This window comes from Balaenoptera ricei, chromosome 5, assembly GCF_028023285.1.
Source record: "Balaenoptera ricei isolate mBalRic1 chromosome 5, mBalRic1.hap2, whole genome shotgun sequence".
Classification (NCBI taxonomy): domain Eukaryota; kingdom Metazoa; phylum Chordata; class Mammalia; order Artiodactyla; family Balaenopteridae; genus Balaenoptera; species Balaenoptera ricei.
The window spans coordinates 74,151,657-74,728,372 of record NC_082643.1 but is presented as its reverse complement, the minus strand read 5'-3'; the positions used below and the strand labels follow the sequence as shown (position 1 = coordinate 74,728,372).

General features: G+C 35.7%; 2 protein-coding genes and 1 pseudogene across 2 annotated transcripts in view; all 3 read right to left on the bottom strand.

Annotated features, from left to right (window-relative positions):
* Positions 1-159,507: 159,507 nt before the first annotated feature.
* KCTD8 (potassium channel tetramerization domain containing 8) lies at positions 159,508-423,001 on the bottom strand. Its single transcript, XM_059924129.1, has 2 exons — positions 421,866-423,001; positions 159,508-160,090 (listed from the first exon to the last, which is right to left on the bottom strand). The coding sequence occupies exons 1-2, from the start codon at positions 422,812-422,814 to the stop codon at positions 159,630-159,632; spliced, it is 1,410 nt and encodes a 469-aa protein (XP_059780112.1). The 5' UTR covers positions 422,815-423,001; the 3' UTR covers positions 159,508-159,629.
* LOC132366726 (enhancer of rudimentary homolog) lies at positions 371,772-372,156 on the bottom strand (annotated as a pseudogene).
* A 143,383-nt stretch (positions 423,002-566,384) lies between the features above and the next one.
* Positions 566,385-576,716, bottom strand: part of YIPF7 (Yip1 domain family member 7) — a 22,318-nt gene continuing 11,986 nt past the window's right edge. Inside the window, exons 4-6 of the mRNA XM_059924128.1 lie at positions 574,257-574,404; positions 569,348-569,529; positions 566,385-566,797 (exon numbers count right to left, since the gene is read on the bottom strand). Coding sequence (XP_059780111.1) covers positions 566,635-566,797; positions 569,348-569,529; positions 574,257-574,404 — 493 coding nt within the window. The 3' untranslated portion in view covers positions 566,385-566,634. The remainder of the gene's footprint in view (positions 566,798-569,347; positions 569,530-574,256; positions 574,405-576,716) is intronic.

Here is a 576,716-nt window from a genome sequence, read left to right as displayed (position 1 = left end):
TAAACAGTAATACTAGTAATAGCTCTCATAAACCAAGGTCTTACTATACTTATTGGCGCTCTGTGTACATTTTTCACTTACATTTTAGGAAAAAAATACTTCCAAAGCACGAATTTGAAACAGAGTAATAAGGTTCTTGGTCTGGGCACCAAGTAAATAGCAGAGCTGGGGTCTCACTCAGTTCTGTATGATCTCAGTGCATCCAAGCAGGATGACATACGGCCGCAAGTGAAACATTTTAGCTAAAAAGGATGATTTCTCAGCATAAATTTTCTTATGTCTCAATTTTCTGTTCTCTTAAATGGAAAGAGACTGGTAAGTTACTAAGGTGTCTTTGAAATCTGAGAACCATGGTTGATGTAACTTCAGTAGGAAGACGTTGTATTTTCTTTGTCTTCTCTTCAATAATTAAAATTCTCACAGCACATTTCCTTACACTCAATATCTATATTCCCTATTCTACATTTTCTTTATGTTTTAAAAATCTGAATTTTTTAATATCCCAGCGGTTGGTAATGTAGAAAATGTAAGTGTGCACATAGAAGAAAGTCAATCCGAGCTAATCAAGTTGATAACAACTCACATGATGGTTTTTAACCTTCCTCACTAGTTCTTGTCCATTGCCTTTACTATGTATTTTGGAAATTCATATTAAGGCAGAACTCAGTCTTAGTGAAAAAAATAACCTGAGGCATCATTTTTAAGCAGTTTTAGAAAAATACTTGAAAATATTCCTTGATGCACATTTCCAAATTTTCTAAAGTTCCAGAGAGAAAACTACTTGTTCCTTACACCCACAAGAGGTACTACTTTAACACACTATATAGGATAAAAAAGATTACTTATAAAATAATCAGGAAAATTAGGCAATTTGCAATTGTAATTTAACAATTATGGCATTATACTGCTGAAGAAGCAACATGGAAGAATCGTATATCATGTAATTGACAAATAGTAAATATCTCCAAAAGAAAATGACATTATAAAGTAGGTTTACAAGCCCAGTGATAAAGGGCTTAGGAAAGAGTCACAAAGATTTTAAAGTATCATCTTCTCAGAAGCCTCTTATGTTATGTAGAAGAGAGCATCCTGTTTGTCAGAAGAAAATAATACAAATCTAACAGCTGGAAGGGTTCTATATGAATTGGCTCTTTTATTCATATATCCATTAACTATTCAAGTTGCTAATTCTAGGAGTAGAAACTCAATCTCCACCCCACCAACTTATTTCTCCTCTATTCTTCTTATATTGGTAGATGTTAGCCATGTAGTCTGGGCACTGAAGTTGGAAACTACAGAATCATCTTGGATATCTGGCTTTCCATCTCCCACTAGATGTGATCAAGCTGTTCTCAAACTTTCCTCCCCATCACACCTCAGAGGCATCTGTTAAATAGGATGCTGGCACCCCTGTGAGTAGCTTCATTTTTTGAAGGCTGCAAAATTTTTTTAAAAGTTAGCTGCACATTATGTGAATTGTACAATTTTTACTTGCTTCTTAACCAGTTTTAATTCAACAAATTCACCGAACACACACACACACACACACACACGCACAGGACTTGAGAACTGCTGATCTAATTTATTACCAAGTGTTGTCATTTCTACCCTCTTACCATTTACCGCATGTGCCCCCTCTTCTAAATCCTCACCACATTTTTACCTTGGGCATTCTTCATCTCTCTCCAGAACATTTGTTGCTAGGATATCTCCTCTGCCTACAGTCTGCCCTCCATCCAATCCCTCCTTCTCTCCGCCAATCCTTCTAATTCAAATCCATCAAGTCACTCCCTTGTTTAAAATTTTTTTGACTCCCTGGTGATGTTTTTTACTAAACTCCCAATGACTCCATAGCACTGATTTAAGTATTTAAAAATAAAACATAAAATAAAAAATTTTCACCAGAAAACTCTCCATTATACTGCTTCACTTGTCCTGTGAAAAACGATGCAATTTTTTATCAATCAATATCTGAACTGCTAAAGAAACTTATTCAATTGTATATTTTATGTGTTATTTGTGTTATAATTTATAAATATTATGAAAGAAGCACCCTCAGGAAAATCATAGGATGCTCTAAAGAGGAGCAAACATCAAAAATAAGTCATAAGTGTGAAATGTTTATTAAGAGCTTCAGCTATAGAATGTGGAAAACCAAGGGTCAGAATCAAGGGTCAGCACACTGACAGGTGAAGTGCTTAAGACTAGTATGTTATGACTTTATATATTTTAAAATTGTCATAATCCTTTCTATTGCTTTGGTAATGCTCTAATAGAGGGAAACCTCTTTGAAGAAAAAAACCATGTCCTGTTCCTCTTTGGAAGATAACATTGCATAATGAAAAGAGCATAATATTTGCAACCAGGTAAATTTGATTTTGAATACAAAGTTAGCTGTTCATTAGATGTAAGAGACTTTGTAAGTTACTTCATTACCTGAGCCAGGTTTCTCCTTCTTAGATTGGAGATATTAATAGCTGTAAGAGTTATGTAAAGTTTAATAAAATAAAGTATGTCAAGTTCCTAGCACAAGGATTGTCCATAATGATAATAACTGGTAGTATTTTTTTAAGTATTTGGTAAGTAATTATCCAGTTGGATTTTTCTCAATGACATTTTATTGCTAATTAAAATATTAACCATTTAACACGTTCTCAAAGGATCTAGGAGAGGAAGAAAAGATTCCATGTGATTTTGAAAAGGCACAAAAAGGATTAAAAAGGCTACAAGTGAAAAAGAGGATAATGAAGCTAAATAACCTGTGTACAGAAATGGAAAAGTTCTAGGCAAGGCCTGTCAAATATTACTAACTAAACAGATTTTCTCCCACATCCTTTGGATCTTAAGAGTAAATTGTATCTGAGTCTTCCTTCTTCAATTCAACCCAAGAGTACAGATTTAGATATGATTGCTGTCTTAGCTTGTGATATCTGTTTTATCATAACTAACCACTTGCCGCTGAGAATTCTTGATACTATTTGCACATAAGTTCTTTAGTCAAATTTGAGAGGACTTGTTCTCAGAAGCTCACTTTCAAAAGCAATCATCATGTTTAATAAATAATGTTTCATATTTAAAACAGTAGTACATGCACAATATAGGTTTTTAAATCAAAATTACGTAATTCCACCACAGCATAAAGGAAGACATGAATACACAAATTTAAAGTGACATGAATTTCAGGAAAATTTGAAAGCAAGTATGGATAAAATACTGTTGATAGAACAGAATTATTCAAACTTGGAAGACAAGTTTTGAGGGAAAGAAAGTGTCAAACACATCATCATTCAAATATAAAGCCAATAAATAGCATTTTCAAATTGGAAAAATACACGAAGTGAAAGAAAATGAATAACTTAAAATGAAACAAAATGGAGGCAAAAAGAAAGAAGGAAAGAAAAGTATAACAAAACAACTTTTTAATGGTGGATTCCAACCAAACAACATATGTGTAAAGAAGTTGCTCTAACAGGACCATGATGGTTTTCAAGCCGAAAACTGGTTGAGCAAGGTGTACAACTCCCTGAGATAAAACTCATCAAGAATATTGGGACCTTTGAACAAACTATTTAGAAATAAAATGCCAACAATAAAGAGTGAGAATTAAAAACTCAGACATGGAGAAGTAATGGGTAGAAAATTGGTGATGCTGTGTAATTCTGAGAAAGCCTTATTCAAATCAATGGGTTTAAATTAACAAAGATTAACCCATTAGAGACTAACAAAGATTATACTGTCCTTTAGAGACAATTTCATTCATAAATCTCCTTACTAACCCACAGAGGCCATGTAGAGGCATACCTTACTTTATTGTGCTTCACTTTATTGCACTTTGCAGATATTGTGGTTTTTACAAATTGAAGGTTTGTGGCAACCCTGCAGCAAGCAAGTCTATCAGCACCATTTTTCCAACAGTATTTGCTCACTTCATGTCTCTATGTCACATTTTGGTAATTCTCACACTATTTCAACTTTTTATTATTATTATTATATTTGTGATGGTGATCTGTGATCAGTGATTTTTGATGTTCCTATTGTAATTATTTGGGGGTGCTAAAAACCACATCCATGAACTTAGTTGATAAAACAGCAGCAGGGCTTGAAAGAAGTTCTGCTGTGGGTAAATTGTTATCAAACAGCATTGCATGCTACAGAGAAATTGTTCATGAAAGGAAGAGATAATTGAGGCAAATTTTATAGTTGTTTTATTTTAAGGAATTGTCACAGCCACCCTAACCTTGAGCAAACCTGATCAGTCAGTAGCCATCAACATTGAAGCAAGACCGTCCACCAGCAAAAAGATTATGACTTGCTGAAGGCTCAGATGATGGATAGCACTTTTTAGCAATAATGTATTTTTTAATTAAGGTGTATACATTGTTTTTTCACACATAATGCTATTGCACACTTAGTAGACTACTTTATTGTGTAAACGTAACTTTTTTATGCACTGGGAAACCAAAATATTTATGTGACTCACTTTATTGCAATATTCTCTTTATTGCAGTGGTTTGAGACCAAACATGCAATATCTCCAAGGTATGCCTGTAGTTTGACCATAGGACCTTAAAAGGCACAACATTTAAATCTCTATAAATATTTTTTTTAAAAACTAGAAAACTGAACATATTGATATTCTAAGCAGCAAGAAGAATAATCCATATTCAAAAAGCAGATGGAATATGTGACCTAAAATTTTTAAATATGATTAAAGAAATGTTTAAAAGAGATGAAACATTTGAAAGGAAAGCAAATTAAAATATTTAAAATATTCAAATAAAAAGTAAAACAAATATAGAGACAATTTCCTTCAGAAATCTGTAAGATACACATTATGAAAAGTAAACAAAATAAAAGAAATAAAAATACAGATATTAATCTAAATTGACTTAAAAATCTTTAAAATGTTACAATTATCAATAAGTGGATACAGAATGAAAACTGACAAATCTCAGTAATGAATTACAAAGATGAAAATTATTTCAGAAATAAAGACTGAACTTAGATCATATGATATCACTTATATGTGGAATCTAAAAAAATGATACAAATGAACTTATTTACAAAATAGACAGACTCACAGACATAGAAAACATTTATGGTTATCAAAGGGGATAGCAGGTGGGGGTGGGGAGAGATAAATTAGGAGTTTGGGATTAACATATATACACACTACTATATATAAAATATGTAAATAACAAGGACCTACTATATAGCACAGGAAACTATTTCAATATCTTGTGACAACCTATAATGGAAAAGATTCTAAAAAAGAATATATATATATATATATATATATATATATATATATATATATATATATATATAACTGAATCACTTTGCTGTACACCTGAAATAAGCACAACATTGTAAATTAACTATATTTCAGTTAAAAATGGTTAAAAAACACTGAATGTAGAAAAAACCATGAAACATTTAATGAAAAAAATCTGAAATAAAAGGTACACTGGAAGTATTTAATATTAGATTAGATACTGAAGAAGAAGAAAATCAGTGAACTTGACTTTGTGAAGTTAACTTAAGTGAAGTTGTACTTTTTGAAGCATTCCAAAATGAAGCATAGAGAGAATAAAGACTGAACATAAAGTGGGTAGTGACTCAATGACATCTGAAAAAGTACCAAGCAGCCCCAGAAAAACAGAGCACAGGTGGATAGAAAAAAAATTGGAGATAAAAAATATTTATCCAAATATAATAACTAAAAATCCACAGACACACAAAGTTCAATGAAATCAAAGTAAAAGCAATATAAAACAATTACATTTAGTTGCATTATAATAAAATTGTTAAAAAGCTTTGATACAGAGAAAATTTAAAAGTCTCCACTGTAAGAACACTTTTTGAGCCAAGAAACTAAGAATTACAGCAAATTTCTCATCTGAAATTATGCAATTCAGAACACAATGGAACATTTTAAAAATAATGCAAAGAAATAAATGTGAACCTAGAAATATTGGCTAGTAAAAATATTACAAAAATGAAGAACACAAAGAGAGTTTGGACAAAATAGTTGAGAGAATTAATTGAAATCAGACCTTTACTAAAGGAAATGTTAAAGAAAGTTCTTCAGGAATAAGAGAAATGATACCAGATGGAAATTTGTATCTATACAAATGAGTGAAGAGTGAGAGAATTGGTAAGTTTATAGGCAAACATAAAATACTTTTTATTTTTAACCTATTTTAAAATTAACTGATAGTTTAAAGCAAAAATAATGACAATTTATTGTGTGTTTCCTAGTATGATGAAATGCAATATATCACCACAATAGGCAAAGGACAGGAGGGGTGAAATTTTACTTTTGTAAAATTTTTGTAAAAATTTATTTGTGTGTGTGAAGTATTATTTGGAAGGGAAATGTGATAAATAAATACATGTATTATTAACCGTAGGGCAATAACTAAAAATTAAACCCAAGTGTTATAGCTATAGTTTATGAAGGTAAAATGGAAGCATAAAAATACTCAGACCAAAAGATGGCAGGGAAAGAGGATAAAAATAACTAAGTGTATCTGAGATGCATTAAAAAAAAAATAGAAAGACAGTAGATTTCATATCAGCAATATGATAATTACATGAAATGTAAGTGATCTAAACCAGAGATTGGCACATTTTTTTCTGTAGAGGGTCTGATAGTAAATATTTTAGGCTTTGTGGTCCACCTATAATCTCTGTCACATATTCTCCTTTGTTTACTTGTTTGTTTGTTTATGTGTTTTTTAAAATTCTTTAAAAATATACAATCCATTCTTATCTCAAGGGTCATAGGGAAAAAAAGGCATGGCTCAAATTTGTCCTGAAGGTCTTAGTATTTCAATCCCTGGTTTAAAATCAGTGATCTACACTTTCACCTTAAGTAATTAGAAAAATAAAAAGCAAATTTAATGCAAATTAAGAAAAAGGAGAGAAAGAATAAAGATAGATATCATCAAATTAAAAATAGTAATTTCATGACAAAAACAAAACCAAAAGCTCATTCTTTGAAAGTATCAATAATATTGATAAAGTTCCTACTTACTGGTTTATCCATGTCAATAAATTTACCTATCAGTGTTTTCTTTCTTCATAGCTTATATAGAAATCATACTTATTCACAAGATTATTATTTGAGTAAAATAGCATTTATTAAAATGTCATAAGAGTACATGGAGCTTAGTAGATAATAAATTCTAGTCTCTGTCTTTTAATAATGCTCCTACTAACAAGTCTCTTCTTGTAATTATGATGGTTACCTTCCTCTATTAATTATGACATTCAATTTTCAATGCATTCTCTATATTACAGCTAGGGAAAATGGGGACAAAATCAACAAAACTTAAGGCAGTTACATGGTCTGACCAATATTAAAAGAAGCAAGTTGAGCTGTAGTTCTTAAGTGGTCAACATTCCTGTCCATTGTTTATCTCCCTTTACCATTCAACAGTTTTCCCTGAAATAGACTCTATAAAAATCCTATTAAAAACTTCATGGATAACAGTAATTTACTGCCTGTAAGCAGAAATATTTTCAAATAAAATAACATAGCAAAGCATCTAACACATTCAAATAACTAGAATTCTTAGACAGTAGTAAAAATAAATGAGTTTTTTTCACCTGATGGTTCTCCTCATAAACAAGCCTCTTGGAAAGAAAAAGAAAGTGTCAGGAATTTGAAAAATTGTGTTTGTTAATCTCTCAAGTGATATAAGGGATTACTGAAAATGACAATGAACTGCTTACCTAAATTTAAACTCAGGTTCTCCAAAGCCATGGGCCGATTGTTTGGCCATGGACTTCATGAAAAAAGGTAAAAGGAGAAAAACAGCTTGACTGTTTGAAACTAAAATATTGTTCAGGAGGTATTAAAAATAACATCAGAGTGACTGGTCTTGTTCTGAATGTAGTTTCATTTTAAAAAAATTCTCCAATGTGTGAACTAAATTTTGACACTTCCATGGACACGAAAGATTATTTCTGAGCCATATTTAGTCGAGAAAGATTCAAAATAGAGCTTAAAGGATTGTTTTAGCCACCCTGCACATAATACCATTTAAAATTACAGTTTATAACTATGGTAAATGACATAAAAAGACCAAAATAAACTACTGATCTTTGAATTGCCTTATTATAACGACATGCTGTTGTTTTTGAGATATTTATCAGCAGAAGCATAGAAATTATTTATCTATGCTATGTATTATCTAGGTAAACAAGGGAATATTCATTTTTACACCTATAGCCCTTAGCATTTCCTATTGCTACAGTAATCAACTGCTATACAGTCTCAGATTTTTAGTCAAAAATTATGCATTGATATCCTTAAAATTTCTTGAATCTACATATTGGGTTGGCCAAAAAGTTCATTCAGATTTCTCTGTAAGATGTTATGGAAAAATCCGAACGAATTTTTTGGCCAACCCAATATTTTTAATGGATATTTAAGATTCATAAATCCATTCCACCATGCAGTACTTCTTATTACTCTAAATTATGGCTTGCTCTTTCCTCCCTTGTCTTATTCCATCGTTCCCTTTATTAAAAAAATTTAACTTTTAGCTATTAAAATATCTAATCTAGATAATTTACATCTGAACTAGATGTAAATTTGAAGTCTTATGAATTTTAGCCCAATCTGGACTGATTCATCCTTATATTTATACAACAAATGTTTATTTAGGGTCATTTATGTGCCAGGCCTTGTTTTAAGTAGGGTACAGCAATTTATAAAACAGACAAAATTGCAAAACATTGCATATTAATATATGATTCCATTTATATGAACTGTCCAGAAAAGTAAATTTATACATATAGAAAGCAGATTAATGGTTGCCTGGGACTGGAAGTGGGAACCAGATTGATTGCAGTGAAACAAGAAATTTTATTTGGGAGAAAGATGTATTCTACATCTGAATTGTGGTGATGTATGTACAACTTTGTAAATTTACTAAAAATAATTGAATTTTACACATAAATGGGTGTATTTTATGGTATGCAAATTATATTTCAATAAAGTGTTGAGGAAAATAAGTGAATAAAAAACAGACCAAAGTCTTTGCCCTTATAGAGTTTACATTCTAGTGGGGAGATGGGTGTGAATAAGTACCAAATATATAATAATATCAATTAGATTCTTTGAAGAAAAACAAAACAGGGTCAGAGTGTTGATGGTGATGGGGGGAGGGTTGGGAGAGGTAGCTATTTCAGAGGGCTTGTCAGAGAAGGCTTTGAGTTTAAGAGCCAGCAATGCTGATATCTAGACGTTCCAGATAAGAGAAAAAGTATGAAGGGCATAGCCAAAATCAGGTTAGTGGAGTTTGAGGCGACCAGTGTGGCTGGGAAGGGGTAAATAGGAAAGGGCAGGAGGTGAAGTCAGAATAACAACCAAGGCTACTTTCTATAGGGTAACCATTTTTGGATTTTAGAAAGTCTTTGGAGAGTCATTTTGGAATGTCTTTAGTCAGGTCATTGGTCACCTTCCTACTTTTCTCTCTTTGTATAAACTCTATGACATATGACTATAAACATTTTGACATTCTGACATTTTGAAAATATATTTTTCAGAGGAGTAATAGTATTTAAAAGATCCTAACTTGCTTTCATGTCTGACCTCAGATTTGGAAAGGCTTTATTTTATTTTAATTTTCTTTATCTTGATACCTTATAATCTTGACTGAAACCAACTTGCTTTTACATTAACCACGTTGAATTAACTTGTTCTTTGCAAGTAGTTTTTATGCTATAAACAGATTTATAGATTAGATTGTACGGTGATGTATGACCCATTTTACCATCTTCTCATAATATAGTGTCCTTAGTTCATCTGAATATTTCTTTTTATGAGGTACCCAGAATGGAATAAATTATTCTCACTATAGCCTTACTGATAATTAAATTCAAAAGCTTTTAGCAAGTGTTGGTCTCAAAAAAGTGTTTTGCTTTTAATGTAGAACAAAAATTGTGTTCATTGCTGTTGCAATCCTTGTTTCTCCATTAAATCAACATGCATATTTAAAACAGATCTTTTAGTGTTTCTACCTCTAACTGAACATTTAACAAAAGAGTTTATTTTGTTGTAACATTCTGTTCTTATTTTAAGACCTTTGATTAAGAATCCTAATTTAAGAATTCAATCATGTTAATTTATTAAATTTTATATCTCTTCGATATTACTGGTCCTCATTACAGATTATAATGTCTCATAATTCATTTATTAATCTTATTGAGATTGCATTCACTTTGTCTTCCAGATAACTAATAGAAATATGCAATAAGGCCTTATACTAATCTGTATGAGATATTATCTCATTATACAATACGAAAAAGTGTTTTTTTCCCTTCAGTCTTACATAACATAATATCTATTCAAATAATCACCAAAGATCATTAGAAATATTCCACTTTGCCTTGGGAATATCTAAGTGGTAAGCCTTCAAAGGAAATCCAAGAGAAATAGACAGAGTGCATAATCATTGTACTCAGATGTTGAACATTAGCTCTGCTTAAGAACTAATTCAGAATGGTCCATCAGACAGGACAAAGAGATTTCATGTAAGGTTTTAAAAAGGAGATCCTCTGCAGGGAAAGGAGAGAGATTTGAGATGAATATCAAGTAAGAGAGGAAGAACTTTTTCATACCACTGTCATGGGGAAGCAAAAGTTAATGGCGTTACAGCATCAATGAGCCAGGTTGCACATCATGGGGATGTGATTGTGGTGGCCACTAGGCACACAGGATGGAAAACATGGGCCTGTTCCCACCTGTTCCCACCTGGGTAAGCCTCTTACGTCAGGGTTTCCCCACCATGACTGCCCATTAGAATTGCAGGACACTATGGTCCTTGCCCCCATGTCCTCAGCCTGCCTTTTGTCTGTGGAAAAACTTTAGCCAAAGAATAAGTTTAATCAGAGAAGTGAGAAAATGCAGAAACAAAGAAAATCAGTCAAACAGGACAAAACAATAATAGTTTAGTCATTAAGCAAAATCAAGGACCTTTAGTTCCTTCCTAAGGGCTATAGATAATATTCTGAGCCGTATCCTGTGAGCTGTCTTATAGATACTGAAACTCCCACCAGGTGGAAGAAGTTAACTGCATGATGACCAGACTGTAGCCATGACATAATCTGCCACAATTCTGAGAACTGGCCTCAAAGAAATGGGAACAAACCGACCCTGGAACTGAAGGTTAATTGTACTTAAAACAATCAAGAAGATGCTGATCAGACCACCGCATGACCAATTTCAAGGTGACTGTCAGAGCTGACTGTGCTGTCTCTGCCTGTAGCCCCTCCCTCTGCCTATAAAAGCTCTTACCCACGGGCTGTCAGGGGGGAGAGTCAGCCTTTGGACGTGAGTCTGCTCTTCCCCCGACCCCCAGTTGCTGGCATAACTGAAATAAAGCAAACTTTCCTTCCCACCAATCTTCCCTCTTTAATGGCTTTTGAGCGACAAGCAACCAGGCCCCACTTTCAGTTACAGAATCACCTGGGAACTTCTAATAACACTAATGCTGGATTCCAAAGCCCAGAGAGTCTGATTTAGATTGGTATGTTGTAGCACCAAGGCATCAGGACTTTTTAATACTCTCTAGGTGATTCAAATGTATAGCCAAGGGGCTTCCCTGGTGGCGCAGTGGTTGGGAATCTGCCTGCCAATGCAGGGGACACGGGTTCGAGCCCTGGTCTGGGAGGATGCCACATGCCACGGAGCAGCTGGGCCCGTGAGCCACAATTACTGAGCCTGCGTGTCTGGAGCCTGTGCTCCGCAACAAGAGAGCCGCGACGGTGAGAGGCCCGCGCAACGCGATGAAGAGTGGTCCCCGCTTGCCGCAACTAGAGAAAGCCCTCGCACAGAAACGAAGACCCAACACAGCAATCAATCAATCAATCAATAAAATAAATAAATAAATAAGAACGTGAATTTCTAAAAAAAAAAAAAAAATGTATAGCCAAGGTTTAGAACCGCTTTCTTAGGGATAGAATTTTTTATTATAGGACGTATAACTCTTGCTCAATTTGTTTTAGTCTAATATTTGATTTTGTATTTTAGCTTAAAATTTAAGGCATCATTCTAAAAGTCAAAGTTTTTTTAAATATTATTATTAATTTGATATTGGTTGGTGTGTTCTCTAGTTTTTTGTTTTTTGGCCACACCATGCAGCATGTGGGACCTTAGTTCCCTAACCAGGGACTGAACCCATGCCCCTTGCATTGGAAGCATGGTGTCTTAACCACTGGACTGGCAGGAGAGTCCCTCTAGTTATTTATTGATATTTAAAAGCAAAAATATTATCAAATATGAGAGTCTGTCTATATCATAATTCTCATTAATACACTAAGATAAATCAGTCAATATGAAAATTGCGGATTTGGACTACTGCTGAACTAGTATACTTTAGTCTTGGAATAGTGGCAATAAATATAGAGAAGTTACAAATACATAAATAAAAATCATATTACCATTGGCCCTTGAACAACATGAGTTTAAACTGCACAGGTCCACTTATATGTGAGTTTTTTCCAGTGAATACATATATGTACTGTAAATGTAGTCTCTCTTCCTTATGTTTTTCTTAATAACATTTTCTTTCTCCAGCTTAATTTACTGTAAGAATATTGTATACAATTCATATAACATACAAAGTATATGTTAATCAAAACACATAAAACAAAATGTTTATGTTATTGGTAAGGCTTCTGGTCACCAATAGGCTTTTAGTAGTTTAAATCTGGGGGGGAGTCAAAAGTTATACATGGATTTTGGACTGTGAGAGCCTTGGTGCCCCTAACCTCTGTGCTGTTCAAGGGTCAACTGTATATCAAAATAGTTGTTATGGTAAGAAATTAAATAACATAAAACAACTGAAAGTAAAAATTTATTAGAAAAATAGAATTACAGTTTAAAACTTAAATGAGCTTCCAGCTTAAGAGATGAACTAAGCGTACTCCACTCTGCCAGAATCCAATTAAAATCATATAAAGTCATAGAAATGAGCAAAAGTTAAATGAGTTGATAGATATAAAACTTTTAGTATAGTCTCTGATACTTATTAAGTGCTCAGGAAGGTTATACATTATTGATGGTATTATCATAAAAGAGAATCATTCATGATGGCACTGAGAAACAGAAGGGGGCAATATTACTGGATTGGGACATTGATGACTTTCTGGGAGATAGAAAATAATTGCTATAATATGGATAGTTGCAGCCCGAAACATGAAAAGAAGAAGTTGTCAGCAGCTGTAAGTGCCACTTTTCTGCCAGAACAGTGATGTGGCTCCCAGTTTGCAGCAGGCAGGTATAGAGGGAAGAAAAGGGACTAGGGATAGAAATCAAGTTGATAAACAAAAGTGCTGTCCACAAAGCAGTTGTTCAAGTTGTACTGAACTCTCCTCTCTCACCCCTGAATGCAGCAGCATCAGAGAATCCAGGAAAAACCTTGACAAACTAAAGAATAAGGAAACCACAAAGCATACGGAACATACAGCGAAACTTCAAAAGTTCTCTCTGCGTTATCAGGAAAAAGACGAGGATGAACGCTACCAACACTTCTGTTCTATATTACACTGGAGACTTTAGCCCAAATAGTAAGGCATGTAAATAGGAATATAATGTATGAAGATTGGAAATGAGGACACAAAACCCATTATTCACAGATGATATGAATGTTTACACAGAAAATCAAATGGTATATATAGATAAACTATTAGAATTAATAAGTTTATTAAGACTGATGTTACAAAAACAGTTATTAATAATTGATTAATAATCAGTTGTATGTCTACCTACCAGCATCAAAGAATTAGACAAGATAACTTAAAAAATATATTTTTTTCAAATAGCTCAAAACTTTAAAATAGCTTAGACTAAATATAACACAAATATGCAAGACATGTATGAAGAAAACTTTAAAATATATTAACCATAAATATCCAGATAAGTATAGCTATCTGTAATCTGGCATTACAGATTAAAGATTACTGGCAAAAGCACAAAGTTATTAATAAATGATGCTGGAATATTTTCGCAACCATACTGGGAAAAAAAATTAAATTCGTCCCCTACCTCCCACCATTCACAAAAATTAACACCAGGCAATTTGAATATCTAAACATAAAATCAAAACCATAAAGCTTTTAGAAGAAAACTTGTGGTATTACTTTGTGACATCAGTGTGAGTAAAGAGGTACTTGCTATAAAGTAAAAGGCTCAGAAATTCAACTAAATTGAAATTAAGAATTTACATTAGTTAAAATACATCTTTAAGAGAGTGGACAAGCAAACTACAGACTGGGAGGAGATATTTTCCAAACATCTAGCCAACAGAGGACTAATATGCCAAATTTAATTTAAATAAACAACTCATAGATCAATTAAAAAAGAAAACACAGTAGAAAAATAGGCAAAAGATTTAATTAAGCACTTCACAAGACAGAAAATCCAAAGAGCCAATAATATGAAAAGGGGTTCAACTATGTTAGTAATCAAAAAATGCAAATTAAAACCACAGTAAGATACTATCATACACCCATCAGAATGGTAATAATATTTTAAAAGGCTGACAACCTTGGATTTTAACAAATATGGAACAACAAAAGGCTCAGAAATTTCTGGTTGTAGTGAAGTTGGTAAATCATATGGCAGATGTTTGGCAATTTATAGGAAAGTTGAAGGTATACATACATCAAGATTCAGAAGTTCTAGCAGCAGGTGTGTACCATAGAGATAACTTTGCACATGCGCATTTGACACATGTATAAGAACGTTCTTAAGAACATTTTTTTTTTTGGTAATAGTAAAATACTGGAAACTCAAATATCTATCAACCATGGAATAGATAAATAAATTGAGGTGTATTTTCATAACAAAAATTACGGAGTATGATAAGCAATAGATGGAGGTGGCCAACATACGAGTGACCAAGAACTGCAAATCACAAAGAATACACATGGATATGGATTGAATTGTGTCCCTTCCCAGATTCTTATGTTAAGCCCCTTATGTGTCAGTATTTGGAGATAGGGCTTTTAAGCAGGTAATTAATGTTAAATGAGATAATAAGGGTGGATCCTAATCCAATAAGACTGGTGCCCTTAAAAGAAGAGGAAGAGACAACAGAAGTGCCTGTGCACAGAGAAAAGGCCATGTGAGGATACAACAAGAAGGCAGCCATGTGGAAGTCAGAAAAGGTCTCACCAGAAGCCAACCATGCTGGCACCTTGATCTTAGACGTCCAACCTCCAGAACTATGAGAAAATAAATTTCAGTTGTTTAAGCCACCCATTCTCTGATATCCTGTTACGGCAGCCCTAGAAGAATATATTGCACGTGCCATATATTTTTTTTAATCTATGCATGTGAGACAAAATTAACCATACAAGCAAAAACAAAATAAAAAGGTAACAATAAGTCAAAATATATTTGTAATTCCAATAAATGTATATGAATTGAGAGTTCCTGTGAAATTTAGAGGATTCAAATTGGATTCAATGGAAATCCAGCTCTAAGTAGTTTGTAAAAGGCACATCTAAAACATAATATGAAAGTTTTAAAGAGATGGGGAAATATGTGGCATGGAAATACTAGCCAGAAGAAATACCATGTGGCACATTAAGATTAGACAGTTTACATTTAAGATGTAAATAATTAATAGAGTAAGTAAGAAAACAATGTTTAAAGATATGTCTTCAATTTGAAGTGGTCCCACCACACTCTGAACAATGATGGAAAAAGAGTTACAACAAGATAAATCCTAATGATATTTAGGGTTTGTACAAACACTATGGAAACTTAGTGAGTTGGATCAACGTTCAGCTAAACTATCAATTAAAGGGGCTCGATTAAAGGGGTTCAATAAAGCACATGTTCACATACGTCTTTATTAAAATGTTATATTAAAATATGTTCTAGTAAATTGAGGATAAACAGGAAAGAAGAAATGTGGGATGTAGGAAGTAATAGATCCATCAAAAGAGAGTAAATATGAGCTAGTCTAGAAAGTAATGTAGTTGTATATAGCTAGTCTAAAATGCAAATAATCCAGACTTTAGCAAGAGAATGGAAAACTGCAAGAGGGAGAGGGAGATTTATACATGAGAGTAAAAAAGGAGAGAGAAAGCAAGAGAGAGAGAGAGAAAGGAAGACTTTACTATCCTTATGAATTTACAATCCAGGAAACCAAAAAAATTTACAAACTGGAAATACAGATATACTATTTGAATATAGAAGAAACTGTGTTTACATAGTCATTATTATAAAAACCTCATCTATTGATTTTTAACTTTCAAAATTAATATATAATCAAAGTATGAATACATACATATGAAACATTAACCCATGATATTAAAAATACATAGATACACACAAAGGAAAAAAAGTTGAGAGCAGTGAATTAAAAGAGAAGTGGAGGGATGCAAGTGCTCACCATATATTTTCAAAATATGAGGAATCAAGAGATGCTGTCTCAGGAATTCCCTGGCGGTCCAATGGTTAGGACTCTGTGCTTTCACTGTGGTGGGCCCGGGTTCGATCCCTGGTCTGGTCTGGGAACTAAGATCCCACAAGTCGCGCAACAGGGCCAAAAAAAAAAAAGAATGCTGTCTCAAGATGATGGCAGAATACACTTTGAATAAGTGTATTCTTCAAAATGAGAGAAGTATACAATAAAGAAATTAAAATAATGGTATGTATTGTAAGAAGGGGAGAGGGAGGGTGTAGAAGTGTGCTTAATCTTAACCTACCAGAATAAAAAATCAGGAATCTCTAAAGTTAATAAATCAAGAAAGGGCAATATCACTATATTATTTAGAGGAATGCCAGTGAAAAGATAAGAATTAAAAGGATTAAAAGTGTTTGTTTAGTGTATGGGATTGGTGTAAGGGAGGAAACTGAAACTTTTCATTGTAAACCTTCTGTGACCCTCTGATAAAATTGAAAACAAAATCATTTTTTAAAAATCCCTCTCTACCAAAAATCTGTTTATAGTGTAAGACGGACACTTAGGATTCTTCTTGAAACTTATTTTTTTATATTATTTGAAATATAAAATTTTTCTCTTCTCAGCTAAATTACAGGATGATAATTTCTCAGAAAGAGAGATAAAATGATGTTTCTGGGAAGCACTAAACTTCCAGTCTTGGGTCAATAAAATGACAGAGAAGGCAGCTACAATCAGAGGTTACATTTGGAGAATGGAAGAGTGAAACTGCCGAAATGCTCCAGGGAAGAGTAAAACAAATCGACTACTCTGGGAGCAAAAATAAAAAGGTAACTTTTAAGTTCTGGATAGTGTGTCTGAAAAATGAAACCATGAACATGGAAATTAATAATACTTATAAGTTGTACTCTATTATTGTATGAGTAACGCTGTGAACATCATTGAAGAGTCAACAGAGGTAAGAAAAATTTCAGGACATCATCCCAAGAACGGGATCCAGGGAAAATCTCCAATGCGCTGGTTGGAGAAAGCTAACTTTAACAGAAAGGTATATGTGGGAATCTCTTGGATGACTATTGCATTGGAATGGTGAAAAGTTCTAGCCATCACACAGGTGCCATCTAGGATTTTTTTAAACATATTTTGTATTACTGATAAACACACGATGCTTTCAATTTCACATTCCTAGTAATATATGGTTGTTAACTGAATCTGGTATCCTCTGATATAATTCTACTATGCTATATTCTTCAGAGCAATGCTTTTATACAGGTAGCATAGTGTTATCAGCTTTGACTGAAATTGGATCTGAATTCAATGAGTATGGTGACTTTATGTCAAATAGTTAGTGTTTTGTCTTTGAGACGGAAATGTGATCATTTTTATAGTATGTACTGGGAGACAATAAATTATGGAAGTGTGTGGCAATGCTGTGACCTTTTCAGTATTCAGTAGTTTGAATAGCTGGTCTTTCTATCCTACTTGATTAAAGCTCCACAAATCATCAAGAAAGTTAATGCAAGATAAAACATTTTTTTTTTAATGGCACAGCATTAATCCTTTCATATGGCAGAAGTTGGAATGGTAACCGTTAAGACAGTTGTAACAAATTTCCATGTCTCTGCTGTAGCTGCAAATCTTTAGACAGCAGCCATTGATTTTGGATGATGAAATTGTGACCTGGTAAAACCTCTATCCAGCACTTTTTAGAGTTATGGTATATTAAAAACGTGTTTGCCATACATAGAGAGTAGACACGACCTTGGAAATAACATAGATGTCTCCCTCTCCTACGCATCACATACAAACTATCTCCTGAGAATCCTACTTGTAATTATATCCAATGACATCAATTTTATAATACCTTTCAGTAACCCACTGCAAATCATAAACCTCAGTGAAAGAGAGTTCTTATTTACACTCAATGAAATACTTATAACAGATATAAATCCATGTTTTACTGATAGGTAGTTTTTGCTGGCTATTCCATAAATGTTTATTAATTGAGGAGTAGCTAATGAAGAACAAAAATCTAATGTTGTAAATATTGTAGGTTTTCATATATAGTCTTTTTTTAGGATTGTAGAAATTAATTCACTGACCAGTTTTTTCCAAAATATTCAGAATTAAAGTAAGTTCATTTATACTTCAACACATTGGGAAACAGTACATTGTAAATAGATATTCCCTCCTTATTTTAGAGCATACTGTTTTATTTTAAACATCAATAAGTAGGATTTGGGATTTTGTTACAGGATATACTCATTATATTTATTGCTTATAGCAAACTTTTAAATGACTGACACAGAGCAGGCATTCAACAAATGTATGGACAATATGTGACTGAAAGATGAATGAGAACATAAAGATAATTACATACGTTAAAATGTATTCACTGTTTTCATGATACTGTTAAGTTAGCATGAAATTGCTTTTAGCTGCGTTATAGACTTGGGAAGTAGAAGGGCCAATATTTACTGTTAAGAGATTATACAGATATATACATATAAACAATTATTCATAGGAGAGTTAGTTCATTAGTTAGTTGGCTAATGAGGTGAATGTTAATTACCTGTGGTTTTAATGAATGACCAGAGTTTGAAATGAATTGAAAGTAAACCAAATATCTCAGCTGAAAGTGTTGCTTTTCTTTATTTTAAGGTAGACATAGCTTCTTAGTCCTTTTTTAAAGATTGGAGGTCATAACATTCCTTTTTCTAAGTGAGATTTTTATCATTTTAAAATATTTCAAAGAAATAGTTTTATCATTGTTTCTTAAAGCTATCTGTAGTTAAAAAAATATTTTCCATTCTGTTTACAATTTCTCAAATCAGAATTAATACTAGATTATCTAGCACTAACACTTGTTGTTTTTCCTGATCTCTATCGATTTTTAAATCAAAAATCTAAATGCTAATCCAAGTAAAATAAGTCTCAGTATGGTTGAAAACTAAGCCTATATATCTGATATTTTTTTCTGCATGTCTATTGCAAGATAACAAAATTTTTCATAAGAGTACTTTCCATCTAATAGGTGCAAATACATGTTTATTTAATGAAAAAATGTTTTATGTATCCAGAATATAGTATAATTCATTATCCACTGTTCTATTCTAAAAACATTTATGAGGTGTATAATATGTGTCAAAGTTGTAGTAGATGCTAGAGACACTCTGTTAAAGAGAGCAGAAAACTGACCTGTTAGTTTACATTCCAGTTGGTAAAAGCAGAATGTAAACAAATACAAAATTAATAAATAAGACAATCTCAACTGATGAAAAATTTATGAGAGCAACAAATGTAGACAATAGTCAAGAAAATAATTGGGGTTTGCACTTTATTTGTCTTTTTATTTAGCAAATTAAAAATAACTTTACTGTTCTTATTCTATAGATAAAGAAAATAATTATAACAGAGTGTAAATCAGCAAGAGTTCATAAAAATTGCTTGCAATTGGATTTGCTGAAACTGGCATGTCCTCAACTGTTGGTCTTGTTATATGTAATTTAGTGGTGCTCTTTGAGCATTGCTTTATACTTACAAATAATAAACCAATTTGCATTATAAATATTAAAGAAAAAAACCAAGCTAATGACTTCTCTGTACAGAAGTAGGTTAATAATTTTATATGGATCCAGCCAGCAATGTTAGTTCAATCATAAAGGGTCTCTTCAATTTTAAGTTGTCTTCTCTTCTATTGATATACCAACAGATCTTATGTACCCATTTAAAATAGTTGAAATGTGGATTAAAATTCCAGCCCAACTTGCCCTCTTCTAGATATCCATAATTATGCTACCTGAAAAATATGGCTAAAAATATTAAATTCTAATAAAATTGCACAAATTTGGTGGTTAGCAGGATTCATCCATTTAAAGAGAAGGAAATAGTTATATTTTAAGAGAAATTCAAAATCCCCCAACAGATTTTTCTGTTTGTTCCAGATAGGGGTCATATGTAAAGTAAGGTGCTAGACAATCTGCTATCCCTTTTTATCTTGGACACTCTAGCATTCTATTCAATCAAAATAGGGCTGAGGCAAAACTGGATTTTATTGGAAAGTATTTGTGCAGAATTCACATTAGAAAAAATCCTTTCTATCCCTCGAATGTCAAATCACACTCATTATGGAGATCAGTTCCCAAGGGATCAACTCTAAACCAGAGATGGGGCTCTGATTAATTGTAAATAGGGAGATAACTGAATCCATATCTTGGGACCACCCTCATATTTCTATTGAATTCAGGATTACCTTGAGTGTTTTTCCTCAGGTGCACACTTATGAAAGCTGACAAAATTTAGAAGAGAATATTCCATAGTTAATGGCATTAGAAAGGAGGGAGAGAAGAAGAAAAAGAGAGAAAGAAGAAGAGAGGGAGAAAGAGAGAGAGAGAGAGGAAACAGCTCTGTTATTCTCAAGATCGTTTTAGAAAGTTAATGAATCCATTCCTACTCACTTTTTTATGTCTCTGATTAAGACTTTCTCTGGCAATGTAGGAATTTTCCTAGTTGGGAACTCAGTCTAAGTGGATGTTGTTGTCTTAAGTTGTGAAGACTGTCATTGAAAAGTTGAAAGAAATTTCTGTTTACTAAGAAACTCCAATTTATCTTTGTGCCATTTCCTCTTGGACAGTGAAAGATAAATCACTCTGTAGAACCTTGTGAGTTAGGCAAGACCTTAATGCAGGGAATGAACTGAAAGGAAGAATTTATGACTCAAACATTTAAGAGTTATATTTAGTAATGTAAATTTACTGTTTGTTGCAGCAGATTTATATTCCTGCATAGGCTTCACTTAGATTAATGTTTTTCTCTAAAGAAGAATTTAAACTACCCTACGGCTTGTTCTTACAGAGTTGGGCATGCTGCTGTTCAAACAGTTGCTCCTGGGGGATCTGAAATGTAGACCCTTAAAACAATAGGATTTCCAGAACTGATATGCTCTTCGCCTTCTCTCATAGAGGAGTTGATGTAAACAACCAGGAACTAAGGATGTCAAGCACAACCTGGCTCAGAATGACAACTTAGTAGGCTCAGAGGACACTGGTGCTATTATTTGCGACTGAATTTCTCACATAGTGGGAAAATGTACTATGTTGAATTATTGTTTTGATAACTCTGGCAAAACCGTACCCATGCTGCTATGCACAGCTGTGCAATTCGTGCACCTTGAAAAAGCAGCCTGTCTTGGAACAGATGGAGATTGAAATGAAGCCTAGCACAGAACTGGTTCCCAACAGAAGAAGGAGCATTCTTGTTTTGTTTGTTTGTTCGTTTTTGTTTTGTATTGTCCACACAGAGTAGAATCTGCTCACGGAGCTGCGAACCATGTGGATCTGATCCTCTGAGGGGCACCATTTTCTCTTTGGCTGAACAAGATGCCTTTTTCCAATTCAAACATGAACCTTGGATATACTTGCAGAAGCCCTGACTGCAGTCTTGTGGGAGGTGAGATTTCTTTAAAAAGATTAGATTTCTCCATTGCAAATTAGCTGGGAAATCATCCAGGAAGTAAAGACTCAGGAGGTTGGGCTTCAACTAAAGTGAGAGTGCTTCATTTCTAAGTATTGGAGTCATTTTTTTTTTTTCTGGATTCTGAAACATGGCAACGTATAGATCCCTCCCAATGCCACATAATTATGGTACAGGAGCAAGGCAGGGAGGTGACACATTAAGGATCTCTAAAAGCAGACATTCTGCAGTAGTTACAAGGTGTATTTACTTCCCCTTCAGAATTCTAGACCTTCATGAAATTCTTGTCAACTGTGATGACTAGAATTGACTGTCCTGTGAAGAATTAAGGAGACTGTGAATCCCTTGCTGGGGGTAAGGTTGAAAAAAAAAGCAATATTTCCTTCCTCTATAAATAGTGAGGACAGCTTTAATTATAGAAAGGGCAATATTTGAAGAGGGATCAACCATAGAAGTCTGGCATAGCAAGGAAGTAAAAAAAGATTGATTCTTTCACATGGAGTAAGTTTTTTTTTTCCTTAAATACTGTGAATATATTTTGGCCAGGTGATGGCTCTAGAAGTTGTATTTTAAGAATAATACGGAAAACTGTTCATAAGAACTATGGATAAAACTTTTCCTAAAATTGATTAATGCTTACTAGCTGAAATTAGTTTTTACATTTTTTCTCTTCTATTAAGGTATTCAATTGCTCCTTTTGAATTATAGTGCATATTCAAACAATACAAAATTTTTTATCTCTTTTGAGATGTATCTTGGAAAGGATCATCAAGAAAATATATGATAATATCAAAAGAGGAGTCAGAAGTTTTACTGATAGATACAAAGAAATAGTTGAATTTAGAGCTGATAAATAATCAAGCAGAAGGCATTTGGAAAATGCTTTTTATATAAACTTTATATATGTGGAAGGTCATGTGTATGTAAAAAACACAAACTGTGAGTAATTGCTTGTGGTAGCTATGGTTTTTGTGGGCCCTTTGTATAATTTTTTCTTCTCCTAGTTTTATTAAGACACCTTGTCCTTTTGGACACAAAAATGAGTTTATAACTCTGTGAGCTAAACACAACTAATCTGTCTCCCACAGTGATTGGTTCAGGGAAGTGTATACACTCAAGCAGGGACCCTCAGAGGTCTTGTATGATGTTAAGTATACATAGTTCTGGGGGAAAATGCTGGCTGTCTTTCACTGGGATTAGTTACTAACCTGGAATCTTATAGAATAGGGTGAGCATGGGTCTTATCTCCAGCCACATTAAAGAAAGCTTATCTCAAGTTAGAGAAACTAAGACCAACACACTGAGAGAAGCAGAGAAGAGATGGATATAGAGAGAAAAAGCATGCACAACCTTGTATGAAGTCTAGGCTCACAAAGAGACTGAAGTCAGCACTCTCTTCCTCTTGTGTGGTAAGCAAATTTCCTTTGCTTGAGTTGGGTTTCTAATGTTAAGAATTCTCATTAAACAAGAGGAAGTTGTAGAAATACTGCTAGGTTGGCAAATTGGTAAATTTAAGTCTTGGACTTAGTTCTCCTATAGATCATTCTGTCTTGAAATGAGGCATTTATTCATTCTGAACCTATTTGATAATCTATTAAGTGAAGAAATACTACAATATAATCTCATAATTTCTATTTTTATTCTAACAATCTACATTTTAATGGCATATTTTATCTGGCCTTCATTTTTACATTAAATGTAGAACTCTAACTCCAAGATAAGATATTAGAGAAACCATTTGCTATCCTTATGTCACTGTTTTCCAGGCAGAAAAATCAGTGAAGTAATGTTGCCTTGCATGAATGTTGAAAAATTGCTTGTGATTGTCAATAATGCAGTACAGTTATACAACTCATTCATTCAGTGACTATTTTATTGAGATATAAAATTGACATATAACATTTTATAAGTTTAAGATATAAATCATGTTGACTTGATGCACTTATATATGACAGTATGATTACCAACACAGTGTAAGCATCACATATTTACCATTTTTTCGTGTGGTGAGAACATTTAAGATCCAGTCTCTTAGCAACTTTCAAGTATATTATATGGTATTGGTAACTATAATCACGATGCTTTTAACTAGCTCCTCTGAACATACTTATCTTATAGTTGCATATTTGTATCCTTTGACCAACACCTCTACAGTTTCACCCTGCAGCCCCTGGTAACCACCATTCTACTCTCTGTTTCTATGAGCTTGGCTTTTTTAGATTCCACATACAAGGGATATCATACAGTAATTGTCTTTTTCTGACTTATTTCACTTAGCATAATGCCCTCAAGGTCCATCCATGTTGTCCCAAACACCAAGATGTCCTTTCTCATGCATGAATTTGATATATATATATGACATGTACATATATATAGATATATAGATATAGTTATAGATATAGATCATATCTTCTTTATCCAGTCACCTGTTGGTGAACCCTTAGGTTGTTTCTGAATCTTAGCTACCGTGAATAATGCTGCAATAAACGTGGGAGTGCAAATATCTTTTCAATATATGGTTTTCATTTTCTTTGGATATATACCCAGTAGTGGAATTGCTGGATCATATGGTAATTCTATTTAAAAATTTTTGAGGAACCCCCACTGTTCTTCATGATGGCTGAACACATTTACATTCCCAACAACAGTGCACAAGCATTCCCTTTTCTTCATATCCTTGCCACCCCTTGTTATTTCTTGGCTTTTTGATCATAGCCCTTCTATCGTGAAGTGATAATCCCATTGCAGTTTTGATTTGCATTTCCCTGATGATTAGTGATGTTAAGCATCTTTTCATATACCAGTTGTCCATTTGGATATCTTTAGAAAATTATCTATTCAGTTCCTCTGCCCATTTCTAAATTGGATTATTTGTTTCTGTTGTTGTTGTTGTTGAGTTGTATGACTTCTTCATATATTTTGGATATTAACCCCTTACCTGATATATGGCTTGCAAATACTTCTCCATTCCATACATTGCCATTTTATTTTGTTGATTGTTTCTTTTACTGTGCAGAAACTTTTTATTTTGATGTAATCCCACTTGCTGATTTTTACTTTGTTGCTTGTGCTTTTGGTGTCATATCCAAAGACTTGTTGCCAATACCAATGTGAAAGAACGTTTCCCCTATCTTTTCTTTCACGAGTTTTATAGTTTCAGGTCCTATGTTTAAGTCTTTAATCCAATTTCATTTTCCTGCATGTGGTTATCCAGTTTTCTCAATGCCATTTATTAAAGAGACTATCATTTCTCCCTTGAGTACTCTTGGTTCTGTTGCCAAATATTAGTTGCCCATATATGTGGGGGCTTATTTCTGGGTTTTCTAATTTGTTCCATCAACCTATGTGTCTATGCTTATGCCAGTACCATATTGTTTTAATTACTATAGATTTGTAGTATAGTTTGAAATAAGAAAGTGATGTCTTTAGCTTTGTTCTCTTTCTCAGGATTGCTTTGACTATTTGGAATCTTTTGTGGTTCCACACCAATTTTAGGATTGTTTTTTTTCTTTTCTTTTCTTTTTTTCTATATCTGTGAAAAATGTCATTGGAGTTTTGATAGGGACTGCTTTGAGTACATAGATGGCTTTGTGTGGTATTTATATTTTAACAATGTTAATTATTTAATTATTCTTATTCATGAACATGTAATTTCTTTCTATTTTTTGTGTCTTCTTCAATTTCTTTCATCATAGTCTTGAGGTTTTCATTATACAGATCTTTCATCTTCTTGGTTAAATTTATTACTAAATATTTTATTGCTATTAATGCTAATGAGCAGGATCATTTTCTTTATTTCTTTTTCACAGGAAATTAGTGTTAGTATATTAGAGATGCAACTGATTTCTAACTGTTAAATTTATATCCTGCAACTTTACTGAATTGGATGCTTAGTTCTAATATTTTTTTATTCAGTCTTATGCTACCATAATGTTGACATCACTCTCCTCAATAACAATTTTTAAGAGAATTATTATGAATCAGATCAATTCTAGTTATAGAAATGCAACAATGAACAATAGAGACAGATCTCCCATGAAACTTAATTTCTCATGGGATTTTTATAATTAACAGATAAACAAATAAATAAATTAGACAACTTCTAGTTAATACAAAAAAAGAAAGTTAACAAGGAATGGATTTTGACCCAAATAGGATATGGAATGAAGGTGCCCAGTTAGCTAGATTGTTCAGGAAAAATACTTCAACACAGGGCATTTTGATATGAGACCTGAATGATATAAGAAAGCAATCATGTGATGATCTTGGGAAGAATAGAACAAGAAAGATTCCAGGAGTTTGAATGAAAAAGTATGCTAGATTTGGGATGACTACATAGTAATCATTAAGGAAATGAATTATTTATGCAAATTCTTGGTTCCCTACTCTTGAATATTCTGATTGAATAAATCTGAAGAAGTGAGAATCATTTATACTTCATTTCCACCCTCCTAATTTTTTTTTTTTTTTTTTTTTTGTGGGTCTGCAGAGATAATACAGAGTGGACATTCAAAATGGAGGCTTCTTTTTTATACAACTAAAATAGATCAATTGGGTAATTAGGAGGAAAAATTATGGAAAGATGAAAAAGCTGTACCACCTTCAAATACCTACCTCTATCAAATAGAAACAATTAGAATCAATCATAGATGGATCTGCCTTTTTAATTCATTCCAAAATAAATACTGCAGTTCTACAACTTTTCACATGTACCTGAGTACATAAATATTTAGAAAATTCTATCTCAGCAAATTTGGAAAACCCAGTCAATCTTAACTATCTTCCTTTACTTTCAAAGATTTAGAGTGCTTTTGAGAGACAGGACAAAAGCTATAACTATATTCTAGATCAAGCCAGGACCATTAAAATGCCTCTCACCTTTATCATAAAAACAAAGATGAGCACAAACTGCTTATGTAGCTGAGAAACTATCGATAAGCACATTGACAGTATACTTAGATGCCTGATATTTCAAAAGCCAAAAATTTTCCTAGAGAAAATATAAATACCTGTTTCCATTACATTTATCTTAAATCCTTTCTGTCAGAATGTGAATGTTAACTGATAAAACAAACAGCAACATAAATTTCATCAATATCTTCTTAAGAAAGATGTTATATTAATTGGTTCATTTATTAAAATTGATATGAATAATATTTTCTTTCTCCCAATAATGTTCCTTCTCCCAATTTGCACCTATGTCCCATCACATATACAAATATAACTAAAAGCTACAACATGGATGGGGTACCTAATGGATCTAATATATTTCAATAAACCAGCCAATAAGTGTTCAAAGCCAGATGAGGCAAAGGCTGCCTGCTGGATGAAAAAAGGCATCATACATGAAACTGAAAGCTAACATCTACTTCTGACACTTTCAATAAGTAATTGTCAAGAAGTCACAAGTGCAATATATATTTTGTGCCTAGTGAGTTTTATTATGTCAAAGCACAGAGGCTACTTTGCTAAGAGGGGTCAACAGTTACTGATGACAAGAATGTAAAGAGCATGCCTTTGGAGTAAATTCAAAAGCCAGAATCTATGAACCATTTGTCCAGGGCTCTCTGTCCTAAGACCTCAAATCTCAGGCCCGCTCCATGGAAATGTTAAACTTTAAGAAGGCCACTGTACAAATAAGCTTCAACATAGAAAGACAGTTACTATGGTAGAAAATATAAAAATCTGAAATAAAATAATCAGGTTTAGTGTCGTGGATAGGATCAGCTTCAAGTACATGTGACCTTCCCAGGAACGCATGCTCAGAAACCTGGGAGTTGATGTTCTGCATTAGCTGTCTTGAAATTCTTAATAATTTTATCTTTGAATCTGTGTTTTGCAAGTGAAGTCTGATGAGGCAATGGAGCATGTATGCCTTGGCGCCCACGTCCTGCCTCCATGGCCATCCCACCCCTTTGTTTCTCCTGAGTAGGTTTTCTGCCACCTGCTACCACCACCCAGCAACTGCTGACACCTTCTACCCATGGAGGGGGGAGAAGGGAGCGTGTCTAGACATATGACCTCCACACACTGTTACAGGGCAGGTGGCACTTTAAAGGTCTCCTGAACTTGCCCCATGAATATCCCCATGCCCTATGGAGCTTGATATCAAATAGCAAATAAAAACCATCATGACAGCTGGAGAGACAAACTGGAAGAAAGGAAAAATCTTTTCTTTCTGATTTTTGAATAAGGGGCCTCACATTTTTATTTTCCACTGGGCCCCTCCAATGATTTCACAGCTGTTATTATATTTTCATAGGAAAATATATTTTGCATTTCAAAACACCCAAACAAACCAAAATGAACTTTGATAATCTAGCCTGTTTGTAGGCTGGAGGCGGGCAGACAGTAATGCATTTTGAAGAGATTTCAGTAGTGGCTGTTAGGGATGCACAAATTAAACAGTACCTACTCTACCCCTCTAGCTCTTCTCTGACCCATATTATTAATTAAATATTCACAACCTAGAAGGAGAGTTAGATCTAAGCTACCTTGAAGTCATGTACTATATCTTCTCTCGTTCCCTTTCAGCCATTTGTCTCTGTGTGTTTTTCTTCACCAGCTCCATATCTTCACCTGTTGAAATTTAAATGCACCAATGCCGATGTCAATTTTCAAGTTAATAATGAAAAAGGGACTAAAAGTTCATATGAAAATATTCTAGGACTGTTGGCAGTTTCCTATCAGGCTGTGTTACGGAGAAATACAGTACTTTTAATACTTAATACTCAGGAAATATTTAGCCCAGGATACAGAAAGATTATCTTCTTATGTAGGGTCAAAAGTAAGTACATATTGGAATCATGTTTCTAAAGCCTAATTTCACCGTGAAGCCAGAAGTTATTAGAAGCACATCTTCCCTGCAAGGAGAATTTAATATTTATAAACATACCAGATAACAGACTTGGTGGCACAGCAGCAACAAATACATAATTTAGTATTTGGGCTTATTCTGATTGCCCTACACACATCAATTATCTTTACTCCCAGACTGTGCATTAGGTTGACAGGCAGTATTTAAATTTAGGTCTGTAGTCACTGTTCCACTTTCTCATCACATGGGGTATTACAGATACGTCAAGTATATTGGGAAAATTAGGCACACATCTGACTGGGTAAGAATATTCTAAATTAAGTGTCTAAAAATTTACTGAAGATGATATAATTTTAACAGCAAAAGGGAAATTTTGCATTTTTTCTCTCATGTACGAATATCATTTCAAGCTAAAATAATCAAATTATATATAGCAAAAATTGTTTTTAAATATTGAAGAAAACTAACAGGGAGTATACGGTTGAAAGGAGGAAACTTGAACACTATTTACATATAAAGGGAGGCTCTAAAGGTCTTTGAGGCTTTTACTTTGAGAATATGAAGTAAGAAGATGTGTATATTTCACTGGGCTAAAAATAGACCCCATTTCTTAACTAGGGCTCTGTAGTTAAATCTATGCGGCACTGATTTGATCTGCTCAATCCTTTTATGAAATTTTCTCCTCACATATTCAAAATTCACTGTAAATCTTACATTGAGAATGACATAAATCACATCACTCAGTCTCCTAATCACTAAAGCTCTAATTGTTTTTTACTCCATAAACCCCTTCTCCAAACGTTGTAACATTAATCATAACACAATTTTGGCATAGATTTGTTGCATTTCCTCTGATTCTACTTCCCTTTTCTTTCCCCAGATGTTCTTAAGCTTTTCTACTTAGATTTTTCTCTATTTTTAAATTCTCTCCCATTTAAAAAAATCATTTAATTCTTTCTTTAATTTAGTCATATTTATGTTAAATGTCTTAAAATTAGTCCATAGAAATACATGTCCTTAATAAATAAATGTGCATTTGGAATGACATAAAATCATATTGTAGATATATGAAGTCATATGCACACAACAGACAAACGCTCACATTCTATTTCAACTCTTGTAAAGTTAACAAAATTCCATATGGTGATAAAGCTTCAATCTTTTCCTACTGCTACATTTTGACTAGATAGAAAGTAACATAGAATGATTTATATAATACAAAATTAATGTCCTGAGACAAAGATGACCTTCTAAAATTTTGTTATAAACTTATTTATTCTTAAAGTATTCAAAATATATTATACACCTTAAATAACATATATTAAGTGAATTTGCAGGTCTGTTTACTCTCAATTTGGTTTAAGAAATGTAATCACGGGCTTCCCTGGTGGCGCAGTGGTTGAGAATCTGCCTGCCAATGCAGGGACACGGGTTCGAGCCCTGGTCTGGGAAGATCCCACGTGCCGCGGAGCAATTAAGCCTGTGAGCCACAACTACTGAGCCTGCGCGTCTGGAGTCTGTGCTCCGCAACAAGAGAGGCCGTGATAGTGAGAGGCCCGCGCACCGCGATGAAGAGTGGCCCCCTACTTGCCGCAACTAGAGAAAGCCCTTGCACAGAAACGAAGACCCAACACAGCCAAAACTAACTAACTAACTAACTAAATAAATAAAATTAAAAAAAAAAAAAAGAAAAGAAATGTAATCACTAGCACTAGCCTGTTTTCACTGTTAAGTACAGCCTATTAAATATCCATCAGTTCTGTTCACAGTGGACATCATACACTGAAAGCTAAACATGTGGATTATTTCTGCAATTTTACAAAACAAATATATATGTATAGCTTGTCATTAATGTGTTTTAGAAGGATAAATCATGCAAGTCACAGCATACAGATACAAGAAAATGTCATGAAAAAATCCCAAATTAAAAATGAAGTTGATAAATACCCTCTAGTAAGTGTCACAAGAAAGCAATTTCGGTGATTATTGGCAATGTTATTTTGCTGTTTTGTCGTTTTATGAGTTTCACCTCAGGTAATGGTGATAGGGTGTAGCTCGGGAAAGAATTGTTGATAGGAATTCTAAGTGTGCTTTAGGAAAAAAGAATGGGAATTATTCGACACTTGTATAGCTCTTGTCATGGGAGGAAAATACAGAGGCTAGCACTTAGCAGTCACTGACAGTAATAAATGATATTGTACAGCACTTTCTCTTCCAAGACATTTCTCTAATTGGTATATATCTATATCCATACCCATATCTCTAGCTATGTGTATCCAGGCACTTAAACCTCACAACTATTCTAAAAGGTACTCAAATTGTTGTCATTTAATAGTTGATGATAACAAGACCCAGAAAGGGTAAGTAACATGCCTAATTTTCTCTCCGTTAAATGGAAAAGATAGGATTTTATTCATGATTCTATGCCAGAATCTGGATTAATAACAATTGTTATTTAGATGGTTATTAAGCTTCTCAAACACATTACACACACACACACACACACACACACACACACACCCCACACACACACAAGCACAATTTATTTGTATGCATGTGTATTTACTTGAAAGTGTACGTGTTTGTGTATGATTTCCTACCTTCCTTGGGGCATTTCTTTTGGACCTGTAGATTGATGATCACTTATATGAAACAGATGCCCACTTAGTTGGGCTATCACTCAAATTAGTTAACTAGAAAGTCTCTACTTGTTTCTCCTTAGTTATGACCATTTGTTAGCTTTATGAAATATCACCTAATAAGATGTATGAAATTTCTGCTGCATAAAGATTAAGCATATTATTCAGGAGAATGTTGATTGTTGACTACAAGTAACAGAAACTGAACTCAACCTAGCATAGGGAATAAAGAGAAGCTATTGCATTACAGAGGTCATGGAAGGGAAGGACAAATAAACTGTAAGGGTGGCAGAGAAGCAGTTGGGCTGTGGGTATAACTAGAGACAGGGACCAGAACCTTGACAGGACAACCTCTCTCTCCCAAGCACTCTCTCTCTCCATCTCTCTCTCTCTTTCTCTCTCCCTCCTTCCCTTTCTCTCTCTAAAGGATGTCAGTTTTATTTCTCCACATAGTGGGAAACACAGGTCCAAACAGATTGAGAACCTCACATCTCATTGTTTCTGCCATCAGAAGGCTGACTCCTTTTTCTAGCTCCCAGCTTCACAGCCCCAGAGAGGAGCCATAATTGATTTTTGGTAACTATACACCTCAGCCCCAGTCAAATGTGGCCAGAAAGTGGGTTGTGTGCGTATGTGACGGTTTCCACTGGAGCAGCTGGGGAAAAAAAAGGAATAGCCCCCAAATGAAGAGGAAGGAGGCAAGACAAGAGAAGGAAAGTAACGCTGGTCAGACAGAAACTGCATAAATATTTAAATGCAATAAAAATAATTCAAGGGCTACACAACAATAAATGGAAGGAAGCTGAACTTTCTTTTTGCTTGTTTGCTTTGAAAGAAGAGGACAGTGGATTTTTATGTTAATCAGGATAATAAATTACTATTATTATGAACCATTGACAATTTAGAGATACCTTTGTTAATTCTACTCCACAGATTGGGTGGTCTAATTGTTAATAACTTTATTCTACATTTATATTCTATACTAGCATTATGTAAGTGGTTCTAATACTTACAAAGATTCACGTTGCATGAAAAAAATCAATGTTGGATACAAGAGTGATAGTATTATAATTTCACTACTTGCCACAGACATTTCCTCTCCCAGTGAACAGTAGGTAAAGCCTGTCTTCCTGTGCACCCTCCTCTACCCATACGTATGTTCGTATGTATATTCTATATATGTGACAAGTTGCTGATGGATTTCCTAGGCAAGGCCCTGTCATAGTCTGTCCAAATTTTTATTTTCTTTCCATTTTATTCGTTAAGGATACCATAATATGTTTAAACTGAAATTTTAATTAAAATAAATTTGTAAATGAAAGTTTTAAGCACCTACCCTCATTCCACTAATAGCACATGTCATCTTACATGCATATTCTGGAATATGTTCCTGTATTTCTTGCTTAAATCCAAAGTATACTTCTAATTAAGAATTTTAGGATGTGAGAGATATTATTTTATTTATTTACTGGTTTGTTCGTTTATATGCTAGTTTAAAGTCTTCAAATACCTCTCAAATACCTTTTTTTAGAGCGACCTCATAGACTGCCAGCGCTGGGAGGATGGTAAATTAGCACAAGATGCAAGTTCTATTATTTAGGCTGATCCTTGAGATACAACAGAAGAAAACATGGCCCAGGGTAAGAGACCAAAAGAAAGTAAAGTGTTCTAAAACATCTATCTGTTTTTGTCTAAAGATCAAGATGTTGATAATTTTAAGAAACAAACAAGATAACGTGAACATGACTATGTGTCTTAGTAAGTGATAGATAATCTCTCACACACACACAATTTAATTTGACAGTATTATCTTTAAAACAGAAGAGAAAATTTTAGTCTAGCCAATGGAAGGAAAGATAGGACTAAAAATGATTTTTTAGTATAGTAAATAGAAATGAAATAAGACAGACGAAATATCCCAATATAATGCATTTGCAATATATATAAGTGGATTAAATACACTTACTAAACACAGAGATGCTCAGGTTAAAAGAAAACTTTTAAAATAGATCCAGCAATGTGTGCTATAGAAAGCATATAAAATGGTGAAGAAAGGATGAAAATAATGAGCAGAAAAAGATAACCAGGCAATTATGAATCACAAGAAAGATAAAACTTCCGCATCACATCAAATAAAATTTCAGGTAAAAGTATTATAAAGTATAAAAAATATTATATACTAGTAAAAGAATATAAAGCTTCATAGAATGTAGTGATCATACTATATGCACGTAACTATAGAACTTCAAAATTAACAAATCAGCAACATATAGAACCATTGGGAGAAATAGACAAGTCAGCATTTGTATTTAGATTTTTTAATGCATTCCTCTTAGAAACTAAAAGAGCATGCAGAAAAAATATTAAACAAAATTATACCAGACTTAGACATCATAATTAATAAACTCACTGTATACATGCATCTATTTTATGTGTGTGAATATATGTATATAAGCTTTACATACAGTTGATTAGCAAAGAACTCCAGGTACATGTGTAACATAAGCAAAAATCATTGATGATCTAGTCCAAAAAGAAACCTTTATAAATGCTGAAATTTTAACAGAACACAGACTTTGTATTCCAACCCTGTGTAATAAAACTTAAAATCAAAAATATTAACTAAAGAAATAAGTACACACCTTGCAAACTAATCAATAAACTTTTTGTTGAATAGGAAATCAAAAGAAAATTACAAAACACTCAGAAATGTATTAAAGCGAAAATACTCAAATTAAATATATGGGATACATCTGAAGTAATCCTTACAGGTATATTTACATCTTTAAATTCATTTATCAGAAGAAAAAGAAATAATGGAAAAGAAATGAATATTCAAGATGACAGCAAGAGAGCAACAAAGAAAAGCAGAATAGTAGAGAAGAAAGGAAATATTAGATGAGAGCAGAAATTAATTACATATATATTATATATTTTTATTTTGTTTATTGTTTTTGTTTTGTTTTTTTGTCCACACCACGCAACTTGTGGGATCTTAGTTCCCTGACCGGGGATTGAACCCACGCCCTTGGCAGTGAAAGCACAGAGTCCTAAGCACTGGACCGCCAGGGAAATCCCAATTACGTATATTTTTAAAACAGGATAAAAAGGAAAATCTTTGGAAAAATCAATAACATAAAAAATCTTCTGGGAAAGAATAAAAATAAGAAGACGGAAGAAGAAAAAGCAAATGAAAACCAGAAATAAAACAGACTTTTAAGATGAAAAGAATTATGAATTGACATATTAATATTATACATCAGTGAGTTTATTAATATAGACCAGAGGAATGACTACTGGAGTCACTGTAAAATGCCAAACTTGAAAAAGTGGGAGTCTTGAACAGACCAGCGTTCTTAATAAATTCAAATGATAGAAAATCAGAAAACAGCATGAAGAAAACTACATACTTTGTAAGGTTGGATACATATTTCAGAAAATACATTTTATAATACTTTTATATATAATATGCATATTAGAGTGTTATTGCACAGAGAAAATTAAAGGAGACCAGGGAAAAAGGAATAATAATGCAATACAATAATAAAATACAGTATATACAAAGAGAAATACAATAAAGATTCTTTAGATAGATGATAACACTGTCCTAATTACTGGGGAGAAAAATAAATTGAGAAAGAAATGTCGTATTCTGGAGAGAATATTTTTAAATAGCTTTATGTAACCAAGGGCGGAAGTTAACACGCACAACTGTTTACCAATCCTATGAAAAATGTTTCAAGGATGAGAAATATAGATTCATCAATGCCGTACACTGACAGCAATTCTGTACGCAGTATCAAGTGTCATATCTGAATACCCAAGTAAGTGCCAAAGGTAAATGCACCATTGGTTAGTGTAGCATGGTGAATTTTACCTCTGTCTCACTCTAAAATGTTTTAGTTTGATCAGTTTTGGTTTTGAAACCATTATACAATAACATAAATAATTTATAGGTCCTCTCTATTTTGAGGAAATAGTCCAAAGAAAAACTTCTTCAAAGCGCTGTTCTGCTTGCAGTATGAACAGTGACTACTGCTGATCAAGAAGGCTGAGATGCCCCAACTTTTCTGCATGTAGATTTTCAAGGTTAGCTCAAATGTCGTTTCTTACTTCTTCTCCGCTCTTGTTATATAAGCACACATGGCTAGGAATCTGGCCCTATGAGTAACGTCTATATTTATGCGTGTTTATCTATAAACATGAGGGAAATATTCCTAATAAAACTACTTGCTATTGTAAACTAGGAAATGTAAACATTCTTCTATTATTTTCTACTTCTTTATAAGTATTTGACAAAGCTCTTAGAGTCATTTTAATAATTGACTTTTCATTGGACTTAATTAAAGATCTTCTATATTTATTTTGAAAGCAAGACACTAGATCAGTGAAAACCACCGGTGAAAGTTGTTTTCATCTTAGCAAACTGTCCACATCACATACTTGCCAAATCACAGCAATTACCCATTTTAAATGATTCAATATAAGCAATTACCCATCCTAAATGATGAGGTGTTGTAATGACTTTGGAAATGAAGGCACTTTGGGTCATTAGTACCTTCAAATTGATTGTTACAAGATTATTATTTCTAAATCATTTATACTTAGTTCCAAGCCTCTCATACATCAAGTTAAAACGTATAAAAAATTATAACTTCTATTGTATCAAATTGAATCAATACATTCTATTCAAGTTGCCTCAGTAATGCCTTTTTTAATGTTTTTGGTAAGAGTTATTTTGGAAACTTACTCATTTATTTGTTTATAATTCACACTCAGAAGAGGGCAATTGCTTGAAATTTTTCCAATATTTGTATAACTTGTACATAAATCAAAAATAATACTAAGAATAATCCTGCCCTACAATTGGCAGAATTTTCTTTCTGTGAAGCCAGATATAGTCAGAAGCCTATATTCCTAGATCATAACCCTCTGTAAGTCTCTAACACCATTTCTAAGACACAACACACACACACAACACACACAAACACAACCCACCCAACCATAATCCACCCATTTCTGCCACCCTTTCACCTTTTCTCAGGCCTTTTCCTGGTGTATTTTCTCCCTTCTTTGCTTGCTATGATTTAACAATTTTACTAGTGAGCAAAGAAATGAACAGATGGCTGCAAGTATGAAATGGAATATTATATCCTGAGTTTTTTACCTGGACTCATACAAAATATACCCTCCTACTCTCTAGGCTAAATTATTTTTTCACCGTTTAAGTATCTATGATGTGTAATGTCTCCTCGCTCTACAAAACATGCCTTAAGACCCCAAACCTTTAAATACTTTAAATATAATACCTTATATGGCAAAAGGAACTTTGCAAATATGATTAAGTTCAAAAACTTCAGCCATGGAGATTATCCTGTATTGTTGAGTGGATGCAATATAATCACAAGGGTCTTTCTAAGTGGAAGAAGAAGGTCCGAGTCAGAGAGACAAATTGAAGATACTACTTTGCAGCTCTGACGGTGATAAAGCCACAATCTAAGGAATGTAGGTGGCCTCTGGAACCTGAAAAACACAAGGAAACAGATTCTCTCCTGAAGCCTCCAGAAGAAATGCAGCTTAATTTTAGGACCTCTGACCTCTAGAACGTTGACATAATGAATTTGTGTTAAGCCCCTACACTTGCAGTAATTTGTTACAGCATCAATAGAAAGCTAATATGTCTGTGAGCTCTTTTTATATCCTTCAAAATCATTTCTGTTTCTCCTTCATCCCCATAAGATTTTCATGAGTATCATGCTTCCTTGACAGGGAAATGAGAGCTTGCTATATTAGTTTTCCTCAAAAAGAGGTATTATGATGTCAGTCAGATGTTTTTTCCCACCTACTTATTATCTGTTTTGAATTTTACCCTATATGTGTAGATAGAGTAAGTAAATATATCTGCAGTTTTACAATATATTATCTAGAACTATTTTGGAGGAAGCAAGTGTATTATAATTTAAATATATGCATTACTTGACTAGAAAGTAGGACAACACTAGTTCAATCTCAACAAAGTCACATAAAACGAAATGTAAATATTACTCTAAGTATCTTGAAGAACACTGAAAATCACTCCTGTTGATTAATTAAAAAGGCAATCCTGGGACACTAAATAGGAAATTTTACATCTAAAGCATCACAGAAATAATCTGTAAACACTGACCTGCACCCTCGCTCAAATGTCCCCACTCATGACAACTGTTGAAATTTCACTCAACTTTTTCTGATCTCTCAAGTTTCTTCACTCTCCGTTCTCTCTTGTTCTGCTACTCACCCCTCTCATCCAAGTTCTGGTGTATTCCCAGCCCCAAGAGACTTCATTGCCTCTTTTTTTTTTTTTTTTTTTGACAAGAATGAGACTTTAATCAGTTTTAAGTGGAGATTATAACACTAAGAGATAAAGGGTTGTTAACAAACACAGTAACAAATGGACATCTGATTGGTATGAGGCATTATCTTGTACATATATAATTTTTTGTGTATCCTCAGTGCATAGCATTTACACACAGAGCCACTGCTGCACGGCACAAGATTATATGAAGAGGCTGAATCAGAGTAAGGCTGTTTAACAGACCGAAATTTTTTAGTATATATATTCTATGTGAAAACCGATTGAACTTTTGAACTGGCAGGGTAGAAGGCAAATCTGCCAAACACTGCAGTTAAAGCCCCTACTTTAGTGCACAGTTCCACCCCTTCCATCTGCATGCGTGACACATTAACAGTATTGAAAGGTAAACGAGCCACTTTGTGGCAACCACAGCCATCGTTATGAACATATTGCACAAATTTTCTAGAACTAAACAGTAAGTTGTACCCTACTTTTATTTTTTAAAGCTGAAACATTTGATGCTGCTGGTAAATTCCACTTAAGTTTATAACCTGTGCCACAGCAAAGAATGGTGATGCTATTTATTCAACTACCCTTTAATAATAATGGCAAAAAATGTTCAAGAGGAGCTACAATGTAGCTTCCAATGATTGGCGCACAACCTCACTCCGGGATAGCTGCAGGGCCAGACATCTCCATGCTCTCTCTCCTCCCTTTTACTGATGGCATTTTAAAAATTTATTATAAACCGTTAATGGAGAATAGTATTTTCAAGCCCATGATATCAATATGAAGATAAAGCCTAGCTAACTAAAGATAGGAGATTTTACACGTGCTTTTACCTTCACCTGTTCCAAAAGCTCCACTAAAGTAACAATAAATGGATTTTTAAAGTCATATACCCCCTAAGACAAAGAGATCAAGAACATATAGCAACAATATTTTAGAATCTAGATACAAAGGAAGCTGGTTGATATAGCTAAGAAAAAGTTGAATTCTAAGCCAGTTTGGGAGAAATGAAAGAAAAAAGAAAAGTAACTTGATTCACAACTCAAAACCAGCAAGAGGCTCAGGATTCCAGAAGCCAGTTGCCCTTGAAAGCAGGGATGAAGGCAGATCTAACAATAGGTCTGATTGATATTTGCTTAATAGTTAAATTCACATGCATCTGAGTTCTAAATAAGAGATGGGAAAGGGCGGGGGTGGGGGGGAGATGCAGCTGGACCCCCAGATCTCATTCGCTTCCTGCAAAGCAGGGGAAAATGTCTCTATACTAGAGACAGCGCAGTTGAAGTCTGAGGATTGGAGTCTCATAGGCTTTAATGAAAACCTGGCAGTAGACCAAAGGCTGAGTCATCCCCACACCCAGCTACCTCCATCCTCATCCTCCTCAATACTCAGTTCAGAAACTCACTAACCTGGTAGCCAAAACTTACTTATACCCTCTAAGGAGGAGATTGTAAATGTATTTTTGACTACGAAAGCAGACCATCCCAAAGTGTTAACATTTAAACAAACAAAAAGAACTAATGATACTGATATACCTACTCAGGTAACCCATAACAGTGAAGCCCGTAGTCAATAAACTTCATCCCCACACACAAATCTCATAACTTTTAGTTTTTCTCCCCAACTCTTACTTATTAGAAAACAGCCAAGGATCACCATATTTAAAGGAAAGCCTCAATGTTTAAAAATAGAGAACTAAAAGAAAAAAGCAGATAAGACAAAGATTATGCAGGAGGATAAAAGCGTCATGAAAGGTCTCCCATACAAAAGTCATCCTCATAAGTTTTGAAAATACACACCCATAAGGGCATAGTGTTATGAAATGAATGTTTGTGTCACCCCACCCCCCAAATTCATATGTTGACATCCTAATCCCAATGTGATGAAATATGGAGGTGGGCTTTTAGGGAGGTGATAAGATCATGAGGGTGAATCTTTCATGAATGGGATTAGTGCCCTTATGAGAAGAAGCCAGAGAGCTAGTTAGTTCTTTTTCTGCCACAAGAGAATACAATGAGAAGTTGGCAGTCTGCAGACTGAAAGAGGGCTCTCACCAGAACCTGATCATCTTAGTACACTGATCTCGGACTTCCAGCCTCCAGAATCATGAGAAGTATGTTTCTGTTGTTGCTTAAGTCACGTAGGCTATGGTAATTTAGCAGCATTAAGTGACTAAAACAGGTGGAGTAACTCCTTACTCCGTAAGTGTGGGCTGTGCATAGTGACATCCTTCAATGAGTACAGTATGGAAAAAGGAGAAAAGAGTAACTTTTACAATGGCAAAACCTCAGACTCAATCTCAGCACCTGACCAATATATAAATAAAAGATAAGGTGTCAGTGTTCCTATCTTAAAAACCTGTGAAAATCCTTTCAATCTTTTTTCTATGCTGCATTTTTTCCCAGAAAGTGTATTGACATAATTTTGGATAATATTTTTAATTAAGAAGGATTTTCTTTAAGCTGAAAAGAAAGGGCGATAATTAGTGACAAGAATACATAGAAAAGAACAAATGCCACTGGAAAGGTAAATATATAGCAAAGGTAGTGGATTAATCACTTATAAAGCTAATATGAGGTTAAAAGACAAAAGTAGTAAAAGTAACTATGATTACAATAACTATTATTAAGGATTACACAAGATAAAAAGATGTAAGATGTGGCATCAAAAACATAAAACATTGGGTAGGGGGAGTAATAATATTGAGCTTTACAATGGAATCAAATTTAAGTTGTTATCAACTTAAAATGACTGTTATAATTTGTTATGGGTAATCCTCATGGTAACCCAAATCAAAAACCTATGGTAAGTACACAAAAGTTAAAGAGAAAGAACATATAAGCATTCCACTAAAGGGTCATCAAACCACAAAGGAAGAGAGCAAGGGAAGAAGAAAGGAACAGAGAGAAACTACAAAAACATTCAGAAAACAATTAACAAAATGACAATAAGCACCTACTTGTCAATAATCACTTTAAATGTAAAGAAATGAAGTTCTCCAATCAAAAGACGTAGATTGAGAGCAGACTGATAGTTGCCAGAGGCAGGAGGTGGTAGGTGGGAGAAATTGGTGAACTGTGGGGTTTTTTGAGTTTAAGTAAATTGAATTTTTAAAAATATAGCAAATATTTTATAATAACTATAAATGGAGTATAACCTTTAAAAATTGTGAATCACTATATTGTACATGTGTAACTTCTATAATATTGTATATCAACTATGCCTCAATAAAAAGTATAAAAGCAAATAAAAAATTTTTGTAAGTAGTTGACAAAGTCAGAAATGCACATTAATCAAAATATGTAAAATTTATATTCATAACACTACCTTGAATTTTAAATACCTTTCAATGAAAACATGCCAAACTTAGGACATCTTAGAAAATTTACATATTCATTCAGTCTTCATCCAACATATATCCAAATGGCAACAGAATATAATTTGTAAACCTAATCATAAAAATATATGGATTCAACTGATACCTGACCTTCAGTAAATATTGATTGAGCACTGAGTCACTATTCTAGATGTTAGAAATACAACAGGGAACAAATCTTACCAAATGCCAGACCTCAGGTTGTTTACATTCCATTGGCATCATTTAATATTTTAGGCCAATAGATTTCTTGATGAAATATAAAAATAGTGAAAGAAAGAATAAAAAGAGAAAAAGGCAGGTAAAGAAAGGAAAGCACACCAAAGCATATAATATCTCTCCATGTCAACACAATGATTCACTTTACATTGTTTTGACCTCTGAGTGGTAGGGAACTCACAACAGGCATCCTTCATTGGGGAGAAAATACCCAGAGTTTAGTTTTGGACTGTTAAGTATGAGATGCCAGTCAGACATGCCAGAGGAGATGTAGAGTATCTCCTATATATGGGTATATGAGTCTAGAATTCATGAGAAACATTCCAGTTGGAGATAAATGTGGAAGTCAACAGCATATAGATGATACAACATATAGCAAGTCTGATATGTATCACAATGAGATTTAAAAGTTTAAGCACCACTAATTTTTCAATCCTTCCTTCCTCCCCTTTTCCTCCTACCCCCCACTTCTTCCTCTTTCTCCTTCTTCTTCTTAATCTTTATAATTTTTTTGTATGTGTCTATCAGATGGGCCAGAGTTAAACTGTAAATATACTCTTCTTTCTTTCCCTGTACCTTCCTTTATAGCTGTTTAGCAAATAAGGCGAAGGCTAAGGAAGCTTAGTTCTTCCCACAGTTCAGCTGTATCCTCTGTTTTCACCCACCTACTACAACTGAAGCAGACATACATGTTTATGTTTCTCCAGAGAATGTCCAGTTTAAGGGTAAAGTAGGCCAGATCACAAAGGCAGCTTCAGATTTGATGATCCTGGAGAGAGATGACTTAGATTTGACTCATTACTTTCACTTTGTGAAAAGCAATTCAAAAAGTCTACAGTTAAGAATAAAAAGAGTGCACAGAGCCCCTTAATGCCTCTTAATGTTTGTTAGGGAGGCACACCATTAATTGGACAGGCTCAGTATGGGCATAGAAGGGGGAATTGGCCCCGTCACAGAAAAACAGGAATTTTATGCCACTTTAAACTAGAGTGCTGGAGAACTTCAGCATTCAAAGGCTCATGCTGTTTCCATAGAAGAAAATTCTTATCTGACCACAGTTACACATTTCTTTAATTCTATTTGTAATTTGTCTATTTGTAATTTCAATGCAACAGCCCTGGCCATGGCCTACCTGTGTGACAGAAAACAATTTATATTTTACTATAGATTTTCTAGGGGAAACCATGGAGGAGTATTACCATACACACATATAATCTCATTTGATGTCTCTTTTCTCAAGCCCCTGCTGTCATTTATTTCATAACTTCCCCTCCCAAACCACTGGTAATTTTTCTCATTTTTTATACAGAGTTGTTTCAGCTGTGCCCCACACACATCATACCATTCAGCAAAGTCTTTTGGAGTACACTATCATGAGAAAGGTTTCTGGGATTTTTAGTAACAGTATTTCCTAGCATTTAGTTGTTCAGGCAAAACACTGAGAACAAATCGTGTGATTCAATGGAGAAGTCTCCTCTGGCCTTTAAGATTATACCTGTAATGCTGTAAGAACCTTGTGCCTTAAAAACCTTCAAACAATCCAATTAGTATATTGAAGCATTTACTGGAAAACTATTTAAAGACTGTGGATATGCAGCACCTACAACGTGTGCAAGAGTTAAGGCATAATTAGAATTTTGCTTTTACATCTGTACTTAAAATAATCATTGCTCCTTTACTAATATTATGAACATTTTATGAACATAATTTATCTCCATTGCCCTTCACTTAGTCTGTTTCTGTTGATGTATGACACACTTCAAATTGCTAGAAATAAGTTATTACAGTGAGAAATTCCTAATTATTTCCTCTGATTAAAGTTCAGATATGTCAAGGAACCTGATCCCACATGTTGCTGTTTGATGGGAGAAACTGCTTTATAATTTATCTGAGTCATTTAAAAAATATATGGATAGGAGCTTACATTAATGCTTGTGAAATGTTTAATATTTTTTATTTCTCATTTTCTTCTGATTTATTGGGGGATAAGTTACCAAAGCCATCATATCTTAGAAAAAATAAAGTATTAGTATGATGAATAGGAGTATCATATGCTCTATTTAGTATAAGGGTGAACACAGTTAAGCATCTGTCAGAAAAGTTTATAATCAGATGCAAACCTACATATTGGGCTTTCACTCATACTTCCAGTTAGGCTTTTCTGCAGAAAAAAATTATTATTTCTCTGAGGCACTTATTTTTCCAACTATATTCTCCTATGAGCAAGGGTTTGATGGAGAGCTTAATTTTAACCACACTGAGAATTTTTAAAATTAATTTAAAAGATTGATAACTCATTAAAGTCTGACCAGAGCAGAAAGACAACCAGGAATGGAAAAAAATGGTTAATATAATGTCTCCCAAAATATTACAAAAAGACAGTTTGGGATTTGAAATTAGTTGAACTGAACTTAAACTTTTGATTCTTCCTCTCTTTAGTTGTATAACCTTGGGGAAGTGGTTTAATTCATCAGAGACTGTTCATTTAGAGACAGTTTGGAGAGAACATCACTGATTACCAAGTGGTAGTGTCAAGAACAAGTTCAATAATGTTTGTGACTATTCTTTGTAAACTTAAAAATATTATAGAACTGATAGAATTTATTTTTCAACTATAATAAAAGGACACTAATTTTCCATGTATTTAACAGCTCATTGTCAAGAAGATACTTGATAGATTTATAAACTGTCAAGGAAAAACCAAATGTCCAAAGCCCTTTGGGAACAAATCTGTATCACTATAAAAATGATTTATTCAATAGGAAGAAAATATTAAGAAGTAAACCTCAAATAAATAGCTTGTGTCATAAACATAACAGAATTGTTATAAATATTTAGTGATGCTAAACATTCCATCAATTAATGAGCATGTCAAATTAATTTAATTTAAAATAGTATTAGATGCAAAAATATTGCAATAAATATATAAAGCAAATATCACCAGACATAAAGGAAGAAACTGACAGTAACACAATAGTAGTAGAGCACTATATCACCCCATTTACGTCAATGGACAGATCATTCAGACAGAAAGTCATTAAGAAAACACTGGCCTTAAATAACACATTAAACCAAATGGACTTTATATAGACTGATAAGTAGATACATAGGGAGATAGATAGGGAGATAGAAGATAGATAGATAGATATAGATTTTATAGATAGATATTGTATATATAAAATCCATCCAAAAGCAGCAAAACACACATTCTTTTCAAGTCACATGGAACATTCTCCAGGATAGGTCACATGCTAGGTTACAAAACAAGTCTCAGTAAGTTTAAGAAGAATGAAATTGTATCTAGCATATTTTGCAACCACAACACTATGAGACTAGAAATCAACTAAAGAAGAAAACTGCAAAAAATCACAAACACTTGAAGGCTAAGCAATATGCTACTAAACAACTGATGAATCACTGAAAAAGTCAAAGAAGAAATCAAAAAATACCTGGAGATGAAAGAAAACAAATATACAATGATCAAAAATCTTTGAGATACAGCAAAAGCAGTTCTAAGAGGAAAGCTTAAACTGATACAGACTTACCTGAGGAAATAAGAAAAATGTCAAATTAACAACTTAACTTTACACTAAAAGGAACTAGAAAAAAGAAGAAACATAACCCAAAGTTAGTACATGGAAAGAAATCATAAAGCTTACAGGAGAAATAAATAAAATAGAGACTAAAAAAATAGAAAAGATAATGAAACTAAGAGCAAATTCTTTGAAAAGATATAAAATTGATAAAGCTTTAGCCAGACTCATCAAGAAAAAAAGGGAGAGAGGCCAAATCCATAAAATCAGAAATGAAAAAGAAGTTACAACCCACACCACAGAAATACAAAGAATCGTAAGAGATTACTATGAATAGTTGTAAGCCAATAAACTGGACAACCTAGAAGAAATGGACAAATTCCTAGAAATGTACAACACCCCAAGACTGAAACAGGAAGAAAATTTGAACAGATCAATTACCAGTAATGAAATTCAATCAATAATATTAAAAAAACTCCCAACAAACAAAAGTCCAGGGCCAGATGGCTTCACAGGTGAATTCTACCAAACATTTAAAGAAGAGTTAACACCTATTTTTCTCAAACTATTCCAAAAAATTGCAGAGAAAGAAATGCTTCACAAAAAAAGAAAATTACAGGCCAATATCAGTTATGAACATAGATACAAAATCCTCAACAAAATATTAGCAAACCAAGTTCAACATTACATTAAAATGATCTTACACCATGAACAAGTGAGATTTACCCCAGAGATGCAAGGATGGTTCAAAGTCCACAAATCAATCAATATGATAAACCATATTAACAAATTGAAGAATAAAAATTATACAATAATCTCAATAGATGCAGAGAAAGCTTTTAACAAAATTCAACATCCATTTATGATAAACACTCTCAACAAAGTTGGTATAGAAGGAACATACCTCAACATAAAACAGGTCATATATGATAAACCCATAGCTAACATTATACTCAATGGTGAAAAGAAGAAAGCTTTTCCTCTAAGATCACTAAAAGGACAAGGGTGCCCACCCTGACCACTTTTATTCAACATAATAATGTAAGTCTTAGCCACAACAATCAGACAAGAACAATAAATTTAAAAGATCCAAATTGGAAAGGAAGAAGTAAAACTGTTTGCAGATGACATGATACATAAAAATACATACATACATAAAAAATCCTAAAGACACCACCAAAAAACTATCAGAGTTCATCAATGAATTCAGTAAGATTGCAGGATACAATATTAATAAATATAAATCTGTTGCATTTCTATACATTAATAATGAACTATCAGAAAGAAAGGCAACCCTTGTGCACTGTTGATAGGAATGTAATTTCATGCAGCCACTATGGAAAACAGTATGGAAATTACTCAAAAAATTAAAAATAGAGCTACCATATGGTCTAGCAATTCTACTTCCGGGTATTTATCCAAAGAAAACAAAAATACTAATTAGAAAAGAAATATGCACCCCTATGTTCATTGCAGCATTATTTACACTAGCTAAGGTTTGGAGGCAAATTAAGTGCCCATGAAGAAATAGATGAATGGAGAAGATGTAACACATATATACAATGGAATACTACTCAGACTTGAAAAAGAATGAAATCTTTTGTGACAACATGGAATGGACCTGGAGTGTATAATGCTAAGTGAAGTAAGTCTGGCAGAGAAAGACAAATACTGCATGATTCCACTTATATGTGGCATCTTAATAAACAAAACAAACATAACAAAACAGAAATAGAGTTATAGATACAAACAGCTTGTTGCCAGAGCTGTGAGGCATGGTGGGGAGTAAAGGAATAGGTGATGGATATTTAGAGGAACAAACTTCCAGCTACAAAATAAATGAGTCATAGGTATGAAATGAACAGTGTGGAGAATACATAGTCATTAAGTAATATCTTTGTATGGTGACATATCATAACTAGACTTAACGTGGTGATCAGTTTGAAATGTATAAAAATATTGAATCACTATGTTGTGTACCTGGAACTAATATAATGTTATAGAGCCTTTATACTTCCAAAACAAACTCATAGGAAAGAGATCAGATTCATCATTACCAGAGGGAGGGCAGAGGGGATTGGATGAAGGCAGTCAAAAGGTACAAATTTCCAGTTATAAGATAAGTACTAGGGACATAATGTACAACATGTACATTATTAATGTACAACATTAATAAATATAATGAGCACTGCTGTATGTTATATATGAAAGTTGTTAAGATAGTAAATCCTAAGAGTTCTCATCACAAGGAAAAAGGTTTGTTTCTATGTCTTTAATTTTATATCTATATGAAATGATGAATGTTCACCACACTTATTGTGATTATCACTTCATGATATATTTAAATTAAATCACGCTGTACACCTTAAACTTATACAGCGCTGTATGTCAATTATATCTCAATAAAACTGGAAGAAGAAAAATTTATTGAGCACAGTCAAATGTACCTCAGTCAGCTCTGAGGACTACAAATTCGAACAAAGCACATCATCTTCATTTTGGTATTTGTGCAGGTACCAAGTTCTAAACTTTAAAAGACAATGGACACAGAGAAAGTAAAAACAAAGTATCAGTCTTAAAACACTGATAATAACAATAGATTCCCCCTTTGTTTACTTCACTCTATAACTGCAATGAAGACAAACATAGGCTTATGTTCAGCATAAGCAGAAAGGGAAAATAAAATAATAAAGGACAACCATTTGGAAACAAAATTATTATAACTAAAGCTTTGTTTTTGTTTAGGAAACTGTTATCCTTATTAAAATTATTCTGTTTTTCACTTCCTGGCATCAATATATTTTTCAACCAGAAACTATAGTTTCAGATTAAAAATAATTTCTTCCTTGGAGTTATAATCATTCTTTAATGTTAAATATTTGACAACCAAAAGGAGAGCAAAGTTCAGGTGATATGTCTGTGGGAGCTTAGGAGTGACAGTGACTCAGAGTAAGCAAGTAAAAATTAATGGTCCTTTTTTAAAGAGGAGATTAAATGGTGTGGTAAGGTCTGTATACTCAGAAGGAGGCTGGCTTAGAGAAAAGTTAAAGAAGAGGAGGAGCTTCAAGATGGCGGAAGAGTAAGATGCGGAGATCACCTTCCTCCCCACAAATACATAAGAAATACATCTACATGTGGAACAGCTCCTACAGAACACCTACTGAACGCTGGCAGAAGACCTCAGACCTCCCAAAAGGCAAGAAACTCCCCATGTACCTGGGTAAGGCAAAAGAAAAAGAAAAAAAAAACAGAGACAAAAGAATAGGGATGGGACCTGCACCAGTGGGAAGGAGCTGTGAAGGAGGAAAGGTTTCCATATACTAGGAAGCCCCTTCGCGGGCGGAGACTGCGGGCTGCAGAGGGGGGAAGCTTCGGAGCCACGGAGGAGAGCGCAGCCACAGGGGTGCGGAGGGTAAAGCGGAGAGACTCCCGCACAGAGGCTCGGCGCCGAGCAGCACTCACCAGCCCGAGAGGCTTGTCTGCTCCCCCGCCGGGGCGGGCGGGGCTGGGAGCTGAGGCTCGGGCTTCGGTCGGATCCCAGGGAGACGACTGGGGTTGGCGGCGTGAACACAGCCTGAAGGGGTTAGTGCACCACAGCTAGCCGGGAGGGAGTCCGGGAAGAAGTCTGCAGCTGCCAAAGAGGCAAGAGACTTTTTCTTGCCTCTTTGTTTCCTGGTGCGTGAGGAGAGGGGATTAAGAGCCCCGCCTAAACGAGCTCCAGAGATGGGCGCGAGCCGCGGCTACCAGCGCAGACCCCAGAGACGGGCATGAGACGCTAAGGCTGCTGCTGCCGCCACCAAGAAGCCTGTGTGCGAGCACAGGTCACTCTCCACACCTCCCCTCCCAGGAGCCAGTGCAGCCCACCACTGCCAGGCTCCCGTGATCCAGGGACAACTTCCCCGGGAGAACGCACGGCGCGCCTCAGGCTGCTGCAATGTCACGCCGGCCTCTGCCGCCGCAGGCTCGCCCCGCCTCCTCCGTACCGCTCCCTCCCCCCGTCCTGAGTGAGCCAGAGCCCCCGAAGCAGCTGCTCCTTTAACCCCATCCTGTGTGAACGAAGAACAGACACTGTCAGGCGACCTACACACAAAGGCAGGGCCAAATCCAAAGCTGAACCCCAGGAGCTTTGCGAACAAAGAAGAGAAAGGGAATTTTCTCCCAGCATCCTCAGGGGCAGCGGATTAAATCTCCACAATCAACTTGATGTACCCTGCATCTGTGGAATACCTGAATAGACAACGAATCACCCCAAATTGAGGAGGTGGACATTGGGAGCAATGATATATATTTTTTTCCCCCTTTTTCTCTTTTTGTGAGTGTGTATGTGTATGCTTCTGTGTGTGATTTTGTCTGTATAGCTTTGCTTTTACCATTTGTCCTAGGGTTCTGTCTGTCCGTTTTTGTTTTTGTTTTGGTTTTTTTATTACATAAAAAACATTTTTTTCTTAATAATTATTTTTTATTTTAATAACTTTATTTTATTTTATCTTCTTTCTTTCTTTTTTTTCTCCCTATTATTCTGAGCAGTGTGGAGGACAGGCTATTGGTGCTCCAGCCAGGCGTCAGGGCTGTGCCACTGAGGTGGGAGAGCCAAGTTCAGGACACTGGTCCACAAGAGACCTCCCAGCTCCATGTAATATCAAACAGTGAAAATCTTCCAGAGATCTCCATCTCAACGCCAAGACCCAGCTACACTCAACGACCAGCAAGCTACAGTGCAGGACACCCTATGCCATACAACTAGCAAGACAGGAACACAACCCCACCTATTAACAGAGAGGCTGCCTAAAATCATAATAGGGCCATAGACATCCCAAAACACACCACCAGACGTGGACCTGCCCACCAGAAAGACAAGATCCAGCCTCATCCACCAGAACACAGGCACTAGTCCCCTCCACCAGGAGGCCTACACAACTGACTGAACCAACCTTAGCCACTGAGGACAGACACCAAAAACAACGGAAACTATGAACCTGCAGCCTGTGAAAAGGAGACCCCAAACACAGTAAGTTAAGCAAAATGAGAAGACAGAGAAACACACAGCAGATGAAGGAGCAAGGCAAAAACACACCAGACCTAACAAATGAAGAGGAAATAGGCAGTCTACCTGAAAAAGAATTCAGAATAATGATAGTAAACATGATCCAAAATCTTGGAAATAGAAAGGAGAAAATACAAGAAACGTTTAACAAGGACCTAGAAGAACTAAAGAGCAAACAAACAATCATGAACAACATAATAAATGAAATTAAAAATTCTCTAGAAGGGAATAGCAGAATAACTGAGGCAGAAGAACGGATAAGTGACCTGGAAGACAAAATAGTGGAAATAAAAACTTCAGAGCAGCATAAAAAAAAAAGAATGAAAAGAATAGAGGACAGTCTCAGAGACCTCTGGGACAACATTAAACGCACCAACATTCGAATTATAGGGGTCCCGGAAGAAGAGGAGAAAAAGAAAGGGACTGAGAAAATATTTGAAGAGATTATAGATGAAAACTTCCCTAATATGGGAAAGGAAATAGTTAATCAAGTCCAGGAAGCACAGAGAGTCCCATATAGGATAAATCCAAGGAGAAACATGCCAAGACACATATTAATCAAACTATCAAAAATTAAATACAAAGAACAAATATTAAAAGCAGCAAGGGAAAATCAACAAATAACACATAAGGGAATCCCCATAAGGTGAATAGCTGATCTTTCAGCAGAAACTCTGCAAGCTAGAAGGGAGTGGCAGGACATATTTAAAGTGATGAAGGAGAAAAACCTACAACCAGGATTACTCTACCCAGCAAGGACCTCATTCAGATTTGACAGAGAAATTAAAAGATTTACAGACAAGCTAAAGCTAAGAGAATTCAGCACCACCAAACCAGCTTCACAACAAATGCTAAAGAAACTTCTCTAGGCAGGAAACACAAGAGAAGGAAAAGATCTACAATAATAAACCCAAAACAATTAAGAAAATTGTAATAGGAACATACATAACGATAATTACCTTAAATGTAAATGGATTAAATGCTCCAACCAAAAGACATAGATTGGCTGAATGGATCCAAAAACAAGACCCACAAATATGCTGTCTACAAGAGACCCACTTCAGACCTAGGGACACATACAGACTGAAAGTAAGGGGATGGAAAAAGATATTCCATGCAAATGGAAATCAAAAGAAAGTTGGAGTAGCAATTCTCATATCGGACAAAATAGACTTTAAAACAAAGACTATTAGAAGAGACAAAGAAGGACATTACATAATGATCAAGGGATCAATCCAAGAAGAAGATATTACAATTGTAAATATTTATGCACCCAACATAGGAACACTTCTATATATAAGGCAAATACTAACAGCCATAAAAGGGGAAATCGACAGTAACATAATCATAGTAGGGGACTTTAACACCCCCCTTTCACCAATGGACAGATCATCCAAAATGAAAATAAATAAGGAAAAACAAGCTTTAAATGAAACATTAAACAAGATGGACTTAATTGATATTTATAGGACATTCCATCCAAAAACAACAGAATACACATTCTTCTCAAGTGCTCATGGAACATTCTCCAGGATAGATCATATCTTGGGTCACAAATCAAGCCTTGGTAAATTTAAGAAAATTGAAATCGTATCAAGTATCTTTTCCTACCACAACACTATGAGACTAGACATCAATTACAGGAAAAAATCTGTAAGAAATACAAACACATGGAGGCTAAACAACACAGTACTTAATAGCCAAGAGATCACTGAAGAAATCAAAGAGGAAATCAAAAAATACCTAGAAACAAATGACAATGAAAACACAACAACCCAAAACCTATGGGATGCAGCAAAAGCAGTTCTAAGAGGGAAGTTTATAGCAATACAATCCTACCTTAAGAAACAAGAAACATCTCAAATAAACAACCTAACCTTACACCTAAAGCAATTAGAGAAAGAAGAACAAAAAAACCCCAAAGTTAGTAGAAGGAAAGAAATCATAAAGATCAGATCAGAAATAAATGAAAAAGAAATGAAGGAAACGATAGCAAAGATCAATAAAACTAAAAGCTGGTTCTTTGAGAAGATAAGCAAAACTGATAAACCATTAACAAGACTTACCAAGAAAAAAAGGGAGAAGATTCAAATCAGTAGAATTAGAAATGAAAAAGGAGAATAACAACTGACACTGCAGAAATACAAAGGATCATGAGAGATTACTACAAGCAACTATATGCCAATAAAATGGACAACCTGGAAGAAATGGACAAATTCTTAGAAATGCACAACCTTCCGAGGCTGAACCAGGAAGAAATAGAAAATATGAACAGACCAATCACAAGTAATGAAATTGAAACTGTGATTAAAATCTTCCAACAAACAAAAGCCCAGGACCAGATGGCTTCACAGGCGAATTCTATCAAACATTTAGAGAAGAGCTAACACCTATCCTTCTCAAACTCTTCCAAAATATAGCAGAGGGAGGAACACTCCCAAACTCACTCTACAAGGCCACCATCACTCTCATAAGAAAAGCAGACAAAGATGTCACAAAGAAAGAAAACTACAGGCCAATATCACTGATGAACATAGATGCAAAAATCCTCAACAAAATACTAGCAAACAGAATCCAACAGCACATTAAAAGGATCATACACTATGACCAAGTGGGGTTTAACCCAGGAATGCAAGGATTCTTCAGTATACGCAAATCAATCAGCGTGATACGCCATATTAACAAATTGAAGGAGAAAAACCATATGATCATTCCAATAGATGCAGAGAAATCTTTTGACAAATTTCAATACCCATTTATGATAAAAACCCTCCAGAAAGTAGGCATAGAGGGAACTTTCCTCAACACAATAAAGGCCATATATGGCACACCCACAGCCAACATTGTCCTCAATGTTGAAAAACTGAAACCATTTCCACTAAGATCAGGAACAAGACAAGGTAGCCCACTCTCACCACTGTTATTCAACCTAGTTTTGGACGTTTTAGCCACAGCAATCAGAGAAGAAAAAGAAATAAAAGAAATCCAAATTGGAAAAGAAGAAGTAAAGCTGTCACTGTTTGCAGATGACATGATACTATACATAGAGAATCCTAAAGATGCTACCAGAAAACTACTAGAGCTAATCAATGAATTTGGTAAAGTAGCAGGATACAAAACTAATGCACAGAAATCTCTTGCATTCCTATACACTAATGATGAAGAATCTGAAAGTGAAATTAAGAAAACACTCCCATTTACCATTAAAACATAAAGACTAAAATATCTAGGAATAAACCTACTTAAGGAGACAACAGACTTGTATGCAGAAAATTATAAGGCACTGATGAAAGAAATTAAAGATGACACAAATAGATGGAGAGAAATACCATGTTCTTGGGTTGGAAGAATCAACACTGTGAAATTGACTCTACTACCCAAAGCAATCTACATATTCAATGCAATCCCTATCAAACTACCAGTGGCATTTTTCACAGAACTAGAACAAAAAATTGCACAATTTGTATGGAAACACAAAAGACCCCGAATAGCCAAAGCAATCTTGAGAAAGAAAAACGGAGCTGGAGGAATCAGGCTCCCTGACTTCAGACTATACTACAAAACTACAGTAATCAAGAGAGTATGGTACTGGCACAAAAACAGAAATATAGATCAATGGAACAGGGTAGAAAACCCAGAGGTAAACCCACACACATATGGTCACCTTATGTTTGATAAAGGAGGCAAGAATATACAGTGGAGGAAAGAGAGCCTCTTCAATAAGTGGTCCTGGGAAAACTGGACAGCTACATGTAAAGAATGAAATTAGAACACACCCTAATACCAAGAAAAAGAATTTGTACTTATGGAACTTACTTTCTATTTAAGGAGAACGACAAGTAATCACATTTGCAAACCAAAAATACACATATAAAATATAAAATTCTTCCTAAAGAGGAATTTCTAAAAGCTATGAAGACAAAGAAAGCAGAATAAGAGACAGAGTATATATGTTTCCTATGCTATTTAGATGGGATTATCAAGTATAGTCTCTTAGAAAAGATGGCACTAGAGAAGAAAAGCAAATGTAAATTCTACAAAGCAGGCTTAGTGCTCAAGAAACAGCCAAACATTTAGTGAGTTTGGGAGTGAGTGAACCAAGAGAATTCAGAGGAGACCAGTCACTCAAATAGTCACAGTTCAGATGACAGAGGATCTTTTAGGCTGGGAAAAAGACTTTCAATTATTCCAAATGCTATAGAAATCATTGGAAGGATTTGAGTTTAATGTGCTCTGATGAACATTTTAAACTTATGTGGAGAGTGGACTTGAGTGTGAGGGTGGTTGGGAGGGCGGGTGTGGGGAGGGGGAGGGATGGAAGGAATGAGACCAGTTGGGAGATGTCGCAGTGCTCTCAGTAGACATCATTGCCACTTGAACAAAGTAACAATGATGCAGGCAGTGAAAAGTGACTCAATTCTGGATATATTTTGAAGTACCTTAGCAGAACTTGTTGACAGATTGGACTTGGGTTATTAAAGAAAAAGAAAAACAAACATGAGCCTAGACTTTTGACCAGAGCTCCTGGTGAAAAGTAATGGTGAAGACTCAGGGGAAAGAAGTGAGTTTGGTGATACAGATCAGGAGTTCTTTTTAGAACATGTTAAAATGTCTGTGACATGATAAGTAGGCAATCAAATAGAGGAGTTTAGAACCAAGGGAGAATCTGGGTTGGCAATATTTATTTGGTGATCATAGGATAAGGAAGGTATTTATGGCCATAGGCATAGGTAAAATTATCCGAAGTACAAGTGTGGATGAAGAAGAGATGAAACACAAGAAGTGAGCTCTGAGAAATACTGATAGCTCAGTGTCAAAAGGAAGGGGAAGGGCCAATAGAAGAGAATGAGCAGTGTGCAGGGTAGGAGGAAACACAGATCTCATAGGAAATAATACATTCATGAGTTTCGGGAAATCGGCTCCCGCTATCACATCAAGGGTTGGATGTGGGTTGTTAATGTTGGAATAAAATGTGGCAGTAGTCTGTACTTTAGCTAAAAATGAAATATATATAGTCACATCATGGATTAGGTACAAAAGACTGACAGAGATATTGACCGTGTAGGTATTCAACTAAACCCACCCACCTATCTTAGAATCTGTGTAATTCTATGTATGATATATGATTTTCTGAGACTCTGACCAGTGACCATCAGGGCCTCAGTGGTTCCATTCAAAACACAGACATGGTTTTTCTCTGGTCTATGATGGAACTTTAGTTTTGAATCTTTGAAGTGTCTCTATTTTTCAGAAGCTAATCAGGGTGAGCTAATCCTGATAGCATTTGTCTTTCTTGTAAACGATTCTATATAAAAATTACATTTTGCCTTCTCTCAGCAGACAGTTGGAATCATTGTCACAGGAAATCAAGACAAACAAAATGGGCCTGCCGTGCACAAGGCTGTGTGAAAGAATTCCCACAACAGCTGTTTGCTAAAGACAATGTTTTATAGTTTTAATTATAACACTGCTGGAAAATCATGGAATGTATATACAAATTCATTTACCTCATTTGTTTTTTACCCTTAGGTGCAATATTTTAAACAACTGCATTTGAAATCTGAAACAGATTCATTTCCCATCAGTGTTTATTTATTCCCAGTAAAATGGACTTCCTTCAAACAGCATGTCATCTTGTATAATACTCTAGCAAGCCAGAGTTTTAATTTCATTAAATGGCACATATTTTATGGCTCCAAATGCTTTTTTTGCCACCATTTATTGTGAAGAACTTAGTAATTATTGTAAAATATGAACTCCTGCTTATTGAGAAGATATTTTGGTTAAGTAATTCACTCATTACAACCACCATAAAAATTAGCACAAATGAACAGAAAACAAGTATTCAGGAATGCTATCACAATTTTTTTTTTAATCACTAAGTGAGACCTAGTCATCTCTGAGAAGTAGATCTTCCATTATTTTGAGTGGAGCAAAAGAAAGTAAATAAAGCATCTTATGATGGATATAATGAAGTCTAACTAGAAAACTAGACTGATGAATATATTTTTCCTTCCTGACTTTCCTATCTCTGGAAATTTTAAACAATCCTATCATTACATATTAAATTCCTTATTGCCCATATTCCAAATGAAGATGTAATAGCAGAAGGGATATGAATGCGTTGGTAAAAGATAGCTTTGGGTGATCCAGGTTCAAAGTCACAGAGAAGATGATGATTCCACTGACTACTTGAGTGGGTCTGGAAAAGTTTGTTCTGTTCTACATCCCTTCTTTGTCTTGCATCTGTAAGGAGGTTATGGTTCAGCTAAAGCCAAACTCTTCTGGGGGAAGAGATCTAACTGGCTACCTCTCTAAGGGTGTGTCCATTCTTCAAACTGAACTGCCTACACTTTGTTGGTTTCCATAATTCATTTTTAGGAGACAGATGAAATTGTCTGGTCAGATTATTTTTAAGTGTTTTATCAGTTAGTGTTCTACACAGTAAATAGGAAACACAAAAGCACCCTGCATTTATTTAGAAAGGGATTTAAGTGCCCATAAAATCATTGGAAGGGTTGGAGGAGTGCAATTTAGTCTGCGAAATCAGGAGTAATTTCCAAACCGTGAGAACTTGCCAGCCAAGGGAGCTCCTACCATTAAAACGAAAGCTCCACCACAGAAACTATTGAGATGAAGATGATACAGCTGCTGTGGCTGTATTCCAGACATCAGGAAGCCAACACTACCACAAATGTCTCCCAACACACAAAACTGGTGCTTGGATCCTGGAAAATGATAACAACTTCTATAACCAGGAAGCTGGCAAAGAGAAACTGGAACACTGCTGCCAAAAAATTTCATATCTCCATGACCCTGCCTACCAGCAGAAGATAGTCAAAAGGGCAGGAAGATGTCTTCATTCTCACTTGGGATTTCCAACTCTCACATGGATGGCTCTTCTTGGTGGGAATCAATTAGCATCCAGAACCTTAGCAACAAAGGAATATTGAAAACGTAATTTTTAATTTTCCAACATCTGCATTCGAAGGATACTAGAAGATTGATGGAATGAAGGAGGAGCTAAGCAAACAGCAACACTTACCACAAGTGTGATTTTAGAACAAATATTATTAATTTCAAATAAAGGTAGTATAAGAAAAGCCTTTTAATTTTAGATTGTGTGGTACTCATATGCTGAAAATATTTGCCAAACCTTTCCAGATCCCCATCCTTCTCTAAAGTTTACCAGAAATGTATGCTACAGCAGAGTTGCAGTAAAGTAACATGACATCAGAGTGTGTTTCTTCCAATTCATAAATCTTTGATAAATGTAATGTATGCTACACTGGTGACTTATTTTCACATACTACGTGACAAGCATAAAGACAAGCCATTCAGTCATGTGTATTTAAACTTCAAGCAGTGACAGCATAAGTTATGAAAATTGATTTTTTTATTTAGTTAATAAGTTTCTTTTGGGTACTTCCAGCGACAGCAATTAATCTGACTTTCCCAGACAATAAGGAATTGCCATAGTCCATCAATATGCCTTCATCTCATGTGATCTATTAAACTCAATTTAGCATTTTCGTTTTTGATCTATCAGTAAATTTCCTTTGAAATAATATAATGAATTTACATTTAAAGTGGCTTTTTTCATTCACTTAATTTCCTTATATAACAATATCAAGGCCTTGAGTTTTATTAATATTGTACCTAATATTTTTGCATGTAGGTAAATAAAACTTTCATTTTCATTAAAATTATCAGTTACCTGAGTTTAATTCTGAATATGACACTGGCAAAGATAACATAATGCTTAATTATGGGCAAAGATCTCTTGGGGATAAACAAAAAAGGCAAATATACTATTGTTCTAAGTATTTCATAAATTGTCATTAGTGAGATGCAAGGAACAACTATTATCATTCATCTTTTTTTCTACTAGAAAAATATGTATTTGAATAACAGAACCTAATGCAACTTTTCCCACCTTCTAACTATGACTGTTATGTCAAATTTTGACAGAGTCTAGAAGGAATTTCTTCTTTCTACAGAGTCAATGGAACTGGCCTTAGATAAATATGTACAATGCACATTTGTGAGGTTTTTTGCTTGGTTTTGTTTCAGTTTATTTTCATTTTGCCTCCCCACCTCAGACCTCCTTTCTGTGATTGTGAAAAGTCCTCATCCATTACTGAGGACAGATGCTTGCAAGTTCAGCATCTCGTTTGCCTTTCTGCACATTAGGTCATGGAAACGTGATCTAGGCTAGGATAATCTAACGTGACCCCTTAAGACTCTGAATTTGCATCTCATGAGGCCAAGAAACAGGGAGAGAGACTTCATCATGGCTGTGGCAGAAGCATCTACAGTGTCCAGGAGCCAGGAAGCAGGGACAGCAGGAGCAGTGGTGTTATGCAGGGTCCAGGGCAGCTGAAGAGGGACAGATCTTCAGTCTGGTGCCCAATGGCTGTGGCAGCTCGGGGCCTTGATTTGGACTGGTTATGACTGACCAGACTGCCACTCATTTTCTATCCATTTTCTGAGCTTCATCCCCAAGCCTTCACAGGGATCCTGTGAGTGTTCTATATCTTCAGTAAATTACTGCTTTTTTTTTTTAATTCAGAAAGAAGCAGTTTTGCATTTTTTTCTTCCAACTAAAAATCCTGACTTGTACAGAAATAGATAAAATCAGAATAGTGCACATAACTCTGGCAAATAAAGAAAATTGTAATTTGTAACTGTATTAGTTTCTTAGGGCTGCTGTAACAAATTATCACGGAGTTGGTGGCTTAAAACAACAAAACTTTATTCTCTCACAGTTCCAGAGGCCAAAAGGCTGAAATCAAGGTATGGCAGAGTCGTAATCCCTCCAAAGGCTCTACGGGAGAATCTTTCCTTGCTTCTTCCAGTTTCTGCTGGCTCCTGGTATTTCTTGGCTTGTGGCAACAGAACTCCAATGCCCGCCTCTATCTTCACATGGCCTCTGTATCTCTGTGTGTCCTTTTCTCTCTCTTATATGGACACTCTCACTGGATTCAGGCTCATTCTAATTTAGTATGATCTAATCTCTATCATTCCTTAATTACATCTGCAAAGGTCCTATTTCCAAATAAGGTCACATTCTGTGGTTCCAGGTGGATGTGAATTTCTGGGGGACATTATTCAACCAACTACAGTGATTGTATTTAATTTGCTGAAGTGTTAGAGTGAAAATCCACTAATGGGGTATAGTAACCTGAAACCCCATGGTGTATGATGATAGAACAGTTAAATTATCTCCCTAAAATGATGGCCAGGCTTTAGGGTTTGCATTGCTACTTCTAAATATAAAGTCTATTAGGAAGTCAAAGACTGTGGGATGAGGTAGCTGCCTTTACAGCACTGAGTGGCTTAAGAAAAGAGAATGACAAAATATCTATAATTTTGGTTTAAGGCACAGATGGAAGCCTTGAGAGTATAATGATGTTAAAAGAATTGCCACACTTTCAATATCAAAGATGACTGTATCTCAAAATTAAAAAGCACACTTTTTATCCTACAGACTGACAAAGTTTGACATCAAGTGAATTCACAGTTGTTTCAGGATTATTATTTGAAGACTCTGACACCACTAGGGAAGGAGGAAGCCAGATTGGGATAAATTTGTATGGGAGAATTCCGAGGATTCAGCATGTCAAGTATCCACAAACCCAATCAGCCAAAAGAGTCCTTTCTCTTGCTTCCTCTGAAGTATTCTTATATGCAGCTGACCCTATCATCATATAAGAGGAAGCCACTTCTCTCTGGGCTCCATCCTTGCCTTCCCTATTATCACCAGATCCATAATCACAGTCATATCACAGCCGAATCCTTGAATGATAAGGAAGCAGTTGAAAAGCCAGCCCACCGAAACTAAGAGGTACATGCCAAAATTTTTTAAACTTTTCCAATTTTATATCAGCAAGAATTTGGGTAATCAGAAGGGGAATTAATTTAAAGACTCTAGAAAGAGGGGGGAATAAAATGTCAGCTGAGGTATCATTTTAATATGAGTGCACTTACTGCAGAAATCAAGATCAACATTTTACACTGAGCATTTGAATGTGGTAACTGAAATCTTTCCTAAAGAGTCGCCCTGGCTAAACTGAGTTGAGATGCCAAAGAAACATCTTGGTATGATTTAAAGAAGGAATCCAAATGCTCTGTGAAAGAGGAAGGTTAGAGTGGATTTGCCAGTTATCGCCCACTCAGCTATCTTCTATTTCCCGGAAAGCAAGGTATGCCTTAATTATATTGAGAAATGCATTGTTGCCAGAGCACTAGTAGCTTTAAAAGTCTTTGAGAGAATGTGTGATTTTTGTTGGGCTAGGATGCTGAGTAGAGATGCTTCCATGCTATGGCTGAAATGGACTCCCTGATTCCTACGGGCAGAAAGTTACCAAGTGGGTGAGTCAAAGGAGTGACATAAATACCACAAGCAGATTTTCAGTGATAACCATTCCAGGCAGCTGAACATCATTATTATCAAAATCACTTAATCCCCAGTGACCTTTGTGGCAAGCTTTGACCACAACATTAATATAGAATGTGCACTATGACCACACTTGATTTACACAAATGGAAAAAAATCTCCAAATTAGATGGGCAGAAGTCCAGAGCTAGTCATTTCAGTGGAGAGTCATAACTTCTCACTGAATTTTCAGAACTAAATCCCTTAACAGACCCAGTATCCTTGAATTCAGAGGATGTTAGGTATTCATGATGAAACATCTTATAATGAAAATCATAAACAGATAATAATATATACCTCCTGGCTTTATCCAAAAGATCCTGCCAAACTTAATATTGATCACTGACTGAATTGATGCTACTTCATGGGCAAATACACAAAGTTGTTGTTGAGGATCAAATTTAAAAATGCAATTTTGGCCTATATCCACTTCACCATATACCCAGTAGGACACCTGTGTTTGGCTCTCCCAGTTCCAGGGTTTCTGGTTTCTGGAAATAATGTAAGCAGTTGGCAGGATCCTGAGTAAGAGTTATTATAGAAGGAGGAGCCAAGCTATTATAGTTCATCCTGTCTAAGAAAATAGTCAGTAAAAAGCAATATTGTATCACTAGAAAATTCAAAGAAATAAGTACTACCACCAAGGACTCTAAAGATGCTAATGATTTATATCACAGCCCATTTAACTCTAGATTTAACTACTTTCAAAGACAGATGGGTCTCTGAGAATGACTGAATTATTGTAAGCTTAGTTAGGTGGGGTATCTGATTGCAGCTGCTATTCCAGATGTGGAATTGTAGCAAATCAGTAGAGTAGAAAAGGGCAGGTAAAAGTTGACATTTACCCACTACAATGAAGTTCTTCTAGTATATCCTGTTGTCTCTTTTACAAGATGGAGAGATATGCTGAAGTAAAAATATGCACTAATTTCTGCTCAGTTGCTAACAGATTATCTGGGTTTTTTGGAACTCGGCAGGAGCAAGATTGAAGTTCTGGGGGCAAGAAGTTTTGACAGAGTTGTAAAAAGATATATAGCTTAGGAATGAGTCCAAACTATGGGAATAATTATGTCCCACATGAACACTTCCTAAGGATCCCACTGCAGAGAAAGCTGTCAATATTCCGGCGTTCAAAAAGACCCAGTCAGAAAGTTAGCGTGGCTATCCTCTGCCACTCCAGCGCTTATTTGCTGGCTTAAAAATACAGTACCTATGGGAGAGTATCTAGACCCTGAATGACAGATTTTAATTCATTTAAAATCTTCCTTGCATTCCCTGCCCTGATCCTGAAAATTATATTTTCTAAGATCCCCTGATAATTAGCTTCCAGTTAGAGCTGATCAATGGGGAGCACTGTGGGATATTGGAGGCCAGGAGGAAAGGAAAAACTGGAGTATTTCTCTCTTTCTCCACTTCCAGTGGAATCAACACTAACAGATTCTTCTCCACAGTAGTTTCAGATCCTGCCAGGCAGCCCCAGTTCCTAAAGTCCAACAGCCACTTTTTCCCTATGTCCCCCCTTTCCTAAGGATGGTGGTGACTAACTCCTGGTTTCCTCACTGATAACCCTGTCCGGCTTTCAGGCTCTTCCAAATCCTTCATACGGGCTCTCTGTTTTGCTATACGGTTCCTAATTGACACACCCGGCTTCCAGGAACCATAGTGGAACTAGGTGCTGACTTCAGTCTCAATAGTTTCAATGTCAATGGCTCCTCTTTACTCACTGGACCATTTTTGTGTTTGAAATATTAACTTCCCATCTTCACTTTTTAAAGATATTTTCTGAACCTTGTTCTCCAACTCAGTACCACATCCATCTTGTTGAAATTCTGTTGGCTCAAAGTCTGTCCTTAAACCTTGTATACTCAAAACCTGATTTGTCAGCACACCAAGAATGCATCTGCTTCTTAAGTCTAGGCTTAAATCAAAAGCTCATAAGAATGATATACAAATAGAGAAAGTTAATTAATTAGGTTACATTGATGCTGACTTTTGAAGCTACCATGCTTGTGTCCACTTTTCTGCCTTAAGAAAGATTCTCATGGGAACTCAAACCAAAGAACCCTTATTTTCTATTTGAATGTGCTCCCTTTTCACAGTGCTCAGAAAAATCATTATAGTTCCTTAACTTTAACCAGCTTTTTTTTTTTTTTTTAACATTGGTAGCTATAGAATAACTGCATAAGGTAGCATTTGACTCTGTTCAAATCCTGGTTTATAACATTATAAGGGCCACCATAGTCAATGTCATTAACTCTTGCTTTGTAATCTGAGACATGGCAACAGTTTCTATTTTTTCTAAAAAAATTATATATCTTGGGAGGAGGTAGAATTAATTTTGTTACTTTTGAAATAAAATTATTTAGAACTTCCTCCATTACATGATTTTGAAGATTGATTTACATCTTCTCCATCCCAAAACCCTACTAAATTAGAAAGAAGGATAAAACCCACAAAGATAAGGAGAAAAAAGTGAGAAAAGTAAAGCAGATGGATAAATGATAACTAATGTGCCAGCCCTGATAAAGCTGAAATTCAGTTATGCAATGTGCTAAGCAAAAACAAGCTGATATCCTTTAGAAATCCAGAAGGATTAAGGAATTGGAAGAAGCTCATAACTCTGAAAGTAGGAGTAGCAGTAAGGATAAAAATAAGAGGAGTGGTTGAAAGTCTATATAAATAGTTATTAGATTTCAGGATTCCCTTTCTGGAGATATTAAGCTAGAAGAACTGGGCCTTGGAGGAAACCAGGCACAGGTGAGAGCAGATCAGACACATCTAGCTCTCTTCTCTCAGCTTCAGAAATGTTGTCAGTCAGATGTATATTTCCCAGCTAGCAGACAAGATGATTTCATTTTCAAGAAAAATGGTCCCAAGAGAACAGACCCTGCGTTATGTGGATCTCCAATAGGTTGAGATCACTTTACTATGAATCCTATCAGGTAACAAGTCTCCTTTCCCCAAAAACACATACAAAGATTCTGAAGATTTAGTGTATCAGTGCTAAATAGAAACATTTAACCAAGGATCAATAGACATTTCAAAAAAGGCTTTGAAGTGGAAGAGACTAAAACAGACAGTAAAAAGAAAGTTAGAGGAACCAGGGAGAGCAAAGAGGATGGGAAGACTCCAAAAGGCTTTATTTGATATCCTAAGGTACAAAAAATATATATTGCAACTCTGAAACAAGCACAGACAACTACTAATAGAGGAACATGCAAAGAAGAAAAGAGATTTAAGAAATTAAAAATATAAGAGTAAAACAAAAATGCTTTACGAGGATAAAAAGATGAATTTGAAGACAACTTCTAGAAAATAGATTAAAAGACAAAGTAGGAAAGAAAAGTTTGGAAGATTAGCACAAAGTCTATACTAAAATCATACCAATTTTACAATAGAAGAAACAAAGAGAAAAGAGTTATCAAATAAATAATACATCAAAACATTACGGACCCAAAGGAACCAGCATCCAGCTGTATAGTTTTGCTGCCCAGCACAATGGATGGAGAAAGATCCACATCAAAGCAATTACTAGAATTTAAGAATACCACGTTCAAAAGGAGATATCAAAAAATAAATAAATAAAAACACACCAATGTTCAGAAATCAGATTAGCTTTAGATTTCTCAATGATGGCACTGGTAGTTAGCAAACAATAGAGCATCAAATTTTGAGGAAAAACTAATTCCATCATCGAACTCTAAAGTTTGATAGTATAAAAAATATATTTTCAGACAATCAATGTATCAAAAATCATTTCTTAAATCACTTCTCAGATAGTGACTTGAAGATGTGCTGCAGTTAAATGAGAAATTAAACCAAGAAAAATGGAAATGTGGGACCTCCAACATAAGAGGGATGATACCAAGAAAAGAGGTGAAGTAATCGACAGGCTGATGGTGTATGCAGCTGCCAGTGCCAGGACAGTGTTGCCCAGTGGACCCAGACAACAGCCAGATTGGAACTAATGAAGGGAAGATTCCAGCAGTGAGATTAAAGAAAAAGATAAAATTAATAGTGTACTTGATTTTTTTTTTTTTTAATGCACTAAGAGGAGACATACTTGGGAGAACAATTGTGGTAGATACATTAAAATGGCTGAATAATTAAAAAAGAGAAAGAGTGAGAAGTAAATTCATTAATGAAATAACCTCCAAGAAAAAGACTGTAGAAGAAAGGAAATAGCATCACTATCCTGCAGAGTGAATGCTGAGGAAGGAAGAGTTTGTTGTTGCTGGTGCTGTTGCTGTTGTTGTTGTTATAGTACATTGCTCAGCTGTTAATATTTTCATATCATAATAACAACTGAATAGTGATATACACACAAAATCATAATATAACTGTACTGGAGGATAAGTGCCTGTGGTAAGGTTGGGTATGGAGAGCTAAATCAACAACATCAATAGGAAGTTAACATATAACATACCAAGATGTAAACAGGAAATAGCAATGTAAACTAATGTGACTATAAATGCCAAAAGAACCAGCAAGAAAGTCAGATGAAGAGGGGTGCAGAGGTAGGAGTTGCTGGAAGCTGGATGAAGGGAAGATGGTAAAAATGCTACTGCCTTTTGTAAAATGCTCTGCATAGATATCTATCTGGCTTTGAAGTAGCACTTTTCTCCTAAATCATATAATCTCTCTTTAGATATGTTAATACATTAATCCTGTTACAGAAAATATTCCAGGTGAGGAAGTCACTTTGTCTCTAAGGGGTAATTTTTTGCAAGTGTGTGCTCTAATCCCTATGTGACAATTACCATACTTTAACTTTCTCATTTTATTTACTTAACTTCCACTTCCTGAAATATGTTTAACTCTACCCCCTCAAAACAGAAAAGTTGCCAACCCTGATTCAAAAGCTATATCCTTACTTACCATTATAATTACTTATTAACACCCTGTTTTAAACACATTAATTCATGTTTAGAGGTTTATACTCTTTGGAAGCATGTGTCACAATGCACTGAACTTCTATTCAGAGTAGAAGTTAATTAACCGACAATTTTTAAATATATTTTTATGGGCATCTCCTTAATGATTAATACATTAATGTTTAATGATTAACACATTAAATAGGCAGCAGACAGTATTAAATAACTTTGGGGTTTATTATCTACAAATATCATTTCCCTTATACCATTAAGAGTGTAAAACATTATTAGCTAGGCACTCTATTGATATGTAACTCTTTAAGAATTAAATGGATTTTTTAAATAATGTTGATAAAAATTTGACCTTAGAGCTCAATTAATTTTTAATCTTATTTCAAGGGCAATAAACACAATCATATGAAGATACAGTAAGACAGATTTTGTATTTCTTGCTAGCTCAATCAGTTCTGAAGGTACCAACAGGAAAAAGCTTACACAAATCAATGATTTCACCCTTTATGGAATTGGACACTCCGTATTTCTTTTCAGCACTAATGCTCACACTGTAGAATTTCTTGATGAATACTGCACAGATCTATTAGCAGTAGGTTTATCTATGAACAGACTTCAAGATCAACACTAATATAACATTCCCCCCCCCACAATTGAGATATATGTGCTTTTACCAAGATTTTAGGACAGTTTTAAGACCACACAAAGGATACGTTCATTGGATAGCACATATTTTTAATAATATAAAACTACTCCACATGAAAACAGGGCATGTTTCAGATCCTTTTCATCAATAAATCAAAATATCTATTTAGTGTTTTTATTAAATTAAAAAATTCACAATGTATATAGTTTTTGTTTGGACTCTTGCTTTGGATTTAGAGATTAACTTACATCTTCCAGAGTGAATTGAGAAGGTCACAATTTGATTCTTTAGCTCAAAGATTCCAAATTACCTAATAATTAGCAGTAAAATATAGTTGTTTTTATTGTTTTTTTAAGTATTAACATAGGGATCCTGGGTTATTTACCAATGAGAGTGATTATGATACAGGCTGGGACCTGGGACCCTTTGCTGCAGTGCTGCAATGCTTGCACCTGGACAAACATCTCCTCGAGCTACAAAATACAAAGAAACTATAAGGGACTAAAGATAACTGCATACATGCACAGTTGGGGCAAATTCTGGACAAAAGATATAAAAAGACCAAAAAAGCTCAACTGCCACTTTCTGAAGAGCCAGGAGCAAAAGCAGGGGGTTGGGAGCAAAAGCAGGGTATTGCGCATGCCCTCTGCACACAACACCACAAAGGGGTGGACAAACCACCTAAGCCATCCCTCCAGTGCGACCCCCTGAACACACTCCTACCCTTGTCCCCATATAAGAAACGAGCTTGCATCCCCTTTCGGGGAGCGATCAAGGGAACCTGTTAATTGTTCTTGCTCCCCGCTCCTACAACAGGGGCCCCAGTAAAGCCTTGCCTGAATTTCTTGTCTGGCCTCTGATCAATTTCTATTGATTAAGGAGACCAACACCCTTGGTCAGTAAAAAAATGGAAGAAATAAAAAGCTAAAAGAAAGTACCAAGATTATTCAAAAAGGGAGAAACACTAGATATATCTAATGAATTCCTGCCAAAATGAGAAGTCCTCTTGAAAGATGTTTTCAGGTCTCTGCCTGAATAATTTCAGGGAAATGACAACCACAAGTTTGTATATATGTGATTTGACCAAATCCAAGCTTTTCCTTAAGTAACACTGTAGTATTGAGTCTATGATATTGTTTCTTCTTTCTGCTTCTAAAGGAAAGCACAGTATTTGAAGACTGATATTATTATCCTTGCTGGTCTAGTCTTCCACAGTATAAATATTCTCAATTTCTCATTTGTTTTCTTTTGAGGCATGGTTTCTTAATCCTTTGCCAAATGGAGGTCTAATTCTAAATGGGCCCAGGGTCAATAGCGAGTCTCTTAATATGCATTTTCAAGAATAGAAGAGAGTATTCTGAAAGTGGGACTCTGCTTATCTAAACCAATGATTTCAGGATTTAAAGCCTCTCTCTCCCATGAAAGGTTTGGGACTGATTGATTGACTGATTGATTGATTGACTTATACTGAATTATAATTAACATACAATATTACATTTCAGGTGTACAACACTGTGATACTGTATTTTAATACATTATGAAACAATCACTTCAATAAGACCGTTACCATCAGTTACCATAAAAAGTTGTTAAAAAATTATTGACTATATTCACGATGCTGTAGATTATATCCCCATGACTTATTTATTTTAGAGTTGGAAGTTTGTACCTCTTAATACCCTTCACCTATTTCATCCTTCCCTCGACCTCTCTGCTTTCTGGTGATACCAGTTTGTTCTCTGCATCTGATTCCATTTCTATTTTGTTTTGCTTATTGGTTTGCTTTGTTTTTAAGATTGCACATATAAGTGAAATCATGCAGTATTTGTTTTTCTGTCTGACTTATTTCACTTAGCATTGGAACACTTACTTTAAATACATTTCCCCAGAAATTGGTAGATCTGGATTGAATATGAATATTTAAGAAAAATTGCAAAGAATTCTGAGCTGAATTGTCTATAAACCATGCTTGGAGAAGTCCTAATCTAGACTTTTTAGCAAAAAAATAATATCATAACATTCCCTATTTTCTATTGGTACCCATTTAGCTTAAAGCAAACTCAATCTGAGTTTTTGTTAAGCCTGGTGTCCCAGTCCTGTAATTCTGCAATTGATATTTTCATTGTATATTTGGAATTTCTATTTTTTTTCTAAGATTCTTGTTAATTTGGGTCTACAAGTTAATTCTGTTGGGTAAAACAGTTGAACCTTGATTCTATCACCTGAAACATTTGCTTCCCTTGCCAGCACTGTGTCACTAACAAATCTGATAAACGTCCCTTCACCCAAGTCATTGATGAAAATTTATAGGGCTAAATAGAGAATCTTATGACATGCCACAAGATACGTCCCTCCAAGGTGACAATTACTTATTAAACAATACATTTGGGGGCAGCTATGCATTTATTGAACTGCTCTATCACTTAACACATTTCTCTATTTTATCTACAAGAGTGTCATACCCAAGAGAATTTACAAAGTGCTTTACTGGAATTCTGATAAACTGTGTCAATATTTTTCTCTACTCTCAAAGATCTAGCAGAGACAGTTCTGGTGGGGAAAGCAGTGGACATTTATTGAACATTTAAGCCTTCAAAATGCATCATCTCATTTATGACCACCGTCTAAGATGACCTTTTTAATCTCCCACAAATAAGGGCACAAAGGCCTAGGGAAGTTATGTAAGTACATGATGTCACAAAAAGAAAGAAGTTCAAGAGCTTTTTTGTACCTCATCCTTTATTAGCCCCATGGCATTAAACAAGTCTCTTAATATCTCTGCAGTACACCTATTTCAAAATGTATACTCAGCTCTGAAAAAATGGTTATGCCCTAAATTCTGTCAACTAATTCACAGTATATGCAACACAGAACCAGAATAAAAATGCTTAAAATATAATAGAAAGCTATGTCACTTAAAAGTTCAAGAAAGGCAGTCTAAAGCTAGTATGGTTGCTCTGCTTCATGCAATTCTCAAGATCCCAGGTTCTTTCTATCTTGTTCCTTCGTTGTGCATATCCTCTAATCTCAAGATCAACTCATTATTCATGATAGCTGCTGCAAGCTCCAATTATGACACCCACATTTCAGGCAGCAGAAAAGAGGAAGGGCAAAGAAAAATAGATAATGCAAATTCATCTTAGGAAAGGATTCTGGCAGCTGCTATGTGAAATTCCATGTATATCTCATTGTCCAAAAGTTAGTCAGATAGTCATATCTTGCTGCAAAGAAAGCTAGAAAGTGCATTTTTAAAAATTCTGTGTGCTCATGTGCCCCCCAAAAATTAGATATTCTATTACTATGGAAAAAGGAAAATGGAGTTGGGAGAGAGCTATGTCTCTGTGACATTTATGTTATAAATATAAATGAGTTCAAATTCATATACTTGTTTTTAGTGAACCTCACTGATTCCTCAAATGTGAACTTTTTGTATTGCTTTTAATTTGTTCCAGAAATGTCCTAAGATTTACACATTCGTTTATTAACTTATTCATTCAGTCAACAGACATTACTAAAGAGGCCCAGGCACCACACGAGACATTGGAGTCTCAAGAATCAGTACAAGACACAGTCCCGGTCCTTGAGGAATAAAAATTGTATTTTTTGTGAAAAAAAATATTGTGAAGGATATAGACTTTTAAAGAAGTGTAATAACTTTCATAACAGAATTATATACAGAGGAACCCAGGAGAAGAGTAAGATTAAATTAACCAAACCTTGAAGAGTTGAGAAAGGCTTCAAAAAAGTAATACTTAAACTGGATTTTGAAGAACAAATGAATTTTTTATCACAAAAAAAAAGAATGGGAAAAGTACTCTGGTCAAAATAATACTATATGCTAAGGCATAAAGAAGCAAAAAAAAAAAAAAAAAGAACCATGCTGTTAGAGCAACATGCATAATTGCATGTAAGTACAATGAACAACTGACAGAAGTGGGGTAGAAGGAAATGACACTGGAAATGTAAATTGGGTGCAATTTGGTAAAAGCCATGCATCCCATTCCAAGTCTATTCTATAAGAATGAAGGTCATTAAAGACTTTAAATAGAGAGTGACATGATACCATCTGTGGAGTTTCTTATTGGGTGAGTGTTGGCAGCATGAATGGAACATTGGAACCAGTGGCAGACTACCTGCCTGTGGTTATTGCACCAATCAATAATTCCAATGAGAGACAATGAAACCCTAAGTATGGCAAAGGGAGAAGATGACTCTCAGAGGTCATTGATCCTCCTATTAGCTCCTCATTTATCACTGGCATCAAAGTTCTCTTTACTATTTACTTTGTTCCTTCCAGTTTTGAAATCATTCTTTTTATGAGAGGACAGAGACTAAATAGAAGTTGTGTATTCTTCCAATGTTTCTATCATTTGTTACTCCACTTGCTCAAAAAAAAAAATTAGCATTGTCCCCCCAGTCTTTTTTAATTTATTTATTTATTTTGCTTATAACAATAGCTTCAACTACTGGAAATTATCAAAGCTAATTATTTGCAAGGCATTATGTCAAGAGCTACATATAAATTATATAGCTTTACCTATAAATACCATCTATGAGGCAGGTACTATTACTAAGAGAGATTAAATAACTTTTCCAAGAGCACCCAGTTGGTAAGTAGTAGAGCTTAGATATAAAACCAACTCTATCCATCAACAGCTGATAACAAGTCAATCTATCAACATGAAGATAGTTTGCTTATTTACTAATGGAGAACAAACAGACATCAGCCCATTCTATTGATGAGCTTTTGGGATAAGCCTATCATTCATCTGTGATTCCCTTCATGTGTGTGTTTATGTGTATTTGTGTATGTGTGTGTGTGCGCACGTGTGGTTGTTTCTATTGGACCACGTGTCCCTTCTTCCACTTCTCTTGTACATCCAGAGGATTCACCAAGAGGAAATTCCTTGTCTCAGAGAATGGAAGCTTACATTCACTCACACAAAGTTTGTTTCTTCTTAAATAAGATATTAGCATAACTTATAAAAAAGACAATTTGTCTTGTACAGAGACATTCAGCCAACCTGAATCAGAGCATTTTTAATAAAGACCACTTTCTGAATTTTGTTAAGATTTATGGAATTTACTACCTTTTTAGTTGAAATATATTTGAAATATAACATTGTGTAAATTTAAGGTATATAACATGCTGCTTTGATGTATTAAATTAATTAATTAATATGGTTGCCATTGTTGTGATAATTAGCATCTCTATCACCTCCCATAATTATAATTTCTTTTTAGTGGTTAGAATAATTAAGATCTAGTCTCTTAGCAAGTTTGATGATTATAACACAGTATTGTTGTCTGTATTCACTATACTGTACATTAGATCTCTAGGACTTACTACCCATTGCAAGTTTGTACACTTTAACAACTGTCCTATACACCATCACCCACATTCCCTGGTAACCACCATTTTATTCACTGTTTTTATGAGTTTGGCTTTTTTAGATTCCACATATACTTGTTATCATACAGTATTTGTCTTTGACTTATCTCCCTTAGGATAATGTCTTCGAGATCCATCCGTATTGTTGGAAATGGCAAGATATCCCTCACTCTCATGACTGAATAACATTCCGTTTTGTGACATATATATGTATGCCCCATCTTTATCTCTCCTTCTTTTGACAAGCACTTAGGTTGTTTCCATATCTTGGGTATTGTGAATAATGCTGCAAAAAAACGTTGAGTGTGCATATATCTCTCCAATATACTGTCTTTATTTCCTTTGAGTATATATCCAGCAGTGGAATTGCTGGATCTACACCATCTTTTATATTCCTTTGCTATCTTAACCTTCCCTGTACAAGCTTCCAACTTCACCCCCAAATGCAAAGCTTAGTATTAACTAATGGTTTTATAGTTATTCTTAATTTCATTCAGCTTTCTTGAGAGTAGTTTGTTAGCAGTAAATAAAATTGGGTTTTCTAGGACAGATTACTATAGAACATAATTTTAAAATTCTGTCAAAATTATAATTATACCACTGATATTAATTTATAGCACAAAAAATTTTTAAAAATCAATCATTTAGCTAATAAGTACAATTCTTTTTAGAAAATATTAGTTCTCCAATTTTTATGACTGAATCAGACACTTTACTTGATCTTCTGACATTCATTTCTCTCCCTTAGGAGCACTATGGCAATAGTAGATAGAAACAAAAACATTTGGAGTCAGGAAGACCCAGCTTCACATTGAAAACCCTACTACTTACATACTAGTTGTATTTCCCTGTGCAAGTCACTTAACTTCACTGATCTTTAGTTTCCTGTCTGTAAAATGCAGACAATATCACCTATATACGAGACTGAATATTAAATGAGGTCTCATATATGAAATGTCTGGTACAATGCCTAAAACAAATGCAGTTAAGACTGTTAGCCTCATTACAGATTCAAGTGGAACAAAATTTGATCTGCCAGGAAACTCTTGGAGATAATCTAGTTCAACTTAATTATTTAACAGATAATGGCATTGAATCCCAAGGAGGTGAAGTGATTTGCTCCAAGTTACATAGCAAATTGAGACAGAGCAGAGATCATATCGATCTTATATCACCTTTTTTCAGTTAAGCCTTTACCCGCTACTTCATATCATTTCATCCGGAGGAAAAACTATCTTCAAATCCAACACAAAAGCATTTGTGTATTTTTCATCAAGTAGAAAAGGAAAGAATTAAAACAAAATAATATGTGAAAGACCATTAGTGTAGAATTCAAATGTACCACCATGTTGATAAAAAGAAAATTGGGCTTTTGAAATCTACTTAACTGTCCTGACCATAAGAGCATAGTTTTCAGAAAGTGAAATGAGAATAAGAGAAAGACGTTAATAGAAAAGAAATTGAGTTCAAGGAAATCTACTTAACTCTGTCTGATTCATGATAATAGAAAAATATAGAGTTTAAAACAGTAAAGTGAGGACGTTAGAAATAGCATTTTAAAGTTATAGAAACCAAAGTAGATTTAAGTAGAAAAAATAGTAAAAGCTACTTTGTATAACAAATAGTTCTGATGTAATAACAATAATAGCAACCATTTATAACACAAAGAATGTATGTTAAGCACTGTTTTAATAATTTATGTATAATCCTAAAGGTAAATATTTTTTGTAAACTTTCAGTAGGTTCAAATATAGGAAAATGTGACAAAGACTTTTAAAAGTGACAAATTCATCTGACTCTGAAACCCATCATTCTTCTATTACAGAGTTCTTGCTGCCAAATATGAAACCAATACCTCCTCCCCAATTCCTAACTTGTGAATGAGTATGGAGCAATATTACAATATTGCTGTGGCTTTTCAATCCTGATATTCTTTTTGTCTCCAGGGGAGCTTCTCCTACTTTCCATTGATTCAGAGATAGCCATTGTCCCAAGGAAGGAGTAATTCAGCATAGCTGGAAAACAATGACATCACATTTTTACATTTATATTCAACAGCCTCAATTTATGTTAAGAGACAGAAAAGTGAGAGTTGTACTGGACTTTACTAGACTTGTCTACTAATGTAGACTAGACCAGATGTACTGGATTTTACTAGACTTGTCTACCTAACCCCACTCCAGATTAAACAAGATTCTTTGAGAAAAGGAAGAAAGGAGTTGTGAAGCCAGTCACAATAAATGTGAAAGTAGTTGAGGGCCATACATTCTGATCCTAAATCAAGGTTTCATCTGGAATCCCTTTAAGATATGGATGCATCTGGGAGAATAGAAAACTTTTGCCTAGCTTCCTCTGTTAAGGCCAAGGAAATATCAAGTGCTATAGAAAATCCTGCAGTATATATTGCTGGAACTCTGGGGAGGTAGCTTGTCTCATGCTAACCTGAACTCCAACTTCTGTCCTCTGAATAAGAGGTGAGAAGGCTCTGTGAGGAGGGGAAGAAAGCCTGATGAAAGCTACAAGTCCCCAAAGGCTCCAGCCAAGTGGCACAGAGCAGAGGAAACTTCCTCCTGCCTTCTGGGGATTCCAGATTTGACTTAGTTTAAATCTAAAACGATTTATAAAACCCAGACTGACTTATAAAATTTGACATTTGCTAGATTACTTTTTCTGCCAGCATGCAGAATGTGATCTTGAGATAGAAATTACATTCAGCTTTAGAGAAACAAAGCAAGTTTCCCTTCTTGGAATACCTTTGTTTGCAACTTTGAAAATACATTTCAATAAATGGTAAAATTAAAGGACTAATATTACAAATAAAATAACCTAATAGAGGTCTTAAACACAGGGCTCTTTTAACTGGCCATTATTTTCTATTTTTAAAGAACTGAATTATTGGCACACGGCAGCCCATTTGTATGGAAGAGAGCATAATAATTAAATCATATGGAAATTAGTACCATAAGAAAGCCAAGGTTATTTGTCCTGCACGTGAAATAATGAACGTGTCTTTTTGCAGCCTTTGTCGTTATAATGTTATTATACAACCATTTAACTGAAGCTCTTATTCCACTGCCAAAACAACTGATCAATGTCAATTTCCATCCTCTGATGATTGGAGTCAAATGATATTATTGTAAATGAGCCACAGACAGATAATGATCCTTTTGCACTGATATTTTTAAGGCAATTTCCTGAAGCTTCTAATTTCCTTAAGGGATGGGACAAATTATCACATTTCTCCCTGCAGGTGAGAAAACGTGCTTTAACATCCTCTGTCCTCTGTAGCAATATATTAACATTTGAGACAGAGCACTGAGAGAACAAATTCTCCTACTGAATTGCTCCCTACTACTCTCTCTGGAACGAACCCCATTGAGGAAGTTCCATTTCATTTCTAAGTTGAGCAAAAACGCATTCTAATGAGCCAGATGATACATGAGCCCTGTAAGGCTGATTTACTGATGGTTTCTGGGTTTTGAGCTCATTCTGAAATAAATATATTTCTTGTTATCAATGACATGTGATTTACATGGAAAGCTTAAGTTCCATTCTTTAAAAGAGGTGATAATAGGAGGACAGAAACACAGCATTGGAGAAAAAAACAGGTATTACAGCACTTTTACTTCAAAGGGGAGAATCTTACTGCATTCCTTTGTTTAAAACTTTATGTAATATATTTTGATTAAAGTAGATGATGTAAAGTATGTTATGTATAAAATTATATATTATATGTGAAATTACATATATTTTTTTCAGAAAAAAGATGCCCAGTGTATGAATAATTTATTAATAACTTTTTTTGTATTAAGTACCAACTACATGCCAGACACTTTAATGTAGCAGTGAAAAGATGGTTGTTGTAGTCATTGATGCTGTTCACCTCCTTTCCCTCTCCTGTCATTTGATGGCTCCCTGTTTCAGGCTGAACTGTGGGCCCTCAAAATTTAGATGTTGACGTCCTACTGCCCAGTACCTCAGAACGTAATTGTATTAATATTTGGAGATAGGGTGTTTAACGAGGTAATTAAGCTAAAATGAGGTCATTTGAGTAGACCTTAATTCAATATGACTGGTGTCCTTTAAAGAGGATGGGATTAGGAGACAGACACATACCGAGGAAAGACCACTGGAAGACACAGGGAGAAGATGGCCATCCGCAAGCCAAGGAGAGAGGCCTCCTAAGAAGCCAACGCTGCTGACACCTTGATCTCAGGCTTTCAGCCTGAAGAACTGTGAGAGAATAAGTTCATGTTGTTTAAGCCACCCAGTCAGTGGCAGTTTGTGATGGCAGCCTTAGCAAACTAATTCAGGCCCATTAAATTGTTGATCTGCCTGGTGTGCTTTTCCCCTGCCTTAGTGGCAGTGTTCCAGTACACCAGCAATACTGGTGGTATCCCAGGTAACACTGCTCATCAGCCTTGGTCCTAGAGGGAGTTTAACGCAGAATATGGTCCTAGTGACTTGCAATGGTATGAGCAACAAATACACTCTTTTTGTTCAAGCTATTGCTACTGTTACATGTTGTGGTTATTAAAAGTAGCAGATTTTTTTTAGAATTTTTAATCGAAAAATAGTAGATGTGCAATATTAATTTCAGGGGTACTATGTAATAATTTCAAATTTGCATATGTTATGAAATGATCACCACAAGAAGTCTAGTAACCATCTGTGCCCACAAAAATTATATAATATCAATCATATTCCTTATGCTGCATATTATATCCCCGTGACTTATTTATTACGTAACTGGAGGTTTATACCTCTTAATTGCCTATACCTGTTTCACCCTCACCCCATCCCCCTCCTTTCTGGCAACCACTCATTTATTCTCCATACCTAGGAGTCTGTTCTTACTTTGGTGTTTTTTGTTTTGTTTTGTTTTTTGATTCCACATAAAAATGAAATCATGTGGTATTTGTCTTTATCTGTCTGACTTATTTTACTTAGCATAATACCCTCTACCTCTTGGTTTTGTTTTCTTCAGATAAATACCCAGCAAAGAAATTGCTGGATCATAGAGAAGCTCTATTTTCAATTTTTTAAAGAACTTCCATACTGTTAACTATAGTGGTTGCACCAGTTTACAATCACACCAGCAGTACACAAGGGTTTCCTTTTCTCCAAGCCTTGCCAACACTTGTTATTTCTTGTTTTTTTGAGGATAGACATTCTGACAGGTTATAGGTGGTACCTCATTGTGGTTTTGATTTGCATGTCCCTGATTAGTGATGTTGAGCATCTTTTCATGTATCTATTGGCCATCTTTATATCCTCTTTGGAAAAACAGTCCAATCAGCTCCTCTGCTTATTTTTTAATCAAGTTGTTTTCTCTTTGATGTTGTTATATGAGTAATATGAGCTCTTTGTATATTTTGGATATGAACCCTTTATCAAATATATCATTTGCAAATATCTTCTCTTATTCAGTAAGGGTGCCTTTTTGTTAATAGTTTCCTTAGCTGTGCAAGGCTTTTTAGTTTAATGTAGTCCCATCTGTTTATTTTTGCCTTTGTTTCCCTTGCCTGAGGAGACAGATTCAAAAAAATATTGCTAAGATTGATGTCAAAAGAGCATACTATCTACGTTTTCTTCTAGGAGTTTTATGGTTTTAGGTCTTAGATGTCTTTCATCTATTTTGAGTTTATTTTTGTATATGGTTGTGAGAAAGTAATCCAGTTTGCTTCTTTCGCCTGTAGATGTCCAGTTTTCCCAAACCATTTATTGAAGAGACTGTTGCCTTTTCCCCACTGTATATAATTGCCTCCTTTGTCATAGATTGATTGGCCTGGTCCCTGGGTGGCTGGCTGGGACGCCCAAGTGGTCCTTAGGCTGGTGCCGACTCCACTGGCAGCTAAGCCCCTGCACTAATAAGCTAGAGGGAGGACTCTGAAATGGCACTTGCCAGCACCAGTGTCCTTGTGGTATAAGGAGCTCCCAAGAATGGCTGCCGCGAGGGTCTGTTCTCCCAGGGGGAGTCCAAGTTGCCTCCTGCCTCTTGGAAAGATGCTACAAGATCAGCAAATGGGTCTGACCCAGGCTCCTTGCAAATGACTGCCTCTTTGTGAGAACTCAGAGTGTGAGAATTTGCTCATAAGCTATAAGGGCAGAGTCTCTGTTTCGTACGGCCCTCCGGCTCTCCTATATGCAAGCCCTGCTGGCCTTCAAAGCCAAATGTTCTATGGGCTCCTCTTTCCAGTGCAGGATCCCTGGGCTGGGGAGTTTGATGTGGGGCTTGAAAACCTTCCTCCTTGGGAAGAACTTCTGCAACTGCGATTATCCTCCCATTTATGGGTCTCCCTCTCCTGGCATGGGTTTTGATTATACCACATCTCCACCCTTCCTACCCATCTCCTTGTGGTTCCTATTTTATATCTTTAGTTGTGCAAAATCTTTTCTGTTAGTCTTCAGGTCATTCTCATAGATAGTTGCTCTGTAGATAGTTGTAATTTTGGGGTGACCCTGGGAGAAAGTGAGCTCAGGGTCTTACTACTCTGCCATCTTGGCCTAAAGTTAACAAATATCCTTTAAAATGACTCACAATAAAGCTGTGGAGGAAAAGTACAACCTTATATTTACAAAGTAAAACAACTTTTTTATGAATCCCAACCATTTCAGATACAGAAATGGTAAATATTTTTCTAGGCTATTGCGAAATTAATTATCAGAAAGGTGTCTGACATTGCCAGGCAACAACATTAGAACATGATAAAACAAGGATCAGAATCCACATTTTCAACTACTTCTAAAAAAATACTTTTTACTCTATCCTTATGCCTCTTTAAGAAGTCGAGTTTACAATGGAAGAATCACTCAAAGTAAACAAAAACAAAAAACAGTACTGGGGGGACCTTCAAGATGGCAGAGGAGTAATACATGAAAATCACATTCCTCCCTACAAATAAATCAAAAATACATCTACATGTGGAACAACTCCTACAGAACACAGACTGAACACTGGCAGAAGACCTCAGACCTCCCAAAAGGCAAGAAACTCCCCACGTACCTGGGTAGGGCAAAAGAAAAAAGAAAAAGCAGAGACAAAAGAATAGGGACAGAAGCTGCACCTCTGGGAGGGAGCTGTGAAGGAGGAAAGGTTTCCACACACTAGGAAGCCCCTTCACAGGCAGGGTTGGGAGGTGGGCAGGGGGGAAGCTTCGGAGCCATGGAGGAGAGCGCAGCCACAGGGGTGCGGAGGGCAAAGCAGAGAGATTTCCGCACAGAGGATCGGTGCTGACCAGCACTCACCAGCCCGAGAGGCTTGTCCGCTCACCCGTCGGGGCGGGCGGGGACTGGGAGCTGAGGCTCGGGCTTCAGAGGTCGGATCCCAGGGAGAGGACTGGGGTTGGCGGCGTGAACACAGCCTGAAGGGGGCTAGTGCACCACGGCTAGCCGGGAGGGAGTCCAAGAAAATGTCTGGACCTGCCTAAGAGGCAAGAGACCATTCTTTCAGGGTGTGGGAGGAGAGGGGATTCCTTCCCTGTCTGCCCACAGAAGGCAGAGCACTGACTAAATGAGCTCCAGAGACGGGCGTGAGCCGCGGCTGTCAGCGCAGACCCCAGAGATGGGCATGAGACGCTAAGGCTGCTGCTGAAGCCACCAAGAAGCCAGTGTGCAAGCACAGGTCACTCTCCACACCTCCCCTCCCGGGAGCCTGTGCAGGCCACCACTGCCAGGGTCCTGTGATCTAGGGACAAATTCCCCGGGAGAACACACGGCGCACCTCAGTCTGGTGCAATGTCACACTGGTCTCTGCTGCTGCAGGCTGGACCAACACTCCGTACCCCGGCCTGAGTGTGCCAGAACCCCTGAAGCAGCTGCTTCTTTAACCCCGGCCTGTCTGAGGGAAGAACAGATGCCGTCAGGTGACCTACATACAGAGGCAGGGCCAAATCCAAAGCTGAAACCCAGGAGCTGTGCAAACAGAGAAGAGAAAGGGAAATCTTTCCCAGCAGCCTCAGGAGCAGCGAATTAAAACTCCACAGTCAACGTGATGTACCTGCATCTGTGGAATACCTGAATAGACAACGAATCATCCCAAATTGAGGAAGTGGACTATGGGAGCAACAATATATATATATTTTTTCCGTTTTTCTCTTTTTCTGAGTGTGTATGCATATGCTTCTGTGTGTGATTTTGTCTGTATAGTTTTGCTTTCACCATTTGTCCTAGGGCTCTTTCTGTCCATTTTGTTTTTGTTTTTGTTTTTAGTATAGTTTTCAGCACCTGTTATCATTCGTGAATTTGTGTTTTGGTTTGCTTGGTCTCTTCTTTCTTTCTTTCTTTCTTTTTAAATTACTTAAAAAAATTTTTTTTAATAATTATTTTTTGTATTTTCTTTCATTATATTTTATTTTATTTTACTTTATCTTTTTCTTTCTTTCTTTCTTTCTTTCCTTCTTTCTTTTCTCCCTTTTATTCTGAGCCTTGTGGATGGCAGGCTCTTGATGCTCCAGCCAGGGGTCAGGGCTGTGCCTCTGAGGTGGGAGAGCCAAGTTCAGGACATTGGTCCACCAGAGACCTCCCAGCTCCATGTAATATCAAACGGAAAAAATATCCCAGAGATCTCCATCTCAATGTCAAGACCCAGCTCCACTCAACAACCAGCAAGCTACAGTGCTGGACACCTTATGCCAAACAACTAGCAAGACAGTAACACAACCCCACCTATTAACAGAGAGGCTGCTTAAAATCATAATAAGGTCACAGACTCCCCAAAACATACCACCAGATGTGGACCTGCCAACCAGAAAGACAAAATCCAGCCTCATCGACCAGAACACAGGCACTAGTCCTCTCCACCAGGAAGCCTACACAACCCACTGAACCAACCTTAGCCACTGGGGACAGATACCAAAAACAACAGGAACTACAAACCTGCAGCCTGAGAAAAGGAGAACCCAAACACAGTAAGTTAAGCAAAATGAGAAGACAAAGGAACACACAGCAGGTGAAGCAGCAAGGTAAAAACCCACCAGACCTAACGAATGAAGAGGAAATAGGCAGTCCACCTGAAAAAGAATTCAGATTAGTGATAGTAAAGATGATCCAAAATCTTGGAAATAGAATGGAGAAAATACAAGAAACGTTTAACAAGGACCTAGAAGAACTAAAGAGCAAACAAACAATCATGAACAACATAATAAATGAAATTAAAAATTCTCCAGAAGGGATCAATAGCAGACTAACTGAGGCAGAAGAACAGATAAGTGACCTGAAAGATAAAATAGTGGAAATAACTACTGCAGAACAGAATAAAGAAAAAAGAATGAAAGGAATTGAGGACAGTCTCAGTGACCTCTGGGACAACATTAAACACACCAACATTCAAATTATAGGGGGTCCAGAAGAAGAAGAGAAAAAGAAAGGGACTGAGAAAATATTTGAAGAGATTATAGTTGAAAACTTCCCTAATATGGGAAAGGAAATAGTTAAACAAGTCCAGGAAGCACAGAGAGTCCCATACAGGATAAATCCAAGGAGAAAAACGCCAAGACACATATTATTCAAACTACCAAAAATTAAAACAAAGAAAAAATATTAAAAGCAGCAAGGGAAAAACAACAAATAATATACAAGGGAATCCCCATAAGGTTAACAGCTGATCTTTCAGCAGAAACTCTGCCAGGCAGAAGGGAGTGGCAGGACATAATTAAAGTGATGAAGGAGAAAAACCTGCAATCAAGATTACTCTACCCAGCAAGGATCTCAGATTCGATGGAGAAAAAAAAAACATTTACAGACAAGCAAAAGCTAAGAGAATTCAGCACCACCAAACCAGCTTTACAAGAAACGCTAAAGGAACTTCTCTGGGAAGGAAACACAAGAGAAGGAAAAGACCTACAGTAACAAGCACAAAATAATTAAGAAAATGGTAATAGGAACATACATATCGATAATGACCTTAAATGTAAACGGATTAAATGTTCCAACCAAAAGACACAGAATGGCTGAATGGATACAAAAAGAAAACCTATGTATATGCTGTCTACAAGAGACCCACTTCAGATCCAGGGACACAAACAGACTGAAAGTGAGGGGATGGAACAAGATATTCCATACAAATGGAGATCAAAAGAAAGCTGGAGTGGCAATTCTCATATCAGACAAAATAGACTTTAAAACAAAGACTATTAGAAGAGAGAAAGAAGGACATGACATAATGATCAAGGGATCAATCCAAGAGGAAGATATAACAATTGTAAATATTTATGCACCCAACATAGGAGCAACGCAATACATAAGGCGAATACTAACAGCCATAAATGGGGTAAATGACAGTAACACAATCATAGTAGGGGAAATCAATACCCCACTTTCACCAATGGACAGATCATCCAAAATGAAAATAAATAAGGAAATACAAGCTTTAAATGATACATTAAACAAGATGGACTTAAATTGATATTTATAGGACATTCCATCCAAAAAGAACAGAATACACTTTCTTCTCAAGTGCTCATGGAACATTCTCCAGGATAGATCATATCTTGGGCCACAAATCAAGCCTTGGTAAGTTTAAGAAAATTAAAATCGTATCAAGTATGTTTTCTGGCCACAGTGCTATGAGACTAGATATAAATTACAGGAAAAAATCTGTAAAAAATACAAACACATGGAGGTTAAACAATACACTATTTAATAACCAAGAGATCACTGAAGAAATCTAAGAGGAAATCAAAAAATACCTAGAAACAAATGACAATGAAAACACGATGACCCAAAACCTATTGGATGCAGCAAAAGCAGTTCTAAGAGGGAAGTTTATAGTAATACAATACTACCTTAAGAAACAAGAAACATCTCAAATAAACAACCTAAACTTACACCTAAAGCAATTAGAGAAAGAAGAACAAAAAAACCCCAAAGTTAACAGAAGGAAAGAAATCATAAAGATCAGATCAGAAATAAATGAAAAGTAAATGAAGGAAATGATAGCAAAGATCAATAAAACTAAAAGTTGTTTCTTTGAGAAGATAAACAAAATTGATAAACCATTAGCCAGACTCATCATTTTTCACAGAACTAGAACAAAAAATTTCACAATTTGTATGGAAACACAAAAGACCCCGAATAACCAAAGCAATCTTGAGAAAGAAAAACGGAACTGGAGGAATCAGGCTCCCTGACTTCAGACTATACTGCAAAGCTAGTAATCAAGACAGTATGGTACTGGCACAAAAACAGAAATATAGATCAATGGAACAGGATAGAAAGCCCAGAGATAAACCCACACACATACGGTCACCTTATCTTTGATAAAGGAGGGAAGAATATACAATGGAGAAAAGACAGCCTCTTCAATAAGTGGTGCTGGGAAAACTCGACAGCTACATGTAAAAGAATGAAATTAGAACACTCCCTAACACCATACAAAAAAATAAACTCAAAATGGATTAAAAACCTAACTGTAAGGCCAGACACTATCAAACTCTTAGAGGAAAACATAGGCAGAACATTCTATGACGTAAATCACAGCAAGATCCTTTTTGACCCACCTCCTAGAGAAATGGAAATAAAAAGAAAAATAAATAAATGGGACCTAATGAAACTTAAAAGCTTTTGCACAGCAAAGGAAACCTTAAACAAGACGAAAAGACAACCCTCAGAATGGGAGAAAATATTTGCAAATGAAGCAACTGACAAAGGATTAATCTCCAAAATTTACAAGCAGCACATGCAGCTCAATATTAAAAAAACAAACAACCCAATCCAAAAATGGGCAAAAGACCTAAATAGACATTTCTCCAAAGAAGATATACAGATTGCCAACAAACACATGAAGGAATGCTCAACATCATTAATCATTAGAGAAATGCAAATCAAAACTAACATGAGATATCATCTCACACTGGTAAGAATGGCCATCATCAAAAAATCTACAAACAATAAATGCTGAAGAGGGTGTGGAGAAAAGGGAACCCTCATACACTGCTGGTGGGAATGTAAATTGATACAGCCACAATGGAGAACAGTATGGAGGTTCCTTAAAAAACGAAAACTAGAACTACCATGGGACCCAGCAGTCCCACTACTGGGCATATATCCTGAAAAAAACCATAATTCAAAAAGAGTCATGTACCACAATGTTCATTGCAGCACTATTTACAATAGCCAGGATATGCAAGCAACCTAAGTGTCCATCGACAGATGAATGGATAAAGAAGATGTGGCACATATGTACAATGGAATATTACTCAGCCATAAAAAGAAACGAAATTGAATTATTTGTAGTGAGGTAGATGTACCTAGAGTCTGTCATACAGAGTGAAGTAAGTCAGAAAGAGAAAAACAAATACCATATGCTAACACATATATATGGAATCTAAAAAAAAAAAAAAAAAAAGGTCATGAAGAACCTAGGGACAAGACTGGAATAAAGATGCAGACCTACTAAAAAATGAACTTGAGGACACGGGGAGGAGGAAGGGTAAGCTGGGACAAAGTGAGAGAATGGTAGTGTATATATGGACATATATACACTACCAAATGTAAAATAGATAGCTAGTGGGAAGCAGTTGCATAGCACAGGGAGATCAGCTCAGTGCTTTGTGACCAGCTGGGAGGGTGGGAGAGAGGGAGATGCAAGACGGAAGAGATATGGGGATATATGTATATGTATAATTGATTCACTTGGTTATAAAGCAGAAACTAACAGAACAATGTAAAGCAATTATAGTCCAATAAAGATGTTAAAAAAAATAAAAAAGATTAAAAAATAATGTAGTACCTCATCACCATATTTGTGTCCCTTTCCCCAAGACTATAAAATGAATAATTTAAAAATGTTTTTATTGTATAGTATAAGCAGTTAAAATAGAAGCTTTGAAATTTCAACTTATAAAGAAAAATTAAATATGCTTGCCATTATTTAATTTCTATAAACATAATTTATCTAAAAGTATGGAGAAATATTTTTATTTCTTTTTCATCTCTGATCTGCCGTTAGACTGATGTGGCTCCTTATGGCATCTGACTGCTTCACGAGCTAAGTTTTAATTAATTCAATTTGATAAAGCTTTACTTAGTCTCTAGACGTTTAAGTTCTATGCTAGACCAGAACCTCCCCCCCCCCCCCAAAAAAGATGAAAACTAGGCCTGTGAAGAGCAAACTTATTAAGTTAAATTATAAACCTCTTTGCACTTCTAGACATGCAGCAGTTATGTAATGACTGAGAATATAATTAATTATTTTCCATAATATGAGATTAATCAAAGGATAAAGATTTCAAAGGGCATGCATAACAATGGATAGAATTATATGTTCATATTTAGAGTAAGGAGCTTGGTTAAACATACAGTTTAAAATTGAGCTACAAAGAAGATTTTTCATAATGAATTTCACCCTGTCTTGGAAATACCTAAATTAAAGATGAAAACTAACTATTGCTTTATATAGGCCATACCCTGGGGGACCAACCAGATTGTTCTTTACAATTTAATGTCTGTGATTTTGTACAGTCTTACTCCATATGCTTCTGACAGTGGGGTTTCCACAATGTCCTTTGCAAAAGGCAATCTTGGCACAATTGATCTTACTGTCAGGAAATCTTTGAAGATATTCTGAATAATTTCCTCATTCTCTTAATCATATCCCCATGACAATTCGCAATTTAGAGCCACGCAGTAAATAAATAATGGTAATAACAAAAGACCACCATGTTCTTTTTGTAATAGTCAGTGGACTAAAACGTTATTAACAGGTGAACCCACCATAAGCACCATTGCCTCTATCTGTCATCAGAGAGTTAAGAGAGAAATTCACTCCTATAAATTACGTTCATTCCATTTAATTAAGATTTGTTTGTCTTAAAGGAACAAGTAACTCACTTATCAGTGTTCTGGATTGTCCTCAATTCAGAGCTAATTACATAGTTTAAACTGTGGCAACTAAATTATTTAGATCAGGGTTAGAAAACCGCAGTCCATGAACAATATCTATCCTGACATACATGTTTTGTATGGCCTCCCAGTGTTTCTTTTCTTATAGTTAATTGACATAATTGAAAATTGGGAGACTATGAATAAAATCTGACTTAATGACTTCTTTCAAAAAAATGGAAACAAAAAAGAAAAGAAAAAGAGGAAAAAGTAGGAGAGGGTAAGGGGAGAATTGAGAGAAGAGAAGAGGAAAGAGAGCAAAGGATCAGAGAGGAGAAGAGAAGAGAGAAGGGGAGAGGAGAGGACAGCAGAGACGAGAAGACAGTAGGGGTGAAAAATAGTACCACCTCTGGGCCAACATTGCCTCTTGGCAATCATAGGCTCCTTCTGAGTAGCGAGTATTCTCTTAAGAAGGCATCTCTACTCCTTAAGTTTGCTATAATCCTCTCTTTTCTCTATTCTTTAACATTTTACTTTTTTAAAAACCTACTCTAGCCCCTGTTGTCTTTACTTTGTGGCCCTTAAATTAGATTTCAAGCTCTTTAAGGCAAACTCAGTGCCTAATACGGTGTTACATTCACAATACGAGTTATTTGGGCTGATATGAATTGTGTACAGAGTGGAAGTCTTATCATATCACATTGATTTCCATATCAATTTCCATTAGATATAGTACTTAATGTTTTTTTATTCATTTTTCTTTCATTTCCCATTGTCAGTATCAAATAGCACCTTTAGTTTGCACCCATGCTCCTAACCTCATCTCCACCTACCAATGACTGTAGTTGTCTCCTTTCGAGGATGCCATATCCTCTGAAGTTCCTTCCTGTTGCCAGTAGCTCTCAGTCTCCCAAACCAGAATATGATTCATCCTAAATGAGAAATAGAAAAGAAATAATATCATCATAAAGTAACTCTGGATGAAAATCTGTTGTTCTCCATCATTACTTAAGGCAGATTAGTTTTACCCCAAAAGTTGCATTATGAAATATTTATTAAAGAATTGTGAACCAACACTTATCTATCATTCTAAGTAAAACTTAGTCTCATCCAAATTAATCAGTTCTAAGCAATTTGGGGCCTTAAAATATAATTAGACTCTTCTCTCATTATTTTAAACTTACAGCCTTCAACTATGTTATATGTTTTTTTTTAATTTTTAAATTTTTATTTATGGCTGCGTTGGGTCTTCTTTTCTGTGTGAGGGCTTTCTCTAGTTGTGGCAAGTGGGGGCCACTCTTCATCGCAGTGCGCGGGCCTCTCACTATCGTGGCCTCTCTTGTTGCGGAGCACAGGCTACAGACGCGCAGGCTCAGTAATTGTGGCTCATGGGCCTAGTTGCTCTGCGGCATGTGGGATCTTCCCAGACCAGGGCTTGAACCCGTGTCCCCTGCATTGGCAGGCAGATTCTCAACCACTGTGCCACCAAGGAAGCCCCCCATGCCTATTCTTTTGCCTCTGTGTTTTCTTTTTTCTTTTGCCCTACCCAGGTACATGGGGATTTTCTTGCCTTTTGGGAAGTCTGAGGTCTTCTGCCAGCATTCAGTAGGTATTCAGTAGGAGTTGTTCCACATGTAGATGTATTTTTAATGTATTTGTGGGGAGGGAGGTCATCTCCACGTCTTACTCCTCCGCCATCTTGAAGGTCTCTGGTCTCCAGAATTTCGAAGTTTTTTATTTCCCATCACAATATATTTATTTCACTATCTTCTTGAGATTTTCATTTTTTCCTCCTACCATAATTCTTCTTATCTACTTCAATTCATAACTCATAACTCTAAAATATCACAAGACATTCAATTTTTTAAAGTGCATTGGTCCTTTCACTGCTAAGCTTTTATCTTAATTGGATGAACGTCAAGATTTATGTGCATTTTCTTTTAAAGCACCTTCTTATTTTTCATATATCTTATTATCTTAACATGTTACTTTTTGCCATGATCTCTTCTTAAAATGTTTTTTAAAGGTAAGTATAGAAGAGAATTAAGCTAGGAGCTCTTGGACATTTTAAAGCCAATATTATTTTCATGCCTGTCATTTATTTCTTGTCTAGTATTTCTCTTTGCTTAATATCATTGTAAAAGCCCTACTTATTCTGTATAATTCCCATGGCTACAATTGTTGCTTTTAGTTTTACTTTTGAAAAATCATTTTTTTCCTTGAAAGTTTTAACTCATAAAATATCATGTAGTCTCTAACCTCTAGTTTCCTTTCTAAGCACTGGCTTGGTTGGTTTGGAAGCCCATTTTAGCCATGTATATATATATATATATATTTTTTTTTTTTTTTTTTTCCTTTACCTTGTCTTTCTGGAACATACATACTGCTGTTTGTCTCATTAAGATTCAGTTTAAGAGTATTGGATGTTGTCATTAATTTTTTATTCTATTTAGCAAGCTAGAGTTATTTCTGGTTGAGGGAGTAAATGCATTATATAATTATAGTTGATCAAATGTTTTATAATAAAAGTTGTAAGAAATGCTTAATGAATTTAAACTCAACCACCAGCACCACCACCACCCCCATTAGATTGACACTAGTAACATTTCTACCACACATCATTTTCCATTCTGGCAAACAGTGAAAGGACTTAGAATGACTCTGGGTCACCCTAATATACAGAGTAAGATAACATAGAAGGAAAGAGTAAGGGCTATATATTTTCTACTAAGCTATATGATTTACTTTTTAAAAATAATAATTACATCAAAATTTGTTCTCTAAACCTGAGAAATTTATCAGCTTACTATATAATCTTAACAAACCATTTCTTTATTGTAAACTTTATTTACAATAGACACATTGTTGATAGTTTTGAAACTAAAATTTGGAACAAGTCTAAGTCTTACAAGTAGAATTGTATTTACAGAGAGATTAGGACAAGATCATTGAAATCAGGGTTGCATCTTAAATCCCAGAATGGAAAGGCCCCCACCATAAAGAAAGCTCGCCAAGTAGAGTGGATAAATGTCTCTGGCAGCACTGATGGGCCCAGCTGGCTTGGCTCTTCCTTTCATGGTGATGTGAGCAGGTACCTCTCTTATGCTACTTTAATTCTTTAAATGATAATGGGGAACGAACATCACACTGTTTTTTTCTTTTCCCCCTTAAAAATGGAACTTCAGACTCTTTTTATTTTCAAGCTTGGCTAGATACTCCCATACTTGCTTCACGTAACATATACAATACCGCATATAATACTGTATTTGTCAGCTCACAATTAACCCTATTCACTTGAAAGATAAGAAACATGAACACAGGCATATCTCGGAGATATTTAGAGTTTGGTTCCAGACTACTGCAAATAAAGCAGATATCACAATAAAGTGAGTGACACAAATTTTTTGATTTCCTAGTGCATGTAAAAGTTATGTTTACATTATAAAATAATTTACTAAATATGCAATCACATTATATTTAAAAAACAATGTACATACCCTAATTAAAAATACTTTATTGCTAAAAAATGTTAAACATCATCAGAGTCCTCAAAGATGATTGATCACAAATCTCCATAACAAATATAATAATAATGAAAAAGTTTGAAATATGATGAGAACTACCAAAATGTGACACAGAGACACAAAGTGCGCAAATGCTGCTGGAAAAAATGGCACCAATAGACTTGCTTGATGCAGCATTGCTAAAAACCTTCAGTTTGTAAAAAACACAGCATCTGTGAAGTGCAATAAAGTGAAGCAGAATAAAACAAGGTATGCCTATACTCTGTTTCCAAACTCTTTAACCAGTTATTTGCATAAGTTTATTTTTTAAACTCTCCACTATTGTAGAAGAGGGGCAATGATAAAACAAATATTTAATATTTTCAGATGCCTCATCATATTTTGAGGGGTTTTTTTTGGAAAACAAGTTTAGAGAATAATATATAAATATCCTGTGCTTACTACATGAAATAGGCAAATATTAACAATTTCTTATATTTGTCTTATATCTTTAAATAAATGAAATAAAATTTACCAATAAAGTTGAAGCCCATTTACTTTATTACTTCATCTCACCTCCACACCAGAGAAAAGTATATCATAAATTAGTGTCTATTCTTTAGTGCATATTTTAATAAAAAGAAGAAGGAGGGGAAGGAGGAGGAACAAAAAGAAGATTTTAAAAGTATTGACTTTTTATTGTTGTTAAACATTCACTATGAAGCAGGGACTCTTCTAAGTGTTTCTAAGTGCTTTTCATATGTTAACTCATTTAATATTAAAACAAATGATTTTATAGGTGAGAAAATTAAGGTACAGAGAGTTTAACTAAATTGCACAAGGTCACACAGATTATAAATTCTGCAAACAGAATATAAACCTAGCCATTGTATGGCATACACAGGCATATGTATGTTTCAATTATGTTTAATATCATTAAATTATGCTCAGTATCATTTTAGTATCATTTTCTATGTTTTAATACTTGTTTTTAATTCCATGTTTTATTTTTGAGGTGCATTCTTTTTTTGGTTTTGTTTTGTCAAAACAAGCAAATTGTTGTAAATATTTATAAGAAATTCTTCTTATATATATCTAATAACAGAATTTCTGGATCTAGTGAATACATATTTCTATTTTCAGTAAAGATTATTAAATTGTTTTCCACTGTGGTTATATTTACAGCTTCATCAAATTTCAGAATTTTCTATTTATTCCAGATAATTTCCAGCACTTTATACTGTCAGAATTATTTCCTTTCCATTCAGATATGTGTAAAATGGTAATTTAAAAAATTTATTTTCCTTGTTATGAGAGAGATGGAATATTTTGGGTTTTTTTGGAAATTTTCCCAGTTCTTTATTTTTCTCAATTATGTTTAGAGTTATTGGTCTCTTCATTAATATGTAAAAATTGTAATAAATTCTGGATGCAAACCCTTTGTCTATTGCAAATATATTCTCCCAGTTTGTCACAAGTTTTTTAAATCATTTCTTTATGTTTCTCATATATTTACTATTTTGCTATTTTAAGATACAAATCTATTAGTCTTGCTTCTATAATTTGTAACTTTTTAAAACTCTTCTCCCACAGGTGATAGAACTACTTTTCTTATTTCAATAATTTCAGTGTTCTGTGAATTTTGTGTGTGTAGTATGAGATATATCTAATTTTATCAGTTTTCATATTAAAAAAACCCCAAGGGTTTCATTACCATTTAATGAATATCTTATCCTTTTCTTGCTGACTTATAATGCCAACTTGGAGTCAGTGGCTCATGGGGAACAAATGGGAAACCTGTTTTGTGACTAATCTGAACTGCTTGTTACAGCTCTATATAGCATGTTACAAGAGAGAGTTATTTTAAAAGTAGAAATGAAAGAAAATAAAGTCCAATAATCTGGGAACTTAAGTGTGGAAAAGCAGATGTGGAAGATTATATTGGGTTGGCCAAAAACGTCGTTTCTGTAAGATGTTACAGAAAAACCAGAATGACCTTTACGGCCAACCCAATGTTTTCCAAATATGTCACCAACGATACCTCCCACCTCATATGCTCTTCTGCAGTTTGACTTTGCCACTCCCCATAAAGATGTGGAGATAGTTTCTCCCCCTTCTTGAATCTAGATGAGCCTTCAGACTGTTTTGACCAACAAAATAAGGCACAAGTGACTCTGTGCCATTTTCTGGCTCAGGTCTTAAATGACTCAGCAGCTTTCTCTGTCTGCTGGTAACAACTGTAAGAAGGGCAGTTGCCCTGAGACCACCATGTCATCAGAAGCCTGATCCACTTAAGGAAACCTGGCGGCTCAGTTGCCACGTGGGAGACAGTGAAAGGATGGAGCACCAGGGTACCAGTTATGTAAGTGAAGAAACTACCTGAGAAGCAAATTTCCTGGCCCCAGACACCTCTACCGACATTATGTGTATCAGAGACAAAATGGCCAGCTCAGCCCTTCAGGAATTTCATAGAATTTCCATAGAATTCCATAGATTTCCATAGAATCCTGAGCAAAATAAAATCATTGTCTTAAGGCATTACACTTTGGCATATTTTGTTATACAGGAGTACATAACCTAAGCAGTGCACTACTTGTAGACCTCAAACCGTAAGAAATAAGATGGAAAAAAAAGCTTAGAGCCATCAAGTCACTTAGAGGATATTAGCAACGATCTCTACTACAAAGATAAACTGAGAATAATTCCTTCTAATCAAGCCCACTCAGATTATCTAGGCTAATCTTATTTACTTAAAGGAAATTTACTATAGATGTGAATCAATCGGCATAATCCCTTCATAGCAACACCTAGATTAATGTTTGAATTTAATAACTGGGCAAATTGACACATAACACTGAACATCAATCATATCACATAAATCTCCCATTTCAGATTACCTCAAGATACTCAATAAATGTGTTGTAGAAGGGCGAATATGGATCAGTTAGCAAAGATCCAATTCTATGGATCAAAGAATTTTGAGTATGGCTACTGACACCAAAGAGATCAAAGACCTGCTAAGTTTTTGTTGAGGGAAAAACCATAGGCTTGGTCCAATAACACTTTGTCTGTAACACGTGGTTGTAAAATAACTCTTAGCACACTCATTTGCCAGGTAGGAATTTTTCCACAAACAAGGAGAAAAGGTTGTACTTCAAAAGTCCCCGTCATAACTTCCCAAGGAGAATAATGAATGAAGAACTTTCCAGATGGTAGAACAAACAGCATGGGTGACTATGAACAAGGAAGATTTACCTAAACTGCAGGAAAAAGGAACTTCTTCATTCCAGGTGTTGGTCTTCAAAATGCCTACCCTTGAGGAACGCTTCATTGCTATAAAGCATTATCTTTCTTATTATTCCAAGATCCTAAATGGACATTATTTTTTCTCCATCTTTGTTTAGTGGATGTGCATGTAAGGAGTGAGAAGATAACTAGTATTTTAGTTGACGGACTGCAGCCTATGAGTCATATTCAGAACTGATGGAGAAGACTGCAAATCACCTGGAGATTTTGGTTGCTTCTCTCAGGGATGGATGAATTGGTTCTATGAGTGAAAATAAGAATGCGCATAGATATTTTGTTGGTTAACCAGGAGAACTATAGCAGAGATTACAAATCATTCACCAAAATCTGTGGCACTCCCCCTCCTCATTCCATAAAACAAAGTTCATTCTTGGATGTGGTTGTGTAGTCATGGAACAAATATTCTCAATTGCTTATATCTAACTGAGATTGTGTGAGTAGTTATCACCAATGTAAGTAATATGAAGAGATGATGTTGTCACATCCAAGCCACAATAGTTAAGATGTGAATTTACCTATCTCATTGTCTCATTCGCCTTTCCCTCTGATGCAAGGGCACCCATGGCACTAGAGATAGTGTGGCCATAAGAGAAAATGCCTGGGCTCCTTTATCAACTCGTATTCTTACAGGAAAAATACCAACCAACGAGGAAATCAGCATTGAACTATCGTATGAGCAAGGAAAAACAAACAAACATGTTAATCCATGGAAAGTTTTGGATTTATTGGTTATAGAAGTTAGTTTACCCAGAAAATGCAACCAAAATGCCAGTACAATGACAAACAATAAATAGCTGAGATATCACTATCCTTTAGTGGTAATGCTGCTAAAACCTCCACTTACTGAACATTCACTTCCCAAGATTCTGCTAGCACAAATATTTCGGTCAACCTCCAGCTTATATCTCTCTTCCGGTTGCCAGAACAATATGTTCAATTCCCTACTGGATATTTCCTTTCAGATGATTCACAAATTCAATACATTTAAAATTGAAGGAATTATATGCCACCACTCTATTGTCATTTCTATCATACTTGTTCTCTCTCTCTCTCTCTCTCTCTCACACACACACACACACACACACACACATCTCTATCTCTTCTCTAGTTCCATCACTTTACGTTTACCTTATCTTTTAAAATGGCCCCAACTCCACATTACTGCTTAAGTAAGAATTTTGGGAAGAATTGTTGATTGTTTGTCTCTCACTCTACTAATCCAATTGGTTTCCAAATCTAGTGAATGCTACCAGGTAAATCTTTCTTTAAAATGTCCTTCTATCCATTTTTGCTGCCTTAAAAATAGTAGCAGTGTCATATCTGTAGGAGTAGCAGTTCTTACTATTTATTTGTATAAAGTTGTGTCTAATCACTTTGTGTAGATTATCCCATTTAATTCACATATTGATCTTGTAAAATAGGTTCTGAATTACCTTCACTTTATAGAATGTCATTCATCTAGTACATGGTACAGTCACGATTCTAACTCCAAGCATCCAACACCAGAACCTTCATTCTCAAACACTTCAGGCTGTATGTTTTCTCACCCCAATTTCTTTTTTTTCTTTTTTTGGCCACCCCGCACAGCATGCAGAATCTTAGTTCCCCGGCCAGGCATCAAATCTGCCCAGGCAGTGGCAGCATGGAGTCCCAACCACGGGACCACCATGGAAGTCCCTCTCACCTCAGTTTCCGTAGTAACTCTCTAACTGCTTTCTTCCTCCTGCACTGACACCCTCCAAACTTTTATACATACTGAAGTCAAGTCTAAATCATATTATTCTACTTCCTAAAATCCCACAATGCTTTCACATTTCTTAATGTATAAAATTTATCATCTTTTTTGGGTCAATGAGGTCCATCATGCTCTGGGTCTTCTCAATTCAATCTTTTATCTTGCCATATTTTCCTTCATATTTTCTGCTCCAGTGACAATGAACTACTTGAGTTACCCTCTTTGACAGGAATGTCTTTCTTAATCCTATAGTATCAATATAGTTGGACCACACTAAACTACTAGAGCAAAGAGATCCAAAAAGATAGTGTAGTGGCTCAAACACAATAATAGCTTTTCTTTTTCATACAATAATCCAGGATAGTACAGGGAGATGGAGGGATGGAGCTTTTCTCTGCACAGTTATTCCAAGTCCAAAGCTGATGATGGCTCTGCCATTGACACATAGCTTCCAAGGTTGCTGACAGTATCACCATTCCAGTCCATGGGAGATAGAAGAAGGTTGTGGAAGAGTGTACTTCCAGTTTCATGGACAATACCTGAAAGTAGCATGCATGACTTCTGCTCATTCTCCTTTGGCTGGAGCTTAATCATATGATGTCATGTCTCTGTCTGAAGGGCTGAAGTCTATAGTCCTTGACTAGGCAACTGTACACTAGATGCAACTACTTTGCTGTGGAAGAAAATAAATGTAGATAAGGTGAATCGAGCCATGAAATTTCATTACACACAATTCACGGGTCACTTTCATTTGACTTCAAGATATCCATTCTGTATCCTTATTTAATCATAGGCCTACCTAAATTTTGTGGCAGTTCGGTGTAGGTGAAAGATTTCTGATGCTGAAGCGTCAATACCTGGGTCCAAAACCTAGGTCTCTCACTTATTAGCTGGATGATTTTGGAAATTTAGTATCTTATTTTTAAAACTTAAACAACAACAGCAACAAAAACCTTCTCCATCTACCTCTCAGGTTTATTTTAAAAATCTAATGAGATGAGATCTCTGTTAAAACAGAGACTTCTAGGGTTAGCAATTTGCATGACACTGGAATAAAAGTCTGAATAAGGTGTGGCCTTGCCCTCACACTACTTTGCCAATAGAGGAAAGAGCCCCATAAATAGGAAAATTTCTGTAAAAAAGGATAGTCCTCAGCAAGACAATATAGAAACACAATTCCATAGGAGCCTAGAACTGCTCTAAATTTTCTCTTCAACTCCCTTACTCAACAGTTTCTTGAGATCAACTTTCTGAAGTCCTTTTTAACTCTGAGAATGGACAAGTCTATTTTTGAAAGATATTTCTTTTCAATCCTGTCTAGAGTGAATAGCATCAGTTCCAAAGGCATGGCTTATCCCTTGAATCTAAGAGAAAATTGAAGATGGAAATATATATGTATATATTATTTTTGGTTGCTATTCTCATTATAAATGGAAAGAAGTTTCACCTGAATCATTTGAATTTTGGAAGTCATGAAAAAGCTATAGCTTATGACTATTCCAAAAGCAACTGAGAGCTTTTATTAAGCCTAAATCACTAATTTCTATGATGCTTTCTTTATTTTTTATCACTATGTGACCTTAGGCAAGTTATTTAGATTTTCTAAATCTCAGTTATTCCAAATGTGAATTGGAGATATTAATAACACCTACCTCATAAAGCAGTTGAGACGGTGCCATTTGAATACTGAACACAGAAGCATATTACAAAGAATCAATACATTTTAGCCCTTATTATTATTATCACAGAGGTTATAAGGGTAACTTCCTAACCGACCTTCACAGTCATTTATGCTGTGCTCTGAAATTCCAAACCAGTTCCACAAATAGCCAGCTTCCTCTGGCTTTCTTCCAATGGACCAGCAAAGGTGCTGTGGTAGCATTACCTTGGCCAGGCAAAGGACCTGAAGGGGAAAGACATCTTCATTGTGAAAAGATGAAGCTGTTGTTTGAGTTTCCAAGGAAAGCATGTTGAACTAAATAGAAGGAAACACTCTTCAGTGAAGTTCGGTGCGAGATATGAAGTGGGGAATAAGTGATAGCTGAGGGAAGATTCAAAGAGATCTACAGAGCTGAGATAGAAAACTCAGGTTTATTTACTTACTGTTATTTTAACAAGAAGAGTAATCAGTTTCTCAGCAATTCTCCTGGCTTTATTTATTTTATGTTGGCTTCTTCCTGAGATTGGCTTCATTAATTGCAAAATATTTTCCAACAGCTATAACAGAATACAGCTACAGATTTTCCCATTTACACTAACGTGGCAGGAATGTAGCTTTCTGCAACCATCAAATAAAAGTTCTGAATTTCAATTCGATTGGACCAACATGGGCCAATAACTGTGACCAGAGCAAATACTACATAGTCATTGATTTCGGCTTGCGTTATTGTTCACCCTTCAACCCATGACTGTGCCAACCGGGATTGTGATTGTGTTGATTTGCCCACATCAATCAGTATGCACCCATGGAGCTAGAGGTGGGGTTAGCACCCACCCATATTTTATGACTGCCACACAGAAAAAGAGAAATACTCTAAGAGATGTGAATTTCCCAAGAACAAATCTGCAGTGAATTTGAGAGACTTGCTCCATGGGCACAAATCTAGCACGTTACAGAACAAGAATTCAAGGCCAGTTGTGTTTGACTCCAAAGCTTTTGCTCTCTTTCCACCACTCTGCACTACCTCCTCCTGATCTTGCAAACCCAGCAGGAACAAAGATTTCCAGAGCAGAAAGTAACATATTTAAGACTCTGCTGGAGGCAGGGATGAAAATCAAATTGTCATTTAGGATGTAATAAACTGCCATAAAATAAATACAAGTATAAATTAACATGAACGTTTTGGAGGCGAGCATCATGGTATGCATCAAAACTTAAATTACATATACTTTTGGATCTACCAGTTTAACTGTTAGAGGATGCAATTTTAAGTTTGAAAGGATATGGGTACAAGGATATTAATTGCAGTAGTTGGTGGGATAAGATAGGAAATAACCAAAATCATAAGTGTTAGAGGATGGTGGGAGAGAGATGCAGTATTAAAGGCAATGGTGAGGAAGGACCTTCCCAGGAAGGAGAGATTTGAAACTTAGAGAAGTAAGGAAGAGCATTCCAGAACATGGAACAATTTAGAGCAGAATACTTGGATGGGAATACACTTAGCAAGTTTAAGAAACAGCAGGGAGACCAACACGGCTAGAACAGTATGAACCAGGGTGAAAGTAGGAGATGAAGGCAGAGGTAAGCTCAACGGAAGACCATGTAAGGCATTACAGGCCTTGAACACAACTTTACTCATACACACTGGTGTACACTGGCCTCTTTCAACATGTGCTGCACACTTAGATTGTGTGTGTATGTATATACTCGATTGTGAGAACAACCCGTCTAAGGATTGAGGAGCTGAAATAGGGGAGAGTGAGTTCAGGAGGCTGAAGAAGTGACAATTTTGAGAAGATGATGAGTTAATTAATTTTATTTATGTCCTTCATTGATGAAGGACAAATGATGGCATAATTTGAGAGAGACAGAGAGCAAGAATGCTGATTCTCCTTCCTGGCTATAGGAGTAGAAGGCTATATTGACTAGAGGGAGGTTGGGGGAAAACTGGTATCTAGTAGCTCAGTTCATATGATGTGACGAGATTGAGGTGATGTTTGAGAAAAATTCTGAAGAAACATAATTACTTGTCACAAAAAAGCAAGGATACAAAAACCACTTTGAAAAGGAGCATAGGAAATGTGATTCTCCAAATAATTTGGAGACTCAATAAAAAATAGATTTTTTTCTTTTTGAGATTTTCTTTTTTAAACATGGATTAATTACTCCCCTAAATTATCCCAAGAAAAATTAAGTATTATACTTAATTAGGCTCTCTTTCTCCATAAAATCAATGCACTTATTTTAACATCACTTTAAATTACAGAAATTCCACTGAAATGCATAAGAATAAATTGCTAACAGTGTGTATGAATTCTATTTTCTATTTTTATTGCAATCTATTTAGTAACTTGGGAAAAGTTGGTTCTTAATCACTTTAGGTAATTGTGTCTGTCTTGATTACATCACCAAATTATTATAGAGAGAATCAAGTGGCTATTGATCACAGCTCTATGAATTTCCTAATTAATTTTAAGATTTTAAAATCTAAGTCTTAGTTATGTTTTGGATTTGTTGTCCTATTCTTTTTGCCTTTTATTATATACCACTCCAGTTGCAGCCAAGGTAGTCCTGGAGAATGGCCCAGGGATAAAATGGAAAAACAGAACTGAGTAAGATTAGGACAACATACAACCAAAGAGGACCCAAGAGAAGATGAGGATGGCAGATGGAAGGAAATTCAGGAGACCTTACAAGGGAAATGGAAAGGGAAGCTTTTAAGGCTGCCAGATATTTTAGCCACATCAGAGTCAGGTAAACAAGTAATGTGAGACAAGAATACACAGTTCACATAGTATGATAATCATACTAAGTGAAGTAAGTCAGAAAGAGAAAGACAAATACTATGTGATATCACTTATATGTGGCATCTAAAATATGACACAAATGAACTTATCTACGAAACAGGAACAGACAGACATAGAGAACAGACTTGTGGTTGCCAAGGGGTGGGGGAGGGATGGATTGGGAGTTTGGGATTACCAGGTGCAAATTATTATATATAGAATGGATGAACAACAGGGTCCTACTGTATAGCACAGGGAACAATATTCACTATCCTCTGATAAACAATAATGGAAAAGAATATGAAAAGAATGTATATATGTATAACTGAATCACTTTGTTGTACAGTTGAAATTAACACAACATTGTAAATCAACTATACTTCAATAAAATAAATTTTAATTCAGCTTCTACCTGTAAAAAAAATATATATTTTTTTGTTTGAAAAGGTACAACTACCTTATCACTTAAAAAATAAATTTAAAAGTGCTTCCTTCCCAGACATATTAATTTGATACAATTTCTAATTAACCACTGAAGTGGATAATCAAGAAAATCTGCAGCAGTTTGGGGGACTATTGTCTTTAATTTAACTTCATAAAAAGAAATTAATATATGTACACATAGTTATTTCCCCAATAGAATTATTTTCTTGACATATATGATCAAGAATGAGACACAGCTACTAACATCAGGAGAAGCAACATTTAAAATATGACAATCTTGCAGATAGGTGATGTAATTCTTTTATTATAATTATTGCTGATTGGCTGTGGTGACATTCTATTCCTGCATCTAATTTCTCCTCTTAGCTCACTCTCCATTTCTCCTCAGTCTCCTTGCTCATTCTAACTCTTCAACCTGACATTTTTTTGTGTGTCCTGGAACTTATCGTTGCAACTCCTCTCTTTTCTAACTTCATGGACTCTCTAGGTAAATTATCAGTTTCAAGGCCCTAAATACTGTATAAATGCGGATTTCTCCTTTAATCAATTCTCCTGTTTAAACTTCAGGTTCATATTTATATTTATTTGTATTATATTTATATTTATTTATATCAGAACCATCAAACCTGAGCTTTTGAATTTCTCTCAGAGCCTTCTCGATCCCCAATATTCTTCATCCTCAGTAATGACAACTTCATCATTTCATTTTCTCACGTCAAAAACATGAGCCAAGGACTTCCCTGGTGGCGCAGTGGTTAGGAATCTGCCTGCCAATGCAGGGGACACGGGTTCGAGTCCTGGTCCAGGAAGACCCCACATGCCACGGAGCAACTGAGCCCGTGTGCCGCAACTGCTGAGCCTGTGCTCTGAAGCCCACGAGCCGCAACTACTGAGCCTGCATGCCACAACTACTGAAGCCCACGCACCTGGAACCCATGCTCTGCAACAAAAGAAGCAACGGCAATGAGAAGCCCGTGCACTGCAACGAAGAGGAGCCCCCGCTCGCCGCAACTAGAGAAAGCCCACGCGCAGCAACGAAGACCCAACACAGCCAAAAATAAATAAATAAATAAATTTATAAAAAAACAAAGAGCCGTTCTTGACTTCTCTCTTTCTCACACATCATAAAACAATGTTGGGTCCTTCAAAAGATATTCAGAATTGATATTTATCACCATCTTTTATGCTACTATCCTGGTCCTTGCCTCATTCATCCCTCACCAGGTCTTCTGCTCTTACTCTTGAACTTTTAAGTCTATTTTCAAATGTGCAGTGAAAGTGATGGATCCCTTTAACACATAAATGCAATTGTGTCTCTCTTCTGCTTTTAACTCTCCAGTGGGATCTCATCTTACAGAGTTAAATCCGTAATTTTTGCAATGAACTACAAGTTTCTCAAAAGATCCTTCACCTTCTTATGTCTCTTCCCTCAAGCACTACCACCATTGTACATACAATTCTTCCCCAGACCCACACTGGATACTTGAATAAACCATGTATGCTTCATGCATACTCTTGTGGTTCGTTCTTCTTAGAACACTCTTCCCCCAGATTTCTGCTTGGCTAGTGTCTTCACCTTCTTCAAGTTACCTTCTCCATGCAGCTTTACATACTCTGAATTTAAAGTTACAACTCTTCCCCCAACATTTCCTTTTCCACTTCCCTGCTTTTTTTCTCTCTGTAACACTCATTATCATCTGAAATACCATGCAGCTGGCAAAGGTCATTAGACTTGTACAATTAACACTGTTTGTTTTCAGTTCAATTTTCTAACTTTAGATTTCATGTATGCTACATATAGAAGATGAATTTTAATTTAAATGAGATAAAATATGCATTCCACATTTCTCTTTTCCAAGATTTATAAACATTAGAAAATTCATAAGACTAGGCCACTATATTAGTTTGTTAAGATTCTCATAAAAGTACCACATACTATGTGGCTTAAACAACAGAAATTTATTTTCTCATAGTTCTATAGACCAGAAGTCCAAGACCGAGGTGTAAGCAGGTTTGATTTTTTCTGAAAGAAGGATCTGTTCCAGGCTTCTCTCCTTGGCTTTTAGGTGGCCATCTTCCCCCTATGTTTTTATATCATCTCTCTTTCTATGTCTATATCCAAACTTCCTCTTATAAAGACACTAATCATATTAGATTAGAACCCATACCACTTACCTCATTTTAACTTGATAACCTCTGTTAAGATCTTATCTCAAAGATGGTCACATTCTGCGTTGCTGGGAATTAGAACTTCAACATAAAAATCTGGGCAGGGTTGAGGGTGGGGAGATACAATTCAGCCCACAACATTCATCAAGTTATATTCAGTATCATGAATCTGAAATTTAACTGACTCTGAATTAAACTACAGATACTGTGAATTAGTTTCTGCTGGTGGGAGATTAAGGAGGAAACGTGAAAGAGTGAATTAATAAACAAAATATGTTAGAGTTGGACATTCACTCACCATTCAGGTCCTGGGAGATTTTTCATATCCACTGCTAGCCTGATCCACTGAGTAGAATATTGTTAAAACAAAAGCTTTTGCATACCTCTCCAAAGGATGTCTAACTTGTAACTTAAACCTAGACCTTAGACCTAGAATCATAGGGTTGATTGTTATGCATTGAAAGTTAGAGCCATCTAAGCTGTACCTAGTTGTATTTAAGCTCTCAGCCTTGTTATTTTGTAAAATAAATTAGCTTCAAATGCTGAATTGAAAATGTTGCTTGATTATTCATCTCTTGGGCCTTAGACTTTTTGATTTTCCCTGACCACTGAAGTCTGAATAAATGCCTGAAAGCAAGCACACCCACAAAAAATTTGCTGTTGTATTTGTTTATCAACTGATTTTTTTTAAAGACCACTTAGGAGACTTCAACCTGGTGCACACAGAAAATAGGTTATTGTTGGGTTTTGTTGGGTTTTGAATCCTCAAATCTCAGCTACAATATTTATCTTAGAAATGAGTTTAGTTCAAGTGATTAATTTTTATAAAAATTCAAGATGAAGAAATGGGCGTTTTAAACATTCTGTGTTTGCCAACACTTGGTTCAGTGGGCTTATCTGGAAATTAGACAACTACATTACAAATAAATTATAATCATTTCTAAGCCTGCCTGCTGGGGAATCAGTGTCAGGATAGAATTCAGTTTATGACAGGTTTCTAATGTCAAGTTCATGGTGAATGATCCTGGAGCTAATTTGCCCACTCTTCTGCATCTAACATTTCTCTAATCCTCTGGCTATCAGTTCAGAGAATTCAGGTACAGAATTTGGGGAATTATTTATTCTGACTCCTGAAAAATTTGAGAGGAATAGCTGATCCCCTTAAAATCTTAGAACTCACAGAAATCTCCTTCTAGAAGTTTATGAAAAATGGGCATATGATTGTTGAAAACCCTCTCAGGGGTCAACACTAGGCATTCCAAAGAAGTTTAGCGGTACTGTCCACTGACCAAGAGCAGGGTGGTTATAGAAACAATTAATAATAGGTACAAAGTGAACACTGGCCAGTCAGGCCTGGGCACCTAGCAACCAGTCACAAATGGCTCTAGTCATAAAAAAACAAAATAACCCTTCTGGTGCATATTAACTATATGGTTTGTTTATAATTCTAGCAGAAATGGTTTCAAATATTCATCTTGCTGTGTGACTTTTAGAAATTCTTTAAATTCTTTGAACCGTTGCTTTGTTGTCTTTCTGTGTCCTATATCCTGGAAACAATACTACCTACTTCCTGGAATTGTTGTAGGATTAAAATATAAATAGGTAATTAAACAAGGTAATATCTCTCAAGTTCTCAACACTTAAGCATGCATAAGTGCACATATATGTTCGTAAATATGTGCATTAGAAGTTTCCCAAATGCTTTCTCACTTGATTTGGAGTTTGTTATTTCAAAAAGAATATTTGGGGTAACTAAGTATAAAAGAGAATAGACAATTCTAAATGATGTGAAGATATTAATTGTTTTCTTCTTTGAATTATTTTCCCAGATCGTGCTTAATTGCTTAAGAAGAGCCAGGCATTATGAGATATCACAAGAAATAAAAATAAAAACCAGAGTTTCATTATTATGACTTAGTGTTTGGCTGACTTAGGGAATACATATTTTGAAAGCTTTATTTGATAGTGATGATGATAAAAATAACAATATTAGTACTATTAATAACAACCAACTATGTAGTTATTACAATGTTCCAGACATTGTTTTAAGTGATTTCCATACATTAACTGAATTAGTCCTGACTATGGGGTAGTTATTATCATTGTTCCCATTTTAAAGATAGGAAACCAAGGAACAAAAATCAAGGCATTGAGACAAAGATCATATCTCTAGTAAATGATAGAGGTGGGTCTTGGACCCAAGTAGTTGTCTGATTATAGAGTCCATGAGCTTGACAACTTCACTTTTCCCTTATGTGTTCCCATGTGCCAGAAACTTTGGCAAGTTCTTTCATTTATCATATAACATTAACACTTAGATGGGATTCCTATCCCAATTATGTGGGATAAGACTCAAAGATGTTTAATGATTTGAAAGTCAAGCTCCTAAGAAGTGACAGATACATCATTTTCACTTAGGACTCCAAATCCCTTGTTCTATGCAACAGGTGTCAGTACTATATGGAACATTTTACAAAATTTTTAGCTGTCATTGTTTAATTAATTTTAGGTTGGGAAAGGTATTCCATTTTCTTTACTCAAGTTAATTTCTCTGGCTGAGGCTGTAAATGTAATCTGAAAGCAGGTCTGGTAGGTATAACATCTGAAGCAAACAGCAGAATAAACTGTGATTGTAGTGGTAGGTTCTGATTTACAGTCACTGAAATCAAATTGCACTATTTGAGAGACTGCCAGTTTTCACTTGTGAGGCATCTGAGTATTCCTCTAAAACATCTCAAATAATGGCTAATAAAAGATATGATAATTGAGAACTCCAAATGGAAGGTATAAATTGTCAAAAATGGTAGGAAGAAAAATCCACTGAGTCCACAGTTTTCTACTTTCAAGGTAAAATGTGTTCCCCCATAAAGAGAAATGAACATGAGGGTGTCACTATAAAGGGCTGTGATTGATTTCCTGGGTGACTAGTAATAATCAGTCTCTTCCTTCTGAATCGCACCTCATATGTCACAACTCAAAGAGCCTTAATGCCGGCTAATGTCTGCACCCAGGAAGAACAAGTAATGAATTCATGGAATGTCTTTCTTTCTATACTTCATTTAAGAAAGCTAATTGTTTAGGGAATAGACTCTCCCTGGCTCATTGGTTTAATAATACAGGAAACTCTTGAAATTCCACAAATCTTGCATTTCACAGTAGGAAGCCAAACTCAGCCTAAATGAACAATTCTCTCTTAAACCATACTTGTGATAAAAAGCTGACAGCCTTACTTATTAAAATGTAAACAGATAATGAATGAATTTACTAACTATGCTTTCCTGCTGGGGCATTTAGCCTTTGGTAGCTTTTAGCTCTAAAATATAAATAAAGTACATCCTCATTAATTTGAAGCAAAAGATCACAAATTAAAACATTTTGTTCACCAAAATTGATCTTTTAGCTCAACAGACCTCCACCGCAAGAATGTCTCCAGATCACTCATGAGAAATGTCACCGGTATTTTATTATTTTACTATTTTTTGCATTAATTAACATGGATTCCAGGTAGCCTTACAATAATATCATACTCATTCATTTGCTTTCTGTAATGCAAATTCAGAATAGGAGAGAAAGTTTTGAAGTTGTAGGTACTGTACCCAGAATTGCTTATAATCCTAGGTATATCCAGGGAAATACGTTTCATTTGTAAATGTCATCAGTTATGTGTTTTCAGAAATAAAATAGGTTGAGAACCACTGATTTAGTTGGTTAATATTTTAAGGCTAAGTTAAAGAAAGTATCAATCCTAATAGTCAAAATTATACATAAGGAGCGCAAACTAACAAATACCCAATCCTTGTCCTCTAAGATTTATGTTATAAGGTAAGACTGCTATCACAGACTAATAAGTAATGTACTCATGTATGACAAAGTAAAAGAATAATAATAATAATAGCAGTGCTAATAATGTCTATAATTCCTGGAATTTTTGCTATATAACAGATACTATATATATATCAGATACTACATTTGGTACCTTATATTCCTCCCAACAGTGCATGAAGATGATGTTATTTCCCCATTTTTAGAGGAGAAATATGAGGCTCAGAGAGGTTAAATAACTTACTACTGAAGCCAATAAATAGTGAAGGCAAGATTTAAACCTAGGGATTACTCAAAATCATGTGTGTATGCTTTTCCCATCTGCCATTAAAATATGTCAACACCAACTATGGGTTAGGTTTCTGTCTGATATTTAGTCAAGGTCAAAGATGAATGAGATTAGGGTAGAGAAATAGGAAAGGACTGAGGAGGATATTGTTAAAATTCTAAGATGGTTCCCAATGACCCTTGTCCTTGTATAATCCCCTCCCCTTGAGTGTGGGAGGGATAGATGAGTATGATGGGGTACCTTAATTCACATGGAAAAACTGGAGGGACCCTTTGGATATAATTAAGAGCTCTAATCAGTGGATTTTGAGTTAATCAAAAGGAAATTCTCCTGGATTTTGAAGGTGAGCACTTCAGTAGGAGACTTATGGGCTCTCCTGCTGACCTTGAAAAAGTAAACTGCCAGGTTGTGAGAGGGAGTGTGGAAGGGGCCACATGACAAAAACCTAAAGGCCATTTCTAACAGCTAACAGTGGTCCCTGACCTAGAGCCATCAAATAACAAAACAAGATGTGTTTCTAATCATTCTGGATGGAAGAATTCAGAAATCAACACTACATGATGCTCTGATATATATATAACTAGAAGGCAATTTATAAATGGGCATTTGGAGAAATCTAATTAATAAGTGACACGCAATATAATGCCCAAATGCTAAAATTTCCAAATAGCATTGGCAAAAGAAAGGAAAAAGTAAGTTGAATTCTTTAAAAAGAAAATAGTGACTAGTATATAGAAAATAACACCTCATTTTGACCAAAAATTTACATCTTAAAAATTTATTTCATGTCTAGGCTGAATGCAAAAAACCACCTTTTGCTTGTCTCATTTGTATTTCTGAAGCTTTACAATCTTTCCTTTTCTGATTTCTGAAAGCTTAATCAAGGTCTCCTGAGCAGCAACAGAATTTGAGAGATTTAATAGAGATTGTGACATCCGCATTGGCTTTAAATTGTAGAGGGAAATAAGATATCACACCGAAGCTGGGATCATGGAAAATATATGGCAAGGTGAGTAATTAAATGAAGACAGTACATGATGATGTTACATCCATAAAGTGAAATACTATATAGCTATTACAAATTTTGCCTTCAAAATATGTAATGACTTCAGAAAACATTAGTAGCGGATTAAATAGAAAAGTAGGGTCTTAGTCTGAGGACTATTCTGTTAAAAGAAATTTCAGACAGAAGACATGAAAAAATAGACCAATGTGTTAGCAGCTAGTAGCTCTAGACAGTGGGATTATGTGTAATCTTATTTTTAATGTTAGGTACTTTCATGTATTTATATTGTTCAGTAGTATGCAAATTCTAAATGAATTTTATTATTTTTAGAATCAGAAAAAGAAATCAAGTTGGGAGAAATTGAGCTTCACAGCAAAGCATTAGAATTTGAAGTGACCCAAGTGGTCTATAAAAAGTGAACAAAATGCAACCATTAAACCCCTTCCAGGGGCTTCCCTGGTGGCGCAGTGGTTGAGAGTCTGCCTGCCAATGCAGGGGACACGGGTTCGAGCCCTGGTCTGGGAAGATCCCACATGCTGCGGAGCGACTGGGTCCGTGAGCCACAATTACTGAGCCTGCGCGTCTGGAGCCTGTGCTCCGCAACAAGAAAGGCCGCGATAGTGAGAGGCCTGCGCACCGCGAGGAAGAGTGGCCCCCACTCGCCGCAACTAGAGAAAGCCTTCGCACAGAAACAAAGACCCAACACAGCCAAAAATAAAGAAATTAATTAATTAATTAAAAAACCCTTCCAGCTGCCAGATGCCTTGATTCTAAGTTCACATAGGGACATACGCAAAGAGAGGAACATTTTTTGGCATTTAGCCAATGTTTATAGTTCACAATGTATTATGAATGAAATATTACTCATTTCCTTAACTATAAAAAAGCATAGCCAAATCAGATGATGAGTGTCATGATCTTTTCAAGCTATAATATTCTATAGTTCCATATCCTGTGATTCACTGGTATAGAATTCTTATACATTTTCAGATTTGTGTGGTGGTTAGAAATTTCATTTTGTTTAAAAAAATATAAACTGAAAACATGCAGCCTTAGAATCTATTATATCATGAAGAAGCTGGTTGCAAGCAGAGAGACAGTGCAGCATGGCATTGACAAGGCCATGGGCACTGGAGCCAGACTGTCTATGGCTGAATCATGTCACTGACACATATTAGGTGTGTGACTTGAGGCAAGTTACTTAACCTCTCTGTCCTTCAATTTGTTCATCTAGGGTTAAGTGCTGAACTCATAGGGTTGAAGATTAAATTAATTAATAGATGTAGCATGTTTAGAACAGTGTCTGGCATGTGTTAAATACATATTAGTTGTTATTCTTGTCTCACCTGCTGAAGTAGGAAGAAAAAAATGAGACAAATGGAAAACAACCCAAGGGAATTGGAACAATGTATTCTGTGTTAGAAAAGGGCTGGGGGGACCTCTAAAATTTCTCAGTCAAAGCAACCTTATTAACTTGCATGATTGCTTCCTCTCTAAAACCTGGTATTTTACCTTTAGAGGAAGAATTATGTGGGCATATTGCTAAAGATAGTAAAATAACTGAGATTCTAGCTCAGAAGAAGTAAGATTCTGCATATAACCTGGTTTGCCAATTTAATTTTTACCTTTCCTCCAAGGCCACTCTCAAATGCCATTTTCTCTGTTAAGTTTTTCTGTTCCTCAAAAATAGAAATGCTCCCCATCTCATCTTATAAAGTCCTTCCTTGTGTCAGCACACACATGACACTTTTTAAAGAATCTTATTTCATATAAAAGTATAAATATTGTATATTCTCCAGCAAAATGTATTAAATTTATTCAATAAACATTTATATAGTGCTTACTGTGTTCCAAGCTCTGCTCTAAGCACTTTGCAAATATTATCTCATTTAATCCTTGTGGGGGATTGCAAAATATGGCCAGGATTCCTCCCATCTGTGTTTGCACACTTGTTTGTAATGTGACTTTGCCATACCTCCCAAGTGTATTTCTCCATCCCCTTTTGACAGTAGAATGAATCAGAAGTGACATTTTGTGACTTGAGAGATTATACTGAAAGAACTCATACAGCTTTTGCTCTGGCTTTCTTGCTGCCCTGAGATTGCCAGGTAAAGGGACACTAGCCTCTTTGAGGATAAGTAATCACAGGGACAGACATGCCAGACAATGACCAGTACCACCTACTAGACAAAGAATAAAGTTCTTAGATCAAATATCCCCAGTGAAATCACCAGATGACTGTACCTGCATGAGTGACCAAAGCAAGAGCAGCAGAAGAATCACTCAGCTGATTTTGGCCACTAAGTTTAGGGAGATTTGCTTTGCAGCCAAGGTTAATAGATACGCTTCCCATAATATTAATATGAACTCAATATAATTCCATTTCCATTTTATAAAGGAAGGAAGCTCCTTTTATAAAGGAGGAAGCTGAGATACCTAAATAAATTGTTCAAGTTTCGAGAGCTAGAACATGGCAAACCTAAGATTCAAACTTAGAATGTGGTCCTAACCATCACACTAAGCTGACTTCCTTAAATTAGTATTCCAGTATATAGTTTCTTCAACTACACAAACATTTATGAAGCATCCTTGCCCTCAATTAAGGACTACAGTTTCTACTGACATTCTCATTTGCATTATTTTGTTTGAATATCCCAACTATCCTCTGGCGTAGGCAGGCCAAGTGTCAACACTTTCATGCCACAGATTTGACACGGAGACTCCTAGAGGTAAGCATAATGACCAAAGTCATACAAGGAAGAGGGAAGAATCTAAAATATGTTCTCTTTTTTACACATATTGCCTAATGCACAGGAACCAAGTTTCCTCAAGTTGCACATATTAGAGTGTCTTGTATGGAGTAAGTTCCAATGAACATTTACCGTGATTAAATGCAATGGAGGTACATCATTTAGCCCTTGCTTAATTTGTTTTCACTTCTTTTGCAAATGAGGTCATTCATATTTCTTATTTATATTTCTTCATTGCAGATTCTGTATGCCACACAATATGACAAAGAACAGCCCTCATAGCCATCAAGAGTGATGAAAATAAAGCAGTGATACCCAGAGAGAAATGAATCTCTCTTATTGCTCTCTCCTACATGTTTCAATTCAGTACCTAGGGACTCCAAGTGACAATCACCTTGAATTGTGACAGTTCGTCAAAGGAGCAGATAGAGCTGGTAAAAAGCATATAGACAGAATGATAGGGCATAGATTCAGGGACAACAGTTTTTTCCCATAAATATATGGCAGAAAAAGGAGGTTATATAGTGGCAACCACTCCGTAAAATCATGGATTTGACCTCTATAGAGCAAAGTTATATGTTCTTCATTCTGTTCTTACAAAAAATATATAGATATATAATATATATTATAGCTGTTATATCTTATGCCTATTTTAATGCCTTTTATGCCTGTCTTTTAAGACTATTATATAAAGCTATATAAATATACCTTTACTACTTGAATAGCACATATGGTAGCTATTTTATTTAAGAATGGAAACTTTGGATTACATGTAAACTTCAAATGCTGATAACAGCCCAACCACTTTTGATTTATAATTAAATGAATAAATATCAGAAATCCTTGGCACACCAAACATCAGGACTCCTGACCTATACAGATGCTAATGTCTCATTGAAGTCCTCTGTCCATCACCTTAGGAAAATAGGGCTTATGGGAGAATCATTAATGCCAGCCCCAGGAGGCTGAACTTTAAGGACTAATGCAAACAACCAACAAGAAAGGCAAGATCTGTTTAAGCAGAGAGGATGTACTGATCGGATAATATAAATATAAATGTGCTGTTCTTCTTTCCTCTTCCCTTTCCTCCCACAGCTGCGTCTTTTGGGAAACTGTAGACAAGAGGAGGTTTGTCAATTTAGTAAAGTGAATTCACTGCCAAACTTGAGAAAAAGTAGGAAGCAAATTAATAGTATAACAAGAATAATTTAAAATTTGTCTAGCGCAAGAAAACTTCACCCTCCAGACAGAATCTGTGCTACTCTGGGTTGAACTTAATTTTAGATGTTGCACATCTAAACGGTATTAATTTTCACTGGAGTCTCTTTTATGCTTAGAAATCCAGAAACCTAAGGGTAGAAGTAGGAAGGGGAGAATAGAAGACAAACAGACAACATATTATTATAGAAGTTTGAAGCAACATATTTAAGAAAATAGAAGATGTGGTTTGCACTTTTTTTTAATTTCTTTCTTGTCTTTTTCTTTTCCCCTCATTCAAAAGGATCATAATGATAAAAATCTTTAAATTCTAAGATCTGGACTTAGAATTGGAATATATTCAACACTGATACAGTGAGTAAAAGTAACGTACATATCATGATATAACCAAATCTAGGTATGAAATAATCTGGATCTAGAATAGTGCTAATAATTCTACCAAAGACTGTTCATCTTCGAACTTCCTGCTTTGACAATAGTTTTATTTCTCAAAAAATGCAAGGATTTATTTCAAATTTCAGAGATTTCACATATTTATGACTTCTCTGCTATGGTGTTTAACTAATTTAAGAAATAGCACAAAAATTAACGTGAAGATTAAAGAATAACATAAGCTTTGTTACTTCAAAATATGAGACTCTGTTTAAGTCTCGACATTGTTAAAGAAATCGTTTGTCTAGATCCAAAGTGGAACTGCTTCTACCTTTCCTTTCCTATACTTCTAAAAATGCCCTTAATCTAGATTCTGAACAAAGTTTAGATCAGGAGGAATTTGTGTGAGAGAAGGCTGTTTGCAGAGCAAACTCTGTACCTATATGTAGCCAGTGAAATGCGAGGTTGAGCCTGTTTCACATTCCAAATGCAAGATATGCAACACAAGAAGAGGAAGGAGACAAACCAGCACCGCTTCTTCAAGTAATTATTCACCTTAATGTGTCCCATAGCACCAGTCTGGTGAGACTCTTCTTCCTGCCATGAGCAATGAGTGGGGGGAGTTCAGAAAGGCTTTGCAAAGTCTTTAACACTGCTTCCTCTGGGGAGTGGGATGGACATCCCTTAGCAAATTATGAGGATGAGGCAGGAAAAGCCCCCTTCCTCCTAATGAAGAGAAGTAGGAGTTGCTCCTTTCAACTCAAAATGAACCGATAAGGCAAATGCCTAAAGTAGATTCATGAAAGACAAGAACTTTACACCCTAGCTCATTACTGCTTTAATAACACAGTTTTGGACAAAGAATAGTATGGGACTAGATATTCTTTGGCCAAAGGAAGGAAGGAGGAAGAAAGGAGGGAAAGGAAGGAAGAAGGGAGGAGGGGGAAAAGGGGGATAAATCATGAAAAAAAACTATTATTATAATTTCATAATGGGAAAACAAGATAGTCAGAGAGTAGTCAGAGATTTATCCCATCCATTTAAGAATTAAGAAAGACAAATTATTAATTTTTAAAAAAATCAGTAAGATATTTTCAAAGTAAAAATTGCACTGGACAAAGATAAATAAGCAAAGAAGATTTTATTCAAGGCTATTGCAATAGGGAAGAGGGAAGAGAGGCCAGAACCCATTCTGAGCTGAAATCTTATATAAAGGGGTGGAGAGTTTTAAGAGCTGGGTGGGAGAGATTGTAGACTCTCTGTGTTTAAGTGTTGTTACCCAAAGAAAAAGTAAACTTAGGAGGTAATTTTACAACTTGGAGTAAGGCTCCCCCTTAAATTAGTCTCCTATTTTCCCACTAAAACTGGAAAATAGGGGTGTAACTTCCTTGATGATTACATTTTGAGGAGATAATTTCCTGGTCCTTGAGAAAGACATTCCTGAGCTGTAACCTGGCAAGAGGCTTTTTAAAAGATTTATAGCTCTAAGAGGTAAAGAAAGAATTTACAATTACAAGTGTTCTAAAGTAAATGCTCTAGGAGAAGGGAGGTCAGAAGCCCACTAAGGAAAATACCTGTCTAAAGTTTACTCAAGCTGAAGGGAATATTAAAGGCCTGTCTTGGTCAATATCATAAATAAGAATTCTAATAAAAATAGAGGACATTTTAAAAATCTGATTAAACAAATGTTAAAATAAAGCATAAAAAAGGAGTTGGCTGGCAGATAATGTGGCTGTTCAGCAAGCTTTGCTGAAGAGCACAGGTTTACAGAAAACATATGAATGAAAAAATTATAAGATATATAGTTAAGACTGAACATTAAAAGGATAATGTCATAAAATAATGTCTAAGATCTGAAAACCGACAATGTGACAATGATTCATAGAGGCTTAATTTGGCACTAATACTTTTGGCTACCTCCAATTTTAGAATAATGAAAACTCGAGATACATATATATTTTTAAAATGAGATGATGAAATAAAGTGAAAAGACAGCTATTTGAGTCAAGTATTTTACTGTTAGTAGAAAGAAGACAGGGCCATCCAACCTTGGAATTCTTAACCAAGGAGACTGATTTCAAAATGGGATGTGTTAAAACAAACATCATTAAAAAGAAATTAAGCCTCAGTAAGAAAAATTATAGCAAGAGTACTCAGACATTTAGGATAAATGTAAGTCTCCAAGCCCAAAAGAGACTTTAAAGTGTCCAGATCCCCAGAAGACAGTTTTCAGCTCAGTTCTTTGACATGCTAAGAGGTCTGAATACTCGTGGATGGGATTGCAAAAACCATTCTAGTAATTTTTGAGAAACCATAGAAAACAAGGAATATGCTGAAAGATGTTTTATTTAAAGGGTACAAAAGAGAACACTTTATTTAAAATTTCATAAGCCAAACACATATTTACTGTATGGTTCATTTGCAGCCTTGACATTTATTTTAGTCGACATGTTGAAAGGACTGCTGATTACACATGTCTAAAAAGAACCAATTTCTTAGATTTTTTTTTCAATTTAAGATTTATAATGGTTCCAAACATAAGACAATTTTGAAAGGACAAAGATGAGCTAGAGCTATTGTCTGACCTCTCACAGAAAATACCCTTGTGGAAAATCTTTTCATGTAAATATGAAATATGCATGAAATATATAACATATATTACATAACATATAACTTACCAAGACGTAGATTAGAAAATCTTCTTTTTGTGTTTCAAAAATATTTTAATGTTTTAATAAAATATTATTGAATGTCTATTTTTACTTACAAACTCTCTGGTTTTACATGTAATTATAAAATGGGAGAAACCACACCCAAATATTCTCTGTCATCTTCATGTTACTACTACATTTTACATAATAAGCGAATCTGAGATAGGATTTACTATCAAAGTTTTATCTAATAATTTAGGATTTCTCTCATAAGCAGTATCTAAGAATATTATATAGGTAAAGATTGAATTCAGAATCCCATTGTTTCTTTCATCTTTTTTTTTTTCCCCATCCTGGTCATTTCTCACTTTCATTATTAAAATATGTCCTCAAGAAAGATTCTGATACTAGTAACTTACATTTGATTATAAATTTAATTTAATTTCTTGCCTTCTCCAAAGGTAATTGCATTTAAATAGTTAATTCACCCACACTGTACCCTTTAGGTTTTCCCGTCATTCTCTAAAGCATGAAACAAGTTAGATATCACAACATAGATCCTTAAGGCATTAATTTATTTACTATAATGGTTATCAATCCAGTAGGCAATTCAATAGGTCTGCATATCTCAAGAAATTTCATACAATTTCACTAACCCAGTCCAAGACCATCCCAGAATGATCTTATTCTTTAACTTAAAAAAAAAAAACAATGTAGATTTTCCTGTGTTTTCTGTTATATTAATTTATATATATTTTTCACCACAATATTATTGACCTGTGGTTGGAGTCACTGCAAGTGCAGTAATGGGCAGTTTGGGCTCAGTCAGACCTGCTCTTTTATTTGCTCAGTTTATAACTTTGTTCTTGGTGCATCTCACTCTCATCACCAAAATGTAAGCATTCTGCTGTCTTCTCCTTTGTAAGCTCCCCCTGAGTTTTCATAAGGTTTTGGTGATCTGTGCATGCGCCCCTAAATTCACTGACTTAATGCTTTCCTATTTCTACTAGCTAAACCTCATTACTGTCTTCATCCAGGTCAATAGATTTCTATTCCAATAGACTTTCTGGAATGAATTTACTCACCAGATGGTAAAAGTATTGCAGACAAAAGGAAACAGTAAGGCATGTATATTCCTGAAATATGCCTTCTCAAATGTCTTTGAAAAGGCTTTGATTTGGTATATTTGGTTGTATATTATTATATAGATATAAAGGAGGAAATCTACGGTGTTTTCACGAATGCATTCCCTTCATTCTCTCTCTGCAATTGCTTTAGGTATTGTGTCACCATTCGTCACTGGCTTACTGCCTCAGCCCCTTAACTGGCCTCTGCATCTCCAATATGTGCCTCCTAAATTCTAGCCACCATGATGTTGCCTATCAAAAATTCAGAACTGATCATGACACTTTCCTGCTTAAAATATTTTAAAGGCTTTCTGTGACACACAAGTACTTCATGACCTTTACTTTGTCTTCTCAGGCCTCATTATCCCACTCTTTCTGCATTTATCCTATGGTAATTTTTTAAAATCAGATCTACCTTTATTGACATGACTCAGAAGCATGACGGGGGGTGGACTGGCAAGGCTCTCCAGGACTGCTGCGTGTACAAGGGATGCCCCACCAGGAGCTGCCAGGGCAGAGGAGTCAACCATGACTATGAAAAGTCAACTAACAACTTTTACTTTCCAGAATACACTCACCATTCACTTTCAATGCCTCCTTGCCTTTGCCATTGCAGTTTTTCTGCTTAGAATACTTGTCATTTTTCTTCTCTAGACTGAATCCTTACAGGTCTTCACTGGTTATCTCCCTAAGAAAGCCTCCATGTCCCTTTGCCTTTCTGCTGGGCTGTGCTGCTGTAGTAGCCTATGAATAACTCCCTAAGAGCACTCCATACAAGATAACAAGTTGCGGTCTGTTTTTATATCTCTTCTACCAAACTATGAGTCCCTTGAACTTACACACAGAGTCCCTTGAAGTACTGTGTACACTCAGTTTTTCTCAACGTAAGTGTTTTAACAAAATTTGTGGGCAGGGGATGATTCTTCTTTATGTGAAATGTTCTTAACATTATAAAATACTTTGCATTCGTGGCCTCAACCAAATGTTTTTAAGACCTCAGGTCAAATTTCCAAATGCTCATTAAGTGAGTGATGCTATTCTTGGTTAAGAACTATTATTTCATAGCCCTGATATGCGTTATAAAGAAGGCACTCAAATATATGTTGAATAAATAAAAGAATGGGTAAATGAATGAATTAATGAATGGATGAATGAATACCTTTGCCTTAAAATGAACGAGAATTTTCTTGTCGTTTCCAACAAATTCTAAATGCTTTAGTTGTTTTCCCTCAAATATCTCCAATTACTCTGAACCAATTCTTCCTTTAGGCAATTTCTAAGTGACAACTTCTTAAATGAAGTTGATGCTATTAACACAGATAATATCTCAATTATTTTAATTTCATAGTCAGATCATTTAGCTCTTTTGATTTTTCTGCTGGTATTGAAGCTTAGCCTAATATACTCACAACTTTTATAAATAGAAATTGTTTTCCTTTCTTATAACAAATACTGCATAACACAGCTATTATTAAATTATGGCCATTCCATGAAGAACAATATATGCCAACATTTGTTTCTAGATGTGTGATTATGGTTGAAAAATTATTACAAATTCCAACGTATTCATCCCTAAGATTGGTAAGTATACGTTGTTTTGGCAGAATAAAGATAATGCATTATAAATTAGGTTTTTATCAATATTAGAGTTTCAGATCATGTCTTTTAGATTGCACAAAAATATGTAGCTTTTACATGTGTAGAACTAGTAGTTATCTAGTCAGTAGAAAATTTTTTTCTAGCAGTCTCTCACCATAAAAATAAGAAGTTTATGCATTGTCTGTTATAAGAGAGAAAAAGAATTTCTAACCCTGAAAGTTGTGAGTATGTATAGTCTGTCTTCAAACTTAGAAAACCTATATAAAATTATACATTATGTGGAAAAGAAATACACACACACACACACACACACATATATACTTGCATTACAAATGCAAACTTTACCTCTCCTTAATTGCTTTAAAATATACACTAAAAATACCTGGAAAGTTCCAATAAAGAAACATCCCTAAAAGTCTAGCAAAAGCATTACATAAACAATCAATGCCATTCCCACTCTCCACCTCTGAACTCTATGGGCTTCTACAAGAATTTGTTTTCCTCTATAACCACTATGTTAGCTATATTCATTCAAGTTTCTCACCTGTTAACTCTGCCGTACCCCAGAATCCCACACCAAATCTGGAAACTCAAAAATGGAAGTGGGTTACAAGAAAGAGCATAAAAATTTAAAGTCAGAAGACTAATATCTGTCATTTGCTAACTGATGGATCTTTGAGCAGGCTACTTAGCTTTTCTCAGTCTGTTCCTTCATCCATAAAGCAGAGATAAATGTAACTTTATCTTAGAAATCTAGAAAACGTTAGTCATGTCCAAATAACTAAACTATGCCTAATATATTACGTTGTCACAGGAAAGTTTGCAAATTTGCTCTTTGTCTTCCAATATTTTAATATTGAGCTGCACAACAGTCCATAATCAAGATATATTCAGGTTGACTTAGTGATCTCCCTTATTAGACCTGGACCACCTACCTTCATGTTTCTTCACCATGAGAGGAAAGAAATTTCTATCTTGTTGATATCACAATTTTGGTGGGGGTGGGGGGAGTTTCGATTACATATTCTTCTGAATTTTATTGTACTTGATAGTGAATTTTTTAATTGTAGGTACCTAGACTCCATCTTTAAAAAAAAATTAGCTTATTATATTTACCTCCAAACTTGATCATTGTTATGTATTCCTGATCTCAGTTAATAAAACATTCCTGTTTACCAAGTTACCCAGTATGGGAACCCTGAGGTCATCCTGGATTTCTCCATCTTTTCCTTCACTTCGTTGTCCCACTAGAAACTTAAATTAAATATGCTCAAAATTAAACTCATTATTCTGCCCCCCAAATCTGTCTTCCCTCAATTCCTTGTTTTGTTCCTCATGTAACCAGTTACCCTTAGTCAGCAACTGACAATGATCCTAAGATCCTTAATCTATTTTGATGACTCATATGTAATCAGTGACCAAATCCTAGTACTTCTTTTTTCTTATTCCTTCTTCTCTTAACTCACTAATACAAGCTTTTCCTATACCTCTCAATAGGACTCTCCCGATAGCCTCCACCAATCTAACCCTCATTGTGTTGTATTATCAAAATGACCTTCCTAAAATGTGAATTTAATTATATTTTCAAGTTCTCCTTACTGTCTACAGTATGGACATTTTGTTTACATCCTGTTCATGTCCTCTTCCTTCTTCCCCAAATCTCCCAGCTTTGAATCTTCATGTCATCAAATCATACTACCTACTACTCTTTTGCAACATCCCCAGATGTGAAGACAATTTACTTTCACTTTTTGAATATTTAAGTTTTTGGCTCAAGGCTATTTTCCCAGCATAACCATTGTCTTTGTTCTTGACAATTTCAGTATTCATGTGGATGACACTTCTAATATCCAGGCCCATCATTCCTCCTTAGCATATTGATTAACTTCTTTTTAAATTTTAAGTGATTGCCTTAGAGTTTCCTATATATATTTACAACTAATCCAAATCCACTTTTAAATAATACTATACTGCTTCACAGATAGTGCAAGCACCTTATAATAAACAAAGTGTTCCAAATTCCTCCCTCCCTTTAGCTCCAGGAGCTCTACCAGATTTTCACAGTGAAGACTGGAGAAAAATACCCTCATGCTTCTGGAAGAGGGAGAAGAAAAGTGGCCAGAACACACCATTTTTCAGCAGTCCTGCCCTCAAGAGAAACTGTTTTACTGTCATTCATTTTATTTATATATAAACTATAATCATTAAATACATTGTTGTTACTATTATTTTGAATGAACCATTATCTGTTATATCAATTAAGAATAATAAAAATAAGTTTTTATTTTAACCTCACTTTTTCTTTCCCTAATGTCCTTTCATTCTTTATATAGATCTGAATTTCCGACCTATATCATTTTCATTCTCTCTGAAGAACTTCATTTAACATTTCTTGGAAGACAGGTCTACTGGCAAAAAATTCTTTCGATTTTTGTTTGTCTGAAAAAGTTTTTATTTCTCCTTCACTTTTAAAAGATACTTTCACAGCATGTAGATTCTAGACTGGTGGGTATTTTCCCCTCTCAACTCTTTAAATATTTCACTCTACTCTCTTCTTGTTTGCCTGGTTTCTGAGAAGTTGATGTAATCCTTAACTTTGCTCCTCTATAAGTAAGATGTCCCCCTGCCCCCAGCTTCTTTCAAGATTTTTTCTTTATCATTGATTTTTTGCAGTCTGAATATGATAGGAATAGGTGTACTTTTCTCTTTTTCTTTTTCTTATTTTTTTTTCTTTCTCTTTTTTTTAAATGGCCATTTAAAAATGGCCATTTTGCTGATGTTCTCTGAGCTTCCAGGATCAGTAGTTTGGCATGTGACATTAATTTGAGAAAATTTTCAGTCATTATTGTTTCAAATATTTCTTCTGTCTCCTTCCCTCTTCATCTTCCTTCTAGTTTTCCATTATACACATGCTGCAATTTTTGTAGTTGTTCCACAATTTTTGGATATTCTATTCCATTTTTTCAGTCTTTTTTTTCCTCTTTGCTTTTTACTTTTGAAAGTTTCTATTCACATATCTTCATGCTCAGAGGTTCTTTCTTCAAAGGTGTTCAGTCTACTAATGAGCCCATGAAAGATAGTCTTGATGTTTATTTTAGTCTCACAGTTTATTTTACCTCTGGCATTTCTTTTTGATTCTTTCTTAGAATTTCTGCTTACATTATTCATACGTGCTTTCATGTTGTCTACTTTTTCCATTAGAGCCTTTAACATATTAATCATAGTTTTTTTAACTTGCTAGTCTGATCATTCCAACATTCCTGCCATATCTAACTCTGGTTTAAATGCTTGCTTTGTCTCCTCAAACTCTGTTTTTTTGTTTCTGTTTTTGCTTTTGTTTTTGTTCTTTTGCTTTTTAGTATGCCTCATAATTTTTGTTGAAAGTGTACATGATGTACTGGGTAGAAGGAACTGTAACAAATAAGCTTTTAGTAGTGTGGTGGTAAAGTGTTGGGACAAGGAAAGCATCCTAAAATCCTATGATTAAGTCTCAGTCTTTTAGTGAGCCTGTGCCCATGGATGGTGAAATTCACAAGTGTTCTCGGATTCCCATTCTCCCTTAGATGGGACAAAATGGCTAGAAGGGGCTGTTAAAACCCCAATAGGTTAAGCTCTGGTAAAATAGTTTCTCTTGAGGGTAGGACTGCTAAAAAACAGAATGCTCTGGACACTTTTCTTCTCCCTCTGGCAGAAGCATGAGGGTATTTTTCGCTAATCTTCACTGTGAGAATCCAGTAGAGCTCCTGGAGCTAAAACTCACAAAAGTGTAGGCATATCTCCTTAAGACTGGATACCACTGGAGTTTTTTAACTCTTAGATTTATCCACACTGAGCTTCAAACAATTCAATTACAGTTCAGATTTTCCTACCCCAGTACTGGATCCCATGGAGATTTCTGCTAATGGGTCTCTGGTCTAAGTTGTAGTTCTTTGTACCTGCCTGTGTGTCTCTCCAGTTTTGAGGGCAGCCGTTTGCTCTGTGACCTCAGTTCTCTGAAAGATTGAAGAAGAGTTGTTAGTTTTCAGTTTGTTCAGCTTTTTACTTGTTGTTAGGATGGAGAGACAACTTCCAAGCCCCTTACGTGCCAGGCCAAATAACCCCCATCAGTTCTTTGACCTCTTCCATGACTTGTCCTCCATCTCACCTCAGCCAGTTGCCACCGTGGCTTGTCTTAGACTTTGTCAATATCAAAACAGAAAGCCTTCTAAAAATCTCAATTTAAAGTATTGCACTTCAGATTATTATCTTTTTTCTTTCTAGTATTTTCTCTCTACTACACCAACACCAAAAATATCTTAACTTCAACCAGGGCCTAAAATTAATTGACTATACCATTTTTCTCTGTCTCTCATCACTGACATATACCCAATTTCTGGTTTACTGTTTAATACATGGTCTATCCCTATAATCACACTTTTGCATATCCACACAATATTCATGCCCCTCTCTCATTTCTCCAAGGTATCTGAAAAAATTACAACTCTAATTAAATCTAATTCTTTGTGTTCTCTATTTCTGTACCTAAGTAGTCGAATGTTGTTGAAGAAAGTACTCATCTGTGATGACTGGTCTCATTTCTGCTTATGACCACAAATTTCAAGTGGATATTTAGTGCGGACCTGCATTATTCTATTTTTACTCACTTATACTCCAACTTACTCCTAGATAAGTATTTCATATTTTCTTCCTGGTCTTCAAACTTCCAATTACTTCTACTTCATCCTCAGTGACTTTGCTTCCTGTTTCACTGAAAAAAATAAGAGCAATCAGAAGCTAACTTTCACAAATTTCTACTATAACATTTCCCCATATCGTTGCATCCATCACTGTATATTCTGTATTCCTTCCTGTTACTACTAATAACTGACCATAGCAAAGACCAACTCTTCCACTTGTGCACTAATAATCTTGAACCTATTCAACGACATCATTTTAGTCATTTTTTCCTCTTCAATCTAAAAAATAAAAAGTCAAATCCTCCCTTGACTCCATATAATTCTACAGCTACTATCTCACTTTTACATTATAGCAAAACTCCTTTGAAATGTTGTGTGCCCACAATATCCTTATTTCCTTCAATTCTCATTCTTTCTTGAACTCCATACAATCAGAACCTGTATTGTGTTCAAGTTGATTGAACTCAACTCTGTCCCAACACAACTGTAAAACTATCCATGTTCAAGGTCACTGATGGCTTTCATGTAGCTAAAATCAATAACAAACACCCCAGCCCCTCTTTGACCCATCAGCAGCATTTCACATAAATATTCATTTATTCCATTCTCCTTGGAATAATTTATTTATTTAATTTTTGGAGAACTTATGATTTTTCTCCTGTCTCATTAGCTCCTTCTGAGTACCTTTTCCTGTTTTTTTCTTTTCTACCTGACCTCTAAATGCTGATATGCCCTATTTAGTGCTTAAATCTCTTTCCTACCTATACATTTCCAGTCTCAGAACTTCAAATACTGACTACACTGGACAACTTCCAAATTTATATTTCTTGTTAGACTTCTACCTAGAATTGAACATGCAAGTGCCAATTCAGTATCCCCATTGCCGTGTCTATTAGGTGTCTCAAGTTAATCATAATCAAAAAAGAATTCCTTCCCTTGTCATTCAATGTACTGTCTTCACATTTTCCCAATCTTTGTAAAGTTTCACTCTATCCTTCCAGTTGCTCAGGTCAAAAATACTGGTATAAATGTGCAAATAGCTTCCATTTTTCTTCAGGACTATTTCAATAGACATTTGCCTAGCCTACCAATTCTACCCTTGTCCTGAACAGTATATTCAGTACTGAATCCAACATGATCCATTTAAAATTTAACATAGTTTATGTGACTCTTCTGCTAAAAATCCTCAATGGCTCCCCATCTCATTCAGAAAAGCCAAGGTCTTCATACCCACCTACATAATGTGATGCCATTACTGCTCCAACCTCATTTGCTACCAGTCTTTCACTCCCAAACTCTGCTGCAGTCATATTGGCCTCCTCACTCTTTCTTAACATGTTGGCATGTTCCTGCTTCAGGGTCTTTGCATTTGCTTTTCCCTTTGACTAGAACTCTCTTGTCTTATCTATCCAAATGGTTTTTTCCATAACTTAAAAAAATAATTTTCATACACTTTATTTTTAGAGCAGTTTTAGGTTTACATGAAAATTGACGACCCCACACTGGCCCAATATGTCCCTCATTTTTTCCCCTATATCATTAAGACAACTTAAGAATAATTCTGTTTTTTTTAAATTTTATTTGCTAAATTATCTAAAAACCTGTTGAATCCTGAGTTCGACATTTTGGTATGCATGTGGTCCCAAATTTGCCACTAAACAAAGACTCTTATGTAATATCAAATTGGCACCTGAGGTATTATTCCACTCAAACGAATTCTTCTTCATTTTCAGCTTATAAAAGTAATACAATGTCTATATAAAGTTATGCTCGTTTCTATATTTTGTTAAAGAAAGAAAAATAAACAACAAAACATCTGTTTTTATAACTTTGGGTCGGAGCATCTCTTAACTCACTGTGCCTTGAGAGTGAAGTAATCGCATTATATTTCATTGTTCAGTGTGCTGGGGCCACTGCAATTTCTCTTGGGGTGAGTTAGTGGCAGGCTTGCAGTCTTAATTCTCAGTTGCCTTTCTTTAATTCATTTGTTACAATATTGCTAGGATTTTTATGTTTTTAATATTTAATAAGAGGAAATCTTTTTTTTTTTTTTCTTTTTTTTCTGCTCATTCTCTTCAGATAGCTGCCTGGCTCTTCTAAGTAGAGTATATAATAATTGTGCATACTGTTGGTTCATATCACCAAATGCATCCTTGAAGATATCAAGTAAATAAGCCATCCTGTGAAAACCAAAAGAAATGATGCTACAGAACTCTGAAACCTTAAAAGGAGATCCAGTAGTATTAAATGAAGTGCTTAGTTTAGAATCAATCCACATGATATCTTAGGGCATACCCTCTTACAAAAGCAAAAATAAATGAGTAATATAAAATAAAACAATGATTGTATAGCTTTCTTTAAAAATGATTGTGCCCATTTACAACAAGAATGAAAGTATAATATACATCTCAACTTCAGTGGCCAAGTTAGGGGGATAAGGCAGAAGATATAAGTTCCTTTAGTTTTGAGGTTCATATCACTGTTTATTTTGTAATTTCAGAGCTAGCATCATCACTACTATATAGTGGAGGTCCAATAACCATGAGTTAAGAGGCAATATAACAAAGTAGAGAAGCTTGCAGACTTAGGTTAAAATTCCAGTAATGGAACCTACCAGTTGTGTGACCTTGGACAAATTATGTAACTTCTGAGCTTCAGTATTTATATCTATAAAATGGAGACACTAACACATCCTTGTTACCTACATCATATTCATCATCACAATGAGCATCTTTTGAGCTTTGCCCATCTCACTATGTGGCAAAGACTGTACTAAGTATTTTCTGTATATCATCTCATATAACCTGAAGAGAAATACCGTAAAGTGTGTCCATAGATGAGAACTGAGACCAAGAAATGTTACATCATGTGCTCAAAGGTCACACAGCTAGAAAGAAGCAAAACCTAGGTTGGAACCAGGTGTGTCTGAATTCAAAACCTTTCCACGCATCCAAGCTAGAGATTAAATAAAAAGAATGCATATTAAACTTTTGGCACCAACCAAAGGTCATAGAGTAAATGCTATGCTAGATGTTCCCAGGGCAAGTCCCTAAACTCAGATTTTTATGGAGCCTGCAGAAAAAAGGAGGGGGCAAGAGGAAGCACCCACAACTGGTTCTTCCTTCATTTTCTTTAGTGATTCACACCTTGAGTGACTCCCAGATAGCTTTAGAACTGAGAGACCCCCAAACCACAAATAAGCATGTGTTGAGGAGAGAAAAAAATAAACTCTACCAGAGATAAATATTGGATAAGTGAATCAGTGCCCTGGAGGAGCCAACCAACTAACCAAACAAAAACAGAGCACTAAATTTCTCCTTAACCCTAAGGTAATTTTACTGGTCTTTGGAATAGAATGTAATTGTCTGGAAGTGTGAATTCATTCTGAATTGGCTGCAAATAATGCATGGCTTCCCACTTGCTAATCTTCTAAATATTTTCCTTCATTCAACTTGTCCTTGCTCCTTTTGGCATTGCTAAAACCTAGCCCACTTTGTTCCATTTATGGACTCAAACGAGAGACAGCAAAGTTTTGAGTCATATCTAAACCCCAAATTAAGGTGTTCCTGGATTCCCAAATCAGTGTTCTATTCCCACCATGTTTGTTTTTCTTAACTCACTCTGTGGCCTATGTAGCTCTTTTACAAATATTTCCCCACCCACAGTTCTAAGGAATGAAAATTTATCCTATTGGTGAAAAAACTGACTGTCAGTTAAACATAGTGTCTGGTCAATATTTCTAAGAAAGATATTGAACAAGAACTTCAGATGTGTAGTTTCCACATGGAGTTAGGCATTACAAGGTGAATGAGTTTGTTAGGCCTGCCATATCAGAGTACCACAGACTGGGTGGCTTCCACAAAAAAATTTATATTTCTTACAGTTCTGGCGGTTAGAAGTCCTAGATCAAGGTGTAGGCAGAGTTGGTTTCTTCTGAGGTGTCTCCTCTTGGCTTGGAGATGGTCAGGACTCTTGCTGTATGTGACATGGTCTTCCCTCTGTCACTATCTGTGTCCTCATCTCTTCCTATCAGGACAACAGTCACATTGGATTAGGGCTTACAAAGATTCTCTCCTTGACCAAACTCTGCTTAAGCTTACCTGAACTCTCTTCTCAGCTAGCCTGTGACTTTTGGGTTTCTGTGTTCCTGCCTGAGTTGTCCAATTTTAGTGAGAATCCTGCATCCGGCTAAGTCAGTTTAGCCCGAATCCCCCAACCTTGATATCTGATCACCCTGGATATCTGATGGTGTTTCTCATTCTCTGTCATCCCCCAGATGGTGTCTGATCATCCTGTCCTGCCTTCAACAAGAATCCTACTGGGTCAGTTTAGCCAGAATCCACCCTTACCCCAGATTTTTCCTATTAGTAATTTTTACCTGCTAACACCTTCACCCCAACCCTAATGATATCATGTTAACTTAATTTCCTCCAAAGACCCTATCAGTCACATTCTGAGATACTGGGGTTAGGACTTCAACATATGAATTTGAGGGAGAACACAATCTAGCCTATAACCAAAGGTATTGGTGTGCACAAGGCATTTCAGAACTGGTGCCAAAGGTTTAAACTTAGAGTTTCCCTCCCTTCACTTCTTCCTGACTCCCTTTGATCTAGGATTTAGGCCACTTATTAAGAGTTTCCCCAGGGAAATAGCCAGCTAGCAGGCAAGTAGAGTGGGCTGCATTTCTGAGCTGCTTTCCTTGGTTTGAGGTTGTCTCATTTTTCAACTGTTCATGAAAGAATAGTATGATTTATTCAAACCAGTAATTTGCCTTATTTTATTAATTTCCTTTGCCCTGATAAGATTTTAGAAGTCTACTGAACTAATGATACATTTAAACAGTTAGCAAAGTTAGCGTGGGGCTCAGTGAAGTGAGCTATGCTGAACCAACAGGCATAAACTCACTCCCTGCAAATATCTGAGGGACCAAGAAGAGTAAAACAGAAACTAGATTTCTGTTTTCATGGTTCTTCTTTCTGCCCAACAGCCATTTGCTCCAGCCCAATGGGGACAGGCAGCCCTGTGGTGACTGCAGCAGCTGGTTCTTGTGGCAGGCAGAGGAAAAGGATTTGGGCAATCACCTCATCACATATCAACCCACGCTCCATCATTCATAGAGGACCCAGGTGTCTGAGAGGCAGAATGCAAATTTACATGCCTTTGTTCACCAGTCCTGACGGCAGGCACAATGCCATTCCACACGCAACATCTCCTGCATCAGCACCAGGAGGAGTCCATCTGGTTTTACAAGTACTTTTTTCCTGGAAAGTATAGGCTTTTGTGCTTGTTTGTGTATGTGTTTATCTTCCTTACAATTTCCAGTGCTAAGACAGAATAGCTGAGATTTTTTTTAATGGCTTTCAAAAATATCTGTCCTGAGGCTGGGGGGATGAGTGCATTGTGTGAATTCAATAATAAATAAACAGATTTGGCAAAGAGGAAAATGATACGTTGTTCTTTGGAAGTGCTCCTAAGGGCTCAGCTATGGGCACATTTTACAAATCAGTGATTTTGAAAGCGCTTCTGTTGAAATAAATTAAAATCTCTGGTGAGTGTGTGTCAGCAAAGCTTTTCTCCCTTGTTTCTTGTCAGAGGCAACATCCAGAGAGCTGAGTTCCTTCTGGACTTGCTCTAGAGCTACTTTGACAGATTTTGCTTTTATTCTTTGTACAGTCATTGTTTTTGCCTTAATTATTTTTTCCACCACTGAGGCTTAGTATTTCTTCTTGCAACACAGAAAACAAATTTGCAGAAAGAATGGCCCATTAATCACATTGATCCTAAGTCATTAGCAAGTGTTAATTATATAACAACAAAAAACCTTAAATGCAACCTATAACTAATCATAAAACCTCTGCAACACTTTCTCTGGCCATTGAAACTTCCTTTGTTTTTGTCATTATAAAGATGTCTTATATGGTATTTGTGAAATAATTTAAGCTCTAGATCCCAGCCTTCACTGAAATAAATGGTTTCTATTTCTCCTGTGGGCTATGCTCTTTCATGAATCTTTTTGCATTTGACTATTAATATTATAGAGGCTACAGACAGTTATTCCCTGATAAAACAAATTTTAATTTTAATAGCAGAGGTTTCACTCTATTGGAAAAACTTAATCATTTAATTGTTTCAAATCAGGCAGGTTTCTCTTTTCAAAACCTCAAACTGTGGAGTTGAAATGAATATTAATCTCTGCTTTCTTCTGTGCTAACTCCTTGAGAAAACTCCAATTAAGTAATCATTTTGTCAAATACAAAGAAATAACTAAATACTACTAGTGGAAGCAGCCTTGACTCTATAAATACATATACACATACACACACTATACATGCACACAAATGAAATACTGGGAGAATCAGGAAAAATGACAATCTTTTTTCTTCATAAAAAGCATAAGTTGCATAGTTTGCACTTTATTTTTTCCATATGAAATGTCTTCAAGTACACTGGATCTTTCAGTTTATATATAAATTCAAATAACTAAGATTGGATATTATATCATTTTTTCCATTTGTATCTGGTTAGAACACATTTGATGTGATACATTCAATATTTCATCTGTTCTTTGCTTCTTTTCTCCTTCTTATTTTTCTTCTCTACTTTTTCTATTATTTACTTATTTGTTTATTTTTTTGGCCGCCCCACACAGCATGTGGGATCTTAGTTCCCTGACCAGGGATGGAACCCACGCCCCCTGCAGTGGAAGCATGAAGTCTTAACCACTGGACCACCAGGGAAGGCCCTTACTTTTTCTACTATTTATTTTTTCTGTTTATTTTTCTTTCACTTTTTGTTCTTTTATTTTTTTTTCTACTCTTCTCATTCTCCTTCTTAAACTATTATCTTTTGCATTTACTTTTTTTTCATTTTTCCCTTTTGCACTTCCTCTGTTGTACTGTCTTTTCTTGACAATTTCTTTTTTTCTAGTGCTTTCTACATTTTGCTGACTTCCCCTCTCACTCTTCTGTTTCTATCATCCTATAATATAAAATGGCACCTTGGTTTTCTTTGCTCTAGCCTCACCATAATGCTTTATTATTGTCCCTTCTTTCTTTCTCTCTTTCTCTCTCTCTCTCTCTCTGCCCTTAAATAATTATTTTTGTACCAGATTTTACAATTCATTGCCTAGGAATATAGAATTCTAATAGGCAGGGGTAGTATCATTGGTAAAGTCTGTGTAATGTTCAGAATGTCACGAGTGGAGAATAAATTGTGAACAACTTAGCAAGGGATCTCCCTGCCACCACCACCACCAATCAAAGCAAAAGATGAAATTTACCAGAAATATTTTTTCTAGGCTTCATTTTATAATTGATGTTCAATTAATTAAATTGATATTAATTCAATGAATTAAATTGAATTTCACCTTGGGACAGGGTCTTCTAAAATTCTTTTGTTTTCAGACTCCTCTTTTCCCTGTTCCATGAACCATGTAGTAACAAAATGAAAGCCACAGAGGAGTTTCTTACAACTCAAGCACGAGCTTTTCTGCAAAACAAGGAAGCCAGTTTTATAAAAGAAAGGAAAGAAAGAAAGAAAGAAAGGAAGGAAGGAAGGAAGGAAGGAAGGAAGAAGGAAGGAAGGAAAGAAAGAAAGAAAGAAAGAAAGAAATAGAAAGAAAGAAAGAAAGAGAAAGAAAGAAGGAAAGAGAGAAAGAAAAAAGAAAGAGGAAGGAAGAGAAATTAGTGTCTATGAAGTAATGAAGAATTAAACCCTTTGTTAAGATTGAGATATCTATATCTAGAAACCTCTGAATTAGGGAAATAAGTCCACTTCATATGAATATGAATAGGTATTAAACATTACTGCTAGGTAGATTGTGGCCAACAGGAACCAGATGAGGTCAAAATAACGGAATCTGCAGGAAGGCTAAGCCTGTGTTTCCTGCATCTCTCTGAACAGCACGTTAGTCTTCTTGGATTTTTTTAGGTGTCCATAATCAAGATAGGGTGAAAATAGTAGAAACTGCCCAAACCACCTGCATTAAATACTATTAAAACACACCTCTGGGAAATACAGTGATGGCATTGCATCTTAAGTTCTGCGGAGCCTGGGGCTTGTGACGTTGAGGATTCTAAACATGCATGGAAGATGGTGGCACTATCTATAATAGGAGTAAGCGGAATTTTCCTCTAATACCAAAATTTCAATGAAGGCTGAAACCTGATGATAAAATGCTCCAAGCATTCCCATATTCTAGGCAGGCAGGGCTTTCTGGGATGCATGAATAGGACAAACACCTCCTCTCCATCTCCACCTACTCAGTTAACCTAAAAACAGGACTACAGAGGAGAAGTTTAGGCTATGGAGAAATACAGCATCATAAAGACAATCTATTCTCTTCCCTCTCTCTCTTCTCCCTAGGGCAAAAGTATGTGATGAGGACTTGAAGAGAATCACCCATTAACATCTGGGATCCTGGCACGAAGGAGACATCAAAACCTCTTTCTCTGGCTGAATATTGACCTATGGTAGCCACACTCCTCTTGTGCCTCTATTTAAAAAGACAAGGAGACAATTGTTGGGAAAGTGGTATAAAAGGCCTAGGGGAGAAGTTTGTGGGTGTACGTGAACACAAAGACTACAATTTCTTATCTAGCTATTTCTCACAGTAGGAAGCCTGCTGGATTCTGTTGCCCACAAGAGCCGGGCAAACACCAGTCTAGTGTCATCAGCCTGGAAGGAAGACGGGACCCATCTCACACCAGGCCATTCATAAGAAGTTATACAGTGTGGAGCAAAGGACTTGTGGTACCTGCAGATTCACTGAAAGGGCTCAGAGGTTTACAGAGGAATGGAAGCCATGGCACTGTCCATCTGAGAGAACAAGTCGTGAAAGTATAAGGGCGAGAGTATGTGTGGAGGAATAGAACTGGAGTATCGAGGAAACTCAAGTAAATCTACCATTTAAGAGGTGGGCAGAAGAGGAGGAGGCCAAGAGAACTGGTCTGTGTGGTAGATAGAAAGTGGTACTAAATCAATGTTTGCAAATCACTTAATTATTACAATTTATTTTGGTCACATGCTCCATCATAATGTGGCTTTGGATTACACAGTTCTCTGACGTTAACATTCCACCACAAATGCAATGTTAACAATTATTAAAGTGGAAGAACTTTCAAATTTCTTAAAGACAGACAATCAAAGAAACTAAAGCATTCCCTGAAATACCCAAGCAGATCATTTAAATGACATTACAAAATTATGTAACAATATCAAAATTAATTAAACAAATATCAGAAATTTCTAGAATGTAAGATATAAACTATAAAAATTTCTAGTTGTTAGGAGAACAAAAGTCTACTTGATTAAAGAATGGCTTCTTATTTCTACCTTACATGAGATATAAAAATAAATATTTAGCGTATTTTCATGGAAGATAAAAATTCCTTTAAGAAAAAAAAAAAAGGGGGGAGGTCAGGTTGAAATAGAAAATCTAAATAAGAGTCCTAAGAGAAAGGGTCAGTAGAAGTAACTGAAGATTTTCAGCTCTAGGTAATTGAAGATTTTCTTTTCAAAGATGAGTTACATACTTTTGTCTTCTTAAATTCACATGTGCTGGCCAGAAGCGTTTTTGAAATTCTTTGAAGTTTTATTACATAATCCTGATCTTCTAGCAAGATCTTGAGTGTAAGAGAACTTACTAGAAATCTTTTTTTTTTTTCTGATTTTTCCCTATTTTCTAAATGTAATTTCAGGTATTAATTACTAATGTATACGCATTTTAGATGGAAATGATAATTTAACCTTGCTTGATGAATTTTGGTAACTTAGAATGTGGAAATGATCCAAAAGAGAGAACATAGAAAAAAATTTAGAGAAAACATGCTGTTAAGGAGATGATTTAACATTGTGTCTATAAAACCACTCAGTGTTTGACAGGATTTTTCACACTTTAACCATGACTGTAATTTTTAAATTGCATAGATGCAACCACGTGTTCTATGCCTCCAGCCAACACCAGTACCAGCATCTGTTCCAACTGCCGGGGGCTCATGACAGTGTTTTGCTAGCCTCCCTGGACAAAACTTTGATTTTTCTCATAAAATTTATTCTGTCTACATTCACATTCTGTAAAAGTAACTCTAAAAACTAAGATCTATCAGCTGTAGCAGAAAAGAGGAAGCGTTTTAGGAATTTTTGTTAGACAATTTTTAAAGAATGCAAGATAATAGAGGTACAATGCTGATTTTAATAGGTAGTGTTCAAAGAAATTTTTTTCTTATTTTATACATATCAAATAAAGTCTAATAATCTTGGTGTCAACAAGGGTAAATGAAATCAAGCATGCAATGATAAATAGGTTTTCATTTAAAATTACTCAGACAGGGCTTCCCTGGTGGCACAGTGGTTAAGAATCCACATGCCGATGCTGCAGACACGGGTTCGATCCCTGGTCTGGGAAGATCCCACATGCTGCGGAGCAACTAAGCCCTGTGCACCACAACCACAGAGCCTGGGCGCCTAGAGCCCGTGCTCCACAACAAGAGAAGCCACCGCAATGAGAAGCCCGCGCACCGCAACGAAGACCCAATGCAGCCAAAAGATAAATTAAAAAAGAAAAATTACTCAGACGCACAAAAGTTGACAGGGCATGTGATGTGGGACGAAAGAGTTATTGACTCTAAGAGGCAAAGCACAGAAGAAGACAGATTAAAATAAAATTAAATGGAGAGTTTTAGTGATATATAATGTGATTGTCTACATTTAATGTATTTGTGCATAAATACTGGAGATAAAATAGAATTACTGTCTAAAACGTGTGATGCTTTAAAGCAACAATGAATGTTTATATTGCTGAGTAAATAAATAAATAAATACACATATATAATTTAAAAATTGCAACACAACTCAAAATGAACATATAATTTTATAAAATTTAGGGCATGTAAATACATACATTACAAATACAATGTATAAGTGTTTTAGACATGTACAAAGATTACAATCTTGGAAATTATACTTTGTCAATTATTTATTTTTCTATAACCCTTGACAAATTAGGGCAGAATAGTTGGGATAGAAATAATGATATTCCAAGAGATCATTTTCTAAGTTGGTCAGGTAAACAAGCATCCAATTTCACAGAAATCATGTACACAGAATTATGCTTTGGACTCTGTGATATATAAGAAAAATACAAAGTAAGCACTTCTCCACACCACCATCTCTTTGAAAATGCACAAATGAAATTGTAATGTCACTGATTGATTATGTAAATGCATTTTTTTTATTTGAATATTAGGTAAGAGATCATAAAGCCTTAACTCACATAGACATTGCAAAGTATTGAAGAAATAGTGGCTGAGATAGAAAGAATACTACTTATGGCCTGGGGCAAAAAGAGTGGGGAAATGGAAATATATGTGCTGAGTCACTATGTTAAAGACAAATTTTAATTAATACAGTAATGGACATGCAAATTAAAATGCTATGGAATATATTTACCATCATATTAGAAACAAAATTTTATATATTAGCAATATCACATATTGATAATCAGTAGAGAAACAGATACAATTAAGCAACAGTCATAGGCTCCATGAAAATTAATTTAGCAAGATTCATTAAAATTGTAATTACATATACCAATTGACCAGAAATCCCACATCTAAGAGACTATCCCAAGAAATAAAATTTGACAATATTGTTACCTACACACAAGGATATTCATATCAGTATTCTTTGCAGCAAATCTGGAGGTAGGCTAGATATTCATCAGTAACCTATGATACAGTACAAATTATAGAATATGACACAGTCATTAAGAACACATTTTTACTTACTGATATAGAGAGATATTCATTAAACTGCTAAAAGAAAAATGTTGCAAACTAATGTATACATGTGATTTCAGTTTAGTAAAAATAAAATACATAAGCGTGCATATGTATGCATCCATAGATATTTATACAAACATAAAATGTGTGGAAAGATGTGCACATAGTAGGAACTCAATAAATGTGTATTGAACTTATTTAAATTTATGTAACCTTAGTTTTCTTCCAAACTCAAACTTATTCCTGATACTGTGAATTAAGTCTGCTAGTGGTAGTGATGTATAGTTGCTGCTTTTGCTTTTATTTTTCATTTTAATATCCTCTCAAAGATAATTCATTTACTGAGTTCCTTCTTGTTCATCCTTCACTTCAATTTACTATTTATTAACTGTTTTATTATATCAAGTATAAATATATATACATATGTATACACAAAGGCTTAGTTGGTGCTAACATGGACACAGAGTCAATAAGGAAGCCCATTACTGGGCTTTTAGAAACATTACATATCAGGAGAGGAATAAGTGCATAAATGACTATTAGTGTAAAGCATCACTAATCTGTAATTACAGAGTTATAAACCAAGTTCTGTGGGTATTCACATTAGGGACAGATTAGGTCTTGCTTTGTCAATCAGGAGGAAGAATTTGAGACAAATTTAAAAGAACAGTTAACTTTTTATGGGTGCAGAAGGAAATTCCAGGTGGGAAGATAGCTTAAGCAATGACACAACTAGAAAACCTTGGGTTCTTTGTGAAATAATCAATCTTGTTTGGCAATAGTGTGAGGTGTATAAAAATGGTAAGTGTGGGAGCTGAAAAAGGACAAGGGGTCATACTGGGAAATAAAGCTGTTCTGTCTAGCCAGAGGACAACTTCAATCAGGAATCCATTAAGGGTCTTATATTAGGAGAAGAATATGTGTTGTCTTTATGCTGAGGCCAACCAAAGTGATTGTTCTATACTGATCAGTTGTCAATCTCAGAACCACTAAAACGTGAGGTCTGTGATTCTGCTAGACAAATGGCAATATTATATGCACAGAGAAAAATAAACATATAAAACAAATAATGTAGAGATTAATACTATGCTTGTGGCTCTTTGGATTTTAATTTCTCCAAAGCATGCAAAACTGGAAGGAGAACATTTCATAGGTTTCCTGAGAAAAGAGCAAGTGGTTTTATCTTATGTGTGATAATGGATGTCCTCAGAAATACTCTGTGACAAAATTACTAAAGATTAACTCTCTAGAGATGAAACTGATCATGCTGTAGAAATATAAGGAAATCATGTAAATTTCTGAAATAGAGTAGCATACAATTTCTTTGGGTGAAAATCTTGAAAAGAAATAAAGGTATTGAAAGAAATATGAAATAAATGTACTTACTTAGCACATAATAATTATTTTAGAATTTTTTTCCCAAGATCAGGGAAGACTTTCTTGTCCTGATGAGGCCTCACATTAATTAGTTTTTAATGAGGCACTGAATGGAAGGTTCACATATCCAAGCAATAGACATCATTTTAAGGAACTTCTCAGCAAATTCCCTTTATTATCTATTTGCAATAACATTAAGTAATGATCAAATATTGCCTATTGTTTTTTTTCAGAACTCTGCCAGGGAATTCTATTTTAAACAATTACAAAAGCCCAAGCCAACCCTCCACATGCAAAGTCAAAGACTATGCCTTAGTCACTGTTTTTTCCTTTTCAGTGACTTGCTTCCTTCTTTTATTTCCAGAATAACATTGATAATCTCTAGTTACATTTTTTCCTTTATCAGTTGGTGTATGAAGATGTGGGATCCTTCTATTTGCTAACAGAGATATTATAGAGTGCAAGCAAACAAAATTGTCTTTTGACAGTGAAAGATGGAAACACTGGATGAAATATTATACTTTATTGTGTTCTTTTCCCCTGTTATAAATTATATAAATTATTTATTGGAAATGGAATGGCCTAGGCCATACATTCAGTGGGCTCATAGGAACAGTTTGCTGAGTCCATGTGTTCACATTGGAAGGAAACGTTGTGCGGCAAATGTCCAAGAAGCTCTCTCAGCATGCCCAGGATGGATTGTTTGAGGACCCTTTGGCACAATGATTCAAGCTATAAATATAATCTGAAATGAAACAAGGATAATGCAGGACATGATTTTACTCAACTTTAAGATCATAGGTTAACTGAAGAAGCTATTAAAACTTCACTGGTAGATTGGAGATATTATACAGAGAAGACTAAAACGGTTGTGGTGCCCTCATTGGGATTTTTTTTTTTTTTTAACTTGAGTCCAGACCTAGACTGCTGTCACTGGGTCCAAGGGATAGGCAATCATTTTATGGAAAGGTGATGCAGAGTTGAAATCAGACTGGCACCAGGAAAGACTGTGAAATAGATCAAGTGTCTTTTAGGAGCACTTCAACTCCTAGTCTTCATTTCAGCCCTTAACCACCATAACACATGCCCAATATTCTATAACTCCCCCCTTCCTTTAGAAGGAAAATTGACCCAGGCCACTCACACCTTATGGTAAAACAGTTTAATTCCCTTTATCTACTCTAGAATTATCTACACATTTAAAGAGATAAGAAGCACTAATAAAGTTAAAAGAAATGAGAATGATTCCTAGTAGGAAAATTCCAGACACTGGTAACAGAATAGGTGGCTATTAACATATTACGGTAGTGTGGTCCTCATATCATGCCATACAAAAAAACAAAGTCAAAAAAACAAAGTACCTTTGCTCTTTACAGAGGAAGGACTCAAGGTTCATTGTGTGCTTATGGCAAAGAGGACAAAATAGTAACTGCATAAAGACTTTTATGAATACCTATTTGAACTAACAAGGAAAACAGGTAGTAAATTAATCATACTTTTCAATATGTGCCATAAACGTTCAACTGAGTATCCTAGCCTGTCTGCATAGATCTATATATGTAGCCAAAATTGTAAGGGTGTTAAAGCTGAAACAAAATCCTCACTAATGAGAAAGTGTGTCAATCCTGTTCTAACATTCTTGTTGATTCAGAAAAGTAGATTCTTATGACTTCTTTAAAAACACACCCCCCCCAATTTAGCAATAAAGTTGAAAATGAAAGATGCAGTTAAATTAGCTCAGTTCATCAATACCTCAAATTCATTGAGGATGCAAGATAATGAAACAATTCCATAAGACATGTCCCAGAATTCTTATTTATTTACATGCTATCATTTACGTAGAAAGATTCAGATTCCTTTAGTTCTGATAGTCTGAAAAAAAGTTCTGCAGAAATTGAATAGCTATGGTTGTCTGGGAATAAAACCAGAAATCACATTTAAGAACAAGTCAAATCAGTATAAAGGAGAGCAGATTTAATCAGGGTGTCCAGGAGACAAGGGAGTAAGATTCTATCAAATAGCTTTCATTAGTTGCTCTTTTTTTTTAATTAAAAAAAAATTTTTAACATCTTTTTGGAGTATAATTGCTTTACAATGTTGTGTTAGTTTCTGCTCTATAACAAAGTGAATCAGCTATACATATACATATATCTCCAAATCCCCTCCCTCTTGCGTCTCCCTCCCACCCTCCTTATCCCACCCCTCCAGGTGGTCACAAAGCACCAAGCTGATCTCCCTGTGCTATGCAGCTGCTTCCCACTAGCTATCTATTTTACATTTGGTAGTGTATATATATCCATGCCACTCTCTCACTTCATCCCAACTTACCCTTCCCCCTCCCTATGTCCTCAAGTCCATTCTCTACATCTGCATCTTTATTCTTGTCCTGCTCCTAGGTTCATCAGAAATATTTTTTTTCTTTTTTTAGATTCCATATATATGTGTTAGCATATGGTATTTGTTTTTCTCTTTCTGACTTACTTCACTCTGTATGACAGACTCTAGGTCCATCCACCTCACTACAAATAACTCAATTTTGTTTCTTTTTATGGCAGAGTAATACTCCATTGTATATATGTGCCACATCTTCTTTATCCATTCATCTGTCAATGGACATTTAGGTTGCTTCCATGTCCTGGCTATTGTAAATAGAGCTGCAATGAACATCGTGGTATATGAATCTTTTTGAATTATGGTTTTCTCAGGGTATATGCCCAGTAGTGGGATTGCTGGGTCCTATGGTAGTTCCATTTTTAGTTTTTTAAGGAACCTCCAAACTGTTCTCCATAGTGGCTGTATCAATGTACATTCCCACCAACAGTGCAAGAGGGTTCCCTTTTCTCTACACCCTCTCCAGCATTTATTGTTTGTAGACATTTTGATGATGGTCATTCTGACCAGTGTGAGGTGATACCTCATTGTAGTTTTGATTTCCATTTCAATAATGATTAGTGATGTTGAGCATCCTTTCATGTGTTCTTGGCAATCTGTATATCTTCTTGGAGAAATGTCTATTTAGGTCCTTTGCCAATTTTTGGATTGGGTTGTTTGTTTTTATGATATTGAGCTGCATGAGCTGCTTGTAGATTTTGGAGATTAATCCTTTGTCATTTACTTCACTTGCAAATATTTTCTCCCATTCTGAGGGTTGCTTTTTCATTTTGTTTATGGTTTCCTTTGCTCTTCAAAAGCTTTTACGTTTCATTAGATCCCATTTGTTTATTTTTCTTTTTATTTCCATTTCTCTAGGAGGTGGGTCAAAAAGGATCTTGCTGTGATTTATGTCATAAACAGAGTGTTCTGCCTATGTTTTCCTCTAAGAGTTTTATAGTGTCTGGCCTTACATTTAGGTGTTTAATACATTTTATTTTTGTGTAAGGTGTTAGGGAGTGTTCTAATTTCATTCTTCTGCATGTAGCTGTCCAGTTTTCCCAGCAAAAGAGGCTGTCTTTTCTCCATTGTATATTCTTGCCTCCATTATCAAAGATAAGGTGAACATATGTGTGTGGGTTTATCTCTCGGCTTTCTATCCTGTTCCATTGATCTCTATTTCTGTTTTTGTGCCAGTACCATACTGTCTTCATTATTGTAGTTTTGTAGTATAGTCTGAAGTCAGGGAGCCTGATTCCTCCAGCTCCGTTTTTCTTTCTCAAGACTGCTTTGGCTGTTTGGGTTCTTTTGTGTTTCCATACAAATTGTGAAATTTTTTGTTCTAGTTCTGTGAAAAGTGCCATTGGTAGTTTGATAGGGATTGCATTGAATCTGTAGATTGCTTTGGATAGTATAGTCATTTTCACATTGTGAATTTTTCCAATCCAAGAATATGGTATATCTCTTCATCTGTTTGTATCATCTTTAATTTCTTTCATCAGTGTCTTATAGTTTTCTGCATACAAGTCTTTTGTCTCCTTAGGTAGGTTTATTCCTAGGTATTTTAGTCTTTATGTTTTAATGGTAAATGGGAGTGCTTCCTTAATTTCGCTTTCAGATTTTTCATCATGAGTTAACAGGAATGCAAGAGATTTCTGTGCATTAATTTTGTATCCTGCTACTTTACCAAATTCATTGATTAGTTCAAGTAGTTTTCTGGTGGCATCTTTAGGATTCTCTATATATAGTACCATGTCATCTGCAAACAGTGACAGTTCTACTTCTTTTCTGATTTTGATTCCTTTTATTTCTTTTCTTCTCTGATTGTTGTGGCTAAAACTTCCAAAACTATTTTGAAGAATAGTGGTGAGAGTGGGCAACCTTGTCTTGTTCCTGATCTTAGTGGAAATGGTTTCAGTTTTTCACCATTGAGGACGATTTTTGCTGTGGGTTTGTCATATAGGGCCTTTATTATGTTGAGGTAAGTTCCCTCAATGCCCACTCTCTGTAGGGTTTTTATCATAAATGGGTGTTGAATTTTGTCAAAAGCTTTTTCCACATCTATTGAGATGATCATGTGGTTTTTCTCCTTCAATTTGTTAATACGGTGTATCACATTGATGGATTTGCATATATTGAAGAATCCTTGCATTCCTAGAATGTCCTATACATATCAGTTAAGTCCATCTTGTTTAATGTATCATTTAAAGCTTGTATTTCCTTATATATTTTCATTTTGGATGATCTGTCCATTGGTGAAAGTGGGGTGTTAATGTCCCCTACTATGATTGTGTTACTGTCGATTTCCCCTTTTATGGCTGTTAGCATTTGCCTTACATATTGAGATGCTCCTATGTTGGGTGCATAAATATTTACAATTGTTATATCTTCTTCTTGGATTGATCCCTTGATCATTATATAGTGTCCTTCTTTGTCTCTTGTAATAACCTTTATTTTAAAGTCTATTTTGTATGATATGAGAATTGCTACTCCAGCTTTCTTTTGATTTCCATTTTCATGGAATATCTTTTCCCATCCCCTCGCTTTCAGTCTGTATGTGTCCCTAGGTCTGAAGTGGGTCTGTAGACAGCATATATATGGGTCTTGTTTTTGTATCGATTCAGCCAGTCTAGGTCTCTTGGTTGGAGCATTTAATCCATTTACATTTAAGGTAATTATCAATATTTATGTTCCTGTTACCATTTTCTTAATTGTTTTGGGTTTGTTATTGTAGGTCTTTTCCTTCTCTTGTGTTTCCTGCCTAGGGAAGTTCCTTTAACATTTGTTGTAAAGCTGGTTTGGTGGTGCTGAATTCTCTTAGCTTTTGCTTGTCTATAAAGTTTGTTTTTTCTCCATCGAATCTGAGATCCTTGATGGGTAGAGTAATCTTTGTTGTAGGTTTTTCCCTTTCATCACTTTAAACATGTCCTGCCACACCCTCTGACTTGCAAAGTTTCTGCTGAGAAATCAGTTATTAACCTTACGGGGATTCCATTGTATGTTATTTGTCGCTTTTCCCTTGCTGCTTTTATTATTTTTTCTTTGTGTTTAATTTTTGATAGTTTGATTAGTATGTGTCTTGGCATGTTTCTCCTTGGATTTATCCTGTATGGGACTCTCTGTGCTTCCTGGACTTGATTAACTGTTTCCTTTCCCATATTAGGGAAGTTTTCAACTATAATCTCTTCAAATATTTTCTCAGCCTCTTTCTTTTTCTTTTCTTCTTTTGTGACCTCTATAATTCGAATGTTGTTGTGTTTAATGTTGTCCCAGAGGTCTCTGAGACTGTCCTCAATTCTTTTCGTTCTTTTTTCTTTATTCTGCTCTGCGGTAGTTATTTCCACTATTTTATCTTCTTGGTTACTTATCGTTCTTCTGCCTCAGTTATTCTGCTATTGATTCCTTCTAGAGTATTTTTAATTTCATTTATTGTGTTGTTCATCATTGTTTGTTTGCTCTTTAGTTCTTCTAGTTCCTTGTTAAACGTTTATTGTGCTTTCTTCATTCTATTTCTGAGATTTTGGATCATCTTTACTATCATTACCCTGAATTCTTTTTCAGGTAGTCTGCTTATTTCCTCTTCATTTATTTGGTCTGGTGGGTTTTTACCTTGCTCCTTCATCTGCTGCATATTTCTCTGTCTTCTCATTTTGCTTAACTTGCTGTGTTTAGGATCTCCTTTTCTCAGACTGCAGGTTCATAGTTCCTGTTGTTTTTGGCATCTGCCCCCCCATGGGTGTGGTTGATTCAGTGACTTGTGTAGGCTTCCTGGTGGAGGGGACTGGTGCCTGTGTTCTGGTGGGCAGGGCCATGTCTGGTGCTATGTTTTGGAATGTCTGTGAACTTAGTATGATTTTAGGCAGCCTCTCTGCTAATGGGTGGGTTTGTGTTCCTGTCTTGCTAGTTGTTTGGTATGGGGTGTCCAGCACTGTAGCTTGCTGGTCGTTGAGTGGAGCTGGGTCTTAGCATTGAGATGGAGATCTCTGGGAGAGCTTTCACCAATTGGTATTACTTGGGGCAGGAAGTCTCTGGTGGTCCCATGTCCTGAACTTGGCTCTCCCACCTCAGAGGCTCAGGCCTGACCCCCGGCCGGAGCACCAGACCCTGTCAGCCACATGGCTCCAAACTCTGGAGCTCCACACTCCAGAGGCCCTCCATTCAACGTGCTGCCTCTCCCCTTCTGCTTCATTATTTGCTTTTTGTGCTGGAGAATGTTAGTCAAACATTGTTAAGCTTGGCAATGATGCCTCATGGATGTAGAGCTAGGAATAAAGAGAATAGTGTTGCCAGATGGACTAAAGGTGACCATGAATAATGTAGCAAAGTCAAGCAGGGAAGGAAAAGTGAACACATGGAAAATCTCCTTAACAACTACCTCCAGTGACATTAATTGATACATTTTTAGGATCAAATGCATGTCTACCTTTAGCCTATGACTTAAAGAATTGCTGGCTGAAGCAAATGCACAAGGCTCCAGCCAGAACGATATAAATTTTTGGTGATAAAATAAAGAGTAGCTTCTATGCATAATGTGACATTCCATATCTCACACTACTACTTTTGAAATTTATCCAATGAATAGATTTAATTTATCCAAATCCAGAGAAACACTCCAGTGGTCTTGTCTTCTCAAATAATTGGAAGATATTTGTATGTAGCCATTTAGAATTACTCTTGCAGCAAAGAGCAATTTAAATGAGAATATTTAAAGCCAATCCATAATTATTTAGGTTATTTCCTAATTGGGAACTCAGAAAACAGGGATTCATGCCAGGAAATTATAGAGTCATTTAATTTAGAGGCAATTGTTCTTTTTTGTCATTATCAAAGTTATATGAATATTGCCAGCAAACAAAAATATGAGACGTATGCTTACTAACTAGGAACACTAGGAGCACTGAACGTTCATTTTTATGGCTCTGGAGATACATGATATAAATGACATATATGCTATAGATACAGCAGCTGGACAGTGCTGGGTCAGCTTTCTGGTGGTCTTCACAGGAGGGGGAAGAAATTTTGTAATGTTCACAAAATATGCAGTAGAAAAATATATTGGCATTATAGTTGCAAAGCTAGCCCCTAAACTGTTTTCTGCAGGCTAATTGGATTCCTGCAGATATTTAATGTGACAAATAGATGAAACAGTCAACAGGCTGTGACTTAGAATGTGTAATCGAGTATTAAACTTCTCCTTTCCAAATGTCTCTTTAAGAATAGTTTATTCCCCATCTCTATGCACCTATCTTGTTCCAGGTACAGAAGTATTGCTGCTAACCTACTTGAACTTAAATTCTGTTAATAATAGCAATATTTCTATTTGTGGTTTATAAAGTACTTTGTGTATGTATTATCTGATATTGTGGGTTTCCACTCTATAGCCAACGAAGAGCTATTTCCAAAAGGTTAAGTGACTTGCCAGTCGGTAGTGAATAACTGCAGTGGAATTCCATTTGCATCTGTTGCCCTTTTCACTTAAAGTTTTAATTAACACTAAAAGTTGTTATAATGGATATAAAAGCCTTATAAAAGGGTTAAGCCCACTAGACACATTTGTATCAGATGTGCAATATATTCATTACAGCCCTGGGTCTTTCCAGTTACTTCACTTCTATCCATATCCAGGATTTACCACCCTGTTTAAACAGATAATCTCTGCCCTGGGTTATTGTGATAGAATTCCAACTGGTGGTACATAAACTCTTACCTTCCTTCCTCTGCAACCACAGTGATAGTCTAAAAGCTTTTTGGTCATGGACTCTAAAGTTTCCAAACTTTTATTGGCTTTTCGTTGTCCCTAGGAAAAATCTAGAGTCTTTGATATGGCTTAAAAGGCTCAGGTCTCCACTGACATCTGCAGCTTCCTCTCTCTACATTCTGCCTTCCGGATTTCTTTTCCTTCCCATTCTTGCAAGCCTCTCTCTTGAATTTGAAAATGCTATTCCTTCTACAAAATCATTGTGTCATCCCCTTCACTTCCTGCCTAGAAAATTCCAACTAATTCTTTAAATGTAGGCCAAATGTCTTCTGGTAGACCTCCCGTTTACTCTCAGATCACTTGAGATCTACATGTGCTCCTATGGCATCTGTGCTTCTATTTGTTAGCTTTCTTTACACTCAGAATTATTTATTGATGAAAAATTCTGTAAGTCCACCATGTCTTTGTTACTCATGATTGTAGCATCAATATTTAATTTGGTTGTCAAATAAAAAAACAGAAACAAAAGGAAAACAAAAAATCAGCAATGGATGAATGAATGAACAGTTATAGAAATAAAATGGTGGGTACAGATATGAACAAAAAAACTAATGGTTCTTTAGCTAGGTTTCCATTTAGCTTTTTAAAAAATTACCCAATTAAAAAAACCCCAAAACTTCAAAAACCAATATGACAAGCCAAACTATGGGATATTTTTTACATTAATAGTGGTTAACGGAATGACTATTTAACATAAGAGATACTACATTTTGCAAATAGAGAACAGATAAACAGACATAGTGATGGATATAGTGAAAACGCACTTTAACTGTGCTACAAACCCATCTGTTTCAGTATTTAGATGCTGACAATAGCACAAGTGAAATGGAAATCTTACCCTAATTTGAAGACAGATCCTGTCTGCTCTCCATCTGCAGGTGATTTCCACTATCAAATGGAAGAATCTAGGAAGAAAAAAAAAAAAACAATTAAAAAAAAACAGTTTAAGGTTTTTCAGTTAAACATTTACAGCATTAAATGATTTAACAATATTTTGTTCTTTTCAATTCTAGAAACAATAACCTACATATTTCCTTGAGATAATAAACATTCTTTACATAGGACTGTAGTGATGGTTGTTAAAAGCAACATTGCTGCATAGAAAATAATGTATTTATGGCACACTTCGTTTTCTTCATGTCCCCAGGTGGCAAGAAATAGCATTTTCAGTGACAATTTATTTGCTGTTAGGAAGATTCTAGTTTGAGACGAGATCGATTTAATTAGTGTGTTTTGTGTTATGGGTAGATTCAGAATTTTATGCTGAAATATTGCTAACAGTTTATGAGCAGTTCTATGTGATTATGAAATGGCTGCTTTATCTCTCTGTTTGTCCTGTCTCCGTTTCAAACAGGAAGAAGCCTGAGGTTGTTCAAATTATGAGGGGGTGTAAGAACCTATTAAATACGCTAATGAGTTAATTGGATTGAGGGTTTATTACTGTGATATCAAAAACATTCAGTTTGGCTTTCAAATTGAAAAGGACTATTTAAAAATAAAAAGGTTCTCGGGCTTCCCTGGTGGCGCAGTGGTTAAGAATCCGCCTGCCAATGCAGGGAACACGGGTTCGATCCCTGGTCCAGGAAGATCCCACATGCCGTGGAGCAACTAAACCCTTGCACCACAGTTACTGAGCCTGCGCTCTAGAGCCCGCGAGCCACAACTACTGAAGCCCATGCGCCTAGAGCCCGTGCTCTGCAACAAGAGAAGCCACAGCAATGAGAAGCCCGCGCAACGCAACCAAGAGTAGCCCCAGCTCACCGCAGCTAGAGAAAGCCCATGCGCAGCAACGAAGACCCAAAGCAGCCAAAAATAAATAAATAAAATAAATAAGTTTAAAAAATAAATAAATAAAAAGAGCTAGGCTAGGCTTGATATAGTTCAAAAAATAAAAATAAAAAAAATAAAAAGGTTCTAAAAGGACATTATACTATCCTGTTACAAGCCAGTCTGTACACAGGCATACACTCCCTGTTCAAGGTGAATCAGGTCCTCATCCATAAACCAAGGCTTTGAATCTGTACCTCCATGGGCAACTGGTGATTTTGTTTCCAATAGAACTTTCCAAGCTACATAATTCCTCCACTGACAAGTGTTTTGAGAAAGGTGACTATTCTAAACAGCAAGCTTTTTACTAGTCTGATCTAATCAAGACGAAGACATGAGCTCCTTTGAAGTGATTGGATTTATTACACTTGGTAATAAATCCAATCACTTACCAGCTTCTGGCTTGGCCTCTTTTCACGCAGGCACATGATTTCTAGGTACGGAGGGAAGTGATTATTATGCTGTTTAGAATGCAGGGAACACTAGAACAATGGATGTAGTTATGAAAAATTGATTTTTTGTCAATCACTATCATTTAGTGTCCAGGAAAGCAAATCTAGATACAACAGTCAGTGCTTTTATTATCATTAGATCAGAACTGCTAGTATTTTTAGCTATGAGAAATATAACTTTTAACATATCACATATTCTTTGATTTATCTTATTGCACCACAGTCTTAGTTTGCATGGTGCATAATTCATCATAGAATTATAGTACAATCTCAGAGTGATAAAATCAAGAAACAAGAATAAAGGAAAATGATTGTCCTGTGGTCTCTGTTCCATAAGAGTTGAATTATGTTGAATTTGAACTGGGGATTCTGAGAAGACAGTGGAGGGAATGGTTTTACCCAGTAAGATTCTATGCAATACCACTGGATGAGCACAGATTTTCTGTGCCTAGAAAATATTTGATTTCCTATTTGTGAAAAAATTTCCCCAGAAGAGGACAAACATTAAAATTATATTAAATTTCAAAACACTGATAAGACAGGAATGGATAAAAACCTCCAAAAATTCACTTTTCTGTAAAAGCAATGAGACTGGCAACAGTGGTCAAAATCAACTTTTTCAAAAATTCTGGAAAGTATCCAAACACGTGCAACAATTTGGGTAGTCTTTATTCAAGATTTTATGGAATCTCAGTTTAAAAAAAGTGAGTTTTATGGCATTTCAATAGTTCCTAATGTCAGGTCCCTCTCTACTAGTTCTGTGGTAGCCTTGAGAACCAACAGCCCATAATCAAAGTGAAAACCAGCAACCTAGCATCTCCTGGAAGGAGTGAAATGGAGCTGAAGTTTCTCCAAAGTGCATTTCCCCAGGTTTCCTGGAAAATCCCACTGGCAGAACTTGTTTTATTTGACCTGACTCAGACCTCTCACAGGGTGAACAGTCTTTTCGTTGAAAATAATCAGTAGCCGTTATGAATCATCACAGGTACCTGAAGCGGTAAGAACTGCCGCAAATAACAAACTGACCAAAACAATTAAAAGGAAAAGCTGGGGAATGAGATGCCCATAGGGGACTTTGAAAGCAACAATGTTTTTCTGGAAATCTACAAGGCCACATGCATGTGTAGAGTTGTGTGAAAGCCTAGGAGAGGCATGTACAGGGCTGTGTATATGCCTAGGACAGACCTAAGAATGTCCTAAATTGTCACTGCTGGCTGACTTTCAAGCCCTGTGAAAGCAGTAAATGAATGCCAAAATGGTGTAACGATCTATCTCTGTGTGGAAGGCAGGCCCTAACATGCACAAGAAACCTCTTAGCAAAGACTAGGAGACATTGGTGAAAACATTCAAAAACAAAAAACAAAAAACCTTAAAGTCCTTTATCTGATAAGGATTTAGTATTCAGAACATACTAAAAACTCTTACAATCTAACAATAAAAAGACAAACAATCCAATTTAAAAATGAGCAAAGAACTTGATAAGCATTTTCCTAAGGAAGATACACAAATGGCCAAAAACCTCAAAAAAGGGTGCTCAACATCATTAGTCATTAGGGAAATGAAAAGCACATCCACAACAAAATACCACTTCATACCTACTAGGATGGCTATAATCAAGACAGACAATATCAAATGTTATCTAGGATGTGGAGATGAGAGCCCTCATAGACTGCTAGTAGGAATGCAGAATGTTGTAACCATGTTGAACATGAGTTGGGGAGCTCCTCAAAAAGTTAAACATAGAGTTACCTTATGACCCAGTAATCCTACTCCTAAGTATATACCCAACAGAATTGAAAATATATATTTACTCAAAAAATGGTATGCAAATGTTTATAGCAGCATTATTTATAATAGTCAAAGATTAAGAACAACCCAATTTCCATCAACTGATGAATGGATAAACAAAATGTCCTATATCCATCTTCAGCCTTGAAAAGAAAAATGAAATACTGATTCATGATGCAACATCCATAAACTTTGAAAATGAAAGTGAAAAATGAAACATGCTAAATGAAAAGAGCTCCATGCAAAAGGTGACATATTGTATGATTCCATACACATGAAATGTCCTGAATGGGCAAATTCATAGAAACTGAAAGTAGATTAGTAAAAAGTAGATTAACCAAGGGGCTGGGGGGTGGGGGGGAGGGCACTGGGAAATGACTACTAATGGGTATGGGCTTTCTTTATGGGATAATAAAAATGTTCTTGAATCAGGTAATGGTGATGGTTTTGCCACCTTATGAATGCATAGATGATCACTCAGTTGTATACTGTAAAAGAATGATTTTTATGGTGTTGAATTATATCTTAATAGAAAAACTGATAACATTTATTCACTAAAGAAAAAGAGAAGAAATTCACTTTGATGTCAATATTTGTATACATTCAAAATAATCAGATAATGAAATATTGTAATATTAAATCAAAGTTAAGGGTAATATTACTTTTGGAACAATAGCGACCCAAAAAAAATTCTTTAGCAGAATCTCAAAGTATATTTGCATTCAGATAATTCAGTTTTACTACCTTAATATAGATGGATTTGAATCTTAGATAATTAGGGCAAATATTTACATGGATAAGCATCTAAAATATCAACACTGATTTGTGTCCATGTTTAACACATTTCCTTGGTATACTGATGAGATATATGAAGTTTAGCTACATTTTTTTTTAAGTTTTCTGAATAGACTTTTTAATTGAAGTATAAGTGATTGAAACCTCTGTAAAATAGCACATTTCCTCGAAAGTTTGTGGAATAAATTAAGTTTACTAACAAACAAAGGGCAGCTATAATGATGTATAATGATGAAAAATAGATATGCTTTGGTTTTCTGAATCAGAAAGGTGATGAATAATTAATGGTGGCGCATAACTCAGGAGTCTTAAGGTTGAAGCCTGAGTGAAAAATTAGCATCCTGTAGAACAGGCTGGGAATTTGAGAGCATTCATTTCTCCTGAAGTTTCACTTTGCAAATTCATGCTACTTTGTTTAATCTCTCTTTCATTTATTCACTGATTCATTAATATATTTATTCACTTATTTTATTTAATTTAGATATTTGATATTCAATTAATCATATGCATTTATTAAGCAGCTAATGATGTAAAATATTGCTTAAATGTAATGAATACAAGACTAGTACAGATTATAAATCTTCTTTCATGTAATTACAGAATGAACTTAAGGTCACATGTGGAAATATTTTGAGGTATAACAATTACATATCTCTACTAAAGGAATTGAAATAAGGAAATATCATCATGGCAAGGTCTTTTTATAAGTGTTGAAAACGTTTTTGAACAATGCTAAACATTGTTTAAAGTGCCTTACATATATTAAGTCCTCACTACAACCCTTAAAGTGGCACTATTATTATCAACATGTTTAGATGGCTACTATGTGGTGGAGATAGGATTTGAACCCAGGCAACATTTGCTATGATGTGTTTATCTGGACTTTGATGGGATTATCGATTTGGTATGAAAAATCTTAGGGAGAAAGGGAATTCCAAGTTTGGAGAATAAAAAGAACCGAAAAGAAAAAACAGGAAGAGGATACATCTGATTGGAACTGAGGCTGATGGGAATTAGTGATTGGGAAGGTGAAATGAACAGAGTGTGGATAGTTAAGAGACAACTGGGAACGACAGACTGAGAATTTTGGAAGTTATCTGGAGAAAGAGAGAGACTGAGAGTTTTGAGTGAAGGAGTGGAATTATGAAAGCAGGGTTTTGTGAACAGTAATCTTGCCTGGTATGGGTTATTTGCTTGAGATACCTCTGAGGGAGTGGTTAATCAATCATGCAGTAAGGTCAGAATTATGGAAGTCAAATTCTTAGCCAAAAAAGTTGGAATAAGTAGATTCAAGTGATTTGGGCCCTTCTAGATTCTCTTTAAAATTTAAACTGTTAAAATCAATTAAAAGAAGAGCTTTCTGTGACCAAACTCTCCATTCCCTCCACGTTGCATATACAACCACTCTTTCTGAGGTCATGCTTTGATTCATGAGATTTCCAGCCTAGTAACCTTTCCATTATCCACCCCCCAATGTATTGCTTTATTTTTCATTCACTTAATTTTTTTTTTTTACATCTTTATTGAGGTATACTTACTTTACATTGTTGTCTTAGTTGCTGCTGTATAACAAAGTGAATCAGCTATACGTATACGTATATCCCCATATACCCTTCCTCTTGTGTCTCCCTCCCACTCTTCTAGGTGGTCACAAAGCACCCTCCCTGTGCTTTGTGGCTGCTTCCCACTAGCTATCTATTTTACATTTGGTAGTGTATATATGTCAATGCCACTCTCTCACTTTGTCTCAGCTTACGGTTCCCCCTCCCCACGTCCTCAAGTCCATTCTCTACATCTGCGTCTTTATTCCTGTCCTGCCCCTAGGTTCTTCAGAACCTTTTTTTTTTTTTTAGATTCCATATATATGTGTTAGCATACGGTATTTGTTTTTCTCTTTCTGACTTACTTCACTCTGTATGACAGACTCTAGGTCCATCCACCTCATTACAAATAACTCAATTTCATTTCTATTTTTGGCTGAGTAATATTCCATTGTATATATGTGCCACATCTTCTTCAGCCGTCTGTCGATGGACACTTAGGTTGCTTCCATGACCTGGCTATTGTAAATAGTGCTGCAACGAACATTGTGGTACATGACTCTTTTTGAATTATGGTTTTCTCTGAGTATATGCCCACTAGTGGGATTGCTGGGTCCTATGGTAGTTCTAGTTTTAGTTTTTTAAGGAACCTCCATACTGTTCTCCATAGTTGCTGTATCAATTTACATTCCCACCAACAGTGCAAGGGTTCCCTTTCACCCACACCCTCTCCAGCATTTGTTGTTTGTAGATTTTCTGATGATGCCCATTCTAACTAGTGTGAGGTGATACCTCATTATAGTTTTGATTTGCATTTCTCTAATGATTAGTGATGTTGAGCATCTTTTTATGTGTTTGTTGGCAATCTGTATATCTTCTTTGGAGAAATGTCTATTTAGGTCTTCTGCCCATTTTTGGATTGGGTTGTTTGTTTTTTTGATATTGAGCTGCATAGCTGCTTGTATATTTTGGAGATTAATCCTTTGTCAGCTGCTTCATTTGCAAATATTTTCTCCCATTCTGAGGGTTGTCTTTTCGTCTTGTTTATGGTCTCCTTTGCTGTGCCAAAGCTTTTAAGTTTCATTAGGTCCCATTTGTTCATTTTTGTTTTTATTTCCATTTCTCTAGGAGGTGGGTCAAAAAGGATCTTGCTGTGATTTATGTCATAGACTGTTCTGCCTATGTTTTCCTCTAAGAGTTTTATAGTGTCTGGCCTTACATTTAGGTCTTTAATCCAGTTTATTTTTGTGTATGGTGTTAGGGAGTGTTCTAATTTCATTCTTTTACATGTAGCTGTCCAGTTTTCCCAGCACCACTTGTTGAAGAGGCTGTCTTTTCTCCATTGCATTTAATTTTTAAAAATCCAGTTGAGTTTGTAAGGTTCAACTTTTCACTAGGATCCTCACCAATACTCTGATCTCCCTTGCTTCTCTGTATTTCATCATAAAACTCTAATGGATAAAAAAACAAACACATAGATAATTATTTTTGTACAAATTCTCTGTGCTCTCACCCCAATCTCCCACCTAAGAAGTCTAATACTGCTTGAGTCATACAATGGGATAAATTGATGTCACTAAAAATTCTTGTTCACTAACCTCAAAAGTGCTTTCAAACTTTGCCCCAAACTCCTGTTATTCATTGAGTCAACAGTCTCCCACTTCTCAAAATGTTTTTTAAAAATTATATTTATTTTTGTTTTATCTTAAAGCACGCACAAAATTGAAGAGAAACCATGAGTATCTGTCATTTGCTTCAACAATTATCAGTGCAGCCAAACTTGCTTCATGTAGTTCAACACACAGCTCCTCCCCTATGTGTTATTTTGAAGGTAAACTTGGACATCTTATCGTTTTATCCATCAATAATTCAGAGAATATCTCTAAAAGATATGAGCATTATTTTCAACATATTCACAATATCACTGTTAAAATAATGATAATTTCTTATCATTAAACATTTATCTTAAAACTATTTGATTATGATGATGATTTTTACAGTTGGTTTGGTTGGAGTCAGGATAAAAACAATATCTCCACATAGCATGTATAGAATATGTCTTTTAATTAAAGGTCCTTCACCCTTCATCTTTGTTTTCCCTTGCCATTTTATTATTGAAGCAGAAACTAACACACCACTGTAAAGCAATTATACTCCAATAAAGATGTTAAAAATAAATAAATAACCAAAAAAAAAAAAAGGAATCAGGTAATTTGTTATGTGAAATCTCCATCCTTTTAAAAATTACTAACTGCATCATTTTATTGTCTTTTTTTTGTGGGGGGTCAAGCCATTTTATTGAGGGGCTTCAGGGAGGGTTGAAGGGCTGGGAGGACAATGAGATCTGACATTCTTATCCTGGCTGGGATTCTCCAGATTCACAGTCACTGAAAGCTATTGTCTTTTTTTTTTTTTTTTTTTTAATTTGATTGGATTATAGTTGATTTACAATGTTGTTTTAGTTTCAGGTGTACAGCAAACTGATTCAGTTATACATATACATATATTCATTCTTTTTTCAGATTCTTTTCTCATATAAGTTATCACTGAATGTTGAGTTGGTTATCTATATATAGTAGTGTGTGTATGTTACTCCCCAGATCCTGCTTTATCCCTCCCCCCAACATCTCCTCTTTGGTAACCATAAGTTTGTTTTCGATATCTGTAAGTCTGTTTCTGTTATGTAAATAAGTTCATTTGTATCATTTTTTAAAATTAGACTCCACATATGAGTGATATCATATGATATTTGTCTTTGTCTGACTTCACTTCGTATAATAATCTCTAGGTCCATCCATGTTGCTGCAAATAGCATTATATCATTCTTTCTTATGGCTGAGTAACACTCCATTGTACATATGTATCACATCTTCTTTTAAAAAGTTTCTTTATCCCCCATTTTCCCAGCAAACTGGCAGTTAGATCTAGAGACCTGTCAGATTCGGCTCTAATGATTTTTGTAAGAATACATCATAGCTGGTGCTGTGCTGTCTCTCTAAACATGATGATAAGATTTGGATCAGATACTATTAGCCTGATTCACCCATTATAAAGTTTTTCATTATCCTTTCATAAATAATTTTAGCAGCCATGGATGACTACTGTTTACATCCATTATTTCATTAAGGTTTGCAAAATGGTGATATTTTATTTTTATTATTTATTCTGCCATGAAAACAAAGCTAAGAGGAAAGAGGAAAAATGTTCTAGGAATGGGGTGTGTGCTGTGTTTCTTGTATTCTCAATCTCTTTTATTCTATATCACCAAATATGTGAGGACTGAGCTGGAAAGTCTTCATCTTTGGGAGGAGCAGAGGGAGGAACATTCACACAAGTTAACAAATTTTGTCCCTGCCATAATAAATATTACAATTGTGGGCACAAAGAAAGAAGCGGCAAGTTCTTCTTGGGAGTTAGAAGTAGTTAGATGGAAAAAATAATGTGTGTTTGTGTGTGTGTGTGCATTTATACATGTGGGAACATGATGATAAAAGTGGAGAAAAAGAGGAGGCAGAAAATGGTGGACTTTATTAATCATATAAAGTAAATTTTTTTCCTAATAGGCAGAGAGATAAAAAGTTTTAAGCAAGACAATATGAAAAATTTGTGTTGTAGGAAGATCACATTTCTAGCAGCATGAAGAATGGACTGACAGGGAAAGATTGAAGGCAGACCAGTGTAGCCCTTATTCCTGTAGCTGAAATGAAAAGGATGAAGGTGTGAACCTTTAGTTGCAGTAGAGAGAGTCCTTCTTTATACTCCTAACTCAGCACCTGTTAAACTATACTGTAATTTCTCGTCTGTCTTCTGCATTTAACTGCAATGAATATCAAACAAAGGTGATGGGAGCAATTTGCCCCAGGTGCAGGCAATAAAAGTAGATAATTTTTTTTAAATAATTTTGACAAATCTTGATGTTTTCAACATTTAGATTTTTTTTTAAAAAATTATTTATTTATTTATTTTTGGCTGTGTTGGGTCTTCGTTTCTGTGCGAGGGCTTTCTCTAGTTGTGGCAAGCGGGGGCCACTCTTCATCGCGGTGAGCGGGCCTCTCACTATCGTGGTCTCTTTTGTTGCGGAGCACAGGCTCCAGACGCGCAGGCTCAGTAGTTGTGGCTCACGGGCCCAGTCGCTCTGCGGCATGTGGGATCTTCCCAGACCAGGGCTCGAACCCGTGTCCCCTGCATTGGCAGGCAGATTCTCAACCACTGCGCCACCAGGGAAGTCCAAAAGTAGATAATTTTAAAATGCCAATAAAACGACTATAAATTAATCTCCTTTTTATTATTACAATGCACCGGCAATTCTAAACAACGTCAGTATTAAAATACTTCTCCCCGATAAAAAATATTTTGTTGGTCTAAGTTCTGATTTTCCTTTTCATTAGTTTTAACTAATCAGTTTCCATTTGGTCTCTTAACAGCATTTTAAAGAAAACTTAATTTGCATCTACCTTAGTGCCTGCGGCTGCAATCGGAGACTAGGGGCCAAAGAGGAAAAGAAAGTAGGTGGGTATAACAAGAATTTACTCATGAGAATATAATCCTGAACAAGGAGATTCTTATTAAAATATTATTCATTAATATATTCTTCAACAGAAGAATGATATATTCATTTTAAAAAGTTGTATTTGGAAGTATCTACAATAATATTTTTATAAATATTTTTCTGGAATATCTTCATCTGCTCCAGTCTTCTTACATATTTAAACTTATAGACTTTTTCTTTCCTTATACAGTTCCATTTTCAACATCCTTATAGGTACAAATCCAAATTCCCTTTCAAGTCCCAGTTCAAATTCCACTTCTACTGTAAAGCTGTTTCTTTCCTCTAAACTTATGTAGCAATATGTATGCCTTTATGTGTAAAGGCAGTATAGCCCACCCACTGCCTACCCTTAATCAGGGTCATTGTGTACACATTGCAAAATTGAAATTAAATGCATTTTTATTATTGTTTATTCACTGCTGTATATTTAACACATCTGATAAAGTGCTTCGCCCATAGTAGGCAAACTAGAAACAGGCATAGATTACTTTGAATTCATTTATATAGAAACTTCACATGACTTTTTTTTTTTTTTTATTTAATTTATTTATTTATTTTTGGCTGTGTTGGGTCTTCGTTTCTGTGCGAGGGCTTTCTCTAGTTGCGGCGAGCGGGGGCCACTCTTCATCGCGGTGCGCGGGCCTTTCACTGTCGCGGCCTCTCTTGTTGCGGAGCACAGGCTCCAGTCGCGCAGGCTCAGCAGTTGTGGCTCACGGGCCCAGTTGCTCCGCGGCATGTGGGATCTTCCCAGACCAGGGCTCGAACCCGTGTCCCCTGCATTGGCAGGCAGATTCTCAACCACTGAGCCACCAGGGAAGCCCCCCACATGACTTTTAAGATTCTTTCAACCCTGCAGTTGTGTGATTCTTTTAACCTCTGTATGTTATGCTTCAAAGTGAATACTTTGGGGACTGTAGAATAGAGAGGGAGAAAAAAATTGAAAAAAAATAGATTTATGTTTAAGGGTTTTGTAAGAAACTCTTCCAAATTATATCCTTTTTTAATGAACATAATACTTTGGTAATATTTGCTTAACTAATCTATACTAAAAACACTAATATACAAGGTCACAGGTTATGTTTATGGCAAACACTGTGGAGGAGAAGAAATAATTTTAAGGTCTGGTGATTGCATCTCTAGCAGGAGATGCTTAAATCACATTCATCCAAATTGGAACAAACTATGAAATATTTTAAAAATAGTCTTTTGATTAATCTCTCATGAGGGATTAGAAATGTAGGACCAATGAGTGGGATTTGGCCTGAAAACATTGTAAAATAGCTTTTAGCAAGCCTAGTGAGGCAGGAAGAGTACCTACCAAGGACTGTTAAGGAAATTCTTACATTGAAAAGGATGTATACTTGTTTGCCAAAATCATTCATACCTACTGTGTGCCAGAAGCTGTCTACTTAATTGTGTCCCCTCATACAAAGAAAAGTAAGAGCTTAACCTATATGAAAAATATTTCAGAACAATGGAAAATACAAATGTATATCATTACTCTTATATATTATAGAACATAAATAATATGTACAGCAAAAGAGGATGTTTTTAAAGTGCTCTGATATTTCTGAGAATGGAATGATTAATAATTCTGTCCTTAAGAATTAAAGAAAGCTTTGGAAAGTAGGTGGTATTTGAACTGTAACATGCAGTATGGGAAAGATTTCAAATGTGAATGAAGAAGTTTGTGTGCATTTTGTGGGGGGGAAGGTGACTTCCGGGTGCAGTAGAGTCTTAGCAAATCACTAGTAACTGGTGTGCAGTTTGCTTCTGGTTGTGAATCGGCAAAGGATGGATTGGTTCTAGAGTAGATTACAAATGGCCACAAATTCTCTGTTGCTCCTCCCATTAAGAGGTATAGTGTATTTCCATATCTCTTGAATTTGAAATGACTTGCTTTGACCAAAAGAATGCAGGGTAAGTGATGTTGTATGAGTTTGGAGCCAGGCCTCGAGATCCTTGCAACCTCCTGTCTTACATTCTTGGAACAACCAAGTGTGAACAAATCTCAGTCAGATATCTGGAGAGGGTATGTAGAGAATTGAGGCACCTTGATTGAAACCTGTCAATGCCAAATATGGAGTGAGACCATTATAGTTTATTTGACCACTGACAAATTATCGGTAGATTGTCCAGATGAGTAAGGCCAGGTGAGATCAGTGGAAGGACAGCCCAGCTGATCTCAGTCCAGATTGCCGATTCTCAGAATCATGAGATGATAAATGGTGGTTGTTTTTTTAAGCCACTAAGTTTTGGAAGTGGTCTATTGTCAAACAAAGGTAAATTGATATGAAGCCACTTTATTGAGGGCCTATAATGTGATACTAAAGTTTTTGGATTTTATTTTCAAAAAGTGGGGGACTTCGATATACTATCAATGAACAGGGGAATTTGAAATTAAAAACACACTACCATTAACATTAGCACTCCCTAAAATGAAAAGCTTAGGTATAAATCTAACAAAATATGTACAAGCTCTGTATGAGGAAAACTACAAAACTCTGATGAACTGAATCAAATAAGAACAAAATAAATGGAGAGATATTTCATGCCCATGGATAGGAAGAGTCTACATTGTCAAGATGTCAGTTCTTCTCAACTTGTTCTGTAGATTCAATGCAATCCCAATAAAAATCCCAGCAAGTTTTTTTGCAGATATTAACAAACTGTTTCTAAAGTTTATATAAAGAGGGAAAAGACTCAAAATAGCCAACACAATATGGAAAGAGAAGAACAAAGTTAGAGGACTGATGTGATCCAACTTCTAGACTTACCATAAAGCTACAGTAATCAGGAAAATGTGGTATTGTTAAAAAAAAAAAAAGACAAATAGATCAATTAAACAAAATAGAGATCCCCCAAATAGACACATATAAATATAGTCAGCTGATCTCTGACAAAGAAGAAAAGGCAACACAGTGGAGCAAATGGTTTTAAAACAACTGGACATCCACATGCAAAAAATGAATCTGAACACAGACCTTACACCCATCACAAAAATTAATTCAAAATTGATCACAGACCTGAATGGAGAATGCAAAACTATAAATCTCCTAGAAGATAACACAGGAGAAATCTTGAGTATGACAATGACTTTTTAAATATAACACCAAAAACGCAATCCATGAAAAAAATGACTGATAAGCCAGACATGATTAAATTAAAAACTTCTACCTGTGAAAGACAATGTCAAGAGAATGAGAAAACAAGCTACAGACTAGGAGAAAATGTTTGCAAAAGAAATATCAGATGAATGACTGTTATGCAAAATACATAAAGAATGCTTAAAATTCAACAATAAGAAAACAAATAACTGGATTAAAAAATGGGTCAAAGACATTAACAGGCATCCCACCAAAGAAGACATATAGGTGGGAGAAAAGCATATGAAAAGATGCTCCACATTATGCGTCATCAGGGAAGTGTGAATTAAAATGCTGAGATACTACTACAAACCAACTAGAATGGCCCAAATCTGGAACACTGACAATACCAAATGCTGATGAAGATGTGAAGGAACAAGAACTCTCATTCATTGCTGGTGGGAATGCAAAATGGTATAGCCACTTTGGAAGACAGTCTGGCAGTTCCTTACAAAACTAAATATCCACTTACCACATGATCTAGTAATCACACTCTTTGGTATATACCCAAAGGAGTTGAAAACTACATCCAAACAACAATCTATATATGGATGTTTATAGCAGCTTTATTCATAGTTGCCATAACTTGGAAGGAACCAAGTTGTCCTTCAGTAGGTGAATGGATAAATAAACTGTGGTAAATACAGACAGTGGAATATTATTCAGCACTAAAAAAAAAAAAAAAGAGAGCTATCAAGCCATGACAAGACATGGAGGAACCTTAAATGCATATTACTAAGTGAAAGAAGCCAAATCTGGAAATGCTATGTACTGTATGATTCCAATTACATAACATTCTGAAAAAGACAACCCTATGCAGACAGTAAAAAGAACAGCAGTTGCCAGTGGTTGGGGGAAGGGTGAGGAATGAATAAGCAGAGCACAGACAATTAGGGGGGCAGTGAAAATACTCTGTGTGATACTATAACGATGGATATGTGTCATTATGCATTTATCCAAACCCTCAGAATGTAAAATACTAAACGTGAACAATAATGTAAACTATGGACTTTGGGTGATAATGATGCATCAATGTAGGTTCATCAATTGTAACAATGTACAATTCTGATGGGGGATGTTGATAATGGAGGAGGCTGTGCATATTGGAGGGTAAGGGGTACACGGGAAATTTCAGTACCTTCCTCTCAATTTTGCTGTGAACCTAAAATTGCTCTTAAGGTCTTTAAAAAAAGTAGGGAGCCTTAAAATGACTATGCAATACAATTGTGTCTACCTACCTGCAACCTGACACAGCACAGCAGCTGTTATATAAATGTTTTCTGTCTTGCTAAGTTGCACCTTTCCTGGTCCTTTGGCTAGAGAGAGCAGGATTTTGTTGGGCCTTGCTTTTTCTGCACCTGTTAGTATTTCTGGGTTACCAGCTTCAGTGATATATAGACAAAAAGAAAACCCAAGAAATTCCGTCACCATGCTGTTTTTTGGTCCCATTGTTTCTAGCCAGCTTTCCTTCTTTTATGAGCCTTTCAGAGCCTCTTAAGTGTGTTTGTATGTAATGTCCAGGGTTTTCAGTTATACTTAGTGGGAGAAATAAGGGAAAGTATATCTACTCCATTTTTCCAAAATTGAAAATCTCACAATTTCACTTTTATTTCCTTTTCTCATCTTAGTACTCAATTTGTGTTTCTACTTGAACTAATAATAAAACATCAGGTCACAAGTTAAGTAAATACTGTATATCAAACAAAAGGTATTCTCCAAAAATACTCAACTTCAATGCCTTTCCAGCTCTTTTGACTTATGGTGGTCCTCCAGATTTTTATCTCCTGATTCTTTGGAAAAGAAGTTTTATACAGCAGTTTTAGCCTAACTCATCTTTAAATTTCAGAGTCTCCTTTTCTTCAGGGAAGAGTCCTCATTCTAGCTTCCTCCCTTGATTCTCTTGTAAACCCAATTGGGACCAGCCAGGATCTAGCCTCTGATGAAAGTGTAATGATTTGGGAGAATCAGACCATAAACTTCTTCCCAAGGGAAATAGCTAGTAATTTGTATTTCTTGAATATGTTGTTAACCTTTGAGCCAAATGTTTGGTGTATGGTAAGTGCTCAATAGACTATTATTGAAACAGGTTCTAATTTATTAAGAAGGACTGTAAGGATAGACAATCTTAGTGGCATCACTTCACTTGTGGTAGAGCTATGAAGATCTGAAATAGTCCTTATTTACCAAATTCTTACCATTGCAATTCTATTTGAAGTTTTGTGTTGGGAAAAAATAGAGTAGGATGTGAAGTGTTCTTCAGATCTATTCCCTGCCTTTCACTGCTAGGCTTTGTATCACAGGGGGATCACCTCTATTAAATTAATTTTCCTAGGCTCCTTTGCCAACTGCTTCTACTTATATTGGGACAATGGAAAGTGTTAGTGGGAAACTGGAATGTGGGAAGCTAGGATAATTTCTCCCCTCTCTCTTTGTTTTGGGAGGTATCTTTGGAAGTGACTGACTCCTTAGTAGACATAGTTCTTTTTTTTTCTAATTTTTTTTTTTAATTGGAGTATAATTGCTTTACAATGTTGTGTTAGTTTCTGCTGTACAATGAAGTGAATCAGCTATATGTATACATATATCCCCTCCCTTTTGGATCTCCCTCCCAAACCACCCCCCAATCCCGCCCATCTAGTTCATCTCAGAGCACAGAGCTGAGCTCCCTGTGCTATACAGTAGGTTCCCACTAGCTATCTATTTTACACACGGTAGTGTATATATGTCAATCTTAATCTTCCAGTTCATCCCACCCTCTCCTTCCCCCCATGTCCACATGTCCATTCTCTATGTCTGCGTCTTTATTCCTGCCCTGCAAATAGGTTCATCTGTACCATTATTTTAGATTCCACATGTATGCATTAACATACAACATTTGTTTTTCTCTTTCTGACTTACTTCACTCTGTATGACAGACTCTAGGTCCATCCACATCTCTACAAATGACCCAATTTCTTTCCTTTGGATGGCTAATAGTCCATTGTATATATGCACCACATCTTCTTTATCCATTCATCTGTCGATGGACATTTAGTTTGCTTCCATGTCCTGGAAGCAAGTCTCTAGCTTACCAACATTAAGGTTGAATGTATCACTCTCCAGTTTGGGATTTTAAAGGAAAATTGAAGACAATATAACAACTGAATATTTTAAAAGAAGAGTCAATAGAGATCAAGGAATTCTAATATATTTTCCTTTTTTAAAATAAATACATAAAGCTCTTTACTATTTCCCTCAATTATTTTGATTAATATTATAGTCAGATCTTTCAGAGCATCATTATACCAATTTTCACAGCCTGATGTAAGGACTCATTTCACAGAAATAATCATGACTAGCATTAATAGATGAATGTCAGTGTCATAACACAAGATTATAAGGCATATTTACATCATCTTAACATACAGAACACCATACACATACACAAAAAAATCACAGATCCAGAACAAATAAGATTCAATCTCCTAGACAGCTTACATCTATAGGCTTTGCCTGAACCTTTCTCTTTTTTTTTTTGCTATTATTTCATAATTTTTTTCTTTCCAAGCAGCAAACAAATCTTCCCTACGTCTTGCGAATTATTTGTAACACTGTGCTCATGCAAAAGTAATACTTGTTTTATTGCATTAACATTTAAACAGTTTTGGATTTGGGTCCCAAAACCATGATCTAACATTTTACTTGATGTGGCTTCATCCATATTGTCACTTTATTTGGAGTGATATGATGATTTGTTTTTGGTGAGTTACAAAATGACAAACATGACCACAGTTCAAAAATCAAGATCCTAAGCTTCTTGGTCATGCACGTTTTACTTTCATTCTTGCAAAATGGTTTGAATCAGGAACACCATTTGATTCAACATTTATTAGTCTTCTTTTTTAAAAATCATATTTCTAAAAACAACAACAACAACAACAAAAAGAATGAAAGAAAATACTGTCCCACATCCACTGTTCACAAAAAGGAAGAGCAGCAAGAATCACACTGACCGTTGTTAGTACACAGTCAGGTGGTGACACCGTAGTAAACACTGAACGTCATTGAAATACTGCAGGAATGTGATAATTACTATAACCCATACTTCTGTAACAGTTCAGACTGCCACTGGCGTTTGCGCTCTGGAAAATAATCTGGAATGTGGATTTTTTTAAAATCCTGAATACACTTTTTCATTTCTTCTTCCACACTTAGCTTCTCACAGACTTTCTTTTTGGAAAGATTGGTTTCCCGGGATTTGCTGATGAGTGTCTGAAAGAGTTCACTGTTTCTGCGTTTGTCTGGTGGGGCCATCCATTGCACAGGTGCTTTTTTGGAAGGACGATCCAATGTTAAGGTGTTAGGTTGGTGAGCTGTCGCCTGCTGGGCACTGGGTGGGTTGTCCTGGGGAGTGCTTGCCTCTGAGTGGCTGTCACAACTGGAAGTGGAGAGCTCATTACAGGAAGTCCCACTCTCACTTCCTTTATCTGTGACTTTGTCATGTTTCCTATCTTCATGCTCTTGTTTAGGTGACACTATTTTCTGAGATGGTCCTAAAAAGGAAAAAAGCAGTAGAAAAACTGAGTAAGAAGTGGGAAGGTCGAATTAAACAAGCTTTATATTTTTTATATTAAACCAAGAACATTTAAGAAAAATGCCGTTTGTTGCACTAGTTTATATTTGAAGGATTAAATACAACACCTGGTGTTGTTAATGTTTATTGAAACATGCAACATGGTGATTATTTATAACAATAAAATTCGGGACGTTCGCTTGATGAGCATTTATAGATTAGACAGTTCATTCCTGCTTTAGCGAATGGCATTAGTTGTCCTTTGCATATGTATTTCACCATTATAAAAGCAGAAAGTACCATTGCTCTATTTTACAAAGTAGCAGCATTCTCCAGGCCCAGAAGTGCAATAGCATCATTTGTGCTTCCAAGAGAGAGGCTGGTTTAAATCTTATCCTCCATCTCTTAATCTTGCTTCCTGTCTATTTCCTTGGAGAGAATTATGAAAGTGATGTAAGATATATATGTGCCTAATATTATGCTGAAAAATAGGGTTGAAATATAGTATTCTCTTAAATTTCAAGGCTTACCATTTGAGGTAAATTACCTAGGAGGACAATTTTCAGAAAGTGATAGTTTGCCAAGATAATTATTTCAAATACACAAACAGTTTATTTCCAAGAGGGAGCATATATTATTCTCTTTGACTCTGCTGTGGGATTAGGACCTCCATCTAACATTTATTGAATACCACCACATACCCAGAGCTATAATAAAACCTTGATTTAACTGGAGTCCAACCATTCAGAAATATAAGTTACCCAAATCTTATTTTTTTCTTGTAGTCAACTTTTATGGACAAGTTATATAAATCAGAATTGAAGGGAAAAGCATCAATATTTTAAGCAATTGCCTAGGGGATTCTCCTGTGCAGCCAGAATTGAGAACAACTGATCTAATTCAGAGGTTTCAACTTTAGCCACATATGGAATTACTTGGAAAGCTTAGATTATTGATGCCTTGGTCTTAACCCCAGACATCCTGCTTTAATGAGATGCTACCTGACTACCAGGTCATTTAATAAATTCAGGTGATTTCAACATGCAGTCAAGATTATGAGCCTTTCCTTAGTCTAATATATATGAATTGAGTTAATAACCAATATGAATAGTTTATATTAGTCAGAAGGTGGGGAAACAAACCAACAAAAATACTTTTTATAATAGCACTTACTATGTACTACCCACTGTTGGATGTTATCACCAATTTTCCTATTTAAAATCAGAAGAAAAAACATTGATACCAGACATTTAGTTGAGTGGGATTAAAGATTTTTAAAAGCTTTAGAACCTTTTGGAGTGATGAAAATATTCTATATCTTGACTGTAGAGTTAAATACAGGACTGTATACATTTGTGAAAACACAGAATTGCAGAGCTAAAATGGATGGGTTTTTCTGTATGTAAACTATATCTGAATTAACCTAACTAAAAACATACAAAAAATCCAAAAAACTTTAAAGAATGTGTACCTATTTGAGAGACGGTCTTAACCAATATTTCATACTTCCTTTGTCCACAATACAGTAAAAGCAGAACAAATGCAGATGCTTATGAAAGCTTAGTAAGAAAGTGCACTAATACATTTCAGAAGCATTTGCAACCATGGATTAAAGAAAACAGACACAAACAGTTGTTTCCTTTAAGTCTCTGCTATTTTCATTTATGGTAAGAGAGAAAGGGGGTGAATCTGAGGGATGGGGGTGGAGAAGATACACTTCCTAATACTCCTTGCTGACTTACCCACATCCATTCCATACCCTCTGCTGTCTTTAGTGGCTGATATGGGCACAAACCACGTCCTTAGGCTCCCCTGCCTTGTGGTTTTCAGTTGGATTCAACCAGTGATAAAGGTTGGCAAGATCATGCACTACCTGACCTCACCCCCAGGATTTCTGTGATGTGGTTTCATCTTTGGACCAAAAGGCACAGCCCTCTCTGGCAGCTCTCTCCACTTCTCTCACCTTCCCCCACTCCCTCTGCCACCCCTCTTTCTGGATTCCATTAAACTAGGCTCACATTTTCAGGCCTACAGGTATCAACCATTTCCACTGTAACTGGCATGAAGGTATTGCCTACACTGTTATAAACTGACAATATTCAACTGTGCTCAAATTACTCAAATGGATATGCCTTCTCTTTCTTCTGGGACCTTGACTGATAGACGCATAACGGTCATTAACCATCCATTGACTAGAAGGGTGTTACTTGTAGGATCAGTTTTTTTTTAGTGGTGCCAGGTTTTAGTGGCAATAATACTGAAAAAAGAGTGAGTTTGAAGTCCTTCTGACCTGGAATCAAATTCCAGCTCTCTGGCAAATAGTCTTGTGGCCTTGAGCAAGATACTTAGCTTCTCTAAGTCTCAATTTCCTTATCTATAAAGTGGTAGTAGTAGTACTTCCCTCATAAGGTTATTTTGAGATTAAATAAAATACCATACAAAAGGGTCTAGTACAGTAATTCTCAACATTGAGAGTATATCATTGTAATTTTAAAAAAAATGTACAGATGTTCAGTCCCATCTCTGGAGATTTTAAGTTTGCTGAAGGGTTTGTATGTATGTATTTATATGGAGGTCAGAGTGGTGAAGGACGTATAGCATCTGCTTATCTAATTATCTTAATGGCAGAATGTGATCCCAAGCTGGCATGATGCCCACCAGCCTAGTAAAATGTAGGATATAAATAAATGGTTTTTATCCTTTCTGTCAATCTTCTGCATTTCTTTAACCAGAAATCTCCATAGAGGAATCTAAGATTTTCATTCCCAATAATGACTAAAGGATTAAACTGCAAATACCTGGGAAAACCAATTTATGTTTAAGGATAAATGATTGATGAGAAATTGTTTCCTGTTAATAGGCAGGGGAATAGAGCATTAGATAAAGATACCCAGGCAGAAAAGTAATAACATCAGAGAGGAACACAGTACAGAAAGAGGATACTAGGTACCTCCAAAGCAAATGGTTCATTCTGTTTTTATTCACTGGGGAAAAACTGTTTAATGAGATAGGCTAGCTGTTTATATACAGAGCTATATAAAGTCCATGTGTTAACTAAATAAATTATATACAGTTATTATGCCTAATGGCATTATAATTTATTCATGGAAATAAGACTCCTCCCCATCCCCTCCCCAAAGTACACACAAACAAATGCAGACTCCACAATACAGTAGGATGCAACATATTTATGATGGAAATGGATTGCTCTTGTTTGTAGTATAAGATGGAAACTCAAGGAAGACTTCTTTGAAGAAGGCATTGATCAGTTTAGCCAACAGAATTTTATTGAGCACCACTACGTTCCAGGCACTGTGCTGGGATCTAAAGGAAGCACATAGTGGGTGCTCCAGTGAAGTTCACAGGCTATTTTATGGTATTTTATAACATAAAGAGTTTAAAATGCATGCTGCACTGTAGAATATCTTCCACTATAGACTTTAAATTCTATGAAAAAAAATGGAGGTGGGAAGCCGAATTTTCTATGGTCTTAAAAGCACCTTTTTTTTCCCAAAAAAGAACTTGGGAATAGGTACAGATATTAACAAGAATTAATAAATATACACTTTTATTTCTCATCCCTCCTACTTCTTAAGTTATCTTTGGCAAGGTGGACTCCTAATCAAGAGACCAAATAGGTTCAGATGTTTATTTAAGAGAAAATGCATAACTTAATTTTGTCCACAATTTTTGGTTTGTTTTTGAAGTGTAATTGATCTACAGAGCTATGTTAGTTCCTGTTACACAACATAGTGATTTAATATTTCTATGCATTCCAAAGTAGTCACCACAATAAGTCTATTTATGTCACCATACAAAGATATTACAGTTATTGACTATATTCCCCACATTGTACATTTCATACCTGTGAGTCATTTATTTTGCAACTGGAAGTTTGTACCTCTTAATCTCCCTCACCTATTTCCCTCATATATATATATATATTACATCTTCTTTAGCCATTCATCTATTGATTGGCACTTAGGTTCCTTCCCCATCTTGGCTATTGCAAATAATGCTGCAATGAATATAGAGGTGCATGTATCTTTTCGAGTTAGTATTTTCATTTTCTTTGGGTAAATATCTAGGAGTGGAATTGCTGGATCATATGTTAGTTCTATTTTTAATTTTTTGAAGAACCCACTTTTGAATGTATAGAATACTATGATAGTTCTTTGTATAAATCATTAAGAGTAATAGTCTCCTTTTGATTTATGTCAGAATTTTTGATGATGCATAACATACTATATATTATAATTGCCATTTGATTAAGCATACTTTAAATCATTACTGATAACAGTGGATTGAAATTGGGACTAAGATATAACAATAAAATGATTTATGCGTTTTTTATGACATGAAATGTAAGAAAAATAAATGAATTAAGAGGAAATAATAATTTAATGTAGTTGCTTAGTTTTCTGTGGATGCCTGCTAATTGTAGGCTTCCAGGGATAGTTTAAAACTTTACGTCATTCCATTCAATGATCCAAAGCCACTTGAAATGCCTTAAGCACAACATGAATAAAAATTTAAATAGCACTAAGTCCTGTATATATGGGAACAGCATGATTTTCAGAAACTTCTCTGTGTTTCTTCTGATAATAATATAATCAAATATATATCTAAGTGATGTTCCTAAAAGCATTTTGCCCTCTGAGTTGCAATACCAATCAGACAGCATAAGAAAAGAAAATGAAGTATGATTTGGTGGCTTGATCAGCTGGGCTTTCTTCCATCACATAAAGAGACTAATGAATAATTATTAGAATAGGCAACAAATCAGTGAACAAGCAAATCTCACACCTATTTAAGATTTAACTTTAAAAAGGAATTAGTTATTTAAAAGTCCAATATATATGTGCAGCTAGAAACTTTCCAAAAAGCATTTGGAAAATTAAATCTTCCACTTTTCATTTGGCTATGTGCCATTTAATAGACTAGGATTTTCATCCAGGAGTTGATTGTCTTTCAGGGGGATTTATAGCCTTACCTAGAGACCTGCAAGCCAGCTACCTAGGTCACGCTGTTCCACAACTAATTTTTAAAAGAACAGTCAGTACACACATGCACACACACGTAACATACATTCTGTTCCTTTATTATGCTTGCACCTTTCTTCACTGTGGGAAAAGCCTTGGAAGATCTGAGTCTGAGCTTGTCTCAGCCTCTCTAGGCAAGTACTTTGTGCTGGTCACATCACCTATCTAATATTTGGTCTTGCTGGTTAAAATTTTTGGCTTGGCCCCTAGATTCATTTATGTTATAAAGGTCTATAATTCTAAATTATATAATGAATAGGAAAGACTTTTCCATGTAGTAAAATTCTAATCAAATATTAAATATAAAACATGAAAGAGTCCCCGTTAATAGAAATTACCTCTTAGAATGGAGAAACAAATTCGATTTCTACTTAAGTACTTCACAGAATTACAGGGTTCAAGAATAACTTTCTTCCACGTTCATTGATAGGAAGGGTAGTTCTAGAAGACATTATCAACTTACATTTGTTTCATTAAATCTATCCTTGTCACTGAAACGCCAGCAATGAGAATGATGCTTAAGGCAACACAGTGCAGATTGGCTGAGCTCACATCCTAGTTCAAGGACTTACTAGGTGTGCTTTCTTGGCCAGGTTACTTACTTTCTTTGGGCCTCTGTTTTCTCATGTTTAAACTTCACGGAGTTGCAGCAAGGATTCAATGAGCTAGCACATGTGAAGTACTCAGGATGTGCCCGGCATGTGTAAATTCTCACAGTGTTCATTATTATTATTATACAGAATAAACATCCAGTGCTATTTGGCTATAGTATGGCATAGCTGTTTATCTGAATATTGACAGTACTGACTGAGGAATCCAAATATTTCCATTCTAATTTTGGCTCCACACATAGTATCTATGAACATATGAACTGCAGGCAAGTCACTTACTTCTCTAAGCCTCAGTTTTTTAGTCTATTAAAAATGAAATAAGAATAGTAATTCCTAGTCATATAGTCATAATAAGAAAGGAGATAATAGATGTCAAAGCAATTTTGCTGTAAAGTTTTCTGTAAGTGATTTGAGAGCCTATTAAGTATTAAATTCTCATGTCCAAAAAGGAACTTTGAGAAAATAAAACACAAACGCTCTCTTTTGAGTTATTAAAATGTGTGAATTAAAAGTAATAGTAAAAACATTACATTAAACAAAATATACTACATTGAAGGCATCACAATGGGCCAAAACTTGTAAAACTGGGCAAAATGGGGTTTTCAATTAATTACATTGGGTTTTATTACACTGATAGAAAAAGGAGGAAATGATAGCTTTTCTAAGTCATTTGGGTGAATAGTGTCGTACAGAAATTAATCATTAATATTTTTATCTTTAAAAAAGGCACGAGACTACTGGGTAGTGCTGGGTGTAGACACATTCAGTAATAGTACTTCCATATTTTTTTCTCAGAATACACAGGGATTTCCAAATAAGGTCTATGTGGATAACTGCACACTTGAAAAAACCTTTTATTTTAATCTCTTTACCTGCCTAGTGATGATAAAAAAGACTGAATATGTAAAATGTGTCTTCCACAGGCACAATTCCCAGAAGGGAAATTACCCTTTAATAGTACTAAACTCAATGGTGTGTGAATGGTTATGTGGTACTTGAACAGAATGAACCAAATCTGTCTTAAATATTAGCACCACATACCTCTAAGTATTAAGCAGTTGAGTCAAGAAGGGAAAAACTCCATTTCAATTTGATAAACATTTGTTGAGCAGCTACTATGTACCAGTCACCTGGTATACCCAAGTTACCTTTGATTACCCAATGGATTAATCTTTTATTTCCAATTATTTTCCAAGTCTTGTTAATTCTGCTCTTAAACTGGCACTTGAATCTACCTCTTCATTTCTATTCCCATTTTCACCACTTATAACTGGTTTCTCATTATTTCCTACTGTCCCTTAACCAGTTTTCTGACTCCATTTTAGTTCGATTTCAAACTATTCCCTACATCATTGCTAAATAAATATTCCGAAAGTCTAATTCTATGTACAAAAACCTTCTAAATAGTTCCTTTGCACACAGAATGAAAACTCTGTGCCACATTTTGGCACAGAAAACTGTCCTCAGTGTGACCCAAATGATTATTGCAGCCTATCTTGTAATGCTCCCCATATAACAGCCAAAATACACCTATTGTTCCTGGTAAATGCCTTGCTTTATCCATGCTTATTTCCCTCCTTCTGGATTGTATACCTTCCTTGCTCCAAAGGAAAGTAACACTTTCAAAGCCTGTTCCAAATGGTGCTTTCAGCATCAAACCTTCCATTCTCACATTTGGATGTGATTTCTTGTTATTTCTTGCTGTCTAATGACCCACTGCACTTTGTTTGAGTCTACCAAGTATTGAGCTTGTCTTTTATCAAATAATAGTTATTTCTATACTAATTTTAACTTGCATCCCTGAGTTCTGCCCCACAAGACACACACACAAACACTCATACAATCTATGTTAGTCATTATGGAAGAGAGATTTTTTTTTTATCTTTGTATTTCCTGGCGCTCCACCCCCATGACAAGGCTTGTAATTATTCAGTAACTATTGAACTGAATTAAGTGAAATTAGTATAATCTACAAAAGAATGTCTAAGCACATAGGGAATTTTTTATCCCCAAAGAAGTTTTGTTTTGTTTTGTTTTAACTAAAAAAGATAAACCCAAGTATAACTAAGCTCATAGGGTGTAACAAAAACAAACAAAAAATAAGGGTGAAGATATGAACTTTCTGCAGTGATCTATAAGAAGGACCTCACAGTCTCTCTAGTAAGTGAAAGTATTCTTTTGAGAAAGTCCCTATGTTATCTCCTTCAGGTTACAAAAGAGAAGTGAAAAGTTTTGGGGAACCACATATAATAAGGAAAGACATTTCTCTTTGTTGTGCAGAGAATTCTACATCACTTATGTGATTGTACCTGATGCTTGCACATAAATATGCCTAGGAGAAAAGGTATTAAGTGTTCACTTGTCCATTCAGGATCCCTGTCACATGCAAAATGTTTACCAACACCTTGCAAGAAGTCTACATTTAAAACTGGTCTTCATATTCACTCATGGGAGCTAAGATTCTGTGGCACACGTACCCATTTTGTATTAAAAAATAAAAATAATAAACAAGAACTCCAGAAAGATGCCCTGGCTTCTTTTGAATCTTGAAATTAAGATCTGCTCATTCCCAGGTTCCCACATTTGAATTCACCACACCTTATTATTGATGGATGTCTGACTTTTTCCCTATGTGCCGAAGTAGCTATCTTTTAACGACCTCCTTTATCACAGGCGCATACTGTATGAGGGATAATTTACCTGGCTTTCAAATTTGTGAACACAAGCCCACTCATGCTTGTTCCATATCTGTAAATTGTGGATCTTAATGCCTACATGGTGCTTGGCAAGGATTGAGAGGTTGTATCCACAGCACATCTGATGGCTGTGGGAGGATAAAAAGGAGCCCTGTAACTATAGGTTGGGGTGCACTTAGGGCGTGCTGTGTATAACAAATTGAAATGAACAAAAACCCATGCTGGTTGTAAATTATCCTTGCCTGTTATAAACTACTAAAAGAAAAAACCTGATGACAACAGAGGAAGCAGAGTTTGTGAGGAGGCAAAAACAAAACAAAACAAAACGAAAGGAAACAAACAAACAAAACCAGGCTAATACTCTTGGGTCCCAGGAGCAGCAGTGATTGCCGGCAGAAAGTCATAGCTAAGGGGATTTTTGTTTGTCAGATCTCTTCAGAATCTGAGTGCCTTCCTACCAATAAACGATTTCAAGTACTTCCAACAATGGCCAGTGAGATGCCACTTCTTATAGCTGCCATACTGTATAATGTGAGTGCCACCTCTTTTCCCTTTGAGATGTATAAAAGTGTACCTGTTATAGAAGCAGCTATACAGTGAATGGAAAAAGGAAACATAAATGCTTACAGCAGGGTTTAATTTCATGTTGTGTGACAACGAAAAACAGCCTTTGAAAATAGCAAGACTGTGTTTGAAGTAAAGTTCTGACACCTGCTAGCTATGTGCCAAAATGTACCTTTGAGATTCATTTTCCTATTTTGCTTAAGAAGGATTAAAACTATGGTACCTCCCTCCTAGAACTGCTTTAAGGAAGGATATGTATGAGGAAGAGCCTAACAGTAGGCTGAAAAGTGGCCCCAGAAAAGACATCCCGTCCTAATCCTTGGAACCTGTAAATGTCACCTCATATGACAAAAGTCTTAGCAGTTGTGATGAAGGATTTGGGGTTGGTGAAATTATTCTGGATTTTCTGGTTGGACTCTAAATTAATTACAGGTATCCTTGCAAGAAGGAGTTAGAGGGAGATTTCATACACATACAGGAAGAGGATGCAATGTGGTCGCAGAGTCAGAGATTGGAGTGATTTGGCTACAAATCAAGGAATGCTGGCAACCACCAGAAGCTGGAAGGGGCAATTTTCCCCTGGAACCTCTGGAGGCAGTGTGGCACTGCTGTCACCTTGATTTCAGCCTGGTGAAAATGATTTTGCACTTCACCCTTCTGGAACTATGAGACAATAAATTTCTGTTGTTTTAAGCCACCAAATTTATGGTAATTTGTTACAACAGCCATTGGAAACTAACACAAGTCTATTTAGTCTGATGTCTGGCCCTTGGTCGATGCTGAGTTATGGCATTTATATAAGTGAACATGGTATTATCCTTAATAACTGGATGATATTGGATCTGAATTATAGGATCTTAGTTTCTCAATTAAAATACAATCTCTTGCAATCTCTGCCAAAATGTCATACTGTATCTTTTCCAAATAATAACCCTTAAGATTTTGGAAAACAGTTATCATGTCTAGTCTAAGTTTTCCCCAATTATGTAAATCAACTATTATTTGCATAAAGAATTTTATAATTCCCTAACGATGTCACATCTGTTCCCACAATACACTCTTCTCTTCCTACACACACACACACACACACACACACACACTCACACTCACCTTCCCCACTCTACATACACACATTATATATATACATATATCACAAACTGTCTCTCGTCTATAACTGATTCCATACACATCTCTAGCACCTGCCCATTCTTTGACGTTCTAGCACCAGATTTTACCGCTTTCTGGACATCTAAACTTCAAGCACCATATGCCACAAAATGACGAATGACCTCACTATTCTTTCCCCTATAAACCAGTTCCTCCTCTAACGTTTTCTATTTTTCTTTTTTATAAAAGCACCACAATCTTCTGAATCTCACAGGTTTGAAATCTTAGTCATCTTCATTATTCCTGTTCCTACCCCTCTATTGATCCCTTCCTCAGATGAACACTTACCTTACCCTACTGAGTGCACTTTGATAGCATCTCAATCATTTCAGTTGTCACCCTTACAATTATGATCCTCATTAATATTTTATAATGACCTTTTAACCTCTTACTGAATCTACTGAAATGACATTCTAGAGATTTTTTTCATCTCTAATATCTACCTCCTATTATCCACACTGAGAACCTAGATACATATCACCGAAACATAGCTCTTCTTATAGTATCTGTTCTCTGAAAATGACAATGGCTTTCAAAACAAATCCAAATTTCTTACCACATAAACAAGACTTCCCATGACATGGTCCCAGTTTAAACTCCAAAACTCATTTTCTATTACCAACCTATTCAAGCCAAATTAGAGATAATTAGTATTATCCTAAACACCATGTGTACTTTTGTCTTCAATTCTTCACCTATGCAAATGATAGGTTGATCTCTGTTTCATATCATACTTAGTAAATTCTTTATTGCCTGTGTGTGTACGTGTGTATGTGTGTCTGAAAATATATGTGGCACCCCTAACCATATTATGTAATAGACTCCGAGCCCAAGGAGTATATTTATAACCTAGACTGGGACAACCATAATACCTTACCCACCCAGCCCCATATTCTAAGGCAAAGACGACAGGTAGGAGGCAAGCAACCTGGGTAGTTCAGTAACAGGAAATCTCTGGGATATTTTAAACTGTTGATGGGGGGAAAGAAAGAGAAGACCTTTACATGTCTGGTGAAATGCTCTTGGATGTGACTTCAGATGACTAAGTGCCCAGCCCCCAACTAGAGTAGAAGAGAATGAGAGAGGAAAGGAAGCGTTAACAGTGTTGGGGGTGTCTGACTCAGTGATCCCTCTAGCCAGTTCCACCTGTTGGACAAGTATTTTAGACAGAATAAAATATTAATCTCACCAGAAAAATCCTTTTTATAAACCTGTTTAGATATTTTATTAGATGCAAATAGCCTTGAAATATAACTGAAATCTCTCTTCTTGAAGCAAGTTGAGTGACATGGTTGTATTCGTCATTGGAAAACTCTGATGCTTAATGCTTAATGCATAAACTTAAATATTTTATGTTACTGGTCAGAAAAGTTGGGGAAATTTAGAATGAGTTAGGCAGAAATAAATATATAATCAGTGTGTATTTATGAACAAATCATTTCAAAAATAAAACATACAATTGAAAGCCTGTCAAGGATTTACTTTTATTCTACTAACAGGACCATGGGCCCCCATCCCTGTGTTAAAACCTGTGACCAGGGTGGGAAAGGCACTGCTATTGCTCCAGACCTAGCTCCTCATCCATTCCTTAGTCCTGGGGGAAAAAGGTCTGTTTCAAGAAGGAGACTGGGGTGCAAAGTAAACACAAAGATACACACACACACAAAGTTGATATTACTTTATTATGTAAATGTGCTTAAATTAAAAAATCATGATGTTTTGGAGTAAAGTAACTGTTTTGCACCATCCCCTAGCAACACATCACCGTGTGTCATGTTTTTGTGTGTGTCACTAGTAAAGGAGATGAGCTGAAGCAAACATAATAATACAAGCAGGACAGGTTTATACTTAGTTCATATTTTACCAAGTGAGTCAAAGGTTGTACTGATACTGAACATTTACTGAACGCTTACTATGGACCAGGCACCATGCTAAGTGCAATATACTAGCATTGTATCTACAACTCACAATAACTTTATAAAAGAAGCACCTATTATGACTATTTTACACATGAGGAAAGCGAGGCATAGGGAGGTTATATTATCTGATGGGTCACATTTGGAAGTGGCAGAAACAGGAGTCAGAGGCAGATGTCTGACTTCAGAGCTTATGCTGAATTAGGCTCTGAGATGCATTGCCTCAAAAACCCTGAAAACATTGTCAAAGCCATGAAATCCTAAACTAGATCTACAACTAGTCACGAATTTCAAGCCCTGAAAAGATTAAACTCAGATGCACATCTGTGAAAATTTTGGGATAAAAGTGTCTAACTCTACTTGACTATGATAATTTCTGTAGATCATTTGTAATATTCAATTATGCTATAACATGTCTATTTAAGAAAAATTAAAAGTCCAAATGTATAAAAATGCAGACTGTGCTTTCTAACTCAGTTCCTTGAGATTATTACTGGGACCAAAACACTTTAACCAGGAAATCTGTAACAAATGTAAGATTTTCCCATTCTGAAACAAATGCTTATGCTGATATATCTTCTGAAACACATATTTTTGTAAATTTAGACCTATAAAAAAGGCTCTTTTACATTAACTGCATAGGCACAGATCAAGAAACAAGTACGGTTTAAATGAAAATTATATATTTAAATGTGAATTCCACTTTAAAATTTCCAGAGTGAAAATAATTAAGAAAGAGATAAGAAGATGTAGAATTATAGCAGAAAAGAAACAGAGAAGATGAGGGAATTATCTCAGGACTCATGACTTGCCAAATTCTATAATATATTCCAAAATATCAGAATTAGATTTTGTATAATAAGGCACCTTTAAGACTGAACCTTTCAATGATGTGTGTCTCTTGATCAGGAAAGGTTCTGACAAAGGCCAGATGTGTTTGCTAAGAGCTTTTGGAGCCTAATTAAATAATGAGTAGGTTCTGCCAGGGTTGGGATGCCTTGAACTTTTCATGTCACTTCATAGTGCACTTTAGTCTAAACCTAATATTTCAATAACAGCAGTAACATCAATCTTCCTTTCTGACATTAAAGCCTTACAGACAAAAAGATTGTGAGGTGGTGCTTGTGAAACTATTACAAGATAAAAAGATGTACTGGTAGCGCCTTCTATGTAGATCAATCAATATGGTTATGTAAAGGGAGAATTTGCACTGGGAATACATTAGGAAAACCATGTTTAATTACAAGATATATTAATGATTATTCATTAAAAGCTTGAGGATAGCACTTCTTAAATATAGGCAGCATAACTAAAAGAGTATGCCCCCAGTATGATGCATATTGAATAACTCTTCATGAAGTGCTGAGAACACAGGATTCACAGAAATGAGTAGTCTGCTTTGACTTTATGTAGTTCAGTGAAAGTGATCTGGGGTGGTCACTCTTTGTTCACTTTATAAAACTTACTTAAACAAACTATGTACAATTTGAATGAAAAATTCAAATATATGCATTCCTTTTAGGGAAAAATTTCCATAACAAGGAGCTAAACTAGAGCTACAATTACTCAATAATAAGAACTATATATAAAGATCACTAATTAGAAATTATGATTTACATTATAATTGATTTTAATACAACTATGACTGTATATCAGCATTAGAGAAGTACCAAAAAAAAAGTTAAATCAATGATTAAAGACTCACAGCTCCTTTACTTGAATGACTGGCTGCTCCATGTGCCTTTAATAAACAGTGAAATACTTTGCAAGCAACACTGCAAAGGCTAAAGGTCACATAGAACACTGAGAAGATTCTGATTTTGTAGATCAAAGAGCAAATGAGAATGGTTAACGTTTGTCTTTATTGGTTTAATTCTATCAATTTCTATCATTTTTGTTTACAATAGCAAAAACATGCATATAATTAGAAAAAAAACTTTATAATGGAAATCTTCAGTATTATTTATTTTATTAATAACAAAAATATTGTTTTATAATTCAATTTTGGTAATAAAAGTTTTATTAAAAAATATTAACTTTTAGTGCAGTGCATTCTAGAGAACTCAAAGTAATTATAAGGAAAAATGAATTAAATCCACATCACGTTTATTAGTAACATGTATTTATAGAAAATTACCAAGTAATATGGCATCATGACTACAGAACATATCCTGCTCTAGTTTAATAAAATCTAGAAAGGACAGAAAAAGAAATGGAGGATATTTAATCAAGATGGCAGCTCCTTTTTTTTTTCTCAATCTCTTACAAACTTATTAAATTACTATCTTGAGGGTGGGGGAGAGAGGGAGAGAGAGAGAACAAATGAACTAAATCCTTGAGAGTGTTAGAAAACATGAAAACTGTCATGAACAGAATAGACAGTGGGAAAATTCTGGGTGACAAAAAGCAGATGGGATCAATCTAAAAATGAGTGGAGAAAACATTAGCTTGACACACTCACAGGAAAAAATAAAAAGGAAAGAATGATTCAGTAGAACTCAAAGCCCAGAGTAAACTAACAAAAGAGATGAAAGAAATCTTGGGTTAATTATCAGAAGACCTGGGTCTTTTTTATGTGACTGGACTGGTCCACTTCACTAAGCAGAAAGCAGCAGAGGAACCAAACTTTGGACAAACAACCAACAGCTCTCTAGAGAATCAACTACCTCTCTGAGGATAATTACTTCTGTAGATAAAGAAGTGGGGCTTTGAAATTCCAGATCTCTGCTATCCATCAGTGAGGGGGTGGGTGGGGTTGGATGGGGCTCCAAAGAAGAAAGGTGATCCTCTCAGCCAAAAGACAAGCAAACAAAAATCTCTCCTTGATATGACTGCAGGTGAGAGCCCAGTACTGTGTAGTTGGGATGGACTCAATCTATCTACCATTTAGCTATCAATGTATTCTAAATTAAGGTCATCCAGTCAAGACATACTACACCCCCTTCCCAGTGAGGCAGAGCCCAGGCACTGAAATATACTGCTGGGCAAAGAAATCTGAAAATCTGGGTTAAACCCATGCCATCTACCTATACTTAGCATTCTAATCATTAATATAAAAAGAAAACCAGGGGACCTTCAAGATGACGGAGGAGTAAGATGTGGAGATCACCTTCCTCCCCACGAATACATCAGAAATACATCTACATGTGGAGCAACTCCAACAGAACACCTACTGAACGCTGGCAGAAGACCTCAGACCTCCCAAAAGACAAGAAACTCCCCACGTACCTGGGTAGGGCAAAAGAAAAAAGAAACAACAGAGACAAAAGAATAGGGACGGGACCTGCACCAGTGGGAGGGAGCTGTGAAGGAGGAAAGGTTTCCTTCCACACACTAGGAAGCCCCTTTGCGGGTGGAGACTGTGGAGGGCGGAGGGGGGAAGCTTCGGAGCCACGGAGGACAGCGCAGCCACAGGGGTGCGGAGGGCAAAGTGGAGAGATTCCCGCACAGAGGAGCGGTGCCGAGCAGCACTCACCAGCCCAAGAGGCTTGTCTGCTCACCCACCAGGAGGGGCGGGGACTGGGAGCTGAGGCTCGGGCTTCGGTTGGATCGCAGGGAGAGGACTGGGGTTGGCAGCGTGAACACAGCATGAAGGGGGCTAGTGCGCCACAGCTAGCCAGGAGGGAGTCCGGGGAAAAAGGCTGGAGCTGCCGAAGAGGCAAGAGACTTTTTCTTGCCTCTTTGTTTCCTGGTGCGCGAGGAGAGGGGATTAAGAGCGCCGTTTAAAGGAGCTCCAGAGATGGGCGCGAGCCACGGCTATCAGCGTGGACCCCAGAGACGGGCATGAGACGCTAGGGCTGCTGCTGCCGCCACCAAGAAGCCTGTGTGTGAGCACAGGTCACTATCCACACTGCCCCTCCCGGGAGCCAGAAGGGGGTGGCAGGACATATTTAAAGTGATGAAAGAGAAAAACCTACAACAAAGATTACTCTACACAACAAGGATCTCATTCAGATTCAACAGAGAAATTAAAAGCTTTACAGACAAGCAAAAGCTAAGAGAATTCAGCACCACCACACCAACTTTAGAACAAATGCTAAAGGAACTTCTCTAGGCAGGAAACACAAGAGAAGAAAAAGACAACCATATTGATAACTACCTTACATGTAAATGGACTAAATGCTCCAACCAAAGACATAGACTGGCTGAATGGATACAAAGACAAGACCCGTATATATGCTCTCTACAGGAGACCCACTTCAGACCTAGGGACACATACAGACTGAAAGTGAGGGGATGGAAAAAGATATTCCATGCAAATGGAAATTAAAAGAAAGCTGGAGTAGCAATTCTCATATCAGACAAAATAGACTGTAAAACAAAGACTATTACAAGAGACAAAGAAGGACACTACATAATGATCAAGGGATCAATCCAAAAAGAAGATATAACAATTGTAAATATTTATGCACCCAACATAAGAGCACCTCAATACATAAGGCAAATGCTAACAGCCATAAAGGGGGAAATCGACAGTAACACAATCATAGAAGGGGACTTTAACACCCCACTTTCACCAATGGACAGATGATCCAAAATGAAAATATATAAGGAAACACAAGCTTTAAATGGCACATTAAACAAGATGGACTTAATTGATATTTATGGGACATTCCATACAAAAACAACAGAATACGCTTTCTTCTCAAGTGTTCACGGAACATACTCCAGGATAGATCATATCTTGGGCCATAAATCAAGCCTTGGTAAATTTAAGAAAACTGAAATCATATCAAGTATCTTTTCTGACCACAACACTATGAGACTAGATATCAATTACAGGAAAAAATCTATAAAAAATACAAATACATGGAGGCTAAACAATACACTACTAAATAACCAAGAGATCACTAGAGAAATCAAAGACGAAATCAAAATATACCTAGAAACAAATGACAATGAAAAAACGATGACCCAAAACCTATGGGATGCAGCAAAAGTGGTTCTAAGAGGGAATTTATAGCAATACAATTCTACCTCAAGAAACAAGAAACATCTCAAATAAACAACCTAACCTTACACCTAAAGCAATTAGAGAAAGAAGAACAGAAAAAACCCCAAAGTTAACAGAAGGAAAAAAATCCTAAAGATCAGATCAGAAATAAATGAAAAAGAAATGAAGGAAACAATAGCAAAGATCAATAAAACTAAAAGTTGGTTCTTTGAGAAGATAAACAAAATTGATAAACCATTAGCCAGACTCATCAAGAAAAAAAGTGAGAAGACTCAAATCAATAGAATTAGAAATGAAAAAGAAGTAATAACTGACACTGCAGAAATACAAAGGATCATGAGAGATTACTACAAGCAACCATAGGCCAATAAAATGGACAACCTGGAAGAAATGGACAAATTCTTAGAAAAGCACAACCTTCCAAGACTAACCCAGGAAGAAATAGAAAATATAAACAGACCAATCACAAGCACTGAAATCGAAACTGTGATTAAAAATCTTCCAACAAACAAAAGCCCAGGACCAGAAGGCTTCACAGGCGAATTCTACCAAACATTTAGAGAAGAGCTAACACCTATCCTTCTCAAACTCTTCCAAAACATAGCAGAGGGAGGAACACTCCCCAACTCATTCTACGAGGCCACCATCACCCTGATACAAAAACCAGACAAAGTTGTCACAGAGAAAGGAAACTACAGGCCAATATCACTGATGAACATAGATGCAAAAATCCTCAACAAAATACTAGTAAACAGAATCCAACAGCACATTAAAAGGATCATACACCATGATCGAGTGGGGTTTACCCCAGGAATGCAAGGATTCTTCAATATACTCAAATTAGTCAATGTGATACACCATATTGACAAATTGAAGGAGAAAAACCATATGATCAACTCAATAGATCCAGAAAAAGCTTTTGACAAAATTCAACACCCATGTATGAAGAAAACCCTCTAGAAAGTAGGCATAGAGGGAACTTACCTCAACATAATAAAGGCCATATATGACAAACCCACAGCCAACATTGTCCTCAATGGTGAAAAACTGAAGTCATTTCCACTAAGATCAGGAACAAGACAAGGTTGCACACTCTCAACACTATTCTTCAACATAGTTTTGGAAGTTTTAGCCACAGCAATCAGAGAAGAAAAAGAAATAAGAGGAATCCAAATCGGAAAAGAAGAAGTAAAGCTGTCACTGTTTGCAGATGACAGGATAGTACACATAGAGAATCCTAAAGATGGTACCAGAAAACTACTAGATCTAATCAATGAATTTGGTAAAGTAGCAGGATACAAAATTAATGCACAGAACTCTCTTGCATTCCTATACATTAATGATGAAAAATCTGAAAGAGAATTAAGGAAACATTCCCATTCACCATTGCAACAAAAAGAATAAAATACCTAAGAATAAACCTACCTAAGGAGACAAAAGACCTGTATGCAGAAAACTATAAGACACTGATGAAAGAAATTAAAGATGATACAGATGGAGAGATATACCATGTTCTTGGATTGGAAGAATCAACATTGCAAAAATGACTATACTACCCAAAGCAATCTACAGGTTCAATGCAGTCCCTATCAAACTACCAATGGCATTTTTCACAGAACTACAACAAAAAATTTCACAATGTGTATGGAAACACAAAAGACCCCGAATAGCCAAAGCAATCTTGAGAAAGAAAAACGGAGCTGGATGAAGCAGACTCCCTGACTTCAGACTATACTACAAAGCTACAGTAATCAAGACAGTATGGTACTGGCACAAAAACATAAATATAGCTCAATGGAACAGGATAGAAAGCCCAGAGGTAAACCCACGTACATATGGTCACCTTATTTTTGCTAAAGGAGGCAAGAATATACATTGGAGGAAAGACAGCCTCTTCAGTAAGTGGTGCTGGGAAAACTGGACAGCTATCTGTAAAAGAATGAAATTGGAACACTCCCTAACACCATATATAAAAATAAACTCAAAATGGATTAAAGACCTAAATGTAATGCCAGACACTATCAAACCCTTAGAGGAAAACATAGGCAGAACACTCTTTGACATAAATCACAGCAAGATCCTTTTTGACCCATCTCCTAGAGAAATGGAAATAAAAACAAAAATAAACAAATGGGACCTAATGAAACTTAAAGGCTTTTGCCCAGCAAAGGAAAGCTTAAACAAGACCAAAAGATAACCCTCAGAATGTGAGAAAATATTTGTAAAGGAAGCAACTGACAAAGGATTAATCTCCAAAATTAACAAGCAGCTCATGCAGCTCAATACCCAAAAAACAAACAACCCAATCAAAAAATGGGCAGAAGACCTAAATAGACATTTCTCCAAGGAACATATACAGATTTCCAACAAACACATGAAAGAATGCTCAACATCAGTAATCATTAGAGAAATGCACATCAAAACTACAATGAGGTATCACCTCACACCAGTCAGAACGGCCAACATCAAAAAATCTACAAACAATAAATGCTGGAGAGGGTGTGGAGAAAAGGGAACCCTCTTGCACTGTTGGTGTGATGTAAATTGATACAGCCACTATGGAGAACAGTATGGAGGATCCTTAGAAAACTAAAAATAGAACTACCATACGACCCAGCAGTCACACTACTGGACATATACCCTGAGAAAAGCATAATTCAAAAAGAGTCATGTACCACAATGTTCATTGCAGCTCTATTTACAATAGTCAGGACATGGAAGCAACCTAAGTGTCCATCGACAGATGAATGGATAAAGAAGATGTGGCACATATATACAATGGAATATTACTCAGCCATAAAAAGAAATGAAATTGAGTTATTTGTAGTGAGGTGGATGGACCTAGACACTGTCATACAGAGTGAAGTAAGTCAGAAAGAGAAAAACAAATACCGTATGGTAACATATATATATGGAATCTAAAAAAAAAAAATGGTTCTGAAGAACCTAGGGGCAGCACAGGAATAAAGATGCAGACATAGAGAATGGACTTGAGGACACGGTGAGGGGGAAGGGTAAGCTGGGACAAAGTGTGAGAGTGGCATGGACATATATACACTACCAAATGTAAAACAGATCGCTAGTGGGAAGCAGCCACATAGCACAGGGAGATCAGCTCGGTGCTTTGTGACCACCTAGAGGGGTGGGATAGGGAGGGTGGGAGGGAGATGCAAGAGGGAGGAGATATGGGTATATATGTATATGTATAGCTGATTCACTTTGTTATAAAGCAGAAAGTAAAGAGAGAAAGGAGAGGATATTGACTCTAAAGAGTTGACTACTGATAAAAATATGTCTTGAGAACTAAATATTTTATTTAAAAAGTAAAATAAGTGATAAAATGAACACATAGAAGAACATGGCTAAAAGTCAAATTAATAATCTGAAATAAAATGTCATGGACATTTCTTAGAATTTGCAACAAAATAATATGTAGATGAAGTATGAGATAAGAATCAATCCAGCATGTCCATATCTGACTAGTAGGAGTTCCTAAAAGGAAAGATTAGAGTGAAACAGTGGCAATAATAATAAAATAAATTAAAGCAGAAAAATGTTCATAGCTTAAAATAGGCATACCTTTCAGACTGAAAGTGCTGTTGAGTTTTAAGCAAAGTAAATTAAAAAAAAAAAAAACCTAAATGCATCACAGTGAATTTTCAGAATTCTAAGGGTAGAGAGAGAATCCTAAAAACGTTCAGAGGAAAATAAAACATCCTACAGACAAAAGATTAAGGAAAAATTTGAGCTTGAAAACTTCACTGACCACTGTGATCTCTAGAAGACCATGAGGCAAAACCTTGGAAGGTTTTAGGAAAAAATAGTTTATCCTTCAAGACCTATTCCCAGTTATCTTAGCATTCAAATGTAGGGGTTATTTGTGGAGTTATTCAACGTAAGTCCTCACTGAAAGAATTTGTCAAAATTATACTGTAGCAAAAATGAAACTCAGCTCATTCATTTGTTGATTTAATAAATTTAATAAATATTTATTGAGAGCCAATACATGGAAGACATCTTGCTAGACAATGGGAGAAATATAGAGAATGTACAATGACATTTAATTTATATAGTGATAAAGATGGATATTCATTTAAGAAAAATAATTTACTCTTTAAACTTTTGTGAGTGGAGTCCAGTAGAACAAGGGAGCATATGTGTAAACAGAGACAAGCATGAGTGGCCAATTTCCTTGCCACTCTATTTGCATATAGCATTTGGATGCCTCATGATTGTAAGAGTTCAGTGAGACTCAAAGCAAGTATAAACATCTTACATTAACACTGAGTAAGGGAGCAGGAAAGGGGAGGATGCGGTTCTGACAGCCCCTAGAGGCCATGCTCTCTGTTCCAACCAGAACTTACTTGAATGCAGAGGGAAAGCAATGGCAGTCTAACCAACAAGAATGACCAAGGAATCCTATTATATCCTTTCTTACTTATCATTATGCTAAAAATAATAGCATAGAAAGAAAGGAAAGATAGGGGAATCCATAGTTCTTTTTTCTTTCAGTTTTTTAGTCATTAGTAAGGCAAAGGTATTGTGTTGGCAGAATGTGTACATATCAAGAAGCGGAATAAAAATGTTGTTAGTTTTGTGCACTATTTTTTACTCTTTTAGTAAGAAAGATATGCATATACATGTATGGGCAATGAAATACCAGTTGTGTAATTTTGGTGATTCTGCATACCAGTTTAATGCTCTAATATTTGCATTTAAAACTGGCATTGCACAATATAAGCAGTAAAATCCATGCTAGTAATTTAAAACTACATTTTCTTTACTTAGAACAGCATTAATATCAAATAAAAAACAAGTTGTGAGAGCGACCACAGATAAAAGGAAGAAGCTTTATATTTTAGTACTTCAGTGGCTCTTTCTTTCTGCTTTCTGAACAGGAAACCTAATTTTTTCAGTTGGCACTGGGCCATGCAAGTTACCTCAACAAAAGACTAACCAATTTATTTTAAAATGTAGAAAAATGAGGTTACCACATACCAAAATCTGTAGAACTTACAGAAAGTGATACTCAGAGTAAAAATTAATGTATCCTTAAATATATTTAATACAAAAATTAAAAAGAATAAAAATAAATGAGCTGAGCATTCAACTCAAGGGACTGGAATATAGCAAAATAACACAAAGTGAATAGGAGCTTAATATAGAAGACAGACAGAAAATAACAAAAAAGGAAACAAAAATCTTTAGAAAATGAAAAGACGGCTGTTAAAAAAAATACACAATCTTGCGGTACATCTAATGAAGAGAAAACAGAAGACATCATTAATTATGAGAAAGTGAGAATAATTAGAATTAGAGAGACTATAAAGTGATAAAATATACTATTAGTAAATTTATATCAATAAATTTTAAATTAATGTTCTAAAATGTATGTTACCAAGTTTCACTTACTAAAAATAGAAAATATGAACAGATGTATATAAATACAGTTTTTAAAAAGGAAATAACTTGAAGATCTAGTCCCAAAAAGGAAGAAACTAACTAAATAACTGATTAAATCTTTAAATGCAATGCAAATGGTAAAGCAGGCTATAAATGGTATATCATGTTACACAATCTCTTTCATGTATTTGATCAATATCATTCTTCTCAGTGAGTTTCACTCTATTCCCTATTTTAACTGGTAACCCACTTCCACTCTGTCCACCTGATTCCCATCCTAATTGAAAACTCCTCACACATCCTTCTCCTCTGTCCTATATTATTGGAATACAAAATTGTTTTCTCACCAAATGTGTGTGTCAACATGTAGAGTTAATGTTCTTAAACAAACATGTATTTCCTTAATTCTGTGGAGAGGGTAAAAATCTGCCAGCACGTGACACCTATGTCAACTGCTACATCAACACTGAACATAATACATTAAAAACTTTGTAGCGGAAACACAAAAAACACTGTTCTCTACAGGAAGCGTAAGATAATGTTGAAGGATGAAATTGCTTTGCCTGAGGAGTTTTATTAGGTGCTCCAAGCATGCGGAATGGTTTGCTGCTGAGGTGCTAGCCGTATAAACACAGGCAGAGTAAGCAGGGATGAGAATCAGAGGTACATAGACCAGGCTGAGATGATCACACTTGACCTATTTGGTGACATCAGAAGTTCAGGTAGAATTCAAGAGACCAATATTGAAAGAAGCCCCAGGAAATAGTGATAGGCTAAGAAATCCTGTGTCCATTACAGAGTTTTACTCTTTGAGTATAAAAGGCGAACACAGCCTTTAAGAAGAGGTTCCACTCAGCTTTCTTAGAAAGAAAATTTCTCAATTACTCCAGCAATTATCCCTGTACTATTCACTTATATTCTCTGTGGAAACAGTTTCTAATCATTGCCATAACTGTAATACAGTAATTGCATTCAGTGTTTAACCAAAGGCACTGTTGCTAATTATTTTTACAACAGTTTTACTGAGTCAATACCGATCGGTGTCGTCTCTCATATTTGCCCCGTGTTTCCTGGCAGCTGCTAGCAGAGGAAGTAATTACCTGGGAGCAGAGCCACAGGGATAGTCAGAGAACTGCACCACCACCAGAATACATCTTAATGAGTAGCTTTTGAATCTGTACCTCCACCTCTTAACACTACTTCCATAAAATTATGCATTCCTTAAGTAGGATCATCATATCAGGTCTCAAGATAGAATTACAAAGTATATTGAAAACTGTAAAGTAACCCTAAATAAGAAGTTTCGTATGCTCCAAAAATACAATGTATGCAAATTTTTCATCCGAAAAGAAAAAGATCTTGCCTAGGATTGGAATAATTGGGCTGCAGTTATTGTAGCCTTGTGTCTCTCAACTCTAACTGATATACTGTCCTGCCCTTTCACTCATCTATCCTCATAAAATTCAGCTGGAATCTCCCCCACTTATAGATACTGCAACTACTGAAGAAAGCAAAGCCTGCATCATCATATTAGAAATTAGAAATAAAACTAGGGAGGATATGTTTATTTCTACCGGGCTTGTCAGCTCTGACTTGATAACTGATGTCAAGATATAAAATTTCAAATTAGGTGAAGGTCCACCTCTAATACACAAGCTAAATCTCTAGGCAATATGGGAAGGATTTTATTCATTTGTTTGTTCGTTTATTTGTCTGTTTATTAAGAGGTATTCAGTTTCCTTGAATGTGGATTTTATTTGGGGGGGTTGTTATTTTAGAAATAGCATGCACTTTCTGTTTAAGTATCCTAATAGAAAAATTAAAACAAAAGAATAAAAATGTGTTTGTTCTGGAATCTTGGATTTTTACCCCCTCACAAACAATAATATTTAATGATCTGTTAAAAAGGGATTTTTCTAAAGGGTTTTTATTATGCATACACAGCAGGGCTTGCTTTAAAATGGCTTGCTTCTATTGCAATGAGAAACAGAGAAAAGAGATGTGATGGGCCAGAGAACTTAATAAAAGAATATGAGATTCAGAATTCCTGTTCAAAGGCAAGATACCAACTAGGGAATATAGATTCAAATATGATTTTCATCTTTTTGAGTTCACTCTTTAAGCTAGTAAACATTTTATTTAACAGACTTTAGGAAAAGGGTTGGCCTTCCTCGTTTCACCTATGTAAAATAAAAACATATGGTTATGTATGAAAAGCAAAAAATAAAAATAAATGTATGAGCAGAGGCACATTAAAGAGCCTGGACAGACTGGGCAGTACAAATATCAAGTTGGATGGTGATAGAAAACTTACACTACAGAAACCAAGGAGATTATGCAATTCTAGCTAAATAAATAACTCCAAGAGTTGAAAGCAGCAGTGAGTTCTAGAGTGAAGGAATTGTACAAAAAAACCCCAGTAAAAACAGAAAGACCAGAGGCAAATTGACCTCTCTAAGCTCAGTTTGAGATCTATTGGAATGCCCAACATATATTTTTTTCTCAGCATTGTATCAATATTGCAACAATCAGATAGCTGTTATCTCTTATCTTTTCTTCACAATTCTTTCCTTGAAACTTCTTTCCTCCCTCTATAAAACGTTAAAGCATCCTCAGTGAATCTGAATTCTTTAAGAGTTTTGAAAATGGGGAGTTGCTGTTCAATGGGTATGAAGTTTAGTTACATAAGATGACTAAGTTCTGGAGGTCTGCTGTACACACAGTGATTATAGTGAACCATCTATACTGTACACTTAAACATTGGTAAGAGGTTGGATCTCATGTTATCTGTTCATACCACACTTTTTTTTTTTTTTTGGCTCCCAGGCCTGTGGCTGTGTTATCCTGGGACCTCCCTCTGCTCTGGTCCTGGGAATTCCTTTTGCCCTTCTGTGATTTACATTCCCTATTTCTAGGATCTTGCATCTTCTTCTTTTTTAAAAAAAAGGGGTTTTAGGCCCTCCTATACTGTTGGTAGGAATATAAATTGGTAGAGCCACTATGGAGAACAGTATGGAGGTTCCTTAAAAAATGAAAGATAGAACTACCATATGATCCAGCAATCCGACTCCTGGACATATATCCAGACAAAATTCTAATTAGAAAAGATACATGCACCCCAATGTCCATAGTAGCCCTATTCACAATAGCCAAGGCATGGAAACAACCTAAATGTCCACTGATAGATGAATGGATAAAGAGGATGTGGTACATATATACAATGGAATATTACTCAGCCATAAAAAATAATGAAATAATGTCATTTGCAGCTACATGGATGAACATAGAGATTATCATATTAAGCAAAGTAAGTCAGAAAGAGAAAGAAAAATACCATATGATATCACTCATATGTGAAATCTAAAATATTACACAAATGAACTTATCTACAAAACAGAAACAGACTCACAGACATAGAGAACAGACTTGTGGTTGCCAAGGTGGGGGGAGGGGGAGGCAGAGGAGGGATGGATTGGGAGTTTGGGATTAACAGATGCCAATGATTATATATATAGCATGAATGAATGACAAGGTCCTATTGTATAGTACAGGGAATTATATTGAATATCCTGTGATAAGCCATAATGGAAAAGAAAAAAAAGGAGTTTTAGGAAGTCAGATGACCACCATAATGAGCCTTCCCAATTCTCTAATTCTCTGGGTGTACTTGTGGCAATGAAAAAACCTGCTGGAGCATTTTTCTTTATCTTATATATTTACCCCCTATTAGTCATAGTAATTTTTTTAGTAGATCTTTATTGGAGTATAATTGCTTCACAACACTGTGTTAGTTTCTGTTGCACAACAAAGAGAATCAGCCATATGCATACACATGTCCCCATATCCCCTCCCTCTTGAGCCTCCCTCCCACCCTCCCTATCCCACTCCTCTAGGTCATCACAAAGCACCAAGCTAATCTCCCTGTGCTATGCGGCTGCTTCCCACTAGCTATCTATTTTACATTTGGTAGTGTATATATGTCAATGCTACTCTCACTTTGCCCCTGCTTCTCCCTCCTGCCCCATGTCCTCAAGGTCATTCTCTAACTCTACCTCTTTATTCCTGCCCTGCAACTAGGTTCATCAGTACCATTTTTTTTTAGATTCCATATATATGAGTTAGCATATGGTATTTGTTTTTCTCTTTCTGACTTACTTCACTCTGTATGACAGACTCTATCTAGGTCCATCCACCTCACTACAAATAATTCAATTTCATTTTTTCTTATGGCTGAGTAATATTCCATTGTATATATGTGCCACAACTTCTTTATCCATTCATCTGTTGATGGACATTTAGGTTGCTTACATGTCCTGGCTATTGTAAATAGAGCTGCAATGAACATTGTGGTACATGTCTCTTTTTGAATTATGGTTTTCTCAGGGTATATGCCCAGTAGTGGGATTGCTGGGTCATATGGCAGTTCTATTTTTAGTTTTTTAAGGAACCTCCATACTGTTTTCCATAGTGGTTGTATCAATTTACATTCCCACCAACAGTGCGGGAGGGTTCCCCTTTCACCACACGCTTTCCAGCATTTATTGTTTCTAGATTTTTTGATGATGGCCATTCTGACTGGTGTGAGGTGATACCTCATTGTAGTTTTGATTTGCATTTCTCTAATAATTAGTGATGTTGAGCAACTTTTCATGTGCCTCTTGGCCATCTGTATGTCTTCCTTGGTGAAATGACTTATTTAGGCCTTCTGCCCATAACTGGATTGTTTGTTTTTTTTGATATTGAGCTCTATGAGTTGTTTGTATATTTTGGAGGTTAAATCTTTGTCTGTTGTTTCATTTGCAAATATTTTCTCCCACCCTGAGTGTTGTCTTTTTGTATTGTTTATGGTTTCCTTTGCTGTGCAAAAGCTTTTAAGTTTAATTAACTCCCATTTGTTTATTTTTGTTTTTATTTCCGTTACTCTAGGAGGTGGGTCAAAAAAGATCTTGTGGTTTAAGGTCAAAGAGTGTTTTTCCTATGTTTTCCTCTAAGAGTTGTATAGTATCTGGTCTTACGTTTAAGTCTTTAATCCATTTGGAATTTATTTTTGCGTATGGTGTTATGTAGTGTTCTAATTTCATTCTTTTACATGTAGCTGTCCAGTTTTCCCAGCACCACTTATTGAAGAGGCTGTCTTTTCTCCAGGGAGGCAAGTAATTTTGTTTTGAAAACAAGATGATATGGAAAATATTTTTATAAAATAATCAAGAAAAAAGTCTCATCAAATGAGGACATATATGTAAGTGATTAGGAAATTTTAAAGCAGTTCGCTATAAAAACAAGTGGTTCTTTTATTACTGTTACTTCATTATTATTACCTGCCTGAAAGAGCATCTATCCACTATGTGTTTTGGTAATCACATAGGAAAAAATTTTTTCTAAAAACCATTGGGTTTCAATTAAATCTGATAAACAAATGCTGGAAGGAGGGCATACAGTCAATTAGGGGATAAAATAAATTTGTTGTAGGACTATGGAGATGGGGCATAACCCATCTCTGATAGGAAGACAGGAAGGAGGGGGAATACTTTTCCTCTTTTAAGATGTGCCCGGAGGCTGGGATCTGCAGCTGGGCGTTAAGCAGTTCAGTTTCTAGGAGAGTTTCCCTTTCCAGTTAAAGGAGAAAAGTAGGGAAGCTTGCTCTCTGGAGGTGGGCAGAGAGTCAGTGTCACCATCAATGGAACTAACAGCAGGACTAGGCAAGTGGCAAGTTGGGACTGTAGCAGAGACACAGCTCACCAGTCATCTAGTGGCAGAAATGCATTTATTATGATTTTGCCTAATGTTTGTAAATAATAATATTATATTTGACCAGGAGATCTCTCCTTTCACTAGATTTATCCTTAATATATCTTTAAAATACCATTATAATAAGGAAAATAATATTAGGCTCATTGTAATTTTTTTTGGATTACTAACATCTTACTTTTTAATTTTTATTTTGTTCTCATTTTTCCTTTTCATCTATATATTTTTTTTATTGACTGCAAATTTTAATTTATACTTTTATTCTGTTTCATATTTTTCCACAACTAATTTGAGATCTATAAACTTTGTTTTTATTCTTTTAGTAGGTATGAAAACATACTATAGAATTTAATATTTTTAGACCTCAAGCCTAGGTTAATCAAAAGGTTAATCAATATTTTGGCCATCCTCTTGAAAAAAAATACAAGAAACTAGGTACTTGAACTCTGACCACCACCCTCTTTAGTTATATGCTATTTGTTGGCCAGTATTGACTTCTGTTTTATTTTAAATTTTTTGTAATTGCATAATTTAGACACTATCATTATTATTATATTTGGAAAATATATCATTTTTTGTGTAGGTAAATTAATTTCTGTTTTTGAGTTTTTCTGCTAGAGTGACTGTCATTTGAATATTTATTTTATAGAATGTCTCTGAGGATCTGTTGATGGTGAATTTTCTGCTTTTGCTTATCTATTTTTAAAAGTTTGTTCTTATTCCAAAAAGACAATATTGCTGACGACATACTTCTAAGTGGACTGTAAACTTCTCTTAGCAATTTAAAGATATTTGTCCAATGTTTTCTGACTCCATTATAGCTATAGAGAAGTTTGTTGTCATTTAGGTGATCTTTCTTTTGTTTCTAGGTCCTTTTAACAGAGATTGGGAAACTACACCTAATGGCCTGTCTCCTGTTCTTATATGGCTCTCAAGCTAAGAATGGTTCTTATATTTTTAAAGGATGAAAAAAGAATAATATGCGACAGTAATCCTACATGGCACACAACGCCTAAAACATTTACTCTCTGGCCCTTTTCAGAAAAAGTTTGCTGAACCTTGTCCCTGTTTGCCTATTATAAGGATATTTTCATTTTATCTTTCTCTCATTAAATTCAATCATTCATTTTTCTTCCTTCTTTCCTTCCTTCCTTTCTTCCTTTCTTTCCCTTCCTCCCTCCCTCCCTTCATTCCTTCCCTCCCTACCTCCATTCTTTTTCCCTTCCTTCCTCCCATTTCCTCTTCCTCTTCCATCTTTTCATGAGCTCTCTCTCTCTCTCCTTTCTTCCTCTTTTTTCTTTTTGTTTGTTTTGCAGCTTCCCTACAATATTGTAGGTGCCAATTTATTTTTGTTTGTTCTACTTTATATAACTTGTAAACTTTGTGCTGGTGAACTCATAGGTTTGGTTTACTTAAAAATAAAGTCTAACATTGTCTTTCAAGTATTATCTCTCTCATACTTTTTCTACTGATGAAACTTGTCACTCTGTGTTCCATGTCTATTAAACTCTTTCATAATTTCCATCTCCTTTTTTCTTAAGCAGCAAATCATGAGTCATTTTTCCAGCTCTATTTTCACTTTCATGAATTCTCTTTTAATCTGTGTCTAAACTGCTATATATATAACTCATATCTTGAATTCGTCTTGCCAATGATTATGTTTTTAATTTTTAAAAGTTGTACTTTAATTTCTAAAAGTTATACTTTGTTCTAATTTTATTTCTAAGCATTATATTTTGTTCTTTGCCAACCAGTTTTTGGCAATTTTTTGTCCTTCCTGATTTTTAAAATTTTGCATTTTACTTATGCATATTTATTTTATCTTCTGAACCTGATAATTAGCAAATCTTAAGTATTTATGCATTAAATATATTTTTTATATTAATTCTCACTCATGGTGCTTAACATACTTAAATGTTAGCTTTTTTTTTTTTTTTTTAATTGTGGCCACATATTTGGTTTAGGTTAATATATAGGAATCCTTAGGACTTAAATTTAGATTACATTCTTGTAAAGAGGATTTGGATCTACTTCTACTTGGGTCAAGACGGCCACTGAATTAAAACTCCTCACTTTAATTGCTCTAGACTAATGCAGAATATCAGGTTGGCTTCTCCACCTTGTGACAATGCAGGCTTACCTTTCCTATCTGATCTCAGCTATCTCAACTCCCTTATTGATGTTTGCTTCCATATAGGCCTTAGCTACACTTGACTTGGGGGCACTATTCAAATTCTCTTCTTCATCTTCTACTGCTCCTTCTCATCCTTCTTTTTCTGACCCTTGGGGATTTCCCTGGGAGCTCGACTCTTTAAATATAATTTATGGTAGCTTATCAATGATCTGCTTGTAGACAGCTTATTCTTTAGACCATACAGTCATTTTTGCTGTTGTAAAAAAGGAGTCCTGTAACTTACAGATAAGAAAACTAGAAGTTGGAAAGAGTATGCAATTTTTCTCAAGCAACATAGGTAAAAAGTGGCAGAGGTAGCATTATAACTTATAATTTCTAGTTCTTATGCCAATAATTCTTCCATTTTTTACAATATTACAACTCACTCTCATGGATGAAGTCCATCATTACTGGCTCCTTTGAATTCAAAGTGACATATAATATGAACTACCCAATTCATCATCTCTTACTTTATACTCATTTATATGGTTCATTTATTTTAATGTATATCAATTTTGTCTCCATATGTAGACTGAAAAATCCCTGATGTCAGGCAACATATCTGTCCTCATACCTTTATCCCTTTATCCTTTGAATATCTAAATGAATATCTAAATTCTAAGCATCAACACTTGTTCACTGATTGTTTATGAATCAATATAATCCATGTAACATTTTAGCTCCTATTTTCTTTACTTTGTCTCTCCTCTCTTTCTGTTTTAGTCAGTATCTCAAGTACACAAAAATGCAACCTTCTTCATATCAAAGGTCTTGTCAATTCTGCTTAAAAGGGGAATCATGCATATTAATGACCTGTACATATAGTAACATGAGCAATGCTATATAGCTTAGTATTTTACCTGTCTAAAACTGAATCTGTAGCAAACTATTTATCAAATAAAATAATAAAACAACATAACCCAGAAAGAAAATTAAGTTTTATTTTAATAATTTTTAATTAAAAATACAGATAAGTGGTAATTCAATTTTAAATAAAATGTATGTGAAGTAACAGAATTCTTCGCTTACTTAAATTTTAATAACACTCTTAAATAGTTCATAATTTTTATATGGAAACAATTAATTTTAATTGAATACTAAGGACTATTAAATTTTACATTTCTATATTCTGATTATGATATTTAATTAGGAGATCAATAAATTAAACTTTAATTCAGAAGTTACTTCTCCTTAGAGAAGTAACAGAAAATGATGCATGGAACTGATAATAAATTTTAGCTAAGACCTGTTTTAGGATCTGGTTACCTTCTCAATTTGTAATGCTTCATTAACTTTATATAGAGATTTAATGACTCCAGAATTATATAATACAAAAGGGGGTTTTGAAAAGGAGTGGACCAATATTAAGCTGTCTAGTTCTCCTGAAAGGAAAGAACCCACAAATGGGAAAAGAGCAGGGTTTCTGCCTAAACTGATATGTCTTTCTGAGAATACGAAACCAGAAACAGGGCCCCTGTTCAGGGTCATGTCTTATTAGCAGCTTAAAAAAGTCCTCAAAGCCTGATAATATGGGAAAGTACAGAAAGAGGCAACTGTTAACGTTCACTGCAGCCAAAAGCACTTTCAATTTTTATCCAGAGATGCTCTGAATGAAAGAAAATGCACAGAACCGGAAATCAGTATTTTTGAAAACTGTCTCTGCTATTAAATTTTTATGAATGGCTATCCTAAACTAGAGTTTTTGACAAAATAGAGAATTCATTACACTATAAACATTATCAGTTTTGCAATTTCACAATTTAGTTTTGTTAGTCTTCTTAGCTAAAGTGGCTTTTAAATTCATAGATATCAGGTCCAATCACCCAAAGCATCATTTCCCCAAGAATCTCTAAGACTTCTGGATTAAAATGAAGCAATCTCTTGGAATAACAGGCCACAAGGATTATGATTCTTGACCCAAAATTAAAGGAGACTGACTGGGAAAGCATAAGGATTGTTAAATTGATCTACAGGAAAATTTCATTGGCTAAAAGAGGAATACTTGTGGAAGCAACAATGAAGCATTTGCACTGACATGGAACTGTGTAAGAGCCATTCAAACTGGTTTCAAAAAGTAAGAAATATGGAGTGCCACAATATCTGTATTTAGTAATTGTTGCTAAGTCAAGGGCCTTCTCAATATTCCTTCCTCAATCCCATCTTCCACTCTTCCTGGGTCAGTGTAGCTTCATGAAACAAGAGTTAGAGATACACAACATAAAGTGAGATTCTGAGCTAAATAATGATTACAGAATCCTTCTCTGCTTCATAAAACCAGAGCCCTATGGTCACTTATTTTCATAACATTGGAATTGTGTTTTCCTAAGTGTACCCGGACAAGCAATTTCATTCTCTTCTATTCACAAGGCTGTGGTTCAATGTTTCATATTGTAGGACGTGGACCCATGTTTTCTTGGCTCATCCTCTATCAATCACCCTTTCATATGCCTAATACAAATTCTTTTTAGCCACTACAAAAAGTGTTATAAAGGAACCAAATTTTAAAAGCTCCTTGATGAATAATGCTATAATATAATGAATTTCAATTTTATTTCTGATTTTATGCCCAATCCACAATTTTGGCAATTAATTTTATAGACAAATTTTTTTAAATGTTGCATGTTAAATTTTGATCATTTTAAGCAAAAAGAAGACAGTATGAGGCAAAGAACCAATTAACAAATATTAATTTCCAGTTGCTTTATGTTGTGGGTTGAATCGTGTACCCAGAAAGATATGTTCAAGTTCTAATACCCTGTACCTTGAATGTGGCCTTATTTAGAAATAGGGTCTTTGTCAATGTAATCAAGTTAAGATGTGGTCATATTAGATTAGGATGAGCTCTAGTCCAATGACCAGTGTCCTTATATGATGGGGGAAATTTGGGCACAGAGACACAGAAGGAAGAATGACATATAAAGATGGAGGCAGAAACTGGAGTTATAACAGCTACAACTCAAGGAATGCCAAAGATTGAAAGCCACCACCAGAAGCTAAAAAGAGGCAAGGGAAGATTCTACCCAGAGTCTCAGAGGGAGCATGGCTTCTTGATTTCAGATTTCCAGAGTCCAGAACTGTGAAAGAATAAATTTCTGTTAAGTTACCCAGCTGTGGTGATTCGTTATGGCAGCCCTAGGAAACATATCATTTTATTATTAAATATTTGTCACGGTGGTCACTATTAGAAATAATTTTTGGTCACTACATCTGTATATAAATAAAATTTATAATCACTGTTCCAAAGAGTGACTTATATCTGTGAGAATAGTTAGGATAATTTAAACATTTTAGCAAAGGCAAATTATCTATAAGATTCAGACCACAACAATGTATAATTGATGAATATAAAAGTGTTAAGTCCTTTATTTTCTGTAAGTGAAAACCATTATTTGAGTGCTTATGTAACCAAAATTCTTCAGGACAAAGTGATATGAGAGGTACAAAAAATCGTAAGAACTGGTTTCTGCACTCATGTTGAAGGAAGTCACAATTTTTTTTTATGTATATGGATTAAAGCAGCACATCTGGTGCACAAAATGTAACCATGAACTATTCCACTGACTTTACTGCCCATTTTTTGATGTTGGGCCTTCAACCTTACTTTTGGATTGAAGGTGATTTAAGAATTTTATTACTTTAGGTTGAAGGGTTTATTTTCTTTCGACCATGTTATCATTCTGAGCCTAGCTCATGAGGGTCCTGGCTCCTACTTATTGTATTTTGGGAGACATAAGATGGATTTTAGACCTAACAATCAATAACCAGTTGTGCACCCACACACATATACATATAACTGAATAAACAGAACAAATCCATCATCTTGGTATGAGCTAGCAATGTATATCATCATCACTGCTTAATGCTTGACCTAGAAGGGTACAAATGGGGATATATCATCAGCAAAAATCCATGATTATCCTTGGAATGCTACTAATACTAAATAAAGAACTCTGTAAAGCAGTTTTCAATTTACTGTCTCACAGCTCCAAATTCACCCTTCAGTACCTTCTCGGCTTCAATGGATTGGGCTCCTTAAGTATTTCAAGCATTTCTCCTTTACAGTGAGCATGATGTTAAGTACTGACAGCAGAGGGCGGTGGTGGAACACTGCAGGAGGAATGAGGTGGCTCTTGTTCTGCTGTGCTGTGTTTTGCTTTTTCTTTGCTTCTGTTGCATGGTCCATCGTGTGTGTGTGTGTGTGTGTGCAGGGACATCCAGTGGTGCTTTGCCTTAGCCATGTGCCAGAGGGGCAGTCCCTTGGGGATCTCATAGACCTGGCATGGCCCAGTGATGACACTGCTCTTGCCCTCTCAACACAAACAATGTCTGATTCAAGACTCATGCCCAGATCAGTGTCCCAACTTCCTCTCCACTCAGTAGCTTCTGCTCACCTATGCCACAGAGGGCTGTATCCTGAGCAACTTCTCCATCCTGTGGGCTGCAACTTCACCTTCTCCAGTGAGGTCTGATTTCAGATTTTGGGAGTCTAGTCGTTTCCTAGGGCTACTCTAACAAAGCACCACAAACTGAGTGACTTAAAACAACAGAAATGTATTGTCTCACAATTCTGGAGGCTGGAAGTTTGAAATCAAGGTGTTGGCAGGTCAATGCTCCCTCTGAAACCAGTAGGGAAATTCTTCCTTGACTCTTCCTAACTTCTGATGGTTTGGCAGTAATCTTTGGTGTGCCTTGGCTTGCAGTTGCTTCACTCCAATCTCTGCTTTCCTTGTCGCATGGCATTCTTCTTGTATGTCTCTGTCTTCATATGGTGGTCTTCTTATAAGGACACTGGTCATGCTAGATTAGGGGTCCACTCCAGTTCAGTATGACTTCATCTTAACTGATTATATCTCAGCAACTCTATGCCAAATAAGGTCATCCATTCTGAGGTACTGGGGATTAGAACTTCAACATATTGGTGGACACAATTTGCCCCATAACAGGGAGGAAAATCTTCTTCCAAGTTTGTCCCTCCTCAAACACTCTCCCTCAGCCTTAGGATACGTTTCAGAGTTCTTGTTATGTCTTCATATTTACTCTTCTACCATAGTCTAATCAAACTTTATATTAAACCTCTCTGTTTAAATTGATGTGTGGTTTCTATCTCTTGATTGGACTCAGACTAATAAAGACTGTGCAGAACACACTACAATTGAAATAATTTTTGGAAGACTTCAGTTTTGGACTGGATGTTCTGATTGGAGAGTGAGATTTATGTCTCATCAATGAGGAATTTTCCAAAAATCCCTAGCGAAATAACTTGCTGTTTTAAAAATTAAGCCTCAGTATAAGTCCATTTTCTTAATAAACTGGAATTCTTTTTAAAGGGGCAAAGAGATAGCATGCTAGAAACACTTGACTATAACTGGGAGACTAGGAAATAAGCAGGACACAAGATATAAAGCATTTTCTAAGAGGAATTGTTAAATCTATATCGGGATATTATTTCAGGTTGGCAAAAAGGGATTGTGAATAGGAACACAGAAAAATGAATAGGCATAGAGTGGAGCATTGCTGTCATCTGTGTATAAGCCAGAAAGGCTCATCCTAAGTTATAAGCGAAGATCCTGGGCAGAACTGCCTCACGGGCCTTGATCATGTATATGTAACAGAAGACAGGTCTTGGGTTTATATTCTAAATTTCTAACCTTGGATCTGTGAAATCTATACTAGAGCTTTATATTTGAACTGGAAGATGAGTTATAATATCCTATCCTTCATAGATGGAGCCTAAAGACCTAGAAGCAGGTAAACTGAATTCATAAGGAAGCAATATATAATCAGAAATTAATAAAGATTATCTGACTTCATTTATAATCCAAGAAATCAACCAGAATCTCACTTTAACTCATCTAACAATGACTGAGAAGAAGAGGCAAATAAAACAGGAGAAGAACTGAGTTGATAAGGCAGGAAAATTTAATAAGTCAGAAGTGTTACATATCTGATTCCCCTGCTAGGAAATGGATCTCTGACAGATGAAGTCATAGAAGGTGAAGAAATATGGGTGCTGCAATCTTAGTTAAGGGGAGCTCTTGGCAATGCCTGGTGACATATTCGTTTGGCATAATTATGGTCAGAGGTGCTACCAGCAGCTAGTGGATACAGGCCAAGGATGGAACTAAACATCTGCAACTCACAGGACATCCTCTCTCCTTCCCCCGCTTCCACAACACACAAAAAGGGATTATCTGCCCCAAATCGTCAACAGTGGTAGGTTAAGAAATCTTGATTTAGGCTGGCAAGTTACATTATCTAGAATTCTTTCTAAATCTGAGAAGACTGGCAGTTGAGGCAAACCTTTGTAACACATGATACAGCAAGACAAACTCTAGATTAGCATGTTCAACTAGGCAGATCACATTCTATCCAGCCCACTTATCTCCCAGGACATGCTGCTTTCCCAGTAAAGGACCAAGCTGGTTTATACAATGGCCTTAGAGTTCCTGAAGCCAATGAAGGTGTCGCACAGGGTGAGGTTCCTAACCAATGGTGGACTACCAGTCTTGAGGGCTCAAGTAGAGGCTGCCGCCATTTTGACTGTAGCAGGAAAAGAGAAAGGCTTTGTTGAGAGGTTCTACTTAATCTCAGAAAAAAGGGGCCTCACTATCAAGTCCAGAGTATCTGCCATTGTGCTTAATATTGTGATTTAGACCAAAGCAGAAGTGACAGGTTGCGAATGAATGTGAGCTGGTCACAAGCATGTGATTATCACTATAGACATTTAATGCAGATCCTGTGATGCAGCTGTCCTCAATATACTTATTTACCTCAAGTAAAGTGAAAATTGTAGAAGGGGGGGAGTACAATCTGTTCCTATTTACTGCCAAAATAAAATGTATCAAATAGAATGAAGGCCACTAATTGAGTTCCTAAACTGTATTAGCTAATATCTTAAAAATTCAAATGTCTTAGTAATGCTATCTTTTCTCATTATTATAAATGAAAGCTGATAGATAAATAAGTAGGTAGATGATGAATAAATAAATGAATCAGGTTGATGAATAAATAAATGAATCAGGTTGATGAATAAATAAATGAATCAGGTTGAGGCTGATGTTGCTGTAGAATCATGAAGACCAGAAGTCATACGAAGTAGTAGATACGAAGATAGACAGATATGCTATTTGACCTTGGCAGGGTCTTCACTGATCCTTGGCAACCATTTTATTTATATCTTCATTGAATTACAATGTTTTTGCAAACATTTTTAATTTGTCTCTAGCTCAGATCCCTATTTAATTTCTTAGCATTATCCCTGCACTCAAAAGATGCCACATTAATTCAACAAATATTTATTGATTGTCTCGGTATACCAGGCAATGTGATACATCCTAGAGATACATTGTTCAACAAGACAAACAAATTACTGGCCTCATAGAGCTTGCTTTCTAGTGGGGCAAAGAGAGAGTCAACAATAAAATAAATAACCATAGCTGTGATAGATACTATGAAATAAATAGAGAGGATCTATTTAAGATGAGGAATCAGGAGTAACCTCTTTAAAACCTCTTTAAGAATTGATATTTTTGCTAAAATCTAAGTTGGGATTCACTCAGATAACTAGCATTGCTATGTTATCTGTAGAGAATAAGTAATATATTATAGGGTTTAGTCCTCATGGAAATGTGAGAGCCAACGGGAGAGTCTGGGCAGCTTACTGCCTCTGTTTGCAGGGTTGAGCCTGATGTTGCTGTAGAATCATGAAGGCCAGAAGTCACGAAGGAAAGGAAAGCTGAATGTAGACAAGAGCAAGGACAAACTGAAGCCTGCAGGGAAAAACTGGAAACCACAAGGACTGACTACTGAAACTGTGTCTGTCTTTCAAGAACTCTAACCTTGATCTTGTGGTGACCTGCAGGAATAGCTGGCCCCTTCTCCACAGCTGCACACATGTGCCTCTGACCCAGAGAAGCCAAAGTTGGAGATCTGATCAGAGCTGGAGGAGCTGTGTGTCGGGATGCTGCCACACCCCAAAATATGAGCCACCACAACAGTGAGATGCTGTAGTTCCTGGTGCTCTGCATTATCATGCAGAGAGTTTAAAAATGTGACCGCTGCTTCACTTCCACTTTTCAAATCTCATGCAAAATACATCTTGTATTCAAGGCTTACCCAAAACTATACACTGAAGGGAATTCTGGGAATTCTAGGTTCACACATCAAGCATAAAGCCACCATACCTGCCTAATATGCAAAGAGAAGGGGGAAGAACCAGGCCGAAAGAAGGAAAGCAAAATTACCTGGAAACAAAAAAAAGCTTGAGAATTTTAGGAAATGACAGCAACAATGACTGGCCGATATTGGATAAGGTGGAGACTGGCCTTGACACTAGACTGGAGATGTGGATAAGAGACTAATTTTAGATGTCCTTGTAGGTCATGATATGGAGTATGGATTTATTCCAAATTCAATGGGAAATCATGGAAAAGTTTTAACCAGAAAATTAACTGACTTAACAATTATGTAGAGAATCTAAGGAGGGTATCAATACTGGAAGCAGGGATGTTCTGTAGCAGTCCATATGAAAAATGATAATGGAGAGAAATAGATTTTTAAAAAACTTTACTCAAGAGTGGGATCCACAAGCATGTCTGAAAACTTAGATTTTTTTCCCCGAATTGTACTCCTCTAAGGAAGAGAACAAGAATGGCTCATAGGATTTCTGTTTTTAGTGACTGGATAAATGGTGAAATCACTGATGAAGATGGAAGCACTGTAAGGTTAGATTTTGAGGTGGAGGAGGAAAGGAAATCAAATATGGCATTTTATACCTGCTAATTTTGAGATGGCTTTGGGACATCCAGGTGTGGAAGGGTTAGATAACTTGTTCAAAGTCCAGAATATTTCTAATAATGGCACAACTATTTTCCATTAACTCAAGCTTAACAAACACTCTGAAACACCTTGGGTCTTTGTTCATTTTTTCTCATTCTCCATATTCAACAAGTTACAAATTTTCCAGTTACTTAAATATTTCACTGAGTACTTACCATGTTTTCAATATGAAAATGAATACAATTTAGCCTTTCTTTCATGGAGCTCCTAGTCTAGCAGCAGAGAAAGAGGGACGCTGATTTTAGAGTCAACATGGAAAGTGCTACACTATCTCATCAAGTTCTGTTTGATTGATGTCTATGTGTTGCATTCCTTTCCTCCTTTGTCCTTCCACCTTCTACCCACCAGTCTCATAGTTGAAGTCTTGTTACTCTGCATCTAAACCAGGGGTGGGCAAACTAAAGCCCACAGGCTATTAAACTGTTTTTATAAATAAAGTTTTATCAGAGCATAGCCATGCCTATTCATTTAAGTATAGTCTATGACTGCTTTCATATTATAAAGGCAGAGTTGAGCAGCTGTGGCCTGCAAGCCTGAAATATTATCTGGCCCTTAAGAAACATTTGTAGATCCCTGACTTAGACCAAAGTATCTTTTATGTGAGCTCCTTGTTTCCTCTTTCCTTCAATCCAATCCTTATACATCACTACTATATTAATATCTCAAAAGTTGTTATAATCCTTTCTTCAAAGAGACATGGTATACTTAAATAAATATGAAAAAACATGCTAAAAATGCCTTTGAATATATTATAGCCTGCTCATAATCCTTCAACAGCTCTCCACTGCCTTATGAATTAAATATGAACACTCATTCTGACATTCAAAAGCCTCCATTATATGATCAAGACCTAATTTTTTAGGCCTACCTCCAATTACACCCCAGTAGAGGTGCTTCAGCCAAATTGGTTTCCTTCCTATTTCTGTGATTTCCCTTCCTACCATAAAATCCCTCTCTCTACCATTCTCTTTGCAGTTTCAGTGATATCCATCTGCATTTGTTAGGATAATGTTAGCTTCTAAAATAGACAAACTCCTAAATTCTTGGCTTAATACAATAGAAATAAATTTTTACCCACACAGTAGTTCAATGCCTATGTTCTTGGTCATTAGTGTGAGGTGACGTGTGGTGAGTGTGGTAGTCTACTCCACAAAGTCATTCAAGACTGCCATTTTCAACACAAGTCTTTTAAGGTCAACTTGGATTTCTCTTGGATACCTTTAGAGAAAGGATATCGTTTCTTAAGCCCAAAGAAGTCACACACATTGCTTCTGCCTACATTTCATTAATGAGAACTAGTCATATGGCCCCACATAATTTCAAGGGAGTTTGAGAAGTTGTGGTCCCTGATGAAGCATCTACTCAGCAACAAGTCTACCTGATCAGTGGGGAGCATGAATCTGTGATGGGCAGTTAGAATTCTCTGCCAAGCTATCTTTCATTGCACATCTCCATACTACCTTCCTTTTCAGATAAGTTCTGTCCCCTAGTCAACCTTGTAGCACTTCATTTTTATCTATTATTAGGTTCTAACATGGTCTATCAGGTATTTCTTATATGTCTATTTATACTACTATTTTGTAACTTGATTTATCTTTTTACTTTTCTGACAATACCCCTTACTGACATTACTTTCCTGACAATACCCTTTGTATCCACTGTGATGATGAGTGAAAAACTCTTGTGTTGAATTTCATTTTGAATTTGTCGTTCAGGAAATAATTTTTATGAGCAAGGCATTCAGAATTTTTCCTCTCCCTGTACTACCAAGATTGATATTTGAACGATGCAGGAGGAAATAGACTCAGTGAATGTTTCCTGAGAGACAATATCCCTGAGGTGACAGGGAGATTCATAGATAATCCCTGCTACAAATACATGATAGTCTCAGAATGTGTGTGGCTATTCAATTCTAGAAACTAACTGTTACAGGTTGAATTGTGCTCCCCCACCCCCAGCCAGAAAGAAGAGTTATGTTGAAGTCCTAACCCCCAGTACTTTAGAATGTGACCTTATTTGGAAAGAGGGTCTTTACAGAGATAATCAAATTAAAAAGAGGTCCTTGTAGTGGGCTCTACACCAATATGACTGGTGACATTATAAACAAGGAAAAGTTCAGACGCGGACTCGCACAGAGGAAAGATGATGCGAAGACGCACGGGGAGAATGAAGTGAAAATGGATCGGAGACTGGAGTTATGCTGCCATTAGCCAAGGAACACCTGGAGTAGCAGAATCTGGAAGAGGTTAGGAAGAGTCTTTCCTCTTGGGTTTCAGAGGGAGCATGGCCCTGCTGACATCTTGGGTTTGGACATCTAGTCTCCAGAACTGTGAGACAACATCTTTTTTGCTCTTTGCACGTCTGGCTTTTCTCTCTCTTTCATTGTCATTGCCAGCTCCTCAGAGAGGTCTTCCCTGGCCAACAAATCTACAGCATGACTACAGCCCACTGTTCCCCCAACATAAACTAGCTGAGCATATTTATTGTCTACGTCCCTCCTTGATATGGACCATATGGGGCAGGGTACTTGTCTCACTCTTCTGTTGCTTTAATCCCTCTGTGCTTAGCACAGTGACTCAAACATCATAGAGCCTCAATAAACAATTGGTGAATGAATGAATGATTGTTCCTTTTGCTTATATAAAGTAGGAAACTTATTCAGATAAATCATCAAATTTTTTCAAACTTTTGGCCATATTTTGGATTTAAAATACACAGATTCTGAAGCCAAACTTACTGGGTTTAGAACCCAGCCTTGCCATTTCATAGCTCTGATTTAGGGCAAGTTGAATAACCTCTTTGTTATTAATTTTCACATCTGCAAAATGGAGGTAATATCTATACCTAAGGCACTGGATTGTTATTGTGATTGAATGAAAATGCTGTTTCTGGATCACAGATTGAATGAAGCATTTAATACATATTCTACATACATATTAATACATTCTAAATACATAAATACAAAAAGTATTTAGAACTAAACACAGCACATGGTAAATGCTATATTAACATTTGCTGTTATTATTGTTATTATTATAGATATGCAAAGTACAGTTTATTTGTTATAGTTGATAAAAAGAGATTAAGGCCATTTTTTTTTTCTGCCTACAAGGACTTTACTATATAGTCAGGTAAACTGTATAAGTTATTCAAATAAAATTCAACTTACCAATTTAAAGCAAATGATATAATACAAATACAAAATATATAATATTTGAGGTAATAAATATGGTAGAAATGAATATAATTAACATGATTATGCATCATATAGTTATTGCCAAGTGAATTGTGTTGCTTAGGACTGATTTTACCATCTCTCATCACCTGGATTACAAAGCTGTGTTCCAAGAAGCATTATTTGCAAGGGACTTCACTAGAGGTTACAAATTAACTTCTTCTCAAGAATTTCTAAAAGAAGTTCTTTAATGATGTGAAGATACCCAGTGACTGGCAAAAATCTACAGTACAATATAGCATGTCTTAGGGTCTCTCACAGCAGGCATTCCCAAATCTTGGATCAGTGTGCAGCTTATATTTGAGTGTTCTTTCTCATGGAGGAATGCTTGAGGAACTTTCAGTTCAGCTTGCCATTAAAATCTCTTAATATTCAAAGCTTGTCTTCAGGATCTAGAGATCTTATTAGTACACACCATTTTCAACGGCTACGAATTGGGAATATCCAGACTCTCAAGCATAATGGACAAAAAAGAGTGTGGTTTCCAAGCCCATCTAGCCATCTGTGCTAGGCAGTTCCAAGCAAACACCCTGAAAAAATTGATTTTGCTTGCAAATTTATAAATTTGGTCATAAATTCTCTGTGTTTGTTTAGTGTTCCTGCACTGGGCAGCAGAGATGCTAAGTGGTAATGACAAACTCAGATATGCACATTTAGGTGATTATTTTGGATTCCAAACACCTGCGCCAAGAGTTGGTCAGTATTCAAAAATCCCAGTTATCCTCCAGCTGCCATGGGACTCATTTCATACGCAGGCTAGGAAAAGATCATATATCTCACCCTACTTCCCCCCACACAGGCTCTATCTCTGATTTTCAGGTCTTTCTATAATTGCTTCAATCAATGCTATAACACATTAAGTGGATATTTATGGAAAATCAATTCAGAACACCATAATTAGCAAGCACTATAAGCCTGGAAATGTTGATGCAAAGCATTCAGCTCCAGGAAGGCATTTATCTATAATAAAATTTGTATAAAATTACCTATGACATTTACCAATACTGTCTTGGTTAATGCTTAAATCTTGGTTTTTAGTTAATTTACTTGAGATACTACATATCATGGCCTTTATCTTATTTTCTCAAACAATGATGATAAGCTATATTTGAACAAAATGGAATGTTATTTTTAAATATATAGTTTAAATATTTTCAGAATTATGTTAGGAGAGGTAAAAAATCCAATTTTGTACTCCACTGATAAAATTATTTTAATGTTCTTAATATATGAAAAAGGCATACTAAAAAATTAACTACATGTATTTTTAAATTTAACTTTTCATTAAAAATTTTTCTTGGAATGAATCAATCTCTTCTCTTCTCTTATTTTCTCTTCTCTTCTCTCTTTGATTCTCTGTTTCTCTCTGTCTGTCTGTTGATGGAATAACAAGTTGTTACCAGGTTGATTCTAGCCAGTGATTCCAGAAAGGATATCATAGTGGCTGTTCTAAAGCTAAGTTCCGAAATGCAAACCTTCTCTGTATCTTTAGGTATGTATATAATGAATAAATAGTTCAAAATTGGATAATATTGTCACTATCACTAGTTCCCAGGCTTTTATTTCTACCAGAATCATCTGAGGAGAAGGTATGCTGGTTAAAATGCAAATTTCTAGGCCCCAACCATAGAAATTCTGATTTAATAGATCTCTAGTGAGACCTATTTTTTAAAAACACTTAGGTGAGTCTTAAGTGGTCACTTAAGTGATCCAGAAACAGCATTTTCAGAAACAACAATTTCTAGACTAAAAGGCTCTTTCATATTGCTCAAACATTCCTTCCTAGCTTTCCCACTGATTAATTTCTCAAGATCTTGTCTTTACTTTTCCCAGGGCCAAAATCTCACCCCTCCTTTATTAACGATTGGAGTGGTTATAGAAGCTGTCAGAAAATTCAGTGTTGGAGCAGAGACTCAAACCCATCCTTCTGCCCCACTCTTTCCATCATGCCCCCCTGCTTCATTATAGACCCAGTCTGCCTAGGATGGTGTCTGATTGACTGATGTTTGAAGGTAGCTGCATAGCTAGAGAATGAAGTGGGCCATAACATTCCACTCAATGTACAGATAAAAAGGAATTCAACAGTGTTTACCCTTTTACAGCAGAAGAATCGACTTTGTATCAACTTTACCTTCTAAAACGTGATGACTAAATAAATAGATGGAGCTATTACGATAGCTTAATAAAAATAATAAACAATAAATTCAGGATAGTGGTTTCCTTTGGGAAAGGGCAGTCCAACTGTGGCTGGCGTGTTTTACTTCTAATTTGGGACATAGGTTAATTACATTATTATTTATACCTATTTGATTTAATTAGATATTTAAATAAAATTGTATTATATATTTATCTAGAAACATGGAGGTAAATGATGAAATAAATAAAGAAATAAATAGAAAATGGTTGCCTCTTAGGAGCTAAAGTTGGGAGTGGGAAAGTGGAGGAAGGTACAGGAACTCGATTATTGTTACAAATCTTATAGTACTAGTTGACCTTTTAAACTATGCAGTGCAATATTCAATAAATCCAAAACTTAAATAAAATATTTAAAAGCCACTAGCTTGTGTTTTATTTGTTTAGTTTTGGGTTTTTAATTTTCTGTTTTGTTCTTTTTTAGAAGCGAACTAATTTAGGTGATTACCTTATGGAACTCTTTCTAGAGATAAAGTAAAAAAGAAATGTGTGTTTTCCTTACTATTCATTTTAGTTGTTATAGTACACTATTCTGATCTGGTTTCTTTATTTTGTGAGCTTTTTGGCTTCCCTGAATATTTTCTGCCTTTTCGGTGTCTTCCAAAGCCTCAAAATATTTCTATTAAAGATCAATTCTTTTACCATTTTTATCTTTCATTTCAATTCAGAGTGTTTCTGTTTCTGTAAATCTAATAGTCACAAAAGTAATTTGTTCTTTTTCAAGTAGCTTCCTAATTTATCTCAATGCTGCGTGGCATTCCAGTTCCACTGGCTTTGTTTACCACCTCAGCAATCTGTACAACATTTGAATCTGTCAATCCCTGATTTCATTAAGATTAAACTTGCTTTAACGTAGAAAATACAGTTGCCCCAGGTTTAGGTACAATGAATTGAAGAATAGAAACCAGGTTTCTGTCATATAGAACTGTCAGGCATATTATGTTGCTTTGTCCTTGTTCTATTTTTTTAATATAAATTCTATATCTCAGGGGACTATCAAAGGTTACCAACATTTAAATTAAGAATGTGATTTACAAGAAGTCTATTCTCTAAAAAAGGAAAAGCATACTTTATATAGTCCCTAAGAATTTTAAGTATTTTTTCTAAGAATCAGGGTTTCTTTAAAATCATGTATTATTGACACAAACACTATGTAGAACATTCCAATAAAGAAATAGTCAGTGCTACTCTCTCACTTCATCCCAGCTTACCCTTCCCCCTCCCCGTGCCCTCAAGTCCATTCTCTAGGACTGTGTCTTTATTCCTGTCCTACCCCTAGGTTCTTCAGAACCATTTTTTCTTTTTTTTGATTTCATATGTTTGTATGTGTTAGCATATTGACATATATACACTACTAAATGTAAAATAAACAGCTAGTGGGAAGCAGCTGCATCACACGGGGAGTTCAGCTCGGTGCTTTGTGACCACCTAGAAGGGTGGGATAGGGAGGGTGGGAGAGAGACGCAAGAGGGAGGAGATATGGGGATATATGTATATGTATAGCTGATTCACTTTGTTATACAGCAGAAACTAACACAACATTGTAAAGCAATTATACTCCAATAAAGAGGTTAAAAAAAAATAAAGAAATAGTTTGTAAATATGGTGGTTTCAGATATTTTCCCACTCATTTATATATTATTTCCTACGAGCTGCATGACCTTGGGGAAATTGCTTAACCTCTGTGTGCCTTAGTTTTCTCTTCTGTAAAGTACTATCAACATTATAAGATTGAATAATTTAATAATAAAACTAACACGCATATTTACCATGTGTCAGGCACTGTTTTAATCCTCTTATGTGTAATTATTATTTAATCCTCAAAACAACTCATGGGAGAGCTACTCTTACCAACATCTTAATTTTATAGATTAGGAAAGTGATGCTGGGCAATTGAGATAGGACAGTGGTGTCTATGACCTACAACAAGCATGGTTTCTATTCTTAGGGAGCTTATATAGAATATAAGCTTTTATAGAATATAGAAGACAGTTAAAATCAAGTGTGATTAGTGTTTAGGCATAAGCACATAGGAGGGGGTAGGAGACAACAGGAGGTTCCAGTATGCTCTAGAGGGTGAAGGAAAACCCTTCAGGACACAGCTGGCCCCATCTGACAAAGTAGTAAAAGCCAAGCTCCATAAGAGTTCTGAAGATGACATCAAGGATGGTCTCAGTAGGTGTCCTTTGGCAGATGGGTATCAAAGGAGAGGATTGAAGAGAGGATTTTTAGGATGAATGGAGGAAAGTTGTAACTATTTTTTTTCTCTAGTATTATTCATAAGAGCCAACTGGATGGGGAAAGTTACCAGAGAGGAGTCCAGCACTGTCAAGGGCAGTCACCAGGGTGTGACTAGGCTTCGTATCTCTCTGCTTTGACTCTCAGAGGGAGCGAGCAGAATAGAAAACCTCTCTTCTTGCCCACCTGTCCCACCTCCTTTTAGTCAATGAACACATAAGACATCAGTACATGCCAGGCCCTGCTGAGAAATAGCAGGGATATTGTGGACACAGTGTTTGCCCTTAGGGCCTTCACATTGCCATGTGAACCTAACAAAAGTAAAGACTTCACTACTGAAATCATCACTCTCCTACAGGGAAAAAAAAAAAAAATTAAAAAGTAATATTCTAGAACAGGCAGACTCAGGCTCGGTTCTAATTGACATTTCCTTTAATGCCAGGATTGGCAGATGAGCTTAGCCTTGAGCAACGCTGTAAAGAATAAACAGAATATATGAAGAATTGTCAGGTAGAAGGTGGTGTTTGCTTGTCCAACTCTAATAAGAAATCAAGGTCATAAAATCATTAAATAAACTCATAAATCAACATTGACCACTGTTGAGCAATAATAATGATGATGATGATAATGATATATTAGTAAAAATAACAGAAAAATGAATGAGTGCTTAAAACTTGTCAGGCAATGTGCTAAATTTTCTGTATTCAGTATCTCACTCAACCCTCAAAACCTTTTGTACATGAGAAACCCGAGACTTGGAAGAGTTAAATGACCTGTCCAAAGTCACCCAGCAAGTGAGAGGCAAAATTGAGGTTTAAATCCTTACTTGTCCTGAGCCTTTTTTTTGGATGTCATTAAAACTAGGATAAATTGAGAATAGTTTGGGTGAAATCCAATCGCTAAGCAGGGACGAAGCAAATAGCTTTCATTCTACCAATACAATTGTTTTATTTTAGTATTTTATTATGTTATTTTAAGTAGTACACAAAATTTAATATCATACATCTCTCAGTTGTGTGGCACCTTCTGTGTTTATTCAGAGATTCTCCCCAAAAATATACCATAATGCCATAGATATTCTAGGCTTTGATTTTACACACAGTTCATCACCTTTATGACAATGACTTCCCATACCAATCAAGGTCATGGCAGGAAAAAGAACTCAAAGATGTTGATGGAGTAGAAGTTAAGAAAGGACAAAGGGTGAGTGAGGATGAGGGGAGCCCAACAAGAGATGCTAAACCACCATAGCGCTAGCAACACGGGGGAATCCTTATTGTATCTGCAGAACTGAAGGGCAAGAGGCTACCTCAACCCGGAAAGAGTGTCTACATCCGAGCTGAGAGCTGCCCAGCAGGGGCTCTTGCCCCGGGTCCAGGAACCCAGCCACTGCCACCTGCAGCCATGAAAGAAAGAGCCCAGGAAACCGACACCCTGACCTCATTATTCTCCTGTTCCCGACATCTTGCAGTACTTCCCACTGCCTGAACCCTATCTGAAGTTAGAGTGTAAGTAAGCATGATTGATGCAGTACAGAAAGCCTCCTGGAGTCTGGAGGGTGAGGTACAGGTAGGAGTCCAGGTAGGTTCCATGGTTTCTGGCTACCCAGTGGACAGTGGTTGTGGCACTCACTCTAAAAGGGATGGAGAAGAGAAAGATGGGTTCATTTTGCAACCAAGTGTGTTACTTTAAAACGAGTTCCATTTTGGAAGAAATGTGTATTTCTTTATTTATCCCTTTTAGAGTTTTTAAAAATTGTGAGTTGATTGTATTTAATTCTTACGCATGTAAACATGTGATTTTGAAGCTATATTAACAAAAAGAAAAAAGCAATCATCCTTCTCCACCTGGGATGCTGTGTATTAATTTGCCTGAAATGTACACACAGATATATACATATGTCTACATGGTAGACACGTAGAAATGGCCAGATCCTTTGGAAAAGATAATGAAGAAACAAAATAAAACAAACAAAAATGAAAATATAGCTAAATAGCTGTGGAGGAGTGTAGACATATATTTACCCTCTCTTGTTTCTATAATAGGGAAGAAATGTCCACTACACTCCTAAGAGGAACAATGTGGGAAGAAGCCTTTAAGCCTCTTTCTTCATACCTTCTCACTCCTCCCTAGGGAGGGAAGAGTGAAACCTGACAGGTGAATGATTCTAGAGTCTCTCTCCCTCCTCCCTTCTCTCTTTCTTTCCATTTTCCTCTGCAAGATACACAAGAGTTCCTGTTTCTCTGTAGGTTAAGTTTATTAGAACAGAATTTGACTCTACAGGTTGCTGTTGGGGAAGTGGGAGTGGATCTGATGGGACGGAGTGGCCTATAGTTATGGGTAAAATTAATTCATGGAACACTGCGAGGAAGACCAGTTGTGACCTGGATGTAAGTTGTATTCTCCAACTCAGATTTACCAATAGTAAAGCAAGCATTTTGATCTGCATCTGTCTAACTCATACATCACCTCAACTGGTTTGCAATTCAGAAGGAAAAAAAAGGAATGGGCTTCATACTCTACCCTGTAAAGAAGCCCAGCAGCTACTATCTTGAAGAATGAACTAATATAAGAAATCTCCCTTTCCTGATTCTCTATTTAACCCTGAGCATATGCACATTTTGTAAGACCTTTAATATGCCCACTTGGTTTGAATAGGCACATCATAGGAGTGAGATGACTCATTAAATAAATCTCAGGTGTTGGAGGGGAGGAACACTGCTGAAAGATTATGCAGAAACCAAAGAAACAGCTGAGATCCACATGTCACAGTTTTCAGTTGTGTGTATATAACATCCAGATCTGCTTGTCATTCAAAACAACACTAAAAAAATAAACAAAAACAAAAAAACACAGAAACCCTCCAATATCTTCCACTGCTGTCAGGATGAAGTCTGAAATCTACAGGATCAGAGCTCTGGCCTCTTCTCCCACTTGTATCTCCATCTTGTACCACAATCTCCCCAATTCTCTATGCTCTCTACTCCTCAAACCCAACATTCTCCCTTCTGCCACAGGACCTTTGTGTATGCTGTGAGCTCCACTTGGAATGTTCTCTATTCATGATTCGTATTTTAGCTTAAGCTTCTCTTCTTCAGGAAAGCTTCCTTGACCCTCTGGCTTAGGTTATTAATACAGTTATATGCTCTCATAGTTTCAGCTACTCTCAGTCCCTCTGTCTGTGTCTCTCTCTTGATTTACACCTAGTTGTGATGTTTTATTTACTGATGAGATTATTTAACTAATGAACTATTTCAATCCAGACTGTAGCTTCATGAAGGTAGAGACCATGGGTAATTTTGTTCCCCTATCATCTAAAATAGAGCTTAGCAGAGTCTTAATACCTGTGGGTTGAATTAATGAATAAAAGAAAGAATGCAAATTAATAAAAAATATAATCACCCATGTGTTAGTATACCATGTGTATATATGCAGAAATACTGATTAAATAGATTTTATGGGTCTTAGGATACAAGATCTTAGTGTATCCAAAGAGAATATTCCATATTGAAAAATAAATTGATTTCCACATTAGATTTTAGTAGTTTGTTTTTTGTTTCTCAAAAATATGTTCATTTCATTTTAGTGGCATAAAGTTTTTAAAAAATCATCTCTGCTGTGATACAGTGAAGTTATTTCTTTATTATTCACACAGTTATCCCATTTTTAAAATCTATATAATTCATACAAATGGTAGCATTATTATGTATTATCTTAACTATCAAGGCACTCCATTGAATTTTCTAAAATTATAAATTGGTCCCCAAAATAAATGTTGCACATTCAAGTCTTATATTAGCTTTAATTTATAAAAGAAAATCATAAGATGCTCAGAAGCAGAATAGGAGAAGCTGATTGCTTTGGGGGGAAAAAAAGTAGAGCCCTTGGGTTCTAGTTCATCCCACAAATTGCAAGCCATGTGCAGGAGTAAATTTAAACAACCTGAACATCTGTGTGACTGAGGAAAATGCTGCCTGCTCTGTCTTCACCAGGGGAGGATTACACAAAATAATATGGTCTCACCTCTCGGTAAAATCTAAAGTACAATTCAAATCAAAGATAATCATAGGCAATCCCTATGCTGGGAAATTTCAGAGAAAATTTTGATGTTGTTGTGGACTCTGAAGCTACGTCACACTTGTCCGAAGCCCAGAAGTGTTGGGATTAAGAACAAAGAAAAGCCTCAGTGTTCATAGGCAGTCGCTCCTTCATATCAGTCTTGGCATTGATTTTTTTTTTTAATCTGACACCAGAAAGTAAAAGCAACAAATACAAAAATAAACAAATGGACTACATCAAAGTAAAAAGCTTCTGTAGAGCAAAGGAAACCATCAACAAAATGAAAAGGCAACCTACAAAATGGGAGAAATTACTTGCAAGTCGTGTATCTGACAAGGGGCTAATATTCAAAATATATAAAGAACTCATATAACTCAACAGCAAAAAAAAAAAATAATAATCTGATTAAAAAGCAGGCAGAAGATCTGAATAGACAGTTTTCCAAAGAAGACATACAGATGGCCAACAGGTACATGAAAAGATGCTCTACATCATTAATCATAAGGGAAATGAAAATCAAAACTACAAGGAAATATCACCTCACACCTGTTAAAGTGGCTACTATCAAAAAGACAACAATAAAAAGTGTTGGCGAGGATGTGAAGAAAAGGGAACCCTCGTGCACTGCCGGTGGGAATGTAAATTGGTGCAGCCACTGCGGAAAACAGTATAGAGTTTCCTCAAAAAAATTAAAAATAAAACTACCATATGATCCAGCAATTCTAATTCTGAGTACTTATCCAAAGAAAATGAAAGCACTAACTTGAAAAAAATATGCACCCCCATGTTCATTGCAGTATTATTTACAATAGCCAAGATAGGAAAATAATCTAAGTGTCCATTAATGGATGAATGGATAAAGAAGATGTGATATATATATATATGCACACACATACATACACAATGGAATATTAATCAGCCATAAAAAATAATGAAATCTTGCCGTTTGCAACAACATGGATGGATTTGAGGGCATTATGCTTAGTGAAATAAGTCAGACAGAAAAAGACATGCATTATAATCTCTCTTACATGTGGAATCTAAAAGCAAAGAAAAAAAAAAAAAAAGCTCATAGATACAGAGAACAGATTGGTAGTTGCCAGAGCTAGGGGACTAGGCATGGGAGAAATGGGTAAACTGGGTTTTTTTTTGTTTTCTTTTAGTTTAAATAAATTAACATATGCTCGGGGTTTTAAAGTCTCAGGCTACTTACAAGCTGATTCCTGGAGCGGTCCCATGGTACTCAGTCTTTCAGCTAACATGTGTATTGAACAGCTACTATATTCTCAGCAATGTGAATCAACTTACGTGAACATGTGAACAGCAATATAAATAAGAGAAAAAAGAAAAAAAAAAACAGAACACGGCATTTAGAGCCAGAAGGCCGGCCTCAAATTCCAGCTTCCTCACTTACTGGCAATGTGTCCTCAGGCAAGTTACTTAATCTCTACGTGCCTGTTTCCTCAGTAATGTGAAGGCAATAGCAGCATATATATCACATAGTGCTATCATGCAGATGAAATGAGGTAGCATATGAAAAGTCTGAAGAACAGTGCCCAGCACAATTATTCACAAGGACTGGTGCTATGTAAGAATTCATTGTCTGATCTATGGGTTCCTTATATTGATGGTGTGGGTGGTGGCAGTCTATTAATCCCTTCACCACATGCGTCTGCAGCCATTTGGGTGGGAAAAAAAAAATACTCTGTCCACTTAACACTTTGGAGATATTTTATCACGGGGACTATAACTTTGCCAATTGGAATTTAATTGAAAGACATCTATCATTTTTAATTTACTGCTTATCTCTACTGCCTTTGGTTTCACTTATACTCGGTCTTTCCTTCTCCCAAAATGGGATGTGTGTTTTATTTTGATTGGTTTGCACTTTCATCTCTCAGACTAGGCCTCCAAATTTTCCAAGGTAGTTTGGCCTCTAACCTTGCTACCTGGTTTCTCTCTGTCTTGAGGGTTCTTCACTTCAAGATTTGCTAAGCTCCCTTCTCCATTTCATGCCAATTGCCTCCCTATATAGATTTAACAATAAAGAAATTGCAGAGGCAACCAAATACGAACTCCTGCAGAAACCACTGGAACTTCCCAAAGTGCCTTTTATGAGGACCCCACTGGCAGGCTCCATTATGTGAAGCAGGGTCACTTTGAAGCCCATTTAAATCAATTCTGTAAAACTGCCTGAGACACTAACAAATGATTTACTGAAGCTGAGATATAACTCTTGCCTCCTCGGCAGCCACAAATGGTGTCCTTCTACCAAAACAGCAATCAAGTGAGTTTTGCATGATTTGCTTTTAAGAGAACCACGGCCTTCATTGTTCACGTTCATTTCATCCTCTAGACGCTAGCAGCTCCTTTTCCTATTCCCTTACCTTGTGGAGATTAAAGAGAGATTTGAGAGTCGGTGATTGCCGGCGGCGGGCAGTGCAGCTCCCTCCACACAGTCGTCACCGTCTTGTTTTGCTCCCGTCATATGTTTAATGTATGTCTTTAACCCCACCCATGAATCAGAATTATTATCGGCCACAGGATTTTATTCTAGCTCGTGTTCATGAATGATTTTGTTGTCCCCCCAAGGGCTGTGACAGGAATCCGGTATCTCCAGGAGCCTTGAGCTAGACACATGCCCTACAGTGGCTTTTAAAACACGTCTAAGGCTGACATTATTACAATTCTAAAGATCAGCTGGCCATGGTCAAAATCGTATATTTATCTGTTCTTTAAAAAAGTAAAAATATATACATATTTACGGACGTGCAGAGTCTACGTAGCCCCAGAGGCTGCTGTTCAACTGTAGTGAAATAAACAGGAATTTCTGTTACTTTACATTATTCACCTGTCAGAAGGCATTCAGAGGAACACATGCAGCAAGGTCTTCACCCTTTACTCCCTCCTCCATGATCTCAGGCGGGACATATCTCTTGAGATCAAAACCCACACCTCATTTTCCTGTAGTTTCCAACAGCCCAATTCTTTCTTTCCCCCATTTTGAAGCTCAATGTCACCTTGTTCTCATTTTGCCAACTGCAAATCCCTGGTATATATTACAGTTATTTTCTGCTAGGTGAAGTGCCAAGCACTGGTTATGAAACTTGTATGCATTTTCTCTTTTTATCCAGGAAAAGGAAAACTATTCATGTTTATAACACAGGTGCACCTCAAGAAAGGTCAAAAATATGTAGGGCTATAGGTGTCTAAAAAATAGATTTATCTTGTGAATTTATATCATAATTCTGAAAGAAAATTAGGAGTTGTATTTAATATGTAACAATAAATAAAACAATGTGTATATATGTACGTATAATTTATATACACACACACTCACTTTGTCCTTGCCAAAATCTCTATGATTATCCTCATTTCACAAAATGAAACTGTTGCATAGAACAATTACGTTACTTCCAAAGGTGAAACAGCTGAATAAATGGTAGTGTCAGGTTTTGGACCCAGGGGGTCTGGTTCCAAAACTAATTCAAGAAATACTTAAGGAGTACATACTATGGGCAGGATACAAAGTAAATATTATTGATATAATCTGTTTTGTTTGAAAAGATCCACTCATACAAAAGCAAATAAATATCTTGTATCATATTGAATTCTCAGTTCAATAAAGTAGACAGGAATCACAGGTCATAACCACCAAGAAACCTATCCCTTGAATGGCAGTTAGACTAACCAGATCCCTGGTGAAAGGTAACCAAACCTCTGAAAGTATAAGCCCAGATAGTTCAGCCCATGTAAAGCAACCTGGTTATGAACACTTTCTGAGTTATACAAAAGAGAGGGCACAAGATACCTGCCTGCTCTTTATGCCTCTAATGAAAGCACAATGCTGGACTGTGCCCGTCGGTTAAGGTTTTATGATTCTAGAGGTAGGCTTCCACGCAAGGAGATATCATTGTTATTCTCTGCATTAGTCAGTGCCTTGACTGAATCCCACGCTGCCTATCAGGTTCACTTCAGCTGCCAGTCTCCAGGCCACTGACTACTCAGTGTGCAGAGAACGGAGAGTACAGGCTTATTTCCTTGTGAAGCAAAACCTATATTAATACAACATTTAAATATTTTAACTCTATTATAGTATTTAGTTCTTGTATCAACTCTATGTGATAGGTTCGGCCCAGCCCCCCTTTTTTCATATGAGGATACCAAAACACAGGGAAGTTAAATAACTTATCCAAAGTTACCTGACTAGCAGATAAGTGAATAAAGAGCCTATTTTATAGATAGTTAGTGGGAAGCAGCCGCATAGCACAGGGAGATCAGCTCGGTGCTTTGTGACCACCTAGAGGGGTGGGATAGGGAGGGTGGGAGGGAGGGAGATGCAAGAGGGAAGAGATATGGGAACATATGTATATGTATAACTGATTCACTTTGTTATAAAGCAGAAACTAACACACCATTGAAAGCAATTATACTCCAATAAAGATGTTAAAAAAAAAAAAGAGCCTATTTTAGAGAGTGAAAGATTATGTGGTCTTAACTGAACCACAAAGCCACAGAGCCACAGGGAAAAGAACAAACAAAGAAGATGGAAGGGAGCTGATGATTTTAAAGTCAAGAAGGGCAACTTTTATTTTGTAGGTTCAGCAAAATAAAATTGAGAGATGCTAAATCAGCAGTTAAAAATCTTGCTGTCATTTTACATTCAATAAATTAAAACCCATGCACCCATGTGTTCTTACGAGCTGATCCTATTGCTATCTCCAGAATGGTTACAGCTTTTGTATTTACAGGATCATTTCAGTATTAACAAAAATTACAAATTTAGAGTACACTGCTACAGAGACTGAGTTCACAGTTCTAAGACAAATATCTTCCATTAATTCCTCCACCTCTGTGACTATCTGTAAAAAATCTCAGAGACAGTTCTCAAAGGCTTAACGCAGAGGCCTTCATAAAAGTGAGGCTTGGCCAGGTGGCCCTTCTGGATTCCCAGTCATGGGTCCTTTTACCTGGGATGGCCCACACTCTGATCTGAGCGCTTTAAGAAATCATTTGATCTTCACAACAACATTTTCATTTTTATAAGCTGGGACAAATGTGACTCAGAGATGTTAATTAACCTGACTAAGGACCGTCAACTTATAAGAAGTGACACTGCCAGGGTTAAAACCTAAATCTGTCTATTTCCAAAGCCACATACTGCCTTGTCATTCGACAGCAAAAGAATAAGAAGAGAATGAGAATAGTTGGTGGTAGAAACACTCCTGTCCGTCACCTCATTTCATTCCCCTCAGTCCTTTCTCATAGGCTACCATCACTTGCCATCTAACAACATTCTCCAACAGGACACCTGTCTACTATATGTTTTCCTCCCAAAGAGTCTAGTCTCCCTCCTCCTGGCTTTCAATAATGGGCTTCAGAAGACGGCTTCGCTCTATTCCCCTCTGATCACCCACATTCTGACTATTCCCAGATAGAGCTGCCAGATAAAATACAAGATGCCCATGCAATATTTGGGACAGCCCGATACTTTAAATCACTCAATATGGTTATCTGGAATCAAATTTGACTGGGCAATCTGTATTTTTTTAATTGAAGTATAGTTGCTGTGCAATATTATATAAGTTACAGGTGTATAATATAGTGATTCACAATTTTAAAGGTTATACTCCATTTGTAGTTATTATAAAATATTGGCTATATCCCTCATGTTGTACAATATATCCTTGTAGCTTATTTTATACCTAATAGATCGTATCTCTTAATCCCCTACCCTTTTACTGCCCCTCCCCCCACTTCCCTCTCCCCACTGGTAACCACTAGTTTGTTCTCTGTATCTGTGAGTCTGCTTCTTTTTTTTTTTTTTTTTAAACATAAGGGCAATCTGTATTTTTATTTGCTAAATCTGACAACCCTATTACCAGGAGACATTAATTTAAGCAAGATGTTCACATTCTATTATCAACACTTCAGCTCTCAGTACTCTAAACTTTCTTCCTTTTCCTTAGGCTTCCTTTCCATATTCAAACACAAAGATATTTATAGAGACTGAGTTTTCATCCTCTTTTCTTGTGATTCTGAAATTTGATTGCAGAAAACTTTTTTGCATTTACAATTTTTTCCAGTTTTTCTTAGAGTAAAATAAACATAACCAACCTGTACCTCTTTCCTCTAGCAATTCAGTAAAGTAGCAAAAAAAGTGCAAACTTTTGAATTCATGACTTCGAGACTCTATAAGACATGTCCAAAAAGGAGGCTAATGAGAAAAAGGAATATTAGAGCCAGCTGGTTTTCTGGGGAAGGAAAGGGAATAGGGAGACTGGAAATGAGTTCAATAGTCTTCAGAACGTTTTAAAATAGATAAAAATATTAATATCACTGTACTAAGACTGAAAATATAGGATATATCATACTCAAAAGAGGCTAAGATTGGCAGCTAACTATAAAAATGTATCTATTTGTTCATGTTTGGAAACCTCAGAAAATAATATGACAGAAAAAAACAACAAACTCTTACACTTAGTTAACAAAATACATAGGGTCTGGGTTAACATTCATGTAGGTTCTTATATGTGTTATGGCTTTTATAGTAGTATGTGAATTTTTTCTTTAGTTTTCTTCGGAAGAAAAAAACTATTTTTAAGATATCAGTAGAAAAGAAAGATAAGATTATTCTCATAATTCAATAAAGCGATATACTATCAAGAAAATGAGATTGAGTGTAGTCTGTTTGATGTTAAAATGTCAATATTCCAATAACCATATGCCAGCACTAAAGTCAAATTAATTAGTATTTTTTTCTTATCAAGCAATAAATCAAGTAGAAGACTGCAGAAAAATCAGCTGACTCTTATGAAACATTCTGGCATTAGTTTTCTAAAACTAAGATGCCTTCAGATAATCAGAAAATGCTTGAAATGATTTGAATAATTTAAGAATTCAGAAAATAATATAGAATATGTATAATCCTCCTTGTGCTTTTTACATATGCTTCTAATACTTTAGTTTTTCATACTTTTTTAATACTGAGAAGATGGTAAACACTAGAGTGAGCAAACAAAAAACACATTTTCATGTTAGGGGCAGTATTAGCAAGAAGAATATGATGACTGGTCCCCAAAATTGATGACTTGGAGTTATAACAGATTCCAATATAGAAAGACATTTGGACAATATACTTATTTTTGTCACATGGGAAATCCTTCTAATCTATCCTACCATTCCACTGGTCCAAACTACTTACAAATCAATCCAAACCTTTATAACAATCCTCAAATAAACCAACTTCAAAAGCTTTCATTCCTGGCAAATGACTCTGTCTCTTACTTTAAAAGGAATAAGTCATTGGGTATGAACTACTAGTCTCCAAACGATCGAACTCATCTAGCTCTCATCCTATTTTTCTCCCCATCTTTCAGGATGCAGTATCTCTCCTCTTGTTTCAAGATAGTCAACCCACTTATAATTTTTAACCTTTTGTTTTCCATTTCTTCAAGGAACATGATCCACTGATCATATCTAATTTCTCTGAGATCTTTAATCTACAAACATCCTTCTTTCAAAAGAAGCAGGCTTAAGTTTCTCTTATGAAAATCAAAATCCCTCCTTTGGCTTACTTTCTAACTATTTCTTTTCCTCTTTCTCAGTTTCCCCATTTTATCTTCTTTAAAGAGCCATCTACTCTCCATGCTTATAATCCCTCACTTCTCATTCACTCTTGGTCATCTATTTTACTTCATCCTTCCATCTTTACCCCCCATACCTTCCCCTGGAAATACCGTTACTAAAAACCAACAATGAAGACTGTTGCCAAATCCAGTGGCAATTTCTTAGTCCTTGTCACATTTCCCTGTGGCCTTTGATATGTTGAGCACATATTTGGCCTTCTCGCCATCTACTGCTCCTGTTTCTCCTCCTCTTTGCTATTCCATGTTGATCACAGTTGCATCTTCTTACTTTGATGTCCTTAAATCATAGCACTCCATAGAATCATACCACAGGCCCCCCTTTTTTTTTAACTTGACAATTCTCATTATTTGTAGTATTATTTGAGGGTGGTGATTTCCAATTTCTATCTATAGTCCAGACATCTTGCAGCAATTTCAAAACAGTACGTATGTCTGCCAAGTGGTCATCACTACCTGAGCACCTTATAAATCACTGAAACCAACCTGCCCAAACTTTACCATCTTATGCCTCCCCCAATGCCTCTGCCTCTCACCTAAAAATGCCCCCCAATTCTTATTCTTTATCTCTCTTTATGGTATCAATGGTTATAAATGGGGAAGAAATAGTCTTAGATCCATTTTTAGTGATCCATGCTCCCGTCATCCAATTAATCATTCGCTCCTGCTAGTTATAACTTTTAATTATTTCCTGATTGTTTTCCTTTTTACTATCAATACTGTTTTGGTCACTATTTTTCTCTTTTTTTCCCCTAAAATCTCTTTACTGGGCTTTTACAATTTTTAAAAATTAATTAATTAATTTACTTTTCGGCTGCGCCACACAGCATTTGGGATCTTAGTTCCCCGACCAGGGATCAAACCTGTGTCTCCCGTGGTGGACGCACGGAGTCTTAACTACTGCACCGCCAGGGAAGTCCCCTACTTTTTAAATTTATAAAATAATTTTTTTGGAGTATAGTTGATTTACAATGTTGTGTTAGGTCTGCTGTACAGCAAAGTGAATCAGTTATACTTGTATATATCTTGTATACTTGTATATCTGCTCTTTTATAGCTTCTATTCCCATATAGGCCATTACAGAGTATTGAGTGGAGTTCTCTGTGCTATACAGTAGGTCCTTATTAGTTATCTATTTTATATATAGTATTGTGTACGTGTCAATCCCAATCTCCCAATTTATCCCTCTCCCCTTTTCTCCCTGGTAACCATAAGTTTGTTTTCTACATCTGTGACTCTATTTCTGTTTTGTAAATAGGTTCATTCATACAATTTTTTTAGATTCTAACTATAAACAATATCATATCATATTTGTCTTTCTCTGTCTGACTTAGTTCACTCAGTATGACAATCTCTAGGTGCATCCATGTTGCTGCAATGGCATTATTTCATTTTTTTTTATTACTGAGTAATATTCCATTCTATGTATGTACCACATCTTCTTTATCCATTCCTCTGTTGATGAATATTTAGGTTGCTTCCATGTCCTGGCTATTATAAATAGTGTTGCAATGAACACTGGGGTACATGTATCTTTTCAAATTATGGTTTTCTCCAGATATGTGCCCAGGAGTGGGATTGTAGGATCATATGGTAGCTCTATTTGTAGTGTTTTAAGGAACCTCCATACTGTTCACCGTAGTGGCTGTACCAATGTACATTCTCACCAACAGTGTAGGAGTGTTCCCTTTTCTCCACACCCTCTCCATCATTTATTGTTTGTAGATATTTTGATGGTGGCCATTCTGACCAGTGTGAGGCGATACCTCATTGGCGTTTTGATTTGCATTTCTCTAATAATTAGTGATGTGGAGCACCTTTTCATGTGCCTCTTGGCCCTCTGTATGTCTTCTTTGGAGAAATGTCTATTTAGATCTTCCACCCATTTTTTTGATTGTGTTGTTTGATTTTTGATGTCGAGCTGCATGAGCTGTTTGTATATTTTGGATATTACTCCCTTGTCAGTTGCTTTGTTTGCAAATATTTTCTCCCATTCTGTGGGTTGTCTTTTCGTTTTGTTTATGGTTTCCTTTGCTGTGCAAAAGCTTTTAAGTTTCATTAGGTCCCATTTGTTTACTTTTGTTTTTATTTCCATTACTCTAGGAGATGGATCCAAAAATACCTGATAAGAACACTTAACAAGAGATCTACCCTTCTAACAAAATTTTCAGTGTGCAATACAGTATTGTTAACTATAAGCATAATGTTGTACAGCCAATCTCTGGAACTTACTCATCTTGCATAACTGAAACTTTATACCTGTTCCACAGCAATTCCCCATTTCACCCTGCCTCTAACCCCAGGCAACCATCATTTTACTCTCTGCTTCTATGAGTTTGACTACTTTAGATATCTCATATAAGTAGACTCATACAGTATTTGTCCTCCTGTGCCTGGCTTACTTCACATAGCACACTGTCCTCCAGGTTCATCCATGTTGTCACATGTTACAGAATTTACTTCTTTTTAAGGCTGAATATTATTCTATTGTACGTATATACCACATTTTCTTTATTCATTCATCCATCAGTGGACATTTACGTTGTTTCCGTATTCTGACTATTGTGAATAAAGCTGCAATGAACATGGGGGTTCCTCAAAAAATTAAAAGTAGAACTATCAGATGATCCAGCAATCCCATTTCTAAGTATATATACAAAAGAATTGAAACCAGTATCTCGAAGAGATACAATAGTTCTTTTTACTGTTTTTTCCCTCTTCCTCTGGAGTTAGCCTCTTCAAATCTAGATTCCTTTATGCTGTCAGTATGACTTTCATTAACGTTCCCATGACCATAACTTTCATATGCTCTACTCAAAACCTTTAAAGACTCATTATTACCCATCAGAATGAATGTAGGCTTTTTAGCATGGCATGAAAGAATTTCACGATATGTACCATTACTGGATTTATCAAATTAAATTATTGCACAGGACATACCTTCAGTCATTATTTACCTGAAATTCAATTTGAATCAGGCATGCTGTATTTTTCTGGCAACCCCCATGATAGGAGACTTGATTATTACTGCTCTAGTTCATTCCTCCTGTGCTCTACCCACATGACTACTACCCACCCTGTACTTGATTATCCAACCTCCCACCCTAAGGAGAAAAAAAACCTACAGGCCTACTTTACTCTTCTTTCTAGTCTTTTGAAACACTATACTTTCTTGCCTGTAATGTCTTATCTTTATCTGTGGTTGCTCTCTTTCTCTTTAATAGCTGTGCATAGGTATGCCCAGCTAGACCACACTTCTAGAATGCATTTAAAGTTAGATGAGGTCATATGATCAAATTATCTCCAATGAAATGGACCAAATTTGATTTGTGCCTAAATCTAGCCCTGTTTCATAATACCTCCAAAGAGTGCCCGTCAATGCTCTTTGGGATGATGACACAGAGAGGGACCTTAAGTCCATGTATGGATGACAACTCAGCTGCCATCAGCCTGGGTCCCTGAAAAACTGGGTCCTTGAAATGTCTCTCCATCCTCCTCCTGGAGCACCTGCCTCAAGTTTTGTAAATAAAACAAAATGAAACAAAGTTCTATTGTGTTTGAGCCATTACACTCAGGGTCTAATTATCCTATCTTACTAATTCACTACCTTCCCTTATATTCAGGTCTCAGCTAAATAAATATTACCTCATATAGAAATGTTTTTCTGCCTCCCAAATACTGGATTGCAGAAGGATAGGAAGAGTAGATGAAGGAGATTTGATGATTCTGAGGATTAAGAGCTGCAGTGAGAAAAGTATGACTTTCATTACATTTTATTTGAGACACGAATTATAATACAGGAAGCCTGTATCCTCATTATTTCTTATGAACAAAGAAGTATAGGTTAATGATTTTTTTCTTATGACTAAATTTAGGCTTTTCTGACTTTCACCTTTGAAAACATTTAAAATTCATCAAGTTACATTCAACAAGGCTTTGCATAAAATCACTCAAAAAGTCAATTCCCTTTACAAGTCACTACATTCTAATGTATATTTTTTAAAGCTTAAAATACTTTGTATGGGAAAAGTGCACATTACACTCTATACCAAGTGTATTTTTTTCTATAAAGGGTCATATAAGAAATATTTTAGAATTTGTAGACTACACGGTCTCTGTCAGTTATTCAACTCTGCCACTAAAAGGCAAAAGCCGCCATAGATGACATATCAACAAATGAGCATAGTTATATTCCAATAAAACTTTATTTACACAAACAGGTGACAGGCAGGATTTGGCCCATAGGTTGTAGTTTGCCAACCCTCTGATCTATACCCAAATACAAATTACCTATAAAAACAACACAGAAATGATAAGCATATTAATATTTTGCATTATTCTGTCTGTCTCTCAAAATTCTCCTTTCCTCCTCCTCCTCCTTTCCTTTCGCCTTTTCTCTCTCTCTCTCTCTCTTTACTTCTAAATGAAATGTTACAGATACAGCGACCCCCACTTCCTTGTATCTTGCCACGCAGGTTGTTATCTGACTTATAAATTTTTGTCTATTTGATGAGTGTTAAATGAAATTCTCTTATTGTTTTAATAGTAATTGCTTAGATTTAAGAAATGCTTAGGTCAAGCTTGATCAAAATGATTAATATGTCTTAAGACAACCATATGAGGAAAGATTATTTTCATCTCCGTCATACAACTGAGATAACAGAGGCTCAAAAGTGTAAAGTAACTTTCCCGGGGTCACTTGGCTACTCAACGATAAAATCAGAATTTCAACTCAGGTAATCTAATTCCAAAATCCATGTTATTTACCAATGAAACTAATAATTCTCTCTCTAGGTCTGACTTTGCTTTTCTCTGACTGTGAGTAAGCCATGTCTTTTTAGTAAGTCTTCCCATCTAGTGTGGTCAATTTTCTCTCACACCCATGAAAATACTAAGACTTGGGTATTTTCATCCCTTCAGCTTTTCATGTAAATTCTAGGATCAGTTTGACAAGTGCAAAAAAAAAAAAAAAAAAAAAGAAGAAGAAGAAAGGCCAACTGGTTGGATTGGGAATAACTTGAATATATGGATTAATTTAGGAAGAACTGACATCTTTATTTTATTGAGTCTTTGCAAACACGAGCATGGCAAATCTCTTAATCTATTTGTGTCTTTTTTTATGTCTTTCTTTGAGGTTTAATATATTTTTTCCATAAAAGTTCCATATAACTTTTGTTAGATTTATTCTTAAGCACCTTATTTTTGTTGTTATTATAACTAACATTTAAAGTTAGATTTTCTAATTATTTATTGCTGACATTTATGAAAGATATAGATTTTTGTGATAGTAGTCTTTCTCATTTTGTTCCTCCTTTAAAATAAGATGTCTCTAACATTCCTCCAATAAAGATAATATATATTATAGGTTTTGGATGATAACTTTTGCGGAGTTAAGGACGTTCTTTTCTATTCCTAATTTACCAAGATTTTTTTCTTTTAAAATCATGACTAGGTGTGGAACTTTTCAAATGCTTTTTTGTATGTGCTGAGAGGTTATTTCCCCTTTATTGTTTACTGTGGAAAATTTCAATAATAGATTTTTCTAATGTTAAACCACTCTTGCTTTACTGAAATAAATTCTGTCTTGTCTCAATGTAATTTTTTCAAAGTATACTCCTGGATTGACACTGCTAATATTTTATTTAATATTTTTACCTCTACAACCACATATGGCTTCTGGTTTTCTTTTCAAAGAAAGATACTTACAAATTTTATTGAGTTATATAGCAGTCTCACAAATTAAAAAGAGGTACTTTCCCTGTTTTCTGGAATAGCTTGCTTCTTATAGGCAGTAACAATTTGAAGGTTTATCATAACCTAACCTTTAAAACCTCCTCAGCCTCGTGTTTAGTTTTGTGTTTGAAGGTAGCCTTTAATGTATTGATCCTGTTCATTTAGTGGATAAAAGTTGTTTCAGATATTCCATTTCTGTCTTGCATCAGACTGTCAAAGTTCCATAAACATTAGAATAAAGTTATGCATAATAAAGCATTATGTGCTTTAGTTATTTTTAATATTCTCATATTTTAAAATTAATGATTTTTCTTCTTGTTTAATCTCACTAGAGGTTTTATAGTTCATTAGTCTTTTCAAAGAATAAGTTTTGCATTTGTTGATCTTCTTTATTTCTTCTTTCATAAAATCTACCAGTGAAATCATCTAGGTCTGGGGTTTTCTTCATGGAAAGGTTTTTTGTTATAAATTCAATTTTTTAGTAAATACAGGCTACTTATATTTTTAATTTGTCCTTTCTTCAGTTTTAATAACACATACTTTTGAAAGAATGTGTCTCTGGTGGATTAAAAGTGGCCATAAATCATTGTCACTACACTGTTTAAGTGAAATTTGTGTCCTCTTCTTTAAACGTGGGCTGTTTTTGCCAAATAGAACCCAGAACATGGTGAGAGTGATGTCATGCCAGGTCTAGACCCAGCCTTTAGGAGGGCTCACAGTTTCCACTTAATATCGTTCTTACTCTTGAAGTCCAGATGCTATGTAAAGAAGCTACCCTCAGGCTTCCCTGGTGGTGCAGTGGTTAAGAATCCGCCTGCCGACGCTGGGGACACGGGTTCGATCCCTGTCCCGGGAAGATTCCACATGCTGCGGAGCAACTCAGCCTGTGCGCCACAACTACTGACACCACATGCTACAACTATTGAAGCCCACGTGCCTAGAGCCTGTGCTCCCTAACAAGAGAAGCCACGACAATGAGAAGCCCTTGCACCACAATGAAGAGTAGCCCCTGCTCGCCACAACTAGAGAAAGCCTGTGCACAACAATGAAGACCCAACACAGCAAAAAATAAAAACAAATAAATAAATAAATTTATTAAAAAAAAAAAAAGAAAGAAACTACCTTCATGGTGAGCCTGAAGAGACAGATAGAGGTACCACCCTTTCTTTGTTAGTACTTTCTAGTTCTCCAGTCATACATGTGAGTGAAGCCATCTTGCCTCGTTTAGCTCTATATGTTCTCGATTTCAGCCACATGAATGACACCAAGTGAGACCAATGGAATAACTACTTGGTCAAACCAGAAATTCATGAGATAATAAATGGATTATTTTTGTACTTTGCCACTGAGTTTTGGAGTTTTTGTTAGATAGCAATAAGTAGCCAAAACAGAAATATGCAAGTGGGGTTAGACTATAATAAAACCCTAAAATATGTGCTACTGGAGGTGGGCAGAAGCAAGAGGGCTTGGAGGAAACGGTTAGTGAATAGTGGAAGGACAGTGAAGAAATTTTATTACCAGGATTAAAAAAGACAACCTGGGTTATGCAGTGGTGGAAAATGTGGCAACACTGTCACCTACAGTAACATGAAAAATAGAAAATATATCTAGTGAATTTGTGGATTTGGCTAAGAAGATTTCCACGCAGAATACTGAAAATACTGTTTCTTTTTGCTGTATATGCTAAGGCATAGAGAGAGATAGATGAACTAAATAACAAATTGTTCCATTATTAAGCAGAATCTAGAGGAAATATTTCTGGCCCAACATTTACAAATATAAAGCTGTTTCTGATTCCCAATCTCTCCCAGCAAAAGATTTTCAAAATAAGTAATGGTCTTAGGAAAAAGTCAAATTCAGCTCCTGATAGGAAAACATAGTCTGAGTATCAAGATGCCAATGACTCCTTGTTCTGCTTAGCTCTGATACTTGCATCCAGTTTCCAGCCTGTAGCCTCTAGTCACTACTAGATGTTACAGAAACTTATCCTGCAGATATACAGCCCAGCCAGAGGCCAAGGGTCTATGGTGAACACAAACATAGACTTCGAGTTCCTCCCAGTGCAAAGTTTCTCTTCGCCAGTTCTCTTCTGAAAAATGCAAACAATTTAGTAACCCTGAATTCTGATCTACATCTCAGCTCCACAGGTCACCTCTCAGCTTGCGCGTTTCTTCTCTGCACTGTGGTAAAGAAAGTACTCCCATTCAGAGAGCCTGGGTAAGTATGAGGTTCACTTCATATACTTTCTCTGTCTCAAGAACCTCAGCATCTCTGCCTATAGTCCAATGCCTGAAGACAGTTTTGTTAATTATCTTGTACCGTTTCGTAGTTGTTATGGTAGGAGAGGAAATCTGGTCCCACTTACTCTGTCATGGTTGGAGGTATAATTATTTTGAGCTCATATTTATGTGTGCTTATTATCTCCATTTAAGAATATTTTATAATTTGGGTGGGTGAAAATCCCCCCTAAGCAATTTCGTACTTGTTTTTGCCAGTATCCTAGAGGTTTCACCATGCCAGAAACAATTCTCATGCTGAGGAGTAAAATTCGAAACTTAAAACCTATATGAGTGCAATAAGTGCACAGAGATTTTTATTTTTTTATTTTATTTTTTTTTGTAATCCAGAGCCCAGGCACAAAAATATAACACCATCTTACCTGTGATGGTAAACAGCTTTTTTTTTCCTAAATCACCTTTGCACTATTGCAGCCTTTCTTGGCTAATGGAGAATTTGCAGTCCCAACACCTCAACTCAAGCAGAATCTATGCTATTCCTTCTGTTTGGCTGTAGGTGCTAAAACCTACCAAAGCTCGAAAGCCTAAAATCCTCAATCCCCAGCCATCTCATTCTTTTCTCAAGGAACCAGCAATATGTCCATTTTGGGCATCTGATCTCCAGACTGTAGATAATAAATTTATATCATTTTAAGCTACTAAGTTTGTGGTAATTTGTTACAGGAGCAATACAAAATTCACCCTATGAGAGGCTATTTCTTTCTTCAGTAGACACTTTACAGGGAATGCATTCATTAAGAGAGGTACTATAATATTCATAGTAGCACTACTTGCAATACTGAAAGCTAGAAACCAGTGGCCTATCAATAGCAGAATGGATAAATAAATTTTAATATATTCACACAAAGGGATATTATGTAGAGATGAGGATAAACCATCTATAAATACATGAAATGATATGAATAATGTCACAAACAATGTTGATAGATAGAGGCTCAACACATAAAAGTAAATGCTATATAATCTAATTTTCATAACATTTAAAAATTAATAGAAATGTAAATAGTGGCTACATCTGGGTGCAGCATAGAGTCTACATGGTCACCAAACAGGTATATTTGGGTGCTGTTAATGTCAGTTTCTTAGTCTGGGTGATGGCTGTGAGGCTGTTCAGTTTGTGAAAATCCATCACTTTCTCTACATACGCTTTTCTGTAAGTATTTGATACTTTACCAAAAAGTTAAAATGTAAATTTAAAATATGACCCAGAAATTTCTTTTGATCAACAACAAGGAAAATTAAAATCTATGGAAATTTTAAAACATTTAAAAAAATTAAAATGATTTTAAAAGTCATTTTGGAAAAATCCATCAAAAATATTAACCAAGGTCTTTCTGAGGTCTTATTTAAAAATTGAAACATTCTCTCAAGGCTGAAGGCTTAGCCTGAGGCTGGGACTGTCCCTAGAGCACTGTCATGAGGTCACGCATATTTAATTGAATAGATGATTGAAATATCCATAGAAAAAAATTTTCCCAAAGCTGACACAATGGCAATGCTTTCCTTTCTAGTTATTTGTTCCAATGTCCCGATCGAGACTAAAATCTTAATATAGGCTGCACTTTTAGCTACAGTCACTTCTAGTTAGATGTCTTTCAATTCCTAGCAAGGCTTTTGTACTACTTCTCCTACTAGACACAGTGCCAGGGGTTCTCTGCTTAGAGAGTAGGTGAATGAGGATGCAAGGCCGCCATGATCCAGGTTTTAAAAATGAGTTGTGGGCTTCCCTGGTGGCGCAGTGGTTGAGAATCTGCCTGCCAATGCAGGGGACACGGGTTCGAGCCCTGGTCTGGGAAGATCCCACATGCCGCGGAGCAACTGGGCCCGTGAGCCACAACTACTGAGCCTGCGCATCTGGAGCCTGTGCTCCGCAACAAGAGAGGCCGCGATAGTGAGAGGCCCGCGCACCGCAATGAAGAGTGGCCCCCGCTCGCCGCAACTAGACAAAGCCCTCGCACAGAAACGAAGACCCAACACAGCCATAAATATAAAAATAAATATATAAATAAAAATTAAAAAAAAAAAAGAAAAAGCTATAAAAATTAAAAAAAAAAAAAAGGAGTTGTGAGTAATGGACAAGGCCCCTACTTTCCCTCTTTACCTTTATATAAAGAAAAAGGATTCCACTGTCAAGGTACAAAAGCCTTGATCCGCTGACCTGAATACCCCGTTTTTAAAGATCCAAGTAGCTAGACAGGCTATCGATAGCCATGGGTAAACTCATCTTCAATAGAAAGAAAGATGCTTTCCTTAATCGTGCCTTCCTAAATTCCTTGCAGTTCACTAATTCCTTTCAGTTAAAGTAATATACTTTGAGTTGACTACTGGGTACAAAGTGCTGTTTTAAGAAACTGAGGGGGTCACGAAAATGAGTTAGAAAGTCTTTGCCCTCAAATAAACCAGATTCTTATAGGAAAGGTAAGCCATGATTTAGGCACACAAGTATATTAGTATGGTATCTCTCCAATTCATTTCATGGTTTTAAGTTTAAGGGAATATCTGGAATATTCAGTATAAGAAGATTTGAATTGGGAGTTAAAACACTGAAGATTCAGTAAATTCAGAATATATATTGATATATGTGTACATATATGAAATCTGTTTACTTACAGACGCGTCATCATTGTACATCATCTATATCATAATGTATATCATCTATATTAAAGCAAGTGTACAATCCTACATGCTAAATGTTAATGCAAACAACCCTTGAGTTGCAACATAACAGAATCAAACAAAGATCACTACTGTCTGTAATTTAGCTTGAGATAAATTTCTCAGTTTGAGTTCTGAAACTAGAGTAGACAATATATAACCTTTTGTAATTTCTCTATGTCTCCATGATGAAATAAAGTAGTGATGTCCAGGATTCTGTTCTTCTTCCCCTATCCCCCATTACTGTAGTGCATTCGATGAAGCATTAGGGGTTTGCTTTGCACAGTACCTTTCCTCAAGAAAATTACCCACCCTAGCCTTCATTCAAGGAGCCATTCTAGACTAGTTCATTCACATAAGCCAACAAATCACCTCAGTGACAGGTGACTGGACCAGAAAGAGGTACCTAGATCTGAGATAGCCGATCTTAGAAACTCTCTTAAGGGATTTGTAAGTTTGAGACCTAGAAACTAAAATCAGAAATCAGGAGCATGTAGGGGAGGACTAGCAGTGACTATGAGGCAAAGGGAGCCGTGAGAGACATGACCAGAAAGAGGTTATTAATCTGAGGAAGCAGAACTCAACAGATACAAGAAGTAGAGTCTTAGGAGGAGGCAGCTGGAATGGTAGATGTAAAACAAGGATAGGCTGTCACATATTGGAAGCAGAGTGTACTCACAGAATAGGAAACAAATATTCGCAAATCATGTGTCTGAAAGGCACTTGTATCTAGTATATACAGATCTCTATAGTGAAAAGACAAGTAACCCAATTAAAAATGAGTAAAGGATCTGAATAGACATTTCTCCAAAGAAAATATACAAATGGCCAGTAAGCACACGAAAAGATGCTCAACATCATTAGTCATTAGGAAAATGCAAATCAAAATAACAATGAAATACCACTTCACATCCACTAAGACGGCTTTAATCAAAAGTCAGACAATAAATATGTGTTGACAAGGTTGTGGAGAAAGTGGAACACTCATTCATTTCTAGTGGGAATGCAATGTTTAGTCACTTTGAAAAACAGCTTGGCATTTACTAAATTGCTGTACGTAGATTTACCATATGACCCAGCAATTCCATTGTTAGGTATATATGCAAGTAAGATCAAAACACATCCACCAAAAACTTGTACATAAATGTTCATGGCAGGATTATTCATAATTGCCAAGTGTAAACAACCTAAATGTCCATAAAGTGACGAATGAATAAACAAAATATGTATAGTCTTACACTGAAATGTTATTCTGCCATAAAAAGGAAAGAAGTACTGATACCTGCTACAACATGGATGGATCTTGAAAACATTATGCTAAGTAAAAGAAGCCTGTCATAAAAGACTATATATTGTATAATTGCATTAATATGAAATGTCCAGGCAAATCAATAGAGATGTAAAATATAGATTAGTGGTCACCCAGGTAAGGGAGAGGGGAGAACAAGGAGTGAGTGCTAATAGGTACAGGGATTATTTTAGGAGTGATGAAAATGTTCTAAGCTGAGATTGTGCTGAAGGTTGGTTAGCTCTGTCCATATACTTAAAAATGTTTAAAATTGTATTCCTTAAATGGGTCAATTTTATGATATGTGAATTGTATCTCAATAAAGACTTTTTTTTTAAAGCAAAGGACTAGGGAAGGAAATTCATGTATCTGGGGAGAGAGGAGGTGAAGGCCAGAACTGAACTGTGCTTCCTCTTTCCAAAGCCCAGCCAGAGTATTTGTGAGTGTTCATAATTTTTGGTTGTGTGGCTATTTGTGTATTTGCAAATTGAAGTGATTTCACTCCCTTAATGTCACATATGTCTTTATTGTAAAACATCCCAAACTTTAAGTAACCTGAATAAGATTATTTTCCTTAAAACCCAAATAGGATATTTAAAACACTTCCCTGGATAATACCTCACTCCATTTGCATACTGGCTTCACATCCTTTAACCCAAAATGATTATGAGGATTGTCTTTGATATCTATATTGACATATGAGTCAAGTATTTTAAAATGTGGGCTCTCTAGGTATAGCACTTGGATACCAATTTGGTTCCACAACTTACAAACTGTGTGATCTTGGAAAAGTTCTTGACCTCTTTGTGTTTCAGTTTCTTCATCTGTAAAATGGGAATAATAATGATACCTACAATGTAAAATTGGTGTGACATACCTGACACGCAGTGAGCACTCACAAATATTAACTATTATTGTATCATTTAGAGCTAATATATTTCTAAATATGTGGTTTCCACAATTAATGAACGGAGTTAGGAAACATTTGGGGGAAGATAAAGCAACCTTTTCAAAATTCCCAAATACCAAATACCAATAGCACTTAAACTTTTAGCTAAAGACTCTGTACTGGGTTTAGAATAGTGCCTCCAGGAACTTTGTTTTTTAAAAAGGATATTATTTGGTTTAGTTTTGTCTGTGTTGTCCATTTATTTATTTTTTGTTTGTTTTGTTTTCAGAGTGATAGTACATGATTTTCTGTATGTAGCAGTTTGAGTAGAGAGATGGTAATTACATGTTTCTTTCCTACACCTTGAGGAAATTATGTATCTCTCAAATATCGTCAGCAGGTCCCTATTATAAATCAAGTATAAACATGTCACACTGTATGCAAATATCAAATCATTATGTTGAACACCTGAAACTAATATAATGTTATATGTCAATTATACCTCAATTAAAAATAAATTAAATTTTAAAAAAAACATGTCACACTAACACTTTGAATCTGGCAAATAAACTTTCTACTACCTTTTCAAGTATAAAAGGTCATACGATTATAGAAACAGATTCAATAGAGCAGGAATAATTGTAAGATTTATTTTATTCATCCTCCTCTATCCAAGCACCTATTCCCAAAAGTAACAGTTACTTTATTCTCCAAAACCTCTTGAGATGGAAATGTATTTTTCTTGGCAACCTCTTCCAGTGTCTTATAATCTGTACAGCCAAATAGTTCTTTCTAAAGCAAGTTCAGAGTAAAGAAAAAAATGGAACACACTTCTATTTCTGATTCTTTCTCTATACATGATTTTTTTTCCATAGAAGCTGCCTGAATTTTATTATCACTTTTGTGAGATGTTTGAAGACATTAATGCTAGAATATTTTAACAGGAGCAAAAATGTCTAAAGGCAAATTGTTCTTCATGTCTGCTCTTTGAGGTATACTGAGGTTTTCATGGTTTCTCTCACCGCCCCCCTAAAATTCTTAAATATGTTATTCTAATTGTTGTAAATCAAACATTTTGAACATATCAATTCCATATCTTAGGTATAAATTTGACAGGAAGGCTCAATACCATATCTTAGGCATAAATTTGACAGGAAGATTAAATTTCTATATATACTTCCACTTTCCACAAGTTATTTAGTTGTTAGGAAGCCAGCCCGAAAAGAAACAATGCATTACTAGTGTCTGAAACTCTGAAAAGGTTAAACTGGTTGCACAAAAATGGAGATACCATCAAATGGAAAATAAATATTTTACATTAAAATGTGAAAACAATTACTAAACAAATAAGAGAAATGATTGGTAGAAAAGTAAGTAGGATAAAATTAGAAAATATCTTGAGTTAAATAGGAAAGTAGGGGGAACATGCAAGTGATATTCATCATTTACTCAGCGTATGTGATCTGAGCACCTACTATGTTCCAGGAACTGAAGATTCAGCATTGAGCAAAACAGAAAACACGTTCACCTTCATGGGACTTACCTTCCAAGCAGGAAGATTGAAAACAACAAATTATTAAACAAAGTTATAGAAAACATAATGTCAGGGATTGATAAGCACTTTGAAGAAAAAATAAAGCAGGTTAAAGGGAGAGAGGGAGGAAAGGTAGCGCTCAAGATAGGGTGGTAGGGAATGTCTTTTGAGGTGCTGTAATTTTAGCAAAAGTCAGAATACAGTGAGAGTTGAGCCACGCAAACATGTGCAAGGAAAGTATTCCAGCTCAGGAACCTCCAAGAGCAAAGAGTCTTGGAGGTCCTGTCCTCATATTTAGAATTTTCAAAGAACAGAAAGACCAGTGTGGGACTTCACTGGCAGTCCAGTGGTTAAGACTTCACCTTCTAATGCAGGGGGTGTGGGTTCGATCCCTGGTCGGGTAGCTAAGGTCCCTCATGCCTTGCGGCCAAAAAACCAAAACATAAAACAGAAGCAATATTGTAACAAATTCAATAAAGCCTTTAAAAATGATTCACATCAAAAAAAATCGTTAAAAGACAAAGAAAGACCAGTGTGGCAAGAGCTAATGAGTAAGGAGAAGAGTGATGGAAATGAGTTATGAGAAGCCGGATGACACAGGTGATGACATACAGGCCAAGGACTTAGGAAGGTTAAGAACAGGTGCGTAACATGGCATGTATTTTGTTTTACAAAGGATCGCTCTTGTTGCTGCGGGATGAACAGACTTCAGTGAAATAAGACTGGAAGCAGACCAGTTAGTGCCTATCAAGTTAAAACATGAAAGAGATTAAGTGGTTTAGACTAGGTTCTTGGTGGTGAGGATTAGAAGTGGTAAGATTTGGGTTCTCTTTTGAAGATACAGCTAGTAGAATTTCTACTGGTTTGTATAGGAGAGAGAAGAGAAAGAAGGCAGAGGACTCAAGGAAGGTGCCAAGATTTTTGACCTGAGCAACTGATGAACTAATGGTGGTCTTCACTGAGTTGGGGAACACTAGAGAAGGAAAATGTTTGGAAAGAAAAATCAAATGTTAAGTTTGAAATAAATATGAGATATTGAGAAAAATGTCAGTAAGTAAGTTGAACACACAAGTCTAGACTTCAGCAGTAAATTTGGTCCTGTGATTCAAAATTTAGCCATCATCAGAGCACAGATGTTATTTGAAATCATGAGAATGGATGAGGTCACCAAAGAAGTTCGTATAAACAGAGAAGAGAGGAGGTCTCAGAATTGAGCCCTAAGCCCTAGAGCACTTGAAAACCTCAACAATGGAAAATAAGCCAGTAACAGAGATTGAGAAAGAGTAATATTGAGACAGAAGGGCTGGGAGAGTACACTGTCCTAGAAACTAAGGGAAGAAAGTACTTAAAAAAGAAAAAAGTGAACAGTTCTGTCAAATGCTTCTAAAAGAATAAGTTGTGAGCAAGTATTCACTGGGTTTGACAATGAGAAAGTCACTGGTGACATTGACAAGTTCTTGACTAGACTTTGAGTGGAATGATGGGGAAGAAGAGAGAATAGAAAATGAGGAAGTACAGATTTCAAAATATTTTTCTCTTAAGCAGAAGAAATGGAGCCACTGCTGCCAAGGGGGATATAAGATCAAATATAAGATCAAGGTACCTATCTATCGATCTATCTATCATCTATCAATCATCTACTAATCAATGATCTAGGAGAGAAGAGATAACTGATGATAAAGAAGAGAGAATAACTGCATGAGTGAAATCTTTGAAAAAGAAATATGGGGTAGAGTTCACATTCATTATATAAAGACATTGCTTACATACATACAAATGTGTCTTACAGTAAGTCACTTGTGCCTTAAGGTATATAAAAAGGCATTTATTCTTTACATTAGTGTTAAGGAGTGATTTTATTTTGCTTTTAATGAGAAAACCTCTAGAAAGTGTGTATTAAATTTTATTTGAATCACCGCTTTTGTCAATGTCTTATGGTAGATAAAACAACTGATATAGCCCTAAAAGAAAATGGTTTCTATAATGGTTACACTTTCCCCTCTTGGGTTTTTAAAAAATCTTAAGTAAGTGAGACAAGGGTTGCACACAAGTAGAATGATGAAACATGGCCTGGTACTTTATTCTCAATCAAAAGTGTAACAGCTTGTTCAAAAATTAATATTCAATATTCTCAAGGGTTTCTTTCAAACTTCAAAGCAAGACTTTCTGATGTTTTAGTTTGTATGAAAACTTGAGCAAAGTAGAACAGCTGGGTATAATGAAATTCATTCAATTACTGTAATAAGAGATAAGTTTAGGGCAAGAGGCTGCTTGCTATATGAGATTTTTGTGTAGTTGTTTTCACTCTGCCCATGACAATTCTAAATTTCACTCTGACATGTTCTTTCTTCTGCCACTGCAGCAATGGGAGGCACACAGTAGTTTTTCTTTAGGTTGTATTTTGATAATCTTTATTTTGTCACATTTTAGGCATAACAAGTAACATGAAAATCTGCTTCTTTCCCTCTCTCAAACATGAACTTATGCACTGAAAATCTAGGTAGATGAGGAAATGAAGTTGTTTTATTTTTCAAAGCATACAGGTTCATGAACCATGTCTGTATCTCTGGATTCTTTCAAAGAGAATAATGGAACACCAATGTTACCATGACCTCAAATCCATATTAATAGAGTTGTCTTTGTGTGAATCCACTGATGTTTTGGACCCTAAACATGGTTAATTCTTAATTGTTTGCTGTAGCTTCAAGCCTTTCAAACCCAAGTATAAACACTGTGCATCCTTACTGTCTACAGATAGATTAATATACAAATCATTATTTTATTTTACTTTGGTATTAGAAAGAACAGAGAGTAGTAAAACTGGAAGGAAAGACAAAGGAAAGGGACGAGAAAGGAAGGGAAGAGAAAAGAAGGCAATACCCATTTTGGAGGAAATGGCTTAAAAATACTGAAAAGCGCTATTAAGATTACTGATGTCTTAAAATATATCCCTGGTCAACAGCCTTCAAACGGCATAAGAAGTTGGATCTGCTACCAAGACAGGAAGTAGAATCATTTATCCATCGACATGTTTGCTTGCAATATCCAAATGTAGCTACACTCATTTCCTTAGTAGAAACTGAAGGCATTCCAAAGAAGGCTCTCTGTGTCCCTGATAATGTGACATCAACTGACATTATTTTTCTTTTCAAGAAACTGTCTCCGATCTCTCCCACTGTTGCCAGGTGATTGCCACAATTGACTGTTTCCCAAAGACACTAATTCAGAGCAGTGATTTTTCTTCATTTGCCTATATCTTCTCATCTATAAAACTAGAAAAACATCAAACTAAAACTACAATGAGCTATCACCTCACTCCGGTCAGACTGGCCATCAAAAAAATGTCTACAAATAATAAATGCTGAAGAGGGTGTGGAGAAAAAGGAACCCTCCTACACTGTTGGTGGGAATGTAAATTGGCACAGCCACTATGGAAAACAGTATGGAGGTTCCTTAAAAAATTAAAAATAGAGTTACCATATGATCCTGCAATTCCACTCCTGAGCTATATCTGGAGAAAACTATAATTCAAAAAGATACATGCCTCCCAATGTTCATTGCAGCATTATTTACAATAGTCAAAACATGGAAGCAACCTAGATGTCCATCGACAGATGAATGGATAAAGAAGATGTGGTATAAATATACAATGGAATATTACTCAGCCACAAAAAAGAAGGAAATTATGCCATTTGCAGGAATACGGATGGACCTAGAGATCATCATACTAAGTGAGGTAAGCCAGACAGAGAAAGACAAATATCATGATATTGCTTATATGTGGAATCTAGAAAAATGCTAGATGAACTTATTTACAAAACAGAAATAGACCCACAGACATAGAAAACAAACTTATGGTTGTCATAGGGGAAGGGGAAGAGAGATAAATTAGGAGGATGGGATTAACACATACACAACACTATATATAAAATAGAAAACCAACAAGGACCTATTGTACAGCACAGGGAACTATACTCAGTATTTTGTAATAACCTATAAGGGAAGGTAATCTGAAAAAGAATATATATACATATATATATGCATCTCACTGAATCACTGTGCTGTACACCTGAAACTAACAGAACATTGTAAATCAACTATACTTCAATTTAAAAAAAATTAAAAAAAATAAAACCCTAAAAAACAAAACTGGGATAATATCAATTTCCATCTCAACGGGTTATTATGGAAATTAAGTAAATGAAAAAGGTAAAGTGCTTTAAACTGTATCTAGAACATTTTAAACACTAAATAAATGTTATTATTAATATTACTATTAGTCCTAAAATAATGCAGAAGAGCAACTCCTTTTCACTCTTTAAGTTCAAAATTTGAACTTATTCAAAGCTTACCCTAGGATTTGAGCCAGAATTCAGTATTTGGCCCCTTTATTACTTAATCAATATAAAATCTAAACCAATTATTAGTACTTCCATAAGTCGGTGTCAAATTTTCTTATTTTCTTCAGATTAGGGTGTTTGTCAAGCCTCATCACAGTACCTGTATTAAATTATAAAATCTTAGTAGCAGTTTTAGGCCTTTATTGGAAATTTTCATATACTTATTATGCCCTAGCACTTGGGTTTAACAGATGCTTTGGGACAATGCTGTTGCAGAAAATACAAGTGGTATATTCTACATAGGGGGAAACTTCTGAAAGCACAAATAGTTTGTTGGCAACCATATTTTCATTAATAACTTTGTTTTATAAGAAATGTGTTTATATATACATTAATGCTTGTTTCATTCCACATGATTTCCATGTCAACATTAGACCTTTTTCTTCAAAATTGTGCTACCTTTGGATAAGAAGAGTTCTTTTAAAATCCACTTATTCTCAGAATACAATTTCTTTTTTCCAAAATGTCACTCCCAACCTTTTTCTTCTTTCATTCACACTCTTAAAGTGTGAAGACAGCCCACCTGTTGACTATATGTAATATGAAAGATTGTACACTATAGAACCCCCTCCATATATTATATAAAGGCATGAACTTAAGAGCCAAATTGAGGCTAAAATCCATAAAGAATAACAGCAAGTTATACAAGTGTTCACCCTGACATTATTGATTAAAATGTTAATTTATTATAACCATTATTGCCTGTCAGAAGAAGTAATGTACTTCAAAGACTTTTCATTTGGAGTTCATCCTCAATCAATATTTACATGGAATTCCAGTCCTCTAGAAGGAATATTCAGCTTAATGAATAGTAATCAATCATTACAGGAATATATTGAGTACACCAGATAATTAATATGCCAATAATAGTTTCATTGTGGGAGACAGAATGGACTAATAAAGAGTCTACAGGTTTGGATTCCAACTTCTAATGTTCAAATCCCAGTGTCACAGTTTACTGAGTGTGTTAATTCCTCTATCAAATAAAGGTAATACAATTACTTACACCTCATGGGGGTTGTTATTGGTATGAAATAAGAAGACACACACTAAGTGCCCATACATAGTTATGTCCATCGATAAACACCCATCATATTACTAACATGGATATATGTTAGGCTGAGCCACAAGTAACTGTAATATTTTGTATCTATCAAATATTGGAAGGATAATATAGTTCAATCTGAGAAAGGCACACAGAGAGTGACTCTCCAGAAGCTTCAAAAAAAACCCCACAAAAGTTAACAGCAAGAACAGTATTCCCCACAAAGTCTTCCAGAAAGACAAATGAACAAATAATCGAAACTAAAAAGAAATTAAGGCTACTTCTAGAATATGTAGGATCAGCATAAATTTTCCCATCTCTCATTTTCATGGCTAAAGTAATGTACAATGGCAATTGAAAATGAAGCCCCTTATGTACTTGAGGAACCTTAAATCATTAGATGCTTAAAATATGTGTAGAATAAAGTATATTCCCATTTACTTATGTTCTTTGAAAAATGATATTCTATATGGGATCATATTCTAGATAATCAGTATATGAAACTAACACTTTAAGAATTCTTAAAGGGTTTGTGTTACTATAAGCTCACATACATATGTGGAGTGTGTGCATATGAATTGCATTAATGGTAACACATAGCATTACATATGTGTTACATAGCATTGTGCATTTTGATTCATACATTAATCCAACAGATCCATTTTCGTGTCAAGCATGCATCAGGCACGTTGTCAGGTACTGGGGACATAATGGTGAGTGAGACAGGCAGAGTCTCTGCTCTCAACTAGGCACAGATCATTGGAACTGTTGAAATCTAGTTTTTACTGCAGTGCCACCAAAACAGAACATCAAAAATTCTTCACATACAAAAACTCAAATTCCTTTTCTCACTATAAGTGTTTAGTAGGGCCAGGGTTGTTGATATTTCTGAAAACGAGAGAGTAAATGGTACTTATAGAGAAGATTATCCCTCCTCATTTATGAGTCACATCACATATGAAGAACCACAGATTTCTTATTTGACTTGAAGAGTTAGATAGCTAGCAACAAAATTGGGAAATGGAAGAATAATAGACGAAACACAAATCTGCTTAAAATTCTGAATGTTATATGACAGTTCATTTCTTCAATGGCTTCTGCCCTAAAAAGAAATGTTTCCCAATTTTTAAAACATCAAATATTCATAAATATTCAGAAGGTGACATTCTTTCCATATGGCATATATAATTCATCATTTTCTCCATGCTGTCATTATACAAGTAAAAAATAAGTACATTGAAAGGGTGCTGGCTATCCATTTGAATTTAAACACTTACTCTTCCAGCAGCAACTTTATAGCAAAAAAAAAAACAAAACAAAAACCATGTGTGTGTATTTGTCATACGTATATTAACAGACCTTTGCATAAATATTTTCTATGAGAGAACAACTAAGACATTTTCAGTGTTAGCATTGTAAAACTTTAATGAATTTTTCATGACTGAAAGAGTGCAGAGGTTTGGAATATGAATTAGAAATCTTATAAAAGGTTGAAAATGTCTCTCAATTCATTCATTGAACCATCTGGAAAAAGATGAAGATTTTAGGGAAAAGGAGTCACCTGTCCTGAAAAAAAAACAGCTTATAAACTGAACTGCCAGGATAGTTCACACATGGTCATTTCTTACTTTTTTCCACTGATAACTGAAGAATTCTCTTGGGAAATATGTATTTTAACAAATAACAGTGTTAAAAGCAAAATATACGCATGACAAACCCAACATTAGCAGTTATGTCAAATAATTTGGATGTTTGTAAAATGATAAAGATGATCAATAATATTCAAAAATGCTATTAGGATAATATACTTTATAATTTTCTTGTCAAGATGAACAGATGTTAATTTGGATCCTCAGTGTTATGTTTATTAAAAACTATATTAAAATCTGAAGAGAAAAACATAGATTATTGTCATCTAAAAACTTTTATTTTCTTATAAAAGTCTTTCTGTTGTTTGAAATCATGTAAATAGGCAACAACAGAGAAAGTCTTATTCAGCTTACTGTTCTAAATTGAAAAAGATTATAAAACTCTACCTGATCTATCTGTCAGTGTTGAAACTCCCTGTACTCCTCAAGTTTAACCTCAGAGATTGTTTTAATAAAATTTAACATATGGCCCAAATATAAAGACAGTAACAGAGATTTTACAATACTAGGCTTAGACAGAGTATAGGCTTAATAAATAATTTCAAATATGTGCATCCCTCCTTGGAGCAATTTAAGGAGACTTCATCTTCTAGCTTCAGGAAAATCTAAGAATCTAATGTCATTCTTTTGAATGATTCAGGTGTTTAGAGACATCGCATTCTTTTTCCTCCCAAAGTTATTCAAATTAATTTAATATTTTACTTTTTTATTCTCCATAATCACTATCTAAAGACTTCCAGTTTTTTTCCTGAACCAATAAATTGTGAAGCTCCATGTTAGACAAAATGCTAATTATAAGATTATATTGAGATCACATCTTAGATATTATGAGCTAGTCTTCTGCCATACTAATTATCAAATTGGGTTGACTCTGAGTATCTGAACTTAATTATATCAGTATTTATACAGTAATTCCTTGGCCCATGTCAGGAATTTGGTTGAAAATTACTTATTCATTCATGATGAGAATTTAAGGTCTGGATTGGCAAGTGTTTTTCTAATAAATTTTATCCTACTTTCTAAAATCGTCTCAAATCAGGATTACATTGGCCAGACACTTGCTATAAAGCAAAAATCTCTACTCTCCTGTTTTTGGAATAAAGCTTAACCAATCTATAGATTGGAATGTGGTACACTGCAGTCTATTAATGCTTCTTTTTCATTTGTCCTGATTAAGGCTCTACATATACACAAAGTTGTAGTCATTTTTATTACCCAGAATGGCTTTCAGGAGTTGAAGTGATTTACTAAGAAAATATGTCTTGATGAGAGCTGGAAATAAAAGTTAATACTGAAAGGTCTTGCTCAAACAATAAAACTTCTATGCATGGAACAGGATAAAGACCTTATGTTACTCCTTAATTAACGTGTATGAAAAGATGGGAAAAGTATCCTAAAAAGGGGAATGAGACAGGGACACCTGGAAGATGTAAGACTAGGTAACCTCTAACTCCAAGTGTTGAAGTGGCTAGGGCAATAGGAATATAAAAGATGGGTTCTTAACATTACAAGTGGTGGGGTGTGAAGAGCAGGTAAATTGTCTCTCTATGAGTAGATGCTTTTACTTTTTCCTTGTCTGTCTTGTCTCTGTCTCTCTTTTCCCTTTTCTTCTCTTCCCTTTCTTTCTTCCTTTTATATTTTATGTGAGAATAGAAAAAAGAGATGGTCTAAAGTACCCACAGCAGGCATAAAAGCATGAGAGCAGAAGGGATCAAGAGCCTTTGGGAATTTTCAGTTTCAGGAGGGGGGTGCTGCAGTCATCCATAAACTTTACAAATGCGGACACAAGCTTACGTTAGGTTTACACGTATAAACTAGAAGAAGTTGAACTACCGTTTAACCAAAACCAAGAATCTACTAAAATACTAAGTGTGGTCTTAAAATGTAAAAGCAATAGCCTCTTTCTGGTGCCCTTTACTGGCTTTTTATTTCTTGTGCATCATGATGGAACAAGCTGGTTTTAAATGGTAGCAACAACTGCACTCTTTATGCCCACCTAAGGAGCTGCACTCAGGCAGCCTGAATGCCAGACTGAGGAAGGGCACTCCTGGCAAATGGTGTGGCAGTGTGAGGGGGTGACAGGAGAAGGACAAGAGTAATGCTATCACATAAAGCTCCCATCAGAAAAGTAGAGCAACTTTTCATAACCATTAATTAACCCACTGGTATCAGTTAAGGAACCATTTTTTAAAGGTCTGAATTAAAATGCAATTCAACTTGCTTTAAATATGGTTTCTTCTTCCATGAGAGCCAGTAAGTATATTACAGTGGTTACTCCTATGGCCCCAGAACAGTGGCATACGAAGGGGGCCACAGTAGAAGCCATCTACCCCCTGTAGGCAATAAGGTGGGTGCACTGCAGACTAATTAAAAATAATAAAACCTAACAAAACAGGACTTCCCTGGCGGTCCAGTGGTTGAGACTTCCCCTTCCAGTGCAGGGGTTGCAGGTTCGATCCCTGGTCAGGGAGCTAAGATCCCACATGCTCCATGGCCAAAAAACCAAAACATAGAACAGAAGCGATATTGTAACAAATTCAATAAATACTTTGAAAAAAAACCTAACAAAGGTCTGTCTTTCTATTATTATCATGCATGGGTAATTCCCAACAATTTCCGTGATAAAATATTCTTCCCTGAAAACATCTTTTGTCTGACTGAATTCTAAATAATTGCTACAGTCACTACCAAATTTCAATAATTATGTGTAAGCTTCAAATTAACACATTTGTGTTATGTATCCTTTAATATTCTACATGGAAATTAATTCATTCTGAGAATACCCAGTTATACAGTTGGCCTCTGACCCATGTGGACTCAGCTGTAGGAAATCTCAGAGCTAAGGAATGGGTTCAGTTGCCTTGCTTTAGCCTTGGTTTAACCTTGGCTAAACTTACTTTAGCCTTGGTTTCCTGACACCCATGACCTTCTCTCTGTTTTTCATTACTTTGGGTTTCCTCTTCTATCTTTGAGTGTTTGACTTATACCAGTGTTTTCACACAGTCATATATATAAATTAAGCCAAATCCTTTGGGAAGGTAACGGCTGGGAATATTAGAGGAAAAAAGTTCCAAATATATAATAGTTATATGTATCAATATTGAATCATTCACAAATGATGCTATATTCTGTAACTAACCCTATTTTCTGTAACTATTCTGTATTCTCTTCTCAATATGTTCCCAATAAATGTCAGGGTTTCTTCCTTTCTATCATTGGTCCTTTAACTAACCTTACTTTCTTTTCATTTCTATTGTAGGAAAATAAAGCCATGATGTGCTTTTTATAGGAGAGAAATGCTTATTAAAAAAGTCAGACTCTTGATAGGGTAGAATAGTAATTACTTTCATATTGATTATAAGGGCAATGGTGAAACATGAAGGGGGCAGCAATTTATAGAAGGGATGAGGAAATAGTTTAGAAGCTGTAGAAGAAACAGTCGATAGTCATTGGCTCTCTGGCCTCATCTGGGAAGTCATCCAAACGTACTTTAAAATTCTGCTGGGGTTGGAAAACCTATCACACCCACGTCGATCAACAGAATTCAGGTTGAAATGAAAGGGGTCTGAAATCGGAAATGAGGAGAGTTAACAGTGACCTGTTTCAGAGTCAATCCAAGGCCTCGTCTCTGTTCTCATTTTTTCTGACCTCTCAACCATGACTCAAAGAGTTGACCACTCTGTCTCCAAGTTCCCTCAGCTGTGCAGACGACAGACTCCAGTGGCTACCAAAACCTCTGCTCACTTTCCCCAACGTTTTCTTTATGGATATGCTGTGGCTCATTCCCAAACTCTCTGATCTCTATTCTTGTTCCTTGAACTCTTAAATTTGGGGAGACTCGCCTCTTAGAGTCTGTCAGGTAGGTACTGACTAGTGGAAAGAGCACAGGTTTGGGGATCAAGGACTCCTGGGTCTTAGTCCCCATTACACACATCAGCTGTGTGACCTAGGCTGAGTTGTCTATACCTTTAAGCCTCAGTTTTATCTGTGAAATGGGGATGCTGATATCTGTATCTAGGCATATTCATTTTCTCTTGCTGCCATAACAAACTACCACAAACTTAGTAGCTTAAAATAGCACCCACTTATTATCTCACAATTTTTGTGGGTCAGAAGCTTAGGTACAGTGTGACCAGTGAGGTTCTGTGCTTAGGTCTCATAAGGTTGAAATCAAGGTGTGGCAATGCTGTGTGCCATAATGGAGGCTTGAGGGGAAAATACATCCAAGTTCATTCAGGACCTTGAAAAATTCAGTTCCTTCCCACGATTTGCATGTGGTCCCCTCTGTCTTAAGCCAGTCCTTAGAATCCTCTCATGCTTCAAATCTCACTGACTTTCTCTTTCTGCCCTCAGCTGAGAGAAAGATCCCCCTTCAAGAGTTCGTGTGATGACATTGGCTACACCAGAATAACACAGATAATCTATCTTATAGTCAATTTATTAGTAACTAATTACATCTGGAAAGTCATTTTTGCCCTGTAACATAACATATTCTTGAGTATGATGCCAGGAGGCAAAGGTCATGGGGGCCAAAATTCTGCCTCCTTCAAAGGATTAATGTGAAGATCAAAGAAATAAACACATGCAGGGCGAAGATCTCCAAGATACATAACCTGTTCTAAATAAATATTTTCTTGTCTGTGCTCACCCCACACAACACACACACACACACACACACACACACACACACAAACCTCTTAGCCTTGGTATGTTGGCTTCTATCTCTCCTTAAAAGATTAAATAGATGCACGAAGATGAAATGTAACATGTTATCCCAATCTCATTCATAAAGATATTAATGCATTAAAAACCAACCATAAATGTTTATTATTTTTCCTTTGTCTTTCATGATCAACTTGTGTCTAAACCCTTAGCTCATATTTTTACCTGGGACTGAAAAAGGTTTGGAGAATTTTCAATCACCTTGGACAAAACGCTGTGAAACATGAAATTCCTGACCTAGAGAAATGCTAGTAGAGACAAGAACTGCTGAGGAATCACATCTATCTTATCTTTCTGAGGAACTAAGAAATTTCAAAGGCATGCTGAGGCCAAAGCACACCTATATTAGGACTGTGTTAAACAGAGGGAGACAGGCTTTTCTTCTCCAGTGAAACAGGTAAGAGCCATTGGGCAATAGACAACTTATACTGCCGGCCTTTGGGCATCTAATTCTGCTTCACTAATTCAAGTTTTAAAGCAACTGTGGCTATCTTCCCCTCTCCTCAAACACTCAACTTTTCCATCACCATTGAGAGTAGCATCCTTTCCTCAGATTTAGGACCACCCACTTCAATGATGACAAGTACTAATCTCACTACTGAGGATCAAGAAGGGGTCAAGGCTTTCATTTTATGCCCTCCCTCACAGCTACCTTGAGCTAGGGCGACTATCACAGGGAGTCAAACTGTGGAAGGAGACAGATCCATGTGCTACAAGCACTCCTTTCGTTATGATCCCATAGCTCCTGCCAAATCTAGATGACATTCTCACCCCTGCTACTGAAATGTTGCCCCTGGCTTTCTTCTTGGGTTCCCTGGGTTCATGTACATCATTTCAGTATGACTTTAAATCAAGATAAAAAGGAATCGTGGTTGCAGTGTTTCGTAAGGAGTCATGTGGAGAGTGAAATGGTATGTCTAGAGGTAGCCTGGAGTATTTCTCCAAGAAAACTGTCATTTTTATAAGGATGATAGAGTTCAGAGTTATGAGACTCAAAATTACCTAATCCAACTATGTTGTTTTAAAAATTAGTAAATTGAGGTTCTTCCCTGGAGGTCCAGTGATCAAGACTCCATGCTTCCACTACAGGGGGCGGTGGGTTCAATCCCCGGTAGGAGAACTAAGATCCCGCATGCCACGCGGAGTGACCAAAAAAAAAAAAAAGAAGAAGAAGAAAAAACAATAGTAAATTGAGGCTAAGAGAAGCTAAGTGATTTGCCTAAAGTGGCACAGTTTAATCAGGGCTAGTGGGGATCTGCACAAGGAGGGCAACCGGATTCCCACTATGCTACACTCCTTTCAAAATTCCACTAACCTCAGTCAATTTGTGAAACTGTCTCTAGGTATCTGCACCCAGATTAAACAGTGCCGATCACTTTCCCATTCCTGGTTTTTGAAGATTTACTGATTGCAACAGAATTAAAGTTATGGGTTGCTCTTTCATACAGAACGTATCTCAATGGTTTCAATTTCATAAAGTGTATACATTTTCCTACTTAGATTTAGAAGGAATATGTGTCCTGCTCTCTCCGTTCTCTATATTAAACTGTAAATGGTTCAAGTGGCAGAGATACCTGATTTCAGCAACTTTTCCTGGGCACTACTCTGAACAAACTGATGTATACACTCATTAAATACTGGGCTTTGACTGATAAGGATTTTCCATGTGCCTTCTTCTGTCTAATGATATTAAGACAGAGTTCCCAATTTGTACCTGTGGTGATTTACTGTTCCTGCTCCAACAAGTAATGATGGAAAATGCTTTTCTACTATCATTTAATTAGCCCAGAATCCTAGTAGAAATTAGTCTTTAAAATGTACCAGCAGAGAAAAGATTGAGAGCAGCTGTAAAGAACCTTGCACCAAGACAGGACAACTTTAATAGCACAGCATTGCTATTAAACGCTATCAATAATGGGAGCAATCCTTTACCATAAAAAAGTTAGAAGCAGACATCCTTAGCTTTTGGAGACTTGCACTCCCTATCTGTATAAAGAGGTTGGGCTAGCACATTTGAAATATTCATCCCCAAAAAGATGTCCTAAAATAAAGAGGCCCTGAGGATGAATACCATGTTAATAAATATTCTAAAATGAATGAGAAGTAATTCCAAGACAATGAAGTAAATCTGGCTTGCTTAACTACATATGTCGTGTCACACTATAGCTTAATTCTTATAAGTCCTCATGTGCCCAGCAAAGTACTACTACTTTAAGAAATATCTACTCCCTTAAGAAATATCAATTATATTTGTGATTGTTCTCCTGCATTTCAGATAGCAAATATAAACTCATCTGGAATCATTAAGAAATTGTAACAGCTTAGGATTGATATGCCCTTACAACTAAACATGAGTTACAATATTTAAAGTACAATAAAATGCCAAATATTGAGGCCATAGTGAATGAAACAGATACTCTGATAGGCTTTAGAACTGCATAGTGATTTTGAGTTATGTTATACCAAAATAAACACTTGATAAATTATAGTTCTTTGAGCTTTCCAGCTGACTATGTAAGTGAGGATAACTCAGGAAAAGAATAATGTCAAGAAAAAACAGGATTTGCTTTTCTAAAAATCTGGCAATCAAAATATGTTGACTTCTTTATAAGAAAAAACTGGCTTTTGCTTTTATGTTCTTTAGTTTTCTCTTTAGTAAAGTGAAAAATTAGAGTCACATCAGATATCACACAAAGGATATGGTGTATCAATTACATCTCTGCTTCTCAGGTACGTAAATGCTAAAATACAAACACATTTCAATACCAGATTCATCATAATGCCTTCAATTTTGATTTTTTAAAAATCTGAAAGTCAATCATGATAGATTCAACTATAAGAATGCACAAGCCACATATCTAAAATGATGTGAAAAATCATTTTATCACAGCACATTGAAGTAGAAGGTTTTATATTTTTAATTACATGAATGCCTGATTCACAGAGAACTTAAGAAATGTAAGTGGTTCACAATGAGTTTTTTTCTTTAAAAAACTGCACAAACTTGAAAAAAGTCTACGGAAACCAAGGAAAAAGTAAAATGTATTTCTGACTAAATTAAACTTCACATATATACGAAGAGACAAATCAATTTCAAAATTTTATCATAGAGAGGAGTTATTACTCTCTATATCTAGCAAGGCAATTATGCCAGACTTTTAAAATAAGAGTTCCAGTGTACTTGGTAGATTTCTTAATTTCAAGAATGAAAGATATTTTTAGTCTGAGAGTATTTTATAGAAACTGTTAAGGAGAGCAATATTTTTTTACTAGTCAATCAATTTAACACCCAAATTTTATAATTTAAGGTATTTTGACATTTGATCATTTTACAGCAATGGAAGAATATCACAGTGCTTAAAATTTTCCATTTAAAGACATTAGACTAGAGAGAGAATCATTAAAATATATTACATATAACTATATAGAAGACTTGAGTTAGCAAAACATTTTCTTACCTTTTCTCATTTAATCCTTTCTGAAATCCTCCCTTTTTACAGAAGAGAAGATTGAGTCAGCAAATGGTTTTGCTTTCTATTTCACTGAAAGAACTGAAAAAAAATATATATGGAAGAACTTCCATAGAATTCCACACCATTCCATGTCTACCCACCTATGAGTAACTGCACCCACTTTCTCTGCCTTCTTATGAATGAGCCACTCATGGCCTGTCTAAGGACATTCGCTGTACTTGGATAGGAAATCCTGTTCCCTCTCACAAACTCACATACCTTTCTCAAGCACCTGTCAGCTCTCTTCCATATTCAACTTTTTGCTTTCTACATGTACACTTCCATCAACACAAAAATAATACAAATGTGATGTAACTTCTTCCATCTAAAACAAAGCAAACAGCACTTGACTTTACTCCATTTCCTGCTCCAGCCACAACCCACATCATTTCTTTACCTGTGCAGAAAAACTCCTTGAAAGAGAGATTTATATTTGCTGTCTCCAATTCCTCTCCTCTTATTCTCTCCTAACCTACTTTCACCTCCACCACTCCACTAGAACTGCTCTTGTCAAGGTCATCAAGAAACTACTTGTTGTCAGATCCAGTGGTCAATTCTCAGCACTCATCTTACTTGACTAGTTAGCACCATTTGACATGGCTAATCTTTCCCATTTCTTGTTACATGTTCTTCACTAGACTTTTTGAACGCCACACTCACCGGTCACTCCTTCTCAGTATCCTTTGCAGATTTCTTCTCTTTTTCTAAAACCTCTTAATATTCTAGGGCTGTCTAGCTCAGTTCTTTCCCCCTTCTCATTTTTGTCTACATTCAGTCCCTTAGTAAACATAGGAAGTCTCATGACTTTAACTACCAAGTACATTCCAACAACTCACAGAATTTTAATTTAGCCCAGACCTCCCTTCTGAACTCCAGGATCATATATCCAACTCTTAGATATCTCAAATTCAACAACTCCAAAGCTGAATTCCTGATCTTCACTTCCAAATATCCCCTAAACTTAGCCTCTCCCATTTTAATTGATGGCAACTCTATCCTTCCAGTTGGTCAGGCTAAAAACCTTGGAGTCCTCCCTGAATCCTCTGTCACAATATACCTGTCAGGAATTGCTGTTGGTGTTATCTTCAAAATGCATCCATAACTGACTACTCCTCATCATCTCCAATACTACCACCCTCGTTTTTCACTTATAATAATGCAATAGTCTTCCAACAGATAAAAAGTCCAGTGTGGCTGGAGTGAGGGAAAGAGGGGATGGGATATCAGAGAGAAAGACCAGAGGTAAATTCCCGTAGAGCTTTTTAGGTAAATGCAAGAAGCTTAGATTTTTATGCTACTATGATAGGAAACTATTGGAGTAATTTAAGTAGGAAAGTGACATGATCTGGTCTGTTTTAAGAAAGATGACACTGCTCCTGGAGGGAGAGTAAATGGTATAAGAGCAAGGGTAAAAACAAAGGCATCAAGCAGGAGGCATTTCAGTAGAACAGAGAGAGATGATGATGATAGTGAATATGGAAAGAAGAGGGCAGATTCAGAATTGGGGTCGAGAGCACAGGGTGCGTTGAAGGACTGGCTGAAGGAAGGTGGGAAAGAGAAACGAACGTAACTCCTGGACTTTTAGCTTAAGCAACCTGGTATATGGTAACATTATTTACTAAGGGGAGATTCATTTACTATAGTTTCATGGCATCTTCAAACTTATAACCCAAGGACTGTTTATTCTCACTTTAGACTATATAAACTTGCATAAGTTCAATGAAAACGGAAATTTTAAAAATTATTTCCTATATATAATAATGCTTCTCTGCTTTAAAATGAACTCCTTAACCATATCTTGGTCATACTGATAAACTACTTCCTACAAGCTTAGAATCATAAAGCAGAAAGTGTCTATAATGCCTAATATTTCTCAAATGTGTGGCTAACTTATGTGCTAAAAATTCCAGGGAAAGGAAATTCATCCATCCCAGGGACTCTAGCACAATTTTTAAACTTATTTAATCATTAAAGCACTTTTCTCTATATTGAGCCAAAATCTCGCTCCTGGGATATTTATCTAATAGTCCTGATTCTGGGTAAATAAACAGCATCTAATCTAGGATGAACAGTATCTGCCACTTTTGGCGCCCCTTTTTTGTTCTTCAATTCAGAGCAGACATTGTTAATTTGATCAGTGTACCCTTTCTTGCTGATCCAACAGTGGCTTCAGAATCACTTTCAACACAGTACTGTTGGAAGCCACTACAAATCAACAGAAGATAAATCGAATTTCTCCAAATCTAAAAATGTTTATTGAGTGATTATTATGTTTCTGCACTTGAGGAATTCACAGTCTAGACTTGTAGGCAGATGATTATAAAACAACCTCATAAATACTGTAGAAAAGGAAATACAGAATACTATGAAAGCACAGAAAAGGTCACCTGTCCCAGATTTAACAGGATAAGGAAGAGTTGTCTTCCTGCTAACAGCCCTTTAATTAGATAGATATTATATATCTCTCATTTTCTTTCTCCAGGTTAAACGTCCTTAGCATCCTCAAGCTCACGTGCTAAAATAAAATGATAAAACATATTAGGGAAAGATTTCTAACCCTTTTCTATGTACAAGGCACTAATGAGTTGCACATAATTAACATTAGAAGACAGTTGAGAAATGACTGCACAGTTCTAATGTGAAAATATAAATCAAGGATGGTATACTTATCCAAGTGTCCCTTCATCTATAATCAAAAGAGAAGCAAGAGATTAGGTATTTTAGCCCATGGAAGCTCTTCTTTAAAAACACACAGACATACAAACTGACAATGAAATCTAACCAACCAAGAGATTAATCTGGATAGGTCAATAATGGAAAATTGTGATAAATTAAAAATATCCAATGGTGAGTACCAAATCTAGTTAAACACAGAAATTAAGCATGTCCAAGCTTTGTGAGGTGCTAATTTCCTGTTCTTTCCTAGCAGGGAGTCAGTGGATACTTTGCATATTTGAAACAGTACAAAACATATCAATGTCAAGCAACATAGGTGTCTCTTTAGAGGTATAGAGGTAACTTTATCTTTTTATGAAGAAACATTCAAGTTTCTTTCAGTTTTACTTCTGTTCTTTTTATTTAAGTTGCGTTGAAGTAAAAATTAAATCAGTGTTTTCTATCTTTAAGTGAAAATGTCTTGTATCATCCCATTTCCAAAAATCATTTCTTTCTGAGTAACCAGCTAATCTTCCCTCTTCTTTTTTGCATATATGTTGAGAAATGTGGATGTAGAATATATTCAGAGAAGACGGGTAATGATTATTTTTGGTAAGTCATATTTTGAGCCTTATTCAAATGTCTCTTATAAATATATATCATTTTTAAAAAAAAATAAAGAATACTTTAAAAAAACAATAGTTTAAAAACCTATATTTTAATTTTAGATTTATTTATTGTTCTGAATATCAGAATTGTCATCTGTAAAAAAAGGGATACTGTTGGGATTTCCCTGGCAGTCCAGTGCTTAAGACTCCGCACTTCCAATGCAGGGGGTGTGGGTTCGATCCTTGGTCGGGGAACTAAGATCCCACACGCTGCACGGCGTGGCCAAAAATATAGATAAATAAAATAAAAATAAAGACTTTAAAGAAAAAAGGATACTGTCTACTCACAGATTGTTGTGAGCTTTAAACAAATTGATCTATATAAATGCTATCTGAACTGTTCAGTGTTTCATAATTATACATATATACAGCATATACAAATATGTATATTATATAATATACAATATAATTATATATTAACAGATTATATATTAATATAGTAATATATTATGTATTAATATGATTACATATTAATATAGCATAGTAATACTATTATATGGGAACTACACCTCAGTAGTAATAATCTCTCACAATATATTAATCATAATTACCTGGGCAAAAATAATCACAGACCAAAGTATAAGAAAAAATTAAATACGAGTCAAAATGCAAAACTGGTATAATTGTTTTTAGATAAAACAAGACTGATCCTACTTAACCATCATTGAAATACAGTTGGATGGTGATGTATATTTTTCTTTAGCAACTATCAGGTTTAGGTATATTGGGAGGGAAAATCCAAGGAGTAAGATTTAGTCTTCACTAATAGTTCCCTAGAAGGGCCTACCTTTTCCTAATCATTCCATAGTTTCTACAGGATTAAATTTTATCTCAGAAATACCAGTTATTCCCAAATAATTTTTTTAATTATAATTTTTAATTCTAAAGCACTGCAACTGATTTCAACTATGTGTTTACATAGGGACTAGGGGAAATAATTTTTCTGCATCTTCTATGGTTGAAATCTTTTTCAAGCCTCCTTGAAAACAAATCTCTAATTATTAAGAGACTGTAGATAGTCATTGTAGATCATTAAGAAATGCTAACAAAATACTGCAAAGAAAATAAAAATTTCAGCTAGTTAAAAAAAAACCAATCTAAACAGATGGAAACCTTACTCAAGCACAGGATTATTATGGACACCAACACCTCTGTTTTTCTAATTTGATTGTTTTCCATATAATGTAACTTTCTTTTGAAAACTATTTTAAGAGTTTTTTTTTTCTTCTTAATTGGTGGCCTTTTCCCATTCAGTCAGAGTTATCAGATATAATCTACCAAATTATTATTATTATTATTATTATTTTTAAATAAGTTCTGCATTTTTTTTTAATACTTTATTTATTTATTTATTTATTTATTTATTTATTTATTTATTTATGGCTGTGTTGGGTCTCTTAGTTTTCGTGTGAGGGCTTTCTCTAGTTGCGGCAAGTGGGGGCCACTCTTCATCGCGGTGCGGAGGCCGCTCTTCATCGCGGTGCGCGGGCCTTTCACTATCGCGGCCCCTCCCGTTGCGGGGCACAGGCTCCAGACGCGCAGGCTCAGTAGTTGTGGCTCACGGGCCCAGTTGCTCCGTGGCATGTGGGATCTTCCCAGACCAGGGCTCGAACCCGTGTTCCCTGCATTAGCAGGCAGATTCTCAACCACTGCGCCACCAGGGAAGCCCTATTATTATTTTTTTTAAGTTTAAGAAAAATTTTTTTAAATTATTTTGTTTATATGTTCCTTTTTTGATTGCACAAAAATAATATAATTAAATATGTCAAATTTAAAATCCCTTTCAACTTCCTTAAATATAATATAAAAACTAAGTGGTAATACACTGTGTAAGGAATTTTTCTATACCTCAGTTTTGATGCTGGTTGGGCTGGTGTGTTATGACTGACTTTGTTTGTCAAAACTTGCAGCACTAAACATTAAACTAAGTTTTTTTTTTTTAACAGCTTAATTGGAGTATAATTGCTTTACAATGTTGTGTTAGTTTCTGTTGTGTAACAAAGTGAATCAGCTATACGTATACATATATCCCCAAATCCCCTCCCTCTTGCGTCTTCCTCCCAGTCTCCCTATCCCACCCCCTCTAGGTGGTCACAAAGCACGGAGCTGATCTCCCCATGCAATGCAGCTGCTTCCCACTAGCTATTTTACATTTCGTAGCGTATATATGTCAATGCTACTCTCTCACTTCGTCCCAGCTTACCCTCCCCCCTCCCCCCTCCCCGTGTCCTCAAGTCCATTCTCTACATCTGCGTCTTTATTCCTGTCCTGCCCCTAGGTTCATCAGAAACTTTTTTTTTTTTTTTAGATTCCATATATATGTGTTAGCATACGGTATTTGCTTTTCTCTTTCTGACTTCACTCTGTATGACAGACTCTTAGGTCCATCCACCTCACTAAAAATAGCTCAATTTCATTTCTTTTGATGGTTGAGTAATACTCCATTGTATATATGTGTCACATCTTTTTTATCCATTCATCTGTTGATGGATACTTATGTTGCTTCCATATCCTGGCTATTGTAAATAGTGCTGCAATGAACATTGTGGTACATGACTCTTTTTGAATTATGGTTTTCTCTGGGTATATGCCCAGTAGTGGGATTGCTGGGTCATATGGTAATTCTGTTTTTAGTTTTTTAAGGAACCTCCATATTGTTCTCCATAGTGGCTGTATCAATTTACATTCCCACCAACAGTGCAAGAGGGTTCCATTTTCTACACACCTCTCCAGCATTTATTGTTTGTAGATTTTTTCATGATGGCCATTCTGACCGGTGTGATGTGATACCTCATTGTAGTTTTGATTTGCATTTCTCTAATGATTAGTGATGTTGAGCATCCTTTCATGTGTTTGTTGGCAATCTGTATATCTTTGGAGGATTGTCTATTTAGGTGTTCTGCCTATTTTTAGATTGGGTTGTTTGTTTTTTTGATATTGAGCTGCATGAGCTGCTTGTATATTTTGGAGATTAATGCTTTGTCAGTTGCTTCGTTTGCAAATATTTTCTCCCATTCTAAGGGTTGTCTTTTCGTCTTGGTTATGGTTTCCTTTGCTGTGCAAAAGCTTTTAAGTTTCATTAGGTCCCATTTGTTTATTTTTGTTTTTATTTCCATTTCTCTAGGAGGTGGGTCAAAAAGGATCTTGCTGTGATTTATGTCAAAAAGTATTCTTCCTATGTTTTCCTCTAAGAGTTCTACCAAATTATTGAGCTCAAATTATTTCCAAAAGCAAAGTTCAGCTTGCCCAAATTTGAAACCAGATTAATTTATCCCCCATACTTACTGGAGAAAAATAACATTAACTGCTGCCAAGATTCTGAACTCAGTTCTGCATCCTGATTTACGTTTGATGTGGGCAAAAAATCATTAGTAGCTATAGACTGAAGCATGGAAACCATGAAGGTGTAATTGCTAGAAGTAGCACACAAAGGACATAAAGAAATCTGATTCCTATAAGAAAATGTCAGGGAAAAGCAAATGATATTTATTACTTAATAAGGTAGACTGTCAGTTTCCTAGGAATCTGACGTGGTAGGTTTTCCTAGGAAACTGATGTGGTAGGTTGGTTGATAATATTTTACTCAATTGTTTGATGACTCAAGGGAAAGAAAAAGACCCAAGAACCTTTTTAGCACTGGCCCAAAATGGAGCAAACTGTTGAAGATATTGGAGCATAGCTACTTGAAAATTCTTTCAGCATTCTGTAGCTAAAGAACAAGATATAGCATCAAGTATTGTCAGACAGCCTATGGAACACCAACCCCAAAGAGAATTCCTTATCTGAAATGTTTTTTAAAAATTATTGCATTGAGAGTGAGATAAGTCTGTTTATACATTTGTTCAACAATCTTCATGGACATATACTTTTATTAACTTAATCATCAATGCAAAAATTTCACATGACTAATAATTAAAATTTAAATTAATGCACCCCCATGCATTTTTGCCTAAAAATTGACAAAAGATAATGCTCATGGTTAGCAAGGGTTTGATAAAATTAACATTCAAAAAATTAAGACGTAAATGATACCATGTTACTGTAGATCTAAATCACAGAAATGATTTGACACATGTAAGTTCCATATAACTATACAGAAGGAAAAATTAACAATTACATTACTGCTTCCTGGACATCCCTCTTCTTAGTATATCTGGATCCCTGGAGTCCTGTGGTAATGTAGGAAAAATGAAAGCCAATATGACACTTAGAAACTTAGTAGATTTTATGAGTTTCACTTGCCCACTGGTACCTAGGAGCCATCAAAGCACTCTCAAGATCAAAATATAGGAACACATTCTGACCAAAGTTTTTATAAATAAAAGCCAGATTTTCTCATTGTAATGAGAGAAAATGTTTTCTTAAAAAAAAAAAAATCTACTCTTTTCTCATGCCATCCAGTTCAAATTCATTTCCTTATCACCCTCTAGCACCACAGCAACTGGTAAGATTATCTGGTTTTGATTTACAATAGGATTGGCTCACTGTGAAATAGACTGCCTATTTTTGAATATTGAAAAATTTCCTGATGGAACTTGACTTTCTTGACAACTTATCCCCTAAGATTTCACTTGGGAGCTCACCAAATACCATCATCAACAGAATGGGAGAATGCTGATTCTGCATAACATCCTTTGTATCAATTTTTGCACAAATTTTCTAACTTAAATTTTAAAGTTGGACTTGTTTTCCTAAGTGAATCTTATGCAGAGCCCAATATACAGAGCAGATGAAAGTGGAGCTGACTTGTTAAAAGAGGGAGAAACCATCACCCTTCATGTTTAAGTTCCCACTTTTCTCTGGTAAAATCCTGAGGCATGTCTATTGAATCTTAAGGCCAAGGAGAACTCAGGGAATACACCACGGAACTAGGGGAAAAGGTAAGACAAATTGTTCTAGGACAAGAGGAGATAAGATGCTATCAGAGACAGAGAAACTAGATTGTGATACAGATGTCCTCCAACGGGGCCTTCTAGAACTAAGATGCTGGGAATCATAGATTTGGCCATGGGCTCAATAGCTTTTAAGTGTAAGACCCAGGAAAGCCCTCCTTTCAGGTCCTTTGATGTCATCCTTATTTAATTGATGGTTTCTGGGGAAGGGACGGAAAGCAAAGAAAAAAAAATTTTGTTATGTTAAATGTTGCAGATAAACATATATTTTATTTGTACCTGAATATATTCATATTCTTTGTTTTCCTATAAGTATTACCTTTTCCTTTATCTTGATATGCAATTATTAATATTAGTGATTCATTAAATATTAATTCAATTTTAATAGTTTTTCCTTTTGTAACTTAGTCTGGTAATTTGGTAGACAAATTTAAAATTATAAGTCCCTAGATAATTAAAACTACTCTACCCATTCCCCTTTAATCGCCTACCATCAATAATGATTTTCCTTGATTTAGGTATTTCCAATTCTTATCCTATCATGTTTGTTATTAAAAGCAATTTTGCAGCAGAATAAGGAATGTTAATATTCTGTTATTTAAATGGCAGCAAATGCAAATAGACACTAGGAACGCATTTTTTAAATACCTAGATACATATTACATGAAAGGATTAAAATTTTCCTTTGTTGGGCAAGCAAGAGATAAGTCTTCCCTCATTTTTCTGACCTTATGAATAAGTCAGTTTCTCTGCCTTTCTTCCCATTCTAGCCAAAATGAATTCCCTCCTAGCTGTAATAGCCAATACGAGAAAAGGCTGTGGGAAATCCTAGTTCCCCTCTACTAGAAGACCTGTGTTTGATCTTGGAAATGACTTTCCCGTGGAGTTAATGACATAAATGGTGTTAGTTTCAACAGTCCCATAACAGTGCCACATAGTTTAACTAGACATTTGTAAGCGAGATTAGGGATCCAACAATCATTTACAATGCTACTATAATATGCTTCAAATTGATATGTTAATGACTTATGAAGCTTTATAATGTACAAATCAGTTCTAATTGTTTGTTACAAAAAGAATATCTCAGGCACCAATATAATCTGTAGACTATTTTCTTGAGCTCTAACAAGTTCACAAGATTACTTGACTCCTCTGATAACACAGTGATAAATGGTATCACTTAGGTTCTATTAATATTTTTCTCCTGAATTCTCATAAAGACACCAGAAAGCTTTGGGTTTTTTCCTCAAATATTTAGTTTCTGTGAGTTTTCTGAAAAATTATTTTCAATATTTCCCACCGTGATAACCTAAAATCAAAGGATACAAATTGTCTCTGAAAAAATTCAAGAAGAATGAGAGCCCAAAGTTTATTCTATCCTCAGCGTCACATAGTCCAAGTTACATAGGGATAATCTGAAATCTTCCAATAGATAGTGGAAAATGATCCCTTTCTATGTTCTTTTACATCAGTAAAAGACATATTATATTAGGCTTCCAAAATTACGATTCCATATTTTAAAATGTATATTCGGTGCTTCAGAAGCAGTGTACTTTCATAAATACTCTTGGCATATCTATGCGCCAAACACTGGGTTGACATCATAAAAACCCAAATAACCCAAATAATACATTCAATAATTCAATTCAGACACTAACACATAGAAAGCATGCTATCAATGCAATGTACTAAGTTTAGAAAAACAATTTAAAATAATATAAGAAAAACAAAAGTATTCCACAAATAGGTACACTCAGTAAATGGAACAAGTTAAAATAAAATGGCCCAAATAGTACTATTCTTTACAAACTTGTAAAAATAGAATTGCCATCTAAAATTTCAATTTTTCCACGCAAAAAAAAAAAAAACCTTTTTGTGCATAACATGGTTCCCTATTTCTAAGATGCGTATTTTTTCTATTTAAATAGCTATCTACATTTATTATAGTACTATTATGTATTTTTCCTTTGGTAAACTATTAATTAAATATCACTCTAGGATCGGTGAAAAATAGTATATATGTATGTTTTCTATTTTTGAGGGAAAACACTAATTTACCATTTCCTTGTATTTTAAAACCTATTTGAAAAATAATGTCCCCTATTACAATGGCCAAAATCTGGAACACTGACAACACCAAATGCTGGTGAAGATGTGGAGAAACAGGAACTCTCATTCATTGTTAGTGGGGATGCAAAATGGTACAGCCATCGCAGTCTGGTGATTCCTTACAAAATTACACATACTCTTACTGAATGATCTAGCAATTACATTCCTTGGTATTTACCCAAAGAAACTGAAAACTTATGTCTACACAAAAACCTGCACACAGGTGTTTACAGCAGCTTTATTTATAATTGCTAAAACTTGGAAGCAACCAAGGTGAATGTATCAATAAACTGGTACATCCCACCAATGAAATATACTATTCAGCGCTAAAAAGAAATGAACTATCAAGCTATGAAAAGACATGGTGGAAGCTTAAATGCATACTACTAAGTGAAAGAAGCCAATCTGAAAAGGCTATGTACTGTGTGATTCCAACTACATGACAGTCTGGAATAGGTAAAACTCTGGAGACAGTAAAAGATGAGTGCTGCCAGGGATTTACGAAGGGGAAGAGATGAATAGGTAGAGGATTTTTAGGGAAGTGAAAATATTCTGAATGATGCCGTAATTTTGGCTACGTACCATTATACATTTTTCGAAATGCCTAAAAAGAATCTACAACACCAAGAGTGGACTACGGGTGATTATTATGTGTCAATGTAGGTTCAATTGCTACAAATATACCTCTCTGGTGAAGAATGTTGATAATGAGGGAGGCTATGCATGTGTTGGGGCAAGGGTTATGTGTGAAATCTCTGTACCCTTCCCTAAACTTTGCTGTGAACCTGAAACTGCTCTAAAATTATAAAGTTTTAATAAAAATAAAAATGACCCTCCTATATGGCTACCATAAAGCATCCTGAATAAATATCGTATTTATTAATAACGTATAAACAGAACACTATACCTGCTTCTTCCTAGACAAAGTTTTCCATATCCTAATAGGAATATGATATGTCTTAGACTCCTTATAGCCCAAGGGAATATATTTATCATATATATGTAAACATAAGAAAAGTCCATTTGAGACTTCCATGGAACACAGCACTTGTGCAATGCCTTTTAAACACATCTGAGTAATTCCAAAGAAAAACCTATGATTGTTTACGGAATATTTTTTACATCTGGCAATTAGAGGTCGGTCCTGGTAGGTTCAACATCCCTCATCCCTTTATAATGTAACTGGTGTATCCATATGTGAGTCTGCCATTAGACTGAACTAGTAGCAGTAGAGAACCATCTTAAGTTATCTCTTTCCTGTCACAAAGAGCACTGTGTCTGGTATAGAGTACATCAATGTCAAGAAGACGTGTGGAATGAGAGTTATAATGGAAAATACATACAAGAAGATGTGTATACAAGAAATATACACGAAGATGCTGCAGGAATAATAAAATGATGCTGGGTCTAACATTTCTCATTCTCTGTGCTCAGATGGAGATTTATAGTAGTCCTTCCACGTCCACTGAGGCTGAAGACCTCTTTGTTTCCCACAAATAGTCTGTCAGGGCTTCTTCTGCTTTGGAATTAGAAGATGCTATGTTCAGTTATATATATCACCCAGAGTGGACCCAGATCCCTGCAGGGAAATGGCAAAGTCTCTACCTTTTTTTCACAGAACTCCTTCTCTGATGACCTGCCATCTCCTTTATTTTTTATAAAACAAAATTAACAAAAATAAATTAGGGTAAAAAGCATCACAACCATCACTGACTTTGCCTACATTTGTTTTGTTTTAGCAGCAATAAGGTATAAATATATATTAAAATCACCTCAGGGGAAGAGCTGACAGCTCCACAGAAACAGTAGGAAATAGCTCCCTGGAGAATTTCCCTAGAACTTGCTTCCTGACAGTCATCCTGACAGCCCCAATGTGAAACAAACTTCCTCAACTGACTGAACTTTTTTTAAAGTATTGAGAATGACTATCAGTTTGGAGTTCATACCCCCTGGGTCTGTATCCAAGTGATAAAATGCTACCTTCTTAAAGACAGGTGACATTTCTGGTCTGAATAACCCTCATTGGATCCAGAAGAACACAATACAACACCGAAGTTAGACATGAAATAAATATTTATAAAATGATAGCAAATAAAGTAACAAGTGAATGGACCTTTTGAAAAAGCCATTTATCTCATGTAAATGGACAGCCTACTAAGGTGAAAACATGATAAAACACATATAGTTGTAAAAATTCCAAAATTCCAAATTTTGAATGGCAATAAAAGCTAACTAATTTACTTATTATTCTAAGCCTCTTTGAAAACTGCCATGCAGCGAGGTTAAAGATGTAAACATCGCTGAAATTTATTTTAACGTACGTTAGTTAGGTGTCATTTTCCCCATTACAGATGTGAACAAACACATGCTTGTGGGCATTTATAAAGACCAGAAAAGTATGAAAGGATATCAAATGGCTAATAACTGCATCACCTAAAGATGAGCACTGCAAAAATTCTTACCTAACACTGAAACAGATGTTTGCAAGAGGCCTCTCAGTCTCATTTTCCAAGAGAAATTCCTCCTTATTTCTCTTTAAGAACCAGGCATGTCCTCATGTTTTGCTGCCCATCAAGTCTTTCATGTAGCAACATTCTCACATGATGATGTGATTATTTCCTTTAAAAGTCTGAAGTGAGACAGCAAACTGGAGTGTGTTCCTTTCTTCTCGCACAAAAATTTAGTGGGTATTTTTTTGAAAACAACTGACTCATCTATTTTTAATATGTAACAGAAATTCAGAATTTTCTAAAATGACCTATAGAGGTGTAGAGTAACATCGTTTTACATTATAATTAGGTCTTGCCACTTATGCATAAATTAGAAAAGATTATAGTACTCTAAAGGCCTGGTATTTATTAGAGACATCGTTTCTGTTTCAGTTTCCTATTCATGATTTTTATTGCTAGTAATATAAGATAATAATAAAAGTAAAGAAACTTCCAAAATGGATCTAATTCCAATCATGCTATCAGAAAAAAATTATATTCACATATTTTATGAGAAAATTATTTTCTGTATTACCAGCTCTTTTTATTTATTAATTTTTGTTTTTGTTTTTGTTTTTCTTTTTTGTTTTATTTTTTAACAAACCCTTGTGTCGAGGGCTGACTTTCAATAGATCGCAGCGAGGGAGCTGCTCTGCTACGTACGAAACCCCGACCCAGAAGCAGGTCGTCTACGAATGGTTTAGCACCAGGTTCCCCACGAACGTGCGGTGCGTGACGGGCGAGGGGGCGGCCGCCTTTCCGGCCGCACCCCGTGTCCCAGGACGAAGGGCTCTCCGCACCGGACCCCGGTCCCGACGCGCGGCGGGGCGCCGCGCCCCTACCAGCTCTTTTTAAATGAAAACTTTGAAAGAGTCTACTAAAGGATTGCAGAAGAGTAATCAGTTTCACAATCTGATTTCAACAAGGGAAAATACTATCATAGGTGATAACTGGGGAAAAAACTAAACACTTTTATGGTATGTTTTTTAAATGCTCAGTTCAAACTAATTCTACACTGCTAAGATTATCAACATCTCCTAAATGTTTTTAAAATTTTCTTAAATAGGCCAAAAGAAAGCAAAAGTTCTTTAAATTAGCAAATTGTTAGCAGAAAGAGTATAGTCCTCCAAAATCTTGGCTGCAAGACAAACACAAATTCAGGTTACAAATCAATAATGTAACATGTATGAAGTCACATTGAATCTTGACAAAAGACACTGCTAAACATGTTGCTTCATCTAAACAAACATTGACTATGTAAAACAATATTAACAATATCTTAATTGTAGAGTATAATGAACACCAAAAAAAAAATTCTAAAAAATTCTGGAATCAATAGCAAATACACCTGGTGGGAAATGTTTTAAGCTAAAATGTTGTATGATTATTTTATTGTTTGAGAATAGAATAAAGAAATTGATAGATCACATGCTTTATTCAAGTACATAAATATCATATTAAAATAACTAGAATGTACCCTAAAAGAAGAGAATAAAGTATGTATATTATAGTCTAGAAGAAAAAAATGAATTCATAAAAATTAATGCTTACTTAATACAAAGGAAGGAGTAGAAAGAAACTATATGGCATGGATAAAATTAATAAGATATGTGATACAAAATAATCAAAGTATATAAAATATCAAGTTAATTATAGATGGAATAAATTCTCAAGTTAAAAGACACAAATTATAATTCTGAGTAGTAAAATCTGGTGAATTACTAACCACAAAAAATTCCTAAATTTAATGACACATAAATACAGAAAATAAAAGAATATTTGAAGAAGTGTATCAGATATGTGAAACCAAGAGGGTGCAGCCAAATTCATATTAAATTTTTTTAAAAATAAAAGGCATTATCAAAGATAAATATTGAATAGAATCACTTCATGATAATGAAACAATTAAATTCACTAGGGTAATCTAAACTCATATGCACTTAATAACATATTATCAAAATATATAAACAAAAAAATGACAGAGTTACAAACCAATTATCGCACTGGGTAATTTTATATTTCCCTAAACTAAGAAGAGATCAAGCAGATGAAAACAATTCAGTGAATCAGCAAGTCTATAGATGATTTGAATAATGCAATTAATATGACTAATTGAATATATTCATGCATGCTTATAGCTCTTTACCCCAAAATGAAAAATATGAATGTTTTCAAGTATACATTAGACATGTATAAAAACTGACCTTTTATTTATTATATCAAAAACTTTCAAATATTTACTATCAAAAAAATCCTACATTTTCTGACCCTGAAGCAATTAAATTAGTAATTAATAACAAAAAAATTTAATGTTTAGAAATTAAAACCAATAAAAACATTTCTAAATAAATCATTTGTCAAATATCTAAGGATAGAAATTAGAAAATACTTAATACTTAAAGTTGAATAAAAATGTTGCATATCAAAATTATTTAGAGGGAAATTCTAAAATAAAATGTTTATATTAGAAAAGAAAAAAGGTTAAAAATTAATGCACTAGGTATTCAACTTAAGTGGTAGATAAAGAATATAAGAATAAACTAAAAGAAAGTGGAAGGAATGAAATAATAAATATAAAACCAACAAATTGTAAGTAGAAAATGAAGATATAATAGATAAAATGTTAGTTTAAAAGGAGAGAAAATAATAGTTGCTAAGTCTCTAATATGCAATAGGTATCATGCTATCTGCTTCTTGGTATGATACTATTATTTAATATTTAGATAAGCCAAATATTATATCTTCACTTTCCTGTTAAATAACTTGCCAAAGATTACATGAATAGTAAGTTGGGTATTAAAATACATGTTTCCCCAAATCCAAAGCCTTTGGCTTTTTCTAATATACTTTTATATATATATAGGAGTATAATTGATGAACAATGTTGTGTTAATTTCAGGTGTACAGCAAAGTAATTCAGTTATATATATATATACGTGTATCTATTCATTTACGAGTTAACACCCATCCTTCTGAAACTATTTCAAAAAAATTGCAGAAGAAGAAAAATCCCTGAACTCATTCTATGAGGCCACCATCACCCTGATACCAAAACCAGAAAAAATACCACAAAAAAAAGAAAATTACAGGCCAATATCATTGATGAACATAGATGCAGAACTCCTCAATAAAATACTAGCAAACCAAATCCAACAGTGCATTAAATGGATCATACACCATGACCAAGTGGGATTTATCCCAGGGATGCAAGGATTTTTCAATATCCACAAATCAATCAGTGTGATACACCACATCAACAAACTGAAGAATAAAAACCATATGATCATCTCAACGGATGCAGAAAAAGCTTTTGACAAAATTCAACACCCATTTATGATAATAACTCTCCAGAAAGTGGGCATAGAGGGAACATACCTCAACATAATAAAGGCCATACATGACAAACCTACAGCTAACATCATACTCAATGGTGAAAAGCTGAAAGCATTTCCTCTAAGATCAGGAACAAGACAGGATGTCCACTCTCACCACTTTAATTCAACATAGTTTTGGAAATCCTAGTCATGGCAATCAGAGAAGAAAAAGAAATAAAGAGAATCTAAATTGGAAAAGAAGTAAAACTGTCACTGCTTGCAGATGACACGATAGTATATCTGGAAAATCCTAAAGATGCAACAGAAAACTACTAGAGCTCATCCGTTAATTTGGTAAAGTTACAGGATACAAAATTAATACACAGAAATCTGTTGCATTTCTATACACTAACAGCAAAAGATCAGAAAGAGAAATTAAAGAAACAATCCCATTTACCATCGCATCAAAAAGAGGAAAATACCTAGGAATAAACCTATGCAAGGAGGCAAAAGACCTGTACTCCGAAAACTGTAAGATGCTGATGAGAGAATTCAAAAATGACACAAACAGATGGAGAGATATAACATGTTCTTGGATTGGAAGAATGAATATTGTCAAAATGACTATACTAACCAAGGCAATCTATAGATTCAATGCAATTCCTATCAAATTACCAACAGCGTTTTTCACAGAAATAGAACAAAAAATCTTAAAATTTGTAAGGAGACACAAAAGACCACAAATAGCCAAAGCACTCTTGAGAAAGAAAAATGGATCTGGAGGAATCAGGCTCCCTGACTTCAGACTGTACTACAAAGCTACAGTCATCAAAACAGTATCATACTGGCACAAAAACAGAAATATAGATCAATGGAACAAGATAGAAAGCCCAGAAATAAACCCACGCACCTACGGTCAATTAATCTATGACAAAGGAGGAAAGACTATACGATGGAGAAAACACAGTCTCTTCAATAAATGGTACTGGGAAAACTGGACAGCCACATGTAAAAAAATGAAACTAGAACATTCTTTAACACCATACACAAATATAAACTCAAAATGGATTAAAGACCTAAATGTAAAACTGGACACTATAAAACTCTTAGAGGAAAACATAGGCAGAACACTCTTTGACATAAATCGCGACAATATCTTTTTCTATCCGTCTCCCAGAGTAATGCAAATAAAAACAAAAATAAACAAATGGGACCCATTAAACTCAAAAGCTTTTGCACAGCAAAGGAAAACATAAGCAAAACAAAAAGACAGCCCACAGAATGGGAGAAAATATTTGCAAACGATGTGACCAACAAGGGATTAATCTCCAAAATTTACAAACAGCTCATGCAGCTCAATATCAGAAAAACAAACAACCCAATCAAAAAATGGGTAGAAGACCTAAATATACATTTCTCCAAAGAAGACATACAGATGGCCAACAGGCACATGGAAAGATGTTCAACATCACTAATTATTAGAGAAATGCAAATCAAAACTACAATGAGGTATCACCTCACACCAGTTAGAATGGGCATCAGAAAATCTACAAACAACAAAGGCTGGAGAGGGCGTGGAGAAAAGGGAACCCTCCTACATTGTTGGTGGGAATGTAAATTGATACAGCCACTATGGAGAACAGTATGTAGGTTCCTTAAGAATCTAATATACTTTAAACATATTCATGTTAGTTCATGCTTTGCCAGCTGCACAGATCATATGTCAATATAAAAAATTTTAAAAAATCAGTTTCTGTGTTTTCACAAATTGTAATATGGAGGCCCAAATCATAAAGTTATCCATATTCCTATTATTCAAAGTGTAATCCATGGACCACTATTACCTGGAAGCTTGTTAAAAATGCAGAATCTCAGGCCCACCCTAAACCTATGCATCAGAAACTGCACTTTAACAAGATGACCAGGTAATTCACAGGCACATTAAATTTTAAGAACATTGCTATGTATTATTCATTATTCACCTACTATCATATCTACATGAAGAATCATGTGTAATATTCACATCAAATGATCAGGACATACACTGTTGGGAGAAATTAACATAACAGAGAATGGAATTAAGATTGCCAAAGGTCTGGGTAGGCTGAGTCAAGACCTGACTCAAGACCAATAAATGCTTGTTTTCTATGAAATGGCCTACTATGTGCTGTTCACAGTACTATGTTTTTGTTGTTGTTGTTGTGTTTTTTAATCTCACAAAAAGCTAATGAAGCGATGGTTACAACCCTATTTTATAGATGACAAAAAAATGAGGGGCATCTAACCCAATATTGTAAATCATCTATACTTCAATTAAAAAAAAAAAAAATGAAATGAGAGGCAAAGAATTTAAGAAAAATAGGCCCAAAATTTTGTTCTGTTTGACTCCAAAAGCTCTGTGTATTCCCTCTGTGGCACATCTTGTACTTTAAATTTTAAAAATCATATCTGTATAGTAGAAGACAAAGCTGAATCGTAGTTCATGTAAAAAAAAAAAAAATGACCTGAGAATTATAAAGGACAATAAATGTAACCTAAGCACATAGTGTACTGTATCACTTAAAATTATATATGCACCCTTAGAAGTACCATGCCCCCATCTTGGCATGATCACCAAATTAGGCTATGTCTTCAGCATTACCTTAGTTCCAGAGCTATATTTTTTAAAAATGTATTAGACATTCAGTTTGGCTATATGTAACAAAAACCCTAACAGTAGCTTAAACAAGTTAGTGAATTCTTTTTCTCTCACAAGAGCAATTTAGAGATAGGCAATTCAAAGGTGGTATGCCAGTTCTACAGTGTCATCTTGTAAATGATGTAACATGGGGTTTGGCTGCTCGCTGCTCAAAAGCCAATAAAGAGGCAAGGTTGGTGGAAAGGAAAGTTCGCTTATCTTGGATGCCAGCAATGAGGGGTGGGGTGGATGGGAGGGCAGACTTGTGTCCAAAGGCCGACACCCCCCCAACCCGTGGGCAAGAGCTTTCATAGGCAGAGGGAGGGGCTACAGGCAGAAACAGCACACTCAGCTCTGACAGTCACCTTGAAATTGGTCATGTGGTGGTCTGATCAGCATCTTCTTGATTGTTTTAAGTACAATTAATCTTCAGTTCCAGGGTCGGTTTGTTCCCATATCTTTGAGGCCAATTCTCGGAATTGTGGCAGCTTATGTCATGGCTACAGTCTGGTCATCAGGCAGGTAACTTCTACCACCTAGTGGGAGTTTCAGTGTCTACAGGACAGCTCACAGGATACGGCTCAGAATATTATCTTTAGCCCTTGAGAACTTAAGGCCCTTGACTTTGCTTAATGACTAAACTATTATTATTTAGTCTTGTTGGACTGTTATCCTTCGCTTCTATATTTTCTCACTTCTCTGATTAAACTTATTCTTTGGCTAAAGTTTCTCCACAGACAAAAGGCAGGTGGAGAACATGGCGGGGAAGGACCACAGGGCCCTGCTCCATTTCAACCTGAGATCTACTGACCTTCAATGTTCCTGTTCAGCCACTCTTAGCGAGTGCTTGTTGCCTCATTAGCACAAGATGATGGATCCACCTCTTTTTTTCTGAATTACAGTCAGAAAGGAGAAAGGTAAAAGAAACGGTCCATCAATGTGAGTCAGTACCCCTGTAAAGGCATTTTTAGGGAGAATGTAGCCAACATTTTGTACTTAAATATGATTGGCCAGAAAATATGTGAATGGCCATCTTGGGGAGCTAAGAAATTATGAATTTTTACTAAATTTGTCTCCAATAAAACTGGTGTTCTGTTAGTAAAGAAGAAAAAATGGATTTTAATAGGTAACTAGCACTCTCTGCCACAGATCATTAAAAAAGGAAGAAAAGAAAGGGAAAAGATAAGCCTCTAATTAACAAACTGGATTATCTTCAGTAGAAGGCAAGCACCAGAATGCCTAGGGTGTCTGAAAAACCAAAAGATATAAAGAATGGTTAAAGATACCAGAGACATTTCAACTGGAGAGAGTGGCTTGACAGCTGTCTTCAAATACATAATGAATTATGTAACCAAAACAGCCAAAAACAAGAACAGTAATAAAAAGTTATAAAGGAACAAAATTGGATTCAATACAAGGAAGGATATTTTTATTAAGAGTTATCCAATCAAAGCTAGTTGATTTGATTGATCCAATCAAAGCTAGTTGATGAAGTTCCTCATCCCTAAAGAATTTCACCACAATCTGGTGAATGTTTGTTAGGGATATTGTAGAAGGGCTATTAGTCTAAGTGGAAAATCAGATTAGGAGGAACTCAAGAGGCCTTCCAAGCCCATGTTCAGGTTCTAGTAATGATGATCACGTACTTTCTTTGCAATCGTGCCCAGAATTAATCAAATTTACAGAGTTAGAATTAAGCCAGCTCATCTATATCTGTTGTTTAAAACTGATCTGTTATATTATGGGAAATGCCCAAACACTTTCACATTGTGGAGTCATCCTATACTTGTTTACGCATTATTATTTTCAAGAGGAATATCATTTTTAGAAAATAGTGCAATACTAGATGTATATATTTTCAATGTTTTGTCTAATGACACATACTTATTGAAGGTCAATATACCATCATTGTGATGTCAGATTACAAACACAATGTGAACCTTTATATAAAAAAATAATAGAACACTGGGTATAACACAAGATTATTTCCACTGTAACTTAGTTTCCAATTAATTGCATAATTAAATTTCTAACCCTAAGAGAAAACATTCTGATTCAAGCTGCTTTTCGTTATATCAACTGGCATGATGAGCAAAGTAGAAATTATCATTAAATAGGCCACAGAGTGTACATAAATATTTTCACAATGCATAGTCTTATCACTCATAAATCCATGTACCTAAATTAAAATCTTTAGTCAAATATCATAATATTAAAATAGTGTAGAAGTTCAGTGTATAATAGTTTAAAGAGACCCAGACAGAAGACAGATTTATTAATTACAAAAAGTTAATATCACTTCCCTAAGCAACTTACAAACATGCGGATACAGCCAACTGTTACAGTCACTATTGCTTATTTCTATATACTGAAATACATCCCTTGTATGTTTTTCATATATAATTGCTATTATATGTAGATACAAAATTGTCCTATTATATGCAGGTGCTCCTTTATATATAATTCAGTGATCTACATTTATAAATTAAATAAAACCTTCTACAGGTCAAGATGAAAAAAGAGAACATTTAAGTGTATGCGATGTCTCATGTCTGGATATGGCAACAAAGTTTTCAAACTGATATTAGTGTAGTACAATCAATCATTTAATCAATCAATCAATCGGCAAGTGCTAGTTAAGCGCTTAATCTATGCCCACGGTAGAGATTAAATTACAACAAAACCTCTTCTTTTCCTCTAAAAAAGTAGAACATGTTCCATATTCAGACAGTTCATTAAGAAGATTACCTAAATCTCATTTTTCTGGTTTAATAGATTGTATACTAATCATAACCTAGCAGAAAGAGTAATACGTAAATTGAAAAGGAGTAAGTAGGAAAAACAATATGGAATTTGATCCATTCTTTGTTCAATATACATATGATTTGATATTACAATATTTCATTATGTATGTAGTTTAGTTTGAAATTATGGATGCATGTTTTGAGAAGGTTGTAATGTTTACAAGGATTAAATATACTATTAAAGGAAAGTAAATATGCTTACATTTATGCTCATATCTTGTGTAATGCTTAGGGCCTCTTCCTTACAAAGTGAAAGATAAAAATAATCAAACGTGGATTGCAATTTAAACGTAAAGTAATATACTAATCAATAACAAAAAATGCAGACTATCAAATAACATTCACTACAACACTAAAAGTTTTCTTAAATAAAATATGAAGAGATAAATGTTGAATCACTGCCCCAAAATAGCACATTAATCCTAGTCTGAGCAGGAGTGGCAATTATTAATATAGAGCACCTAAAGAACATAATTGTATTGAATAATGATCTTAATCAAATACCAGACAAATAACGTACATTACCTTGACTCATCTTTGACAAACAAAACTGAAGAATTCTAAGTCTTACATTTAAAAGCAGGTGTCTGAAGTCCTAAATTAATTTCAATTTCAAAACTATGTTAGTTACAATGATTTAAAAGTAATATTTCACAGAATATGAAGTCTCTTAGGAAGATATATACCTTACAAATTGTATTATTCTGAGCATTGACAATATTCTGGAAACCCAGTAAAATCTTTCAGCTGTATATAATTATCATAAAATATTCAGCAATTCATACTATCAGAATTGTAAGGCTGAGATAAAATGGAGCTAATTATGACTTTCAGAAAGTTAGATAATACATTTCACAAGACTATTCCCATAATCTCTTTTTCCCAATTCTCAACATTTGATTTTTAAAATATAGTTATCCAATAATTTCATATATTAAAATAATAATAATGTGAAGAACAGTTGCTTAACAGAGTATTGAATCTTTGAAGGCAATCTGATCATAGGATTTATATCATTTGGAGACTTCTAAGCCCTTGAAGAGATCCTTTAAAAGAAAAAACAAAAACAAAAGAATATTCTTTTTAAAAGCATGGGGCCTGGTATTACTAAATTAAATCCAAATGAGAATAAATACAATCTTTTTTGTTTATATGTACCACTTACAAACACTTGACATTTTAGAGATCAACTTGAAACTCAATTATTTGTAGCCCAATGAAATAAATAGATTGATAGTATAGTTGCTGCTTGTACAATGGAGACTTTGTGAACAACCTAGCTTTGAATATAGAAACAGTACATAATTTCTTAGTACGTAATTTCTAGACCAAGAAACACTAAGTGTAATGAGGTGTTGTACTGAGCGATTTTTAGTGCTACAATAAGAAAGGCACCAGGGTGTTTTGTGAAATAATCAAAATACTAAAAATGAGAATAAAAATACAAATGGTTAACACATATTCAGCAAGCAAATGTCTAATGTCTCCTGGTATGGTCTAAACCATTGTTATTGCAGGTTAAACACTTTCAGGGAAAAGAAACAAGCTACCTCACTATCATAGGCTTTTTTTATCATAAAAATTTAAACTCTGAAATGTTTCAGTTACTAATCTCCCTTTAATTGTACTATAAGGAACACTGATCAGATTCATAAGGAACCCAACATAATTAGTTACCACCATTGTGCAGAGACACTGCAAATGTGATTAAGACACGTTTCAATTTTAAATCCTATTTTAATTTCTGAAAATCATTTGATTTGATCAGTCTTGATGTTGTAAGGAATTTTTATTTTTGCTTGTGTGTGTCTGTGTGTATAATTATACGTAAGTCAACTATTTCCTGGATTCAGTAGAAATGATTAGCTCTGAGAAACCCATTTCCTCCCCACTGAATGAAATGTTATGTATAGATCACACCATCAGTTTTCCAAAACAGAGCTGCTCTATACTCATCTTTCACACACGTCTACACCCCCGATTTCTCTCTCCTTTATATTATTTTCATATAGGTCTGAATTTCAGGCTTGGTGATTTCTCTTAAGGTAAATAATTTTCTAAGATCCAGTTAGGCCTTCATATTCTTCCATAAATAATGTTCCAACCAATCTTTTAAATTATAGACATGAATAGCCTTTAGTTCAAATATCCTTTCTCCATCATTTTCCTCCTCCAAAATTTTCAAAATTATTTTATATTCACATCTTAAATGACAATAAAGACAATATCTACAATAAACTCCCTTTCTCTCCATTACTTTCCTATCTTACATAGTGTTATCAGCAATCTCCAAATCATTTTCCATGTTAATAGGAGGAGCTTCTTTCACCACAAAGGTAGATAATCTTCCTGTCTATACGTTGCATCCAAATCAGTCAAATGAAAATGAAAATTGCTCATTCAACCTCAAACCATATTTACATATAGCAAATAAAGCTACCCACTTTAGCTTTATTTTAAGGAAGTTAGATTTTGAAATCCAAGAGTCACCAACAAATACCATAGTGTGTCCATCGCAATGTACACTAGGAACACCATCCCCTTTGCCAGTCAGATGGAAAGCCTGTCATTACAATGCTGGGACCCAAGTGAAAACATACAGTATTTAACATTCAACAAACCATGGCATTACCAAGCAAATCCAAAAGGAGGGGATACAAAAACGAATGTGCTTTATAGTATGAAACTGTAATGCAAGTAATTCAGAATCTGCAAAACAAAAGACCAAAATAATTTATTTGCATCTCTAAACCCCTAACTTGAATTTTAAAAGCTGAATACTATATTTTTATTCTTCTTGGTTTCCTCATTGTCATTATGTAATCTCATGTCATCATCACAAAGGATACTTAACTGGGCTGATCTAAGTGAAGAAACTGAAGGAGACCTGTGGTTATAACCAGAGTGCCCACACGGATCCTATCAGAGATAAAGGGTCATAATTATTCCTTATCACTTTCCCCTCTCAGTTCCAAAATCCACTTCTCTTTTGAATTTCAGGTGTCTTGATTTGTAATTTTTAAAGTTAGATAAAATGTGACTGTGGGGAGAGGTATATTTTCAGATTTTGAAGTAGTTAAATGTTGGAAAATGTTCTCTAGAGATTTTTCAAATGACATATTTTGCTCTTTGGGAGCTCTTTGAGAGTGGAGGGGGTATTTTATTTATCTTTGTTTTTCAATATACATTTAGGTTCTCAACAAGTGTGGAGGGGTTCTAAGCCAGATAACTCACTTGATGGGACTATTAAATTGAACTGACTAGACTTTCTAATTGCATTTGCAAACAGAAAGGCCATTCAAGTCAGGACTTGAATCACTGGAGATCAATGATTGGTTATTTTTTTAGGGTACATTAAATACATATGATTAATATTGATTATGTCTTTTTCTCCTTTCAATGGTTCACTCATTTTTTAATGTAATAGTAAATGAAAATTATCTAAGGTATAAAATCTAAAAAAAAAATAGCAATAGAGAAGACACAACTATATATGACTACAGAACTAACTCCTACATGCATTTTGATGCACCTAGAAAGTAAAGTTAAACTTAAAAGCTTTTGCACAGCAAAGGAAACCATAAACAAGATGAAAAGACAACCCTCAGAATGGAAGAAAATATTTGCAAATGAAGCAACTGATGAAGGATTAATCTCCAAAATATACAAACAGCTCATGCAGCTGAATATAAAAAACAAACAAACAACCCAATCAAAAAATGGGCAGAAGGCGTAAATAGACATTTCTCCAAAGAAGACATACAGATGGCCAAGAGGCACATGAAAAGATGCTCAACATCACTAATTACTAGAGAAATGCAAATCGAAACTGCAATGAGGTATCACCTCACACCAGTCAGAATGGCCATCATCAAAAAATCTACAAACAATAAATGATGGGGAGGGTGTGGAGAAAAAGGAACCCTCTTGCACTACTGGTGGGAATGTAAATCGACACAGCCACTATGGAGAATAGTATGGTGGTTCCCTAAAACAACTAAAAATAGAATTACCACATGACCCAGCAACCCCACTACTGGGCATATATCCTCAGAAAACCATAATTCAAAAAGATACATGTACCCAATGTTCATTTCAGCACTATTTACAATAGCCAGGACATGGAAGCAACCTAAATGTCCATCAACAGATGAATGGATAAAGAAGATGTGGTACATATATACAATGGAATATTACTCAGCCTTAAAAAGGAACGAAATTGGGACATTTGTAGATGTGGATGGACCTAGAGTCTGTCATACAGAGTGAAGTAAGTCAGAAAGAGAAAAACAAATATCATATATTAACACATTTATGTGGAATCTAGAAAAATGGTACAGATAAAGCTATTTGCAGGGCAGGAATAGAGACGCAGACGTAGAGAATGGACATGTGGACACAGAGGGGGAATGGGAGGGTGGGATGAATTGGGAGATTAGGATTGACATATATACACTACCATGTGTAAAACTGATAGCTAGTGGGAACCTGCTGTATAGCACAGGGAGTACAGCTCAGTGCTCTGTGATGACCTAGGTGGATGGATGTATGGGGGGTTGGGAGGGAAGTCCATGAGGGAGGGGATATAGGTATACATATAGCTGATTCACTTTGTTGTGCAGCAGAAACTAACACAACATTGTAAAACAATTATACTCCAATAAAAAAATAAAAGAAAAAAAATTTACATAGATGCATGAAGAAAGCATTCTTATACCGTATCCTCTGCCACCTTTAAGACTGAAGTTTGCTATGCATTCCTTCACAACTTTCTTTATGCATAAATATGTGTTTCTGTACACACACAGCATAGAACTCATTATTTGATTCTTTTGCTTATTGTTGCTATTCTGTATATGCAATAATGTTTGTGGGAAGACAAACAGGTTTGTTCAGTGAATGATCCAGATACTCTCCTGAATTTGCCTGGTAATGAGCCAGCTGGGACCAGGGTTTTCCTCCTCTCCCAACAAGGGGTGATGTGCAAAATCTTCATTTTACCCAAAGCCTCCACTTGGCAGGCAGCTGGCATTCTCACTCTCTGATATTCTGTTTCAGACTATATATCCAAACTCAGACTGTTTTCTCCCAGTTTTGAGGTCACTTTCAGACTCATCTCACATAAAATGAGAGCAGCAGGATGGCGGGTCACTTTCTCGTAACACAGTGCTGTGGTGTGCACGGCTATGCCTAGCCCAAGCGTACTTTCTGCAGAATTCTAAGAAAACTGGAGACATATGTATCTATGACCTGCCCACGAGCTCCAATCAGTGAACAGTAACACCTTCTTAGTGTGTGCTCCCCAAATCTCTGTGCATCAGTGGCATCAAATGTGGGGTGAGCACCATTTGGTGCATGTGAGTTAAAAAGCATTTAAGTGAGCACACCAACAGACAGAGATATCTCTCTAGAGTTACAGCAGGTCATAATAAACATGATCGCCATGTGGTCATGTGGCCCCTGGGCTACAAATATCCTGAAGCAGGTCAGTCATTTGGCCTGGGTAGGGTACGTATAATCTTAAATGAAATTGGTCTCTAATTTGGTACTTTGTTTAATTTGAAGCAACAGTATTTCCTGGCTCACAATAAACTCCTCAATGAAAATTTTCTCCTCCTTGTTAATCCTTAGCAATGAGTTGGTTTGTCATTTATTTGTTCCATCTGTAAGTCAGATTCTGTCTAGAAGAATGACATATATCATTGATTAATCCATTTAATACAAAATTATTATTGTTTATAGTTTACCAGGCACTGGTTTAGGTAATGAAGATATAATGATACCTTACTAGGAGATGTAGATAAATAAATACCTATGAGACAAAGAGGGATAGACACAGGATCCTTTGGAACAGACATCTAATTTCTGACCTGAAAAGTATATCAGGTGTTCGCCTGGCAGAGATGTGAGGAAAGAAATTCCAATATAGAAACAACACCTGCAAAAGCCTGCAAGGAAACCTGCCAAAGTTAGGGAAATAAAGGTAGCTTCTCCTTCACGAAACAGAACGAGCAAGGAAGGAGTCATAAGAGATAGATAAGGCTGACGAAATAAACCAATGGCGAGATAAAAATGGTCATACAAAATATGGTATGCATTTTGGCCTAAATCAAACTGGGTTGTAGAAGAAAGAAAAATTTATAAATTCAAGAGAGCAGAAGATTAAATGGATAGGATCTAGTGTTTGACTGGATATAGTCAGTCATGAAGATGGAGAATTAGTGATGTCATCCCAAGGTCTAGCTTGGGCACCCGGTGGGATGGAGTTCTTATTCATAATAAAGAAAGGCAAACTAGACAACAGTACCAGTTGCTTTGGGTTGGTGAGGTAAAGCACAGAGATTGTACATTCTATTTTGGAAATGTGTGTCTCAGATGATGTGAGATATACAAGTAGATGCAGCTGGTGGTAGTTAAGATATATTAGGCTGAAGTTCCAGAAGATATCTGGGTTGTTAATTCAGATTTGTAACCAGCAGAATATAGCTGAGATATGAAGCAGTCTGAGAAAGAATGGACAGAAAAGTAGTAAGAAAAAATGCAATGTCGTGGAAGTCAAGTAATAGCTTTTATTTTCTTAATTACATAAGTTATATGTTCCTTATCATCTGATCCAAGCAGTGAAGTGTGCATTAAGTAAGAAGTAAGTCCCGTTTCCTTCACCAATGCAATCTCAATCCTCAGAAGTCTTTAGTAACACTTTGGTGTGCGTTACACCAGACATTCATTACACCAGACATTCACCAGACATTCATATATATGTACATATATATATGTGTATATATATATATACACACACACATATATATATATATGTATATAAAAATACATACACCTATACCCATATTTATACACTAGGGATTGTATTCTATATTTTGTAACTTATTTTATTTATTAGATTGTGGATATATTTCACTATCAGTTCATAGAGATGTATGCTATTCTTTTTAATGACATCATATTCCATTGTATGAATATATCATGAGTAAATCATTTCAATTTTATATTTAAATGCTTATAATAGAAATAATTCAAGGACACTATGAAAAAAGTAATAAAAAATAAAACTAAAAACTTAAAATCTTCCTTCTCTACTCCAGAATCAACCCCTGTTAGTTTTTTAGGCTATCTGGAGGTTGTTGTCAAGTACTACATTTAAAATTGTATTATATAATTCACCAACTTTAGATTTCTATTACTCCTCACCTATAAAAGATGAAAAATTTAGGAAATTTTTGCAACCTCTCATTTCTCTTCCCCTCTACATCTAAATCTCTGTTAGTTAATAATTTTAATTTATTCTAGGGTTTGCATTTTTTATTTATTTATGTAACAGATTGTAATCTATCTTTCTTGAGTTACTTATTATTTTTAATATTATTTATTTTCCCTTGAATTACAAAAAGAGAAAATTAGCTACTTAGCTTTTCTTCCATTTCTCAAAAAATGTTGGCATAAATTATTTTAGGTTCATAACTTTTGCATTCTCTTCTGTAAATATAAATTCTAAAAGTAATTTTCTTTATTTCTATAGCTTAATAATAAAAATGTTTAACCACTGTACAGAATTTAATATATGATTATGTAAACTTTATATACCATAGACTCAAAAAGTGGGATCGAACTCATAGTGATGTAAGATTATGTTATTTAAACTATTGTTTGTAGCTGCCTTTCCAGCTTCTTTATAAGACTTTGTATTCCATATTGCCCTCCCTGCCCCTGTTTTGGGTGGAGGTTTTTCTTTTTATTTCCTGGAATACTTCCTCAAGTGATTTTGTTTTTCACAAAGTAAATATGTATAGTGAAATTTCTGAGTCATTCTACTCCTGCAAAAGTGTGTATTTTAACTTCACATTTGATCAATAATATATTCAGATACAGAACTCTAGGTTCAAAACATTTTCCCTCAGACTTAGAAAGCCATTGTTCTAGGTTCCGATGTTGCTCATGAGAAGTCTGATGTCTTTCTGAATGCCAATTCTTTGAAATCAACATATATTAACATAATTGCTTTGTTTCATTTCTTTTTGGATGAGTTTAGGATTTTCTCTTTAACCCTGATATTCTAAAGTTTTGCTCTTTCGGTTCTTTTCATTCATCTCGCTTAGTAATTAAAAACTTGTTTTTACCCATGTCTTCAGAACATCAGATAAGGCAAATCAGTGTCCCTCTATTCTCCCTCTAAAACTCCTTTTAGACATGCACTGGGCTTTTCTGATTTACTTTTCTCAATTATCCTCATAATTTTCATCTGTTTCTTTTTTGTCTAAATTCTGTCAGATTTCCTGATTTTTTTCCCGGATGATCTGTTGCTCTTTTTTAAGATAATTTCTTCCACCAGTACACCTTAACTATGTCCGTTTTTACCACTCAGACTTTGTCTTTTTTTATTTCCACAGTCATTTTTATAATTTATAAGTAATCATTCGAATAGTTTAATTTACACCTAAATCTTAATAAGGACAATTACATGTTTCTTTAAGTTTTCTTTCATTCTCTGAATTATCTCTTATCCTCCAGAGCTGATTTTTCTTTTAGTTTATCTTGGTTCTTCTCTTCTCTTTGGTGATGTTGATTTTTTTTCAGATGTCACATGTTCATTCATAAGTATAAGTGAAATATTATCTTAGCTAGTATATGTGGCTAAAATTTTTTTCTCACCAGTTATATATGTCTCTTCTAGGTGATAGCTATCTTCAACTGGAAGATCAACTGCAATTGTCAGTATAAATATTTGGGCATGTCAACAGGTAATCTTCCTATAGGCTGCACAGATAAGAAACAGGACGTCAGACATCTACATTGCCAGAGGAAGGAGTAAGCAATTTGGCAGTGGAGACAGTCTTTTTGCTACTGGATGAAACTATATTTCTTTTCATGTCTCTCCTTGGTTTTTTGTGGATCTAGAGCAGAGGTTGACATAAGTAACACGATTTTAATGGAACTCAGCCATGCTCATTGGTTTAGGTACTATTTATGGTTGCTTTCATGCCAAGACAGAATTGAGTAGTTGCAACAGAAGATTATATGGCCTGAAAGACTTGACTTACTATCAAGTCTTTTGTTAAGAAAAGTTTGGCAACTCCTTGTCTAGGGTATCCTTAAGCTCCATGATCCTTCTTTCTCATCCTCAATGAACACTAGTAACTGCTCAGGTAGATCACTTTCTGTGTTTAAGAAAGAAATTTCAGTACTTATCTTTATGTTAAAAACACCAGTTGTTAGATACTTAGTTTACAATAGGAAGGGGGAAGAAAGTCATCTGTCTCAGGTATTCTAAAGGTGTTTACTTAATAAATTATCTGGTTGATTCCCAGTGGTCTTTGAATTTGTTGACTCTGAACCTGGAGCATCTCTGGACTTCCTTGGGAAGTCCTTGCTTATCCCTGATATCTACAGGATATTCTACATTTATCTTATGCTATCTGCTTTCTATATCCCAACTTTATGAAATTTCTGATTCATTACTGACATAAACTATTTCTTGTTATTATTGTAACTGTATTTTAGCTTCCGTTTTTGTGAAATTTCTGACTGATTTATAAAAACTTTTGAAATAAGTGAGCTAGATTCTGGTGCTCAAGCTGTCATCTGGTACATGAAACTCCAAAGAAGAAAGTTTTACAAGAAGTAATAATCAATATTGCTAAATACTGCTGAGAATTCAAGTGAGATGTGGGGGGAAAGTGGCTCTAGACATAGAAACAAGGAGGCCATTGGTTACCTTGTAGATAGTAGGTTAAGTAGAATAGTGGGGGAAGAAGGCAGAGAGCAGTAGCTTGGGGAATAACTGAGATTTGAAGAAACAGATACACATACAACTTCCTGGCGTTTGATTGTAAGGGAGAGGAGAGATATAGGTCAGTGTGTAACCAGGAAAGTATGATTAAATTGTGGACTCATGTTTGCTTCTTTATGGTTATGGTTTATGTTTATGGTTGCTTTTCCTTTTTAAGATTAAAGTGAATACATCATATTTAAAATCCAGTGAAAAAAACTTTGAAACAGAAAGACATTTTATTTGAAGAAAGAAAAAGGAAAGGAGGGGGTATAATTTATGAAATGTGTCCTTGAACAGGCAGAAAAGAGTAGAATCCTGGGTAGAGATGGAAGAATTCACTTTAGATAAGATGGTAGACAGAAGGAGAGGAGGGAAGGGCAGGTGTGGATACAGTCTAGAAATCAATAGCAGTAAGTCACAAAGGTTTTCATCCTTATTGCTTTTATTTTCTATGTGAGGAACCAGCTGGGAATGTGTGTTATGTGTTAGCCAGCCCAGGAAATTCAGAGAGGGTTGGAATAGCTGCCATAGATAATGAGGAGAGAAGAACTCAAATAACACTGAACTATTGAGGAAGTATATTAAGGATCCAACTGAGGGTGGGTACCACTCTTTTAGTACAAGCTTCAGTTTGTAATTTTCTATAACAGCTTTCAGCACTCTGAATAAGGGTTCAGAAGAAGCACACAGCTAGATTTATTTAGAGTCAGGGTTTTACCCAGTAAAGAACTGGGAGATTTGCAAAACACTAACTGAAATTTGACCATGATGCTTAAGATGAATAGGAAGGAAGTAAAAATAGGAGGTGACTGATATGGAGAAGATGTAGAGGATTTAGGGACTGCATACTTCTGTGGTTAAAAATGCATGATAGTGTAAAAACATGGAGTGAGAGAGTTGCAGGGAAAGATGCTGTGACAACAGAGTCAATTTTTAAACTTAAAATAATAGAGATAATGCACTCCTGTGCCATGATCTTCTTATAGATAAATTTCTAGTTAAATTCTCACTTCAAACTGAAGACCTATTATTTAATTCCTCTCAGAGATGAGAAAAATCAAGTATAAGAACAGTAACTTGCAAAGGTTTACACAATGCCAAAAACTGATGGACCTGAAATTTGAAAAGTATAGCTGTTTGTAAAATCAATCCTGTATTCTTCATGTGTCTCAATGATATTTCCAATGAGAAGTGGACCAGTAGAGAATGACACTCCTATGCCCTGTTCCCATAGGGCATCAAGTCCTGCAGCAAGTTACCCTTATCCACTCCTATATTTTATGTCTATCCTTTCATACACAATTTCACATAAAGAAAATGATCCCTTTGTGAAAATGTTTGGGCACTCCAGATCTGGAGGGAATTTTTTATTTGCAACTAGGTTTTTTTAAGGGCACTTAGAAAAGGATATTTCAGAATTTTCTTCAGTAGAAATCCACTTTAGATTCTGGTATTGCCTTAAATTATAAGAATACATGTTATGATTCAGATATATAGCTCTGCCTAGTCACTGGTACCTTTTCCCTGTAAATATTATGAAATAAAGCTTCATACATTTTGGTGGTGTAGAGAGAATCACTGAAAAATAGACCTCACCCAATAAAGCATTTTTATTTTGGAAGCATAATTACAGCCTTAGAAAACTCTGCTAGAATTCATTTTCAGGAAAGGTTTTGCAATTGAAAGACTGGATGCACAACAGTAAAGCAGCAGTTGTGTGTGAGAAAATGGAGACAAGGTTACTGAATCTATAATAAATCCCTATGCAGTGGTGATTGGAAGAATGGAAGAGAGAGAAATGAAACAAAATCCATTATTCCTGATTCTAAGAAAAGCCCATCAATACCTCCTCTTTTCTAATGTACCTTGTTTAAGACAATTTTAAGAAGGCAAGCTAAAGGACAAGATTAGAGTGACAGGAGAACCCTGATAGTGGAACCAGGGGCCTCACAACATGGCATTTCCAGATGGATCTGCACATGCTGTTCTTCATGCCTAGAATCTGTTCCTTGCAATGCCCGTGCTCCGTTTGTTCCATTTGTGTTCCAAAAGTGCCATTTGCACACAGCAGCTTTCATCAACCTCCCTGGGTAAACACTTCCTACCTTGTTTTGCCTATCACTTCACTCTGTACAGATTTCCTTCAAAGTAGTTATCATAATACCCGTTTTACTTGTACTTTTTATTCTCACTTTCTATCTTCTCTTTAACCCCCATTTTTACTGTATGAGCGATTAGATCAGGATCAAGGCTGTTTTATGCACAATTGCCCACCATGAACCTTGTATACAGTATGTACTTGATTATCTTTTGCTGATTTAATTAATCAATCTGCCATCCTCATCTTTATGACAACAGTCTTCCAAAGGCTTACTGTAAGATTTACTGCGTCACTCAGGTTTGTATTTGAGTGCAGGCAACAGAGACTCTACAGTGGCTTGTCTAAAGGATATAGCGGTTTTACTTTATTTTTTCACATAGCAAAGTGCTCAGAGGTAAGTAGTAGTTCAGGAAAGGTGTGACAACTCCATATTACCATTGTCCTAAAATCCTTTGATTTTTCTGTTTTCCCAGCCTTAGCATCCTTCAAGAGAGACTGGAAAATGTGTTTTTTGCTTGTTGGGAATATTGTAAAAAATATCAGTGTTCTGTTCATAAGAAAGAAGTCTGAGAGAAGAATTAATAGTCCCTTTATACACACTAGAATGTCTCCTGATTGATATATAACAACAACAAAAAATCATCATCACATGATCTATATCACCCCAGCAGGCATAATCACCTATAGAGACTGTTCTATATAGGAGACAAAATCTTTATCAGAGAAGGTCTAGAGAATACTGAGTTAAAATGAAGAGAGATAGATAAATGAGACAACAATGTAATGGAAGGATAAGACAGCCTGATGTATACATATTCACTTTAGGGATGGCTTGTCCAATGATAGGAATATTCAAAGTTTGTTGAAAAAGGCAGCTTCTTCTCTAGACCATATTCAAATTGACACAGTCAAATCAATTCTGGGACCCTCTCTTTTCTATACTTCATTTTCTGACTAAATCCTTTCTTAAGGGCATATTCTTTCTTTTCATATTTTACTATATTAAATTAAATTAAATTTAGTCTTATAATTCAAGAAGTTGGTATTTCTCTTTAGGGCAACTTTGTATGTCTCTGAGCTGATCTAGTATGTGTTGACTTCAAAGTTTAACTCTCAGAAAACAATTTCATTCTCATTTTTTCCCAAGTGCTCCTGAGACATTTCAGCATAGTCATAAAATATTGACAAAAAATATATGTAGTAGACGATACCTAGTGTGCAATCTTAAAATTGACTAATAAACATTCATCATAAAATATCTTTCAAAGTTTGCTTAATTAACTATTCCTTCAATTGCCCCTTAGGCTGGATAATTGTCCCCAATAGTATTTTAAGAATAAAGATTCTTCTGCTAATGTCCAATATTGATACTGGTTTCCCCTTGGAGACTTTTGGTAAATATATTATTTTCTTAACCTAAGAATTGTTAACATTTCTGAATGTGTGACTGCTTAACAGTTTACCAATTTATTCTCTTTTTAAGTGTAAGGATGTGGAATCTGAATGGTCCAATCTGAGGCTGGCTTTACAATACTAACTGTGATTTTAGGCAACTCACTTGACATCCCTGAACTTGATTTTCTCCATCCAGTGATACCTCTGCCAAGCTATCATACAAAATTGCTTTAAAAAATCAGATTACATAGGCATGAGAAAAAGTAGGATGGAAGGAACGATCGTGGTTAAGGCAAGAATTTCCAAGTGTTGCTTAACTAAATTTCTACAATTCTGGAAGAAAGACCTTTAAATACAATTGTCTGTTTGAATATAGCCAATGCAGATCTCTAGCCACAATTGCCTCTTTGGAGGGTTGCAAAGAGTTTGGATATATAAGCTGAGATACCTCAGATATGTGTATGTAAGGCCTCTGAATATACAGGAGGAATTCAAGGTAAAGAGAATAGTTCAAAAACTGTAGCGGGGAGGGTGTGAGGGCAAGCTATCCTAGCACTGCCATCTTCTAGAATAGAACTCTGAGGCATCTAATAATTATAAATTGAAACCTGGCATTCTAGGTTTTTATGAAAATATATTAGTCAAGGTACAAAGGTAAAACCTGTTTTATTTAATAATTTACTAATTTGATATACAATTTAAAATATTCATACATATAGTATACATTCTTGCCCCACACCTGAAAATGTTATTAGCAGCTGACTTAAATCTTAATCTCTCCCTATACTTAAGAAATATTTATGAATAGCCCTACAGAAGGAGGTGTATCTTCATCTCCTTAATTCATGCAGTATATAATCAATCCAGTGTTATATGGCACAAGACATCCAAAACAGGGCAGAAAGAAACTTGTAGAGATATAAGATATACATTTCATCTGCTTCAAACAGTGGTGAGGTGGGAAAAATCTAGACTCAATGCATAACTTCTCAAAATAGAATCTCTAAATATACAGGAAAACCAAATGTGAACAAGGCAACCATTGTGCAAATGGCCAGGCAGGAGATGTGCTCTGAAGTATTCACTTTGAAATGCATATCCCTTGTATGCCATCGCTTCTTCTGTTATGTTCACAACTTTATATTGTTCTGGGGTTTTGCTTGTTAGATTCATTGAGTAAAGTGGGCATATTCTATGTGTGATGAGCCTTTTGTATATTTTTAACATTCGACACTTCATATTTTGGGTCATTTTTACCCTCAGGAACAACAGCATAGCACCAATCACACTATGATTAAACATGATTGTGTGTGTGTGTGCGTGCGCACGTGTGTGTGTGTGTTTCAGTAGCTGTCTACCACCTAGATTAATTTTTTCTAAAAAAACAGGATTCTACCTTGTGTCATATGTCTTTAACCTCTATGGGTTTAGAATTATGATTAAACCAGTCTGATTTGATGAAAGTGATTACTTAAATCCCTCAGAATATAAAAACCTCAGGCCTATTCCCATATATTTTACTTACTCACAGGGTTTGGGGCCTGAATTACCAAGATAATTGCCTTCGCTCTTCACTGTATTTGTCTAAACAATTTAAAACTTAAGCACCATTTTATTTTTCACATTTTAGCTAATCTTATTTTTTTTGTATAAAACAGGTTGTGCCTTTCCTCCTCAGCTTTATGCCCTATTTGTTTGTCTAGTTACTTTTCTCCCTACTTGTTATTTACTACGGATGGCCATGGATGATACACCTGTCTTTCTAATATCTGAACATTTTAAAGCAAGCTGTTTTCCAGAAAGATTCCCATGCATGAGTAACAAGTATTCTGACAGTGAAATTAACCACCTCATATTCTTCATCCCTTTATTCTTCCAAATGAGAAAACTAACCTTGTTATGTAAGAAGTCATTACTTCATCTACTCATCAGCTGTTTCTGACATGCTCCAGTTGGCTCTCAGTTTGGAAATAAAATTACACAAGAATGAAAATGAAGACTGTTTCAGAGCATTTTCAAGGAAGATTTGTTCCTTTAATGGGCTCTTTGCTGAAAGATATGGTTTTAATTTGTGAGAAAATAAAAGTGCAGTTCAAACAAGTGAAGCATACGAAGTCAGGGGTCAAAAGACTTTCTTATTTTTTATAGGAAGAAGTTCAACCTCCATATGAAGTGAAATCACAAGCACAATTTTTGCTGTGATTTACCTCTAACAGTTTGGGCAATTCATCAAAAAACAATTTAAAATTTAGTCTGGTTTATATCAGTTTTTTATATACATTAGTTTCAGAATCCAATATTTTTTCCAAGTAAAGTATTAAGCACATTAAGTTCAGCCTCACCATTTCTATTTTCTTGTAAGTATAGGTCTCTGTTTTACTTTTTCTGGCAAATAAAATATTTCCTAATTAATACACAAAGTTGATAAAGAATGTTTGCATACTGTGCTCCACAGTAGCTCTGGTTGCAAGAGATTTTATAAATATTTGAGCTGAGAGCAAACCCTAAGGATACAGTGAAATAATCAAGGCTCAGAAAGAACACAAGAGTCTGAGATAAAGTTACTTATTATTATCATTAATATTATAATTAGTATTATTTTATTTAAATGCTTACAGAGGTAGGAATTAAGAAAACACAGTCTCTGGAGATAGACTTTCTGTACTCACATGCCAGCTTCACCACTACTTAGTTGTTTAGCTGTGCAATCTTGGGCAGTTACTCAGCATATCTATGCCTTGATAGCCTCATGTGTTGAATGGGGCCAGGGTTGGGGAGTGGCAAATAAAGTAGGTCCTAACTCATATAGGCATTGTGAAGATTTAATGATTCATTACAAACTGTAATCATTTCCTGAACACTTGCTTTGCTTCAGACACTATTCTAAGCAATTTATAATCCCCAAAGTTTGTAACTTTAAGTTTTAAAATATTAATTTTAAAAGCTCATTGGCAATTTATACACTCCTTCAGGGATACTTCTTTTATAGGAAAATAAAGTAATGCCACTATCTTATATCAAGTAATAATTTAATAGTTTTACTAATATTTAACTGTCCTATGTATTGTCTTCATTTTCAAATACAAATACATAATAATTAGATTTATTGGTTGTAGAAGGCACTCTGCACAAAGCATCAACATAAAAATAAACCACATGGTTGCTAAATTTGTTGATGACAATGGCAACCATGTTGTAATTGACTTATCTTTAAAGGATTGTTCCTAACATCTACTAAATGTCTTATTCTGACTCCAACAAATATATCTGAATTAGAGAGAGATCTTTGCACAACTGAGAATTGCATGACCACTTTGTTAATATATACTCTGGTAAATCCAATGATTTGGCCCTACTACATGATTCTTCTCTTAGCTTCTAGCAATTTTCACATGAAAGGCATCCATAAAATATATCGATATTATTGTGCATAGTAAGTACTCATTAAAAATAAATTTAGATGATTTTCCATTAACTATTCTGTGCTAGCAAAGACCATGAGAATCAAGCTGCTAAATAATCAGTGCCATCCTGAGAGTTGCTTTTAAGCTTCAACAAATAATAGATGTGGCTGAACTCAGCTAGGGGAAATAGTTCCAGCTTTTATTCAGTCTAATCTTAACTACCCGCAAGTTACTTTAGAAAATCCATTAATCTTCAGACAGCTCTGAGATTTACTTCATTACTGACTGTCAGTAGAAACTGAGTTCACCCATCACTCCCTGGCAGCTAAGGAGTAGAGAAAAAAGAGAACTGGGTTCTGGTCCCCATTCTATAGCCACTTAGTTGATATATTGTACAAGTCACAGTCCCAGGGCTTTTGTTTTTCCATCTACATATTGACACTAAAATATCTCTCTTAAAATCTTGTTAATTGTTTGGATATTGCGTAGGTACCATAAGAACCAGAGTGCTCCTTTTGGAACATTACATCAGAGAAATAAATATTACTTTAAGGTCTTATGCTAATTAATGGGTTTCAATAGTTTTAAGGATAAATTCTCTACTTTTTGTTTTTCAAGACAGAAAACAATTTTGCTATTTTTTCTTCTAAAATCTGTCTTATTTAAAACGTGTAGATTTCCAAAAAAAAAATGTCATTCACAAATTAATTGCATTTCTGGCAAAGATGAAGTTTTGTGGGTAGTATTCTGAAAACTTTGAGAAAAAGTCACCTCTCCCATTTTATATGTTTCTTAATAAGTTTGTATTATGTTCTCTCCTAACTCTTTTTAGAGGGTCTCTCTGAAGCACAATTTCAGTTCCGTCATGAGGTGGAACTGGTACTGGTCTGAATCAGGCCTCTCATGAACTGCTCCTGGCTTGACCAGGTCCACCGTGTGACTGTGGTTTAGTCATTTAACCTGTCCAGTCTCAGTTACCTCACCGGCAGCAAAGGAGGGACAAGTGGGAAAACTGCCTCATTACTGGAAGTGAACCAGCATCACTGGTATCACCCAGGACCTTGTAGGAAATGCAGAAACTAAAGCCCAGACTTGCTGAATCAGAACTGCCATCTTAACAAAATCCCCACGTGTTTCCTGTACATATTAAACTTTGAAAAGTGTTAAAAGAATGAAGTTTAACAACTGTGAGAGCAGTTTGTAAATTGTAAAGTTCTATAGATATGTAAAGTTCTATAGAATTGTAAAGTTCTATAGATATCAAATTACATATCTATAGAACTTTACAATTTACAAACTGTAAATTTACAACATATCCATTATTCTCATGTTCTAAATTCCAATCAGATACAATTAACCCTGAGCTTTTCCTTTCCAATCAGATTTAAAACAGAAGCACCCAACACAAACTTTTGTACTAGAATGTAAACAATTAATATATATTTTTTGGATGAAAAACAGAAGTGATATTTACCCAAAGAAAACACTAACACTAATTCAAAAAATATACACACATCAATGTTCATTGCAGAATTATTTAAAATAGCCAAGATATGGAAGCAACCTAAAGTGTCCATCATAGATGAATGGATGAAGAAAATGTCGTATATATACACAATGGAATATTACTTAGCCATAAAAAAAGAATGAGATCTTGTCCTTTGGGACAACATGATTGGACCTAGAGGGTATTATACCAAGTGAAATAAGTCACAGAGAAAGACAAATACTGCATGATTTCACTTAAATGTGAAATCTAAAAAAAAAACAAAGCAAAATGAAAACAGTCTCATAGATACAGAGAACCAACAGATGCTTGCCAGAGGGTAGGGGGGTGAGGTGGGACAAAATAGGTGAAGAGGATTAAGAGGTACAAACCTCCAATTATATAATGAATAAGTCATGGGGATGTAATATACAGCATAAGGAATATGGTTAATAATATTGTAATAACTTTGTATGGGCAAGATGGTTACTAGATTTATGGTGATCACTTCTAATGTATGCAAATGTCAAATTATTATGTAGTATACCTGAAACTAACATAATTACTCAATAACAAATACAGTCAACTATATTTCAGTAAAAAAGAAGCCATAAAAAAGTGAGTTGAGAATGTAGAGAGCCTGTTCTAAATGAAATATTTATAACAGTCTATTACATAATTTTCTGAAGATACAAAGGACTCAAATCACTAGTTTTTGCTCTTCAATGTTATAATGCCAATACAGGTAGGTGGTGACAGCCAGTGAAGAAGGAAGGTAGATTTTAAAATGTAATTAAAATCAAAATGTGTTTTGTACAGGTCATGTAGGGAAACATTCATGGAGTAGCATGCACTAAACCTGGAAATCAGTTTTAATAATCCAAATAAATTACCTTCTAAATATCTTGGAATAAGCTTTACCACATAAAATTTAAATGTCCATTCTAAATTTGACCTCATAGACTTTAGCTTAGAGGAGACTATAGTGAGTATAACTCTGACTTTTCATTTAAGACCATCGCAGCTTCCACGTACTGGAATTTCCCAATACCATGAGAAATATATCATGAAACCTTATGGTTCAATATCTCACAATCTGGCCACCACACCTACTTTATATTCTATATAGAAAAGCCTGAACAATTCAGAAAAAAACGCACATGACCCTGTTGGCTTTTTCTATCGTCATTCTACTTTTCAATGTAACTGAAAGCCTCACATTTCAGATTAGATATGCCTGAATCATAGCAGTTATGTGGATCTTTTGGTTAATCTTCCAGCCACCAGTGATATGCTGTTAGAATTTTCTGCAAAATTTACAAATGTGGGTCAAACCTCAGGCAGATATTTCACTTATAAAAATTTTACCCACTCTTGACTATTTGCTTGAACCTTCAGGTCAAAGCTGTCTTTATTTTTCTATAACACTATCACTAGATCATTCCTATGTTTTATTTAACTCTGCCTTTCTCAAATATATCAATTTCTCTTCTTACCTTATGAATTTTTAGAAATTTGATATCTCTAGGATTTAGCTTCCTACTCTAGTTTTCATCGGCATTTGTTATCATGGGTGTTATCAGTATCAATATCTGTATCTATCAACATCAGAATATTATCTATTTTGCAGAGACTCCAGCCCATCTTTGCAGTAGCTTTTATGATTAAAAGTAAGTAGTTAATTGCGGTATGTATTATGGAAAAAAATTAGAATTGAAAACCAAAGAGACCTGGGTATAAATTAGAGTCTGACAGTTACCAGAGGTGTAAACTTGAGTTAAATTACCCAACTCATACTCTGAACCTTGGTGAATCTGTCTATATAGCAGGTATGAAAAATGGCTACCAGAAATTCACACCAGAAATGTGAATGCTAAATAAGGTAATATATGCAACGCACTGGTACATAGTAAATGTAGGACTCAGTTTCATGTGGGATTGGTTGTGTGATGATGATGATGACTGAGATGATGACAAAGACAATGTGTTGATGATGCTGATTCAGAGCTTCAATCACTTTCCTGTTTGAGCCAGAGAACAGAGAGCTTTAGCAACAACATTCTCCCAAAGCAGAGAGGACATTGTAACACTGCCCCCTCCAACCCCAACCTCATCACCTCATAGATGCTTTGTGATAAGACAGGAGAACTTTCACTTTTGTGGATTATACCTGTTAAATATTTTTCATCTTTGGAGACATTGTTCTTAATCCCAGGTACATTATAAACTGAGAAGGCTTGTTAGTCTCACATGACTTCTAAAGAAAGTCCGTGAAAAAATAAAATATGAAAAAAATTACATTTTTGTAGCTATCTGCTTCTTCTAGGCTCAGCAATAGATTTTTGATGGAAAGAATAGCTCTAATTGTCAGAGCTCTTAATACATTAATATATACAAATTAAATACATATTCTTAATTTTACATCCTCTAATAATGTCAAGAAAAATGGAGAACCAGAATATTAATTACCTACAGACACACCCAATGTTGAAGATATTTTAATTCAATGATGATAGGAATAAAATTAGCTCCTACACACTTTAACATAGTATTTTACAATTATTTTCTTTTAAAAAAATATATCCACTTAATATAATATTCTTCATTCTGTTATAAAGCACTGAGAAAATGATTTGGATTCAGTGAGAGAAAATAGATGGTAGAGTCTTAATGATTGGATAATCATATTGCTCTTAATACAGTTAATGTGACAAGATGTGTATTCAAATCAATCTGCCAGAAAAACTCACTGCCATTTTTGAGTAGAAAAATTCACTGTTCATCTTTCATCTTCCTTGTTGATTTGGAGATAGCAATTTACAGAAGCAAACTACAGAAATATATATATACAGAGAGAGAGAGAGAGAAAGACAGACAGACAGAAAGACAGAGAGAGAGAGAGATGGAAAGAGAAAAGGCAACCCTACAAGAGTCCATGCAAATAACTGTTTCATTCTGAGACCGATTTTTCAAAAGCCTGAAACAAGTCACAAATGATAAGGAGTAATTATACAGTTACTCCACAGAAACTAATGGATACCGTCAAGTAAAACACAGGCCAAATTTCTCTCAGATCATCACGCTTTGACAGGTATAAAATTTAATGCAATATGCGAAAAGAAACACTCTAAGGTGTCAGAAGACCTAAATTTCACTGACTGTTCAATTAATTTCTAGCTACACAATCTCCAGTAAGCCACATCTTCTAAATTTCAATATTCTTTTTTTTTGGAGTATAATTGCTTTACAGTGTTGTGTTAGTTTCTGCTATACAATGAAGTGAATCAGCTATATGTACACCTATATTCCTTCCCTCTTGGACCTCCCTCCCACCCCCCTATCCTGCCCATCTAGGTCTTCACAGAGCACCGAGCTGAGCTTCCTGTGCTTTATTGCATGTTTCCACTAGATATCTATTTTACGCATGGTAGTGTATATATGTCAATCCTAATCTCCCAGTTCGTCCCACCCTTCCCTTCCCACCCTGTGTCCACATGTCCATTCTCTACATCTGCGTCTCTGTCCCTGCCCTGCAGATAGGTTCATCTGTACCATTTTTATAGAGTCCACATATATGCATTAATATGCGATATTTGTTTTTCTCTTTCTGACTTACTTCACTCTGTATGACAGACTCTAGGTCCATTGACATCTCTACAAATGACCCAATTTCGTTCCTTTTTAAGGCTGAGTAATATTCCATTGTATATATGTACCACATCTTCTTTATCCATTCATCTGTCATTGGACATTTAGGTTGTTTGCATGTCCTGGCTATTGTAAATAGTGCTGCAATGAACATTGGGGTACATGTGTCCTTTGGAATTATGGTTTTCTCAGGGTATATGCCCAGTAGTGGGATTGCTGGGTCATATGGTAGTTCTATTTTTAGTTTTTTAAGGAACCTCCATACTGTTCTAGAAGGACTTGGAGTAGATCAACTAGTGTTTTTCGAACTAGTCTTCTTAACAGTCGACTTTTTCAAACACAGTCTGTACAGCACATTTCTAACAGATGACAGTGGATCTGCTCTGTTGGAATGAAGATGAGAGAAACATGGTCCAGTAACTTCAGGCTTATCTGTCACACATGGCTATTATACAAATACCTTAAACATTGTTTGAAATCAATTATCTCCATTTCTAAAAGTTATTCATCACAAGTCAATGAATTTCAGTCTTTCAACACAGAAGAGAATGGAATATTAGTCAACAGTTTTATTCTCAGTGGAATCACACAGCATAAGTGCTTAACAAATGGTTATTGACTTGAATGCCTTTATACCTTATATTTATGTACTATTTTACTTCTTACAAAGAACTTCCACAGTTTCTCATTCTCTCACTTGCTTTTGCCACTTATGAAGTAGGCAAGACAAGTATAAATAAAAGAGAAGATTCTTTCTTACTGTATTCATCTTTCTCTTTAAAAAAATCTCAGTAGTTAGGAAAAGACAAATCCATCATACTAATTCCACCTTGAATGATTATATTTTTATCAGACCACAAAACACACATATTCCACATTCATATCACTCTTTCAAAAATGCCTTTTGTTTTATATGAGACACCAGCGATTCTCTTCCTTGGCATTATTGACATTTGGGGTTGGATAATTCTTTGTTGAGGGATGTTATCCTGTGAACTATAGGATGTTTACTGGCATCCCTGGTCTTTACCCTCTACATACTTTCTAAACTTCCCCAGTTGCTACAACCGAAAATGTCTTCAGATGTTGTCAAATATCCCTTAGGAAGCAAAATCATCTCCAGTAGAGAACCACTTGATAGACAAACACTGAGACGAAATGCAATGACGGATTCATTTCAATATGCCAGCCATATTTTCAACTATTTGCACACCTGAATAGAGAACAATGCCATTCTTCGTTGTTGTTGTTGTTGTTGTTAAATGGCCCAAATAACCAGCTGAATCCACTGAAGCTTTCTCATTTTACCCATATGGAGACAGTGGAATGAGTACCTCATAGAACATGTGGGTAATTTATTAGACCTTGGAAGATACTGTATCTCTTCATTGATATTGAAGATAAAGACAGGAAATCTAATACAGAGACCAGGAAAGATGTGAGTCCTAAAATGAATATTATGACTCTAATTATATAGAACAGCAGACTGTATAGAAAATATCATGTGCTTAAATAAGTCACCAGTAAATTAAGGGAAGCCTTTTATTGGAAATTCTGGATAAAAACCTGTGCTACTGTATTAAAGACATAACTCAATACTTCTCAAATACTGTGCTTTACCCATATCCTCCCAGTGATGCACAGCAGTAGTTCAATTGTCAAAGGTAGAGCTGAGCACAAGCTGGGTGTAACTAAGGTCAAGTCTTCAATTAATACTTAAGGACAATACATAACTGACAGTCCTTCAAGGAAGACCGTGATGACTACTCGAAACTGACCCCATCACTCATCCATTTCTCCACACATTTATTAAATGATCACTTTATCTGATAATATGTAAGAGATTAGAAAGTAAAGATAATATAGCAGCTGAGCTAAAGATGTGATGTATGGAGGTGAACGAGACTGATGATATGAAGATGGACAGTCTTTTGACAGAAAAGTTTTAAAAATGAAATGCAAAAACATAAGGCAAATCCAAATGTAAAAAGGAGTAATGGCTATATTATTAATTGCCAAAGAAATTAAAGGAAAGAAGGCCGATCACTTTACATATTTAAAAATTAATATGCATAGAAAGATATAATATTCATAATCCTTTATACACTAAAAAGGTATCATCAAAATATATGGTGCAAAGACTATTAGAAGTATGAGAAAAACTGAACAAAATGCAACTCTAAATAGCACTACCAATTTATTGTCAATTAAGAAGGCAGAAATAAGGACAGAATTTGAAGAATAGAATTAATACAGTTGAGTTAATAGCTACAGTGTATTGAACTTAGCACTCTACAGAGAGATATTATACTTTTTATTCCAATAAGCCACTGAACATTTTAAAAAAGTCACTCAATACATTAGGTGTCTACTACATGCCAGGCACTCTTCTAGTAACTGGGATAGAGCAAAGAACAAAAGGGAAAATTCACTTCATCATGAAGCATACATTTTGTTGCACTAAGCCACCAAGAAACCTTCAATAAATTCCAAAGTAGAAATTGTACAGGACATATTTTCTAACCACAGCATAGTATAAGAAGAAATTAAATTGGACATATTCAAACAAAATCCTCACCAGGTTTTTTTTTTTTCTTTTTTTGTATTAAATGTTCATGTTCATGACAATTTTACCTAGTAATACAAGTTCTAGAAGTTTATCCTAAGAAAATAATGAGATATGGGCACAAAGTTTTATTTACAAGGATATTTACCAAGGCATTAACTACATTAATGAGAGCCATAAGGTTTGAATTGTAAACTTATGGAAAAAATTTCAATCAACCATATGATGTAATAATATGCAACCTTTTAAAATATAGGTTTGAGGAGAATATACAATAATATGAGAAAATTCTTAAACATAAGAATTTTAAAAATTCAGAATATACTCTAACGTATACAGTCTGATCACAAAGGAATAAAACATCAAAATGAAAACCATAAATATTTGGAACTGGGGGCATGAAATAAATAAATACACATTGGAAATTCTGAAACACTTTGCTCAATTGCTTTATAATCAAAGTGAAATCCAAACATACAACTGCAGATTACCTAGAATACAACCAAAATGAGGATAACATATATCAAAAAATTTTAAACACTAACACATAATAGGCAAATTAGAAAAATGATTTATTTTTCATTAGACAAGGGATAATACCATGAAAATAAGGTTTTAGATAACAAAAGTATTCAAATGGACAACTAAGTACAATAATTGGTTCTGGCAAAAGATTTTTTAATGCTCTATCTAGAAAGCACAAATAAAGTTAATAATAAAAATGTACATATAACACATATGAAATATTGATATTTGAAAAATATGATATTATGTACCAGTCTATGCTAACAGTTGATTATCTCAATGAAATGGAAAATTATTTTAGTGAAATATTTAACAAGAACACATAAGCAAACATAAATTCTGAAAACCATGAAAAGACCATTAGTCACAGAAGACATTTTAAAAATAAGAAAGGATCTTCTGCAAGAATGACAGTTTTATTAGTGAACTGAGAATTATTAGTGAATTTGTTATGCTTTCCAGACCAGACAGTACCTATTACATGTGCAATATAGATATGGATACAAGAAAAATTATAGTCTTTTAGAGAATGGAAAAGAAGGAAAGCATCTCCTGATTCAATGAGAGGATTATAACCTAAAAGGACCTCTGAACACAAAAGAAGAAATTACTCAAGATTTATAAAAGAAAATTTTAAATTTTTGAATAAAATATTAGTGAATTGAATATTAAAACAGTAATGAAAAATACCAATAAGGATTCATCTCATAAATATGAAATGGCTTAATATTAGACTCTCTAATAAACTAACATATCAATAAAACAAACAAGAAAAAATATCATCTTCATAGAATTGAAAATTTACCTGGTAATTTTCATTATTACTCAATTACACAATCAGTAACAAAACATACTTCCTTAAAGTCAAGAATCATGTCATACTCAAATAGAGAGCATTTTATTTATTTTCATTTATGGTGAGTCAATGAAGGCACACACACCAAAATCAATACCCCCAAACTGTTGTTGTTTCTGGGCTATAAAACAACAACAAAACATGAAACATAAATAAAAATTATAATTGTAAGAGAAAGTATGACTATTTACAAAATATCATCTGAAAAATTAGAGATACAACATATTCAAATGGCTGAGAAGATAAAAGAGAAAAAATAAAAACATTCTGTTACAGCAGTAAAAGAAGATATAATATATAAACAGTCATAACATCATAAAATTAAAATATCCCAAGCAATAAATGTGTGACATCTACTTGGAGAAATCTACATAAGTTAATTAGGAGATATAAAAAGAACTGATGAGCACTTGTTAAAAAAAAAAAAAGAATAAAATTATATGTCCAAGCTGATCTTTCAGCAGAAACTCTGCAAGCCCGAAGGGAGTGGCAGGACATATTTAAAGTGATGAAAGGGAAAACTTACAACCAAGATTACTCTACCCAGCAAGGATCTCGTTCAGATTCAATGGAGAAATTAAAACCTTTACAGACAAGCAAAAGTTAAGAAAATTCAGCACCACAAAACCAGCTTTACAACAAATGCTAAAGGAACTTCTCTAGGAGGGAAACACAAGAGAAGGAAAAGACCTACAAAAACAAACCCAAAACAATTAAGAAAATGGTAATGGGAACATACATATCATTAATTACCTTAAATGTAAATGGATTAAATGCTCCAATCAAAAGACATAGACTGCCTGAAAGGATACAAAAAGAAGACCCGTACATATGCCGTCTACAAGAGACCCACCGCACAACTACGGAAAAACACAGACTGAAAGTGAGGAGATGGAAAAATATATTCCATGCAAATGGAAATCAAAACAAAGCTGAAGTAGCAATTCTCATATCAGACAAAATAGACTTTAAAATAAAGACTAGGGCTTCCCTGGTGGTGCAGTGGTTGAGAGTCTGCCTGCCAATGCAGGGGACACGGGTTTGAGCCCTGGTCTGGGAGGATCCCACATGCTGCGGAGCGACTGGGCCCGTGAGCCACAATTGCTGAGCCTGCGCGTCTGGAGCCTGTGCCCCGCAATGAGAGAGGCCACGACAGTGAGGGGCCCGCGCACCGCGATGAAGAGTGGCTCCCGTCTGCCACAACTAGAGAAAGCCCTTGCACAGAAACGAAGACCCAACACAGCCATAAATAAATAAATAAATAAATTAATTAATTAATTAATAAATAAAGACTGTTACAAGAGACAAAGAAGGACACTACATAATGATCAAGGGGTCAATCCAAGAAGAAGATATAATAATTGTAAATATTTATGCCCCCAACATAGGAGCACCTTAACACATAGGGCAAATGCTAACAGCCATAAAAGGGGAAATTGACAGTAACACAATAATAGTAGGGGACTTTAACACCCCACTTTCACCAATGGACAGATCATCCAAAATGAAAATAAATAAGGAAACACAAGCTTTAAATGACACATTAAACAAGATGTACTTAATTGATATTTATAGGACATTCCATCCAAAAACAACAGAATACACTTTCTTCTCAAGTGCTCATGGAACATTTTCCAGGATAGATCATATCTTGGGCCATAAATCAAGCCTCGGTAAATTTAAGAAAATTGAAATCAGATCAAGTATCTTTTCTGACAACAATGCTATGAGACTAGATATCAATTACAGGAAAAAATCTGTAAAAATACAAACACATGAGGCTAAACAATACACTACAATACATTTCCTCTTTCCAAAGAGGAAATCAAAAAATACCTAGAAACCAATGACAATGAAAATACGATGACCCAAAACCTATGGGATGCAGCAAAAGGAGTTCTAAGAGGGAAGTTTATAGCAATACACTCCTACCTCAAGAAACAAGAAACGTCTCAAATAAACAACCTAACCTTACATCTAAAGCAATTAGAGAAAGAAGAACCAAAAAAACGCAAAGTTAACACAAGGAAAGAAATCATAAAGATCAGATCAGAAATAAATGAAAAAGAAATGAAGGAAACGATAGCAAAGATCAATAAAACTAAAAGCTGGTTCTTTGAGAAGATAAACAAAATTGATAAGCCACTACCAGACTCACCAAGAAAAAAAGGGAGAAGACTCATATGAATAGAATTAGAAATGAAAAAGGAGAAGTAACAACTGACACTGCAGAAATACAAAGAATCATGAGGGATTATTACAAGTGACTATATGCTAACAAAATGGAAAACTAGACAAATTCTTAGAAAAGCACAACCTTCTGAGACTGAACCAGGAAGAAACAGAAAATATAAACAGGCCAATCACAAGCACTGAAATTGAGATTGTGATTAAAAATCTTCCAACAAACAAGTGCCCAGGAACAGATGGCTAGACAGGCAAATTCTATCAAACATTTAGAGAAGAGCTAACACCTATCCTTCTCAAACTCTTCCAAAACATAGCAGAGGGAGGAACACTCCCAAACTCATTCTATGAGGCCACCATCACCCTGATACCAAAACCAGACAAAGATGTCACAAAAAAAGAAAACTACACACCAATATGACTGATGAAATACATGCAAGAATCCTCAACAAAATACTAGCAAACAGAATCCAACAACACATTAAAAGGATCATACACCATGATCAAGAAGGGTTTATCCCAGGAATGCAAGGATTCTTCAATATACGCAAATCAATCAATGTGATACACCATATTAACAAATTGAAGGAGAAAAACCACATGATAATCTCAATAGATGCAGAAAAAGCTTTCAACAAAATTCAACACCCATTTATGATAAAAACTCTCCAGAAAGTAGGCATAGAGGGAACTTACCTCAACATAATAAAGGCCATATATGACAAACCCACAGCAAACATCATTCTCAATGGTGAAAATCTGAAACCATTTCCTCTAAGACCAGGAACAAGACAAGGTTGTCCACTCTCACCACTATTATTCAACAGTTTTGGAAGTTTTAGCCAAAGCAATCAGAAAAGAAAAAGAAATAAAAGGAATCCAAATGGGAAAAGAAGTAAAACTGTCACTGTTTGCAGATGGCATGATACTATACATAGAATATCCTAAAGATGCTACCAGAAAACTACTAGAGTTAATCAATGAATTGAGTAAAGTAGCAGGATACAAAATTAATGCACAGAAATCTCTTGCATTCCTATACACTAATGATGAAAAATATGAAAGAGAAATTAAGAAAACACTCCCATTTACCATTGCAACAAAAAGAATAAAATACCTAGGAATAAAACTACCTAAGGGGAAAAAAGACCTGTAAGCAGCAAACTATAAGACACTGATGAAAGAAATTAAAGATGATACAAACAGATGGAGAGATATACCATGTTTTTGGATTGGAAGAATCAACATTGTGAAAATGACTCTACTATCCAAAGCAATCTACAGTTTCAATGCAATCCCTATCAAACTACCAATGGCATTTTTCACAGAACTAGAACAAAAAAATTTCACAATTTGTATGGAAACACAAAAAACCCCGAAGTGCCAAAGCAATCTTGAGAAAGAAAAATGGAGCTGAAATAATCAGGCTCCCTGACTTCAGACTATACTACAAAGCTATAGTAATCAAGACAGTATGCTACTGGTACAAAAACAGAACTATAGATCATTGGAACAGGATAGAAAGCCCAGAGATAAACCCACGCACATATGGTCACCTTATCTTTGATAAAGGAGGCAAGACTATACAATGGAGAAAAGGCAGCCTCTTCAATAATTGGTGCTGGGAAAACTAGACAGCTACATGTAAAAGAATGAAATTAGAACACTTCCTAACATCATACACAAAAATAAACTCAAAATGGATTAAAGACCTAAATGTAAGGCCAGACACTGTAAAACCCTTAGAGAAAAACCTAGGAAGAACACTCTTTGAGAAAAATCACAAGATCCTTTTTGACCCACCTCCTAGAGAAATGGAAATAAAAATAAAAGTAAACAAATAGGACCTAATGAAACTTAAAAGCTTTTGCACAGCAAAGGAAACCATAAACAAGACAAAAAGACAACCCTCAGAATGGGAGAAAATATTTGCAAATGAAGCAACTGACAAAGGATTAATCTCCAAAATATACGAGCAGCTCATGCAGCTCAATATCAAAAAAACAAACAACCCAATCCAAAAATGGGCAGAAGACCTAAATAGACAATCCTCCAAAGAAGATATACAGAGTGCCAACAAACACATGAAAGGATGCTCAACATCACTAATCATTAGAGAAATGCAAATCAAAACTACAATGAGGTATCACCTCACACCAGTCAGAATGGCCATCATGAAAAAATCTACAAACAATAAATGCTGGAGAGGTGAGGAGAAAATAGAACCCTCTTGCACTGTTGGTGGGAATGTAAATTGATACAGATTGAACAATGTAAATTGTTCTCTATGGAGAACAGTATGGAGGTTCCTTAAAAGACTAAAAATAGAACTACCATATGACCCAGCAATCCCACTACTGGGCATATACCCTGAGAAAACCATAATTCAAAAAGAGTCATGTACCACAATGTTCATTGCAGCACTATTTACAATAGCTAGGACATGGAAGCAACATAAGTGTCCTTTAATCGATGAATGGACAAAGAAGATGTGGCACATATATACAATGGAATATTACTCAGCCATAAAAAGAAACGAAATTGTTATTTGTAGTGAGGTGGATGGACCTAGAGACTGTCATACAGAGTGAAGTAAGTCAGAAAGAGAAAAAGAAATATGCTAACACATATATATGGAATCTAAAAAAGAAAAACAATGTTTCTGATGAACCTAGGGGCAGGACAGGAATAAAGATGCGGACGTAGAGAATGGACTTGAGGACTTGGGGAGGGGGAAGGGTACGCTGGGATGAAGTGAGAGAGTAGCACTGACATATATACACTACCAAATGTAAAATAGATAGCTAGTGGGAAGCAGCTGCATTGCACAGGGAGATCAGCTTCGTGCTTTGTGACCACCTAGAGGGGTGGGATAGGGAGGGTGGGAGGGAGATGCAAGAGGGAGGGGATATGGGGATATCTGTAGACATATAGCTGATTCACTTTTTTATACAGCAGAAACTAACACAACATTGTAAAGCAATTATACCCCAATAAAGATGTTAAAAAAAATTATATGTCCACTCTGTATATCAAAAGAAACTTAAAATAAATGGTACATAAATCTCTAAATGAGAGAAGAGTTTTTATTTTTAAAAAGGATTGAAGAAATGATAATTGAAAACCAATTCAATAAAATGACAAAAGGGAAAATATTTAGAGTAATGATGCCAAAATATGAATTAATTTAGGAAAGGATCTGAACTAAAATGTCATAAAGAAGAAACACACGTAAGTAACACAAACCTCTAAAATGTTCAATATAACTAATAATAAATTATAAAGGAAAGCAAATTACAGATTAATTAATCTAACTATGACAGAACTAATCAGAGGGATTTTTTAAAGAATATATTTTGAATTGGATTTTTAGTGCAAGGAATTGCAGAGAAGATGGTTAAGCAAATAATTTTTACTTATAATAGAAAAATCTCTCTTCATAAGACCTTAAATACGCACAAGAAAACAAAGCAGAGAAATAGCTATCTGAGGCCTTTTTTGAATAGGGAAGCACATTCTGAATTTAAAGGAGGAAAAATGGGATTTTTTTCCTATTTTCAACTCCCTTGCATGGCAGGGAAATTTAGATTTTGAAGGCAAGGAAACAGGTTAAAATCCAGAGTCTATAGTTTAAATGCTGGGTAACATTGAACCTCATTGACTTTATCTCCAAAAGGGAGATATTACCTGCCCAATTTACCTAGCGGGATTGTTTTAAGACCAAATATAATGTAGAAATGTATAGCTAAGAAAGTGATTACTAGTTGTGATACAGTCTTCTTTAAAATTTTCAAAGGTTATTTTTTTTTTAATTTGAAGTATATTTACTATAATTCATGTTTTATTTATTGAGGAAAGAAGAAACACAACCTATCAATACATACACAAGAAGAACTTTGGGGATTCGTGTTGGGTGTATAGTGGAAGGATCCCTCAAATTGCAAAAGGAATTTTAAAGGTTGTATTAATGATTATTCCAGAGTGTTTAGGATCCCTAACAAAATACCCAAACATTTAAGAACAAGAGAAAAAACTGTTTTAAAAGTACCAGTATTTCAATCAGGGTGAAAACTGGATCAACTCAAAGAGTATGTGTGTGTTTGAATCATTTTACCCAAATCTACAGAAAGAGAAAAAACGATTAAGTAGCTATAATAAGATCACACACACACAAATCAAATGCTTTGGCATTCGTTATACATATCTGTTTCTTCTTATTTTGTTAGTTCAATCCCATATCTGTTCTTTTTTCTCCCCCACCTCTCACTACACAGTAACAACGGCTCAGCCAACATTTGATATAACAAAGGTCAGAAAATTATTGGTTCCTCTAATGCCTCTAAAGGGCATCAATTAGCACTTCAAGTTGTAATGGATATTAAGAAGCAAAGTCTATCATCTTTGAGGTGCTATGTCTTATATGTGGGTCCTGAACTAACAGAGATTTCATAAAGAAGTTCTTAGAATCTGTGGTAGGAAGAATACTTCTCCCCCTGCAAAAAGATTAAAAAAAAAAAAAAAAGTCCTAGACCCACCTAACCCTCAGATCCTGTGTCTATGCTACCTTCATTGAGAACAAGGGACTTTGCTAATATGATAGGTTTAAGGGCCTAGAGTTGTGAAGATGATGCTGGATTATCTGGGTGGGCCCAATCTAATCAAATGGGTTCTTAAAGTTGAAGACAGTAGAAGAGTGGATCAGAAAGACCCAATGTGAGGACTCAGTCCACTGTTGCAGGCCTTAAACACTGAGAAAGGGGGCTACAAGCCAATGAATGCCAGCCGTCTCTAGAAGCTGGAAATGGCCCTCAGTTTACAGCCAAAGAGAAAATGAGGTCCTTGGTTCTACAACCATAAGAAACTTAACTCTGCCAAAAACCCAAAGGAGCAATAAATGGATTCTCTTTTAGAGCCACCAGAAAGGACTGCAGGCCTGCCAACACCTTGATTTTAGCTCTGTGAAACCCTTACTGAGCTTCTGATCTGTGGGCCTGTAATATATTTATGTTGTCTAAGCCACTAAATCTGTGATAATTTGTTATGGCAACAATAGAAAACTAATACAGAATCATATACTTAGAGAAAATGTTAAAAGTCATTTGGAAGAAAAAAGGACAATCGTAAAATTCTCATGTTCTGTCAAGTACTATCAGAGCACTAACTGATCATAAAGCATTTATACTAATTATTTACTAAGTATCATCAAATAATATAATCTAAAAAGTATAATTACCACTACTACTAACAATAACTTATGTACACAGAATGTGAAGTGTTATCCTAAATACGTGACTAATATTATCTTACTTAACCCTCAGAAAGCCCTTATGGTAGATTTGATTTTTATCCCTATCTTACAGATAAACAAACTGAGGTTTAGAGAAATAAATTAAATTCCCTAAAGTCACTCAGATAGTAAAAGGGAGAGATGAAACTCAAACCCTAATCTCTGGTAACAAACCTTGTGATTTTAATACTATGATAAATGTTATATATTACCCATTAATGTAGTTGGCAAATTTGGCTTTGTGTCATTTGCATGTTTTGGAGGATCTCTGCTCCAATTATTTTACTGTATTTCTCAAAGACCCAGAACCAGAACTTTCACAGAATAATTAATACCCTCTATAGTTTGCAAAATATAGCAGCATATGAACTTTTTTAATAAATAAAAATATCACAGAACAGTTCAAACATTGACGTTTACAAGTAAGAATGAAACGATACAAATAAGAAGTCAAATTAAAGAGAAATATTCTGCAATTTCTTATAAAAATATTTCTTGAGAGCAAGCTATGTGTCACCCACTCTTATAGGTACTGTGCATATTGCCCAGGTGTTTATCCAAAAGAAATGAAAATTTATATTAACAAAGAAATCTGTACATGAATATCTATAGTCTGCTTATTCATAACCACCAAAAGTTGTTAACAGCCCTACTGTATTTTACCCAAGGAATGACTAAACAAACTCTGATAGTACTCGGCAATAAAAAGGCATGAGCTATCAATACATGCAACAATATGACTCTCAGATGCATTTTTCAAAGTGAAAGAGTCAGACTCAAAAGGCTATATACTATATATTTCAGTTATATCATATTCTGAAAAATTCAGAACTACAGCAATAGAGAACAGATCAATGCTTAACTGGGGATGGGTATGGGAGGAATGGTTGTTTATAAAGGGAGTTAATAGAACATTCTATATATGTTCTATATATTGATTATGGTGATAGACACAATTCCACTCTTTTTTAAAACCTACATAACTGTAAACCAAAAAGAATAAATTTTACTATGTAAATTAAAAATATATAAAAAGGCAATGTTTACAAAACAGAAATAGAGTCACAGATGTAAAAAATTAAACTTAGGGATACCGGGGGGAAAGGGGGTGGGAGGGATAAATTGGGAGATTGGAATTGACATATACACACTACTATATATAAAATACATAACTAATAAGGACCTACTGTATGGCACAGGGAACTCTACTCAATACTCTGTAATGATCTATATAAGAAAAGAATCTAAAAAAGAGTGGATATATGTATATGTATAACTTTCACTTTGCTGTACAGCAGAAGCTAACACAACATTGTAAATCAACTGTACTCCAATAAAAAAATTTGTTTAAAGTGAAAAAAAAATCCAACAGAGTATATATTATGGAATGCTGAAAGCTACTCAGGAGACAACAGGATTGAAGGGTCAGAGATACAAAAATCAAATGACACAAATAGGATAAAACCCCAGCAAAATAGGCTTACAAACAACTATATCAATCATTACATTAATCATAAACTTATTAATACTTTAATTAAAAGGAACAATTATCAGGGTGGATAAAAAACCAAAAACTAAGTATATGCTATCTTCATCACATATTAAACGTAAACACTTAGATTGCTTAAAAGTAGGTAGATGGCCAAAGATACAGCTTGATAACACTAATTCTTAGAAAATTGTAGAGGTTTATCAGAAAAAGTAATCTCCAGTTAAGGAGTACCATCGAAAATAAACAGATATGACTATTATTTATTTATTTATTTTTTTAGCTTTGTGACCACCTAGAGGGGTGGGATAGGGAGGGTAGGAGGGCGGGAGATGCAAGAGGGAAGAGATATGGGGATATATGTATATGTATAACTGATTCACTTTGTTATAAAGCAGAAACTAACACACGATTGTAAAGCAATTATACACCAATAAAGATGTTAAAAAAAAAAGAAACAGATATAATTCTAATGATAAAAGGATCAATTCATTAGGAAGATGAAATTCCAAATACATATGCACCTAAAAATGGAGCTTCAAAATACATAAAACAAAATGATACAACTGAAGTGAGAAATAGTTCCACAATTATAGTTGAAGGATGTAAACCTCCTTGCTCAGTAATTGATAAAACAAGGAGACAAAAAATCCACAGGGATATATAATATTTTAAAATCACTATCAACCAACTTAAAATAATTGACAATTTAGAACATTACAACAAAATATTGAGAAGGAGCATATTCTAAGAGAGACCAGTACTTTGAAAGAATTTAAGTCATATAAAATAGAGGGCTCTGATCACAGTATTAAATTAAAAACCAATAACAAATATATTTCAGATAATTGCCAAATACTTGGAAATTAAACATCCAATAATTGTTTCATAATTGCCTGATGAAATATTTGTACAAAATATAAAAGCATTATTCAAATAAATAAAAGACAAAACCTAATGGAAAAACAACTTGAAAAGACACTTCAAAAATAAAACACACAGACGGTTGATAATTACATAAAGGGTGTTCAATATCATTAGTCATCAGGGAAATATAAAATAAACCACAGGATACCACACAAACTCACTAAACTAGCTAAATTTAAAGACTGACAGCACCAAAATTTTGAAAGGACATCGAGAAACTGGAGCTCTCTATATTGCTGATGAGAGTGAAAATGGTACAGCCACTTGGGAAACACGTTTTGCACTTTTATAAAATTAAATAACTCAGCATTTGATACAATAATTCTACTTCTAGATTTACAAAAGTGAAATAAAACATGTCTGCATAAAGAAATATATAAGAATGTTAGCAACTTTATTCATAACAAGCAAAAGTTGGAGGCAACCTAAAAGTCCACCTAAAGATCAATGTATTAAAAAATTGTGGCAGGGCTTCCCTGGTGGCACAGTGGTTAAGAATCCACCTGCCAACACAGGGGACACGGGTTCAAGCCCTGGTCCGGGAAGATCCCACATGCCGCAGAGCAACTAAGCCCGTGCGCCACAACTACTGAGCCTGCGCTCTAGAGCCCGTGAGCCACAACTACTGAGCCCACGTGCTGCAACTACTGAAGCCCGTGTGCCTAGAGTCCGTGCTCCACAACAAGAGAAGCTACCGCAACGAGAAGCCTGTGCACCGCAACAAAGAGTAGCCCCCACTTGCCACAACCAGAGAAAGCCCATGCGCAGCAACAAAGACCCAATGCAGCCAAAATAAATAAATAAATAAATTTATTTAAAAAAACAAATTGTGGCATGTTCAAGCAATGGAATACTATTCAGCAATAAAAGAACTGAACTCCAGCAAGTTATTCTGTGGGTACACACAAATGATTCTAAAGCTTATCAAAAGAGACAAAAAACACAGAATACCCAATAAAGTATTGAAGGAGAAGAAAACGTTGGAGGACTGAAACTACTCAACTTCAAGATTACTATAAAGCTACAGTAATCAAGAATGTGGTAATGGAAAAGAATAGACAAATAGATTAATATTATTCCCTTCTTACTTGTTTCTGTGTTCTTTCATTGAGTTCCATGAAAAAATGTCACTGTCTTTACTATATCTTTCAGGACACACTGTAATTGAAACTACTTCGGCATGTTTCTCAGGCCTGGAGAGTTTAGACAGTTTCTACTTTCTTTACATTATGTTTTATTCATTTCCAGTAATCCAGTATTTAGTTTGAGAATATTTTATTAAGTACTAAGAACAATAAATTAGCCTTTAATTTCTAATTTACAATAGAAATTATTTTTAACATTCAAAAACCCCTATTTTTAATATAAAGAATTTTCATGAGTATTATATGCAAAAGACAAATGAATATCAGATACATTCAAACATAGTAAAGAAAATTGGAAATTTTCTCAAACATGTTCTTGGCAGATTAGAATAAAATGCCCTAAGGAAATGGTTTCAAAAGTACTCTCTGGTTAGATTTATACAAAGTAAAATAGAGAACTAACAATTAGGTGATAAATTCTAGAGGTATATTCAACCAATATGAATAGTTTAAACAAAAACATACCATTGGTCCTAGCTATCTAAGTGACCATTTATATACCCCTAATTTACCATATAGAGTTCACAAAACATTAGAGACCTAGCATCATCAGGATCAGTTTAATTTACTGTAAGAAATAGAAAATTTTATGTATTTAGTGTACATACTGATCAAGTTTTCACCTTTTTATTATGCCCGAAACACAAGCATACTCTCCTATGGTCAAAAGGGTTTCATGTTTTTTGCTTGTTTGGTTTTGGTTTGGGGTTTTGTTGTTTGTTTGCTTCTTTCTTATCACCACAACTAGACTAGACTGTACTCTCAAGTACCAGATTCTCCACAAAGCAGAGGATTGGAGAGAAGACACACTATGTGTTACTAAAATTAAAACTGATTTATATGTTACCTAGATAAAAAACAAAATAGACTTTTTAGCAATTGTGTATCAAGAGTAAACTTTCAAAAATATATTCAAAAGGCTGAATACTGGGAGCCAAGGCAAAGACAATGAAAGAAATAAGAATAATTTGAGATGCTTATATCCTACTAGTGGAGATGTCAAATTGAGGAGCTCATAAACTACGTGACAGTGCTTTAATATTAACACTTTGCTACCATATTAAAGAAAAGTTACGAACATTAGCTAGATCTGCATTTGAATAGCTGAGCAGACTCAGATCTCAATAAGACCCCACTTGAGAATTCTATGGTAGCTTGCAAGCTCTTTTTCAAATGATTATATACACATTTATATACCTCAAAGACTTGGTTTTGTCAAAATGACTTTAGGATTGCAATATCATTCTGTCCAGGGTCTTAACTGATACCTGTAACCAGAAGCTCTGGTCCTCATTCCACAGATATTTACTGAGGAGGTGTCAGAGCAAACTACAGGAATGGGCAAATTTTATATCCCTACATCCATTACATTCTGTAGCCATTTTAAATTCCAACTCCCAAACCTCCTTGTGGTGCTAATAAAAGTGACAAATTCAACCAGTCACACACCTTCTCTATATCTTAGGTCCAGCCACTAACTGATTTCGTCAGCTTCCTACTGGTGGCTTGTTAATCACCCAGAGTAACTATATCACACGACTGAACTAATTAATAAGCAAGTGACCAGAGGTCATTTTTAGTGATAGACCTCAAGTTCCAGAGAAAGAATGAAAATACGTCAAACCAAAAATGTATACAGATACAAATGTCACACCACCTCTTGGCTGCATGAAATAAACTGGATATTGGAACACAAATGACTGTGTAGGAGTGGCACAGAAAGAAACCTGTAATGCTGGCCAGCCCTCCTTAGTTCTCCAAGTCACCATAAACCGGGACTCTCATTGAGCTTGTGCTCTTCTTAACAAAATATACAACCTTTTAATTAAAAGAAATAGACCTCTTCAATGTTTAGTAGGAGGGGCTGGGATTGTAACCTTGGTTTTATAAACCCATAAACACAAAAAGCGAAGAACATATTTGAAGGGAAAGAACAAGATTACTAAAACCTGGACTGAATCTCTCATGAGTTCAGCAGGAAATGAGGAAATAAAACCAGTGGACCAAATTGCTCTCTAGGGTTCTTCAGATTTAGAGTCCTCAGAACACATTATCTAGGATGATTCTATAGCCCACAACATTAAATACAGCAATGTTGTGATTGGGGATGTCCAAGTGGAGGCTCCTGCTCAAATGCTGTGAATAAAGATGTAATTCTAGCTCTTCTTAAAGTGAACGTAATGTCAACCAGTGGAAATGAGCAACTGTTCATATTATTTTAAAGATTCAATCAAACCTTATTAAACATGGTAACATCATCATTAGGTACATCTAATGAAGGAAGGGCCATCTAAATTCCTCTGATCAAGGCCCATAACAATCATGGCTGGAACAAAGGCTTTGGACCACAGATGGCTCAGGCCAGTTCTTCAATATCACCAATGGCTGCATAAAGCAGAGAGGATGGCAAGTGACTCAGCTTCTTCTCAGTGCTGATTGGTGGCAACTAAAGCACTAGGATCAGAAGGTACTCCTGAAGACAACAGCAGAAGGTTACTGGCCAGTGGAGACTTTCTAACTTCCATCTTCAAGATCCGATCCTGGAGAAATCTCTTTGTTTGCTCCTATTAATTCCCCAATGTTTAATGCAGTATTCCTGAGCTTTTTCAACTAAACATGCTTAGTTAGCACTAAAATCTTTAGTAAATGATTAATAAGTAAGGTATTTTATATGTCCCAATTTTTGTACTTGTCCTTAGTAGAATTAATGAGAAAATTATATTAGATAAAAATACATCAGCATTATCAACACTCTGACATTCATGATCAATAAAAGAACTTTATATAAAACTCTTCAGCGATATGATTTTTAAAATTAGTTTTAAATATAATAATATTATGTGTATAAGCCAGAATCATGCTAATGGTAATGCAGGCAGCCACATATTTCTCCTGGTACCAGTAAAGAAATAATTAGATCAATACTTTTATACAAAAAAAAAAAAAAAATGCCATTATTATCCCTGTAGGGCATAATCTTGGCCTTTCACTTAAGATAAGTTGGCAAGTTTCCTTCATGATAAATAATGTAATATTAATATCACAGTTGGAGAACTGTTCTCTGAATACCCACAGCAGGTACAGGAATTACAGCCCAGTTTTACTTGGAAATACACCACTTCTTCCTAATGAGTATGTCTAGATTCAAACAACGTAGAAGGACAGAGTTAAGACCATAATTAAAGTGACTGTATTACATTAAGAAGCACACAACTTTGCATAATAAAGACTGTAGGTCAGCTGTGAAAATGACTAAAGAAAATGACACAGTTAATTGGGCTAAATATTAGACAAGTAAAGCCATTATTCAAAGCCCTATTTTTCTACTTCCCTTTTCTTAACATAGTTTTAACTAACTGCAATAATGCAGATGACATGTGTAACACCAATCTGAAAGACACACTCTAGAAAATAAAGGTGTAAACCAACTAAGGAGATATTATGTTTACTTCCATTTGCTTCAACCAGGGTGGAAAATGAATGCAAACTAGGTAGAACCACGAAGACAAATGCAAATGAAATGTGTGCGTGTGTATCTTCAAAGTTTCTATTCTTGTGATCAATAGTATTCATTCTAATAATGAATATGTATGTCTTAACAACAGTTGATTATGATTCTTATATCAATTCCTTATCAAAAATACTTATAAAAAATATCTATTGCTTCATTGGGGAAGTGGTATTTCCTTAAGGTTAAGTTCTAGACCTAAGGTTCTAGGAGATTAGTGACCCCTCTTGGTCCTTGTTGCTTATAGACATTTATGCTCACATTGAAGAACAGAGTCACATTTCAGAAACAAAAACCAGGTAACATGACCTTTCTGCTGTGCTGACCCTCCTTGGAAGCTTGGCAGTGTTTACGGTATTGATTCCCTCGTCCTCACTGAAACTCACTTCTCTGTTGGCAGGGTTCTCCTCTTACTATCCTTAAGCCTCCTTTTTCTTCTGACTTTTTCTCTCTTTCTTAGATTCTACCTCTTTGGATACATTGGCAGTTCTAGAAACTGCACACTTATAAACTGTATTTCTGGATTAGATGCTAGAAAAACTTAAGTTATGCAAAGGTCAAATTATCCTCATCATCCAGCATCAGCTCTAGCATTTGTCTTCACTTCTGGATTTTCACACTTTAATTATCCCTAGATGAACATTTTTGAGATAGAGATAGGAGCACATGAGATTTGTTGTGGATAATACCTGTGAAAGATTAAAAAGGTGAAGAAGGAAGATCGGGTGGGGAAATCCTTCAGACTGTGATACAGATCTGAAAAATGTTTAAGACAAGGACTTCGGGGAAGGAGAGAAGCAGGATTGGCAGAGAGAGCCTCAAGCCACAGTAAAGATCTAACAAAGTCTTGCTTAACCCAGTGGGGAGCTCTGGAGCAAGGACTTCCCATTACAGGAGTCCTGCATTGGGCAGAAATGGCCAGACTCTAGGGCCCCTGACATGCTCAGTCATTGCTGGTACAGAAATGCTCAGGGAAAGCATGACCTCGGTCCAAAACCAATGTGAATTCTGAAAGCACTAAACAGCAGGAATCTGTCCACTAGCTGTACAACTTGCAGCTGACCAGTAGGTTGTTTCTGAAAGGGAGAGCCAAGCAGCACATCTCCATGGCTGCCATACTCTTAATAACTTCAGCTTACATGAATACATTTGACTTAGACTTGGTGTGTTCTAATCCGATTTCTCCATTCCAATCAGTTCTAGACTCAGCCATCAGATTAATTTTCCAAAGCACAACTCTGATTGTACCAATGTTTATTCAAAAAGACTTCGATATTATTTAATATTATTTATTATGTATTTATTTTTCAATAAATGAAGTTGAAATTATTTAACTCAGTATCAAAGGTTAACCACAATCTGGGCCCAATGATTCTTTACGGACTTACCTAAGAGACAGTGAAGTCCAGTAGAAAAGACACTCCGGAGCAAGAGAGATATGATTCTATCCACCACTCAGTAGGAATACAACTTTTTTTCCATCTTAATTTCCTCACTAGTAAAATAGGAATATGTGGGTTGGATTTTTGAAAGTTTATTGAGATAATTTTAGGGCATAAAAAACACAACATGTTTTCATTCCCTTTACTGTTTATTTCTCCTCTCTGTATCCAACTGTACTGTAAGTATCCTATCAGATCATTTACTATGCCTTGAATATGACTCATGCTTTCTTGTCTAATGCCTTACCTCTGACCCTTTTTTAAACTCTTTCTCTGCACCATACCATTTCCACAGTACCTTCTCAGCTATTAAAATCCTACCCATCATCTGAAGTCTTACAGTCCAACACTTCTGATAACCCCAGGCAGATGCAGCTCCATAATTTAGACCAAAACAAAAACAAAACAAAACAATCAAATTTGGGGGAAACTGCATGGTCTGCAATGTACTCTTTATTTCTGCACTCATATGTTTTCATTTATTCCTAGAATAAGTGGATCATGAGGTCAAGGTCAGTATATGCACACATATTATACATAAATACATGCATACACAGCTTTTGCACTAGTAGATGCTCAATAAATATTTCAATATAACATCATCTGGTTGTATGTAGTCTAACAACTTCGTAACAGTATTTAGTAATATTCTAAGGATATCTGTTTACGTATGATGGCACCACAAAAGATATATGTTGGCAAAGTGAGTAAAAAATTTTCATTGTTTAGAAAAAAATCTGATAGCCACTAATCTATGAAATGTCATCAAGGTAAAATGACATTATAATGAAATCAGAAAAACTAGACCATCCTTTCCATCAGTTATTTAACAAATCTTGATTTTCTGCCCTAATTCGAAGTCCTTGAAAGAACTGTCAATACCTCCTCTCTTCCCATCCTCTTATCCACTGCAATCAAACTTCTGTCCCCATTTCATGAATACAAGCATTATCACATTCACCAATGAACTCCATGTTGGCTCTCTGGAACACTCACAGGGTAGATTCTAATTCACCCAATACCTCAATTTCATTCAGATCTCTGTCCAAGTATAGCTCCTCAGCTTCCCTGACCCCCTATTTAAGAAAGAATTTTCCCCCACTGACTTTATTCTCTTTCTGTGCTTTTCCTCACATACTTATTAATTACCTGACATAATTTACATATTGACTCTTTAAAATGGTCAAAATTTCTGTTTTTCTGGGAATGCAAATTTAATGAGGACATAGACTTTGTGTTATTCACTGTTTTACCATCAGCACTTAGAAAATCTCCTGGCTATCAGTAAATAACTGTGCCATGCATTCATAAACGATGGTCTGGGGGCTTCCCTGGTGGTGCAGTGGTTGAGAATCTGCTTGCCAATGCAGGGGACACGGGTTCGAGCCCTGGTCTGGGAAGATCCCACATGTCGCGGAGCAACTGGGCCCGTGAGCCTCAACTACTGAGCCTGCGTGTCTGGAGCCTGTGCTCCGCAACAAGAGAGGCTGCGATAGTGAGAGGCCCGCGCACCGCGATGAAGAGTGGCCCTCACTTGCCGCAACTAGAGAAAGCCCTCGCACAGAAACGAAGACCCAACACAGCTAAAAATAAATAAATAAATTTATAAAAAAAAAAAAAAAAATGATGGTCTGAGAACAATATTATGGGTTAGATGATCTGATATTTTCACCAGAGGACTGAAATTAGTTGATTTTTAGTTATTAAAGAAAAGGATTTTTGTACATTAAAAGTACCCAAACACATTTAGTTAGTATCAAAACCAAGTAAGATTTCCATATTATTTTGGCTATATTTCTTCAGAAAAAAATAATATAGACTGCTGAAAAATTACCTTTGTCACTGATTTTCAAGTTGTGTGATTCTGGACCATAAAGTGCAGAGGAAGTCTGGGGATCTCAGCAAGAACCCTAGACCTCTGTGGAATTTTCTGAAGTGAGTGAGACACTGAGTTCTGAGTTTCAAGTGTTTCAGGCTTATACTCCCTCCCATCCCAACTGCCTTTTTTCTTTAATTTCATGCATTGAAGGCCCACACAGTATTTCCTTTGGTTAGGGTGGTGTAAAAAATGAGGTTTTATTACTTTAACAATGAGATGATCCAGGAAATATCATTAATGTAAAGTATCAATATGCTATAATAGGACAAAGAGATCATAACATCCTTGAAATCATGAACCTGACCTTTCAGTAACTTTATATTATCTCTCTACCTAGAAAACTACTGAGTACAGAGGGCTGGCACCCATGAGAGCTATCTGAGATGAATATTCATTTATTCTTTATTAAACATTTTAGCTTCCATTTATTCAGGCAAATTCAAGCTCCAGTAAATGTCCATTCATCTTTGCTTATACAGGCATAGTCTAAATAGAAGAAAACGATAAAATAGTTTATGTATTTTAAGGAAGAAAATGGGCCTAGGGATCTGAAAAACTTCTTGCCTGGTCATTACCAAGGACATAGACATTCTCTTTTCATTCCATGAATCCTAAAATTTTTGCTCACTTATCTTGGAATACCACCCTGGATATAGGCCAGGATTCATTAAAATGAAGCCAGCTTCCTAAAAATGAAGGCCTTCTTAGCCTTACTCAACATTTTTTTCAGCTTACACTGACATCTCACACATTCATCAATGAACTCATTACCTCTGAAGCAGCAAGATGCTGACTTGTGGTTAAGTGGGTGACATATGTGATGATGGTTAGAAAAGGCATAGCTCCCTTGATAGACAGGGACAGGAAATTCTCTAATGAAAAGATTAGAAAGGCATCAGATTAACTGCTATTAATCCAATCCATTGAATTTTCAATTTAGATATTTTATATTTCAGCTGTCACTTCCATTTAATTCTTTCATATCTTCTATTTCTATTATTATTCTGTTCATGGTTTTCTTTAAATCTTCAGCATGTTTATAACAAATGATTTAAACTATTTTCTGCTATTTTCATCATCTCTGTAATTTCTGCATTCATTTCTATTATCATATTTTTTCCTAAAGAGATTAGGGGTTACATTGGTTTTGCATATCTCATTTTTTTTGGTTTTGGTTTCTGGACATTGTGAATGTTGTTATTGAGTACTGAATTGTGTTGAATTTTTCAAAAAGGTATCTGACTTTTCTTCTGACAAGCAGTCATGCGCAGACCAGCTTGATCCTTTTTAGACTTGTTTTAGGTTTTGTGTGTGTGTTGATTTTTTATTGGGGAGAGGGGGAGGGTCTTGTGTAGCCTTTATTCTAAGCTAAATTTACATTTGTTTCTAAGGTGTGATCTTATGTGGTCTCTTATGAATGTCCCAGGTGTTCAAACAGTTCTCCCTACTCCAGCCTGTTGGAACTAAAACATCCCCTAGCCCTGTGTGATCTCTGAAAACTGATCACATTAAAGCTCCCTACTTATTCCCTAATCAGCTTCATGGAATTTCCTTCTACACCTGGCTGGCTTAGTATTCACCAATAGACTCAATGATACCACTATTCAGATTTTTAGAGCTCTTTTTCCTCATAGCTCCCTCCTGCCTTGTAAATTCCAGCAGTTCAGGCCTCCTCAATCTCTGTTTCTCTCACCTCAACTCAGAGAGACCACTGAACTCTGCCTTGGCTCTTCCTCGTTACACCATGGTTAGGAAAATGTTTTCAGGGAAAAAGCCAAAGTGATCATAAGGCTCTCCTCATTTTTTTTTCCTCTTCTCTCTGTGATCACAGTCTTGCATTTCCCATTTTCCAATGTTCAAAAACATTTGCTCAACTTATTTTATCCAGTATTCTATTGTTTACTGAGACACAGCTACTTTAGCCCCAGGTATGGTGTCATGGTTGGAAAACCTGCTTTGGGTTATTCCAAAGCATTGTTATTGCTCACCCTGCAACCAACATTAGAAAAAATCTAGTAGATACTCAATTTAAACAAAAGTTAATTTTCTAAAATCCATCCATGACTCCTTCTTTCCCATTCTTATTATCACTAACCTACTTTGTTTGCTAGTTGTTTTTTTTTCAATAACATACAACATGTCTCTTTTCCTCCAATCTCTTTTTAAAAAAACAAACTAAATATATTAATTTTCTAAGATAAAATTTTAATCATATCAGCTTCTAGGCTTCATGTATTTTTTTTGTAATTTCTAAATTAAGTAAAAAACTTCTCAGATTGTTCTAGCAGCCCTTCCACTCTCTGACCCCAACATAACATTTCTAGATAGTTCGATCCTATTCCTTCATGCTTATTTTCCATACCAGTGAAACTGGATCACTCTTCCCTAAATATGACACACAGTCCCATCTGTGAGCTATGGCTCTCTCCATCTGAAACAGCTGCCTCTTCCAGAGTGTAGCCTTCTCCACTTGTCAAAATCACATCTTTCGTGTCCATCTCAGATTCTGTATTTTTCATTGAGCCTAAAGAATATAGATGTAACCTCCTTCTTCTGAACCATTATAGTATACTCTTATTTTATCAACTTACTGAGCACTTAGTATGTGCTACTTACTTTTCTAAGTGTTCATGCAAATTAAAACAAGTTGTCTACAAGCTACACTACTTGTAAGCACTATGCTGTGTTGTTTTACTTAGCACATCCTTACAGTATCATAGATATATTCGATATTATAAGCCCCACGAGGGCAGTGGCTTTGCAAATACCCTGAATAGCTCAGGCATAGTACAGTAAGTATTTGTATCTCCTCTGGAAGGCAGGACGAGTGAAAAGTAATTGCCATGAAATGTGATTCTTTTTTAAAAGTTGACTTGATTTTGGGAAAGTGAAAAAAGCACAGGAATTAGCAAGTAGGCAATAAATAATAGTTTTAGCTGCCTTGACACTTTATTTGCATAATTGTTCTATTAAAACTAAAAACTGGAGTAGAAAACTTTATGAAAACTGAGTCAATTGAGAAGAATTCAGTAACTACTAGTTCTAATGAAAATGCTGTTTCCAGATAAAGTTTACGCTTTATGTAACAAAATATTATTTTAAACTTATTAATTATTATTGAGAAAATTCTTGAAACATATATGCTTTCCCGTGTCTTTTAAAACAGGGAACACCAAAGTGCTATGTATCCTTTCTCTGATAATATAGTCATCAAAAATATTGGTTACTAAAATATGCAGTTATAAGGTCATGCCTTCAGTACTTAAGTGAGATCGATGAAGACATTTGCTTTATTGCTGGGCATGTTGCTTCTTGTGTCTTCTTCCTTACTAGGAACCATGATACAGTGTTTCCACTTTAAGTAACCCTAATCCATGCTGTTAGTATCTTGTGATGTCAAATTTACTAAATTAGACAACATAACTTTACACATATTTTAAAAAATATTCTCTGCCATAGTGGGTTTTCTAATTCTATTGTAATCCGCTATGGACTTTGCAGTGTTTTCCCTTAAGAAATTGTTTTCATTTATTTCTTAGTGAATTTGTTTAGATTGTTAGAGTTGTCAACATATGACTTCTACACAAATAGAGTATCTATATAAATAGAATAAATTACCATCCAGTGTCTTAATGAAACTTATTTGGTCTGCATATTGAGGACATGGACACAATCAATTGAGAAATCCAGATTAGCAAACTTCTCCATTCCATAATATTAATCTCCAGCTAAAAATGCAACTTATTTATCTTTGCTTTCTATATGGTGCAGTGTAGTTACTTAAAATGTTTAGTAAATGAACAAAGCTACTGTAAGAGTAAAATGTAATCATTAAATAAAATTCACGGAAGTATAGAAAGTAATCAATACAATTTACAGCAAAAGTTATACAAAATTTGAGTATTATCATCAGAAATCATTTGCAAAATTATCACTATCTAAACTTGGAACATATTTACACAAACACATGATATGTAGATACACAATATGCAAATTCTTCATCCCAACTAGGCTTTGTCCCTCATGCTTAAGTAGTATATATACATCCTTTTAACTTAGTCTGAATCTTACATAGTCTTCAGGTTTCAACTACAGCTTAAGAGTGTTTAACTTTGCGTCGTCTCTTTTTTTTTACGACCTCTTACTCAACTTTAATATTTACCTACTTTACCTAAAATTTACTAAGATCCTGAAGATCCCAAGAAGTCTGCTGTGAGTTTAGAATGATGGATGTATCCTTATCCTCTCTCCTTATATTTCTGTGCATTGTTTCTTCTTTTATGGTAAAATAAAACAGAAAGGAAAGACTAAGCCTTATTAATTGACAGTTATAAAAAAGTAATTTCTTCTATCCATAGATCTCATCGCATGTTCTTAAAGCCCTGTTTTTTCTACCTCCTATCAGGTGCCTAGATCCTAGGCAAGGCAGTATCAAATGAAAAGAGCAGTGTACTAAAATTTATGTAATCCATATTTCATTCCATCTCAGCTGCTTGCTATTTGTGTACTTGGAATAAGAAACTTAGTTTGTATGAGGATATTAATGACTGTGATGACTCTGACCTAAAACTGTCATAAGACTCAATAATTCCATGTTCAGAACAATATTTTGAAAATCTAAGCAACATAAAATTATTAAATATTCTTTTTATAGACAATCCTCCTTTGTAAGATGTCATGCCATTTTTCACAGAACTCAATTTAAAGGTAATTACTGCAAAAAGATATTTAAAACAAAAAATAATCTTCAAAACAAAGATATAAAATAGTCAACAGTTATATTACATGAATTAATCCATATCTCTTCCTCTAACATGCCATTCTGTCCCCCTTTTAAAGAAGAGGAAAGTGAGAAACAAAGAGATTAAATAATTTGACAAATGTCACACTAGTAAAGTGGTGGAACTCAGGCAACCTGACCCCAGACACAAAGCTCTGGATTCAACCATTGTTCTTTCTTCCCCAGTCTACCCTTTCTCCTTCTCTCTCCTCTCCTCCATCATTACCAAACCACTGGCACAGAGAAAGAGGAATACATATTTCAATGAATGAATGCAAGCAGCATTCTTCCTCTGTTGATTAAGATTAATCCAAGGCACAGATAATTCCATAAAATAACTACATTGTCTCTCAATACAGAAAAGTCTATTACAAGACTGAAGTCTATTACAAGAATATTTAAGACTGAGTAGGGGGTCAGTTAACACCACTATTTAATGGCAGACTATGTGCCTCCTAAAGCTAATTCCCCAACAAAAAGGAACAAAGAATATAAGTAACAGTCCATGAGAAACTCTGCTCAAAGGAATCACCAGAGTTGGATATATCATTCAGAGGAAATAAGTAGGAGCATTACACATAATGGTCGCCATTCTGTAACTTACCTAAAATTGAAAGAGAAAAAAAAAATCAACTTCTGTATATACTTTTAAGTAGATATTTTATTTTATTTTATACATTTACTTTCTGTTTGAATAAATGCTATACTCTGGTATTATCAAAATAAAAGGAAATATGAAAGTTAAGGACTAATTATATCTGGCATAATAGTCAGATATTCTCTAAATATATAGATATTCTTTAATTAGATGTTCCAGATTTCACCTATTCTATTTGTTTGTTTCTATTTCATAGTATAGTAAAAAAAATGTGAGGTAAAAGAAATACTGCTGGAAATATTTTCTTATGGTAACCTTGAATGCTATTAAAGTATCTAAATATAGAAGGTGAAACTGAGTTGGAAATTTCTACCAAACCCATAGAGGAAGGACTTCACAAGGTCAGGGCTGGGTTTTCTTCCCCTCTCTTGAAGCTATACACTTCTTGTAATTGAATATGAACATAAACATGTTACTTAAAATATCAAGGTAAGGTCACTGCTTAATTAGCAGTTTAAAAATTATTTCTTTCAAGGCCGTTACAGTATAATGGATATGCAGTAGAATAACTGGAGGTAGTGGAAAGTATACTGATTTAGAAGCCGGCGAACTGCGTTCTGTTCCCAGAACCACTACCGAATGACATTTTCACATCACTTTCCTCTATGAATCTCTTTTTCTTCTTTGATAAAATAAAGTGATTGTTTCAGATGATCCCTATGGTGTGTAAGATTGAGTTACTGTCTTTTTTCTTGAGAAGAGGTTTTTGTTGTTTTGTTTTTCTATCAAAAACAGAGTGACCTCTGTTCCTCCAAAGCTACCCTTTGATTCAACATATTTTTGATGTTTCAGAGAGAGGTAAGGAGGACTTCCAAAACTAAAATCTTCCTGCTCTAGAACCTGTGAATTTTATCACCAAGAGTTTCTAATTTCTGAAGTATACAATTTGTTTTCTACTTGCATGATATAATGTTTTGTTTCCTTTTGCTTTCTCAAGTTAATGTACAACTTCCTTCATTCTGCATTTCATATTAAAGGAAGAAGCACTTAAATTTTACCATATTTGCTACAGACTTCAACATAGTGCTAGAAATAAAGAGATATTAAAATATCATTCTTAAGTAAACCTATTGGTATTAGTGAATAATTAATTATGGTTTACTGAACAGGTTCAAGAGGCAGACTGTGGAGGGTTGATTCCTGTCTCACAACCTACCTGCTGAGTGACCTCTGATAAATTTCTTAATCTCTCTGTGCTTCAGTGCCCTTATCAACCAAGTAATAAAAGCCTACTTTATCAGATAGCTTTGAAGATTAAATAAATGAGAAATGTGAAAACCTTAGGAAATTGCTGGTCACAGAGTAAGCACCAAGTAATATATATTAGCAATTATTATGTTGTATTTTTTCCTATTTTTGGCATCCAGTTAAAAAGAAACATTTTCAATAAGAGAAATATTGAATGGTAGTTTATATTCATAGGGTAGAAAAGGTTGCCCTAACCATGACAGAAAATGATGAGCTATAAAGATCAAAAGATTAAAAATAGAAAAAAAATCATTCTATAAAAATAGCTCCATAAACAAAGTTAAAGACTAAATACCACACTGGAATAAGTATTTGCATCATAGGTGATAGACAAAGCATAAGAACCCTAATTTTAAAAGGGTTCCAATAAGTCAATAATAAAAAGACAACCCAATTAAAAATGAGAAAAGGAGTATATAATCAAAATGGTGGCAAAGGAAGACCCTGAACTCACCTCTCCCATGAACACACCAAAATTACAACTACTTACAGAGCAGCTATTTATGAGAATGACCTGAAGACTAGTAGAAAAGATTTTCCACAACTAAAGATATAAAGAAGGAACCACACAAGGCAGGTAAGAGTAGGGGAGATGCAGTATAATCAGGACCCAAATCCTCGAGTCCACAAACCACATACCGGAGGAATAGCACAATTGCAGAGGTACTCCCCAAGGAGCAAGAGGTTCAAGCCCCAACGTTGGGCTTCCAAGCTCAGAGGCCCTGAAATGGAAAGACAAGCTTCTGGAATGTCTGATTTTAAAAAGCAACAGGGCTTACATTTGGTCAAGTTGGAGGGTTATAGGAAACAGAGACTCCTCTCTTAAAGGGTGTACACAAAATCTCACATGCTACAATTCCCAGCAGAAAGGCAGTAATTTGAAAGAAGCCTGGGTCAAACACACTTGCTGACCTGGGCGATCCTCCCAGAGAGGCAGCAGGCAACTGGGACTCTGCTGTGGACAGAGATGCTGGCGACAACCACTGTGGGAGCTAATTCTACCAGGAGGTCATTGATGTTGGCAAGTGCCATTTAAGAGTCAGCCCTCCCTCTAGCCTATTAGTATCAAGGGCTTACCCATCAACCAGCAGGCCTGCCCCAGCACTGTGGCACCCCAGTCCTCACAACAAGCCATCTGGGGACCCAGTGCTATCTACCAGCAGTCCAGCATCAGCCCCAAAGCTCCTCAGCCTGGGCAGCCAGACACTCAGGGACACAGTCCTGCCCTCCAGAGGGCCAGCACCAACCTTGCAGCTCCTTGGTCTGCACAGCCAACCATGAGGGGACACAGCCGCACACCCTATAGCAGGCCTGCAGCCACCACAAAAAGAAGGGCCTCACAGATAACCAGGGGCCAGCCACACTGACCAGCATGCCCATAGTAGCCAGTAATGTCACAATAGAAGGTGGCACTCTGCCCAGATAGGGTGCACCCCTAGAGCATATAGCTCTGTTGACCAGAAGAAAGCATGCTGCTGGGCCTCACAGGACATGTCCTAAATACAGACACTTCTCCAAGATCAGGAAATGTAACTGACTTACCTAATACATAAAAATAAACTCAGATAATTAGGTAAAATGAGGATACAGAGAAATACATTCCAAACAAAGGAGCAAAACCTCAGAAAAAGAACTAAACTAAGGGGAGATAAGCAATCCTTCCAATAAAGAGTTCAAGATAATGATCATAAAGATGCTCAACAAATTCAGGAGAAGAGTGGATGAACACAGTGAGAATATCAACAAAGAGTTAGAAAATATAATGAAGAACTAAACAGAGAGAAATACAATAACTAAAATTAAATACAATAACTAAAATACAATAACTAAAATTTAAAAATACACTAAAAGGATTCAACAGTAAATTAGATGATATAAAGGAACAGATCAGTGAACTGGAAGACAGTCACCCAAGCTGAACAGACAAAAAGAAAAAAAAAAAATGTAAAAGAAATGAGGATAATTTAAGAGATCTCTGGGACAACGTAAAGCATACTAATATTTGCACTATACCAGTCAAGAAGGAGAAAAGAGAGATAAACGAGCAGAGACTTATTTGATAAAATGATAGCTGAAAACTTTCCAAACCTGGGAAAGGAAACAGGCATCCAGATTCAAGTAGCATAAAGAGTTCCAAATAAGATGAACCAAAGAGGTCTACATCAAGACACATTATAAATAAAATGACAAAAATTAAAGATAAAGGAAGTACCATAAAGGCAGCCAGAGAAAAGCAACTAGTTGCATATAAGAAAACTGCCATAGGATAATCAGCTGACTTTTCAGCAGAACATTGCAGGCCAGAAGGAAGAGGCATGATATATTCACTGAAGAAAGGAAATCTACAAGCAAGAATACTCTACCTGGCAAAGCTATCATTCAGACTTGAAGAAGAGATAAAGAGTTTTACAGACAAAAAAAATAAAAGAAAAAAGAAAAAAGAGTTCAGCACCACTGAACTGGCATTATGAGAAATGTTAGAAGGATTTCTTTCAGCAGAAAAGAAAAAGGCCATAACTAGAAACATAAAAATTATGAAAGGGAAAATGTCACTGGTAAAGGCAAACATACAATAAAAGTAGTAGATCAACCAATTATAAAGCTAGTAGAAAGATTAAAAGACAAAAGTAGTAGAATCATCTATATGCACAACAAGTATTTAAGGGATACACAAAACAAAAACATGTAAATATGATGTCAAAAACATTAAATATGGGGATGAGGAATAAAATTGTAGGGTTATAAGAATGTGTTTGAACTTAAGAGAGCAACTTAAAACAATCACATAATGCTAAAGATGGTCATCAAATCTCAAGAGAAGAAAAAAGGAACAAAAATGAGCTGTAAAACAACCAGAAAACAGTCAACAAAATGGCATAAGCAAATGCCTATCAATAATTACTTTAAATGTAAGTAGACTAAATGCTCCAATTAAAAGACAAAGAGTAGTTGAATGGATGAAAACAAAACCCATCTATATGTTGCCTACAAGAGACACACTTCAGATATAAAGATACACACAGACTGAAAATGAGGTGATGGAGAAAGGTATTCCATGGAATGGAAACAAAAAGAAAGCTGAGGTAGCAATACTCATGTCAGACAAATTGACTTTAAAATGAAAATTTAACAAGAGACAAAGAAAGACATTATATAATGATAAAAAGATTTTTCCAACAAGAAGATATAGCAATTGTCAATGTATATGTACCCAGCATAGGAGCATTTAAATACATAAAGCAAATATTAACAATATAATTGGAGAAATTAACAATAATGCAATAATGTTATGGGACTTTAACACCCTACTTACATCAATAGACGATCAAATATACAGAAAATCAATAAGGCAACACTGGCCTTAAATGACACATTAGACCAATGGACTTAATAGATATATATAGCACGTTCCAGCAAAAGCAGCAGAAAACACATTGTTTTCAAATGCACATGAAACATTCTCCAGGATAGATCACATGCTAGGCCACAATAAAAGACTCAATAAATTTAAAAAGACTAAAATAATATCAAGCATCTTTCCACAAAGGTATGAGACAAGAAATCAACTACAAGAAAAAACTACAGAAATCACAAACATGTAGAGGCTAAACAATATACTACTCAACAACCAATGGGTCACTGAAGAAATCAAAGAGGAAATTTAAAAAAAAACACCTGAGACAAATGAGAATAGAAACACAACCATCCAAAATCTGGGACACAGCAAAAGTGGTTCTAAGAGGAAAGGTTATAGTGATACAAGCTTACCTCAGGGAACAAATAAACAATCCAACCTTACTTCTAAAGGAAGTAGATAAAGAAGAACAACAACCACCCCCACACCCCCCCCAAAAAAAAACAAAGTCAGTAGAAGAAAAGAAAAAGTAGAGATCAGATTGGAAATAAATGAAATAGAGACTGAAAAAAAAACAGAAAAGATCAACAAAGCTAAGAGCTGGATTTTTTAAAAGATAGACAAAATTGATAAACTTTAAGCAGACTCATTAAGAAAAAAAAAAAGAGGGTTCAAATTAATAAAATCAGAAGTGAAAGAAAAGAAGTTACAACCCACAACACAGAAACACAAAGAATGCTAAGAGATTACTGTCAGCAATTATATGCCAATAAAAATGGACAGCCTAGAAGAAATGGATAAATTCCTGGGAACATAATCTCCGAAGACTGAATCAGGAAGAAATAGAAAATATGAACAAAATGATTACCATTAAAGAAATTGAATCAATAATTTTTAAAAAACACCCAAATTCAAAAGTCCAGGACCAGATAGCTTCATAGGTGAATTCTACCAAACATTTAATGAAGAGTTAATGCCCATATTTCTCAAACTATTCTGAAAAATTGAACAGGAAGGAAGGAATGCCTCTGAACTGATTCTATGAGGTCATCATCACCTTGACACCAAAACCAGACAAAGACACCACAAAAAAAGAAAATTACAGGCCAATATCACTGACGAACATAGATGCAAAAAATCCTCAACAAAATACTAGCAAACAAAATTCAACAATATATTAAAAGGATCATACACCAAGTTCGAGTGGGATATATCCCAGTGATGCAAGGATGTGATACACCACAAATCAATAAATGTGATACACCACAATAAGAAATAGAAGAATAAAAATCATACAATCACCTCAATAGATATAGAAAAAGCTTTAGAAAAACTTCAGCATTCATTCATGATAAAAACTGTCAACAAAGTGATATAGAGGGAACATACCTCAACATAATAAAGGCCATATATGACAAGCCCACAGCCAACATCATACTCTACAGTGAAAACCTGAAAGCATTTCCTCTAAGATCAAGGAACAAGACAAGAATACCCTCTCACTACTTTTATTCAACATAGTATCGGATGTCCTTGCCACAGCAATCAGATAAGAAAAATAAAAGGAATTCAAATTGGAAAGGAAGAAGTAAAACTGCCTCTATTTGCAGATAACATGATACAATGTAGAGAAAATCTTAAAGATACCACCAAAAGACTACTAGAACTAATAAATGAATTAAGTAAAGTTGCAGAATATAAGATTAATATACAGAAATCTATTGTATTTCTCTACTTTAACAACCAGCTATCAGAAGGAGAAATTAAGAAAACAGTCCCATTTACAACTGCATTGAAAGAAATAAAATACCAAGGAATAAATCTAACCAAGGAGATAAAAATACATGTACTCTGAAAAGTATAAGATACTGATGAAATAAACTGAAGATTATATAAACATATGTGAAGATATACTATGTGCATGGATTGAAAGAATTAATATTCTTAAAATGACCGTACTCCCCAAGGCAATCTACAGATTCAATGCAATCTGTATCAAAATACCAATGACATTTTTCACAGAACTAGAACAAATAAATTCTGAAATCTGTACAGAAACACAAAAGACTCCAAATAGCCAAAGCAACCTTGAGGAAGAAAGGTGGAGGTATAATGTCCCCTTACTTCAAACTATACTACAAAGCTACAGTATATTACCGGCACAAAAACAGACACATAGATCAATGGAACAGAATAGACAGCCTGTAAATAAATTCACACTTATCTGGTCAGTTAATCTGTGACAAAGGAGGCAAGAATACACAATGAGGAAAAGAGAGCCTCTTCAGTAAATGGTGAAAATGGTACAAATGCAAAAGAATGTAACTGGACTACTTTTTTACATCATATATAAAAATAAAATCAAAATAAACATCCAATACTATGTTTAAATACTTAAAAGTAAGGCCTGAAACTAAAAAACTCCTAGAAGAAAACATAAGCAGTATACTCTTTGTCATCAATCTTAGCAATTTTTTTTTTTTTTTGGATCTGTCTCCTCAGGCAAGGGAAACAAAAGCAAAAATAAACACATGGCACCTATCAATCTAAAACACATTTACACAGTGAAGCAAACCATCAATGAAGTGAAAAATCAGCCTACTGAATGGGAGAAGATATTTGCAAATGATAAGTCTGATAAGGGGTTAATATACAAAGAATGCATAAAACTCAACATCAAAACAAACAATTTAAAAAATGAGCAGATGACTAGACATTTTTCCAAAGAAGACATACACATGGCCAAAAGATCCATGAAATTATGCTCAACATTACTAATTTTCAGGGAAATGCAAATTAAAACCACAATGAGATAGCACCTCACACCCATCAGAATGGCTATCACCTAAAAGACAACAAATAAGTTTTGGTGAGAATGTGGGTAAAAGGGAATCCTCATGCACTGTTGGTGGAGCCACTATGGAAAACAGCATGTAGGTTCCTCAAAAAATTATAAATATAATTGCCATATGATCCAGAAATTTCATTTCTAGGTATTTACCCAAAGAAAACAAAAGCACCTATTCAAAAAGATATACTCACCCTAATGTTCGTTTCAGCATTATTTACAATAGTCAAGATATGGAAGAAACCTAAGTGTCCATTGATAGATGAATAGACAAAGAAACTGCAGTATATACATATACAATGGAATATTACTCAGCCATAAAAGATGAAATCTTGCCATTTGGGACAACATGGACGGATCTAGAGTGTATTATACTAATTGAAACAAGTCACACACAGAAAAACAAATTTCTTATTATCTCCTTATATATGGAATCTAAAAAACAAAACAAACAAAACAAAACAGAACCATAGATATAGAGAACAAACACGTGGTTGCCAAAATGAGGGGGGTGGGGGAATGGACAAAGTAGGTGAAGATTATTAAAAGGTACAAACCTACAGTTATAAAATAAATAAGCCAGGGAATGTCATTTACAGCAGAAAGAATATGGTCAATAATATAAATTTGTATCAGAACAGATGGTTATTAGACTTGTGGTGATCATTTCATAATGTATGTAAATGTCAAATCACTATGTAGTACACCAGAAACTAACATAATATTGTACATCAACTATATTTCAATTTTAAAAAAGAGGAAAGGATATTCCCAGGAAGATATATTCAAATGGTCCCAAATTACAACCTACTTAAAAAATTGAAAATTAAAATGAGATGTCATTTTTGGATATCAATTTGTCCAAAAAATAATTGTGATTATTATTCAGTGTTGGGGAGAATGTGAGGTTAGTGCTCCAAAACGACATGCTTGATGTGAGTGGAAATCACGCCATTAGACAGCAATTTTACATATTATGTCAAAAATTGAAATCACATACTCAGAACCCAGCAATTCCAGTTAAGGGATCTATTACAGAAATATTCACATACATTTTCAAAGAAGTGCTTTACAACATTATTTGTTATAAGTAATTTTAAAACTTATATACTCATTAAAAGGGGTATGGATAAATTAATTTTTAGAACATCTAAGCTATGAAATAAGTAGTTTTTTTTAAAAAAATAGATCTATTAATACAAACATACATTACTGTTTTAAAAAAACACATTGCTGAGTAATTATATATTATAATCATTTTCTTTTAAATTATACAAGTTGGGGGAAATATTACTAAATATATCTCAATGACACAACTATGCACTTAAGTTAATTTTTTTCTGCATTCTATTGCTCTGTTAAGTCCTCTCAATAAGAACCTCTTTCTTAGAAAACTTGATAATATTTATTAGCAATTCTTTGGATGGAAACTAGATTACATGCACGTGACCTTGAAATGATACTTTTATTCATTAGCAAGATGATGCACGTACTGACATGGGCACTTTAAAAATCTTTCAATGCAGTGATTTTACAAATTAAAGTAATGCTTTCTTTGACTTTTATTTTATCAGAAGGAGGGTTATGATTACCAGTTCCATTTTCTAGAAATTCTTAACATTATAGACACATAACATTTTGATGACAAAATGATGTTTCTATCAAATCCCTATTCACAAAACAAAAATGCCATTTCTGTATACTCTCCTGACAGGCATTCATATTGAGGTTTTATGTAAAAATTCAGTAATGGCTAAAACATAATTCAGAATGTCAAGTCCGTAGATTCAGTGTTGCCCTGAATTTTAGAAATAAATTCAAATTGCACAAATGTCATACAAATATTACTATGGAAGCATATTAAGCAATTTCATTTTCTCTTTTAAAGATGTCTTGTACATACCTAAAACATTTAACAATTGAAAATAGATGGCACAGTAAGAAAGAAAAAAAAACAAACACTTAATGAGGTCAAGTTAGTTGTGTTCAGACACCTGCAGTGTTGTCACATGAAGAAAGAGTAGACAGACACACATTCTCTTGCTCCAGAGGCTGAACTTAGTCAGATGTGTGGAAATAGCACAGAGGAAGAATTACTTTAGCAGTATAAAAAACTTCTAAGCTTTCACTTTTTATTTCATACAATTCTCTCCTACCTGCATGATTTTTTAAAGAATCATGTATTATTTTTAGAATAAAAAATGACATTTAGAAAAAAAAAGTAGAGAAAAATAAGTAGAGTCATGAATTCTTAAAGAATTGATATAGAAAGGGACTATAGTGTTGTCCATAATGAAGAAGGTTGTTTCAAAGAATACCATTCTTCATCCTGGGAAGCTTTCCAATGGATAGTATGCAATTAAATTCCAGAGATATGTAGGCCAAGTTCCTTCTTTAGTTTGAATGAAAAGATCTCTGAAGTCTCTTTGAAGTACAGTAGATTAACCTACCATTATAACATTTAGTCCTTCATTCACATAATAATACAGTTTCTATGGAAAAATATTAAAAATAGGTATACCAAGACTTGACTCCTAGTTCTCTAATCTTCTGTTTCACTAAACCTTTTTTTAATAAATTATCATGTTTTGACAAATTAAAACCAATAAGGGATAATAGAATATACACTATGTATATATATTTGACAGATTAAAATCAATAAGGGATAATAGTGGAATATATATACATGAGAGAGAGAGAGAGAAAAGAATATGGTGGCTCCAGAAATCCTGTTACAGTATATCCATATTTAGCAAAGCATTTGCTACTAAACTTTAGAGAGAACTGCCTGATGGGCACCAGACTGTCATCTATGACCTTCCTCTAAGGAGGAGTTACTATTTGTTAGATTTTCTCTCCAGTATTCATGTCCTCTCTTAAAAGCATTCAGTTTTCCTTAAGGAATTATACTCTGCTCTTTTTCCCATTGTGTGTAGCATTGTTGCAAATAAAATTTTCAGGAACCATCTTCTACTGAAAAAGCCCAAAGACACAATTTTCCCTCTCTTTACATAAGGAGAGTCAGGAAGTGATCTAAGTTTGGTAAATTAAATGTTCTGTGCTATGAATATTACACTTGAGGAAAAGATGCAAGAATAAGCAAGAACAGAAAAGTTGTCACAGAGGAAACATGCTTTCAAACTTCAGTTCATACTCCTAGGACTTTGGCATTGCCTTGGTTCTCACTTGTTTTCAAAACAGATTCCCAGAAACCCAGATATCTCTTCTCTCACCTGTATTCTCTTTTAAGTTCTCCTTTGCATAAATTAGCCAAAATCAGTTTCTGTTGCTGGCAACCAAAATCCATAGATTATCAGAGGGCAATGACAAAGTTTTTGTACTGAATTGAGGTACACAGTGAGCATTACTAACCCTGATATAAAATAATTTTAGAAAGATTTACACGGATGCCAGAGACATAGTTTTACAAGGGTTCTAGATACATAGTAGTTTGAAAAACATGCTATTTATGACAGTAGGAAAACCAATCAAATACTAGGATTAAATCTCATAAAAGACATGAGGTCTCTTCACAAAAAAATATGACATTTTATTGAGAGAAAACACAAAAGATCTAAAAAACTGGAGAGATACATCATGTTCATCGATTTGAAGCCTCAAAATTTTAAGATTTTAATTCTCCCCAAATTTCTCTAAGGATTGAATGAAATACAAAAAAAAAAAAAAAAAAAATCACAACTTTGTGTGATATGTGTGTGTTTGTATCCTTGTAACTTGACAAGTTGCTACTAAATGTGGAAGTGCAAAGAGCCAAGAATAGCTAAGACACTACTGAGGAAGAACAAGGCAAAAAGACTTGCTCTATGGGATATCAGGAGTTATTATAAAAATACAATTATTAAAACAACGTTGTATGGGCACAATGACAGACAAGAGAAAAACAAATGGAACAAAATGGAGAGTTCATTACCACATGTATGCACATATGGACAATTGATTTTTAACAAAGTTAGCACTTTATACAGTGGGGAAAGGACAGTCTCTTTCAATAAACAATTCTAGGACAATTTAGTATCCACATGGAATAAAATGAAACTTGTCATCTATCTCACATAATACATAAAAATCAATTCCAGGTAAACTATTTAGCAAAATGTGAGAGGTAAAACAATAAAGCTTCTAGAATACAATACAAGAAAGTATCTTCATGATAGGGCAGGGAAAGATTTCTTAAACAGGGCATAATAAGCAATAACTATGGAGAAAAAGACAGGCCAACTGGATCACATAAGAATTAATTATTTTTGTTTCCAGCAGACAGCATTAAGAAAACAAAAAGGTAAACTACACACTGGGAGAAGATATTTACAACAAATATAACCAACACAGGATTTTTATACTGTGTCTGAGTGTGTGTGTGTGTGTGTGTGTGTGTGTGTGTGTGTATTAATCATACAAATCCATAGAGAGGAAAAAAAGATAACACAATAGAAAAATATGGCAAGAGATTTAAGCAAAACCTTCACAAATGGCCAAATAGAACTCAACCTAATTGGTCAGCTATGCAAATTAAAAGTACCCTAAGATACTACAACACGTCCATCAGAGTAACTAGAATTTTAAAACCTAAGAAATAACAAAGGTTGGTAAGGATGTGAATTAATGGGGAAACATCAAATGGGAGTGCATAGTTATACCACGTGGGAAACAGTTTAGCAATACCCACTAGACCTGAAGTTACACATTCCTAGCAATTCCACACTTAAGTATACACCCAAGAGTCATGAAGATAAAAACTAGAAACAATTCAAATGTCCATGAACAGTAGAATGGATTTTAAAAGTGTAAAAGAGCCACACAAAAAAGACAATACAGCAATGTAAATGAACAAAGTACAGCTACACACAACATGGCTAAAAATCACAAATACCATGTAGGGAGAAAGAAGCTAGGCATGAAAGGATGCATAGTGCGTGATTCCATTTCTCCAACAAATGGTGAACTAAACATGGTTAAGGATGTGCATTTCATAGTCAAAACTATAAAGAAAAGCAAGGAAATTAATAACATTAAATTAGTAACAAAGTTAGCATAAAAATTAACTTGGGACGCTAAGGCACAGACGGTGATTAAGAGGGCAAAGATCTATTTCCTGTCCTGCATGTGGTTGCACAGGTGTTGGCTTTGCAATAGAAATAAAGTGTATAATTTTGCTTTAGAGGTTTTTCAGAATATATGTCATAGCAATAGAAATTCAAAATTAAAAAAAGAAAAAGAAATAAAAACAAACGTTACTCTCCAAATGATAATTTTTATAAAGCAAAAGCCCCACATATACTAATAAAAGAGCACTGGGAATTTTGTTTTGTTTTATTAGTTTATTATTTTTTTCCTGCCTGGATTCATGTATTTAGCAAGATTTTAATACATTGTTCCCTCTTCTACTAACTGGCTTTCCCTAACATATCAAATTATAAGATGTTATTACTCTATTGATATTTTATTGAAATTAATGGCAGGATAAAGTTTGTAATAGGAATAAAATTAGATAAGTTTTGAATATATCATTTACAAAATTTATTGATCATCCAAGTCATCAATTATTCGTAGACTGGACGGGTAGCACACCTCAGAGACCGAGAAGGAAATAAAATATGTAGGAGATACTAGTGGAACTGTTTCTTACATACTTTCTCTTACACTGAGGTAATATAATATTCAAAACCCTCAACACAGTTAACTCATTTTACACAAATATCATTGGTTTCTTTAGTTATTGAACTCTGTTATTTGGCTCTTGCTGTTTGAGAGGTTTAATTAAAAGTTTAAACCCACGTAGAGCATTTATCTTTTCTCTAGTTTTAAACAAAATTTCTAGCAACAAAGACCATTTTGAATAAATTCAACATTGATCAGTTTGAGATCAGATAAGAACAGCCTGAGAACTGAGAAGAAATTTATTATTAAAAATCTGCATGTAGCTCTCCCCTAAATATTTTTGAGATGGTACAGCTTAACAAAATCATACATTTTTATTCTAATTTTGTGTTGCACAATGAATAGATGTACATGTGACATTTTAAAAAATAAGGAATAATGCATTATTCCAGCAGGGTTAAAGCACAGTAAATTATTGCATTAAAAGTATATATACAGGAGCAAAACTATTTACCCTTAGTAAACCAACACCTAAATATGTTTTATTTTATAATAAAATATTTTATTCACAAAAAGGAATGTTTGGAACATATAAATTGTAAATGTAGTATAATGAAAAAGTAGATTATCCAGATTGCTTCATACACACCATCTAAATTCTCTAAGAAGCTACAAAATTTTTATTTGGTTTATCTATTCCTGGCCTTAAAGAAAAGATAAATCATTAAAAGCCCTGCTCCCTGTTATGCTTTTTGCACTTACTGCTTGTGACTCTCTTTCTACCAGTGCCATCCAGAACTATACAGTTATCTTTCATGGACAATTTCATAAAATTCTTAAAGAAAAGTTAGATGCCGTCAATAGAATCGAAGCTGCCATAAGGAACACAACAACGATACTCTGGATGGTTTTAATTATTCTTACAGCTCCTGGAAGTCTGAAGAGGTAGACCAACGAACAAGTGTTTTCTTTATTAAATGAATTGAGTATTCTTTCTCAAACAGCCAGGACTATCAAGGGGACAGAATGGAAAGGGAATCCTTGCATTTAATTCATTTGTTAAAAACTAACCAAAGTGGAAACAGAAATCCTTGAGGGATCCTTTTAGGAAAGCAATAATAAAAATTTAGTATTTAAAGTCTTAAAATTTTTTTAAAGATTAACAAGTCAGTATAAATGCAGAGCAAACAGTTTTTTTAAACTTCATATTGACAGACATTAAGTATGTCTTAAAGATGCAATCTAGAAAAGCCTCCTATTTGGGGTCCTTCTGCGCTTTTTATACTTCATTGACTTATGGGTATATTTCTTTCCACATGGCTTTGTTCCGTTAAATTCCCAATATTTCTTCTTCGGTTTTCTCAGACGCCCTTTTCTTTTCCTCTCCCCTTCCATCAAAGTCCATTATCATCTCCTGACTCTCCATCTCAAAGCAGAATTTTCCTTAGAGACATCATTAAAAGCCTTCATAAATGCTTTACGCTTACCTGATCTCACGCAAAGTGAGATTTTTCTTCCTTGATTTTACTCATTCCAAGTTTTTCACTGACATAATTCATCTATCACTGCAATAGCTCTAGGGTTCATTTATCACATTCTTTTGTGAAGATCCTTATTTTATAAGGGAGGCTATGAAATCATCTTCCCTTGGGATAATTAAGACTAGAAGAGTTGTCTTCCTGTCAGAAATGGTTTAGGTAAAACTTGCCTGAAAATACGGAAAATGTATTAGACAGGTTAAGAAGCTTTTTTTACTCTTATGGTGTATAATGAGATATTATGTGATTATCTGGGGCATTTTTTAACATGCTCTTCTGAACAAAAGGACACTCATTTAGTAATACAATAGAATCTTATGTGTTCTGATGGTTTGGGGTCAGAAATAAACTAGATATTCTAAAAATACAAAGTATCAACTAAAAATGCCTTCGGTTCTCTCCTTAATGGGATAGATTTGTCAAACTTTGATATATCAGGGGACATTTCTGCTGTTATAGCCAACTTGAGCTAATTTTCTAGATAATAATAATAATAAATATACTCAAAGTGATATGCACTCTGCATTGCTGAAATCGTCTAAGAAGTCCTCTTGAGCCAACACAGGAAAAAAATTATCCCAAATTTTGTCCATTTTTAATGTTTTAATGAGAAAAAAATATCTCTATGAGAGATAATCCTGAAATAATGGGACGATTATGGATATTAAAAAGGTAAATGATACCTTAATTCACCAAATGGTTATTGAAAACTTTGTGTCTGATACAGTTCTAAGTGCCATGAGCTTGCATGACTATAACACTGGCCTTTCTATTGTGTACCTTAAGGTCTCTTAGAAAAGACCTTTATACAAGTAACTACTATTCAAAGCAGTAAGTGTTAGGTGTCATAAGAAAGTAAAAATCAGTGTCCTACAAATATCAGGGAAAAAAGGGTCATTCATCTTAGGCTGGTTACATTTGATCAGGAATTTGAAGATGCCTTCTCAGGTTGCATTAATGAATTGGTAGCATTTCAATAAGTGATGAAGATAGAGGAAAGAAATTCCAGGCAGCAGAAATATAAAAGAGGTGGAGGTACAGGAAGAGAGAAGCCAAGGATGGAACATAGGAGTTCTGAATGGGCTTTGGCTAAAATGTTGGCCATGTACGGATGAGTTAATGTGTTGACAGGTGGTCTGAGCTCAAACTCTGGTTGATTTTGTATGCCAAGTTAAGAATTTTGGACTTTCTTCAATAGACAGATGAGAAGTATTAATAAAATAAGCATTATTTTCATTTAATCATAACTCCAACTTTTACGAGTTTGTTGAAAAAGCCCCATTTTATAATTAAGGACACTAAAACTTAAAGACTGTGTCCAAAATTGCAGAAATAATAAGTGGTCTTTATTGCAAAACCCATACTCTTTTCTAGGTCACAATGCAGAAGTTACTATAATAATATGAGCAGTATAGTGTTTGTGGAAGATCCAAGAGTGGGTAGAGTATGGGGCAAAACAGTGAAGGGAAAGACTGAAGTCAGAGACATCATGAAGTTGTTATAAAAATAGTCCAGGTGATTTTCTCAGGGTATATCCCCAGTAGTGGTATTGCTGGGTCGTATGGTAGTTCTATTTTTAGTTTTTTAAGGAACCTCCATACTGTTCTCCATAGTGGCTGTATCAATTTACATTCCCACCAACAGTGCAAGAGGGTTCCCTTTTCTCCACACCCTCTCCAGTACTTATTGTTTGTAGATTTTTTGATGATGGCCATTCTGACCGGTGTGAGGTGATACCTCATTGCAGAGTGCCATTGTCATATATACACTACCAGATGTAAAATAGATAGCTAGTGGGAAGCAGCCACGTAGCACAGGGAGATCAGCTCAGTCCTTTGTGTCCACATGGAGGAGCGGGATAGGGAGGGTGGGAGGGAGACGCAACAGGGAGGAGAGAGGGGGATATATATATATATATATATATATGATTCACTTTGTTATAAAGCAGAAACTAACACACCATTGTAAAGCAATTATACTCCAATAAATATGTTTAAAAAAAAATACTCCAGGTGAGATGAAATGGAAACCTGCAGTAATTGTAGTAGGAAAGTAATGGAAAAGAAATATTTCAAATGATACTGCGAAGAATCTACACACTTTCTTCACTGAATTGTAAAGGAATACCACAATAACTTCAAGTGACTATTTCTTTCTATGTTAAAGGTGAATTTTTAAAAAAATTCTTTAAAACATTAACCCAGTTAAGACCCCCCAAAATTAAGAAACAGCAGATATTTAAATACTAAGAAATAGCTCCTCAATTCCAAACATAATTCTCTAAATACCAAAAGTGTTATAAGATGTATTTATAATATTTAAACAATCTGCTTACTTTTTTTGTTTCTGTAATTTGGGTTAAAATAATCTGGTAAAACTAGACAAAAATAAGCATGGTGTTATATGGAATAAAATAATTCTTGAAATCGATATTTTCAATTCATTTACACCAGAAATGAGCTTGTATGCAAGATGGTAATCTAATCAAGAAGCTAGAGGAATTAAAAATACATTCTTTTTTCAAATCAACTGAAAGCATCATTAATTCTAAGTATTTCCTTGATGCCTGTCACCGCGGTATCAAATCACAGAACTATTAAAAGAGAAACATTAAAAGGAACTGAAACTTTGACATCTTTTTATTCCATTGTAAGTCATATCAAAGCTTAGGAACTAAAAGAAATATTTCCAAGTTATTTATCCCGAGGTTAAAGAGGGACATTTAAAAACATGTCTTTGATATATTCCTGCACATTTTAATACTGAGACTAGAGCTAGTCTCCAGGAGTATGCATCAGGAGCTTGGGCATCTACTGAAAACTCTCTGCCTCTGGCATCAGTGAATGAAGTTCACTGCCAACCAACAAAGACAAAGGTCACAGACTTAAGTAAGATGAGAAGCAGTAAGAAGGACCAGGGCAGAGAGGGGAGATGTTAGAAAACATAATTTCTCCTCTAGGCAACACCTATAATTTTGTACCAACTTTTGAATAGTCCTTTGTGTGTTATTAAACAACATACCAGTTCTATTATAATGGGGCATTATGGAAGTGTTTCTGCCAGTGAATTCATCTTAAAGAGTCTTAGAGTAAGTAGAAGTCACTTCAGTGGCTTTCAAGCAGACCATTCAGAAGTAGCAAATATTCAGATCTATAAATCTATAGCCACATTTATATCTTAGTATCAATAACACAGGGATGTTTCAGGGTTCCAAGCATGGACAAAAAAACATCTGTGGTGCTTGAACAACTGGACATCTACACCAAAAAAAAGTGAATATAAACCCAGCCCTGACACCTTTCACAAAAATCAGCTCAAAATGGATCATAGACCTAAAAGTAAAACACAAAACTATGAAATTCCTAGAAAATAACATAGGAGAAAATTTAGATGACCTTGGTTTTGGAGATGACTTTTTAGATACAAAAACAAAAACACTAATGATAAAAGAAAAATTGATAAACTTGACTTTATTAAAATTAAAAACATCTGCTCGGTGAAAGACACTGATGAGAGAATGAAAAGACAAGCCATAGAAAATATTTGCAAAACATATATTGGATAAAAGACTTGTATCCAAAATATACAAAGAACTCTGAAAATTCAACAATAAGAAACAAACAACCCAATTAAAAAATGGTAAAAATTTTGAACAGATACCACATTAAAAAAGATGTGCAGATGGCAAATAAGCAAATGAAAATTTGCTCAACATATATCATAGGAAATTACAAATTAAAACAATGTGATACTACTATACATCTATTAGAATGGCAAAATTAGAAAACACTGACAACTACAAATGCTAGTGAGGATGTAGAGCAACAGGAACTCTCATTTATTGGTTGTGAGAAAAAATGGTAGAGCCATTCTGGAAGACAGTCTAACAGCATCTTACAAAGCTAATCATAGTCTTACCATATGATCCAGCAATTATGCTTTACCCACATGTGTTGAAAACATGTCCACACAAAAGCATGCACATGAATGTTTACAGAAACTTTGTTCATAATTTCCAAAAATCATGGAAGTAGCTATAATAATAGGTAAACAAACTCTGATTTGGAATAGTATTCAGCAATAAGAAAAAGTAAGCTATCACGCCACTGAAAGACATGGAGTAACCTTAAATACACAGTGCTAAGTGAAAGAACCCAATCTGCAAAGGCTGCATACTATATGATTCCAACTATATGACATTCTGGAAAAGACAAAACTATAAAGACAGTAAAAATGTCAATAGCTTCCAGGGGTTCAGGGAAAGAAGTGAGGGAAGGGAGGAGAGATGAACAAGTGGAGCATAGGGATGTTTAGGGCAGTAAAACTATTCCACATGCACATTTAATATAGATACAGGACATCATACATTTTCCCAAATCCATAGAAAGTATAACACAATATGATCTATGGACTGTAGTAAATAATAATGCATCAATATCGGCTCATCAACTGTGACAAATGTACCACACTCATGCAAGATATTAATAATAGGGGAAACTGCGGGAAGGGTTGTGGGCATATGGGAACTCTGTATTTTCTATACATTTTTTCTGTAAACCTATAACTGTTCTAAAAAATAGAGTCTATTAATTTTTAAAAGATTAGGAAAAATATCTGTGAACCATTTAGTCTTTAGAAAAATAGGGCTTTGCATAATGGCATCAAGGAAAATGTGTCTTTATAATGTTAATTTTACCTGGTTCCACCAGATACTATCCCTGAACTACAAGAGATGACTCCAAAGTCTAAAAAGAAAAGGATATGTTATATTAAGCACTAAAATATTTTAAGGATATTTAATGATATCAAATGAATTCCTAAAAATGAAATTAATACACCAAAACGTGATACAGAGCTGTTGAGAAAAATAACATTAATTTTAAAATAGTCAATGAAAACTGTAAAATGTATCATCTGTAACCTATCAGAAAGGCAAAAAATAATAATCTGAATAAAAATGCATCTATCCAGCCTTGACAAAGACATAGTAAAATGGACATTATTTCCAAAACTGATAAAGATTAAATTGTTTCAAACTTTTTGGAGGGCAGAGAATCCATAAACATATTGACATTTTAAATGTTTATACCAACTGATCCAGTAATTTCATCTGGAAATTTATCCTAAGAAGATAATCAAAGATAAAAAGATTTATTTCCTAGGATACTCATTCAGTCTTGCATAATAGGAAAAATTGGAAGTAGCACACATGTTCATCAAAAAGAAAATTTTTAAATTCTGGTCACTCCCTACAATAGGTTACTATCAAAGTGGAGCTGCTATATGTCTCATTGACAAGGAAATGTCTTGCTTAAAAATTGAGTTTGAAAAGCAATTTGTAAAATTATACTTCTAATACAATTTATATAAAATTATATACAGGCTGCCTGCATGTATACATTTATATGTGTTTCATTGTGCATGTGTGTGTGTGTGTGTGTGTGTGTGTGTACAAAGAGGGAGGGCTAAGAAGGAATCTTTGTTTTTATTTTTATATCTTAACTTCTTAAAAATGTGGATGTAGGAAAAAAATAATTAAAGCAATTAGGCAAGCAAGCAAACAAACAAAAACAAAACCAGAGAGCTTATTTAGGAAGACTTGCATGAGGGGAGACTTGGCTGTATGGATTAGCTTACAACACTGACTAATAGTTACCATCATAATAAACTTGTATCCATAATTCATTGTAACGGGATTTGGAATTACAAACAATCATGATCAATTTCTGGAAACCCGGTTAAGTAACCCAGTCTTCCTTTTACTGCCCTTTGGTCATTTGTAAAGTCCTAGAAAGCCCTAACCACATGGTGGGTATACACTCCCCATTCTCCATTTCTTTCCACACTCTCATTTCTTTCCACCTGAGTGGTCTTTTTAGAATAAGAATTGTTATCATATTATAATGTGTCTTACCCTGCTCTCTGAATCACCTATTTTAAAATCCTTTAATGAATTCCCATTGCTCTTAAGATAAAGATAAAACACTTTAGGACCCTGTTTGATGGCTCTTCCCTACCCGCTCCAGCCTCACAATGAGCTACATTCTATTCTACACTCCAGCCATCCCTGTCTTCCTTCAGCCCCTCAGACTTGCACGGCTCCCTTCTACCACAGGCACTTTGTCCTCTTCCCCTACTTAACTCTTCCCCTACTTAACTTGTCCCCTTCCCCTCCTTAACTCCTGCTTCTCCACTTGTCAGTTCAAGCATGGCCCTCACCAAAGGCCTCCTTGACCTCCCTGACTAGGTGAAATCTCCCATTATGCTATCACATAATATCATGTACTTCTTCTGTTGCTTTTATCACAGCTGTAATGTATGATAAGTCTGATTAATGCCTCTCTCCCCTACTTCACAGCAAGCTCCAAGAGTACAGGGAACATATCTATTTTTGCTTACTATTGCATTGCCAGCCCACAGCTTGATACCCAGAAGGAACTCAATAAATCATTCACTGAATGAATAAATAAATGAATCAATCAATCAATATCAAAGCTAACAGAATTCTTAGAGGTTCATCCCTCATTAGTGAATCCAGTTTAGCACATCAGGCTGCAATGTTTACACTGTACATTAAGTTTACAACAAGGAATCGTATGAACAGACTATCACTGACCTTATAAAGAAGTATTTTTAGAATACTCCTAAAAAGAAAAAAATTTAAGAAATATTTTTAAATACCAGTAAAATATATTTTCTCTCAATATTCAACTGTTTTTGCAGGGGCGTGGAAGGGGCTCAGCATACTTGAAATTAGAAATAATGCTACAATCTATTCAACTAACTAAATTAGCATTACTGAAAATCTCTGAGATGGCTACAGAAAAAAATGATCGTGGTGTTTCTTTTTTACTGGCTATAAGTTTGATGATCTAAGGCGGATAATCTTTTAAATACCTTTCCAGCTATTGGGTGTATAAAATACAGCAAATGAAATGACAGAAACCATCCAAAGATATTCAAGATTTCATACAATCTTTAAAGCTAATACCATAGGTTGCTATCTTAAATTATGATAGAGACCCAAGGGGGGAAAATGAACTGACAAAGTAGGAAAAAAATCTTTTCTTCAGAAAATCTTTTGGTTGCTTTATCAAGACAGCTTTCAGCTGAAATCCTCTGATATGGGCATTCATGTCCAGTCTTTGAGATTAAAGATAAAATCAGGGTTTCACAGACATCACCTAGAGTTTCTTGAACAGTTTCATCAGTGTCTGGTTTGTATCTTTCCTAAAGGCAAATCGGATTCGGCATGAGCCATACTCTGTAATTTAGCCAATGACTACTAAAACTCAGTGACACTAAAGTAACAGCAGGATGTCCAATCATAAAATTAATTTTTGGTGAGATTAAGTGGAGGACTACCTTTAGTGTATGAAAGAAACCCTATAAATATGGATAGAACAAGCTATGCTTTAGATCCCTTGACTGTTGGAATTAGCAGCAGAAAGATAAATATGGATTTTGGCAGCCAGAAGGGGAACAGGTTTTTTGAGTAGAAGAGCTGTTGTGTAAACTAAAAGGTAAAGAGGTAAAGCTTAGAGACAGCAAACAATAAACCCTGTTAGACGCCTATTTACCCCAACAGTATTTTCAAAATCACTGGCTCCAGAGAAAACAACATAAACCCAGAGTCATAGTTAGCTATGAAGGGCAAATGATGATATTTTGAGAAAGGATTAAAGCTTCATAATCATTAAGGAAACACACTTTCTAGAAATCTTACCTTCTGGCACATTTCAGTATCTGGGCTGGGCTGCTTCTAACTTGATTTTACACTTGACTGGACTTCAGTGAGTCACCAGCATAGACACTGCTCAGCTCCTTCTGTCCTTTTTTTGCAAAGTTACATGCAAGCTGGTCGTCCAGGTTTTCTACTCAAGTAGGAGCTGACTGTACACCAGTGTAAGGAAGACATAAAATGAAAATATTCCTTTCTGGTTAAGAGGGGGAAAGTGGAGCATTTACTGGCATAAGAGAACTCTATACTAGACTAGAAATGCATTGAAGAGGGAGAAGTATTTATTCCCTTAGCATAGTCTTCTGTCATTGATTGGAGAGAGATTATTTTTAAGCTCTGTGAAGATTACCTATACTTCTAATTAGGTCATGTTTAGCGTTCAAGAAAACAAGTCCAGACGAAAAGGTTTTTTGCCTTCTATGTAGGAGAGCTGAGCATAATGACTAGTTCAATATATGCTCATAGTTCAAAACAAGATAACAGTACATTTAAGAAAAAATAACCATACCGACCTGCTGGCAGGATTTACACATTTTATGTGAAGGAGTTTGCAAACTGCAGAGCACGTCTACATGTGAAGATGTGAAGTTTTTTGAGTTTTGCTGAACTTAGTAGATAACCACTTTTTTTTTAGTAAAAGGGATAGAGACGATAACAGATGAGCACAGTTACTTTTATGGGCATTTCTTTTCTGAGTACTTGCAGGTTTTTTGTTTGTTTATTTTAATAAACAATATCATACCTACTGACTGGAATTTCCCTGGAATTTACACAAATCCTCAACACATTTTCTGGGTTAAAAATTACCCAGATATTTCAGAGTAATGAAGAAAACACAAGTTAGATGAGAACAAGCGTCTCCTGACACTGCAGTTCTTTCTGTTTCTGCATCTTAGAAATAAAGATTGGGTTCTCTTTTCACCTACAGTGTATACACAGGGAAACATTCTCTTTTTTAAAAAGGCTCCTGGGCATTAGTGTTCTACTATTTCTCTCTTAATCCTGCTTTCTCATAGAGAGCTGATGGGGTTATTTTATGCACTCAAATATACCTTTACTACCATTGAAAAGATACAATGAGTTGAAAATGTACAGTTAAGAAATACCAGTCATTTGAATTGGATGCTATCAGATATTTGGGATTATAAAATGTTTTAAACCTTCAAGATGTAAATATGGCCAAAATGCATCCAAAGTCATACCCTTATACTCAAAAATTATACATCAAGAAATTAATCGTATCAGAATAATTAGAAATGGGCTCAATATTTTGCATATGATATTATTTATTATAGCATAATTTAAAAACTGGAAAAAGTGAAAAATAATCTAAAGACACCGAAACAGCAGGTTGGCTGAATAATAGGTAACAATAGGACTCTATGTAGCTGCAAATCACAGAAAATCTGACTTGATAATGCAGACTTGATAATATGAGTTAATTTTCCTCACTTAATAAGTCTATGGTAAGTAGTGGTTCACACTGCTTTTGGTGCTCAACAATGCCACCAGGATTTTTCTATATTTCTGATCCTTAGAATATTGCCTGCATTCTCATAGTTGAAAGGCGTCAGACATAGCTCAGATATCACCTTTCAAGGTAGAAAGAAGGGGATAGTGGTCAAAAATCTCAACATATCAGTCCTTTTTATCAAAAAAGCAAAACCTTCCCAGAAACCCAGGAAGAGACTTCTCTTTAAATCCCATAGGCCTTACATAGGTTACATGCCTTCCCTAACTGGAAGACAAGTGAGAAAGCCAAGTATTTCTTTTCCGGCCTCAATTCCTGGAAGCAGAGAGAAGGAAGTGGAAATGAAAGCTGAGTTAGCCAACCAACAGTAGTGGCCACACAAATTACATCTTTGAAATAATTACATGAGAGCAGGAACTTTATATCTCTTGCCTTGTGTATCCCTGGAGTACAGTCCACTGCTTGGCACACAGTAATATTCAATGAGTGGTTGATGAATGAATGGACTGATAATTGAATGGAATACAGGCAGTCATAAAAGTATATTTTCAAGGGATATTAAGAGAACTGGGGATTGCTCCCAACAAAATATGATATGAAGAGAGCAGAATACAAACCTATATATTCTGTGATCCCAATCCCGAACACACACATACAAACAAGTGTGACTACAAATTCCATACTCTTAAGGTGGTTCTCTCTTGTTAGTATTACTCTGAGTTACAACTCTGCTGTGCCTTAGTAGTTACATTGTAAAACTGGTAACATCCCAAGTTCGTTATGATAATGAAATGAAATGAGTATAATCTAAGTTGTTGTTTATCCAAAAGAATCTGCTTTCTTCCCTTTCTTATTCTTTGATTCGTTTCTTGACCAGTATTAAAATTTTGTTTTAGCTTTGTTTTCCTGCCTGATTTTCTCAATTTCTGCTCCAGATAACTTAGGTGGTGCTTATAGCTACATTCTGCTGCTCCTCTATTTGAGGTCAATCTTGACAATGAAATGGTTAAAAAAAAGGAACAATTGGTGAACATTGGGGACAATCTTTGTATTTCTAGGGAGACACGCATTTTCTTTTTCTGATCGAAATAGCATTATTCCCCACTTGATAATATTTTAGTAGTGTTAGATGATTCAGACTTTTAATAAGTACAGTATGTCATGCAGTCCATTAGAATGAATATAATAAAGTCCCTACTCTCAAGGGCCTCATAGTCCAGTGAAAGACAAACAGAGGTACTAAGAATTATAAGTACATGAGGCAGATGCACTGATGATACTAAAGCTACAGTGAGGGTACGGGTACAAGCATGGAGGAAGGTCACAGGATCAGCTAGGGCAGGAGGGATGAAGGCAGCTTTGTGGAGGAGGTGATACCAGAACACAGTCATATTACACAGACGGGTGGACTTTGAAGGGGAGGGAAGGGAGGTAAAGCATTCAGGAACAATAAAAAGAGAACATCTTTTAAAGGATTATTCATTTCTATGAAAAGAAGCCTGGGGCATTTTTTCCATCAGTCACTTTACTCACTTCCAGATCCAGTGAGTTTCTGCTTAATAAACATCCTTCACTGTGTCAGAAAGGAAAGGTCTTAAAATCAATAACAGGATGCCTTTCCAGGCACAGATTTGTGTCTTCATTTATGCTTCTCAAAATCAGGCTGCATTTCAGAGACACTGCTTCAATTATTTTAAAAACTTGGGACACTATGACAAGGTTCATGCTTGGTGCAGAGAAATAACTCCATATTATCCTTCGTTACAGCACAACTATAATTAAAATCCCAGCTTTATCAGTGGTTTTGTAAGTCCATCCATATGATAGGTTTTAGCAGCTCATAAAATATGTAGGGATGCTTCTCTATGCAATAATATAGAATGATGTATCAGTTGCAAATACTATTTATTTTATATAAAGTACATGCAAAATCTTTCCCTTTACCAATGGAGCTCACCCTTCCTTGAGCTTTCTTCTTCCTCCCCTCATGTGGCTGACTTCCACTATCAGCAGGCATAAACCTCACCTTCTCTGGAATCCTTTGCTAACTCTGGAACCCTGGGAGAGAAGTCTTTCCTGCCGGCTTCCTTATCTTCTTATGCTCTTCATCCCAACACATGTCTATCCATTGTCCCTGCCCTTTACTACACTTCCGGTGCCCATGGACTATAGACCCTCAAGAAGGCTCAGTACAAGGTTGTAGTTAAAAGCAAGGGCTCCAGAGCAGGGCGACTTGGGATCAAATCCCAGCTCTGTCACTCAGTAGCTCTATGATTGTATGTACTTAACCTGTTTATTCCTCAGTTTCCTCATTTGTAAAATGGGAAACATAACAGTATTTATTTCATAGGGTTGTTATGAAGATAAAATAATATCATATTTTAAAGCATTTATTCTAGGGCTTGACCCATAGTAAGTACTATACAAGTTTAGCTATTTTTTTATTATTTAAATCATTAGTGTTTGCCCAGGACTAACATCATTCCTGGCCCAAAACTGATAATAAATATGTGTTGAATAAAGGAATGGAAAAACATTATGGACCAGACTTTTTCCTCCCATCTCATTCTTCCTGCTCTTCCTGCCTCCTTCATTCCTTCTTCCCAGGCCCCAGTCTCTTTTCCTTCTCTCTTATTCTTTCTCCCTCTCTCACTCACATTTCAGATATCCAGTCAATAGTCCAAGATATTATAAAACCCTTGGATTAGAAACTATGAAATTTCACACACCTCATTTGCTGCACTGAAAGGTCAGGCTTGATTAAAAATATCTACATCTATTTCCCCCAAAGTACTATCCTTTAGAAATAACACAAAATAGTTCAGACAGCTATACAGCAAGATAAGTGAAGATTACAGTCTTCTCAGAAGAACTGGGGCAATCCTCAAAACCAGTCTTTCATGTATATATAATGCTCAATATGTGTTAGCCTAGAGTATCTATAACTTTCTAGACGATCACACGGGTTTTTACTATACACGGAGGGGGAGGCCCAAATTCTAAGTGAAGACTAATGCAAAAAAGTATACAAAGGTGCTCCTGGAGGAGAAAGAATAGTCAACATGAAAAGGAGTGCTGGCATGCATAAGAAGAATTTTGGGCACTTCCCTGGTGGTCCAGTGGTTAAGACTCTGCGCTTCCACTGCAGGGGGCACGGGTTCAATCCCTGGTGGAGGTACTAAGATCCTGCATGCCGCATGGCATGGCCAAAAAATAAATAAGTAAATAAAAATACAAATTGATGCAAAAAAAATCCATGATGAACAAAAAAATCAAAATTAAAAAAAGAAGAAGAATGTTGCCTATATTTTAGCAGAACTAGAGGCTGTAGAAAAAGGTCCAAATGCCTTCACTCCTGAGGTAAGATTGAAGCTCTCCTCTCATATTCCCTGGCATTCTCTAGCTCATCCACTAAAAGGAACAAAAATGAACAAACACTAAAAGGAACAAAGGGAGCACCAATCGGTAAATGGTTCACTGTGACCAGGGGAAGTTGGAAATAACTTTCGTTCTGGGTCTTCAAGAATATGTGTCAGGTTCTTAGATGAAAAAGTTGAAAAGGGTATTCTTGGGAGAGGAGGTAATACATGCAAAAGCATCAAGTAGCATAGAAGACTGAGAAATCTGTAAGGCACTAGATATGTCTGGAGCACGCGGAATGAGTGAAAAACAGGGGGAAATAATCTTGGAGAAAAGACTTGACACTAACATTTGCAGGACCCAGAGTAAAAATATAAATGAAGCCTGCATACCATATGTCTAAATATTTAAAATGTGTAAGTCAAGATAACCCAATGCTAAATAGAATATGCTAGCCTCCTACGTTTACAAATAGATAGTTTTAACAACATGAAGGCCAGAATGAAATCTAGAGTTCTTGTATTTCTTGAGGTTTCACATCAGAGCCTGGTGGTGTGTGGGAGACAGCCGCCATACTTTGGTCAGTCCCACCCCTCTCCCTACCCTTAGCTCCTTCCCTTAATGTGAGGGGATTCTCACACACATGAATTGGGACACTCCAGCTTGTGTGATCAAGTTCCATCCATGCTCACTGGAACAGTGGTCATCCCTCATGCCAACAGGAAAGCACATTGACAAAGAGCCTACTCTTGGAAGGGCAGGCATATTGAGGAGGCCTGGGGATACCTTGGAAGCAGGCTTAAGTTCAATTTCAAGGGAAATTATGGGGCCCTGAGTACCTCACTCATGGTCTGAAAGAAGGAGGTGCAGCTCCAGAGTGGGCACCAATCCTTGGGCCCACAGACAACATATGCTGTGGGGAAGAATTGTCTGGAGAAAGACCAGAGTGGGTCCAGCCAAACAGGGCTGACAAGAGTTGCTGTTGCTTGAGTATCAAGACAGTCCTGCTGTAGAAGGAAGGAAGGAGAAAGGTCATAAAGGGTTTTATACTTTTTATCCTCAGCTCATTACCCTATAGGTAATATGGTGACATGGAAGGAAGTCACATGATCAGACAGGCCCTGATGGAAGCAGTGTAGACTTGCTAACTCAAGGATCCATAACCTTGCTTGTGCTACGTTATGTCTTCTTTTTTCCCTTTCCCCTTCCTCCTATGAAGCTTTTTTGAGCCCCAGGATCAGAAAACTTAAATCACTTCTTACTCTACCTTCCCAGAGAACTCTTCATAATTCTATTTGGAATATTTAGGCAAGTTAGCTGCATAGATATCTGCTTTCCTCTATAGACTGTGAAATGCTTTATAACTGAGATCTCCTATGTATAAAGTCAACTATTTGTAAGATGGGATTCTCTTTGTGAGCTGAATCTATTACTTGCCATATTATTAAGAAATAATAATATTACTGAAATAAAGTTCATGCCACTGCTCTAGAGCAATAACTAAGAATAAACGTAGTCATATCTATTTCTCCTTGGAATTAAAAAAATACAATGAAATGTATGTGGGAACAGTCTATATTTCACATCTGAGTTATATTAGGGTGTGAGAAGTCCCAAGTCATGGAAGGCCACCTATTTATTATCTATTGCTGTTTGAAAAATTACCCCACAACACAGTAACTTAAAATAACAACATTTGTTATCTTTTAGTTCTATGGGTTAGTAATGCAGGCACAGCTTAGGTGGATGCTTTAGCTCAAGATCTCTCATAAGGTTGCAACCGAACTGTCCACTGGAGCTGTGACCTCATTTGGAGTCTTGACTAGGAGAAAATATGCTTCTGAGATCACTCACATGGCAGGTTTCTTGATATCTATTGGACCTATAACCTCAGTTCATCATAGCTATAGCTTTGGACAGAGATTTCCATTTCCATCAGTTCCTTACCATGTGAGACCTCCATAGGGCAGCTTACAACACAGCAGTTGGCTTCTCTCAGGGAGAATGAGTAAGAGCTCAAGAGTGAACACCTAAGATGAAAGTCATTGTCCTTTTATAACCTAACCCTAGAAGTGATACCCCATCACTTTTACTGCATTCTATTCATTAGAAGGGAGTCACTAGGTCCAGCCCACACTCTAGGAAAGGGTATTACACAAGAGCATGAATACCAGGAAGCAGGATCAATGGGGTACCATCTTAGAGGCTTCCTACCACAGACCACATGCAGATAACAATTATAATCAAACACCCTTCTTTATATATATAACACAGAACAAACAGACACACACACGTGTCTGTGTATACAACAATGAATGAACAAGTGTTAGGATAATAATGTTCACGTATCCTTGATTTAAAATGGTTTTGAATTAACTATTAGTGTCTGCAGTGAACAATGTAATGATTATTTTTTTACTAATAAAGCAATCACAAAGGTATTCACATAAATATTTTGAGGTTGAATTAGTTTCCTACAGCTGCTGTTAATCTCCTCAGACTGCAAATCATCACAAATTTGACAGCTTAAAACAACACAAGTTTATTATCTTATGGTTCTAGAAGCAAGAAGTTCAAAATCAGTTTTTGTGGACTAAAATCAAGGTGTCAGCAAGGCTGGTTCTTTCTAGAAGCTTTAGGGGAGAATCTGTTTCCTTGCCTTTTCTAACTTCTAGGGGCTGCCTGCATTACTTAGCTCATGGCCCCATCTTTCATCTTCACCACCAGCAGCACAGTATTGTCCAATATCTTTTTTTAACTCTGAAACTCTTGCCTCTTATAAGGACCCTTGTGATTACATTGGACCCACCTGGACAATCCAAGATAATCTTCCCATTTCAAAATCCTTAACTTGATTGCATGTGCAAACTTCATCCAAAGTAACATACTTTCAGGTCCCTAGGATTAGGACATGGACCATCTTTGAAGGGTTAGGATGTGGACATCTTTGGGAAGGATTAGGACATAGATATCTTGGTGGGGGAGCACTCAATGATTGGTATAAATGACCAAAATAATACTCTTTGTGAATGTAAAAGTCACCTACTCTTTGGCCATGCAATTTAAATGAAAATAAAAAGATCAAATTACATCAAATTGTTTAGAACTGTCCCTAATCTTCTGAAATGAGCACACCTTGGGATTATACTCGATAAACTGTTGAGACCTACTGTTAGGTTTCACATGAGGACTAAACATTAACACTTTTTATGTTAGGTCTTTGACAGATCCTACATAAATCATGTGATTAGTCCATAAAAACTAAAATAGAAGCTTCAAAGTGGAATAAAAGCAGGTGTGTGTGTGTGTGTGGTCTGTCTGCCTTCTGTATATATCTGTGTGCATGCTTACACATGCATTCATGCTAGGGATAAAAGAGTGTTGACACCACGTAATGGATAAATTGGTTAAGAATCAAAACACCATGTTCTTCATATTTTATTGTAAAATGTCCTCTGTGAGATAGGACACTGCAAAGGATATCAGCTATCTAATTTGATTAAAACACCATATTAAGCTAGGTAATGGAATTATGTATTGTTGCCATGTAAAATTACATTAATTTTTATATTGCTACAATTTTTATTGCATGACCATCACATACACTACGGAAATCTAGCATTTACACAGAACTTGACTTAAATTTTAAATTCCAAGTCTAAAATTTTTATTAGTTCATTTTGTAATTCCCTGATGTAGCTAGGCATTTCCTTTCAATTAAATAAAACCTATTATAATACATCACATTTATCTTGTATATGAATGATAAATTTAGCATTGTCTGACAAAGGAACAAATTTCCTAGCATATATTGTTTTGTTTCCTAAAGTGTCATACTTGAATGTACCTGAATGTATCAATTGTTGTGAGCCTAAGGACCAGTCCTAGACAAACTGTAAAGTAAATAAAATTTACCTTTTCCCTTTTATTGTTCTATCATGGGACACATCACATACACCATCCTCAACCTTCATCATAGCACCCCCTTTCTTTTAATGTTCAACAACCACATCATCAAATTTAGATACTCTGGCTTCTAGTCTTGGAGCTCACTTCTGTAACACAGTTAAACACACCTATTCACATAAGATAGAAGTAAACCAACTGCAAAATTTGGCCAATGCTGAATGAGGGCTGTTAAAAATCTATATTTGGTCCAGATTTAAAAAGACCAAAATGAATATTTTAACTCTATAGTGAATGTATGTGATACAGTAATAAATCTGAGGTTTTATTAAGCAATTTAGTTATTAATATAATTTTATTACTAAAATTTTTAATGGTAAAATTTAAAAGTTCAACATTATAATCCAGGAAGGATAATTTCTTAGCATAGAGAGTTACCACATTGCTCCTGTGATCACCCAACTTCACATCTGTAATCCTAAACAGATTCTCACTTTGCAGTGACAAAAAAAAAAAAAGAAAAAAAGATATTTAGAGCATACCTCAATTTTCTCTATAACTGTGTTCTTTTCTTCATACCTTTTTATATTCCCTATAATGTCTGGATTGAAGAGAATTAATCACAAATCTTCTATGTGATTTGGAAGGCTTCCCGCCTTGTGAAATGTTGAAGTGCAAAGTTGAAATTCTTTGTCATATTTGCTTAAAAGATGTAAAGACTTTCAAAGTGAAATCTTCACATTTAATTTTTTAAAAATTAGAATTATGAAATCACATATATTGAAATCTCTATATTCTGCCTTTTACTATTTTTAAAATTATATAAACATTTGTGGGTTCAAAAAGAATATAATGTCTTCCTAAGCTAATTAATTAATGCAATTACTCCTAATAGAATTATATTTCAATGTACTTCCAAATTTATTTGGAAATTTTTAATACATATTTTTGTTAATAAAATTAGAAACCTTCACAATTTGCCTTATTGTAGCATTTTATGGTTATACTAATATACACTTATACTTCAAAGTATAAATCACATGAGACTTTTCACTCTAAGTTAGCTCTAAAATGTATACCTGTTTTTAAAAATGAACGTTCAGCTACAAAAAAACCTCTTAGAACAAATAATGAATTCAGCAATGTTGCATGATACAAAATCAACACTCAAAAAGCAATTGCATTTCTACACACTAGCAATGAATAATCTGAAAGGGAAATTAAGAAAACAATTCAATTTACAATAGACCAAAAGGAATAAAATACTTAGCAATAAGTTTAACCAACAAGGCAAAAGACTTGAACACTGGAAACTACAAAACACTAAAAGAAATTAAAGAAGACACATCATGTGTGTATGATTGGAAGACTTAATATTATTAAGATGTCAATACTACCCAAAGTGATCTACAGATTAATGCAATCTCTATCAAAATCCCAATGTCATTTTTTGTAGAAATAGACAATTCCATCTTAAATTCATACGGAATCTTAAGAAATTCTGAATAGTCAAAGCAATTTTGAAAAAGAAAAAAGTTGGAAGTCTCACACGTCCCAATTTTAAAACTTATTACAAAGCTACAGTAATCAAAACAGAGTGGTAACGGCATAAAGAAAGATATATAGAACGATGGAATATAATAGAGAGCTCAGAAATAAACCCATATGGTCAAGTGCTTTTTGACAAATGTGCCAAGATTATACAATGGAGAGAGGACAGTCTTTTCAACAAATAGTATTGAGAAAACTAGATATCCATATGCAAAAGAATAAAGAATGAAGAAAACTGGATATCTATATTCATATGCAAAACAATTAATAAAGAATGCAAGAATGAGAATTAAGTTGAACACTTGTATTACATCATATGCAAAGATTAACACATAATTGATCAAAGACCTAAATATAAGAGCGAAAACTATAAAACTCTTAGAGGAAAACATAGAGGAAAAGCTTCATGACATGGAATTTGGCAATGATTTCATGGATATGACACTAAAATCACAGGCAACAACAAAAACAAAAAATAAATAAGCTGGACTTCATCAAACTTTAAAACTTCTGTGCATCAAGACACAATCAACAAAATAAAAAGGCAACCCACAGAATAGGAAATAATATTTACATACCATATATCTAATAAGGAGTTAATATCCAAAATATATAAAGAACTCTTATAACTCAACAACAGAAAAACAAACAACCTGATTAAAAATGGGCAAAGGACTTGAAAAGACATTTCTCCAAAGAAGATATATAAATGGCCAACAAGCAGAAGAAAAAAATGCTCAACATCAATAGTCATTAGAGAAATGCAAATCAAAACTATAATAAGATACTACATCACACACATTAGGATGGCTACTATATTAAAAGAAAAAGAAAACAGAAAATAACAACCATTGGCAAGGATGTGGAGAAATTGGAACCCTGTGTATTGTTAGATTACAATGTAAAATGATGCAGTGGCTATAGAAAACAATATAGCAGTTCATCAAAAATTTAAAAATAGAATTACCATATGATTCAGCAATTCCACTTCTGGGTGTACAAAAGAATTCAAAGCAGTGAGTTTTTCAAAGAGATATTTTTACACCCATGTTCATAGCAGCATTATTCACAATAGCTAAAATGTAAAGCAACCCAAGTGTCCAGTCACAGAAGAATGGATAAATAAAATGTGGTATACACATATAATGTAATATAATTAAACCTAAAAAAGGAAGGAAATTCTAACACATGCTACAATATGGATGAACCTTGAGGACATTATGCTAAATGAAATAAGCCATTCAAAAAAAAAACCTGCAAATACTGTCATTCTATTTACATGAGGTACCCAGAGTAGTCAAATTCTTTGAGACAAAAGTACAATGGTGGTTGCCAGAGACAAGGGGAAGAGAAGATAAGGAGTTGTTTAATGAGTATGGAGTTTCAGTTTTGCAAGATGAAAAGCGTTCTGGAGATTGGTTGCTGCTATGATCTGAAATTCTTATGTTGAAACCTGATGCTCAATGTGATAATATTAGGAGGTAGGACTTTGGGAAGCATAATTAGGTCATAATGGTGGAGCCCACATGAATGGATTAGTGCCCTTCTAAAAGAGGACCAGGAGAGCCATCTTGCTCCTTTCACCATGTAGGACAGAGCACAAAGGCACAAAGGCAGTCTATGAACCAGGAAGTGGGTCCTCATAAGACACTGAATCTGCCTGTGGTTTGATCTTGTACTTCCCAGCCTCCAGAACTGCGAGAAATAAATTTCTGTTATTTATTAGCCACTCAGCCTATGATATTTTGTTATAGCAGCCCAAATGGACTAAGGTAGTTGTACAACAATGAGAGTGTACTTAACATTACTGAACTGTACACTTAATGGTTAAGACAGTAAATTTTATGTTATGTATATTTTACTGCAATTAAAAACTTAAACATATGTTCAGATTTTCATAATCAAAACAAATGGCATACTTTGTATTACTGTTAAACTGATTAGGTGTACCATCATATGATGGTAATCCAAGTAATTCCACACAAGTTCAAGGTTGCCAGAAATGACACAGAAATGGCATTCAGCAAATTAATCTTCCTGAGCCTGATGCTAAAACCAAACAGCACGTGTAGCCTAAATTTCAAGGCCTATGCCAAATCTCAGTACAAGCTGAAATGAAGACTCTTACAAGAGTCTTGCCAACTGTGAAAATTTCAGAAACTTTGGCAGACAGGTTGAGAACAAATTTTTGGTCCAGCAACCCTATTTGCCTTTCTTCAACCCACATAGATCTTACTATTTAGATTAGTGCTCATTCCATTAATCACAGAATCAGATCCATAAGTTTGTACTGTCCCTAAAACTTAAATAAACCTCTTCCTTATTTTAAGTTGGTCCTAAGAAAGGACATTAAGGTTTATGGAAGGAAAGAGAGTTGGTCCTCTGAGTGGGTATATCGTGTGGCCCTTTCCTATCTTGGCAGTGTTATAGGAGCTTTCTACAGTGATGTACGTGGTCTTCTGTAAAACAAGGCTTTAAATATATATTAAATAACACATTAATTGACTGTATCTTTTGAATCCTGAAAAATCACAAGTTGAGCTTCTGGGCTGGGATTTTAATTGTCATCATATTGTTTCAACTATTACTGAGTCAGATTACTCACAACATCGTAGTCAAATCTTAGTTAAATGGTTTGGGTGTGCTTGGAAAGGACTTTGCATTGCTCCAAACCATCTTGGTTTCCCTGCCAATATTCATGAGCATCCAAAGGTTAGAGGCTGATTCACTCATATAAAGTACCATTAAAAAAAGATGCTTACTAAGTATTTTTCATCAAGCTGCTGATGTAAACTTCTGGAGCTAAGAATAGTCAGGTGAGATAATCCCAAATGGTGGATACAACTTCCCCTCCAAGGTTAAATGAGGAAAAGTATAACATGGTGAGATTTGGTTTTCAGGCAGAGAATGGTCTCAATTCATCATAATTTCTTCCTTGAACATTGCAATATAAAGTTTATTATAAACTATAGCTCTGTACAGCTGAAAAACATCTATTTTTACTAAACACCAAAAATATCACCAAATGATATTCATGAGATAAACCTAAATATATCAAATTGTCAGAACAGATAAGGACAAAGAAGCACTTTTCTCCCAGCCTACAAAGCAAGAATACTGATCACTGCTAAGTCATAGTTGGGAAAAGTGCTGACCCTAAACTCCAATTCCTGCTGGAAATATTTATGCCACACAATGTGGGAAAGATGCAATATTGTGACAGTGGAAGAGTTATACTCCTTCCATATTTAAGCATTAATTGTAGTGAGCACAGTTCTGTGGCTTTAAATGAGTATGGTATTTTTAGGAGCATTATAATAGCAAACTATAGCTTTGCTGGCTTGTCAAAAGGAGGATCAGATTTCAGTAAGACATGGTTGGGACAAAAACAAAGGTTACACTCTTTTCCTAAAGTTATAAAGAAAGTTCAAAGAAGAATACAGATTTGGTCTTGCAATAATATATTCCTTATAAATTAGTGTCAAAACATTTCTAAAACTATACCATGGTTATTCACACACCAGTGTGGCTAAAAGTATGTAATTAAACAAAAGAATTAGGAGATTAAAATTATGCCAATAATGTTAGTAAATGTACTATCTTTTCAAAACAGAGTAGCTACTGATGGTCACTGAAAAAAATACCATGAAAAAAAGCCTATTTTAAAACTCAATTTAAAAAAATCAGTCATAAAATTCAAATGAGCATTCTTAGAAAACTACCCTTCATGAACAATGGAGTTTCTGGATGGTAACTGGCAGAACATTAAAGTATCTTAAAGAATTATTAATGTAATGGTATTTCATATGCCAGTGTTATGTTTATAGCTCTCCAATTACTTTGAATTTGATAATCTATGTAACATGGTTTTGGTCAATGAGAATATAGAGTTCAAGAGAACATATTTCCCGACCATTCAGTGCGTTTAGTTTATTGTCACTGCTTTATTTTCTCTTAAGTCATTAGAAAGTACCAAAAGTAATCTTTATTTTAAAATATGGAACATTCACTCTAAAACATAATTATAAGTAGCAAACACAAATGAATCAGAGGAAAAAGTAACATCTACTGATTGTCCAATAGCATGCCAAGGACTAGGAGTTTTCACGTGCATCGTCTAATTTAGTTGAGGATAAGTGCTACTATGCCCTTTAATGAAGGCGAAGAAACAGAGGGTCAGAAAGATCAAATAACGAGCCCAAGTTCACAATTAATAGAAGTGGGATGTGAGTACTCGTCTTCTTTGAGTTGCCCAATTCCATGATCCCAATGCAAAACTAATGTGTCTCAAAGAAAACTTAAACTCAGGAAGGAAAAGATAAATCCTGTCTTTGTTGAAGTACTCCAAGAGAAAGCCAAGGTTTGTGTAATATGTACTCCCATATTATGGTATTTAATGTCACAAAATAACCATGATGTAGTCATTATTATTCCTATTTTAAATTTAGTTCCTCAAGATTAAATCCTGGCTTCAAACTCAAGTCTCTCTGACAACATAAAACCACACAGAGTTCAAATCAGGTAACTTGAGTACACACTTTTATGTATCTTATGCAAGGTATAGACAGATGAAGCATTCCCCCTAGGGGCTTTTGATTACAACTCCAAACCAAGCCAAAGTCTCAAAAACAAAAGAACCGGGTTTCCCTGGTGGCGCAGTGGTTGAGAATCTGCCTGCCAATGCAGGGGACACGGGTTCAAGCCCTGGTCTGGGAAGATCCCACATGTCGCGGAGCAACTGGGACCGTGAGCCACAATTACTGAGCCTGAGCGTCTGGAGCCTGTGCTCCACAACAAGAGAGCCCGCGATAGTGAGAGGCCCACGCACCGCGATGAAGAGTGGCCCCCCGCTTGCCACACTAGAGAAAGCCCTCACACAGAAATGAAGACCCAACACAGTCATAAATAAATAAATAAATAAATAAGGAAGGAAGGAAGGAAGGAAAGAAAAAAAAAGGAAAGAAAGAAAGAAAGAAAGAAAGAAAGAAAGAAAGAAAGAAAGAAAGAAAGAAAGAAAGGAAGGAAGGAAAAAGAACCTTAATTTGAGTCAGTGAGGAAATGGATACTGCATAAATTGAGTGTTTACCAGAAAATACAGAAAATCTTACAGTGACAAATATTTTCTCATATAACAAGGCTTTTAGGTTCTAACATAGGCCTTGGTCCAGTGACTCAACCATGTTAGGGCTCAACTCTGTGGTTACCTAGGCTTTTCCTTCATTCATGGTCCCTCATGTTCTCAAGATGGCTGCTCAGGTTTCCAACATCAGAGCTGTGCTTATGGCAAAATGAGGAGAAAGGAGTAATGTCAGCCCCTGGTTTTCCCTTTTATAGTGAGAAAGCAAAGCTTTCTTGGGCACATTCCTAGCAAACTTCTTCCTATGTCTAGTGGCCAGAACTGTGCAAGCTTTCCAGCCCTACAAGCAAGAGAGATGGGGAAACAGTGTTCAGCTTTCCAAACTCTATAGAAAAGACAGGAAGAAGTGTAGGCAAAGGGAAAGAGGCATTGTGTCATCCAACTACAGTGTCTGCCTCAAGAACTACAAGGGAGGTTTTTTAAGTGCTTCAGATTAAAAGATACTTGCAACTTTGTTTATCCTCAAAATCAGCTCACAAAAAGCTAAAACAACCACATCAACTTTTTTTTATCGATCTGCTCATAACATGAAACTTCTGAAGAAATATATAAAACCAACGAAAAGAATAATTGGATCACCACCTAAGAAAAAAATCAAGTTGATCTTTGCCAGAAACTATTAGGGAAATATCTGTGACAGAGTCCACTACTAGCATACTCACTACCTTTTCTCCACTTCTTCTTTATTAAGAGAATCACCTCCCTTAGCATCCAGGAATGACCTCACGACACATTTCAAACCCATGCAATGTAAATTGGTGGAAGGAGTTTTAAGAAAGTTCCTCAAAAGAAAACAACCGATTCAGCTGATGTGTCCCATTTTGCCCTTCATCTTCCTTTTACTTACAGATCGAAATGCAAAGCTGGTGGCTGAACTCCAGCAGCCAATTTGCAAACTTGAACAGTATCAGACTCTAAGAAGAGAGTTTGAGAAAGCTCAGAGGGGTCTGAATTCTGGTGACACAATAGGGCCTCCATAACATTCTAGACTGCCTCCATCGAGACTCTCTCTCACAAATGAAAAAGAACCCCTTAATTTGTTTAAGCCAGAGTTTTTTAAGTTCTGTTAGTCAGATTATGAACTGCCATTAATTGGAAATAAAATAAAGATAGCATAACAAATCTAAATGAATCAGTTTACATAAAAATGGAAACCACAAAAATGTTAAAAATCAGTAGTCCCTTTTATAGATCACATGCCAATTAGTGAAACTATTTTTATTAATTTGTAAGTATCTTGACTGTAAGTAGCACATATGCACATATTAAGCCCATTTCTCTAATATTTATATATACATTTAAAATACATATACATATATTTATGCACATTGATATATATGTACATAGAAAGTTTGTGTGTGTGTGTGTATGTGTGTATGCACTCACACATATGCCTATAAATATAATATATATACACAGAACACAACATTCAGTTGGTAAATAGGAGCTTATGTTATGGCTCAAAATAAGTTACTACAAGTCTTATATAAAGAGATAACTAGAGCGTCATCTGCATAATATTGGTAATAGTATTTTCTGGGAGGTTACATTTGAATAACTATTTCATTATTATTCTTAAATGTTTCTGTATTGCTTATCTATTTTTTTAATAATGAGCTTGTATCTTTTTCTTATAAAAAGAATGAAATCATTCTTTAGAAAAAAGAAGTTAGGATTTATTGTTGCTAATTTATTAAAATTAAAATACACTGGCAAATGTTTTTACTATGTGAGGAAATATTATAAGAATTTTGAACTGTTTTTTCCAGCACAATTCTTTGCAGTCATGGTATCTATCACATAGAATTAATTTATTTGTGGTTACAAAGCAGTTGTAGCATAATGAATTACAGTTAAATGTATATTTAAAACAGAAACTAAATTTCTTTTTGCTTAGATGTATTTTTTTAATACGATGAACTCATTTTACAGCTTGTTCCTGTAGGAAAATCACTGATAGAAAATTGAAATATTTATTCTTGGGTTCAAACAATGAAACTCAGAAAGGTATTTTACTTTACTTTATAAGACAGTCATAAGAAAATATTTAAAATAACATATGTCAGGTAAATAACTAGAATATACATAGCTATATGCCTTTAGAGGTCAAAGTCTTTTATCTGTTTTCCTTATTGCCTAAAAGTTATTCCTTGGAAGTAAGTTTAAAAAGTCAACTATTGCAGTCCCTTAAATCAGACATGAAAGAAAATCGTGCCCAGTTGTCTGAGTTAATGTGTCCTCTTTAACACTTGTTACTTCCGTTCCTGAAAGGATTAGATTCTCTATGTCACTTCTCACCAGAAATAAAAGAGCAAAACTGAAGAACAAACATGAAAGATGAAGTACAAAGAGAGGTGACTTATCCTAAGTCACACAATGATAACTGATTTATTCATTAAGCATCCACTGTGCATCAACTATATTCTAGCTGTCGAGGACACAAAGTTGACGAAGGGAATATTTGAAGGTATTTTGTTCTATGGCCATTATAGCAGCCTTTCAACTCTATCATCTTAGGTCATTTATGTCTATCACCAAATTAAAGATCCAAAACAACCTTTAGAGGACACCTAGTACAAGCTTATCTTTTTTTATAGCTGATTTCACTGGGCAGCAAGAAAGCAGACCTATTCTTTATAAGGTAGTCATTTAAAATTACACCTGAAAAAAGAGCCACGCGTGTGAAGAGCAAGGTATAGTAAATACTAAGCACAAATGGAGGAAACAGCATGTGTGGTTCTTGGAACCGCAGAAAGGCCAGAGTGACTGGAGTATATTGATGCCAAAGAAGAGAAGTATGAGTTGAGGTCAGAAAGTAAGCCAGGACCAGAACAGGCAGATTCCTGGGGTCTGTGGTTAGGAGATTGGATTTAATTTTAAATCAACAAACAAATTAGAAAGAGATTTGATAATAAAACCTTCAAGAATGACTTCATACATTTGGTACAGAGGAGAAGGAAAAGGAATGAGCAAGTTTGGGTACTATGAAGATAACCAAGACAGGACTATGTCACAGAAGCCAAAGACGGAGAGAGTTCTGGGGAGGGTGGGGGGAACTGAGCAATACTGCCAAACATTACAGGCACAACATGGAGGTTATTCCATTTGTCCATTAGATGAGAACAGTTTCAATAAAATATTGAAAAGGCAGAAGCCAGATTGTGGGGGAGTGAAAAATAATTGATTAGTGAGAGAATTCAGGAAACTCAATTTTGTAAGTGAAGGGAATACGAGAAAAGTCAGTGAAGACAGACCACTCATATGGAAGTAATAATGGTGAAAAAAAAATTGTTGGAATGTGGAAATTCTGGTTTCAATGCAGGTAAAGGCAAAGAGCCAGTGGAACAAGGGAGAAACTAAGGATGTGAGCAAGATCAGAGAGAAGGCAGAAGGGGATGGGATCTAAATCAGAGGTGAAAGAGTTGCCCTGGGCAAAGGGTCAAGGAAAGAAGAGATCAATGGCCATTTTTATTGGATTAGAAAAAGCTAGTACAATCCATAAGTGATGGTCCCTCAGCAGGATAAAGAGTATCAAATAAAGCAACAGTGAGTGTATGGCTTGGGGACTTGAGGAAAAAGTAAAATTGGGAGAACATACTCTGTTAAATGTCAAAGATATCCTCAAAAGATGAAAAAAAGCAATCAAGTCATAGTAAGGGTCTCATTAAGGTTGGATAGCATTAATCACACAACAGAGGAAAAAGTCCCAAACGTAACTAGGAGTATCTTTACCTCTATCCAACTGTAATGGAGATAAATCTGTTAACTGAGCATCTACTCTAGGTGGTATTGAAAATAAATATAGTCTTTTTAGATAAGCCAACTCATCACATTTTCAGCTGGCCACTGAAACAACCTTGAATTTCCCACTATCATTCTTTAATTTCGCATTATTTTATGTGATAAAAAGATACCTCACACTAGTTAGAGACTAGATAATTTACTATTGATACCAACTCTACTGTTCACAGAACATTTTAGAATTGTGTACCTGACATTTCAATTGCCTTTCTCTGTTCAAATAAATCTGCATTATTTTATTACTAGGAGAAAGCAGGCTCAGTCATATTTAATTTCTGATAATAAGTCTCTGTAAAAGTCCTTCAAAATTCCTCTGTAAAATAATGGCCTGTATTGCCTCCCCATAGCAAATGTTTAGTGTTTGAAGTATAGAATTTCACATACTTTCCCACTGCTTCAGTGAGATAGTGATGTCAGGCAAAAACCATGATATTCCTGTCTCCTAGTTTCCATCTTCTCTAGAATGCTGTTACTATGCTCAGACTGGAGAGAAAAGGAGAAAAAAAACAGACATCAAAAAGCAGCTCTTTTAGCCTGCATGTACCCTTCTTGCTTCAGCACTGCTCCCCTCTGGGGCTAGGGTCATGGTGGAGGGGAGGGGAAAGCACACATTTAAAAGGAGCAGAGCCAGCTCAGACCCAACCCTCAGGACCTCTGCCCCAGCAACTTGGGATCTGACCCCACCCCCAAAAGAGCAGTGATGACCAATGAGCAGAGGGGAAGCCCTGCCTCACACCTGGCTCCAGCCCTAGCCCCTCCATCTCCAGTCCACTTCCTACTAAGGTGATAACTGCTAGCATACCCTGAGGAAAGAAGTGACTTGCTTCCATGTCAAATTGGGCCCTCCAACCAAAAGCACTGAGCACACATGGTCCATGCAAGAATGCTTGCACATAAGGACATCACTTCAATACTGCAATAGGTAATTGTTTCACCGAAATTCATAGAGATAGAGACATTAAGCAAACTGAGAAAGCAGAAGAACTGGTCTCAACTGAAAGAGCAAGGGAAAACCCCTGAAAAAATAATGAAACAGATAAACAATTTATCAGATAAAAAATTCAAAACATTAGTAAATAAGAATGCTAACTGAATTGGGAAAAGAATAGATGAACACAGTGAGTGAGAATTTTAACAAGGGACAAGAAAATATAAAAGAAACCCAATCAGAAATGAAGATTCAATAACTGACATAAAAAACACACTAGAAGGAATGAATAGCAGACCAAGTGATACCAAAGAACACAGTGATCTGGAAGATAGAATAATGAAAACTCACTCAATCAGAAGAGCAAAAAGAAATTTTTTTTTTAAATGAAAACAACTTAAGATATTTGGGGGATAACATCATGCATACCAACATCTGCATGATAGGAGTTCCAGAAGGAGAGGAGAGGGATAAGGGGCTTGAAATTGTATTTGATAAAATTATGGCTGAAAACTTCCAAAACCTAAAGAAGGAAACAGATATTCACGTACAGGAAGCACAGAGTGTCCCAAACAAGATGAACCCAAACAGACCCACACCAAGATATATCATAATTAAAATAGCAAAAGTTAAAGATAAAGAGAGAATTCTAAAGGCAGCAAAAGAAAAACAAAGAGTCATGTATGAGAGAACCTCCATAAAGCTATCAGCTGATTTTTGTGCAGAAACTTTGCAAGCCAGAAGGGATGGAAAGATATATTCAAAGGGCTGAAAGGGAAAAATATGCAACCTAAGGTATTCTACCCAACAGAAACTTTGCAGGTCAGAAGAGGTGGAAAGATATATTCAAAGGGCTGAAAGGGAAAAATATGCAACCTAAAGTATTCTACCCAACAAGATTATCACTTAGATTCAAAGGAGAGATAAAGAAGTTCTCAAACAAGCAAAAACCAAAAGAGTTCATCAATACTAAACCACACCTAAAAGAAATGTTAAAAGGTATTCTCTAAGTGGAAAAGAAGTAAGCATCTATAAGAAAGGTAAAATCCCACTAGAAAATGCAAATATATTGTAAGGGCTAAGGATCAAACACTTAAATAAGCTAGAACAAAGATTAAAAGACAAAAATTGTAAAAGCAACTAAAATCACAATAAACAGTTAAGGGATAAACATGTATATGTAAAATAGGATGTCAAAAACACAAAAGGTGGGGGAGGAGAGCAATAAATATAGAGCTTTTAGACTGTATTTGAACTTAAATGACTACCAGTTTAAAACAAGAAGATATAGTTATAGGTCAACATATATGAACTCCATGGTAATGACATATAAAAAATCTAGAATAGATACACAAAAACTAAAAAGAAAGGAACACAAGCATACTACTAAAGAAAATCATCAAAACACAAAGAAAGAAATATAAAAATAAAAAGAAATGAACAGAGAATAACTACAAAAACAACTAGAAAACAATTAATAAAATGGAAATAAGTACCTACCTATCAATAATTACTTTAAATGCTAATAAGCTAAATGCTCTGATCAAAAGACACAGAGTGGCTGATTCGTTAAAAAAATAAGACCCATCTATTTGCTGCCTACAAGAAACTCACTTCAGAGCTAAAGATACACATAGATTGAAAGTGAGAGGATGGAAAAAGATATTTCATGCAAATGGGAACAACAATAAAGCGGGGGTAGCAATACTCATATCAGACCAAAAAAAAAGACTTTGAAACAAAGGTTATAACAAAGACAAAGAAGGGCATTACATAATGATAAAGGAAACAGTACAAGAAGAGGACATTATACTCATTAACATATATGCACCCAATACAGGAGCACCTAAATATAGAAAGCAAATATTAACAGACATAAAGGGAGAAACTGACGATAACACAATAATAGTATGGGGCTTTAATGCATCACTGACATCAATGGACAGATCATCCAGACACAAAATCAATAAGGCAACAGTATCTTAAATGACACAATAGACCAGTAGGACTTAAAAGAGATCTAGAGGACATTCCATCCAAAAACAGCCGAATCCACATTATTTTCAGGTGCACATGGAACATTCTCCAGGACAGATCACATGCTAGGGCACAAAACAAGTCTCAACGAATTTAAGAGGACAGAAATCATGACAAGCATTTCTTTCAACCACAAAGGTATGAAACTACAAATCAATTACAGAAAGAAAAGTGGGAGAAGCACATATAGAGACTAAACATGCTACTTAAAAACCAATGGGTCAATAAAGAAGTCAAAGAGGAAATCAGAAAATACCTTAAGACAAATGAAAATGGAAACACAACACACCAAAATCTATGGGATGCAGCAAAAGCAGTTCTAAGAAGGAAGTTTAAAGTGATATAGACCTTCCTCAAGAAACAATAAAAATAGAGATTAGAGAGGAAATAATACAGACCAAAAAAAAAAAAAAAATTCAGTGAAACCAAGAGCTGGTTCTTTGAAAAGGTATACAAAACCTTTAGTTAGGTTTATAATGAAGAAAAGATAGAGGAGCCACTAAACAAAATAAATGAAAAAAGAGAAACAAAAACTGATGCAAGAGAGATACAAAAATTAATAAGAAAGAATACTAGAGACAGTTATATGTGAACAAATTGGACAATCTAGAAGAAATGGACAAATTTATAGAAACATACAACATGCCAAGACTGAATCAGGAAGAAACAGACAACTTGAACAGACCAATCACTAGAAGTAAAATTGAATTTATAATAAAAAAAACTTCCAGCAAACAAAAGTGCAGGACCAGCCAGTTTCACATAGAAATTCTACCAAAAATATAAAGAAGAAAAAATACCTATCCTTCTCAAAATATTTCCAAAAACTTGAAGTGGACAGAACACTCCCAAATTCATTTTACAAGGCCACCATTACCCTGATACCAAAACCAGACAAAGACACCACAAAAAAAGAAAATTTCAGGCCAATATCTTGATAAATATAGTTGTAAAAATTCTCAACAAAATATTAGCAAACTGAACTCAACAGTATATGAGAAGGATAATACACCATGATCAAGTGGGATTTATTCCAGGGACACAAGGATGGTTGAATATTTGCAAATCAATCAGTGTGATACACCACATAAACAACAACAACAAAAAAGATAAAAATCACATGATCATACCAATAGATGCGGGAAAAGCAATGGACAAAATTCAGTATCAATTTATGATAAAAACTCTCATCAAAGTTGGCATGAAAGGGGAACACACTGTAAAATAATAAAGTCATTTATGACATACCCACAACTAACATCATACTCAGTGGTGAAAGCTGAAAGCCTTTCCTCTAAAATCAGGAACAAGACAAGGATGTCTGCTCCTCTCTCCACTTCTTTTTAATATATAATAGTATTGGAAGTCCTAGTCACAGTAATCAGACAAGAAAAAGAAAATAATGTATCCAATTTGGAAGGTAAAAATTAAAACAGTCACTATTCGTAGATGACATGATACTCTATATAGAGAACCCTAAAGTCTCCACACAAAACTAGTAGAACTATTAAATGATTTCAACAGGGCAGCAGGATACAACATTAATATATAGAAATCTCTTGCATATCTATACACTAATAATGAAATATAAGAAAGCAAAAGTAAAAAAAAAAATCTTATTTAAAGTTGTATCCAAAAAAATATTTGGGAATAAACTTAACCAAGGAGGTGAAAGACCTATTCTCTGAAAGCTGTAAAACACTGATGAAAGGTATTGAAGATGATGAAAAGAAAGGGAAGATATCTCATGTTCTTGGATTGGAATAATTAACGTTTAAATGTTCATACTACCCAAAGCAGTCTATATATTTAATGCAATCCCTATCAAAACACCCATGACATTTTCCACAGAATAAGAACAATCCTAAAATTTATATGGAACCATAAAAAACCCCAAATTGCCAAAGTAATCGTGAGGAAAAACAAAGCTGGAGGTACCAAGCTCCCTGACTGCAGACTCTATTACAAAGCTACAGTAATAAAACAGAATGGTACTGGTACAAAAACATACACATAGATGAAAGGAACAGGCTAGAAAGCCCGGAAATAAACCCACACACTGATGGTCAATTAATCTATGACAAAGGAGGCAAGAATATATAATGGATAAAAGACAGAGAATGCAAAAGAATGAGATTAGAACATTTCCTCACACCATGTACAAAAATAAACTCAAAATTGTTTAAAGACCTAAATGTAACACCTGAAACCATAAAACTCCTAGAAGAGAACATGTGCAGAACACTCTTTGATATAAATCATAGGACTTTTTTTTGGATCTGTCTCCTAGGACAAAAGAAATAAAAGTAAAAATAAACAAATGGGACCTAATTAAACTTAAAAGATTTTGCACAGCAAAGGAAACCATAGACAAAATGAAAGGACAACCTATGGAAAATATTTGCAAGTGATCTATTTACTATCCAAATGTATAATAGTATAATATTTACTATCCAAAATATATAAGCAGCTCATACAACTCAACAATAAAAAACAAATAAACTGATTAAAAATTTGACAGAGACCTAAATAGACATTTTTCCAAAGAAGACAAACAGATGGCTAACAGGCACATGAGAAAATGCTCACATTGCTAATTATTAGAGAAATGCAAATCAAAACCACAATAAGATATCACCTCACACCTGTCAAAATGGCTATCACCAAAAAGCCCACAAATAACAAATGTTGGTGAATATGTAGAGAAAAGAGAACCCTAGTGCACTGTTGGTGGGATTGTAAATTAGTGCAGCCACTGTGGAAAACAGTATGGAGGTCCCTCAAAAAATTAAAAATAGAACTACCATATGATCCAGCAATTCCACTGCTGGGTATACATCCAGAAAGAACAAAAACACTAATTCAAAAATATACATGTACCCCTATGTCCATAGCAGCACTATGTACAATAGCCAAGACATGGAAGCAACCCATCAAACAAATGGATAAATAAGATGTGGTATATATATATACAATGGAATATTAGCCATAAAAAAGAATGAAATTCTGCCATTTGCAGCAATGTGGATGGACCTTGAGAATATTATGCTTAGTGAAATAAGTCAGAGAAAGACAAATACCGTATGATATCACTTATATGTGTAATCTGAAAAATAAAGCATATGAATGTACATAGCAAAACAGAAACAGACTCACAGATATAGATAACAAACTAGTGCTTACCAGAGGGGAGAGGGAAGAAGAAGGGGCAAAATAGGAGTAGGGGATCAGGAGATAGAAACTACTATGCATAAAATAGATAAAAAACAAGGATATATTTTTATCCTTGTACAGCACAGGGAATTATAGTCATTGTTCTGTAATGACTTTATATGGAGTATAATATATGAAAATACCGAATCTCTATGCTGTACACCTGAAACTAAAATAATATTGTATATCAAGTATACTTCAAAAAAAAGATTTAAAAAGCAGCTCTTTTAGCACCTTCAATTCTGCAAGCTCAATCAATCTCATGGGAATTCACTATACGGCTATTTTGTTTCAGTTCAATATGGATAAATTTCATGATTTTGTTTTGATCATGAGTTTCTTAAGATGCAGTTTGGTATGATAAATAAATGCTGCAGACTTAGGGTGCTGAGAGCTTTCAAACAAGACTTTACAATTCACACTTTCAGTATTTTTCCTCTAATCACCATATCAGAAGCAAGAATCCTTTAGAACTCTCTAGAATGACTGAAGTTTTCATCCTTGTTTTTTTCAGTGTGTTCCACTTGTGTGCATCTTCTTACAGCTGTCACTGACTCACTGCCAAAGAAAGTGGGGCAGTATAGGCCAAAGGTTAGATATTTGGACTTTCAAGTCAGAATCCTGTGGGTATAAGCCACGTTTGTGCAAGTTACTTTACCTCTCTGAGCCTTATCTCCTCATCTATCAAATGAGAAGGAAATATTGCTTATGTTGTAGTTATGTTAAGGAGTAAGTGAGTTAATACATGTAAAACATTTAACACAGGACACAGTACACACTAAATCTTAACTAATGGCAGCAGTTACTACTCTATTTAGGCATCCCCTCTTATTGCCATTTCCTTAATATTCTCTCTAAGCCTCAAAATACCTACACTGCTCCCTCCAGAAGCTGCAACATTATTATGGTATTGAATAAATGAACCTGTTTTTTACACTGCCAGGAGCAGCATAGCTCTCCCAAAATAATTTTATACAAAGGACCATGAATTTCCACAAACTGAAATATATGATGAAGCATAAGGTAATCCAACAAAGATTCCCTTAGTTATATCAAGCTCCCAAATTACAAAAAAAAAATCCTAAAGTTTTGAATGAAAATCTATTTTCTAGGTCAAAAATTGAATTTACAAAGGTAAAGTACACCTGGCACTTGAATATACAGTGAGAAAGATTTAACCAGAGAACAACAACAAAATAAAGGCTAATTCAGGGAGTTACATTGTTAACTTCTTAGATTTTAGTCATGCTGCTATCTGACTTTTCATTTTAGTATCTCTGAATTTAAGCCTGTCAACTTCAAATGCTTATTTTCTCTTTTAAGCACAGACCTTAGCTCAACAGAGTAATGAATATAAACAATAATCTATTAATGCAAATATTCCAAGACTCTACTTCCTCTTGGCATTAGAATCCTTAACAGAATGTCAGTATTTAATTACTATTTAATTGAAATTGTCATATGACATTTAAATATAGTAGAAAGAATAAAAATGCATAAATCCATGCTTTAGAAAAGAAAAAGAAAACTACATAGAGAAAGAGACCTCAATAGTGCCACCATTAACCGCTGTGTGAATTTAAGCAAAACTCTTGAGTCACAGAAGCCAGCTTACCCAGAAGCTACTAAAGCTTAAGCTTCAAGGATCCCTCCCAGGCCCTAGGAGGAACCCTAGCAATGGATTTACACTTAGATCTTCATAAAATTTGCAAAAGATATTTTAACTGCAATTGATTCTAATTGCTGTCTTTTCCTATGTTGATTTCTGTCACACTGAAGTGTTTGTGAGCACTTCAGGAATCTGGCTAAGGGGAATTTGAATTAGGAATGCATGCTGTCTGATATACTGAAATTTTAAGTAGCTTCCATAATATTACCCATTCCAGAGTACAAATGGCTTCTAAGAACACTTCTACTGTCCACCAGCACAACTTACTCAGCTTTGAAACACAAAGGCATAGACTGAAGATTATATCATGATATAATTGTGTCCTTTGCCACCCACTATTAAAAGTATGTGGTCAGTGAAGGAGAAACAAGATTGTCAATGAATGGAGCCAGAAGCTAATCTGTGAGAAATTCTTTCACTTATCAACACTTTAATGTAAAAATGAAAATGGAAAATTTATCAACACACAGTTAAAACGGAAGATATCTCTTGTCAAGATACTCAACAATGAGCATATGTAAGCATAAAAGCATATTTTGGCAGGTTTCGAGTTGAGCAAAATAGAATTTATCAGAATTACTCTGTTTGCTGATCATAATGTGAGTACATCTGTGTGTAAAGTCACATGGTTTATGCATCTCAATGATAAAAAAATATATTTCAGTCATACAAGAGGAAAAGCTGAATTTTCTCTCATTTTTCCTATAGAAAATATTACAAAACCCTTTTAGTAGGTAGAAGGTAGAGGCATTCTATTAGTTTGCTAGGGCTGCTACAGTAAATATCACAGACTGGGTGGATTAAACAAAAGAAATTTATCTTCTTGTGGTTCTAGAGGCTGGAAGTCCAAAATCAAGGTGTCAGCAGGTTTGGTGTTTCCTTGGGCCTCCCTCCTTGCCTTGCAGATGGCAACCTTGTGACTGAGTCTTCACATGGTCCTTTCTCTGTGAGCACACATTCCTGGTGTCCCTCTGTGTGTCCTGATCTCCTCTTCTTCAAAGGATACCAATCAGATTTGATTAGGGTCCACCCTACAGGCCTCATTTTAACTCGAAGGCCCTATCTTCATTCTGAGATACTAGGGGTGAGGGTCTCAACACACTAATTTTGGGGGAACACAATTCAGCCCATAACAGACACTAAGAGTATGAAGCCATAAAATGTAATAAAAAAGTAACTTTTGTAAACAATTAACAATTTTTTAACATCTTTATTGGAGTATAATTACTTTACAATGGTGTGTTGGTTTCTGCTTTATAACAAAGTGAATCAGCTATACATACACATATATCCCCATATCTCTTCCCTCTTGCGTCTCTCTCCCACCCTCCCTATCCCACCCCTCTAGGTGGTCACAAAGCACCAAGCTGATCTCCCTGTGCTATGCAGCTGCTTCCCACTAGCTATCTATTTTACATTTGGTAGTGTAACCACCAATGTCCATGCCACTCTCTCACTTCGGATTTTGGGATGTTTTCAGCATTTGTCATCTTTTTTAAATGTGCAATTTGTTGCAATTTATTTTCTCATGTGAAAGATACATTCACTTTTGTACTGAATTTTTTATTCATAATTTGCTTTGTATTCCTTCAAGAGAGCTGCTTGCCCTCCATATTGCACTGGATTCGGTCATTACAAAAAAGAGGATCCATTCCCATCTCATAGATTCAATATCTTTATGGGTTCAATTGATTAATCTCTAAAATAGAAATCATTTTGTTGATGTTGAAAAATGATGTAGTTTCCATTTCAATACAAGATATCTGCATTTTGCAAAGAAATGGGCATCTCTGAAATGTCATATATTGAAATTGTTTCCTAGAAGGCCATACATAAAGTGTGTTTTTCCTAATATACAACTGTCCTTAAATCCAGACATTAAATTCCTTGCCGTGTTATTATATTTCATGTCTTGTTCCTACCTCTATATATAAAAGTCATAAGTAGAAAAAAGTTTAAATACCAATGAAGGAAATGTTGCCTAGTGACACCAGCAGTATCTACATGAGCCTGCCCTTGCCAAGAGGACAAAGAAGTATGACATTTTACATTTCTATATTATAGTCTATACATCATTCTTTAATGAGGTACTAATTGTGTAAACCTGTATAGAGCTTCTCCTGGATCATCAGCATGCCCTTGAGTATGATCTAAGTTTTGCCTTAGGTCTAAGGAGATAGAATCCAGAAGAGGAAATAGACTGAATGACCTCAAGAGCTGGCCTGTTTGACAGACAAGCAGGGCAGTAGCGAGAGAGAAAAATCGGGAAGCTGATTCATAAAATCCTCATATTTTGCATTTCAAGAAATCTCCTAACTCACACTCATTCAAGTTTCTACCATTTTATGTTTAATTTCATGTTTAAAGTCACATAAAAGTAATGAAGCTTGTCAAGCAATCTCACTTTAAACAAGTAAGAAGAATTCAGGTCAGATTTCAGGTGCTAAATGCCTCTCTTGTTTCATAATAATCACGGTTCACCTTCATATGGCAAGGTTTGAAGTAAAATATTTTGGGTTCCTTAGGACAAAGCTGCTTTGAAAAGCCTAAAGAAAGTACAGTTCAAAGTAAATAACCGCAATTCTATTTTTCAAAATTTAAATTTCATGAGCTTCTTAACTTAGGTCTGGATTTCTACCTTCTAGGATCTAATATTAATGATCATATTTACCAGCTTTGTTCCAACCAAAACAATAGCAGAAAAAGGATTTAAAACACTCATGCCTGGTCTTAGGTCAAAAAATAATTGCAAAATGTGCTCCTACTAAGGGTAAAAGATCTGATTAGCCAGGTCGTTAAAATCAAGCAAGAGTAGAATAGGGCATGGTCATAATTAGTGTCACTCTTCTAATTTTCTTGTTTTGTCCTCTGGAACTCTACTCAAATAGCCCCACATAGCAAGAAAAAAGTATTATCCATTCTTCTCTTAACCCAAGCTAAAAACCAAAAAGTTTCTTAATGGTGGTCAATGTTAACTTGGGGATGAATTAACCAATCATCCTTCTAGTTATGAGTATTTTTTTTAGCTAAAGAACATTTATTTGTTTTTCACTAAGACTTTGTCTTGAGGACATAACTAAACCGCATCACCACCCTCCACCCCAATGTAAAGAAGGGTTAGTACAGTGAATGTTATAAAGCAGATAGGAACAGTTTCAAGGATTGGAACCAACATTAACTGACAAAAACCAACTTCCATCTAAATCATCATAAAAATGTTTAAGTAAAAAAAAAGGAGGGGGCAGGGGGGAAAGGTGGTTTCAGATTGAACAAGAGCCTCACATTTCATCTAATACATTCAATCCTGACTGGAGTGCACCAAAATGGAAACAGGATTACTATAATACAAAACTTCCACTACAGCACACTGTACACAGCTGTGTTCCAAGCCCACCCCTGTCCCCCTAATGCTTCCAGACTCAACTCTTTCCTGGCCTGTTGGGCCTGTTGACAAAGGAGCACCTGGATCTTCTCTTTAATCCAGTCTTTGTTATAAGGCTGGTATGTCTGGGTATCAGCTCAGTAAACAAGGCAGCTGAGGTCTGCCAGGTCATCAATAAAATCAAACAACTGACTCATATCATATGTGATAGAGCGGCTGTTGGGATTCATTCTCTTCAGATATTCTTCATACATTTTACAAACACCTTCCATGCATTCATTCACAGATTCATAGTCAGCATAAATTCTGCCTTCTGGCCTCTTGGTAGGCTTTACCAGCAAAATGGTGTGAGACATCGCACCAAACTCTCTGCAGCCACTCCTGACTCGGCCGCTGCACCTAGTTATGAGTATTTTGAAGAGCTTGCCCAGTTTCCTCCAGAGAACAACCAATAGTACAGTTCTTCTCATTCCAAAGAGTATCTTTATACTCTGAGCCATTCTCCTAACAAGTTTTAGAGGGAACTAAACAAGAGTAGAAGAAATGGGTGGTTACGCTAGAAGATTAGCATGATATTTTGGCAGCCCTGCTTTCTTTGAGATCAACTTATATTTTGCACTTCTTTGTAAAGTTACAGTCAATAGAAAAATATAATACACCTCCTCTAGATTGAGACATTTCTGCTTTCTTCATTATATTCTGGATGCCCTCTTCCTCTCCCCACACTGGGATAGCATCCAAGGATGAGGAGGTGAAAATACAGTGGATATCAGTTCTGAGGTTAAGATAGAAAATGGACAAATATTTGGTAGTCAGCATAGCATGCAAAGGATATACTGGATATCTTTCAAGACCAAAATATAGTCTGGATAGTTAACTTCAAAGTATAATTTTATGCACTGAAAGATATGGCTCTTCTCTTTACTTAACTCAAACATGATCTATAAAATATCAAATGTAAGAAAAGGATTTAGGAGAATAAATATCTATGGGAATGACAGATTTGACCAAAAAGAAAAAAAGTTGAAGTAAAATTTTTGAAAAAAATTCAAGTGATTCAAGTGCATCCCATCTGTGCTTCTTGTCACATTATTTTTATCCTCAAATTTACATATTGTATTTACAAATGTTTCTGTTCTCAGGTTAATTTTAAGAGCTCAAGTTGGGTATTTAAATGTTTGAATTAAGCATAACAACTAAATAAATATGAGAACACAAATCTTGGATGTTAAATGCATATAGAAGACTATCAAATTTGTCTTCTTAATCCTCAGCCAACACTTGAGTTCAGTTCCATCTATAGTCCACTAGAGATTCCACTGTATTGTCCAACCATCAACCCACAATTCTCTAAATACATTACTTTTTCTTCCTCAGCAAAGTACTGCTTTACATTGCTTCCTTACTTCAATCAATATTATCAAAATTCTTTCAATTATTTAAAACACAAATTTCAGCATCTTCATTTTCTCTTTCATCTCTTTCATCCCCAAATAAGTTCTAAAGACACTGCCTTCCAAAATCTCCTCTTTTATTAACTTAGGCAAAGTTTTCATCATTCTCATCTCAATTACTACAATAAACTCCTAATTCATTTTAATGTTCAAACACTACCTCTTTCTAGTTACCCTGACATAGACATCACATTAATTTTTTTTTAATTCACTATTTTCACCATGACATTCCATCACCCTGGATCAAATCCTTCAATAATTATTTACCACCTACTCTAACAATTTTAAGCTTTCTAGTCTGTTACCTACTTTCTCACACTGCCTACCAAATTCTCATACTTCAAGAGTTAATCTGGTCTCACCTCTTCTCTGATTTTTCTTTATCCTGTGTCATTAGAAGCAGTACGGTAGAGTAGGAAACATTTACTCTGAGGTTTCAGGTGACTGTGAGATGAAATCCCAGCCCTGTCATCTATCCACTGGGAAGAACAAGTTAAATCCTTGAACCTTGGCTTCATTATATGCAATACATGAGATAATAAAGCCAAATTCCTATGGCCAATGAAAGATTAAATGAAACAGTGTATGTAAAGTACTAGCAAGGACAAATGATTTTACTTGGCAGATTATTAAATACTAATCCATATTTCTAAATATAATAGTAAAGTATTCTTAAAATTATGACCTGGACTCACCAAATGATGCCTAAACATTTATTAAACAAAAAAGAAATATCTGTAGCAAACTTTTATTACTGCCATACATTCTGGTTCTATGAGCCCTTTGAAAACTGATAATATATACCTGGTGTATATCCTTCTTTTAACTAGAATTCTTTATTAACAAAAAAATAAATAAATAATAATTCCCTCAAATGACATATCCACAAACAGCCAGACAAAATTTAATATATTTAATGGTTAAGAAATGAGTGTGAAGATTTTTGAATTTAGAAAGACCTGAATAGAAAATTTCTAGCCATCCTTTTAGAATTATGATTCTTCTGAGTGAAATGATTGACAAAGAAGAAAGTGACATTTTTAAATATCCAAGGGAGACCCCAAGCATAGTCTGCAGCTCTTCCAAGACAGAACTGTCATACAGTATAAAGTTGTGCTGGCAGAGCAGTCCATATCCTCTAATGGGCAGGAGGACAAGCTGGTGACTCAAGTGGTCTAGCTGTAAGAGGCATGGTGGTAGCAAGCACCCACTTGGAGAGATTATAAGGAACTGATGGGGTAAGAGGGACATTCAGAAACTAAGAAATAATAGTGAAGTGGTAGCTGGGTGCTTATCTTTAGCTTACACAAAAATAATCATTTTAAGGGACATAATACAGTAACATTTTACCAACTTGGTAGAGATTATGAAGCTAGCAATTTCAACCATGTAGAAAAATATACTCAAAAATCTGCAGAAGAAAAAAAAAGCTTTCAGCCATCTTTATTATTTTGGAAAGAATTGAATGACTCTCATTATCAGCTTTCCAGTTTATGGTGTATTTTAAAAGAGTAAGGGTTGAAATAAGTGATAGAAGAGAGCACCTAGGAAACAGAAAAAAAGAAATTGGCAACTAAATACCTGACATAAAGGACAAAAGGAGAAAACACAGCATTCCGAGGCTTTTATTACAAGTTCTCTCAGCCTTATATTTTTCAATTGCTCCAGGGGCTTCACTTAACTTTTTAAGAGTACAATGACTAGTATTCTGAATGAAGAACCTTCTTAATTTTACTCATCCTCCAAAAAACTCTCCGTAAAATATATTGCATAATTTCCTCCATTATTATACATATTACATAGATTCTAATATAATCTTTTTTCTTGAGATATTGCTGTAAAAAGCTAAAGTACTTAAATACTCTGAGAATAAAAAGTATGTTCTCTTTATTCTGTGAATTATATAGAAATTGTGTTCAAGCTAATAAATATGGTCCTCTTGTTTGATGGATCTCAACATCACTCTGGATTAATGCCTAGTGACAAATATTGACTAAATATAACACTAAATCACATTAATGATAAACATGCATTGAATACTTTTTATGGTCTAATATTGGGTCATACTCTTTGCCTGTTTTATCTTACTAAATAGTCTAAATCATTTTTATGCTATAACTGTAATTATTATTCTTATTTTACAGTTGAGAAAACTGAAGCATACAAACGTAAATTAATCTTTCCATATTCCTAATGAAAAGGGACAATAGTATATATGTTGTGATTCCCTGATTGGTCATTTTCCAAAACAGCTGTACAAAGTACTGTGTTAACATAATTAAGAGTTTCCGGCATCTAACACATTTGGAGAACTTAAGGTTAGGTTCAATATATTTCACACAGGACTTTTGAATGACCTTAATATCTTAAGGGGCACTAGGTCTCCAAGAAGGGTACATAAAATGTAGACTAACATTCAGTTAATCTCACCATTATTTGATCATGCACTCCACTTTTCTTAGAGTATCTTGAAAAACTAGTTTTTCTTGGGACAAACTTAGAAAACAGCTTATTTATAAAAAGTACAATAATTGTTTTCATACAATCATTAGTCCTTTGATACAAAGTTGAGGATGTAATGCCAAAAAAACACAATTCATAAAAATAATTCTGTTTTTCCAAATATAGTACTCATGGTGTTATGGGTTGAATTGTGTCCCCCAAAGAAGGTATGTTGAAATTCCAACCCCCAGGTCTTCAGAATATTACCTTATTTGAAACTAGAGTTGTAACCCATGTAATTAGTTCAGATGAGGTCATACTGGAGTAGGGTAGGGCCTTATTCTGATATGACTGGTGTCCTTATAAGAGGAGGAGAGACACAGGAAGGAGAATACCATGTGAAAACACAGACACACTGGGAAAATGCCATGTAATGACAGAGGCTGCAGTTGCAAGCCAAGCAACAGACTGATAGCCACCAACAGCCACCAACAAACAGGCAAGGCAGGAGTCTACTAAATGTCTTAGTGGAGCATGGCCCTGCAGATACCTAGATTTTGAACTTCTCCAGAATTGTAAGATAATAAATTTCCATTCTCTTAAGTCACCCAGTATATGGCACTTCCTTACAGCAACCCTAAGGAAACCAATATGCATGGGTTACAAGAACACAAAATATTGATACCTTGAACATGGGATAAAATATAGAATATTTAGAGTAAAGCACTGTGGAATAATTGGAGAGAGTAGATAATTTGGAAAGAAACTTGAGAGCAGAGAGTCATGTGGATGAGAAGAGATCTACTTGTTTATATTAATTTTTTAAAAAACTAAAGTAAGTATTTGAACATCTGTCTAAACATCAATTTTCTTATCTGGAAAGTGGGGTTTCCAGCTCATTCCTTACAGGATTATTATGATGATTAAGTGGGAAACACAATATATAGGAAGCAATCAAGACATATTATTACATTAGCTACTTCATACCATCAAGTTATCTCTCCAGCCCAGACCTCATGTTATCTCAGAGAAGTCCAAAGTCACTGAAAACGTGTGATTCTAGTGAAGAAAGAATGGATACTATAGAGGGCAGGTAGCAGAAGCAAGAAGAACCACAATTCTGTAGTCTGCTGAACGAAAAACACACTCACAGAAAGACAGACAAAATAAAAAGGCAGAGGACTTTGTACCAGATGAAGGAACAAGATAAAACCCCAGAAAAACAACTAAATGAAGTGGAGATAGGCAACCTTCCAGAAAAAGAATTCACAATAATGATGGTGAAGATGATCCAGGACCTCAAAAAAAGAATGGAGGCTAAGATCAAGAAAATGCAAAAATTTTAACAAAAACCTAGAAGAACTAAAGAACAAAAAACCAGAGATGAACAATACAATAACTGAAATGAAAAATACACTAGAAGGAATCAATAGCAGAATAACTGAGGCAGAAGAACGGATAAGTGACCTGGAAGACAGAATGATGGAATTCATGGCCATGGAACAGAAAAAAGAAAAAAGAATGAAAAGAAATGAAGACAGCCTAAGAGACCTCTGGGACAACATTAAACACAGCAATATTCACATTATAGGAGCCCCAGAAGGAGAAGAGACACAGGAAGGACCCAAGAAAATATTTGAAGAGACTATAGTCGAAAACTTCCCTAACATGGGAAAGGAAATAGCCACCCAAGTGCAGGGAGTGCAGAGAGTCCCAAGCAGGATAAACCCAAGGAGAAACACGCCGAGATACACAGTAATGAAACTGACAAAAATTAAAGACAAAGAAAAATTACTGAAAGCAACAAGGGAAAAACGACAAATAACATACAAGGGAACTCCCATAAGGTTAACAGCTGATTTCTCAGCAGAAACTCTACAAGCCAGAAGAGAGTGGCATGACATATTTAAAGTGATGAAAGGGAAGAACCTACAACCAAGATTACTCTACCCGGCAAGGATCTCATTCACATTCCAGGGAGAAATCAAAAGCTTTACAGACAAGCAAAAGCTAAGAGAATTCAGCACCACCAAACCAGCTCTACAACAAATGCTAAAAGGGACGTCTCTAAGTGGGAAACACAAGAGACGAAAAGGACCTACAAAAACAAACCCATAACAATTAAGAAAATGGTCATAGGAACATACATATCAATAGTTACCTTAAACGTGAATGGATTAAATGCTCCAACCAAAAGACACAGGCTTGCTGAATGGATACAAAAACAAGACCCAAATATATGCTGTCTGCAAGAGACCCACTTCAGACCTATGGACACATACAGACTGAAAGTGAGGGGATGGAAAAAGATATTCCATGCAAATGGAAATCAAAAGAAAGCTGGAGTAGAAATATTCACATCAGATAAAATAGACTTTAAAATAAAGAATGTTACAAGAGACAAGGAAGGACACTACATAATGATAAAGGGATCTATCCAAGAAGAAGATATAACAATTATAAATATGTAGGCACCCAACAGAGGAGCACCTCAATCCATAAGGCAAATGCTAACAACTATGAAAGAGGAAATCGACAGTAACACAATAATAGTGGGGGACTTTAACACCTCACTTACACCAATGGACAGATCATCCAGACAGAAAATTAAAAAGGAAACACAAGCTTTAAATGACACAACAGACCAGATAGATTTAATTGATATTTATAGGACATTCCATCTGAAAACAGCAGATTTCATTTTCTTCTCAAGTGCACACAGAACATTCTCCAGGATAGATCACATCTTGGGTAACAAATCAAGCCTCGGTAAATTTAAGAAAATTAAAATCATATCAAGCATCTTTTCTGACCACAACACTATGAGATTAGAAATAAATTACAGGGAAAAAAACGTAAAAAACAGAAACACATGGAGGCTAAACATTACATTATTAAATAACCAAGAGATCACTGAAGAAATCCAAGAGGAAATCAAAAAATACCCAGAGACAAATGACAATGAAAATACAGTGATCCAAAACCTATGGGATGCAGCAAAAGCAGTTCTAAGAGGGAAGTTTAGAGCATTACAATCCTACCTCAAGAAACAAGAAAAATCTCAAATAAACAATCTAACCTTACATCTAAAGGAACTAGAGAAAGAAGAACAAACAAAATCCAAAGTTAGTAGAAGGAAAGAAGCCATAAAGATCAGAGCAGAAATAAATGAAATAGAAACAAAGAAAACAATAGCAAAGGTCAATAAAACTAAAACCTGGTTCTTTGAGAAGATGAAAAAAATTGACAAATCTTTAGCAGACTCGTCAAGAAAAAGAGGCAGAGGACTCAAACCAATAAAATTAGAAGTGAAAAAGGAGAAGTTACAACGGACACTGCAGGAATACAAAGCATCATAAGAGACTACTAAAAGCAACTCTATGCCAATAAAATGGACAACCTGGAAGAAATGGACAAATTCTTAGAAAGGTATAACCTTCCAAGACTGAACCAGAAAGAAATAGAAAATATGAACAGACTGATCACAAGTAATGAAATTGAAACTGTGATTAAAAATCTTCCAACAAACAAAAGTCCAGAACCAGATGGCTTCACAGGTGAATTATATCAAACATTTAGAGAAGAGCTAACACCCATCCTTCTCAAACTCTTCCAAAAAATTGCAGAGGAGGGAACACTCCCAAACTCATTCTAGGAGGCTACCATCACCCTGATACCAAAACCAGACAGAGATACTACAAAAAAAGAAAATTACAGGGCTTCCCTGGTGGCACAGTGGTTGAGAATCTACCTGTCAATGCGGGAGACACAGGTTCGAGCCCTGGTCTGGGAAGACCCCACATGCCATGGAGCACTAAGCTCACATGCCACAACTACTGAGCCTGTGCTCTAGAGCCCAGGAGCCACAACTACTGAAGCTCACGCGTCTAGAGTCCATGCTCTGTAACAAGAGAAGCCACCACAATGAGAAGCCCGCAAACCGCAACGAAAAGTAGCCCCTGCTCTCTGCAACTAGAGAAAGCCCATGCGCAACAACAAAGACCCAACGCAACCAAAATAAATAAATAAATAGAATTTTGAAAATAAAAAAAAAGAGAAAATTACAGACCAATATCACTGATGAATATAGATGCAAAAATCCTCAACAAAATACTAGCAAACAGAATCCAACAACACATTAAAAGGATCATACACCATGATCAAGTGGGATTTATCCCAGGGATGCAAAGATTCTTCAATATACGCAAACTAATCAATGTGATACACCACATTAACAAACTGAAGGATAAAAACCATGTGATATTCTCAATAGATGCAGAAATAGCTTTTGACAAAATTCAACACCCATGTATGATAAAAACTCTCCAGAAAGTGGGCACAGAGGGAACCTACCTCAACATAATAAAGGCTATATATGACAAACCCACAGCAAACATCATTCTCAATGGTGAAAAACTGAAAGCATTTCCTCTAAGATCAGGAACAAGACAAGGATGTCCACCCTTGCCAGTATTATTCAAAATAGTTTTGGAAGTCCTAGCTATGGCAATCAGAGGAGAAAAAGAAATAAAAGGAATCCAAATTGGGAAAGAAGTAAAACTGTCACTGTTTGCAGATGACATGATACTATACATAGGTAACCCTAAAGATGTCACCAGAAAACTACTAGAGCTAATTAATGAATTTGGTAAAGTTGCAGGATACAAAATTAATACACAGAAATCTCTTGCATTCCTATACACTAACAACAAAAAATCTGAAAGAGAAATTAAGGAAACACTCCCATTTACCATTGCAATAAAAAGAATAAAACACCTAGGAATAAACCTAAGGAGAAAAAAGACCTGTATGCAGAAAACTATAAGACACTGATGAAAGAAATTAAAGATGATATAAACAGAAGGAGAGATATACCATGTTCTTGGATTAGAAGAATCAACATTGTGAAAATGACTATACTACCCAAAGCAATGACTACAGATTCAATGCAATCTCTATCAAACTACCGCTGGCATTTTTCACAGAACTAGAACAAAAAATTTCACAATTTGTATGGAAACACAAAAGACCCTGAATAGCCAAAGCAATCTTGAGAAAGAAAAACGGAGCTGGAGGAATCAGGCTCCCAGACTTCAGACTATACTACAAAGCTACAGTAATCAAGACAGTATGGTACTGGCACAAAACCAGAACTATAGATCAATGGAACAGGATAGAAAGCCCAGAGATAAACCCAAGCACCTATGGTCAACTAATCTATGACAAAGGAGGCAAGGATATACAATGGAGAAAAGACAGTCTCTTCAATAAGTGGTGCTGAGAAAACTAGGCAGCTACCTGTAAAAGAATGAAATTAGAACACTTCCTAACACCATACACGAAAATAAACTCCAAATGGATTAAAGACTTAAATGTAAGATGGGACACTATAAAAGTCTTAGAGGAAAACATAACATAAATCACAGAAAGATCTTTTTTGATCCACCTCCTAGAGTAATGGAAATAAAAACAAAAATAAATAAATTGGACCTAATGAAACTTAAAAGCTTTTGCACAACAAAGGAAACCATAAACAAGATGAAAAGACAACCCTCAGAATGGGAGAAAATATTTGCAAACGAATCAATGGACAAAGGATTAATCTCAAAACTACATAACCAGCTCATGAAGCTCACTATTAAAAAAAACAAACAACCCAATCAAAAAATGGGCAGAAGACCTAAATAGAGATCTCTCCAAAGAAGACATACAGATGGCCAAGAGGCACATGAAAAGCTTCTCAACATCACTAATTATTAGAGAAATGCAAGTCAAAACTACAATGAGGTATCACCTAACACCAGTTAGAATGCGAATCATCAGAAAATCTACAAACAACAAATGCTGGAGAGGGTGTGGAAAAAAGGGAACCCTCTTGCACTGTTGGTGGGAATGTAAATTGATACAGACACTATGGAGAACAGTAAGGAGGTTTCTTAAAAAACTAAAAATAGAATTACCATATGACCCAGCAATCCCACTACTGGGCATATACCCAGAGAAAACCATAATTCAAAAAGACACATGCACCCCAATGTTCATTGCAGCACTATTTACAATAGCCAGGTCATGGAAGCAACCTAAATGCCCATCGACAGACAAATGGATAAAGAAGATGGTGTACATATATACAATGGAGTACTACTGAGCCATAAAAAGGAACGAAACTGGGTCATTTGTAGAGACGTGGATGGACCTAGAGACTGTCATACAGAGTGAAGTAAGTCAGAAAGAGAAAAACAAATATCGTATATTAACACATATATGTGGAATCTAGAAAATTCATACAGATGAACTGGTTTGCAAGGCAGAAATAGAGACACAGATGTAGAGAACAAACGTATGGACAGCAAGGGGGGAAAGTGGGCGGGGAGTGGTGGTGGGATAAATTGGAAGTTTGGGATTAACATATATACACTAATATGTATAAAATAGATAACTAATAAGAACTTGCTATATAAAAAATAAATTAAAAAAAATAAAACTGTCAACATTTTAAAAAGTAGATTGCAAAAAACATAATCAAATGTATCACATTTATTTTAAAAAAAGGATACTATAAATAGGTTCCCAAGTTATAATTTTTCAAACTTGGTATCCATAAGATACCAAGTGCATTAGCTTAATGGTTCAGAAGACTTAGTACAACTTCTAAAAGCAATACATATATTAGAAGACAGCATCAAGACATATACCTTTGAAAATTTGCCTTCTATGAGAGGAATTCCTATAACATTTGCTTTTTTGATAGACTTGGAGGCAGACCTTGGCCTAAGATTACACATTTTAAGAACATTTAATTGGACAGAACAGCCCCCAAGTACATAACACAATGAAAAAGGAAGCACTTACAATGATGCCACTCAAAATACAATTTAAAATTAATGCTATCATTTTTCTAGCTGCATTGTCAATTAGTTAAATTATTTAATATGATGTAAAGCTATTTGCCTGAGATTTCATGTAGGTAATTTTTATTTATTTGGAGGGCTGGTCCAAAGCACAAAAATACCCTTCTTTCTTCTCAGTCCTTTCTCCCAGTTATCTTCACCTTGTCATGATCATGCTTTCCTGCTACTGCAATTTAGTCATTAGTTCAGAACCTATAAAATGAATAGACAGCACAATAAAATATTGCCTGTATTCCATCTAGAAGTCACTCCCAGGTAAAAGATTCTTATTCTGTCCTTATATTTTGCTGTTTAATACGGTAAATCCTATAATAACAGTACCTATTACATCTCATCAAGTCAATGCAGACATATAGATAGCATCAATATATGGAAGGCCCTCAAAAAGGAAAATTCATTGTATAATTTACCTAAACTGACAGTGAAAAGCATAAGCACATCTAAAAAAGTCAGATTAAAGTAATTATTAAAATTTTAAAAACTACTATTATGATACATTAATATTTAACTGAATTAGCATCCTTAGGAAAACAGTAATTCCATGGAAATAAATTTCCCAAGTAACTGAAACTTTTAACTGCATTTTTCTTTATTGAAGTATAGTTGATTTACAATATTACATTAGTTTCAGGTATACAGCAGAGTGATTCAGTATTTTTAGAGATTTATACTCCATTGAAAGTTACTACAAGACAATGGCTATAATCCCCTGTGCCATACAATATATCCTCGTTGCTTATCTATTTTGTACATAGTTGTTTGTACCTCTTAATCCCCTACCCCTGTATTTCCCCTCGCCTATTCCTTCTCCTCAATAGTAACCACTAGTTTGTTTTCTATATCTGTGAGAATTTCATTCCTTTTTATAGCTGAGTAATACTCCACCTTATATATATACAACTTCATTACCCATTCATCTATTGATGGACACGGGGTTGCTTCCATATCTTGGCTATGGTAAATAGTGCTGCTATGAACACCTGGGTGTTTGCATCTTTTCAAATTAGTGGTGGGTTTTTTTTCTGGATATATACCCAGCAGTGGAATTGCTGGATCATATGGTAGTTCTATTTTTAGTTTTTGGAGGGATGAAACTTGTAACTTTAAAAGATAAACTTTGGAAAAGAAATCCTCACCCCTACAGGTAGAAATTTCTAAATATATGACCTACATCCTTGCGACTTCTAGTAGGTAACTAAGAAGAACTTGAACGTCAATTAACATTAGCCTGTAAGAGTTGAGCCAGTAAATTTAACACATAAGGAATAAAATGAGCTATTATAGAAACCTGCCTAAAGGACCAGATTTATCCTAAATCAGTGCTTAAAGAGCAGTCTGGAAATCTAACTGCACCATTGTTAAATGTGAAAAATGTAATTATCTGATCAACAGTGTTACAACACCCACAGAAAGACTATCTAGATGGCTGCGGTAGGCAGAATAATGCCCTGTAAACTGTGCAGCCCCCAATCCTCAGAACCTGTGAGTATGTCACTTTACTTGGCAAAAGAGATCTTGCACATGTGATTAAGTTAAGGATCTTGAGATGGGGAGATAAGTATTACCCAGGTGTACCCTGAGTCATTATAAGTGAAAGAGAGTGGCAGGAGAACCAGAGACATAGATTTGAAATATTACTCTGATGGCTTTGAAGATGGAAGGGGTCCAGGAACTAAGCAATACAGGCAGGCTTCTAGAAGCTGGAAGAAGCAAGGAAACAGATTGTCCACTAGAGCCTCCTGAAGAAACACAGCCCTGCTGACACTTAAATTTTAGCCTGATGGACCCTTTCCAGACTTCTGACCTCCAGCACTGTAAAACGTATGTTGTTTTAAGCCACTATGTTTGTGGTAATTTGTTACAGCAGCAATAAATAACTAATATGGTGGACTTCATAGAGTACTGAAAACATACTGAAAAAGAACAAAATATCAGAAAGATTTTTTTATTCAGCATGACCAAAGGAGAAAGACTCTGAAGTGCACTAGTTATTGGAAAGGTATACTCTTTTTGGTCAAGAGACTTTAATGGGTTTTTAAGCAACTTGGATAAAAAAATTCCCAAAACAGTGCAATTCTCTTTGATCTGCTTCAGTGCTCCTCATGAAAACTTCTAGTGACCAAACTGGCATCTAGGATATAAAATAAGAAGAAAGTGCTCAGAGTAGTGAATTGTACTATAAAAATGGCATTGTCTCCACTATAAATGAGCCAAAAGTAGAAGCATCTCCTGATCCTTTTGAGTCCATTTAAAAAGATGCATCTCAACAAATTACCTGCCCTCCTGCCCACTGCCCATAGCTGAGGATTAGATTTATGACCATTCTTTCAGAGGTCTGGGTGTCCTGCCATGATTCCTTCATTAACACTTTTATCTCACTTTTTAATTTTGACACTTACTTGAATAGATATACTGTAAATTATTTGAAATATTTTAAAATATTCAATATTTAATAATTAGATAATTAAACAAATATTTAAATAATTCTGGGGAATTATTGCAGTAACTACAAATATTATAGTAAATATATTTTGAGGGCTTACTATGTGCCAGGCACTGTACCATGAACTGTTAAAACCATAATCTCTTTAATCCTCAAGATAATTTCTGAAGCTTTGCACAGTAAAGAAACGATACTTAGAATAGCTAAGTAACTTGTCCAAGGTCACACAATAAGGATACAGAAGTTGAATCCCCGTGTGTCTGACTGCAAAGCCCCAAGCTCTGAACTATAATCACTGTAATATAACAATGCTATTGGGGGCTACTTATGGCTTTTTACTCACAGCAAATTGTCCCCAAGAGCTAGATTTTTGAAATTCTTGAATGATGTCTCTACTGGTCTTTCCTAGCTTGTTTTCAGAATCTAATTCAGATCTCCCACAGAAATTAGAAAGCAAAGCTTATTTAAAAATATGACCAAATTATATAGCTCATCGGCTATTACTCTAGGAGAGCACTTTATCTACAAGTTGTCTTTGGTGAAACCTTAGCCTTGAAAATTATTTTAAAATAAAATAATACTATCTATTCTAGTAAATTACTAACTCAAAAGAACTTGCCACACTGTTTTATAATCACTGGCAATATGTTTTCCTAGTTACAGTATATCCTACCTGGGATAAAGAATCAGGCATTACTTGGATTTGTATCCCTGTCTATGGCAGATCCTTGAGAAAAATCTCCTCCGTGAAGCCTGAAAAACACACCAACAACACCCACTCGAAACAAGTCTCCCTTCTTGTGGGAAGCTGGAGGCATTAGCAGACTGTATATATTGTAACTGCTGTCCTAAACAAGCTGCCTTAAGGTCTGTGTGCCATTTTCCAAAACTAGAGACTGCATACTGCAATAAGGAAGGAGAACACCAAATACCCTCTAGTTACCTAGAATTTTTTTGCTCCATATTTCTATTTAAAAATAGAGATAAATTTTCTCTGAAGCATCAAAACTGAGGTAAGAAAATTATGCTTGAACGTCATCCAAAGACCCATAACTTCTCCCCTGAGATGATGGAGCCAGAAATCACCCCTTTGCAATAGTTATTTAAGAGAATAATGATAACTTGGAACCTAGACCCACTAGGACAAGTGAATAATTTCACCTTTAGGCAGAGGACCAGAAATAGTTCAACTAATATCTGAATATTGTTTAAGATTGAATTTGATCAGAAAATAAATGAATAGTAAAACCATTTTGTCTAGTTTATGTCTCTTGATGTCCTGAAATTTCTGTCTCATTGTAATTTAAAAAATCAAAGCAGAGTGTTTTCCAGAAAGGTCCGTTACCCCTGACTTGGGCAAATACTAGACCTATCTAGAGATGACAGGTATTAGCTTTCAATATATCTGTGATGTATTAAATGAGTGAATGAATAAATGAATGATGGAAATGTAGGTTGATAAAGCATGTGAGGTTGGAGAAAAAAATCAATCTGAATAAGGCTTTGCAAAGGCAGTGTTTAATTTATCTTTAAAATTCAATTTGTTTAAATGAATATAAACCACTAGACCCAAGAATAGGAAAAGCTGATTATAAATGTTAATTAAAAATATTTAATTTTCTGGGCATGATGAGCCACATGAAGAAATACTATTCACACTCAGATAATTCTCAGAGAACTGCCAAGCAAGAAAAAAAGTTAATTTTGTGGCAAATATAAGTATAAACAACTGCTGTCTGCCTGTCTAGCCATGCTGATTTAAGTACAGTTTCGAACATATGTTATTAGATAAGTAATAACAGAAAGGCAAAGTAAGTATGCAATTGTTAAGTATTTGTTTTCTAATCAAGAAGTTAGACTTATAACTAGCAATATAAGCTCACTGATACTAATTGGGTTCATCTAATAAAACTGATTTAAGTAACTGCTGTGTTCCAGGCACTGTCGAGACTCTGGAGTTACGAAGATGAGTAAAGTATACCCCACTCCTTGGTCAACTCAGAGTCTAGGAGATCAGACAGGTTCACAAAAACTCACCTAAACATGCTCTGAGGAATGAATGTTATGATAAAGATCCTTTCCAATGACTCTGCGAGGACCATTAAGGAACCATAAATTCTGCCTCTGCACTGGCGGAAACTAGGGAACGCTTCATAGAACTGGCCACCTAAGCATCTGGCTTTAAAGGATGGCAACGGAAAAAGGACATCCATGAAGAGATGGCAACAGTGTGAGTGGATGAAACTAAATGGCAACACTACAGAAAGTGACCAGATTGATGTGGCTAGTACACAGGATTTGTAATGGGCAGTCATTGGAAGCGGGAAAGAATAAGCATGAACCAATAATGGTGGAATAGTTGAAATTTCTTCTGGGGAATAAAATGTGGACTGTAACATTATCCATTCATTCATATATCTTTCTGACCAATTAGAACTTATAACAGATGTTTTAACGTTTTTCATTTTGGATTCTTACAATTAAGCAAGGAATCAGATTGATGTCAGCAGGCAAGGAGGAAGCTGTGCAAGGATCAGGGGGGTATTTTTAGAAGCTTTTACAGAAGATTAAGGCAGGGGGTAAGGAAATGGAAAGAAGAGAAAGGAATAAAAATAGGCCTTGCTGAACAACTGCAAGTGTATTACAGTGGTCCAGGCATGGCCTTTGCACTCAGACTTGCTTTGTTAGAATTCCAGCTCCCCAATTACTAGTTGTGTTACCTTGTGCAAATCATGCTTAACCTCTTCAAGCCTCAGTCCCCTTATCTGTAAAATGGTAAAAACAAATACTATGTATGTCCTAAGGTTAATTCAGACAATGCACACAGAAAATGATCAGAAAAGAGCAGTTATCATTATTATAATTTTTAAATGCATGCACTACCAGTTTGTTCACCTGACAACCACCTTGCATGTACCCAAATGTGACCGTGTTTAATAAAAACTCAAATTATTTTATTATTATTATTCTCAAATATTGTAACATACTACATTCAAATAAACTTAACTAATCAAAAAAATTGAGTCAGGAATTCTGCAAAAATGGTGGCAACCATGGAAACATAATTTTGAATCCTCTGACTCTCCATATAAAAACATAGAAAGGCACTACACTGCAAAACTAAGAGCTCATGGACAACATTTACCAAAGATAAGTGACAAGATGCTCTGCAAAGCCTCAAAGTAAACATGAGTGGTTTCAAATCACTAACAGCCACAAGCCCTGCTAGGTATCACCACTTCGTGAAAAGAAACAGAGGGAATCAACAGCGCCACTGAAGACCTGAGAACAAAAGAATCCCAAAGTAGCCACTGGGTAGTCGCTGAAAAGTGCCACTGAAAAGTTTTAAGAACCGCAACTGAATAGAAGGGGTTTTCCCCACTCCAATAGTGTCCCATGGTGAGGGCTGACGGAGCTGGACTAGTTTAATGCCTATGACTTCTAAACAAGGACCTTCCAAGCTGCCTTCCTGAACAGAGCTCCACACCAAGGAAGAACTATGGGGAATGGCATCAAAATACAGTAGAATAGAGACAAGAGGGAGGAGGAAATGAGAAAACTCAGAAAAGAGAGTTTAGGAACCAAACCAGGAAATCTCAGAAAGCAAGGTGCCATATTATTTAATGTTACTCAAAAAAAAAAAAAAAAAAAAAAGCAGACTGTTGGAAAATCTACCAAACTACCCAGACTCTTTAAGAGATAAATTAATTGTAAGTGGAAAAAAAAAAAAAAGGAGGGGAGGGAAGATGACAACTTTTGGGTATCACTTGGAGACACAGAGAGCTGAAAAACCTTCACTCCCAGCTTTAAACAAAAATGATATTATGGATGTCTTAGTTCATTTGGGCTGCAATAATGGAATACCATAGACTGGGTGGCTTATAGCCAACAGAAATTTATTTCTCGCAGGTGTGGAGGCTGGGAAGTCCAAGATCAAGGTTCTGACAGATTCAATATCTGATAAGGATCTGCTTCCTGGTTCACAGACACCACTGTGTCCTCGCATGCTACAAGGGGCAAGGGAGCTCCCTTGGGTCTCTTTTATAAGGGCACTAATCCCATTCATGAGATCTCCACCTTTATAACCTAATCACCTCCCAAAGGTCCCCAGCTCCTAATACCATCACATTGTGCATTAGGATTTAATACAAAAATTTTAAGGGCATGCAAATATTCAGTCTATAGCAATAAACAAACAGCAAGTTGACAACTTGAACTTAATTGAATTGCTAAGGTCACAGGGCAACCAAGGGGCCCAAAATATATAAGAAGAGTCAGGTGCCTGCAAGAAGAGACCAGAGGTGAACAGTGATTTAATTGGCCGAGATACATCTGGACACTGATAAGAAGAGATCAAGGGTCAGCAAACTTTTTCTTCATGGGGCCAGATAGTAAATATTTTCAGCTTTGGAGGCCACACAGACTGGATCACAAATACTCAGCTATGTAAAAAACAGACTTAGCTAATAGGTAAATGAATGAGCATGGATGTATCCCAGTAGAAGCTTATTTAGAAAAAAATTCACAGCGACCATGGTTTGGCGCCCCTGAGCTGGATGTGTGGTCAGTTGCTTGAGACTGAGTGTGCCCTGGCAACAGAGTAAAGCCCTCAGGAACTGCAAATACAGAGAGAGTTTGCATCCTCTTCCTGGGCTTCTCCCCAGGTATTCAGAGAAAAGATCAGGAAAATCCTGAGAAAGTCTTTCTCATGAAATAAAATAATAATTCCTAACAATCCAGGTAATATTTTAAAGAGTTATAAGGAGAAATTATAAGACTGTCAGGAACCTAATTAAAAGAAGTCAGAAAATGAAGGCTCTAAAGAACTACAATTAAATCGTTTAAAATAGAGTAAGGTTAGTGGTCTTCAGTCTCTAGGATGACTCAGAGACAAATATAAGCTGCTTTTTAGGAGAGGATGGGGGAAAAAATGATAGGCAGTGAATTTCCAACAGAAAGGCAAGGTACTTATAGAACCCCTTCCTGAAGACATTTTTAAAATTGTTTTCTTTTTTTTCATTTTATTGTTTTGTTAATTCAGACAACAGATATAGCATAAGTGGGTTTTCCTGAGAGCAAATGTTTTTTCATACCCTCTGGTTTTATAATATTTACTAAGTATGACATTTAATATATATGTCTTTCCAAAGAATGGAACAAATTTCTCAAGATTAGACTTTGGAGAGCACCTATCCAAGCAGATTCACAAAAGTATAATAAAACATATGCATGATAGGGGTATTAAATGACTTTCTATCCCTCCCTACCTACCATTTGAAATACATAAAATCCTTGGAAATTATGGAAAAAACATGCAACATCTGTTTCAGATGTTTCGGTGTTTAATGTAGCTACTATTGGGAGAAAGCCCAGAATTCTTATAATATGGGAAAAAATGTCACAATGGCTTGTTCATAATGATGTTTATGGTTTCCAATTTTAACTATGGATCCCCTTTTTTTCTTTATATAAATTATTCTGTGCTTAACAGCAATTACATAATCTGAGCATGGGCATTAATTAACTGTTCTTAAAATATGTGCCATTCATTATTATTGTTGTTACTTAGCAATATCTTTCTAAATGTCTACGCTTAGTGTAATACACTGTGTTTCTTAGCGATAAAATAGAAATCTCAAACTTGACATTTATATCTTTAACTTAGAATTTTACCCCTCGTTAGTTTTTCTATCTACTTGTTAGTCATCTGGTTGGGTTATTAGCCATAACCCCTCTCTCCAAGAAAACAATAAAAGTACTAAAGTTAAGTCTATCAAACTTTGTTATTAGAAAGAAGGTCTTGTAATTTAGGAATTAATGTGCTTGTAATAAGAAATTTTTTTCTCCATTATCAATTGTTGGAGTGACTACCTTTGAGATACATGAATCAGTGTGATTTTCAATCTGGGTACAAAGGAGGGGGGTGAGAAGACAGGACCAACCTCATGGCCAAGAAAGAATATTCTTAAACTTTGGAGAATAGGTACAGTTTAAAGGAGCTCCCTCCAAATTTTTGTTTGGAGATGGGTCTGACTAGGTTTCATCCTAACTGCATCACCTATCAGGTATTTGACGCTGGGCAGGTAGCTTAATCACCTTGAGCCTCAGTTCAAAGGGGAGTAGAATGAGAACAATGATGTTCTCTTCATAGGGCTTTGAGGAGGAATAAATGAAACAACATAAAGGGCCTAGGATAGTCCCTGGTACTTGGTTTGTGTCCAGCAAATGTTCCTTTCCATCTCCTTAGCCCAAGGGCCGTAGCTGTCGTTGTTGTTATTGTCATTGTTGTTGCTGCTGTGTCTGACTAGGAAAGAGACCAACCCTTCCACAACTCTATTTTACCAACTGGAAAGTTGACTGCTTCAGTTTCTAGGGTAAATTTGAACATTGATCTAAGCCAGTGGTTCTCAGCGAGAGCAATTTTGCCCCCCGCCCGAGGATATTTGGCAGTGTCTGGGGACATTTTTAATGGTCACAACTGGGAGAGTGGAACAGGTAGGGTACGCTAGTGGCATCTATTAGATAGAGGCCAGGAATTCTACTAAACAGTCTACACAAGAAGTACTGGACCCAAAATGTCAAAAGGACTAAAGTTGAGATACCCTGACCTGAATTAGTAAAGTTGGCACATTTACACTGTTTCTTCAGTGAATACCCATTACACAGATCAGGGTACATGCTTTTCCACTCTTTAGCAATTTTTGAAGTCTGCTATCACAACACTCTGAACACAAAATATTCCATTAGTAAAACAGCTATGCTGTTAATTATTTTGTGAATTGTCAAGACATCAGTGAAACAAGAGCTTCTCTGCAGTTCATTAACTGACACAGCTGTGATTCCAGAGAATGTCTACAAGTCTTATCTGCTTAATAAAAACTGACCCAATTCCTCTGTTAATTTAAGCTGTAAAAAGTTCTTGAGAATGGTCCGCAAGAGACAATGAACTTCATCTCCCTTTAAAGGCAAAACAAGAATTCTAAAGATAAGAGACGGTAGAAAGTTAGCAGGGAAAACAAGTAAGTAATAAATGTACCATGAGATTATTATTTATATGAGTCAACAGTGATGGAGAAATTATAAGCTTTTTTAATCCCACTGAGTCATGAACAGAAGGTGAGCTGCTTACAACATAAAAAGAAGAGCACTTTAATCAGCAGATCCATACACCTTCTACACATTCTGAAGTTTTATCCTAAAGAAAAGTTTGATTTCTTCCATAAGTATTTAATGAGACTTCTGAATAATCCTTGTGGCTTAATTTAATAGTTAAATTCATTCAGAGAGAGCTTACACACTTTCAGGTGCTGATGATAAAAATAATATATAAATGATATCATAATGTCATACTGAACTATACCCAATAAAGTAGTACTGAGTAGATAGTCTCTATAGGCTTTTTCTAACACAACCCATCTTTAAACCAGCCAAATGGGTTCTAGTTTGATTTTATGCAATAAACATTGTCCACCTTTCAGATCCAGGAAGACTCTATTAACCAGTATGGGTTGACCAGTCTTTTCTAAAGACATATCTATGGCCTTAAGGAGACTCTCCTGGGTTTCCCACCAACTCCCCCAACCCTTCCCCTGGTCATCCACCGGTCTGGCCATTTACCTATACTTATCTCAACATGTAGTAGAAGCTCCTAGAGTCTTACTTAACTGTCCTCACTCCCAGCCCATCATTCTCAGGGTTCTTTCCACTACATGACCCTGCTTTTCTACATAATTCGATAGACTTCCACATATACACACAATGTAAGTAGCCATTCTCTCTTCTTTGTCAATCAATTTTGCCTGTATGCTTACAAGCAAAAATTAGTACAAAAGAATGGGAAATTTGGAAGAGAATAACACTTACAAAAAAAGTTAAAGACTCTTAAATACTGTTCAGGAAATATCAGTTGAAAGCAATCCTGTCTGACATAATTGTGTGAGGTTGTCCCTCTGTAATTCAGGTTTGTCCATCAAAAATAAGTTTAGTAATTTCTTCTAACGTTAGCCCTGAAAAGCTTAAACACATAGTCACATTATTTTAACTACTCCAAAAAATCAACTCCAAAGTTAACTTATGGAAATATCTAGTTCTACTAATTTAATCATAGAGAATATCTACCAGTAACATTTGTTATAATAATATTAAGAAACACTTCATTGTTACATACTTCCCATAGTTATCGACTGAATTGTATCCCCCAAAAATTCATATGATGAAGTCCAAACCAATACCTCAGAATGTAACTATATTTGGAGATAAGGTTTTTGAAGAGATAATTAAAGTAAAAAAAAATAAATAGGGTGTTTATCATATCAGACTGGTGTCCTTATTAGAAGAGGAGATTAGGACACAGACATATCAGGGGGAAGACCATATGAAGAAACTAGAAGAAGCCAGCCATCAACAAGCCAAGGAGAGAGGCCTTGGAAGAAACCAACGCTGCCAACACCTTGATCTCAGACTTCTAGCTTCCAGAACTGAAAATAAATTGAAAATAAATTTCTGTTGTTTAAGCCACCCAGTCTGGTACTTTGCTATGGCAGCCCCAGCAAACAAATACACTCAGGGAGCCTAAACATTCTGATTTTTGAAAAATGTTAAAATGGAAGAAAAAGTTCCCACATAACATCATGGATTATTTCCATAATTAAATGTGATTTACCAATTTTGGCCTATCTGCATCTGACAGAACAAAAGGAAATGGAGCAGCAAATACTGCAGTCAGCCAGTCCTCTGCTTCTCTGGACACTATCACATATTTATGCTTACATTAATGTGACCAATCAGTTAGTTTTGCATTTATAAATGTATAGATATATTTCATTTTGGCTTGGAAGCAATAAGGTTTTATCAATGAAAGTGTAAGGAGGTTAGCGTGTCTTTTTCACCACTTAATGCTCAGCACCTAGAACTATTCTGGACGTTGTCATTGCTTAATCAATAGTTATTGAATGCTGAAATAGTCAATGAATAGAAAATACTAGTAGCTTCTAGTTCCTGAGAAGATGGCAAACTAGCACAGGCTGCTGCTTCTTCCCCTAAAATTCACCCTTAGGACAAAAGACAGAGAGAACCATAGATCTGAGGAACCAATGTAAAAACTATGAGAATCCAAAAAAGATGTTAAATTTAAAAAATAAAAAAATTTAAAAAAAAATAAAAACTGTGAGAAAACTGTTGTGGCAGAGCATGGCTAGGCACAGAATCAGAGGATAATTTTGGGAGGGACCCTGCTCTTGCCTCTCCTAACCATTGTCTTAAAAGAATCACTGTCTGTCCCACACTATTTGCCAGACAGGAGTAACAATATATCTGTATCAAAGTTATCTGACCCAAAGCAATACAAGCGACCAATACAAAAGAGGAAATGAAAATATGTGTCTAGAACCAAGTAAAACAATGCTAAATAACATATACTAAAAAAGAAAAGAGAAATGAAAGAATATAAACTGAATAATGCATATAAACATGTATATGACACTTTAAAGTATCATTTAAATGAAGATTTATTTTAAGTACATTCATCAAGAAAGAAAAAGGGTTGGAAAAAATGAGCCAATCCTTGAACTTGGAAAGTGGGAAAAAAGGGCAACATAACAAACCCAGAGAAATAAGGAAGAAGAAAATAATAAAGACACTAACAGAAATCAATACATAGGGAACAAATCCACCCAAAAAATGAGGAAAAACAAAAAAGTAAAAGCTTTTAGGACATTAATAGATAAATAGACTCTGGCAATTAGTTTTGGGAGTGAGAAGGAGGGAGAGAAAGAGAGGAAGAGAGAGAGAGAGAGGGAGAAGGATGGGGGAGACAAAGACAGGGACAGGGAGAAGATATAAATAGAAAAACAGAAGTGAGGAAGGAATAACTATAGACATGAAAGGATATTAAATTGGTAAAAGAATATTATGAGCTCCCATATGGTACCAAATTTGCAAACGCAGACAAAACATTTATTTCTGGAAAGATACAAAATGTGAAATTAATATGAAAGGAAATAAAAATCTTGAATAGATTAGTAAGTATTAAAGAAATTAAAAAGGCAACTTCTCTTCCTCCACAAAATCCCCTGGTCTTGCTGATTTTTAGGTGCACTCTACCAAACTATCAAAGAACAGATAATTCTTATCTTTCAAGGAAAAGCAGAAAGAAAGAAAGGTTTCCATTTTTTGAGGCTGGTGTAATTTTTATTCCAAAATTAGATAAAGATTGTGCAAAAAGAAAATTATAGGCCTATTCAATTACAAACAGTGCAAATGCCAAAAATAAATATTAGCCAAATGAAAAGGTATATTAAAATAAAATTCAATATGACTAAGTAGGATTTATCCCAGCATTGGGAGAAAATTTTAGTACAAAAAAAAATGCAGCAATATAATTCACCATGTCATTATATAAACATATAATAAAGAAAGCATATAATTATTTCAAGAGATGGAGGAAAATGGATTGGATAAAACCTAAAATGTATTTATGATTAAAAAACAAATCTACTCCTAGAAAACTAGGAATAGAAGAAAATAGACTAAAATTGATTATGGTTATGAACTAAATACTAAAGCAAATATTATGCTTAAAAACTTCATTTAAGGGAAAATTTTAGACACTTTTTTTACAATCAAGATAGGCATTTATAAAAAATTGTATATTGCATTTTGGGGGACTTACAGAATTGCAAGAGGTCCAAGAAACTGCAAGATTATATATGCTTTGGATAGTACTATAAATCCTGGCAAGTGCTCTAAAAAAAGACAGAGATATAAAAGTACAAAGATTGGAAGGGGAGCAATAAAACTATCCTTTAGGTAATATGATGGTCTACAACAGAAAAAATGATAGAATTAGACAAACTATTAAAATGAACAAAAAGAGTTTTATCAAATACAAGATCAATTTCTAAAAATCACGAACATTTCTCTACACTAGAAATAACCAAATAACCAGCTATATATGAGAAATAAAATACCCTTCATAATAGAAATCATAGAAAAAGAAAATCTAAAAAGTAGGAATCAATTTAAGGAAGAATACATAAAACCACCATAATAAAAATAGTATGCTATGAACAAAACTAAACAAATGGAACAAAACAGAGAGACTCAGAGACCGTCTGAAGCATAAAAGATAATATACAAGTAAGATCATATCACAAATCAAACTGATGAGTAATGTGGTAACATAAGTGAACGGGGAGAGGATAAATTTCTTTGCAGTAATAAGGAAAGTAATTTTCTGTGTGGTAGATAACAGAAAATGAATAAAACTGTACCCCTACCTTTAAATACCACATACAAAAGAGTACTCCAGATGGTTAAAAAAATCCTTAATATAAAAAGTAAAACTATGAAGTTAATAAAAGAAATAATCTTGTTTAATGATTCCCTTGTTATTTTTGACATCCTGTGATAGTAGTAGAGGCCTAATTGTTACTTCGAACAGTAAAATAGGCCTAGGGAATTGGGCTGGGTGATATTATAATCATAAGTCAGAGGCAGATCAGGGCACATGAAACATAATGGAAATTAATTTGTACAAACAAGTTAAAAAGAAGCTCATTTTATCATACCTTTTTAAAATACAAATATAAAATTTGATGAAAATACCAAATGTTTTTATTTTGCATATAAACATAACCTATTTGAGTTTGAAATAAATTATAAACAGGGAATTTTCCTATGCTGATGCACAGCAAAGAACAAGTACATTCAGGCTTACATTACTATCAGTGCAGTTTCATTTAGGATAAGAAGTGATGATCTCTACTGAAAATAATTTGACTTTGACCATTAAATGTGTTAATGGGAAAAGAGTAGTGACTGGCCTGGAAGTCAGGGGCCTGGGTTCAAGTTCCTTCTTTGGCTCTAGCCAGAAGTATGATTCTGCCAAAGTCACTTAACCTCTCTGGGTTTCAGTTTCCTCATCCATGAGTGAGGAAGTTAATCAAAATATTGATTAGTCTTATCAATATTTTCTTGGATTCTGGACCCTTCTGAGAATCTCATGAGTACTAGGTATCTCTTTCCTAAAAATGCTCAGATGTTTATGCACAGAAAATTGTGAATCAAACGTTCGAGGATTCACAGATCTGCAAGGGGTCCCTGCACCTCAGATTAAATACTTGTAAACTAGCAAATACCTACAGTTCCTTTTAACTCTAAACGAAAAACAAGCAGAGATATATGTCAAGGAAGAATACTAGATTTCTGGCTTCTGTAACAGAATGCATGAAATGGCCACTGACTGAAAAAGACACCATTGAAACTGAAATAGGTATTGGTAGAAGTGGGAGAGGAGAGAGATTATGAATTTTGGACTTGTTAACTCGGACATAGTAAGTCAGGCATGTCACTCACATATTTGCATGGAAACGCTGAATAGAAGCTGGGTTACCAGTAGGTATGGCACTCAAAGGAAAAGTTTATGCTGTGGACATAAATTTGGGAGCCATTAGCATATACATGAGCATAAATCAGCATATACATCATGGTGATGAGAGCTCCCAGTGACAAGGGAATGGTAAGAAAGGACACAGAACAAAACTTAAGTAACTCTTATATTTAAATGCTAGGTAAAGAATGATGACCTTACAAATGAAACAAAAGGAACAGCCAAAGAGATAATCATACTGTTGTGTGGTTAACTTCAGAAACCTAAAAGTATACCTTATAAATTGGTGAATAGAAAAACATCTCCTCTTTCCTCTGGGTCTGACACTGGCCCATGCTTTTGCACAAGGTTTGGATAGAGGGTCAGACATTAGATTTTATTCCCTCAGTCCCTTAGGCATAAGCTGAACGGCCAGATGCACAGAAGCCAAGAGAAGGTGTTCCAAGACAGAACAGTCAACAATGGCAAATGCTGATAAGAGGTGGAAGAAAAGATAGATAGCTACTGAATTGAATGGCATGGATGGAAAACTGGAGACCTTTAAAGGGGCTGTTTTAAAGGCATGTTGAGGACAAAAAGTCTTATTTGAGTGTACTGAGATGTAAGCACAAATTGTAAAAATGGAAATATTGGCATCAAAATACAGACCGTTCTCTCAAAAAGTTCAGTTGTGTAAAGTGGTAATTGGCTAGATATAAGGAATAACATTCAAAAAATTCAGCTATGTAATGGGGTAGTTGGATAAAAATAAGAAATAACTTTGGGGACATTTCATTATTGTTTGCATGGAAAGAACTCTAGCAAGTTTGAAAGCCAATGGGAAGGATACAGTTGAGAGAGAGAGGTTGAATGCCAAAAACTAAAGGTAATAATAATTAATGCAATATTCCTAGTAATGGAAGGATGGAATGGAATGGCAGTGATAGGACCCAGAGCATAGAGTGTGGAAGAACTGTCCCAGGACAGAAGAGATAGTTCCTCTATCAGCAGGTAAGGGAGATAAGATGGTTTCAGTTGTGGATGGTTTGCATGATTGGCAGCAGAAACATGAATGAGCAGGAAGATGAATGAATGCAATGGCTTCCATTTTTCTCTATAAAGAAACAGGTAAGGACATTTGCTAAGAGTGATGATCAAGAATAGGTGAGGTAATTGGAGGTTTAAAGAAAAGTTATAATAAAAATGTACTGTGATGATTAGAAGGGTTTACCAGAGAAGCATGGGAGATTTGCCAGGCAGTGCTGATGGTTTATTTAAAACTGGTGTTCATGGATTTTTAGTAGAAATGACCTTCTCTGTTGTGTGGTTTTCTCTGGAAGTTCTTTGTTACTTGGTTATAGCAGGGAAAAGATGTTAGTTGGGTCCACTCAATGCTGCCAAAGGGGTTAGGAAAAAACAAAAAAGGACGGAAGAACAAGAGTATTTAGGATATTTCCAGGAGAGTCACTGCAATTACAAACCTGTAACCTAAATAGATAATGAGGGCAGTGAACTAAAGAAGGCTAATGAATGGAGAGGAAAAGGTTATAATTGAGAATGATGACACAAGGTGGCAGGAGAGGATGTTATAATCTATGAGATTCTGAATTAATAGTTTTGAAGATGGAGCAACTATGCCTATACAGCATATGGTTTACCTTTGTTGTCCTGAGTTAGCGACCAGAAAAATACAAAATTTGTCCCAAACTTTTTGTCTCCCCCAGTGATCTTTCTATATAGGACGTTTATTGGTAATCCTCTTTCCGTGAAGGCATGTTTTGAACAGGGCAGAAGTACAAACTCTTACAGATATGGTTATGACTATAATGACCATCTTGATTAAAATGAACTAGACTCATTATTTTCCTCCTGCCCCTAAATCTGTCCTTCCTCTCATCTTCCGTAGTCCTGTGAGTTCTTCTAGGTACCAAGTACTGAAGCATGAGAGTCACCTTTGACTCTACCCCGTACCTCCCTTAGACTCAATAAGCAGTCCACAGCCCGAATGATTATTTCTTCACAATGTGTTTCATATCCATCCCCTCTTCTCCATTCAAGTTGTCATCAGCTCAGTTCAAGCTAGGCCCATCTCATGCCTGGACTCTTGCAGTCACCTCCCAAAGGCCTGTGTTGCTATAATTTACACCCTTCCTGCTTTCTTTGGCCTCAATACCTTTAATATTCGCCATTATCTTCAGGATAAAGATCTCATTTGTTTTGTATAAAAATACCACCTATATTGTTGGTCCCTGAAGTTAAGGATGATATTTATGATTTATACATTTTGATATTCCTCGCTAAACAGTCCAGCTTCTAATAATTACTTAATAAACATTTATGAATTTGACACACTCACTTGGTTCTGACAATACTGTGTATAACACCAGCTTTGTCAAAAACCTAACACAAAAAAAATTCCTTGGTTTAAGTCTTCCAAGGAATATTCTGCCCTCATGTACTCATTTTCTGTCAGGATAGCTGTAGACAGATATATGCCTAGGTGACTAGTAATCCATGGCAGATTTCAGCCACTTCTCTAAGATGACCTTCGAGATTTTCCGAACACAGCTGGATTCTTGACCTCAGGCTTCTTTCAGACTGATGTTCCCTCCACATCACTGTACTGATTCTACAAAGTGATCTGTAAGTTTTTTTCCATGACACTTGGACAGTTTAGGTCTTGATCAAAAAAGTGGGTAGAAGCTGAGAGTCTGAATATCTGTAGTCTTAAGAGTGTTAGAGGATAGGCCACCCTCATCAAAATTATGATGTACATGGAATTTGTTTTTCACACACAAAGCTCTGCTTTTACTCCATGTTTCTCTCGGTATCTTTCCCTCTATACCTTATTCAGGTATGAAATGTCTTTAATGTTCTTTCTTCCTTCTATCTTTATTAAGACATTTTCTTTAAGACAGTATCCTACCTGTATCTATAATCTAGTACATAGAAATAAATCATTTATTAGCTACCAATTTTTAATAATTGTAATTTATTTTTAATTATAAAAATATAAGCTGAAAATAAAAGGTTTACAAAAATAAAAGTTATTTTAAAATCCTACAATCTAGAAATAACTAAGTTATCTTAAAGCCTTCCAGGCTTTTTAAATGCCTGAACATTGACTTGCATCTTTTTAAATATAATTATCAGCATTCTATGCATACAGATCTCTGTCCTATTTTTTAACTTAATATTCTAGCAAGTCCTTAATTTTTCTCAGTACCCACTTGTTTATAATTAGGGAAATTCTTAAACAGTAATCTGGAAAGCTGCTTAAAGAAGAATATGCTTAGGCACCCAGAGATTCTAAGTCAGTATGAAACAAATATTGAAGTTTGAGCAACATCCGAGGTTCTACTACTACAAGTTCCTTAGACTATCACAACTTTACTGATTTCTTTACCCACCCTGGAGGAAGCAACTAGTTGTACCAACTACTCATTTATCAGTATTCTTTCTTTTTTTTTTTTTAATAAATTTATTTATTTATTTGTTTTTATTTTTGGCTGTATTGGGTTTTCATTGCAGTGCGCGGGCTTCTCATTGTGGTGGCTTCTCTCGTTGTGGAGCACGGGCTCTAGGCGTGAGGGCCTCAGTAGCTGTGGCGCACGGGCTCAGTTGCTCCACAGCATGTGGGATCTTCCCGGCCCAGGTCTTGAACCCATGTCCCCTGCATTGGCAGGCGGATTCTTAACCACGGAGCCACTAGGGAAGCCCCCTATCAGTATTCTTAACTAGCTCTGCTCTGCTCTTCAGAGCACCCACACTAAAATCCACAAGCCTGGATGAATCCCATTATCTACCCTCTCTACTTCTGCATCCACATCAGAGACCATCCCCGTCATGCAATTCGTTACCACTACAAATTTATAATTTTCTTTAATTATCTCTAAAATCACTAATGAGCTCCTAATTGGTAAATCTAATTGATGTTTTCAGTCTTAATCGATGGTCAACCCTGCAGCATTTACACTGTTCTGCTTAAAACTCACTTCTTTGTGCTTAAAACTTGTTTTGCCCATAAATTCCACAACCACTTCTCTCTTCTGACACTTCCAATGTCCCACTGGCCTTTCTCAATGTCATTCACGGGCTCCTCTTTATTTACCTATTCCTTCAACAGCTTCAGCACAGTCTTTCTCTCCATGATCTCTTTCTGATCATTCATGTGATATCCAGTACCTGCATTTTGGGACATATCCACCTGAAAATTACACAGATATCTCAAATTTAACAGATCTAAAACTGACCTTATCACCCTCTCCTTAGGGATGGGGGCAGGGCCTCACTCACCCAGTATGCCTTCTCTCAGTTACAGCCATCACCAACTGGAGTCATCCTCTATATCTCTTTCTCCCTATTCCCTACATCCAATAGGTCAAATTGTTTGAACTAACACACAAGATCAGATGGTCACATTGGATGCCCATGAAACAGATCAGAGTATCAAGTGTCACCAACAATTTAAAGAAGTGAGGCACAGATGAAACCAGGAGTGGTCTGGGACATCCCACATGACTCCCTAGTTCCTTCCTTCCCACACAGGACATTCACTCTCTGGCCCAGAATGATCAATGAGGGATTCAAGGGAAGTTTTATGGGGTTCCCCACACAGACAAAGACATATACGTTATAAAACTTCTACATGTTATATATCCAGAGGAATGAATAGCTCACATGGTATCCTCCAGGGATCCATGCCTTATAGATTCTGTACTTATTTACTGTAAGTCATCCTTTAACCAGGGTCATCTGGAAAAGACGTTCACTAAATAAGATCTCTTCTTCCTATAAACAGCATTCATCTGTTTACTTGGAGAGCCAGTTGACAAGGAGAATAGACCAAGTCACCTGCCTTCTTTTCTTTCTCCCAAGGTATCCTCCTGTGAAGGGAATAAATGAATCATTGGTCGGCTGCCAGATGCTTTAGTTCCTTCTTCCCAAAGTTCAATTGACTATACCACCTACATAGCACCAGAATATATCCCTTACTTCCTATCTCTACTGGAGCACATCAGCTTATCTCTGGCCTGAACCTTTCCCATAACTACCAACAAACCAAGTAACTTCAGTTTCCCCAAGTACATGTCTCACTCTGCTGCCATAGATGCTTCTTGAAAATGCACATTTAACCATATCCTTTTCTGGTTCAAAATCCTTTGGCCAATATAAAATGTACTTCATCAGCTTTCCCCCACTTACATTTCCAGATTTTTTCCCCCAACACGTTCCCTGATATCCAGCCAGACCAACCTATTCTCTAACACTCCATGCCTAGCAAAGCCCCCAAGCTCTCACATGGATACCCACGTTCAGCCAATACTTTGCAATGTCATCTTTTCTTCAATGCCTTCCCTGAACCCCCACATTCAGTTCAGGCAATAATCACATCCTCTGTATTGCCACTGTTCTTTGTAAATAATAAGTAAAATAGTTCACTTTAGAAAACCTTGACTTTGAATAAGATGCTGTGCCGAGTTTTTTATTTGCATTATACAATTTAATCCTCAGAGCACGCTCTGAAATATGTACTGTTATTCTGATAATTTACAAAAGAGGAAACCATGGCTTGGATACAATACATGACTTACCCAGAGTCACACAGTTATTAATGAAAAAGGTTAGGATATGACTGTAGCCCTGGTTTACTCCAGAGCCCTCCTCCTTAAACTCAGTCATAATATGTCTCTCCTCACCCATTACACAGCTTCCCTAATTAAATCAACAAACATTTGCTAAATGACAATTTGGTGCCAGGCACAGTGTGAGGCTTCACTGAGTAAGGCATGGAAAGTAAATCTAATTTAAAAAGTCACCCTCTCTAACTAAAGAAATCACCAGTTTTAATTTCACTTAAAAAACCAAACTAGTACATACCACCCCTTACTACTTCAATCAAGAATTAGAGTGTCAGACACAGTGTGAGATTTCATTCCATAAGGAAGGGAGAGTAGATCTAATGTGAAATTATACCCTTAACTTGATTGGCAAAAAAATCTGCATCAGGTTTAGCAGTGAATTTCTCTGGGGATTTAAAGTTAACTAGTAATTGCTGTCATTCACGGGCTTTTGTGGGATCATTTATTACATTGCACAGGCATTACTGTTGCCTGTACTTCTTTTACATCTGCCCTATATCTTGCACTTCAGTGACTTAAACTCACATTCCCTCGCCAGACAAAAGATATTCATCTGGCACACAGCTGGGGTAGAACCCTCAGCTTCTATCTTACCTGTGACAGAGAATGAGATAGCATCTTAACCAGCTTCTTCCTCAAAGCAATTTATATGTTGTTACTATTGGTTCAATTTGTATATGATAATTCAACTGAGGCGTTAAAAACACCTGACATGTATCATCTCATCCATGCTCAAATCATTCTTAAGATGAGAGATGGGGAAATAATCTCAAAGTATTTAAGTGATTTTCGTGAAATCAATAAGTAGAAAGTGATAGAAGCAAAAGGTTAGCCAAGATCCTCTGATTTTCTCTAATCTTTGCCAGAATCCATATACACTTCAGCATTACTACAACTATAGAGGTCTAACAATTTAGCAGATTTTCATTTATCCTAGACTCTAACATGCATATTTTGAAACGACATACTTCTAGTATATATATACAGGTACATACTTCCACTATATACATATATATATGTATATATATATATTCCTCAGGTAATTTTTTTATTATCCAGGCTGAGATCCTACTTCCTATATTGTTCCTCATTGATACCTTGCACTGAAATGATGTCATTAAAATTACTAGTCTCATTTCTAGTATACACACATTAGTACATAAAAGAATTCCCATAAGGGGATTTATACAATGATGTCTTTGTAGAAATGAGATGTGTATGACTATGAATATATTTGCAGGCATTTTAATAAAAATTATTGTCTTTTGGGGATGTTCTTCTTGAAGTTAAATGAGGCACAGGGTGTGCAGAATACAGGGCATGGGCCTGCTGTTTACTAGCAGGAAGAGGCTAGATAGCTGAAAACCAAATTTCCTGATTCCACTGAGATGGGCTTCTGGATGTAACCCGTGTTGCATGAATCAGTTGTCCTCCTACCGACTTTCATTCAGAATTCAGAGGAGGCAGGGAGCATGACGGTTTTGCAGGGGAAGTCATCTGTGGCTATGCTGGGCGATTCCTATTCTGAGTCTCCTGTTTGTGACAAAGGCAGCAGCCCCATCAGGGGCCAGTTCTCCAGAGTGCTTTAACATCCTCCTTCCTAGGGTCTATTTCTTCATTCCTTCCTATGATTCTATGAGATATGTACCTCCTTAATAAATCCCTTTCAGCTTAAACTAACTAGAGTTCATTTAGTTTTATGCAACTAATGAATATAACTTAGACTAGAGAATGTGGCTCTTGCTGTGATAACAAACCTAAAGTAGGGCACTGGTTTAATGTAGCAGGGAAGCAGTCCAGTGGTTGGCCACAGGATAAGGATGTTAGAGATGAAAACACAGACAACAATATTATGTGACAGTGACCATATGGTCAAATTATGATCTGCTGTACCTTAGAAGGTAGACATATGCCAACTAAAGCTATAGCATGAGATAAAATGCTAGGAAATTTCAAAATATTAGTGTGTAGTGTTGGTTTCCTGCCTCTTTCAGTACCATCTTATAAGAAAGACCCACCTAGCAAACCTTCCAGAAGATATAGAAGAGAGCCCAGCTCTTCTAAAGGAGGCACTCTTTTCTCCCTTTCCCTGAAAGAGGAGTTGAAGGAGAGTCCTACAATTTGGACATGTATAAAGTTGACAAATCCAGCTATTTCTATACCACAAACCTAGGCAGTTAAAAGTTGTAGCTGCATAATACCAAGTAACCTACCAAGGACTTAATGGGCTGTGTCAAAAGAGCACATAGTCTCTCCCTGGTCAAAGACCAAACAGTTTGAGCATCCAAAATAATACATGCAATTGACTGAAATGCTGAAACATATAAAATATCCATGATTTCACAACTACACTTGAGAGAGACAGAGACATTGAGAAAAGCAGCAGCAGCAGAGAGGAGGAAGAAGGGGAGAAGAACAAAGATGATGACTGCCATAACAGGGAAGTAGGAAGGAAAGCACCAAAATACCAAACAATAGCAGCAACTTACTGAGTACCATTGCAAGTTACAAGGGAACCAACTCCTTACTGTCAAAACGGCAAGAAATAAGATTTATGCATTTGCCCTGTCTTTCCTCAATGAACTATATTTTAAGTAACTCATGAGAGAAAGTTCTTCATTACAAAACTCCACACAACAAATGTGAAAGAAATGATAAAATTGGAAAATCATGATTTTGCAACCCGTAATGTAATATCTGCATCAGGCAATGGTCATCAATGATAAAACTATTAGGTAAACATTTGATGGGAACTTATAATGAAGAAATAGGACTGAGACCACTCATCTCTACCATTTAATTATTATAAAAATAGTCTTGCCCTCCAAAAAAGCAGCAGCAGAATCTAATCAAGGTTGACTTAAGTTCACTTACAGAACATATAAGAACAAAAGAACAATTTAAATAATATCAGAAGAAAGAAAGCAGGCACAATCAGGACAACAGACCCTATTTCTGTAAACAAATTGATGCCACTACATGTAAAGAGATATAGACAAGGATAGAAAACTAGAATGAGAAATAGACAGAGGAGGAACTATCCTACATTAAGAGAGAAGGCACATAAAAATAAACAATCAAGTTAAAAAAGAAACAACTACAAAAATTTTTTGAGACAATCTTGGAAACAGGATTATGGATTATCGATCAGATATTATACAAAATATTATTTGCCTTGTTAGAGTTGATAATGGAGGGTGGTTATATAAGAAAATAGCCATTTTTGTTTTAGATACTAAAATATGTAGGGGTGAAATAATATTTTGGGTTGACTTTAAGATGCTTTAACAAAAAATTCAGAGATGAAGTGATATTTTGATTATTGTTGAATCTAGGAGATGAATATAGGGGAGGATTTTTTTTTAACAATTCTTTTTTTTTCATTATGTTGTAAATTCTCATAATATAAAAAGTTGTGTTTAAAAGGCAACATTAACAACAAAATCTAACTACAAAATTGCAGCCTTAGCAGGAGGTACTCTTTCACACAAGGTTGCCTGCCCCACTGACAAAGCTGGCACCATCCACGTAGACCATCAATTTAAGAGAGGGGGAAGCGAGTGATTCACAGAGGCCACAAAATAAAGTCTTCAGGCCTAAAAATGACACTACACAAGATTTTTGTTGCTCTTAATTCACTCATGAAACTGACCAGAAGTGCAGTACAATTTTGAAGAAATTCTTTTGCCAAAGAAACTGTAAGACTAGCCATCCGTAGCCTAGGCTATTTAACCCTAAAGCAACCTGCAAGGAAGGGAATTTTACTCAATGACAGAACCAAGTGCTGCCAGGTAGGTTTAACAAGGAATTTTTTCTGTTGCCAGTAAAGGGAGTCTCTGCTGTCTGCAAGGTGGGATTTGCTACAGACCTGTGGTGCTGTGTGTTTCCTATTTTCCCATTTTTGGAACAAAATCTTTCACTGAAGTCATCCTACTCCTATTTGACAGTGTTTATTGAATGCACTGAGGGCAAATAACTTACCTATTAATATATTAACTCATAGGTGACCAGTCCACAAGGAATCACATTCGGACTTCATACAATGTATACACTGTACACCACACTTAGGAGCCCTATTCTATGGTTTCTAGGAGTCATTCCTGGAAGCTCAGACCTCCCAAGTAATCTGTGAGCTATCGACATTATACTTAATAAGTGATTTCCACTCTAAATTATCTAGAATGGAGTCTGTCGTCTGCAACTAAGACCTGTGAAAAATTCAGGGAGTTTTAAAAACATTGTCTTTCAAGCTTTTCCCAGATTTGTTCCAAGATAAAGAGTTTGAAACGACTTTTGTACTTTGCTAGAGCTGCCATAACAAAGTACCAGAAACTGGGTGGCTTAAACAAGAAAAATGTATTACCTCACAGTTCTCACAGCTAGATGTCCAAAGTCAAGGTGTTGGAAGGTTTGGTTCTCCCTGAGTGATATGAGAAAAAATCTGTTCCATGCTTCTCTCCTCACTTCTGTTGGTTTGCTGATAATCTTTAGCATTCCTTTTCTTGTAGATGCATCAGTGTGATCTCCACCTTCATGCTCACGTGGTGTTCTCTTGGTGTGCATGTGCATCTACATCTCTACGACCAAAATTTCTCCTTTTTATAAGGACACCAGTCATATCGGATTAGGCCCACTCTCATGACCTCATTCTAAATTAATTACCTCTGTAAAGACCCTGTTTCCATATAAGGTCACATTCTGAAGTACTGGGGGTTAGGGCATCAAAATATCTTTGGGGGGGGCACAATTTCAGTTCATAAAATATTGTGTACAGTTTAACAAAAATTATAGCCATTAGTCTTTAGACCCTGGTGTTTATACTAAAACTGTGAAGTAAATCTGTTATCCCTTTTTTTAGTTTTACCAAATACTGGGTAAAACTGAGCTTCACAGTATGAATGCTAAGTACCAAATTATAATAATGATAAATATGGCTTGATAGTGTGAGCTATAAAACAGACAGCTTGAAATAACTAAGTTTACTTTACAATCCAAACATGCTAACACAGAAAGCGAAAGCTGAAATATTTTAATGGTTCTTGCATGCCTTAGAAACACATCAGTCCAGCAGAAGAGATGTAAATGATTATACAACGCTACAGAAATTTCAATGCTGGACTTCCTAGCATATTTATTCATGGTTCCATTTCCCATCAACATTAAGAATTGTTAACAAGTTCCATATTTCTTGCTACAGAGCAAATATATATCTTTTTACCACTGTCTGTGAAACATGCTAAATCAACCCATCACATGTCTGCTTAACTGAAATAAGAAGGAATACCTCATAACCACTTCAAATTCAAATTTAATCTCAGTTATAGAATACCTATCAAAGGTAACCAGCAGAAGTCTTCATTTTAATTTGACTTTAGGATTTCTTCATGGAGAATAGGCAACATCTATATAAGTAGTATAGCAAAATCTAGACTCCTGAATAGACTTCAAGAGATAAAATTTCTCAAAAAGGGAGTGAGGTATGTTGTAGAAACCAGAAAAATTTTCATTTTCAATACTGAGTTTATATCTAAATAGGCAATTTCAACAAAAGGTCAAGATTAATAATAGTGTCACATTTTTCTAAAACAAACTGGTCATTATTCAACCACAATTCAGAGGGCAAAAGTTTTTTAATTGCCAGCAGTGGTCATGGAGTCATACTGATGCTCTCCCTAAACACACTCATGTGCATTCACACACACACACACACACACACACACACACACACACTCATGCCTAGATTCCTGTGGTCATAAGTTAGAGATATAACTAACTAACTTTGGCCATTGGTCTTTGGCCATGAGTAGGACCATTACTCAAAGGCTCACAAGTGGTGCATTGCACATCTACAATACACAACCTATTGTATTGCTATACAACTAGACCCAGTAAATGAAATCTAGAGTTAAGCAATGTGCAAACCGCACATCTGTATGTCATGGTCCTGATCATGAAAGGCAGGAAATGTGTTCGTCATTGTTTACCACCACATCTTCAGCACCTAACAGGCTGCTTTGTATATAATACTGATTATGAATGCATGAATGAATATAAATAAACTAAATAAGACATATGACTCAGTAGCTTAAAATTAATCTAATCTGGATTTCTCTTAGTTTGGTAGTCTTTATATTTCTGAATGTTTCTTTAAACATCATTAAATTATTTTCTATTTTGGTTTATCACAGGATATTGAGTATAGTTCCCTGTGCTATACATTAGGACGTTGTTGTTTATCCATGCTAAATGTAATAGTTTGCATCTACCAATCCCACTCCTATTGCTTTTGTTTAAAAAAAATTTTTTTAACATCTTTATTGGAATATAATTGCTTTACACTGTTGTGTTAGTTTCTGCTGTATAACAAAGTGAATCAGCTATACGTTAAATAAGATAGTACATGAAAAGGTTTCACCCTAAATAAATGTTTTGTTAACATCAATATACTCAACACATTCTCTTTAAGAAATGACAATCTGGGCTTCCCTGGTGGCGCAGTGGTTGGGAGTCTGCCTGCTAATGTAGGGGACACGGGATCGAGCCCTGGTCTGGGAAGATCCCACATGCCGTGGAGCAACTGAGCCTGTGAGCCACAACTACTGAGCCTGCGCGTCTGGAGCCTGTGCTCCGCAACAAGAGAGGCCGTGATAGTAACAGGCCCGCGCACCGCGATGAAGAGTGGTCCCCGTTTGCCGCAACCAGAGAAAGCCCTCGCACAGAAACGAAGACCAAACACAGCCAAATAAATAAATAAATAATAATTTTTTTAAGAAAAGAAATGACAATCTGACACACTAGAACAAGAACAATATCCTATTTTTATTCAGCACAGATTACTTGGAACATATTACTTATGGAATTCCATGGAGGTAATATGAAAAAAAAAGATCAACTTCTACCATTTTCTACATGAAAAATGAAGCACAGAAAAGGAAAGTTAGCACAAAATAAAACAAATATGCATACTAATGAAGGTTAAGATGATAGTCCGAAGACTTCTATTGCCAACTCTTTCTTTTTTCTTCTAAAAGTCAGGAGCAACATTAGAAGATTCATCCCCAAAATCACCATATAGATTACACCAATAATTTGTAATCACCATGCTTGCTTCCTCCTGCCACTCACTATAAAGTTGCCACGGTAGCAACTTTTCCTTGACAAAAACAGAAGTCACTTTAGAATTATATGAATGAGTCCTTACCCTCTACCTGCAAAGAGATGCAGCCTTTGCCAACCAGAAGGAAGAGGTCAAAATATTGGAGAATTATCTCTGAATGGCTGCCAGCATCTCCCTTAGCTCTCTATGCTTTCTTCAAATATCTGGACTTTTAGCAACTAAAAAGCATACTCAAAATGTGTAGAGTAGTTTCAATAGGAGCTGATTGAGTTGAAAGCTAACATAGTTTTCCTAAAATTGTGGAGATAAGTATTTAATCCAAAACCTAGCCTGAAATTTTTTGGCCAAATGCCCAAACTCTAAGCAATGTTTGAGTCCCTGGCCCCGTGACAATGTGTTCTCTTGCATAAAACTGCTGAAAATCAAAGCTAAAAGCCTTCAACAGAAATATAAATATAGAATGTGATTAAGAGGTGCTCTGCCTCAATACACCCCATCGTTTGAAACAATAACTGCTGAATACCAGTATTCCTGTTAATTGTGTCAAAACTGACCAGTGACCAGCGCTAGATCTGGAAGAATTCATTTTTTTCCTAGACAATGAAGAACAAACTAGAATAAACTTATTTTAATAATATGTTACAATTAATTTTATACTTAGTAGGTCAAGTTTTTTTTAATTTCACTAATGATAATGGGACCTTTTCAGAGCAATTCTGAATAGGTATTGCTATCAATTTCCTCAAAAAAAAAAAAGAAATTTGGTACTATGAATTGATAATGTAGAGAAGTGGGAATATATAGATAGATATATGTTTTGAGGATATTAAGTTAGTGACACTAACTAACATATATTGAGCAATTAATTTACCTGTCTGATAGTCTTCTAAGTGTTTTTTTTTCTTTTTTCTTTTCTTTAATTAAAAAAAGCTACCTTTAATATATATTGATTTCCCACATTTATAAACTATTTCTTATCCTAAATTCTTCAGTGAACACTGAGATGACAACATAGGAACTTCTTTTTCTTTCTTCTCTCCTTTCTTCATTTCTGTTTCTTTCCTTTTCTTTTATCTTTCCTTTCCTTTCTTCTTCCCTCTAGCCGGATGGTTTATAACACTTTAGAAAATTTTCCTGACTGGAAGAGGGCCAATCTGAATGAACTCTTGTCTGTTTTGGGCGTGGAAGGAAAGAAGATTCTGAGCATGGACCCTGACTTCCAGGAAGACTGTGGCTCCCATCTTCTCCTAAGTGCCCCACTCATCCCTTAGTGTCCAGACTAGAGTGGGGTGGGGGAGTAGAAAATAGAGGAGACAAGAAGGTTGTGGAAAACTGAAGCAAACCTGTAATTTATCTCTTGTCTAAATTTCATTAAGTTCCTTAACCTTAAGGTGCACTACTGTATTGACAGTTCCTGTGAAAACATTTCTTGCATTAAATATTTTATGGTGAAAATGTAATGAAATCAACAAAATAATTTAGTGGGTCTTTAGGTCGACATTTTAAATATTTCATTGTTTTCATTTTTATATGTACTGTAATGGAATTTGACTTATATTAGAATGGTTCTTAAAACTTTTTTTCTCGTTAAATACTTCTTTAAAAATAGTGTTTGTCCTGAAGTATGCCAATTTTGAAGAATAGAATCGACACAGATCTTTAAGCTACTTGGTTTTGGGTTTTGTTTTACCGTTTTTAAGGGAAAAAAGAAATATACTAATTTGAGAGTGCATTCTGAATTATGCCATTAACCTATAAATAATTTTCATTATTATCCCACCATGCTTAAGCGTGTCCAAAATATTTTGAGATGGGAAGGAATTTAACTTTGGTTTCTAAATGTTTATCTTTTGATAATTCCTACAAATTTCCGTAGCAGTAGTGAAAGGAAAGAGAATGAATATTGGGTATCATTTCCTGGACTTAAAACGTTTTTAACAAATACTACTTGAATTGGTTTCACTTCTAAGTGTTTTATATGGATTACTTCATTTAATCCTCATAATAAACCTACGAGATGAGTATTACTGTTTCCCTCACTTTTCCTTCAGGAGGGAGATTAAATTATTTTTCCAAGCTCTCAAAGCTAGAGCCAGAATTTTTCAAGGAATCTGACTAAAAAGTAGAAAATCATTCATAGTGTTCAAGCTTTTTGCTTGTTGGGAGTGGGGACCAAGAGATTCTGGTATTGTCTCTTTCTAAGCACAGTATTCCTCTCCCTAGTCTCCTTGTATCAGAAATTAGACACGTCTAATTATACAAGATGAAAGGAAATGGCAATATACTGTGGATTCCATCTATGCTCAAGGGTTTTGTTATTATAACTGGTGCAAGAAATGGAACTAGCATAACTGAACGGTGAAATCACTTACCATTCTGGTGAGCTGGAAATCAACACTATGTATATATTTTTATTCTTTTGTTGTATTTAACTCATTTTCCCCCATGTAAGTAGGATTTAATAAGACAATGATTAAAATATGGTAGAAATTACATTCCACGTTTACATTCCAACTGCTGAACAAGCACTGAACTAAGTTTAGCTGGTGAATGAAGCTATGTGCTGTTATTGCGAGCAAAGTTGATTTGTTTTTATGAACTACCTTGACACAAGGTTAATAAGTAAAACTGATATTGTAATATGGATCATGAAACAGCAATACCTCAAGTGTATTTCAAGATACCTTTTAAAAACTAGGAGTAGAGATAACAAAAGAGTTCACTGGATCCTCACGTTTGCAAACACCTACCAGTACAGCCAGATACTTCCTGAACTTACGTTACACCACGGCAGGCCCTGACCATGCCTGGAGGCAGCAGTCACTACACATTCTAAGATGTTCTGAAAGGCAAGTGGTTGCAGGTAGGCTGCAGCTCAGAGCATCTGCCTGACATCTTTCATACGTTAAAAAAAAAAGGGGGGGCTTCCCTGGTGGCGCAGTGGTTAAGAATCCGCCTGCCAATGCAGGGGACACGGGTTCGAGCCCTGGTCTGGGAAGATCCCACATGCCGCGGAGCAATTGGGCCCGTGAGCCACAACTACTGAGCCTGCGCATCTGGAGCCTGTGTTCCGCAACAAGAGAGGCCTCGATAGTGAGAGGCCCGCGCACCGCGATGAAGAGTGGCCCCCGCTTGCCACAACTAGAGAAAGCCCTCGCACAGAAACGAAGACCCAACACAGCCAAAAATAAATAAAATTTAATTTAATTTAATTTAATTTTTAAAAAAAAAAGGTCAGCTAATTTTTGATGGCTTGTACCTTCTACTCTACCAATCATTTAAGTATAAATAAATAAATAATTGTGTGTGTGTGTCTGTGTGTATTTTTACCATCCTAACAACTTCATTTATAACATTATTTGAAGCTGTCCCGTGTTTTAGTTAACATTTCAGTTATTTTCATCCTTTATAGGTGCCTGTGCAACAGCTTCTCATGCCATTACTCTGCCTCTTAATACACCAAATAACCCCTCTATAACATAATTCAGTATTACATAAAGCTTACTGTGATCACCTTAAACGCAAGGTCTCTGTCATTCACATTAGCATGTCTTGTCGCAAGCTATAGCCTGGTAATTGCTCAATAGGTGCAATTTAAATTGAAGTGAAACTAAATCTCAATTCAGTAACTACGTTGGTAGAATCTGCAACATCGCTGGTTCATTTGTTAATTTATACTTTCATTCAAAAAAGAAATATTTACTGAGTTCTTAATGTGACAGTAGCCACTGAACTGGGGGATGAAAAGACAAAAGTGAGACTTGGTGCCAACTCACAAGGAGAAAGTAGGCCAGTGTGGAAGGTCAATATGAAAAGAGATAATTATATGATCCAGCAATCCCACTTCTGGATATATATCCAAAGGAAATAAAAACAGGATGTCTAAAAGATATCTGTACTCCCATGTTTATTGCAGCATTATCCACAATAGCCAAGATATGGAAACAGCCCAAGTGTCTGTCAGAGAATGAATGACTAAAGATGTGGTGTATATATACAATGGACTAATAGTCAGCCATAATAAAGAAGGAAGAAGATGGATGGACCATGGGGCAGTATGTTGGTGAAAAAAAAGCCAGACAGAGAAAGACAAATGCTGTATGATATCACTTATAAGTGGAATCTTAAAAAAAGCCAAACTCATAGAAACAGAGTAAAATGGTAGTTACCAGGGGGCTGAGGGGGGTGGAGGAAATGAGGAGATGTTGGTCAAAGGGTACAAACTTCCAGTTATCAGATGAATCAGTTCTGGGGATCTAACTCACCGCATTGTGATTATAGCCAAAAATACTGTACTATATACTTGAAAGTTGCTAAGAGAGTACATCTTAAATGTTCCCACCACAAAAAAAGAACTAGTAACTATGTGAGGAGATGGAAGTGTTAGCTAACACTATAGTGGTAATCAAATTGCAATATACACGTGTATCAAATCAACATGTTAACTTACAAAATGTTATATGTCAATTATATCTCAATAAAGCTAGGAAAAAAATAGGATACAACAAGAAAGAAAAAAGAGAGAGATAGTTACATGCTTAGGAAATGCAATGAAGGCCTTATACGTAGCATACTAGGAAGAGACAGGGAAGTGTGGGAGCTAAATGCAGAAGGATTCTACAGCAAGGGGTCACTCAGTTACGACATGACTATGGTACCGGGAGTGCACTAAAAAACCAATGAGTTAAGAAATAAACTTGTAAACAGTATAAACTCAGTATAAAACACTCATATATTTTGCTTTTGAAAGTGCAAAATACAACTAACCTTACAGGATAATTAGGTTTCATGACATGATCCCTCGCAGAAACGAATGATGAGAAGTATACAGATGCTAGGCACAGGACACCTTACATTCAAGTCAGCAGCTGGAGGTTCACCATTACCCTTAGAACTTATAGTTAACTTACCTATGGGAGTGACTTTGAAAACCTGTGAATAAAGTTATTCTCATCTTTAGGTAAGTCCTCGCAAAGCCTTTTAGAATCATCTCCATTAGAGAAGCTGCCAGCTTGTCTTGCAGGATTGTGGCTGCTAAGTGCTGACGATACCCTGAAGTTAATTCAAAAGAGGCTTTAAAAACAATAACTATAATGAAACATAGATTGAAGGGTTACCTAAAGCACTACTTTCCAATTACTTCAAATGTATAGATATACTTCCACAATACTTTAAGCCTTCAAAAACACCAAAAGCCAATAATCCCAATACCCAGGAGATATTTGATACCTTTTTGGACCTAATTATAGCAAGTATATAATTTAAAGGCATTAACCAATATTTAGGGCCAATAAACTATATGTAATTAACAAAATTGATTTCAACCAAAATACCTTCTTCATTTTGTCACCTTCTAAGAACATACATAAAACGTGTTATATTACACAAGGTAAAATGAATTTTCTGCAGAAGACTACCTTAACACTGTTTAAATTTGGTCAGTCTATCAAACCTGTAGATACTACTTGTTCCCCCAAAAGAGTGGTAAACTGAGTCAAATGGTTTATTTTCTTGAATTTAAAAAATATCCATGAATGTGGTAGCCTTAATCATTAAAAGTTAACCCTTTCATCAAGTAAAGACATAAAACGTATACAATTGACTCTTGAACAATGTGGGGGCTAGGGGGTGCCCACCCCTGCTCAGTAGAAAATCTGCTTATAACTTTACAGTTGGTCCTTGTATTGGAGGTTCTGCATCCTCAGATTCAACCAACCTCAATACGTATTATTCGAAAAAAAATCTGCTTATAGATAGACCCTCGCAGTTGTTCAAGGGTCAACTGCATTTACTGTATTCTTAAGGAAATTTAAAATAGATTAAGAAAAATTGGGTTCATTCATATACAGCTCACACTACCCATTTTTGCTTAGAGAGCTAAGTTCTACGTACTCGTAGACATTGAAATATATTTGCAAAATTGATTGCATGAAACAGGCATTACTTTTAAATATTTAAGAGTAAGGGCTTCGCAGTAAGGCAGAACTATTCTAGTTCCAGCTCAGCCGCATACCAGCTCTATGACCTAAGGATGTTAACTTAACTTCTCCAAATCATAGTTTCCTAACTGAAGTATTAGGGAACTAATGCCAAGCTGATGGAATGTTAAAAAAGTAAAAGTAATGGCTATAAAACATTTATCACAAAACTAGGTACATAGTAAATGTTCTTTTTATTACACATACTGTACTTTGAAAAAATCAACTCTTTTCTAAGCTTACAGGGAAAATATTCAACACCAATATTTATTTATAATACTGTCTGTGGCAAAGGACATGTATTATACTTTTATCTAAGATGTCAATAAAAAATTCAATGTCTTGTGGGAAATGTCACTAAATGTATAACTGCATTAAATGTATAAAGCCAAAGTAAAGATGGCATATAAACCATCTACATAGTATCACCATAACTTTCAAAAAGTATGTCTGTCAGCTTCATAGGATTAGAACAAAGACTGGAAGGAAATGAGTCAAGATTTTATTAGCAGTTACTGGTGGCAATTTTTTTTAATTTTACTTCTCTTTTATAAAATTCCTAAAACTGCACATATTACTTCCATTATCAAAAAAGGGCTGCATTTGAATAAGCTGACAATCATTTTCACATTTTAAACTAATTGACCCAATAACTTATAACAATAGGTAATAATTGTTGCTAATTTCATACATATTATTTCTCTTTTTCCAAAGAGATTTTTTTTTCTTTTTAACTAAGGCACACAAACACACTCATTGTGAGTTCTTCTACTCTAAGCTACAAAAGAGAAAGAACTTGCCAAATAAGGCTTGTAGTGCCATTGTCTTTTTGCTTTATTATATGCTTGAGGATTGACCCACACAAAGCTGTAGAAAGGGTGGCAGAGAAAACTAAAGCCATAACACTATTTTAAAAGATCAAATTTAGAAACAGTACTATGCCAGACATAAAAGTTTAACGCCCTTAAACAGTAACCAATGCCATGGCATGGCTTCCAAACATTTTGCACTCCAAGGTTTTTGTCATTTTCTGTCTGCTTTATTACTGCAAATATTGTATTTGCATGAAATAAGAATCTTGGTGTTTTACAAAGTTATCTGTTCCGCGTCGATTCAAAAGTCGTTCAACCATGTGGCTGCAGAAGAAATTTTTCCATGATAATTATAAAAATAACTAGTAAGTCTCCAAGAAGAAAAGAACCAATTTTTAAAAAAAAATAAGAAGGAACAAAGTTATTTTCCATAAAACAGTGTTCGGTGATAAAAGTAGAAGTATTTTTGGACTAGAAAATAATATATAATTTTAAAGGTATGCATCTAAATAGAATGACTTTTTAAAGACGTTTCTTAGAAAGCTTTTAATGCAACAGGCCTGCTAACACAGGATTGAATAGCTGTTGGAATATTTTCAACTCAACTAGCTTTCTTCAACCCAACACAGTGAAATAAATCAGAATATATTTGAAAGAGTGTATATAAAACTCCATTAAGACAGATTAGAATTCACAGTCCAGTTCAGTAATAGCATTAGGTCCTATATCTGGCACTCTCATACATCACAACAAAAAAGGCTGTACCAAATTTAAGGAATATCAAATGCACCTAGACAAATGTATACTTTCACACCACATATTATTCAACCAACACAGAATGCAAAACTCAAAGCACTATAAGAGAAGAGCAGTGAATCAGTACTACCTTTCTGTAAACACACTGTTTGTGAGAAATAAAGGGTATATATGATGCTCATTTTAATTATGGGTAGTCTACATATCACATTCCAAGCAGATAGCTATTGTCTATGTAATACGATGCCAACACAAAATGCCTTTTTTCGTCTCTGAGATATTGCTAAAAAGAGCCACAATTACACTTAACAGACACCCCCCAAAAACCAGAAAACACAATAAATCACTGTTTTCCTTCAAGAAAGGACAATCCATCTTCAGTACTAGTAGAGTAATATGGAATTTAATAGTACTAGTATATGTTGCAGAGTCTAAAGTCTTGATAAAATTATGAGTTATGACTGATAATAGATCAAAGTGTCCATGTAGCCAAATGAAGCTGATATTAAATCTTTAATAGCCTGTATATAACCTTGAGTATTAGAACCCAATGATGTGGATACAAGTACTTAAGAAGATATGAATCTAGCTCAGTGTCTGTGAGAAAATATTGCCAAAGTTTCAACTCCTAATGGAGAGTATTAAAACACTTCTTGGCCCTGAATCAGAAAAGGGTTCTGTTGGAGTTGATCCAAAAGAACTAACTGGAGTGTGATTGGCAAACCTAGGGGACTCGAACTTGGCCTGAAAAATCCAAGTTCCAGGGAAGAATTTGGTTATTAAATTGGCAGTTTCAAACTTCTGAAAGTTTATTATGCTACCATTTAATTGCAAAATAATTTTCTAATTAACTTTACAACTAAATCAACTATACTTACTAAAAACAAAATTTAAATTTAATACTGACAACAAAAAGTCTTTACTATAATTGTTAACAGCTAACATTTTTTAAGCTTTTATTATAGGTCAAGCACTGGTCTAAGCACTTTACATGTATTCTCAAATTCTATAAAATTTGTACTATAATAATCTCCATTGCACAGGTGAGGAAACTAAAATAATTTAGTCAAGATCACGCATTTGGCAAATAGCAGTGTCTGGGATTACTGAACCATTTGCCACTCTCCTCCCATCTCTACAGAAACTCAGGGGTGAAGCTGGGTGCAGAGGTGGGGGAGTGAAGAGCTGAAATTGATGCTCTAGTGTATAAACCAATTCTACAATTTTCAGAGCGGCTTCAAACTACTAAGTTCACCTTTAAAAGGTGTTAAAATGACTGATACATGTTATACATTAAAAAAAATGTTTTGAAAGAACTGTGTCAAAGGAGAAATAAAAGATAATAAGGCCCACTCTGCATCTGAAATGGTGGACAAACAAGTTCATCTAATGATTTTGTTTTTATGAATAACACTGGTAGTCTTTTAAAAATAGAGACTGCTAAACAAGATAACTACATTCTGAATAGTTAACATTATTACCTTCACTAAATAGGATGGAAATACAATGAATTTTCATTCACCAATGTTAAATGGAATCCCATACAAAATAATTTGTGAAAATGTGCTGCAAGCTATACAAAACATTAAGTAGATGTATATATAACAGTGTTCGAGATAAATCTTATATCACAAATAAAAAATGGCAACCATATTTGGTTGGTCAACTGGAATACCACTTCAAAAGAACCATATTTAATCTGGAATTTTGTATTTTCCCCCACAGGATAATCAATGAAAAAGGCTTTGAGTTGTTTCCTTAGATTTCTGGGACTTTTATCAATGAATCTCAGAACTCATTTGTTATGTGAATACTCTGCAAGTCATTATTCATAATATATATATTTTATTTTCTTTCACTTCTTCTAGCTCCAGAAGTGAAATATCCTGAATTCTAAGCATCTCTCAAATCATCTTATGACTTAAATTGGCTGAGTTTCCAACTTCAATACACTATTTTATGAGCATTTTTCATAATTTAAAGACAACCTGTATTATTTCTTCATAATCAAAGTAACGGACATTTTCAAGTCCGCAAGTTTCTAGGGGAAAAAGAAAGACCAGAACTGCGAAACATTCCAAAATTCAAGAACCTTAACTGCAGAACACTTATGCTTACATCTTCTCTAACAAAAATCACTAACCACTAAAAATCACTAAAAAAAGTCAAAAGTTCATTTCCTCTCATCTTCTGAAATGCTTGGAAACATATCTATGTTGAAATGACATAAATGTTTAAGATGTGAAGTGTCAATAAACGTCCCTTCCTTTGGGTGGCTTTTCTGACTATTGATCTTTTTACTGTGTAACAAATAATACTTTCATATAATTAAGAATAAAAAATCTTATTAGATTTTTTATTGAAATATAATTGATTTATATTATTGTGTTAGTTTCAGGTGCACAGAAAAGTGATTCAGTTATATATATATTTTTCAGATTATTTTCCATTACAGGTTATTACAAGATATTGAATATAGTTGCCTGTGCTGTACAGTAAATCATTTTTGCTTATCTATTTTATATATAGTAGTTTGTATCTGTTAATCCCAAACTCCTAATTTATTCCTCCCCCCTTTCCCCTTTGGTAACTGTAACCTTTTTTTCTATGTCTGTGAGTCTGTTTCTGTTTTGTATATAGATTAATTTGTATTATTTTTTAGGTTCCACATATAAGTGATATAATATTTTTCTTTCTCTAAGAAAATTAGATTTTTATCTACCACTTCAATGGACACTTTCTTTGCTTTTCTGTTGAAATGGTTTTCTTAGGAAAACCAGCACTATTAAAAAAGACAATCTAACACTAAGTGTGCTGTGTTTTGTCACCCTTACCTCCAAGGTTACTAGAATACACAAACAATGAGCAACTTCCAATCAATCTCGTGCCTGTGCAAAGAGAGGTCCTTTCCACTTCCCCAGTCAAAATAAAGTGCAAAAAATTGCCTGGATCCCAAACAGTTAGTGAATTACTTAATAAATAAATACAATTAAAGCTGGACTTATACACAGGCTGTCAATGCTACTCTCCCTAACACTACAGGCAAGGTTTCAATTTTCTTGTGTCTTGAGAAAGAAAAAACATTTGCCAAATGATGTTCCTACCCCCATCCCAGATGGCTTTCCATTTGTCCACATAGCTCTCTAGTTGCGGCCCTCCTCATTTTATAAACGTCACTGAGAACTGTCCCTGCCCCGGTTCCCCATCCCCCAAGCCCCAGTGCTAGTCGGTGGAGTTCTTGAACATGACCCACAGAACCCCCCCCACCGCCCCCGCCGAAGTGCGCTACAAAAAGCATTGCGCCAGATGCTTTCCAATCCTCTCCCTCGTTCTCTCAGTTCAGAAAATCACTGCATTTATTCCCCCTGGGAAAGTGGATTCAATCCCTCATTCGCACTGAAGGCGCCCAGAAAGGGAACACAATCACACACACGCGCGCGAACCCACAGGCGCGTATACACCACTTCCCTTCCTCATGTCCAACTCTGACAGCACTCAGACCACCAAAGCCCGTTCCCTCCACCCTTCTCTGTCCAAAACCCCTAACAGTTACAGAAGACAGCTGGCGCGAGAGAAATCTGAGGTTTCTATGGGTCAATGGAAACCTCTTTCCCCCCGGGCCCTTGAGGGGCTTTGGAGGCACAATCGCCACTTCTCTTGTTGCCCCTTTCCGAAACCACCCATAATTGAATGAATGCTCCAGCGCCGACCCGCACCAACCGGAGGTAAACCCGGCGTGAGCCGCGGTACCTTGATGCCAACCCGCCCCCTGGAGGGACACGACTGGGACCCACATAAGTTGACCCCCGGGAGTCCCACGGAGACAGAGGGAAGGAAGGGGACCTACGCGCCCAGCCTTGTGCCCCTGTCTTTTCCCGGCCCTCGGTAGTAGAAAGGAGTCCAGAGGCTCCAAGAGCTGGGCGGGGCGAGAGGGCAAGATGAATAAAGTTAAGAAAGAGGACTGCTTGGCAATTGCGTGCTCCTGAGTTGCTGAAAGAGGAGCCAAAAGGGAGATCGCAAGGCACGAAACCATAAATCGTGTCTGCCGCGATAGGGGAGGCACACAACGACACCGGACGCGCTGGAACCCGCCGCGGGTCGGCGAGGGGGCGGGGAGAACTGGGAAATTCGGAGAGCGCGAACTTACGGAAGAAGATGTACTCCGTGTAGCTGCTCCAGATCTTGTCTTCGCGGTACTGGTTGACGAAGGCGGCGGTGCCCGAGGAGTTACACGCCACCATGTGGAAGCCGGCCTCAGACAGGCGATCGAACGCCTGCTCCAAGTAGGTGAACTTGAGGTAGAAGCGGGACGTGTACTTCTCGGGCGGCCGGTCGGGGTCGCGGCTCTCATTGAGCGTGTCACCGAAGACCTCCTTGGCCAGCGCGATGCGTCCGCACACCATGATGCGCGCCACGCGCCGGAACTTGGCGTCCGCCTGGTTGTCACGCACCGTGGTGTAGGAGCCTCGGTAGCCGAGCGTGAGGAAGCCGGAGCGCTTGTCCGGTGCGCCGCCAGCCCCGTGCGCTCCGGGACCCGAGGGCGCTGCGGCCGCCGCCCCGCGCAGCAGCGCCTCGCTGCTGCCCTGCGAGACGTTGTCCTCCAGGTCGCTCTGGCAGCCCTCGTCGTTGAGCGAGTTCTGCTTGGTGACCTTGGGCGACAGCAGCTTGACCAGGTCGGTGAGCTGGAAGTACTCGGCCTCGCGCAGGAGGCGCTCCTTCTCGGGGAAGTGCTCCGGCAGCGCGAGCTGCTTGTCCCGCAGATAATCCAGCACGTACCTGAAGAGGAAGCCGTCCCGGTCGATGAAGAAGCGCGCCCGGCTGTCCCTGGGCAGCTCGCCCCGGCGTCGGGCGCCGCCCCGGGGGCTAGAGGGCGAGAACATACTGGCCAGAGTGCTGTCCGGGACGCTGAGCAGCGTCGAGTGCTTGGTCACATAGACCTGGCCCCCTACGTTCAGCTCTACCACCTCGGGGAAGGGCGAGGGCACGCAGGGCCCCGGGGCGGCGGCTGCCGACGCGCCGGGCGAGCTGGACGAGGAGACCATCTCGCTAATGGGCAGGATGGTGCCGCCGCCGCTGCCCGTGTCCTTCAAAGCCATGGTCCGCCCCGCCGCTGGGCAAGTGACCCTGGAGAGCCGCACTTTCTCCTTCCCGAAACCCGCGCCCTGCACCCCCGGTGGCGTGCCGCTGATGCGCCCTCGGGCCGGGCGGCACGTTTCTCCGGCCGAGGAGGCCCGGTTCAGGGCTCGGGGCAGCGGCGGCGGCGGCGGCGCCCGGGCTCCATCGAGGGAGCGATGTGCAGGAGAGGAGCTCTGCGGGCGCCGCGGCGGCGGCGGCGGCGGCGGCGGCGGCGGCGGGGCGAGGAGGAGCGGCTGCTCCTTTGGGGGCGACGGCGGGGAAGTGTGAGAGACTTGCGGGAGGCTCTTAAGCTGCCGCTCGGCTCTCGGCGGGGAGGGCGGGAGGAGGGGCCGGAGCAAAGAAAACTCGCCGCCCCAGCAGCTTGCGAGCGCGCCGCGAGCCTCGAGCGCGGACGGTGGCGCAAACTACTCCTCGCAGCCGGGGAGGCGGCGCTGACGTCAAGCCCGGGACTGGGACCCGAGCTACAGCTGTCATTTAAAGAGATAGGTGCCAGCCTCCGGCTGCGGGGCTCCGACGCTAGGGGGAAGGACCGAGGGCCGAGCCTGGAGGTGATGTTACTTGACAGCGAGCGGCGAGATGGGAAGAAGAGGGCAGGGAACCGAAATCAAACGGGAAAAAGGACAGCATCTCTCCTTCATCCATTTCATTGCCCCCTTCCGTCCGTCCGTCCCTCCCTTCCTCCCTTGCCCTTGTTGGCCCAGTAAAAATATTTTTTTTTTTTTATCTTGCATTAAGGTGGGAAGTGGGGTAGGGGGTTGGGTTATAACAAAAATGCTAGGGTGCCAATCTGAAATTACTACAAATGTTGGCGTGAGGACTTTAAGTGCCAAAAAAACTACGTGGGGGGTGAATCTCTTGTAGTGGTTTTAGCATAGTTTTTGAAGTGAAGGGCGAAATGCCGGAACCTCAGTTGCATTCAGATGTCGTGATTGCATATTTAACTGCATGTGCTACCAATAGTTAAAGAATTTTTAAAACTGAAACCTGTTTTTCAGTTCACAAAACTAATAAAGGATTGTGGTAACCTGACGGTTCTCTCCTTTCATCCCTTCAGTATTTGATTCATAGTAGATGCTTAATAAATATTGTTGGAGGGAGGGACAAAGCCAGGTAGGGAACTTACTCTATTTGCTCCTAGTTTCCGATCCTGCTCTATCCTCTGATTAATCTCTTCACTTCCCTTTCAGCTTTCAGGGCAAGAGAAATCGCTTATGTTTTATTAGTAATCTAACCGTAAGAGTCAGGTCACAAATGAAAATTATATGAATTTAAGCTCACTTTAATTTCCATTTGTACACAGCACAGGTACAGGCTGTAAGATCAGCATTATTTGTGATAATGAGGAGAGAGTTGCAAATGAGGAATCTCCCTTCTTGTGGCTATTCATCCTGGGACATCTTTTTGTGTTCAGAAACATAAAGAATCATTGATTTATAAAGTACAAAGGTGAAAAGACTACACTGCTATACAAGTAGTTTGCTTCAAAAATTATAGTATTATAGATGAACCTTATCCATTAACAAATAAAATAATGTACAGATTTTCACATCTTTTTAAAAATTCTAAATGCCTACTTAGGATTCTTTCTCTTTGAATCTACCACACATACACATACACACACACACACATACACACACACACACACACACACAAAAGTACTGGATTTGAGATAACAGTTGTAACCTCTAATTTTTATAAATAATTAATAAATTGTTACTTGGAGTATTAAAAACTATATTTAATTCATTGATCCTTATAAGCCACATCCCCAGAAAATGTTATATCAGTTTTGAAGTTAGATTACCTGAGACTGAAAATGAACTAATGAAAGAATACAATATATTTACCAAAGTTCTAAGACTTAAAACCTGGTGTGCATTATGCATCTTCATGCAATCCTCATATTCAAGCCTATTGCCTCCCCCCAAATTTATAAACTGATTAAGAAGTAGAATTGATTTTAGCCTTCTTCACTTAAAGGCTACCATCAGAAAGCATCTGAAATGTAAAATAATAGTTTCTGAAAAATGAATTAATAGAAGATTTATAATCTCTATAGATTAATAAATAATAAAGCCTTGAACCACTACTAATGAAGCCCGTTTATCATGAGGTAAGTGTCCCTAATGATAAGTATGTTATAGACCATAGAATCATAATGAAGTGGATGTATAATGCATATGCATAAGTGTATATGAATATAAGGTCTCCAGTGTTATCAGGTTGAAATCCATTTTATTCTTTTTAATTACATAAAGTATGCTCATGAGACAAAATGGTCTAAAGCGTGTACTCTAAACGAATCATCTTAGAAATTCTTAGTGAATTTCTCTGTGTGATGTATTGCTTTTTAAAATAATTCTTTCAACAGTGATTGAATATTTTTCCTTAATCCCTTCCATTCCCATACTCCTCTTACTCTCACTTCCTCCCCCCACTATACCCTCCAACCAAACTCCAAACTAAAATTGCAGGTCCAGAATGTCTTTACCTGTTGTTCTCTTGGCTAGGAATGCCTTTCCTTTTCCACCAGTCCCCTAATCCTTTCTCCTTGCTTACTGTTTCCCTGATGTTTCAGCTTAAATAGTACTTCCTCTGGAAATCTTTCAGATTTTTACCAGTCCAGGTGTTTCCACAGCACCCTATGCTTACACAAGGGCAGGGTTTGTCGCACTAGTATGTCATTGTTTCCCATCAGATTGTAAGTATGGCGTACAACCATATGCACTATTCTATCCCCAGCATCGTGCCTAGCCCTTAAAAGATAGTCAATTTCTATTTCTTGAATCTTTACTGCATAGAAATGTGTTCACATCACAAATGGATGACAAAGCATCAACTAACTGCTAGACACTGGGCTAAGCAATGATATTGCAGAGATGAATAAGACTCAGTCCTTCACAGTTAAAATCAGGAAAAGTGAGAACAGAATCTGATTAAAACAAAATCAAATCTAAAGGAGAAGGGAAAGCAAGAAAGAGATAGACACTATTGGAGCAATCATTTTGGTGAACTGAGGAATTAACGCCAAATACTATAATTAGAACCATCTTGTTCTAAGCCACAGACACCATTAATGTTCCCTAGGCCAATGTGATCACAAAGGTGGGTCCTTAAGCTCTTCTGTTGCTGTGCAAAGACAAGACATCAAACTTCTCTGCCTACAAACTACACTAGGTCACTTCACATTCCCAGAAGTTTTAAATAATACAGTCAAAACTGTCTCTAAGGGTACAGCAAACTAACCAAAAAGGATAAAGTCCAAGTTGTAATAACTAATTTGTAATTTAAAATAACAAATTAAATATTTCTTCACTAGTCTGAGAGTTACTTAAAGGCAGGAGCTATATCCTCTTTGACAGGGGAGGAAGAACACAGAAGGTAACAGTGAGATTTAAAGTCAGGTAGAACTGGCTTAAAAAAATCTACCTTTGTCTCTTCCTGGCTTTGTGATTTGAGCAAGTGACTTAACTGCCCTAAACCTTAGTGTCCTCATGGGTATAGTGGAAATAATAAAGACCAGAGACTTCTTACTGCGATCATGCGTCCAGTAACATGGCCATTCCAGTTTGATGGAGTTCACTGTATTTACTGTCTGTTTCACACCGTTGTTCTGAGGACGGAGAGCAGAGCCACACCCTAACTAGAAAGATCTGGGATTCCAAAGCAGATAACTGGTTACAGTAGCTCTACCTACCTTTCTTCCAATCGTCTCACCCCTAGGGTAACATGCAGTAGCACGGCCCCTCCATCATGAACATTCCCACACTACCCCCAGCATGTCCTTCCCTGTCTGTAGCCATGGTTGTTCCTCTCTTGTTGCACTTTATCATCCTAGACATTGATATAATTCCATTGATTTAATTTACCTAGGTCCTGTTCTTTTCTTTCGTTTTTTAACTTTATTCCGTCTTTTTACTGTGGTCTAATTACCCCTTTTAGCTTGTTCGTGTACAAGGCCAGCTGCACTTCTAATTTTCAGGAACCCACCTGGTATCTGTTTATCTTGTTCAAGGCAATTGAAAGTTTTACACCCACCCCTCCCAAAAAAAAAAAATCTTCAAGTATTTGTAATTGTAAGCAAAAAGCCTGAGATTCTTTCCTGTAGAGAAAGAGCCTGGAAGTTTTTAGAGCAGTGATGCCCTATAAAAATATGTGAACCACATTTCTAATTTTAAATGTTCAAATAACCACATTAAAAAAGTGAAAAATGAAATAGGTGAACTTATTTTAATAATATCATTTAGTTAGCCCAATGTATCCAAAATATTATCATTTCCATATGTAATCAATACAAAAATGTATGAATGACATAATTTATATTTTTTTCCATCCTGGGTCTTCAAACTATGGCATGTATTTTACACTTACAGCACATCTCATTTTGAACTGTCCATATTTCATCTGCACAATAGCCACACGTGGCTAGTGGTTACTCTAATGTTCACCATAGCTCTAGAGCATTTGCGACTAATATACCTACTTGTTTTGAGGATTAGGTAAGATAACATGTCTTTTTAAAGATTTTATTACAGGACCTGTAATGAGATGAGTCTGGAATTCAACACTTGAGTAGAATCATTAACACATGGAATGGGGACCATGAAGCAAAAGCCAAAAAAAGAGAAAAATCTCTAAAAAAGAAGAAAGAAAATAATATATACTCTATCAGTGGAAGAATTTTGGTTTCCCTTTCACACCCATCACACTCCCATAAAGGTAAAATATGGGCAAGTTTTGCTACACACATCAATATTGTGAAAAGCAGGCCAACCCAAGGGCCAATGGCTTCTTGCAAGGTAAGAGGTATAAGCATTGCTGCCAGAACAGGGTCAACATGGGTAGGTACAAGACAATATAAGATGAGAAGGACCATCTTCAAATTCAACAATTGCTGGGAAAACTTAGAAAGCAGAGTATAAAAACTAGCTCACCCCAAAAATGTCACCTATCAGTTTTGAGAATTTCAATGATTCTGTGAAACAAAAAAACTTTGCAAATGAAGTATTTAGGAAACTCAGAATATCAGTGTTTGATGCATTTGTTATATAGCATATTCCAGCAATTTAGGTACCTTACTGTAAATTCATATGAGTTCTTGGTCTATATTATAAATTATAGGAGCACCACTAAAGTTTAGGGTGACAGTTGGTAAAACTCTATTAAGTTAATACCCAAAGAAACTAATGAAATTTTGTGTAGATCATGATTCAGTATACCTAAGCACTTACTTTAATGCCTGTTAAATAAAAAGTGCTCAGTAGATATTTATGAAAAAAATAATTTGTCAGCCATTTTCATATTAACTTACATCATGTAAAGTCATGTTTTTGGCTGTGGCTATGTAATTTAATATATAGTATGTGTGTGGGAATGTATGTGTGTTGGGAGTAGTTTAGCAACAGATGGCCTTGTATTTCATCTTGCCCAGTTGGCTGCCTCCTTGAAACACTGATTAGCTCCTCAAACCTTGGAAGGAAAAGGCAACATAGCCTTAGGACATTCTGGATAAAAATTTTAGGCTGGGCAGTGGGGATAATATCCTGATCCAGGATGGAATCTGAGCCTCTTTAGATAACATAAACCAGGTGCCTAAAACTGGTTATGCATATATATTATATGCGTAATATAAGTTTTATCAATTCTGTGCTGCAATTTAAAAAAAAGTTTCACTGATTAGAAGAAGATTCTGAAACATATGACAGGGTAATGTTAACTTCTGTTGTCAGATTTTCCCTTGGAAATGCCCCCAAATTACAAACTTTCCTGAAATTATTATTTTAACCAATGACTGGCTATTAACTGATGAGTTTGACTCCATTACTAAAAAAACTAATCATAACAGGAATTCACGTATTTCCTACACTTTTAAAGTTTTTGTCCTACCTCCTAGGTTTGTCAAGAGGATTATTTAAATAATGACTGTAAGGCACTTGATGCTCCTCAAAGAAAGTTACTATTGAAGCAAAATAGTGTTATTGTAAATTCTTTACCTCTCGTGTGATGCTTTTCTGCAGTGGGGACACAGGCTGAGTTGCATTTGTGAACTTAATCCTTCATTCTAAGGTTCCCAGTTAGTAAAATGCTTGATAACTATCTTAAATCTAAAAAGAAGCAATTAAAATTTTAAAATAAATGTCACCACGTAATCTACTATTAAAAATTATGAACGCGGTGTGGATGGGAATGCTGATAGTTTGATATACTACAATATAGTATATATTTTCTAGAAAATTGCTTCTCTTCTCATTGGGATTTTTTAAAAGGATGACTGGAAGATATGTCAAATGATTAAAGTCCTTGGCAGGGGCTAAGTGCCTGAGCCTGGGACAGTATCTTCACCAAACTGATAGATGAGGCTGAACCACATGAAATAGCCAGTTTTGTAAAAACTGTCAAAAATCGGCAATTTAATATGGTTCAATTTAATAGTTTTCAGGAACAAGGACAATGAATCTAGCACCATGTCACTCAATGCTTAAATATTTAGAAATGTGTAATTCATAACTTGAGTTTTAAACATGCATATTTAAGTGTGCTAGATCTTTATAATTTTCCAGAAAAAAAGTTCTGTCTACCACTTTACTCTTGGTTCCCTCAGCACTTAAATGTAGCTAGTACAAAAGACAGTTTGTTTATATTTGGCTTGAATGTATTCTGTATTATCCTTCATGTGTGTCTGTTTAGCATCTCTACCTAGATAACAAACTCTTTGCAAACAGGGTCTATTCTCCAGTTGTTTCATTTCCAATTCAGTGTTCTGCATACAGGATGATTAAAATGATGATGGTGAGTTATTCATCTACAGCATGACTAATTAACAGTGAGACTACCCACAGAAATTTGTGGTACTGTTTTATTTTTCTGTGTACTGCTAAACAGGAAAATATTGATATTTGTATATCTCCAGACTCTACTTTAAGAAGTACATCAGTCAAATTAGACTTTAAAAATACAATTAAAGCACAATGCTTCAATTTAGGAGAACATTCTAATATAAGGTGTAAATTGAACTAATGAACACCTATTATAGTACACTATGTTATTCAGTAAAGAGCTTTCTAAAAATCTAGCTTTAAAGTACATTAAGTGTTATAACTTTTCATGCCAGTGAATGTTAGGGTGTATTGTGTTTCCCCTCTCTCATAACTGAAGAGGACCAGACGTCTGAACAAGAGCCAGATAGAATTGAATTTTAATCCCAGTTAATTGAATTTTAATCCCAGCCCTACCAATGACAGAGATTTACTAAGTGACCCAGAGCAAGTATCTTTCCTCTTCACTTTCCTAGATGGTCAGATATACACATCCTGATATATTTGGGGAAACTTTCTGATGATCTATTGCTGCACAAAACCACCCCAAAACTTAGTGGCATAAACAATAATCACTTTATCCCTATCTTTGTGATTCTGGACTCAGCTGGGTGGTTCTTGCTCAGGCCTCTACAGGTTGCAGTCAGACAAGTGGCTGGGACTGGAATCACCCAGTGCCTGAGCTCTGAAGGCTCAACCATCCAAGGGCTGGAATAGGTGGGGCTTTTTGTTCTCTCTCTCTCTGTTTCTTTCTATGTGTTCTGTGCATATCGTCTCTCCATCATGGTGGCTCAGGGTTCCAAAGTTGCACAATCCAAGAAGAGGGCGCCAAGCAGAAGCTGTATCATGTTTTATAACCTAACCTAAGAAGTCACAAAGTCTCACTTCTATCATATTTTATTCAGCAAGGCAGCCACAAAGGCCTTTCCAGTTTTAAGGGGAGAAAATATGGACTCTACTGCTTGAAGGGAGAGTGAAAACATTCTGGAAGAGCATGTGGGACCAAAAATATCATGGCCATTTCTGCAAAGCAAAATCTGCCACAAAGCTCTAAAAACCACGTATCATTATACCCTTTATGTTACTTATATAGAGAAAGCTCTGTAAATAGAGCCCTAGCATTTCACTGTAGCACACATTTTATAGACTTTGCATACCTAATTGTGATGTATGGGGACCCACAAACACGAAGAGGCATACACAAACGCCCAAGCAGCCAACTCAGTAGTATGGTTGTCTGAAATCTGAAGCCAATATTTAAAAGCATGAAAGGTCAGCCAGGCGTTTCCTTCACTTTTAATAAGAATCTCCATTTTTTTCATTTTGGTCATTTATTCTGCTCTAATAAATTCCTTCAGGCAATTTGCCTTTGCTCTAATTAATCCAGAACCACCACCCCGCCCCGCCTCTTTCTTTTTACATCCTTTACAACATCTGCAAGTCTTCATGCTCCCTCAGTGGATCATCTCTTTTCATCTTTTAGATGCTGACCTAGTAAACACGAATACATCTGTGAACACTTAAAAATTTACTTCTTACCGAGTTTTTCAACAATTCTCTCTACTCTGATCATTATACAATGGATACAGCTCCACAGTCTAAATTTCAATCTCTGTGCTCCAAAGTTTACTCTGCTCCCTACAAAAGTACTGGCTCTTTGTCTGGCTACGCTCACTTTGCTCATTTTTTCTATCACGCATGTTACTCTCACTTTATTCCATACTAATCATGTTATTTATTTACTCAAAGATTAGAAAGGCAGTAAATATAATATGACTTGGTACATGGCCATCTATGAAACCAGAATTTAAAATTTTTCTGCCTAGTCTTGGGGAAATTAATAAAAGGAAAACATTATTTTTTGGTCCAAATATCCAAAAATAGATGGTATTTATGTTTGGGTTATACACATAGTTTGAACAAATTTTGAGGTAGCTTTAAAATCTAAGTTCACATCAAATTAATTTTAATAAAATTCAATGAGTATTTGTTGAATATCAATTACATGTTCGGCTAAGTGCACTGTGGGTTATAGAAATGACTAGAACATGTACCCTTGTCATTAAAAACTTACAACATGGGACAGGAGAATTAGAAAAGACCCAGAATAACCAGAGATTGAGTTACACGGAGGAATGAGATTAATGTTGCCACAGAAGAACACACAAAGTGATGTGAGGGTCAGCAGAAAGAGAGCACTTCTAGTCCAAAGATTAGAAAATGTTAAAAAGAGTAGGTAGAGGGTAGAATAGATTGGCTGTGCAAGATAGACATAATTTTCATAGGTTTGGATGACAGAAGATAGTATTTCAAGTCTAAATGATAGTATGAACAAAACCAGGACTAGTTACTAGTAACAATACTTGTCTCACTGATCTACCTATCTACTCACCTACTTATTCAATTTTTTGTCTACAAATCCTTACTCTGACATGTTTCACCAGGTGGCTTGTAGAAAAATATGAATAGAAGAAATCAGGGTAGGGAAAATATAGCATACAATATTGAGACCAATAAGAAAATTAGAACATAATTACCTATTTCATAGTATCCTAGGTTAGTAAAGTTGACCCAAATTTGGCTCATATGGAATAAGAGCTTCCTAGAGGGAGCAAAAGTGATCAGTTATATGACTGAAAAAAAAAAAAGAAAAAACCCTTGGGAAAACATATTGATTTGTTAAACTTTTCTATTTGTAAGGCAGCTTGAGTATATAATAATGGTCAATATCACAAATAACATACCTGATATAAATGTAATAGCAGATTAAGGTTAGTAGCAAATTTACTTATCCTCACTAAGAGCTAAGGATGAAACATTAATGTATAACTTAGTAAAAGCAATTCTATAGGGAATGTTGGTAATATTATTCCTGTTTTACAAAATAAGAAATAGAGATTCATGCATAGTAAGTTAGTCACCCAAGAACACACAGCTAATAGCTATTAGAGTTTGGATTTGGATTTGAATCCAGGTTTTGTGTTACTTCGGTGTTAAGATTAAAATCTGATTAGAAAAGGATATAAAGTTGGTCAAGAGAAAGACTATAGGCAGAAATCATTCACAAAATGTGGCTATGATGAAAATAACTGAGATTATAGTATCAGGATTAAAATAAAGCTCTTTGGGGACAAGGAAAATAAGGATGCCTGTTGGCTACAAGAAAGCAGCTTGTGGGAAAAAGTGAGAATGTTAAAAAAGAGAGGCTGCTTAGTGGAACAGAGCCTAAAGAAAGATGGAATCAAGAGAAGTGATGAAGGGTTTAGCCTTGGCAGAGAGGTAGAACTAGTCTTCCTTGAACAGAATGTGAATAAAAGGAATGATAATCACCCAAAGAACCCAAGAAATGATCCAAGCAATCTTCCAGCAGGTTTGGAAGCAAACTAGAGTTTGTTTAGATTTCTAGACTAAATTCCAAGTAAAATCTTATGTTGCCCTTTGACCCCTAAAGGAACCAGCATTCAGGAGCAAAATAAAAGGATATACTGTAGCCATTTTTCTTATTTCACTCCATTTCCTGCTTATCTGAAATCAGTCATGTCTGGAAATGTGTATACTAGCCTGGGGATAAGAATGAAAAGATTTCCTTATTAGCCATGGACTTGCCACCAATTTAAGATTTGCATGGCATTTGGAAAAATAAGTCCAGCTTCTAGATTATTCACTTTGGGCTACTTACTCATTCTTTTGGATCCTCAATATCACCATATAAAAATTGAAATTTTAATATTTGCTACTTGAATTTTATTAAGGATTAAATGTACCCAGGATTATGTCTAGGATACACTAAACAATCAATAAATGTGAGTTTGTCCCTTCCTGTACCTTCAGTGGCACATAGTAAGATCTGACAGCTGGATAAAGATTCTTAATAGAAGAGCAGTAAATGCTTCCTCATCTGGCATTCTTTTATTATTTCATTTCCAATTCTTTCAATAAATATTTATACAATGCCTTCTGTGTGACAAGCACCCAGATGTCCTTGGAAACAATGCATAATCTCAGGTTTGGTCAGCATTCTTCTTGAGTCTATTCTCTGGTTCTAACTGTTTTTTAGATGATTTGTCATTTTTCTTACATTGGTACTTAAAATCCTGTATCTTAATACAGACCTTGATCCCCGTTAAACTAAGATGCTGGTTTCTGCTTCCTGCCTCACATCTCTTACTTAGGTTTTACATCCTGTCTCAAGTTAATACTCTGTTCTGATGCCTGATAGATCTTGGTCAGGATTAATGAAGTAACATATCAAATATGCTTTAAATGCCTTGAAGAAAAGGAAATGAGTAAGAACAAAATGTAAATTATTTCTTTTATCAGTAAAAGGAAAAGTAATAAAATTCATAATTTATATTCTGAATTATTTCCTACTCAATACTTTCAACCTAGAATTTCTCATTTAATCACCTTTCTCAAAGAGCATTTTAAGCACTGTGTCACGTGGGGTCTAAGCACAAAACTGATGGTACACATTCTTGTGTAACTTATAAGAGTTGGTGTGCATAAAGTTTAAGAAATGTAACAAAGGAAGCACTTGGACCATTAAGAACAGAAGGTCATTGCCATGTCTAAGTCTGAAGGGCAAGGAGAAGGAGCAGTTACTGGAACCTCAGAGACAGAGCTATCTGGAGAGGGCTATTTGACAGGGGCTATGACCTTTGGTAGAGAGGCATCAACCCAGAGCAATTCAGCAGAAAGGAAGCAAGGGAAAAATAAACACTCCAATCTTATACTTTTTATTATTTTACTTTATTTGTTTGTTTGTTGCCAGTGATTATCACCTAGTTAAACCCAACCAAAAGCAAAAGAGCAAGGGAACCCACTGTTTATTCCATGTGGGTCAACATTCTGGAGCCACACAGCAGACTATAGAAGGATGAAAAGTGGACCTGGAAGGACAAAAGGGATCTATCCAGAGCAGACAAATAATCCAATGTGAAAGTGCTAGAATAGCAATGTAAACAAAATGCTAAGGGAACAACAAGTCAAGAAAGAGAACTCTGGCCAGATTTTGATGACAGGGAAGGCCAAGGTGGAAGACAAATGGAGGATTTGGGGCAAAAAAAAAAAAGTAATATTCCCAGATGAGGGGTTAGTAAGAAAAGAAATACTTGCTGTTTTTAAAAGAATGTGAGTCAACCCATAGAAATGCGAGGAAGTAAATGGAAATAATGGGGCCAAAGATAGGCTGGAATGCCAAATTAAGTAGTTTTGTGTTTATTGTGCAAATTATGGGGCTGTATCAGAGTATTTTATGGAAAAGAGTTATGTAATCATCCTACTGGTAAAAAGAAGACAGGGGAAGAAACAGGAGGACTTTTCAAGACCATTTAAGAAATTTGAAATGATCCAGGCAAGCAAAGAGAAAGACATGAACTAGTTCTGTGCAGAGAGATCTGAGTGCAAGAGACAGATTTGGAAGACCTTCATCAACAAAATCAATAGTCCTTAATGATTCACTGGAGGTAAGGCCTGAGTTAAAGAAGAGAATTGGTGATGATCAGGTAGATTGTGACACCATCTGTGCAAGTCTTCCTGTACCTGACAGCAACAATTCCCGTACACTTATTCCTGCATACTATGGGCCAGCAATGTTGTAAGCCCTGTTTTATAGTAAACCATTTAGTCCTCACAAGAATCCCATGAGATAGGTACTGTATTACCTCTACCATTAGTTAGAATTAAGTTGAGGCACAGGAAGATTAGATAACTTGCCTACTTTCTCATATCTGGCAAATGGTGGAGGTGAGGTTAGTAACCAGGCTGTTTAGCTGCAGTGACAAGTAATCACTTCTTTATACTAACCCTAATTTCTGGCTCATTTGAAAAGTTGGTTTGTTTATTTGTTTTGTGTAATTTTGTATTTTGTTTATAAACAGAAAGAAGGATTTATATAAAGTTACAGCAGCCTCTTTGACTACTTTCCTTGCAACTCGCTGAAGTTTTTTTCTGAACATTTTCATGGATCAAACTCACTACATCTATAACACTCTGTTTCACCCAGATGATTAGAATCCAAACAAAAGTGTGTCCTTAAATAACTAACAGCCATTTAAATAATTGTTCCCTACATTTAGCTGTGGTACCTCATGCTGTCTTATTCCACCTTTCCTGCTAGACACCAATTCTATCCCAGCCCTGTCCAAAAGAAATACAATGCAAGCCACAAATGTGAGACATGGATACTTTTAAAAGTTCTAGTAGCCACGTTAAACAAAGTAAAGAGGTACAGGTACAAAGCTCAGGAGCAGTCCAGAAGTTCATCCTTCTAACACCAACTGCAAGGGGGGTCTTCAAGACCACCACACCTCTGACACCAATTGCAATTTCAGGATCTATAAGACCACTCTCAGGTTTGGTAATTTGCTAGAAGGGCTCATAGACCTCACTGAAAGCCTTTATACTCATGGTTAGGGTTTATTACAGGGAAAGGATATGAGTTAAAATCAGCCAAGGAAAGAGTTGCAAGGGCAGAGTCCAGGAAAGTTCCACCCATGGAGCTTCCAGTTGTCTTCTCCCAGGAGAGTCATGGACAGTGCTAACTTCCCCAGCATCGATGTGGGCAACATGCATGGAGTATTGCCAACCAGGGACGCTCACCTAAGACATGGTATCCAGAGTCTTTATTGGAGCTCCGTCACATAGACATACATGGTTGACTGCCCACATGGTTAACCTCAGTCTCCAGCTCCTCCCAAGTTTGAGCTGATACCATTTGACTCAAACCCCCTTCATACATACAGACCATAATATGGTCTGCTGGTGCCCAAGACTTCTAGGTAAACAGACACCCTTATCAAGAGGACATTCCAAGGGCTTAAAGATTACCTCCCAGGCAATGGGAGCTGCTGGCAAGCACCAGACTTTTTTTTAAGTAAGGTTAAATTCTCTACTACACAGGTGAAATTAATTTTAATAGTATATTTTATTTAGCTCGTTTTATCGAAAACATTATTTTTACACGTAATCAATATAAAATATTACTGAGCTATTTTACATTTTTTCCATATTAAGTCTTTGAAACCTCATGTGTATTTTACATTTACAGCACGTCTCAATTTGGACGAACCACATTTCAAGGGCCTTAAAGCCACATGTGGTTAGTGCAGCTGAATCTAACAAAAGTATTATATATTCTGTGGGCATAATTATCTGTGTGTTCTAATATTTTTAACCTATTGTTATAAATGTATTCATTATTACAGAAGTTTTCCTATCACACAAAGGTGATGCTTAAGATACATATTTTTTTCAAGTACAAAAACAAAAGCAATATCAACAAGTAACCTCCTTACCTTCCCATCTGAAATCTCAATTGTTATTCCTTCTGTAGGTAGTTACTCCTCCAGTGTACTTTGATTATTTTTAGATTGGTTTTCAACTTGGTCATAAAGTGACACTGTAGATGGTTAATGATCTACCTCTTGTCACTTATAATTCAAATTTCTATCTGCAGTGTGCATGATTTTTACAAGCATTTAATGTCCCTTCTCTTTCAATAGTATCTTTGATAATCAGTGCAGTAAAGGCAAGAGTTTAGAGAATTCCAAACTATTACTTTTTGTGTGCAAACCCTCCCCTTCCTAAAAGGGATGTTTGATATAATTTATTTTTATCTTAGACTGAAAATATTTCAAGAAGTCTGCAAAAGCCTTAAAAATATCTAGAGCCTACCTAAGTTATCATCAAAACTAATAGGAAGCACTGTTAGCTATTAGAGAAATTATTTTTCAGCATTCTCTATTCCAGTTGCAGTTCAACACTTTAAAACTTATATTTAAACTACAGGGACAAAAAAAAACCCACTTTATAGAATAATATGTGTTATTTAGTTTGGCTTCTTTTCCTTATTTATAAACATACTAAAAAGAGGATGTTAAACGGTAGTGCTAATGGTGGCTATTGAAATGCTAAGCTGTAAAGTCAAAGTCAGCCCACAAGTGCCTTCGCTTTCCTTCTTGGACTCCTTCCTTTCTTCCTGTGTTGCGTGACCCCCTGCGGTGGCAGGGCACATTGTGGGCTGGTAGTTAGTCCAGGTGTGCCTTGAGGATTTTAAATTCATTCCTTCTTCATTAAAACTGTACAATATTATTAGTCTCATGTAGTTCCTTTGTTTTTTCCCTTCAAGAATCTTAGAATCATACTGTCTTCCACCCTCCATACTGGGCTCCTTTCCATCATAGCTACCATTTTATGTGCAGTTGTCTCTGTACATTTTCTGTTGTTTGCTGCTTTTATGCCCGTTTGTCTGTAATCTTGGCCCTTGTTTGTATTGACTATCTGTGAGATAGAAAGGTCTGATGTTTTCAAGTGTTCTACAATGAGAGCACGCTTCCTACCTAAATATGGGAGGTAATTTTCATTTTGGGACAGGGGTCATCTGGATATTAGCACTTTTTGCCTAGAAAATTAGCACTTTGGGGGGTGCCACATTTCCTCTTGCACACATACTCATGTATGTATGTGTGTGTTTATCAATCGATATCCCAAGACTATTGTGACCTTTAAAATCCCTTTCCCATTTTCTTAACTGTTGACATATCTGTTGCCTCTTTAGTTAAAACTCTTAATCCCTTTCTCCTCTTATGAGCTGAAAATGCTGTGTCCTCTTCTCTTTGGTCCCTTGCCCTTGTAACATTTATGAACAGATAATTAGCGCTGCTTGATATAGTTGGAACTCTAGTTCTTTCCTACTAAGATGGTTCTTTCTTTTTTAAATGTTACCTTAATATCTCCTCTCCTTTCTTCCTTTAAAGCATTATATCATTTATTGAACTGGAGATATTACTTCAAAATAAGCTGTGTTTTACTGTAAATTAGTGACCTATCAAAAGCCCTTACCACCAACTGAATCAATACCCTGACCCCACGTATATGAAGCAGAGCTAGATGAATTTATAACTGATGCATCTTGTCTTAGTCAATCTGGGCTGCTATAGCAGAAAACCACAGACTGGGTGGCTTAAACAACATTTATTTCTCACAGTTCTGGGGGCTGGGAAGTCCAAAATCAAGGTGCTGGTAGATTCTGTGTCTGGTGAGAACCCACTTCCCGGTTCAAAGACAGTCTTCTCTCTGTGTCCTCTGTGGTGGATGGAGCAAGAGAGCTCTCTGGGATCTCCTATAATCCCAATCATGAGGGCTCCAATCTCATGACTTAATCTCCTCTCAAAGGCCCCACCTCCTAAGATGATCACATTGGGATTAGCATCTCAACATATGAATTTTGGGGCCACAAACATCCAGTCCACAAAACATCTCTAGGTATAAATATCCATGGAAAACACACCTAATGTTATTGCACAATGTATTAATAATATATTCATTCAAAGAAATGAAAAGTGAATAAACAAAAGGGATCAATTAGTAACTAGAAGATGTAGCCAAAATAAAAACTTTAAAACAAACAAAATAGGAATTCTGTGTTGATGACTACTGTGGAGACGTTGCTTTTATATCTCCCTGAGTCTATCCACAGGGACTAAAAAAAAAAAAAAAAACCTGAGCTAAGTTGCCAGATAAAATATAAGACATTTAGTTAAACTTGAGTAACTTTTTAGTACAAGTGTGTCCAAAATATTACATGAGACATAATTATACTAAAAACTATACATTGTTAATCTAAAATTCAAATTTAACTGGGTGTCCTGAATTTTTATTGGCTAAACCTGCAACTCTTTCTTGTTGCTAAATCTGGTGACAAACTCTACAGCTGTACCACATGTGTAGTATCAACATTTGTGACGGAGGACAGTAGTGAGGCAGCTCACAGATGTAAGAACAGGAAAAACCCTGAATCCCAGCCAGTGCTCCCCAGAAAGAGCAGCAAACTTCAGGAGAACAACTGAAATCAGGCAGGTTTCCACATTCTCCAAGTTTCAGAGGAGTGCGCGGGGCCTGCAGTGAGGTTTAGAGAGCTAGAGTAGGCTGGTGGACCAGGGTAGGCGCCCTTCAGGATGAAAGGAGAGCCCACTTGGAATAGAATCCAAAATTAGCAAAACAGGGACAATTGATATTGGGTTGGCCAAAAAGTTCATTCAGGTTTTTCGTAAGATGTTACGGAAAAACCCGAATGAGCTTTTTGGCCAATGCAATGCAATGAAAAGGAAGGTCCAGAGTGTTAGGAAGGGCCACAAACTAGTATATCCCTAGGCCTTATGTTTGAACAATTCACAAAGACAATGGAAGAGGGAGCTGTAATGCCTGGAAGTTAGAAAATGTATACTGACCACCTTTCCCTTCTAAATGTCCATTATTTGGGGACAGGTTGAATAAATAATAGTACATTCACATAATTAATTACAATGTGGTTGTACAAAGGAAAAGAGAATATCTCCATGTACAACTATGGAAAGATTTCCAGGGTATATTATTACCTGAAAAAAGTATACGTAAACAATAAACTAGATTAAGAACTACATTTTTGTATTTGAATAAAATTTAGACATTACACTAGAAGGAAGTCATATAAGTTAAAGAATAAAAATCAATGTTGAGGGAATTTTTTTGCTTATTTCTTAACTTTATCTCACTGTAGTAATAGAATAGGAGGGCCAGTACATTCAAGGAGAACTCTTCAGTTGTGTAAGCTTTTGCATATAAAAATGAAGCTGCATGGTAATGATAAATTAAATAATAGTTTGAATCTAAGAATAATGTTAAATCTGACAAGTTTCACAGAGAAGGGAAATGAAAAAGGAGCACAAGTTCAAATTTCAGCAGTATCTACAGAAATTATTTTCAGTTATTCTTCACAGACAAGGATACTATAAATAATGCCAAATTGTATTTTAAAAGACAATCAAGCATTAGAAACTGGATGGAATATATAATAACAAACTCTCCCTAGCATTTTTAAACTGATGATTTTAGTCTAAGAGAAGTAAATTTTAAATTAAAAAGCTGGCAACAGTAAAAAATGGCATAAAATAATATGCTGGTAATGTGAGTTTCAGAAATGCTGTTATATGCGACTCTAAGTCTCATACTGATGTGATAAAATTATTTTAAAAGCTCCTACATCTTATTTAGATATGTATTTTATATTCTTTAATTGAGTCCAGTCAACTACCAAAGGCCAATGATTTTGTCATCATCAAATCATTTAAATTATTGTTACCGACTTCAGTAACCAACAGTGCTTGATGGGATGTTAAGGCCCGGTGTATTTTCTCTCATAATTGCCACAATGTGGTACTAGTATCCCCCCAGTTATATATGGATGGGAGAATAAGCCCAGAGAGGTTAAGTAATCTGCCCAAACTCAAACAGCTAGTGAAAGGAGAAGCTGGGGTCTGAATAAAAAAAAAAAAAAAATTACTACTATGATAATTACTTTCATATTACTTTGAAAGCTGAAAAATATTTGTTGGATTATTAAATGATTTTGATAATTATTAACATAAATGTTTCCATTTTAAAAGCTAACAACATAACAAATGGTTTTATTTATACCTTACAACTTGGCTGCTGGTGGTCATGATGGTGGTTGGTTGGTTGGTTGGTGTTGTACTTTGATTGAGGTGTTGCTGAGATTGTTTTTGACCCTCTAGAACTAAATTGATCTTCTCAGCTTATAACAAAATATCAACATATTATGTTCTGCATATTTAAAATTTATTATTATTTACTTGTTTTTCCTCTTTACCCTTTGTCCGAGTTAACCCCACCCCTGAAGCATCAGAGTTTGTATTTAATGAATGGTGTTTAGATCAATTTCTATATGTTTATCTATTTCTATGTATATTTGTAAAAAAATAGTATTGTTTTTCATATATACTTTTAATAGTATATAAATGGCATGGTGGTGTAAATTGTGTTCTGTGTCTTAGTTTTTCCATTCAACATTGTTTTTGACATGCAGTATATGTTGCTATATGCAAATCTAGGTTTTTACTTCTGATTAATATTCTATGATATGCATAACTACATGTCATTTACCCATTCATATATGATAAACATATGGGTTGCCTCCAACTTCTTACTCATACATTACTACCATAAATAGCCTCATGAATGTCTCTTTGTGTACCTGAAGGCAAGTCTCTTGGGTATATATGTCCCAGAGTGAGTAGGTACTTACTCAGTTTTACTAAAATACTGCCAGTTTGCTCTCTAAAATGGACTTCACTAAATTACAGTCTCAAAAATAGAGTACAAGATTCCCAAATCCTGTCACCTTTAACAGCCATGAGCTACCCAATTTCCTCATTTTTGCCAATTAAATGACTATAAAATGACATCCACAGGTTTTTAATTTATATTTTTATTATGAATTAATGTAAGAATAACTTTCAATATTCTGGAACATAAAAATGATAATAGATTAAAAACTAAGAAAATGTGAATAAAGTAAATGGAAATTTACTATAAATTTTAATAAATGATATATCAGTGTGGATTCATTAGTTGTGACAAAGGAATCATACAAATATAAGATGTTAACGATAAAGGGGATTGTCTAGAGAGTATGTATAAAATCTTTGTACTATCACTGCAACTTTCCGGTAAATACAAAACTTTTCTAAAATTAAAAGTTGACTTTTTTAATGTTGCAAATATTTTCTCCCAGTCTATCAGCTGTTAATTTTGTCTCCAGTGACTTCACTGAACAGAAATCTAAACATGATGGTTGCTTGAACATAAGTGATAGTATAGAGGTGAAGAGAAGCAGAGAGATTTGGGAACTATTTCAGACAATGGTGAATTATATGTAGGAAGCAAAAGGAAACAAGACATTGGGAATGAATTCTGAACTTTTTTACTTCAGGAATTGAGGCTTAATTTCTAAAAGCTTCATAGTCTTTATTGTGATTGTAAACAGTATCCTATTTTCTATTTCAATTTCTTCATGTTTATTGCTATTGCAAAGAAATGCTAATGATTTTTGCATATTGATCTTGTTATCTTAATAGGTCTAACAGTTTGCTAATTATATGGGGTTTTCTTTGCAAATAGTCAATTAATTACAAATACTGAACATTTGTCTTCTTCCTTTTAATTCACAAACATGTTTTTTTCCTTTGTATTTAATTGGACAGCACTTCCAGTACTATGTTAAGCAGTAGTATATCAGAGTTTTTGCCTAGTTCCTAATATTAAAAGGAAGCCTTTGAAATTCCTTCATTAAATATAACATTTGGTATTGGTTTGTGTTTTTTATTTTGTTCGTTTTGCTTTATATTGCAATTGGGGATGGGTATCAGGAGAGGTGAGGAAAGATAGATTTTATCTGATTAAGGAGATTTCCTTTTATTCCTACATTTTAAAGAACACTTTTTTAAAAATCTGAAATGAATTATGAGCATTATCAGAAGTTTTTTCTATGTATATTGAGATGATCATATAATGTTTCCCCTCCATCCATTAGTGTGATAAATTATGTTTTTACATGTTCTGACGTTGACTGTCCTTGCATTCCTGAGATAAATCCTCTTTGATTCACGGTGTGTTTTTAAAAATGTGCTGCTTATTTTGTTGGCTAATTAATACTTAGAAAAGTATAGTGTATGTTCAAAAAAGAAATCGAATTACACATTCATTTTCTCAGTGTCTTCATCTAGTTTTGACATTCTGCTACATGTTTTTTCATTTGTCCTTGTGAACTTATTCTCTATTTTCTCCCTGCTCTGTATCATGAAACATGACTGAATGGTTTCCATCAATGGGCTCCTCTGCCCTCTGGCTTCTGGTATCGTTGTCAACGATCTCCTTCTGGCAGGAGATTCAAGGGCAGGATATGAGTGAAGTCTGGGTATTTACTCCCCCAATGTCCTTTCTGTTAGATTGCAGTTTGATGCATCCTTCTACCAAAGGTCCCAGCTCCACTCTGGATTTTGTAAATAATTCTCTCAAATTACCCCTTTTGGTCAAAGAGTGATATTGGCTTCTTTTATTATAAGCCTGAATGCAAAACTATTCTCCGTTGGTTTTCCTCAAGTCAGCCCAAACCGTTATAAAGAGTCCCTTCATTAAAATCTCTTCCATTCCCCAGTGTGAGTGTGCCAACCACTTCCTGCTGGGACCCTGACTGATGCAGATATCAAAGTTACACTCACATCAAAATATGAGTTGTATGTCTTTTCTGCTACAAGAAATAAATTGTGTAAAATAGACATATATTTTTTGGAAGTGTGGTAGAATTCATTTATAAAACCATCTTTTTCAGGGCAAGGATTTAGTGTAGTTATTAATCTATACAAATTTTCTGTTTCAGTGTCAATTTTGGAGTATTATATTGTTAAAAATATCTATTAACTTAAGATTTCAAATTATCAGCATTTAGCAGTTCATAATATTCTTGAATAACTTTTAGATATCTTTCACACTGCAACTATTTTTCCTTTTGTTTAATTACAAATTAAATTGGAATCCTTGTGCATTGCTTTTGGGAATATAAAATGATGCATCCACTGTGGAAAATGGTTTGGTGATTCCTCAATAAGTTAAACATACAATTACCACATAACCCAGCAATTCCACTCCTGGATAGAACTGAAATCAGGTGTTCAAGCAAAAATGTGTGCCAGAATATTCATAACAGCACTATTCAAAAGGGCTGAACAGTGGAAACAACTCAAATGTCCATCAGCTGATGAATGGATAAACAAAATATGGTGTATCTATACAATAGAATATTTTTCCCGCACAAAAAGGAATGAAATACTGATACATGCTACAATATGGATGAACCTTGAAACACTATGCTAAGTGAAAGAAACCAGTCACAAGAGGCCACATATGCTTCAATTATATGAAATATCAAGAACAGGCAACTCCATAGGTACAGAAAAGAGATTAATGATTGCCACAAGCTAGGAGGAGAGGGGGATGAAGAGTATTTAAAAGAGTCTCCCTTTTGAAGTGATGTAATGTTCTGGAATTAGAGAGTGGTGATGGTTGCATAACCTTGAGAATGTACAAAATGTTACTTATAGTGAATGTTATGTTAGAGGTATTTTACCAAAATATATGAAAATAAGAACTAAATAAATAAAAATATATGCGTTTATCTGACTCTATCCCACCTACTCTTTAAACTCCTGACCCTTTCCTAAATGCTTACCAAATTATTACTGAGGGTCCCTGGGGTGGAGAAATGAGGGAAGTGTAAACTCTTAAGTGAACCCTATGGACTAATCCTCCTCAACAATTTCCTAGTGTTACTATTTTCTTCTCTTTCAGCACTTACTAGCTGTGATGATATCTCCTATAGCAACTAATGGCAAAAACAAAAACTTAATCACAGATATGCACTGAAGGTGCTTGACTCAAATGCTGATGTCACTGATGTCCACTCCTAGGCTCAGAGGTTGACTTTTTTGGCTGCCTTTTTTGTAATTTTTTATTAATTCATTTATAATATACCTCATTCCAAAAAAACAGCTTGAGTTAATCAATGCCTAAGTCAAGAGCACCAATGTCTGCGCCCATCATTGCCAAAACTTCCTACATAAATGTAGCTGATGCTTCACAGAGCAATTTCAGATGGATTTTAATAAAATAACTACTCTAATTTTTATTTGTTCTGTTATTGGAGACTGTTGTCCTGGGACTCAGACCTGAAGCCTTTAAATGTCTGAGTGTTAGAAATGTCTATCTGTCCCTCCTGTTGGGACTGGGAGGACTTTCATTCAAGAGCTACTATCATATTGTCTGTTGGTCATGGCAGGAATGATGCCAGATTGTGCCCCAGGATTTTGCTCCAAGCCTGTCCTGCATAGAGAACCTCTCCACCCCCCTACTCTCCTTGCAATACCTCAGAATACTGGTAAGTTACAAAGGGAAGTGTTGGTGTTCAGAAGAAACCTTCTCTCATGTATATGCATGGACAATCTAATTGAGATTTCTCCTGAATCAATGCTGGGGCTAAATCCTTCTGTGATAGAGCATTTGAAACAAAAAGGATTCTAGGGTCTATCAATCTTTGAGTTTGAATCTGGAGAAATAAAACTTTAAAGGTTTTATATAGGAAGGCGAAATGTGGCTTTTCCCAGGGTAAATGAAAGTTCTATGAAGATAAAAATGTGGAAAGAAAACTGATTTTAAAAAATGATAATTTTAAAATGAAACTAAATACACTTGCTCAGAGAAATTCTCTGAATTAAGTAATATCCAGCATGACATTACAAACATCAATGATAACACTAAACTGAGTTACTTTTAAACCTCTAATACTTTAAGAGAGATCCATTTGAATAAGGATTTTTTAAAAGCTCTTCCATCTACCTAAAAGAAGTCTATGTATTATACATGGCTAGGTGCCTAAAAAATGTATTTTCAATGAGTGAATAAAGAGCTAATATTGGAGATGATTAACTTTACAAAAAATTCCTTCAGAATTGCAAAACATTCATTTGCTACTAATTTTCTATAATGAAGTTTTATTTGTTAAATCTTCAAAACATGAGTATTATATTTCTTATACCACCATGGTGTTTTTGAACAGTATAAGAATATCATTCTGTCAGGATGAACCAGATGATACATGAGGATAAAATGGAATTTGTTCAAGGTGATTAAACTTTTTTTGATAGAAGGAAGATTTATTTGGTGCTTAGAAATAATTTTATTAGAAGATTGAAGACTCAGAAAAAAGTGATAAAAAACTAGTTAAAAAGAAATCTCTAATAGAGTTCCAATAAAACAAATTAAGTTAGAAATTATTGACATTAAATAAGGGAATGTAAGCTCAATAATGGGAGGATGTGAAAAATATCAAGCCAGAATTAGAGAGTTCTTCATATGAAGCAAAATAGTATGCTGCAGTCATAACTATAAGCTAGAATGAAAAGTGGAATAACTAGCATATATGTAATAAAGGATATCAATAGCTGATAAGCTGGAAAGAAAAATCAAAGAGTCTGGTAATAACTGACTACAAAAAGTTACTAGTTATAAAGAAATTGACAAACTAAAAATTGTATTAATCGTAATATTAATTCTTTCAGCAATCCTATTGTGAAAACCTGCCTTGTGCTGACCCTCTCTGTTAAATTCTGGGAATGCACAACTGAAGAGATGATTTTGCAGACCTCTAAGAGCTGACATTATAAAGATAGAGAAAGATATGTATGAGAAAAATATAATGTAATGCAATCTTTAAGTGCTTTTCTAGAGGCATGAATAAACTGTTTTAACTGCATAAAGGCAGGCAATTGTTGCTTCTCTCTGATAGAGTTGCCAAATACCTCTCTGAGAGGTGGTGGGTAAGCAGGATAGTCATGAGCTATTGACAGGGGAAGTGCTGGTGGGTCACAGGTGACGAGAGATGACTGTAGGTAAGAACATTGCAAACACAGGAGAGAAAGGAACTGAAACAAATGCCAAGTATTTTAAAGCCAGATTCTCACCACTGTTAGTCATGGTTAAGGCAGCTGGCAAAGAAAGGAAGTGCATACAAACAACACAACTTTGCTTCTCTGATATTATCCCTATCGTCTCCTATATTATGACATCCAAAGTTATACAAAGAGTTTTTGCATATCTTGGCATAGACTGTAATACTTCCTTTTCCTCCTCTGCTCTGGCTTAATTACAGAGTTGATTTGGCCATTTTCTCTAATGCTCTACTAATTACCTCTTTCCAACTTCCACCACAGGGGTATGTGTGTATGTGTGTGTGTGTGCGTGCGTGTGTGTGTGTGTGTGTGTGTGTGTGTGTTCTGATCACTGAATTAACAAAGAGACCAAGTTTGAAGTAGGCAAAATTTGTCTTTTTGTAGGTCACATTGAAGGCCCTTTCACCCCTTAAGGTACTCTTTCTTGGTCCTGGCATCCCCAGGTATGAAATATTAGTAATAGTTTAGGTACAAAGCATTCCCCCTCCCAAGAAGTATTTGCATTCTAAAGGAGGTTAGAATAAAAATTCTCTATAATGATATGATTTTAGCATCTGTAGCAGGTGAGAGAGAAAAATACTTGAGGAGAGTGTGACTCTTCAACATATATTCCATACTGTGCCATGTTTCTTCCTTGCATAATGCAAACTTCAAATATAAATTCTCTCTAATTTATTTTAAAAACTTTAGTTATTTTATCACCATCTTAGAAAGGAATAATATCACATTATTTTATTAATGAAGAATTTTATTCTTACAAAGCATTTTTACATGCCTGATTTTATTTAGACCCTAATAGAGCCATTGGTGTTGTTTTTGCTACTACCCTCAATTTTAGAGATATAGCAGCTGAGCCTCAGTGAGGAATTAAGTGGCTTGCTCCAGGTTATACAGCTAATAAGATGAATCCTGGACTCAATTCAAGCATTCCTTCTTTCAGTTTACTTCTTTTTGTCACTATACTACTTTTTCTCACTATGTTACCCTGTTCCCTGCTCCCCTGCAAATTTCTCACCTAAGAGTTCAGGGCTCATCCACAGAGATGATAATTTTGTAGGTGTGGGCTCACAAATATGCATTCTTCATATCTTAGGTATTTCAGATGCAGGTAGGTCAAGTATCATAACTTGAGAAACACAGCTCTAGAAACTATTTTGGGTGATTACGCAAGTGAGAGTAGGACAGAAGGGTCAACACTCCAATTAATCAGTCAACCCAAGGTAGAGGCAGGTCTTAGATAAAACAGATCTTTAGCCCTTCAACTATCTCTTTCACCTCTAGCACCTTCACTTGCTACCCTCCAGTCCAAGGAACCTTACAGGAAAAGCCTCTCTTGCTCTGTAGCACCCAACCCAGCTTGGCCCTGAAATGTTCTATGCTGCCTGCATTCGTATTTCCCCAGATTAGAAGGAACATTGCTATTTGAACTACCTAGTGTTTTATCACCCCAGTGGTTTGTATTAGAAGAGAAACAGGAAGGTTTTTACCCTATGCAATGAATTTCGTATCATAGAATTTCAAAGTAAAAAAGAAGACTGTGGAATGAAAGCAATCAGGACGGCAAAGGAATTTTTAAGTCTTTCCAAAATTATTGCACAGAAATAGCCACATATTCTGAAAATACATAGGACTACTCTAGCATTGCTGAAGAGCTATTATTTTAGAGTCTTACTGTTTTATTCTGGTGGGGTTGGTTTGTTTTATAGAATCACATGCTGCCCAGAACTTCTACAAACTGTTTAAGATATACAGATTAGTACCCTTATTCAGAAGTTTTAACAAAGTGGATTAATGACCAGCCTTTGCGCCACAATAGTAAAGAGAGCCAGCTCTGCAGACAACCTGATTCAAATATCATACAATCACCCAGTAGCAGAGTGCCAATCATACCTCAATGTCTCATCTGTAGCTTGACTTGGAGGAAAATGAAACTAAACGATGAATGTAAACTACTAAGTCTTCAATAAAGAGTACTTATTGTTGAAGGGCAGTACAGTTGACTCTCACTATTCATGATAATTTTGTTCTATACAGTTGCTGTGAACAATAAATTAACCAATACTGAACAGTTGTTCCCAAAAGAAATACAGGGTTAAATTCCCATGAACCTCTTGTCACACTTTTGTCAACTGATCAATAATACATAATCATGTTTTATGTGTGTGCTGTTTAAAGACACTTTATTTCATATATATGGTTCATTCATTAACATTGAACTCACAGAAAACAGCACTATAACTCATGCCTAAACGATGCTTATCTAAACACACATATTTTCTCTATAATGCTTATGAAAGCCTTTTTGCCTTTTGGAAAGCAAGACAGCACTTCAGCTCTTCTGCTTGAGTGCCATTTTAAACGGAGAAATCCCCAACAAAAATTACCAAAATGCAAAAAATGTGGCACTAAGTAGACCATGAGAAGAATACTTGCTTACAGTATGAAAGCCCCAACGATGACGGAGTATTGCCTTGTTGGACATCAGCTGGGAATGTGCATGTCTAGTGACTCAAATATTTGGCTGCTCTGCACATGTCTGCAAATGACCACAAAAGTGCAGCAGGTATTGGTTTGGGAGTTAGAAATAAATTTTAGCAAGTAGTTGAATTCAAGAACATAGAATCCAGGAATATTGCAGATCAACTGTATAATGTTGTAGTGAAGGGCCTGTAGTCTGTCACCATCAGTCTGCCCTAACTGCTCATCATCTGCGTAGTTTGGGGCAAGTGTCAATTTCTTCACCTGTGAAATAAAAATAACCACAACTCCAACCTCTTGTATATGTGATGAGAATTAAATGAGAAACTGCATGTAAGGTGGCACATGACCAGTTATCAAAAATATAAATTACTAATGCAAGGAACCCTAAATAAGGCAGCAAGAATTAACTTTAACATAGGTGGAATTTTCTTACTAACACTTCTCAAAATGCTGGGGAAAAAAGATTTGACTGAATAATTTACTTTTTCCTCTTATTTCCTATGTATGAGCAGAACCAATTTTTGTGACAGATATAATGGCATTATATTCTGACACAAAAATCATTTTGATGAAGTATTATAAATCAATAGTGGCGTTTTAAGGATCTTAACTAAAGTATGCAGATGCTAAGTTTTAAATGGAGCCTTGTGCTAGAATTTCAATGAATGTAAATGGAAAGAAAGTTGAACTGTAAGTACTAATTTTATTTGCCTAGATTAAGCCAGGAAAAAATGAGCTCATGTCTCTAAGGATCTGATCTCAATGCTGAAAGATAAATGCACAGAAACATAGTCACATGACCTAAAATTTCATCTCTTTTGATATGTTTTAAAAAGTTTCTATTTTAAATAAACACTAGCTTTTGCTGGAGATCCTAATATTTCCAAACTTTACCATCCATCTGTACAACATCTGTGATAACAAAAATTTAAAAATGAAAAACTGCCTTATTAGTTATTAAGCCAAGAATTCCTGCTCAAAAACAATGGCCACTTAATTCACTGAAAGGAATTGACTTGAATTATGTCAAGTCAATATGTCAAGTCAATATGTCAATTATGTCAATTCAAGTTATGACATAACTTGAATTATGTCTCACTTTATTTCTATTAGGTGTATGCAATACTCAAAATTTCACCAGATAGTGCAAAACAGAATAATGAATGATGAAAACTGATGAAGTCATAAGGAGAGCAAATGAGTGGGAAGTGGTTTTTTCGTGTGGTACATTGTGATTATAGACTGCCAGGTAGAGGTGAAATGACAAACTTTTCAGGTTGACCATACTTCATTCAATTTAAAACGTTACCAAAATGATTTAGAAAAAAATATACTAAATAAGTATGGTTCTCAATCATTTTTGGACTGCTTCAAAAATCTAAAAAATAAATAAATAAACTAAAACTAAGGAACTTTCTCCCCAGAAAAGTTCACAATACATATACACATTTAAAAAATACACATATGCATTTTTTTATAATATTAGTGTGCTTAAGGATGTACCCCAAGTTAATAATCTTCTCCAAAGTGATGGGAAAAAGTCACATTTAATTGCACATAAATTGATTTTCACGGATGAAGCTTTTGAAAATAATAAAAGATAATAATTTAAACCACTTTTAGGGAAGTCAAAATATATGTTTCTATTTCTATAGAATTTTGTAATTTCATTTCCCCCAGCACTCTCCCGTAGATATTAACTGAAAATGCTGCTTAGAAAAAACAAAGCAACTTTACCTGTTTTTAGCCTTTTTGTACTGATAAAACTTTGTGGATTTTCATTAAATTGGTATACACCCTTCAGGGTCTTGTCCAGTGGAAAATCTGTACATACCGTTGATTTCAATAAGGAAGGCAAAATCAGCAAATTGTGAAGGAAAACAACTCTAAAAACAAGAACTAAGAATACATCATTCCATTCTGTGATGTTTGATGGGTACTATTTGAAGAAATTATTCACTTCCTCCATAAGCCCATGGTCAGAAGCAAAATAATATCATCATTTGGGTCAACAAGTGCCCCATATTGCCATTACCTATATTCTTGCATATTTCACATTTCACTATGCTCCATAGACATATCATAAGGATTCATCTCAGTCATATTACAAAAACATTCAAAGACTGGAAGCAATTCATTTTTCAAAGATCCATTGGTCACATCACTTGGCTTTAACAGAAATATACAATTGTGGCTGATAATGCTATTTTACACACTATGATCCAGCGGTTCAACCTGACACCCTTTGGTGCTTATCTTTGGCATCATCCAGAAGCTGCATCAGATGCCAAGCTTGGTCATGCAGAGAATGTAAATTTAAAGAGCCATTTTCATTTATAACAAACAGACCCAGCTGGGAACACAGCTGTTAAATGGGAAGTCAAAGCAAAATTTCCTGCTACCTGGAAGGGTCTAATTATAAAACCACCTAGACAAGTTTTCAAAAGCCATAGATGAACTAGCCCACCCTCAATGTGGGTTTAACTTAAAAAGAGCAAAAAAAAGAGAGAAATTATCTGAATCACATATTACAGAAGTAATCAGGAGTATTTTATAAAGTCCCAAAATCTATATATGTCTAAATTGAACCTGCCCTTGATTCTTAACATAGTTTCCCAGCTTCTCTATATTCAGACTTAAAATCTAAAGTTTGGAATAACCCAGACAGAAAGAAATGTGAATTATAACTTTTTAAAATTCTATCTCTCCCGTGCCCTTCACTAAACAAACAAGAAAAGATCAGCAAGTTCAGTACATGAAAACAAAATCTAGAAATTTGAATATAATAGCTAAGGTTCTTAATAGTCAAGGGAGTTAAATGCATTTACATATAAAGTATCTGTCATTCCCTAACATTTTAGCAAGTTTTAGCAATCAAAAAATGTCATTGTCACTGTGGTATGTTGTTCACGGTTGTCCTTTTTGTAAGTTGACCTTGGAAAATAAAGTGAGGTTTTTTTTTCTTTTAACATCTTTATTGGAGTATAATTACTTTACAATGGTGTGTTAGTTTCTGCTTTATAACAAAGTGAATCAGCTATACATATACATATATCCTCAGAGTTTTAAAGCATGATTTGATCCAACATCTTCACTGCTCATTATCTATTCCTTGGGCATCAGAGACCTCCCAATACAGCAATCTGGGACCCCCAGATGGCAGAGAGGTACTAAGGGGGGAAGAAATGCAGAGAGTGTTATTCCCTCCACCCACTGTCTCCTTTAGTCTCATTAACTTTCTGAAACACACCCAGTATTCCTGAGATACATGTATAATACATGTTAAGTATCTGTCCAGTAGTTACTAGTTAATAGATGATCAATTCTAAAGGGTTCCACATGTTGGTCTCTGTACAGTGTCGGTACTTCACAGTAAATAAGCAGATGTTTCCCAGATGCTACTTTTAAATTAAACTTCGATTCATTTCATTTATGATTTATCCCATACTAGGTTATCCATGAAGATTCATCTACCCTGTAATGAAACCCCAGCAGCAATTATGAATAGACTTGAGAAGCCATAGTTTTTAAGAGCATAAATTGAATTTGAGTTTTTAATTTATATCACTTCTTTTTTGCTTGTCTAACACTTTGCTCCTTTGCATGGAAAAAAAGATTTCATATTAACAATAAACTCTCATAAGATTTTTTTTTAATGGAAATGTGCTTTACGTAACAATATTGGATCTGGATTTTACCTAACAGATATCTGAGAAAATGAGACACATTTAAAAAGTTATAGAAATCAAACTTTTACAACCTTGCCTCCAGTTGTACAGCATTTTGTCACATTATTCTTAATTCTTTACTTTTTCACATTTCTGCATTTATGTTTAGACTTGGCACCTTTCCAACTGAGGCCATCTTATGGTTAAATAACCCTTCCTGCTTTATAGTGGTGATGAATGTTCAAATACTTCCTCCAACAAAATAATGTTAATATGTTAGTAAATTATATATTTCCAAAAGACCCTAAAAATTTGAGCACAAATGTGGTGCCCTTCAAAGAAACTTCCTCATGGAAGTAAGGAAGGAATAAGAGAAGGAAAAGAGGGAGAAGGGAATAATGTTAGTAATGGTTAGAATTTATGAAGTGTTTATTCTGTCAGGTATTACTCTAAGCCATAATATATTCATTTTCTCATGCAATCTTCACAACAATCTTAGGAAGTATTATTTTCCAGATTAGGACATTGGCAGGCACTAAAATTGAATTTATTTATTAAATTTACCTACTAAATTTGATATTTAGGTGATGTTTCTGGAATTATCTGTCCTGGGGTTCTCTGTAGTAGAGTTTGATGTCAGCTCAGGAAGAAGAGACTCTATAACAGGGGTTCTTAACCTCAAAATTTTCTGGTGAGGGATCCGTGGTAGGACTCAGTGTATTAATGAACCCAGTAGTATGCTGTTCAAAGCAGTATGAGTGCATACATGGATTTTTTTTCACTATTGTATTCATAGCTTTTATGAGATACACAAAAAAAACCTCCAGAATAACACCACCAACAACAACCAAAGTTTAAGAAGCAATGTTCTAAGGGGTGACATCAGTGAAAATGGTGGAGTGAAGATGTCTGAAACTTTCCCCCTCCATAAAAGCAATAAAATAACTGGAAAAGAATATCAGAATCAATTTTTCACAACTCTGGAAATTAACCAAAAGCTTGCAAAAGTCCAGCTGAATCTCAATAAGAACAATGAGATTTGTGGCATTTTCTCCTACCCTAGTCCTATTCCCTCCCATCACTCCCCAGCATTACAGCAACCTTAAAAATAATATCCAGCATTCCCAGTACCAGGCTGAGAAGAAAAGTGTTGGAACTATTTCAAGGCCTCATTCCCAAATAGGATTCATTATTTACCCCAATTAGTGGTTCCCTAGAAGACCCCCCTTGAAAGGCTTGCCTTTATTGACCTCAGCTGAACTTGCTCTGTGCTGAAAGCTTTTTCCCAGAGGCCATTTGTTGAATATTTTAACATCGCTATTGCTTGAAGCAACAGATAAGAGTTGGAGCAACCGATATGCTAAGCAAAAAGTTTACAAGGAAAAGTTGAGAAATGAGATGGCCATAGGGGCTTTTAAAAAGCTCCAACATATTCCTGTGAGTTTAGAATGCCACATTCAAGTGTAGAGCCTTGTGCATACTTAGGAAAGATCTGAGAAGTCCCTACACTCTCACCTCTGATTGATATTGAGGCTCTGAAATTAGGAAATAAAGGCTAAGGCAGATTTGTAATCTAACTGACTTGAGTGCAGAAGGCAGATCCCAATACACACATAGAACCCTCAGAAAAATGGGAGATTTATTGATTCCAGACATGTAAAGAAATCTCTGTCCAATCATTAGCTGACCCTAAACTAAATGACTAGAGACTTCAGTGACAACATACAACAAAGATACAGAATTTACAACATTAGGTCAGAAAAGTCAATAAACAAATGACAACCAAAGCAGAAAGCAGCAATAACAAACCCTGGGAAGGGGGAGAATCTGATTTTCAGAGTTTCAAAATTATATTATTTGAAATCAGTTTTCAGCATAAAATTAGAAAACATGCAAAGAAATAACATAGTATGACCTATACACTCTAAGGCAAAGTTCAGATCTCAGAATTACTAGAAAAATATTTTAAATCGGCTATTTTAAATATGTTCAAAAACCTAAAGTAGCCATGTCTAAAGGGAACTATTATAACTAAGGGGAAATATTACAATTATGTCTCATTCTAATATTTAATGAATAGACTATTAATAAAGAGATAGAAATTATAAAAAGAAACCAAATAAAAATTCTAAAGTTGAAAAGTACAACTTAAATAAAAAATTTACTATAGAGGATAAACAGAAAATTCAATTAGATTAAAAAAAAAGAAGCAGCAAACTTAAAGACAGGTCAATTGATATTATCCAATCTGAGGAACAGAAGTATAAAAAAGTAAAAAAAAATGAACAGATCTTAAGAGATTTGTGGGACACTATCAAGTTTACCAGCATACAAATAATGGGAATTTCAGAAGGAGAGGAGAGAGAGAGAGAAAGGATCAGAAAGAATATCTGAAGATATAATGGCTAAAAACTTCTCAAATTAAGTTTAAAAATTCATCTATTGAAAGAAAATGAAGTTGGAGGGCTGATGCTACCCGACTTCAAGACTTAGTATTAAGCTACAGTAACCAAGACTGCATGGTATTGACAAAAGAATAGACAAATATCAATGGGACAGAATAGAGACCCCAGTAATAGACCCACATATAGTCAACTGATCTTTGACAAAAGAGCAAAAGTAATACAATGGAGCAAAGATTGTCTTTCCAGCAAATTCTGGAACCGAATATCCACATGCAAAAAAATGAATCTAGATGCAGAAATTACACCTCACAAAAATTAACTCAAAATAGATTATAGACTTAAATGAAATTACAAAACTGTAAAACTCTTAGAAGATAACATAGGGTAGATAACCTATATGACCTTACTATTGTGATAACTTCTTAGATACAGCACTGAATGCACAATTCATGAAAGAAATAATTAATAAGCTGGACTTCATTAAAATTAAAAACTTCTGCTCTCTGAAAGACAATGTCAAGAGAATATGAGAACAAGTCACAAACAGAGAAAAAATATTTGCAAAACACACATATGATATAGGACTGTTATCCAAAATAACAAAGAACTCTTAAAACTCAATAATAAGAAAACAAACAACATGATTTTAAAATGGGTCAAAGATTTTAACAGACACTTCACCAAAGAACATATGCAGATGGCAAACAAGCATATGAAAAGATGTCCTACATGACATATCATCAAGAAAACGTAAATTAAAACAGCATGAGATACCACTGTACACCTGTTAGAATGGCCAAAGTCTGAAAGACTGACAAGGATGTGGAGCAACAGAAACTCTCATTCATTGCTGGTGAGAATACAAAATCGTACAGCTACTTAGAAGACAGATTGGCAATTTCTTACAAAACTAAGCATACTCTTACCATATGATGTAGCAATTGTGCTCCTTGGTATTTACCCAAAGGAGTTGAAGACTTATGTCCATACAAAAACCTGCACATGGATATTTGTCACAGCTTTATTCATAATTGCCAAAACTTGGAAGCAACCAAATGCCTTTCAGTAGGTGAATGGATAAATAAACTGTGTAACATCCAAACAATGAAATACTATTCAACACTACAAGAAATGTGCAATCAAGCCATGAAAAGAAATGGAGTAAACTTAAATGTGCATTACTAAGTGAAAGAAGACAACTTGAAAAGGCTACATCCTATATATTTCCAACTGTATGACTTTCGGGAAAAGGCAAAACTATGGAGGTAGTAAAAAGATCAGAGGTCAGGTTGGAAGGTGGAATGGGATGAAGAGTGGGAAAACAGAGGATTTTTTTTTTTAACATCTTTATTGGAGTATTATTTCTTTAAAATGTTGTGTTAGTTTCTGCTATATAACAAAGTGAATCAGTTATATATATTCATATATCTCCATATCCCCTCCTTCTTGCATCTCCCTCTCACCCTCCCTATCCCACCCTTCTAAATGATCACAAAGCACCGAGCTGATCTCCCTGTGCTCTGCGGCTGCTTCCCACTAGCTATCTATTTTACATTTGGTAGTGTATCTATATCAATGCTACTATCTCACTTAGTCCCAACTTACACTTCCCCCTCCCCGTGTCCTCAAGTCCATTCTCTATGTCTGCATCTTTATTCCTGTCCTGCCCCTAGGTTCATCAGAACCTTTTTTTTTTTTTTAGATTCCATGTATGTGTGTTAGAATATGGTATCTGTTTTTCTCTTTCTGACTTGCTTCACTCTGTCTGACAGACTCTAGGTCCATCCACCTCACTACAAATAACTCAATTTCGTCTCTTTTTATGGCTGAGTAATATTCTATTGTATATATCTACCACGTCTTCTTTATCCATTCATCTGTCGATGGACACAAGTTGATTCCATGTACTGGCTATTGTAAATAGAGCGTCAATGAACATTGTGGTACATGACTCTTTCTGAATTATGGTTTTCTCAGGGTATATGCCCAGTAGTGGGATTGTTGGGTCATATGGTAGTTTTATTTTTAGTTTTTTAAGGAAAGCTCCATACTGTTTTCCATAGTGGATGTAAATAGGTGTTGAATTTTGTCAAAAGCTTTTTCTGCATCTACTGAGATGATCATATGGTTTTTATCCTTCAATTTGTTAATATGGTGTATCACAATGATTTATTTGCATATATGAAGAATCTTTTCATTCCTGGGATAAACCCCACTTGATTGTGGTGTATGATCCTTTTAATGTGTTTTTGGATTCTGTTTGCTAATATTGTGTTGAGATTTTTTACATGTATGTTCATCAGTGATATTGGCCTATAGTTTTCTTTGTGACATCATTGTCTGGTTTTGGTATCAGGGAGATGGTGACCTCATAGAATGAGTTTGGGAGTGTTCCTCCCTCTGCTATATTTTGGAAGATTTGAGAAGGATAGGTGTTAGCTCCTCTCTAAATATTTGCTAGAATTCGCCTATGAAGCCATCTGGTCCTGGGCTTTTGTTTTTCAGAAGATTTTTAATCACAGTTTCAATTTCAGTGCTTGTGATTGGTCTGTTTATATTTTCTATTTCTTCCTGGTTCAGTCTTGGAAGGTTGTGCTTTTCTAAGAATTTGTCCATTTCTTCCAGGTTGTCCATTTTACTAGCATATAGTTGATTGTAGTAGTCTCTCATGACCCTTTGTATTTCTGCAGTGTCAGTTGTTACCTCTCCTTTTTCATTTCTAATTCTGTTGATTTGAGTCTTCTCTCTTTTTTTCTTGATGAGTCTGGCTAGGTGTTTATCAATTTTGTTTATCTTCTCAAAGAACCAGCTTTTAGTTTTATTGATCTTTGCTATTGTTTCCTTCATTTCTTTTTCATTTATTTCTGATCTGGTCTTTATGATTTCTTTCCTTCTGCTAATTTTGGGGTTTTTTTGTTCTTCTTTTGCTAATTGCTTTAGGTGTAAGTTTAAGTTGTTTATTTGAGATTTTTCTTGCTTTTTGAGGTAGGATTGTATTGCTATAAACTTCCCTCTTAGAACTGCTTTTGCTGCACCCAATAGGTTTTGGGTCATCGTATTTTCATTTTCATTTCTTTCTAGGTATTTTTTGATTTCCTCTTCGATTTCTTCAGTGATCTCTTGGTTATTTAGTAGCATATTGTTTAGCCTCCATGTGTTTGTATTTTTTACAGTTTTTTCTTGTAATTGATATCTAGTCTCATAGCGTTGTGGTCGGAAAAGAGACTTGATACGCTTTCAATTTTCTTAAATTTACCAAGGCTTGATTTGGTAATATCAAAGTCATCCAAGATATGATCTATCCTGGAGAATGTTTCATGAGCATTAGAGAAGAAAGTGCATTCTGTTGTTTTGGGATGAAATGTCCTATAAATATCAATTAAATCCATCTTGTTTAATGTGTCATTTAAAGCTTGTGTTTCCTTATTTATTTTCATTTTGGATGATCTGTCCATTGGTGAAAGTGGGGTGTTAAAGTCCCCTACTATTATTGTGTTACTGCCAATTTCCCCTTTTATGGCTGTTAGCATTTGCCTTATGTGTTGAGGTGTTTCTATGTGGGGTGCAAAAATATCTACAATTGTTATATCTTCTTCTTGGATTGATCCCTTGACCATTATGTAGTGTCCTTCCTTGTCTCTTGTAATAGTCTTTATTTTAAAGTCTTTTCTCTGATATGAGACTTGCTACTTCAGCTTTCTTTTGATTTCCATTTGCATGGAATATTTTTTCCATCCCCTCACTTTCAGTCTTTACGTGTCCCTAGGTCTGAAGTGCATCTCTTGTAGACAGCATATATACAGGTCTTGTTATTGTATCCATTCACCAGTCTATGTCTTTTGGTTGGAGGATTTAATCCCTTTACATTTAAGGTAATTATTTATATGTATGTTCCTATTACCGTTTTCTTAATTGTTTTGAGTTTGTTTTTGTAGGTCTTTTCCTTCTCTTGTGTTTCCTGCCTAGAGAAGTTCCTTTAACATTTGTTGTAAAGCTGGTTTGGTGGTGCTGAATTCTCTTAACTTTTGCTTGTTTGTAAAGGTTTTAATTTCTCCATCGAATCTGAATGTGATCCTTGCTGAGTAGAGTAATCTTGGTTGTAGGTTCTTCCCTTTCATCACTTGAAATATGTCCTGCCACTCCCTTCTGGCTTGTAGAGTTTCTGCTGAAAGATCAGCTGTTAACCTTATGGGGATTCCCTTGTATGTTATTTGTTGCTTTTCCCTTGCTGCTTTTAATATTTTTTCTTTGTATTTAATTTTTGATAGTTTGATTAATATGTGACTTGGCATGTTTCTCCTTGGATTTATCCTGTATGGGACTCTCTGCGCTTCCTGGACTTGGTTTACTATTTCCTTTCCCATGTTAGGGAAGTATTCAACTATAATCTCTTCAAATATTTTCTCAGACCCTTTCTTTTCCTCTTCTTCTTCTGGGACCCCTATAATTTGAATGTCAGTGTGTTTAATGTTGTCCCAGAAGTCTCTGATACTGTCCTACTTTCTTTTCATTCTTTTTTCTTTATTCTTCTCTGCCATAGTTATTTCAACTATTTTATCTTCCAGGTCACTTATCCATTCTTCTACCTCAGTATTCTGCTTTTGATTCCTTCTAGAGAATTTTAAATTTCATTTATTGTGTTGTTCATCATTGTTTGTTTGCTCTTTAGTTCTTCTAGGTCCTTGTTAAACGTTTCTTGTATTTTCTCCATTCTATTTCCAAGATTTTGGATCATGTTTACTATCATTACTCTGAATTCTTTTTCATGTAGACTGCCTATTTCCTCTTCGTTTGTTTGGTCTGGTGGGTTTTTACCTTGTTCCTTCATCTGCTGTGTGTTTCTCTGTCTTCTCATTTTTTTTAACTTACTGTGTTTGGGGTCTCCTTTTTGCAGACTGCAGGTTCGTAGTTCCCATTGTTTTTGGTGTCTGACCCCAGTGGGTAAGGTTGGTTCAGTGGCTTGTGTAGGCTTCCTGGTGGAGAGGACTGGTGCCTGTGTTCTGGTGGGTGGGGCTGGATCTTGTCTTTCTGGTGGGCAAGGCCATGTCTGGTGGTGTGTTTTGGGGTGTCTGTGACCTTATTATGGTTTTAGCCAGCCTGTCTGCTAATGAGCGGGGTTGTGTTCCTGTCTTGCTAGTTGTTTGGCATGGGGCGTCCAGCACTGGAGCTTGCTGGCCGTTGGGTGGAGCTGGGTCTTAGCTTGAGATGGAGATCTCTGGGAGAGCTCTTGCCAATTGATATTACATGGGGCTGGGAGGTCTCTGGTGGTCCAATGTCCTGAACTCGGCTCTCCCACCTCAGAGGCTCAGGCCTGCCATCAGGCTGGAGCACCAAGACACTGTCAGCCACACGGCTCAGAAGAAAAGGGAGAAAAAATTATAATAAATAAAAAAATAATAAAATTATTAAAATAAAGAAATTTTTAAAATTATTAAAATAAAAAAAATTTTTTAAAGGTAATTAAGAAAAAGAAGAGAGCAACCAAGCCAATAAACAAATCCACTAATGATAAGAAGCACTAAAAACTATGCTAAGATAAACATAAAAATCAGAAACAAGTCAGTCGCAGACAGCAAATCCCAAGTCTACAGTTGCTCCCAAGGTCCACCACCTCAATTTTGGGATGATCCGTTGTCTATTCAGGTATTCCACAGATGCAGGGTACATCAAGTTCATTGTGGGGATTTAATCCACTGCTCCTGAAGCTGCAAGGAGAAATTTGCCTTTCTCTTCTTTGTTCCCACAGCTCCTGTGGTTCACCTTTGGTTTTGGCCCCACCTCTGCATGTAGGTCACCCTCAGGCATCTGTTCCTGACCAGACAGGATGGGGTTAAAGCAGCAGCTGATTAGGGGGCTCTATTTACTCATGCCAGCGGGGAGGGAGGGTTACGGTAGTTATAATTGGAATGCAGGGCGAGCCGGCAGTGGCAGAGGTCAGCCTGACTTTGCAACAGCCTGAGGCGCACCATGTGTTCTCCCAGGGAAGTTGTCCCTGGATCATGGCACCCTGGCAGTGGTGTGCTGCATAGGCTCTGGGTGGGGGTGGGGGGAGGGCGGGGTGGGCGTGTGGATTGTGACCTGTGCTTGCACACAGGATTCTTGGTGGCTGCAGCAGCAGCATTAGTGTTTCATGCCCATCTCTGTGTTCCAAGTTGATAGCCGTGGCTCACGCCCATCTCCTGAGCTCGTTTAGGCAGTGCTCTGCCTTCTGTGGGCAGACAGGGAAGACGTCCCCTCTCCTTGCACACCCTGAAACAGTGGTCTCTTGCCTCTTAGGTAGGTCCAGACTTTTTCCCAGACTCCCTCCCGGCTAGCTGTGGTGCACTAGCCCCCTTGAGGCTGTGTTCACACAGCCAACCCCAGTCCTCTCCCTGGGATTTGACTTCTGAAGCCTGAGCCTCAGCTCCCAGGCCCCACCAGCCCCAGAAGGTGAGCAGACAAGCCTCTCAGGCTGCTGAGTGCTGGTCAGCACCAATCTTCTGTGTGGGAATCTCTCTGCTTTGCCCTCTGCACCCCTGTTGCTGCACTCTCCTCTGTGGCTCCAAAACTTCCCCACTGCCACCCCCCGTCTCCACCAGTGAAGGGGCTTCCTAGTGTGTGGAAACTTTTCCTCCTTCACAGCTCCCTCCCAGAGGTGCAGGTCCTGTCCCTATTCTTTTGTCTCTGTTTTTTCTCTTTTCTTTTGCCCTACCCAGGTATGTGGGGATTTTCTTGCCTTTTGGGAAGTCTGAGGTCTTCTGCTAGCATTCAGTAGGTGTTCTGTCAGAGTTGTTCCACATGTAGTCGTATTCTTGATGTATTTGTGGGGAGGAAGGTGATCTCCACGTCTTACTCCTCCACCATCTTGAAGAGCCCCCCAGACAGAGGATTTTTAAGGCAGAGAAAATATTCTGTATGACCCCACAATGAAGGATACATGTCAGACATTTGTCCCAACTCATAGAATATACAATACCAAGAATGAACTGTAATGTAAACTCTGGACTTTGGATGATAGTGATGTGTCAATGTAGGTCATCAGTTGTAACAAACATACTACTCTGGTGGGGGATATTGATAATGGGGTATGCTATGCTTGTGTGGGGACAGGAAGTATATGGGAAATCTCTATACTTCCTCTTAATTTAGGTGAACTTAAAACCCCTCTAACAAAATAAAGTCTTAATAATAACAAATAGCAGCAGCAAAAAATACACTGGATTCAACCTCAGCATTAAATCAATCCAGAGATTTTATTAATTAATCAGGTTAAAAAATTTATCTATACATTCAAGATGCTCAACAAACCAAGCATGGTAAACTAAAAGAGATTCATATCTAGACACATCATAAACCAGCTTTTGAAACCAGACAATGAGAGAATCTTGAAAGCAGCAAGCAAAGTGACTTATCATATACAAGATATCCTAAATAAGCTGATTTCTTGCCAAAAACTATGGGGGCCAGAAGACAATAGCATGATATATTCAAAATCCTTGAAGGAAAAAACTGTCAATCAAAGCAACCTTTAAAAAAGGAATGAAAATTTAAGATATTTCCAGATTTTTAAATATTGAGATAATTTATTGTTATTTGACTTGCCTTACAAGAAATAATAAAAGTGGTCCTTCAAGCTGAAATGAAAGGATTTTAAGCAATAACTCACATCCAAATGAAGAAATAGAGAGTACTACTAAAGGTAACTACATAGGTAAGACATAGGTAAATTTATAAAACAGAATTAATATATTTTTTGTTTTTTTATCCTACATTATTTAAAATACAATTGCATAATGCAATCATTGTAAATCTCAGTTGATGGACACACGACATATGAAAATATAATTTGTGAAAATAGCAGCATAAAGGAGGCAGGAAAACAAAGTTATATATAAGAGAAGAGTTTTATATATCATTCATACTAGGCTGCTATTAATCAGGACTATATTGTTATAAATAAAGTGCTTAATGGTAATTCCAAGCCCAACCACTAAGAAAATAATTCAAAAAAATATAGTGAAAGACATGACAAAGCAATTAAAATCATATAGTAGAACACCATAAAAGGGCAGGAATGGAATAAATGAGACACAAAAGGATATAGGACATATAGAAAACAAATAGCAAGCATAAATCCTACCTAATCAGTAATTACATTAGATGTAAATAGATGAAACTATTCAATTAAAAGGCATAGATTGATAGGATAGAAAAAGAACATAGCATGATTCAACTCTATGCTGTATAAAACAGAAACACTTTAGATTCGAAGACACAAAAATATTGAAAATGTAAGATAGAAAAAGTTATTCCATGCAAATGAGAACCAAAAGAGAGCTGGAGTACCTATACTAATATCAGACAAAATAGACTTTAAGGCAAAAGTTATTAGTAGAGATGAAGAACATTTTATAGTGATAAAATGCTCAATTTATGAATAATTTATACCAGTTATAAACATATATGCATCTAACAGCAGATCCTCAAAATACATGAAGCAAAGCTGAAAAAGAATTGAAAGTAGGACTAGATGATTCAAAAATAATAGTTGGAGACTTCAATATGCCACTGTCAGTAATGGATAGAACAACTAGACAGAAGATCAGCAAAGAAACAGAATACTTGAACAACACTATAAACCAACTAGATCTAACAGACACATATAGAACACATCATCCAACAACTTCTTCTCAGGCACACAATAAACATGTTCATAGCAGCATTATTCATAGTGATCAAAATATAGAAGTAACCTGAATGTCCATCAACTGATGTGTGAATAAACAAAATATGCTATATATTGGGTTAGCCAAAAAATTTGTTCAGGTTTTTCCATAATATCTTAGGGAAAAACTCAAACGAACTTTTTGGCCAACCCAATATAAACAATGGAATATTACTCAACCATATAAAGGAATGAAGTACTAATATGTATGACAACATGAATAAACCATGAAAGCCTTACGTTTAGGGAAAAGAGCCAGACATATTGGGTAATCCTGGTTCCTACCATGGCTTCTACTACAGGGAGGACTCAGCACTGCTCCACATGTTTTGGCTCTTGCCATGTGAGAACCCTAGGAGAGTCTAGAAGTAGAGCCAGGAAATGGACAGAGTGGTCAGGGACACTACTGTGGTGTTCACAGCAAAATGATTAAAGGTTGGGTTGGGAGTCCAACCAGGTACAAATCCCTATTTTGATGCTGTTTAATAGCTTGAGACCTTGGGCAAGTTACTTAATTTGTCTCAAATTTTTCACCTGCAAAACATGGATGGGATCTATCTCATAGGATTTTTGTAAGGATTCTATAATAAAATGTCCAAATTTCTTAGCAAAAATCTTTGCTAATAATAAATGCTCAAGCATTGTTAGCAACTTTCATTATTACTCCAATGGAGAAGGGCAGTAAAAGCAAAATAGAGAAAACAGATGACTGTAGCCCTTTTACTAATTATGGCTGATTCCCCAATTTTTTAAAAACTGCTTTCAGTTTAATCAAAGTAAAAATAAACAGACTTGTGAAAATATAGATTTACTATTTCCACTAGGTAAGTTGATGCTGTTGTTTAAAAGGTTTGCAAATTGTTTTTCAAGTTTTTAAAGCTCATCTTGATCTCTGAATAGGATATTCCTCCATTCGCAGGGTGCTAGTTTCTGCAGGGAGCTCTCAGGTGGACTTCTAGCCATGTCTTAGTCTTACCATCCTGGGGATTTATCAGTTAAGTCAGGCCCATGATGGAATTCTCTGTGTAGTTTTCTAGAATGCAAATTACGTAAAAACTGCTTGAGTTTGCCAGCATTAGTACATAGCCGAAGTCACCAGACACATACATATACCTTAAGCTGTCAGTAGTTAATCCTGCAATCTGGAGGAAAAGTGAGTAGGATATTTTGAAATGAATGTAAGAGGTCAGTTCGTGAGCTTGCTATTTTGTTTGCTGGAGGGAACAAGGCTGACTCCTAGCTGTAAACAAAGTTAACTATGGTGTGGGATAGGGGGTGGTGCTCCAAATATATAGAAGAGCCGGAGAGGACTGAGACTTTTCCTCAGTGGGATATATTTGCCTCCTCTGTACTCCGTGGAGAAGAATCAGTGCCTGAGCTAAGGAAGAAATTTTTATAATGACCCACTAAATGTATCAGATTGTAGGAAAAATAAGAATGCAGTTATAGGAACTACCTACAATCCTCAAAGAAATTTGGATTCTAGGGCAGCAAAGTATCCACTGAGTCAGCCAGCAGTCATTAAGAAGTGCTGCTGATTTTCCCGCACTTTGTAATACAGTCAGTGCCATCAATTGCCTGGTGTGCTACTGAGTTCTAGATTCCGTAATTCAGTGACTCTCAAAGTGAAGTCTTTGACCAGTAACATAACATCACCTGGGAGCTTTTTAGAAATGTAAATTTTCAACCCATACCTACTGATTTAGAAACTCTTTCATAACAAACCTCTTGGTGAGTCTGATGGACCCTCAAGTTTGAGAACCACAGATATAACAATATAGCTTATGGAGGGATTGTGGAAAATGACCATGAAGACCTCCAGGTCAGGTTAACCCAAGAACCCCAGAAGCAAAATGTGTGACAGAGGCAGGATTTGTAGTGGAATTTCATGGGAAAGTTAGAAAAAACTATAGTTCAAACTAAGACACCAAAAGTTCATGTGTGACCTTCCTGAGAGTAATGTGTTTGACTTCTTGCTTAAAGAAGTCACTAGTTCTGTTTCTTACTGATGCAAGTTGATGTCTGAATTACAAAAAAACATAAATGATGGAAGAATTCTTTCATAGGCTCTGCCTTTCTAGAAACAATAGACAAGATTCTAGACAGAAAAAAAGATCTGGGAAGGAAGCCAGAAAGTCAAAGAAATTTAAGGTGGTGAAGGGGAATTAAAGCTGGAGTCAAGAGGCTGAAAGTAGGACAATGTGATAAAAAGAGAAAAAGAAGAAAATACATTCAGGACCATGTTAGCTAAATAGAAGTTATGACCTGCTCTTAGACAGTATAAATCCAGTCCTTCTGATTCCACATCTAATACAACAATAAAGAAGATTCATATACACAATCAGCTGTAATGCATCTTTTTAATAATCCTGAGAGGAGGACATGGGATGCTAAGAGTCATGCAAGCCAGCAAAAGATGCCACATTCTGAGTGTGACCAGAGCCATATGGAAAGACTACCAAAACTCAAATCTCCTGACATTACTCTGTTCCTTTTAGTTCATGTAGGATTGGATAATTCAGCCAAAATAAACATGAACTCCATCTCCACTGATGCTGAAGCCTTCATAGGAAAGAGAATAATACAAAAGTTTTTTCTTTTCTTCTCAATTGAATACTGTCAGTTTGGAAGAGAATTTGGCAGAATGTATGAATATAAAATTAAGAACAACTTGTTGAAGGACACTAGTTTCTTTATCATGATTGATATAAGAAAATTAGGTCAATGATGATATCATGAAGACTGAATGTAACATTTTCACTTAGGGCATCATAATTTGGCCCAGTGAATTCCAAACAAATGGATAAGAGGGAGGAAAAGTTCCAAATAAACTTCCAAACAAACAAACAAAAAAACCTCTGTAATGAAAAATAGATGTGATTACAGGAAAAAAAGAACAATAGTGGTAGTGACTAAAAATCCTTAAAAGAACACAGGAAAGAGAGAAATATAGAGCTTCAGATGTCTTTAGTTGTAATGAATTTTAATAAAAACAAGCAGTTTTGGTCCCACAAAAATAACCATGTCCTGGTGGTAAGACACATGATTGCCAGGGAAATGGAAAGATAGACCTATTTAAAAAAAAATAGTGGGATTTAGAACTATGTGCCAAGGAGATACTTGTATAAAATTCACAAGGCTGAGGGCAAAGGGAGGTTGAGAGCAAGTGGATGAGTGTGAAAGGAAAGAGACACATTCTGGACTGTCTGGTCAGGGTCAGACAGGGTATGTTGGTTACTTGCCTAATATAGAGGGCAAAACTGGAGCAGAAGTTATTAGTGGTTGGGGACTTCAATTATCTGGATATCTGCTAGATGTTTCATTCATCTAAGGCCAAAACAGCTGATAAAATATTGCTAAAAATATCATTCAGAAGAGATAGAATTATATCATGTAAGTGCAGAAAAGATTTTCATGAGATTCGAGTTCAATTCCCTCCCCTCAAATTTAAATCCAGGAAAGCCAAGACCTGGAGAAGTGGCAGGGTTAATTATACATGAAACAGAAATAAAACACTAGTCCCATTTCATTCATTCACTCTTCAAATACTCACAGAGTGCCTTCTACATGCCAGACACTGTCCTAGGTACTTGATATATGTTAGTGAAGAAACAGACAAAAGTCTATGTATTCAGGGCTCTTATATTCCTGTATAATGGGACAACAGACAATAACATAACAAGTAGGTAGACTGTCTAACAAAGCATTGTGTAATTTGGTAGCCACTAGTCACATGTGGCTATTTAAATTTAAATTAATTAAAAGATTAGCCTGTTCACAATTTATTTACTACAAATATTAACTGAATGCCTACCATAGTATGGGGCAGGCAGTGTTTGAGGTGTAAGAGGCACAGCAATGAATAAAACAAACAGTGGAAAGACAGTGGAAAAGACAGAAGGCAATCAAATAAGCAAATTAAGATGTAATATGTTGGCTGATAGCAGTAAGTGTTATGAAGTAAAGTAAGGTAGGGGTAGGGTAGGGATAAAATGAATGGTGTTAGGCTATTTTAGGTAGGGTGGTGCTGTTGGTTGGGAAGAAACCCAAAGGCAAGCCCTATGGTTATCAGAGGGAAAATTATCCCATGCAAATTGAACAGCAATTACAAAGGTTCTAAAGAAGGTGTACGTGCGCCATGTTCATAGAACATTAAGGAAGCCCAGGTGATTGGAGCATAGGAAAAAAAGAGCAGAGAAGTAGGAGAAAGGCTGGAGAGAGAGTTTCGGGGCCAGATCACATAGAGCCTAGTAAGTCAAAGTCTGGATTTCGGAATTTACTCTATGTGTAAAGGAATGCCCTTGGGGGAGATTCAAGGAGGGCAGTAACAAGATCAGATGTACATTGTAAAAGAATACTAAAGCTGCTGTATGGAAAATAGAACCTAAAAGGGCAGGCACGAAGGAGGGAGACCAGTCGTTCTGTGGATAACCACATCTGCCAAGTCTATTTGGCATGTAAGGTAACATAGTCACGGTTTCTGGAGGTTAGCCCACCACAGAGTTCTTGGTTAACTACACATTTAAACAAAGTAAATAATGCAATTCAGCTATTGAAAGATTATATTCACAGAAATGACTAATTCTGTTTTAAGACCACAGGACTCTCATAAAATCACATTCTCTTAGGATGCAGCTCCTCATATCAGATCAGCAAAAGTTCTTCCACTCAATTCATCTTTTTTATTACTCCCCCCTTTCAGGAATTTGGCATTAGCTTCCAGATGGGCCTAGTCAAGACACAGATTGGTAGTCTCAGGGCTGTACACACCTCCGTCTTGACTCTGCCGCCCCCCTCCCCTTGCTCTTTAGGGCTGCTAATCTCTGTCGCCCTGTCACTGTCAGGGATACAACATGAGAGATTAAAGGACTGTCATTGTTCCAAACTGCTTGGAAGTCTTAGCTCTGTAGATTAGCCATCAAACCCAATGTGTTTGGTCAGTTTCTTTCTCCCATGAGTCTCCTTCCATTCTACCAAAAAAAGAATGTCTGCAATCCATATTTCTTACCTGCACCAACCTACCTAAGCGTACCTGAATTTACAGTGGATACGTATAGAGATGAGACCTTCATTCACTAGGATCAACGAAGAGGAAAGCTGTTTTGAGCCTGGGCCTGGCAGAGAGAATTCTGACAGGCATCCTGGGCCAAGGTAAGAGGAAAGAAATCCAACACCAAACGTGGAGTCACAAAAGTTAGGGGCATATTTAGGGAATAGCAAGAATCCACTTAGGTTAGAACCTTATTCATATTTTCAGTGCTCCTGACATGAAATTAGACAAGTTCATATTTGAATCTTAGCTAATAGGCTGTGATTTTTGTCACTGTGACTTTTGTATCTTTATAAGGTTAACTGAAATACAAAGGTACTAAAATTATGCTTTATGCAGAAAGAAGCATAATATCATTATTGTTGGAAAACTTACCTGCTGTGCTTATAATGCTCTTGTTGACTACCCCTGGCAAGTCCATTACGATAAATTGATTAAGTTTGTGGACCTTTGGTTCATAAATGAGAACCACTGCTGAATAAAGATATTCCATACGTTTTTCATAATGGAGCTATTTTTTTCTTTTTTGCCTATGTGCTGGTAACCCACTCATTCAAGAGAAGCTCATGACTTGTACAAGGAAAGCATATTTTTCTCACTTTCTCTTACATCAGGTTTGAAGACAGTTCTTTCTCTCGGGTGACTTCTCTAAATTACAAAACAAATTAAAAGACGTCTAACTATAGGGACTTCCCTGGCGGTTCAGTGGTTAAGACTACAAACTTCCAATGCAGGGTGCGTGGGTTCCATCCCCGGTTGGGGAAATAAGATTGGGGACCTAAGATCCCACATGCCATGTAGCATGGCCAAAAAATTAAAAAAAAATTTTTTTAAAGATGTCTAACTATAATTATACCTAGTAGATCATATTTCTCAAATGAGCCATTTAAAAGAGGTTTTAAAAATGTGTCTGGGGTGTCTGGCTTGCTAACGTCGGTAATTAACATTGGTATTTGGAAATCTGTGATCTTTGACACAGATTTAAAAGTATCTCTATCAGAACTGGCAAACTGGAGTCCCATGGGCCTAACCATTGCTAACTTAATTAAACAAGGAGGTCATTAGACTGAGGTGTCCCCATGCCTTCACTAAGGAAAACCAATCACAATCAACGAGCCTTTAAGCAATAGCTAATCAAATCATTTTCTTGCTTAGGTTCCCCACTTTCTCTCTTTAAGTTTTTCTCCTGGCTCCTGTCAGAGGAGCCCTCCTATCCACTTGGGTTTGGTGCTACCCAGTTTGAATTGACTTTTGCTCAAATGAACTCAAAAATTTTAATATGCCTCAGTTTATCTTTTAGCACCATGTTGGCTGATATGTTTGGTTTTGCCAATAAATGTTTTAAAATGTTTATATTTCACAAAATTTTAGGCTGTCTTCTATTGGATAACAGGAGGATTTTGCAACACTGAGCTGGAATTCCTGTGTGCCATCAATTGGATTAAACCAATGAGTAACTCTCAGTTTGTACCAGTCTCCATGCTTCCCTCCGCTATCTTCTGCCTGACCCTCTTCACTCCTTTATGTCTTGCTCCAGGCTTCTGTAAGCATTTGAGTTTGTTATCTAATTTCTTTGTCTGATACTTATTTTGGAATCTTATTGTTTAACATTTCTGTAACTTAAATCGTCAAAATAAATGCCATATCCTTCATATTTTGCAAGGGAAGAAGTATCGAGTCAATATCAATCCTTTGTAGACTTCTCAAAACCTTATAAGGATCTTCCACACCCTAGTCCATGCATGGTGCTTAGGCGAAACTTCAAACTTCTCTCAAACTCCTCTCAAACTTCTCACACAGTGGTAAGGAAATGTAGGAGGGCAAGATCTCCAGGAGTGCATATTTATTTGCTGATTGTATTCAGATGAATAGAGAGAGCACCTGTCATGTTTCACTCAATTTCATAACACCCCTGGGGGGGAAAAGAAAACCCCGTCCAATGAAAACCAATATTTTTTTTGCTTTGAATCAAAAAGATAAAGAAAAAAGAAAAACAAACAAAAATCCCCAATCTCCTCATTTTTCCCTTTTAAAAAAACTCCTTTCATTATCATAATGGCATGACTGGTGGTGGGAGTTAAGATCTTAATAAGTAGATCTTAATTTGACTCTTGGCATTATAATTTACTTAAGGTTAACTGAACCTTCTTTATATTCAGTTTCAGCAGTAAAGCGGGGCTGTTAATAGCTAAGCCATAGCATTGCTAATGAAGTTCCCAGGAAATGTATGCAAAACTGAGCACATTGGAAGTGAATAATTGGCACCATGTTATTCTAATTTGAGCTAAATATCTTCATCTAACCTCTAACTTCTGTAGACTGAAACAGTTGCCAAGAACTGGATTTAGACACGTTGCAGTGTTAAAGGATGACTTCTGATTATTAACCCCAACCTACGTGAACCTAACCATCTGCTTTCCCTACACCTGTGCCCATAGTGTGAGCACAGCTAGGGAAAAAAAAATCATGTAATGGGGCAGATTCCACTGTATGTTTGGATTGCTAAATTTAAATAGGTACTGATCACTGTCTAGTTACCACTACCAGTAAACCCATCATTGTTTTCTCTTTCAGCTTGTTCTTCTGCAGAGATTAGTTCATTAACTTCTCATTTTTCAAACCCCTACCCTTGTTTTCCCCTTGTTTACAGCTGATGTTCATGCCTTATGCTTCATTGACGAAAGACAATTAGTGTGCCAGTAGCTGCTCATATTCTCATCAATAAATCCACAGGGCACACATCCTTTCCACCCTCCCTTTTGCTCCAGTATGGGAAGTGTCACTACTCCCATCACAGGCTAATTTTGCCATTTGCTTCCTTGCTTTATCCTGCTTTCTCAAGGACCTTACCCTTAGAAAATCTCTCTATATTCTCGTCATCACTCTCCCTCTCATCTAGATGTAACCTTTATGCACACAAATGCACACCCTTCATCTTAAGCAACTTCTCTCTTAACCCTGTATTCCCTTTAGCTACTGCCTCTATCTTCTGTTCTCATCTCATTCCAAATCACACTTCCATAATGAATTATTTACATGCTGTGTTCACTCCTTAATCCTAACCATTCTTCAGCCTATTCCCATCTGGTTTCTACCCCACTACACTGAAATAGCCTTTCTCAACTCAGCCAAAGACCTCCATTTGGCTTACTCAAAAGTTAATTTTACGTCTGTTTCTAAACTTAAATATGCATATGAATCACCTGGGCATCTTTTAAAAACGCAGATTCAGATTCAGTACATCTGAAGTGGTACCCAAGATTCTGCCTTGCTAACAAGGTCCCAGGTGATATTAATGCTACTCATCTCTGGACCATCCTTGTGCAGCAAGTGCCTTCAGACTTTGTGTTTCCGTTTTTATAGTCATTTTTGGTTTTGTCTTTTTGTCTTCTTTTTCCCGTTTCCTCCTCCTCAAAACTCTTCTTTCTTATGCTTTGCGTGTGGTATTCTTCTTATCTTTCAAATCTCAGGTAAAAATTGGCCTCCTCAAAAAGCCCTTACCAGACCATCCATCTAGAGGGGATGTTTGATATTTTTTCTTAAATATATCAAGAAATATATAGATAGGTAGGTAGATAGATTTATTTAACAATAAAAGCACTCATTCTGTTATATATTTTCTGTTTCTTTTCCTGATTTTTTTGTTTTTGTTGTTGCTGACATCCCCACTAGACTGTAAACTCCAGAGAATAGGGATCATGTCATCATTATTCACCACTCTAATCTAATGTAAAGCTAGACATATAGTAGGATTTTAGTAAACATTGACTTAATAAATACCTGCAAGGTATAGATAATCCTGCAAGATTATGCTCTCTGAGTTCAAATTGAAATTTGAAAACCTTCAAAAGTGCTTTTGCCGATTTTGGTGTTTTTTTCCTACCCAAACCCATTGCCATGCTGGATTCCTGCTCCTGTCTTCAAATATTTACCTCCCATTACCCTAGTCTCAGTTTCCATCTCGTGATGGTGTAAAGTCAAACCATAGTTAGGTCCTGACTCTTCTTAGAAAATCTCCCAACTAGTACTTTCCAGTGTCCTCTTGCTGGAGAAGAAGCAAGCATTTCTTCCACTCATGGGAATTCAGTATATAATATTTTGAATAAGCCATCTTATCTTGGATTTATCATCTCCTTTCCTAAATTAATAGTAGTTTCCTAGAATTCAAGGACCATATCATAATAATGGTAACAATTTACTAAATACCAATTATATGCCAGTGCTTTACATAAATAATTTGCAGTCTTCAGAACAATTCTTTTGTAATTTTTACTGTGCCAATTTTATAAATTAGAAAATTATGGTCCAAAATGTTACTTTCCCGAGGTCTCCTTGGTAAAAGATGGGCGAGTGTGAGCACAAAATCAATGTTCCTTCCACCACGATTCCTTTTGTTATCACCCCATATCTCCTTTCTCCTACATATTGATCTCTAGCACCTAGAAAAACTCTCTCACATTATAACTGTTAGCAAAAATCCTGGCCCATATCCTCTCTGGATCCTGAACCAGAAAAAGACTAAAATAACTAGAAATTCCCACAGCCCATCCCTTCTCCCCAGAGGCACCTATGCTAAACAGTGTGTGATATAGGAACCTACTGATGTTCTTACCTTGTCTTTTTGTAATCCTGCTATTTAGACAGTGAAAGGAAACTCATATCTCTCTTTTGCAAAAACATATACTGAAAGTGCTCACAAGTTTTCTCATTTTTATGGCAGTTTTTATAGAATATTTATTGCTTGATAAGAGTAAAATCTAAGAGGAATTCAGGAATAAATATACAATAATCATTTTCTCCCTTAGAATTTCATAACTTTTGCCTTTGGGAATAAAAAGGAATGCTCTGAAATATGGGGCATAATGAGAAAAAGGGCATTCCTCCTCAGATAAGCAGGGAACGGATTTAGTCCCCAGCAGGGGAGATGGAGGTAGAAACAGGACTCACTCTGCTTTTTAATCCCTCGTGAGTGTTGTAAGGCTTTATTTAGTGGGGCAGGTAAACCCTCACACTTCTCAGCAAACTCTGAGATTAAGCACATATTTGAGAAGTATATTCCACCCAGTCATAGAAAGGAGAACAGCCCTGTCTTAAAAGTCTACGATTAAGCATACCTTAAAAGAGACGTGGGAATTACCTGCTAAAATCATACTGGATTGAGGGATCAAAAATAAAAAAGAATAAGCTTGTGAAAACAACAAAGTGATAAATCAGTACCCAGGCGGGTCCCCAAGCCGGGGAGTGGAGGGGGTGTCTTAACAACTAGGACTAAAGAGACATCAATTCCTGTTAAATGGGCCTTCCTTCTCAGGGCAGCTAAAGGCAGAACAGGGGGGCTCTCAGAAGGGACGACCAAACGGCTCCCTGTTTCTTTCACATGTCATATCTACTTCACAGGAGCAATTTACTCTGACATTAAAAACTCCACAATTGATACTCAAGGGACGTCAATGCGTATCTCTGGTTTTATGCTGTGTTTATTTTTCCCTCTTCCTAAAATCCCCCTGCCAATTTCTTTTTCCAAAATGACTCATAAAATGAAGCTGGGTTATTTGGCAGTGTTGACCACCAATCCCTGGGCCCACATGGTAAGCAGGAGCGTGTCTCACTGTAGACACTTACAGGATAAGGAGACGGGAGGGTTGTCTTGAGATTCTTTCATTAAATAACAGCAGAATACACACAAAAAGATAACAAGGAAAACGGAATATGCTCCATTACTTTTGTGTCCTCTGTGGCAGTTTCAAAGAGTTTTCTGTAAATGATCTAAATGTCTCAATGCTTGTTTCCAGTTCTGGTCTGTACCCCCTCCCTGCCCCCAAGCCTCTGGCTAAGTTTAATTCTTTTTATTTCCTTTTCCTTCTTCTGTTCAGTCTTCTTCCAGAATCAGTAACTATGGGGAAAAACGTTTTGTCAAAAAGCCAATACCAGCATGTAGGAAAGTTTCAAACTGAGTAATCCAGGAATGGGATAGTTTGTCCTTTGCCAAATTTCCACTGTGTTACTAAAAAAGGAGCGATATCGGGAACCAATTCTGAACAAGTTGATGATTGTTTTAATTGGGGACTCTCTCTCTCAATGTATTCAGGACACTAAAGGGCTCAAAGTTCTATTGTTGAAGATGTTGTTGAAGATTATTGAAAGACTCTGGGTTGGGAAGAAGGAGATAAGGAGAAAGATAGAGGAGGTGAGAAAGAAGTGTTGGCAACTGGGCAGGTCATTGCTGACTGATCTTGCTACATCTGGGGTCAGAGGGGCATAATGGAAGTCTTTCATTTTTTTCCAATTTTTATTTTATTTATTTGTTTTTTATACAGCAGGTTCTTATCAGTCATCTATTTTATACATATTAGTGTATATATGTCAATCCCAATCTCCCAATTCATCCCACCATCACCTCCCCACACCCTGCTTTCCCCCCTTGGTGCCCATACATTTGTTCTCTACACATAATGGAAATCTTGATCTCTGCTCAACTTTTTTCTGACCCTGACACACTGATACCTGATAATGAAGGTGTCCCCATGACCTTCTCACCATCCCTGCTTGATATACGATAGAGAATATGTCAGGGTCAGCTTTTCCAATCCACACAGGCATGCTGTTTCTGATGAGGATGTGACCAACCTTCATCTCCACTTAGAGAAACAAAGCACTCATCTGTAACATGCCAAGATGTTTGCCAGCCACTTGAGGGATGAGTCAAGAAATCACGTTTTCCACATGAAGAGTGTTCAGTGAACTGACTCTGAGTTCTTTTGTAAAGATTACACTAGTTATGACAACAGCCAATGAAAGCATTCCATTTCCAACTGTGACTCTTAAGTGTTAAACTTACATAGAAGCTCTATATTCTTTTCATCTAAAAAGATACAGGAAGCGCTTACCTCTAAATAGAATTCTGGTTCTGTCGGAAGCAGGAAAAATCACTTGCTTGAGCAGACTCTAAGTTCTAAACCGAAAAAAGTATTCCATGGACATCTATGGTTTGAACTACAAGTGGTTGGTTGATGGTGATTTAATATCAAGTTTTGGAGATTTGACTTACTTCTGCTTTGACAAATATGGAGATTCCCAGGTCGTAAAGAATCAGTCTTCGGATTGTGCTCAAAGAACTATTGAGTAAAGGCCTATAGTAAACCTCCTCTTGAATATTTCAGTAGACTTATTGCCCTGTACTCCTCCTGTTTTTCATACATGCTATTTCCTGTGATAGCTCAAGTTCCCATTTTTTACCACTTATTATTAAAGTTCCAACCATTTAGAATAACTCCCTGGATTTGTAAGATGTTTAATTTATCTATTTTAAATAGTTTGTCACAGTTCTTTGAATGTCAAGACTAAAGAGTTTTAAGGCTTGATGGGGATCTAGAGAGAAGTATAACATTTCATACCTCATCTTAGTCATTGTTTTGAGATCTTATTTCCATTAATGTGCAAAGTATTGAAGAGACTAGAAAACATTAGCTTAGAAAAAACTGTAAAAACAATTTCTTCTTCCAGAGAGAAACACATGAAGCCCAAGCAGTTTGATTTTATAATGTCTCAGGTGGCAAGGCAGTAACTGCTTGCAAATGATTGCCAGAAAATTTGGGGGGTAAGCTTAACTTCCCTTACGAGTGACTTAAGAGATTTCATCCCTGAAAACCTTAGGTCCAGGATATTACATGTGTCAGCGAAGCAAGGGAAAATGCTCATGTGCCACTAGCAGGGCTCAGCCCTTTGCAGAGTTCTGCATCTGTAAGAAGGTCACATCACAGCTGGAGAGGCAGAATAAGCATTTTTTCACAGGAATGACTGATGTTTAAGAAGGAGTACTACATCACTGAAATTAGCAGACAGTCATCTTTGATATTTGATACTTTCTTTTAAGTAGAATAAAACAAACCACTGTACAAGCCCAGCAATGAAGAAGCAGAACAGATGGTAGTGAGACTTCCTGTTCACTAGTTGATTCCCCCTTCCCCAGCGCCACCCACCCCCAAATCCAAACCACAGAACATAAAACAAATAATATGGAGCAACCAGCATCATTAATTATAATGTAAATGTCAACTGAGGTCACCTTACCTTTTAGAGTTTAAATAAAATGAGATTGAATTCCTAACCCTGTATCCTAGCCTTTCAAAGGTTTCTATGAGTTTGGGAGATGCTTACATATTTATAGTTATCTCTAGCTAAAAATTCCAATATCAATGGAAATCTTGATCCAGTTCATGTCTCATCCCCTTGGAGCTACTCATTTCACTCTGCTCTGTGCCAGTCTAAAGGAGGAAATCACCTCTTTTCCTTGATTTGTCCTCCAAAACACACAGACATGTATTTAACATGGTTAGCAGACTTCAGTGGAAATCTGGAATAACAAAGTGGAATGTATTACACAGTGAGGCAACACATTTAAAATTTATCCATGCAACAAATATGTAATGGGCACCTACTCTGTGCCAGCTATTGTTCTATGGTCTGGGACTATAGCATTCAATGAAATCAAAATCTCTGCTCTCATGGAATTTAAATCCTTGTGGGGAGAGATAGATTATAAACAAATACATGCATATGTAACATATACCAAACTGTATATAGGAAATTAAAGAAAAGTAAAGTACAGCGAGGAGGATGAGAGTGAGGAGGGGTAGAAGGTTATTTAGATCAGGAGTAAAGTAGACCTCTCTGGTCATATTTGAGCTGAGTCCTCAAGGAAGTAAGAGCAGAAGGGCCAGTACAAAGCTTCTGGGGAAGGAATAAATTTGGCTTGTCCAAGGAAGCAAAGGAGGCCAGTGAGGCTAGCGGAGAGTGTCCAAGAAGGTGAAAGACATCAGACAGAGATAACTCATGCTAGGTTAGAGTCTGGGATTGGATAAACTATAAAACATTGTCTGCAGGCAGAGCCTTCTGAGACTACTGTAGAATATAGGAATTTGACATTTTCTGATACTCAAAGTGCTGATAAATAGAATGCTTCCTCACTGGCAGCCTATTTTCTCTCTTCGACATTCTGTGTATCCCTCCCTTTTCGCCAGAGTTTCTCAATGATGGGGCCCCTTCAGGCTTTGGAGCTGGTGCTCCCAGGGCAGAAGGCTGGCCTGGCTTCATTCGGCCCACCAATCTTAGCCTCGACTCATCTGTGCAAATTGGCATTGGTCTTAAGAAAACTGTAAATGTTTTGGGGCACTCAGCCCAAGGGCAAAACTAAAGGGCATCTTTTAGCATTGTTACAGCTACCTAACTCTGCATGTCGGCATCTTTTGCAAGCAGTGTCTTGGTCTTGCCAGAGATGGTTGCTTATACTTGCTTTAGAGATAATGGGTCTGTGCATCAGTATTACAATGATCTTGGGGTGAAGCAATAAAAATGAGTGGCTTTTTCTGAACAGAGATTTGGTGCCAACCTCTCCCTCTGAGTGGCAAATAGCAATCATCTCACAAGTACTTTTTCAATGTGAAGGGTAACTGTAAATTATTTTCACCTTGTATTTTCAACTTTTTAAAGCTTTTTTGGGGGGGGATATTCTCAAAATGACTGCTATGAAAGCTTTTTTAAACTTGGAAAAGCATTTATTCAATGCACTCACTTAGTGGGCACTTATATGAAAGTACTGTTCTGGGACTTCCCTGGTGGCGCAGCGGTTAAGAATCCGCCTGCCAATGCAGGGGACGGGTTCGAGTCCTGGTCCGGGAAGATCCCACATGCTGCGGAGCAACTAAGCCCGTGTGCCACAACTACTGAGCACACATGCCACAGCTACTAAAGCCCACACCCCTAGAGCCTGTGCTCCACAACAAGAGAAGCCATCGCAATAAGAAGCCCGCACACAGAAACAAAGACCCAATGCAGCCAAAAATAAATAAATTTAAAAAAATAAAAAAATTTTTAAATTTTAAAAAGTACTGTTCTATATGCTAAGATTTAAAGTCACATGATTTTTGTTTGTCTGCCATAAAAGACCATGTTATAAGCTAATGGGTCTCAAAGAAGCAGCTAGAAGAGAGGCAGACTGATCCTCATCAAAGATGGTGGGGACAGAGAAACCAGGTGGACCTGCTGGGGTGAACAAACCATCAGGGAAGTTCCAAAGATCAGACAGTAGGAGAAGGTGCAGGTTGATACTTATAGTTGGTACAGTGGTTGGGAAAGGGGTAGATGGGATGATGAAGAAGACCACTGACAGAAATCCTACTGGGAAATCTGGCTACAAGGAAAAGAATGTAATCAGAGTCTAGAGTTAAGAGGTAGGACTCCTCTTAAAAAGACTGGAAGAACAAGTCCCAACTTTAGTTCCAGAGGAATCTGAGTTAGAGAACAGAGAATCAAGGTATGAATTCTGGCACTGTAAGAAAAGCCTGTTACATAAACAGAGGTATGGAAACATTATACACCTAGCTTTGTGTTGTGTTATGAAAAGAACTGTGAAGAGGATCTAGTTTCTTTTACTGAGCTCTTTGCTTGATTTGAAAGATGGATTTTTTAAAAATATTTCTTACATAAAATGAAAACATTATGGTAAAAATAGACCCCAGGTCATTATGGGAGTATTGATAAGGAAAGGATTATCTTTGTTTAGGGAAACTGAGAAAAGCTTCCTGGCAAATATTGAAGTCTTCTATCTTAAGTCACATGGTATCAGGAAAACAGGTATTATATGACTAGTCCCTCTGTCAAAATAAGCAACTATAAGTAGAATTGTTAAGGACTTTTAAGTATGGTTTAGAGACAAAATAACTTCTTTATAGTCGAAAAAAGACTATAGCATCAGATAAACATTGAGCAAGTTACAACCTCTCTGTGACTTAGAGGTTTGAGTGTTTGTGAATCACACAGTATAGAGTTCCACGGCATTCAGTAAATGTCATTGCCCATCTTCCAAATCTTTAGGAAGTGGAAGTATTGGATTTTTATCCGTTATGGTATATTGAGAATCTATTTATATATGTGTAGATGTAGTCAAAGGGAAAAAATGATCACAAATTTGAAACAATATTTTCTGGAGAGCTTAGTAATGTAATTTCTGTTTAATTATAATAGCTACAATTCCAGGAATGGCAAAGAAGTCTCTTAATTTATTACTTAAAAAATACAAAAATATTTTAAGTAAAGACTTTGGGCTTTGCAGAAGAAAGGCACTTTACAAATCAATATGTGTATTAGTTTTGTTACTGTAATAGCTGAACATTAATGTCCAGTCCAAAATTTTATAAGAAAGCCAAATGCAAAAATTGGTCAATTGGTTTCCATAAAATTATATTGCTTAGCACAATAATGGTTTCTGTTTTATGCAACATTTTCCAAAGAAATGTGGTAATATCTTAATGAGGAATAAGTAAGAAATATTGGAAACTCTTGTCCTTGTAAGCATTTTACAGATTAAATGGTTCCAATGGAAGAAATAAAGGTTCTATCCAGGCGAAACATAGAATTAGTTACGTGGACCTACTCCCTATGCATAGTGTGTTCCTCAGAAGTAAAACAAAGCCAAAATACAATGAACATACTGAGCCATCCATAAAGAAGGGAAGTATCTTATAGTGGCTGGAAAAGGAAGCTATTAAGAAAGACATTTTAATTATTCCAAAGATATTTGTTGAGCCTCTAATATATGCCAGGTGATTTGCTGTGTCACAAAGACACAACAGTGAGGCTGCCAGATTAGATTGTACATTCAATAAATGGCTGCAGCAATGGCTCCCATTCTACATACTCTTGTTAAAATGTGACTTTGCCATTCTTCCCATAAAGAATTGGGTATCTATGTTTCCTCCTTTTGGATCTGGGCAAACTTATATTTTGGTGAAAGTGAGACTGTATAACTTCTGATGTCAGGCTATGAAAGATATTACAGTTTCTGCCTGAATCTTTTGGACAGCTTGTTCTCAGAATCAATAACCTTCTGAAGAGACCCAAGTGGAGAGGAATGGACATCCAGCTCCAGTGTGCCTGAAACATTCATAAGTCATCTTAAAATAGATTCTCAACTCTAGCTTGAGACAACCCATCCCAGCTGACATCACGTGGAACAGAAATAAACTTTCCCCACCAAGACTGCCTATACTGTAGATTTGTGAGCAAAATACGTGATTAGGGTTGTATTAAGGTTCTATGTTTTGAGATGCTTTGTTACATAGCAATAGCTAACTGGAACAGTGAGAAATAAGTCACATTTGTATCTTTCTGAAGCTTATAGTGAATGATGAATAAAATTAAGCAAGCAATAATGGTATAATGGAAATTGTTTAAATAATGGCAAAACATTCATACATATGGGTATATTTGGGAGACGGATTGTAGTTTTCAACAATTATAACTTCCCTGAAGAAGTAACACCTAAGGTGACACCTGAAAGATGAGTGGGAAATGGAAGTTGCATGTTTTAGAGACGGAAAGAAAGTATGCCTTGATAATAGCCTGTGTGGAGATGGGAGTGGAGACCAGAGAAGAAAAAAATAGGGAAAAAAATATTCAAAAGCTAAATGAGATCAGGTTAAGAAGCTTGGACTTTATCTTGAAATAGTGATCCAAGGTAATATTTTAATTAGCTAAGGATGTGGTCAGGTTTATATTTTAGAAAGATTAAGAAAAAAGGGAGGTAACTAGAGATATACAGACTAGTTAGGTAGTAACAGTGATTTAATTTTTCTTTATCGGCAGAGTTTTTCATCTTAGTTTGCCAACAAGAATCTTGAGTTCAAGAACATTGTGACCTTATGGAGGGAGGGGTGTTGAGGGTATGGAGAGTAATATTTTTTCACCTGGGCTCTGATTCAGGTGATGCACACAACTGAAAATATAAGCTTTCAGGGCATGTATTACTTTAAATGCATAGTACAACTTGCTGCCAGACCAGATGTGTTGAAAAACAAAACAAAACAAAACCACCTCCTTTCTATAGCCATTGAAACAAAGTTTACTGTTCTAACAGGTTTGTATTTTATTTTGCATTGCCACACATCTGCTTATTTAAAAAACGACATCCTTTTGATAGTAATTGTTCAGCACAAGTAGGTATTACAGCTTGATGTTTGTGTGTTCTAATTCTCAGTGTTCTTTGATTCCAGGTCTTATATATAGAGCAGTTAAGGCAACTGTAACAGCATTTTTTTGAAATATATTGTAAAATAATAAAAGGTAACATAATTATTATATTATTATAACATAACTATTATATTATTTCATCTTAGTTAATGGAAGCTCCATCCTTTCAAATGCTCAGACCAACAACCCGGACGCATCCTTCACTCATTTTATATCCTCCATCCTTGACTCATTTTATTTGCAAATCCTGTTCTATCTATCTTTAAAATATATCTAGAATATGATCATTTTTACACCTGCATTGCTACCCTCCTGACGACAACCATCATCTCTCTCTACTGCAAAAGTCTTGTAGAAGGTGCTTCTGCTTTTACATTTGCCCCACCTACCATAAGGACTGTTCTTAACACAGCCATCAGAGTAAATTTTCAAAAGCCAAAATCAGCTCACTCCTCTGCTCAAAACCCTACAGTTGTCCCCATTTTATTCAGACTAAAAGCCAAAGTCTGGGAGGCTGCATGTAATCCGGTTCCCTGTTTTATCTCTGACTCTCTCTTCACCTTTTCTCTCTCTCTGTTCAAGCCACACCAGGACACATAAACACTCCAGGGACATTCCAGCCTTGGGATTTTGTTTCAGCTATTGTTTCAGCCTAGAAGGCCTTTCTATAGGCATCTGTATGGCTGATTTCCTCAGCTCCTTCAAGTCTTTGATCAAATGTCACCTATTTAAAACTGCAATTAGCAGTCTCCTCATTTATCATCCCTTAAACTCCCTAACCCTTCTCTACTTTTCTCAAAGCCTCTATCACCCTGTAACATACCACATTATTTATTTATTTATTTTTCATGTCTATTGTTCATTTTCTGTCTTTACTTCTACCTACCCCCACTCCTGATAGAATGTAAAGAGGGATAATGAGAGCAAAAATCATTTGTACACTGATGCAGAAAATTCCCTTGAGAAGTGTCTGGCACATAATAGGCATTCGAATAGTTGTTGAGTGAATGAATTGTGATAGAGATGGGGGAACTCTCCCCATTTTTTCCACCACATACAATTCTCCTTTATAATTTCATGTAACTTTTGACATGCCCTTTGGTCTACTGAAATTCTACTACTGAGTTGTTTACATTCTCCTTTTCTTCTCTTCACTGTGACTATCATTGGAATTTAATCAACTACCAAAGTCATCTTGGCATCTTGGCCAGACCAAATTCTAGCTAGAGCATTTCAAATATTAATGCCATCCTAATGAAGAAAATAAGAGTGGCCTGCATAGGCATCAAAACCTTTAAATGTCTTATTCAGCGTCGCTGTTTCAATCAATATGGAGAATAACCAGTACTTTAAAGAGCAGGATTCCAGTTTAATATAGTTCAAGGAATGGGTAGGATAAAGAAGAGCACTTTGAATGGCATTAAATAGGAACAAGTTTGGGGTAGGGCAAAAACGATAGCTAGCTAGCTAGCTAGATAACTAGATACATACATATATACATACATATATACAAAGATACATAGATAGATTCCTTTCCCTTGTTATACCACAGCTATATTTGGGTCTACTCATTTTATATCTAAATCCCACTATTCTCCTCTGATACCAGGCAGTAAGGAACAGCTCCCTCAGATCCCTTCAGAATCACAGGATGTTTCATAACCATCTTATATCTTAAATAAAAGTTTCTCTTTCATTTCTGTTGAGTGTCTATTATATGTGTGTTGCACATGTGCTAGGTCCTGAGAATGTAGGAAGAAACAAAACACATATCATTTTTTTTTCTCATGGAACTTATAATCTAGGTCTTCTAATAAAATAGAAGCAGCAGTAGTGGACCAGAGTCCAGTTAATACATCTACCAGCTCCTACTGCTGTGCTTTGCAGAAACAAAGACCTTGCTCTTCTTACATCTTACCCTAGTCTTGGCCTCTTAGGGAAGTAAAAGTAATTAGTGAAGACACAGATACTTTGATTTCTTTAATCTGAGAAAATTGTATTGATAGTATTATTTCTAGGATATTCAGCATATTTTTCTTCAGCATTTGTTCTGGACCCTATTCTAAGTGTTGGAATCAGAGGTGAACAAGATACACATAGTGACTGTCCACATGAATATTCCAATCTATTGGAAGTAGAAGATATTCTGTAAACCCCAAATCAATGAAAGAAATTTCCACAAGAAATTGTATAAGTCCTGACAATTAAATATTTTCTCTACCTGCCTCCCATTTTTCATTGTCATTACAATCTACCAAAGATGTGGAATCAGGGGTTGGAAAAATTAAGGGTGAGGTATCCACTGGGGCATCTCTACTTTCCTGCTGTGCATGGTTTACTATTTGCGTAAGTTGTTCTGGTTCTGAGTATCATCAACCACCCCACAGTTTTCAATACCTAATATATTGTCTGGCTTTTAATGCTCAGCCTCTATAAGTACAAATCTTAGCAGATGGAGATAGTATATACAAGAGAGAGAAAAGTCTATATCCATATCACACGGGCAAGAAGTAAAAGAGTATGGGAAGGCATTCTAAGGCAAATAGCAGGGCAACAAGTTAAAGAAAAGGAATCATTTTAAAAACATAAACATTCAAAGCTAAAACACACTGAGATCATATTCTGCTTAGAACTGTAACAGTGTTTCAGAATTTGAATAATATATGGACACCTTTTAAAGAACAATGAAATTCTTCTCCCCCTCCTACTTCCATAGATAGCTTCAGTTATTATATTAGGTTTTCTCAAAAATATTAAAATTGTGTTATATTCTTTATGCACATAGGTATTTATGTAACTGTAAAATTAAAATTATAAGCTAAAGACAAACTAAACCATAATATCAATACAATTAAAACATTAGTATCAGACTTCTTATGCTTCTGGTTAAGATAAAGTAACTGGGAAAGGATTTAGCCTCTTGTCTGAAACACCTCAAGTCTTTAGAAATCAGACAGTGAAGGAGAGTGATCTCTGAGCAATAGGAAACAAAACGCAATGAACTTTGAAATTGCCCAAACTTTCCACACAGAGAAAGTTTCCAGGCTGTGATGAAGAAGGAGGAAGCCAAGCAGAGCCTGGCCGTCTTCCTGAATTGAGGAGACAGAGCTGAGGGTCTGGGTAGACCAAAGTGGGCAGGAGTTTGCAGGAAAGCATGCCAGAGAGCAAAGAGCTGGTAAAGAAAGAACTCTTGAGATATAGACAGTCTACTTCAAGTCTTCAGGAAAATTGTGATCAGCACAATGTGTAAGGAAATTATCCAAGGCTGAAGAAAAGAACCACCCAAAGGATTAGAGGAAATAACCTCTGGAATACACATAGGAACAGGGATAGTGCCTGTTTCTATCAACCAGCGTGGAAAATGATATAATTCATGGTGTAAAAGAGAGCATACTCAGAAGTCTTTTGCTAAACTTGCTGTGGTCCAACACAAAAAAAAGTTTAAAAGCAAGATCCAAAAGGATCAGTTTCCCAATACCTAACTTGTCTCAGAACAAACTCAAAAATATTCCTAGAATACAAATATATCCAGCATCCAAGAGGTAAAATTTGCTGTGCCTGTCATCCAATCAAAAATTATCAGTCATGCAAAGAAGAAGGAAAATAAGACCATAAAGGACAAAATTTATAAAAACAACCCAGAAATTATACAAAAGATAGGATTAGTAGATAAGGATATTAAAACAGTCATATAACTATATTCCATATGTTCAAGAAGCAAGAAGAAAGATTGAATACTTTTAGAAGAGACATCAAAAATGTAAAGAAAGACTCAAATTGAGCTTCTAGAGATGAAAACTACAATATTTGAAATTAAAAACACACTTGATGGGATGAACAGATTATAAACTGCAGAAGAGACATTAGTGAACTTGAAGACAATAGTAGAAACTATCCACAATGAAACACAGAGAGTAAAAGACAGTTTAAAAAGAATAATCAGTGAACTGTAGGATAATATCAAAGCTTAATATACGAATAAATGTAATTGCCAAAGGGAGAAAAAATTTTTGAATAATAACCAAACATTTTCCAAATTTGATAAAGATTATAAATTCACAGATCCAAGAAGCTCAATGAACCCCAAGCAAGAGAAACATAAAGAAAATTATGCCAAGTCACAGTATAATAAAATTGCTTAAAAAATAAAGTGGAAATCTTGAAAGCAGCCCAAGGAAAATGACACACAAAAGAAAAATAAGGACAATAGATTTCTTGATGGAAACAATGAAGTTAAAAAGCCATGGGGTGACATCTTTAAGGTACAGAAAGAATAAAAAGTCAGCATAGAATTTTTACCTACAGAAAATATCTGTCAAAAACAAACATGAAAGGAAAATGTCTTCAGACATACAAATCTGGAAGAATTCTTCAGCAGCTGACCTATACTAAAAAAATGTTAAAGGAGGAGGAAAATGATATCAGATAAAAACCTATGTCTAGGAAAAGGAATAAGGAACATAGGAAATGGTAATTATGTGGGTAGAAACTTATTTCCTACTTCTATTTTCTTTTCCGTTTCAATTTATTTAAATGATTATGTAATGACAATTTACCATGGGCTTTATGATATACATAGAATAAAATTTATGACAATAATAATACAAAGGCCGGATAGAAATGAAAGTATACATTTACTATATATGAAGTTGTATAATATCACATTATATTGGTTGTTGTATATTGAAGGTGTATACTATAAATTCTGAGGCTACCAGTAAACAAAGTTTAATTTAAGAAAACAACAGCTATATCTAATAAGGCCAGAAAATATATTAAAGTAAAACAGAATGATAAACAAGAAGGCAGAAAAAGAAAAGAAAGAAAAGAACAAAATGGACAAATAGAAAAAAGAAAAAGAAAAATGGTGCATTTAAATTTTACTGTATCAATAATCACAGTAAATGTACAGGTGATCCTCATTATTTGTGGATTCTGTATTTGCAGATTTGTCTACTTACTAGCATTTGCTTGTAACCCAAAATCAATATTTGCTGCACCTTCCTGGTCATCAACGTACAAGTTCTCAGATGAAGTTAAACAAGGCAACACTCTGCCTTCTTGTTTCAGCTGTCATACTGTAAACAAATGTCCTTTTCTTGGTCTATTTAGTGCCACATTTTTGCATTTTGGGGCTTTTTGTTGGTGAATTCACTATTTTAATTGGCCCCCAAGCTTAGTGCTCAGGCTCTGTGTAGTATCCCTAAGCACAAGAAGGCTGTGCCTTACAATGACAACGAGTGTGTTGGTTAAGCTTCATTCAGGCATGAGCAATATTACTGTTGCCAGGAGTTCAATGTGAATGAATCAATATATATTAAATAAGGTGTCTTTAAAAAGAAACACACATAAAACGAGGTTGTATATTGATTGGCTGACAAACCAATTATAGCCAGAGACTCTAGGAGTCTACTTTGTATTTGCCCAAGGAACATGCCTAGGATACTACTTCGGTGACCATGATGACTTTGTATAACATAACTATTGTGTACATCAAGAACCAACTGTAAAAGCTCTTAATAACCCAATTAATTGACAGAGATTGTCAGATTGAATAAAAAAACAAGACCCAACTAACTTGCCTACAAGAAACTTATTTTCTTTTAATTTTTTTACATCACTAATTATCAGAAATACAAATCAAAACTACAGCGAGGTATCATCTCACACCAATCAGAACGGCCATCATCAAAAAATCTACAAACAATAAATGCTGGAGATGGTGTGGAGAAAAGGGAACCTTCCTACACTGTTGGTGGGAATGTAAATTGGTATAGCCACTATGGAGAACAGTATGGAGGTTCCTAAAAAATCTAAAAATAGAGATACAGTATTTTCCAGCAATCCCATCCCTGGGCATATATCTGGAGAAAACTATAATTAGAAAAGATACATGTACCCCAATGTTCATTGCAGCACTATTTACAATAGCCAATACATGGAAGCAACCTAAATGTCCATCGATGGAGGAATGGATATAGAAGATGTTATATGTATATATACAATGAAATATTACTCAGACATAAAAAAGAATGAAATAATGCCATTTGCAACAATGTGGATGGACCTAGAGATTGTCATACTGAGTGAAGCAAGTCAGATAGAGAAAGACAAATATCATATGATATCACTTATATGTGGAATCTTAAAAAATGGTACAAATGAACCTACTTACAAAACAGAAATAGAGTCACAGAAAACAAACTAGGGTTACCAAGGGGGAAGGGACGAGGGATAAATTGGGAGATTGAGATTGACATATATGCACTACTGTGTATAAAATAGATAACTAATGAAAACCTACTATACAGCACAGGGAACTCTACTCAAAGATCTTGGTGACCTAAATGGGAAGGAAATCTTAAAAAGAGTGAATATATGTATATATATAACTGATATATAACGCAACTATATAACGAACGCAACATTGTAAATCAACTATACTCCAATAAAAATTTAAAAAGAAAAAATTTTTATTTTTCATTATTATTTATTTATTTATGGCTTTGTTGGGTCTTAGTTGCAGCACGTGGGATCTTTTGTTGTGGTGCGTGGGCTCTCTAGTTGCAGCACATGGGCTCAGTAGTTGTGGCACGTGGGCTTAGCTGCCCTGTGGCATGTGGGATCTTTAGTTCCCCGACCAGGGATCAAACCTGCGTCCCCTGCATTGGAAGGCAGATTCTCAACACTGGACCACCAGGGAAGTCCCCAAAGAAACTTATTTTAAATGTAATGACACAAATAGGTTAAAAAAAGAGATGGGAGGGCTTCCCTGGTGGCGCAGTGGTTGAGAATCTGCCTGCTAATGCAGGGGACACGGGTTCGAGCCCTGGTCTGGGAAGATCCCACATGCCACGGAGCAGCTGGGCCCGTGAGCCACAACTACTGAGCCTGCGCGTCTGGAGCCTGTGCCCCGCAACGGGAGGGGCCGCGATAGTGAAAGGCCCGCGCACCGCGATGAAGAGCGGTCCCTGCACCGCGATGAAGAGTGGCCCCCGCTTGCCGCAACTGGAGAAAGCCCTTGCACGAACCGAAGACCCAACACAGCCAAAAATAAATAAATAAAGTAGCTATAAAAAACACTTTCATGCATCCTTTCCATTCTGTATTCTTAAAAAAAAAAAAAAAAAAAAGAGATGGGAAAGTTATACCACGCTAACACTAATCAGAAGAAAGTCGATTAATATCAAAGATTTTAGAGCAAGAATACTACAAGGGATAAAGAGATTAATTCTATAATGATGATAAATGGATCAATTCTTCAAGAAGACGTAATAATTCTAAACATTTATTCAACTAACATCCAAGTTTCTAAATACATGAAGCAAAAACTGATATAACTGCAAAGAGAAATACACAAATCCACAATTATAGGTCAATATAGGTCAAATCCCTATAATAAATCCCTTATAAAACCACATAGTGATTCTGCTTCTCTGATTGAGCTCTGAGGGATACATTTACCATATTAAAGGATTAAAAAAGAAAAAAACATATCATCATTTCAGTACTGAGAGAAAAAGAATTTGACAAAATTGATCACCTATTTCTCACCAAAATAGGAATAGAATATGAAATTCCAAATTCCAAAATTTGGTAATTCTATTCTAAAATAGGAATAGAATAGTCCTCAATATGATAAAGGGCATCTACAAAAAAATCTACAGCTAGTACCATACTTAATGACTAAAAACTGAATGATTTCCACCTATGATCAGGAGCAAAGTACACATGTCAGCTCTTACCACTTCTATTCAACTTTGCTCTGAACGCTCCAGCTAGGGAAGTAAAAATTTTAAAAAGAAATAACAGGCAACCAGCTTGGAAAGAAAGAATCAAACTTTCTTTATTCACAGATGATATTATCATCATCTATGTAGAAAATATAATATAATTTACACAAACGCTGCTAGAATTAGTATGTGAATTTTGACAGGATGACAGTATATAAGGTTGATATAAGAAAGATTAATATACAACAATAAATTGTGTCTCTATATTCTAGCAGTGAACAACCAAAAGTTGGAATTTGAAAAATAGACTATTTACAATAGCAACAAAAATGTAAAATACTTAAGGATGAATTGAGTTTGACAAAATATGTGAAAGACTTATATACTAAAACCTATATGGCATTACTGAAAAAAAACAGAAAGCCAAAATAAATTGAGGTGTCATATGCATGGATTGAAAAACTCATTACTGTTAAGATGATAATGCTCCCCAAAATGATCTATATATTTAATGCAATCCAAATAAAACCCTAGTAAGCTTATTGTATAAACTGGTGAACTACTTCTAAAATTTATATGGAAAAGGAGAGGACCTAGGATAACCCAAACAGCTTTGAAAAAGGAAAGAAAGTTGGAGGACTTATGCTACCTGACTTCAAGACCTATTATAAAGCCACAGTAAACGAGACAGTGTGGTATTGGAATAAAGATAAATAAATAGATCGATGCAATACAATTGAAAGCTCAGAAATAGACCTACACGTTCATGATTAATTAGCTTGCTAATTGATGTGAAGGTAATTCAATGAGAAAAGAGTTTTATCAACAAATGGTGCCGGAACAATTGGATAGCCAGAAATAGGATGACATTTTATCATAACTCACACCATATAATGTGAAACCTAAAACCAGAAAACTTCTTGAAAAAGACTTAGGAGAAAACCTTTGTGTCTTTTCTTACATACAAAATCAGCAGCATGATCCATACAAAAAATTGATAAATTGGACTTTATCAAAATTAAGAACTTCTGTAATTTGAAAAACTGTTAAGAGAATGGAAACACAAAACACAAACTAAAAGAAAATATTTGTGAATCACATTTCTGATAAAAGACATACTCAGAATGCAGTTTTTTAAACTATGAAAATAAAGATGCAAAAAGTCAGTAAAAACTGACAAAGATTTTAACAGACACTCCAACAAAGAAGGTATATAGATGACAATTAAGTACATGAAAAGATGCTCAACATCATTCACCATTAGGGAGACACAAAATAAAACCACAATAAGTTTTTATCACACTTATTAGAATGGCTAAAATGAAAGAGACTGGCCATATCAAAGACTGGCAAGATGTAGAGGAACTGGAACTCTCATATACTGATGGGAAAGTGAAATTATACAATTTTGGAAAATAGTTTGGTATTTTTGTAAAATGTTAAACATACATCTACTATGTGATCCATTTATTGCACCCAAGAAAAATGAATTTATATATCCATGCAAAGACTTATATGCAAGTGTTCATAGAAGCTTCATTTTTGATAACCAAAAACTATAAACAATCCATATATTCATTGATCGGTAAATGAATAATCAAATCATGGTGTATTCATTCAATTAAAAAGTACTTAGCAATAAAAAGATAACAACATGGATAATCTAAAATAATTATTCTGAGTGAAAAGGAAGCCAGACTAAAAGAGTGCATACTCTATATTCCATTTATTAAATATCCTAGAAAATGGAAACTAATCTATAGACTGAAAGCAGAGTAGTGCTTGTCTGTGAATGGGATGGTAAAGAGGAGGGGGGTTGTATTACAGAAGATCATGAGGAAACTTTTGGGGGTTATAGGTACATTCAAAATCAAGATGATATCTTGATTTTGGTGATGGTTCCATAGATGTATTCATAAGTCAAAACTTCTAAAATTGTTTAAGTGGTGTGTACATTTTACTCTATGTTAATTATACCTCGAGAAAAATGGTTTTTAAAATTAGTGTAATTTAATTGTTTATAATAATTGCATTTAAACTTACAGTTTACTATATTGAAGAAATTGTTCTATGTGCTTCATATATATTAATGTAAGCCTCATGAAGTGGGAAAATTACAATTCCCATTTTCTGGGTGGTAAAACTGAGACACAGAGAGACCAACTAAGTTTCCCAAAGTCACACTTCCAGTAAGTAAAACAGCTGAGTTTTGTTGCGAGGATGTCCAGTTCCATAGTCTGTGGACTTGTCCACTATGCTATACTAATCCTTAGGACGGGTTGAGTTGCTGTGCTGAAATTAGGTCACCAGCCTAAAATGAATAAGGTCCTGGTTACCACTGCATTTTTCATTTGTTTTTTGAGTTCGACAAGCCTGTGCTACCATGTTTCTTGTGTTGGCTCAAATCTTCCACCATTTTCTCTGCTGAACAATTTGTTTATCTAATGCAGGATGACATCATTTTATTTTTTATGGAATCAACTCAGTATTAAATTCACAGTTGTTCTTTTCTAATTGGTATATAATATATACAATGGAATACTACTCAGTTGCAAAAAAGAACTAAATAATGCCATCTGCAGCAACATGGATGCAACTAGAGATTATCATACTAAGTGAAGTAAAATACCATATGATATCACTTATACGTGGAATCTAAAATATGACACAAATGAACTTATCTACAAAGCAGAAACAGACTCACAGACATAGAGAACAGGTTTGTGGCTGTCAAGGGAGAGGGGTGTGGGGGAGGGATGGACTGGGAGTTTGGGGTTAGTAGATGCAAACTATTACATATAGCATGGATGGACAACAAGATCCTATTGTATAGCACAGGGAACTATATTCAGGTTCCTGGGATAAACCCTAACGGAAAAGAATATAAAAAAGAATAGATAGTTAGACTGATAGATAGATAGATAGAGATATATATAACAGAATCACTTTGCTGTATAGCAGAAATTAACACAACAATGTAAATCAGCTATACTTTAATTTTAAAAAGTTAAAGAAAATAATAATAATTAGATTAGTAGTATATGGTACTCATGGCAATTATGAAAATATTGGCCATTACAAACACTGAAATGGCCAGTATTATTTGATTATAATGTAGTCATCCAGATGACCTGGAGTATGTTTAGGCTAATATTTTGTTATTACCATCAAACTGAAAACAAGATAACTTGAGAGCCTCCAGAAGTATGTCTACCAACAACCAGAAATCTATGAAACCCAACTGGAGAAACATTGTTCTAGAAGTGGGAAGAGCTAAGCAAATTTTTTAGTCTCTCACCCTATAACCTGACAGCCAAGAACAGTTCTCCACAGTTCTCGTTAAATAATCACATTTAAGCTTTCTACCTTGTAACCATGAACCATTTAGTTTCAGCTGAGGTTCAGTTTTTTCATTTATTAAATAGATATCATAGTTTCTTGCTCCATAGATGTTTCTCTTCAAAATAGAATATACATATAAAATGTTCTTTATATATATTTTTAAGGTTGTAGTATGATTGAAGAGAATTTCCTTCTTAAACTGACTTCATATTTTATAACACTTGCATTTGTGCTCTATGTACTGCCACTTCCACAGGTTACTAGCAGTGTCACCCTGGCTAAGTCACTGAACAGAGGCTGCCTTGGACTCCTTATGTATAAAATGGGTATAATAGCAGACCTACCACACAGATTCTTAGGAGGATTCAATGAGTTAAATCTTAGCTGTTGGAACAGTGCCTGGCCATGTAATTACTCAATAAGTATTAGCTTCTAAGAGGGTAGGATATTTTATAAGGATTACTCTATAAAAATGGAATGTTTCCCCCTGCTCTTTGACAAGCCATGTCTTATCTTTCCTCTTTAAAATTTTGCATAGAGTCATCTTTCCCATAATCAAATGCAATAAAGTTTTCTACTTTTTTAGCAACAGAAATTGGTTAAAATTTACAAAATTGAAGAAGGATATAGAATTTCTTTTTTCAAATCTAAACTTTTAAAAATAACTGATGGAATATTTTAAAAAATGCTTTTAGGATATGTAAAAAGAAATGCTCGTATCATGTCATGCTGAGCAAACTATAGACTTCAATCACCTAAGCAATAATATAGAATAGGAAAATTTTTAAATTTTTAGAAGTTTGAATAAATTTATCATGACATTACTGTAGCTAAGAGGTCAGATCAAAAGTTTGGAGATATTCTTCAAATTTTTCCTTATATTTTAATCTCCTCAGGTTAAATTTACAGGTTTGAATTAAAATTTTTTTCTTTTGCTTTTTTCAGACCTTGGTAATGGGGGTAGTAGAAGGAGAAAGGGTCTTTCCCTTCTCCTCACTAGTAGCGTGAGTAGTACCTTCTCTTGGTTGATAAAATTTTTCCCTACAGCTGTCAAATTAGAGGATATGAACCATCACGGTTCTGTAACATCAGGGCTATATTAAAAACAAGAATACTAAAGGTATGTTAGTTTATTTTACAGTAAACACAATACATGAATACCCACACTCATTTAATCTTCACAACAATCTTATATGAAAATATATACTAAAAATCAAATATTTTGCAAATGAAACAACCAAGGTTTGCTTCTAGGTTTATAGCCTAGACCAATATCAAGTCTTCAGATTGCATTTCCAGAACACCTTCCCAGGTTTTTACTTTGTTCTTAATTCCTTTTTTATAATCCCTGACACTGTATTGACTTTTCAGCCCTGAAAGCACATAGGACCACTGTCTTTAGGGTACCACCTATATCACTTCTTAAATGTTTCCTTGATCTATACCAATTGCTCAGAATCCACTTTCATATAAATATGGTTTAAGATTGCTCTCATGCCCCATCAATCAACCAGTACCTTACAAACCAAAAGAACCTAAAGTCAGCCCCAATATTGGAAAACTCGCTGCCATTTCCCTACCTACAATTGTTTTATGGTCTATACTGTGTCTTATTTATCTTTATTTTATTTCATTTTACAAATGTTAATATAATGCTTACTATGCGCCGAGTCATGTTCTAAATGTTTTACAAATATTATTTTTTCAATCCTTATAAGTTAAGTACCATTATTACCCTCATTTTGGAGGTGGGGGATGGAGAGGCACTTGCCTAAGGGCACCAGGCTAGTATGTGGCAGAGCTTTACACAGTAACAATTATAAAAAACAGCGTCACAACAGCACCATAAGTCCAACTGGTGAAATTCTACAGTTTAGACTAAAATTTGAGCAGTCTCAGATGAAGACCTGTACATTAACAGTCTATCAGCTCTAACATCGAAATCAATAAATGACTGTGACTAATTCAGGGTCTAAAGTCAGCCTGGTAGATTAGAAGGCAGTGTAGAAATTCAATGAACGAGGAGGAGCTAGATTCATAACATTACCCAAGGCACTCCTGGCCAGGTTGTACATATATATGTGTATATACACACACAAACATATGTGTAGATAGGTAGGTAGATATACATGTTTATATGTATATATAACATTATATAATACACATATATATTACATTATATATATATATATATATATATATATATATATATATTCAGTTAACTAAACTAAACATGGAAATTTCATTGCCATCACATAACTAGCCATGGAGCATTTCCTTGAGAGAATAAATTTCTTTGCTCTTAATCCTTTTGTAATCTTTGCTTAGAGTTAAAATAAATACTTCAGTTACTGTTAGGGAAAACTTTGATCTATGAGGTAGATCTAAATCACATTTACAGTCATTCTATTCTTGTCTAAAAACATACTACACTTAAACAATACCAACAAAACGACTAAATTTATTTTTCACTGATAAATTGTCCCTACTGTTTCAAATGAACAATTGCTGTGAAATTATTTCAGAGCATTTAAAAAAAAAAATTTAATAATTTGAGCGCTTAATTTGTGCCAGGCCCTTTTCTAAGAGCTTTACATGCTTACCTCACTGAATCCCCGTAATAACCCTATGAAATAGATAACATTATGATTCCCATTTTACACTTAAAGGAACTGAAACAGAGCAAATTTACATAATTGGCCCAAGGTGATATAGCTAGTAGATGAAGCAGATTTAAACTCCAAAGGTCTGACTTCAGAATTTTTGCTCCTAACCACAATGATAGAAATGGTGGTCAGAATAATACGATTATAACTGAAGGCTTTAGATTCAGATGCCTTGTCCCTATTCTTATTTTAATTTTTCAAAAGTCCCTAGAAAATTAGTGAATATCATCTGCAGTTAGGAAACCAAAGTGAGATGGTTCCCAAATTCTCCGAGAAAAGAAATATGACTATCTTGTAAAAACTCCAATAATAAACATAACACATTGCTACCTGAGACTGAATGCCAATAGAAGTCATTTTAAAAGACTTGCCTTGTGACTTGTAATCACTGCCCAGGCAAAAGATAAGGTCTTCTGCTGGATTCGTAGACCCTAACAGTAGGCTAAGTTTTTGACCAACGATTCCACATTACTAATTTTATGTATTTTAAAAACTCTTAATGGAGGTACTAAGCATCTGATGATGTATCTATTTCCAGTTTGCAATTAGTTCTGAAATATCCTTTTTGCTTACCATCAATTTGATCTTTTAACTCTCTCATCACTGGCACACATTATACTAGATCCATGAAAATAGCAAATATAGTCAAAAATATTTATATATCCTTATTATATGACAGACACAGTCCTAAGCATGTCACATATTTTAACTCATTTAATCCACACGACAACTTTATTAAATAAACACAGTTATTATCACCATTTCACACATAAAGAAACTGTGGCACTGAGACGTTAAGCATCTTCAAGGGCACTTACTAGTGCAAATGATAGAGACTGGATCCAAACCAGATAGGCTGGCCAAAGAGACCATGTTCATAACCTATATGTTGCACTATCATGAGATAATCCAACTATTCTAAAAATGCCATTTGAGCCACAGACCTATCTCTTGGGCAACTTATCCCCAAATACTAACTCATTCACTAAACATTTATTGAGTACCAGTTTTCCTGACCTTCCAAATCTGGGAACACAATGATAAACAAGGCAGAGGAACTTCTAAGGAGAAGAGGAAGGCATATAAATGATTAATTATAATAGGAGGGTTAAATGTCAGCAAAGAGTATATAGAAAAGGCTGCAGAAGCATAAATGTGACTATACTTGGTCCAGAAGCCCTCATGGTGGGGAGGGGAAAAGGGAGAAGAGATATTTGTGGAGGAGAAAATGGAGTAAACCGCACCCCCTAAAAAAAATAAAACTAACAGTGAATTTTTTAAAAATGGAACCTATTACTTTTAGATTTACCTTAAGGGAAAAAAGGTGATTTAATAATGCTACAAGAATATGAATCATTTTATAGTCAGGATCCTTGCAGGACACATAAAAGTGATAACTGACACAGTTTAACAAAGGGACTGTTTACAGAATTGTGCAGAGGGTTAAAGGCACCAGCTAGAGAAAGAGAAGCATTAGAAACTCCAATAGCCAGAAGCTGTTGCCATTTCCAGTCCATAAGAGCAAAGCAGTGTTGCCGTCCCTGAAGCTGACAAGAGCTGCAATGGTGGGAGAGGGTCTCACCCAGTAGGAGCTGTGGCTCTGGGTAGAGGAACACAGCCACTACCAAACCACAGTCCAACAAATGGGTGGGGTAAATGCATACTGTGACCTCATTATCTCCCATCCACCAATCTCCAGCTGGTGTCTCCATTGGCTGAACAGAGGGCAAGGGAGTTTATGTGATGCAGTCCACAGAAGTCAGAATCCTGCCACCCAGAGCAGGATGAGGAGGGGAGAAGGGTCAGGTGCTGACCTGGTAGGACAAATAAATGGAGAATAACCAACACCCATTTATTGCTCAAAAGACAGTACTTGGTACTTACTTCATCACCTCCGAGGAGAACGGATAGAAAGAGACACCTATATTGGATGAAATGAAGACTTTTCTAAAAGAGCTACATAATTACTAAAATCAGCTACATCAACATGGACTGTGCAGAAATCTCGTGAGAAGATTTTTAAATACAAAATTTGTGTCACTTTTCCTGGGCTCAGTTCTCTCTCATAATACTAACTACTTTAAAAAAATTTTAAATTGAGACTTAGTCCATCTACAGAACCCACGTTTCATGACTTCTCTTTTAGAGAAGACTTTGTTTTTGTTCATTTGACCAGCAAAGTTTATTAATTGTACCTCTAAACATCCTTATATCTATTTCCTTTTCCCTTTTCCCACTACTACTGTTCAGTTCAAGTTCTTATCAACCAAGGTTACTATTGGCCCTGACAGCAGTGAACTCCAAGTTCCTGAAATGACAGGCTGCTCTCTGCCCAGAGTCCTGACTATTCTCCCTAAATACAACATAAAATAAACTCAGACAAAGGCATCAGGAATTTCACAGAGAAAGATCCATTATTGATTATGTTTTCCAATTTGCATGTAATCTGCAGTAATTTTAACTGTGCAAAATTAGCATTTAATTACCATTTATTCTTTTTCGTTTCTTTTAGGGAGCCCCATTAATTAAGGTGCGAATTTAGATGAATCTGGTTCTGCTGAATAAGCAAAATTACTTTGATCTTTATGTAAAACTTAGGCATTCTAAAAATTCCATTAATCAGCATTAATGTTCTCTCTGGTCATGTTTAGTTCTTGAGTGTTTAGTACTATTGTCCTTTACTAAACTTTCCTTTACATTGCTCTCAACAAAGATTTAAATTGTGCAATATTTCTTATTTGTTAATTTTTTTCTTTGGTGAGCATGGAAAAATGGAACCAATTGTCAAAGCTGTCCTTAAGGGTAAAAAAGAAGGTAAGAGGGACTTCCCTCGTGGTGCAGTGGTTAAGAATGCACCTGCCAATGCAGGGGACATGGGTTCGATCCCTGGTCCAGGAAGATCTCACATGCCACAGAGCAACTAAGGCCATGCGCCACAACTATGAGCCTGCGCTCTAGAGACCGCGAGCCACAACTACTGAAGCCCGTGAGCCTAGAGCCCGTGCTCCGCAACAAAGAGAAGCCACTGCAATGAGAAGCCCGCGCACCGCAATGAAAAGTAGCCCCCTCTCGCCACAACTAGAGAAAGCCCGCACGCAGAAACGAAGACCCAGTGCAGCCAAAAATAAATAAATAAATTTATAAAAAAAAAAAGAGGGTAAGAAGTGATGGAAAAGTAGCAAGTATAATCTCTTTCTTTTTCTCTTCCCATGATGCTGCAGAAAACAAAAAAAGGATTTGGAATGTATTAATGGATCAGGAAAGTGAAAACTAAAGAATGGGAAAAAGGGAGTGGTAACTGTAAAACTCAATTCTCATTACTTTAATATATGTATATATTTATATATATTTATATGTATGCTTGTAATACATATTTTATATAAATATTTATAATATATACTTTTTTCAGGTTTATATTAGGACAGCTGATGCCACATGAAACACATTCATCTGCTCTCTACACCACCTACAGAACTAAATTTAAGACCCTCATACACGTTATACTTAATCAAATGTCCGTCAATAAATATTTGAATACTTAATCTCTGCCCAGTCCTCTTCTGAGTGTTCTTAGGAGAACACAGACATTTAATATATGACTCTACAGCAAAAAAATTATTAATAAAACTAAAACTTTTTTTAAAATAACAGTGAACACTGCCAACCCTCTATGATTAAAGGCAATATGATCATTGTGAGAATTAAGAAATATAAAACCCAGACTAGTTAGAATAGCCTTTATGGAAGGGTTAGATTTGGAGGAGGTGGAGGGTTTAGTTAAGTAGTCAGAAGATGAAAGAGGTTAAGAGGGAAGAAGGCAACAGCTAAGGCTGTCTACAGAGTTTCGTATCTTTTAGGCTTAATTAAGGCTAGACAAAAAAAAAAGCTAACACATTTATTGAGTACCATTTATTTCCTAATTGACACTCATAACAAAGTAATGAGATAACATAATATTATGGTATAAGAGTAAGATATTGATCATAATATGGTGCAATGACCGTAAGTATCTTATTTAAACTTGCCAAACTTAACAAAATTTAATTTCCTCATCTATGAACGGGGAAAACCATCAACATTACCAATTTCATTTGTGAAGTTTCAGTAAGATAATAGTTATAAATTACTTTGAACAGAGTTCAATCTCTCAGAGCTAATAAATGGTAGAGCTCACAGCCTGACTCTTAGACAGAAACCTAACCCTGTGCTGTGGGTGTGAAAGGGGCACAGAAAGATAGAGAAGATCCAGATCCACTTAGGCAATATTTCTCAAAGTGGTCCAGTCCTACCTCCATTGTAATCATTTTGACAACTTTTTAAAAAAAGTTTCATTCCACTGTTTAAGATGACAAACCCCACCCATGGGTTTATCTTCTACTTTTCTCCCTTCTCTCTCTAAAATGAAAAGAAAGGAAAAAAGAAGCTTGTCTTTCCATACCCAGTGAAGATAGAAATGAGGGAAGCTGATGATCAGTAAGAGATCTAGGCAGACTGATGGGAAAGCAAAGCGGGTGGAGCGATGTTGCTGCTTGCTGATACTCATGAAGCTGGGCAAAGTGACACAGGAAGACCCTGCAGCAGGGAAGGTGGACTCTCCAGTTCAGTGGAGGCTTGCAGTGAGTTGTAGTTTATTAGAAACAGGCTGTCTTTGAAAGTCCTTTTATGCAACAGTAGGCCTCCTCCACCCCTCTTCCCTATCCCAAAGCCCCCAAAACTGGGCAGTCGGGTGCTTACACTCAAGGCAATAAAATTCCATTCTTATCTAAAAAAATTGAGCAAATCAGTGTGACATCACATAGTGAGTTCGTATTAGCATTGCGGGGGAGCCCCTGAGGATGGTGAAAGGGTGAAGGGGAACTGAGATTTTGCCTTTTCTTTGCTTGTCAAACATTGTCATCCACACATAAAGGGCACCCACAGGAAGAGGGTGCACAGTGGATCCACCCAAAGGCCTTTTCTATTTTTATTAGTCTAAAGAAGTCTCCTTTTTCTATTTAATTTATCCAGAGCTGGTGCCTTTTTCTATCCTGTCTTCTCAGAGAGGCTGCCTTTTCTAGTTTCAACAATGATGCAGTGCAGGTTAACAAGTTTAACAATGATGGAATTAGTGAGCAGAGACCTCCACATGCTGGCATCTAAGGGCCCCTTAATACTATCTTCTCTGCTAACACAAAAGCAAGACATGCCTTTATTTAGCTAAAAGCATTACCCATTTACCCAGACCTCCATATTCAAGAGAGGTGACTGATAGGAAGCCATTCTACCTCTACATTGAATAAGCCAATAAAGAGGGGGTCAGTACTCTGTGTTCTTGGACTAAATCCCACTTGCTACTTATTTTTGTACAGCCTGTGAGCTAAAAATTTAATAATTTTTATGGTTGAATAAAGTCAAAAGAAGATTAATATTCTGTGACTGTGTACATTGTATGAAATTCAAACTTCTGTGTCCATAAATAAAATTTTTTTGGAACCTAGCCATGCTCATTAATTTATTATTGATGACTGCTTTGGTACAACAATGGCAGAGTTTAGTAGCTGTGATAGAGAGCATAGGGCTTAGAAATCCTAAGATATTTGCTCTCTGGTCCTTTACAGAAAAAGTTTTTCAATCCCTACTCTAAAGTACTTATTTAAAAAATGTTCCTTTTCTTGATAGTTGGAGGGAATGGGTTGGAGGGTTGACATATTGTTATAGACTCTACACTTTCCTTCACTGCTTTTTTTTTTTACTTGCTTTCTTTTGGGCTTGTCTTAGCATCTTATATTTCACATTACTTGGTGCTTTCACCCTTGTTAAAAAGCTGAAAGTGGAACCACATAAGCAAGATCTATGTCCAGCCTCTTATTGTTGGAGGGAACCAATGCAAAGGGCACATTCTGAAAAAGTCAGGCTGAATTTGGGTATGTGTGAGGGAGTGGGGAAGTCAGGCTAAATCTTTCACCCCCATCTTTAGGACCTAGAATTTCAAAGAGTTCTGTATAAACAGCCCCAGAGGACCAATGCTTAAGAACCGCTGTTGTCCTTTTTTAAAATATTTTATTTATTTTTATTTATTTATTTTGGCTGCACCGTGTGGCATGTGGGTTCTTAGTTCCCTGACCAGGGATCAAATCCGTGCCCCCTGCATTGGGAGAGTGGAGTTTTAACCACTGGACCACCAGAGAATTCCCTCGGTTGTTGTCCTTTTCTAAGAATCTTCTTTTGCCCTCTTGAACCTATGCAATAGTATTTTATTTGTATCTTTTCTCTGGAAACGGGTTTAAATCAAACTTTCACCACTGCCTGATTTCATGTTCCTACACAATGGCCTTGTAATAGCTCTTTTCCTTAATACATGTGACTAGATGTTCTTTTATATGTGCAGGAAATCAGCTGTCAGGTCCTGAAGAGGAGACAGGAGCTGAACCTGAATAAAGAAGAGAACTATTAGAGAACCCCTCAGAGGCGACATGGGGTTATGCAAAGGACAACAGGTACGCCTTCATTTTCAGTTCCTGACATGTTATTGAGTTGCGCTGAAAGAAACACCACAAATCATTGACATTCTGAGAGCTAGGCAGAATTTTTGCAGTGTTATAATGCTTTCCTTTTATGTCCTAGATATACCTGAAATAATGTCAATTTCCCTTTGGGAATTTGTGTTCTTTCAGTGTTTTGACAGAAGCGCATGAAGAAGACAGAGGCACCTACAACATTAAAGGTGAAACCCAAAGAAACAGAATGAAGAACAAACACAGGGTTTGTCTGTGGATTACTTACTCCAGAATCCCCCAACCTGATAGCTCCTAGACTACTTAGAAATGAGGTAACCTTAGAGGGCTTTGGGGTTGGAAACAGAAGATTTAAGTGTGCAAGTCTAATTGAGGACCTAGTTATGCTTATGGCATAATTCTAAAGCTAAAGGAAAATTAATATTTGATTATGCAAATGTGTGCCCAATACCAATCACTGACTGCAATGCTGTTCTTTAAAAGGGCAGTAATCTTATTTGTATTCATACAAAGCACATACTGAAGAAACATGAAGAAAATTTACTTAGAATGGTTGCCATTTGTCTTCTGGACATTACTAGGAAGGCTGCCAGTCTATTTACCTTCAAAAAGACAAAGACAAAACTCTCAAAAGCAAACTGGTCCTCGTAATGCTTTGGGATTTATTACCTAAACTCCAGTAAAGAAGATAATATACATACTCTGCAATGAATTTGTGAAAAGATAATGTGTCAAATTGAAATTATTATAATTATAATCATGTGCCATTAGGAAGACAGCCACTATGTTTTACTCATGTACTGACTCTAGACAGAATTTAACATCAACATAACATTGTGCTATACGGCAATTATGGTAATAGTCATCTAATTCATTATTAGATGGATTCACAATTGTAATGAAGTAATTCCATGAATGCTTAATAAAACACATTAACCTCCATAGCACTATCAAATTCTGTACACTTTCTTCCAGAAAAGAATATTTTTATATTTATAAAACATAAAATTTTAACTTTTAGCAAGACGGAGATATTTAGACTTTGTGGCATAAAAAAATGTCCATTATTTTATAATATACTGTTAGAGTAGATATTACAAGAACAGAATTTGATACTCATTATATATAACAACTAAATTATACTGAGAGATGCTTTAAAACATATATATATATATATATATATATATATATTAGCCTGCTCAAGCTGCCATAAAAAAATACCAGAGACTAGGTGGCTTAAACAATAGAAATTTTTTTTTCTCATAGCTGGAGGCTAAAAGTCCAAGATCAAAGTGCCAGCAATGTTGATTTCTGGTGAGGCCTCTCTTCTTTTCCTTGGTGTGTACATAGAGAGAGAGAGATCTCTAGTGCCTCTTCCTCTTCTTATAAGTTCACCAGTCCTATCAGATAGGGCTCCACCTTTATGATCTCATTTAACTTGAATCACCTCCTTAACGGCCCTATCTCCAAATATAGTCACACTGAGGCTTAGGGCTTCAACATGTGAATTTTGAGGGGACACAATTCAGTCCATAACTATATAGACACAGGAAGTGCATTCCCCTTTTCACTCATTGTTTTAATTATTACAGAAAAATATATTACATTTTGAGCTTAGATCTCCTATTCATACCCTGTTAATAAGCCAGCAAAGAGCTAAAGGAAGTATGTTGATTCTTACCACAGGTGGTCTTTTTGGGGCACTGTGAAAATAATGGTAACCTAAAATGACATCTTTTAGTTGTGAGAAAATTCACCAATTTTTTTAATGGAAAACAAGTTAATCTGCTCATTTGAACATTTATTGTATTTTATGTACACTATTTCTGTGATACTCTTGTTTTAAAATATGGTATAATGAATGGAATTAAACATCCTGATTCTGATTTATTGAGACACCCAAGAACCCTTTTTAATCTTTGATATTCTTATTATTTTAAACTTAGAAAATCCCTCCTCCAAAGTTCAAGAGCAGTAAGTAGCAACACTTGAATCCAGATCTTTTAGAATAACTTATTTTTCCCTAATTCCTTGCTACACAGGGTGAGAATGCTGTATGACTTATGATTCCAAATAATGTTTGCTACCACTGTTATTGTTATTGTTTTTTTTATGACCTAAAGCCTGAAAGAAAGAAATGGTTTGGATAATTCATGGTAGATTAATGTTTACCTACTTTCATATTTTGGAATTGGAAAAAGTACCTTTAGTTCATATGAAGAAAGACCAAACATCTTCACAGCCCAAGTGTGGGGAGAAGGATAACAAATATTAGGGAAAGTAGAGAGGTGAAACAGTGTGAATTAGCACTCCCCTCCTTAGGATATGTCAAACAGCAGAATGCAATATGCTACTGTCTATTAAACAATAGAATAGTAGTAGCTACCAGTCATCAAGTGGCAACTATGTGACAGCCAGTGTAACAGTGGACTTTTGATAATCTTTATTTCATTTAATCTTTATAACTCTATGCATAGCTATCATAATTTTTTTCTTATTTAACAGATGAGGAAGCTGAAGCTCAGAGAGGTTACTCAGCTAAGCCAAGGTTACATAGTAAGTGTCCAGGTCAAAATTCCTACCTAGGACTGCCTTCTCTATCCATGTATGTTCTATTTATGCTACAATTCCCACCCATATGTCCAAAAAAGCATAATCTCAGTTTACAGAATGCTTTGTATTTCTAAATAGTATAAAAATAGTAAGTTAAAGAGTATTTTCCCCTCCAAATGGTATGAATAGAAGGAAATCACATAAATGGATATGGTAATAAATACCATAAGCTATGAGTGCACTTGGCAAAATCTGACTGCCTACATGTGATGTACGTGATCCTTTATCTTATAGCCCCTCCACATGCACCACCTTCATATCTTATAGCCCCTGCACATGCACCACCCTCTTTCCTGCTTTTCTGCTTTCTTCATGTTTTCCAGCCATCTTGGAATTCTTTAACCTACCCAATTCCATGAATTCTTTAAGGAACAACTAAAGTCTAACTCCTTCTAGGGAACTTTTGTCAGGTGTTTTAACCAAGTGATCCCACTGCTTTTATGGTCTTTACCCAGCTCTTAGCCCTTGATTATAAACTATAAGGTATTTTTCTCCACTTATATGTCCAAATTACAAGTGTTTTCAGTCCCTCTACAGCAAACTTTCAGCACATAACAAATGCTTAAAATCAGTTATTTGATTAATGAACTTTCAGATCAGCTATGTCTTTTAAATTATGTATGTAGTAATTGGTCCATTTATTAGAGTATGGAGTCAAAGGTACACATATTTCCTGTCAAACCAATATGTTATTTTCCTAAAACTAAACTATGTTCCAACTCTGGACACTATTCCCAAACTCTAAACAGCCATTTCAGAGTAGAGAATATAGATGCCTCATATACTCAAACAGAAGTTTATTAATTTCTCTGTCCTGAGTTCAACATAAGGGACTGAATGAGGTCCTCGTCCCTGCTTGTAACAAATGTAGCAGTCTAGTAGAGAGGACACAATTGTATAGACATATAAGTTAAAATATTCGGTGAATTTGCTGTTTCATAGGGACTTAGAAAGAAATAGCTATGTCACCAGAGAAAAGCCAGCCAGCTGGACATTAGGAAGCCCCACAGATTAGCACCAGCTTTGTAAAATAGACACAATAAACTTCTTATTTAACTGGCCCAGAAATTTGGTCTTGATAACTCATAAAAAAGGTTATAGCGTCTTGAGGACAAATTTCCACCAAGGAAGTCCTCTGCAGAGTGATGTTAGTGTGTTCATTTATAATTAAAAATGAGGTATTTAAGATAACCAACAAGGACCTACTGTATAGAACAGGGAACTCTGCTCAATATTCTGTAATCACCTAAGTGGGAAAAGAATTTGAAAGAGAATAGATACATGTATATGTATAACTAAATCACTTTGCTGTACAACCAAAACAAACACAACATTGTTAATCAAATATACTCCTATATGAAATAAAAATTTAAAAAAAAAAAGTGAATAGATATCCTGTCCTATGACCCACTCATTTTTTCTCTGTAAGATACAGCGGCCAAACTGTAGCCAGGTTTTTGGTGAGTATTGAATCATAATAATTAGTTCTGTAATTACTATCACGTGACCTTGGAAAATTAACCACTTTTTGTCTTAATTTACACATCTCAAAAATAGTGATCGTGACGATAACTACCTCTAAGATTGTAGTAGGAGCTGAATGAGTTAATACATGTGAAATGTCTACAATAGTTTCTTGCACAAGTAGAAGCACAATAATAAAATAATATTATTGAAATATTTAATGATGTGGTTTATAAAGCCTGATGTACACAATACACAGCAGAGTTATAGAAGCCAAGAGAATGGATTTATTCATTCATTTACTCATTCCTTGATATCTATTGAGCACCTAACATAAGTCATTCACTGTATTTGGTGTTCGTAATAGAATAGTCAACCAATCAAACTGATGTCTTCCCTTAACCAAACTTACATTCTAATAGTAAACATCAAATAATTACAATAAAATGTGATGGCCATTATTGTTGGAGGTGGGGACTTAAATTCCTATTCCCAATATATCCTTCCATGTGGAAGAAGGTCCTGAGCATAACTTTCTGGATTTTCTCTGTGTCCTCACTCATTTATCTCCCAGGTAGGAGGAGTAAATTCCCTAAAAGGTGGATTTTGGTTAAGAAAATTGGACATGCATGGCTCCCTGTCCCTTTATCTTCCTCACTTGCTCACCTGCCTGAAAAGAGCATGTGCTCTCTTCTGCAACATAGCCCATTTTTGCTCTTCAAGATCTTTAGAAATGTCAAAATAGCCCACCTTCATCTTAGGTTATATTCTGACTTTTTGTTATTGGAATGCTTTCAATAATCCATTTAAATTATTGCTCTTTTAGAAGTTAACTCTCCATCATTTATTAATAATAATAGCTACAATTATTGAGTGCTTGTCTGTCAGGGAGCATGCAAAGAGCTTTATATACATGACCTCATTCGATCCTTGTAAAACCCTAATTGGGATGGTGTTACTATGCCCATATTCAGATAAGAAAATTAAGGCAGAAGAGGCTTGTCCCCAGATCACATAGTCAGTAAGTGGCAGAGTCAGGGTAGAAACCAATTACATAATTTTAACTCCAGTGTCTATCTCCAGTAATTTTTTATCTAATTCTCATTTGATTCAGAACTTAAGAGAGTTATTTGTTGGATATCTCGAACGCCATCTCCTAACAATCATACTTTACCTTCTTAAAAGCTAATGTTATTTCTAAATTTTGCGTTACTTGTTTTATCCCCTGACTAATTATGACAAGACCATGCGAACAAACTTCTATAGGATGTCAGCAAGGAAAACGGCACTGCATTGCCTCCAATCCCTTCCACTGGCAGACCAATCAAACTACAAGACCTTCTGATACAGAGGAAAATCTGTGGTTTTTGGGTGGCGAACATGGTAATTTTTTTCCTTTTTGATTCACTAAAACCCAAGCAGAATTAGCTTTAATGAGGTATCATGTGATTTTGGAGATATATTTGCATATATATCAATGTACACTGTGATGCCTAAATTAATATGTTCCTTCCTGAGACTTTCTCATGAACGATTTTTGAACTGCAGAAATATATGTTTTGAATTAACTAAGTTAAATTCAACACAAATTTACTAAGCATTAGCAATATGCAAAGAATTTTGCCAGGAACAACAAAGAATACAAATTCTATCTTCAAGGATATCACAGTGTCTGACATTGTCATTTCTTATTCTCATTTCTATTCACAGAAATACTTTTATTATTTTCTAAGTGAACTTCCTGTTCTTCTTTTTTCCTATTTGTTTTGTTGCCCAATATAAATGAGAGATGGGTTCCTTCATAAACCATATTTTTATTGCTTTGCATCATAGCAAAGAAAAAAAACAGGTGAATAAGAATTGTCTGTTTTGAACTAAAATTTTAAATAGCACCTAGACACTGTCATCACAAAAAATAATTGATTGTGGTGTCAATGCCAGCATTTATTTCCTTGGCACTTTATTTGACTGAAAACATTATAGTGAATGAGAGGCTTTACCCATTCTAAGTATCACGAATGGCTGACAAATATTCCCCTATATTCTGAAACCATTCTGAGACATGTACAGTTATCTGCTCCAAATTCACCACAGCTAAAAAACAATCGGCACAACACTTGCTCCCCAGGGGCAGAGAGTTTAGAAGGAAGGAGAGCCAACAGGAGGAATGAGAACCTGCTTAGGAAAAATGCTTCCTAGCAAAAAGCAGGATTTATGAAAGGCTGTCTCCCCTCTAATAACCACCTACCTTTTTACAGAGGCAACTTATTGTAAGTTTCTGGAATGCAGGCTAGAAGTTTGCCCTATACTTCCTGGTATGTCATATTATAATCAAGGTATATACCCTATAGATGTTAAATGAAAATCACTTTATACATTGAAGGATTCTGTATGCCCTCACCATGGCCTCAGTCTTCCATGTTTCAATCTACACTGATAAGATGTTAATTTAAAGTGAAAATACAAGTCTTTTAAGGATGGTATGCAGAGAATGAGGAGGAGAAGAAGAATTGAGTCTTTTCAGCAGCACAGAGAGTCTAGATTGGATAGAGAAAAATAAAGAATTGCTCTCTGTATCAGCTTGTCTTTCTGTAATTACAGCAATCACTTTTAAGAACTGTCTGGATATAAAAACGGTAAAACTAAAATCAATCTAATTATCCACAGTGAACCTTCCCTCCATCAATTTCCATTACAGAGGAAACAAAATTGGCCATTACTTACCACTTCAATATTAATGCTGGCTGCAGCCCCACTGAGAGGTACTTAGATGCACACCAATTTTTAGAAATCTGAAAGCGATCTCTTTGACTATTAGCATATGCACAGCAAGAGAGAAGAGACAGGGAGAAATTACTAATTCTTTTTTCTTTCAACAAATAGGCACTGGGCTTAGCCCTGGGACTCTAAGCATATATAAGATGTTATTTCTTTATTCAAGGAATTCAGAGTCTGTTTGGGGAATCAAACACATAAACAGATAATAATGAAACAATGAGGTAAGAGCAATGTTAGATTCAGACAATACTGAGAACCACTAACTAGCCAAGCCAGGATGTTTGTAAAAAAATAAGAAGAGGGATGTTAATCAGGGATGTGACTGAGCCGTTCTTGGGAGAAGTTGGAAAGAGGAAGAGAGCACTTCCTCTAGAAGGAAAGGCCTCGACAAAAACATGGAGGTAAGAAATACTAAGAGCTTAATATGGAACCACAAGCAACTTGCATTTCTAACATGATAAGCAAGGCAGAGACTGCCAGACAAAGAGGCAATGGGGCAATAAAAATATTTTGTGTTTCATTTTTTTTAACATCTTTATTGGAGTATAATTGCTCCACAATGGTGTGTTAGCCTCTGCTTTATAAGAAAGTGAATCAGCTATACATATACACACATCCCCATACCTCCTCCCTCTTGCGTCTCTCTCCCACCCTCCCTATCCCACCCCTCTAGGTGATCACAAAGTACCGAGCTGATCTCCCTGTGCTATGCAGCTGCTTCCCACTAGCTATCTATTTTACATTTGGTAGTGTATATATGTCCATGCCACTCTCTCACTTCGTCCCAGCTTACCCTTCCCCCTCCCTGTGTTTCATTTTAAAGAACAGAAATTTGGCTAATAGGAGATGGGGGAGTCCAAATATTTATAAGCAATGGAGCTATGTTGTAAGATTTGTGTGCTGGATTGTTCCACTACACTTTAAGAGCCATTCTCCACTTGTTTCAATTCTGTGCTCTGCCTTGGAGACTAACTGGTACAGATTACATCAAGGGGTTCTCATGCCTTCTGATATCTAGTTGGGTTTCCCAACAGAGTCCCCAGTCAAAGATTAGAGGGAGGGTGGGATTGAGGACACGGTATTTATCTGGTGTGATATGAACAAACTTTGGTCTGGGATGTCCCTTGAGTAATCAAAGATCTCTGCTTTTTTCAAATCAGCCAGCTCTACCCACTTAATTTTTCTGTGTTCTAGTAGCCACTCCCTCACCTCATCCCATGGGATGTAGAAGTGGTAACAGCTTGGCCAGACTATTACACCATCCGTTGTAGTTGTCCTACACCCAAACCTGTGGACATAATCTCTTTGTGAATAAAGCTTCCTTGAATTAATCTTATTTTGAAGATGACCATTGTTTCCTGCTGGGACTTGAGCCGATACACTTTGCATTTAGATAAGCCAAACTGAAGTCTGTAAGGGAGATGGTTTAAAAAGAAGAGAGAAGAGAGAGCCCAGCAGAGATATGGTGAAGAACTTAATTGTATCTATGATATTTGTATCAGGGAAGCAGGAAAAAGTTTGGGAAATACTTGAAAGTAAAATCTGTTGAATGCATTGATTGACTGGTTGAGGAGAGGGGGGAAAGAGAACGGGAAATAAAGTTTGTTTCCAATTTTCTAACTTTCAAGTTTTCAACTTCAGTGACTAGGTGACAGTTGATGGTGCTACCGATGGAGACTACAGATGAAGGAGCAGGTTTATGGAGTAAGATAATAAGTTCACTTTTACATGTATTGGCTTTGAGGTGTCTGGGTCTGCTGGATATATGAAAATAAATGGTCAGGACTGAAAATTATACCTTTGAAAGTTGTCAGCATATCAGTAGGTGGTACTTAAACCATGAGATTGAGAACAGTGAACTGGACAAGAAACCCTAGAAAGGGCTGACATGTAAGGAAATGTTCTCAAATTTTAATATTTGTGAAGTTCTACTCAGAAAGCTGGTTAAAATGTATCATCCAGGGACCCTAGTTTAGTGACTGATTCAATAGATAGAGTGGTGGATTCAGAGATGGTGTATCCCAAACACATATCCCAAGTGATTCTGATTACATAGTTTGCAGACCACACTTAGAGAGAAATACTCATTTAAAGAACGGAGGGAGGAAGAAATGCTCACAAAAGAGAAAAAATGGAATATCAAGGCTATATAGAGAACTCCTAAATCTCAACAACAACAAACAACTCAATTCAAAAATGAGCAAGGGACTTAAACAGACATTTCTCCAAAGAAGATATATAAATGGTTAAGGAACATATAAAAAGTTGCTCAGTATGACTAATCATTAGGGAAATGCAAATAAAAAACACAGTAAGACACCACTTCACACATATTAGAAAATATCATAAAACAGAAAATAAGTTTTGTGGAGGATGTGGAGAAATTGGAACACTTACACACTGTTGGTGGGAAAGTAAAGTGGTACAGTCACATGGAAAACAATATGGCAGTTCTTCAAAAACTTAAAAATAAAATTACCATATGATCCAGCAATTCCATTTCTGGGTGTATATACAAAAGAACAGAAAGCAAAGTCCTGAAGAGACATTTGTCCACCCATGTTCTGCAGCATTATCCCTAATAGCTAAAATGTGGAAGCAACCTAAATGTCCACTGACAGGTGAATGGATTAGAATGTGGTATATGCATACAATGGAATATTTTTTTAACTTATTATTATTTTATATTGAGTATAGTTGATTAACAATGTTTTGATAGTTTCAGGTGTACAGCAAAGTGATTCAGTTACACCTATATATGTATCTATTCTTCTTCAAATTCTTTTCCCATTTAGGTTGTTAACATACTATTGAGCAGAATTCCTGTGCTATACAGTAGGTCCTTGTTGGTTATCCATTTTAAATATAGTAGTGTGTACATGTCAATCCCAAACTCCCTAACTATCTGTTCCCCCAACCCATCTGTACAATGGAATATTATTTGGCCTTAAAAAGGAAGGAAATTCTGACATATGCTACAACATAGATAAACCTTGAGGACGTTATGTTAAGTGAAATAAGTCAGTCACATAGAGACAAATACTGTATGATTTCATCTACATGAGGTACCTAGAGTAGTCAAAATCATACATACAGGAAGTAAATGGTGGTTGCCAAGGGCTGGGAGGAGGGAGAAATGGGGAGTTACTGTTTAACAGGTATAGCATTTCAGTCTTTAAAGATGAAAAGAGTTCTGGAGAGGAAAGGTAGTGATGGTTACACAACATTATATATGTACTTAATACCACTGAATTGTATGTACACTTAAATTGGTTAAGATGGTAAATACTATGTTAAATGTATTTTATCAAAATACAGTGTAACATATAAAATAAAAATAAATTCATTATTTTATTCCAGAGAGGGAAAAAAGAGAGAAAAGTCATCAAAGTATGAAAAAAAGGAGAACTTCAAGATGGAGAGAGCAATCAACAATGTCAAATGAAGCAGACGACTATATGCTGCAAACAGCTTATTTCACCATAAATAGCAAGGAAATGTTGTCCCTAAATTTCAATACATTTTCTGTATATCTCTCAGTAAAATCTGGTGCCCTCCTTTGAGTAAGAATATAATGTTAAATATTGCTTATGTTCTCTAGAATTAGATTTATCCACCAAGAAACTGAATCTCTCTTCTTTATGAATGAGGCATTCATTAATTTTAGAAATATGCATAGAAGAAACAATTTTTAATACAAAATAAAGCATTCAAATACAAGACAGCCTAAAGGTCACAGAATTCTGGCTGTTTGCTTACTCCACCAGGTCACATTTCCCCCAAGAAGAATATGAAAGTAACAAACAATAACCATAACACCAAAACCTTAGGCCTGCTTGCCAGAAACATACCAAGCTGGCATTAGGCAGATGTAGGTTTCCGTTGTCTCTGAATATCTGAGAAGAACAAGGTTTCTGGAGAAACTTGCTGAGCTCTCACTTATTCCATATTAAGCACCCCCTAAATCCGCAGATTGGACCTGCCATTTCTCAGAATCAATATGAAGCATAGAAACACAATGTATCATTGGGAACATTTAGTTCTTTCAAAGGCACTTATCTTTCTTCATGTTCACAGATCCACTTCCTTTTGGGCCTTCAGGTGATAATTATCTGTGCTCTATACAGCTTCATTTTTCCATCCCTCAAATATTTGAAAGTGACCACTCTTTGAAAATACATCTTGCCATTTTCAGTTTAAGATCCCATGTACACAAACAAATAGCAAATATTAATTTTTAAAGGAGAATAATGGTGAGGATTATTCAAACGATTGGTTATATCACATTAATTTTATTTGGTTTATGCTTTCAGGAAAGTACAAATTTATTTCCCTAACTGTGCTTATCCTGGACTCAAGCTAATGCTTATGCTGATTTCCCTTCCTGAAAACAAATGACACCTTCCTAAATTCACGACTTTTTCTACTTCTTTATTGATCCTGAAGTTGGATTTCTCTCATTGTGTACTTTGGTCCATTTCACATTGCATATTTTCACAGTTTATCTGACCATTCTGACCTTACTCACTTATTCTCCCCAAGTCCTAAGGCTTGGACTGTCTCATTTTAAAGCTGTTTCCTAAGTAGCTTGACCACTTTGATATGTTATTCTGCTACCATGTCAGTTTTGCTTCTTGGGGTAATTGCTGTGAATAACATACGTTGGTTGGATGCACTGCAAATTAAACTATATTTGTAATTTCAGAAGCAGTATGGATAGTGGTTAAGTGGACATATGACATTTAAGCTGGGTTGTGGTAATCACCTGAACTCACCAAGTCTTGGTTGTCTCATCTATAAACCAGGGACAACAGAGGACCTCCAGGTAGCTTCACAATTGTCTAAATCCAAATCTCTCTAGCTATCCTCCAAAACTATACAGATACATGAGCCACACAACTCCCTTTCTTTCCATATAACAAACTCAAAATTACCTGTAAATTTAATAAAATAACATACCTATTTATCAAGCCCCTGATGCAAGTCTTTGCAGAGAGGTCCAGAGGTCCAGAAAAACTGTGCTAGAGAACAAAAGATTGAGATAAAATCTCCCAGAAAGGGAAAGTCTTCCTTACATGCAAAACTACTGAAGAAGAGTTCTGGTCCTTCAGAACACTGACTACAGAAAGGGAATTTAAAAACATACACGAGGAGGCAGTCTTGGGAAGGTGATACTTCTGGGGAAACAAAGGTAAAAAGGAAGGGAGAGACACTTTTGTGTGGTTAAGTGTAAAAGAAGCAAGAGGAGAAGTTTTACAATCCCTCAAAACAGAAGTAAAGCAGAAATTTCAAGGTAAACAAACTTCTCCTAATTGAACAAAAAAGAAAAAGTCATCCACTAAAGAGACTGAAATCATTTACTCTGACATGAAGTGTCCTTGAACTATAATCACATAAACATCCCAAACCACCACACCTGTCCAAGAAATATAGAGAGGCAAGCAGTATTTATTATACAAAGCTACTAAAAAGAATAAACTAAAAAATGGGAATTAAATATTTCTGCTACCATCCCCGCCAAAAAAAGCAAAGAAGTACAATAAAACTGTAACAGAACACTCTACACTGAATCAAATAGCATTAAAAAAGCAAGTGAAGATATGAAACTAAAACACCTTGAATCATAAACTCAAAGTTTAAAAATAAATATATATATAAAAGCATGAATAAATGAAATGAGAAATGATCCAACTCAAGGAAGATGTGGAAGAAAAAGACAAAATGATATATTAAATGATGACAAAATTACAAAATTCCCAAAAGGAGAATAAACTCAAAGAAAATTTAATAGAAGTTATTTTTAAAAAGGAGGAAAGCAATCAAAAGGATGAAAGTGAGATAGTAAAATAAGCAAATAAAAAGAAGAAGAAAGAGAAAGAGAAAAAAAGCAGGAAGATATCAAAGAAAATTCAACAGATATATAATTATTGACTCTAGCAAACAATATGAAACAATTGAGCAAAACTAATGTTTAGAATATAATCCAAGAAATATTTCCAGAAATAAAAGAAGAGCTCACTCTACATATTGAAAGGGCCTAACAAGTTGCTGGGAAAATTTGCCTAAAGCAATCAACTCAGTGAAGTATACTATTAAAATATTTGACATTAAAAGATGAAAAAATCCTCAATGCCTCTGGGCAATGTCATCAAAGAATTTACAAGGGATAAGGAATTAGACTGGCATCAAACTTTCAAAGCAACATTCAAAACATGGCAACAATGGAACAGCATTTTCAAGAAACTCAAGGATAAAAAGTGTAGACCAAGGATTTTATACCCAGCTAATCTCTCCTTCAAGTATCAAGGCTATTGAAAAACAACTTTAAACATTCAAGAGCTGGGAGATTTCTGTACCTCTGAGTTGTACCCATTCCTCTTGAGAAATATAGTAGGGAATGACCTTCATCCATCCAGGAGATAATCGGAGAAACTTTAACAAAAGGACTGGTGGTGAAGAAATTATATATTATTAAATCAGATCTAAGACGAAAACAAAAGTTGGAGACAATATTGAAAGAATAATATATAAATATTACATGTTTTCGAAAAAGAAATATTGCAACTAAAAATGGGAAGAAAAGAAGAGGGAAACAGAAAAGTTGAATAAATTTATTGATTGTTGGATAGGCAATATATAGGTGTCACTAAAAACTGACGCTAAATATCAATAACCCAGACACTTAATGGTCATATTAAGAAAACTTGATAAAGGACATTAAAAAGTATAAAGTGTAAAACTCCTGGAACAAAAATATAAAACTTCATTAAAGAGAAAATAATGTTTAAGAAAAGAAAAGGAAACACATCATGTAGAGAAAGAAAAAAGGTCAACATGATATAGCAATGTATAATATAAAATGATGTGACAGTCAAGTTCAAAAATATCAGTCATATCAATAAATGAGAATGGACTTAACTTACCTAGTAAAGGAAAAACATCTCGATTTGTCTCACAAGGCAATAATTACATGTGTGCAAGAGACATACCTAAAACAAAGTGATTCAGAGAGGCTGAAAATAAAGCAAAAATTAATGTTATACCAGTCAAATGGAAACAATAAGAAAACTGGAGTTTCAATATCTATATCAAGTAAACCAAATCAGAATCCAAGCCAAAAAACATTAAACCTGACAAGGAAACTTTTTAATACTGAAAACCACAGTTCACTATGAATACCTAATGTTATAGATATCTGTCTATCACACAATATAGCAACCACTTTGTAAAGCAGAAACACAAGAGATTCAAAGAGACATTGGGAGAAAAACTTACACTAGGAGAATTTACACACTACTTTCAGTCAAAACAGACCAAGTGGGCCAAAAATAATGAAAGATATGGACAATAACAACATAATCACTAAAGTAGATTTTATATGAAATCTACTAGTAGATTTCATATTTCATGTGACTATATATTGAAATTTACATTCTAATAATTAAGAGCATATCCTCATCTCAAGTGCATACGGAACATTCACTAAGATCAATCTCATGTTAGATCACAAAGAACGCATTCGTAAGTTCCATAAAGTAGAATTGCTACTAACAGCACTTTCTGAATACAATACAATAAAACTAGAAATTAATGAATGAATGAGTGAATGGACATACGGAAAATTTTGTACACAGGGATGATTAATACAAAATGATAGCAAGAAAGCTTATGGACTGTGTAAAAACATTAACAAGGGACTTCCCTGGTGGCGCAGTGGTTAAGAATCTGCCTGCCAATGCAGGGGACACGGGTTGGAATCCTGGTCTGGGAAGATCCCACATGCCGCAGAACAATTAAACCCATGCACCACAACTACTGAGTCTGCGCTCTAGAGCCCGCGAGCCACAACTACTGAGCCCATGTGCTACAACTACTGAAGCCCACACGCTTAGAGCCTGTGCTCCGCAACAAGAGAAGCCACTGCAATGAGAAGCCTGCGCACTGCAACGAAGAGTAGTCCCCGCTCACTGCAACTAGAGAAAGCCCATGCACAGCAACAAAGACCTAACACAGCCAAAAATAAAATTAATTTAAAAAATTAACAAGGAAAGTGGCTATCAGATTTCAATTGTTTGGCAAATGAGGGAAGTGGGATAAGGGCTGAGCCAGGTGATTTCTTAAAGTCTCTCCTCTGATGCTTTAATAAATAGGTGATTTAAATAAAATAAAGTAGGCAGCTAGAAGACTAGACTATTTCTTTACACAGAATATATTCTAACTGTTAAACTTCTTTAAAGAAAAAAAGGGGGGGGGGCAAAATATCCAGAGCTGAATTGAGGACAGAGCAAGGAGTAATGAGGTATTATAAGATCTGACAACTTCGAAGAAAGAGCTGAGCCTTCTCTTGATAACCCTGCCTAAAAGACAAAGTACCTTAAGAGAAAACAGTTAAGGATGATTGGCAAGCATTGTATTAAAAGAGGGATCATATCTTATGTTCTGCAAACACCATCACATTCAGAATGATGGCAACAGCGTCTTTATCATGAAACAGGAGAGATGGAATAAATACAACAATAGCTGAGAGATATCATGTGTGCTTCCTTTTGGGATTGTTAAATTATTCTACACTGAGGGGAAAAAGGATCCTAAATCCAGCAGAAGGACAGTGAAGGACGGATGATAATAGCCTCAGTATTCTCCCTTTCAACAGTGTTGGCTACATCCTTCTCGTTGCACAAGAGAATATTATTTCGTGGAGATATACTTTTCATATGCTTCTATAATAATTATTATAACTCTTCACATGTGTTTAATAACCTACTCACCCACAGCTCTTTGTGCTGACTTAAGGTTTTGCTTATATATCCCCAGGAAGTAGATTTTCCTTCCCTTTTTGTCATTAGCTATCAAAAGTTTACAAGCTACCAGGAAAATTTCATTAAGACTACAAAATATTTCATACATCTGCTTCACAGTTTCTGTAAACCTGTAGTAATTGTTGAGCATGGTTACCTTTGATTCCAAAAGAAAGAAGGGCAGAGCAGATAGAACTTAGCGTATCTCTGTCAAAGAAGCTAAGATCAGTCACTAATCCCCTCCTTCTACTTTACCTCTGTCCTGTCCCTCGTGGCCCTTTATACAGCTGTGCAGGTTGTTCACTGCACACAGGTATCTTGACAAACAGGTAAGTGGAGGCTGAAATGTAAGTCACACTCCATTCACCAAGGCATGTGCTCCAACATAGGGCTGTATTTCCTCAGCACATCCACCTTTTTCAAATTCTCAAAGATACCCTGTGAGCTCACAACCACTTTGCCTGTCTGTAACTCTCGAGGCATGGATGGAAATATTGACATTATGCTAGGCAGTGATCTCTCCTGCATGAGCAGAAAGGTCCCAATAGAAAACTACTAGTGAGTATCAAACATCCCCTTCTCCTTCCTCCTGAGAAAACCTACTTTTATTCATGATGGCAATATGCCCAGTTCAAAACGTTCAACTCCTTAGACTCCCTTACAGCTAAGCAGTGTTCAAGCTACACAGTTGTGGCCATAAGATAGAAGTTGAGGCTTTCCAGGTAAGCTTTGCTCTTTCTGATATAAGTGCCAGCCCTTCCTGTTTCCTTTCCTTTTTCTTTTTGCTTGCAACGCAGATGGTGTGCTGAGGACACCTCACCCGTTTTGTGATTAGATGACAACATGAAGAAAAATATTCTTCTACGAAGAAGGGTGCACCACCAGGAAGATAAAACAACCCAGGAGAGTAACAGCATCATGAAGACACTTCCCCAATACAAACTTCCCACCTCCAGGCTGCTTGTTGTGTGCAAAAAATAACCTTTTTTGTTAAGCCACTATAAACTGTCCCACACAACAGAAAGAACTCTTAACTGATATGTCAATCTTGCCTCTACCTTGGAAGAGACGTGTGAAAAAGTTGTTGCTAGTTTTGGTTTCCAGAATAGTTATTGTATATTAAATTCATCCAGTTCAAAAGTCTCCTCATTAATTACCAAGGAGAACCTAACTTACTGTTTCTACATCATAGACAAGTAATTTAAGTATGTTTTAGTTAAACAGCACAGATATATTGTTAAAGACGAATTATGAAAAACCCCAAAGTTAGCAGAAGGAAAGAAATCATAAAGATCAGATCAGAAATAAATGAAAAAGAAATGAAGGAAACGATAGCAAAGATCAATAAAACTAAAAGCTGTTTCTTTGAGAAGATAAACAAAATTGATAAACCATTAGCCAGACTCATCAAGAAAAAAAGGGAGAAGACTCAAATCACCAGAATTAGAAATGAAAAAGGAGAAGTAACAACTGACACTGCAGAAATACAAAGGATCATGAGAGATTACTACAAGCAACTATATGCCAATGAAATGGACAACCTGGAAGAAATGGACAAATTCTTAGAAAAGCACAACCTTCCAAGACTGAACCAGGAAGAAATAGAAAATATGAACAGACCAATCACAAGCACTGAAATTGAAACTGTGATTAAAAATCTTCCAACAAACAAAAGCCCAGGACCAGACGGCTTCACAGGAGAATTCCATCAAACATTTAGAGAAGAGCTAACACCTATCATTCTCAAACTCTTCCAAAATACAGCAAGGGAGGACACTCACTCTATGAGGCCACCATCACCCTGATACCAAAACCAGACAAAGATGTCACAAAGAAAGAAAACTACAGGCCAATATCACTGATGAACATAGATGCAAAAATCCTCAACAAAATACTAGCAAACAGAATCCAACAGCACATTAAAAGGATCATACACCATGATCAAGTGGGGTTTACCCCAGGAATGCAAGGATGCTTCAGTATACACAAATCAATCAATGTGATACATCATAATAACAAATTGAAGGAGAAAAACCATATGATCATCTCAATAGATGCAGAGAAAGCTTTTAACAAAGTTCAACACTCATTTATGATAAAAACCCTCCAGAAAGTAGGCATACAGGGAACTTACCTCAACATAATAAAGGCCATATATGACAACCCCACAGCCAACATCGTCCTCAATGGTGAAAAACTGAAACCATTTCCACTAAGATCAGGAACAAGACAAGGTTGTCCACTCTCACCACTATTATTAAACATAGTTGTGGAAGTTTTAGCCACAGCAATCAGAGAAGAAAAAGAAATAAAAGGAATCCAAATCGGAAAAGAAGAAGTAAAGCTGTCACTGTTTGCAGATGACATAATACTATATACAGAGAATCCTAAAGATGCTACCAGAAAACTCCTAGAGCTAATCAATAAATTTGGTAAAGTAGCAGGATACAAAATTAATGCACAGAAATCTCTTGCATTCCTACACACTAAAGATGAAAAATCTGAAAGTAAAATTAAGAAAACACTCCCTTTTACCATTGCAACAAAAAGAATAAACTACCTAGGAATAAACCTACCTAAGGACACAAAAGACCTGTATGCAGAAAATTATAAGACACTGATGAAAGAAATTAAACATGATACAAACAGATGGAGAGATATGCCATGTTCTTGGATTGGAAGAATCAACATTTTGAAAATGACTATACTACCCAAAGCAATCTACAGATTCAATGCAATCTCTATCAAACTACCACTGGCATTTTTCACAGAACTAGAACAAAAAATTTCACAATTTGTATGCAAACACAAAAGACCCCGAATAGCCAAAGCAATCCTGAGAAAGAAAAATGGAGCTGGAGGAATCAGGCTCCCTGACTTCAGATTATACTACAAATTTACAGTAATGAAGACAGTATGGTACTGGCACAAAATCAGAAATATAGATCAATGGAACAGGATAGAAAGCCCAGAGATAAACCCACGTACATATGGTCACCTTATCTTTGATAAAGGAGGCAAGAATATACAGAGAAGAAAAGACAGCCTCTTCAGTAAGTGGTGCTGGGAAAACTGGACAGCTACATGTAAAAGAATGAAATTAGAACACTCCCTAACACCATACACAAAAATAAACTCAAAATAGATTAAAGACCTAAATGTAAGTCCAGGCACTATCAAACTCCTGGAGGAAAACATAGGCAGAACACTCTATGACATAAATCACAGCAAGATCCTTTTTGACCCACCTCCTAGAGAAATGGAAATAAAAACAAAAATAAACAAATAGAACCTAATGAAACTTAAAAGCTTTTGCACAGCAAAGGAAACCATAAACAAGACGAAAAGACAACCCTCAGAATGGGAGAAAATATTTGCAAATGCAGCAACTGACAAAGGATTAATCTCCAAAATTTACAAGCAGCTCTTGCAGCTCAATATCAAAAAAGCATACAACCCAATCCAAAAACGGGCAGAAGACCTAAATAGACATTTCTCCAAAGAAGATATACAGATTGCCAACAAACACATGAAAGAATGTTCAATATCATTAATCATTAGAGAAAGGCAAATCAAAACTACAATGAGATATCATCTTATACCGGTCAGAATGGCCATCATCAAAAAATCCACAAACAATAAACGCTGGAGAGGGTGTGGAGAAAAGGGAACCCTCTTGCACTGTTGGTGGGAATGTAAATTGATACAGCCACTATGGAGAACAGCATGGTGGTTCCTTAAAAAACTACAAATAGAACTACCATACGACCCAGCAATCCCACTACTGGGCATATACCCTGAGAAAACCATAATTCAGAAATAGTCATGTACCACAATGTTCATTGCAGCTCTATTTACAATAGCCAGGACATGGAAGCAACCTAAGTGTCCATCAACAGATGAATGGATAAAGAAGATGTGGCACATATATACAATGGAATATTACTCAGCCATAAAAAGAAACGAAATTGAGTTACTTGTAGTGAGGTGAATGGACCTAGAGTCTGTCATACAGAGTGAAGTAAGTCAGAAAGAGAAAAACAAATACTGTATGCTAACACATATATATGGGATCTAAAAAACAAAACAAAAAATGGTCATGAAGAACCTAGGGGCAAGATGGGAATAAAGATGCAGAGCTACTAGAGAATGGACTTGAGGATATGGGGAGGGGGAAGGGTAAGCTGTGACAAAGAGAGAGTGGCATGGACATATATACACTACCAAATGTAAAATAGATAGCTAGTGGAAAACAGCCGCATAGCACAGGGAGATCAGCTCAGTGCTTTGTGACCACCTAGAGGGGTGGGATAGGGAGGGTGGGAATGAGACACAAGAGGGAAGAGGTATGGGGATATATGTATATGTATAACTGATTCACTTTGTTATAAAGCAGAAACTAACACACCATTGTAAAGCAATTATACTCCAATAAAGATGTTAAAAGAAACAAAAAAGATGAATTATGACTTTTCCTAAAGTCTTGGTAAGATTCCAAGGAAAGGGGAATAGCAGTTAACATTTAGCTGAGCTCTGCTGTTTTCTCTGTTTAATATGCTCAGCATATAGAATTTTTTAACAGATCTTGGCACATGGTCAGTAAATATTGAATAATGATTACAATGATGGCGATATATCAACTGTTTTAATTTCTAAAAGAACGGTTTATGCTATAGATAAAAATAGACTGGATAAATTATACATCCTGATGTTACAGTTCCTAAAAAGAACATCCCTCCATCCTAGAGGCCAAAGTGTCTTGCTATTTAAGAACTGTAAGGCTTTACTAAAAATTTACTCATAGTAAACTTTGATGAAAGTCTACATAATTATTTTCATGAAATAAGAATTTTTGTGAGTATCATTTAAAAGGAGAGTTCCAGAGAGTTGGTATAGATGCACAGTGTTTGTGCCCTGATAACTGGTACTACGTGTAAGATGAGAATTAATCATTTAGCAAACATCCTTTGTGCCTTATGTCCTCCTCAGAGTGTCAACTCCAGAGGACACGGTTTTTCATCCTCTGTAAGCTTGGACCTTAGAATATTACAATTCACCCCCCTACTGAAATTTCTCTCTGTTGTTTTCCAGGCACCATGTCACTAGAGGTGAAAAAGTAGGTTACTGTGTCTCTCCTGGAAGTGTTCATGGTCTTGTGGTGGAAATATATCTATAATTATACCAAAATAAGGAGAATCTAGTAATTGAGGTGGGTAATCACTTTGCAATTGTAATATATGAATAAAAACTGCTAGAAATAAAAAGGGAAACAGGAAAACATAGTACTAGTAGGATATTTTAAGACATGTCTTTCAGTCTTTGATACAAGTAAGCAAAAATAATCCTGGAAATAACAGAAATCTGAATAACAGATCTTTCAAACAGCTCTATAGAGAGGAAAACTTGTATCACATAAATAAATACTTTTTTAAATTGCGTATAGAAAATTTCAGACACTGACTCTTTATTTGGCCACAAAGAAAATATCAAGTAATTCCCCAAAGAATGCAAACAACATTCTTTGATGACAGTGAAATTAATCTACAAATAAAAAAGATATAGACAACCAATGTGCAATCACTTAAAAATGTTAAGAAAAAATATTTAAATAATATTGGGGCCAAGAAGAATTAAAAATCTTGCTTTCAAATTATTTAGAAAATAATCATTAAAAAAATATTAAACATCAAAACACATAGGCTGTAGTTAATGCTATTTACAGAAAAATTTATAACTTTAGAAAGTTTCATTAATAATTAAGAAAAAATAAAGATAAATTACTTAAACATTTATGAGTTAGCATAAAATTGTAGAAATAAATAATTCTCTCTTTAGCTAGGTTATGAAATATTTTTACCCAGCTTTGATTACTGGGAATCAGTTAAAGCAAAAATTCTTACCCTGGGCCCATAAATACTTTCTTCTGTGTTCCTATGATATAAAAGGCTTTTTTTTTTTTTAACTTGATGAGGAAACATATAAAACAAAAAGCTTAGAATAATTATTTAATAAAGAAATTTCTCTGTAAGACTAGATTTAACTGTATCTTTACGTGATATAACAAGAGAAAAACTCCATGTGTGTATGTGTGTGTAATTTCCCTCCATTCAATATAAAAAGACAACTCTTGTGTTTTCCATATGTTACTAATTAAGCTTGTGAAATTTTGAAGATGGTACCATGTATCATCATTTTCCTTTTGGAAAAGAGTTAATCAACAACATTTTTAGAAACAAAGTGCTTCTGGTGCTCAAAAAAACCTGTATGTAATATGGAACTCATTTATTTCTCATTTTAAAAAAAGGAGAATAAACCCAAGGAAGTGCAAGGGTAGAATTCAAATGATAACAGTGAATTAATAAATTAGAAAACCAAAAAGCAAGGAAAATTATTTGTTATAGTGGTTTTTGGGGAGAGGGATAGAGATAAAACCCTAGGTATACTAACTAGAAAATTATTGTATAAAATATGAAAGGGCCATGTGTAATAAGTACAGATTAAAAGAAACTTGAATTGCTTATATGAGAATTCTGCATAATAACACCATAATGATAAATTTCATGTTAATGATACCACACAATGATAAAGTAGACTATTGACTAAATGTATTAAAAAATTGATCTAAGAATAAGGCTGACAGAATTTGCAAATAAAAATACAAGATGCAGAGTTAATTTGAATCTCAAAAAACAAATAATTTTTAATTAAAAATTTCCCATTCAATATTTAGGCCATACTTGCACTAAAGCATTATTCACTGTTTTTTCAAAATTCAAATTTAACTGGGCATTTTGTGTTTTATCAGACAACCCTACTTAAGAAGACAAATGGCTACCTTTGAAAATAGTACTGAAGGAAGTCTTTCAAACCTTTCAAAAGACATATTTACTTAGTACATAAATGGTTCCTAATCATAGGTATGTTTCCTTTTCCAAAAAAAATCAATAAAGGTGACGTAACAAAGATAATACAATTTCACAAAAATAATACAAACAAAATTAACTATAAACCATTTAATTCTGTAAATAAAGATGCAAAAGTTTTAAATAAAACATTCATAAATAAGTTACAGCAATGTATTAAATTAATGGAACACCTTGAACTGTCCTTCATTCCAGTAACAGAAATATGGTTCAAATGGAAAAAGGTGCAATTATAACAACCACTTCTATCTATCCTCAATGTCACCCTCTAGTTTTCCCCTTCGATATTCTAACAAACTGCAGTCTTTCTGCATCCATTCTTACCCTTTCAAACTCATTTTCCAACCTGCTAACAGAGTAATACTGTATTTTGAAAGCACATATATTATCATTTCACACTCATTCTCAGAACACTTAAATAATCTATATATTATCTGTAGAATAAATCCCCAAACTCTTAACAAGGACATACAAAGCTCTCTCAAATCTACATCTGCATTATTTATTTTCTCTTTGTATATGCAAATATGTAAGATATATGTACGTTATAATGCATAACAATGAAAGTTTAAGAACCCATTATTTAAATCAAGAACTAGAACATCGAGAGAAGATGGCGGAAGAGTAAGACGCGGAGATCACCTTCCTTCCCACAGATACATTAGAAATACATCTACACGTGGAACTACTCCTACAGAACACCCACTGAATGCTGGCAGAAAACGTCAGACCTCCCAAAAGGCAAGAAACCCCCCACGTACCTGGGTAGGGCAAAAGAAAAAAGAAATAACAGAGACAAAAGAATAGGGACGGGACCTGCACCAGTGGGAGGGAGCCGTGAAGGAGGAAAGGTTTCCACGCACTAGGAAGCCCCTTCGCGGGCGGAGACTACAGGTGGCGGAGGGGGGGAAGCTTCGGAGCCGCGGAGGAGAGCTCAGCCACAGGGGTGCGGAGGGTAAAGCGGAAAGACTCCCACACAGAGGCTCGGCGCCGAGCAGCACTCACCAGCCCGAGAGGCTTGTCTGCTCCCCCGCCGGGGCGGGCGGGGCTGGGAGCTGAGGCTCAGCTTTGGTCGGATCACAGGGAGAGGACTGGGGTTGGCAGCGTGAACACAGCCTGAAGGGGTTAGCGCACCACAGCTAGCCGGGAGGGAGTCCGGGAAAAAGTCTGCAGCTGCCGAAGAGGCAAGAGACTTTTTCTTGCCTCTTTGTTTCCCGGAGCGCAAGGAGAGGGGATTCAGAGCGCCGCCTAAACGAGCTCCAGAGACGGGCGCGAGCCGCGGCTATTAGCACGGACCCCACAGACGGGCATGAGACGCTAAGGCTGCTGCTGCCGCCACCAAAAAGCCTGTGTGCGAGCACAGGTCACTCTCCACACCGCCCCTCCTGGGAGCCTGTGCAGCCCGCCACTGCCAGGGTCCCGTGATCCAGGGACAACATCCCCCGGGAGAACGCACTGCGCGCCTCAGGCTGGTGCAACGTCACGCCGGCCTCTGACGCCGCAGGCTCGCCCCGCCTCCTCCGTACCCCTCCCTCCCCCCGGCCTGAGTGAGCCAGGGCCCCCGAAGCAGCTGCTCCTTTAACCCCGTTCTGTCTGGGCGGGAAACAGACGCCCTCAGGCGACCTACACTTAGAGGTGGGTCCAAATCCAAAGCTGATCCCCAGGAGCTGTGCGAACAGAGAAGAGGAGGGGAAATCTGTCCCAGCAGCCTCAGAAGCAGCGGATTAAAACTCCACAAACAACTTGATGTGCCTGCATCTGTGGAATACCTGAATAGACAACGAATCATCCCAAATTCAGGAGGTGGACTTTGGGAGCAGGATATATTAATTTTTCCCCTTTTCCTTTTTTGGTGAGTGTATATGTATATGCTTCTGGGTGAGATTTTGTCTGTATAGCTTTGCTTTATAATAGCTTTATTTTACTTCACTATATTATATCCTCTTTCTTTCTTTCTTTCTTTCTATTTTTTCTCCCTTTTACTCTGAGCCGTGTGGATGAAAGGCTCTTGGTGCTCCAGCCAGGCATCAGGGCTGTGCCTCTGAGGTGGGAGAGCCAACTTCAGGACACTGGTCCACAAGAGACCTCCCAGTTCCACGTAATACCAAACGGCGAAAATCTCTCAGAGATCTCCATCTCAACATCAAGACCCAGCTTCACTCAATGACCAGCAAGCTACAGTGCTGGACACCCTATGCCAAACAACTAGCAAGACAGGAACAGAGCCCCATCCATTAGCAGAGAGGCTGCCTAAAATCATAATAAGGCCACAGACACCCCAAAACACACCACCAGACGTGGACGTGCCCACCAGAAAGACAAGATCCAGCCTCATCCACCAGAACACAGGCACTAGTTCCCTCCAGCAGGAAGCCTACACAACCCACTGAACCAACCTTAGCCACTGGGGACAGATACCAAAAACAACGGGAACTACGAACCTGCAGCCTGTGAAAAGGAGACCCCAAACACAGTAATATAAGCAAAATGAGATGACAGAAAAACACACAGCAGATGAAGGAGCAGGGTCAAAACACACCAGACCTAACAAATGAAGAGGAAATAGGTAGTCTACCTGAAAAAGAATTCAGAATAATGATAGTAAGGATGATCCAAAATCTTGGAAATAGAATAGACAAAATGCAAGAAACATTTAACAAGGACGTAGAAGAACTAAAGAGGAACCAAGCAATGATGAAAAACACAATAAATGAAATTAAAAATACTCTAGATGGGATCAATAGCAGAATAACTGAGGCAGAAGAAAGGATAAGTGACCTGGAAGATAAAATGGTGGAAATAACTACTGCAGAGCAGGATAAAGAAAAAAGAATGAAAAGAACTGAGGACAGTCTCAGAGACCTCTGGGACAACATTAAACGCACCAACATTCGAATTATAGGGGTCCCAGAAGAAGAGGAGAAAAAGAAAGGGACTGAGAAAATATTTGAAGAGATTATAGTTGAAAACTTCCCTAATATGGGAAAGGAAATAGTTAATCAAGTCCTGGAAGCACAGAGAGTCCCATACAGGATAAACCCAAGGAGAAACATGCCAAGACACATATTAATCAAACTGTCAAAAATTAAATATAAAGAAAACATATTAAAAGCAGCAAGGGAAAAACAACAAATAACACACAAGGGAATACCCATAAGGTTAACAGCTGATCTTTCAGCAGAAAATCTGCAAGCCAGAAGGGAGTGGCAGTATATACTTAAAGTGATGAAGGAGAAAAACCTACAACCAAGATTAATCTACCCAGCAAGGATCTCATTCAGATTTGATGGAGAAATTAAAACCTTTACAGACAAGCAAAAGCTGAGAGAGTTCAGCACTACCAAACCAGCTTTACAACAAATGCTAAAGGAACTTCTCTAGGCAAGAAACACAAGACAAGGAAAACACCTACAATAACAAACCCAAAACATTTAAGAAAATGGGAATAGGAACATACATATCGATAATTACCTTGAATGTAAATGGACTAAATGCTCCCACCAAAAGACACAGGCTGGCTGAATGGATACAAAAACAAGACCCATATATATGCTGTCTACAAGAGACCCACTTCAGACCTAGAGACACATACAGACTGAAAGTGAGGGGATGGAAAAAATATTCCATGCAAATGGAAATCAAAAGAAAGCTGGAGTAGCAATTCTCATATCAGACAAAATAGACTTTAAAATAAAGACTATTACAAGAGACAAAGAAAGACACTATATAATGATCAAGGGATCGATCCAAGAGGAAGGTATAACAATTGTAAATATTTATGCACCCAACATAGGAGCACCTCAATACATAAGGCAAATACTAACAGCCATAAAAGGGGAAATCGACAGCAGCACAATCATAGTAGGGGACTTTAACACCCCACTTTCACCAATGGACAGATCATCCAAAATGAAAATAAATAAGGAAACACAAGCTTTAAATGATATATTAAACAAGATGGACTTAATTGATATTTATAGGACATTCCACCCAAAAGCAGCAGAATACACATTTTTCTCAAGTGCTCATGGAACGTTCTCCAGGATAGATCATATCTTGGGTCACAAATCAAGCCTTGGTAAATTTAAGAAAATTGAAATCGAATCAAGTATCTTTTCTGACCACAACGCTATGAGACTAGATATCAATTACAGGAAAAGATCTGTAAAAAATACAAACACATGGAGGCTACACAATACACTACTTAATAACGAAGTGATCACTGAAGAAATCAAAGGGGAAATCAAAAAATACCTAGAAACAAATGACAATGGAGACACGACAACCCAAAACCTATGGGACTCAGCAAAAGCAGTGCTAAGAGGGAAGTTTATAGCAATACAAGCCTACCTCAAGAAACAGGAAACATCTCGAATAAACAACGTAACCTTGCACCTGAAGCAATTAGAGAAAGAAGAACAAAAAAACCCCAAAGCTAGCAGAAGGAAAGAAATCATAAAGATCAGATCAGAAATAAATGAAAAAGAAATGAAGGAAACAATAGCAAAGATCAATGAAATTAAAGCTGGTTCTTTGAGAAGATAAACAGAATTGATAAACCATTAGCCAGACTCATCAAGAGAAAAAGGGAGAATACTCAAATCAATAGAATTAGAAATGAAAAAGAAGTAACCACTGACCCTGCAGAAATACAAAAGATCATGAGAGATTACTACAAGCAACTCTATGCCAATAAAATGGACAACCTGGAAGAAATGGACAGATTCTTAGAGAAGCACAACCTTCCAAGACGGAACCAGGAAGAAATAGAAAATATGAACAGACAAATCACAAGCACTGAACTTGAAACTGTGATTAAAAACCTTCCAACAAACAAAAGCCCAGGACCAGAAGGCTTCACAGGTGAATTCTATCAAACATTTAGAGAAGAGCTAACACCTATCCTTCTCAAACTCTTCCAAAATATTGCAGAGGGAGGAACACTCCCAAACTCATTCTACAAGGTCACCATCACCCTGATACCAAAACCAGACAAAGATGTCACAAAGAAAGAAAACTACAGGCCAATATCACTGATGAACATAGATGCAAAAATCCTCAACAAAATACTAGCAAACAGAATCCAACAGCACATTAAAAGGATCATATACCATGATCAAGTGGGGTTTATCCCAGGAATGCAAGGATTCTTCAATATATGCAAATCAATCAACGTGATACACCATATTAACAAACTGAAGGAGAAAAACCATATGATCATATCAATAGATGCAGAGAAAGCTTTCGACAAAATTCAACACCGATTTATGATAAAAGCCCTGCAGAAAGTAGGCATAGAGGGAACTTTTCTCAACATAATAAAGGCCATATATGACAAACCCACAGCCAACATTGTCCTCAATGGTGAAAAACTGAAACCATTTCCACTAAGATCAGGAACAAGACAAGGTTGCCCACTCTCACCACTATTATTCAACATAGTTTTGGAAGTGTTAGCCACAGCAATCAGAGAAGAAAAAGAAATAAAAGGAATCCAAATAGGAAAAGAAGAAGTAAAGCTGTCACTGTTTGCAGATGACATGATACTATACATAGAGAATCCTAAAACTGGCACCAGAAAACTACTAGAGCTAATCAATGAATTTGGTAAAGTAGCAGGATACAAAATTAATGCACAGAAATCTCTTGCATTTCTATACACTAATGACGAAAAATCTGAAAGTGAAATTAAGAAAACACTGCCGTTTACCATTGCAACAAAAAGAATAAAATATCTAGGAATAAACCTACCTAAGGAGACAAAAGACCTGTATGCAGAAAATTATAAGACACTGATGAAAGAAATTAAAGATGATACAAATAGATGGAGAGATATACCATGTTCTTGGATTGGAAGAATCAACATTGTGAAAATGACCCTACTACCCAAAGCAATCTACAGATTCAATGCAATCCCTATCAAACTACCACTGGCATTTTTCACAGAACTAGAACAAAAAATTTCACAATTTGTATGCAAACACAAAAGACCCCGAATAGCCAAAGCAATCTTGAGAACGAAAAATGGAGCTGGAGGAATCAGGCTCCCTGACTTCAGACTATATTACAAAGCTACAGTAATCAAGACAGTTTGGTACTGGCACAAAAACAGAAATATAGATCAATGGAACAGGATAGAAAGCCCAGAGATAAACCCACGCACATATGGTCACCTTATCTTTGATAAAGGAGGCAAGCATATACAGTGGAGAAAAGACAGCCTCTTCAATAAGTGGTGCTGGGAAAATTGGACAGATACATGTAAAAGTATGAAATTAGAACACTCCCTGACACCATGCACAAAAATAAACTAAAATGGATTAGAGACCTAAGTGTAAGGCCAGAAACCATCACCCTCTTAGAGGAAAACATAGGCAGAACACTCTATGACATAAATCACAGCAAAATTCTTTTTGACCCAGCTCCTAGAGAAATGGAAATAAAAACAAAAATAAACAAATGGGACCTAATGAAACTTAAAAGCTTTTGCACAGCAAAGGAAACCATAAACAAGACGAAAAGACAACCCTCAGAATGGGAGAAAATATTTGCAAATGCAGCAACTGACAAAGGATTAATCTCCAAGATTTACAAGCAACTCATGCAGCTCAATAACAAAAAAATGAACAACCCAATCCAAAAATGGGCAGAAGACCTAAATAGACATTTCTCCAAAGAAGATATACAGATTGCCAACAGACACATGAAAGAATGCTCAACATCATTAATCATTAGAGAAATGCAAATCAAAACTACAATGAGATATCATCTCACACCGGTCAGAATGGCCATCATCAAAAAATCTAGAAACAATAAATGCTGGAGAGGGTGTGGAGGAAAGGGAACATTCTTGCACTGTTGGTGGGAATGTAAATTGATACAGCCACTATGGAGAACAGTATGGAGGTTCCTTAAAAAACTACAAATAGAACTACCATATGACCCAGCAATCCCACTACTGGGCATATACCCTGAGAAAACCATAGTTCAAAAGAAGTCATGTACCAAAATGTTCATTGCAGCTCTATTTACAATAGCCAGGACATGGAAGCAACCTAAGTGTCCATCATCGGATGAATGGATAAAGAAGATGTGGCACATATATACAATGGAATATTACTCAGCCATAAAAAGAAATGAAATGAAGGTATTTGTAATGAGGTGGATGGAGTTAGAGTCTGTCATACAGAGTGAAGTAAGTCAGAAAGGGAAAAACAAATACAGTATGCTAACACATATATATGGAATCTAAGGGAAAAAAAAAAAGGCCATGAAGAACCTAGTGGCAAGATGGGAATAAAGACACAGACCTACTAGAGAATGGACTTGAGGATATGGGGAGGGGGAGGGGTGAGGTGTGACAGGGTGAGAGAGTGTCATGGACATATATACACTACCAAATGTAAAATAGATAGCTAGTGGGAAGCAGCCGCATAGCACAGGGAGATCAGCTCGGTGCTTTGTGACCACCTAGAGGGGTGGGATGGGGAGGGTGGGAGGGAGGTAGATGCAAGAGGGAAGAGATATGGGAACATATGTATATGTATAATTGATTCACTTTGTTATAAAGCAGAAACTAACACACCGTTGTAAAGCAATTATACTTCAATAAAGATGTTTAAAAAGAAAGAACTAGAACATCACCAATAATGTGTTCTTTCCTCAGCATATCCTTCTACCTACTCACCCCCAACCAAATAACCACAATTCTGAGTTTTGTGTTTATAATTCTTTTGTTCTGTCTTTTTTTAAAAATATTTATTTATTTATTTATTTATTTTATTTTTTGGCGGCTTTGGGTCTTCATTGTTGCGCGCGGGCTTTTTCTAGTTGCAGCAAGCGGGGGTTACTCTTCATTGCAGTGCACAGGCTTCTCATTGCGGTGGCTTCTCTTGCTGTGGAGCATAGGCACACAGGCTTCAGTAGTTGTAGCACACGGGCTCAGTAGTTGTGGCTCGCAGGGTCGTAGCGCACAGGCCTAGTTGCTCCGCGGCATGTGGGATCTTCCTGGACCCGGGCTCGAACCTGTGTCCCCTGCATTGGCAGGCGGATTCTTAACCACTGCACCACCAGGGAAGTCCTCTGTTTTTTTTTAATGAATGAATTTTTAAGTAATAAAGTAATTGTTTGGTTTTGTTTGTTCTTGAGATTCACAAAAGTGGCCTCTTACTGCATAGTTTTCCAGGACTAACATTTTCTTTCAACCTTGTTTTATTAATATTATTATCATTGCATGTATATGTGGAGATCTACTTTAAGCTGGGTTGGGGTTTTACCAGACTGGTATGATGGATGGAGAGAGACCAAGGAAGCCGAACATGTAAGCAAGGGTGTGATTATAATGATTGCCTATGGAATTTAAAGAAGATATTGATAACACAAGAGGGATGAGGAGCACGGAAAACATGACTTCATCAATGCTTTATAGGTCCTGGTGGGGATCAAAAGATTGTAGAGTCAAACAACTAGTGAAAGTAAGTTAGAAAGATAGAAAGTGATATTGAGAGAATATATTTCAAATATTAATGAATATGAAAAGATCAAAAGAGAAAAAAAAAGATGTGAACTTTTAACTAGATGCCAAAAAAGCCTATTGTTTTAAAATTATAGATAATTTTATAAAAGATTATAAAAGGTATATTTCAAACCGAGCACTATATTTAAGGGTGATATCATGTCAATTAAAGGTAGGATTAAAACAGTCTTTTGCCTTATCATTAATGTTATTTAGCATTGTTCTGGAGGGATTACTCCAAAAAATTGAATTTTAGCTCCTGACTGAAAATATTCCTCTTCACTCCAAATTTCTGGCACCATTTTCAGTGATATCAACATTCTGCTCAGATACAATGACCTTTCTCTTTACTTCAGCAGACCTTTGCATCACCAGAAACCAAACACCTCCAAAATCTCAATTTCTTACACTGTACCCTCTGAACAATTCCTTTGAGTTTTCCCACTCTCTTGCTCAAGTATACTCCCTGTGACTATAGAGAGATTGAACAAATTTAAAAACAACAACAATAATACTCTGGGTTACTGGACTTAAAATTATTTCATTATTCTCAATTGTAATTTTGTTATTTTCATCACTTGTTTTACCATCAATGAACCACTTTTGACCCACTGATCTGTTGTAATACAACGGAAACCAATGAAGCATACAAAGTTAATAAATGTAAACATTAATATGCAAATGCTATGAATATAATTACTCTAGGAATTACACTCTCAATTTAATGTAAGTTGAGACAGTGACCAACATAGTCCTTAAGTATATGCACAAAACTTGAGAACATTAATTTTTATTAAGAATATAATAAGGTTACTATGAAAATTATAATCAGTCTTAGAGTTCAAATTTATAATATGTTTGAAAACAAATTAATTACATTTATTTTTCTTCTGCAAATGCTAACCTGACCATGGAACCACAAGAGGTCCAAAGAACCCTCATTGTGTAACACTCCTATAGGTTTATTGACACGGAAATATATTCCACATTACATCATTTCCTTTAAAAAAAGGTTATAAAATAGGATGTTTATGTAAGTATACTGATGTGCAATTATATAAATGTATAGATAAATAAAGTGAACATATTTATATAAACAATAAGAAAAGAGAGAGATAGCTAATTCTAGAAGAATGTTTACCAATTGATATGAGAATATTTCTGAGTGATGGGATTTGGCTTTTCATTCTTTTTTCCCCTGTATTATAAACTTTTAGACGTTATATTCTATCATTTATATCTGCAATAAATACTGGTTAAAAGGATAAATTAATAAATAAATAACAGCCTTTGAATTTTTTTAAATTTTATTTATCAGCAAATGGGTAGTAATTCTAACCACTGCCAAATTTAAGTGATAGTAACTTCCAGTGATGAATTGGTGGGAAATTCAGTTCCTTATTCATACCTGATGGCCCCTGTGGTAGGTTGTCTCTGAATACAGCCAATATCAGTTCTGTTCCTCCTCATATTTGCATGTCACACCTACGTCAGATAGTTGAATCTAATTCCCTTCTTCTTGAATCAGGCCGGATCCTATTGTCTGACTAATAAAATTATGTGGGAGTGATATTCAGGAACTTCTGAGGTTAAGCTTCTTCCTGCACCTCAGAATGCTCATTCTTGAGACTTTCCCTCTTGGAACTCAGCTATTATGCTGTGAGAAGGCCAAACTACAAGATGAGTCTATGTGTAGGAGCTCTGGTCTTGAGCTACCACACAGCATCACCTGCCGGCTTTGTGAATGAGCCATCTGGACTATCTAGCTTAGTCAAGCCTTTAATGACTCCAGTCTTACCTGTGAGAGACCTAACTTAGAACTACCCCACTGGGGCCCAGTCAACCCCACAGAACTGTGAGAGATAACATTTTATTTTAAGGCATTATGTTTTGGGGTGATTTTTTACACAACAATAGATAACTGGAAAACACTCCATATTTTTGTAAATTAAAAAAGTAGTATCTTTTAATGATTCTGGAACATACTTTTTGCTCAAGTATTTTTCTCAGATTTGTCTGTTGAAATTCATCTTTTTGACTAGAACTTAATCCCTCCAACACCTGAACAAAATAGCACAGTAAACTTATTTTATCTTAGTATAAGTTAGTTTATAGGATTTTCTATAATGATATTTTTCAAGGTTTAATTAAAGAGACAGTAGGAAAGAGGAGTGCAGGCTCTAGGGTAATTCTAGAAAGGTCCAGGCACGAAGATGCAGAAGGTTACTGTGTTAACCTGTACTGCCAAGAAGGGGATGAGAAGGGATGTGACGTGCCCAAATTATAAATGGGATGACCTTTTACCTCTCCACACAACTTGGAAATTTCTAAAGTTTTCCATTATGTCTCAGCGTATACATAGGAAATTTTCTGCCTTCTCCCACCAATCAAGGTTTCCAAAGGGTCCCTCATTCATTCATTCATTCATTCAACAAGTATTTATTAAACATCTGCTCTTTTCAATGCCCTAAGCTCGGCAGTGAGGATACAGTGACAAACAAGACAGACAACTAAAATGCCTGGGATGTACAGAGGAGGCAGTCCAAAATTCAGTTTCAAAGAACTTAACAGTAGGATGCTGATGCTATTTATGCAATGATTGAAGAAGTTTGGGTGAGGTACTAAGGCCTAGCCAGGACAATATACTTCAATAATATGACCAACATTCCTCAAAAATATTAAAAATAGAAATATTATTCAGCCATAGAAACAAGGAAATCTTGCCATTTGTGACAATCATGGATGGACCTTGAGGGCATTATGCTAAGTAAAATAAGTCAGAGAGAAAGACAAACACTGTATGATCTCACTTATATGTGGAATCTAAAAAACAAAACAAACTCAGAAAAAGACATCAGATTTGTGGTTACCAATTATAAGATAAATAAGTACTGGGGATGGAATGTACAATATGATAACTATAATTAACACTGCTATAGGATATATATGGAAGTTATTGGGAATAAATCCTTACAGTTCTCATCATAAGGAAAACAAAAATTTTTTTTTCTTTTGTACCTATCTGAGTTGATGAATGTTAACTAACTTATTGTGGTCATCGTTTCATGATAACTAAGTCAAATCATTACACTGTACATAATACAGTGCTATATGTCAATACAGTGCTTAAACTTATACAGTGCTGTCTGTCAATTATATCACAATAAAACTGGGGAAAAATTGTGATCAATAGCCTGATCAATCCAGGCAGGTTGCTCCAAGCCTTGGTGCTGGAACAGACCCTCTGGGCAACGCTGTTTCTGGGTACTTGGCTGAAGCAACTTGTAGGGAAACATTATCCCTCATCAGTTCTTCTCTGGCTCTACAGGCTCCAGCATTTTTATGACCACCATTCATGACTATGGGACCACCATCCTTGTTCTGACTCAGGAACCATCTCAGTCTCCCAGTCCAGCATCCTTTTGCATTGTCCTTGCATTGTTCCTCAACCTTCTCCAAGTTTCCTTGCCTCTAACCTCTTCTTCCTTAAACACTTATAAACCCAAACTTTATTCAGCTCCTTTTATTTTAAAATAAAGACCATTAAAAAGTTGCTATCAGAAACAATCTCTATACCCTAGCAGCATAAAATTGTCCTTTTCATTGAGTTCTAATCTGAATTTTATCTCACAGAGTAAGAAAATATGTAATAAAAGTTGAGTGATTTAGTTGTAATACCCTGGTTAAAAAAATTATGTGTCAGGGTCTTTAGTTTTTGCAAAACACTAAGTTAAATAATTCTAGAAGAGGAAAACAACTACATAAAACTCAGAAGGAACACTGCTATAATAAAATATTTAAAACATTCATTCTTTTTGAAGTAAATACAATTACTTTCTCCCTTTGTACACAACCATGGCTAGTCCACAGAAGAGGCAATGGGAGAATTATAATTTAGACAATACAGTCAATAAAGCTAACCTTATTGTCACTGAAAACCTCCCAATCCATTTAAAGTAAGGAAATAAAACACTCAGAGCTTTTGGCTATAGCTGCAAAGATAAATGAAGTAATGGAGTTACATTAAGTGGCTTAGGAAGAGAACAAATCTAACCATGGGTGGGAAACTATAAAAATACATGAACTAATTTTTGTCCATATACTTGCAGATAGGAAAACAAAGAGAAGTAGATCCAGGCACTTTTATATGGAAAAATTATTTGCATAAATCTTCATCACTGAAGAAAGTCCCAGTGACCATGGGACATTTTACCAAAATTTTTTTAATATATTTATATTTAAGTTTAATGTTCTTCCAAAGAATTACAAGAATCACAGACCAGTGCTAATCAAAGGAGATCTATATAGTACCAAAATAATTAAATTACAGTATTTCAAGAAATAGAACTTGGGTCCTTAAAACTGATTGGAAATAAAAGCAGTAGCTAAAATTCTGTTAGATTCTAATTTTTAAGTACCATAGAGGATTTCTTCTTCCACAGTGTTACTCAGGGAAAATTATTTTATCTGTACAGAAACCCACAGAAAGCTGCAAAACTCTAAAACAGCTAAGGTTCTATCCCCTGTGTGCTGGCTACAAAAAGAGAGCAAAGAAAGGGAAAAAAAACAGAGTTCAGTAAAAGACAAACTTGGATTGAGAAATTTGTTGGGCAAACTCAGAAGTATGTTATATTATTTCTGGCTCACTAGCATTACAAAAATACCCAGGTTATAGAATTTTATTCAGATTCCCTTTTTTTTCTCTCTACCATGTCTGTTCTAAAGAGTGAGTTCAACTTGCTTTAGCAAATACATTATATGATACAAGAATATATTTCCACACTTTTGAAGGCACATAATTATATTAAGAAGAGGTAAACATTTATAATTATTGAGCAATTGGTTTATTTTTTAAGCTTCTAATATCTCTCTTTTGCAAATATGTCTATTTCCAAAGTCTAACCAACAGCTTTACTTTTAAAAAAAATAGGCAATAAGACTTAAAAACATATACACTTTGACAAAGATCTCTAGATATTACAACAAAATGGGCAAAGATATAGGAAGCACAACTTTTTTTTTTTTTAACATCTTTATTGGAGTATAATTGCTTTACAATGGTGTGTTAGTTTCTGCTTTATAACAAAGTGAATCAGTTATACATGTACATATGTTCCCATATCTCTTCCCTCTTGCACCTCCCACCCTCCCTATCCCACCCCTCTAGGTGGTCACAGAGCACCGAGCTGATCTTCCTGTGCTATGCAGCTGCTTCCCACTAGCTATCTATTTTACGTTTGGTAGTGTATATATGTCCATGCCACTCTCTCACTTTGTCCCAGTTTACCCTTCCCCCTGCATATCCTCAAGTCCATTCTCTAGTAGGTCTGTGTCTTTATACCCGTCTTACCCCTAGGTTCTTCATGACCTTTTTTTTTTTTCTTAAATTCCATATATATGTGTTAGCATATGGTATTTGTTTTTCTCTTTCTGACTTACTTCACTCTATATGACAGACTCTATGTCCATCCACCTCACTACAAATAACTCAATTTCGTTTCTTTTTATGGCTGAGTAATATTCCATTGTATATATGTGTCACATCTTCTTTATTCATTCATCTGTCAATGGACACTTAGGTTGCTTCCATGTCCTGGCTATTGTAAATAGAGCTGCAATGAACATTTTGGTACATGACTCTTTTTGAATTATGGTTTTCTCAGGGTATATGCCCAGTAGTGGGATTGCTGGGTCGTATGGTAGTTCTATTTGTAGTTTTTTAAGGAACCTCCATACTGTTCTCCATAGTTGCTGTATCAATTTACATTCCCACCAACATGGAAGCACAACTTTTTAAAAAAATAACAAAATTACAAAATAACAATATCACGTTTTATGACAATAAGAAAAACTCATTACACTGGAATCTCAAACTTCAGGTGATTATATGACCAAATTATTACAAACCATTAATATTACACTGAATCCAGGCTTCTAATGTATAAGAAATATCATGTTTTTAAAAAGCAAACACCTAATATTAGCAATTAATGACTTGAATCAAGATAAATAACTACTCCTCATCTTTAAACATTAAGAAGCAGTCGCAGAAACCACGCAGTTTATCTGGTCCCTTCATTGAGAGCAGCAGGATGTTGGCATGCCTTTACTAATTCCATTCTCTGATTCCAGAATATTCCTCCATCCTTCACCCTGCTCCAGTCCCAATCATGTCTACCTCTCCCATTTGCAGAATACACTCTTACTCTTCTTCAATGTTCAGCTGTGGCATCACCTCCTGAGCAAGCCTTACGTGTCCCCCAGCCCTTGGTCCCTGCAGCACTGAGGACTGGATAAAGTAACTTTATGTCGATATTATCTCATTTCATGCTACTTAGTTAACTGCCTTATGCTGTCTGGGTGCCTTCAGGTGTGAAGCAGCATCTTATTTGCCTTTCTCACTGAGTCCTATGCCTGACGTTTATTAAGCCTTTCAGAAATATTTGCTCTACTAAACTGAGTGGAATTTAATTTCTTCCTAGTCAGCTTAACCAATCTCTGAAGCTCTATTAATTTGGGCCAAAAAAAAAAAAAAAAGTTGAGAAGAATTGAATAAATATTATAGAATGAACTATGTAGCCTTAAGCATAGCAATAATAGCAAATCTTTTAAAAACGGTTAAGACTAGTGTCTGATTCTTGTATGAATGATCAGCCCTTCCACTCTAAGACATAAAACTCTTAGTTAGGTGCCCCCGAGGGAATCTCTCTGTCCCAGATCTGGTCCAGATATGCTTCTACTATTTTTACCTTCTTTTTTTTTTTTTTTTTTTAAACCACCCACTAACCCTGTTCTGTTCCCAAATTTGTTCATGTCAGGCTAATTACTTCCTTTTTATAAGAGCTTTTATACAAATCTCAGAGAATTCTCAGTCTCTTCTATAATTGATCCAAGCTGACTTTAATGTAGAAACTTTCTCAACTCTATTCCTATAACCCTAACACAGATTTGTAAGTTGGCAAATTTTCCATAGATGTGATTCTTTTCCAAATCCACTTCTGTCAAATATTTTTGAGCAGCTGCCTGAGAATTCCCAGAGATAGTTTTTCTTTTTACTTCTGAAGGCCACTCTGTTATTTAGGAGAAGAAAATAACTTCTAAGCTAAATAAAACTCTTCTCCCAACATTAGAAAGAAGAAAAATTCTATAGTTATATGGCATTTTAGCATCCAAAAATGCCTTATGTTTATTAATGTTCCAGGTACATTTATGCACATTGCAATTTGCAGTACCTACATAGTGTACACAACTCATTTACAATGAATCATAAGTCTCTATTTAGATATAAAATTTATTCAATATTGGAGTTTATTTTAATACGAGAATTTGGAATAAATTGTAGATATCAGCTAAAATAGGAGCCAACTCACATCATACTTGAGTCTTCTGCAAACTTTTTCAAAACACAAAGCCTTAAAAAATCTCTTTTTTTTTTTTACAGAGACAGTAGTAGCAGCACTTAAAATAGCAATTACTTTCCACTTCCATCTCAACTATTCATGTGGATATTCACAAGATATTGCTCTCAATGCACTTTAAGCAACAGTTAAAAGAAAGTATGTTCATGTCACATTCTAAAAGGCAAAGAGAAATGGAAAAGTATATGCACTAGAATATCTCAAAACAAGCAGTAGAAAGATAATCTATAGGCAACTAAAGGAAGAAAAAAATTAGAATTTTAGAGGTGAGAATTATATGTTTAAAAAACACATGATTAAAATAGGAAACAAAGATCTTTATGAAGCTTTATTTTTATTGGGATAAAGCTCTTAGCCAGATATATGTTCTTCTTTTAAAAATGAACGCAAAATCTTGCATCAAATAAAAATAAATCTGTTAGATTGAATTTGCAAGCAAAACTATATTCAAGCACAGAGAATATTTGTCAGTAATACTATTGAGGAAATAACAACATTCATAATAATGGAAAAGCTAGGTTTCACACAATTTGATTTAAAGCTTTTCTGACTATAAAAATAATAGAAGCTTATTGTAGAAAATCTGAAAATTTAATGTCTCTAAATAAAAACACGTGTAATTCTATCTCTCAGAATTACATTTTCACATTTTTCTTTGCATACGCTTTACAATCTGAAATAATATTAGAAATTAAAAATTATGTGGGTTTTTACCATTTAATATTACTATTTAAGTATTATCTGTGTCTTTGATTTATTTGCAGAGAATTGAGACACAATTGAAAATGGCTTAAGCAAATAAAGGTAAATTTTAGCTTGTATGAATAAAAAGGTTACTGAAAAGGCCAGGAGTAAGCTTGCTTGGGCTTTTGTGCTCATATGAATTAATCGAAAATTCATCTTTATCCACCTCTTAGCAGTGGTTTTTCCTGTGTTGATTTTATTCCCAGTCAGTCCTTCCTACAAGATGGCAAAAGAATCCTGGAAGCTTTTCATTTAGAAACTCCCATGGAAAGTTTCTGCCTCTTCAACAATACTCCCACGGAGGGTTCTCAATGGAGTCCTTCACTCTACCTAGGGGGATACAGCATTATTACTCAGCCCTTAATTGCCTGGGAAATTTGGGAGTCATTGGCATGAAGCTGAATCCAAAGTTCTGAGGCTGGATGATATGACTGCCTAGGGAACAAGTACAGATCCAGAAGAGAAGAGTCCACAAAATAAAACCTAGGTCACACAACTAGACTTGTAAGCAGATAAACATTTGGTAAAGAGCAATGGCGGTGGATTCTTTTTTGTATAAATTCCATAGTCTCAGTGAATAGTCAGAAAGGCCATGGACTAAAAGGTTCATGTATTCTAACATATACCAAGGTTAGTCCCAAGGTGACAGATTTTCAGAAGAAAGTATTTCAGTGAACATCACCAGAAAATCAATATCACAAAATCCAATTAAAATAGTACAATTAAAATTTACTAAATGGGTTCAATGAAAGCCTATATTCAACTTTAAAGAAAAAATTCATTGCTCTGTACCTAACGACTGTAAATTCCTTCATGGTCAAACAGTTGAATAAGACAGCCCAGCCTGCTCAACTTCAAAGTCAAGTTCAACAATACCTGGGAAGCCATGACAAAAGACAAACTGTCACCCAAGATTAACATATATTTTTTCACTTGATGTAAAACTGCCACTTCTGAGGACATTCAATGTCTTTGAAAATTTTATCATCAAGACCAAACTGCACAAGACTAGAATTTTTTAAAGTAATTTATACTCTATAACAATTTGCAAAGAATTTGACATAACAGAAAATAAAATATGAATAGCTTTACTACTATGTTAAGCTCATGTTATAATGAATAATTTGTAATATTTCCTTTGGAATTTTTAAATAATATAAAGTAAACTACATTAAAATTTTTATATGATATAAGTATATATAAATATCCTTATTAGCCTTTGAACGTAGCATGGTGCATAATCTATATTATTGCTGGAGGAATCCTAAATTGTACAAAAGAAACCATATTTCAATGTTTTGTTAGATTTCTCTGTTAAAATAAGAAATTATGGAATAAAGATGCAGACGTAGAAAATGGGCTTGAGTACACAGGGAGGGGGAAGGGTAAGCTGGGGGGAAGTGAGAGGGTAACATTGACATATATACACTACCAAATGTAAAATAAATAGCTAGTGGGAAGCAGCCGCATAGCACAGGGAGATCAGCTTGGTGCTTTGTGACCATTTAGAGGGGTGGGATAGAGAGGGTGGGAGGGAGACACAAGAGGGAGGAGATATGGGGATATATGTATATGTATATGTATAGCTGATTCACTTTGTTGTAAAGCAGAAACTAACACACCATTATAAAGCAATTATACTCCAATAAAGATGTTAAATAAAATTTAAAACAAGAAATTATTACATAAGTTTACAAATTAATTCTTGGTCTACAAGGTCATATAGTCCCAATTTGTAAGACAATCAAAACTTCACCGTGATAGAAAGCATGTTCTGAATAACTCAAAGCAAACTTTTTAATAATATTCTTTATCTGCAAAGAAGAAATTAGAAGATAACTTTCACATTTATTCTATATACTTCTGTTTTATAGGACTTTTTCAGATAATAATCTTTTTTTATAATTATTTAAAAGCAATTTGTAGTCTTAATGAAGTACTAGAAAAATATATCAACTATGTCAAATTGTAATATGCAAAAGGATCAACCTTTTTCCTGATTTTAAAAAAATACAGATTATTTGGGCCTCACCCTGAAAAAAAATCTAATAAAATAAGTCTGGAGTGGGGCATCTGGTTTCTACATTTTAAATAAGCAAAAACCCAGGTGATTCCACACAGGTGCTCTGTAGACTACGATTCAGAAAAACACGGATAACGAGGAATAATTTCATAATGCTATAGAGGAAGAGAACGTTCTGAGCCTGTTAGCAAAAGCAAAATCTAGGAAGAGGAGATAGACAGATCTGACAAATAAAAATTTAAGACTAAACTATGTCAGAAAACACTGATCAAAATTTAAAAGCAAATAATAAATTGTTAAAACTATGTTAAAATAAAAAATCACAGTTAACTCTGATATACTAAAATGTTTAAAAATCAATTAAAACAATACACATCCTAATAGAAAAGTCCTATAAGATTCTATATCTCAAGAATTTTATGTGTTAAATACCAAAAAAAAAAAAAAGAATTAAGCAATTAACCCTGAAGAGTATAGCTGTTAAGAAGAAGAAGCAGAAGAAGCCAGGAGGATTAGATGGGGCCAAGAAGAGTTTAGGTTTGGGGTCACAAAGGGTCATAGCAAGCTGAAGTTTTGAGGAAGTAGAGTTAGAAGGCAGAGTAGTGGAAAGACTACACAAGTCCATACAAAGAACACAGCACTGCTGTCAAGCTCCTGACAATTCATGAACCTCTGCTGCTGACATGATTAGTGCTGCCTTGGATCAAGTTCCATATGTATGATGGCCAGCTGTACTATGGTTTCCATTCTTGGAACCCTATTCCGTCTCTGTCTTTCTAATTGCCCTAAATGTTTCCTTACTATAAATCCCTCATTATTAAGACAACTTGAGTGAGTCTATGTTTCCTGCGACTAAAAGATTATAACTAGAACATCTGCTGAATTCTATCTAATGCATCAATCTCGGTGAATATACTAATACACATTTGGCCTTGAAAGTCAGAAGAGTGTCCCTGATTTTTCTGTAGTAACGGGTAGCAGCAAGGTCATGATACACTGTTATATTTCATATAACCAGCTAAATAATTACATTCTATATTTATAGGCAAGAATCCATTACATAGATTGTAAGCCTTTTATGGGGAGGAGCTGTGTGTTTTTCCTTTTAAGCCCCCAGCACATACATAGTACTGTATAGTCGATAGGCTGTCTGCCTGGATTTATTGTGATCTCTCCATATTCTCTCTTGTCCTGTCTTCACTAGACTCAGAAACACACAAATTCTGAAACTGACATATAAGATTTGTATAGTTACCTTTGCTCTTAAATAAACTACCATTATTTCAAATTAATACTCTCATTTTAAAAATATGTTTTTTAATGACATAATTAAAAGTAACTTGGTTCTATTACATCTATCTATTACATTGGTGACATTTATTTACTTCATAAATAACGTTCCAAAAAATTTCCAGCATGCCCATGTTTTCTTAAACAAGTTTAAAATATATATATATATATTTAAACATACATTTATATTTTATATGTACAAATTGCTATTGGTCGTTCATATCACATTATGTGGCTTTCATATCATGATGCTTTATAACCCTTCAGGGACTTCACTCAGTTCTTCAGTATATGACCTGGTAAAAGGATGAAACATAGCAGACAGATAGATAGATAGATGATAGATAGATAGATAGATGATAGATAGATAGATAGATGATAGATAGATAGATAGATAGATAGATGATAGATAGATAGATAGATAGATAGATAGATGATAGATAGATAGGTAGACACACAGACTTTGTTTACTTGGTGTTCTAAACAGTTGAACTCATATCCATGAATTAAATCAGAAGCCACTTGAAAGTGTTATTTGAAGGAAGTGTTCAACTGACAAAAACAAAGAAACTGAAAGTTAACTGTACACAAGCTAGGACCCTCTCCTCATGAAAGCTCCTTTTAAGAATTGTTTAAGGAAGTTTATAAAGTATTTTTCCCAAGTATTCCAAGTTAAATGCTTGGTGTAGTTTTATCTGCCTTAAAATCACTTGGTTGTTAAGATTTACTTATGAGGTTTATAGGGTAATGTTAATCCAGATAATCTTTTTTCTGATAATAAACATAATTTGGTCAAGTTCCACTATTAATTCACACAAACACAACCTTCTAGCAAGGAGAATAAAATCACATAAAAATAAAACTAGATTATAGAAAAAGATCAAACTGAATATTCTCTCCATTCTGGAATTTGAGCAGAATCTGTGCTGAAAATAACAGTTTGGGGGCATATTGAAGAGTTTAATATCAATTGATCTATTTCCTAAAATTCTATGTTAAGAACCTCTCAGTCCATCTTAAGACAGATAGAATAAAAAACACTGAACAGAAACAAGCTGTTTTAATGTTTGTAGGTATAAGTCCAAATGTACATTGAGATTAGGCCTCATTACCATCTCTGCTTCATCTAGAACTAAAACTTTGATGAATACATGAACTATTGAAAGTATACTTCTAACCAGCACTATCTGGCATCATCAGTGTATAGAAGATATGAGAATCCTTTGGCAGGGGAGCACCATGGACACCAAACTGCAAATTCTGGCGGAGATGGCACTCTGTATCATCTCAACAAAACAGCACACATGACCAAGCCAAATCCTACATTTGTAATAGCCCCACTGAAATGCAGCTCAAAAATTAGGGAAGCAGTTTCTCATATAAGTACTATTCATAATTCAAAAACAGGGATACCTTGTAAACAGGGTCATCAGGACACAGGAAATGCACTCTCTAAAAGGTGTGCTAATGCATGCAGACACTTTAGCTCTCGTTCAGGCTTCAGAAGTTTCCATCAACATTCAGTTTGCTAACTCAGGGATATAGGTAGACATTCTGCATGAAAGAGAAACACCTAGACAGAATGTGGTAGTCAGAAAGTATCAATATAGCTTAAAAGTCAGAAAATATTATTGTTCACATAGCAGGGAAGTCCAGGAATTGATTGTTTTCAGAGAAGGGAAGATGGCTTAGGATATAATGGTATTTAAAATAGTGTTTACAGATAGTAATTACTGCAAAGTGGAGGTTAATAGATGAATTTTTTAAATATTTCCTATAAATTTTAAGAATTTTTGTCAAAGTTGTTGGAACAAACTTTCTTTAAAATCACAACAATCGCAGAATTGATATTACTGTGAAATGTAATGTGGATTCAGTTCCGCTCAAAATAGGTTTATTGAGTCCTATTAAAGAAAACCCAGAACTGGACAGCAGTTAAAACAGTAAAAACATATTTTACTCAGGAACTACTGCAATAGAAGAAAAGAGACCTCAGTATAGAACCAGACTCATTTCCGAATACAACAAGAACAAGTAGGGATTGATAGCCAAGGATTGGGGTGGTGGTCAATGGATGGAAAATTACTGAGAGGAAACATCAGGGGTAAGGAAGGATTCTGACTAAACCAACTTAACAGGATTCTTGCTGAAGGCAGGCCAGGCTGATCAGATATTACCTGGGAGATAGTGGGGGATGAGGAATTTGATCAGCTATTGAAGGTGATCAGATATGGAGGGTAAAGGTTCTGGCTAAACTGACAGCAGGATTTTTGCTAAAACTTGGCAATGCAAAGAAAAACAAGGAAGCCCAAATGTTGGGACTAGTTGAGAAGATGACTCAGAGGATCCTGTCTAAAATATGGTCAAGGAGAGAATCTGTCAACACATACCAGATACAATGTAATAAAACAATTGCAGTAAGAGGTAAGAAGAAAAATAAGTTATGATTGCTGCACAAAAGAATCTAACACTGAAGCAGGGGAGATATGTCACTTATTTAAATATGGTCATTAGCTCTGGACCAAAACTATCATTAAAATCATGTTGCCATAATGGTATAAATCACCAAGGTCCTAAAACCCCACCAAGTTGGATGGCAAACTTGAGCATGACCCGCCAAGGATTTCTTCACCATTGTCTCTAGTGAGTCTCTACTAGAGGTGGTCCCTGCAGTTCAAGAATCTACAGAGCCCCAGCATCAAATCTTTTCTTGATGGCCTCCAGTAGTTCTGAGAGCACGTGATCTTCTTCAAGCCTCTATTATGGTTACTACATAGCTTGGGAGGGGTGTGAAGAGTCTACACTTACATTCCCATAGCAGAGCTCAGCTTAACATTTCATGAGACTTCAAGGAAGCTTTAATACCAAATGTAGATATTCTCAAGCCCGCAAGCCCAGTATTCACACAGCACTTCCAGGCTTGGCTAAAGGCTGACTTCATGTGGCAGGGACCAGTGTAATTCTACCCCAGGTACACCTGCATGTACTAACATCTTTTGTGAAATGTCAGATCATACCTTCCACATTTATCCTTCCCACCTGAAGATCTGCCTTCCAAGTTCTTATTTCTTCTCCTACCTTATGCTTTTTCCAGGAAAACTTACAGAGGACTTATTTGCTCTATTCAGGCGAAATACCACCCCTCCCATCATCAATAGTGTGTCCTGATTCTCTCTCTACAACTGGATAATCGCTTGAAAAAACGATTCAATTGTCCATTTTCCCAATGCAGATTCATTCACCTTATGTAGATTATCAGCAGTTAATCCAGTTTGAGGTGCCACAAACTCAATCTTTTTTTGGTATAATCTCTTTTTCTTTTCTTCAACACATTCTTTTTTTATTGAAGTATATTAATTTACAATATTGTATCAGATGTACAGCATAGTGATTCAGTATCTTTGCAGATTATACTCCATTATAGGTTATTACAAGATAATGGGTATAATTCCCCATGCTATACATGCTATCCTTGTTCTTATCTAGTTTATATATAGTAGTTTATATCCATTAATCCCATACCCCTAATTTGTCATCCCTGCTTCCCTCTCCCCTTTGGTAACCACAAGTTTGTTTGTTTTCTATATCTGTGGGTCTATTTCTGTTTTGCATATACATTCATTTGAATTATTTTTGAGATTCCATATATGTGATATCATATAGTACTTGTCTCTCTGTCTGACTTGTTTCACTAAGAATAATATTCTCTAGGTCCATCTATGTTCCTGCAAATGGCAAATGGTGGTATTTCATTCTTTTTTATGGCTGAGTAATATTCCTTTATACATATATATATATATATATATATATATATATATATATATATCACATCTTCTAAATCCAATCATCTGCTGAAAAGTTGCTAGAAAATAGTACGATGACACTAATATACCCTACATCTAGATTTACCTGTTAACATTTTGCCATATTTTTTCTATCTATATACAATTTTTTTTCTTTAACCATTTGACAGTTGATTGCAGGCAGTATATAACTCTTCATTTCTAAACATTCTGGCATATACCTGGTGAGAACAAGGGCATTCTTCAACATAATCACAATGCAGTTATCAGCAGTTATCACAAGTGGACATTTGACAGTCTGTGTTAAATGTTGCCAATTGTATCAATAGTGTTCTTCATAAAGTTTTAAAATTTTGATTTATGATCCCACATTGCATTTAATAGTCATGTTTCTTCAGTCTCTATTAATCTAAAACATGTCCTCATCCTTTTTGTGTGTTTGGGTGGCTTTCTTGAAAAGATTCCAGGCAGTTATCTTGTCAGAACATTTTTTTCACACTCCCTTCCGTAGACTGGGGTGGAGTTCAGGCCCATGTGTCCTTCTTGGCATCTGGACTTCTTATTCCTTTGTGAGCACCTTGTTATCACACGCCCACACAGATAAACGTCACCATACGAACAAGCAACACTTTATACATGGAGTGCACTCCATACCCACACAGGGGAAAAGTCGAAAGAAAATTCTCTTAGTTCCAAATTAAGCCCCCCACCTCAAAAAAAAAAAACCTACCAAGGCAAAAAGGCAGAGCTTCAGTTCATCCAAACAAACAATTTGCATCACAGAAAGATAATTTTCAGTTTAAAAGGGCTTCATACAAGTGACTTGTTTCTTTAGTTTTTTTACAAGAATTATAGGTGGGTACTGCCTGCCTGCACAGTTATATAAATAAAATACTTATACTGATTACTAACCTTTTTTTCTTTATTAAGGATAATTTGTTTTAAAAGATGGTTGATGCCTCTAGCTCTTGAAAGGCAGAAAATGTTTATGGCTTCATTTTTTCCCAGATATTACTCAAACTTTCCCCAAATCTGTGGTCAAATTTCAGCCAAGGTATCCCATTACCAAAATTTAAATAAGACAGGATATAATGAAAAATCCAGAAGAAAAAGAGACTGAAAAAAACTGGGATGGAAAGATAGTACAGGGCTAGATATAAGGATCCAAGAATCAGAAGTCACGCTCAAATGACAAATAGGGGGATTTATTAGTTCATAGAACAAGAAGCTCCAAGGAAGTGAACCTCTAGGGTTATTAATCTAGCAGCTCAAAGTTATCAGTAACACCTAGGTTTTTGCCATCTTCCCACTTTGCCATAATCAGTTAGTCAGCTTACCTCATAGTAATATGGCTATGGTTCCTGATATCAAGTATTCCCATGCCAGTGAAGGGGGCAGAAGAAGTGACTATCTTTCTTTGTCTTTGTGCTTAAAGAACTCAGAAACTTTTCTCAGAAGGTTTCAGACATCTCTTTGTATCTCCCTGGCCATATTTGGGTAACATGACTAAACCAGAATCCATCACTGGCAAAATTTATGGGACCTGATAACTGGCTTAGACCCATAAGGATTTACCAAAGCACACGGGGAAGTGTGGACATAAAACCAGAACAAAATTTAGGTTCTACCCACAGAGAAAAAGTTGGGAATAAGTGTTAGGTGAGCTACATCTTACATCCTCTAAAATGTGGTATTCTAGACCTCATATGTTTCTAACAATATGATTATAGGAAATTATCAATCCATTCCCCATTCTCCTCTCTGAAGACATGGGAATTCACAAAGGAAGTCAATGTCTTTCCAAAACAATCCAATCTTTGACTACCAACCAGGTAGAAAGAAACTTACCTTTTTGCTGTGAAGTTGAAGAGATAGAACATCAAAAGAACAGAATGTTCAGAAACCAATCTTTTACTTAACACCTGGCAAGTTATACCAATTGTGCCAGCTTTAAAGCCCAGTAGCAGAGAGAGAAAATATGGCATACTTTTTAGATATCCATACTCTGTAGTCAGACTTCTATTATACAGGAGTGTATAAGCACTGGCTCCCCTAGGCTTGTGAGAACTGATGGTTCTGGTGGAAGTGCTCTACAATGATATAATGATGGGTTACAGGGCATCCGTGTTCAGCTCAGTGGCACCACATTTGTAGCTTGGAATCAACCGTCATGAGCGTATTAATGCCACAGAAATCCCCAAATGCTACAGCTCCAGGCTTCCCTCTCCCTCCGGAGAGCTGATCGTTAAACATTCACCAGAGAACAATTTCTTATTCAGCTCCTTCATTTTCTTTAGCTGGATAACTTTGAGCAACCTATCCACATATTCCCTTACTTTCCTTATCTGTTGGTACTAAAAGTACCTACCTCATAGATGAAATATGTTTTATAAAACACCTAGCCATCTGTTAGAGATATCATAAATAATAAATATACATTACTTTTTTATTACTACAATTATGAAAGTAAGATTTTTTTTTTTTTTTTTTTGGTGGTCATAGTGCAATGTGAATAAACAACATATACAGCAGACCCAGTCCCTTCGAACCCTAAACCTTCCAACAGTGCTTGTTCGATCCTACTAAAAATATAGAGACAAATACACTCAACAAGAGCATTAACAGTTAGTGCTTTTAGCTTGCATTTTCTGCTTGCCTTAGAATTCAGACGCCATAGAGACTATTTTTCTAGAAATCCAGGTTTGGTGCCATAGCCCAATTATGAAGCATTGATTTGGCGTGGGGAATTTGGTTTAGTTAAATGGGATTGCTTGAAGGCACTTGAAAGGAATATAGGAGACCTAGGTTCTTTTTTTTTTTTTTTAACATCTTTATTGGAGTGTAATTGCTTTACAATGGTGTGTTAGTTTCTGCTGTGTAACAAAGTGAATCACCTATACATATACATATATCCCCATATCCCCTCCTTCTTGCATCTCCCTCCCACCCTCCCTATCCCACCCCTCTAGGTGGTCACAAAGCACCGAGCTGATCTCCCTGTGCTATGCGGCTGCTTCCCACTAGCGATCTATTTTACATTTAGTAGGGAATATATATATCCATGCCACTCTCTTACTTCGTTGAGGACACGGGGAGGGGGAAGGGTAAACTGAGACTTAGGCTTATGCATATTAGCATAAGACCTGGTACATGCAGGGCAGGTAATACATACTGTGTGGTTTTCTCACTCATTTATTTATTGCCTGAGAACATTTTAAATCAAAATGCAAAAGAAGAATGATTCCTAACATTTACTGAACTCCTCTATATCCTGGCAGTGTTACATGCATTCTTTAAGCATTATCTCAAGTATTCTTCACAGCAATATGAGTGGTTGCCATTTTATCTTCCAGTTGGTAATGATAAACATTATCTGCATTTATGATCCACAAGAGTGGAATGACTGGGTCAAAACATATGAACATTTTAAGGCTCTTGACAAATGTTGTTAAACTGATTTTTAGAGAAGTTTGTAATAATTTACACCACTACCACCGCACACCCACACAACTGTTAACATTCATTTTTATCTTTGCTAATTTTAGGGGTAGATGTAGGACAGTATTGCTATTTTAATTTGTTAAATGTAATTTATTTGGTTACCAATGAGTCTGAAGGCAAGGTCCTTGGCCATCTGCCCTGCACATGTCTTGTCTCATATGCCTCCATATGCCCCTACTTCTTTGCAGGAAGTTGCCAAGAAGCCTCCAAGAATTCGTGAGTGTTTCAGCACCATGTTACAGAAAGATCTTAATTGTGATGGGTGCCTTAAAATTGCTCAGGAAACTCATTTTATTTTTAGTTAAAAATTTATTTGCACAAAATTCTTCAATAACTCCTGATGACCTTCAAGAGTAAGCCCAGACTCCCTCTTACAGTACAGAAGTCACTACCTTTGCTGGCCACCACGTCACGTCCAGGGTCATCTCTCCCCATCCCTGCTTCACACTTTATGGTCCAACAACACCCAGCTGCCTGCAGGTCTCTACCCGACAGTGCTTCTCATTCCTTTCTCTTGGCTGACGATCTCCCCCCTCCCTTGGCTATGTTAGCTTTCCTGCTTTTCCCTTTCCTATTTTCCTCAGCCTTATTCCATCTGACAAGACCCCATTTCTATTCAGCATTATTCAACAAATTTTTATTGTACTATTTTTCTGGGCCAAGATATCACCCTCTCTGTAAGTACTTCACTAGTGACTAGATTGAGTGACCTTCCTTCCTCTGTTTCCCTATAGCAGCCTGTGGTTACTTCTGAATTAATTATCTATCTGCTTGTGTCTCAAGGTTAAGACAATGAACTCCTTAAGGGCATAGACCAAGTCTTCATCTTGTATTCTCAGGAACTAACACAGTACCAGTGAAAATTACATGGTATAGATGTTTAATAAATATGTTTAAATAAATAGGTGAATTAATGCCTGAGTAAATGAACAATTAACCTTAAGCAGGAAATATAACATTTCTCCCTGGGAAATGGAAGGGAAAGAAGAAATACTAAAAAAAACAAAACAAAACAAAACAAAGAAGAAGAAATACTAAGTATGATGAGTATCAGTGAAGTTTCGGAAGGAGCAAAAGAAAAAACTCTCAGAATTTAATGTGGGAAAGGATTTAACACAGGGTATTAGATCCCAGAGAAGCAAAGACTTGTGGGGTCGGGATAGAGTCAAGCAATCAGGAGATCAATTAGGACAACAGCCAAACTGAAAATAACAGTCAAGACTTTATTCACTTGCTGTGACAGTGTAAGCAAGGGACAAAACAAGACATTGGCTCCCCAGTGTTTCCATTTTTCCCCATGGAGTGGCACCAGCAGGGGTCAGGCATGGATGGCAGGGATCACATCACCACTGAGGAGTCCAGAACAAAAAGCTCATCCTTCTTTATGGGTCCATGAGCTGGCAGGAGGGACTCAGGGAAGAGGTCAAAGTCAAGTAGAGAAGTGCCTTAAGCAAAGTTCCTAATAAGAAGCAGGAAGTGCCTTGAAGTGTGAAGACCCCAAAGCCCCTGATAAGGTGACCTCTGATATGTATATGAGTGTGGCTGGACCAGAGGAGCCTGGGTCCTTGGACTGTCACTCCCTACAGAGAGCTTCAAGGCCCTGGCTGTGCAACAAGTCTGCTGTGTGGAGTGCTTCCCCTTAGGAAGCCCGCTGGGCAAAACCTTGTAGTTGCCTGGGGATCAGCCTGAAAGGTCAGCTAGGATTCTGACCTGGAGCTGAACTCCTCTGAGGGAAGCCATTAGCATTCAAGAGTTCAGTTTATCTGAAAATTGTAGGAAAATGCCAATGCAAATCACTTGCCTGTAGCATCAAATTGGAAGATGGGTGAGAGAATATCCAGAAGGTGAAAAACCTCCTGTTTGCCTTCTGCCAAAGCCCTTGTTTGCCCACCACTTAGGAGGAATAATGGTTTCTGCTTCTCTTCCACCTGCTACTCCTTGCATGAAAGACTTATTGGAATCTTACTTGGAATTTTGGTAAATATAATTGCCAGGTTTCTATGCCATGTGATACAAAGTAGCACACAAAAGGAAAGAATGATTCTGAGTTGTCAATAAACAAACAAACACAGTGCGTAAGACAAAATGTTGGGATGGAGGAATATTATTGCTAGATAGACTCAATTGTTGTAAATTAGACAAGTATAGAAATAAAAATTGGAATGGGTGACCGCTAGAGGACATTGAGAATTCAGAGTGACTGGGAGGAATGGGAGAGTGAGATGACCAGGAAAAGTCCAAGTGATCACTTCTAAAATGTGACTAGGAAATTCATAAAATAATAGATAACAGAAACTTATAAAGTGAAACATTTAATCTTATCAGTAATCAAAGAAATGAAATAGACACACACAATGTTTGGCCATTTAAACTTACAAAAGCTTGTAAATGCTATCAGTGCTACTTTTATATAAGCTATTCAAGGTACCAAGTAAGTTATTCTTACTTCCACTATTATTGGAATCTGTTCTCAATGTTCTCAAAGATTATTTGTCAAAGTACATGCAGAACCTCAAAACTTATTTTCTTTAGCTCCCAGGTTCTATCTTTAGAAATTCACTCTCGAGAAAAAAAGTTTGAGTTGCTGGTCAGTAACAACCTAAATATCCAGCAATAAAGGAAAGTTAAAAATAAATTGCAATGTGTCTAAAAGGGGGAACGTTATGAAGCTACTAAAAATTAGGCATTGAAAATAAATTCCATGACGTGGACGAATTTCGTAATAGTAAGGGGCATTTTGTAAAATAATATGCATATTTTGTCTGTTTTTTATATAGAAATGAGATTAGAAGGAAAAGCACCAAAATCTTAATGACAGTTTTTTTCTGTGATATTTTAAGTGTCTTTTCCCCTCACACTGTTATTTTTTGTTTGCTTTCATGAGTTCTATAATGAACATGTTTTACTTTTATAAAAATTGAGGTGCTCTGAGAACCCATTTGATATTTTAGTTTATAAACTTGAAATCAAACAAATCAATATTGTTATACGATTCTCCAGTTTTCCAGCAGCTCCCATCGGACCACGTAGGAAATTAGGAAACCAGGAGTTTATATTAATCTGAGGTTATATGCAGTTTAGCAAAACAAGTTGGGAGAAAGGCAAAGGGCTTAGAGAGTTGAGAACGTGAGACACCATGATATCTGACCTAGATAGAAACAAAAGTTAAATGTCTTGGGGGTGGGAAAAGAATACTGGGGAAAAAGGAAAGAAGGAATTGAGGAACTGAGAATACTAATGAAAGTTTTCTCTTGAGACGGATCAATTCTCAAAAACAGCAACGTCCAGAGTGTGGCTATGGTAGTAGGATGGGAATGGAGGAGAAATAAAAGCTGCTGCAGTCATCAAGGATCTCAGGATGGAGTGCAGGATGTGCCATTCACACAGATAAGCAGGACCCTTGAGAAAACAGCAGGACACAGTAAGGACCCCAAGTCCTCAGTGGATCCAAAGGCGTTCCCTGGAGGAGGGCGTGACAAGAAAGAGGGTACAGACATGGCCTGAGAAGCATGAGGAAGTGACGGTGGTGGGGAGGGGGGAAAGATGAGAATTACTGCATTGCCTCCAAGTCTGAAGTTCTCAGAATGTTTCTTTTTTTAATTAAAAAAAAGAAACTTTGATTTTTACCATTTTTAATTATCATCACTCCTTACAAAATGTGTTCAGATGTAATCAAATCATTTCCTGTGGTACCTTTATGATTACTTAGCTTCTGAAGGGGAAAAGTTTATAGTATCAGTTAATTTACTTCCCAGCTATCATTGCAGTGATTAATGACTGGCCACACGAAGGAGTGTGCTTTTAATTTTTTTTCTCATTAAAATTGTGCAAGGAATGTTGACAGTACCAATTGTACCTTAACAGGCATTTCAGGTTCAAGAATAGTTGAGAATCATTCTGTGGATGGTTGCTCCAGTGAATAGATTTCAAATTATGTGAAATTGGTTTCATGTTAAAAGTTGCAAGAGTTTGGCCTAAAAATACATTAATCTTATTAAATTGTTTAGTGGCTTGGAGTAGCGGCTTGAAGTTCCCTTTGGACAGAGCTAGATAAGGGTAAGGACGAATGAGAAGACTGCTCTCATCACCTACCCTATGTCCTGGGATAATGCAAAGGAATTCTCTAAGGCAGTGATCCCCAACCTTTTTGGCACCAGGGACCAGTTTCATGGAAGACAGTTTTCCCACGGACCCACAGACCGTGGGGCGGGGCAGGAGGGGGGGTGTTCAGGCGGTAATGAGAGCGATGGGGAGCAATGGGGAGCGGCAGATGAAGCTTCACCCGCTTGCCCACCGCTCACCTCCTGCTGTGCGGCCCTGTTCCCAACAGGCCGTGGACCAGGGGTTGAAACCTCTGCTCCAAGGTTATGGTAAACTATCCAACCTCAAGGTGGTAAAATGGGAACAGGGTTTCACTGAAGCCAAAGGAGCATAAAGTTAGCTGATTCTACTTCTAGCTAGAGTTCCCATCAACATATTCTCAGGTAGGAGCTCTCTAACCAAGACGTCTTCCTCACTAACATTTCTAGCCCCTCTGTGTTCCTCTGTGGGCTGTCTTATTGCAACCCAGGAGCCTGGACTTCTTACACAGTGGCTCAAGGCCTCAAAACCCAGGGAGCAGAAGTAGCCAGTCCTCTTAGAGGCTGGACTCAGAACTGGCACAGTGTCATGTGCTGGCCAGATCAGTCAAAGCAGCCCAGAGTCAAGGCAGGATGTAGACACTGTACAGAGAGGGAAGGAACTGTTGGCAGCAGCCGTATTTCCTGGGGGTGGACGTGGGAGGGTGGAGGCTATGGCATAAGGGGTATAGAAAATAGTTCTTAGCAGATTGAGGAAGAAATTACAAAATTACTTGGAAAAACAGGTGATATGATATAAACAAGCATTAACTCTGTGGTGAGAATATAAAACTGATTAGACATTAAGAGTGTTATGAACTGAATTGTGCTCTCCACCCCCCCTTCCAATTTATATGATGAAGTCCTAAACTCCAGTACTTCAGAATATGACAGTATTTGTGTATAGGATCTTTAAAGAGGTAATTAATGTGGTCATTTGGGTGGGCCTAATCCATTATGACTGGTGTTCTTGTAAGAAGAGGAGATTAGAACATAGAAGACACAGACCAAGGAAAGAACACGAGAGGACACAGGGAGAAGGCAGCCACCTGCAAAACAAGGAGAGAGGTCTCAGAAGAACCTTAACTTACTGACACCTTGACCTTGGACTTGTAGCCTTCAGAACTGTAAGAAAATAAATCTCTGTTGTTGAAGACACCCATTCTGTGGAACTTTGTGATGGCAACCCTAGTAATCAGTATCAGTAATACAATCAGTATCCTCAAGATACTTAACTCCACTGAAGGTGTAGACAGATAAATAGGGGTAGACACACGATGCTATGGGAGCATATGAAATAGGCATTGTATTTTCTTGGTTTGTATTTTGTACTTGCATAATGTCTCATTGGTTTTTCTGATAGTAAAATGAGACATTCTACATAAAACCCTGAAACATAATAGATGCCCACTATATATTAATATTAGTTCTTAGATACTTCCTTCATGCCTATTGCATAGACACATAATGTTTTTTCTCCTTCTACCCATGGAAGGAAAAAAATGTAGAACGCAAGAGTGGAAGAGTCTAAAAAAAAAAATTCCATTGACCCACACCTCTTGGCTTTATACCCAGAGTATGGTGACCTGGCCTGGGCATGTCTGGCTCATGTAAGAGAGAAGCCTTTCACAACCAAATGGCTGCTAGTTCTGAAGTTCTATGAAGCTGTGTGCATGATCCAGAATGATTCTGATGATAATCTTAAAATATTCTGGATTAGTTCATTCTGCTCAAGTTAAAAAGCACCTTCTCAAGATTAAACTATGAAAACAAAGATTAGTAAATAGAATTTCTCATTATTTTTAAATAATATGAAAATGTAATGTTTAAGCAAATTCTAAAGGCTATTTAAGGAATCTATTTCATCAAAGTTTATAAATGATGGAAGCTTTATTGAAAAGAGTTTATGCCGAAGGGAATTTATCCTGGGAAATCTTTCCAGAAGTGTTATATCTAATAAGATCAAGTAAGTATTAATGCATATCGTTCATCAGGGAGAAGTTATTTATATTTTTGATTTCTTGCTTTAATTTAGCATTGTTTCTTAGTAGTACTTATGACTCAGGGCAGATAAATAGGGTACAGGTTATAGGTATGCAAAATATCATACCAGGCCCAATGACTCCTTACAAAAGCACAAGCCCAGTGTCATGTCCAGAAAGATATAAAATAAATGCTTCTGTAGTCAGTGTTTACAAAAATTATGCTAGGAATAAAAACATCCTTGCATATTTTATATATTTTTGGACTTGCTCCAGCAATCTCTCTGGGCAAATGAATAATATAAACACAGAAATGCTAAACAGCATTTTGAGGCCTCCACAAACAATCACACTCTGAGAAAAATCCAAGGAATTTGAAAGAATTCTATAAAAGTTCCTCTAATACACTTTTGATCTAAGAAAAACATTGCTTGTACTTGTACTGGCTTCTCTCACCTCGCCTATTCAATAAATTACCCCTCCAAGGGAAGTTCAGAATCGCTGTTTATCTACAAGGCCCACACTTTTTATTAAGTAAGGATGATTCCCCCAGTTACCACATTTTAAAAGGCAAGACAGGCTGAGGCGATGTGCACTCTTCACTGGTCAGTGGGAGGACTTTGGGCTGGTGTTGTTTCTCTCTCCTTCTGCCCCTGCCTGCATCCCACCTCTAGGAAATATTTAACGTGGTCCTCTTCACGTTCTGCATCTATTCTAACATGGCCCCTCCCTCTCTACTACATTACACACCATCAAGTACAGTCTCAGAAGGTTTGCTGGTGGGACAGATAAAATCCATGTTCTTAATTTATCCCCAGAGTTTGGGAATTACACTTTAGTTACCAAAATCCTCTCCTCAGATTACATTCAGTTTCAAGTGCCATTTTTTTGGTATTGCTTTGTGTGATGATACCTCCACAATGACAGTTTAGGTGCTAAGTGTTCTACATGTGAGAGCTACATACAGTACAGTCATCTTCTTGGACAATGTAGAGAGTACATTTATTTAAACCCTCCATACTATGATAACCTAATTTATACTCCAAAGGTTTGGTAATACTGAGAGGAAATACTCACTAGTTTACTAATTCCTTGGAGTTCTTGATTGCAAACAGCAGAAATCGACTCTGGTTAATATAAAAAGAGAATGGGATTTATAAGAAAGACATAGGATTGATCATAGAACCAATTTTAGGGCAAGAGAACCAAGCTCGTGAAAAGAGCATAATTCAAAAGAGGCCAGGCAGAGAACATAGCTCAGGTCTGGTCAGAGAGGAAGTCTAGTCTAGCAGGTATAACCCCAGCTACATATTCCCTGCTTCTGTTTCCATGAGTATTTCTAAGTGTCCCTCTGTCCTTGTATCACTTTATCAGCTTTCCAAGTACTGAACCAGAGGATCTAATTGGCTGACCTTTGTTCACATGCTACTAGCTTCCAAGAATCAACTGCCTACTTTGTTTTCTGCTTTGGGAGATGAAGAACACTATCAATATAATAAGGATGTTCAGATGCTTGGGAGCCAAATAATGAAACTTCAGCAAAAACCCTCTTTCAAATTCATAAAATTGTGTTAATATTTGTAATAATACAAAAAATGTTTAGCTGGCTTTGACATGATCTCCTCACCAGTTGCACTACTATGCTGAAATAAATGTTTTCCACTAAGTATGTGTATCAGTTAAGGTTATCATTCTTTACTTATAATTTCATTCATGATATATGGAATAGCAAATAGTATTTCTTATAATCTCATCCCAGAGGATCTATTACAGCTGTGGTAACTTTCCATTTATTGAATAACTACTATATTCCAGGCACTAGGCTAGGTCATTTATCTGCAGCATCCTATTTAGTCCCTAAAAGGACTTTGCAAACTCTGTATCACTCACTTCATTTTTTACATGAAGAAAATGAGATTCAGAAAGGTACATAATGGTCTCAAAGTCACCAAGCTCTTTACAAGTAGAGCCAGGACTAGAATCTGATGCTGAAAGCTCGGCCTCTGTGCACTGGTACCAAATCAAATCTTGGAGACAGTTTTGGGTGAAGCAGAAAAGAATAGCTTTATTGCTTTGCCAGGCAAAGGGGAACACAGCAGGTTCCTGCCCTGAAAAATTATGGGTCCCAACCTGGGAGGATTTGATGAGGAGTTTTATAGCAATAGTTCAAGGGTGGGGTTGCTGATAAGATTAAGGTGTGTGCAGGGCCTCCACTCCTCTAATCTGGTCTCAGGTAATCTTATTGATGAGTTTCTCTGCTTCCTTTAATGTAGCCTCAGGTGGTCTTTCTCAGGTATGAAGAATGCTGACATCTTAAAGAGCTTAAAGACATTGTTTATGTGTATCCCTTGAGATGGAACCAGGATCCTGCCCCAAGTTTGCACTATTGTTTCCTGGCTGCCCCTCGCTTGTCTCTGCATCTCTTCCCTTCTCAGATTAGTAACGGTTAGAATCTGCCCTTTGGAACTCAGGGAAGGTCATGGGGCCTGGAGTCAAGAAACAGAGGGGCAGAAAGGCTTCCACGCCCAGGAGCCCCACAGGGTCCTGCTCGGTTTCAAACATAGGATTTCCTTCCTTCCTTCCTTCCACTCTTTCTTTCTCCTACGTCAAAGTCCTTGTTCATGATATTTTCACTGCTTCGCAGTGTAAAAGCCTGTGAATTCCACCTTCATGAAAGAAGTCTTTTTTTTTTCCTGAAAATATATATTTGGTTACCATAATCATGGTTACCATTACTGTTCTGGGGCCTGGTAGGAACTGGGCCGCACAGAAGGAGGTGAGCAGTGGGTGAGAAAGTGAAGCTTCATCTGCCTCTCCCCATCGCTCCCCATCGCTGGCATTACCACCTGAACCATCCCCTCCCCCCCACCCCCGTCTCTGGAAAAATTGTCTTCCACGAAACTGGTCCCTGGTGCCAGATAGCTTGGGGACCACTGGTGGACTGCACCCCACAGACCTACAAGCCCTGTGCTTGACCAGTTCCAAGACTGAAGAAAGAGCCTAGAGTCAGCAATAGAGACATTAATGGTTTAATGAATCGGGGGAGCATTCATGTCTGAAGCAAGGTCGTGGAGCAACACCCCACCGTGTGAGGTGGACGGCAGGCAGGCCATGGTGGCCGTTGTTGCTCCTGGGGGAAGGGGAGATGGCCAGTTACAGTGGGAATTGACATCAAGTTGGCTTATTGGTTACCAGGGAAACTAGCAGAGGGGCCCATCCCTCACAGCCCCTTTAATAGGAACAATTACTAGCTGGGCCCTGGGGCAAGTATGTAGGAAGGTCAGTCATGTGATTGGGGTGTAAGTGAAGCAGGCAGTGGTCGAGTAGGGGATGTACAGAAAGCAAGAGAACAGCCATCTTGAGTGTCCTAACTATACACGTATAGTCTGGTTGGCTTTTTAAACTTTAAAAAAAAATCTATATTGTGATTTATAAGATAGACAGAAGATAGATAGATAGATTCGGTCTTCATCCCCATTTTTAACACAGAGCTCCTGAAACCTTTGGAATTTATGAGTGCAATAAAAAAAAAAAAAAAAAAAAAAACCTTTGGAAGTGATAAGTGCAATTTGTTATGCTAATTAGGTGACTTTTGGACCTCACCTAAGCTGGTTGCCAGGAGAACCAACCATGTAATTAGAAGGGTGTAGCTTTCAGTTCTGCCCTCCCAATTCTGGGGAGGGGAGAGAGGCTGGAAGTTGAATCAATCTACAATAGTCAATGATTTAACCAACCATGCCTATGTAATAAAGACTCTATAAACACCCAAAAGGATGGGATTCAGAGAGCTTCTGAGTTGGTAAACACGTGGAGATTTGGAGAGAGTGGCACACTTGGAGAGAGCATGGAAGCTCCTTTTCACCATACTTTGCCCTACACATCTCATCCATGTGGATATTTATCTGCATCCTTTATCATATTCTTTCATAATACACCAGTAATCCAGTAAGTAAGATGTTTCTCTGAGTTCTGTGAGCCACTCTAGTAAATTAATTAAACCCTAGGAGGGGGTCATGGAACCTCTGATTTATAGCCACTCGGTTAGAAGTACAGGTAAGAACCTGGGCTTGGGGCTGGCATCTGAAGTAGCGGAAGGGGCAGTCTTGTAAGACTAAACCTTTAGCCCATGGAATCTGATGCTATCTCTGGGTAGATGGTGTCAGAATTGAGTTGAATTCTCAAACTTCCTGCAGATGTCCAAGAATTACTTGTTGGTGGGGTGGGAAACTACCCCTCCCTCCATACATAGAAATTTGGGTCCCAGATCACTCATTTAAAATCATTCCAGACTTTCACTCAGAAATAAAAACTGATCTGAAAAGTTATAGATCCTTCATTATGTCACTGAAAAACAGAGCAGACCCCACCGTGCTCTAAGGAAAAGTGGAGCAGGAGATTGTCAGTATGGTTTTATAGTTGGCTTTCCTTACTGGGAACCAGATCAGAGTAGAAAGGCATCTGTCATCAGACGTCACAAAGGCCACTGCCCTAGTTAAACTGTTGTGAACTGGAGCACTTGAGTCTCAGTAATTCAGGACTTCTATTTTCAGCACACGTCCCCATTCATTCTTGTAGAAATGACGGCCAGCTCTTGACTCCAAATGTGCCATTTACCTTTCACATATAATCTGTAACTTTCATCCAACCAGTAAAAACAGAAAAGTGAAAAAAATGTTTCATTCTCAGATAAAAGAAGTTGAAAGTGTTTGAGTGAAAGGGAAAGGGAGAAAGTTTGCTAGTGTCTATTCAACCAAAAAAATACATTTCTAGTTGTGTACCCTAAATGTGCTTCCTTTCGCTTTATCATTTTTTCTGTAACGCATCCTACTGACCATAAACAGATATCACCATTAACAAAGGAAAATACCTCCATTCCATACAAATGCATATAACGCAAACACTACTTGCAATGAGGGACAAGGCCTATATTTTGCAAGATTTTTCTATTCAAATGCCAACTAGATCTGAATCTGCATAGCTTATTTCAACTAGAGTTCAGAAATGGACCCAGGAGTCATGCAGGTATCTCTTTAGTCCTGTTAGATACTCTGGATTCTTCTTCTATCTTATTATTGTATTATTTTTCCCTGGCAGGTAAAACTCTTTGCCTCTGTCCAGTATTGGCTAAGGTCAAGGGAAAAGGATGATCTGAGTAGAAGAGGTAGTAGACATGTTGACGGCCATGGGAAGATGCAATTAGGTTTTTGCTCAGTAACAGGAGGGTTATGTTGTGGTTATGGACACTGGAATCCAGCTCTCCTGATTCAAATTCTGGTTTTTGGCTGAATAACCTTGGGCAAGTGATTTAGCTGATCTGTAACTAGTAACCTCATTTGTAAAACAGAGGTGATGATGAGAGCACTTCATAGAAGTATTGTGAGGATTAAGTGAGTCAATAAAGTAAAGCATCTAGGTCAACCCCTAGTAAGTCTTCAGTAAATATCAAAATTATGCAAATTTCATGCATACATTTTCTCATGTTATCATTCTTCCAAAATATTTTCATGTAGTTACCTAGCATTCAACCATAGAGATAAATAATAATTGATTTAACTTACTGCCTATTGTAATATATTTTTGGATTGTTTCAATTTTTCACAGTTACACCTTTGCCTATTTTTTCAGATTAACATTAAAGTCACTTTGTATTAAAGTATTTAAAGAAAAATACTCCTGGAATTTTAATTGGAATTATATTAAGTCTATACATTTATTTGGGGCACAATATTTTACAATGTCCAAATTTCTCATCCTGTGATATAGGATATCTGTCTACATATCTAGTCTTCTTTAAAAGTGCCTCTAATATTTCATAATTATTTTTAAAGAGATCATCTATATTTATTTTTACATTAATTCTTAGGTATTTCATAATTCTGCCATTATGAACTATTAAATGAATTTATTCCTATTTCATACTCTTATGAAATATTTAGTATTTTGTTTATGGGGATTTTTATACAGATGTTATAATTTTTCATAGTAAAAAAATCAAAACTTTTTTGGGTATAACTGTTTTTATGCACAGAAAAATAATGTCAACCTACATCCTGAATTTAGAGCAATATTTGCCTATAATTTTCTTTTAATTAAAAAACTTTCTAAAAGGTAAAAATTTAAATCCATAATGTAAATGTACCTCTAAGAAATAGGACTATATACCACAGAGAAATCACTATAATAAACAGCATTCTTGCTTCATCTCCCTTAAGCAAAGGGTAAGAAGACCATCTTAGTCCAAATAGAAAGAGCAAGAACTTAAGGAAACTTCATGCTTTGTTAACAGGTTAATTAATGAATTATAAAGTACAGAAGTCTAACATTTACCACAGTGCTGCCTTCTTTTCTACACATTCCTCCTTAGCATTCTTCTCATACTTCTGTAATTATCTTGTTTATTTATTGTTTACTTGTTTATTGTCTATTTTTTTTCCCACTCCCAAAGTAATTTCTATTAGGGCTACAGCCATGGTTGTCTTATTTACTACAATTATCAACACCCACTGCACAGGAGGAAAAATTTTTCTTTCTTCCCTTCTAGGTTCTTTGGCTGGCCAAATAATTAAATTGACGTAAGATAGATTAACAGGAGAAAACAAATTTAATTTCATACATACAGGAGCCCCAGAGATATGAGACCTAAAGACAAGTTGAGCAATTGAGGCCTATATGCCATCTTGAGCTAAGGAATGAGATAAGGGTCTGGAGCTTCAAAGGGGAGGAGGGTAATTTACAGGACAATCACAAGAGCAGATGTTTGGTAATTAGATATTTTCCTTGCCGTGTGGATAGGTCTTTCAAATAAAAAGTTATCTCTGTTAATTACTCCATCACACATTCCCCCTTGTCACCGTCTCCTTTCTTCTCCACATCCAGCCCCTGCACCTGCATAACCAGTGTTTTCCTCTTGACCTATTATTCATAGCAGCACATAAATATCTTTCCATGTTTCTTACCTTAAAATAAAAATCCTTTGATTCAATATCACTCTTCAGTTATGGCCCGTTTCTCTGGCTTTTAAAGGGGGAATGTGTGTGTGTGTGTGTGTGTGTGTGTGTGTATATATATATATATATATATATATATATATATACGCACATATGCATACACACACGTCTTTATAGATATATACATGTATCTATAAAGATGCATGTAGGTTGATAGATCTGGTGATGGGAAGACACATTTTTTTTCTAGATGTTTCTTTCTTTCAATAAAGTAAGAAAGGTCATCAACTAACAGTAGGAAAGGAGTATTGGAGATTTGAGCAGTGAAGAAATGGTGTGAAACTATCGTCTCAGAAAGTACGAAAGTGAATTTATCAATAGTAGGTTAATGTAATAGGACTCAAAAGGTTGTACTGCGCAGCCATTTAAGATGTAGTCATATAATAAAATAGAAACAAGTGGCATTTCCTCCAGTCACATTCATCTATTCAGGGAGCAAATGGCAAGGGTACTGAGGATATACATATTCAAGGGAGAAATTATAGTAATGGACCATGGCATCTAAACCAAGTAAGAAGGCAGTTAGGGCTTGAAAAAGTGGTGAGTGAATGCATTGTTCAAATGGTACCAAGCAATAGTTGTGAAAGTAAATGAACGGAAAGGCAGGAGATTCTTTGACTCTCAGGTGAATAAAACCCTAAATAACACCTCCCCCTGAAATTCTCCAAAGGTCCTGGACAGTGTGACTTAAACAACTTGTACACAGCTTGAACTGTCATAAAGATTTCTCAAAAGGCTCACTGTAGATCTCCTCTACCCAGTCAGCATATGATTTTATTTACCTACAATTTCTCAGAAATACATCCATTGAGAAAAGCAGGGTCCATCAGTGCAACAACTATATCCCTTTTTATTTTAAAGTATTTTAAATTGTTTTAATACACCAACCAAAAAGCAAATCATCATTCAAACCAAAGAGCCTATTAGAGCCCCATCCTTAAGTGCTGTTTTGTCTCTGCTTATTATTCTCTCAACAGCGATAAAACAGAAATCATATGACCAAATGTGTATGCCAATACATTTCCAGGATAATATGAGCGACAAACAAATAGAATCCTGTAATGCCATCTCAAATAATCTTCAGAAAACTGTTAGGAGGGCAAAAAGTCCATAAAGTAAGGCGCAAGGGTAGGCAATGAGAAGCTGCTGTCCTTCCATGGCCAAGGCTGAAGTGACAATTTTGGAGGCTGAGAGACTACACCAGCCAATGATGACCAGTGCCAACACAGTTCCAAAGGTGCCCCTAGAGCAAAGGCAAAAGAGATGGTTATCTTACACCAGGAGAAAAAGAGGTTATTGAATCACAGCTGCCTCTGAAATGTCCTTGGTACAATATTTATAACCACTTTCTCAATTTGTAAAATGAGGGTGAGGAACCATAGGAACTCAAAGGCCTCAGCTATTTAGAAAATTTTTGAGTCAAGTTCACCATTAGAAGCTAAATATTTTATAGGTTGGTAAAAACTCAGATTATTGGAAACAGAAGAATTGACCTGCTGTCACTCTCATGAGTCAACATTCAAATCCCAACTTCTGAAATTCTTTTACATAAACTATGTTTAGAGGCTTCTTTCACAGCTACAGATTTCTTTTCCCTACTTTCTTCTTAAATTTACCCCCGGTATGAGCAGAAAAATGACTGGACCCGCATTCCAGTGGGGTTCCTACTCCCCAGCGCTCCCAGGTCCACGTCCTGGGTTTTTGCCTGGGACAGCAAAGCCTGACACGGCTCAGGGAGGGCACAGATGAAGCAGTAAGGCACAGATGTGTGTGGCCTCCCACCTCATTGCTGAAGATCACTTTGGCAAATAGAGGTGTGGATTTTTATAATATCGAAATGGATTTGTTCAAACTGGTGTCTTCAAAAAGTTAACTGTGGAGACAGTTGGTTCTTTAGGAAGAAATGGGAATGAAGCGACTTAAAAAAATTGCAAAGTGAAATGGTCATTAGGTCAAGAGCTGCTAACCACCAACATATTGTTCTAGTTACTGTCAAACTATACTGCCTCCCTTGATCCTGGTTGAATCTGAAATTGAGAATTGTGTTTATTATTTGTGAGAATGACAGAAATACCTGCTTTTAATAATTGAACCAAAGCAAAACAGGTGAAAAAGTGTACAATAGAGCTTATAATGCCTTAGATTATAAACAAACCAAAAATATTTTAAAACATTCTAGTAAATATTACATTTGTTGGTTTACTTAATATCTATTAGAAATAAAATTTAGAGTGATTCAATTTACAGGTTTTGGTGAACAAAAGTGTGAGATTATATATAATTCATTTGAATGTTATAGTAATATGCCCAAAAAGGCAATTTCAGTTTAATGGTCTTAGGGGTCAGATAGCTTATTCCCCATTAATATAATTTAAAGGATTTCTAATTCATCCTTTACATTTCAGAATGAAAATCTAATGAAAAATGTCCAGACCTCTGATGAGTCTCAAAATTCAAGAGTTGTAGTTTTTATTTTCTTTCCCTAATAATCTGGAGTCATTTAAGATACCCCAAAGCTAAACTTTGATGGAAATAATGTCTAAAACCTAGAATTTTTAAATGGTTGATCATTATAGTATTCTTTGGCAAAAGCATCTGACAAAATGGAAGTTGTAAAACTGAACTCTGTAGTAACTTGTCAAACATCTGTACCAAACAACTTAGTAAACAGAACAGCTTGCTAAGGAACAGGATATACAAAAAGTGGAATTTTTCCATAGACAAGACTCAATAAATACACCTCTAACTCACATTGTACTTATACATTCAGTTTCCATTTTCTGTTGTATTCCTCTCTTTTAAGTGTTAAGCACTCACTGATAAAGAGTTTGCTCTGTTATTCTCAAGACTATTGCTTTCAAAATGAAACCATATTAAAACAAAAAAAGCATTTCCATCTATGTCATTCTCAATAATGTTATGAAGAAAATATCTGAGATTATATCTAAACGAAAACATTGAAGTCTTTCTAAAATGTTTATCTGGCATTGGCAAATTCTGTATGTAATATCCTATCCAGTGTAGTGTTGATAACCTAAAACTTGGATTATCCAAGAAAAAAAATGTGAATTGTGTCTCCTTTGGATGTGGAAGAATGAGCACTGATGGCAAATGTTTATTTCTAATTGGATTTGGAGCATGGCAGGTGACAAAGGACTATGTAATTACTTATACTCTTCCCAACCAAAGTGGTAGTGATATGCACTGCCCTGGGAAAGTGCCCGACAGAAGCATATCTACTGAATCCTCATTAATATTTTTGAATTGCAAATACTATCTGCCCAGGAAGGAAAAAAGAAAAAAAAATTGACTGAGCATATATGCTATAAAGTTCTCTAGCAGTAATATCCTCATTAGGGTTCCTGGGAATTCTGCAGTGCAAGGAGTCCAGCTGAGAAAGAACACTTGCTTCCCTCCTAGAAGGCAGAGTGCTTGGGAGCTGAAGCAATTTGTCAGTGTGCACCAGGCACTTACTCTTCGTAATCCAAACAAGTGAATTTTCTGTTGTTGGTTATATTACCCATGACGATAGTTCATACTGAACAATGTGACAACTTACAAAGTGCCAATTTTAAAGATAACTTGGTTTAATTTATTTTTTAAAATCATCGAAATGGGAACAGCACCTGAGCCAAAACCGACCTACTTTCCTGAATCTGTATGTAGCTTGTAATAGCCAGTTTCCCCAATCCCACTACTAAAATGATCAGAAAGGGGCTAACTGTTGTACTGGTGTGGCAAACCCTAGCGACGATCGTGCATGTGGGGTCAATTAGCACACACAGACACTTACTGCAGTGAAAAGAAGATGGCACAGCTGGACAGGATGACCATGGGAAGCAGGCAGTAACCCAGAATACTCGCCACGCAGCCATAGGACACCCCTGAAGAGCTCATCAAGTTTAGTAAGGCGTGAATACCTAAGCAGCCAATGGCACTCGTGCCATACACGTAACCAAACTGGACTTTTCCTGCCTGAAACAACGGGAAGAAAACGGTTTGAACATAGAACAGACATCAAGAAGAAATCAGACTGTCAACAAAGCAGAGAGCATTTTCGAATCAATCACCTCAATGCTGTTCATGTCTTTGTAGCGTAAGTCTCGAGACTGGGAGTTCTGGAAAAAATACTGCCTGTAATACGGATTCAGGTCATGAAAACAAACACCACCACCTGCCCTCCTGGAGCTATACGTGAGATGGCACAAGCGTGCTTATATTTCCAGATTTATATTTTTTATCATAGATTGCCTACTGGGCAATAGGTACTAGGCATAGGTAAGGATATATTTTTCTCCCCATATTTGTTGAACAATTAAGTGAATGAATAAGTTAATGAAAAAATTCCAATTTAGTCTTGGAGATTTGCAAAACATATTAGTAATATTAGCAAACATCTGTCAGATTTACTATGTTCGGTCCTATTCTAAAGATTTCACATATATTAATTTATTTAATCCACACAACATAATTAGTTGGTACCATTGTTGTACCCATTATACACATGAGGAAACTGAGGTGCAGGGAGGTTAAGGAACTTGCCCAAGGTAAAATAATGGTAAGCGGTGGAGCTCAGCTTTGAATCCAGGCAGTCCAGCTCTAAAATTTAGGTCTTTAACACCTGCAGGAGCTCTAACGAGTCCTAAACAAGGGGACTTATTTAACCTTATTTAAGCCAGTATACCCCAAACTTATCCGACCCCAGAATCCTTTGTTTTCATAATGCCTATTACCAACTTAACTGAACAGACTTTATGAAAAACTGATTTATATAAACCAACTGATAGCAAATCACAAAAGAGGTATTGTTAAAGGAAGTCAGTAGTGTTCAGGATAGACCACTGACCTGAGGATTCATCAAAATAGCCATCACCCACAGAGCACTAGAGACTTGTTCCTGAACCAGCACCGTTAAACTCATCCAGGGAAAGTCACAATCTACTACTGATTCAACAGAGGATATTTTAATGTTTGCTACCCGAGGATGCCAAAGCTCCAGTAAAGAATGCATGTCATTTTTATATATACATTAAGCTGGTTAGAACTTCTAGAGAAAGATTGAGGAGGCTGACTCCGGTTTTCATGGGAATTATTTGAAAACAACAAAGGATCTGGTAAGTTGATTCAGAGAGAGAGCTTTTTAGCTGTCCTTTTTTCTGCTCCATAGCTGTCCTTATGTCTTACAGAATAAAGAGATATTTATTTTGTAATTAGTTAATGGAGAATATGACCATTTTAATGTTTAAAATTGTCTGGTTATTTTGAAATTTTCTTCCTCTGCAGTTGGGGAAGTTGATCACTACTAAGTTCTTTCACAAAATGTCCCTGGGCTATGTTGCAGAATTCTCTGCTGCATTAGCCATAATAAGTCCTCCTGGCTATTTTGTGAAATAATGCCAATAATGCTAATGGACATGCTAAAAGAAACACATCAGTTATGTACTGCTCTATTGGGTGAGTTTGCTCCACTTGGAAAATAGTGACAATTTCAAATCACTTTCATGTATTAGAGAAACATTCTACTTAATATTTTAATTGAGTGGGATAATTCTGAGGTAGGAATAGTTGTAATGGTGAAACACAGCTTCCCTGTACCCCAAAGGACACATAGCAGGACCATGACCCCCTAACCAGTTTTGTGCATGGGGTAAATAGAGGGTGGATAAAACTAATTTGGTAGTAAAATTGTCCTTTTCCATATCAGTTACTGACCTCTCTCCTTATCTCTTAACTCTTGTTAGTTTATCTAATTTGAGGTACAATTCCATCTGGCAGGGCCAGTCCCATTTTTTTAAGTTGTTTCAAATTCTAACAAGGACTTGTAATTGAAATGAAAAATAAATGTTCAATTTTTTTTTTTTAATTTTTATTTTTTTAATTTATTTATGGCTGTGTTGGGTCTTCGTTTCTGTGCGAGGGCTTTCTCTAGTTGTGGCAAGTGGGGACCACTCTTCATCGCGGTGCGTGGGCCTCTCACTATCGCGGCCTCTCTTGTTTCGGAGCACAGGCTCCAGAAGCGCAGGCTCAGTAATTGTGGCTCACGGGCCCAGTTGCTCCGTGGCATGTGGGATCTTCCCAGACCAGGGCTCGAACCCGTGTCCCCTGCATTGGCAGGCAGATTCTCAACCACTGCGCCACCAGGGAAGCCCCAATTTTTTTTTAAATTCAAAAATTTTTAGGTCAGCCTTGTACCACCCTTATTACTACATCTTTACTTGAAATACTTCTTATTCTTCTGATTATGCTTTTATATTGGCCGTGCATGTTCCTTTTCCAGATCACACTCTTAGCTCTACTAGAAAAATTAAATGGAGCCATAGCTTTAAAACGCTTGTGTTCATGGTTTGGGGGGTGAAAATAATTTTAAGAGGAAGAATAAGTAAAATTAAATTTGTGTTGAGCGTTTGAAGCAGTTCTTTTTAGTTTGCTTCCTTCAACATGAAGAAAGTCCACTAAAAGGTGTTGTGCCTTATATCATTATAAATCATAAAAGTGATCAGTATGTGACTATGGATCTTACACCTCCAGAGATAATGAACAGATTTGAATATTGTTTCTGGATTTAGTTTTGCTTTCTCTAGTACAATGCATATACCAGCCCATAAAATCATCTTTTACATTTTAATCTTAGATATCCAGGGCAGGGTTAACAGTCTCAAATGGACTCTAAGTTAAATTTGGCTTTATTAATATCCAGTGGAGTTTTTCGGTCCTTATTGTTCTCCATGTATCAGAATCAATTCTGAAGTAACCACATCTAATGGTAAAGTTGAAGTGAAATTATTTGCCTAAAAAGTTTGAGAAAATATGCACTTTTACACATTCCCTAAAATTTCACAACTGAAACGAACCTTAAGAACCACTTATATAAACCTCTTTTTTGATCTTCAAAATGAAAAAAAATGAAGGCCAAGAAATAGGAAAAAAAAACAGGTTCAGGATCACACCTGGAGGCAAAGTTAGGGGCAGATCCAATTTTTCCACTTTCAGTTGAGTTCTTTGCCTGTATTGCTTCGCACTTAACACAAAAGAGAGGATATTTAAATAATTCCAACTAACATTATGCACCCAAAAAAGATCTTAATGGGATTAATGCTTTCCTTTAAGAGGTGGTAATAGTAATATTTTCTACAGAAAAACAAACAGCTGTTATATTACAAATTACCTGAAAAAGAAAGATGAGTTAATATATTAAACTGATTGTTTCTGACAATTTGATTAATTGACATGGTCTTACTTAGCAGCTTAATCTAAGATTATCAAATTACTATGACAAAGACAGAAGGGATGTTAGAGACTAAATTAAAACTCTGGTTGATATAGTGTTAGATTTGTAGAGTATTTGCATTTGCTGTAGTTCAAAGGAAGAAATAAGACGCTATAACTAAGTACTATTGTATTGGATAAATATGATGTGATTATTGACCACACTACAATGCAGAAATTAGATTTCTATCAGAATTTCGATTAGTATTATGTAATTAATAATGAAAAGTGAAGACTCATTTAGTTGCAAATACATTTTACAGCTACTTTTGAGAAGTATAGCTGCATTAGGGAAGTAGATAGCTGTAAGAAGGGAAAGTGAAATGAATAGTTATTTTAAGGACTTTTCTTAGAATCTTTAATTTCCTACATTACCTCTCTTGCCAAGTTTAGCTCTTTGTGCCCTAATGAAACTGTGCTTGTCAGACTGGCTTGACTATCTTGTTCATCTTCTGTTTTTAATGTATTGTCATTACCTCCTTAATACAAAATCATAGACCTTTCTCATTTCTTCTTTTTCTTCCCTTTTTTGGGTGGAGAAATCATTTTTCTAAACTATAAGCTAGAATATCTTCTAAACTTAACCTAGGTGGAAATATGTTTTTCTTTTTTGATGACTCTGAATATCATTACTCCCAGAGTTAAAGAATGAAAGAGGCCCATACACAAGACAAAGGGAGATGTCAGGGGAAAAATTGCCTTCATAAAAAACAGAAAACTAAAATGATAGGGGAAATATACAGGTTGAATAAACAAATCACTGCTTATCGTTGCAAGTCAATTTATTCATAATAGCCTAACCAGAAACAAGGAGACTCATCTCATACCTAACAGAATATTTGAAATAGTCTAGAGATAGATACACCCCAGCAATGAAAATGATGAGTAAATAGAGGGGATTTGTCCAGTGTCACAACAGAAGTCTCACAGAAAACAAGAAATAAAATTTCAGCCCTCTGTTTCCCAAATCCATGTGTTCCTCCAACTTTTTCAGATTGACAGTCTTCTCTAAACAACAAAAAAGACTTAATTACAAGAAAATCATTTATATGATTTCCTGCTTTGTTGAAAATCTGTCTTGGTGACCTGATTTTTGAAATTCTATTTAAATTTACATTTTTTATCTGTTGTAATACATGATGGCAGTTTCTCTTTGTCATTATGGTTCCATGAAATATGTCTCTCTCACCAAAAAAAAATGTAGTTATGAATTAAACAAACAATTTTCACTTCATAAAGTGATGTACTTTCTTCCGTATTTACAAAGACCTCTTCAAAAATGACATTTGAAAGGACATGCATTAAAATCTGCTACTTGGCTGTGGTGTATGCAGAAGTAGAAATATAATGCTGTAAACATGAAACTTAGATAAACCAATGTTAGCTAAAAAAAAGAAAAAAAAAAGAAAGATGTGGTGCTTGCTTCTGTCCATTACCAGAAGTAGGGCAGCTCCTAGCACCCCACAGAACAGGATGGGCCCAGTGAGGTCTGTTTCATTCATAATGCTGCCATCTGCTGGCTTCAGTGGGTTTAACACTGTCAAAGTTTTTTGCCATATGTGATCAAAGTTAATTCCAAGTTCTAAAAAGAAGAAGGGGGAGGAGATAATATAAATATAGAAAAATAAACATGAGTAATATTCTTTAATTAAAGTTAACAAATATTATTAATTTATTTAGCACTTTAATCTGATTGTTATACCTTCATAGTTTAAATTTCTATGTAATATATAGCAACCTTAAAACAAAAGACTTTTTTTTCCCACACAATGAGCTGAAAGATATATGTTAGAGAAATAATTCCATCAAGGAAAAATTTCCCTGCCTTCTGCAGCAAATATAAGCTTAAAATGCAGCCAAAAATGAGGAAATGGACGTTATACAGTAAAAACAAAATATAATGGTAGCTAACAAACCAAAAGTCCCATCTTAATGCCCATTGAGATAGTTCTTTTTCCTGCATTTTCTATTGCTAACACTTTTGAAACTTGTCCAACCAAACATGCATACTCTTCAGTTAGCAGTGTTATCTAATCTAAAGACACTTAGCCTAGGTCTGGGATTTTACTTATACTCTGCCTGATGAGAAGAGCAATACCATGCTAGCTGCCTGAAACTCCACAGAGGAGAAAAGGCAATGGCTCATTCAGCAAGTAAAAGCAATCATGGCGTGCATACATATTTTAATAAGGTCAGTGCTCTGTGTTGTTGAGTCTGTGTATTCAGAGATTAAATTCTTGAGACAATTAACCTTTCCCTTTAATGAGTGGTGATGGTAGAATAAAATATCCAAAAGCAGTGGGGCTCCGTGTCCATGAGTCTAAAGTCAATTAGAAATTTCTAATTATTTCTCCAATGCCTTGTTTTTCAAAGAATTCTGACTGCCCTTTTACAGACCCCGCTGCTAGATTCTGCTCCTCTTATATCTTTTTCATTAAAAAGAAAAAAACCCCAAAAAAACCCAGCCGTTTGACATCCACTGAATATAGAAATAAATGCCAACATCACATCAGTTACTTTTCTCACCACTCCTATAAAGATAAACTTTAAGCTGCATCTGGAGTAGAAAAAAAGGACATTCACAAAGGAGAATATAACGTCACTACTTAGGAACCAGTAATCAAGCTGATTACCCTCCTTCTCTCATTTTAAATTTGAATACAGGTGAGGTGGAGGTTAGGAAAAACTGGAGCTAAACTACTATAAAGTACATACATTTGAGCTAAAAAGAGTGGAATTCTTTTCAACTGAATATTTTTACAGAATTTTGCTGTAAGCCTTACAAGATTTACATGTGTTGGTCTTACTGACATGCGTTGAGGCTGGTACTGTTATTTTATTTCTACTTTGTGCATCAGATGGCTGAGGTTTGGAGTGATGAACTTTTCCAAAGTCACAGAGCCAGTAATAGAAAACTAAATAAATAAAATAGTCCAATTAAAAAATGGACAGAAGAACTGAATAGAAATTTTTCCGAAGAAGACATACAAATGGCCAACAGGTACATGAAAATGTGCTTAACACCATTAATCATCAGGGAAATGCAAATCAAAACCACAATATCATCTCACACCTGTTAGAATGGCTAACATCAAAAAGACAAGAAATAAGTGTTGGCAAGGATGTGGAGAAAAGGGAACCTCTGTGCACTCTTGGTGGGAATGTTTATTGGTGCAGCCACTATGGAGAACAGTATGGGGGTTCCTCAAAATTTTTTAAAAAATAGAACTACTGTATGATCCAGCCATGCCACTTCTGGGAATATATCTGAAGGAAACAAAAACAGGATATCAAAGAGAAATCTGCACCCCCATGTTGAAGGCAGCAACTGCCAAGACATGGAAACCACTGAAGTGTCCACTGATGGATGAATGTGTAAAAAAGTTGTGGTGTATATATATATATATATATATATATATATATATATATATATATATATATATATATATATACACATTGGAATACTGTTCAGTCATAAAAAACAAGGAAATCCTGCCATTTGTAACAACATGAATGGCCTTTGAGAGCATTTTTCTAAGTAAAATAAGCCAGACAGAGAAAGTCAAATACTGCATGGTATCACTTGTATGTGGAGTCTAAAAAAATTTTGTTAAGTCAAACTCATAGAGTCAGAGCAGAAAAGTGGTTGCCAGGGGCTAGGGATAGGGTACAAAACAAGAGGGTACAAAAGAAAAAAAAGAACCCATGCTTTTAATCATATAGCTGTGGTCGAATCAATGTGCATCTAATCTCATAAGGTTTGTATGTTTTTGAAGTGAGCCCAATTCTCCCATGTGAAGGATTGTCTCCCTAAATCATTGGTACCTGCCGTTCAACTTCCCTTCCCAGGATTTAGTAACCCTCTTTGGTCAGAGACAGGGTATAATTCAACTTCT

Bases quoted from the DNA above. Each gene is read 5' to 3' on its own strand.
- KCTD8 (XM_059924129.1), bottom strand. From the start codon at position 422,814: ATGGCTTTGAAGGACACGGGCAGCGGCGGCGGCACCATCCTGCCCATT. The intron at 160,091-421,865 runs GTAAGTTCGCGC...TTTCCTTTTTAG, and splicing joins CACGGAGTACATCTTCTTCC to GACCATCTCAGAAAATAGTG.